The sequence below is a fragment of the Bubalus kerabau genome, chromosome 1 (assembly GCF_029407905.1).
Source record: "Bubalus kerabau isolate K-KA32 ecotype Philippines breed swamp buffalo chromosome 1, PCC_UOA_SB_1v2, whole genome shotgun sequence".
NCBI lineage: Eukaryota > Metazoa > Chordata > Mammalia > Artiodactyla > Bovidae > Bubalus > Bubalus kerabau.
This window is the reverse complement of record NC_073624.1, coordinates 277,451,898-278,028,613: the sequence shown is the minus strand read 5'-3', so window position 1 is coordinate 278,028,613 and position 576,716 is coordinate 277,451,898. Positions and strand designations below refer to the sequence as shown.

At 41.0% G+C, this 576,716-nt stretch overlaps 1 protein-coding gene and 1 long non-coding RNA gene across 26 annotated transcripts; both read right to left on the bottom strand.

Annotated features, from left to right (window-relative positions):
* Positions 1-102,821: 102,821 nt before the first annotated feature.
* Positions 102,822-567,782, bottom strand: FER (FER tyrosine kinase). Of its 25 annotated transcripts, none has more exons than XM_055565835.1 (21): positions 567,660-567,750; positions 549,173-549,319; positions 527,328-527,595; positions 484,281-484,454; positions 476,141-476,240; positions 451,923-452,106; positions 449,689-449,826; positions 448,958-449,077; positions 423,518-423,640; positions 413,078-413,267; positions 348,369-348,458; positions 336,661-336,864; positions 319,682-319,804; positions 256,121-256,177; positions 247,905-248,020; positions 245,328-245,422; positions 209,581-209,704; positions 119,712-119,866; positions 114,257-114,379; positions 112,730-112,910; positions 102,822-103,109 (listed from the first exon to the last, which is right to left on the bottom strand). In XM_055565835.1, exons 3-20 carry the CDS (start codon positions 527,532-527,534, stop codon positions 112,768-112,770), a joined length of 2,466 nt encoding a protein of 821 aa, XP_055421810.1. In that variant the 5' UTR covers positions 527,535-527,595; positions 549,173-549,319; positions 567,660-567,750; the 3' UTR covers positions 102,822-103,109; positions 112,730-112,767. The 25 variants fall into 25 exon arrangements, 20 of the variants coding, with proteins under 20 accessions (XP_055421810.1, XP_055421805.1, XP_055421802.1 ...); XM_055565830.1 differs by lacking the exon at positions 102,822-103,109 and adding an exon at positions 108,986-112,623; XM_055565827.1 differs by lacking the exon at positions 102,822-103,109 and having other exon boundaries at positions 108,986-112,910.
* On the bottom strand, positions 282,216-286,299 carry LOC129640989 (uncharacterized). The gene is made up of 3 exons (XR_008709045.1): positions 286,164-286,299; positions 284,406-284,478; positions 282,216-283,814 (listed from the first exon to the last, which is right to left on the bottom strand). It is a non-coding gene; the product is annotated as an uncharacterized LOC129640989 (long non-coding RNA).
* Positions 567,783-576,716: the final 8,934 nt, after the last annotated feature.

Genomic DNA, 576,716 nt, shown 5'->3' with positions numbered 1-576,716 from the left:
AGGAGATGTGAGATGCAGGTAAACAGCCCACCCGCCCCTGCAGGAGATGTGAGATGCAGGTAAACAACCCACCCGCCCCTGCAGGAGATGTGAGATGCAGGTAAACAACCCACCCGCCCCTGCAGGAGATGTGAGATGCAGGTAAACAACCCACCCGCCCGTGCAGGAGATATGAGATGCAGGTAAACAGCCCACCCGCCCCTGCAGGAGATATGAGATGCAGGTAAACAACCCACCCGCCCCTGCAGGAGATATGAGATGCAGGTAAACAACCCACCCGCCCCTGCAGGAGATATGAGATGCAGGTAAACAACCCACCCGCCCCTGCAGGAGATATGAGATGCAGGTAAACAGCCCACCCGCCCGTGCAGGAGATATTAGATGCAGGTAAACAACCCACCCGCCAGTGCAGGAGATATGAGATGCAGGTAAACAGCCCACCCGCCAGTGCAGGAGATATGAGATGCAGGTAAACAGCCCACCCGCCCCTGCAGGAGATATGAGATGCAGGTAAACAACCCACCCGCCCCTGCAGGAGATATGAGATGCAGGTAAACAACCCACCCGCCCCTGCAGGAGATATGAGATGCAGGTAAACAACCCACCCGCCCCTGCAGGAGATATGAGATGCAGGTAAACAACCCACCCACCAGTGCAGGAAATATGAGATGCAGGTAAACAACCCACCCGCCAGTGCAGGAGATATGAGATGCAGGTAAACAACCCACCCGCCCCTGCAGGAGATATGAGATGCAGGTAAACAACCCACCCGCCCCTGCAGGAGATATGAGATGCAGGTAAACAACCCACCCGCCCCTGCAGGAGATATGAGATGCAGGTAAACAACCCACCCGCCCGTGCAGGAGATATGAGATGCAGGTAAACAACCCACCCGCCAGTGCAGGAGATACGAGATGCAGGTAAACAACCCACCCGCCAGTGCAGGAGATATGAGATGCAGGTTTGATCCCCAGTTCAGGAAGATCCCCTGGAGGAGGGCGTGGCAACCCACTCCAGTATTCCTGCCTGGAGAGTCTCATGAACAGAGGAGCCTGGCAGGCTACAGTCCATGGGGTCGCAAACAGTCGGACACGACTGAAGTGACTGAGCACACACACGGTATTTTTTTAAGGAATCTCTGGACTGTTTTCCACGGTGGACAAGCTGCCCTGGAGGCCTTGGTTCTGCCCTGGGGAGGACGGGGGTGGATGCGGCACAGCTGTGTGGATTATCAGGCCCGGGCAGCACCAGCTAGGCAGGGGAGCTGGTGGCCACGGCACAGGGATGCCATCTCTTAGGGCTTTCTCTAGCCCCTGGCAGCTCTGCCCCATGGGGTCGACCGCCGGGGTGGCACGGCCGCTTGCATCACAGGAACCCTGGCCGCCTCGGGCCAGGAGCCGCGGCTCCGTTAGAGCCCTCTCTCGAGCCTCTGCCAGCGGGCGTGCAGAAGCCCCGGGGCTGGCCTGTGTTTGTTGGTGCAGCAGTGCTCAAACCCACCCCCAGGCTGGGGTCCTTCCCTCGTGCTTGGCGCCTCAAGCACTTACAGGGCCACCTCTCTGGGGTCTCTGCTGGTCGGCTGCGGCACTGGCGTTGGGCGAGGGGGGCTATGGTGATGCTCCACGCTCTGCGTGTGACTCAGCCTGTGATCTTGCCTCCCTGCCTGCCCGGCTCTGCCCCCCGAGACCTCCCCCTCACGTCCCCTCGGGCCGTCTCCCTCTTCTCTTCCACAGTCAGCAGCAGACCTCACCCTGGGGTTGCTCCCCCATCCCCACACTCCAGCTCCCTGCCACCGCCCCTCCCAGGCCCTGTCCTGGGCCCGCAGAGCTGAGGCAGGGACTGTCCATGTGGATCTCGGTCCACCCAGGGTCACAGGTCAGCTGCTGCACTCTTAACGGCCCCCTGCCTCCCCTCTGCCCTAAACGACAGCCCCACATGGGGATCCGACCCCTGCATCAGTTCCCCCAGGCCCTGCAGGGTTCTGCACGGATCTATAAACCCCTTTCTGGAGGTCAGGGACTCCTGCCCACTCTCAGCGGGTGTTCCGCCAGATCTTCTGCATCTGGAGATTATTCCTGGTGTGTCCACAAAGAGATGGACTCCTCATCCACCTACTCCTCTGCCGTCTTGCCTCCTTCTCTCTTCTCTTCAGTTTAGTTCAGTTCAGTTGCTCAGTCATGTCCGACTCTTTGCGACCCCATGGACTGCAGCACGCCAGGCCTCCCTGTCCATCACCAACTCCTGGAGTCCATGTCCATTGAGTCGGTGATGCCATCCAACCATCTCATCCTCTGTTCATCCCATTCTCCTCCCGCCTTTAATCTTTCCCAGCATTAGGGTCTTTTCAAATCAGTCAGCTCTTTGCATCAGGTGGCCAAAATATTGGAGTTTCAGCTTCAGCATCAGTCCTTCCAATGAACACCCAGGACTGATCTCCTTTAGGATGGACTGGTTGGATCTCCTTGCAGTCCAAGGGACTCTCAAGAGCCTTCTCCAACACCACAGTTCCAAAGCACCAATTCTTTGGCACCTGCATGAAGGGAGCAAAGTCTACGCAAGCTGAGTCTGCGGGGGGGAAGGAAACTGGAGTGAAGGTAGGGAAGGAAACGGGACAGAGCCGCGGTAGGAGGAGGAGCAGAAACAGTGAGAAGACCCCTCTGCCTGCTGGACCCTGGAACTCTGTCGCGAAGAAACGATTCAAACGGTGCAGAGCAGATGAGCCTGGGGCTATCTCCACCCCTGCTCCTAGGAGCCCTGGTGCCTGGGCGTCCTGGTCTGACCCTGAGACTCTTGTCAGATGTGGCAATAAAAGCCCAGCTCTTCTGCACAGTAGACTCATCCAGGCGACTCTTTGAGCACCTACTAGAGCCAGGCCTGGGCACCTACTCTGTGACATGACAAATGCAGGGGAAGCTGGTTCCGATTCTTCCTTATCAGGAAACCCTTGAAAAATCACCTTTACTCTTTCTTAGCATCATCTCCTGGAGAAGGCAATGGCACCCCACTCCAGTACTTTTGCCTGGAAAATCCCATGGATGGAGGAGCCTGGTAGGCTGCAGTCCATGGGTTTGCTAGAGTTGGACATGACTGAGTGACTTCACTTTCACTTTTCACTTTCATGCATTAGAGAAGGAAATGGCAACCCACTCCAGTGTTCTTGCCTGGAGAATCCCAGGGGCAGGGAATCCTGGTGGGCTGCCGTCTCTGGGGTCGCACAGAGTCGGACACGACTGAAGTGACTTAGCAGCAGCAGCAGCATCTCCACAGAAAGGGCTCTTTCCATTTGAGGGTCCTGAGTTAAATGCCAATCTGGGGGACTCAGGAAAGTTGAGGCAAGCACTCAAAAGTTCCCACTCCCACCCAGCTTGGAGGTGCTTTCAACCTTGAAACAGCACCTCCTGGGACTTCACAACAGAGACTGTCAGACTCGGAAGGACAAAGCAATTCTGCTCCTTCAGAAAGTGATGTGTCCCCTGAGAAAAGCTGAGGTGCTTGGCCCTAGTGAATTTCATCTTCAAGCAAATGCCCTTGTCAGAAGGAAAGGTGAAACCAGGGCCAAGGCGATCGTGAAGGAAGGGAGGAAGGAAAAGCAGAGTGTCTTGTGCACAGACCCTGCTGCTGCTAAGTCGCTTCAGTCGTGCCCGACTCTGTGCGACCCCAGAGATGGCAGCCCACCAGGCTCCCCCGTCCCTGGGATTCTCCAGGCAAGAACACTGGAGTGGGTTGCCATTTCCTTCTCTGCACAGACCCTAGAGACAGTCTATTAAAGACGGCGCTGCGGGGAGCTGGCAGGAGGCACTCCACCCATGGCAAAGGTCGTGAGGAAGGAGGCTCGACGTATGCAAAGGCGGGATCGAGCCTCAGGAGTCCCCCTGGAAATCCTCGAGCATCTACCCCCATAACCAGAGCCTGCCTGCTTTACTACTTTGTGCTCCCACCTATACCTCTGACTTTACGGGGGGCTGTCCCCCACCACCTCTTTCAGAGAAGGAGTTAACTTAGAGCTCCAGTTAATAATAATTCCTGGGCGTGATAGGAGTGTTTCAACCTACAAACTCCTCTGAAGGTTCTCTAGCCTGCCTGACAGGCTTGTCCGGCCACATGTGATTGCTCACAGCCTCCCAACCGTGAGAGGCACGAGATGCTTTAAACCTTCTAAAAACAGGTTCCTTAGAAAAGTTAGAAAACCATTAGTATAAGTATAGTGGGCTGATTAGAAATTGTATTGGTGAAGGGTTTTTCGTGTGTTGAGCCAATGTTTGTTGCTAAGACTCCACATCCCCTGCCCTTACACACATTAATGAATATATAGAAGAAATAAGTATTAACCTTTGATATAAATCACATTAGACCTTAGGCTAAGTAAATTCTTTCCTTAACTAAAACCCACTACACCCTCACCCTATAGGAACGTAACTTTATTTGGGTGGCGTCTGTTTTAAGAATAATCACCCCTGGAGAAATAAGTGTCCTGGTTGACTGACCGCTGTCACAAGGAGAGGGTCATAAATTGTCAGCAGGCCCCCTGGCCAGAAGATGATGTAACACCCCTAAGACCTCTGTATACATTTGTATGAAGCACCTGACTTTGATAAAAGTCAGGACTGCTGACCCTGCGTGACTTTTGTATAACATCTCAGTGTATAAAAACAGACTCTGGAAAATAAAGAATTGGGATCAGTTCCTCAAAAGACTGGTCTCCCATGTCTCTCTCTCTCTCTCTCACTCTGGCTGAGTCTCCATCTGGAGGGCGGAACCCGCCATGCTTACTAATTTTGCCTGGGCTTCTAAGATCCGACCGGGGAGGCCTCAGTGTCTCCTCTCCTTCAGGAGAACGGAAGGACGCCTGCGGCCTACGTAAGTGGTGCAAGCTTCTTGTCTTGAAGTTTTATTGGTCTCCCGCGTAAACCAAGCTACTCAGCCTCTTTTCTCCACTGAATTTTCCTACTGAGCTATCCTCATTCTATTACTCTTTATATCTCTAATTAATATATAATTGAAGCTATTGTATCCTGATCCTTGCCGACGCCGTCTCCCCTTCGAATACCCTGGATCAGCTGGGGCTGGACCCCGGCACGGCGCCATCGGAGGATGTTCTTCATACCACATCCAAGCAAGCCAGGGTGGATTTCTGATATTTGAAGAGTAGCTGCGAAAGTGTGTCAGTTCCAACGTCTATTGTTTCAGGGTGGTTTATCTCAGAGCAGCATGACTGACTTAGGAAGGTAAAATCTAGAAATTCCACGATTTAGTTTCTCAGATATTCTTTTTATCTGTTGCCTTTATGGACTTCCTGGTGTCTCAGCTGGTAAAGAATCCACCTGCAATGCAGGAGACCTGGGTTCAGTCCCTGGGTTGGGGAGATCCCCTGGAGGAGGGCAAGGCAACCCACTCCAGTTTCCTGGGCTGGAGAAGCCCGTGGACAGAGGAGCCTGGCGGGCTGCAGCCAGGGGTCGCACAGAGTGGGCCACAGCGGGTGACTGAGCCACACAGCCTTTCCACCTGCCTCTACTGTGCTGCATGGTGCTGACTTACAGAAAGAAAACTGTAATTATTACTCAATGTTTTGTAAAGAATATTGTAATATTGTGATTTTATAAATATTCACCGTGTGTTGTTATTTATGGTTTCAGATAAGGAAGTGCAGGCATTTCATCTGACTCCAACTCAGATGTTGCTTGAGAAAGACTTAAAGCATGATTCCACAACAGTGGACCTGATTCTCTGCTCTGGAGTAAGAGAGCAGACTTTAAAACATCTTGTTATATGTTTTACTATTTTGTATGTCAACGTTTTCAAGCACATATTTTGGGTCTGAGCTCCCTTTGCACAGCTTCCTAGGTGGTTTATGTGGAGTCAAGGCGGAAATCCTGACACCAACTCTCCCCCTTGGCTTCTAAAACGCCTCACACTCAGTTATCTCCTTCCTTCTTTGCGTGGTCCTGGACGAGGAGCTCAGTGTTCCTCGTTGCAAGTACAATGCAATCCATTTATAAATAATTTATATTTACATTGTACATCACTTACACACTATAAAATATTGGATATATTTTTGGCTTTCTACTTACAATTTCAGGATTCTTACTGCAAATGAATTAATTGCATTTTCTCCTTTTGCAAGGTTGAGGTGAAAACTAATGACAGAGATAGCAGATTTTTTTTTTCTCCTTGGTAATTAGAAAGCCTTTAGCGTCATCATTCAATCCCCAAGGACAGGGAAAGTGCTTACTCTCTATGAATGAATTGCAGTCTACAGTTCCATTTTAATTAAACATTTATTTTTTTTCCAAATGAGAGATTCATTAAGTAAATTTTAGGAACATAAATGCTTGAAGACATAGGAATTGTTTTAAAGGTTCCTATAAAATTATTATGGAATCACATTGTGATTCCTAAGAAATTTACCGTTTATGAAGTCGATTTACAAAGGGAACTCAGTATTTTCCCACTGTTATTTTTTGGTGATATTTATATTCTAGTTTTTGTTGTTGTTGTTCTGCAATTGACATATCATCAGATGTGTAAGGAACTACCCCTTTCACCTGAGAAGTGCACTTCTAGAAATGTTTCTCAAGGAGAGGAGGACCAGGAATTTGGTGTTTCTAGGACACATTTGTTCCGTCGTACACATGGGCGTCTCTGAAGACTGGAGAGGACTTGTAGAGTCCGTTTCGCCACGCAGGGCCTTGCTGCCGGCGTGCTGCGAGGGCCCTGAGGGCCTGTGCACGGCTACGGCCCACCTGGCACCGGCTTTGGCTGGGGCCGTCAATCACGGCAGGCCAGATTAAATCTGTTCTGCAAGAGCCCACAGGCCAACTTAATAGCTGCTACCTGATCAATGAAGCAAGCTGAATTGTTACAGAACGTGGAGGCTGTGATTAGAAGGCAGGTAATTGGGTAACTGCCATTCTCAGGATAAGCTAGATCTGTATTGATCACGAAAGGAAAAAGTCTGACTTGATTAACAAATCTTCTCAGCATCCATAAGCTAATGGTAGGTTTTAAAATGTAATTTTGCTTCTGGTCCTCAGCAAGTGGCCAAAAGCAGCTAAGGGAGAGGCTACGGAGAAAGAGACGGTGTTTATAAATCCGGAGCTTCCGCCGTCATTTGGGGAAAGAGGCAGAATTTCTGCTTCGGGCAAAGGGTGCCTCTACCCTCTGAACTTTGTATGGCACAATTCAACACCGTGTTACAATGAAGCCTTGACGTCAGATACGTGGCTCTGTGTTCAGTTCTGAAGTGAGTCCTGCTGGAGGCAAGCGACTCAGGAAGAGGAAAACTTCCTTCTATGGAGAAACCTCTCGCTCCAGTACATCACATCCCACAGTCCCTCCCCGGGGACCTGAGGCGCCTCTTATGCTGCCAGGATTGATGCCCTGGGAACTGTCTCCTTCTGGAAGCAAAGGAAACCCAGGCCTGTGCACCTCTTCCCTGGGGACAGGGTGCCTCAACGCACAGTGGGTGACAGAGGTAGCATCTGTGAAGTCCGTCCTGGCACGTCTGGGGTAGAAATCGTCACCACTTGTTTATGTCCCCGTGAAAGAACAGGGCACGCAAGCTGCCCTCAGTTTCCCAGAGAGTGTCAGAGCCGAGCCTGCATGTGCCCGTGGGTCCACAGCTGAGACCGGAGGGCACCAAGGAGAGCTGGCCCTGCCCACTGTCTTCGCAGAGCCCCTGTGGTGAGCCAGCTGCAGGGGGGCAGCCCCGGCTGTCCCTCCATGGCCCACCGGCTGCCGCAGCGCCCATCCTGAGGGACTCTGCAGACACTTACCTGACAGAGTGAAGGGGGGAAGCGCCCTGATGGCACCTGTCTGTGTCCTGTGACTTCCAGCTGATCTCAGGAAGATCAGAATCAGCTGAGTCTGGTCCAGAGAACACAGGCAGGTCCCAGGTTGATAAGACCAAAAACAATACCAGTTTAATAGAAGGATTACGGTGTATATGGCAAAAAATGAACAGGCAAATCTGGGTTCCAAAATCACTGCAGATGGTGACTGCAGCCATGAAATTAAAAGACGCTTGCTCCTTGCGAGAAAAGCTATGACCAACCTGCTGCTGCTGCTAAGTCCCTTCAGTCGTGTCTGACTCTGTGTGACCCCATAGACGGCAGCCCACCAGGCTCCCCTGTCCCTGGGATTCTCCAGGCAAGAACACTGGAGTGGGTTGCCATTTCCTTCTCCAATGCGTGAAAGTGAATTACTCATTCGTGTCCAACTCTTCACAACCCCATGGACTGCAGCCTAACAGGCTCCTCCGCCCATGGGATTTTCCAGGCAACAGTACTGTACTGGAGTGGGTTGCCATTGAGCAACCTAGACAGCATATTAAAAAGCAGAGACATTACTTTGCCAACAAAGGTCTGTCTAGTCAAGGCTATGGTTTTCCATACTATGGTCATGTATGGATGTGAGAATTGGACTATAAAGAAAGCTGAGCGCAGAAGAATTGATGCTTTTGAACTGTGGTGTTGGAGAGTCTTGAGAGTCCCTTGGACTGCAAGAAGATCCAACCCATCCTAAAGGAGATCAGTCCTGGGTGTTCATTGGAAGGACTCATGCTGAAGCTGAAACTCCAATACTTTGGCCACCTGATGCGAAGAGCTGACTAATTTGAAAAGACCCTGATGTTGGGAAGGATTGAGGGCAGGAGGAGGAGAAGGGGACGACAGAGGATGAGATGGCTGGATGGCATCACTGACTCGATGGACATGAGTCTGAGTGAACTCCAGGAGTTGGTGATGGACAGGGAGGCCTGGCGTGCTGCAGTTCATGGGGTTGCAAAGAATCGGACACAACTGAGCAACTGAACTGAAATCTGGGGCAACATTACTAGGTTGTTTCTCTGTGGGTTTCATTCCAACCACAACCAAACATATTGCACACAGAGCCCTTGGTTCAAAGGACCTCCTTATTTCAATGTAGCCAGAAGACAGGCTTGAAAATTCCTGGGCCGGAAAGTTCTGCATCTTCCTGAGTTCTGAGTCTGCAGTTACCTTCCCCCTCTCCCCAGCACCGCTTGTCCCGTCTTTGCTGACCCCAGACATGCGGGGACCTTGCCAGAGCTTGGGGGGCATCCTCAGGCACCTGCTGCGTTTGCAGCTTTGCCCAGCACGGCCTGTGGGCATGTTTCTCTCTGAGGCCAGGACACAGCAGCCGTGCCCCCTCCTCTGCTCACCGCGGCCACCCGCCCCCGCCCCCACCGACCACCAGAGCTGCAGGGAGGGGTGAGATGCAGAAGAGCTTAGCGGTCACCTCCCAGATGCTGCTGTCTTCCAGCCTCCTTCAGCAATAAGCAGGAGCCCCGAGGCATCTCCGCTGACCCCGAGGAGCCTGATGTGAGCCCCTGAGCCTTGTCAACTGTTTTTGGTGCCTCATGAAGGAGCCTCTGCCTGCTACAGGCTTAGCCTTCCCAGCCCACGACAACGAGCATATTGAATGAGCGTGTCCCAGCGTGGAGTGTTAGCAGCAGCAAGTGTGTGTCTGTCCCTTGTTTGGGTTGCTGCTGTTTTGCTTTTGGCATATTCAGGATTCTTCTAGTATGAGACAAAATTTTGTTGAAAGAATGTGTATAAAAAACAGGGAGATGCAAGTTCTAAGTACAGATGGGTGTTTTCACTACAGCTCCCAATACCGGCATCGCCTCTGCTAAAACCTGGGACATCTCTATTGATGTGACTGTCCTTCCCCCCCGTAACAAGAGCCCCATGTGTTTCCTCCAGCTGTTGTCAGTAGGCAGGCAGCTGCGTTAGTACCTCCGCCGTGGGCTTGTGGAGACTGATGAGCTCTGTCACTCAGCAGAGAGGTGTGAAAGGAAATGGATGGCTGGGCACAGCAGAGGGGAGCCAGGGGCAGGAGCCAGCTCTGTGGACCGCTGGTGTTGAGCACACTCAGGCAGGCACACCCTTGAAGAGAGGCTTTGACCTCCTAGAGGACTGAGGAAGCCCACCGGACCTGGGGCTGGGGTAGGGATGGGGTGAAATCAGTCAGGATGCAGAACCAAAGGTGCTGACCCCAGAGAGCCCTCAGGAAGCTAGTCTGGCCTTCAGAGAACTAGAACTCTGTCTGCAAGAGGATGGAGAGGAAGGGAGGCAGCAATGGGGGCCTGGGGGACGTGTGGTGGGGCAGACTGGGCCATCTGTCCAGACAAGTCTGGGAGTCAATTCCTAGGCAGGTTGATAGGGAGTCCGGGGTGCCCGAGGAGGAGAGAGAGGTCTGGGGCTCTCAAAGCGGAGGTAGAGGTCTGGAATTCTCAAGGAGGTGGAAAGCACAAACATCTTTTTCTTTCTTTACATTCCTTAGTCTTAGTCACATAAAACGTTTTTTTCTTTAGGCCCAGAACTGATGATTACACAATAAACAACTCAGTTTAAACTCTGTACTAAGGATTATATAACAACAATGTATCCTGCTTGAGGACAGTTTCTCCTTCCTAAAAACCTTCTGGCTAATCCTGTTTTCTAAAAATGTAAATTATGGGAGTGGGTCTGGTAGGATCTTTACAACCTTGAGACATTTTTTCGATTTATTACAATAGCTAATTTAAAAAGTATATAACTCTCTTGCTAACACTAGCAAGGGGGCACTCTCCTTCCCTCTTCTGATGTCTGTGTCAGAAGCTTCCTCTGTCCCTTTTCTTCCTTTAAGAAAACTCTGCTACACAAAAGCTCCTGAGTGATCAAGCCTGGCCCCTGGTCCTGAAGGTCCATCTTCTTCAGGGATCACGCATCCGACACTGTTCACCGTAAGCTGTCAGGGCGACTCTCGGGAGCTGGGAGCAGACCCCCAGGGGTGGAGCGGGCCTGGAGCCTCATGTCCGGTGGGCCTTGCTCAGCAGCTCCCCGATGGAGACCCGCCTGGGCTCACCCTGTGCCCACCTCTGGCAGAGCAGAAGGCGGAAGTCACGCCCTCTCCCTCGCTGACCGTGGAGCCCTGCAGCCAGCCGGCCGTGGGAAGGGGAGGGCTTGTGTTAACATCCACAGCTTTGCGTATCACCAGCTGCCTGGGAATGACTTGCAGCTCACGGGATGGCCACCTTTCCCGGGGCAGGTTCCCAGGTAGCCCAGGAGAGCCCAGGAATGGCAGTGGTGTCCTCGGGACGCTGGCCCCCCTCTGCCCCCGCCCCCATCCCCTGGTGAGTGCTGGCAGCAGCCTTTGGAAGCCGTGTTGTTGGAGACACCCCCTGGGAGAACTCCTCACGGTGTGAGTGCTCCATCCTGCCCACAAGGAGGAGATGGTGCACAGAGGGGTGTCAAATCATACTGGCCGTGGTGAACGCTGCAAGCTTCCTCACAACCGCAGCGAGTGAGTAAAGCATCTGCCTACAATGTGGGAGACCCGGGTTCGATCCCTGGGTGGGGAAGATCCACTGGAGAAGGAAATGGCAACCTACTCCAGTACTCTTGCCTGGAAAATCCTATGGACTGAGGAGCCTGGTGGGCTACAGTCCATGGGGTCGCAAAGAGTCAGACACGACTGAGCGACTTCACTTCACTTGAAACGCTATAGATCCACGGAAGTGAGGGAGAAAGAGCACAGGGCTTGGAGCTGGGACATACTTGCTGACATCAGGGCTATGAGTTGGTCACTTAACATCTTTACAGTTTTGAGGCTCAGTTTATCCATCTAGAAAATGGGTGGAATAATGCTTAATCTCCTCTCATGTACTGAAAGTGAGAGTTGCTAAGTTGTGTCCGACTCTTTGTAACCCCATGGACTCAATAGTCCATGGGATTCTCCAGGCCAGAATACTGGAGTTGGTAGCCATTCCCTTCTCCAGGGGATCTTCCCAACCCAGGGATCGTACTCAGGTCTCCCGCATTGCAGGCAGATTCTTTACCATCTGAGCCACCAGGGAAGCCCAAGAATACTGGAGTGGCTAGCCATTCCCTTCTCCAGAGGATCTTCCCAACCTAGGGATTGAACCCAGGTCTCCAACCCAGGTCTCCGAATTGTGGGCGGATTCTTTACCAGCTGAGCCACCAAGGAAACCCTTCTCCCACAGGATTATTCAAATACTGAAGAACATAGTGATGACGATGGTGTAGATGATGGTGGTGATAATAAGTAATAGGTGTCACTTACAGGGGGCTTCCCTGGTGACTTAAATGGTAAAGAATCCGCCTGCAGTGCAGGAGGCCTGGGTTTGAGCTCTGTGTTGGGAAGGTCCCCTGGAGAAGGGAATGACTATGCACTCTAGCGTTCTTGCCTGGAGAAGCCCAGGGTCAGAGGACCCTGGCGGGCACTTACAGGAGCACCCGCCACGCTCCAGGCAGCGCTGTGAGACAGCTATCAGTTCCTTTAGTCCTCACATCACGCCTATGAGGATGGCACCCAGATTGTCCTCCTTTTACAGAAATAACGGATCAAGGGACCGGCTTGCCCACAGCTGGCCAGTGACAGCAGCCAAGCAGAGCTGACCCCTGGGCAGACAGCCTCAGGGCCTCTGCCCATAACCTTAGGCGGTAACTTTTCTAAGACAATTGATGCGAAACTGGTTTAGAAATATCTTGGAAAAAAAAAAGAAATATCTTGGCTCCATAAGGCAGGCCTTAAGCATGGGTTTCCTTAAGGAAGATTCAATGAAAAGATTTAACAAATACATGAAGTGCTAACCACAGAAAAGCAGATACTGTCTCTATTAGGACTACAGGTCCGACAGTTCTGATCCCTTAGAGGCAGAGATCTGGATTCGGCGGAGGCACCACAACCGTCAGGTGGGAGATGAGTGCCTGGAGGTGGGGGGCTGCAGGCAGGCAGGGGCTGCGTGGGAGGGCGTGGAGGTGAGGGATGGGGGATGGGGGATGGCCACCTGGGTGGTGGCCTTAGAGAGCCAGGAGGGCTCTCCCTTTCGCTCGGCTGGCTGGGAGGGGGATTGTTCATGCCAACGGGCCACTGTTCCTGACTGATGGAGAGCAGCTCCCGCTCGGAGAAGCCAACAAAAGCAACCTGCAAAGGCGGAAAGGAGGAGGTGGGCGGCGCCGCCTGGCAGACCCATCTCAGCGTTTACCCTCGGGGGAGCCGCGGGGGTCATCCACCACCCTGGAAAGGCTGTGAGCTCTCAGGCCCAAATCCCGGCCCCGGCTCCACCGACGCCCCCCCTTGCAGAGCCCCGATGAGCGCGGGGTGCCCTGTGGAGGGGATGGGGCCCAGTCCCAGGTTGGGAACCTCAGCCGAAGTCTAGCGGCGCCGATGCCTTCCCTGTACGGCAGGAATGGCTGCAGGGGAGCCAGCTCACTCTGCCAGGAGGCCTCTTTGGGGAGCTCGGTGCCTCCCAAGGACCCTCATCCCCACACAGTTTGCAGCCTGTATGAGTCCACCCATCTCCTCACCCAGCACCACCTTGGTGCCTGAAAACGGGGAGTCAGCCTCGCCTCCCGCCCCTCCCTCAGTCATCCCATCCCATCAGTCAGCAGATTCCGCAGGTCTTGCTCCTACTCTGTGGTTTCAAACCCTCCTTGTAGCCGGAAAGAAGAAATACGTTGTGTGCGGCAGCTCAGCGCCCCAGGTAACGCAATCTCACGCACGCACGCCAGAAGTAGCCATCTGAGGGAGCGGTACTGACCCTTCCTAGATGCAAAGTCCTCTGATAGCTTTTGTTTGTGTTTGTGTTTATCTGTTTGTTTACAGAGGCAAAAAAACAAGTTTATTAAGATTTACTCCTTCTGATTACATGGGAACTACCCAGGAACATGGAATACACCTCCCCTCTGGTAGACTTCGGAGAAGGCAATGGCACCCCACTCCAGTACTCTTGCCTGGAAAATCCCACGGACGGAGGAGCCTGGTGGGCTGCAGTCCATGGGGTTGCTGAGGGTCGGACATGACTGAAGTGACTCAGCAGCAGCAGCAGCTGGTAGCCTTTACTTAGTTCTATTTCATGAAAACAATTCTAGTCGTGACTCACTATGTAAATTTATGCTCATTAATCAGTCAAGACCCGTAGTTTGAAAAATGCCCTGCTAACAGTCTCTTGGGTCTATTTCTCTCCCCACGGCCAACACTAACTCCCAAGTCCAATGTCCCGTCATCTGTTGCATGAATGACCACAGCATCCAGACCGTCTGGCCCTTGACCATTCTTGCTCCCCTTCAGTCCACTCCCCGTCTTGACACATAAACCAGGGTGAAATGTTCTGAAGACAGAGAGTGATCGTGCTGTTTGCACGCTCAGCACCCTTGCTGCTGTATAAAGCCCAGCTCCTCAACCACGCCCCCAGCCCCCAGACGGCCTCCACCTATGTCTCTAGCTTGCCTTAGCTCTTTCCTCCCGTACTGTCTTCACACGAGTCACCAGAACTTCTTCCACGTCCTTGAACTTGCCATGCGCTCTGCTGGGTCTGAGTCCTTTCTACAGTCCTTTCCTCCCTCCCTTCTAGCCATTTAGTGTGGTGGTCTAGGTCTACGGTAAGCAAAGGGGTGATGCCAGGAATTCTCGGGGTCGTGCAGAAGAAGGATTTCAAAGACTGGGGGAAACGGGAAGAACTATTACAGTAACTCAAGCATGTGGCACTGGTTTCCTTGCCCCTGTGTTCCCTGAAAGATACAGAGGACACCTCCCTCACCACGGTGTTGAGCAAAATATGGGGAAAGGGATGATTGCGTGGTGGGCCCTGCTGGTGCCACATCCCCTCTGTCGCCAGCTGCTCTGAGCGCTGGCTGCCGCCTTCTCCATAGACCCCCGTCCACAAAATGGAAGCCTCCTGTGGCTCAACTGGTAAAGAATCCGCCCAATGCGGGAGAGCTGGGTTTGAGTCCTGGGTTGGGAGGGTCCCCTGGAGAAGGGAATGATACCCACTCCAGTCTTCTGGCCTGGAGAATCCCATGGACTGTATAGACTCGTAAAGAGTCAGACCCAACTGAGTGACTCTCACCCACTTGAAACAGAAGCCATTCGACTGAGAGACTACACCACACCCGTTGCTCTCTTAAGCAGTCAGAGGCCAGAGGCTGACAGACACAAAAGATGGAAGCGGTTGCCTTGCCTCCGGCTCTGTGGTGCTGTCCACGCTTTGGCCCTGGGCACCAGGCTGGACCCCGTGCCCCGTCAGGACCCCCTTGCTTAGCTTCCTTCCCAGCTCTGTCCTGCTTTTCTCACCTGCCTTCTCCTGAGGACACTCACCAGTAGATTATTTTCACAAGTAAACGCCCGCCAGGCTCTGATTCTAGGTGACCTGAGCTGTGCCAGCTCATGTCTCTGAAGAGTGCAGGGGTGGCTCTCCTGGGGGCTGGGACGAGGCTGGGGGATGCTGAAACAGCCCCCTTGGTCTCGGTGTGGCGCAGAAGGTATCTGCCAGGGGCAAGGCTCCCGTGGCTTCTGTCACAGGCGAACAGCCAGGGGGCACGGCAGAATGGTTTGACTCTCAAGGAACTTCGTTGGCGACTGATGGGTTACAGAGTCCCTGGAACGAGGCTGGGTGGGTGGCCCACTGAGGCACTCCTGGAGCTGTGTGTCTGAAGAGACTCTGTCCCTCAGAGTGAAAGCAGCGAGAATCACCACAGAGGGTCGGAGCCCCGGCCTAGGCCCCACGCCTGAGAGGGTCAATCACTGCAGAGGGTTGGAGCCCTGGCCTAGAATCACTGCAGAGGGTCAGAGCCCTGGCCTAGGCCCCACGCCTGAGAGGGTCAATCACCACAGAGGGTTGGAGCCCTGGCCTAGAATCACTGCAGAGGGTGAGAGCCCCGGCCTAGGCCCCATGCCTGAGTGGGTCAATCACCTGGCTTCCCAACCCAACCACAGAGGGTCAGAGCCCGGCCTAGAATCACTGCAGAGGGTCGGAGCCCCGGCCTAGGCCCCACGCCTGAGAGGGTCTGCAGAGCTGAAGCTCTCTGAGGGAAATCTTGTGGTGTAACCTGGAGGGGGGGCCTGATGGTGGAACCACAGAAGTGTCCCTAACCCCCCCTTAGTCTGCGCTAAGGGACCTGCAGACTCCCACCAGAGGAGGAGAGTGCTCAGCCCTTTAGGGGATGGTGGGTGTCGGCTTTTAGGTGCCACTGTGGTCTTGTTGTGTTTAGTTGCTCAGTCGTGTCCGACTCTTTGTGACCCCATGGACTGTGGTGCACCAGGCCTCCCTGTCCATCACCAGCTCCCAGAGTTTACTCAGACTCACGTCCATGGAGTCAATGATGCCATCCAACCATCTCGCCCTCTGTCGTCCCCTTCTCCTCCTGCCCTCAATCTTTCCCAGCATCAAGGTCTTTTCAAATGAGTCAGTACTTTGGATCAGGTGGCCAAAGTATTGGAGTTTCAGCTTCAGCATCAGTCTTTCCAATGAATATTCAGGACTGATTTCCTTTAGGATGGACTGGTTGGATCTCCTTGCTGTCCAAGGGACTCTCAAGAGTCTTCTCCAACACCACAGTTCAAAAGCATCAATTCTTCGGCACTCAGCTTTCTTTATAGTCCAACTCTCACACCGTTACATGACCACTGGAAAAACCACAGCTTTGACTAGACAGACCTTTGTTGGCAAAGTGTCTTGTTGACACTTGTGTCTTGTTGACAAATGTATCTGCTTTGTAATACACTGTCTAGGTTTTTCGTAACGTTTTTTCTGAGAAGTTTTTTTTAATTTCATGGCTGCAGTCACCATCTGCAGTGATTTTGGAGCCCCCCAAAATGGTCTGTCTCTGTTTCCATTGTTTCCCCTCTTATTTGCCATGAAGTGATGGGACCAGATGCCATGATCTTTGTTTTTTGAATGTTGAGTTTTAAGCCAGCTTTTTCATGAACTTTCCTCTTTCACCTTCATTAAGAGACTCTTTAATTCCTCTTCTCTTTGTGCCACATGGTCGGTGTCATCTGCATATCTGAGGTTATTGACATTTTGCAGGGAGCCGGCGGGAGGCACTCCGCCAGTGGCAGAGGTCATGAGGAAGGAGGCTCGACATACACAAAGGCGGGATCGAGCCTCAGGAGTCCCCCTGGAAATCCTCGAGCATCTACCCCCATAACCAGAGCCTGCCTGCTTTACTACTTTGTGCTCCCACCTACACCTCTGACTTTACGGGGGGCTGTCCCCCACCACCTCTTTCAGAGAAGGAGTTAACTTAGAGCTCCAGTTAATAAAAATTCCTGGGCGTGACAAGAGTGTTTTAACCTACAAACTCCTCTGAAGGTTCTCTAGCCTGCCTGACAGGCTTGTCCGGCCACATGTGATTTCTCACAGCCTCCCAACCGTGAGAGGCACGAGATGCTTTAAACCTTCTAAAAAGAGGTTCCTTAGAAAAGTTAGAAAACCATTAGTATAAGTATAGTGGGCTGATTAGAAATTGTATTGGTGAAGGGTTTTTCATTTGTTGAGCCAATGTTTGTTGCTAAGTCTCCACATCCCCTGCCCTTACACACATTAATGAATATATAGAAGAAATAAGTATTAACCTTTGATATTAATCACATTAGAGCTTAGGCTAAGTAAATTCTATCCTTATTTAAAACCCACTACACCCTCACACTATAGGAATGTAACTTTATCTGGTACCTTCGGAAGGTGGAGTCTGTTTTGAGAATAATCACCCCTGGAGAAATAAGTGTCCTGGTTGACTGACCGCTGTCACAAGGAGAGGGTCGTAAATTGTCAGCAGGCCCCCTGGCCAGAAGATGATGTAACACCCCTAAGACCTCTGTATACATTTGTATGAAGCACCTGACTTTGATAAAAGTCAGGACTGCTGACCCTGCATGACTTTTGCATAACATCTCAGTGTATAAAAGTAGACCATGGAAAATAAAGAATTGGGATCAGTTCCTCGAAAGACTAGTCTCCCCATGTCTCTCTCTCTCTCAAATTCTGGCTGAGTCTCCATCTGGAGCGCGGAACCCGCCATGCTTACTAATTATGCCTGGGCTTCTAAGATCCGACTGGGGAGGCCTCAGTGTCTCCTCTCCTTCAGGAGAACGGAAGGATGCCTGCGGCCTCCGTAAGTGGTGCAAACTTCTTGTCTTGAAGTTTTATTGGTCTCCCACATAAACCAAGCTACTCAGCCTCTTTTCTCCACTAAATTTTCCTACTGAGCTATCCTCATTCTATTACTCTTTATACCTCTAATTAATATCTAATTGAAGCTATTGTATCCTGATCCTTGCCGACGCCGTCTCCCCTTCGAATACCCTGGATCAGCTGGGGCTGGACCCCGGCAACATTTCTCCGGGCAATCTTGATTCTAGCTTGTGCTTCATCTAGCCTGGCATTCTGCATGATGTACTCTGCATATAATTTGAATAAACAGTCACAGTATACAGCCTTGACGCACTCCCTTCCCAAGTTTGAGCCAGTCTGTTCCATGTTTGCTTCTGTTGCTTCCTGACCTGCATACAGGTTTCTCAAGAGGCAGGTAACGGGGTCTGCTATTCCCATCTCTTTAAGAATTTTCCACAGTTTGTTGTGAATTTTCCACACAGTCAAAGGCTTTAGTGTACTCAATGAAACAGAAGTAGATGTTTTTCTGGAACTCTCTGCTTCTTCTATGATCCAGTAGTGGTAGTAGTTTAGTTGCTAAGTCATGTCTAACTCTTGCAACCCCATCGACTGCAGCCTGCCAGCCTCCTCTGTCCATGGGACTTTCCAGGCAAGAGTACTGGAGTGGGTTGCCATTCCCTTCTCCAGGGGATCTTTCCCACCCAGGTATTGAACCCAGGTCTCCTGCATTGAGGCAGATTCCTTATTGAATGAGCTACGAGGGAAGCCCTATGATTTGATGGATGTTGGCAATTTGATCTGTGGTTCCTCTGCCTTTTCTAAATCCAGCTTGAACATCTGGAAGTTCACAGTTCACGTACTGCTGAAGCCTGGCTTGGAGGATTTTGAGCATGACCTTGCTAGCATGTGAAATGAGTGCAATTGTGCAGTAGTTTGAATATTCTTTGGCATTGCCTTCTTTGGGTTTGGAATGAAAACTGGCCTTTCCAGTGTGGTCTACCAGTCAGAATGTGAGGTCAGCTGAAGTGGTGTTTTGGTACAAGTTCATGTTTTGGCACACGTCCGCCTCCCAATGTATATGATGGCTCCATCATACTTCCAAAGTCCTCGGGGGGTATGATCAGAAAAGATGAAATTAGCAACTGGCAGTGTCTATCGGTTCTCTGTCCTGTGGAGCAAGGAGAGTAGGAGCCATTGAAATAGTGTCCATTGCACCAAAACAGAAAACCAGAAGCAAGAATTCTCAAAGGCCAGCTTATGTACCTGCATCCTCTTACCTATGTGCTGACCGCCCTGTGAGACTGGCATCATTAGATCATCTTCTGGGTGAGAGGTGAGCAGTAGAGAAATTGTTAAGATGGTGTTCCTGGAAAAGTCTTTGGTTCTCAGTTCCAGGCCTTTGCTACCCTGGGTTGTGGTCTGGCCAACTGTGGCCCCCTTCCCCACTCCCTCCATATTATAAATGTTCAAGGTTCTGCATCTGCGTTTTGGAAGTGGTGGTGGCTTCGGGGCATGTGCTGGCCGCCTCTGCTCTCTGTGTCTGGAAAAAGACTAGCAAGGGGGCCTTGAAGCAAGATGGGAATGCCTGGGTACCACATTAACTACAGCCACGTGGGCTCTCACCTTCTGCTTCAGCTCACGTAATCTCAGAAATTCTAAGAATGACGTAGCCTCCAGAGAAAACTGCTTGTTTGTACGTGGCAGGCTTCCTGCTATAGATGGAATCATGTCCCCAGCAAAATTCATAATCTGGAGCATTAACCCCAATGTAATGTAACAAAAGTAAGTCCCCTACATACACACCTTCAAGTTGCCGACATTCAAAGTTGTGAGTGTGTGATGCATCAGAGTCAGGAGTGGGGGAAACTGCAGCTTGCCCTCAGTCTTCTGGCGCTGATGATCCTTCGGCTCTTCCATTGCTAGTCAGTAAGTCTTCTTGCCTCTTAGCTGGATGCCAGCCCTTCTACACCAGCTCTTGTGCTGTGCTAACTGGACATTTCAGTCTTACTATACTGCAAGATTAAAAATATTTTTTGTGCTTGTTTTTTGTATTATGTGTATGAAAAGTATTATAAACCTATTACAGTATAGTACTGTAAGATCTTCATGAGCCAAATAATCACTATGATGTGATCACTCACCTAGAGCCAGACATCCTGGAATGTGAAATCAAGTGAGCCTTAGAAAGCATCACTACGAACAAAGCTAGTGGAGGTGATGGAATTCCAGTTGAGCTATTTCAAATCCAGAAAGATGATGCTGTGAAAGTGCTGCACTCAATATGCCAGCAAATTTGGAAAACTCAGCAGTGGCCACTGGACTGGAAAAGGTCAGTTTTCATTCCAATCCCAAAGAAAGGCAATGCCAAAGAATGCTCAAACTACCGCACAATTGCACTCATCTCACACACTAGTAAAGTAATGCTCAAAAGTCTCCAAGCCAGGCTTCAGCAGTATGTGAACCGTGAATTCCTGATGTTCAAGCTGGTTTTAGGAAAGGCAGAGGAACCAGAGATCAAATTGCCAACATCCACTGGATCATGGAAAAAGCAAGAGAGTTCCAGAAAAACATCTTTCTGCTTTATTGACTATGCCACAGACTTGACTGTGTGGATCACAAAAAACTGTGGAAAATTCTAAAAGAGATGGGAATACCAGACCACCTGACCTGCCTCTTGAGAATCTTAAACGCAGGTGAGGAAGCAACAGTTAGAAATGGACACAGAACAACAGACTGGTTCCAAATAGGAAAAGGAGTACGTCAAGGCTGTATATTGTCACCCTGCTTATTTAACTTATATGCAGAGTACATCATGCGAAATGCCAGACTGGAAGAAGCACAAGCTGGAATCAAGATTGCTGGGAGAAATATCAATAACCTCAGATATGCAGATGACACCACCCTTATGGCAGAAAGTGAAGAGGAACTCAAAAGCCTCTTGATGAAAGTGAAAGAGGAGAGTGAAAAAGTTGGCCTAAAGCGCAATATTCAGAAAACTAAGATCATGGCATTTTCATGGGAAATAGATGGGGAAACAGTGGAAACAGCGTCAGACTTTATTTTTTTTGGCTCCAAAATCACTGCAGATGGTGATTGCAGCCATGAAATTAAAAGATGCTTACATCTTGGAAAGAAAGTTATGACCAATCTAATAAGCATATTAAAAAGCAGAGACATTACTTTGCCAACAAAGGTCTGTCTAGTCAAAGCTATGGTTTTTCCAGTGGTCATGTATGGATGTAAGAGTTGGATGGTGAAGAAAGCTGAGCGCTGAAGAATTGATGCTTTTGAACTGTGGTGTTGGAGAAGACTCTTGAGGGTCCCTTGGACTGCAAGGAGATCCAACCAGTCCATCCTAAAGGAAATCAGTCCTGAATAGTCATTGGAAGGACTGATGCTGAGGCTGAAACTCCAATACTTTGGCCACCTCATGTGAAGAGTTGACTCATTGGAAAAGACTCTGATGCTGGGAGGGATTGGGGGCAGGAGGTGAAGGGGACGACAGAGGATGAAATGGTTGGATGGCATCACCGACTCGATGCACATGAGTTTGGGTGAACTCCGCGAGTTGGTGATGGACAGGGAGGCCTGGCGTGCTGCGATTCATGGGGTCACAATAAGTCAGACATGACTGAGTGACTGAACTGAACTGAACTATACAGCTGATTGCATTAGTTGGATACCGAGGCTAACTTGGTTGGCAGGCACATGTGCTAAGTCGCTTCAGTCGTGTCCGACTCTTTTCAACTCTGTAGACTGCAGGCCGCCAGGCTCTTCTGTCCAAGGGATTCTCCAGGCAAGAATATTGGAATGGGTTACCATTTCCTCCTCCGGGCGATCTTCTCAACCCAGGGATTGAACCTGAGTCGCTTACATGTCCTGCACTGAACTTGGTTGGCCATTTCCTCCTCCAGGGGATCTTCCCAACTCAGGATCAAACCCACATCTCCCACATTGCAGGCGGATTCTTTACCAGCTGAGAGAAGCCCAAGAACACTGGAGTGGGTAGCCATTCCCTTCTCCAGTGGATCTTCCTGGCCCAGGAATCTAACTGGGGTCTCCCACATCACAGGTGGATTATTCACTAGCTGAGCTACTGGGGAAGCTCGAACTTGGTTGGACTCACAGACAAACTGAACTTACGAATGTGCTCTTGGTACAGAACTTGTTTGTAGGTAGGGAACTTACTGGACTTGGGGATGGTGCTGTAGGAGATAATCAAGGGGAAGGGTGTGGCTCTAATCCAATAGAACTGGTGTCTTCATAAGAGGAAGAGACGCTGGAGCGCTCTCCCCTCACAGGGCCCCAAAAGAGGAAGCACATTCCATCAAGCCCCCGACGGTGGCTCTTTGTTTCTGCATCCCCAGCACACTCTGAGCCCTGTGGCCCACCCTGGAGCTCAGCCATGCGGTTTGGCCAAGCCCCCGGCTGAGGGTGAGTCAAGTACTTACTTCACTCTCAATTGGATTCCTAGCAAGAGCTGAGCTGAGGACTTTTCTTTAATATTATTATTATCATGAAAGATTATATTCTACACTTGCCTTCTGCTCAAAGATGGATTGTGGGGACCGCAATGCATTGTGGAATTATCTTCACTGCTTTTGAACTGTGGTGTTGGAGAAGACTCTTGAGAGTCCCTCGGACTGCAAGGAGATCCAACCAGTCCATTCTGAAGGAGATCAGCCCTGGGATTTCTTTGAAAGGAATGATGCTAAAGCTGAAATTCCAGTACTTTGGCCACCTCATGTGAAGAGTTGACTCATTGGAAAAGACTCTGATGCTGGGAGGGATTGGGGGCAGGAGGAGAAGGGGACGACAGAGGATGAGATGGCTGGATGGCATCACTGACTCGATGGTCGTGAGTCTGAGTGAACTCCGGGAGTTGGTGATGGACAGGGAGGCCTGGCTGCGATTCATGGGGTCGCAAAGAGTCGACAGGACTGAGCGACTGAACTGAACTGAATGCATAATTAATACGCAGCGATTCAATTGGTCAACTCCCCTCTCCCGTTTTTCTGGCTAAAATAGTTTACATTTATCTTAGAAAGGCAGGGCGTGTGCGAAAGGGAACAAAAATGCCCCCAGCACTTTGGAGGTCCTTTCCTCTTTGTTTCATCAGATATGGTTTTTCTCGGGCCCCTGGCGTTTTTCAGCTCCGAAACAGCCCGGGGAGCAAGCAGGGGTCCGTCCGCGGTGACTTCGCTAAGGGGTGCCTGCTCCCAAGTCGGACGCCGGCCTTGCGCCCGCAATACGCGCACACGCCCGCGGCCCTCACCTCCTCAGCCTGAACGTCTCTGCGCTGTGACCTCGCTCCTCCGGCCCACCGCCGTCCCCGGCCGTCCTGGGCGTGACGCGGCCCCCCGGGCCCTCTCTCCAGGTGCCGCCCCTCTCTGCGCGGTTGCCCGCAGCCGCCGCTCAGAAAGCCCGGCAGGCGCCCGGGAGAGGAGAGACGCCCTTCGCCTCTCCGCAGCCCCCACGTCCAGCCTCAGGGGCGGGCACAGCACCCGGGCCCACCCAGGAGGCCCCTCCCTGCTGGCCGCCTTCTGGGCGCCCCGCCAACCTCAGCAGGGCTGGTCCAGCCTCCTTCCCCTTCTCCCGCCCTGGGAACTCCGCTGGAGCTAGGAGGATGGCGGCATCCGCGTCTTTCTACACTCACGACGCCCCCAGAGACCCAGCCCTTGAGGACTGACTGCCTGAGAGTGCCTGCGGGCAAAGGACTCTGAGCCCGGGTGGCGGGTAGGAAAGAAGGCGGGACTGGGGGCGAAGGAGCGGGACAGGGAGGGGTCTGCTGTCTGCAGTCCCGGGGCCTGACGCGCTCCGCTTCATCCTGGGACGCAGCGTCCGAGGAGCCGGTCCCCTCCTCCCCGGCCTCCGCCTCTCTCTCCCGGCTCTCATCAGAGCCCGCGGCTCTGCTTCAGGTGTTTCCCGGGCGCAGGGCTGGATTCCAGGCCTCCACGTGTTTGCGCTGCCGAAATTATGTAAAGCTAATTACTGGGCTTCCTGGTGGCTCAGACGGTAAAGCGTCGGGAGGCCTGGGTTCGATCCCAGGGTCAGGAAGATCCCCTTGAGGAGGGCATGTCAACCTACTCCAGTGTTCTGGCCTGGAGAATCCCATGGACAGAGAAGCCTGGTGGGCTGCCGTCTATGGGGTCGAAAAGTCGGACACGACTGAGAGACGGCACTTTCTCTCTCTCACTGTTCACCCTACCAGGAGCACGGTCTCCCAGCCTCGGCCTGGCTCACCGCTCTGTCTTCTTTCAGACCCGGTTCAAGTACTACCCGAGCTCCCTGACCTCCCGCTGCCACCGCGGATGCAGCCCTCATCTGTGCTCCAACCCCATGCCTGGTTCTCCCATCACACTCATTCAGCGGGTCGAGGGCAGGGACGCTGTTAAACATCCCACAAAGTGTAGGGCAGCCCCACCACTTGGCATTATCGGACCCAAGATGTCAGCAGTGCTGAGGCTGAGAATTCCAGCTGAAAAGTGCGTGCCCAGGACCAAAGGGAAAAGAGTCTGAGTGTCATCCGAGTTTTCAGCACAATTGTGAGATCTGCCCTTCGGACTAGCTTCAGAGGGGTAGGGATCTAAAAGGAATTTAGTGCTAGAGCTCAGTTTCCAGCTAGACTGTTAGTCAGCGGGGTGTGTGTGTGTGTGTGTGTGTGGGTTGGAGTGCATTTTTTAACCTGAAGGCACTCGTAAAGTTTGCCTGCTCTCCCCCATACATTCATTTGAGAAAGTTATTTGAGGTAGCATTCCAGAAAAACGCAAGTCAGGAGTCCAGAAGATGAATGGCAAGAGACAAGAAACAGAGCTGAGTGTGAGCCAGAGGACGTGAAGAAAGCCAGAGAAAGTAAATAAAAATGAATCTGTTAGACCCTGATGCACACAGAAGCCTCACTCAAGAGGACAATAAAAATTCAGGAGTCACCAGCTCCTAGGTATAAATATTTAAAGCCACATAAATATGGTTTAAAGTTGCGTTGGAAGGTCACCAGAAGAAAAACAAGAGAAACTGCAGCCCTGGGGGCTGGGCGAGTGCCGGGCAGGGGGAGAGATTGTTTAATGCCCAGCTCTCTGGTTAGCTCTTTTTTTTTTTTTTTAATGGGGATTTGTGTTCTTTGTGTAATCAAACCACACTAGTTTAAAAATATCTATTAAAAAATAAGATTCAGAATCCCCGTGACTCTGAATAGGGAATGAATCTTTGTAAGAGTTCTTACTGTTTATTAGCTCATGGAAAGGAAGAGAGTTGTGTGCAACCTACATGCCCATGACAGGGAGAGGCTACAGAAGTCATCTATCTATCTATCTATTCCATTATGTAGTTATTGGAATAATGGGCTTATTGGAAACTAAGGTAGAGACATGAAAAAGGTTAGGGAATAATGTCAAATAAAGATGTATGTGTGTATTTTATAAAATTAGGCCCATTTGAAAAAAGGTTGGAAGGAAATGGCCCTGGCCACAGCAGAGCCTGTCGAGACTAATGAGGTTATGGATGATACATAGTGTTTCTTTTACCCGATTCCCCTGTTCTATCTACAATGTTACTGTTATGATTAAAAGCAGCTCTCCCTGAAAGAGGATGAAAGTGTTGTTAGATGGTCTGAAGATATCAAGGCCATGGCTCTGGTGACTCCTGTTTGAAGGGAGACCTTCTGTCTCTTCTTAAGCAAGAAGTTAGAAAATCACCACCGTTTGGCTGCAAAAGAAAGTCACAGGAGTTCTATCAACACACAACATCTGTGGTTATAATGTCTTCCTGGATGAATGGAAAAATAAGAGTTTGGGATCCTCTGCGTGTGCGTGTTTCTGTGGCGGGAATCAAAGAGTCAAGGCCGAGGATGCTAGTAGGACTGCCTGATTAAGGAAGGCCGGCGGGTTTTCAGTAGCAAATGCAAAGTAGCTGCTGGAGGACGTTTCAAGAGATTTTGATCCAAATTAGTTTGAAGTTTTGGAGTCTGTTGGCAACCTCTGGGGTGGATTTGAGTGCAGAGTAAGAGCAAAGAAGAGTTTCCCGGGTGGCTCAGTGGTCAAGAATCCGCCTGCAAGGCAGGAGATGAAGGGGACGTGAGTTTGCTCCCTGGTCGGGAAGATCCCCTGGAGAAGGAAATGGCAACCCACTCCAGGATTCTTGCCTGAGAAATCCCACGGACAGAGGAGCCTGGCCAGCTATAGACCATGGAGCTGCAAAGAGTCAGACGCAACTGAGCACGCACAGCAAGATTACAAATAATTTAACGTGGTAATGTAAAAATACGTGTGTTGAGGGGAACGGAACAGAGGCTGTGTGGCAGACCCTGCTGGCTGCTCTCAAAGTATCCATTCCTTTCTTCTATAATAATAGAAGCCCCATTTTGTAGCGAGCACCGCATGGGGTTTCCAGAAACAATCCAAAAAGGACTGTGTGTCCTGTCCTCTTGAAGGTGGTGTGAGACTGGGACAGCTGTAGTGGATGAGATGGGAGCAGAAACGGCATGTGGCACTTCTGAGAGGCACCTTTACGGGAAGAGTCTGCCCTCGTCCTCGCTTCCCTTCCTTCTCTCCGGCTGGAGGGTGACTGTGAGAGCAGGAGCCGGGGCAGCACCTCAGCAGGAGGCGGCCGGGACGGCAGCGCCACGCGGCTGGGCCCCGCGATGCCCTCCCCCCCGCCGAGGCCTGTGCTGGCCCGGGGACGGCAGCTCCACGCGGCTGGGCCCCGCGATGCCCTCCCCCCGCCTCAGCCAGGAGGCGGCCGCGGACGGCAGCTCCACGCGGCTGGGCCCCGCGATGCCCTCCCCCCCGCCGAGGCCTGTGCTGTCCACCTAGTTCTGGACGAACGTGCGGGAGAGAAATGGACTTCTGTCTTGCTGAAACCACTGCATCTGGGGCTTTTGAAACTATACCTTAATCATAATGAAGGAGATGATGGCATGAGACTACTGCTTTGGGGTGGTCATGGTCTGCCCGCTACCTCTTTTACTAGCAAAATCAGGAAGTTGCTTAAAAAAAAAAGCAAAGGCCCCGCCAAATCAAAAGCTGAATACTCACATAGAATGTCAGGGCCACAGAGAGGAGAAACAGCATGGTGGCACGGGCTATCTGGCCTCACCTGTGTCCCTGGCAGGGCTCTTAGGTTTATGGAAACCTAAGAGTGTGTGTGGGGGGGGAGGGGGCGGGGGTGGTGGTGCAGAGCCTGCCTTGAAGTTGGCACTTGGGGGACTCACGTGCATTTGGAGTCAGCGTGCATTTCGCGCTCGGGGGGGACCTGATGCAAAACCACATCGTTTCTGTACGTCTCAGTCCCAAGTCTGGGTGTGGGCTGTGTCTGCCTTCACAAAGCCTCGGATTATCACAGGTGCTCAGTGAGTCGGACTAGCCAAACGACTTTCCTTAGCAAATGCCACCTTTACAAAATAAAGCTACTGATTATAAAGGCTCCCTAAATTCTCCTACTAAATCGAGGTGATCAGAGCTTCTTCACAACTAAGGGAAAAAACAGTGCCAGACTTAGTAACATCCAGTCACCAGAGAAAATGCACCAAGTTGCGGCATTCATTTGTTTTTTTGATATCTTAACTCCTCCAGAGAGTTAGCCTGACCCGAGCCTGAAAGAAGAGATGACAAGCATTGAGAGAGAACAAATCCCAGTGCCTAGAAGAGGCTCAGTCTATCGCAAGTGCAGATGCGCCACAGAAACCAAAGAAAGCTGTTGAGTCCAGTGCAGCACCGCTAGGCCCCGAGGCCCCTTATTTTCCCTGACAAGTCCGCCTGAAGCAAGGGGGCTGGGTCTCCAAAGCCGATGGAAGGGAAAGGGCTGCTGGGGAAGAGGAGGAAGCGACAAAGAAGGTTCTAGACCCTTCTGGAAGCTTCTAAGTGTGTCCTTTAGCCCCGTCTTCTAGGGGCTAAAGGAACCCAGAAAGTCTGGAATGAGACTGCAGGACTTATTAAGTAATTAACAAGACTTAGGTGGGTTAGGCTCAGTTCCGTTAGTAACTGTAATTTTTATTTGAGTGAGAGCAATGAGTGTCCTCTCAGAATTTCCCGGCCCCTAGCTGACACGTGGTTCGTGGCTATGGTTCCTCGAGGCACTGGATCAGCTCCTGAGCCAGGCCAGAGGCTGTGAGTAGGAGCAGACCCTCTAAGGGCTGTCTGCCCCCCCATCCTGCCCACTGAGCATTACCCTGTCAACAGGAGCACCACAAGGGAGAGGGTGGCAGAGCGGGGAAGAAAAGGAGGCACGAAGGGACAAAAACCATGAGTGGGACCCTTAACCCGCCATGGCTCCCAAGGAGGCTTGCTCACAGAAACCTCACGGCAGGCCGGGGGGGAATCTCCTTCATCCGACTGTCAGAGGAGACTTTGGGGCCCGAACTGAACGGGTGGAGTCTCCCAAGCTTCAGGATTGGCAGGTGTTCAGCAAAGGCAAACCTTCGCTCCTTGAAGGTTCACCTGCCATCTCATCACTCAACCGGTTAGAACCTTTCCTGAGCATTTTGAGAACCAGTTTCCTGAGTCCTGGTCTCCCCTCAATTAATTCCCAAGACCTAGTATCCTCAGTGGAAGGACTGATGTTGAAGCTGAAACTCCAATACTTTGGCCACCTGATGCGAAGATCTGACTCATTTGAAAAGACCCTGATGCCGGGAAAGACTGAGGCCAGGAAGGGAAGGGGACGACAGAGGATGAGATGGCTGGATGGCATCACAGACTCGATGGACGTGAGTTTGGGTGGACTCCGGGAGTTGGTGATGGACAGGGAGGCCTGGTGTGCTGCAATTCATGGGGTTGCGGAGAGTCGGACACGACTGAGCGACTTAACTGAACTGACTGAGTATTCTCAGTGCTCTTACACTTCACAGCCCCTGTCCTCCCCTGGTTCTTCAGTGTTTGTAAAACCCAGGGCAGGAGAAACATTTGAAACCACTGGTTTACATGGGAGGCTTGGATAATTTGTGCCTTTCCCAAACTTCGTTTGGCTCTTGGAAATGGAAACCCCCTTCCCATTTGCAGCTTATTTCTTCCCTGCTGTCTGTGCATTCACAGTCTCGGGCCAGGCACCCTGGCAGCTGGGGAAAGAAGCCTCAGCCTCCGCCTGTGTGATGGACGAGGATGCAGGGTCTCAGAGCACCTTTCGCCTCCGTCCCCCTGAAACGTCAGGCGTATTTCCATCTCCTCTCCTCCCTGGCAGTTCTTGGGATGCCCACGCCCCTGTGAAGGGATGCAAGTGACTCTCCCTTTCCTGGCAGAGCAACTTGACGTTGGAAAAGAAAGCCTACGAGTTGCTGGCCGCTTGGGTGAGGTGGCATTCCACAGCCACGCGAGTCCCCTGACACCTTTCTGGGCTGAGATTGTATTACCACTTCCCAAAGGACAAGGAGAACGGACTCCCATGAATGCTGTCGAGATCGCCTTGGGCAAGGCCGCCCCGGTTAAGGCAGCTCAGCATTTCCAGAAGAGGCCTCCAAGCGGCGATCCAGCGCAAACTGTTAGTGTAGGCCAGAGCACCTTTGAAGGCAGAGTGAGCGTGAGACCCTCCAAATCCTGGCCTGACTTGGAGCTGTCAGAGGAGAAATCCTACCCAGAGAGCTGGCTGTGCGTGCATTCAACTACGGTCGGCGGAGCACCTTCAGTTCAGTTCAGTTCAGTTCAGTCGCTCAGTCGTGTCCGACTCTGCGACCCCATGGACTGCAGCACGCCAGGCCTCCCTGTCCATCACCAACTCCCGGAGTTCACTCAAATTCATGTCCGTTGTGTCAGTGATGCCATCCGACCATCTCATCCTCTGTCGTCCCCTTCTCCTCCCGCCTTCAATCTTTCCCAGCATCAGGGTATTTTCTAATGAGTCAGTTCTTTGAATCAGGTGGCCAAAGTATTGGAGCTTCAGCATCCTAGAGCAATCTGATCCACCAAGAGAAATCAAACTGTCTTTAAAAAGGTTAGTGTCTAAAAGGAGGCGGCAGCCTCAGACTCAAAGCCAATAAACTGAGCAAGGGGAGGAAGGGAGAGCCGCTGTGGTCAGCACTTGTCTTATGTGTCCCGGGAGACTTCTGAGAGCCCGTGAAAGGGCTTCAAAATGCAGAAGGAAAACGGCCAGGCTGAGCTGAGCTGGAGGGAGACCCCTGTCCCAGGCATGGCTGACACTGGATAACCCAGCATACCTCTGGAGTCCTGATGCCTGCGAGGTCTGCAAGGCAAGGCCCAGGGCGGGGGAGCTCCTGGGTCAGGCATGCGGATGGGCCGCTGGGTCCCCGAGCAGTCCTCCCAGAGCTGTTTGCTGATGGGCAGGGTGTGGGTGGGCCCCCTCATCTAGCAAGCCCAGGTCAGTGTACACCTCTGTTTTGGGGCCCCGTGCTCCAGCCAGCATTCCTGAAAGCTGCTCTGGAGAAGGCGGCCGCTGCTGGATGCGGGCGCGTTTTCCGGGGCCCAACCTGACCAGCTGCATGTCCATGACTCCCTTGGCGAGCGCCTGCGCGGGCCCTCTGCTCCCGGGTGCCTTCCCTGGCCCGGGGTTCCAGCCAGTGCGCTCGTGATGATGAGCCTCCTGCGGGTGTTGGGAAGGACCCTGCTTGCCTCCCGGCCCCTCGTCTTCTCACTCACAGGCGCCCAGGGCGAGCAGAGGCGGATGGCAGGGTCACTATTGCGTGGGCCCCAGGCAGCCGGGCAGGAAGGCCCGCTCCGCACGGGCTCCTGTCCGCACGCTTGGGCTGTGGGTTTGGATTTTTTTTTTTTTTTTTTAATTGGAGGATAATTGCTTTACAATGTTGGTTTCTGTCATACAGCCATTATCAGTCGTGTCCATACATTCATCCCCTCGCTCTTCAGCCTCCCTCCCACCCCACACTGGGGCTTTGGACAAGGGAGGTGAAGTGAATGTGCAAGGCGCTCAGTCCTGTCTGACTCTTTGCAACCCCATGGGCTGCACAGGCCATGGGATTCTCCAGGCTGGAATATTGGAGTGGGCTGCCTTTCCCTCCTCCAGGGGATCTTCCCAACCCAAGGATCGAACCCAGGTCTCCTGTGTTGCAGGCAGATTCTCTACCATCTGAGCCACCAGGGAAGCCCGGGCTGTTGGCTGACTGGTCTCATCTGCAGAATACAGGGGACCTGAAAGGTGTCTTCTCAAAGAGTTCAAGGCCACAGCGGGGGGAGTCAGGGGCTAACCCGACTAGCTCACCCTCTCACAGCCTCGCAGGGGGACGGGTCATCGCCGTCGGTGGGGTCAGGGTCAGGAGCCCAGCTCTCCACTCTGGGTAGCAGCTGCTCTAATAGCAGGACCTTGGCTTTGCCCCCAGCTCAGCACCAGAGCTCTGAACTAACGCCGCAGACTAAAGGCACAAGACCAGTGCCACGGCGTAAGGGCGAGCCCTGCAGAAACTATAAAGCCGTGTGTAAACCTTGGGCTCCCTTCCTTCTCTCTCACCGTGGCCGCGTCTGCGGTGGCATCCTGTGCTTTCCAAGGCGGAGACAAATGCTCAGACTTTTCTCCCCTCCTGCTCCCATTTCCTGGGCACCTGGCTATTTCATCAGCTGGAAAATCATTCTCGGCTTAAAGGCCAGCTTGAATGATGAGCTGAATATAGAGCAATCTTTGAATAATAATCTCCAAATAGATTAGACTCCAAATTTCAAACCTGTGCTGTATACCAACCTCAAGTCTCAGCATTTCAGAACGGATGGAGAATTCTAAAGAGGAGGTATTAGACTCACGAATAAAGTGTTGGAGAAGTGGTTCTCTAGACGGAGCGGCCCGTGGCTTCTCACCGGGCAGGACCCGACTGCCCTCCAGCTCCTGATTGAATTGTGGCCGGGATCCTTTATTCCTTAAGAAGTCAAATGACATTAGGAGGCTGACACAGTCAGCAAAAGCAGTCATGTTTGATTCATCTTGAGATCAGTGTTTTCCCTCGGGGCGTTGTTCAGATTTATTCAGGGGAGCCACATAAGAACGTGAGCCCCAAACTGAGTGATAATTACACCAGACGGATGGCCCAGCCAGAAATACCAGTGGCGGCAGCGGGCCCCGTGGGGAGAAGCCTTTCCCAGCTGCTCTGTGTCTGTAAGCCCCTGTGCAGAACCCCCCGGGGCCCCAGGAAGGGCAAGGCAGCAAAGAGGCGCCTGGGGTGGGAGGCGCACAGAGGTGGGGCAGCAGAGAATGTCAGATCTGGAGAGCGAGCCACGGGAGCAGAGGCCGGGGCGCAGGGCTCCAGCGTCGCCGCGGCATCGTGCTCCGTGGGCTGGATGCTGTGGGGGTACTGAACAAAGCCATACAGTGAAGTGTTGCCTGGTCCTTCTCCCTCTCCTGTATTTCCTGTATTCCCCGTGTCCCTGTCCAGACGGCCGCAGGACCACTTGGGAGCCTTCTCCTCAGAGAAGGGGTTTTAACTGCAAAAGTGCCGCAGAAAAAGAAACTTCTTCATTTTAAAGACCCGGGCCCTACAGGTAATCAAGAAATTTGCAACACGTGTGAGACTCTAGAACCCTCCTTCTGGACTCTGAGCCATGTGGAGACACAAAGTCGGAAGTAGGGTTATCAGTGGGCAGATGCCGGCGGGAGCCCCGCCGTGTGTCCACTCCTCACGAGACCCACGAGGGCAGGAACCCGAACCGAGCAGAGGCGTTTGGGAGCCCAGGCCCCTTGCCCTCAGCAGCAGTAGCGGCCTTGGGTGTCTGAGCGGGCCAGCGAGGTGTGCGGAACAGCAGGCTGTGAGGGACACAGGCCTAGCACGGGGCATCACTAGGTCGGCAGGGTCACTGTGGACGAGGCGAGAGGAACCCGGGGCTTATCTCAGCGTGCGCCCCACGTGAGTAGAGAGGGATTTCCAGGAAATTAGCCTACAAGGACTTATTGAAGCCTCAAATGAGAGCACTTTTGAGCAATAAAGTATTTTTTTAATTAAGACTATGCCTTTCTTAGACATAATGGTGAAAGTGAAAGTGGCTCAGTTGTGTCCGAGTCTTTGTGACCCATGGACAGTCCACGGCATTCTCCAGGCCAGAATACTGGAGTGGGTAGCCCTTCCCTTCTCCAGGGGATCTTCCCGCCCGACCCAGGAATCGAATCCACATTGCAGCAGATTCTTTACCAGCTGAGCCACCAGGGAAGCCCGTCTCTTGCTTTACAGGTTAATAAAGGTGGAGGCATCCCCCACCTCTCCTCAGAGCAGACTTGCTCATGTTCCAGGGTGATCGCCCTCTGGAAAGGTGGGGTGGGCAGGTTTTCCAGAAGCACTTAGACGAGACTGGATGATGCCCTACACTGTGCGTTGGGGAAGCCCTTGGTCTGCCCACGTTGCTCTGTGGGAATCAGGATCTGAGAGCAGGTGCGAGAGATCACTCTGCCCACTACTACTGCTGTGAGCAGCAGGAGGCACTGTTTGCTCTTGCATTTGAATCGAGCTGTAGCTGACCTATCGCATTATATGAGTTTCGGGTGCACAGCATGACGCGTTGATATTTGTCCGATCGCAAAATGATCACAGAAGTGTCGTGAGCAGCTGACGGTGCACACAGTTACAGGTGTTTGGTTCTTGGGAGAACTTTTAAGATTTACTCTCAGCAGCTTTCAAATACCCAACACAGTGTAACCAGCTGAAGTTCCCCTGTTGCACACGACACCCCTAGGACTTAAGTGGCAGTTTGTTCCCTTTGACAGCCATCCCCTGTTTCACCCAGACCCCCTCCCAAGCCCAGCTCAGCCTCTGGCGACCTCCTGTCTGTTCTATGTAAGTTCATTCTTTTGGCTCCTTCCTGCATTCCTTTCTACTTATGAGTGAGATCACGTAGTATTTTTATCAGACTTACTTTACTGAGAATAGTGTCCTCAGATTCCATCCATGTTGTCACACATGCCAAGACTTCATTCTTTTTTATGGCTGACTGATTTTCCACTGTATTTAAATACCACATTTTCTTTATCCACTCATCTATAGTGTGGATACTTAGACTACCGCCCTGTCTTGTCAATTGTAAACAATGCTGCAGTGAACTTGGGGGTGCATACATCTGTTTGAGTTAGTGTTTTTTGTATTCTTTGGATAAATACACAGATGTGGAATTTCTGGTGGTTCTAGTTTTAATTTTTTGAGGAACCTCCATGCCTTTTCCCCATAGTGGCTGAAGCAATTTGCATTGCCAGCAGCAGGGCACAAGTGTTTCCTTTTCTCCACGCCTTACCAGCATTTCCTTCTTTCTGATAACAGCGCTTCTGAGAGATGCAAGGTGGCAGTTCACTGTGGACTTCATTTGCGTTTCCCTGATGATTCGCAATGTAGAGCCCTTTTCCACACAAATGTTCGCCCTGTCTATGTCATCCTTGGAAAAATGTCTCTTCAGATTCTCTGCCATTACTATTTGCTATTGAGTTGCATGAGCCCTCTCTATATTTTGGATATTATCCCCTTATCAGGTACATGATTTGCAAATATTTTCTACCATTCAGTAGGTTGCCTTTTCATTTTCTTGATGGTTTCTTTTGCTTTGTAGAAGCTTTTCAGTTTGATATAACCTGTTTGTTTTTGCTTTTGTTACTTGACTTTGGTGTCAAACCCAAAAAATCATCACCATGACTTGTATCAAGGAGCTGACTGCCTGCGTTGTTTCCCAGGAGTTTTATGGCTTCGTGTCTTCATATAAGTCATTAGCCCATTTTGAGTTCATTTTTGTACACACATGTGGCTGTCCAGTTTTCCCGCCAGCGTTTACTGAGGAGACTGTTCTTTCCTCATTGTATATTCTTGGCTCTGTTGTCATAAATTAATTTGGCATACACGTGTGGGTTTATTTCCGGGCCCTCTATTCTGTCCCATTGATCTCTGTGTCTGTTTTTATGCCAATACCATGCCCTTTTGATTACTGTAGCTTTGCAGTGAGTTTGAAATCTGAGAGCATGATGACTCTAGCTTTGTTCTTTCTTGAGATAGCTATGGATTCTTGGGATTTTTGTCGCTCCATACACATTTTAGGCTTGTTTGTGCTTCTGTGAAAAAATCTATTAGAATTTTGATAAAGATTGTATTGAATTTCTAGATTTCTTTGGGTAATAGGGACATTTTAATATTATCAATTCTTAAAATCCATGAGCATGGTTATCTTTCCATTTATTTGTGTCTGCTTCAGTTTTTTTCATCAATGTTTAATAGTTTTAGTGTACAAATCTTTGACCTCCTTGGTTAAATTTATTCCTAGATATTCTTTTTGATGTAACTGTAAATAGTATTGTTTTCTCCAGTTCTCTTTTGGATAGTTTGTTAATTGGTGTATAGAAGTGAAACAGATTTTTATATATTAATTTTGTATCCTGCAACTTTACTGACTTCTTTGATTAGTTCTAATTTTTCTTTTTTTGAGTCTTTAGGGTTTTCTATGTAAAATGTCATGTCATCTGCAAATACTGACAGTTTTACTTCTTTGTCTCTGATTCTAACATCTTTGTTTGTTTTTCTTGTCTAATTGGTCTGGCAAGATTTCTAATATGTGGTAAGAGTGGGCATCCTTGTCTCATTTCTGATCTTAGAGGAAAAGGCTTTCAGCTTACAGTCACTGAGTATGTAGTTAGCTGTGGGTTTGTCGTATCTGGCCTTTATTATGTTGAAGTGCATTTCCTCTGTACCCACTTTGTTGAGAGTTTTTATCATAAGTGTTGAATTTGGTCAAATGCTTTTTCTGCATCTGTTGAAATCATTACACGGTTTTTATCCTTCATTTTGTTAACATGGTGAATCACATTGATTGGTTTGTAAATGTCAAACTATCTTTTTATCCCGGGAATAAATTCCACCTGATTATGATGTATGGTTCTTTTAAAAGTGTCCTTTTCGACAATCCTGCTGAATTTGGTTTGCTAATATTTTACTGAGGATTTTTGCATCTATTTTCATTGGCAATATTGGCCTATAATTTTTTCTTGTGGTATCCTTGTCTGTTTTGGTATCAAAGTAATGCTGGTCTTGGGGTTGGCATTCTTTCTTTGCATTTTTCAGAGTTGTGTTTTATTTGGTGGGTAAGTTTTATGACTTCAAGCCTGCAAGACAGCGTCTCAAGTAACCTTGAGAGTACTTCTCCGAGGAGGCAAGGAGAAGAGCTAGGTTATATAGACATTTGTTTGTTTGTTATTTTTTTCCAATTGGAGAGTAATTTCTTTGCATATTGTATTGGTTTCTGCCATACAACCACGTGACTCAGCCATAAGCAAACATACATTCCCTCCCTCTCAACCATCCCACCCTATCCCACCCCTCTAAGTGGCCGTCTTAAAAAGAGACAAAGGCATATAAATTGTCCTCTCTGAATGGACCTTATTCGTTGGGAATCATTTGACTGACAGACGTCTGTGTGTCTGAAATGTCTCCAGTCTCCCATGCTGATCGTGACTCCTTGATCATCTGTCTAGCCACAGGCCCTCGAGGGTTGCAGTCTTCTGATTATCCCCAGGTAACAGAGACCTGAGTCCTCCAGCAACATGGTTCCAACTGGAGCCAGTGTCTGCATCCTACCCGTGTTTTAGACTGAAGCCGTTTCCCCCCCCCGCCCCCGCCACATGCAGATTAGGTGACTGAAATTTGGAGGGAGGTTTCAAGCATGCACGCACGCCTCGCTTACTCCTGGCCCCACAGCTGGGCACGCTTTGTTTTCTCATGTGCCAGGTCAGCCTTCACCTGCTTTACTCCCCCCAGTGCCCATCGGCCGGCTCCACTGGGCCCTACGAGAGGCCACTGCGTTTGTAATCAGCTGGGCACAGCAGCCCAAGATGGGTGAATCTGGGCTGATGAGATAACGAAAGGGAAGCAGTTTATAGCGAAGTGGTTCTGTATTGGAGCAGAGTCAAATTTCCGGCCCAGAATTATATTCCCAATACCTTTCCATAGAGTTCAGTTCCAGTGAGCAATGATTTTCCTTTTCCCTGTATTCCCTTTCAGATGCGTCTTCTGGAAATCTACCCTTCTTCATCTCCAGGTCATCTATGCAGCCTAAATCTCAGTTTGCTCAAGTTCAACATCACAGAGTTAATATGTTGCCAAAAGGGGGCCCAGAATGTGCCAGGGAGGGAGGCAGTGCCGGCCGGGTCCCTTCATCTTAGATTTGGTGACTGAACTTCCCAGCTTGCCTAGGACTGTCCTGTGGTCCCACTTGTTAAGAGAATCCCCTTTCACTGTCGGGATAATCTCAAACTTCCATGGCTCCCAACCTCCGACCCTTCCAACCCCCACTTTGGCATCTGTGGGCCAGTGAATTGAAGGCGTTGCTTTACCCTGTGGGCATGAGGGTCAGGGAATTCCTATGAATTCTCTCCGTCCACACCCATCCTGGTAGATGCTCAAACACGAGAAATCCTTGAGAGTGTCCTGAACTAGAACTGTTTGATGAATGAGGCGGTCATAGGATAAGTCCTTGAAATTGAACTCGAGTTTTACTCATGTGAGAGATTCCAGCGGCTGTTATTGTCATAGCGGACATAAAAGAGCTTTCATAAGGTGAATGAGTGAGTGAGTGAGTGAGAGTCGCTCAGTCGTGTCCGACTCTTTGCAACCCCATGGACTATGCAGTCCATGGACTTCTCCAGGCCAGAATACTGGAGTGGGTAGCCTTTCCCTTCTCCAGGGGATCTTCCCAACCCAGGGATCAGACCCAGGTCTCCCACATTGCAGGCAGCTGAGCCAATAGGGAAGTCCAAGAATACTGGACTGGGTAGCCTTTCCCTTCTCCAGCAGATCCTCCTGACCCAGGAATCGAACTAGGGTCTCCCACTCTGCAGGTGGATTCTTGACCAACTGACCTATGAGGGAAGCCCTCATAATTTGAATGAATATATTCCCCCAAATTGCAACAGTAATATAAATTAACAGGCTCCAAAGGGGGGAGAGGAGAAGGACATGGCAACCCACTCCAGTATTCTTGTCTAGAGAATCCTGTGGACAGAGGAGCCTGGTGCGCTGCTGTCCATTGGGCCACACAGAGTTGGACACAACTGAAGCGACTTAGCATGCACGCATGCATTGGAGAAGGAAATGGCAACCCACTTCAGTGTTCTTGCCTGGAGAATCCCAGGGACCGAGGAGCCTGGTGGGCTGCTGTCTATGGGGTTGCACAGAGTCGGACACGACTGAAGCAACTTAGCAGCAGCAGCAGCAAGTCGGGGGCAAAGTGTGTTAACGCTTTCTCGTCCACCTCCTCTCAGCTATTGTAGAACAGTCCCTCTGTGAGCTGCGGTGGGCTTTCCTGGGCTTCTGGGCACCCGAGAGATACAAAGACCGTTGCAAAGAAAGGACAGAGAGCCCAAGCACTGAGTCACATTAGGAGACAGGTAATGGAATCCAGGGCTGCTGCAGGGAGCTAAGAACTGGGCAACAGAGCTTAGAAGGGCCGATGCTAGGGCAGAAGAGGACGGGGCGCTGCCCGCGTGCGCCCTCCGCCGGAAGAGGCAAAAGCCTTTAAACTCTCTCAGAAGGCTGAGCCAGAAGCTCTCCTGGCGCCCACCCTGTTTCCCTCAAACCCGAAGCCTGTGTTGCTCTGTACCGAGGGCGCCGGTGTGGAGTACAACCATCCCGAGCGCCTTTCTCGGTGCTGGCTTCCGAGCACGGCAGACCTCCGCCCGCGCTCACTCCCCGAGCCCTCCGCCCACTCCTGCCCGGGAGCAGGGCGGGGCCGGCCGTGGGCACGCGGCTCTTCTAGGCTCAGGGAACGCTGCTGCTCCGCGCGCCCTGCTGTCGGGCCCGCTTCATTCTTCTTCTCTCGGGGAACTCTGAGGCCAGAAGGAAGATTTCCTTCTTACCTCATCATCTGGGTTTCTTAAAAGCATTTCCAAACCATTATAGATAGGGAGGAGGTATCCCATAAGAGATATAAAAATGCCAATTTCCTCCTTTTAAAAAATGTGCTTCCGAGGAACATAGGGAGCACAGATAAATCAAGAGTGTGCGCCTGGCTCTCTGCCCACAGTGCCGAGCTGACGGGGAGGGGGCCCGTGGACGTCCCCGAGACAGACCGACAGAGATCTCATTTAGCCTCCTGGTAATCTCCAGCGTCGGGGCTCCAGCCTTAGTTAGCACTTTTTCACTGTCAGCTTCTTGCCAGGAAAAATGCTGGGGAGAAAAAAGAAGAAAGAAAAAGACTTTCAAAGCCGGCATCCTAACGTGTCTCGCAGAGGAGGTCGGGGGAAGCATCAAGGCAACCCCGTTCTTGACGTGCTTCTGAGCACAACAGCCTTGCGTTTGATCTTTAGTGAGAACTGCATCATTATTTTTTAAAGTCTCAGGACAAAAACATCCCTGACCATTGTCGTGTTTTGCTTTTGCAGTCCGATATTTGACAGCAAATTACAGGGATGAAAAACGCAGGGCTCTTGTAAGAAAGCTGATGAGCGATTCAAAACACAAATCAAAGAGGCGGTTAACCGGTCTGGCTATTCTGAGCCCCGCTTTCCTAGGGTGGCTAAAGGCCCGGTTCTTGTAGAACCCAAGAGCACCGGGGCAGTCCGTCCGGGCCGGCTGGAGGAAGGAACTGCAGTCACACAGCCTCGCAGAGGGGGAGGTGAGGGGTCCTTGGGGTGAGGGAAGCCGCGATTTCCCAGACGCCAGTCATCTGCATGCGACCCTCAGTGTTTCTGAGCCTTATTTACTCTGGACAGTTTTCACCCAGCTTATTTAAAATGGCTATTATCTCACTGGTTTGATGGGCTAGTTTGAAGTTTTATTATTGCATATTAAAATAAATAGGTACCTATAAATATGACATACCACCTAAATCATCCACAGGGTTAGCCAGTGGCTCACATACCTCTTGAGGAAATATCCAGACGGCTGGGCCCCTGCACGCACAGAGGCCACGTCGGCAGTACTGGGGGCCGTGAGCATCTTTCACTTTCTAATGTCTTACACTCAGTCGCATGCCCCCTGGCCACCTGGGTGGGCCAAAGCAGTCGCTTCTCAGTGTTAGGAGTGATAGCGACTCGAGTACAACACTGCTGATTTCATGGCAAAGATCAGTTGACTATGTTCTAGCTGATTTGGGTAGACACAGCTTTTCAAAATGTCTATGCGGGGAGGATGAGGACAATGGGTTTCCAGTGTAGGAAGTCCAGCAGCCACTGGCTCAGATCCGCCTCCTCTGTGGAGGAGCCGACCTCCCAGGAGCTCCCGCAACAAGCTCCTAGAGGCCTGGAGTCAGACCCTGAGCCGGCCATGGTCTCCTCCCTCTGCACCTCTCACGTCTCCACTTCTCTCTTTCCTCCCCAGGGCTGATGGCTTCTGAACACATCTGTGTCAAACGCAGGACCACAGCTCTGACCAAGGAGTGGCAGCTCCCTGACCCCAGAGGCGTCACGAGGCTGGGAAAGGCACTCAAGGTCGAGTTTGAGCGGACGTAAATGGTGTGGTCTGTGTCCAGGGTGGGTGGGGGGCCTGTGGTGGAGGGGACCGTGAGGCTCTCCCTTCATCTCGTTCATACTCGGGGCCAGAGCAGGGCCTCCATCACAGACATGGTTCCCCCGAAACGGCCGAGTCAGTGAGTGGAAGCTGGGTGAGCTGAGTGGGAACGGACGTGCCCCCACATGTCACGTCTTCCGGTCCTCATGGGGCCCAGCCCACTACACAGCAAAGCCACGCTGCACCCCCCGGCCGCCGTCTCCACCCGAGGCAGACGTCTGCTGCTGTCAGCATGGGGAAGAGGCTCAGGGGCCACCGCTGGCGCCCCTGCACATGTTTAGCCTGGAGAAGAGAGGAGGGCTGGACGCTGCTCCCAGGCCTGTGGCAGATGTAACCTAGGGAGGGCCGGTGAGTCCTGCCCTTCTGCAGTGACCGTCTGTGAGCCGGGGTGCAGCCCGGGGTGTCTTCTGCTGAGCAGAATGTGTGAGGCGAAGGTGAGGTCACTTCACACGGCAAACGCCACTCCCAGGTTTGGCTTTCGTTATACGAGACTCTGAGGACGGGAAAGAGAGATGCTCCCACCGTCCTGGAACAAGCGAGCTGCTGCCAGGCAGACTGCCTGCGAGGGGGCTTACGTGACATGAAGCCGAGGCGAGCCGTAAAAAGCTGAAAGCGGTTCCTGACCAACGGCCAGTGATAGAACATGGACGGGAATTCTGCCACCAACCTGAGGGGGCTCGGAAGGGACTCTTTTCCAATTCGAGTCTCTGGTGATCCTGTGCCCTGGCCAACACCTGACTGCAGCCTGTAATCCCCTGGTACGAAGGGCCGAGCTCAGCCGAGCTCAGCCACGCCCCCTGATGGAAACCATGAGATGATGGATGCGTGTCACTTAAAGCCTCTACGTTTACGTAGTCGTTTGTTATGTAGGAATAGAAGCCGAACACAGAAGACTTCTCTTTATCAGATCCTGCACTGGACATTTTAAATGTGTCACCTCGTTTATTTACTTTACTGCATGGGGTCTTAGTTGCAGCAGGCAGGGTCTTCGTGGGGTCACGGGGCACCTTTTGTCGAGGTGCCTGGACTCTCGAGCTGTGACGCATTGGCTCGGTTGTCGGGGCATGCAGGCTTAGTTAGTCTGCCACTTGTGGGATCTTAGTTCCCTGACCAGGGATTGAACCCGCGTCCCCTGCATTGCAAGGTGAATTCTTAACCACTGAACCACCAAGGAAGTCCCCTATCATCTTGTTTAATTTTCACAAGACCCAGAGGAAGTAGGCAGCATACTTTTACAAATTTTATAGATGTGTAAACCGACAGATTTGAACCCAGGTAGATTTCCAGTAACTAGTTCCCAGCCAGGGCTCCCCCAGTGTGCACTGAAGCACTGCAAAGTACCACAGAAATGCGCAGGCACCCCACAGGATATTTTAAAAATTTGAAGGAACATCTGTTTACTCTCATGTAAATTACTAGCTCCATGTAGCTTGCATTTTCAACATTGGATCAGATTAGTCTATTTGATGATATCATATCTTTGTGAAGCTGGACCTTCAGTTGCTCTTACTCGGTCGCTGAGTCGTGTCCGACCCCATGCCTTTGCGACCCAATGAACTGCAGCATGCCAGGCTTCCCTGTCCAGTGGAGTCCAGTGGAGTCCAGTGGATTTTCAGTGGTTGCTGCAGTGAAAAGCGAGTGCTAAATAAAAATCAGTTTGGAACAGGAAATGAGGGGTGGTTAAGTCCAATCTGAGTCTAAGGTCTGAGAAGCTGTGCAATGCCCAACAGATGCAAATCCTATTAAAAAGTGATTGTGATTATTTAAGAACAAAGTCAAAATATTTTCACTTTCAGTATATGTAAGGTATTTTAAGCTGTTATGGTATATTTATTAAGCCATTTGGAAGTAACTCTTTATTTAATGGAACTTCTAGTATTTCTTTTGGCCTACGTGTGATGACTAAAGTCTCTGTGCCACCGAGGACACTGATAATTGAGACCTTTGGGAAGCCTTCTATTCAACAATCCAGTCTTCTAGACACTTGAAATGTTAGTTTTATTTCACCTAGAGGTGAAGCAGAGTGCATAGTTATAGGAGGCTAATTTCAGATCACACAAGGATGGACTATCTGACCACAGGCGTGGTCTACACACACCTGGACCACACCTGTGTTAAAGGTGACCTCCTGAGGTGGGAGATCTGTGTTGGGTCATATCAATAGAAGCTGGATAAGAACTTGCGGGCCACACAGATGAGATTTCTGTACCTGCCTTCAGTGGGAAGAGAAGCCAGACTGTCTCTGAGGTCCCTCCCAAATCCTGGGCCTCCATCCACCTGATCGCTGACAATCTCTACTTTGAGCACAGCTCTAGCAGTCTCTGCTCTTCCCACAACCAGATATTTCTAGGGAACCTGGGAACCAGAGCATCTGGGGTGTGGAGGGAGAACAGTCAATTAGCCCAAAGGCAGGCTAAGCTGCCATAATCAAGGAGCCCAAAATACACAAAAGAGGCTTAGATAAGGGAGCAGTGTTTTTCTCCATCAACTCCTGGGTACAGACGAGGGTGGTCTAGTGTTGCAGGAGAGCTTAGCTAATGCTTTCCAAGGAAGCTGCTCTGCTTGTGGCCATCTCCCCACCAGCAGGAAGAAAACAAAAGTGGAGGGCAAGCAGCTTTCACTTGAAAGTCAGGACCTGGAAGTTGCCACATCACTTCTCCTCACATCCCATTGGCTCAGTCTTAGTCACATGGCTCAGACTTGCTGCAAGGAAGGCTGGGATGCATGGTCTCCAGCTGGTCAGCTACACGTTTAGCTAAAACTAAAGAAATTCTGTTTTTAAAATGAAGGAGGGAAGAATAGATATTGTATTAGTCTGCTAGGGCTGTCATGACAAAGCATCACAGATTGAGTGGCTTAAACAACAGAAATACAAGAGAAATGTATTTTCTCACAGTTCTGGAAGCTAGAAGCCCAAGATTAAAATGTTGACAGCCTGGGCTTCTTCTGAGTTCCGTTCATGTTCACAAGCATTCTCCCTCCAAGCATAGTTACATCAAGTTTTCCTCTTTCTATAAGGACACCAGTTCAGTTGGATTAGGGGTCACCCAAATAATCTCAGTTTAATTGCCTCTTTAAAAACACTTTCTCCAAATATAGTCATGTTTGGAGGGCCTGGGGGTTGGAAATTTGACATATGAGTTTGGGGGCTGGAATTCAGCCCATAACATATGTTGAAGGACAATTCTCAGCCTTCCACAAAGGCCAAGGCACCCTGGCTATCTTGTTTCGAGCAAGATTTAAGATGAAGAAATGAGAGGCCGAGAATGTTCTGAGACCCCTTTGTGGGTGCCCTCTGCTCAGAGTAGCTAGATAAAGAAGCTTAAGAAAACGAGCTCCAGGAGACTTAAGGAGCGCAGAGTCCACCAGAACTCATCCTAATGGAAGACGTTTTAAGATCTAGTTACAAAGCATCGGATTTTTGCCTGAAAGTTATTGTTATGTGTATGAGCATTTTGAAGTGTTGGTCTCTGGAGAAAGCTGAGGAAAGGTGAAGGGAACACTTTAGGGAGCACTCCTCAGTAGTAAGTGCTACTTCAGGTGCCTTTGCACACACTGCTCCTACTCAAGTGCACACTGATGGGGTGGGCACTGTCTTGATTTTGCAGGTGGATGACCCAGAGATCAAAGGGACTGTGTCACAGTATTGGTTTAGGGCATCACAGTGTGTGCTGGTGTCCGGGATTGAACTCAGATCAACTGATGCCAAAGCTCGCGCACTTCTTAATAGACCCCACTGTCTCATTCACGTTGCGGTGAAAATAATCGAGAGCAGAACTTCCCTTAGTGAAGAGGCTGCCAAGATGAAGAAAGAGTCAGAGTGCCGGGCTTCTAGAGCCCAGGGCCAGGGTTCAGGGGAGCTAAAGACCGAGCACCCTGCCGCCTCAGTCTTCCCCGTGATAATTTTTCCCAGAGCTGGCCTGCTGTGGAGGTGAGAAAGGAGGCTTCCCCAAGCAAGGCGAGGAGGGTTCTTCTGGCCTCTTCCGTTCCTTTGTGTGATGTTCTGGCTACGTCACGAAGGCCCTGTGGCCACTTCCAAGGACAGCCTGTAGCCGTGCCCCTGCCCAGAGCCGGATAAGGAGTCACCCTCTGGGGCTGTCCCACTGCTGAGCCCCTCCGAACAGCGTCTCGCCAGTAGAGGCAAGGATGGATGAGTCTTCTGTTCTGGAGCATGTGGGCTCGTTCCTGGTTCCCTAATGTAGGCGGAGGAGGGCCCCACTGAGACCTTTTTGTGCTCCTTGAGAGCCAGGGCCTTGCCAGCCCCACCCAGGACAGGACTGTGGGTGGACCTTGCACAGAGAAGACCCAAATGGGGAGGGGGGCTCTCTGCAGGGTGTGGGGCGGGGTGGGGGCACGTGCAGCCTGGCACTGCTCTGGGCAGCTTGTCCACAGAGCCCGAGGCCACCCTCTTTGTGCGTAAAGGGACTGCTTCCTTTGTTTGCCTTCTTTAATTCCTTCCTTTCCCTCTAGTGATTTCTCTTCCCCAGGTTTACCCCTCAGGGTTCAGGCTCAGCTCCAGGAAGGGGAAGCAGAAGACCCGGGTGGTTCCCGCAGGCCCGCTGATTAATTTTAAACACCTCGTCGCTCCCCAGGACACTCGGTTCTATAGCCAGCCTCCTCTTGACGTCCCTTCTATTTCTGTATTATCCTCCCAGCTTTCCGCCAAGACTCGGATTTCATTAGCGATGGGAGCTGATAAAGACAGACAGCCCATCCATGATTTAAAAATCGCTGCTCTAATTTAATCTCTTCTTTGATGTGTCTCCTTTAGAGGCACTATAATCAGTTGGGTTTTCTTGGCTGCTGTTCATAGCTCTAATTTTTAGCTATGGGGTCAATGTATTTGCCCTTCCCTGGCCTTTCCTGAGAGTAATCAGTCTTAACAAGCATTCTACGTACCTGAGGAAAATGTTTTCTGTCTCATCTCTCCAAATATTCGACCCTCTCCTAAGTTCCTTACCCCTCCGGTGCACTCGGCTGCCGGCATCTGGTAGACCAGGGCTCTGAGTGTGAGGCTGCCTGCACAGGGGGTGTTTGCCCCTGAATTTCTTGTCCTGCTGGTGGGTGCTCTGTCTTCTCTGTCTCTTTGGAACCAGCTGGGTAAGGCACTTACATTTGGAGGTGGAGAGTGTGTGGCAGGATTCAGCTGAGCAGTGCCTCAGTTTGAGGGCCCTGTGCCTTAGGAAAGAACTGGTAGGACCTGTGGATTTTCTTCCTCAGGGTCATGGTATCACGTCAGCTCAGTCACGTTTCTGAGCAAAACATCTCACAGCAGTACCTCTTAGCAGGGATCCCTACCTAAGATCAAATTGCCAACATCCGCTGGATCATTGAAAAAGCAAGAGTTCCAGAAAAACATCTATTCCTGCTTTATTGACTATGCCAAAGCCTTTGACCATGTGGATCACAATAAACTGGAAAATTCTGAAAGAGATGGGAATACCAGGCCACCTGACCTGCCTCTTGAGAAACCTATATGCAAGTCAGGAAGCAACAGTTAGAACTGGACATGAAACAACAGTCTGGTTCCAAACAGGAAAAGGAGTACGTCAAGGCTGTATATTGTCACCCTGCTTATTTAACTTATTTGCAGAGTACATCATTAGAAACGCTGGGCTGGAAGAAGCACAAGATGGAATCAAGATTGCCGGGAGAAATATCAGTAACCTCAGATATGCAGATGATACCACCCTTATGGCAGAAAGTGAAGAGGAACTAAAAAGCCTCTTGATGAAAGTGAAAGAAGAGAGTGAAAAAGTTGGCTTAAAGCTCATCATTCAGAAAACTAAGATCATGGCATCTGGTCCCATCACTTCATGGCAAATAGATGGGGAAACAGTGGAAACAGTGGCTAACTTTATTTTTATGGCCTCCAAAATCACTGCACATGATGATTGCAGCCATGAAATTAAAAGATGCTTACTCCTTGGAAGGAAAGTTATGATCAACCTGCTGCTGCTGCTAAGCCACTTCAGTCATGTCGGACTCTGTGCCACCCCATAGACAGCAGCCCACTAGGCTCCCCCGTCCCTGGGATTCGCCAGGCAAGAACACTGGAGTGGGTTACCATTTCCTTCTCCAGTGCATGAAAGTGAAAACTGAAAAGTGAAAGTGAAGATTGAAAAGTGAAAGTGAAGTCGCTCAGTGTCTGACTTTTAGCGACCCCATGGACTGCAGCCCACCAGGCTCCTTTGTCCATGGGATTTTCCAGGCAAGAATACTGGAATGGGGTGCCATTGCCTTCTCTGATGACCAACCTAGACAGCATATTAAAAAGCAGAGACATGACTTTGCCAAAAAAGGTCCATCTAGTCAAGGCTATGGTTTTTCCAGTAGTCATGTATGGATGTGAGAGTTGGACCATAAAGAAAGCTGAGCACCAAAGAATTGATGCTTTTGAACTGTGGTGTTGGAGAAGACTCTTGAGAGTCCCTTGGACTGCAAGGAGATCCAACCAGTCCATCCTGAAGGAAATCAGCCGTGGGTGTTCATTGGAGGGACTGATGTTGAAGCTGAAACTCCAATACTTTGGCCACCTGACGCGAAGAACCGATTTATTGGAAAAGACCCTGATGCTGGGAATGATTGCGGGCAGGAGGATAAGGGGATGACAAGGATGAGATGGTTGGATGGTATCACCCAATGGACATGGATTTGGGTGGACTCCGGGAGTTGGTGATGGACAGGGAGGCCTGGCGTGCTGCAGTCCATGGGGTCGCAAAGAGTTGGACACAAGTGAACTGAACTGAACTGCCTGAGAAACTGGATGAGGTGGTTTAGGAGGTGGCTGTTTCTTGAATCTGTGTCTTCCTCACCTTTGCCATCTGTACACTGGACTGTAAAACTTTGCCCTGAGAAGAGGAGGCTGGTGGGGAAGGAGGAACTAGGGTGAGTGGGGAGGGGCTGCAGGGACATGGAGATGCCTCCCTGGGGTTGTTCGGGCACACTTCTGTATGAGCAGGTGAGTGTGCGTGAGTGTGTGTGTAGGGCAGGAGAGAGGGCAAAGGTGTAGCTAAGGCAGAAATCTCACCACGTCAGAGTTTCAAGGTGAACTTCCAGGAAGCTCAGCTATCTGCCTTTTCTCTTTCAAAGACGTTGGAATGAGCGAATTGTAAACATGGGAAGGCAGGAGAAATGAGGAACTGGTCAACCAGGCCCCCTTAGCCTTAATTCCTTCTATGGGCAAAGTGCCTTTTTAAAAATTTAGATAGATTGCAAATAGGTTGCATATTTACATGATTGAAAGAGTGAAACAATATTTAAGGTATGCACTGCTATGCTCCCATCAACCTTCTCATTTATCGTCCTTCCTAGAGTTTGTCTAGACAAATATAAGCAAATGAAGAAGATATATTCTTATTCCTTACTATTTTAGAAATAAAAGACTTCGTATTGTATCTAAAGTTATGCATCTTTAAAAAGAAAAGCATTTATTATGACAAACTTCAAACAAACAGCAAAGTTGGAAGATTTTTAACAATTGGAAGACCAACCAGTTCAGTTCAGTCGCTCAGTCGTATCCAACTCTTTGGGACCCCATGAATCACAGCATGCCAGGCCTCCCTGTCCATCACCAACCCCCGGAGTTTACTCAGGCTCATGTCCATGGAGTTGGTGATGCCATCGGAAGACCAACCATATGCCTATAAATTTATATTTTACAATTAATGCTTTCCTATACTTGTCTTTTCACATACCTATTCATTTTTTTCATTACTCTACCCTTCAATTCATTCCTTTTTTTAAAAAATGTATTTCAAAATAAATCACAGACATCATCACACTCCTATGTAGTTCAGCTTGACAATATTAGAGTTCAGTGTTTGTTGTGCAGAAACCTTCAGTGTACATCTGCCAGTTGTGACAAATGAATGTCCCTGCGGAGCCGACTCCTTACCGTGATGGAGAACAGCGTGGTTTCCAGCAGTGCCCTCATGACTCTTAGTCAATCCTATTCCCACCCCAGAGGCAGCCACTGTGCTGATATTTTTTTTCCACCACAGAGCAGTTTCGTTTAATGTCACATAAACGGAATCCTATAGTTTATACTCCTTTATATAAGGCTTTTTTTCATGTAGTATAATGCTTTTAAGATTCATTATGTGGCATTGATCACTAATACATTCTTTTTTATTGCTGAATAGGATCCTTTGTATTGGGATATCTTACCCCATAGACCAGTTTATTCATTCTCCTCTTGATAGACCCTAGTCTCTTTCTAATTTTTTGGGCTGCTAACAGTCTATAAATGTTGTATTTTTTGTTACCATGTGATGCATGTTTTCATTTCTCTTGGGTGAATACTTAGCAGTGGAATTAGCAGGTTGTAGATAGGTGTCTTGGAGAAGGAAATGGCAACCCACTCCAGTGTTCTTGCCTGGAGAATCCCAGGGACGGGGGAGCCTGGTGGGCTGCTGTCTATGGGGTCGCACAGAGTCAGACATGACTGAAGTGACTTAGCAGCAGTAGCAGCGGCAGATTGGTGTCTGTTGACCCATTTTATACTCCCACCAGTAATGTGGTGGATGAGTAACAAGAGTTCCAGTTACTTCACATCTTTGTTAACACTGGGTATTGTCAGCCTATACTTTTAGCCACTCTGGTGAATGTGTTCTGGTATTTCCCTGACAGCTAATGATAATGGGTGCCTTTTCAGTGCCTATTCACCATTCACACATCTTTTGTGAATGGTCTTTCTCTCACCCATTTAAAAAAACTAGATTTTTTAGAATTTTAAAAAGATCTTTTGTCCATTAAAAAAATTGAGTCGTTTATCTTTTATTATTGAGCTGTAGAAGTTCTCTCTTAGGTACGTGCTTTGTGATTATTTTCCCTTGGTTTGTGGCTTGCCTATTCATTGTCTCTTTTGATGAGTATAAGTTTTAAAATTTGGAATTAGCTGGGGTTTTTTTAAGGTTTTTTGTTTTTTCTGTCCTAGACACTTTTGACTGCCCCCTCACTGAGTCACAAACTCTTGCTCTTTTCTCTAAAATACTTATGACTTTAAATATTATTTGGGGCCCATGACTCATCTCAGGTTTTGAGTATCATCTGAGGTAGGGGTTAAAGTTCTTTTTCCCCCCATATCCCGTCCATTATTTCAGGGTGACTTTTTGAGAAGACTTTCTTTCTCCCATGGTATTACTTTGGTGCAATTGCGTGTATAATTTGTGGTCAATTTATGGGCTCCATTATGTCCCACTTGTCCTTTGTCAATCCTGTGCCAGAACTGCCTTCTTAGTATAAGTCCTCCTACTTTGTTTTATAAGATTGCTTTGATATTCTGGCCCTTCAAACTTTCATATATATTTTATAGTCTACCTGTTTGGTTTTTTTAAAATAAATTTTTAAGCTTTGAATTTTGCCAGTCTGAAAGGAAAGCAGTGGTATTTCAATGTGTCTCTTCATCTTCATTTCTCTTATTGGTTGTGAGCTTGAGCATCGCACGGACTTTCTAACAGGAGGGACTGAGCTGGATCAGACCGGCTGGGGACAGAGCACTCCCGGGAGGGCCAGCAGCCGCCCCGCGTCCGCTTTCCTGCCTGGCCAGACCCGAGGTCACCGCAGACATTTTCCTGAGTTTCATTCCGGCTTGTGCTGTCCCAGTCCACACTTGGGAAGCCTCTGATCTCTTCCACGGGGTGGAAGGTGCTATAGCACAGCTCAGCCGAGGAGCGACAGATGCTAGAGAATTCAGGCAGGAGACACAAGTGCAGATTTGGGGGCAGGGGACTTGGAAGTGAAAGGAAAGCCCCATTCTGCAAGCTCTCTGCTGGCTGTCCAGGCCGGACATCTGCTTGGCAGCCCCAGTGCTCTGCCTCCGCTCACGGGCTCCCGTGACCAGCTCATGTGAGTGGACCAAGACAGCCAAACACATTACAGCCTGAGTGCTGGGACTGATCTCAACAAAGTGTCACGCTCAGCCCTCTGCATCTAGGTGTCTAAGCAAAGTGCTGGTCATTAGTGAGAGGAAACAAGACAATGATATTAATTTCAAATTAGAGGACAATATTTTCAAGTGTCCTCTCTGCCCCCAAGACCTGCCAGGCAGAGATCATCTTCTTTAACATGGATGGAAGTTTGAAGATTTCCTGATAGACATTTTTGGAACTAAAGCATGCCTTTTCATGGGTCTGCTGTCCTATTTCAGCAGGAAACTCTGCTCTCTGCAGATCTGACACTTTTATTAGAGAAACAAGGTACTACAAGCATTGTTTTCCTATAGGAAAAATATTAAACCAATAAATTTTATTATGTTATATACATACAGAAATATGTAGGGTATGAGAAATTAAAGATAGTAATACAGATACAATGTAGAGATCACCCACCCTCAGAAACAGAGGATGAAGAAGCCTTTTAAAGACCTTATCTGCCTCCCCTGAGCCTATTCCTCTTCTTTTTCCCCAGTAGAAAGCCACTGTATGGAATTTTGTGTTTATTATGTTACAGTGTTAACTACATGCTTCAGTGTTTTAAATTTATATAATTTTTTGATCTTTATGTAAATGGGCTCATACTATATGTATTCTATGATTTGCTTCCTTTTAATGGGGAAGCAAATCATAGAAGACATATAATACATTTAAATGTATAGAAATACATAGAGATTTTTAAAAGGTAGGTTCATTGAGGTATAAATTACATACAGTAAAACGCACTTTTCAAAGAGTGCAGTTGAAATGTTGTGATGAATGCACACAGCTGCATAATAACCCCACCGTCAAGGTAGACAGCATTCCTGCCACTTCACAAAGTCTCCTCGCATCCCTAACGGCGCTTCCTCCACCTGGCAACCAGATCTGTTTTCTGTCACTATGATTTTTTTCCTTTTCCAGAATATCAAAGAAATGAAATCTTACAATATGAAGGCTTTTTTCCAGTTTTATCCAGATATATTGACATACAGCACTTAAGGTGAGCACTATAGTGATGTGACTCAGGCTTACTGTGAAGTGATTACCACAGTAAGTTTAGGTAAAATCCATCACCTCATAGATATGAAACCGTAAAGCAGATCATGTGTTTTTCCTTATGGTAAGAACCCTTAGCCTTTATTCCCTTAACAGTTTTCATGTGTCATGTCCATCCGTGTTAGCTGTGGTTGTCACGTCGTACGTTTACATTCCTAGCACTTATTTATCTTACTACTGGAAGTTTGTGCTTTTTGATCACCTTCATCTAATATCACCTTCCCGCAGTTCCCAGTTCTAACAATCACAATTCTGATATCTTTTTGTATGAGTTTGGTCCTTTCTCTATTTTTAAATATTTGAATTATTTGGGTTGTGGTTTTGCTATCGAGTTGTATGAGTTGATTGCATATTTGATATAGTAACTCATGATCAGATATATGATTTGCAGCTACTTTTTGGTATTCTGTAGGTTGTCTTTTGTGTTGATCATTTCTTTTGTGGTATAGAAACTTTTTAGTTTGATGTAGTCAACTCACTCTTTTTTGTGTGTGTGGCTTGTGATTTAAGGGTTGTATCTCATATCCAAAAAATCATTCCCCAGAACTGTCAAGAAGCTTTTTCCCATGTTTTCTTCTAGGAGTTTTATGGTTTCAATCTTACACTTCAGTCTTTAATCCAACTCAAGTTAATTTTTGTGAGGTGTAAGACAGTCTAATTTCATTCTGTCACACGTGAATATTCAGTTTCCTAGCACCATTTATTGAAGAGACTTTTTCTTTTCTCTACTGAGTATTCTTGGACCATTGTCAAATATTAGCTGGCCTTGTCTGCACTGGTTTAATTCTGGGCCCTCAGACTGTCCCGCTGGTCTGCATGTTTGTCTTTATGCGAGTATCTTACTGTTTTGGTTACTAAGGCTTCATAATGTAGCTTGAAATCAGGAAGCATGGTGCCTCCTGCTTCCTCTTTTTCAGGTGGGGGTCTTTTGCATCTCCATATGTATTTTAGGATGGTTTTATCTAATTCTGTAATACCACTAGGTAGTATGGACATTTTAACAATATTCTTCCTGTACGTGAACACAGGATAACTTTCCACTTATTTGTGTCTTCTTCAATTTCTTGCATCAGTGGCTTGTAGTTTTCAGTGTAGAGATCTTTTATCTTCCAGGTTAAGTTGATTCCTAGGTATTTTATGATTTTCGATGCAATTGTAAAAGGGATCGTTTTCATTATTTTCAGACAGTCCATTGTTGATGTACAGAAAAGCTGCTGATTGTTAGAATGCTAATGTTGTATCCTGCAAATTTACTGCATTTGCTGATTAGATCTAAAAGTTTTGGTGGAGTATTTGGGTTTTTTATATACAAAACTGTATCATCTGAAAGTAGAGACTATTTTGCGTCTTCCTTTCCGATTCTGATACCTTTTGTTTATCTTTGCCTGGTCTGGTCGTCCTGACTAGAACTTCTAGTATGATGTTTAGGAGGGGTGAGACGGGGCGCCCTTGTTGTGCTCCCAGGCTTAGAGGAAAAGATTCTAACCTCTCACCATTAAATATGATGTTAGCTGTGGGCTTGTCATATGTGGCTTTTATTATGTTGAGGTAAGTTCCTTTTATGCCTACTTTGTTAAGGATTTATCATAAATGTTGAATTTGGTCAAATGCTTTTTCAGCATCTATTGAGATGATCATATGTTTTTTCATTCTATTTATGTGATGTAGCACATTGATTTTGTGAATATGGAACCATCTTTGCATCTTAAGGATAAATTCCCTAAGATTGTGATGAATGGCCCTTTTGATTATGATGAATGACCCTTTTAATATGCTGCTGAATTCAGTTTGCTAGTACTTTATTGAAAATTGTTACATTTATATTCATCAGGAGTATTGGCTTGTAGTTTTCTCTTCTGCTGTGTCCTTTTCTGGCTTTGGCACCAGGGTAATGACGACCTTGTAAATGTAGGGAGCATTCCCTCCTCTGTGATGTTTTTAAGAAAAGTTTGAAAAGGATTAGTATTAATTCTTTTTTAAATGTTTAGTAAAATTCGCCAGTGGAGCCATCTGGTACTCGGCCTTCCTCTAGTGGAAAATTTTTTATTATTAATCCAGTCTCATTACTAGTAATTGGTCTGCTCAGGTTTTCTTTCTTCTTGCAATCTTGGTAGGTTAAATATAATTTTTCCTTTTCTTCTAGGTCTTCCACTTTGTTGGTATGTAGTTGTTCATAGTAGCTTCTTATGATCCTGTGTATAGCTGTGGTATTAGTTGTAATGTCTTCCTTTTCATTGAAAATAGTGTCAATTTGGGTTTTCTCACTTTTTCCCTTGGTTTTTTAGTTCTGTCGTATTTTTGAGTTCTAGGACATTTTTTTTTTATGGTTTCTATATTTTTTTTTGTTAAGCTTGTTTTGACAATTTGTTTTCCCAATTTTGTTTAGTTGCCTATAGGAGTGTTCTTGTAGTTCAGTAAATTTCTCTAAGAGGATTATTCTGGGTTCTTTGTCTAACAGTTCTGAGATCTCCATTTCCTTTGGGTCAGTTGTTGGAGCTTAATTAGTTTCACTTGGTGGCATCATGCATGCCTAATGTTTTGTGATTCTTTATTCCTTATTTTGGCGTGTTGGCATCTGCACATTTGAATAAGCAGTGCCTTCTTCCAGACTTTACAGGCTCATGCTGGTAGAAAATGTTCTCCACCAGTTGTCTCAGTCTGGGTTTCTGGACCCGTCTGCTAATAATGTCCTTGGACAGTGGGGCTTGCTATCAGGGTCTGTTTGAGGGAGAAGCTGCTGGTTGAGTGCTGAGATTGAGTAGGGGTAGGTGCTGCTGGCTGAGAACATCTGGATAGGATGACTGGCTTGGTTCCCTGCCCTCGTGGGGCTGAAGGATGGGCTCCCCAGAGACCCCAGTTCCCTGGTCAAGCTTCCCAGATGCCTGGGACTGCATACTGTGCTCATCAGTAGGTGAGGCTCTGGAAGCTTCCCTGCCCTTTGAGGCCAGCACAGCCAGCCCCAGGGCCTGCACAGCTCGTTGTCTGGGGACCCAGATCAGGCTAGGCTGTGCCCTGAATTCTTTGTGCAGATGGAGTCACTGGTCTTGCCTTGCAGAGGAGGAAAGCCGCGGGCTAGCCTCTCTGTTCAAATGCCTCTGTAAGCCAGCTCGTTGGATGGGTTCTGCAGCTCCTGTGTGCTGCGGCTAGGTCCCCTGGTTGAGTGGGGTGAAGCAGTAGGCATGTCTATGAATGAGTTTTCCTACCAGGGTGCGGTGGGAGAACCAGCTCTAGGCACGGAAGGCTCCTTGCAGTCTTGAGCTGAGCCGTGCCCGAGTTCCTTGGCTGAGCACTGCCAGGGGCTACACTCTGACGAGCAGCCCTGTCTGCCGTACTCTCTGCTGGAGTGTTGTGGGCCCCGCACCTTGTGGTGTTCCCAGTCAGGGTTTCTGGCTGGGCGGAGCCGCACTCAGTGAGGGCCAGGCTCTGAATTAAGTCACGTGCCTTCCTGAAGCACAGGACTCTTCGAAGTCCAGTAGGGCTCTCTGTGGTTTTGTCTCAAGCTGACACACTCTCCAGTGTCCTGGCCCAGCAGAGCCACTGGTTTTTCTCTGCACTAGGTCCACTCCCCCGCCTGAGTTCCGTCCTGTGCCCGAGCGTCACGGGGCACTGCAGCTTCCAGGTATCCGAGCAAGGCTCTCTGGCCAGGTGGGGCAGGGGGCGATCACTCAGCCCTGGTTGTTGCAAGGCCCTTTCCTCTGCTTCAAAATCAGCTTCCTGGGGGTCCAGCCCCACGGCTGCCCCTGAAACCCCCATGAGGCTCCCCAAAAGAGCTCCAGAGCCTGGGGGGAGCATGTCCACCGTGGGCTCCCTCTTCCCACTGGAGGCCCCCTTGGGCCCAGGGGTTGCATTGGCCCGGGGCAGGGGCAACCCCGCTAAATGCAAGTCTGTCTTGGCCCCCGTGGGGCAGAGGGGGCGGCAGCCTCACCTTTGTCCTGGGAGGATCCCGCGGTGTCTTTTCCATGAGCGGTTGTTGGCTGTGCCTGTGGGGAGAGAAGGGCCAGGAACAACCCAAGTCACCGTCTTGCCGACATCCGTCCTTCACTGCCGTCTTTTGTGTTAGGCTCTCTCCCTGAGCATAAAGGCTTTTGCAAACAGAGTTTTGCAAGGTCTTTTGCTTTCGTTCTGTTGGGTGAACACCTACAGGTGGGTTTTCTGGACCCTATGGTAGGCACATGTTTAAATTTGTAAGAAAAGGCCAGAGTGTTTTCTGTACCCTTTGGCCTCCCTGCCAGTAATATACGAGCTTTTCAGCTGTTCACACCCTCGCCGTCCGTCTTTATAGGCTTGGCCTTTCCGCAGCTCTGCAGTCGCATAGGTTTCCATTTGTATTTGCTTGAAGGCAACACTGAGCATCTTTTTATGTGCTTATCAGTTATTTTCCACTTTTATTTGTTCAAATGTTGGTTCAAACACTTTATTTTCACCAGTCTTTCAGCTGTCTTTTCATTTTAGTAAGGGCATCAAAGAACAAATCCTTTTAATTTTGAGGAAGTCCAATTTATCTTTTCTTAATGGCTTTGCCTTTTATATTCTATTTAAAAATTCTTTGCCTTACTTTAGGTTATAAAAATTTTTTCCTGTGTTTTCTTTCAGAAGTTTTGTGATTTTACTTTTTACATTTAGGATTATGATCCATTTAGAGTTAATTTTTATATGTTGAGAGGAAATGGCAAAGGTTCTTTTCTTGCATGGAGATATTTAATATTCTGGTACTCTGAAAATCAATTAATTGTATATACCATGTATTGGTCTATTTGGGGATCAATTTGGTTTCTTTATTCTGTGTATTTTAATGCAGATACCATCTTGTTTGATTATTGAGTTTTATAGCGAATTAGATGGTTTGTCTTCTTTCTCTTCCTTTTCAAAATGTTTGGCCTTTACACATAAAATATAGAATCCACTCAGCAGTATCTGAAAGTGGCCTGCTGGAATTTTGATTGGCTTTACTCAAATCTACACGTCATCTGGGGAGAATGGAGAACTTAATACTGAGTTGTTCAACCCATGACCATGTGTCTCTCTCCACTAATTTCTGTCATGTAAACAGTTGTGTGGAATTTCAGTTTTCAGTTGTTTGTTGTTATTAATAGTATATAGAATTGGCTGATTTTATATGTTGACATTTTATCCTGTGACCTTGCTAAATAAACTCATTATTGAGTTCTAGTAGCTTTTTCTTGTAATTCCTTAGGATTCTTTACATGGAGGGTCATGTTGCTGCAAATGAAGATAATTTTACTTTGTTCTTCTCAGATTTTATTATTTTTTACTTTTCCTTACATTAGTATACTTCTTGTGACCTCCAGGGAAGTGATGAATAAATACATTGAGAGTAGATATCCTTGACTTACTCTCAATTTTAGGGGAAAATTCATTTTTTTAAATCACTAAATATAATAACATCAATCAGTTCAGTTGCTCAGTCCTGTCCGACTCTTTGTGACCCCACGGACTCCCTGTCCATCACCAACTCCCGGAGTTTACTCAAACTCATGTCCATCGAGTTGGTGATGCCATCCAGCCATCTCATCCTCTGGCGTCCCCTTCTCCTCCTGCCCCCAGTCCCTCCCAGCATCAGGGTCTTTTCCAGTGAGTCAGCTCTTCGCATCTGGTAGCCAAAGTATTGGAGTTTCAGCTTCAGCATCAGTCCTTCCAAACAACACCCAGGACTGATCTCCTTCAGAATGGACTGGTTGGATCTCCTTGCAGTCCAAGGGACTCTCAAGAGTCTTCTCCAACAAAAGCATCAATTCTTTGGTGCTCAGCTTTCTTTATGGTCCAACTGTCACATCCATACATGACCACTGAAGAAACCATAGCTTTGACTAGATGGGCCTTTGTTGGCAATGAACTGGGGTCTCCTGCATTGCAGGTGGATTCTTTACCAGCTGAGCTATGAGGAAACCCCAATAATGACTATAGATCTTTCATTTTTCTTGTAGTGTAGCTAATTTACAATGTGTTAGTTTCAGGTGTACAGAAAAGTTATTCAGTTATATGTGTAACTGAATAAATATTCTTTTTTGGATTCTTTGCCATTATAGGTTATTACAAGATATTGAGTATAATTCCCTGTTCTACACAGTATGTTCTTGTTTTTTATCTATTGTATATATAATGATGTGTATATGTTAATCCCAAACTCCTAGCTATAGATCTTTTGCATATAACTTTATCATTTGAGGATATTCCTTTCTATTCCTATTGTGTTAATGTCTATCAGAAGCCATAGATTTTGCCAGATGTTTTTCTCCATCCAATGAGATGATCATAAAGATTTTCTTTATTAGTCTATTGACATGATTCATTATTACTATTATTATTATTTTGATTATTCAACCAATCTTACAGTCCTGGATTAAAACCTATTTGTTCATACTTTATTTTCCTTTTTACATATTAGTAGGTTTGATTTCTTAATACTTTGTTACAGATTTTTAAGGCCTATGATCTTGAGTAATATTGGTCTGGAGTTTTACAAGAAATCCTTGTGTAGTTTTGGTATTAGTGTGATGCTGGTCTCGTAAAATGACTTAAGAAGTATTTCCTCCTTTCTACATTCTAGAAGTGTGTGTAATACTGTTATTTCAACGACCACTATTTGGTAGAATTAATCAGTGGAGTAATATGGTCCTGCAGTTTTCTTTGTGGTTTAGGTTTTCAACTACAAATTCACTGTATATTTAACAAATACACAGTTGACCCTTGAACAACAGGTTTTAACAATGCAGGTCCCTTATGTGTGTGCTTAGTCACTCAGTCGTGTCCGACTTTGTGACCCCATGGACTGGAGTTCGCCAGGCTCCTCTGTCTGTGTGGATTCTCCAGGCAAGAACACTGGAGTGGGTTGCCATGCCCTCCTCCAGGGGCTCTTCCCAACCCAGGGGACTGAACCCAGGTCTCCCACAGAGCAGGTGAATTCTTTACCATCTGAGTCACCAGGGAAGCCCAGGTCCACCTATAGGTGGGTTTTTTCATTAGTCCACACAATAGTACTACGCCGGTTGGTTGAATCTACAGACGCAGAGCCGTGGATACAGAAGAACTTGGATGGGGAGGAACCTTCTGTACAGAGGAGCACCTACATGTTATGTGCAAATTTTCGGCTGCAGCGAGAGTCACCGTGCCACACCCTATGTTGCTGCTCGAGGGTCAGCAGTTTTGCTATCGGGTTATCTGTTTCTTCCTGGCTGAGTTTTTGTACTTTGTGTCTTTTGATTTCTGTAAGTTGGCCAGCATACTGGCACAAAGTTTTTAGTGGTATTTCCTGATTTTCCTTTTAATATGTGCAGTCAGTAAGATTGCTCCCCTATTTCATTCTTGATATTAGTCATGTGTATCATCTTTCTTTCTTCTTCCCTTAATCAAGCTGGTGGAACTTTGCTACTTTTATTGATCTTTTCAAGAAATTAGTATTTCATTTCAGTGACTTTTCTCTTTTGTTTTCCTGTAATCTGTTTCATTGAGTTCTGCTTTTTAATATTTCCTTCTATCTTTGTACCTTGGGTTTAATTTGTTTTTCTTTTTCTAACTTCTCTAGGTTATTAATAGAAACCTTTCTTCTCTTTTAGTAAAAGCATTGGATGATATAAATTTCCTTGTAAGCATTGTTTAGCTGTGTTCCAGAAAATTTATTATTTTGTTTTTCCATTTCCATTGAGTTTAGGAATGGGGTTTCTCGGTACTCCTTTCCCCACCCTGATGGCAGACCACAGTCCTCTGAAACAGGGTAGGTTCCAGGGTTTAGGGGGTTTCCTGCCGCAGAGGCAGATGGTTTTGTTTCTTTTTTTTTAAAAGTCTTTTTTAAAATTTTATTTTTGCGGTGCTAGGTCCTTGCTGTGTGCGGGCTCCTCTCTAGCTGCAGGACAGGGCTTCTCGGGGCCGAGGCTGCTCCTGCTGCAGAGCATGGGCTCCAGGCACGTGGTCTCAGTAGCTGTGGTGCTCGGACTTAGGTGCCCTGCGGCATGTGGACCTTCCTGAACCAGGACTGAACCTGTGTCCCTGCATTGGCAGGTGGGTTCTTAATCACTGGACCACTGGGAAGCTCCTGCTTTTGTTTCTTAGCACAGACACGTTTAACCTCTAAGACATGGGCCGGTTTCTTGTTTGTTCTCGAGCAGCAGCCAGTGGTGACCCTCTGCCTCTGCTGGGCTGAGGTTGTAGGTGAACTCCCCAGAGCAGTCACTCTCCACTCTTGAATCTGGGCAGTTTCTTCATGCCTCAGCCACTAAGAATGACATTCTCAGGGGTCCCACCCTTGCGAGCTTGTGGTGGAGACCCACGCAAGAGAGGTGGCAAGTGGGTGCCATGCATCTCTGTTATACCAGCTCCCCCTTAGCCTTTAATTTGTTACAGCTTCGGTTGTTTTCTGTTTGACTGCGTCTGTGACAGCTGACTCTTCTTCCTGCGCTCAGCCGAAGGCGAAACCGTTTGTGTGCCCCGGGCCTGCCCAAGGACCTTGGCACTCTTGGCAGTTACTTTACGTGGATGTCTTGTGACATCAGCTGTCTGACAGTTAAAAGAATAGTACTGTGTAGTTTTTTCCGTTGTTTTCTCATTGTTTAGGGTGGGAGTGACATTTCGTGTGGCTTTCTACATCCTAAGCAGCAGCGTCCCAACTTCTGTGTTTGAGATCCATTCGTGCTGATGCTAGTGAATGCTAGTCAATGTTGGCAGCTGCATGTATTTACTATAAGCTCTGCTCAAAACTCACGTTCCACTTTCCTGTTGATGACTGTTTCAGGTTTTTTTCTCTATTACAAGCTATTCTATTATAAATGCTTTAAGAAATGTCTCCTGCTACACCTGCCCAAGTATTTCTCTCAGACATTCTAGGAAAGAAATTGCTGAGTCAGTGGGTAGATGCCATGACTCTATAAATATTACTGTTTACATCTTCACCTATGCTTGGGAGTATCCACGCTTAAAATTTTGCAAATCTTGTACATAGAAAGTTATATGTAATTGTAGTTTCAGTTTGCATTTCTCTGATTAGTAATGAGATTTTTTCCCCCCATATGTTTATGGGTCATTCATCTTTCATCTTTTGTAAAATGATTCTTTTTTGGGGGATTCCATTTTTCTTTAGGGTTGTTCTTTCTTTTTAATCCATAGGAGTCATTTATATATTATTGATTATTGATGGTTGTCTGTTACATATATGATAAATATTGTCTTATAATTTGCTTTTTTATCTTTTCACAATGACCTTTGATGAATTGAAGTTTCCATTTTTCTTTAATTGGACAATAGTTGCTTTACAATGTTCTGTTGGTGTCTGCTGTGCAGCAAAGTGGATCAACTGGATTTGTACATGTGTCCCCTCCCTCGTGTACTCCCCCCTGCACTGCAGAGCCCCCGTGTAGGTCACCAGAGCGCACTGGCTGAGCTCCCTGTGCTGCAGATCAGGTTCCCACCAGGTGTCTGTTTTACACATGGCGGTGCACATGTCAAGCCCAGTCTCCTAGTTCATCCCAGGCGCCTCCCCTCCATGTCCACACATCTGTTCTCTATCATTGCTTCTCTATTCCTGCCCTGCAAATAGGTTCATCTATACCATTTCCCTAAATTCCACATATATGTGTTAATATACAGTATTTTTCTGTGTGACTTCACTCCGTATGACTCTAGGTCCATTCACATTTCTACAAAAGACATAATATCATTCCTTTTTATGGCGTGGAGAGGTCTGACAGAATGTGGTCCACTGGAGAAGGGAATGGCAAACCACTTCAGTATTCTTGCCTTGAGAACCCCATGAACAGTATGAAAAGGCAAAATGATAGGATACTGAAAGAGGAACTCCCCGGGTTGGTAGGTGCCCAATATGCTACTGGAGATCACTGGAGAAATAACTCCAGAAAGAATGAAGGGATGGAGCCAAAGCAAAAACAATACCCAGTTGTGGATGTGACTGGTGATAGAAGCAAGGTCCTATGCCGTAAAGAGCAATATTGCATAGGAACCTGGAATGTCAGGTCCATGAATCAAGGCAAATTGCAAGTGGTCAAACAGGAGATGGCAAGAGTGAACGCTGACATTCTAGGAATCAGAGAACTAAAATGGACTGGAATGGGTGAATTTAACTCAGATGACCATTATATCTGCTACTGCGGGCAGGAATCCCTCAGAAGAAATGGAGTAGCCATCATGGTCAACAAAAGAGTCCGAAATGCAGTACTTGGATGCAATCTCAAAAATGACAGAATGATCTGTTTGTTTCCAAGGCAAACCATTCAATATCACGGTAATCCAAGCCTATGCCCCAACCAATAATGCTGAAGAAGCTGAAATTGAATGGTTCTATGAAGACCTACAAGACCTTTTAGAACTAACAGCCAAAAAAAATGTCCTTTTCATTATAGGGGACTGGAATGCAAAAGTAGGAAGTCAAGAAACACCTGGAGTAACAGGCAAATTTGGCCTTGGAATACGGAATGAAGCAGGGCAAAGGCTAATACAATTTTGCCAAGAGAACACACTGGTTATAGCAAACACCCTCTTCCAACAACACAAGAGAAGACTCTACACATGGACATCACCAGATGGTCAACACTGAAATCAGATTGATTATATTCTTTGCAGCCAAAGATGGAGAAGCTCTATACAGTCAGCAAAAACAAGATAAGGAGCTGACTGTGGCTCAGATGGTGACCTCCTTATTGCCAAATTCAGACTGAATTGAAGAAAGTAGGGAAAACCACTAGACCATTCAGGTATGACCTAAATCAAATCCCTTATGATTATACAGTGGAAGTGAGAAATAGATTTAAGGGACTAGATCTGATAGACAGAGTGCCTGATGAACTATGGAATGAGGTTCGTGACATTGTACAGGAGACGGGAATCAAGACCATCCCCATGGAAAAGAAATGCAAAAAAAGCAAAATGGCTGTCTGGAGAGGCCTTACAAATAGCTGTGAAAAGAAGAGAAGCAAAAAGCAAAGGAGAAAAGGAAAGATATAGGCATCTGAATGCAGAGTTCCAAAGAATAGCAAGGAGAGATGAGAAAGCCTTCCTCAGGGATCAATGCAAAGAAACAGAGGAAAACAACAGAATGGGAAAGACTAGGGATCTCTTCAAGAAAATCAGAGATACCAAAGGAACATTTCATGCAAAGATGGGCTCGATAAAGGACAGCAATGGTATGGACCTAACAGAAGCAGAAGATATTAAGAAGAGGTGGCAAGAATACACAGAAGCACTGTACAAAAAAGATCTTCATGACCCAGATAATCACGATGGTGTGATCGCTCACCTAGACCCAGACATCCTGGAATGTGAAGTCAAGTGGGCCTTAGAAAGCATCACTACAAACAAAGCTAGTGGAGGTGATGGAATTCCAGTTGAGCTGTTTCAAATCCTGAAAGATGATGCTGTGAAAGTGCTGCACTCAATATGCCAGCAAATTTGGAAAACTCAGCAGTGGCCACAGGACTGGAAAAGGGCAGTTTTCATTCCAATCCCAAAGAAAGGCAATGCCAAAGATTGCCCAAACCACCGCACAATTGCACTCATCTCACACGCTAGTAAAGTCATGCTCAAAATTCTCCAAGCCAGGCTTCAGCAATACATGAAACGTGAACTTCCAGATGTTCAAGATGGTTTTAGAAAAGGCAGAGGAACCAGAGATCAAATTGCCAACATGCGCTGGATCATGGAAAAAGCAAGAGAGTTCCAGAAAAACATCTATTTCTGCTTTATTGACTATGCCAAAGCCTTTGACTGTGTGGATCACAATAAACTGTGGAAAATTCTGAAAGAGATGGGAATACCAGACCACCTGACCTGCCTCTTGAGAATCCTATATGCAGGTCAGGAAGCAAGAGTTAGAACTGGACATGGCACCAAACCAGCTCTCCAACAAATACTAAAGGATATTCTCTAGACAGGAAACACAAAAATTGTGTATAAATTCGAACCCAAAACAATAAAGTAAATGGCAACGGGGTCATACTTATCAGTAATTACCTTAAACGTAAATGGGTTGAATGCCCCAACCAAAAGACAAAGACTGGCTGAATGGATACAAAAACAAGACCCCTGCATATGTTGTCTACAAGAGACCCACCTCAAAACAGGGGACACATACAGACTGAAAGTGAAGGGCTGGAAAAAGATTTTCCATGCGAATAGGGACCAAAAGAAAGCAGGAGTAGCAATACTCATATCAGATAAAATAGACTTTAAAACAAAGACTGTGAAAAGAGACAAAGATGGTCACTACATAATGATCAAAGGATCAATCCAAGAAGAAGATATAACAATTATAAATATATATGCACCCAACACGGGAGCACCGCAGTATGTAAGACAAATGCTAACAAGTATGAAAGAAGAAATTAACAATAACACAATAATAGTGGGAGATTTTAATACCCCACTCACACCTATGGATAGATCAACTAAACAGAAAATTAACAAGGAAACACAAACTTTAAACGATACAATAGACCAGTTAGACCTAATTGATATCTATAGGAAATTTCATCCCAAAACAATGAATTTCACCTTCTTCTCAAGCGCACATGGAACCTTCTCCAGGATAGATCACATCCTGGGCCATAAAGCTAGCCTTGGTAAATTCAAAAAAATAGAAATCATTCCAAGCATCTTTTCTGACCACAATGCAGTAAGATTAGATCTCAATTACAGGAGAAAAACTATTAAAAAATCCAACATATGGAGGCTGAACAACACGCTGCTGAATAACCAACAAATCACAGAAGAAATCAAAAAAGAAATCAAAATTTGCATAGAAACGAATGAAAATGAAAACACAACAACCCAAAACCTGTGGGACACGGTAAAAGCAGTCCTAAGGGGAAAGTTCATAGCAATACAGGCACACCTCAAGAAACAAGAAAAAAGTCAAATAAATAACCTAACTCTACACCTAAAGCAACTAGAAAAGGAAGAAATGAAGAACCCCAGGGTTAGTAGAAGGAAAGAAATCTTAAAAATTAGAGCAGAAATAAATGCAAAAGAAACAAAAGAGACCATAGCAAAAATCAACAAAACCAAAAGCTGGTTCTTTGAAAGGATAAATAAAATTGACAAACCATTAGCCAGACTCATCAAGAAACAAAGGGAGAAAAATCAAATCAATAAAATTAGAAATGAAAATGGAGAGATCACAACAGACAACACAGAAATACAAAGGATCATAAGAGACTACTATCAACAATTATATGCCAATAAAATGGACAACGTGGAAGAAATGGACAAATTCTTAGAAAAGTACAACTTTCCAAAACTCGATCAGGAAGAAATAGAAAATCTTAACAGACCCATCACAAGCACGGAAATTGAAACTGTAATCAAAAATCTTCCAGCAAACAAAAGCCCAGGTCCAGACGGCTTCACAGCTGAATTCTACCAAAAATTTAGAGAAGAGCTAACACCTATCCTGCTCAAACTCTTCCAGAAAATTGCAGAGGATGGTAAACTTCCAAACTCATTCTATGAGGCCACCATCACCCTAATACCAAAACCTGACAAAGATCCCACAAAAAAAGAAAACTACAGGCCAATATCACTGATGAACATAGATGCAAAAATCCTTAACAAAATTCTAGCAATCAGAATCCAACAACACATTAAAAAGATCATACACCATGACCAAGTGGGCTTTATCCCAGGGATGCAAGGATTCTTCAATATCCGCAAATCAATCAATGTAATACACCACATTAACAAATTGAAAAATAAAAACCATATGATTATCTCAATAGATGCAGAGAAAGCCTTTGACAAAATTCAACATCCATTTATGATCAAAACTCTCCAGAAAGCAGGAATAGAAGGAACCTACCTCAACATAATCAAAGCTATATATGACAAACCCACAGCAAACATTATCCTCAATGGTGAAAAATTGAAAGCATTTCCTCTAAAGTCAGGAACAAGACAAGGGTGCCCACTTTCACCATTACTATTCAACATAGTTTTGGAAGTTTTGGCCACAGCAATCAGAGCAGAAAAAGAAATAAAAGGAATCCAAATTGGAAAAGAAGAAGTAAAGCTCTCACTGTTTGCAGATGACATGATCCTCTACATAGAAAACCCTAAAGACTCCACCAGAAAATTACTAGAACTAATCAATGACTATAGTAAAGTTGCAGGATATAAAATCAACACACAGAAATCCCTTGCATTCCTATACACTAATAATGAGAAAACAGAAAGAGAAATTAAGGAAACAATTCCATTCACCATTGCAACGGAAAGAATAAAATACTTAGGAATATATCTACCTAAAGAATCTAAAGACCTATATATAGAAAACTATAAAACACTGGTGAAAGAAATCAAAGAGGACACTAACAGATGGAGAAATATACCATGTTCATGGATTGGAAGAATCAATGTAGTGAAAATGAGTATACTACCCAAAGCAATCTATAGATTCAATGCAATCCCTATCAAGCTACCAACAGCATTCTTCACAGAGCTAGAACAAATAATTTCACAATTTGTATGGAAAAACAAAAAACCTCGAATAGCCAAAGCGATCTTGAGAAAGAAGAATGGAACTGGAGGAATCAACCTACCTGACTTCAGGCTCTACTACAAAGCCACAGTTATCAAGACAGTATGGTACTGGCACAAAGACAGAAATATAGATCAATGGAACAAAATAGAAAGCCCAGAGATAAATCCACGCACATATGGACACCTTATCTTCGACAAAGGAGGCAAGAATATACAATGGATTAAAGACAATCTCTTTAACAAGTGGTGCTGGGAACTCTGGTCAACCACTTGTAAAAGAATGAAACTAGAACACTTTCTAACACCATACACAAAAATAAACTCAAAATGGATTAAAGATCTAAACGTAAGACCAGAAACTATAAAACTCCTAGAGGAGAACATAGGCAAAACACTCTCTGACATACATCACAGCAGGATCCTCTATGACCCACCTCCCAGAATATTGGAAATAAAAGCAAAAATAAACAAATGGGACCTAATTAACCTTAAAAGCTTCTGCACATCAAAGGAAACTATTAGCAAGGTGAAAAGACAGCCTTCAGAATGGGAGAAGATAATAGCAAATGAAGCAACTGACAAACAACTAATCTCCAGAATATACAAGCAACTCCTACAGCTCAACTCCAGAAAAATAAATGACCCAATCAAAAAATGGGCCAAAGAACTAAATAGACATTTCTCCAAAGAAGACATACAGATGGCTAACAAACACATGAAAAGATGCTCAACATCACTCATTATCAGAGAAATGCAAATCAAAACCACTATGAGGTACCATTTCACACCAGTCAGAATGGCTGCGATCCAAAAGTCTACAAGTAATAAATGTTGGAGAGGGTGTGGAGAAAAGGGAACCCTCTTCCACTGTTGGTGGGAATGCAAACTAGTGCAGCCACTATGGAGAACAGTGTGGAGATTCCTTAAAAAACTGGAAATAGACATGCCTTATGATCCAGCAATCCCACTGCTGGGCATACACACTGAGAAAACCAGAAGGGAAAGAGACACGAGTACCCCAATGTTCATCGCAGCACTGTTTATAATAGCCAGGACATGGAAGCAACCTAGATGCCCATCAGCAGATGAATGGATAAGAAAGCTGTGGTACATATACACAATGGAGTATTATTCAGCCATTAAAAAGAATACATTTGAATCAGTTCTAATGAGGTGGGTGAAACTGGAGCCTATTATACAGAGTGAAGTAAGCCAGAAAGAAAAACACCAATACAGTATACTAACGCATATATATGGAATTTAGAAAGATGGTAACAATAACCCTGTGTACGAGACAGCAAAAGAGACACTGATGTATAGAACAGTCTTATGGACTCTGTGGGAGAGGGAGAGGGTGGGAAGATTTCAGAGAATGGCATTGAAACATGTAAATATCATGTATGAAATGAGTTGCCAGTCCAGGTTCGATGTACGATACTGGATGCTTGGGGCTGGTGCACTGGGACGACCCAGAGGGATGGAATGGGGAGGGAGGAGGGAGGAGGGTTCAGGATGGGGAACACATGTATACCTGTGGCGGATTCATTTTGATATTTGGCAAATCTAATACAGTTATGTAAAGTTTAAAAATAAAATAAAATTAAAAAAAAAAAATAAAAAAATAAAAAAAATAAAAAGTCACGGGGACGACCCAGAGGGATGGTGTGGGGAGGGGGGAGGGGGGAGGGTTCAGGGTGGGGAACGCATGTATACCTGTGGCGGATTCATTTTGATATTTCGCAAAACTAATACAATTATGTAAAGTTTAAAAATAAAATAAAATTAAAAAAAAAAAAAAAAAGAACTGGACATGGAACAACAGATTTGTTCCAAATAGGAAAAGGAGTATGTCAAGGCTGTATATTGTCACCCTGCTTATTTAACTTCTATGCAGAGTACATCATGAGAAACACTGGGCTGGAAGAAGCACAAGCTGGAATCAAGATTGCTGGGAGAAATATCAATAACCTCAGATATGCAGATGATGCCACGCTTATGGCAGAAAGTGAAGAGGAACTAAAAAGCCTCTTGATGAAAGTAAAAGTGGAGAGTGAAAAAGTTGGCTTAAAGCTCAACATTCAGAAAACTAAGATCATGGCATCTGGTCCCATCACTTCATGGCAAATAGATGGGGAAACAGTGGAAACAGTGTCAGACTTTATTTTGGGGGGCTCCAAAATCACTGCAGATGGTGATTGCAGCCATGAAATTAAAAGACGCTTACTCCTTGGAAGGAAAGTTATGACCAACCTAGACAGCATATTGAAAAGCAGAGATATTACTTTGCTAACAAAGGTCCGTCTAGTCAAGGCTATGGTTTTTCCAGTGGTCATGTATGGATGTGAGTGTTGGACAATAAAGAAAGCTGAGTGCAGAAGAATTGATGCTTTTGAACTGTGGTGTTGGAAAAGACTCTTGAGAGTGCCTTGGACTGCACAGAGATCCAACCAGTCCATTCTAAAGGAGATCAGTCCTGGGTGTTCATTAGAAGGACTGATGTTGAAGCTGAAACTCCAATACTTTGGCCACCTCATATGAAGAGTTGACTCATTGGAAAAGACCGTGATGCTGGGAGGGATTGGGGGCAGGAGGAGAAGGGGACGACAGAGGATGAGATGGCTGGATGGCATCACCGACTTGATGGACATGGGTTTGAGTGAATCCCGGGAGTTGGTGGTGGACAGGGAGGCCTGGCGTGCTGCGGTTCATGGGGTCACAAAGAGTCGGACACGACTGAGTGATTGAACTGAACTGAATATTGCACTGTATTCATGTATCACATAATCTTTTTCATCCATTCATCTGTCGATGGACGTTTACATAATCTTCTTCATCCATTCATCTGTCGATGGACATTTACATTGCTTCCATGTCTGGCTGTGTAATTAGTGCTACAGGAACATTGGGGTGTATGTGTCTTTTTGAATTATGGTTTTCTGAGGATACATGTCTAGTACTGGCATTACTTCCAAGATAGCTCAAATGGTAAGGAATCTATCTGCATGGCAGGTACACCTGGGTTTGATCACTGGTTGGGAAGATCACCTGGAGAAGGGCATGGCAACCCACTGCAATATTCTTACCTGGAGAATTCCATGGACAGAGGAGCCTGGTGGGCTCCAGTCCATGGAGTCACAAAGAGTCAGACAGGACTGAGTGATTACCACACACGGTAGTTCTATTTTTAGTTTTTTAAGGAACCTCCATAGAGTGGCTGTATGAATTTAAATTCCCACCAGCATTGCAAGAGGGTTCCCTTTTCCACATACCCTCTGCAGGATTTATTGTTTATAGATTTTTTGATGATGGCCATTTGAACCAGTGTGGTATGATATCTCATTGTAGTTTTGGTTTGCATTTCTGTAAGAATTAGTGATGGGCATCTTTTCATACTGTTGGCCTTTGGATACATGTCTATTTAGATCTTTCACCCATTTTTTGATTGGGTTTTTTTTTTTTTGATATTGAGTTTCATAAGCTGGTTGTATATTTTGGAGATTAATCCATTGTCAGTTGCTTCATTTGCAAATACTTTCTTCCATTCTAAGGATTGTCTTTTTGTCTCATTTATGGTTTTCTTTGCCATGCAAAAGCTTTAGTTAGGTTCTGTTTTTTTTGTTTGTTTGTTTTTAATTCTCATTACTTTAGAAGGTGGTCAAAAAAGATCTTGCTGCAGTTTATGTCAGAGTGTTCTGCCTATGTTTTCCTCTTAGAGTTTTATAGTATCCACTCTTCCATTCAGGTCTTTAATCTATTTTGAGTTTATTGCTGTGTATTGTGTTAGGGAGTGTTCTAATTTCATTCTTTTACATGTAGCTGTCCTGTTTTCCTAGCATCACTTATTGAAGAGACTGTCTTTTCTCCATTGTATACTCGTCTCCTTTGTCATCAATTAGGTGACCAGAGGAACATGGATTTATCTCTGGCCTTTCTATATTGTCAACTGGCCTCTATTTCTGTTTTTGTGCCAGTACCACACTGTCTTGATGACCGTGGCTTTGTAGTATAGTCTGAAGTCAGGGAGCCTGATTCCTCCTGCTCTATTTTTCTTTCTCAAGATTACTTTTGCTGCTTGTAGTCTTTGGGCTTCCCTCAGAGCTCAGTTGGCAAAGAATCCGCCTGCAGTGCAGGAGACCCTGGTCTGATTCCTGGGTCGGGAAGATCCGCTGGAGCGCAGTATTCTTGGGTTTCCCTTGTGGCTCAGCTGGTAAAGGATCCGCCTGCAATGCAGGAGACCCCGGTTCTATCCCTGGGTCAGGAAGATCCCCTGGAGAAGGGAACGGCTACCCTTTCCAGGATTCTGTATTCTGGCCTCGAGAATTCCATGGACTATACAGTCCATGGAGTCCCAAAGACTGGGACACGACTGAGTGACTTTCACTTGAAGTCTTTAGTGGTTTCATACAAATTATAAGATTTTCTATTCTAGTTCTGTGAAAAATGCCATTGGTGGTAATTTTATAAGGATTGCATTGAATCTGTAGATTCCTTTGGGTCATTTTAGTCATTTTGGCAATAATGCTTCTTGCAAACCAAGAACACAATATATCTCTCCATCTGTTTGGGTCATCTTTGACTTCTTTCATCAGTGTTTTTGAGTAGAGGTCTTTTGCCTCTTTAGGTAGGTTTATTCCTAGATATTTTATTCTTTTTATTGCAGTGGTAAATGGGATTGTTTCCTTGATTTCTGTTTCTGATCTTTTGCTGCCAGTGTATGAGAGTGCAAGGGGCTTCTGTGCATTAACTTTGTATTCTGTAACTTTACCAAATTCATTGATTAGCTCTAATAAGTTTTCTGATGGCATTTTTAGGATTTCTGTGTTTGGTATCATGTCACCTGCAAACAGAAACAGTTTTACTTCTTTTCTAACCTGAATTCCTTTTATATTTTTTTCTTATTGCTGTGGCTAGGCCTTCCAGCACTGTTGAAAAGTTGTAAGAGCGGGCGCCCTCGTCTTGTTCCTGATTTTGGAGGAAATGCTTTCAGGTTTTCACCATTGAGAATGATGTTTGCTGTGGGCTTTATCATATATGTCAGCTTTCCTTCCAGTCCCTAAGAAAGGCAATGACAAAGAACGCTCAAACTACTGCACAACTGCATTCATATCACACGCTAGCAAAGTAATGCTCAAAATTCTCCAAACCAGGCTTCAACAGTACATGAACCATGAACTTCCAGATGTTCAAGCTGGTTTTTGCCAACATCCGTTGGATCATCGAAAAAGCAAGAGAGTTCCAGAAAAACATCTATTTCTGCTTTATTGACTATGCCAAAGCCTTTGACTGTGTAGATCACAACAAACTGTGGAAAATCCTGAAAGAGATGGGAATACCAGATCACTTGACCTGGCTCCTGAGAAATCTATATGCAGGTCAAAAGCAACAGTTAGAACTGGACATGGAAAAACAGACTGGTTTCAAATCGGGAAAGGAGTACATCAAGGCTGTATATTGTCACCTTGCTTATTTAACTTATATGCAGAGTACATCATGTGAAATGCTGGGCTGGATGAAGCACAAAATGGAATCAAGATTGCCGGGAGAAATATCAATAACCTCAGATATGCAGATGACACCACCCTTATGGCAGAAAGTGAAGAAGAACTGAAGAGCTTCTTGATGAAAATGAAAAAGAGAGTGAAAAAGTTGGCTTAAAACTCAACATTCAGAAAACTAAGATCATGGCATCTGGTCCCATCACTTTATGGCAAATAGATGGGGAGATAGTGGAAACAGTATTAGACTTTTTGGGTCTCCAAAATCACTGCACATGGTGACTGCAGCCATGAAATTAAAAGACACTTGCTCCTTGGAAGAAAAGCTGTGACCAACCTAGAAAGCATATTAAAAAGCAGAGACATTACTTTGCCAAAAAAGTCCAACTAGTCAAAGCTATGGCTTTTCCAGTGGTCATGTATGGATGTGAGAGTTGGACTGTAAAGAAAGCTGAGTGCCAAAGAATTGATGCTTTGAAACTGTGGTGTTGGAGAAGACTCTTGAGAGTCCCTTGGACTGCGAGGAGATCCAATCAGTCCATCCTAAAGGAAATCAGTCCTGAATATTTATTGGTAGGACTGATGCTGAAGCTGAAGCTCCAATACTTTGGCCACCTGATGCGAAGAACTGACTCATTGGGAAAGACCCTGATGCTGGGAAAGATTAAAGGCAGGAGGAGAAGGGGATGACAGGATGAGATGGTGGGATGGCATCACTGACTGGATGGACATGAGTTTGAGCAAGTTCTGGGAGTTGGTGATGGACAGGGAGGCCTGGTGTGCTGCAGTCCATGGGGTCTCAAATGGTTGGACACGACTGAGCGACTGAACTGAACTGATTGAGGTTCTCCTATGTTATGTGTGTAAATATTTATAATTTTTGTCTTCTGGGATTGAAACCTTGATCATTATATGTTGTCCTTCCTTATTTCTTGTACCGGTCTTTATTTAAAGTCTAGTTAGTTTATTTAAAGTCTAGTTAGTCCTATATGAGTATTGCTACTCTGGCTTTCTTTAGATTTCTATTCGCATGGACTGTCCCCATTCCCTCACTTTCAGTCGTAAGTGCCCTTGAGTGTGAAGGGGGCTCTTTTGACAGCATATTTATGGGTCTTGTTTTTGTATCCATTCAGCCAGTCTGTGTCTTTTGGTTGATGCGCTTAATCCATTTAATTTGAGGTAATTATCAATATGTTTGATCCTATTACCATTGTCTTTATTGTTTTGGGTTTGCTTTTGCAGGTTTTTTTTCTTCTTGTGTTTCTTGCCTGGAGAAGTTCCTTTAGCATTTGTTGTAAAGGTGGTTTGCTGCTGCTGCTGCTAAGTCCCTTCAGTCGTGTCCAACTCTGTGCGACCCCATAGACGGCAGCCCACCAGGCTCCCCCGTCCCTGGGATTCTCCAGGCAAGAACACTGGAGTGGGTTGCCATTTCCTTCTCCAGTGCATGAAAGTGAAAAGTGAAAGTGAAGTCGTTCAGTCCTGTCCAACTCTTAGCGACCCCATGGACTGCAGCCTACCGGGCTCCTCCGTCCATGGGATTTTCCAGGCAAGAGTACTGGAGTGGGGTGCCATTGCTGAATTCTTGTAGCTTTTGCTGTAAAGCTTCGATTTCTCTGTTGAATCTAAATGCGATACTTACTGGGTTGATTAATCTCGGTGGAAGGTTTTTCCATTTCATTGCTTTAAATATTTCCTGCCACTCCTTTCTGGTCTGCTGAGTTTCTACTGAAAAATCAGCTGATAAATTTTGATATAATTGCATTTAGTATTTTCTTTTTGTATCTTATTTAAGGGTTATTTTCCTGCTCCAAACTTCATTTCTGATAAACTTGTTGATGTTTTGCTTTTTACATTTATGTTTTTAATCCATTTATCAGTTTTTAAGTTAAAAAAATGTGTACATAGTGTGAGAAGTAGGAACTTAAAGTCATTTTTCCCCCCATGTGGATAACCTACTCTCCCTGCTCCATATTAATGAATGGTGTATCTTTTCTGGACTCATCTGCAGTACCACCTTGCAAAGTATTAGCTATTTGTATTTGGGATTATTTTCAGTTTCTCTATTTTGGTCTATTTTTCTGTTTGTTCTCTGTGCTAATACCGTATTATAGCTTTAGGATGCATGCGTGCTAAGTTGCTTCAGTTGTGTCTGACTCTTTGCAACCTTATGGACTGTAGCCCGCCAGGCTCCTCTGTCCATGAAATTCTCCAGGCAAGAATATTGGAGTGGGTTGCTGTGCCCCACTCCAGGGGATCTTCCTGAGCCAGGGATTGAACCCGAGTCTCTTAAGTCCTACATTGGCAATTGGGTTCTTTACCACTAGCCCCACCTAGGAAGCCCAGTTTTATGATAGGTCTTGTCTAATGGGAGAAATCTCTATACCTTGTAATGTTTGATTTTTATTTAAGAATATCTTTTCTCTTCTTGACCCTTTTTCCATATACATTTAAAATAATTTTGTTAATTTCTATAAGAATCTCCATTGAATATTAAGAACTGCATTTTGTTTTAGTAAATAATTTAGAAAGTATAGATATTTTCACAATACCGAGTGTCTTGGTCATTAAAAGACATAGCTCTCCATTTATTTAGTTATCTTCTTTAATGTTTTGAAAACTCCATAAAGGGCATGCGTGTCTCTCATTAGTTTACTTCTAGGTATTTTACAGTTTTTATCACTATTGCAATGGCATTTAAAAATATTATTCTTTTTTAGTGAATAAATGTAGTTGATTTTTTTCAAGTTTATCTTATATTTAGAAGTTTTGTTCTTTTATTCATCATAAGAATTGTGAATGCTAAACATCATTACAATGTTTGCAATCAGCTAGGAACACTATATATATTTTTTCTTGCTTTTTTTTTAGGGCATTCAATACAAGGCTGAAGTAGTGATAGATATTCTCTTGTTTTATCCTTGGTCTTAAAGAGAATGCTGCTAATGTTTCATGAATGTTTACTGTAGGGTTTTTTGTAGATTTTTAAAAATGACTTTAAAGAAGTTACATTTTTCTTTCCAGTTTACTGGATTTTTGACTGGTAGAATTTCATGGGTTTTTTTCCCCCTATTTTCTCTGTTTATGTGATAATTTGGTATTAAACAGATCTTATAAAATGAAACCATTCTTTCTATCATTCTTGAAATAAATTTAATTTAAAATTGATATTTTAAATATTTTGTTCATTGCTGGATTAAGTTTGCTTTTAACCTTGGAGGAGGTTCATTCATATTTTTGATGAAGATGGGCTTGAAATTTTCTTTCCTTGTATTTTTTTACTCTTTGTTTTCAAAGTTATATTGGTTCATTAAATGAATTGGAGGGTCTTTTTTTTCCTCTCTCTGGAAGAAATTGTGAGAAGGACTTTTCAGTTCCTTGAAAGCCTGGTGGCTTCTCTGTAAACTCTATACATTTAGGCTCGGGTATTGTCTTTGTGAGAAGATTATTATTTTCTTACATTTCTTTTAACTTTGAATAATTATAGATATACAAGAGGTTACCAAGAAATGTACAGGGACTTCTGAGTGTGCTTCCTCATACTTTCCCACCATTTGACATTGGGACAATCGACAAGGTTTATTCAGATTTCACCACTTACCTATATAACGTTCACGTTTGTATGTGTGTGTTGTTCTTGTTCAGCCACTCAGTCATGTCCGACCCTTTGCGACCCCATGAACCCCAGCATGCCAGGCCTCCCTGTCCATCACCAACTCCTGGAGTTTACTCAAACTCATGTCCATCGAGTCGGTGATGCCATCCAACCATCTCATCTTCTGTTGTCCCCTTCTCCTCCTGCCTTCAATCTTTCCCAGCATCAGGGTCTTTTCAAATGAGTCAGTTCTGTGCATCAGGTGGCCAAAGTATCGGAGCTTCAGCATCAGCATCATCCTTCCAATACATGACTGCTGGAAAAACGATAGCTTTGACTATACAGACCTTATTTGGCAGAGTAATGTCTCTGGTTTTTAATATGCTGTCTATGTTTGTCATAGCTTTTCTTCCAAGGAGCAAGCATCTTTTAATTTTATGGCTGCAGTCACCATCTGCAGTGATTTTAGAGCCCAAGAAAATAAAGTCTGTTACTATTTCCATTATTTCCCCATCTATTTGCCATGAAGTGATGGGGCTGGATGGCATCACCGACTCGATGGACCTGAGTTTGAGTGAACTCCGGGAGCTGGTGATGGACAGGGAGGCCTGGCGTGCTGTGGCTCTTGGGGTCGCAAAGAGTCAGACACGACTGAGCAACTGAACTGAACTGAACTGAACTGATGGGACTGGATGCCATGATCCTCTTTTATTGAATGTTGAATTTTAAGCCAGATTTTTCACTCTCGTCTTTCACTTTCATCAAGAGGCTTTTTAGTTCTTCTTCACTTTCTGCCATAAGGGTGGTGTCATCTGCATATCTGAGGTTATTGATATTTCTCCCGGCAATCTTGATTCCATTTTGTGAATCATCCAGCCTGGCATTTCCTATGATGTACTCTGCATATAAGTTAAATAAACAGGGTGACAATATGCAGCCTTGACATACTCCTTTCCCAATTTTGAACCAGTCTGTTGTTCCATGTTCAGTTCTAGCTGCTGCTTCTGGAGCTGCATACAGGTTTCTCAGGAGGCAGGTTAGGTGGTCTGGTATTCCCATCTCTTGAAGAATTTCCCATAGTTTGTTGTGATCCATACAGTCAAAGGCTTTGGCATAGTCAATGAAGCAGAAGTACGTGCTTTTCTGGAATTCCTTGCTTTTTTGATGATCCAACGGATGTTGGCAATTTGATCTCTGGTTGTTCTAACTCTTCTAAATCCAGCTTGAACATCTGGAATTTCTCGGTTCACGTACTGTTGAAGCCTAGCTTGGAGGATTTTGAACATGATTTTGCCAGCATGTAAAATGAGTGCAATTGGCAGTAGTTTGAACATTCTTTGATATTGCCCTTCTTTGGTATTGCATTGAAAACTGACTTTTTCCAGTCTTGTGGCCACTCCTAATTTTTCCAAATTTGTTAGCATATTGAATTCCACACTCTAACAGCATCATCTTTTAGGATTTGAAATAGCTCAGCTGGAATTCCATCACCTCCACTAGCTTTGTTCATAGTGATGCTTCCTAAGGCCCACTTGACTTCACATTCCAGGATGTCTGGGTCTAGGTGAGTGATCACAATCATCCTGATTGCGTCATGAAGATCTTTTTTGTATAGTTCTGTGTATTCTTGCCACCTCTTCTTAATATCTTCTGCTTCTGTTAGGTCCATACCATTTCTGTCCTTTATTGAGCCCATCTTTGCATGAAATGTTCCCTTGGTATCTCTATTTTTCCTGAAGAGATCTCTAGTCTTTCCCATTCTATTGTTTTCCTCTGTTTCTTTGCACTGATCACTGAGGAAGGCTTTCTCATCTCTTCTTGCTATTCTCTGGAACTCTGCATTCAGATGGGTATATCTTTCCTTTCCTCCTTTGCATTTCACTTTTATTCTTTTCTTGGTTATTTGTAAGGCCTCCTCAGACAGTCATTTTGCCTTTTTGCATTTCTTTTTCTTGGGGATGTTTTTGATCACTGCCTCCTGTACAATGTTTCAAACCTCAGTAGCCCTACAGTTAATCTCGAGTCCCCTTGTGCAACCACCCCTATAATTATGATAGTGAACTGCACCGTGATCACAAGTCTCCGTTGTGTTTCTCTTTTATAGCCACACCCTTTCCCTCTCTGTCTCAAACTCCTGGCAATCACCAATGTGTTGTCTCTCTCTCATATTATTGAATGAATGCTACTCACATGAAATCACGCAGTGTGTATCCTTTTACAATTAATTTTTTTTGCTCTGCATAATCTTCTTGAGGTCCCTTGAAGTTGCGTGGTCAGCATTTTGCTCCTTTATGTTGCTGAGTGGTGGTGCCTGGTGTAGGTGTAGCACAGATATCGCTACTGGAGAACACCTGGGCAGTTTCTAGTTTTAGGCATTACGACAAAAGCTGCTATGAAATTAATTGTGCTTAAAAGTTACCTTAAATGCTGCTGTGATCTTGCACGGTTAAAGTAAACAGTTTTAAAGATGTAATGATACCCTTTGCTAACATACTTAGGACATCTTTCTCCTAAGCCTAGGAACTTGACCCCTGAGTTTGTAACAGCCATGCAGTGACCCGAACCACATTGAAGGGTGTCAGTATTAAATTTCTCCAGCTTCATTTAAAATAATAAAACAAACAGAAGAGGCTGCTATGAACATGTGTATAGAAGTTTATGCATGAAATAAGCTTTCTGTTATCTTAAGAACTATTCTGAATGCCTACTTTTTCTTGAGAAAGCTTTGGCAATTAGTGTTACTAGGAATTCATCTATTTTGTTTAATTTTTGTTTAATTTAGTTTTTGAATTTATTATTAGGTTCATAGTATTCACTTATTACCTTTCAATCCCTGCTGCTTCTGTAGCTATTATATCTACTTTTTCATTCCTAAGATAGTTCATTCTTTTTCTTGGTGTATCTCATTGAAGAACCAACTCTTGGTTTTGCTTATATATATGTTTGATATATATTGATTATGTCAAACATATCAGTGTAGGGGGAAAAAATTAAAAAGCAGTTTTCTTTTTTGTCTTGCATTGTTCCTTTAAATTTTGTCCGGATAAAGCGAGCCTTCCGCTTGCCCTGGGTGGAAAGTGAGAGAGGCCGCATGGCTCAGGCTGTCTCACCTGCGGCACTACTAACGTTTGCGGCCAGAGAGCTCTTTGGTGTGAAGGTCTGTCCCGGGCGTGCAGGAAGGCTAGCAGTGCCCTGGCCCCCACCTACGACGTGCTCGTGGCGCTCACAGCGTGAGAAACCCGGGGCACCGAGGATGCTGTTAAATGTCCCCGGGGACGAAATGCTTCCGGTCGACAGCCACTGCCGTGGCTTTTGTGTTCAGTCTTCGAAAACATCAAGTTCTAGAATCACCTCATTTCTAATTTTTTTAAAATTTACGTTTAATGGAAGGGTAATTGCTTTACATACCGTGTTGGTTTCCGCCGCATCGACGTGAACCAGCCATCGGCATACATGTGTCCTCTCCCTCTGAACTTCCCTCCCCATCCCCGTGGGTGTCCCAGAGCCCCGGTTTGAGCTCCCTGAGTCACACAGCAAACCCCACTGGCTGTCTGTTTCACGTACGGCGGTGTGTGAGTCTCCATGCCTCTCTCTCCATTTGTCCCACTCTCTCCTCCCCAGGTCTTCTCCACCCCCAGGTCCGTAAGACTGTTCTCTGAGTCTCCAAGGCTGCCCTGCAAATAGTACCATCTTTCTAGGTTCCCTATGTACATAGCGTTATATATGATATTTGTTTTTCTCTTTCTGACTTCACTCTGTATAATCAACTCAACCACCTCATTACACTGACTCAGATGTGTTCCTTTCTATGGCGGAGTAATGTTCCATATGTACCACAACCTCCTTATCCGTTCATCTGTCAATGGACATATAGGTCGACTCTGTGTCCTGGCTGTTGTAAATAGCACTGCAGTGAACACTGCTGTTCATGTGTCTCTTTCGTTATGTCTTTCTCAGGGTACGTGCCCAGTACTGGGATTGTTGGGTCATATGGTAGTTTTATTCCTAAAGAACTTTCATATTGTCTTCTATAGTGGCTGTATCAATTTACACCATGCTGTAATTTACAGTGCAGGAGTGTTCCCTTTTTTCCACATCCTCTCTAGCATGTGTTGTTTGTAGATTTTCTTGAGGATGACCATTCTGACTGGTGTGAGTTGATAGCTCATTGTACTTTTGATTTGCATTTCTCTAATAATGAGCGATGTTGAGCATCTTTTCATGTGTTTGTTAACCATCTTTATGTCTTCTTTGGAGAAATCTCTGTTTAGGTCTTTTGCCCACTTTTTTTTTTTTTTTTTTTGGAGAAGGCAATGGCACCCCACTCCAGTACTCTTCCCTGGAAAATCCCATGGACAGAGGAGCCTGGTAGGCTGCGGTTCATGGGGTCACTAGAGTCGGACACGACTGAGCGACTTCACTTCCACTTTTCACTTTCATGTATTGGAGAAGGAAATGGCAACCCACTCCAGTGTTCTTGCCTGGAGAATCCCAGGGATGGGGAAGCCTGGTGGGCTGCCATCTATGGGGTTGCACAGAGTCAGACACGACTGAAGCAACTCAGCAGCAGCAGCAGCAGCAGCCCACTTTTTGATTGGAAGTTAATTTTTCTGGTATTGAGTTGCATGAGCTGCTTGTATATTTTGGAAATTAATTATTTGTCAGTTTCATTTGCTATTATTTTCTCTCATTCTGAAGGTTGTCTTTTCATCTTGCTTATAGTTTCCTTTGCTTTGCAAAGTGTTGCACTCAATACATCAGCAAATTTGGAAAACTCATCAGTGGCCACAGGACTGGAAAAGGTCAGTTTTGATTCCAATCCCAAAGAAAGGCAATGCCAAAGAATGCACAAACTACTGCACAATTGCACTCATCTCACACACTAGTAAAGTACTGCTCAAAATTCTCCAAGCCAGGCTTCAGCAATATGTGAACCGTGAACTTCCAGATGTTCAAGCTGGTTTTAGAAAAGGCAGAGGAGCCAGAGATCAAATTGCCAACATCCCCTGGATCATTGAAAAAGCAAGAGAGTTTCAGAGAAACATCTATTTCTGCTTTATTGACTATGCCAAAGCCTTTGACTGTGTGGATCATAATAAACTGTGGAAAATTCTTCAAGAGATGGGAATACCAGACCACCTGACCTGCCTCTTGAGAATCCTATATGCAGATCAGGAAGCAACAGTTAGAACTGGACATGGAACAACAGACTGGTTCCAAATAGGAAAAGGAGTACGTCCCTGCTTATTTAACTTATACGCAGAGTACATCATAAGAAACGCTGGGCTGGAAGAAGCACAAGCTAGAATTAAGATTGCCAGGAGAAATATCAATAACCTCAGATTATGCAGATGATACCACCCTTATGGCAGAAAGTGAAGAGGAACTAAAAAGCCTCTTGATGAAAGTGAAAAAGGAGAGTGAAAGGGTTGGCTTAACGCTCAACATTCAGAAAATGAAGATCATGGCATCTGGTCCCATCACTTCATGGGAAATGGGGAAATAGTGGAAACAGTGGCTGACTTTATTTTGGGGGGCTCCAAAATCATTGCAGATAGTGATTGCAGCCATGAAATTAAAAGACGCTTACTCCTTGGAAGGAAAGTTATGACCAACCTAGATAGCATATTGAAAAGCAGAGACGTTACTTTGTTAACAAAAGTCCGTCTAGTCAAGGCTATGGTTTTTCCAGTAGTCATGTATGGGTGTGAGAGTTGGACTGTGAAGAAAGCTGAGTGCCGAAGAATTGATGCTTTTGAATTGTGGTGCTGGAGAAAACTCTTGAGAGTCCCTTGGACTGCAAGGAGATCCAACCAGTCCATCCTAAAGGAGATCAGTCCTGGGTGTTCATCGGAAGGACTGATGCTGAAGCTGAAGCTTCAATACTTTGGCCACCTGATGTAAAGAACTGACTCACTGGAAAAGACACTGATGCTGGGAAAGATTGAAGGTAGGAGGAGAAGGGGACAATAGAGGATCAGATGGTTGAATGGCATCACCAACTCCATGGACACGAGCTTGAGAAAGCTCAGGGAGTTGGTGATGGACAGGAAAGCCTGGCATGCTGCAGTCCATGGGGTTGCAAAGAGTCAGACATGTCTGCTGAATTGACTGACTGACTGGTCTTACATTAGTGGCTTTATCCATTTTGAGTTTATCTTTGTATACGGTGTTTGAGAGTGTTCTAATTTGATTCTTTTACATGGAGCTGTCCAGTTTTCCCAGGGCCTCCTTTGTCCAAGTGAAGGTGCCTGTAGTTGTGTGAGTTTATCTCTGGGATTCCTATCTTCTTCTTGGTTTATATTTCTGTTTTTGTGCCAATACCATACTGTCTTGATGACTGTAGCTTTGTAGTATAGTCTGAAGTCAGGAAGGTTAATTCCTCCAGCTTCATTCTTCTTTCTCAAGACTGCTTTGGCTATTTGGGATCTTTCTTGCTTCCATATGAATTGATGAATTGTGAAATTTTTTGTTCTAGTTCTGTGAAATATGCCATTGGTAATTTCATAGGGCTCACACTGAATCTGTAGATTGCATTTGGTAGTATAGTCATTTTCATAGTATTGATTCTTCCAACCCAGGAACATAGAATATCTCTCCATCTGTTTATGTCATCTTCGATTGCTTTCATCATTTTCTGTACACAGAAAACAATAAGACAAAAACTTCTGTTTTTCTCTCATTAGATAGGTTTATTCCCAGGTATTTTATTCTTCTTGCTATGGTAAATGGGATTGATTTCTTAATTTCACTTTCTGATTTTTTGTTGTTAGTGTATAGAAAGGCAAGTAATTTCTGTGTATTGATTTTGTATCCTGTGACTTTACTAAATTCATTGATTACCTCTAGTAGTTTCCTGATAGTATCTTTAGATTTTTCTATGTATAGTATCATGTCATCTGCAAACAGTGAGAGTTTTACTTCTTTTCCAGTCTGGATTCCTTTTATTTCATTTTCTTCACTGATTGCCGTCACTAGGACTTCCAAAACTATGTTGAATGATACTTGTGAGAGTGGGCATCCTTGTCTTGTTCCTGATATTAGAGGGAATGCTTTCAGTTTTTCACCATTGAGAATGATGTTTGCTGTCAGTTTATCATATATGGTCTTTATTATGCTGAGGTAGGTTGCTTCTACACCCATTTTTTGAAGAGTTTTTTTTTATCATAAATGGGTGCTAAATTTTGTTGAAGCTTTTTCTGCATCTATTGAGATTATCATATGGTATTTATGTTTCAATTTGTTAATATGGTGTATCACATTGATTTGTGTATATTGAAGAACCCTTGCATCCCTGGCATAAACCCTACTTGATCATGGAGTGTGAGCTTTTTAATGTTTTGTTGGATTCTGTTTGCTAGAATTTTGTTGAGAATTTTTACATCTATGTTCATTAGTGATATTGGCCTGTAGTTTTCTTTCTGTTGCGATGTATTTGTCTGGTTTTGGTGTCAGGATGATTGTTGCCTCACAGAATGAATTTGGAAGTATTGCTTCCTCTGCAATTTTTTGAAGAGTTTCAGAAGGATAGGCATTAGCTCTTCTCTAAATACTTGATAGAATTCACCTGTGAAGCCATCTGGCTCTGGGCTTTTGTTTTGGCAGATTTTGATCACAGTTTCTATTTCAGTGTTTATAATTGGTTTGCTCATAATTTCTAATTCTTCTTGGTACACTTGGAAGGTTGAACTTTTCTAAGCATCTATCCATTTCTTCCAAGTTGTCCATTTTATTGACATATAGTTGCTCGTCATAGTCTTCTATGATCTTTTGTAATTCTGTGTTGTCTGCTGTGACCTCTCCTTTTTCATTTCTAATTTTGTTGATTTGATTCTTCTCCCTTCTTTTTTCTTGATAAGCCTGGTTAATAGTTTGTTAATTTTGTTTATCTTCTCAAAGAATCAGCTTTTAGTTTTATTAATCTTTATTGTTGTTTCTCTCATTTTTTTTTTCAATTATTTCTGCTCGGATCTTTATGATTTCTTTCCTTCTAGGAAACTTGGGTTTTTTGGTTCTTCTTTTTCCAGTTGTTTTAGGCGCAAAGTTAGGTTGTCTACTTGATGTTTTTCTTTTTCTTATGATAGGATTGTGTTGCTTAATAAACTTCTCTCTTAGAACTATTTTTGTTGCATCTCAAAAGTTTTGGGTCACCGTGTTTGCATGACAAATGATAAATGCAAAATCAGAGAAATAATAACAGGAACAATGGAACACACACAAACAAAACCAAAGCAGTCCAAGGAAAAGAAAGTACTAGAGAGCAGCCCACTGAGCAAAGGAAATAAAAACCATATCAACCAGTGAAAAGCAAGACTAACTAAAACACAAACTGGAAAACAAAACCAAAGCAGGGGGCCAAGTGGGCACCCTACAAAGAGAGCAAAATAAAGTAACAAACATGATGAAGAAAAGAAAAAAAAGGAAGCAAAGAAAGATAGAAAGTAGAAAAACAAAGTTACATAGAAGTATATAAAAAAGGTTTATATATATAAAAGAATAACTACAGCAGGAAAAGAATAAGAAAAACAACCAAAAGGAAAAATAAAAAAGAAAGAAAAACCCCACAGAACTGCAAAAAGCCAGATAGAAGTATATGAAGGAAATAAAAAGTGTGATTTAAAAAGAAACAGTCCTCAAAAGCTTAAGTGGAAAGATAAAGATCATATATTAATGTGTGTATATATATATGGAATCTAGAAAGATGGTATTGATGAATTTATTTGCAAGGCAGCAATGGAGAAACAGACATAGAGAACAGACTTATGGACACAGGAGAGGGGAAAAGAGGGTGAGACTATGGAAAGAGTAACATGGAAACTTACATTACCACGTGTAACTGCTGCTGCTGCTAAGTCGCTTCAGTCGTGTCCGACTCTGTGAGACCCCATAGACGGCAGCCAACCAGGCTCCCCCGTCCCTGGGATTCTCCAGGCAAGAACATGGGAGTGGGTTGCCATTTCCTTCGCCAATGCATGGAAGTGAAAAGTGAAAGTGAAGTCGCTCAGTCGTGTCCGACCCTCAGCGATGCCATGGACTGCGGCCCACCAGGGTGCTCCTTCCATGGGATTTTCCAGGCAAGAGTACTGGATTGGGGTGCCATTGCCTTCTCCATACCTGTGTGAAGTAGATAGCTAATGGGAATATTCTATATGACCCAGGAAACTCACACAGGGGCTCTATAACAACCTAGAGGGGTGGGATGAAGGGAGGTTCTAGAGGGAGGGGACATATGTACACCTATGGTAGATTCATGTTGATATTTGGCAGAAAAGAAAAAAATTCTGTAAAGCAATTATCCATCAATTAAGAAACAAATAAATTAAAAAAAAAAGATCAGTCGCTCAGTCATGTCCGACTCTTTGCGACCCCATGAATCACAGCACGCCAGGCCTCCCTGTCCATCACCAACTCCTGGAGTTCACTCAGACTCATGTCCATCGAGTCAGTGATGCCATCCAGCCATCTCATCCTCTGTCGTCCCCTTCTCCTCTTGCCCCCAATCCCTCCCAGCATCAGAGTTTTTTCCAATGAGTCAACTCTTCACATGAGGTGGCCAAAGTACTGGAGTTTCAGCTTTAGCATCATTCCTTCCAAAGAAATCCCAGGGCTGATCTCCTTCAGAATGGACTGGTTGGATCTCCTTGCAGTCCAAGGGACTCTCAAGAGTCTTCTCCAACACCACAGTTCAAAAGCATCAATTCTTCATCGCTCAGCCTTCTTCACAGTCCAACTCTCACATCCATACATGACCACAGGAAAAACCATAGCCTTGACTACACGGACCTTTGTTAGCAAAGTAATGTCTCTGCTTTTCAATATGCTATCCAGGTTGGTCATAACTTTCCTTCCAAGGAGTAAGCGTCTATTAATTTCATGGCTGCAGTCACCATCTGCAGTGATTTTGGAGCCCCCCAAAATAAAGTCTGACACTGTTTCCACTGTTTCCCCATCTATTTGCCATGAAGTGATGGGACCGGATGCCATGATCTTCGTTTTCTGAATGTTGAACTTTAATCCAACTTTTTCACTCTCCACTTTCACTTTCATCAAGAGGCTTTTGAGTTCCTCTTCACTCTCTGCCATAAGGGTGGTGTCATCTGCATATCTGAGGTTATCGATATTTCTCCCGGCAATCTTGATTCCAGCTTGTGCTTCTTCCAGCCCAGGGTTTCTCATGATGTACTCTGCATATAAGTTAAATAAACAGGGTGACAATATACAGCCTTGACTTACTCCTTTTCCTATTTGGAATCAGTCTGTTGTTCCGTGTCGAGTTCTAACTGTTGCTTTCTGACCTGCATACAAATTTCTCAAGAGGCAGATCAGGTGGTCTGGTATTCCCATCTCTTGAAGAATTTTCCACAGTTTATTGTGATCTACACAGTCAAAGGCTTTGGCATAGTCAATAAAGCAGAAATAGATGTTTCTCTGAAACTCTCTTGCTTTTTCCATGATCCAGCGGATGTTGGCAATTTGATCTCTGGTTCCTCTTCGTTTTCTAAAACCAGCTTGAACATCAGGAAGTTCACGGTTCACATATTGCTGAAGCCTGGCTTGGAGAATTTTGAGCATGACTTTACTAGCGTGTGAGATGAGTGCAATTGTGTGGTAGTTTGAGCATTCTTTGGCATTGCCTTTCTTTGGGATTGGAATGAAAACTGACCTTTTCCAGTCCTGTGGCCACTGCTGAGTGTTCCAAATTTGCTGGCATATTGAGTGCAGCACTTTCACAGCATCATCTTTCAGGATTTGAAAGAGCTCAACAGGAATTCCATCACCTCCACTAGCTTTGTTCATAGTGATGCTTTCTAAGGCCCACTTGACTTCACATTCCAGGATGTCTGGCACTAGGTCAGTGATCACACCATCGTGATTATCTGGGTTGTGAAGATCTTTTTTGTACAGTGCTTCTGTGTATTCTTGCCATCTCTTCTTAATATCTTCTGCTTCTGTTAGGTCCATACCATTTCTGTCCTTTATTGAGCCCATCTTTGCATGAAATGTTCCTTTGGTATCTCTGATTGTCTTGAAGAGATCTCTAGTCTTTCCCATTCTGCTGTTTTCCTCTATTTCTTTGCATTGATTGCTGAAGAAGGCTTTCTTATCTCTTCTTGCTATTCTTTGGAACTCTGCATTCAGATGTTTATATCTTTCCTTTCTCCTTTGCTTTTCGCTTCTCTTCTTTTCACAGCTATTTGTAAGGCCTCCCCAGACAGCCATTTTGCTTTTTTGCATTTCTTTTCCATGGGGATGGTCTCGATTCCCGTCTCCTGTACAATGTCACGAACCTCATTCCATAGTTCATCAGGCACTCTATCTATCAGATCTAGTCCCTTAAATCTATTTCTCACTTCCACTGTATAATCATAAGGGATTTGATTTAGGTCATACCTGAATGGTCTAGTGGTTTTCCCTACTTTCTTCAATTTCAGTCTGAATTTGGCAATAAGGAATTCATGGTCTGAGCCACAGTCAGCTCCTGGTCTTGTTTTTGCTGACTGTATAGAGCTTCTCCATCTTTGGCTGCAAAGAATATAATCAATCTGATTTCGGTGTTGACCATCTGGTGATGTCCATGTATAGAGTCTTCTCTTGTGTTGTTGGAAGAGGGTGTTTGTTATGACCAGTGCATTTTCTTGGCAAAACTCTATTAGTCTTTGCCCTGCTTCATTCCGTATTCCAAGGCCAAATTTGCCTGTTACTCCAGGTGTTTGTTGACTTCCTACTTTTGCATTCCAGTCCCCTATATGGGGCACCTACTGCCCCATATAGGGGACTGGAATGCAAAAAAAAAAAGCTTACACAGAGTTAATATTAATAATAAAATCAATAACCACAGCAAAAGAGGAAAAGAAAGAAAAATATCCAGAACCAACTACAGAACAAATCAGAATTTAAGAATAATAAAAAATATTTGTCTTGACTCCCAGCTGTTAGCATTCTTTCCCTCACTGAGAGTCACAGTCCACCTCTGCCTCCTTACAATGCCCTCCAATGCTAGGCTGGTTTCTGGACCTGCTGTGGGGACAGCTCAGATTCTAATCTGGTCCCATTGCTGCGTAGTCTTGCCTCCAGTGTCCACAGGTGGCAGAGCTAGTGTGCTCTCTTTTATGGGAACTCTCATTGTCCTTTCATATACCCCACAGACACACCGTCTGCCTAGTTGATCCTGTGGATTTAAGCTGCAGCTTGTACATCTGGTGGGAAGTTTTTCCATCATCTTCCTTAACCACACTGCCCCTGGATTTCAATTGTGCTTTTATCTCCACCCCTGCATGTGGACTGTCCACAGGAGTTTGCTCCTGAGCCTGCCCTGGAGGCCTTGGGTCTGCCCCCAGGGAGTCCTGGGTGTGGAGGGGACACAGCCGCTTGGATCGCAGGGACCCTGGCAGGGCTACGTGCGCAGGGATACAGGTCGCCTCAGCTGCAGGAGCTCTGCTTCTGGTAGAGTCTTTTTCTAGGCTCTGGCAGCTTGCATTCGAAGACCCTCTTTGGCTGGTCCTTCTCTGTGGCTTGACGCATTCAGGCACTTAGAGGGAGCCCCCCTGGCTGAAGTCCTTCTCTATTTCTCACCGCATCGGTGATGTAAAGGGTCAGCCTCCCTGGGTGGGTCTTTCTCTACTGGCAGCTGCCCGTGCAGAGGCCGCGGTGACGCCTCCACACTCCGGATGCAATTCAGCAGCAGCGCTCCGCCTCCATGGCCGCCCAGCTTGCCCCCAAAGGCGGATCGCCTCTCTCTCTTGTCCCCTGGGGCCGTCACAGCCGACCTCGCCCTAGGACTGCTCTCCAGTCCTTACATTCCAGCTTACAGCTTCCAGCTGTCGCGTATTCCAGGGGACTTTTGTCCTTGTCCAGAGGACGTCACGCAGTGGCAAGGATTACCTGTGTGGTTCTCATTCCTTTCAACCTGTCGTAGATCAGCTGCTGTGCCCTCTGACAGCCTCAAATGCTTCCCCTCTGTCCCAAACCACTGCCCCATGTGGGGATCTGACCCCTGCTTCTGTCCCTCCCTCCCGGTGCAGGCCCAGTCCCGCTCACTGTCCTCTTCTTCCCCGCCTTCCTTCATCCTACTGGGTTTCGTGTGGGTCTATGTACTCTTTCCCTGTGGTCAGGGACCAGAGCCTACTGTCAGGTGGTCTTCTGCGAGATCTTCTGCCTCTGAAGATGTATTCCTGGTGCGTCCATGGAGACCTGCTCCTCCACCATCTAGTCTCCTATTTCTAGTCTTTTACGTTGAATGCTTAGCACATGAATTTTCAGTTATTGGGGGGTTTTTTTGTGTGTGTGTTGATAAATTTAGTAAACTGTGCTGTCTTGTTGTAATTAATGAATTTTAACGATTTTTATTGGGCTCCAGTTGATTTTCAGCGTTGTTAGTGTTAGTGGAAGAGAGTCTGGAGATCCCTCTTGCTGTGACCTTGGTTCCCGGTAAGGATGCAAAGAAGAGTCTGAGGGCTTACCTGTTGCAAGAGAGCTTATTGAAGATAAAGAAAGAAGAGAGACAACACCTCAAGAGAGTGGTAGGCCAGGCCAAGGAGGAAAACAGCCCTGGGGGCCAGGCTGTAGAGTTTTTAAGACAAGTTTTTTTGCACAATCCCAGGGGTCACTGATTGATAGTCTTAATTGACAGTTGTAGGTTATATAATAAGAGGCTCTACTGAGCATGACCTTCCCATAATTCAGCCTGTTATAATTAGATGTATATATTCATAGGATATTTATGAACATTTAACGAGCCCAGAACATTTTTGGGTTCCAAAATCACTGCAGATGGTAATTGCAGCCATGAAATTAAAAGATGCTTGCTCCTTGGAAGAAAAGGTATGACCAATGTAGACAGCATAATAAAAAGCAGAGACATTACTTTGCCAAAAAAGGTCCATCTAGTCAAGGCTATGGTTTTTCCAGTAGTCATGTTTGGATGTGAGTGTTGGACTCTAAAGAAAGCTGAGCACCGAAGAATTGATGCTTTGAAACTGTGGTGTTGGAGAAGACTCTTGAGAGTCCCTTGGACTGCAAGGAGATCCAACCAGTCCATTCTGAAGGAGATCAGTCCTGGGTGCTCTTTGGAAGGACTGATGCTGAAGCTGAAACTCCAATACTTTGGCTACCTGATGTGAAGAACCAACTCATTTGAAAAGACCCTGATGCTGGGAAAGATTGAAGGTGGGAGGAGAAGGGGACAACAGAGGATGAGATGGCTGGATGGCATCACTGACTCAATGGACATGAGTTTGGGTGAACTCCAGGAGTTGGTGATGGACAGGGAGGCCTGGTGTGCTGCAGTCCATGGGGTCGCAAAGAGTTGGACACGACTGAGCACCTGAACTGAACTGAACTGAAATGAGCCCAGAGGCCACCAAAGTCTATCTGAGGACATGTAGCCCAAGGTGTGTGCATGTGCCAGAGTGGGGAAAGTCCCCCCAGTCAGCCAGTGAGGGATTTTTCTGGTCCTTTGACCATTTTGGAGTACTGATGGGGTTGGCAAATAGCTTGGTGGGATTAGGCAGCTATTGATCATTCAGCTCACGGGGCTGCCTCTCATTGCTCATGGCTAACTTCCTGCCTAACATTTCCCCCTCAAGGGCATGGACCCCAGTTCCTGGGGGAGATGGGCCTTTCTTCTGACTGCTTCCTGCTGCCCTGGGGGAAAGAGGGGCCTTGAGTGTCCATTACTTGCTGTCAGCGAGAGTGGCTGGAAGCTTCTGTTGGTGTCTAAGGGGGAGCAGTATGAGGAGGCTGTCGCAGAGGCTAAAGGCTGGTATCCTTGTTGCATCAGGAGTTGGGCTTGGATCTTATTAACCTGGAAGGAAGCAAACTGGGATAGTAAGTTGAGAAAGCAAAGTGTAAATAATGGAATTAAGAAAATACATATAAGGGGGTAATTATGAGCCAAGAACCACTGCTGAAAGGTTTCTTTGATTGGAGCCAGGACATCACTGTGGTTACCCTATTTAAGATTTGATTTGTTTTGAATATATTACTGGTGATTTTTCTCTGTCGATGTAGAAGCAGCATTCTTTTTCTAAGAAGGAACAGCAGCCACCTTTGACCTTGGTTTAAAGGTCAAATGCCTGCTGACTTTAGAGTGCCACACCTTCCAATGAGTTTATTTGGGTGTGAAGTTCTCACAAGATGGTAGACATTTTGGACATGGCTGTGGTTAATTCAGTGAATATGAAATGAGGTGGGCTTCCCAGGTGGCTGGGTGGTAAAGAATCCACCTGCCAATGCAAGAGATGCAGGTTTGATTTCTGGTTCAGGAAGATGCCCCGGAGAGGAGGAAATAGCAACCCACTCCACTATTCTCACCTGAAAAATTCCATGGACAGAGGAGCTCAGAGGGCTACAGTCCACAGGGTCACAAAAAGCCAGACATGACTGAGCACGCACACATGAACTGATCCCCTCTGTCACTGTTCCGGTGATGCCTGTTAGGATGGTGGTGGGGGATGAGGTTAGGTGCCACTGATGTCCGCCGTGTTCTAGTTTGGAGATGGACTCCTTTATGGGGCACTGGGGAGGGTCGTTGGCCCAGGTAACACTTGGTATGATGTAACCGAAGGAACACTTTCCTTCCCACCTCGAGGGCAGGTGCGTGTATGCTGAGGTCCCACGGATGAAAAAGAGGCCTTGAGACCAGGAAAAATTGGTTCCATATGAGTAGGAGTAGAGTGTAGTTGGGGGATCCATGTTACTGCCATTGACTCCCAGCTGACCTCTGCAGGGAAACAGACGGTTGGAATTTGCTCGCGTGGATGCTGGAAGTGGGAGAGAATTTTGAGAAGTGGGTTTGTTGCCTCCAGACCAGTAATTGTGTGTGAAGCGAGGGGTGACCAGATGTGGTGAGACCCATCCTAAGGGGATGAAAGTGCTAATGGTGTCTGTGGTCAAGAGGGGCCTATTTGGTGCCTGTACTGTACTTTTTTTTAAATTTATTTTTTAACTGGAGGAAAATCGCTTTATAATATTATGTTGGTTTCTGCCATACAACAATGCGGATCAGTCATAATCAAATATATTTATATATATATATCTCTCCCCCCCCCTTCCCCCCGCCCTCGAGTCGTGACAGGGCCGGGCCGAGCCCCGTGCTGCACAGCACCCTCCCGCTAGCGGTCTGTCTCACACGGGAGGGCCTGTAGGCCAGTGCTCCCCTCTCCATCTGTGCCCGCTCCTTCCCCCACTGTGTCCGCAGGTCTGCTCTCTGCATCCCCATCTCCATTCCTTCCCTGCACGGAGGTTCACCAGCACCACTTTCCTGAATTCCATGTATATGAGCTTCCCTGAGAGCTCAGTTGGTAAAGGATCCGCCGGCAATGCAGGTGACCCTGGTTCGATTTCTGGGTCTGGAAGATCCTCTGGAGAAGGGATAGGCTACCCACTCCAGTGTTCTTGGGCTTCCCTGGAGAGGGGAAAGGCTACCCACTCCAGTATTCTAGTCTGGAGAATTCCATGGACTGTATAGTCTAGGGGCTCACGAAGAGTCAAACACGACTGAGCAGCTTTCACTTTCACTTTATATATGTTAATATATGTTTTTCTCTTTCTGACTTCACTCTAAGTTCATTCACCTCATTATCACTGACTTAAATCTCTTCCTTTTTATGGCTGAGTAATATTCCATTGTATATATGTACCATATCTTCTTTATCCATTCATCTGTCGATGGACTTCTAGGCTGCTTCTATGTCCTGGCTATTGTAAACAGTGCTACAATGAACACTGGGATAACATGTGTGTTTTAGAACTGTGTTTTTCTCAGGGTATATGCCCAGTAGTGGGATTGCTGGGTTATATGGTAGATTTATTTCTAGGTTTTTTTTTTTTTTTTAAGGACTCTCCACACTGTTCTCCATAGTGGCTCTATAAATTTACATTCCCAAGAGTGCCATTCTGACTGGTTATAAAGTGACACCTTATTGTAATTTTGATTTGCATTTCTCTAATAATGAGCAGGGGAGGCCTAGCATGCTGCAGTCAATGGGGTCACAAACAGTCTGACTCAGTGACTGAACACCAACAATGAACAGTGTTGAGCCTCGCTTCATGTGCTGATTGGCCATCTGTATGTCTTCTTTGGAGAAATGTCTATTTAGGTCTTCTGCCCATTTTTTAATTGGGTTGTTTGTTTTTCTGATATTGAGCTGTATCAGCTGCTTATATATTTTGGGGATTAATCCTTTGTCAATTACTTTATTTGCAATTATCTTCTCCCATTTTGAGGGTTGTCTTTTCATCTTGTTTATAGTTTCCTTTGCTGTGCAAAAGCTTTTAAGTTTAATTAGGTTCCATTTGTTTTTGTTTTTATTTCCATTACTGTAGGAGGTAGGGCTTCCCTGGTGGCTCAGACAGTAAAGAGTCCGCCCGCAATGCCAGAGACCTGGGTTTGACCCCTGGTTTGGGAAGATCCCCTTGGACAAGGGAGTGGCAACCCACTCCAGTATTCCAGCCTGGAGAATTCCATGGACAGAAGAGCCTGGCAGTTTACAGTGCATGGGTCACAAAGAGTCAGACAGGACTGAGTGGCTTTCACACAGGAGGTAGGTGATAGGGAATCTTGCTGTGACTTATGTCTAAGAATGTTAAGAATGTGCTGTGTATGTTTTCCTCTAAGAGCTTTATAGTTTCTGGCCTTACAGTTAGGTCTTTAACACGTTTTGAGTTTATTTTTGTGGCACCTGTATGTTAGAGCCCAAAGAGTCGTGGTATTCAGGAAGGCTTGTAGTTTTTTATATGTTGTTCAACTGCTCCTCGGGTAGTTTGGTTGTGTTCGATGTTGTTCACTTATCGAGGGAGGGTCAGGATGAAAGTGTGGTTGTACTGTGTGGAGAGGTTACCGACAGGGAACCCCTGTGGAACCCAGAGAGGGTATATGAGAGCCTTGGTTAGGTGTTAGGACATGTCTGGGTTGTGGTGTTGACAGATTGATAGGAATAAGGTTTAGGTGTTCTCATAGGACTTGAAGAAAGATACAGTCTATATGATCTGACCTAAAGCTTGTGGTTCTGGGATCGGGTTGAGCAGCTGCGTAAGCTGAGACATTGGGCCAGGTTTCTCTTGGCAAAGGTAGCACTGTCTGAGGGCCAGAGCCGGAGATGCACAGCGATCAGGAGGACAGGCCGTGGGCAGTATAGTCCTCTGTGTCTAAGAGACGTTGAGAGAGTGTAGGTTGGATGATGGGCCAGGGGAGGGTTAAGATGAGTGTGTGAGTGAGTTTGGGTGACACGGAGTCGAGACTGATGCTTGGTGTAGGCCCCGGAAGGAAGGACAGCCCAGTTTGGGCACCAGAGCATGCAGTAGGATCACCCACAGGAGGACACAGGTTCAGGAGAGGAAAGGACAGCGGGAGAGCAGGGCTATCACGTGGGGAGTTGGCCACGTGTTTAAAGCGTTGTCACTGAGATGGCTGGACGGCATCCCCGCCTCAAGGGACGTGAATCTGAGCGAACTGCGGCAGACAGTGGAGGACAGGGGATCCTAGCGCGCTGCAGTCCCTGGGGCCTCAGAGGCGACACGACGTGGCATCTGAACCTCAACAGCAACGACAACACTCGTTCTTAACTTTGGTCATTTTGAAAAGGAAACGAGGGTCTTCAAGTGCCTCACGGGTGTGGGATATTGGGGTGCCTGAGTCTTCAGAGGGCAGTTTCCAAGGCTTCACCCTGGAATGGTGAATCCAGTTGGAGATTCCTGGAACCTTGATGGCTGTAGGTGAGGAAAGGAGATCTGAAAGAGGCCCCTTCCAAATAGGGTCCAGCTGGGACTTGGGGACCCGTCAGTCTAGGTTCTACAAAGGACTTTTCCCCAGGTTGATACAGTATAGGTGGCTGAGGGCTAGGAGGGTGAGGTTTTAGGCCAAATCCCCTACAGGTCTGTTAGAATACTGAGCTTGTTTCCATGAGATTGTATCCCTAGCATTTCCCTTCCAGAAGGAGGTTGGTGTTAGGAAAGGACATCTGTATAAGCCTTCATATGGACTCAGTCCGGGGGCATCCTTTGGAGTTATTCTGCTGTGGAGGATGGCAATGGGTCAGAGGGTTACTCAACTTAGAGAAGTTTTCTGAGTTAATTTTCTGAGGATGTTTTTAAGGAATTGATTGGCTCTTTCTACCTTTTCTGAGGATTGGGCCTCCAGGAGCAATGCAGAGCAAGCCAGCCTTATGTTGAAGGCTTTGGCAATGGGTTGGGTTATCGTGGAAATAATGAGGACCCAATACCACTTTGATGGGAGCAAGGAAGGCCAAACCAGGCAGTGACTTCTTATAGAAGCTTGTTGCTAACTTCCAGGGCTGTTTCCCTGTCCTAGTTGGGTGGGCCTCTAGCCATCCTGTGCATGTGTCTACAAAGACAGGAAATATTTGTAGTCCGGGGAAAGAGGCATTGGGGTGACCATCTTCCAGTCTTCCCCAGGGTAAGTCCCGTGTCATTGGACGGGTTGGACCAAGGAGGGACATTTATTTCCCTGGGGGTTATTGTAGGAACAGTCGGAAAAGAGCTGGATACCTGCTGGATTACATAAGTCCTTTGTCTTTTAGGGCTCTAGATACTGAGGCAGAGAGGGCACCTCTTCCCAGATGTGTGAATTCATGGCGGGTCTTAGTGAGTTTCCACTGGGGGCTTCAGGGACAAGAAGAGTCCCTCAGAGCTGGACCATCCAGATGAGTCCAGAGGGAAACCCTTCTGGGCTGCCACGCGCTTTCTTCCTCCATAGAAATAGGTAGAGGAAGTGACGTGGGGAGGGGTGAGAGCCCCTGTCTTGGGGCTTTAGAGGCAGCCAGCCTGCTTAGCTTGGTCCACCAACTGGCTCCCCTCTGTAATGTCAGGCGAGCCTCACCAATGGCCTTTGCAACGAGCAATGGCTACCTCTGTACGCAGGTGGATGGCCCAGAGGAGGTGGCCAACCTGAGGGCCATATTTAATGGGGTTGTTTTCTGGAGGCTGGATATCCTCTTTCTTTCCAGATGCCTGCATGGGCATGTAGGGTCAAGAAGCAGATTTAGAACCAGTGTAAACTGTGAGCCTTTTTCCTTTAGCCCATTCCAATTCTCGGCGCAGTGAGTTCGGTCAGTCATTTGGATGACCCCAAGGCTGAGCTCAGGCAGCATCAGTGATCCCGTGGGGAACACGATGGTGTATCCAGCCTTGCATTTTCCCTCTGCTGTATAACTGCTTCCATTGGCAAACTGACCCTTGTCAGCGTTGGCCAGAGTTTGCTCCCAGAGTTCTGGGGCCAGCAGTTAAGGAAATTGTCAAGACCTCGGAACAACTACAGCTAGGACTTTTCTCCTCTGGTATGGGCAACAGATTTGCTGGATTTAGAGTCTTGCAAACACCCAAGGATTCGATATCTGAGGATCCTATTGTCTAAAAGCCAGGCCGAGGCCTGGTTGCTAAGTAAATCTGGTCCATGATGGGCAGTTAGAACCAGAGTGGGTGCTCTCAGGGTGAACTTAGGCCCCTCCTCAGTTGGGAGGAATAGTGTCCACTGTGCCCTAAGTCAGGGCCAGCCCTTAGCAGTGGAATTGAGCTGTTTGGAAAGATAAGTTACTGGCTGTGGAATTTCTCCTAGCTTTTGGGTGAGGACCCTTACCTCAACAGCCTCTTTTTTGTGGGTATAAATTTGGAATGGCTAGCTCTAAAGCTGGGAGCCCTGCAAAGGAGAATTTTTTAATGTTTCTATAACGCTTACTTCTTGGAAGGAAACTTATGACCAACCTAGATAGCATATTCAAAAGCAGAGACATTACTTTGCCAACAAAGGTCTGTCTAGTCAAGGCTATGGTTTTTCCAGTAGTCATGTATGGATGTGAGAGTTGGACTGTGAAGAAAGCTGAGCGCCAAAGAATTGATGCTTTTGAACTGTGGTGTTGGAGAAGACTCTTGAGAGTCCCATGGGCTGCAAGGAGATCCAACCAGTCCATTCTAAAGGAGATCAGCCCTGGGATTTCTTTGGAAGGAATGATGCTGAAGCTGAAACTCCAATGCTTTGGCCACCTCATGCGCAGAGTTGACTCATTGGAAAAGACTCTGATGCTGGGAGCGATTGGGGGCAGGAGGAGAAGGGGACGACAGAGGATGAGATGGCTGGATGGCATCACTAACTCGATGGACATGAGTCTGAGTGAACTCCGGGAGTTGGTGATGGACAGGGAGGCCTGGTGTGCTGTGATTCATGGGGTCGCAAAGAGTCGGACACGACTGAGTGACTGAACTGACTGACTGATGATCTTCTGTAGCCCCAACTCAAGGGGTATTTGATCACTTTGTAGGGCTTCGTATAGAAGCTGTGAAATGAGACTGTAGTTGGGTGTCTAAATCCTACAGTACTGGGTTAGGCCCAGGAGTGCATGTAGCTGGGTGGTGGGAGTTTGTGGGTTGGATACAGTCTTTATGTGGTCTGCTGAAAGGCTACTACTGCCAGGGACCTTATTTTCCTAGTTAGGAAATTTGTTTTATACTAGCTGAGCCTTAGATTTGGACACCCTGTAACCCCATATGGCCAGGAAATTTGATGACCTGAGTGGCATGTTGAATATGTTGGTGTTGAGTGGAGGAGCAAATCAAGAGGTCATCTGCATACTGTATGAACATTCCCCCTTCAAGTGTTAAATCTTATAAATCTTGGGCTAGCCCCTATCCAAAAAGGTGGGGGTATCCCTAAATCCCAAGGGTAGAATAGTTCATGTCTCTTGTTAAAGGGCCTGTAGTGGAGAATCCCATTCAAATGTGAACAAGAATTGTGATTCTGGAGCCAGTGGGATGCAGAAGAAAGCATCTTTTCAATCTAGAACTGAGAACCAGCTGCTATCTGGGGGTACTTTTCACAAAAGTATGCAAGGATCGGGGACCATCGGGTGTAGGGGAATTGTTGCCTCGTTAACGATTTGTAAGTTCTGGTTGAGACAGTAAGGGTCGTTGTTTTTCTTGACTGCTAGCACTGGGCATTGCAAGCTGAATTTGTGGGAATAAGGGGTTGGTAGGACAGAAGAGACAGGTACGATGCAGGCCTGCTGAATGGCTTGTCTGAGGCCCCCATGCTGGTACAGGTCTATTTGGAGAAGGATTCGGAGAAGGAAGTCAAGATGGAATGCGTAGCCGTAGCACGCAGTAAGAAGACAGACGACTTACCCACCACATCCGTTTGTGATGGGTATCCGGTCCAGTGATGTCGATCTGTTGGCTGAGGGCCGACTGGATGGGGCCTCCTCAGTCTTCAGTCATCTGTAGAGTGGCCCTCGGTCCTCGGTGCCTTTGGATTGTGGGGCAAAGGGCCGCCCAGCATCTTGACTGATGGCCTTTGTTGCAAGCAGTCTTAGGAGGTTTATCCTGATTGGGGCACTTCTGTGCCCAATAGATGTGACATCTGTCTTTTTTGGACTGTGAGTCAGGGTACTGGGGGTGCACTTGCATTGGACAGCACGCATCATTTGGGCACAGCTGAATTCCTTCCTTCTTCCCTCCTCCAGGGCCTTGGCCTCAGCCTTTTGGTGATAGAAGACCCAGGAGGCTATTCATCTAGGGCGACATTAGGTTCTTGAATTAGTTTTGTAATTTGTGTCCTAACTGGGTCCTCATTTGTGCCAGGGGCTGACTGAGTTAAAGATGTATCTTTAATTTATCCTTGCCCCTCGTAAGTGTCTGGATCCAGATTGGTATATCTAATAATGCTTCCCTCAGCCTGTTAAGGAAAGCTCTTGGAATTCCCCAGCCTCCTGGCTGATAGCTGTGACTTGGGAGCCGTTTGTTGCTTTATGTCCGGCTGCCTTAAGGCCACTTTTGATACAGATGATGAAATGAGTTCTTTCCCATTGATGTTCTTTCTGATTGTAGTCCCACCTAGGATTGGTACTGGGGAATGCCATTTCCCTGGAGGGGTTATTTAGTATTGGAAAGGTGGAGTCCATCAGCAATTTTATTTTTTGACTGTCTTTTAACTCTGTGTCAGTATCAGAGAGGGTCTGGTTTTGAGTTTTGGTGATATCTCTCTAGGTCATTTCATAAGCCATACAAAAATATTGGAATCCCTTGATATATTTAGTGAGATTATCTGAAAAGCTACCTTTGATCTGTTTTAGTTCTACTAATGAGAAGGGCTTATGGACTTAACTGTGGCCCAAATTCACCTCCTAGCGCTTCCACCAAGGGATGACTTGCACCGATGTGGGTAGTGGAGGTCCCATGTAAGGTGGTGGGGCAGAGCTAGATGGTGATGTGGCTGGTGAAATCGAGGGATTTTCCCAGGTAGCAGGGTGGCAACGGTGGGACGTTTACAGGTTGTGAGAAAGCCCCAGCTGTCCCACAGGAGGAAGGGAAGCTGTACATGAGATATCAGACCCTTTGCCCTGCGGTTTGCAAAATAGGTCTAACTGGAGACTGGTGTTATAATTAACGGTCCCATTTAGGGGCCAGGATTCCCCATCCATGGGGTCGCAGAGAGTTGGACATGACTGAGCGACTGAACTGAACTGAACTGAACTGAATTCCCCATCCAAAAGGTGCCACTGGGGCCAGATTGTATTACAAAAGAAGTGAGTCTCCTCCTTGGTGGCTCCGTGGGCTTGAATCTTGACCAGTTTTGGAGGATGTATCTCAAGGGTGTCCCCTCGTGGACACGGTTGTTTCCCATCTGGAGAAGAAGTCAAAGAGCCCGGTGTCCCTGGGGCATAACTGGCGTCTGGCCTGTGGGCTGGGACTACCTGGGACTTGGGGAGGACGTCTCCTGCGTGGACCCAACTAAGAATGTCTGGGACACCTGGTGGCCAGTCCGGGTCTGGGCTGTCCCTCATCCTGGTAGGAAAGCGGGGGCTTGTCTCAGGCTCTGACGCTGGTTCCAAGAGGTAGGCTCAGGTGTGGACAGTGGTCAGATGGGCTGGGGTGTGGGAACAAGAGTCTGTTCTGACCAACAGAGATTGAAAGAGAAAAGAGGAGTTGAGAAACGAGTAGTCTTTTGCGCCTGCACACTGAGAGAGACCGTCTCTTTCTTACAAAGATCTGAGTCACGGCACCAGAACGTTAGCGGTATCGAGTATGGAGACCCCTCCTGTGGAACTCGGTTCCTGGTGAGGAGGCAAAGAAGAAACTGAGGGCTTACCCATTGCAAGAGAGTTTATCGAAGACAAGGAAAAAGTGAACAGAGAGAAGACCTCAAGAGAGAGGTGGGCCAGACTAAGGAAGGTAATGGTCCCGGAAGGCTGAGTTGTAGAATTTTTAAGGAAAAGTTTTTTGCATAATCCAGGAGGTCTTTGATTGACAGTCTTCTCTGACAGCTGTAGGTTATATAAGCAGAGGCTCTACTGTGCATGTCCTTCCCATAATTCAGTGTGTTATAATTATATATCTGCATTCATAGAATATTTACAAACATTTAATGAGCCAGTGGCCACCAAAGGTTATCTAAGGACATGGTAGATAGGTGGGCTCATGTGCCAGAGTGGGGAAAATCCTGCCATTCAGCCAGAGAGGATTTGTCCAGTCCCCTGATCATTCTGGTGGAGAAGGCAATGGCAACCCACTCCAGTACTCTTGCTGGAAAATCCCATGGACGGAGGAGCCTGGTAGGCTGCAGTCCATGGGGTCGCTTAGAGTCGGACACGACTGAGCGATTTCACTTTCACTTTTCACTTTCATGCATTGGAGAAGGAAACGGCAACCCACTCCAGTGTTCTTGCCTGGAGAATCCCAGGGACGGGGGAGCCTGGTGGGCTGCCGTCTATGGGGTCGCACAGAGTTGGACACGACTGAAGTAACTTAGTAGCAGCAGCAGCAGCCAAACGCCCCTCCCATCCAGGCTGCCACGTAATACTGAGCAGAGTTCCCTGTGCTCTACAGGAGGTCCTTGTTGGTTGCCCATTTTAAATATAGCAGTGTGTACCTGTCTATCCCAAACTCCCCAACTATCCCTTCCCTCCATCAGCTGTAAGTTCGTTTTCAAAGTCTGTGAGCCTCTTTCTGTTTTGTAAGTAAGTTCATCTGTATCATTTCTTTGTAGACTCCACATATAAGGGATGCCATAAGATATTTCTCCTTCTCTGAGTATGACAATCTCTAGGTCCAGCCACATTGCTGCAAATGGAGTTATTTCATTCTTTTTAATGGTGAGTAATATTCAATTATATATATATATATATATATGCATCACACCTTCTTTATCCATTCCTCTATAGATGGATGTTTAGGCTGCTTTCTTGCTTGGCTATTGTAAACAGTGCTGCAATGAACACTGGGATGCTTGTACCCATTTGGATCATGTTTTTCTCCAGATATACCCAGGAGTGGGATTGCAGTGTCATATGGTAGCTCTATTTCTGGTTTTCTAAGGAACCTATATACTACATATATATATATAGTGTGTGTGTATAGTTTTTTAAGGAACCTATGTATAGATTGAAAAAGATATTGCTGAGATTTATGTCAGAGAGTGTTCTGCCTAGGTTTTCCTCTAGTGGAAAGTTTTATAGTGTCCGGTCTCACAGTTAGGTCTTAATCCATTTTGAGCTTATTTTTGTGTACAGTGTTAACAGATGATCTAATTTCATTTTTCCATAGGTAGCTGTTCAGTTTTCCCAGCACCATTTGTTGAAGAGACCATCCTTCCAAGACTGTGTGCTCTGGCCCCCTTTGTCGTGGATCAGCCGGCCGTACGCGCGTGGGTCTGTTTCTGCTTTTCTGCCCCTGGTCTGCGCTTCTTTCTCTGTGCTGGCGCTGCACTGTTTCGCTGACTGCGCTGACATCAGACTGCCTCGCTGCAGCTTCGATTCGCATTTCTCTGCGCGACGCTGAGCGTCTTTTCATGTGCTGTGTGGCCGTCTGTTATGTCTGTTTTGGATAAATGTCTATCTAGATTTTCTGCCTTTTGTATAGTTGATTTTCAGGGTTGTGTTAGATTCTCTGCCCAGTTTTTGATTGGGCTGTTGCTTGTTTGACAGAGAGCTGCATGAGCTGTTTGTATATTTTGGAGATTAAGTCCTTGTCAGTTTCTGTTAATGAATCTAGATATTTGCCTTCCTTTCTTTCTCTGCTCTTCATAATTGGACTTTTTAAATTTATAATTTTCCTTTTTTATTTTATGTTTAACCTTGTAGAGGACTCTGGTCTTCCCTAGTTAGTACTTGAGGAATATACTTTAATATACACCAATGATTGTTTTCCTGGAACGTCTGCTTTGGGGTAAACCGTGAGGGTATCTGATGCAGGACAGATTTCAAACCAAGTGAAAGGATGGGCAGGAGGGGGGAAAGCAGGAAGTCTGGGAGAGAAGTGAAGCGGAGGGAGGGTGGATGCTTTTGTGAATTTGCTGGTCTCGCATTTCTAAGCTTCCATATGCGTGAGGGCAATGTAGGAGAGAGACTGGGATTTGATATACAGAGAAATTTAGGAGTGAACCTGGCTGGGCAGATGGCTGCCTATCCCGATTTGATCAAGGTTAAGAGGCAGTAATTCAGACACAGCCGGGGAGACGCTGTGGTCTCTGATCGGCGTTCCCTGGAAGACTCGCATGCAGTTCTGGGAGTGAGAACACCCGGATTCTGGGATGCGGCTGCTGCACCAGGCGCTCCAGTGAGGGGCGTGTGGGCAAACCCTCTGCCTTCTCCCACTCTCGCCCTTTCCCAAGGCACACTCACCCTCGCGGTGTTCCTTCGAGTCCCGCTGTGCCATTTCACTGTCATACTTTCCCCTGACGTTTGGCAGGGGACGAGATGGGGACTGCAGACAGGGGAAGGCTTGCAGGGGCTGCCTGGAAAGTTGGGATTAAAGACCCAACAGGCTTCAATTACTCATTGACTTCCACCCAGGTCTACAGGGAAGTGTGTGGGGCCTGGATGTGTTTTCAGGAGGGGAAAGACCCTCTGCACGTTGAACAAGGCCCAGCCCGAGTGGAAGGTGGGACAAGGCCACGGGAGAATAGCCTCTAAGGTGGTCAATATCTCAGTTCCTGGTGACATTTATTTTTCTATTAATTCCAGGCATTTATATTGCTGTGATAGATCAATTAGCCTCTCACAACATTCTAGTCCATTGACCTTATCACTTGACTATCCTATGGTGCCTCTGTCACCGCAGGGACACTGCAAAAGAAACATTTATAATTTTGAATTACCTATGTCCAGGGCTGGGGAGACGTTAAAAGGCTCAGTTTGGATAATCAGTGCATTGGATGGCTGAACCTTCAGGGACTCTTCCTTCCTCTCATCACTTCTGAACTCTGACAGCCACTCTATAAAAGCAAGAGAGCAGACTCGGCCTGGGACTCCACAGTGACCCTGCGAAGACTTGGGAGATCACAGGCTCTCAAAGCCAGAAGGGGCGTCCCTGTAGAGGTTCATTCTATCAGCCTGGATCAGGGGCTGCAGGCCACAGAGGTGCCCTCTGGGGAGCTTAGTGAGAGGAATGAGCTAAGGCCATCCGGAGGCCCCAAGGTCAACAGGAGGGTAGAGAATGAGCTTGGGAATGGGAGGAAACTGGGGCGCTCTGGGGTGCCAGTTTCCTAGAAGCAAGGTTTTCCCAGGAGCAGTGCCCTGCAGCAGCGCCTCCTGTCCTTCAAGACTTAGTCTGGGAGAAAGGCTCCAACTGGGTTAATAAAGCTTACGGATCAGCCCTGGGGCTTCCAGAGTGGGGCCACCAGATACTGAAGAGGGAATCAGGATGCCTTCAGAGAAGCCAAATTAAAAGACAAAGTTTAATATTAGGTAATAATTTAGTCCTACCTATTTTATAAGTGAGCCTGTGGTCCACGTAGTGATGCGGTTTGTTCAAGTTCGTAGACTAGTGAGGGTCCAGCCAGGGATGAGACAGGCCTCCCAACGCCCCTGGTGTCTGCTGTGACTCTAGAAGCCTCTGCAGGAGCAGCAGCAGCCTGGCTGACGTGTATGCGAGTTGGGCCCGAGTGTGTTGGTCAGTCCAATCGCAGAAGATTTGGGGAATTAAAAAACACACTTTATGGAGACTCAGCTTCTCATGGAAGGAACCATCACTGCTACTTTTAATTAACAGAAACGAATTCTTCCATCCATGTTTTTTCACACGTTACCACCATCTGAAGAAATCGTTATCCAGAGAGGGAGGTACGGTGAAGGGTAGGGCGTTAAGAAGTGCAGGGAATTTCAGAGACGCTGTCCATCTGAACTGGGAGTGGGGCTCCCGTCCTACAGCCGACATCCCCTGGTGACGGATGCACCTGGTCCTATTCAGCTGAAGTCTAACAGCACAGGGTTGTCGGGTGTTGCGTCAGAAGTCAAACCTGCCGGAGACGAGAATGCCATCGCAGACAGACGGTCAGGAGCTGCGGTGAAAGGATTCACCAGGGCCACAAACACGCAGAGCGCTGCGGGTGCAGACGGCTGAGCCGGGCCGTGGGGCCTCTGTCGGCCTAAGAAGCTGGGGCGGCTGCACCCCCACCCCGCCCCATCCCCGAGGGAAACATGGGTTTCTGAGAGGGCTGTGCTTGCCCTTCCCAATACAAGAGGAGGGGGCAGGGCCTGGTATAATGCAGGGGAACCCGTGTAAACACCACAGCCTGCGTTTTAGAAAGATATCGATTTGCTGACTGAAGGGGAAACAGAAGTCCAGAATATTGGCTCCGTGACCCGCTCAGCCCTGAACGCGAGCCGTCAAAGGTGCATGCGGGTAACCGCCATACAGCAGCAGCATGCAGAGTCTCTTTCCAAACATCCCTCTCAGCCACCTTTCTCCCCTGAATCCTCGTTATGTCTAAACAAATCCTGCTACGAAGCAACAGCTGCAGAAACCCTGGCAAACAGCCAGTCCGCACAGAGAAATGGGACTTGAACTTCAGTTTTGATTTCTAAACAGAGGAAGTGGTGATCAGACTGGAAGCAACACACGCCCATTGTCATCGGAACGCATAATCTTCATTACAGAGAAACTGAAAGCTAATAATTTCTTAAGCACTATTCGTCCCTAGGAGGCCAGTTACCATGGAAGTCTCTCCTCCCTTTTCTTCTGCTTAGAGAATATTTATATGGAATAGGAAGAGAAACATAAACACCATGGAAAGATTAAACAAGACAAGGCACAGTTTGCTACAAATATTTTACATTTATTATAAGGATACAGTTTTAAAAAAAGTCCCACCTATCTATGAGCGGTAATTGGTCTATTGGAAAAGAAAAAGGGGCTATTCAAAAATGATCTACGTGTACAAAAACGATGAAATTGTTTTAAAAAAGTAGAAAACAATTTAAAAACATCCTACAATGTTAGCCAAAGTGTATTTCTTCTGAATGTAAAACTAACAAATAAATAAGTGTTAAATACAGATCCGCATTAAAAACGGTAAAAAAAAAAGACAGCTACCCACCCAGATATCCATCTCATTCACTTTCAGACTTGTTTTACAAAGCCAGACAAACTCACCAAAGGCCTTGCTTGTGTGTCTTACACTTGAGCTTTTAATGAGAGGCACCCTATTTCCAGTGTTTCTTTAATCTGCTTCACAAATATATTATTTTAAAATAACAACAGAAGATTACAGGCGCTTTAACTTGACAACATTGGCACTGAAAGGAAGCTGTAGCCCGGAGCGCCCTGCTCGAAACGAGGCTTCCGTCCCGTGGGGGGCTGAGGGCAGGCCCGTCCCCACCGCACCACCCCACCCTCGTCTTCTAACACAGGGGAGCGGAAGCAACCCAGAAAGGCACGTTTCCGCTGCGCTCGCTGCAGCCCGCGCCAGGGGCCGTCCAGCTTGGGCCAGAGTGCCACCACCCAACGGCCCAGAAAACATCTGTACATTTTGTCTTTGCTCCCCGTGTGCTTGCGCTCCCTGAAGAAGTCAGGGCTGTTCTCGGGACTGTGACAACTTGACCTGATTCTCCTGTATTTATATGGCTTTTCCTAACCCTATGTGGTTGTATGGCTATGACTTCAGAGAGGTCCGATCTTTCAGGGCACCCACCAGACCAAACCAAGAGAAAACACCAAGAAACCATACCGTAAAGTCAGCAGAACTCACACCACCACCAAGCCCTGCTGGACTCATGTTACTTAAGCAGGCTGTCTGCTTTAATATATTTAGCATAAGGTAAACATAAAATCTATACGCCTCTGACTAGTAAAGCTGTTTCAGTAGGAAACCTCAATGCAGAAGGAAAATGGCCAGTGGTCCATGGTGAGAGTCTGGTTCTGTCGCAGGATGGCATGGGGTTAACTGACACTTCATATGGTGAAATGGTCATCCAGCAAGAGGGAGTTTCATGTTTTCTGGTCACTTTGGTCATGAATCTGAAATAACCAAAACCCCTGTCTAGCAGTTCCTCTTTATCTTTGATTTTGATCTGATGCTCAAAACCTATAGCTGGGATTGGATTTAGAATCACAGGGGATTATAAAACATACTTGTTATGGGGAATCAGGTGAGCCTTCTGGAAACAATCTCTTTGACAGGAAAAGTCAAAGACAGTGAATTCCATTAAAACATGTATATTTTCTGTGCATTTCAAGTGTGAAAGGCCTAGCATCAGAGGAGAAATCACGGCAAGTAAGTTCATTTCTGTTGGAATTGGTCTTCCACAAAGCAATTAGACCAGCAGGGAATGGGCCGCCATAGCATCTTGTCATCTAAATAAAGACCTACTATGCTTTGGGTTGGGGAAAACATTCACAGTAGTATTAAGCGTGGCTGTGGGCACCACACCCTCTGCACTTGCTTACAATAGTTGGGCATTTCTTAACAGCAGGCAAGGAAGTTTACTTCTACCAAGTCAAACTATTTGCAGAAGGAAAATTTCTAGGTAATAGTATTTTGCCCCCCACCCCCCACCCCACTGTCTTCCATGTTTGAAAAAACAAAAACATGCATTAACAAGCTTGCAAAACTGCCAGGATGGTCCTCTTGCCTGGGATCTCAGTAATAACATTCCAGATTCCCTCTTAGCCCTTAAGTTTCTGAATCCAGGGCACTTAGAAATTTAAGTTCCTATCAGGGGTTGGAGGGAGGGGATTTAGTTTTTTGCTTCACAAATATCTTTCAGGTAACCCAAAAGATAACTCCCACCAAGGTTGTACAATTTAACATGAAGAAAATTAGTAAGTTTAGAAACAACTTAGTTTTTCATCCTCAGATTTTTGCTGTTTTAATGTGGGAATTGGGATTTAGGGTTTTTAACGGCCATCTTATACTCATCCTGTGTTGCTCAGAACACTGCTATTTCCCACTGACATCCGTCCTATTCTTTCAAAATTAGACACTAGCTGCTGCTAAGATGAACTGCCTGGATGGTTCCAGTTTTCTCATGGGTGTTTTAACTGAGTACAGAGAGATGAAAATAGTGTTTTTGTTATCATTTTAATTGTTGAAATCTGGTTTCTTAGTGTGTCATTTTAGAATCTGCTTTGGATAGATTCTGGAAGGTGCTTATTCTAAGATGTTGTCGACAGCCAGGACAGTGATGTTTGGCTTTGGAGGAAGAGTACTACTCTGGGAGAGCCTGGAAGGTAGAGCTTGGTTTCAACACAATGGCGCTTTGGGGTCTGAATCTCTAGGTGGATGCCTTATTTTAAACTGGAGTCTTCATACTTGCTACCCTCTTTCCTGAAGCGATGAAAAAACTCTTTGACACTGTACAACTGAAATACTTTCAGACATTTACTGACAAGAGGAGAGTGAAGGAAACAATAAAACTTATTGGCAGAGAAAAGTGGAGTGGGAAGACTGAAAATCTCCAGAGGTTGAAAATAGCCACTAGTGTTTTGACATTTCTCTGGAGGTGTTAGGTCACCTAATGAGCTTCCTCGGCCAAGTCAGCAGGCTGCTTCCCTGGGCGCGTCTGCCTGGGAAAGGTGGTCCTTCCGTCCTGGGACCATCTCCCAAGAGCTGACAGTGGTCACGCACATGCCACCCAGTCGTCCTGTGTCCTCCAGAGACCATGACATGGCCTCTCGGTGTTCCCAGCTGCATCTGCCCCGGGGCCTCTCGCAGAGCGTGTGCAGTTGGCCTGGTGGGTGGATGCCTGGGAGCTCCCTGGGAGGCACCCTGAGCACCAGAGAAGCTCTTCGGTCTAAGCCGATGAAGACACTGTCTGATAAAAGCTGATGAGAGAAGGCTCTTCTGTTTCGTTAAAAAGATTAAGAAACTGAGTATGAGAGAAAAAAATCAGTACCAACCAGAAAGAAAAAGAAAAGAAAGAAAACAGACGAACTAGCACCCAGCAGGGTTCCTTGAACCTGACGTGGCAGATATTGAGAAAAAGCTCCCGAATGGATAAGGCTGCTACCTTATTACAAATTACAAATTGCTGCTGCCGGGGTCATTACCATTACTGAGAACATTTCATTCCTCCGTAGAACACTCATATCTTCTGACTTCAGCGGTGACGTTTGGGAAGGTGATGTCTGAATTCAAGATGTGAATCTTTTTAGTGACTCCTAAATGTTCTTCTTTGGAAGCTCCTACAAGCCTGCTGGCAAGGAGGGAAGTGGAAATGTGTTTACATTGCAAGCGGGAGCCCCTCAGGAGGGACCTTTTCTTGCATAAAATACAACGTGGGCCTCTCACTGCAGTCTTCCTCCAGCGCTGACCCCCTCAGCCACACGTGCACCACCTTCAGCTCCTCCCTGCTTAAGAGGTGGGCTGAACCTCTGTCGTGTCTGCCCTCTTCCACAAGAACCATGCAGCGGTGGCTTCCTCTTGAGTACAGGGAATGCAGAGAAAATCAGATCAACGGCTGACTCTGTCCTTTAAGAAATGTCGCAGGGACTCGAGACCTACATGAGTTTAGTAACATACAGCGGGAAGCAGCTCAAAACTCCCCTTGAGGGCTGTCCTCCCTCACTGACGCTGCATGTATTTGCTGGCGGGTGAGCCTCTGAGTCACCACGCTGGTTCTCTGTGATGGCTCTTTCTGCCCTTCGGTCTTCCTTCCCGGTGTCTCTGCTCTGCCTTCCGTGTCTGACCTTGGCTGGCCAGGCTCTGCAGAGATGGGCTTTAGGACGGTGCCCGGATTGCTTTCCCTCCCATGCCACCAGTGTAAAGACAAGGACCACTGCTATTCAATGGTCATTTTCCTCCTGCCCTGCTGGACCGCATGCTTTCCCAGAGCAGAGCTCACCCTCGGAAGGTGTCTCTGGGGCGCCAATCGGAGCCCACGAGTTAACATAGGCCACAAGGTGAAGCAGCATTGATCTCAGCATGCTCTCCCTTCTACGTGACCGGCCCCGCTGCAACCAGATTTCTAGTAAGGTGTGAATAATCAGAGATTGAGTTTACGAAACAAGATAACTAACTCACACATAGAGAGACTTTGTTGAGTCTGAACACACGTGGCCAAACCCGCGAGCCGGCCAGACCGTGAGCGTGTGTCAGCCAGCACGGCACAGGCTCGCAGCGAGGGACCGGAGACCGCTCCGGTGGACGGGAGAGGGGCTGGCTCACCTGCACGAAGGCCCCACGCTGGCAGGTGACCTCTCTGCTTCTGCTAGACTTTGCGTAGGGAAGGTGCTGACCTGCTGGCCCTGCCCTCCTCAGGCCCCCCGGCGACACCGTCAGTCTTGGTTCCGCTTTAACTACCCGATGATCTCCGTAGGGGTTGCGTCTTCCTGCCGCGGAGGAATCTTTCTCTTCCTTCTTTGCACACGCTCGCCTCGGCGTCTAATTAGCAAAGGCGCTGAAGCCTATGCTCATCACTTCTCCACAATTTAAAGTGATCAGGAATTTAGCACAGTAGGGTTTTCCTCCCACCTAAGAATCTCAGTCCTTACTAGGCAGCTAAGTGAGTTTTAATGTCTACACTTAACAATTCAGAAGGTAATCTTTGAATCAGCATGAGGCAGTAGGATGGTTTCAAAGGGGTAATAAATATTTCCTTAAATCAAATTATGACTGAGACATATAGTTTACACACCTTCTGTATTATAGCATCGCCTTCTAAAGGAGAATTTTATGGGACTCTGCAACCGTACCAGTATCTCCTTCAAGTAGGTAATCATGGTACGTGAAATCCTGACTTTTAAATCAGTGTATTTTCTTTGGCAGAAATTAAGATATGGTTTTGGATCCTCCCAAATAATACAGTATTCAGACTTGATATGAAACTCAAGAGAAAATAAATAAAACTAAAATATTTAATAAAAATTTTTCTGGTATTTATAAGCAAATCAGAGTTAGTAATAAAAGAGGTAACACTTTATTTTAATGGTAAACTTTCATGCTAACTTAATAGTATAATGGAAGTGTAATATAAACTCATTTTCATATAAAATCTTTTTCCTTTAATTAACATATGAACACATAAAGAAACCGTGTCTTTTGCAGTTATCTGCCCCTTTGTTGTCTTTTGTATTTTACATTTATTCTGTTTGAGTGAGGGCTGTGATCTCCTAAATACAAAAATTAGTCTCCATGTGACTCAGAACAGTGTTTACAGACAGTCAATTCTGTTGGCAAGAAACATCTAAAATGCCAATCTTGTGATGGGGGAGTACGCATATGTAAAAGGAAGGTTAAGGCAAACAACTTCTTTTTAGCAAGTATCAGCTAGTCTCACTTCAGAGGACACCAGCCCCAGAGCAGAGCCCCCTGGGCAACTCAGGAAGGCTTTCAGGCCACGGGAATAAACGAGGGGGCGGTGTGACGGAGGAAACTGAATGATGGCCTCGACGGGACTTTCTGCGCTGCCGTTTCTATGTTTACCCCACTGTAAGGTCCTCGTGTGCGGCATATAACTAAAACACTTCCTTCATGACACGCATCACACCAGAGTTGTGAAGCTATAGCTATTTTAGTGGTATTGGCCAAACTTTATGTAAGACCATATGGCACAACTGAAACACGAGTTAAACATACGCAAGAAAATCGTACTGTGGTTTAAAGGAAATGAAGACTGTTCAATGACCGAACATTTTCTTTTCTTTTAAAAACGACCCTCAAATGAAAAAAGTTGTGAAATATGAAAACTGGCGGAAACAATTAGACTCATGTTCTACACTGATAATGCTAGTGAGAGGCTTCAATAATAGAGTATCTGTGATAAAATGGTGGATTATGGATGAAGAACTATATTGACTATTAAATTTGGGAGATAAAAGAGAAATGTTTACATGAGACCTGTCACTAGGGACCCAGTGACAGAGTGGACTGAAATGAAACCTCCGGGTTTGAGCATCTAAACTAAGCCTATTCACACCCTTTATTATTATTTCCTAGAAGAGAAAGAGAATATTGGCTTTGGGAAGTAACCTTAGGTTACGTGGAACACAAAATAATTTTAGGTTTCTAGTGTTGATAATAAATGCCTACCTGACAATAAAAGATTTCTTTCCTTGAAAAATGATGACCTACCTATTTCTCATACAGGTTCCTTGGTGACTCAAGACAGAAAAATGCAGGGGAGGGTCCAGCTGCCTGGGCTCACCTGCCCCCTACTCTGTGGTCATAAATTTAAGGACTGACGACAGAAACGGAACAGGAGAAGAGATGCCATACTTGAAAAACCCATTCACCACACAAAGATTTGTGACCTGGCTGGATTACATTCAGACCAGTGGCAGTTTTGGTTACCACTGTTTTCTTACTAAACAAGTCTATTTTGTATGTTTCTGAAGCCTTCTTTCCCTACATCAACTTGCAAATTCAGGGGAGTATTTGCATGTGAGCTTTCTGGGTATGGATTAGCCTCCTAAAGTACATAATTCCAATAATTATCAGTGACAGAAGGGATGAATAAATTATGCTTCAAGCACAACAAAATTAATGGTAAAAAAAAATGGTCTGCAAAAGTTTTTCTTAATGCATGTGCCTATATTAAACTGAATAGTCTATACAACTGATATGACCCTGAAAGAAGTTATTAATCCTGAACTATACCACAGCCTGCTTTGCGACACAGAATAAGACGGAATTTAAATGCTGCAGATGTCACGATGTTATGAAAAGCTTCTTTAATTTAAGCATAGAGTTATGATGTGAATTGTAAATTCTAACGGCCTGGATGAGTGAAATATCAAAGCCATGTTCGTTCTTTCCACCAGAATGCAGAGATTAAGCTTCAGGTCTTGTTCACAAAATTAAAGCCCAAACCTTCATTCTCTTTGCTGATAGCTAAGCTTTGGGGCTGCTCAGTGATGGGAGGCTGTTTTTTTTTTTTTTTTAATAAAGAATGCTACAGAAGTGCACTTGGAAGCATTGGCAAAGGGCGGAAAGGTCCCTATTTTATTCTTGCTTTTGAAAGCTGGCAAGTGAGTGTAGAGCAGAGCTCTTAATCTTGAGTCTGTGCTGTGATCTACCGCAGTTTATGCCATCAAAAGAAGGTTTCACTTACTCATCGTATTTGACAGAAGGGAAACAAAGCTGCTTTTAAAAGAAGTTGCCTTGTATATTGCATTATTTTTGAGGGCAAGTTTATTATGCTTTCCTTTTAGTCCGGATGTGGTAATCATGAAACGTGTATGAAACTCGCACACACAGCCCCTTTTCTCTTCACCTTCATTCCGTGTGCAGTGATATTCCCAGGCAGCACGCAGGTGGATGGGGCGGGAGGCATTTCCATCCCATAAGCGCCTGCACTGAACGCAGACCAAATGATCACTGCTGTGCGTCTGGACACAGGCCGGAGCACGCACTAAAAGCTCCCAGGCACATTTACCCCTGAGCGTGACTGTCTCTCACACACACGTGTTTCCTGAGGCAACTATATACAGAACATGGGATGGGGTAAGTTCCCTGGATGCGGCTGTCAGCCGAAGAGAATCCTAGTTTAAACTGGGCAGCGTTTCCCCGTGACGCATCTCCACTGCGCTCACAGCTGACGCTAACGGTGAGAGTTCCCAGGTTGCCGTGTGAGAGTAAATGAACAGAGAGTGGACAAAGCAGGGCCGCCTCTACAGCTACCTCCTTGATAATGCTCATCTGACTTCCGAGCTGTTCGCTCCATTCACACCTGCCTGACTTCCTGGTACTATCTGTGTGTGTGTGTGTGTTGGGGGGGGGGGGTGTGCACACATGCCCACGGGTGCACACACAGGCATGTGTTTATGAACTAGGACCATTCAGTTCAGACAGCCCTGGAAAGTGGCGTGGATGAAAGGAATTGAATTCCGAGATGTCTCCTCTCGAATCAAGGCGCTTCAAAGGCGCTGTGACTTTTGTGGACTTGTGCATTGGAGCTTCCCTAAACAATTTCTGGTTGCCGACAGGGCTGTACCTAAGAGCTCCTGAAAGCATTTCTCAGAACCTTGTTCATGAATTCAGATCATAACGTGTGCGTGTGTGTGAGTGTCTGTGTGTGGAGGAGAGACTCTGCCACAGGTCACAGCCGTCCAAAACGGCCTCTAAAAGCCGCGGCCTCAACTGCCAGCTCTGTGAGGGGACTCCAGACACCATCCCCGACAAAACAGGAGGGAAACCACAGCCTTACTCGGAGGAAGAAACGGGAGGGTTCTTATGCTTATTTCTGGCGAGAAAGGAGAAAACCCCTGGGAGGTCTGAACAGTTCTCAGTGTGAAGTGATATTTACCATCACGCTCCTGCCCTGGCGGCGCAGAAAGCTGACTTTGGTCGGGACGTGCCTCGCGGACACGGCGTGCCGGGCGGCGCACGCACGGACGGAGCGGGGCCGCGGCCGGGGCGGCAGCGGGGAGCCGGGCCTGGAGCGGCCCTGCGGAGCGCCGGAGCGCCCGGTGAGGGCAGGACGGGCGGGCTCCCGGCACGCTAGAGCCCGTGCCGTGCCGTCTACTCCCGCGGGGCTGAGCTAGGAGCGCCCGTGCAAGGACTGCGCTTCAATGCCTTTGCCTTTTTTTTCCCCCTTAAACAGCACATATTAAAAAAAACAGTTAATAAAAAAGTAACCTTAGAAGACGGTTGCACACAACACGGTATACACTCATGGTTAACAAGGAGAACAGTATTACTCAGCGGGAGGAGAGGCCGCGTCCACGCTGCTCCGTCACTACGTGATCTTCTTCTTGATGACCGTGAGCTCTTTCTGAAGTTCACTGAACTTGGGGCGGTTTTCAGGTTTATAATCCCAACACTTCATCATTATTTTAAATATTTCCTCTGGACAGTGCTGAGGGGCTGACATCCGGTATCCTGAAGACACAAGAGAAGGACAGAGAATTTAGAACGGGGATAACCAGACACCACTGTTCACACAGGGCATCGCGCTGTTTGCAGTACCGTATGTTGTCGGTTAACAGAAACAAAAATGCCATTTTAGGGCAGGCTGATTTTTTTTTTTTCTTTTCTGTAAGTAACGCCCGTTTTAATATCATAGAGCAACATCATTACCTTCGAGTGCCACAAACCCATTTTGTGTTTGTGACAAATGAACAAAGCCTGATGTGAGAAACATCACATACAAGTGCATGTTTTAGCTGCTCTAAGTGTTAGCTTGTAGATGCTATCGGCGGTTTTTTTTTAAATCACCTCTTTCAGCTCAGGTTTCTGAAGGTGAAGAGAGGATGAGGATTTAGAAACATTACCTCAAAAGTGAAACAAGCATGAATACAAGTCATATTGCTTTACAGCTGAGAAGAATCTTTAATTCAGAGTCACCAGGCAGTGTCCCAGCAGGGTGCGGGGTGGGATGTGTGTACCTGTCCGCATGTCCTCAGCGTTAGGAAGGATGCTGGCAAGTCACCCTCCTGCCCCCAACGCTACAACCATGCCCCCGTGGGGGGCCTGAAGCTAGGGCGCTGGCATTTGTCGAAAGCCGTGGACACACAGGTCCACACAAGGGTGCCAGCATCACATGCTCAGGCCTGCCTTTGATCTGAGAATACCACGGGGTTCCTTTAGAACTGTTACAAGACTTTCCACTTCTTCCTGAAGTCTAACTACCTTTCAATTAGTAGGGACATTAACACTGTGTATTTGGCACAGAATAAAAAACAGGTACTGTTCCTGAGCCTCTTAACTGTTTCCCTGGAAAAGAGTGAATAGCACAGCCTTGCAGAGGTTGTGCTAGGCAAAGGCAGTGGAAGAAGAGCCTAGACCCTTCTATTTCCAAGGCGCTGGGATGTTTCAAAGGCTTTGTGGTTGGTTTTTGTTGTGTAAGATCCACACCATCCTTCAGGTTCAAAAGTAGATGTATCAACACCTTTTCGATTGGGCTTTGCTGATAGCTCATGATAAAGAATCCACCTGCCAAGCAGGAGACCTGGCTTCGATCCCTGGGTTGGGAAGATCCCCTGGAGAAGGAAACAGCAACCCAACCAGTATTCTTGCCTTTGAAATCCCATGGACAGAGGAGCCTGGTGGGCTACAGTCCATGGGGTCGCAGAGTCGGACACGTCTGAGTGACTAAATACACACACACACTTGTGTCTATCACGTACCCAAACAGCACCGCCTTCCTCTGCCCGGGAAATGCAGACGCAGCCTCAGCCTGCCCCGGTGTCGGCCGTGAACACCGCTACCCTGTGTCTTGAGCTCACCTCTTTCCACCTGTTCCCGGGCCTGCTGGTTTGTCATTCCGGGGTAGGGGCAGACCCCCAGGCTGAAGGTCTCCCAGAGCAGGATACCGAAGCTCCACACGTCACTCTCGGAACTGTACCTCCCTGGAGGGCAGACAAATCACAGCCAGCGCACTGGGTAAGCAGGTGACAAGTTCTGATTGCGTATGTCTGTGTCAGTCACATGTTTAAACTTACCAGGGACTCAACAATTAGTGATATAATTCTCTTGCCTAGTTTTGCTTTCCGGGAGGAGTAATGCACCAATTAAATAAACAGTCTTCAGGTTATTAGTTTAACCAAACCACCTTCCAAATCACATTTCCCCCACCAAGAACACATACTCACTCAGTATGCAAGCTTACTCTCTCTGTGGCCTCTAAATGAGCTGGATGGTTTATATAAAAAAGATATAAATTTGTATACATCAATGCCTAGGAGATTAAATAAGCTGGGAGTTATGTAATTTTGTTTTCTGCCTGCATTCAATTTCTTTCTACTGAAATTACAAAGTTAGAGCAACAAGGAAAGTTTCTTAACTTCAGTTTTTTTACTCATCACTGTTTACAGATATTCTTACATGCCTAAACGTCTCATTTTCTCCACTGACAGTTTCATTTATGGCAAATTCATTTTTCTGTGTTTTGAATAGAGTAGAATTAACATAGCTTGCTGATAAAAACAACTTCTTTAAATTACATGGTGCCTTGTTTTGTCAAAATATCTTGGTGCACCTGTTTTACTGAATTACATAAGCTAAGCTCTTGGTTTTGTTTTTTCCCCTTGGTAATCTTCTAGACAAACACAGAGATAGAAGCCAAACAAAGATACCTTCTGGAATGAATGTGACATCAAGGAGTGGAAGCAAAAAGACTATGAATTTCCAAGATTTTCCAGTGTACTTCTGCCATTCCTGGATTTATAAATGCCTAGCCTCTAAAAATGTCTTGTTAATTTGAGTAGGATGGCCTTTTCTCTTTCTTGCAAACAGTACAAGGAAATAGCACAATACTGCTATGCTAACTGCTCTGATGTCAGAGATTGGAGTGTTCTGGAGGATCATCGTCTCCAGCTGTGTGAATTAGTTTCCTTCTTACTAGACAGTAATTATGGACATTCACTATGCGAGTCAGTACCAAGATTAGTTGCCTTGTCTGTACATCAACTTTTTTCATGCCTGACATCCAATGATTTAAAGCTTTTTATGAAAATCATTCAATGGCCACAAGTTTAGACTAATTAACTCTTCAAGGACATGTACAGCCCAGAGAACCCAATGCCTTTTTGTGAGATGATATCTGGGAAGAGGTCAAGAATGGCCACTTGTTCTGTAAACCAAGATCACATTCTGGAAGTGAAAGCTTATAACCTAACTCTGTCACCTGACTTTTGAATCTGGTTTTAACTGGATTATTTTAAGGAATTACTTAGTATTTCTTATTGAGGTATAATTGACATATAACATTATATGAGTTTCAGTTGTAAAGCATGATGATTCACTATTTGTATATATTACAAAATAATCACAGTAAGTCTAGTTAACACTATCATCCACTGTCACAAAAATTTTTTTTCTTGTGATGAGAACTTTAAGGATCTACTCTTTTAGCAACTTTCAGATATACAATATAGTATTAATTATATAGCAGCCATGCTTTAAATTACATCTCCATGTAGAACAACAAGTAAGACTTTCGTAAAATATATTTTCTCTTGTTAAAATATGCTAGGATTTAGAGCCAATCTTCAGTAATTTTATTCTGGGAGAACTAAAATGTTTCTCAGGTTTGCCGAGACATGCGCACACACTCAGGAACTCCCTCACTGGATTGGGTAATAAATACTCCTGACTTCCTTCTCATCCTGTTAGAAATCTCTCCCTCATCTAAACTGTTCTGCATTTAAAATTTTTTTATCAATATTTTTATTGAGGTATAGTTGACTTACAGTATTAATTTCTGCTGTACAGCAAGATGATTCAGTTATACATGTACATACATTTTTAAAAAATATTCTTTTCCCTTATGGTTGATCATCGGACATTGAATATTCTCTGTGTATAAACATATAAAGTGGGGCCCTGTTTCTCCATTCTGTACATAAAAGCTCACACCTGCTGACCGCACCCCCTCCCGCTTGGCCACTGCCAGCTGGCCCTCCACGTCTGCGGCTATTTGACAGACAGGTTCATTTGTGTCACGCTTTAGCTTCCGCATGTAAGGGTACCATATGGTGCCTGCCTGTCTTTCTCTGTCTTACTTCACTTGGTATGACAGTCTCCAGTTGCACCCATGTCATGAAAACGGCGTCATTCCATTCTCTCCCAGCCCACTGTGTGCGTGGGCCGCGTCTTCCGTGTCCACCCGCCTGGGATGGGCTTAGGCTGCTGCCCTGTCCTGGCCGCTGTGAGCACTGCTGCTGTGAGTGCTGGGGCGCGCGTGTCTTTCTGAGTTAGAGTGTTGCCTGGGTGTGTGCCCAGGAGTCGGCTGGCTAGATCATGTGGTGATGCTGCGCTTGGTCTTCTGAGGAGCCCCCGTCTTGTTTTCCACGGTGGCTGCACCCAGTCATGTTCCCACCAACAGTGGCCTCCCCTGTCTCCACACCGTCTCCCACATTTACTTGTAGACTTCTTAATGATGGCCATTCTGACTGCTGTGAGGTGGTATCTCACTGCAGTTTTGATTTGCATTTCTCTGATAATTAGTGATGCTGAGCATCTTTTCATGTGCCTGTTGGTCCTTTGTTTTCCTTCTTTGGAGAAGAAGGAAAGGGTTCTTTCCTTTGGGGAAAGAAGGAAAGAAGAAAAAGGTCTATTGGGTTGTTTATTTGTTGTTGAGTTGTATGAACCGCTTGCATACTTTTGAAATGAAGCCTTTGTTAATCGCATCATTTCTGAATATTCCCTGCTATTCTGTAGGTTGTGTTCTCATGTTGTTTTTAGTTTCCTTCCCTGTGCAAAAGCCTGTAAGTTTGATTAGGTTTGTTTTTATTTCTATTGCCTTGGGAGACTGGCCTTAGAAAACATTGGTATGCTTTATGTCAAAGAATGTTTTTTCTATGATCTTTTCTAGGAGTTGTATGTTGTCTTAAAGACTTAGGTTTATGTCTTTAAGCCATTTTCAGTTTGTGATGAGAGGGTGTGGTGTTCAGTATTTTATAAAATTAACATGAAAAAGCAGTCCGTCACTGCCCACCAAAGATCTTCATGTGTGCTGCGCTTAGTTGCTCGGTCATGTCTGCCTCTCTGTGACCCTGTGGACTGCAGCCCACCAAGCTCATCTGTCCATGGGATTCTCCAGGCAAGAATACTCGAGTGGGTTGCCACACCCTCCTCCAGGGGATCTTCCTGACCCAGGCATCAAATCCAGGTCTCCAGCATTGCACACAGATTCTTTACCATCTGAGCCAACAGGGAAACATGTCTTTATTCTATGACATGCTAAATTTAGGTTTGGCTCTTACAGATATTGGAATTAGAATTCTGAATTAAAGTATTTGGTAAATACTTTAGTCAGCTTGAAATTCAACCAAAATACGCCCTGATTAAAAGGCAGAATTTTACTGGCATAATTGCTTAGCAGTAAGAGAGATTTTAAAGGCAATGTAATATAGAGAATCTGGCCAACAGGATTAAGAACAAGAGTGGGTTTTACTGGTAAGTATTTAAGGCCCCCAGTCCAGGACTGGCCCTTATAGGGCTGCTGTAAGAATCAACAAGAAGTGCTTAGCAATGTTTCGTTTTCTAAGAAAATGTCTCCATTAAAAAAAAGATTGCAGTCCTTTCTTTCATCTTGTGATTGCTCTCCTTAGGAATATAGCCTCAGAATAATGACCACCCCAGAGCAGAATCACTGTGGAAAATAGCAGGGCTGCCATGTTCTGTGGATTTTGAGGAGTGGTGGGATTCCTCAAAGCTTACCAGCACTTCTCTCGCCAGCACACGGGAAGACAGACTAAGGGTGAGGCTTAGCATCCCTGAAGTGTTAAGTTAAAAAACTGCATTGCTGGAAACTAGAACAGCTTAGTCAACTTCTTACAATGACAACTGCCTGCGCATGTCTATTCAGTAGCATTGCTGACGTGCAAAATGCAAAGCTGGTTGTGGTGTCTGGATCCATCCCAACTCACTTCCAAAACAATCATATTCCAAAGCTTGATCTGGAAAACATTTGGTGGTTCCTCAAACACTTAAGCACAGAATTACCAGATTCCCTAGTGTGTACTCAGAATTAATTGAAAATAGGTACACAAATAAATCCTAGTATACAGATGTTTAAAGCAGCACTATTCACAACTGCCAAAAGGCAAACACCGCTCGAATACGCATCAGTGGATGAACGGATAAATAAACTGTGGTAGATACATACAACAGAATATTATTGAGCTACAAAAAGGAGTAAAATAATGATACATGCTATAACACGGTTGAACCTTGAAAACCTTATGCTAGGTGAAAGAAGTCACATACCAATGGCCACATAGTATACGATTCCATTTATGTGAAATAGGCAGAATAGGTATATACATAGCAACCAAAAGCAGGTCTGAGCTTGCCAGCGGTTGGGGGAGTCACTTCTTAATACGGGTGTAAGGCTTTACTCTGGAGTGAGGAAGATGTTTTAGAACCAGACAGAGGCCGTATTTGTGCAGCGCTGTGAAGGCACTAAACGCCCCTGAACTGGTCACTTTACAACGGTCAGTTTTATGTCACATGAATTTTACCTCAAAGCTTTTTCTAAATTACCTGTCTTTAATTTAGGCATTAAGACTTTTGTAAATACTTTATATTAATTTTTCATGATGAAGTACTTTTCAATTTAAATTAACAAAGAATCATTTTATGATATGTTTTAAATTTGATTTTTATTTTATACTGGAGGGTAGTTGAGTCGAAATGTCCTCGCAAAGTGATTTAGATATGTACACACACATATTCCATCTCTTTCTTCCCAAAAGATTTATACAAGTTCCAGAGACTGAGATGCTAAGAAACCATGTCAGTTTTTCAGAGAGAAACTACAGACTCAGTATTTTAGGAACCTAACATCAGATGAGGTTATTGGACCAAATATAAGGTATTCAAAGGAAATGGTCCAGAGCCACACAACACTTTGACTCTGGGTCTAATCTGACTATTAAAATAGAAATAATCTTTTTCTTGGATCACGATAGAAACTTTCAGATGCACACTCACACTTAACAGTGCTTGTAACTCTAACCATCTTTTAAATCTAGCAATCTTACACACAGAAATCTGATCAATAAAATCGCTGAATTAAGTCTGTCCTCAAGTGTACAAAGTCTGAACACACACACCCTGTGTGCTGCCCCTCAGCTGATTCTCACTTGTGCTCTGCTCTGCCCCGGGACTCTGCCTGTGACTGTTCATGCTGACGGAGTCCGCTTTGACCACCAGAAAGGAAGGGTCCCTTCTTACCATAATTAAGCGCTTCTGGTGCCGTCCACTTAATGGGGATCTGCTTCAGGCCAGAAGATGAATACACACCACCGTCCTCTTGACGAGACATTCCGAAGTCACTGATTTTCAGCACGTTATTCTCACCTACCAGGCAGTTTCTTGCAGCAAGATCCCTAGGTCACAATAAGACACAGAAAACACCATTCACATGGATGGCTTCCACACTTTGCATTTTCACATCTGCAGTGTGCTCGTAATGAGGTTAAGAATGCATGTGAGTTTCCAGTCTTTCTCTTTGTCACAGGTAAAAATTACCACGAGAGCACATGCACATGTGATGGGCCACATGCTAATCCAGGCGCCACGGGCATCATTCCCACTGAAACAGGAAGCTAATCCAGGCGCCACGGGCATCATGTCCACTGAAACAGGAAGCTAATCCAGGCGCCATGGGCATCATGTCCACTGAAACAGGAAGCTAATCCAGGCGCCACGGGCATCATTCCCACTGAAACAGGAAGCACTGATTCTAGGGTTAAGAGAGAAGCCACAGGAGAGACTAAGCAGGCTCCGTATTACTTCTCTCTTGACTGGCTGTCCCAGAGCTGCACTAACAGAACTTTCTGGGACAAGGGCGTATGCGGCCCCGCGGGCCCCGTGTGTGCTGGCTGGTAGGCAGCACGGACCACGTGACTACTCAACACATGCAGTGTGACGGGTGCGATGGGGAAACAGAACATTTACATTTTCTTTACTTTCAGTTACTTAAATAGTGCGTGTGCCTTTGGCAGTGTATCCCTGGAATTTCCCAAAGGTTGGAGAATGGCTGAGGTGCCAAAGAGGCTGGTGCCTGCCGGGGTCCAGCCCCGGTGGATCCAGGGAATTCGAAGGGGAGATGGCATCGGCGATCAGGAAACAATTGCTTAATTAAACGTTAATTAAGGATATAAAGAGTGGTTAAATAAGGATAGCTCAGTGAGGAAATTCAGTGGAGAAAAGAGGCTGAATAAGTCAGCTAGAAGGTGAGAGAAAGAACAACATGGGGAGACCAAGTTTTGGTGAACAAGGCCCGCACTTTATTTTTCAAAGTAGTTTTTATACCTTAAGTTATGCATAGAGAATAATGGGGGAAGGGGTAGAGTCATGCAGTAAGCCAGGCTTTCTTCCTGCAAACTTATCATATGCAAAAGTTTAGGTGATTTGCTTCATCTTCTGGCCCAGAGGCCTGTTAACATTTTAAGACCCTTTCTTCAGAAAACTTATTTTTCTCTAAAGGTGATTAGTCAGGCGCCACCCTCCAAAAGCATTAAAGTTGCATTCCTATAGGGCAAAGGTGTGGTGGGCTACAACAAGAAAAAGAATTAACTCAAGGGTCCAAGGTTACAAACATTAAAGCTACTACTTACACCAATTATATTAATCAATACACTGCCAGGGACACAGCAGGTAAGGGATATGGAAACTTAGCAGCAAACATTGGCCCAACAAGTGAAAAACCCTTCACCAATACAATTTCTAATCAATCTTTTAACTGCTCAAAGGAATCTGTATTTAGACAGTTTAGAACATCTCATGCCTCTCACAGTTGGGAGGCTCTGAGCAATCACATGTGGCCGGAAAAACCTATTCAGGCAGGCTAGAGGACTTCCAAAGGAGTTTGTAGGTTGAAACACTATCACACCCAGGAACTTTATTAACTGGAGCTGTAAGTTAACTCTTTTTTCAGAGAGAGGTAATGGGGGACAGCCCCCCCCCCATAAAGTCTGAGGTGTAGGTGAGAGCACGAAGCAGAGAGTAGGCAGACTCTGGTTTTGGGGGTAGATGCTCGAGAATTTCCAGGGGGACTCCTGAGCTCAATCCCACCTTTGTGTATGCCGAGCCTCCTTCCTCATGACCTTTGCCACAGCGGAGCTCCTGCTCCCAGCAGGTGCCTTTCTTTCTCTCTTTTCCCTTTTTGCATCTGGGATACGCAAAACCCTCCCTGGTGATCTGCCCTGCCTCTCTCACCTTGTTCTGCGTGTGTACTAAATTGACTAAGTTGCTTCATTCGTGTCTGACTCCTTGCGACCCCATGGACTTTAGCCCGCCAGGCTCCTCTATCCATGGAATTTCCCAGGCAAGAATACTGGAGCGGGTTGCCATGCTCTCATCCAGGGGATCTTCCTGACCCAGGGATGGAACCTGAGTCTCTTCTGTCTCCTGCACTGGCAGGGCTTCTTTACCACCAGTGCCGCCTGGGCAGCCTCTATCGTGTTCCGGTGTCTCCATAATTGCTTATTCCAGCCACATTCAACTGTGTTTTGTCCCCAAACATAGGACAACCCCCACCTACGTGACAAGCTTATTTCCACACTAGGGCTTTGCACTTTGCTATTCCCTTTGCCTGGAGTACTCGCCTTCTAGACTTTTACATAGTTCGCTCCTCTTCATTTATTCTTAGCTCAATTGAGACTTCTGTGAGACTTGTCAACCTCCCCTGCAGCTAGCTCCAGACATAATCTAAATACTGGCCAATGAGATATAAGCAGAAGAACTCTTTAGTTTCTTTAAAAGAAAAGGGAAGTACCCATTACATTTCTCTGTCAGAGAACTCTGTCTTGACCTCCCTTAACTAATAGAAAGATGGTGGTTAACAAAAGAGACCAAGTCTGCAACTCTAGTTCTAGTGGGAAGATGCTCAACAATCAGATTCATATATGTAATATAGACGTTTATATATAGACATAAATAAAGCATATGAGCATGCACACACACAGAATATCAGAAGAAAGGTCAGACAATGTTGAGTGTTAAGAGGAAAAAGAGCTATATAAAGGGAAAAAGATTTTCAAGAGGGAATCCTATTTTAGATAGGTGGTTAGGAAAGGTCTCTCTGATAATGTGAGATTTGATCAAAGACCTGAAAGAAACTAAGGAGCAAGCCATGGGGATCTCTAGGTGAAGAGCATTCAGGGTGGAAGGAATAGTATTTATAGATACAAAGGCCCTAAAATTGGTCCATACTTGGTATATTCAAGGAACATCAAGGAAGCCAGCAGAGCTGGAGTGGAATGAGTAAGCGAGAAGACAGATTTAATCAGAGTGAGCCAGGACCAAATGATGCATGGCCTTTTAATACTAAGCCCCTTGGATTTTATCAGCTAGGAGGTAGGTGGGGTTCTGCACACAGGAATGACACAGTGTGACTTAGGTTTTGAAGGATGATATGCTACTGTGTGGAGAGTGGATTGGCAGAACCAGAGAGCCCAGTAAGCAGCTTATCTGCGAAGTCTAGAAGAGGCGATGACAGCTTGCACTAAGATGCAAGTGTGGAGGTGGTCAGAGCTATCAGATTCAGGATCTATTCTGAAAGCACAATCAAGAGGATTTGCTGGTGGATTGGATGTAGACTGGGAGAGAAAAAGAGCCGTGGCTGACCCAAGGCATTTGGCCTAAGCAACTGGGAGAATGTGGCTGACAAGGGAAAGGGGAACTGGGGGAGAACCAGATTCAGAGCATGGCAGACACAGCTAGCTGCTCCCTACTGTCCATTTAATCCTCTTTTTCACCTCCCACCCCATTTTTAGCTGCATATATTCTCATTCAGCTAAAAAATGCTCTTCGTTCCAACCTCCCCTGCAGCGAGATCTGGCCATGATCTAAGTTCTGGCCAATGAGCTGCAAGCAGAAGAGTTGTCTAGGATTTCTAGTAAGTTTCTTTTAGAGGGGAAGGACCATTACATTTCTCTCTCCCACCAACGAAAAGAGGAAGCACACTAAAGCTGGAGAAGTAACGAGACAAGGGGCCCAGGTCCCTAATGACAAGTATGCCTGCCATACACAATCTGGACTTTGTATGTCTAGATTTTTTCTTTTAAATGTGTGAGAGAAATTCCTATGTCATTTAAGCAATTTTTGTTTCTTAGATTTTTCTTTTTTTTTTTTTGATATATGTATGTTTGTGTTCAGTTCAGTTCAGTCGCTCAGTCATGTCTGACTCTTTGCAACCCCATGAATCACAGCATGCCAGGCCTCCCTGTCCATCACCAACTCCCGGAGTTCACTCAGACTCATGTCCATCGAGTCGGTGATGCCATCCAGCCATCTCATCCTCTGTCGTCCCCTTCTCCTCCTGCCCCCAATCCCTCCCAGCATCAGAGTCTTTTCCAATGAGTCAGCTCTTTGCATCAGGTGGCCAAAGTACTGGAGTTTCAGCTTCAGCATCATTCCTTCCAAAGAAATCCCAGGACTGATCTCCTTCAGAATGGACTGGTTGGATCTCCTTGCAGTCCAAGGGACTCTCAAGAGTCTTCTCCAACACCAACATTCAAAGGCATCAATTCTTCGGCGCTCAGCTTTCTTCATAGTCCAACTCTCACATCCATACATGACCACTGGAAAAACCATAGCCTTGACTAGACGGACCCATGTAGTCAAAACTAACTCAGTACTGCAGGTGGGGAGTCTGGTTTTGGACATACTGAGTCTGAGATGTTGGGTAGGCAGCTGGGTGTATGAGTCTGGAGGTCAGAAGGGAGGTCTTGGAGTTGTCAACTTTGAGGTGACGCTTGAGGTTATGGGATTAGAGAATGCTTTCACCTAGAGAGTGTGTGTAGAGAGGAAGGAGGATTCAAGGACTGTACTCCAGAGCACTCTGTGACTTAGAGAAGGACTGAAGAAAGAAGGCTGAGGAGGAGCAAGTGAGGCAGGGAGGGAACCAACAGAGGAGCTGGTGTCCTGGAAGCCAAGTGAGGAAGGCTTTTCGAGGAGGAATCAGACAGTAACTGTCAGCTACTACTAAGGAGACAAGCAAGATGAGGACGATGAGCTGGCCATTCGATTCAGCAATGTGGGATTTAATGAGACTGACAAGTGTAGTCTCAGGTGCGGTGGGTACGATGGTATGACTGACGCATGTTCAAAGAGAATGAAAGAAAGAAGTGGAGACAGGGAGGTTTAGCCACTCTTGAGTCAGTTTTCTATAAAGGCATATGGAGAAATGAGGAGGCGACTAGAGAGCCTTTCAGGTCAAAGGGGTTTTCCCTCTAACTTATGCAGACAGTAATACTAGTGTATAGAGGGTAAACTAATGCGGGAAGGGGGAGGTGGGCATTGCCGGTGTGAAGCCTTTGTGAAGAGGTGGTGTGCTGTTCCGAGCTATACCCCAGTGCCCAGAATAGTACCGGGCACTAGCAGGTGCTCAGCAGACGCTTGCTGAATGCACACACACTGTTTTATTCTAGGAGTGATCCCTGCTGAAGGCGGGTTGTCTGTCCTTTGCTTTGCTTTGTAATTCTTTTCTCTTGAGGATCTATCAACAAACTGCTTCTCTTTCAGCTGAGATGGTTTTATATATTTATCTTTGGAATGTACTTCTACATAGCCAACATGAGTCAAGACGTCTGAAAAACTGTAGTCTAATTTATACAGTTGGTCTTGTAACACAGGAAGTACCCTGAGCACTGACTTTAGCAACAGCTGACTGGTAATATGGCATTTCCTCGGGGAGCTAAATCAGCCTTGTACATCTTTGTAGTAAACTTGGCCAATAGCAGCTAAAGACATTCAGAAAGGAAAGTGACATCTTCCTACCTTACTAACCTGATAAGATTAGCTTTATTCATTAGGTCTAGTTTCACAATGGAGAAGCTTAGAAGCCCAAGGTTAAAATTAAATCACTGATTCGCTTCCCAGTTCTGTGGAAGAGTGAGGGACTCTGGTTTGTTGTTAGAGTGAGTGGTAGTGAAATACTGGTTCATTCTAATCTGTAGGAAGGAACTTTTCTATAAAGGTACATTCTGTGTGCTTAGGAATGCCACGTCCTACCTATGGCCTAGATGGCCTGAATGAATAACAGCTCTGTGACTTATTTGAGTGTCCTTGGGAAAAGAATCTAAAAAAAGAGTAGATACATGTATATGTATAACTGAATCACTTTGCTGTAAACCTGAAACTTATACAACATTATAAATCAACTATACTAATGTACATTTTTTTAAAAAACTGGATCTGGAAATGCAAAGTTCTAGAATAATCGAAGCAATTTTAAGAAGCATAAAGTTGAAGGACTCACCTAACCTGATTCTAACTGTCACTAGAAAGATATCATCATCAATACAGTTAAGTAGAACAGATATATTACCGATCACTGGAGCAGAATAGCAGGTCCTGAAATGGATCACTGGCGTGTGGTCACCTGACTGGACAGAGGTACGGTGGACCGCAGGGCGCACCACCCAGTCCTGGCCACGGGGCCGGGTGACGCCCCCTCAGGCCAAATGCCACTTCTCTTGGTCCGAGTGAGTGTTATTCAGTGTAGCTGTTTAGGCATTTACAGGATTTCGGTGTCAGACCTTTCCTTAGAATAAGGCCTGTGCTGTGAACGACATACGCCATCTTCACTGCGGCACTGGCGTGGGGTTTGTCCTCTGAAACGAGGATTTCAGTTCTATGAGGGCCGAAGCTAAAACTAATTTAGAGATACGTTCAAGTGCATGGAAATGGTATCTTTGGGCATACTCTATGAATTAAAATAAAACCTCAGGCCTTCAGGCAATAAGCATGCACTGCATACTCACCCTTTGCCTAATAGTCTAAAAAGTATTAAAGGAGATAGGAACCACAGATGCGGTCTCTGGGCTGAGAAGCTGACAATCTAATTTGGGAGATAAGGCAGACACACACCTCTGCCCCTCTCTCATCTCCGTTCATTTCTTTATTTAGCTCCCAGCTGTCTTGCCCCAAGTCAGACATGGCAGGAGACTAATGCTCCCTGCCTCTCCCCACATGAAACTGCCGGAGAAAAGTCAACGTGAGCCAGTGTGCTACCGACTGCAAATCCTAGAGGAATTCAGAGATGGGGAATCTCCTAGCAGGCTGGTGTGGTGTTCACAGACAGTAACTGTGATGCTGGGAAAGACTGAAGGCGGGAGGAGAAGGGGACAACAGAGGACGAGATGGCTGGATGGCATCACCAACTCAATGGACATGAGTCTGAGTGAACTCCGGGAGTTGGTGATGGACAGGGAGGCCCGGCGTGCTGCAGTCCATGGGGTCGCAGAGTCCGACACGACTGAGTGACTGAACTGAACTGATGGGAGATGACTTGATCTTACCAGGTGCAGAGGAACAGCACAGTGAATGCTGCTGACTGCCAAAAGGACATGGAGATGCTCCACTTAGGTCTGCTGAGTAATCTTACTTGAAGATTCAAACTTTTAACTGTATACCAAGGGTCTCTTACAAGTTGTACGCAGTATGACACAGGCTAATTAAGGATGAAATGAGCACAGAGAACATTTACGGGAAATCCAATGCCAGCAGGCACTGGAGACGAGCACATTTCCTTTGCTCTCTCTGGAAATTACAACAGCGAGCAGCTTGCTCTGGAGCGATGCTGCCTCTCAGAGCAAATACTGTGATGAACCAGGGACAACCAGGAGGCTGGGCTAGTGTTCTCCTCTGCCGGTTGCTTTATCCCAAATGTCACTCACTGCTTGCAGCCAAGATTAATCCCTCAGTAGGAAAGGAGTTAAGAAATATTTGCTTCTTTCCCCACTGGGTCTGGATAATTGTTACTGTTTAGTTGCTAAGTCGTGTCCAGCTCTTTGCGACCGCAGGGACTACAGCCTGCCAGGCTCCTCTGTCCATAGGATTTCCCAGGCAAGAATATTGGAGTAGGTTGCCATTTCCTTCTCCAGAGGATCTTCCTGACCCAGGGACTGAACCCACGTCTCTTGCATTGGCCGGTAGATTCTTTACCACTGAGCCACCAGGGAAGGCCCCAGTCTGGATAAAACTGAGTCACAAATAACTCTCAGCATTTAGGAGAATACCTGAGATCTCCTTATTCTAACACATGGCAGAAAGCCAATAACCCAGGGGTGGGGGATAAATGAAGTCGACTTCATTTGCCTTATTATGCTCTGCTAAAGAACAGAATTCTGTCTTATTACTGCACAGCATATGTGTCAGTGCTGGCTGCAGGCACACTCGGGGAGCATTACAGAGGAGTAGTTGAAAGCAGCAATTCTGAAACACTGCATCGATGATTCACTAGCTCTTGGACCTTTAGAAATTTACTTAGGCTTGGCCTCAGTTTTCTCATCTGTAAAGTAGGAAGTATCTGTTAAAGACTGTTGTGAAAATTATGTAAACTGTTTAGCACAGCAATTGGAAAACAGCAGTAAAACTTGAATTTTAGTTACAGAAACTGTGTATTGGAGAATAACTGCCTTCTCCTCCCTTCTAATTGGAATAACTGCTTGACCACCTTTCTATTTATATAAACACAGAAGCCATTCAATTTAATTCTCCTAACAGCAACAATTTATGTGGCATTTGCTAAATGTCAGGGATTATATTAAGCTCCTTTCATAAAAGCCACTTAATTCTTCTAGTTACGGTACTGATGACCTCTGTCTTTATACAGGAGATGAACCTGAAGGCTGGAGGGTGGAGTGACCGGCCTAGGGCTGCACGGTCAGTGGGGGCTTACTGAGGTCCGGCCTCAGAGCCTGCCACACTGGCCCCCTGCCATCATGCCTCTCAACACACCTTGTGCTTCTCTTCCAGAATGCTATCCCATTACACACCCCGTAATCCGCAGCCAGTGGCTACAACTTCCGAATTTTAAACAACCCAAGAGTTAAAAGTTGATTACCTTTAAGAAAGGAAGTGACACTCCACTCTCCCCTCTGAAAAGTTGGGAGGACCTGAAAAACCTGTTTTTGGAAGAAGCTGAATGTCAGCAAATGGTTTGAAGTGACACACGCGTGTCCACTGGGAGAGGGAGGCGGGCAGCATGGAGCGGCCCCTCGGGGACCACGTCATGGCCGCCACTACTGACCCGACAGTGATGGGACCAGAGATGAGGCAAAAAAGAAGTGACCGGCCACACCCTTCTGCAGACCCCACGGTGCGTCCTTCCACCTCTGAATCACCTTCTCTTCTTTGAATAAAACCCATGTGAAGGTGCAGATCTCTCCGCCTCACTTTCAGGCGCACCTGTGACTTGACTCCCAGGTCTCCACTCCCCACCTCGTTCCTCAGCCTCCCTTCCCCTCACAGCTTCCTGCACCACACTTCCCACCTCTGCCTTGGTGAGCTCTGTGCCCCCACCACTAACGGGGCACTTAGTTCTAAAAGAAGAGGCCCCAAAGGAAGGCCCAGCTGCAGAACTGTGGACATTAGGCCCATTATTAAACTGTGCTTTTTCTGTTCCTTTGAGAAACCGTCGTGTGCCACACGTTCTGGGAGGTGGGCAGGAAGGTGCCGCCCTCGTGCGTGCAGACAGGAGAGGGAGAGGGTGTGCTGTGTGTCTCTGCTGAGGCCTGCCCCAGTGCCCGGCGGGCTGGTGCGTTGAGAGCCACGGGGCTCCTGAAACCCCTGGCCTGCTGCCCGCGGGACACTTCGAGGCCTCGGGATCTGAGGCGCTTCATTTGCTTAAAGCCGCTGCAAAAATGCAAACATGCTACCTGAGGGGAGGGAGGTACATGAGACTTTTTAATCACATTTTGGCATAAATTACTCCAGTAGATAAACGAACAGACGTCACACAGAATCTGTGTGGACAGAGGAGCCTGGCAGGTGCGGTCCACGGGGGCGCAGAGTCGGACAGGCCTGAGTGCTTGGCGGCACTGCAAACAGAACCTCACGATGAGGCGCAGACCTGCTCCAACAGTGGGGAGAGAGCAGGCACAGGCTGAGCACCCAGAGCAGGCCACGGAGAGCCGGCCCGGCCCGGGCGCGGGCAGGCCTGGCGCTGGTGAGTTTGAGTGTGCAGGGAACATCAGCCTGCTGCTGCTGAGCCGCCCAGTCGTGTCCAGCGCTGTGCGACCCGTGGACCGCAGCCCGCCAGGCTCCTCTGTCCATGGGATTCTCCAGCAGGAGCACTGGAGTGGGTGGCCAGGCCTCCTCCAGGGGACCTTCCTCCCCCCACCGCCGGGGGTGGAGCCCGCGTCTCTGGCAGGTGGGTTCTTTACATGCGCCCCCCGGGAGTGCAGGCGCAGCTGCTAAAAAGCTGTCCTGGGCTTGCCCTAGGGAGTTTCTTCTAAACCAGGTGACCTTCTCTCAACAGCACAGCAGGGTCAGCCCTGGAGGCTGAGTTGCCTCCATCAGAGTCTGGAGCGTGTGCTGGAGAAACGTGGCCCTGGCCTGTCCGTGGAGAGACAGAGGCTCTGCTGACTCCCCTAACGAGGCCGCTGCGGGTGAGCTGGGCCCTGAAACTGCTCCCTGAGAGCTGGCTGCAGGAGAGCTGCTCACGCTCACGGAGGCCCCGGAAGCCACCTGCCGTCACCAAAATGGACGTGGGGGGCGCACATACCTGTGCTTACTCTGGCTCTTTGATCTCCTTTCTGACAGCAACTTAGCTGTCAGATATGCGCTGGATATGCGCGTATGGACTAGGCATATTCTTTCACTTAGCTTATAGATAATTCCTAGATAGTTAGAAAGGGAACTCATACCACAAATACGGATATTGAAAAAAAACCCAGAACCACAAACATGCAGTGATAACACCTGCTTTAGTCCTCAATTTACTGGACAAACCCAAAGGGGACTTCCTTTGTCTTTAAGTACTGTGACTAATCTGGATGGTGTATCGTTATGAACCTCTGTCTAAACAGTCAGAACTAAGCATCTCTTATTCACAACTTTCTACTATCACTTGAGGGCCACATGATGATGTTAGATATCAAATCTGTAGAGACTACTACAAATTATAAATCAATACTGATCTAAAGGTGAACCTATTAATAAAGAAAGAGTCTGGTCAAGAAGAACTGGGGCATGGTGGGTAGTGGCGAAGACAAATGAAACAACATTGATGGAAAGTAAATACTGAAATCTCTTTAGTTCACAGAAACATACCAAATCCCAGTGGGGAATTCAACAACAAAACAGAGCTGTCCTAAGCGTGCACAGTTAAGGCCAAGAGATACCCGCCCTCCACACTTAGTACTAATGGCAAGAGCCTCTGCTCCTAAGACTTCTGGAAGGGAGATTTTAAAAACACCTGCCCACTCCTGTTCTGATAGTGGGAGAAAGAAGCTAGTTGCTTGAGTGACTGATGATAAACCTACAACGCTACACTTGTAACGCTCCTACAGCCAATTCCTCTGAGCAACAGACAGAAGAAAGTGACAGAATCACTCCTTACTGAACAGTCATCAAGACAACAGCAACCATTTGTTGAATGTTTTATATTTGTCAGGTACTGTTTTAAATCTTTTTCAAACAATTCATTTCCTGTCAATACTCAGCTTCGTGGGTACTGATCTGAATATGAAATACACTTCAGATTTTTCCAGGAGCAACAGTGAGAACACCTCCTCTGCCTGGGGTTCTGGACCAGGAGTTGGAGACCTGGGTTTATCACCGAGGTTTTCCTTAACAAGCCGAGTAAACGAGTACCCCACGCATCATTTTCCTGGGCCTCGGGATGAGAGCACCAGTTCTTGACCGTCTTGAGCATAAGGTCTTCCACATAATATGCAACCATGTCATGGCTTGTTTGTACCACATTTACCCTGATGTAAGAGTTGTATTTTTACAATGGCTGACAAAGAAGATACAATATAATGAAAAAGCTCCTAAGGATTCAAAAATGTTTTGAAACAAATTTGTATTCCACTAATCACAACAGTAAAATAGTACTGCATATGGACATATACAGATACACTATTCTGTCTCAAAGGAAGCTTGATGCGCCCTTGGACACTTGCAGTAGCTTGGAGGAGCCGGTGGTCAATGGTCCAGCACGCGGTAGCCAGCGTATGACCCTTTCCACTCTAACGTTCTGTAAGCTCTGGTTAAAGGCACTGTCCCCCTGTAACCGGCTGGATGAACTTGCCACACAGGGATGCTCGACGGTCCTGGTGAAGGGTTTCCTACCTTTCCATCACAAGCATGAACACCAACATTGATGAATGGAAGTAAAGCTGGGAGGGCTAGTTACAAGTTACATGCTTGAATCAAGAAAACACACTTCCTGACCCAGTAAGAATAATAAGAGTGACCACTTATTTAGCACCTAGTATGGGACAGGCATGATACAAGGAGCTTAACCTATTATCCCTAACTGCTATTTAAATGTAGGTAGTTCAGTCAGTTCAGTTCAGTTGCTCAGTCATGTCCAACTCTTTGCAATCCCATGAACTGCAGCATACCAGGCCTCCCTGTCCATCACCAACTCCCAGAGTCCACCCAAACCCATGTCCATCGAGTCGGTGATGCCATCCAACCATCTCATCCTCTGTCATCCCCTTCTCCTCCTGCCCTCAATTTTTCCCAGCATCAGGGTCTTTTCAAATGAGTCAGCTCTCTGCATCAGGTGGCCAAAGTATTGGAGTTTCAGCTTCAGCATCAGTCCCTCCAATGAACACCCAGGACTGATCTCCTTTAGGATGGGCTGGTGGGATCTCCTTGTAGGTATCTCTATCTTAAATGTAGGCATCACCAGGACTTCCTGGTGGCTCAGGTGGTAAAGAATCCCCCTGCAATGTGGGAGACCTGAGTTGGATCCCTGAGCTGGGAAGATCCCCTGGAGAAGGGAATGGCAACCCACTCCAGTATTCTTGCCTGGAGACGCCCATGGACAGAGGAGCCTCGTGGGCTGCAGTCCATGGGGTCGCACAGAGTAGGACATGACTGACACTACTGTACCAATAAAGAAACCGAGGCGCAGAGATTAAATAACTTGCTCAAGGAAATACAGTGGACAAGTAGCTGAGTGTGGAATCTGTCTTGCTCCAAAGCTTGTGTGCTTCCAGTATTCTACGATGCTGAGTATTCTTTTGGTTCCTTTGAATGACTGTTTTTACCTTGACAAAACTTAAGCTCGGCAGCCCCTGAGTAGACAGGCCTCTGCCACCTTGCTCCTGAGACCTGATGAAATAGAGTCCTGCTAGTGCTTAAGCTCCGGAATACCGACTATATTGAGAGGACTAAAACATGCGCTACCTTGGCTGTTCTATTTTTCTGTCCTATGTAAAGGCGCATGACAATTATAAAGGCACAGGACGATTCCTCCCAAACCATTTGTCATTGTTCACACTCTCACTGTGCGACACACGGACTCACACTGGCACCAAATTCAGACACCAAAGGCACGTAAAGAAGGAGAGCAACTGCGTATAATCTGTGACGCACAAGGTGCATCAAGGCCATTTGAATTTTTACGGTCTGCAAAATGTCCAGATACTAATGAACTCGCACACACGAATCACGGTGGAATGCACCTCAATGCAGATACCGAAACATCTGCAGATGGTTAACGCTCTGCATGACTATCTTCTCCGTGCAGGGAAGGCCACAGGCTTTGCACTTGGCCGAGACAGTCCATATGGACTGTGTCCCCCCAGTGCCCTGACCCCACTTCTTCCACCAGACACAGCTGTCGGTCTGGTGATGCGTGGGAGCCTCTCAGGCTGCACTTTTGGTCGAGCAGGAGGACGGCCGCACCTGGCATAGGAACATGGAGAGTCGCCCAACCACAGCCCGTGTGCAGAGGGGAAAGAATGAATGGGACCCATCCCATTCACTGTGGTACCAGCCCCCTTAACGGAGAACACTTTTCAGTATTTATAGGAACTCAACAGAAGTAATGACTTCCTTTCATGTGTCTCAACAATTCTTTCCTTGCCTCCCATTTACATTCCTTTCAAATGCCATTTTCATTATTCCCATTTCAATTTCTAATGTTGTTTTCTAGGTTTATGAAGTGATATCCCTGGTGACTTTTATTATAAACTTTCCTTCAGTCCTATCATTGCTTTCAGTATATGAAATCCAAATAAGGAGAGCCAAACTTATGAATAAGGTCTACTTTATAATAATTCATTTTTATCTTGAAACAAAGATCTGAAATTCAATTTCTTTTCTGTCTCTCTGTATTTTCATAGTCAGGAGAGCTTGCTTTATCTTCGCTCATTTTTAATTCTCTATTATGTTTGATAAGACTTCATTTTTATGGTATTATATTAAGACTTGTTTCATATATGTAACTATTTTTCTCGTATACTTCTACGAGGTAAAAGGTTTTTAAAACAGTCACAAAAATGTCCTCCTATGATTATTATTCGTTCCATGATTCTTTGCAGTAATCCACACAAAATCTGCATTTTGCATTCATGAAGGATTACTTGTCTGAGCAAATATTAGCGTTGCATACACATGTGTCCTTTTGGTCTCTGAATGAAATCTGCATTTACCAACTTGCACACCGCAGTTAAGCAAAAGTGTCTGAAAGACCCAAAATAGACAAAATAATAATGTATATATGTGTAAAGCCTATCATGCCTAAAGGAGGCCACATGTTTTTGCAAATTACAGTCCTCTCCAGACTCTGAGAGGGAAATGTGACAGCCGCTTTGACAGCATTCAGGACGGTGCACAGCAAGGGGGCAAGTCAGGGCGGCTCTTGCTGAATCTTGGTGAAATTACATGGAAAACAGTCACCTATGAGGCAACTGAACTGGGACACAGGACTTTTAAATTCCATGAGATACCAAATTGTTCTTTTAGTGCCATCGGTTGAATCTTAGCTGACATTACGTAATAGTTGAGCCTTTTAGATTATTTAAAGTATTTCTAAAGCAAAGGAATTAGAGGCTGCACTTGCAAACAGACTGTCTTATTAAGATCTTGCTACCTTGGCACAAATGTTCACTAATCCGACACTAAATGCATGCCACAAGACTAATATATATCTTAAGACTATAACACCCAACCTTTGTGATAACGATGGTACAGAAAAGAGAAGAAATAATCTCTGGTTATTTGATCTGGGAACTGATCAAGGAAACACTACTGAGTCTCTGTTACAGAGATGAGTTTCTAGGTTCTAACAACCCAGCATTCTATAGTTACTGCTTGATACGTACAAAGACTTCTTCTGCTCTATATCAAAAAGACGTACTTCTACTTTACTTTGTACTTTTAAAATTACTATTCCATTAATCTTAGAATCTAGCTATAACATGTACACAAAAGAGAGTTTCCATCCATGTACTGTATGTACCTTTCAACCAATGAGCTCATTAATGGTTCAACTTCTCTTTATTAAGGCATTAATAATTGCCAACATCCATTGGATCATTGAAAAAGCAAGAGAGTTCTAGAAAAACATCTATTTCTGCTTTACTGACTATGCCAAAGCCTTTGACTGTGTGGATCACAATAAACTGTGGAAAATTCTGAAAGACATGGGAATACCAGACCACCTGACCTGCCTCTTGAGAAACCTGTATGCAGGTCAGGAAGCAACAGTTAGAACTGGGCATGGAACAACAGACTGGATCCAAATAGGAACAAGAGTACGTCAAGGCTGTATATTGTCACCCTGCTTATTTAACTTATATGCAGAGTACATCATGAGAAATGCTGGGCTGGAGGAAGCACAAGCTGGAATCAAATAACCTCAGATATGCAGATAACACTACCCTTATGACAGAAAGTGAAGAAGAACTAAAGAGCCTCTTGATGAAAGTGAAAGAGAAGAATGAAAAAGTTGGCTTAAAGCTCAACATTCAGTAAACTAAGATCATGGTATCCGGTCCCGTCACTTCATGGCGAATACATGGGGAAACAGTGGAAACAGTGGCTGACTTTATTTTTCTGGGCTCCAAAATCACTGCAGATGGTGACTGCAGCCATGAAATTAAAAGACGCTTACTCCTTGGAAGGAAAGTTATGACCAACCTAGACAACATATTAAAATGCAGAGATATTACTTTGACAACAAAGGTCCATCTAGTCAAGGCTATGGTTTTTCCAGTGGTCATGTATGGATGTGAGAGTTGGACTATAAAGAAAGCTGAATGCTGAAGAATTTATGCTTTTGAACTGTGGTGTTGGAGAAGACTCTTGAGAGTCCCTTGGACTGTAAGGAGATCCAACCAGTCCACCCCAAAGGAGATCCGTCCTGGGTGTTCATTGGAAGGACTCATGCTGAAGCTGAAACTCCAATACTTTGGCCACCTGATGCGAAGAGCTGACTCACTGGAAAAGACCCTGATGCTGGGAAAGATTGAGGGCAGGAACAGAAGGGGATGAACAGAGGATGAGATGGTTGGATGGCATCACTGACTTGATGGACATGGGTTTGGGTGGACTCTGGGAGTTGGTGATGGACAAGGAGGCCTGGCATGCTGCAGTTCATGGGGTTGCAAAGAGTCAGACATGACTGAGCAACTGAATGGAACTGAACTGAATAGGTACTGGGTCTTCTGCTGTGTGCTGCAGGTAAAGATAGCCCAATTCCTTCTCTCAGGAAACTCAACATTACAAGAAACAGCTATGCAAGTGCACACATTACAATATTGGAGGTGACAAGTCTGAAAATTAGGAGTGGGCTCTCAGATGCGGTATGAAATCACGGCCATAACATTTTGTTCTTCTCCACCCCTTGTATCTAGGCTAACTTGTGACTGTGACGAGCAGAATGTGCAGAAGTAGTAGTATGAAGTTCCGGAATGTAAGTCTTAAGAGGCCTTGCAGCTGCCACTCTAGTTTTCCTGGAACACTCCTGACACTGTGGAAAAAAGCCTGGGCAGACGCCATCTAAAGAGAGAGGGGCACAGCCTCCAGTGGGCAAGGAGGCCCAGGCCGTGTGAGTGGGGCTGGGTTAACCCCCCAGTCCCAGTCAAACTGTTAGGTGTCTGAGGCCACATGAGTGACCCCAGGGGAGAAACGAAGAAAACCATTCGGCTGAGCCAGCCCAGACTACTGACCCGAACCGGTGAGACAAAAAAGAAATGCTGTTTTAAGCCACTCTGTTGGGATGGTATTTGATGAAGCATTAAACAAAGGGAACAGCAGATTTATTAAGCATTTATTAGCACTGAAAATGAGGAGAACTCAACAGCACGGGAAGAGGGGAGGGCAGGGGACCAGAGAGCAATGCTTGCTGTTGAGGGAAGGCCTACGGCTGCTCCCTGCGGCTCCTTATCCACACCTTATGGGGCACCGGAGGCATCTTCTTACCAGGGCAGCTGTTTCTCCGGGCTTGGCTCCTGATCCTCTGCTTTCAACTTGTTTTCTCATCTAGCTTTTTATGGGCCACAGAGCTTTTATGGGCTGGATTTTTCCCTTTCAAGCTTTCTTTTTGCGCTTATGACCACCAGGCTCTTTGACGAGAGTCTCTTCCAGACGTGGCTGCTCTGTGTCCAGAAAATGACAGTGCCAGAGGGCTCCACCTGGTCCCATCTCTTTACGACCAGTCACTTCCAACCGGGTATAACAGGAAAAAAGTAGAATATCTGGCAGGTGACAGCTAGTTCACTTAGAGACACACTTCTCTGAGACACTTTCAGGGAGTTCTGCTCTCAGAATAGAACAAATCACAATGAGTGATATAGGTAATGATGCCCCTGAGTCATCAATAAAGGTGATAACTATGGGGAAAACTTGGTGTCAGAAAGTAGGAAAATGTGATAGACACTTTCTAACTATTTCCATGAAAGATTTAAAATTGACAAGGAGAAGGCTAAGTGATAAAATAAATTGATTTGCTTCCCTCAAAAAGTATGTAATTTGCACTTCCTATTTGCCAGGCACTCTTCTAGGCAAAACAGTGACAAGACACACAAATTTATGTTCTTATGAAACTTAGGTTCCTTTGGCACACACTAGATAAATGATGCATTATCAAATAGGATACATCTAAAAGAATTACTCAAGGACATATTTGACATAATGTAAAAAAGGGATCCATAAAAGAGGAAGATGTAGTGTGCAAAAAACAGCAGAAGCAAAGACATGAGTGATACAATTATGTCAACATAACTGTTGATCCATTCTGTTAAAAAAGGGTCCTAGACCTCTTCACCATGCTAAGTGGAAGGGAGGAGGTGGGGGCGGCTAGGATGATCGGTGCTCAAGGCACTGGCCTGCTCCCACGAGAGAAGGGACTACGGTGTACAACGCTCGGGGGTAAGAAGTGCAGGTGAACGTGAACTGAAGCGACAGTCGCTCAGTCGCGTCCGACTCTTTACGACCCCACAGACTATGCAGTCCACGGAATTCTCCAGGGCAGAATCCTGGAGCGGGTAACGTTTCCCCTCTCCAGGGGGCCTTCCCAACCCAGGGATGGAACCGGGGCCTCCTGCATTGCAGGCGGGTTCTTTACCAGCTGGGCCACAGGCAGTTGTGGCAACACCGCCACCAGAACGCAGAAAAAGAGCACCAGTAAGAATAAAAAGAACTGCATTTCTAGAAAAGCAGACTTCACCAAAATGACACATTACTGATCCTAAAGGGGAAATGCATCAAAGAGTGAAAACAACAGGAAATCCAGGTGTGTTATGAGCAAAGGTACAAAACAAAAGCAGCACAATTCCACATGAACGCAGGCCTGGCCTAGAAGGGGGCGGCGTCTAACGCCTGCGGCAGGTGGAATGCCCGCGGAATCAGCAGAGAGGAAGGGAGACGCGATCAGAGGCAGTTACCAGACAGCCAGCGGTGGACCTGCTTCCCAGGCAAACAGACGCTGAAACACGGGTAGAGGAAATGGAGGCCATCTCTGAGTACTTTAATAATTCTCTCACTAATGGGAGAGGGGGCATTCAGATTCAGTCCATGCGGAAACAATCAGAGTAATTACGGAATCCCACACTGTACCAGCGTGTGGTCTGACTATTAACCGGGAGTGATGTCATTCTGTGGGGAAGCTGTGTCTGTCTCACTCTCAGCTTACTGAAGCCGGCTGATCAGGGCCTCTGGGGGCACCTTACCGGGAACAAGTCTGTCTCTGAGAAAGAACCGGCAAACCTTCACGAGGCCTTTACAGCTGGAATCTCAGAACCAATTATCACGATTATTGTCAAAGTTATAATAAATAGCTTAGGTTTTCTGCAGTTTAGTTCTTTTGGTGACTGATTCTATTAATATAATAACAGGCAAATCTTAACTATTATGCAGACGGTTTTATTTTCTTAATGTTTCTATAATCCATTACATTAGCTGTAAAATAGACATGTAAATTTCATTAAATTGCCATGTGCTGAACAATAAAATGATTATCTAAAATCATACCAGGCAACCAAACTATTCTATAAAGGTTTTATTATCCATATTCTTGATTATATTTATGTCAGATTATCAAAGAATATACTAAGTGGCAGCTATGCTTTCAAAAGAATATTTTCTTTAAAACTGAATTTTATATACTAAAAATAATTTTGTTCTTTTTTCTGATGGAAGAGTAGATGTTTATTTTTATACCAATATCCCAAAATTTTTTTCTGCAAAATTTGCCATACCAAAGTTCTCTCCAGCAATAACAAAAAGAATTCCTCTCATGCTAAACTTGGAGAAGGTACTGGCAACCCACTGCAGTACTCTTGCCTGGAGTGTCCCATGGATGGAGGAGCCTGGTAGGCTGCAGTCCATGGGGTCGCTAAGAGTCGGGCACGACTGAGCGACTTCCCTTTCATTTTCACTTTCATGCATTGGAGAGCAACCCAGTGTTCTTGCCTGGAGAATTCCAAGGACGGGGGAGCCTGACGGGCTGCTGTCTATGGGGTCGCTCAGTCTGACACGACTGAAGCGAGTTGGCAGCAGCAGCAGCAGCAGCATGCTGAACTAATAATGATTCAGGAAGATGATTCAAAGATAAAGTCTTCCAGGTCCAAAGGATATGTGGCATAAAGATAAAGGCCAACTCAAAGAAAGGACATTATTTACTAAAAACTTAGAAGTATCTACATGGTTTAATAAAATGCCAATGGTGTACCAGAGAGTGCCAGTCAGTGGGTAAACATTTTAGTTGACTGTGTTATTAAGCAAAATAAGACAAGACTGGAGAAAGTGGGTCCAAATTATTTAACAGATGAAATAGAATTTCTGTGCATAGGGATTTTTAGGATGTTCGCATAAAGGGAGATGATACGATTTGTTATCTGGGAATGTTAAACGGGCAGATGACTGATGCAGCAAGCATTTCCTGGCACCAAATATGTGGCAAGTTCTGTGCAGTGTTAGGAAAAAATAGGTTCTGTCCTCAAGGAGCTTATCAGTAACAAGCCATGCTGTCTGAGAGACGGCAGAGGGCTAGAGGGCAGGGTGGGTGCAGACAAGAAGACGGGGCACCCCGAAATGCTGTAGCCTTGAAGAGAGCCTCACTAAGGGACTGCAGACTTGCCAGGGCAATTATCCAGACACAAAAACTGTGTGATGTAAGCCGGGAAAGAACATCTCTCAATCTTATCCTCACAGGGTCAGCTGAATCAGTCTCCCAGTGCTATCAAATCAGCATAATGGGGTTTTCTGAACTTCACACTGAGTTCTAGTCAAGTTAAAATATTTGCTCACTGAAAACTTTAAAGGGTTATTTCAAGCCCTATGTACATCTGAACCTTTGCATTTCACCAGGCAAATAAAAATGTTTTGAGATTTTTTTCTAAAAGATGGCTTGAAAGAGCCATGTATAGGACACCTAAGGAAATAGTCTTGGTACTGAAAAGTCACAGGAACGGGAAAAGGCAGACAATTAAAAAGGGATTTCTGTTGTATTTTCACCTCCAGGAAGAGATAGGACTGGAACTGGGAGTCCCCAGAAGATGACAGGGTATGTTCTGACTAGAAGGTGTGCAGAGCCAGAAACAGGCAGGTAAGCAGGTAAAGAACCCAAGGAGGAGGGTGAGAAAGGGTGAGAAAGCACGGACAAGAGGCAGGAATCGTGTGGGTCTCAGATCTGAAAACAAGAATTAAACCACAAAATTTTAAAAAAGAAAAACATAGGAGAAAACCTTCACAACTCTGGTTACAAAGGAGTTCTTAGATATGCCACCATAAGCGTGATCCATAAAAGCAGAAATCGATGGACTAGATTTCATTAAAATTAGAAACATCTCTTGAAAAGAAAACCAAGCAAAGAGCAGGCCACACACTGAGAGAAAAAAAATTGTAAAATTTCTATCTGATAAAGGAATTTCTTTCCAAAAAATAACAAATGCTTGTAACTTAAAGACAAAAGCTTGATTAAAGAAAAATGGGCAAAAGATTTGAACAGCCGCTTCACAGAAGACATATGAATGGCAAATAAGCACAAGAAAAGAGACTCAGTATCATTAGTCCTTAGGAAAGTAAAACAAAAATTAAACTCATAATGAGATAGCACTGCATTCCTACCAGAAAAACGATAAAAAGACTAATGGTAACAAGTGTTACTTGCTGTGGGGGTAAAGTGCAGCTGCCTTGCATAGTTGGTGAGCATGCAAAAGTAGAACGGAACTTGGAACAGTTTGACAGCTTCTCAGAATTTTTTCCATGCAATTCATTTAATTTCTAGATATTTACCCAAGAAAAGCAAAAACATATTCACACAAAGACGTATATGAATATTCACAGCACCTTTGTTTATAACAGCCCCCAAGTGGAAATAATCCATATGTCATCAAACGGGAAACTGGAAAAACAAACTGTAACATAAAATGGAATGCTGCTGCTGCTGAGTCGCTTCAGTCGTGTCCGACTCTGTGTGACCCCACAGACGGCAGCCCACCCGGCTCCCCCGTCCCTGGGATTCTTCAGGCAAGAACACTGGAGTGGGTTGCCATTTCCTTCTCCAGTGCATGAAAGTGAAAAGTGAAAGTGACGTTGCTCAGTCGTGTCCAACTCTTAGTGACCCCATGGGCTGCAGCCCACCATGCTCCAACGCCCATGGGATTTTCCAGACAAGAGTACTGGAGTGGGGTGCCATTGCCTTCTCCGTCAACAGCGTTATGTTTTCAGTGAAAAAAGCTAGGACAAAAGATTAGTATATATTCAGTTCAGTTCAGTGGCTCAGTCGTGTCCGACTCTTTGTGACCCCATGGACTGCAGCACACCAGGCCTCCCTGTCCATCACCAACTCCCAGAGTTCACCCAAACCCATGTCCATTGAGTTGGTGATGGCATCTAGCCATCTCATCCTCTGTCGTTCCCTTCTCCTCCTGCCCCCAATCTTTCCCAGCATCAGGGTCTTTTCCAGTGAGTCAACCCTTCGCATCAGGTGGCCAAAGCATATATTAAATAGTCTCATTTACCTGAAGTTCTAGGAAAGGATAAGCTACAGGGAGAGACAGGATGAGCGGCTGTCAGGCTGGGGCGGGAGGAGGGAGCTGAGCCCAAGGGGCACAGCGGACCTCAGGGTGATGGGCGTGCTCTGCTGGCAGCCGGTCTGCACACTCTGGGGGAGACTCACCAAACTGTACCCTCAAAACTGGTGCTTTTTCTTGTCTTCATATCACCATAAAGATAATTAAAAATATGTAGGGCATCTTAAGATACTTACAGGCTATTTCATCATTTTAAAGTAAATGGCATTATTTTTAATAAAGAACTTGGGATACCATGTTACTTTGGGATGTCTTTATATGGGATTTCAAAATAATTAAGGGACCATACAGTCAAATAATTTATTTTTAAGTTAAACCAAGCAAACAGTGTATTAAAACACTGTCTCTCCTTAATCTGTGAAAACGCTTCTGAGGGTAAGTGTTCTGCTTTCTTGACTATCTTGGTGAGATTCTGTTCAGTCACTTTCACAGGAACAGCACCAGTGTTTGCCCAGTATTTGTTAGTAAGGAGTAAGGCTTGGAGGAGAGTTTTGTGGCTCTTAAATGACTTTTTCTAATGCTGAGCAGCTAACTGGTCTTTATGTCACTTACAGTTTCTTTGATAAGAAGAACTTTTCTTACAGGTCTTTTTTTGGTAAAATAGTCAAATGAAAATTCAATAAACTATCTCTGTATTACTTTAAGGATTGTTGTTGAGTCACTAAGTCATGTCTGACTGTTTTGCAACCCAATGGACTGTAGCCTACTAGGCTCCTCTGTCCCTGGGATTTTTCAGGCAAAATACTGGAGTGAGTTGCCATTTCCTCTTCCAGGGGATCTTTCCAACCTGGGAACCAAACCTGCATCTCCTATATTGTGTCTCCTTTACTGTTGAGCAACCAGGGTAGCCTATTTTAAGGATATTATCTCATAAAAATGGTGTCTACATTAATACCCAAATGAAAACCCTTTATTTTCCTTTAAAAGCTTAATATGCCAAATTCTTACCAAAGAAGCTAAAAACTAGAACTCTTATAGATTAGATATTGCTATACTATTAGGTATAACATAACTCATCATTTATATTATTTTTTATTACTTCACATTTTTCAAAAGATACTAACAGTACAAAAACAACTTGAGAGCAAGGCATTTCTGAAAAAGTAGACTTTTTTTTAGACCATTGAAAACATTTAATAAATTCTTTTAATATTGTTATGGCCTCAAAATTAAAAAGTTTTAAAAAAGCATCCTAGAGAAAGTATTAGTAAATGATAATTAAACAAATAATGAACATTTTGCAAACACTGAAGCTGAAAGAGGAGTACATTCACCATATCAGTGTCATACTTTACATTAAGCAATTAGTCCTATTTTTAATCTTTTGCATTTACTTTGCTCCTGACTTCTGCACTTGATGTTTATGGATGATAGTCCCCCGAAAGCCTTTAGTGTACGCTGAAGAGAAAGAATTTGAAAAAGGTAATCATGCCAAGAGTGGGGGAAAAACAAAATAATACATCAAGGTGTGGTTTCCCCCCAAATTCCCATATGCTGCATCCATCAGCCTATGAGATTCCCAAGAGTTAAGGTGCTGAGGTCTACTTTTAGCTTAAATGCAGAATCTAGATAGAAACATTCTCACAGTGTTTTTATCGAGTCACACAACTGGTCTGGTCCCAAAGGTTTGCCTCTCCCTTCATCTGTGAGCCAAACAGTCGACATCCTGCTTCCGAAAGGAGACACAGAAAAGCGCGTGGGATGCTGTCGAGGGCTGCCAAGCCGAGCCTACTCTTCATTTTAAAATGAGACAAAATAAAGGCGACAGAGATGAAAGCAAAATACCAAGACACGGAGGAGGAGGTGCTGCGAAATAGGATTCTGGTGAATTAATTTGCTTAGGACAGGGAACTGAAGTCTAACAGCTCTTGGTTTTGAGCACTTGAAGCAAGGAAGAAGATGTATATGATGGACTAGTGTCTTGCACAGCCAGTTATGACTGGAAGCTTCCATAATAGGACTTTCTTTCTCATGCACCATTTACAAAGACCCTGCAAAGACTCTTTGCAGTTATGTCTGTAATATTCCTTCTAGGGAAGTTATTAGGACACCAACGCAGAGAGGAGATGAGGGAAGACTGACTGAACCAGCTCTGCATTCAGAAAGCAGCAGGGCTACCGGGAGGCCAGGATTCTCAGCCCTGTCATCTGATTCTTCGCCGCCTCCTCCCATGTGGTCTGCAGACAGAACCATCAGGATCTCTGAGTCTGGTTTCTGACTGAATCCCTAAGAGACACCCATGCAGCTCCACAGGCTAACTTTTAATTGTAGGGGGAGAAAGCTATATGAGATGCCTTATTTCTGACTGTATGATATCTGAAAATAGTAAGCATAAATAGCATTCCAACATATCACCAAATATTTGAGACAGAAAGATGCCTTGAGTTCATTTTCTTTCCTCTTCAGCAGATGCTCTTATAAGATTCAAGTTGGGACCAAAAAAAAAAAGAAAAAAAGATGCAGTCCTTTTCTTTGTCCCTTTAATAACCATTGCTAGCAAAATAGAATTTCAATAGGCAGGTAAATTAAAACTAGTCAATGGCCTGTTATCAGTGCAGATGATCTGCTTTGTAGATTGTTGCAGTCACATTCTATTTTTACTCAGAGCCAGTAGGACAGGCTTGGGGAGGGTGGGCTGGGGCTCTTCACAGACTCCAGTCCGTGACTCTGCATTCATATTTTGACCTTCAAATGTCACCGAAGCATGTTTCCAAATAAAAGTGCCTTCTCCTGGCACCTATCTCAGCTATAATCCCTGAATCTCATTTTGGCAAACAGGATTCTTTTGACAACTTATAAAAATCCCTCCTTCACTGACTCCACCCCACATTCCACATTATATGCTTCCTGATAATTATCGCCCTTCCTGTCTTATAAACTAACTTATATTTTTCTTGACTATGTGTGTCATCTCCCCAGTAAGATTTTATGTTCTGTATAGAAATTAATAGTCGTTGTTTGAATTCCCATAACCATTCTTCGTTCATTCATTCAGCAAGTAGTGATCTCTGCTCATAATGCCAGTTGGTTACTATGGGACCTGCAGCACATAATTAAAACATAATATAGAATATGGTATGTTATTATGTAAGAAGGTCAAAATGGTAGTAGAGAGAAGGTAAATATTATTTCTGATTGGTGGACCACAGAAGAATCTAAGATGGAAATAATGAGTTGAAACTCTTGAGGAAAGAGTAGGGCTTAAAAAACACTATTAAAAAAGCTGAAAATACCATCTATCATGTTCTTCCCTACTGTAAAAGCACCACCTATACTCTTATGAAAAAAATGGAAAATACAGACTGGACTGAAAAGGGGGAAAAAGCAGCCATTATCCAACAAGCCAGAGGCAGCGACTGTTCCCTTCATGTTGATATACTGAAGTCCCCTGTTTTGCATGTTCATTTCTTAAAACTGTGATGAAACATACTGAAGTGTATCCTGTTTGTTTTATCCATTAATATATTAAATAACCTTTTCATACTATTCGTCCCATAGGATTATTTTTAATGACGTTATACTGCATGGATGTATCATTTTTTGAGATATTTTAACTTTCTAGGATGAAAAGGCTTCTGAAGGGAATGGACAGGGACGGAAACGAAGGTTATTCTGAGCAGAAGGAACGGACGCAGCCGTGGAAGAGCGCAGTGGCCGCAGGGGCGGCGAGCCGTGGAAGAGCATAGTGGCCGCAGGGACGGCGAGCACTGGGGCTTCTGAAGAGGATCAGGGGGCCCAAAGCCCATGAAGACTAGTTCTCAACTGTGAACGTTATCCAAAGGCAGTGTTGAGCCACTAAAGATTTCCTCAAGGTATCATGGGCAGAGCTGGATTTTATGAGAACACGGAAGCAAGACTAGATGGTGGACTGAAGGAGAGAAAAGAGGCCATACCTCTAGGAGGAGATTAATTCTAAAGTGAAGCCTTCTCCCTGCCACCATTTTCCACTTCATTGATTTCAGACTCTCAGATTCTTTCCACAAAATAGAGTACTTTTTAAAACAAGATTTTTTTCTTCCCTACTTGCTTCATCTAGCTAAATCCCACTCATTCTTCAAAACGTAATCAAGGACCGTTACCTTTGAAAAGTCTTTGCTGATTGTGCACCGCAGCCCAGTTCACCCTGTGTCTCACTGAATGCTAACCACAGGTCTACTTGTCTGACTCTGCCGTAACGTCAGCTCTGTGCAGAGCCTCTGATGAGACCCTGGCACCTCCACACTCAGGTACACACCACAGAGTCATCCTCGATGCATGTCTGCTGAGCTGATGCATGAAGATTCCCAAATCCCCAGGATTCAGATGTTACTTAAATTCAGAAGCTAAATTTAAACTAGTGCTAGGCAAACTAAAATCTACAACTTTATAAATAACGAAATTTCACAAAAATGGGGAATCACTAAAGAAAGTAAGTTGATTATTTTTGGAGCTTATTCTCATAACAGGAAGTCTATCAAAGATAACAGCACTGGAGTGCAGAGGCCGTCTCCCTAGGGAACTGCTTTTAATGCTCAGTATCAGAAAAAAATGTCAGAACTCGTTGCCAGTAATCAAATAAGACCACTAGCAGCATATACTCCTGCAGAAAAATCCAACAAGAAGATAAATGTTTAAAAAATATATAGTCCAGGCTCGAGAGATGGAGGGGAACAGAATTTAGAACAGTGGAGACTTCACAGCCTTCCGCTGTGGCTGATGACAGCAGTAAACTGCATTTTAAAGCGTTTTCACAGAAAAGTCACTCAGGAAATCGGCTATAACACCGAGCTGCCAGCAGACTTAAAAACACAAGTGTCTCTGGGAAGATAATGAAGACCTGATTCAATCTAATTGTGTATATATTTTCAATTCACTGAAAAATATTAAGTCCACAGGCTCCAGTGGCTTGTAGAGGGAGTAAACAGCTACACCCGGCTTCCAAACAATGTAACCAGCATGAAATCCAGGTAACTTAGCAGTTTTCAACAGACAACATGATATTTTGGGTTAAATGGCCTCTGAGAAATAAGTGGCTGGGTCTGTTTAGTACACTGACGTATTACTAGTCTGCCCTGCCTCCTCCTGTCTGACTCTTTCCATTAGCACCTGGATGGAGAGCCGTGCCCCCGGCCCTCAGCCCGCTGCAGTCCCCCTGTCCCCATGACCTCACCCCTCCCTGGGCCCGTGATGACCTGCATTCACCCTGTCGCCTTACTGCACACGCGCGAGCCCCTAGCCCTCAGCCTGCTGCAGTCGCCCCCCATTCCCCCCTGCCCCGTCTCCACGACGTCACCCCTCTCTGGGCCCTCAAACCCTTCCGCATCACTGTCCCCAGGTGTGGTCCCAGGAGCTTCCCTTCTAGTCCAGAGGCTGCCTCTGGACGGTCTCCACTGTTCCACCTCTGATCACCACCTCCAGACTTGTGACTCCTAAACCTGGGTCTCCACCCTGGAGCCGCCTCTGTTCCAGAGCTTCCCCACAGGCCTGCAGACGTCCCCATTTTACTACCCTTCAGAAACCTAAGGTTCATCAGGACGCAAGTGCATCCCTCCTGTGTCCCTCTGACAAAGAATGGCGCCCACATCCACGCCACTTCAGTCACACTCGAGACCGCCACGTTCAGGTTTCGCTGTGTTTCTGCCCTTACATTCTACTAAAAAACCCTGCCCATCCGGCCCACTTATGACCTTTAAACTCATCAACTACTCACTCTCTAATTCCCTTAGTTCAGCCCACCCCTCCCGCCTTCTGGCTCCTCTCTAGTATTAGTTTCTTTCAGCCTGTTCTCTACACTGCAGACAGTGATACTTCCGTGAGGCAAACCTTACTTCATGAACCCAAACTGCCCTCAAGAAAAGGTCTGAATCCCTTAAAATAGCTTATAAGGATTTTCATGATTTAGCTCTAGTTTATTTCTTTGGATTACTATTATTATTTTTACTTTCTCCTGTTACTCACTTGTAACAAATCTTAACTACATGATCAGTGAGAACTCTTCCTTATCTGCTCCACAGGAATATCATGAGGAACTTTGTCAGACACCTTGATGAGATCCACTTACAATCACAGTGCCCTTAGTCTACTGGCATATGGATACTCTCAAAAAATGAACAAAAAGACACGCTCTTGACGAGTTCATGTGTTCCTCTTACCATCACTCTCCCTTCTGTGGTCTCACAATCTATTTAAGGATCCATTTGAGGATTTTCAAGAGGGCATCATTGAGCTTACTGGTACAAAATTCAATTTAAGTTTTCATTCATGTGAATAATCAAGACAGTCTTTGCAGATTGTATAGTGTTTCAGCTCATTATCTGTTCTCTGTGAGTTTTTATATCACCACCAACAGTTTCAGTTCAGTTCAGTCGCTCAGTCGTGTCCGACTCTTTGTGACCCCATGAACCACAGCACGCCAGGCCTCCCTGTCCATCACCATCTCCCAAAGTTTACTCAAACCCATGTCCATTGAGTCTGTGATGGCATCCAACCATGTCATCCTTTGTCGTCCCCTTTTCCTCCTGCCTTCAACCTTTCCCAGCATCAGGGTCTTTTCAAATGAGTCAGTTCTTCACATCAGGTGGCCAAAGTATTGGAGTTTCAGCTTCACCATCAGTCCTTCCAATTTAGTTATCTTATTGTTGGGTTTTCTTTGTACCCTGGGCTGCAATTCGCCTCAGCCAGAAAACTCATTCTAAGCAGTTATGTTGGTACTTTCTTATCACTGCTGAACTGGGAGGACCTCTTAGCAATGTTGGTCCCTTTTCTGTTCTCTCCTAACTTGCCCTGTCACTTGCTAAAACGATCACATCTTACCCAAGAAGAACTGGCTCTATTCTCCCTGGTCTGAGCATTACTCTCCACCAAAAATCCAGGTTTTTATTTTGATTATGTTTCGTATTTTCAATAGCTTCAGCTCATTTTAATTTTTAACCTGCTGATGCTGTTTTTACAGAGTTTCTCACTAGAAAGTATCTTAGGCAGTAACATATCAGTTACTTAAGATATTAACACATCAGTATCTGGTTCTTTCATTCCTGAACATGTAGAAGACTGCCTTCTTCGCCACATGACAAAGGAATGTGTGGCACGTGTCACCTTTGGGCTCAGGGGGTAAAAAGCTCCCCTCCAGCCACCCAGCTCTCCTCTCGCCCTGGTGACCACGGCGCACCCTGCAATGGTGGAGGCATAAGCTGAAACCACCCTGATCCCCGGGACACTGCTGGGAAGGGAGCTGCTCTACAGGTACGGGACTTGTGACAGATGTCCCATTAGCAAGAAATACTCTTTTAGGCAGTAAGCCCTTGAGATGTAGTATTTCTGTATTACTGCAGCATAGTTTAACTTTTCCTAGCTAATACAGCATTTTTCATTTTTATTTCCAAATTTTAGTTTTGAAGGGCTCCTGATCCAAATGAGTCATTTTTTTCCCTTTAGAATTTTAAGATGCTAAAATAGGTTGAATAATTTAGTCATCTCTTATTCTCAAAGATATCCTTGTCCTAAACCCTGAAACCTGTGAATATGTTACCTTTCGTGGCAAAGGGATTTGAGATTTTGAGCTGGGGACGTTATCCCAGATTATCTGGTCAGGCTCAGTGTAATCGCAGCCTTATGAGAAGGAGGCAGTAAGGCCATTCAGAAAAAGGGAATATGATAAAATACTACAAGCAGAGTTGGAGTGATGCACTTTGAAGACTGAGAGAGGGGCCCTGAACTATTAATGCAGCGGCCTCAGGAGTCTGGCAAAGGCAAGGAGACAGACTCTCCCCTCGAACACCCCAGGAGGAGTGCAGCCCCTCTAACACCTTGCCTGCATCCCCATGAGACCCACTTTGAACTCCTAACCTTCAGAACTCTAAGAGAATACATTTGTGTTGCATTACATCAATAAGTTTGTGGTGATGTTATAACAGCAACCGGAAAGTAATACAGATGTTGAATAGTACTTTTCCTTTCTCTGAAAATTGTGGAAATGACTTTCTCAAGTCTGACGTAAACATGTCTAAGTAAGAATGACGTCTTAAACTACTCTTCTTCCCTTTCTTTTCCAAATATGAACAGTGTGTGTGTCAGTTGCTCAGTCATGTCCGACTCTTTCGACCCCACGGACTGTAGCCCACCAGGTTCCTCTGTCTGTGGGGATGCTCCAGGCAAGAATACTGGAGTGGGTTGCCATTTCCTCCTCCAGGGGATCTTCCTGACCCAGGGATCGAACCTGGATCTCCTGCATTGCAGGCACATTCTTTACTGTCTGAGCTATCAGGGAACCCCTAAATACAAATAGTAGGTGCTACTGGATACAAGTTTCTACTCCCTGTATTCTTAAACCTACTGATTTTACCATTTTCATCTTACGGACATGGGTTTTGCTAATTTTTTATTTACTATAAAAAGATTTCTCTCCTCCTTTCATTTTTGAATTATTTATTCTATCTTCCCCAGTCATATGGAACACAGAAATCAATTCACAAGTGCTCACCTTATATACTGTAAAGATCACCTTGCGTGTAGTAGTCCCCTCCAGCATGCAAGCATGATGATGCCCTCCAGCAGCAAAACAAATATGGTACAATCTTTGGAGGCTTTTTCCTATTCCTTCAGTTTTCATACCTCTGGTAAACGTTAAGAAATGTTATATAGACATTCCTGACACTTGATGAGAAGACGTATGATGACCAAACATCTGTTACACCTGTTTTCTGATTCCAAGTGGGAGACTTCTAAGAACTAAACTCTTAAGCAGGCTGGACCTACCTAACTTTCCAAGAGTCTGTGATTTTGCCACTTTCTGAAAATATAAGTGTCAGTACTCTTGCTAGTTTCTGTAAACCTAGAGACCCTTAAATATAAGACAGTGACTAGAGGAAACATCTGTTGACGTCAGCAAGGAAGACCACTGAGAAGAGACTCATTCACTGCTCCTCTGCTAGCTGATGCTTTCTGCTGCTCCCAGTCGAACTGTACACAATACTTTGGGGCTGAGACCTTAATTTTTGAGGTTCTAATAGCTGAAGATACTTTTCAAAGGTGAAAGATAGCACATTGGAACTAAACTCATGTGTTTAGCCCCTAGGATAAATGATCTTGACCATCTTCAACTATGGTTACCCCAAAATTTCAGAAAAGCTGTACAAACTGACAATCCTTATATTGATTTTCCCTCAGAACAGGAGGCATCACAGTAAACCATAAATTTGAAGATACTTTTTAAGGAGCTAAAATAATGCAATCATTTGCTTTCTGATTTTAGAAATCAATTTGGGATGAGACCTGGAAAATCTTTCTGAATGTCTGTAAATATGTCCATCGGACTGTCTCTGAAACATCAGAAATATGAACCCTGTTTTGAGATGATGTCAGATTATGCATTGAACACAGTTATTGTAACTTTTCTGACAGAAGATGACAGCTGTTAAAGCGATGACAACATGAATTTATAAAGGTTTCTGTGCTGGAGAAATTTCTTCCGGGGTCAAGTTCACTAATTTTGGCTACTGAAATGCCTTAATCCATCAATGAAGGAAAGTGTCTCCTATTAGTGAAAGCAAAACAGAAATTACACACCCTTGACACGTTTTATAACTTTGCATATTTTTTCATCTTTTACCTGGGTAAATGTGTGTCTGTAGCTTTGGCATTCCTGCCTCAAGAACCCCATGAACAGTGTGAAAGGCAAAACAACATGACAATAGAAGACGAGGTGTCCAATGTGCTACTGGGGAAGAGCAGAGAAATGGCTCTAGAGAGAATGGAGAGGCTGGGACAGAGTGGAAACCATGCCCCGTTGTAGATATGTCTGGTGGTGGAAGTAAAGCCCGATGCTGTGAAGAACAGGATTGCATAGGAACCTGGAATGTTAAGTCCATGAATCAGGGTAAACTGGATGTGGTCAAGCAGGAGATGGCAAGAGTGTACATCAACACCTTAGGAATCAGTGAACTAAAATGAACATGAATGGGTAAATTTAACTCAGATGACCATTACACCTACTACTGTGGGCAAGAATCCCTTAGAAGAAATGGAGTAGCCCTCACAGTCAACAAAAGAATCCGAAATTCAGTACTGGGTGCAATCTCAAAAATGATAGAATGATCTCGGTTTGTTTCCAAGGCAAACCATTCAACATCAGAGTAATCCAAGTCTACACCCCTCACCATTAATGCTGAAGAAGCTGAAATTGACCAGTTCTGTGAAGACTTACAAGACCTTCTAGAACTAAAACCAAAAAGAGATGTGCTTTTCACCATAGGGAATTGGAATACAATAGACAAGGGACATCCAGAGTAAAAGTAAAGTTTGGCCTTGAAGTACAAAAGAAAGCAGGGCAAAGGTTAACAGAGTTTTGCCAAAAAAACGCACTGGTCATAGCAAACACCCTCTTCCAACAACACAAGAGATGACTCTACACATGGACATCACCTGATGGTCAGTACTAAAATCAGATTGATTATATTATTTGCAGCCAAAGATGGAGAAGCTCTATACAGTCAGCAAAAACAGGACCGGGAGCCGACTGTGGCTCAGATCATGAGCTCCATATGGCAAAATTCAGGCTTAAATTGAAAAAAGTAGGGAAAAGCACTACACCATTCAGGTATGACCTAAATGAAATCCCTTATGATTAAACAGCGCAGTTGACAGACCTGGTAGACAAAGTGCCTGAAGAGCTGTGGATGGACGTTCGTAACATTGTACAGGTGACCAAAACCATCCCAAAGGAAAAATAAAACACAAGAAGGCAAAATGGTTGTCTGAGGAGGCGTTAAAAATAGCTGAGAAAGGAAGAGAAGTCAAAGGCAACGGAGAAAGGGAAAAATACCCAACTGAATGCAGAGTTCCAGAGAATAGCAAGGAGAAATAAGAAAGCCTTCCTCAGTGATCAATGTAAAGAAATACAGGAAAACAATAGAACGAGAACGACTAGAGATCTCTTCAAGAAAACTGGAGATAACAAGGGAACATTTCATACAATGATGGGCACAATAAAGGACAGAAACAGCAAGGATCTAACAGAAGCAGAACAGATAAAAAAGAGGTGGCAAGGATACACAGAAGAACTATACAAAAAAGATCTTCATGACCCAGATAACCATGATGTTGTAATCGCTCACCTACAGCCAGACATCCTGGAGTGGGAAGTCAAGTGGGCCTTAGGAAGCATTACTATGAACAAAGCTAGTGGAGGTGATGGAATTCCAGCTGAGCTATTTCAAATCCTAAAAGATGATGCTGTGAAAGTGCTGCACTCAATATGCCAGCAAATTTGGAAAACTCAGCAATGGCCACAGGACTGGAAAAGGTCATTTTTTCTCCAATCTCAAAGAAAGGCAGTGTAATCACACTACCATGCAGATGCACTTATTTCACATGCTAGCAAGGTAATGCTCCAAATCCTTCAACCTAAGCTTCAACAATACATGAAGCAAGAGCTTCCAGATGTACAAGCTGGGTTCAGAAAAGGCAGGGGGACCAGAGATCAGACTGCAAACACTCACTGGATCATAGAGAAAGCAAGGGAACTCCAGAAAAACATCTACTTCTGCTTCATTCACACACGAAAGCCTTTGACTGTATGGATCACAACAAACTGTGGAAAATTCTTAAAGAGATGGGAATACCAGACCACCTGACCTACCTCCTGAGAAACCTGTATGCAGGTCAAGAAGCAACAGTTAGAACTGGACATGGAACAATGGACTGGTTCAAAATTGAGAAAGGAGTATGTCAAAGCTGTATATTGTCACCCTGTTTGTTTAACTTCTACACAGAGTATATCATGCAACATGCCGGGCTGGATGAATCACAAGCTGGAATCAAGGTTACGGGAGAAGTATCAGCAACCTCAGTCATGCTGATGATACTTCTCTAATGGCAGAAAACAAAGAGGACCTAAAGAGCCTCTTCATGAAGGTGAAAGAGGAGAGTGCAAAAGCTGGCTTAAAACTGAACATTCAAAAAACTAAGATCATGGCATCCAGTCCCATCACTTCATGGCAAATAGATGGGGAAAAATGAAAACCATGACAGATTTTATCTTCTAGGCCTCCAAAATCACTGTGGATTTGACTGCAGCCATGAAATTAAAAGATGCTTTCCTTAGAAGAAAAGCTATGAGGAACCTAGATAGTGCGTTGAAAAGCAGAGACATCTCTTTGCCAAAAAAGGTCCATATAGTCAAAGCTATGATTTTTCCAATAGTCATGTATGGATGTGAGAGTTGGACCATAAAGAAGGCTGAGTGCCAAAGAATTGATGCTTTTGAACTGTGGTGTTGGAGAAGACTCTTGAGAGTCCACTGGACTGCAAGGAGATCAAACCAATCAATTCTAAAGGAAATAAACCCTGAATATTCATTGGAAGGACTGATGCTGAAGCTCCAACTCTTTGACCACCTGATGTGGAGAGCCAACTCATTGGAAAAGACCCTGATAATGCGAAAGGCTGAAGGCAGGAGGAGAAGGGAATGACAGGATGAGATGGTTATATAGCATCAGTGGCTCAATGGACATGAGTTTGACTCCAGGAAATAGTGGAGGACAGAGGAGCCTGGCGTGCTGCAGCCCATGGGGCTGTACAGTCAGACACGACTTGGTGACTGAAAACAACAAATAGCTTTTGTACCAGTTTGTAAATTTACCAATCCACATTTTTTTTTCTTCTGTTAAGCAAGAGTCCTTATTATGGTCTTTGAAGTGATAATTCAGTATATTCTATGTAAAACAGGCAACCTAATTTTAAAGTTGAACTTAGCAGTCTTACCATATATTCAGTTTGCCCGAATTGAAACTTACGATTCTAGTTCTTATGTCTCAACGTGGTCTGTGAAAAAAATATGACCGCTAACGCTGAGACACTCAGTTGTGTCCCTAAGGACTGCAGCCCACCAGGCTCCTCTCTCTGTCCATGGATCTACTAACATGCAAAAATAGGAAAAACAAATATAGATAATGTTCTTTAAAAAATTTTTGAAACCTCCATCAAAAATGTATAGCATAGCAGGAAAGTATCATTCAATGAATTATAACAATTTTCTGTCCAGCAGGGTCATTTTGGACTAGTTTTCCCTTTTCAAAAGGAAAAAAACAAATAGTTGAAGATACAAGCTTTTCCAAACACTTGTCTATAATTCATTATTTTATAGAGTCCATCAGTTATTTCCAGTATAATAGCAATTTTTAAAAATGTCATTTTGATTATCTTGAACTGTTTTAGTTTAAACACTGTGTTAGATGATTCAGAGATAAGTATGAGAAATTTGCAGTGGGCTCTACTTCAAGGTATAATGATTAAGATGTCACAAATAGATTACAGATTGTTCTAATAATAACAAAAGAGCAAAGACACCTGAAACATCATTTTTACTAGCTTCTAGGTAAATTTATATGCATGGAGAGTACTAATGATAGTGATTAAAACATGTATCACTTTAAAGATATATATAAGATATATTGCTGAAAGTAACACAACTATACTCCAACATAAAATATATATTTTTTTAAACTGTTAAAAAGTTATAAGGTTTCTTCTCACTTGCTATCTGCTGCTTTGAGAATATTGATTCCTTCTTGTTCTGTGTTGTCTGTTTTCTCAAAGCACCTATTTCGTCTCTCCCTGGTCTACACTCTTGCCATGGTCTTTTCTAATTTGCTAATTCAACTCTGTGAGAACTTGAAAAACAAACTTAAGAGGCTTATGTTTAAGGTTAAAAATAAAGATGCTCCAAAGGAAAACTCCCATTTCAAAAGTGTGGGAGTTTCTATGCTGGGGATTTTATGGAATTTATTTAGACTTCAGAGTTCTTTCATGGATTATTTCCCATTCTTAACTGTGCTCTGGATAGCTGGAGTTGCTGATTAATCGCATGTTAGGTAAATGAGCTATTACAGATTCTGGCACTCAAGTGTATGTAAGAGGTGCCTCTACTCTGCTTAACCATATAAATGTGTATGACATCAAAAAAATCTAATGTCAGCATTTGTGTTCCACTAATGGGCATAATTTGTATAACTAACAGTAGATCATTGGGCATTTTCCCAGATCTTTCCATTCCTTGTTGGGCTATCATGAATAAGGCTGCAAGAAACGTGTGGTCACACACATCCTCTTGTTCTTCTGTAGCTGGTTTCACAGAGTATATTCCTGGAAGTGGAATATCTGGGATGAAGCAAACAAACCTGCATGACTTCAGGGACATATTCTAAAGTTATGGCCCAAAGAGACTGTGCAATTGCACTCCCACCAGGGCCATATGCATGTCTGCTTTTCCATATCCTCATTCACATGGATTCGCAGCATTCTTTTCAATTATTTCCAATGTGCAAGAAAAAATGATATTAATTTTTAACTTGCATTTTTTTATGACTATGGGACTTTAACATTCTTTCAAATATGTTACAACTTTAAATATATACATGTGTTAAATTCTCCTATTTTGGAGGGGCATTTGTATCATCATTTTTCTGTGAATAACCTTTTCGTCATTTTTAAATTGCCTTTTCATTGCTTTACCAATGTTTCCATTGAGTTGTTTACTTTTTATTCATTTATAAATAGTCTTTATGAGTAAAAGATATCATGTGTCTCATATATATTTTCCCAACATTTTGGTCTCAATTATATTCTCACTGTTTAAAACAAAACATCAATTGTCTCTTAATTGTTGCTTTATCACATTACTGAATCCTTTGACACATTTTCAAAGACTTCTCTCTGCTTTTTATTTATTTATTTTTTTTTAAATTTTATTTTATTTTTAAACTTTACATAACTGTATTAGATTTGCCAAATATCAAAATGAATCCGCCACAGGTATACATGTGTTCCCCATCCTGAACCCTCTTCCCTCCTCCCTCCCCATTCCATCCCTCTGGGTCGTCCCAGTGCACCAGCCCCAAGCATCCAGTATCGTGCATCGAACCTGGACTGGCAACTCATTTCATACATGATATTTTACATGTTTCAATGCCATTCTCCCAAATCTTCCCACCCTCTCCCTCTCCCACAGAGTCCATAAGACTGTTCTATACATCAGTGTCTCTTTTGCTGTCTCGTACACAGGGTTATTGTTACCATCTTTCTAAATTCCATATATATGCGTTAGTATACTGTATTGGTGTTTTTCTTTCTGGCTTACTTGACTCTGTATAATAGGCTCCAGTTTCATCCACCTCATTAGAACTGATTCAAATGTATTCTTTTTAATGGCTGAAGAATACTCCATTGTGTATATGTACCACAGCTTTCTTATCCATTCATCTGCTGATGGACATCTAGGTTGCTTCCATGTCCTGGCTATTATAAACAGTGCTGCGATGAACATTGGGGTACTCGTGTCTCTTTCCCTTCTGGTTTTCTCAGTGTGTATGCCCAGCAGTGGGATTGCTGGATCATAAGGCATGTCTATTTCCAGTTTTTTAAGGAATCTCCACACTGTTCTCCATAGTGGCTGTACTAGTTTGCATTCCCACCAACAGTGTAAGAGGGTTCCCTTTTCTCCACACCCTCTCCAGCATTTATTACTTGTAGACTTTTGGATCGCAGCCATTCTGACTGGTGTGAAATGGTACCTCATAGTGGTTTTGATTTGCATTTCTCTGATAATGAGTGATGTTGAGCATCTTTTCATGTGTTTGTTAGCCATCTGTATGTCTTCTTTGGAGAAATGTCTATTTAGTTCTTTGGCCCATTTTTTGATTGGGTCATTTATTTTTCTGGAGTTGAGCTGTAGGAGTTGCTTGTATATTCTCGAGATTAGTTGTTTGTCAGTTGCTTCATTTGCTATTATCTTCTCCCATTCTGAAGGCTGTCTTTTCACCTTGCTAATAGTTTCCTTTGATGTGCAGAAGCTTTTAAGGTTAATTAGGTCCCATTTGTTTATTTTTGCTTTTATTTCCAATATTCTGGGAGGTGGGTCATAGAGGATCCTGCTGTGATGTATGTCAGAGAGTGTTTTGCCTATGTTCTCCTCTAGGAGTTTTATAGTTTCTGGTCTTACGTTTAGATCTTTAATCCATTTTGAGTTTATTTTTGTGTATGGTGTTAGAAAGTGTTCTAGTTTCATTCTTTTACAAGTGGTTGACCAGAGTTCCCAGCACCACTTGTTAAAGAGATTGTCTTTAATCCATTGTATATTCTTGCCTCCTTTGTCGAAGATAAGGTGTCCATATGTGCGTGGATTTATCTCTGGGCTTTCTATTTTGTTCCATTGATCTATATTTCTGTCTTTGTGCCAGTACCATACTGTCTTGATAACTGTGGCTTTGTAGTAGAGCCTGAAGTCAGGTAGGTTGATTCCTCCAGTTCCATTCTTCTTTCTCAAGATCGCTTTGGCTATTCGAGGTTTTTTGTTTTTCCATACAAATTGTGAAATTATTTGTTCTAGCTCTGTGAAGAATGCTGTTGGTAGCTTGATAGGGATTGCATTGAATCTATAGATTGCTTTGGGTAGTATACTCATTTTCACTACATTGATTCTTCCAATCCATGAACATGGTATATTTCTCCATCTGTTAGTGTCCTCTTTGATTTCTTTCACCAGTGTTTTATAGTTTTCTATATATAGGTCTTTAGATTCTTTAGGTAGATATATTCCTAAGTATTTTATTCTTTCCGTTGCAATGGTGAATGGAATTGTTTCCTTAATTTCTCTTTCTGTTTTCTCATTATTAGTGTATAGGAATGCAAGGGATTTCTGTGTGTTGATTTTATATCCTGCAACTTTACTATAGTCATTGATTAGTTCTAGTAATTTTCTGGTGGAGTCTTTAGGGTTTTCTATGTAGAGGATCATGTCATCTGCAAACAGTGAGAGCTTTACTTCTTCTTTTCCAATTTGGATTCCTTTTATTTCTTTTTCTGTTCTGATTGCTGTGGCCAAAACTTCCAAAACTATGTTGAATAGTAATGGTGAAAGTGGGCACCCTTGTCTTGTTCCTGACTTTAGAGGAAATGCTTTCAATTTTTCACCATTGAGGATAATGTTTGCTGTGGGTTTGTCATATATAGCTTTGATTATGTTGAGGTATGTTCCTTCTATTCCTGCTTTCTGGAGAGTTTTGATCATAAATGGATGTTGAATTTCGTCAAAGGCTTTCTCTGCATCTATTGAGATAATCATATGGTTTTTATTGTTCAATTTGTTAATGTGGTGTATTACATTGATTGATTTGCGGATATTGAAGAATCCTTGCTTCCCTGGGATAAAGCCCACTTGGTCATGGTGTATGATCTTTTTAATGTGTTGTTGGATTCTGATTGCTAGAATTTTGTTAAGGATTTTTGCATCTATGTTCATCAGTGATATTGGCCTGTAGTTTTCTTTTTTTGTGGGATCTTTGTCAGGTTTTGGTATTAGGGTGATGGTGGCCTCATAGAATGAGTTTGGAAGTTTACCATCCTCTGCAATTTTCTGGAAGAGTTTGAGCAGGATAGGTGTTAGCTCTTCTCTAAATTTTTGGTAGAATTCAGCTGTGAAGCCGTCTGGACCTGGGCTTTTGTTTGCCGGAAGATTTTTTATTAAAGTTTCAATTTCCGTGCTTGTGATGGGTCTGTTAAGATTTTCTATTTCTTCCTGGTCGAGTTTTGGAAAGCTGTACTTTTCTAAGAATTTGTCCATTTCTTCCTCGTTGTCCATTTTATTGGCATATAATTGCTGATAGTAGTCTCTTATGATCCTTTGTATTTCTGTGTTGTCTGTTGTGATCTCTCCATTTTCATTTCTAATTTTATTGATTTGATTTTTCTCCCTTTGTTTCTTGATGAGTCTGGCTAATGGTTTGTCAATTTTATTTATCCTTTCAAAGAACCAGCTTTTGGTTTTGTTGATTTTTGCTATGGTCTCTTTTGTTTCTTTTGCATTTATTTCTGCTCTAAGTTTTAAGATTTCTTTCCTTCTACTAACCCTGGGGTTCTTCATTTCTTCCTTTTCTAGTTGCTTTAGGTGTAGAGTTAGGTTATCTCAGAGACCTCCAGGACAATATTAAACGCTACAACATTCGAATCATAGGGGTCCCAGAAGAAGAAGACAAAAAGAAAGACCATGAGAAAATACTTGAGGAGATAATAGTTGAAAACTTCCCTAAAATGGGGAAGGAAATAATCACCCAAGTCCAAGAAACCCAGAGAGTCCCAAACAGGATAAACCCAAGGCGAAACACCCCAAGACACATAGTAATCAAATTAACAAAGATCAAACACAAGGAACAAATATTAAAAGCAGCAAGGGAAAAACAACAAATAACACACAAGGGAATTCCCATAAGGATAACAGCTGATCTTTCAATAGAAACTCTTCAAGCCAGGAGGGAATGGCAAGACATACTTAAAATGATGAAAGAAAATAACCTACAGCCCAGATTATTGTACCCAGCAAGGATCTCATTCAAGTATGAAGGAGAAATCAAAAGCTTTTCAGACAAGCAAAAGCTGAGAGAATTCTGCACCACCAAACCAGCTCTCCAACAAATACTAAAGGATATTCTCTAGACAGGAAACACAAAAATTGTGTATAAATTCGAACCCAAAACAATAAAGTAAATGGCAACGGGGTCATACTTATCAGTAATTACCTTAAACGTAAATGGGTTGAATGCCCCAACCAAAAGACAAAGACTGGCTGAATGGATACAAAAACAAGACCCCTGCATATGTTGTCTACAAGAGACCCACCTCAAAACAGGGGACACATACAGACTGAAAGTGAAGGGCTGGAAAAAGATTTTCCATGCGAATAGGGACCAAAAGAAAGCAGGAGTAGCAATACTCATATCAGATAAAATAGACTTTAAAACAAAGACTGTGAAAAGAGACAAAGATGGTCACTACATAATGATCAAAGGATCAATCCAAGAAGAAGATATAACAATTATAAATATATATGCACCCAACACGGGAGCACCGCAGTATGTAAGACAAATGCTAACAAGTATGAAAGAAGAAATTAACAATAACACAATAATAGTGGGAGACTTTAATACCCCACTCACACCTATGGATAGATCAACTAAACAGAAAATTAACAAGGAAACACAAACTTTAAACAATACAATAGACCAGTTAGACCTAATTGATATCTATAGGACATTTCATCCCAAAACAATGAATTTCACCTTCTTCTCAAGCGCACATGGAACCTTCTCCAGGATAGATCACATCCTGGGCCATAAAGCTAGCCTTGGTAAATTCAAAAAAATAGAAATCATTCCAAGCATCTTTTCTGACCACAATGCAGTAAGATTAGATCTCAATTACAGGAGAAAAACTATTAAAAAATCCAACATATGGAGGCTGAACAACACGCTGCTGAATAACCAACAAATCACAGAAGAAATCAAAAAAGAAATCAAAATTTGCATAGAAACGAATGAAAATGAAAACACAACAACCCAAAACCTGTGGGACACGGTAAAAGCAGTCCTAAGGGGAAAGTTCATAGCAATACAGGCACACCTCAAGAAACAAGAAAAAAGTCAAATAAATAACCTAACTCTCTGCTTTTTAAAACAATCTCCTTTGCACTTCTTCCCAGCCCATCAGTTCTGAGATAATGACGCATGCAACACGGAGAGCTGAGCTGTGCCAATGCCACACTCGCCATATGGAGCATCCTTTAAATGCTGTTCACTCTGTCACTACTTCATCTGTGACATGTGGGTTGGGAAGGACTTTGTGTCTTTTTGAAGCACACATAATTATATACGATGCCTTACAAATCATAGGTACTTTGAACAGGTTGAATACATGGATAAATGTCACAAAAACATAGTTTAGAAATTCTGACATATAAGTAAATGTTACTGCAGGTAGAAAGGTAAAAAAAAAAAAAAGCCAGGTAAAACAATTATGAAAATGAAAGAAGAGATATATATATAGATAGATATGCTATAAGCATGAAAAGATTGGTAGTCAATAATACTACTCATGTCAGCAGCCTTGGAATACAGATATTTAATCTCTCTACTGACAGTTGGATTACATCAGGAGTTTTCTACTTTTGTTTCTGAGATGGGAAGGGGCTGGACCTAAGTCTCTACTTCATGGCTGAAAAATATTTTAAAACTCCTAGAAAAGTGCTGAAAACTAAAGATATTTTGGCTGAAAATATAAACCAGACTCACTCTGTTGTTGTTTACTGTCATATAATTATGATGAAAAAGTGTTCTTAATTTTCCTGAGGAACATAGCATATAGTTCGTCATTGCTTTCCCGGTATGTTACCTGTACATATATTAAAAAGTAAATACTGAGATGAAAATCACCTAAGTTTCTCTATCTCTCTGTTATTTATGCAAAGTTCTGAGAGATTATTATTGTTTTTTTAAACATTATAATATACAGTTTATAAACTGTAAGGTCTATTTTGCAGGCAGCCAAATAACTTCAGCCCATTTACTCAAGGCCTTAAAAAAAAGCAAGCAGAAACACATTAACATACATTTCCTGAGAAATGCAGTATCAATGCGACAATAATAAAGTTCCAGTAACAACATTCTCTATGTCTATAGCCTCTCTCATCCACAAATCTCAAAAAAACCCCAAACCCAACCTCAGAATAATCTCAGAAAATGTTCTACCTCACTTGAATAAAGGTCCCCTGGAAAACACTATTTTGCTTCTGAATGTTAGATGTTGCCAGCCCTCAGGATGGCCCCTGGGTCTGCCTCCATGGAAAGATACCAAGCACAGGCTGATGCCATGTACTGCAAAGCATAAATGAGTGATTTAAGGAGGGGTGAGGAGAATGCTTTACAACTCAGGCAAGAACATATCTGTAAAGCAAACATAAAGCACTGAAGCACATTATTTGAAGGTAAACTTAGCTTCATAAAATCATATGAAAAATAATTTTACACATCTTGTTTCCTTATCAGGATGTTAAAAAAATTTTTTTTCATATAGTGACTCAGATGGTAAAAAAATCTTCCTGCAGTGTGGGAGACCTGGGTTCCATCCCTGGGTCGGGAAGATCCCCTGGAGAAGGGAATGGCAACCCATCCAGTATTCTTGCCTGAAAAATTCCATGGACAGAGGAGCCTGGCGAGCTAAGGTCCATGGGAATGCAGAGCTGGACACGACTGAGCTACCACTTGCACGTTTCCTTCTCTATGTCACTGCAGTAAAGCTCTATGAGGAGATGTCTGCTGGAGATTTCAGAGAACAATTCCTTTGGGGAGAGAGTCCAGCTCCTGTTTTGACTGTGCAGGCTCGAGTGAGGGTCACCTTCTCAGGACACACTGGGTAGTTAGTGATATGCGCACGTGCAACCCTGGAGCTGTGAGAACGTTCACACCGAAGGGAGAAACCGCCTTTGGCCAGGCAGAGCTTTCTGTAGCTGTTCGCTGCACATTATGAACATAAACGTGCACTCCTGTCTATAAGAAACACGACAACAAAAGTTCAGTTAGGTTTTCAATCAATAAACAATCTTACTCAGATTATTTGAGCTTCCTGAAAAAATAAACCAGGAAAAGGAGATCTGATGAATAAAAACAAGACTTGTCTCTCCACAACTTGAAGATTACTCATGGAAGAATTAAGAGAGACACTGTTACAAACTCAATATATTTATTCTCCTATTCTCCAGTTTTCTTAATGTGGAATTAGAATGAATACAAAAAGTATTCACATTTGTTTCCGTATTCATTATACTTCCTCTCTTGCTCTCCTTATGCAGTAAGCTCTTGAAACACTGTGTCCTTGTCGGGCCCAAACTACATTTAGCAGCAGCTCTCTGGCCTTTGTGATTCCAGGAATGAAGGGAAATGGACCAGGTCCTTAAAAGGCTTTCCTGGGAAATTCCCTGACAGCCCAGCAGTTAGGACTTGGCAACTGCCCTGCTGGGGCCTGGGTTTGAGCCCTGGAAACCAAGATCTTTTAAGCCGTGCAGTACCCGTCTTTCCAAAAAAAACCCCACTGATAAACAACCTTCCTGTTCTGGCTAGATCAGCAGGAAAAACAAACCAAACTAAAACAAACCCCCCAAATAAGAAACAAATCCCATTTCTCAGATATTCCCACTTTTAGGGATATAACTGAGGTGAGAAAACATCACCCAGATGTAGATGATCACATATGATGCTACAGGGCGGAAGGCCCTGAAGAATTCTGTCCGAGTTCCTCACTGCACACGGAAGGCTTGAGTCTCTGACGAAGCCCACGGCTAGTCAGAGGCCCCACCAGCAGAGAAGGAATATTTACCCATTTTACAAAGGACCCCCCACAACCTCTGAGACACAGGGAACTATTCTGATGTTTAATTCTAAAATTAGCAATATTTTAATACTACTTACTCTCATAAAAACAATTATCGGTAAAAAATGGTAGAAGGAAAAGTATTGGGAAAAAAAAAGGGCAGAGAGGAGACTCAAGGCTTAGACAGCTCTCTACTTCATCTATATGAATCGCCTTCCCCAAGAAAACTATGTTTTCCTGTATCAGGCATTTATGGTGAGTAATGGCTTTGAAAATTCAACAAATATTTATTGAGATACAACAGTAAATAGGATGCATTCCTTTCCTCATGGAGCTTACAGATTAGTTTGACACACAGACAGTAAGCAAGTAATTAAGTAATACAGTTGCTGATAGCTGTCTCTGTTACTAGGGAAAAGGAGCCCGTAGGAATACAGAGTGTAAGGGGAGAGGAGGAGGTGATTTTAACGGGGTTGACAGGAAGGCCTCCAAGGAGGTGATGGCTGAGAAGGGGAGGAGATCTGGGAATTTTGAAGTGTGAGTGGCAGTCAGGCTGGTAGAAGGGTCTGAGATGAGAAATAAGTTAAAGGAAAGGGAAGTTGAAGGAAAGTTAAATAAAATAAGTTAAAGGGAAGTTAAATAAAATATGGTAAAGGAAAATTTATTCACACTGGACCTTAGCTAGGGCTCTGATTTTCCCCAAAGGTTTTTGCTGGTTCTTTCTTTCATTCAATACTCGGAAGACTGATGAGGCAATCTATCTTTCAGGTTGGCAAGAAGACAACTAAATTTACGTGTCTACAGTCAAGCATGTTATCACACAGAACAAGCTCTTTTCTTTGCACCCCGCCGGTGGACGTGGTCCGAGCCGTGCGGTTCTCTGATACAGCCCTTCCCGATGTGCCCAAGAGTGCTGCAAACGCGGAGGTGAACCGTCCGAGATACTAACCGGATGACACAGCCGCTGCTGCTTCTCACTGACCCTGAACTCCTTCCTAATGAAACAGGAGCAGGTCATTCAGCGTAGCTGGGCCCTTGCCTAAATCAGAGAGGCCGAAGTGATGCCCAGGTGCTGGTCTGTCCTCAAGTAACCACAGCCCACCTTTAGTGATAGAACAGCAACAACAACAAACTCCCCTTCGGTTCTGTCTGCCCATCAGTCTCTCTAACACTGAAGAGGCAGAACAGTCCGGCTTCCTTAGTACTCACTGCTGGAACACATTCTGCAATTCTAATACTCTATGCTTCCCACATTTTCACACAAAACTCTAGATTTCACAGAAGAGGCCAAAATGAAGTGCAAAAGGTGCTCAGAGCTAATATATACTGAACAGTCTCTTCGAAGTCTGCTCTTAATTTCTCCGTATTCTCTAGTCCATCTTCAGCTGACTTTTATTAGCTGAATTTGCCTTCTGAAGCCTTTGAATAAATCTCCCTCCCCAGATCCCCCATCGATACTGTACGCTCGGAAAGGCTTTGAATGCCTTTCAAGGGAAGATCATTTCTCACTCTTCTTTGGATCCCCGACACCTTGCACAGTCTGTACTATAGCACTTGTTTAATAAATGCTTCACGAAGCCATGCCATTCTTTTTATTTCCCTTAAGTATAGTTCTTGTCATTTAAAAATTCCAAACCACTTTGTAGTCCCTAAAGATCTACCTCTTTTATGAAAATGTCCCGGACTGAAGCCTCCTTGTTTGTCTAATTCCCACACCTGCTCAGTGACTCACCATTAAACAAGACACCCACACTTGCCATGCATATAATCTAAATAATTAAAACGACTGAGAAGGGAGTTGGGGTCAGATTATTACAAGTCGAGCAAACGAAGTGGAACTGAATTTTCAAATGCTCTACTGTGGTTCACTGACAACGCATTTAACGTTTTCAAAAACGCAGGTAAAAAGCTGTTCCTAGTGAAAAAGCCCATTAAGTCCCTAACAGAAAGGAAACAGGTTCCTAGAGTAGCCTCTTGTGCCCTCCTTCTATTTTCAGTCTCCTGTCAGAGACGCTTGTTACTGCTTTTATTCCCTCGGCCTAAAGCTACTATGTGAAATCCATGGTCAAAGAGATACTTTTCATGAAAATTTCACTGGTGCTAACAAATTAGGACCAAAAAAAACCTTGGAATCCATGCTCTGGTAGCCATACTGGAGCGAGCATTCCATGAAGTCCAAGGCCTCGTCCACTTGATGTGTGTCTAGACTCCTAAGCCGGTGGCTTTTAAAACCACAATAAACCAAGCAAACTTTTCAGGCGCCTACACTCCACTGGCACAGCAGGCAGAACCGCCAGTGCGCTCGCTGTGCTACCGTGCACGACGAATACACAGCGTCCTCCCAGCAGGAGGGTTATACACGCCCACCACGTGGAGCTCACGCACTGCCCTGTGACTTGATGTAGTCAGTACCCATGAGAAGTGAAGACTGCTACATCTAGGAACAACTTGAAGAGCCAGTCAGTCCACGACTTCACAAGTTCCCTGCCCCTGCGACGGTAGAACCAGTAGGCTCTGTCTCTGGGTGACGACTGTGAGCAGAGCTCCTTTTCTGATCCGTGATGGACTGCAGTGAGAAATACATTCAGCTGCTTTAAGTTCCTAAGAGTCTCATGCTGTTTGTTACTGCAGCATAACCTAGCTTGCCCTAACTGATACAGGAGGTAAAACTTTCCTGTCCTTTGTGATGACTGGAGTATGGCTGATATTTGCTCTGCAGGACCTCTGATGGCTTTCCGCCTTAGTGAAGCTTCTATCAAGTCCAATGCAGAGGAAAAAAATATTATCTTTATCTGCAATTATGTTATGACCTGAAACTTCTGTGAATTTTTCTTATTTCTAATAAATACTTCAGATACTCATGATGAAACAGGATATCATCAACATGGCTTGTGTGAAAATGGAGAAAGGAAGTTTAATTTATACTTTCAAAATATGAGAAATTCTCTTTTCTTTTTAATACTCATGAAATAGGTCCTCTCCAGTGCCACGGAGAACTCACATGCTGGGAACACAAGACAGGTGAGGCCCCTGTGCCCCCTGGGCTGCTGGCCCAGTGAGGCCTCTGTGCGGTCTAGACTTCGGTGCAGGCCGTTACAGGGACCACAGGGAGGCAGCTGCCAGCTCCTGCAGACTTCCCCAGGTCGCTAAACGTAACGTGCTCGAGACGTGGAAGAGGAGGAGCTGTCACGGAGCACAGGGCCAGCGGATTCTGACGTGAGCTGAAGCAGAAATGAGCTACGAGAACACTGTGCTCTCAAGTTCTCCACCTGGATAAATGATAAGAAGGTCTATCTCCACCACGTAACACTCCTTCCCTCCGTCCATCCCTAGGATCAGATGACTCAGATGATGAAAGGCGCTTTCTATGTATTCTTAATGTTTCCAGTTAAAAGACAGAAGGCTTTAATCTTTTTCTAACATTAACAGGGGTGTTAAAGGAAAACGCATTTGAGGTATGAAACTTTCATAAGGGGCAGCATCAAACACCAAAATAATTTCAGTGGGTTTAGCATTTAGTCATTTTTCTCCCCTGCTCTCTCAAAAAAAATCATCAATAGCTTTCTGATGATAATTTTTAAAAAGATGTATTTTCTAGTTCATAACACTGTTTTTCAATTTTTCTGTGCCCCAATACCACTGATGATATGCATCTTACAAATGACAGCCAAATTCTTTCCCACGGGATTTATGTGAAAAATTTGGCCAATATGAGCATGAAATGAAACAACCTTATGATTAATGTGTGGTAAGCTGCCAGTTCAAGAAGCCTTTAATATTGCTTCAGAAAGGATATGTTTTGCACTATTTCTTCATTTGTGTCTGTGTAATTATCCAATATAGTGGAAAGGGAAATGTAATTTTCTTATAGGTATAATTCTGCTCTACTTTAACCCATTTGTTTTCTATTTAAGGGTTTATATGAATCACTATTAAAAGCCACTAAAATAATGCCTTCCTTTTTTATGTAACATGAATACAGTTTTTGTGTTCACAGGATAAAAATAGTCTTAATCTGCTAACAGCAAAAAAAAAAAGAAAACCTATGCGCTTTCACTGTCTACAGCAATACTTCTCATTGCATAAGGCAGCACTGCTTTGCTTACTAGGCACTAAAGGTATTTGCAATTTGAGCTTTTTCGGGGAGTCAGAGAAAAAAGTTTTGTCCTTTATTTCTGCTACAATTCAATAACATACTCGAAAGTCAGCTTGGTAACGGATGGCAGTGTTCTCTCTGTGATTCATGCTTTTATTGCGATCCATCTAGCTCTGTGTAGACCCTGTCAGCTACCTGGCTGCCCATCCTTCTAACTGATACTTACCTCGCCACTGTAAAAGTGAGAAGTTTTCCATCAATTCTTGTTCCCGGGTTCATTTATCAAAATACCAAGCTTCAGAACATGTCAGCAAAATGTGTGTTCCCATATCTACACATCCTAGCCAGAAAAAAATGAAGGGAGGAGGGCTTGCTTTCATACCCAGGGCATATGTTACCAGGGCAATTTTTATATTGATTTAACCAGAAAACCTCTAAATCTTACTGGGAAGAAATGGGGAAAAAAGAAAAAAAAAACACTTCTGACATCTGAAGGGATGGTCAAACTTTGTTTCCTTAAAAATGCTCCCTTGGTAAAGGAGTATTCAATAGGAACGTTTGGTTGTTCAATAGGAACAATTTTCCTGCCCTTTACTAGGTTCCCTAAGTTATGAGAAGACAGCAGCCCTGTCCTTTTGGGTACAGGGTGGGAGAGGGAATCTTTGGCATTGTTGGCAGCAAGACAGAGATTCAGGAAGGTGGCTGTGGGAGATGAGGAAGCTCTGATTATTACAGAAAAGACCCAAGGCCCATCTATACCCTCCTTGACCCATCCGGGCCCCTTGTACTCTTTTGGAGTCTTTCAATGGCTCCTCTTCCTATGCTCAAACGTGGCTCTGGCCCAGACCTGTCTCTCTTCTCTCCCCTTGGGCTATCTTATTCTCCTTCACGGCTCTGTGTGATTGTATGATTCGTACTCTCTTTCGTGGCTTTAATGATCACATAGCGGCATTAGTTGAGGCTGATGCCAGCATCCCAGTTTCATATTTCCCACTCCACTACTTCCGCAGAACTCTTCAAGATTCCTCTTCCTGGATGACTACAGATATTTCAATCTCAAAAAACATCAGTCTTGACCACTCTCCCCCCAGTCTTGGTTGATGGATTGCCATGGGCCCCCTACTTACATTAGAAACACATACTCGAAATCTTCTTTGACACTTCCCTTTCCTTCACTCTACACATCAATAATTTATCATTATTCTACATCTGGAAAAAACTCTTGAATTCAACCCTCCCTTGGCAATCACACTACGTGTCATAGGACATGCCCTCATTGCTTGCTGAGACAACCAGAATAGTCTCCTAACTGTTCAGAGATGGGAAGTGACTTCACAGCCCCCGATCTGTGAAATATCAGATGGAAACTCAGGGAGAACTAAGTGTATCCTAAAAGACTGGGAGGAATTGGAGAAACGAGGAATTTTTGAGGTAGCGGCACTGCTTCAAACAAGATAAACGGAAGTTCTGGAGACAGTAGCTAAGTCTAGTAAGGCTTTTAGTTAACATGGTCTCACAGAATCTCTCTTCCATTTACTGTCTCTACAAGAAATGCCCACTACAGGAAACATGCAAGAAAACTCATAATGAATAGTATGAGTGATGAAACCTCCTGAGGACCTGCAAGTATCCCATGGGCAATTTAGGGAGACAAAGTATTTCCCTCTTTCCTTAAACCAAGAGCAGGTGCTCTTTTCCCCACCCTCTTTTTCCTGAATATCCTTTGCCCCAGCCCTACACGTGACATCCTCTCCTACACTCTCAAGGCAGAAGTCCCTCCGGTTTCAGTGTGAAAGGGAACCTCCTGGCCTGAGGTGGACTGCAGGGACCAGGAGAGGACATCAGTGCCTTGGCCCGGGGTTGGGCTGGGCGGAAGGCCTGCGATGTCTTCAGGATGACATTGCAGGAGGGCAGGACGTCCACCCCAAGTTACACAGGTGGGGGCCGAGTTCCCGAGGAGAAGTGGAGGATTGGGCCTGACGGAAACCTTAGGCCCTAAAGACTGGAGTGGAATCGAAAATTGGTTTTGGTGTCCTTATTTGCTTCTTTGCTCACAGGGCTGAAGCCACTAGGGCGCTATAAAGAGCACCTTTCACCAAGCTCAGCCTCTTACCACCTCTGATTTTCCTATCCCTGTCTATGGCTCCTTGCCATCAGGGGTTAGCACTTCTGTTTATGGTACCTCTGGGTGAAAGGCTTGTTAGATCAGTGTGTGACTAACGAGATGGATTTTCGTCGAGATGCATTTAGAGACTGATGAGATGGAACACTGTCTTGGGTTCCCCCACAGCTCTGTTCCCTATCGCTGGAAGCTAGCCTTACCCTCCTCTTCTATTTCCCCGAATTCCTATAGGTCAGACCAAGGTTAACGACTTCACAGAGGCTCCAGAGACACTTGAGCAGAGAAACAGAGGCCCGGCGTGAGAGCCGGCCAGGTACAAGCACGGCAGAACTACCCAGGCTTGGCTCACCCTCAGGGGTCAGCGACGGTGTGGGGCGGGCAACCCCTGACTGGCCACTGTCAAGGAGAGCCGGGGCCTCTGATGCCACCCCCCACTCTCCTCCCCTGGAAGCCGTGAGCAGAGCTCTGAAGCCCTCAGGACTGGCTCTAGGTTGGAGGCTTCCTTCTCTATGCCCCCCTCTCTCACAGAGCCAACTGAACAGACCAGGTAGTTTATAAAAGCTACTGTTTCAGTTCAGTTCAGTCAATCAGTCGTGTCCAACTCTTTGTGACCCCACGGACTGCAGCACGCCAGGCCTCCCTGTCCATTACCAACTCCCAGAGTCCACCCAAACCCATGTCCACTGAGTCAGTGATGCCATCTAACCATCTCATCCTCTGTTGTCCCTTTCTCCTCCTGCCCTCAATCTTTCCCAGCATCAGGGTCTTTTCAAATGAGTCAGCTCTTCACATCAGGTGGCCAAAGTATTGGAGCTTCACCATCAATCCTTCCAATGAACACCCAGGACTGATCTATTTTAGGATGGACTGCTTGGATCTCCTTGCAGTCCAAGGGACTCTCAAGAGTCTTCTCCAATACCACAACTCAAAAGCATCAATTCTTCGGCACTCAGCTTTCTTTATAGTCCAACTCTCACATCCATACATGACCACTGGAAAGACCATAGCCTTGACTAGACGGACCTTTGTTGACAAATGTCTCTGCTTTTTAATATGCAGTCTAGGTTGGTCATAACTTTTCTTCCAAGGAGTAAGCGTCTTTTAATTTTATGGCTGCAATCACCATCTGCAGTGATTTTGGAGCCCAGAAAAACCATTTCAATTAAGACACAATTCAAAAATACTTCCTCTCAAGGAAACCAACAGACTTTGGAAATTTTAAGCTACAGCATGAGATTGTACAGATAAATTGCAAAGCCTGTATTACCTGACTGGTATGTGAGGATGAGGCTTCTTCACTTCATATAGACAACATCAAAATTACTTGTATGACCATAAAAATACTACAGGTTGCCTTAGTAATAATCAGAGTTGAGAGGCTGTTTGCTTTATACAAACACAATAAAAGTAAGTTAACACTCAGACTGGAGACTCATGAGTTTGAACTATTATCCAGTTTTAATAAAACATTCTTTTGATTTATTAAATTTATCGATGTAAACAGATTTTGCAATGCAGGGATAAAAGGATGGATGTGAAGGTTAGGAATCCTAGATGGAAGCTCTGAAAGCATACAAGTTCTCATTAAACCTCTGTTCTTTCACCTATAAAATGGTGATAATTACCTCCCTTGGTTTCTAAGAGGATCAAATGAGACTGTTTATGAGAGTAATTTGGAAGCTATAACAATCTAAATAAATGTAATTGCTATCATTACTCTCAAGATTGTCTTTCAAAAGAGTATGACTTAGAGAATAACTATGAGAAACATTTCAAAGTTATTTTGTATGTGGTATGCACGTGCTATTCACACTTGCATGCTCAGTCGCTAAGTCGTGTCTGACTCTCTGTGACCCCATGGACTGTAGCCCGCCAGGCTCCTCTGTCCATGGGATTCTCCAGGCAAGAATACTGGAGTGGGTTGCCATACACTCCTCCAGGAGATCTTCCTGACCTAGGGATCGAACTCAGGACTCCTCCATCTCCTGAACTGGCAGGCCGATTCTTTAACACTGAGCCACCTCGGAAGCCCATTCATACTTGAGGACACTTCAAAAACACAGACAGGTCTTCCCTCGTGGGAGAGTGGATAAGAAGCCGCCTGCCAATGCAGGGAACATGGGTTCGACCCTTGGCCCAGGAGGATTCCACAGGCTGCGGAGCAGCCACGCCCAGGCTCCACAACTACTGAGCCCGCGTACTGTGGCTCCTAAAGCCCACGTGCCTGCAGCCTGTGCTCCGCAACAAGAGAACCACCGCAGCGAGAAGCCGGTGCGCTGCCGTGAAGAGCAGCACCCGCTCGCTGCAACTGCAGAAAGCCCTCACCAACAGGGAAGACCCAGAGCAATCAAACAAAAATTTACAACAACAGAAAATACAGAGCCGAGAGACAGCCAGTGAAAACACCCTTCTAATATATGTATGCATTTTTCATCCCTATGCTTCTTGAGCTAGCTCATACCCAGTCTTGTATCAACATGCTTCATAAGTAAATGTGGGATGGCCCAGGCCAAGCGAAAGAAAGCACGGCTGTGAAGGAGAGCTTTACTGTAGTCTCTTTGCTTTCTTCTCTACTTTGGAGTGTTGGTTATTAGAACTCCAGCTTGCAGTGGCAGAAGTCATCAGAAGCAGCAAGGTGTCAGCAAAAGTCCAGGGGACAGTGAAGGCCCAAAGGGGAGGGATCAGCCCATTTACAAACAGATGGGCGTGAGTCAGGGTTGGAGAGAGTAGGCTGTGGGTAATTCTGGAGAATACTTCGGTTGTGTCCTACCTATAAACGTATGATGAACCAGATACTGTAGTTCAGTGTCCCCAATAAATTTCATCTTATTTCCCTGCTAAAAGCCCCTCAAACATTCCATCTATAATTACAATATCCGAATTCTTCTGCATGACAGGTTAGCCATTTGAAATCATGTTTCAATTTCCCAAGAAGACAACTACAGGAAACATTTATTTTCCAAATGAGAGAAATGAGATACTCACAAGCTAATACACTTCCTTAAAAATAGAAAAGTTATTTATTTACCATAACAACTTAGGAAGGGAAAAAGTATTTCTGATGTCTTAGTCTAATCTTTTAGCTATCATTATTAATTAAGGGTTAGCAAACACCCTCTTCCACCAATACAAAAGAAGACTCTACACATGGACATCACCAGATGGTCAACACCGAAATCAGATTGATTATATTCTTTGCAGCCAAAGATGGAGAAGCTCTCTACAGTCAGCAAAAACAAGACCAGGAGCTGACTGTGGCTCAGATCATGAACTCCTTATTACCAAATTCAGACTTAAATTGAAGAAAGTAGGGAAAACCACTAGACCATTCAGGTATAACCTAAATCAAACCCCTTATGTTTATACAGTGGAAGTGAGAAATAGATTTAAGGGCCTAGATCTGATAGATAGAGTGCCTGATGAACTATGGAATGAGGTTCGTGACATTGTACAGGAGACACAGATCAAGACCATCCCCATGGAAAAGAATGCAAAAAAGCAAAAATGGCTGTCTGGGGAGGCCTTACAAATAGCTGTGAAAAGAAGAGAAGCAAAAAGCAAAGGAGAAAAGGAAAGATATAAGCATCTGAATGCAGAGTTCCAAAGAATAGCAAGAAGAGATAAGAAAGCCTTCTTTAGCGATCAATGCAAAGAAATAGAGGACAACAACAGAATGGGAAAGACTAGGGATCTCTTCAAGAAAATTAGAGATACCAAGAGAACATTTCATGCAAAGATGGGCTCAATAAAGGACAGAAATGGTATGGACCTAACAGAAGCAGAAGATATTAAGAAGAGGTGGCAAGAATACACAGAAGAACTATACAAAAAAAGATCTTCATGACCCAGACAATCACGATGGTGTGATCACTCACCTAGAGCCAGACATCCTGGAATGTGAAGTCAAGTGGGCCTTAGAAAGCATCACTACAAACAAAGCTAGTGGAGGTGATGGAATTCCAGTTGAGCTATTTCAAATCCTGAAAGATGATGCTGTGAAAGTGCTGCACTCAATATGCCAGCAAATTTGGAAAATTCAGCACTGGCCACAGGACTGGAAAAGGTCAGTTTTCATTCCAATCCCAAAGAAAGGCAATGCCAAAGAATGCTCAAACTACCACACAATTGCACTCATCTCACACGTTAGTAAAGTAATGCTCAAAATTCTCCAAGCCAGGCTTCAGCAATATGTGAACCGTGAACTTCCTGATGTTCAAGCTGGTTTTAGAAAACGAAGAGGAACCAGAGATCAAATTGCCAACATCCGCTGGATCATGGAAAAAGCAAGAATGTTCCAGAAAAACATTTATTTCTGCTTTACTGACTATGCCAAAGCCTTTGACTGTGTGGATCACAATAAACTGTGGGAAATTCTGAAAGAGATGGGAATACCAGACTACCTGATCTGCCTCTTGAGAAATCTGTATGCAGGTCAGGAAGCAAGAGTTAGAACTGGACATGGAACAACAGACTGGTTCCAAATAGGAAAAGGAGTTCGGCAAGGCTGTATATTGTCACCCTGTTTATTTAACTTATATGCAGAGTACATCATGAGAAACGCTGGACTGGAAGAAACACAAGCTGGAATCAAGATTGCTGGGACAAATATCAATAACCTCAGATACGCAGATGACACCACCCTTATGGCAGAAAGTGAAGAGGAACTCAAAAGCCTCTTGATGAAAGTGAAAGTGGAGAGTGAAAAAGTTGGCTTAAAGCTCAACATTCAGAAAATGAAGATCATGGCATCCGGTCCCATCACTTCATGGAAAATAGATGGGGAAACAGTGGAAACAGTGGGTGACTTTATTTTGGGGGGCTCCAAAATCACTGCAGATGGTGACTGAAGCCATGAAATTAAAAGACGCTTACTCCTTGGAAGGAAAGTTATGACCAACCTAGATAGCATATTGAAAAGCAGAGACGTTACTTTGCCAACAAAGGTCTGTCTAGTCAAGGCTATGGTTTTTCCAGTGGTCATGTATGGATGTGAGAGTTGGACTGTGAAGAAGGCTGAGCGCTGAAGAATTGATGCTTTTGAACTGTGGTGTTGGAGAAGACTCTTGAGAGTCCCTTGGACTGCAAGGAGATCCAACCAGTCCATTCTGAAGGAGATCAGCCCTGGGATTTCTTTGGAAGGAATGATGCTGAAGCTGAAACTCCAGTACTTTGGCCACCTCATGCCAAGAGTTGACTTGTTGGAAAAGACTCTGATGCTGGGAGGGATTGGGGGCAAGAGGAGAAGGGGACGATAGAGGATGAGATGGCTGGATGGCATCACTGACTCGATGGACTTGAGTCTGAGTGAACTCCGGAAGTTGGTGATGGACAGGGAGGCCTGGCGTGTTGCGATTCATGGGGTCGCAAAGAGTCGGACACAACTGAGCAAGTGATCTGATCTGATCTGGGTAACCCTTCCCCTCAAAACACACTGATCTTTTCTTTTTAATAAAACTGAAATTTCCAGTATGAATGATTTCCAACTCATATATCGTAAACATCTGCAATGACTCATACATGGTGGATAACCATCATTTAGAAACCACATAGGAGCAAACACACTCTGGCGGCAGCAGCAAGCTTCCCCACACACAGGCCTCCACTCTGCTCTCCCGGTCACGCAGTCAGGTTCCACCTGTTTGTGTTTTCATTTCCGCTAGCTACTCAGAGGAGCCTGGCATCAATCTGACTTCCGCCAGCTGCGGCTCGGGCCCCGGCAGTCCACCCCCCACACCAGGAGCTGCCCTCTGGGTTTGCCTCTGAGCCATGAGTGCTCTTTTCCAGGAAGGACAGCCTGGCCCCTCTCCACCTCCCCACTTGCACTGGATTCTCCACAGCCTGGTGCTCCTCAGAGACCCACAGGGCTCTCGGGTACCAATTTCAACCTGAACTGGACTTCAGGGCGCTAGGGTCCTCAGACACAGGTTTTGGAGTTTGGCCTGATGCCTTCTGTCTTGGGACACTGTAAGAGGCGACCTCCTTTCCCGGGCCACCCTCTTTCCAGCTTTACTCTTCTCTCAATGTGGCCTTATAGCAGAGCCTGTTATGGTTAAGATTAAAGTATGAACTTCACTGGAAGCACTGGAAGGTGGGCATATTTGTTTGGTTCTCTGACACTTCCCAAGCTCCTAGAATGGTGCCTGAGACATAATAAAGCACTCAATAGACTAAATGAATGAACAAATGAATGCCTTCCCGAGGTAGCAGTTTATCTGCATAGTACTTATTTTAGTTGTCCTTTCAGGAATTTCCTTAGCTTGTTGCATCTTTCCTATGAGGACAGACTGAGAGGTCAAAGTCCATATTCCAAATGTGCCATCTGGCTTAAAACCAGTTGCATATTTTGGTTTTATCTTTAGGTTATTGGTACTTTTTAAGTTTCTAAAGATAAACAGCATTTGTTTCTGAATATTGACAACAGCATGTTTTGTTGATTCTTCAAAGAAAACTTAATAACAATATTAGTGATAATTATAATAGCAATTGATTATTGTATGTTGATGCTGACATGGCTCCACAATGATTCCCAGGCTCCTACCTAAAATAAAACCATTAGCTAAGAGCATGTCAGAAAAAAAATTTAAATTTTTTCCTTGCACTTAGCAACTAACACCACACTGGCGTTTGATGGCTGCTCAGTTATTATTACTGACAAAGTGAAAGTATTCACTAGTGTCACTGTGATGTTATTTATGAGGGGAACGACCTCTCACAGACCCAATAAACACATTATAATCTCATCTCTTCTATTAGAAAAATATGCCTTAACAATTCTATGATGTAAACTTCTAAAAATCAGTGTTTGATAACTGGGAAAAAGCTGAAGGAAAATACAATAAGTAATATTACTAGCGTGAAAGCTCACTATGTGGTTAATCTGAGCAACTGCTGTCCATCTCCACTTAGGGTCACAGGAGGAAGTCTTATGTTACTGCAAGAGAGTATCAGGATTGACAGGCCAGCACCCTGCAGCTATAACACAGTTAGTATATATAGCTATAAGGCAGTTAGTCAAAAACAGGACAGAGTTATATCAAGGAAGGTTACTGAAGCTCTAACCGATAGGGATCTTAAAAAAGAAAATCAGCAATCAGCCGTTTTGGTGGCTTAATCATCTAAAGACCCAGCAAATAAACAGTTGAGGTTGTTCAGTTTCTAGTGCTAAGTGCTTGTGCTTCCCTGGTGGCTCAGATGGTAGAGAATTCCCCTGAAATGCAGGAGACCTGGGTTCAATCCCTGGCTCAGGAAGATCCCCTGGAGAAGGGAATGGCAATGCACTGGTAACAACACAGTACAACAGCAGCCTGGAGAATCCCATGGACAGAGGAGCCTGGCAGGCTGCAGTCCATGCGGCCGCAGAGTTGGACACGACTGAACGTCCTCCACTTTACTTTCAGTGCTAAGTGCTATGTAATTCTATCTGACCTTGTGAGATTTAACATATATTTCAAGAGAGTGAATTACCAGGAAAAAAAAGTTCTTTGAAATAAAAAATTAGTGTTCTCACTTCTCCAATTTCCTTCTGATAACCATATATGGAACATCTACTATGTCAGGCATGTAATGCTGAATAAAACATGGTTGCTGTCTTGAGGAGCACACACTTAGATGCAGGAGATGGGCATGTAAGCGAAAAGCACGACAGAGCTCCAGGGGATCTTCCCAACCCAGGGATCAAACCTGGGGTCTCCTGCATTGCCGGCAGACTCTTTACAGTCTGAGCCACCAGGGAAGCCCCACGACAGAGGCAGGAATAGCAAAAACAAACAAACAAACAAACAAAAACACCCCCCAAAAACTCTGCAGAAGCTAGTTCAAATATTAAAAGTGCTTTCTAAGTTCTAGACAGTTATTTGGCACTGGAGATACAATAATAAGAGAGACACTTGGTCCTCGGAGAGCCTGACAGTCTAATGAACAATCTAATGCTATGCTGGTCAGTAAGGCGGCCGCTAGCCACATGTGACATCTGCAACAGTCCAAACGGAGATGCGCTTTCACCATAAATACACATGGGATTCTGAAACTCTGCACAGCAGAAGAATGCAAAAGAACTCAATGACAAGTTTCATAGTAATTACATGTTAAAATGAAATGTTTTAATATGAGAAGTTAGTAAGCTATACTACTGAAAGCACCTTTTTCTTTTTACATTTTTAGTGTTGCTACTAGAATATTTTAAATAACATTTTTTTTTAAGTCGCTCAGTCGTGTCTGACTCTTTGCGACCCCATGGACTGTATAGTCCATGGAATTCTCCAGGCCAGAACACTGGAGTGGGTAGCCTTTCCCTTCTCCAGGGGATCTTCCCTACCCAGGAATCGAACTGGGTTCTCCTGCATTGCAGGCAGATTCTTTACCAACTGAGCTATGAGGGAAGCCCTTTAAATAACACAGTGGTTGATATTACGTATTTATTGGACATGCTTAATAGAAGAAACAGATAAGTTAACAGAGGAATACAGGTTGTCATCTTTGATAAGTGCTAGGATAGTTCAGTAAAGAGAGGAAGGAGTATAAGAAAGCCTTCTCAGGAGAAAACTGATCTCTCTTAAGCAACAAAATGTGAGAAAAAATAACAAAGATCACCCAATATATGTTCATATTAAATATAAAATTTTTAAATGAGCAAATATATTTTAACTGTGTTATTTACTAAGGTATAAAGTCTTTAGTCATCTTCTTTATCATCTTTAAAATATGAAGATGACTTTTTTTCTTTTACTGTAAAGTATGTCCACTCAGTCACTTTGAAAGCAGAGATAAAGCGTAAAAAAGAAAGGCTATCCACAATTATTAATACACTGCTACACGTCCTAAAGTACTTGTATGTAAATGTGGGTGTGTTGGCATGAATCCTCAGTCATTTCTGACTCTCTGTGACCCCAAGGATTGTAGCCTGCTAGGCTCCTCTGTCCATGGAATTTTCCAGGCAAGGATATGCAAAAATACGGAAATAAAAATTTATTTTTATAAAATTAAATCATACTTTATTTAGTATTGTGACTGTATCTTAGTAGTAAAAGAAGGGTCTCATTTATGTTGAGATTTAGAATGTTTCCTAAAATTTGCTGTTACATGCAATGACATGATAGCCAACCCAAAACATTATAGTTTCAAAACTTTTTAAATGTCTTCTTTGATTACTTCTTTGAGGTAAATTCTTAAGAAATGAAAAGCTGTGTCAAAGGGTATGCATTTTTACAGATGTTTACTACATTTTAATAATTTGAATCTAAAGAACTTGCACAAATGTATACCTCTTCCTTATGAGGATGTGTTTTTCTCTACTAATTTACAATAGGAATGAAAGATTTAAAAAATCGTTACCAATTCGATAGCAGAAATGGTATTTCATTGTTTTAAATTTACATTTCATTTTCAAATATTTATTAGAAATTAATGAACTTGTTCATATTCTAAATTAACTGCCTGTTCATGCCCTCTCCTCAGTTTTCTATTTGCTTCTTTATTACTTTTTAAGATCTCTTTATACATTATGTAATATTCAGATTTAGTTTACCACACCTATTTCAAATCTTGTCTTCCAGGTTTCCATGTAACAGTGATTGGTTGATTGCTATGTGGAAGTACATAACAGAGGAATGAAGGGCAGAGAGTCTTGAAATTCAAGGAGGTCTTGATAAAATTACTAAATAATACAGAAATTTAATATATCCTTTTTTAGCATTAAATAGAACAATCAAAAAATAAACAAGTTAGTATATATAGTTATGCACGTATGGATATGCATGTATGGATGTGAGAGTTGGACTGTGAAGAAAGCTGAGAGCTGAAGAATTGATGCTTTTGAACTGTGGTGTTGGAGAAGACTCTTGAGAGTCCCTTGGATTGCAAGGAGATCCAACCAGTCCATTCTGAAGGACATCAGTCCTGGGTGTTCTTTGGAAGGAATGATGCTAAAGCTGAAACTCCAATACTTTGGCCACCTCATGCAAAGAGTTGACTCATTGGAAAAGACTCTGATGCTGGGAGGGATTGGGGGCAGGAGGAGAAGGGGGACGACAGAGGATGAGATGGCTGGATGGCATTACCGACTCGATGGACGTGAGTTTGAGTGAACTTTGGGAATTGGTGATGGACAGGGAGGCCTGGTGTGCTGCGATTCATGGAGTCGCAAAGAGTCGGACACGACTGAGTGACTGAACTGAACTGAACTGAATGAGAATGTTAAGGTACATATTTGGAGCATTAAATTTTTAAGTTACAAATTTTCTGTATTTCCAATTATAATTATTTAACCTTAGCAGAGTGTTCAGATTCTCCATCTGGAGCTGATTTTGTAATAAAATAAAGTTTAAGTATTTAACCTTAATCCTCTGCTGTCATCATAGCCTTATCACTGATGGTTAGCTAATTGGTCCAGGACCATTGATTCAAATAAATGTTTTTCTACTAATTTACAATATCTCTTTTATTGTACTCTAAATCTCTATAGTTTATACTATAGTCTAATTCTTGACATTATATTCTATTTTCACCAATATTTTATATATACTTACATCCACACTTACTGTTTTAATTATTATAGGTTTATAAAATATTTTAACATACAACTGGGAAACTTCTTCATCCTTTTTGCTTTTACAATGCTTTCTTCATTAATTTTGCATATTTATCTTTCTATATATACTTTAGAGTCATTTTATATATAGTTTCCAAACCAAAACACTCAATTTTAATATGAAGCACATTAAATGCATGTTCCAGCTATGAAGATAAAAATTGCAACCCATTTTACTTGCACAATATGTGAATTTATTATTTTAACAGTTCGTTACCCACATACTTCAGGCCCGTATGCCTGATTCGGCTCGGGCACTGCTGCGTGCAGCGTGGGCGTCACGATCCCTGCGGTCACCACTCTGCGCTGCTCCACTGCGGACCCCACACAGGATGAAGTGCGCACTGTTCAGCAGCGACACCCAGGTGATGGCCCACCACCCTGAGTGCACCTCCCTGCTTAGGAACCCCCCAAACATGAACCAGAAACATCATCAAATGATCAACTAGGCCAAAGACAACAGTCCAAAAGCACCTGCTGATACTAAAAGTGCTTTCTGTGAATGCTTTATTCATATGAAGACCATTATTTTATGCCCACAAAACTGACCACTCAAAGTGGTCACAGATATTTACAATGTCATAGACATGGCAAAGTTCATAATTACATGTAAAAAAAATGTACCTTGAGGATCTAGGAACTGAAAATATGCTACTTCATAATTAAGAAATAGTTTTTATTTCTCTCATGAAAAAACTTGTATATTTCAAAAAAGGTATGACAAGGATGTGTGTGCTCAATAACTGGGTAAAGAAGGAGGGGCTGAGGAAATATATGTCCTGTGTCCATGCTAGAACAAACTTCACCTTCAACACTGCTACCTGCAGCTGGCAAGCCCACTTTTATATTTTAAACATCAATTTAAATGCCAAATCAGAAGCTTATGTAATTTCTGATTTACAGCTTTCAGTAAAACTGGCAAAAGCTAAAACCAAACATGGATGAAGCAGTACAGAAAAAAAAGAGAGATAAAATGCCTGGTATGCATAAGAACTGTTATTTCTTCCTGCTGGCAATGACCCTTCATAACATAGTGACATATAAGTGATAAAGTGATTAAAAATTTATGGCAACAGTCAATGCATGAACAATCTGCTTGTTTTGCAGTTACCTAATGTGAGTATATATATTCAGTGTACTCAAGGAAGTAACCCCAATACATTGGTATCATGCATGAATTATTTCAGTACCCAGCTGTTCCTTTGGCATGTAGCACAGCTCCTTGTACACAGTAGAGACTTATTTATTCAATGAATAATGAATGACTAACATGACATTTAATAGTTTCTGCATACTATAGGTAAAGAGCAAATCTTGAAAACGAGAGGAGGAGAAAAAAATTATCAAGAACTGAAATTAGCATTTTAATACTATTATGAAATAATAATTGTTAGAGAATATATGTATTGATTTCAGGGGCCTACTTCTGAAAGTACTTGCTGATTCTGGGTCCCTAGTGAAATGTAAAAATTAACTTTGAACATAAAAACATGAAGGATATTTTCACTTTTTATGACTTCCAATATAGTTAATTGGGAATATCTTTCTTAAAACAGCAATCTTTACAGACAAAGACTAGGTTTCATTTTTAACAGCATACTTTGTATGGATTAATATTAATACTTTTTGTATTAATAATTTATTATTATTTTAGGTACAATGAACACACAATATATACACAACTTTTCAAAATGTATTGTAATAAAATAGTAGCAGAGATAATCCCCAAAGGCAGATAATCTTAAAATTAAATTTTGTACTGGTATTCAATACAGATGTATGACAGAGCCTTATTTCCCCAAAGTGACTATATTGAAAGATAAATCAAGATTAGATGGAACCGCATATAATACATGCCAACAAATATTTAAAACATGGTAAAAAATAATCTTGGAATTTTGCCTGTTAACAGGTTTCTATGTATTGGAAGTATGTGCAAGGGTTAGAGGCTACTGCAGTCTTTTCTGCTGGCTGGTGGACCCCCTAGTGACCTTCCAAGACAGAGCCTGGGAGCCGGTTCCCCAAGTCTTCACACTGCTACCTCCTTCGGTTTTCACCAGAGTGAAGAATTCTCAGTAGTCTTTCCCGATTTCCCACGTGAGAGGATTTTCCCATCCCACTTCTTACAATTTATTCTCATCATTGCTCCCATTTGCTTCCATCACAGCTTCTGTCACAACTAGTGAACACCTAATTAAGTGTTTACCTTTTTACTGCCATCCCTACCTGATTATAAAAAGGAGTTATACAGCTGGTACCTAATACAATGCTTTGCACAAAATGAATAGTCCAATAAGTGTCTGCAAAATGAAAGAAAGTAGAGATTAGGCCCGAGGAGGTTTGCTCTAGTCGCTGTAAGTTCGTAGCTGTGAATAGGCAATAAATTCCTATTCATTAATCAATCTTTTTATTGAAAATGAAAATTATCCAATTATGTTGACTTAGAAAATTTTCCTGGACCATGCTTGGGTTTTGATGGGTATACTGCTGAAATTAAGATCTCAACCTCTTTTTCCAAGCAGCTTCTGTGTGGTGGCTCCACATGTGAGGAATAAGGTAAGAAACAGAGGATGAAAGCCAGGGAGCACCGCTGCTGCTGCCCAGCGCTTCCGGGAGGAACAGAGGCTAGACCTGCTCAAGATCTACCCAGTGGGGACCTGCATGGCTCTGACCTCAGAGCGCACATGGAGTGGGGCCAGACGACCAGACAGCTGGATGCAAGGCAGGGGGACAGCAAGTCCGCTCTGGACTTAATTAGCTATCCGAGGCCACACGGTGAATGTTTAGAGGTATTTTTCTGTGTTTTAAAGGTAACAACAGCAATTATTTCCAGGCACGTAACTGTAGTTGTCCATAGAGAATTCAATAAAGGTCAGGGAGTCTCTCAGACTGAAAGTATGGTTTCTGGAACTGAGTAAATTACTGGCTGCATCAGGATAAAAACAACAGCTGCAGATATGAGTCTCTGAGCACTAAGCAATGAATGAGCCCCCAGGGAGGTAGCAGCCTGGGCCCTCACTGTCTCGTCTTTTCCGGCAAGCCAGAAGAACAAGGAGTCCTGTAGATGCTGCCTAAAAAGAATTTCCAGTTTAGGAACAAGCATATTAAGGACAATGTGTGGGTGCCGCTCCCTAAAACTCCTACCTCTTAAGTGACAAAGCCTCCTAAGAGATGATTTATAATACAAAACAAATGGGAATATTAGATTTTTAGAAGTAGCACATCAAGAGGTAAAAGCAAAATACAGTTCTTCCGGTCTGCTACTGTAACATTTCAAAACTAATACTGTGACTACTAACACTAACTCACATTGATGGAGTGATTAGAATATTCCAGGCACTGTGCTAAACACAAGTTTCACTAAAATCTTTTAAGTACTATGATTACCCCAATTTTACAGACTATATGCAAGTTTGGAGCAGGGTGTGTTAATGCTATTTAAAAGATATGTCTGTGGTAGGAGGAGATAATGAACTTAATTGCAGATTTTTTACAATCTTTGAATATAATTCACCTCTAAGAAAAACTTGGTAAAGTTCTTCCATAAAATAATTTATATAAACTTATGTTTAAATCCCTATTTTCACAGTGACTGTTACTTTATGGTTATATATTTATCCAAACAGTGGTTCACAAATCATTTGAATCCACTGTATTATATATATGGTTCTAATGTTTATAAGGGTGAAGTATAGTCAATAATTCTAAATATTTATCTCCTGAATTATCAGGATCTTGAGAACAGTAAGTTTACTAAAAGAAAAACAAATTGCTTTAAGACCTTCCCTAGTGAGTGGTAGTCAACTTGTCTTAAAAGGAAAACTCACATTTCTTGTCTTATATTTTCTTTCTATTAAGTGCTTTTCTCTCACAAGAGGTTAAGTAATTGGATCAGAGTCACAGTTTTGAGATGTCAGTTGAAGGCTGCTGTCCATCAAGGAAGGTAGTAAAGAAAAACTACTAACAAAAATGTCTGTAAGAAAGGACAGACTGAATCTTACAGCTGACAGGTGTTATACTTCTCAGGACAAATGATGCCTTTCCAAATACAGAGGAAGGGAGGAGAATCCAGCACAGTGATTTCTCGGAATTTACACAGGCTTCTAATGAAAAACGTCTTCCATTTCACCAGAGCACAGAGCGCTCACACTAGGTATGAATTACTGGTCTTTGTACAAGCCACTGAGTGGAAAAATACTGCTAATAATTTCCCCCTGCATTTTGTTTCTCAAAGCTTTCAAACTGGTTATTGTAACAAGGATAAAGGAAACCGCCAAGCACCTAGTTTTCTGTTCCTTTGAAATGTTTCTGGCCAGTATCACTGCTAACATAAGCTCATAAGAGTAATTCATAGACTTAAAGAGATACTGACTGAGATAGTCTGAGATGACTGGAAAATTAAAATATTATGCAGCTAAAAGAAGCAATGATAAAAATGCAAATTAACCTTCTTCTGCCTAGCATTCACTGACCCACGTTTTAAAACTTCAATTTTTACATATGCTATAAAAAGATTACTCAGCTTTTAATTTAAAAAGTAAATGTGAATGCAATGTTATTAAGCAAAGAAAATGAGAAAATATTTAAAAGATATTTCTCATAGGTTTAAGAACTATGTCAGGTATACCTGGGTATATATACTCCACAAGGAGTACATAATACTTTATTTTTTTTTCAACAAAATAGCTTCTAGGTCTGATGCTATATAATAAAAATAATAATGTCACCTATTTGTATAGTTTACTATCTATAAATAACTTTTATTTACATGATCACATTATCATTCAGTCAATAAACATTTGGTGACTACGACTTGATGCAAAGTCCCCTGCTAAACGACCGGGGGGAAGAACTATCATTACATTTCACTACTGAGGAAGAACATCAGAAAAATTCGTAGCTAATTACCACAAGAATTCAGGCGTCCTATGCCCGGGAACCCCATCTTCATATGGTTTACCATTACTGACATTTTAAATTCACAAAATGATCAACGTAAAGTTACCCCTACCTGAGTATGTAACAATATCCATATGATATTCATTGCTTGGCATGAACTTGTGGCATTATAAGGTATACACTAAAAGCATGCAGAATTTCATACAGTGATCTCATCTGTGTACAGAGAAACGAGCTTAGCATTTAATGGATGACCTTTACCATTCTAGGAAGTTATCCTGGAGCAAAAAACTTCTCTGTACTTGTAACATGATAAGCATAATGGAGGTAACACATTACACCTGAGAAAGAATCACTACTGTCAACAAAGCTCCTTAAAATAAAAGTAAAATCCCAGATGGCAGATGAAATGGAAACCTAAACGCCTGGACAAACTGTCTCACAGTAGGTTCTCATCCAAGAGTTCTGACATACACTGGCAAAAGGTAGCTAAATCTTTTATCATAAACCTGAACATTCCATTCATCTTCTGTTATGACATTTTTAAATGCACGACCACATATAGATGTACTTTTTCATTATTTACTTCACTAAGCTCTTCCTCTAAACTGCTAGATAATTTTCATTCATAGAAGAGGAAGATGTGGAACATGATATTATGCTTAAAATGCCATTTATCTTCACTCAAACTATATGTTTGTCTTTCTTACAGAGTGACATCCCAAAGACAAAATGCAGTGCAAATGTTCTGTGTGAATGAAGACCGGCTGCATCAGAAATAACCATCAGGAAACGCGGTGGCAGCCTACAGTCAAGGACACCAGCACAAGGAGAGCGTGGATATCCGTTTGTTTCTCAGAATAAGGCAGAGCTGCAACATTTTAAACAAGTAACTTGGTCCAGATTTTATTTAATTCATCGGATATGCCATAGAACTGGAAGAGTGATGTCTTCCCATTTTACCCAAATGAATTGTCAAATTGTACCTGCAAACAGAAATAAAGTCATTTGTTGTTGACACTGTTGTTTTGTTTCTGATCATCTGACAGAGCATTCTCCTTGCAAATGGAAAAGAGAAAACCTACAAAGGAATGGGGCTCCCCTGGTGGCTCAGCTGGTAAAGAATCTGCCTGCAGGGAGGGAGACCTGGGTTCGATCCCTGGGTTGGGAGATCTCCTGGAGAAGGGAAAGGCTACCCACTCCAGTATTCTGGCCTGGAGAATTCCATGGACTGTAAAGTCTATGGGGTTGCAAAGGGTTGGACACGACTGAGTGACTTTTACAGCAATGAAGAAACAGGAGCAGTCAATGCTTCTACCAAAGCTAAAAGTACAGTTCCATTATAGCCGATATCTATAGTCGGCAGTATTACACTGTTTGTCAACATCTATCAGCAAAGAAAACTGGGTAAAAACCCGTATTTCATGGGTTTCCATCTCTCTAAGTGTAGGTCAAGCATTTTTGGGAGTGTGGTGACCCTCTTCGGGACATCAGTACCATCAGTCTGAGACCAGTAACACACAGGGCCCGCACACATTCTCTCCTGCTCAATCATCTGACCGAACGAAAGTCACATTTCCCCAATTCAGAGTCCTTATCTGACTTTTGTAGCTCATCATTTTCCATGTCATTGTCTGGTTGTGTATGTATGTCTTTTGTGTTCTTTAATGTGAAAAACTCCTTCTAAGAGAGTTTCTTACTCATTTGAGAATCCCCAACAGAACCAGCAGAGTATGATGTGTGCAGAGTACACCAACAGGGCTTGGAAAAGGGAGGAGGAGAAGAAAGAAAAGGAGAAGAATTGATAGTCATATTTTACATGGTATAGTCTTAGCATTTTGAGGTATAAAGAAAAAGCCTCTAACTACAAAACCTAATAAAAATATCACAAAGTGCAAGAAGTCAGCAGAAGCTGAAAATACTAATCGTTCCAAAAGAACAGTGGAGTCTTTCTTGGCAAAAGCCCCTGTACAATCTGTCTGGTGGAGTACTAACAAGCCTTACTTATTGAGGGGTCTAAAAATAACTTGGAGTGTTTTCATAATCTTAGGGTGAAAAACCTGAAGATAAGAAAACCATTATTATAAGTGAATCTCACAAAACTCCAAGTTGTAGAGATAGTGAAGTGAAAGTCGCTCAGTTGTGTCCGACTCTTTGCGACCCCATGGACTATATAGTCTCTGGAATTCTCCAGGCCAGAATACTGGAGTGGGCAGCCTTTCCCTTCTCCTGGGGATCTTCCCAACCCAGGGGTCAAACCCAGGTCTTCCCCACTGCAGGCGGATTCTTTACTGGCTGAGCTACAAGATGTGGAGATGCTGTGCCGCTTATTCTGCTATGCGTGTGTAAGCCGTTTTCCACTCATGACTGCCCAGGTTAGTTAGTATCATGATAGTATTATTTGGAAAACATCTGTATTCAATTTGGGAATGAGATCATTGACTCCTGTCAATAAATCATACATCGTCTTTTTCATTTTTTCCGTATCTACTACAGTACGAAAGTGAAAGTGTTACTCGCTCAGTCGTGTCTGACTCTTCGAGACCCCACAGACTATAGCCTGCCTGGCTCCTCTGTCCGTGGAATTTCCCAGGCAAGAATACTGGAGTGGGTTGCTATTCCCTTCTGCGGGGGATCTTCCCAACCCAGGGATTGAACCCGGGTCTCCTGCATTGCAGGTGGATTCTTTACCATCTCACCCACCAGGGAGGCCCCAGCAGTTTTGGGCCTTTCCAATATTTTGACTAATTGGTCTCCCTAGTCTTATATGTTAAGAGCATAATTTATTGAATCTGTTAGAGAAAAATGTAAGATCTTCATTAGCAACAAACAAGCACCGAGTGGTTATTAGGGCCTGAGACATTAAAATAAAATAATTACTTCTGCGGTATCTTTTATAATGATAGCTCTGAGTTAAACTCACTTTTCACAACAAATATCTACTGGCTCATCTATTAAGAACTGAGGCGGCAGAAGGAGAAAGGATGGCAAGAAGGGAAGGAGTCAAGAAGGAAGGAAGGGAACAACCAAACAGCTAACAATGTCGCTGGAGAGGCAAGACGCTCCTTTCGGAAGACAACAGCACACAGAATGGCCGCCAGGGACGAAGAGAAGCAGGAGAAGCTGACGGGGGAGGAGGGTTTGAGCCTGGTCTCCAAGGGAACAAACAGAAAGGCTGGGAAGAGTGACGAAGCCCTTGTTAAATGTTTCATCCACAAGCCAAAGTTTTACTGAAACTGTCACACCGTTTTGTCTACGTATTTTCCGTAGCTGCTTTTGTGCTCTGACAACAGAGCTGAGCAGCTGGGGTGGAGATGACCCAGAAAGCCTAGAGTACGATCTGGCCTAAACAAATGGTTCCAGAGTGAGGATTCATACATGCCTGTCTAATGCTTTTATTATTCCCCCAAATTTCAAGTTACAATCCTGTGCACAGTACTACAGACACTTTTACAGGCAATGAGGTCTGGATATCAGCATATATAAAACGAGGAAGGTTAGACCAGTCACAGAAAATCACTTTCACAAAGCTTAGCTTATTTCTGTGGGCTTCCCTGGTGGCTCAGCTGCTAAAGGATCTGCCTGCAATGCAGGAGCCCTGGGTCTCATCCCGGGGTTGGGAACATCCCCTAGTGGAGGGCATGGCCACCCACCCCAGTATTCTTGCCTGGAGAATCCAATGGACACAGGAGTCTGGTGGGCTACAGTCCATGGGGTCGTAAAGAGTTGGACATGACTGAGCAATGTTAAGCACAGTGTTGTACAATTTCAAAGTGGCAAATGAAAAAATTAATACTTGACTGTTATTGGGAACCTTAAAAGAAATTAGTGATATTGAACTTAGTCCTGGGTGAGCCATGGTCACCATCTGTATTCACGCTAAGTTACGAAAGGCATGGCTTATGGAATCTATCCCATCTCAAGGCCTTGTCCCACGAGGGAGGAGCATGAAAGCGGTGAGAGGGAGGTGAGTACTCAGCACTGCCTCTAAATGCCTGTGTGCACAGCCTTTCATTTGAAGACTGTCCTTCAGCACGAAGCATCACCACCACAGGCACTGAGAGCACGCAAGGGCAACACTGCCTTAGACGCGCCATTCTTACAACTCTGACTATATCCTTTTCTAAGCGGATGTCTCGCTTTACCCATTATTTATTTCCCATGGCTTTTCTCTTGCATATTAAATAATTTGCATAGATAACATTTTGAGTATACTATGAGGGAAATTTACTTTTTTATCATTATAAAATAGTATTTTAAAAAATTGAATATATTTTGTGGTGCAAAAAATTTAAGATTCTTAGCTAATAAGCTACATTAGATTCTTTAACACACACAGTACTCAGCTGTCCTACGTGCCAGGCACAGTGCTCCTGTTGGGAGTAAGGCCTTAACATGAATGAGGCCCAGTTTCACCCCTCAAGACAGTCACAGTTTGCTGTGCATGTGCCTAAGTTTAAAGCAACCATATTTAAACAACTTTGGATGAAGAACTGAGTAATTCCAAGAGAAGAGCTTCAAAATAAAAAATTTAAGTGAACTTCTGATGCCCCAATAAGTAAAAAGAGATTTCCTTCGACAGATACTGTTTGAAAGCAGTGGTTCTCAAACTCTCTCATCTTGTAATAGAAGAAGTTTCCTGGGACTTCCCTGGTGGCTCAGTGGTAAAGAATCCACCTGCCAATGCAGGAGTGAAGTGAAAGTCGCTCAGTTGTGTCCGACTCTTTGCGACCCCATGGACTGTAGCCTGCCAGGCTCCTCTGTCCATAGAACTCTCCAAGCCAGTATACTGGAGTGGGTAGAGCCTTTCGCTTCTTCAGGGGTTCATCCTAACCCAGGGATCAAACCCAGGTCTCCTGCATTGCAGGCGGATTCTTTACCATCTGAGATACCAGGGAACCCAAGAATACTGGAATGGGTAGGCTTTCCCTTTTCTAGGGAAGCCCAAGAATACTGGAGAGGGTAGCCTATCCCTTCTCCAGCGGATCTTCCAGACTCAGGAATCCAACCAGAATCTCCTGCATTGCAGGCAGATTCTTCACCAGCTGAGCTACCAGGGAAGCCCCCTGGGGAAGTCAATGCAGGAGACAGGCGTTCAATCCCTGGTCCAGGAAGATCCCACATGCCTTGAAGCAACTAAACCCCCGCACCACACTTACTGAGCCAGTGCTCTCGAGCCTGGGACCACAGTTACCGAGGGCCTGCGCTCTCCAGCTAGAGAAGGCACTGCAGTGGGAAGCCTGCACACCACATCTAGAGCAGCACTCGCTCTCAGCAGCTGGAAAAGGGGCCCGCGCTTTTCCTCTCCAACAATGAAGACCCAGAACGGCTAAAAATAACTAGCTAAATAAAAATTACATTAGAAGTCTTTAAAAGAAAGCTTCCTGAAATTTCCTGTTTCGTGAGAAAAGGATGTAAAGTACACTTTTTTGAGGGGGCGGGAGGGGGGGAGTTCTCTTTCCTCCTGCAGTTGAGGACTTCTGGTACTGGTACGTCTAAGTCACAGGTACACAGGCAGAAGAAGCTAGATCAGACCGAGCTCCAGCAGGCAAGAGCAAACCACTTTTCCGTCCAGCAAAGACAATAAAAGGCCCCGCCCCCGCCCCAGGATTAATCCTGCAACTGTGAACAAGGATTCCGGGAGATGCAACGCGTTCCAGTGCCGCCGGGTTGGCTTTCGGTTCAGCAGCGACAGAAATCTATTCTTATCTCTTTTCAAAATCTAGGGGATTCTAGAGCACGACCATGTTTTCTGGCACTGGAAGACAGTTGGACAGGCAGATGGATCGGGAAAGACAGGCAGATGAATGAAATGGGCACAGATCTCTGCGAAAATGTGCAGGTTTCACGCTGTGGAGGGGAAGCAGCGTATCTGAGACGTCGGATAGGAAAGCTGCCTGTCTGCTCCCCCGGCCGGGCTGACGGCGCGGGACGGACATGAGGAACGCGCGCCGGGCCCTGCTGCAGGGACGGTCCTTTTTAAGCAATACCCATATAATGGATATTAAGATTGGAATGGCTTCAATTCAGCTCTAGAACAGAGAGCTATGAAACATAATGAAGGAAAAGCTCGTTTCTTTCTTTTGTAATGAAAACTAACAGCTATCACATAAAACCTTTTTTTTTCCTGTTTTAATATTTTTCTTCTAAATAAATAAAGCCTTGAAAAAAGTAAATATGAAAATCCACAGTCAAACAGCTCTGAGCAGTGACCTCGCTCAGCAGTCAGTTTGGAACGGCCCATGGGAGGCCCACCGAGAAGGCCACTGCCAACAGAAAACTTGACCTCTGAGCACCGTGGCTGAGGACCGCATCTTTGTCCTTGACTGCGGCTACACGGAGACCATGCTCCAAATGCAGAATAGGGTCACCGTGTGCTTTTACCTCGCTCAAACCTTTCTGCTGACAATTTTAACCCATCTATTTTGTTCATCCATCTTTGTTTTCTTTCATTTTCTAAAGAGACTTGGTGAACAACTCAGTCTTCCTCTGGAACTGGACAGTCATTTTCCACTATGTATCATTTGAATTGTCACTTAGTTTACTCAAAGGCTTTCTCATCTCTTAATTTAACCTTATGGTGCTGATTGGAAAATCCCACGGACAGAGGAGCCTGGTAGGCTACAGTCCATGGGGTCACTAAGAGTCGGACACAACTGAGCAACTTCACTTTCACTTTTCACTTTCATGCATTGGAGAAGGAAATGGCAACCCACTCCAGTGTTCTTGCCTGGAGAATCCCAGGGACGGGGGAGCCTGGTGGGCTGCCGTCTATGGGGTCGCACAGAGTCGGACACGACTGAAGCGACTCAGCAGCAGTAGCAACAGAGGGAGAAAATCTAGATATAATACACCTTTTTCAGAAGATAATTTCTCTTTAAATTTATTATTACTTTTTTTAGTCATAGAAAAACTAGGGAAATGTCTTTATTTTAGGTAAACCAATATACATGCCTTGAGATGTGAAAATAACAAGAGACAGTTTCTGTGCTACCATTGTTAAGTCCCAGTCATTTAAGAATAGTACAAAGCTTCCCTGGTGGCTCAGCTGGTAAAGAATCTGCCTGCAATGCGGGAGAATTGGGTTCGATCCCTGGGTTGGAAAGATCCCCTGGAGAAGGGAAAGGCTACCCACTCCAGTATTCTGGCCTGGAGAATCCCATGGACTGTAGAGTCCATGGGCTCACGAAGAGTCGGACACGACTGACCGACTCTCACTTTAACAAAGCTGTAATCTGTGCTCACATTGCTCACTGTTGCATTACTTCAAACATTACAGTGAGCTCTACTGGCCAGATAGCTGGACTCCCAAGAAGCAAAGTCAGTTATGCTCCTGATTTTCTTCCCAGAGAAAAAAACTCTCCAAAGGAAACAGGTTTCTTTCTATGAACAGTGCTTTTATAAAAATCTTTTGACTGACAGTTTGTTTGTACAGCGTTAGGGACATTTCTGAACACAATGAAAATATGTTTCCCACTTCACATTTTCTAGTTGTCACTGTTATTTGTGGTACTATGAAGTTATCCAAGATGAAATAAATGCATATCAAGATTTTTAAAGGAAACACTTAACTCTCAAAGTGAATCTTTAAGTAAGCAAATAAGCTAAATAAAGAAACATTATTCTAGAGTTATTTTTATTGTCAAACTAGATTAATAGTACTAGAAATGACAAACATTGGATACTACCATCAAAAGTCAAAAGTAATATTGAAATTGCCTCATTTAATAATAAAAAAGCTAGGGGGACTTTCCTGTTGGTACAATGGATAAAAATCCTCCTGCCAATCCACGTCCCACCAGGGGACGTGGGTTTGATCCCTGGTCGGGGAAGCTTCCACGTGCTGTGGAGCAGCTGAGCACATTCGCCACGGCTAGCACAGCCCAGCGCCCAGAGCCCGCGGCCCACAGTACGAGAGGCCGCCACGGCATTGGAGGGGGGCCCACTCACTGCAACCATACAGCCCCTGCACAGCAACAAGGACCGCGCATGGCCAAAGTAAATAAAATTATCACTGAACTTAAAAAACCTACAGGCAAAATGACCTGATAGCTTATATATATATTACAAATATATAGTTTAAAAAGTCAGATATATTCTTATATGCAAATATTTCTTTCACTCATTCATGAGTAACTCAAAGTTTCACTGATTCTCAAATCCATTTAATTCATTCATTTTGCTTTCATCATTTCCGCATTGTTAGCTCCACATCAGACCTTTCTGTTCAGTTCTACTTTTAAACACTCACCTGCCTTTTCAGCGGCTTCACAAATACCTCACAAGCACGTCAGATTCACATGCCTCAAAATAAACTCCCTTTGTCATCCACAATCCCGGCCCATCCCTCTTCCCCCAAACCCCCATCCAAGCAAACCAAAAAACCCTGCTCATCTTCCAGGATTTCGAGAAGAGAGACCTGTCATCCACCCGGACAAGCAAGAAACATGGAAGACACCCTGATGCTGGCTTCCTTGAAAGCGTCCCTTCCCTCCACTGACTCTCCACACCACAGCCAGAGCACCCTGCGTGGAACATGCGTGGGGTCTCTCCTACTGAACACCCCACGGTGGCTTCTCCTGCTCTCAGACTCTGCACAAACTTCCCTGTGAGGACTCGCCTCCCAGGGTCGGCCCCTGCCACTGCTCCAGTCTCGTCTCAACCTGGAATTTCACCTACTCACAGTCTGGCTGCCTCTCACTGCCCCGAAAGGCCATTTTGCTTCCAGCCTCCAAGCCACTCTCCCCCAGTTGCCTATTTCTTCTCTTCTCCCATCTTCCTTTAGTTATTCACCTTTCAGGCCAAACGTCATTTCTTCCAAGATGCCTTCCGTGGCCCCAGGATAGGATCATATCCCACTTTAAAATGCATTCTTACATGACTATCTGCATTGTTACATGACTATTTACTCATTCATTAGATTTTAAGCTCCTGGAGGACAAAGACCCTATCTGATTGGCTCAACTTATGTATTCCAAACACCAACAATGTGCTTACACATAGAAAGTACTTAAGTAAACACGTGATGACTTCAGTTGAACTAACATTGTGGAACACTTGCCCCATGCCTGCTTTTCAATACCCAGATACTTACAAAGTAAGTGGCTAAAGTATTCTTCAATTAATTTGGGTAGGGGGGAGTGAAACATTTCTAAGTTCTGCTAAATATGGTCAAAATTCAGTTTGAAAATCTCTTGGGAATTAAGCTAATTTTTAATACACCTGGTCACATAAAAGAAATTCAATAATTTACCCCAATATTTATTGGGTGGCTCTTGCAATTTAGACCTCTATATGCTATTTTCTAAATCCTACTATAAAAGGTCTTTAGAAATCCTATTATTGTGTCTTGTCCACTCCCTTCCCCCAATGCACTTTATCAAATTATCAATTATCTTTAATTTTCTCATTTTCCTTCAGAGTAGGGGGCATGATTAAACAGAAAACTTATACAAGGAAGGTATTCAATACAGGGTTTTTGATTAATTTAGTGTGTGGATATAGAGAGGCTTTAGAAATTATGAATAAATTGAGGAATTTCACCAGGCATGTTTACATGATATCATCAAGCAAAAATATAGAAACCCCAATAATTGTTTCTACTAGGACACACATTTAAGTATAAATAGGATATGAAAATTATAATTTTCTTTCCTTTAGATAATATATATTTGAAAAAACAGTCTTAAATATTTATAATATGGCACAACATGATAAAAAATAAAATTTTAAATTACATACCAATTATGTTTTCATTTGGTTACAAAGAGGTTTACAGATTCTTTGTGTATCATGCCATATGTTTATGTCCTGCCTTGGGTTTTAAAACATCTCAAATAGCAGACATAATTATTTCAATTTTATTCTGTCATTACTTTATGTGTAAATAGACTCCTAATTTTAAAGCAGCATAATGGGAGTTTTAAGGATGAAGGGAGAAAAACTGCTCCCTGAGAATTAAAGTTACTCATTATAAACAGGCTTAAACGGCAAGGAACTACCTGCCTCAGCACTATTCTGGCTGCACCATTCCCATTCTCCAGTGATTTGCACAGTGAATGGGCAGAGAGCGCCTAAGGGACAGAGGCTGAAAGAAACACATGCCTGATGACTCACACATAACAACACATCTGATGTTTGCTGCCCTATTATTCTGAAGCACATTGTTAAAAATTAATACTTTCCAGCATGTTATAAACTACTGCTGCTTTCTTAAGTCCTGATCATTGTCTGCAACAGGACAGAGTCAATATAACAAATAACTACTGTTAAGAGGAAAATGGATTGAAACAGGATAGTAGTCCCCTTCTGTGACTCTTGGAGGACGACAATATCCAGAGAAGAGCACTGACACTGTCTCACTGAATTTCTGAGACGGTCACATTCACACAATTCAGGAAAACGCTCTCAGCATCCTAAAACCTTCATTCTGACTTCACAGCAGAAAAGGAATTTTGGTCTGTTTGCATGACACATACCGGTTCGTATCACAATAATTACTTCTTTATTTATGCCATTTAAAGAAATCAATCAGTGGAAAATAAACAATTCAGGATTATTTTCCCAGAAAGTCCTTAGTCATCTAATGGCATTTGATCGGTACTTTGTACAATTGATTAGAGGCCTATTTCATTTATTCATTAATTTATCCACACACACATTCATTCATGCAGCAGATATTTATCACACCTCTATCATTTGAAAAGCACCCTGTGAAAAATGTGCACAGAAAATTTGACTATTTCCTTCCCTACAAAAAAAGGAAATCAAACTATGCAATAAAAAGTGTCCAGTATTAAAGAGTCAGTTTGAGAACACAGAATAGGCACGTGTTTCTTTTCTATAGTAATAAGAATATCTATTCATATAAAGTATAAGTAAGTGTATGAGTGTGTCTGTTGAGTCACTTCAGTTCAGTTCAGTCACTCAGTCGCGTCCGACTCTTTGCGACCCCATGAATCTCAGCACACCAGGCCTCCCTGCCCATCACCAACTCCCAGAGTTCACTCACACTGACATCCATCGAGTCGGTGATGCCGTCCAGCCATCTCATCTTCTGTCGTTCCGTTCTCCTCCTGCCCCCAATCCCTCCCAGCATCAGAGTCTTTTCCAATGAGTCAACTCTTCGCATGAGGTGGTCAAAGTACTGGAGTTTCAGCTTTAGCATCATTCCTTCCAAAGAACACCCAGGACTGATCTCCTTTAGAATGGACTGGTTGGATCTCCTTGCAGTCCAAAGGAGTCTCAAGATTGTCTTCTCCAACACCACAGTTCAAAAGCATCTAAGTCACTTCAGTCATATCCAATTCTTTGTGACCCTATGGACTGTAGCCTGCCGGGCTTCTCTGTCCATAGGCCACAAATAGATACTACTGTCTCTAAGCTATTTCATGAAAACGTAATATTAATTCCAATGGAAGTCATAACTTGCATTAGAAGGAAATGACCTCTGTTACTAAGGAAATAGCAAGTGGATGACATCTTTGCCCTGTGTCACTGCAGCTCTACAGATGACAACAAACCTCCAAAAATCAGACATAAACCACTGGCATCATTAATGAGCAACATTACCGAGTTATTAGGTTCAGTAAATAACAATTATTTTCATTTACAAGTCATAAAAGCAGAAACCTGGGTGAAAATGTAACCCTCTATAAAGTTTGCATACATTTAATTTTAATTATCTCTTTAAATCAGTGGGTCTGTGACATAGGATACTATCTGACGTAGGATACCCTTCTTAAAGATCTGCATCTTATTTGGAAAACATACGTCCAATTAAATGGAAAAACTGCAGATGAGCTCTTGAGGCTACATTCCTTTATTTTCTTTCATCAGAAGAAATATAAAGTCAGTGTGGGAAGGTGAGGATGCCAGGAGTGGCGCTCTGCATCCTCTCGGCTCCGTCACTGGCACAGCTCTCAGTATTTAGGAAGCTCCCAGTAGAGAAAAAACTACGAACTGTGTGTTTATTTGGCTCATTATAGTTTGAAAGATTCATATTTGAATTTCTGGAATTACATGAAATAAAACATTGGAGAGTGTCTTACATGCACCTGAATTTATGAGGAAGATAATACAGGTGGATCACCGTTTGATGTCTGTAAAGACATGAAGTCATCTGTCTGTTTCACTTACATGTAACGTCTAATATGTGCTGTGTGCTTAGTCGTGTCCGACTCTTTGTGACCCCATGGAGTGTCACATGACAGCTCTCTCTGTCCATGGGATTCTCCCAGCAAGAATACTGGAGTGGGTTGCCATGCCCTCCTCCAGGGGATCTCCCCCACCTGGGGATCGAACCCAGGTCTCCCACTTTGCAGGCAGACTCTTTACTGTCTGAACCACCAGGAAAGGCCAAGCAAACTGGAGTGGGTAGCCTATCCCCTATTCAGGGGATCTTCCTAACCTAGGAACTGAACTGGGTCTCCTGCATCGCAGACAAATTCTTTCCCAGCTGAGCTACCAGGGAAGCCGATGTCTAATACAACAAGTAGCAAATCCTGCCGTCTCTGCCTTCACCATTCCCCCAGAATGGGCCACGCCTCTTGCTCTCCACCATACCTTCCTCAGTGTCTCTAATTTCCATTATTGCAACAGCTCTCTCATTTGTCTTCTCGTTTCTGCACTTGTTCCCTGAGAGTTTATTTCTGAAACAGAATTCTAACTAATCCTTTCAAAACCTGGGACAGACCAAGTCAGTCCTCAACGGCCCCCAGTCGCTGCAGACTAAAAGCAAAGCATTTCAGTGATTTACAAGAGCTGCCTGATCGGGCTGCAGCACCTTCTAACCTCACTTCCTGTCTCCCTTGTTGGACTTCTTTGGACGCACCTGGTGCGTGCCTGTCTCAGGGCCGTTTGTACCTGCTCCACCCACAGCTAGGGAAGTTCTCCTCACTGATATTCACAGGGCTCACCCCTTTCTCTTCTGGGTCTTCTCTTACAGACTGTGAAACAGTGCCTGCCCCACCTTTCCATTCCCTTTTATCCTATTTTATGACTCCCTATAACATTTATCAGCATGTGGAATATTGTGTATTCACTTGCTTATTCTTTTTCAAATGTGTTTATTACCTGCTTCTCCTCACTTTTGTGAGCTCCATAAAGGGAGAGTTTTGTTTATTCACCACTGAAGGGAGCAAAATTTGCCACCCCAAAATATGCCTTTTACACTGTAAGATTATTTTGAGCTGATTATTTGAGCAGACACAGAAGAAGCTCTGAAAACTAAGTAGTTACCATTTTGTAAGAGGCATTTACATTTAGAAGGGAAATTTCCATTTGTAAGGGTTCCTCTCAGTTTCCCTGGTGGCTCAGCTGACAAGGAATCTGCCTGCAATGTGGGAGACCTGGGTTTGATCCCTGGGCTGGGAAGATCCCCTGCAGAAGGGAACAGCTACCCACTGCAGTATTCTGGCCTGGAGAATTCCATGGACTGTATAGTTCATGGGGTCGCAAAGAGTCAGACACAACCAAGGAATGTTCACTTCACTTCACTTCACTTCTCCCTGTCTGTACCAGGAAGAAAGGAAGAACTAAATCTCTGAAATCTCTTACCAATGGAGAAGACGGATTTTAAAAAGTCTGCATAGCTGCCTTACCCTTGTTGACTGTGCTTTTCCTGGTTACTTTACCTAACTGGTCTCCCTTCATTCCAATATCTTCCTTTTGTCTTTAGCTGGTGATGGTATTTAAGGTGGTGGCTTGGGCTATTTGGGGGAGTTACTCAGTTTTCCTGTGTATCTCCCACACATACAGGAGGTGGACTTGTTATTAAACTTCAGTTATTCTACTGTTAATGTGTCTTCCATTACAGGGAGGTCTCAGTCAAGAATCTAGGAGGGGAGAGGGAAAATTGTCATCCTCGGCTGTACTGCACTAGCCATAGCATCTAGACGAGTGTCTGGCACAAACACACCCAGGTTGGAAACACATAGCTAACAGGTAATGAGAGCAAGGCAGCAAATTGTGGAGAAAAGGGCTGGAGACAGAGGCACCTGACTGGAGATACCCAGGCTTTCGTTTCATTTTTTCCTCAGGGTGAGGATGTAGCCTGTTACAACAACAAGAACCAATGGAGCCCAATGTTTAAAACATCACATTAAGCAAAATCACACAGATGTATAAGTACTCCGTGAATGGTGTCATAAGCTCCACACCACGGCATTAGCAAGATGAGCTGCTCAGATGCAGTAAGGCCCTATCCTGTGCAGGCTGTGCCATCATTAGAGATTCTGGAAACCACGGTGAGGTGAACGGAGATATTCTGCATTTGCTTTGCTTTACATGGCCACCCTTTTCCAAAGTTTCTGTACCCTTGGCTAAATAGACAACTGAGTGTGATCAGTATGTCCATCCAATGGTATAGCTGTGGTGGTCTCTTTCTGCTAAGTTGTGACCTCTGGAAAGTCTGGGGGGATGTTTCTTATTGGAGGTCCTAGAGAGACCCCTTTCCTACTCAAGTAGCCTTGCCCTAACACTACTCAGTATGTCATGTAGAATATTATTGTCTTCATTTTATATCAGAAGAGACAGAAGTACAGTAACTTTAATCGTCATCCATTCAACAAACTTTTACTGAACACCAAAACTAGATGCTGGTTAACTATTCTCTGGATCAAGGAATGAACAAGGCAACAGCCTCTATCCTCATGGAGCTTACACTCTAGTTGAGGTAGAAAATAAAAAGTAAACCCGTATTCACTTGATTTATATATGTCTATGTGGGCTTCCCTGTGGCTCAGTGGTAAAGAATCCACTTGCCAATGCAGGAGACTCAGGAGACATGGGTTGGATCCCTGGGTCGTGAAGATCCCCTGGAGAAGGAAATGGCCACCCACTCCAGTATTCCTGCCTGGGAAATCGCGTGGACAGGGGAGCCTGGCAGGCTACATGGGGTCACAAAGAGCTGGACATGAATGACAGAGTGAGCACACACAGGCACATACAGCTATAGCACCACTGGGATACTCCTCATATATTTATACACATGTAGGTGCATATGTAGACACAGATAAATGTCAGGTCATATACGGACTGATCAAAGTAAAGCAGGTAAAGGTTACAGGGAATGCGAGGGTGGGGCGGGGTAGGGCTCCAAAGTCACACAGCTGATGTGCCATGGAGCCAGGATTCAAATTCTGAGCATTCCAGCGCCAAACCTGTGGTCTTAACCACTGTGCTGAAGCTGTTAAATGGCTCTGAAAGCTTGCAGGCTAGTTGGCAATGCAGGAGACAATCAGACTGGCACAGTGACACTTAAAGGAAATCGTGGAGTGAAAAGGGTCTCTCATTGTGCTTCTATATTTTACCAAATTAAAAAAATTAAGGATAATAATTGGACAAAGTGAAAGGGAAGTGGTTCACTTGTGTCTGACTCTTTGCCACCCTTTGGACTATAGCCCACCAGGCTCCTCCATCCATGGGATTTTCCAGGCAAGAATACTTGTGAGTGGGTTGCCATTTCCTTCTCCAGGAGATTTTCCCGACCCAGGGATTGAACCCGGGTCTCCCACATTGTAGGCAGACGCTTTACCGTCTAAGCCACCAGGGAAGTATACTGGATAAAGCCCGTAGTAATTCTCAGTGAGGTGAGTCATGCCCAGTGAGTGGCTCAGGCTTGAGTTCTCCAGTTCCATATGTTGATTGCTCTGATCCTTCCTTGGAGGCCAGAGAACAGGAAACAAACCCCCAAAACCCCCGAAAACAACAAGAACAAAAAAGCAAGCAAGAAGGTTAAGCTTGTTTCTATGTCGTCTGTGTTCTAATGGACTCCTCAAAGGCCAGAATTTCTACTTGACCAGAATAATTAGGAAAAGCTAGCTGCTCTAGTGTAAACAAGGTTTTACTTCGGAACATTAATTCGACCAATGGTTACCCAAATTTCTGGGGTAATCATGAACCCAATTGCACAGTTCTGGGCTTAATCTCCCGTCTGTTGTATGGATGTGTTGTGAGCTAGGATTCAAGGAGACTGCATGGACCTTCTGCAGGAAGGAGTGAACCCACCAGCCCTGCACCATGGAACTGTGTGGGGATGAACCATCCCAGGAAAAGACAGAGCGAAGACTTAAAAAGGAGTCTCTCATCCCTATAGCGAGGCTTTCTCTAAATCCCATTTATTAAATGGTTTCCTTGTGAGAGGTGCCCACATGGCTGATCATATTCACAAAAGGGAAGAAACAGGAAATTATAGCTAGCATGGAGCTGAAGTGCTCTGCTTAGTTTCCCAGGCTTTGTCACCCACTTGATCCAGACTCAGATCTTCCACTCATCAGGTGTATGACATTGGACAACATACTTATTATACTTTGATGCCTCAATTTTTTCTACTCTAAAGTAGAGATAAATGGCCATAGAAGTATGAGGACTAAATAAGATAATGAATGTACTTGCCAAATAGGAAGCACTCAATGAATGCATGGCAACCATTCTTTTTGGAAGCCTGCTTAGTCCAGGCTCCACCCTCTGAGTATTATACCATCCTAAGTGGCTCAGACGGTAAAGAATCTGCCTGCAATGTGGGAGAACCAGGTTCACTTCCTGGGCTGGGAAGATCCCCAGGAGAAGGAAACAGCTACCCACTCCAGAATTCTTGCCTGGAAAATTCCATGGACAGAGAACAACACAGTAATCAGCTCCTGTAAATCTATGTAAACATCATCCTGCCTACTTTTCTCTGTCTAGCCATGTTATTGATTAAAAATAGGATAAACACTAAATATAGGCTTATCTGGCGGCTCAGACGGTAACGAATCCACCTGCAATGTGGGAGACCTGGGTTTGATCCCTGGGTGGGAGAGATCCCCTGGAGGAGGGCATGGCAACCCACTCCAGTGTTCTTGCCTGGAGAATCCCCATGGACATAGGAGCCTGGTGGGCTACAGTCCACGGGGTTGGGAAGAGTCGGACACGACTGAGCGACTAAGCACAGCACAAACACTTAATATAAGCTGGGTCAGTCAATTCTTACTGCCAAGAATCTGAAACCAGACCTCAAAGACTAATTCAGTATCTGCAGATGTGGGGTTTGGAAGGTGGTAACCTGGATGTCACCAGAATGACCTCTGAAGATAGGACAGAGGAACGTAGTCTTCAGAGCAAGAGGGAAATGAAGCAGCAACACAGCAAGGAGAAACAGTGGAAGACCGAGTGAACAGAGAGAGTGAGCAGAGAGAGAATATGCTCTGGTTCCTGACTGCTTCCCAGGTCCTAACTGCAGTGACGCCCAGAGCTGGCTGAACTTCCTGCTGTTTCCGTTTCATGAGATAACTCTATTTTCTTCTAATACACTTACTATTGTTTAGCTTCAGCAGTTTCTGTTCTTCATAATCAGAAAGGCCATAAGAGAAAATGGTGACCCACCTATTTGCATTTGTTTAAAGTAAAGGACCCTGATGCTGGGAAAGATGAAGGCAGGAGGAGAAGGGGATGACAGAGGATGAGATGGCTGGATGGCATCACTGACTCAATGGACATGAGTCTGAGTAAACTCCAGGAGTTGGTGATGGACAGGGAGGCCTGGCATGCTGCAGTCCATGGGGTCACAAAGGGTTGGACAGGACTGAGCGACTGAACTGAAAGTAAAAGATCACTTTAGACATTCTGAACCAGGAATGTACTTAATGCAATTAAGTGAATAAAAATCAGACATAACAGAGAATGAGGTATAGGCCAATTTCCTTCTACCATTTCTATGTAACACAAGACAAGACTAGTCCTCACTAAACCAGGAAACCACTCACGTACTCCTCTGCTTCCTCTCGAGGACTTTTATTCTGTTTATTGGATTGAGCAGAATTCCTGAATAGTATCCTACATATGGTACATCTTTCCTACTAGTAACCATAAATCAAAACTCATTTTTCCTGTGACCTGCTATCCCAAATCCCCCATTTCTGTTTTTCCAGAAGGCAGATGGATACTCTGGTACATTAACTCAAGCCAATTTGTTAATTGATTCCAGTATAATAGAAGGTCTTTTTCATTCCTGGAAACATACATGTGACTTAAGGTAAAAAAAATCCCTTAATGAAAATGAATGAAATTAGCAATAGGAAATTCTGACACTGAATAAAGTAGCAGGGTAAGTAATTTTTAGAAAGGTGTTCTTGTGAATACCAAGCCACTAGATTAAAAAAAAAAAGGTTAAAGTAGAGAGGACTATATATTTTTGAGACATTTAAAATTACTGAGCATTCCTTTTTGTACTGTAGCAAAATGGTTTTAGAAGCTAAAAATAAAAGTACAGCTTAATATATTCAAAATTGTAATCAGATGTTAGAACAAGAGAATCAGTCATAAATGCTTAGTCAACTGAGATGATCACATTTCTATGCTAATCTTGTGTTTTTAATTAACAGATAAAGCAGAAGGGGGTATCTAAACAATAGTGTATAAAAACGAAAAAAACAAAATTTCAAGCTCTAATTAAATGGAGAAGCAATAACAAAATACTGCTGCATTTCAGCAACTGTTCATTAAAAAAACAACAGAAAAATCTTGTTATGTCTTTCTAAAATTACGTTTCACAGGCTTCAGCATCCTCTTCTGTTTTTACTTGTGATCATAAAGAAACCAGATGTTGATCATAAGCTGAGCCACCACACCAAACAGCACCTTCTGCCCTGAATTTCCTGACTGGTCAGAAGACGCATGGCTTGTGCAGAGCAGGTGAGTCTAGGGTAGATTCAGAGTTGGGGCTCTCAAAACCGATTCCCAGGGTCCACATTCTGGATCCACCATGTTCTTCTCATATGATCTTAGGCAAGATACTCAACCTTCCCAACCGTAATTCTCCTCATGTTACAATGGGCCCAACACAGTACCTACTGTTGCCTTGAGGACTCACTCATTCTCCTTTAAGTGCCAAGCACTGTTCTAGCCTTTTGGAATCCAAGAGCAAATAATATAACTGAAAATTACTGCCCTCCTAAAGTTTATGTTCTATATATTGCATCTAAAGCACCTGATTAGCATAATACCTAGTATTCAGTAATCGTAAATGTCAGCTGTTAGGATTGTGAATAGCTGATTGAGACAGAACACTGGAACAGCAATGTGTCAGGGTGCGGTCACACATTTGCTTAATCTTTCTGAGCCTCAATTACTTAATCTGTAAAGTGATCTTAAGATTGTTCCTATTAAATATATGGCAGATCATGAGACACAGAAGAGATTAAAGAAAATATGAAGATACATTATACAAAAGAATGCTTTTCCAGTACATTAAAACCTTAGAAAAAACTCAGATTTTAGGTATTCAGTTGCATTTTTAAAAAATAAAGAAAAACTCTCAAGAAAGGGAAAAACATAAATGATCACTATCATACCAAATCTTCATAAAACATGAAATCACAAAACCCCAAAATAAGTGACATCTTACATTTATCTTAAAAAGTATACATGGCTACCCTATCAGAAATCATTAGATGAAATAATCTCCTTCTAGAACATACAAGAGAAATGTAATATGTTCCTTTCTAGCAATCTTAGCTTTCCTTATTTTGTTTTTCCATTGAAACTTAAAAATAAAATTGGTCTCATACCCACATCTTTTCACAAGATTATGTTTTTCAAGGTTTTATAAGTTCTTTTGAAATTACTTTCCTTTTTCAGTTAAAAACCGTAGATTTTTAACCATCTTAAAATTATCTGAACACAGGGCAGACATTCCCAGGTTTAGCCAAATTAAATGGCATCACACGGCCCCGGGTAAGAAAGGCCCTGTTTATCTGGCCCAGCACAATGCTCCCTGGACGTCCCATTTTGATAATATTGAACTCTCTGTACTTCAGGATTAAATCACGCCTTCTCATGAAATACAAAACTTTGTTTTCAACTTTCCTTCAGCGAGAATATTCTTTCCCCTTGTATTCAGTGATAAACCCATCCATCAAGTATCACTCAACAATAACCTCCACAAAACTTTCCAATTGCTCCCCAACACAGCTCCCACAATGACACATCATATTAGACCTTCTTGATATTACTCCTATGGTGCTTTGGACGTGTTGTCACTAAACTGAGTATCTCCTTGCATTATTTTGTTACATCCACCTGAAGGCAGGGACCATGATTCTCATGTTGTTATCACCCTGGTACAGAATAGGCTACTATCCATGTTTATGAAGTACCGGAAACATCACTGTTCTCAATGGACAAGCAAAACCTTTACTAAACAATAAAATATTTTTGTCTTCTATACTTTAATTTGTAGAGTTGTTAATCTTACTTCATAACAAAAAAGCATCATTGTGGTAGAGTAATCAAAAATTAAGAGGAATCAGTGTAAGACTTAAAATAGAAAAAGAAATCACATTCTATAGTAGTCTCCCAAAACACCTTTTCTGGCGTTGACAATGACATACAATATCAGGAAATTAAGAAATGCTTCCAACACTCCCAACAGAGTATGGTCTTTTACTCAAATACATGGCATTCAAGAGTTTATCCTCCTTTACTTTTCATTGACAAAGAACACAGCCCAAAACCAGTTCTTAAAAATAAACCCAAATAAAAATAAATCTTGCAGTAGAATTCATCAGCAATAAAACCATAAATGCCATTACCATTTAAATCTACTATAAGGTCAACCCTCAACCCACTTAACATTCAGAATAATCAGGTTTAATACTTTTTAGAGTGATACCTAGCAATCTAATGCCATTGTAAGTAACATCCCCTCTCAAAGTTTGTCAGTGTACTTCAAACATTTGTATGAAAAGGGAGAAAAAAAAATTCACATTGGCTTACTGAATAATTATAAAGTAAATGGGGTCGATTTCACGTAAACTGAAACACAAAATATCCAACACTCTAAACAGAAATGGTTTGTTAGAAACTTAGTGTGCCAAAAGAACACTTCCGGAAGTGAGACGGAGACAAGAACATTCTCCAAAAGCAGGCCATTTCTTTATGCAATTACTTGTTTCCATTTTATAGGTCACATGTTTTTATCTATAATGAAACACTGCTCTGCTTTTCTCATGGTAATCAAAACAAAACAAAGCTAAAGTAAAGAAATGCATCCCCCACCAAAGTGAAAATACTATTTTGGGGAAACACAATTAAAAATATTTTCAGGTTCTGAATTCCAGTGACCTCTAATCAGTGAACAGTTATAAATTTATAACTTCATATAAAATTTAAAGCATATTTAATATTTTGCTTTGATTTGTAGGACAAACACTTTAGAATTCATGGACATGTATTATATATATTTGGGGATGTCAAGATTGGAGCTTGGTGTCTTTCTTCATTTCTTGAAAAACTGAAAGGAAACTTTCAATTACACTTTAGAAATTTTAATTGAATTTTGAAATACCTCACTAAAATTTCCCCAATGAGGAAAAATACTCTTCACTGTAGTATATACTATATATGTTATTTTTATATATTTATGGTATATTTATACTACTTAAATATATATATATTATTTCTTAGAAAAAAATGCATGTCTTGAATATATCTATTAAATGTAAATCAATTAAAACTCCACTGCAATTACTACTGCTACCACAGAATTAGACATAGAGGAACACAGTTCCACAGCACAAGTCACTTCCATGAAATCAGCAAAAAGAATGATTTACTTTCTCAATATAAGCATCATGTATTGGTGAGATACTAAAATGAAAAAAAAAAAAAAAATACTGAATTCATCCAAAAGATCATTTACATAAGTGTGAAGAGAAACAAAAGACCACTGGCTAGAGATACCATAAAATTCATCCAGTAATCATGATTAACAAGAAAAGAACAGTAGATTAGAAGGTTATCAGTGAAAGTGAGTACAGAAAAATACTACATGTTGCTATAATACAGCTAGCAAAATATCATATCCAAAATGTATTTATGAAACTAAAGACAAAGACATTCTATGTGACAGGTGACAAATCTGGGGGGTTTATGTTAATGCTGGTGAGCACCCTAACAGATGTGACTCATCAATCACGGGGCTCCGTCACTGGCCCTGGAATCCTTCTCGATGCGCCATGCAGACAGTCGCCGAGGCCTGTCTGTCAAACCTGCTCTCAGCACCGCCACTCAAGACGTGCAGTCAGGAGCCTTCCTCACAGGCAAGCAGCACAGGACTAGGGACAGTCTTCTAAGCTAGGTGTTCAAGCGTGGGCTGACTTTCAAAAATTTGTAAATGCATGAACATTTTTAAGCAAAAGGAGAAAATAAAAATTATAGCAGATAATGTTGTGATTTTGTAAGTGGGATAAATTTTTAAAAGTTAACTGCCATCAGCAATTTAGAATGGTTTCAATTCTGATGATAGAAGCACTTAAAAAAAATACAGTCATCCATCTGCAAGAAAAGCCATCACTAAAAAGCAGCAAGAAATTGAATCAGCAGTTCCCTCAACCACAACACACCAGCAATTAAAGAGTGTTATTGGTAACTGACAATACAACAGTTTCAAGAATGGGTATTTATTATGGTTTAAAGTCATTGATAGTCTACCAGTTTTACAAAAATCTGAGACAGAATAAAAAACTACAGTAGAGCATTTGATACCCAAAGTAACTTTAACATGTGAACAATCAAAATTACAGGTTTTCTCTAAGTAAAGGGCAATCCTTTCCTGTTACTTTTAACATAAAGTAACAAAGTCATTACACAATTCCTGTCCAAAACCAATTTTTTAGAGTCTTTTCAAATATCTATTACATTGTAATTCGATCTACATTTATAGAAAGTAAATACAGTCACTATTGATAGAAAGTAAAACAGGAATATGATGGTGACTTAGTTTTCATTGTCTTAATTTCCAGAAATATAATATTCCTATGAGATGGTTGGATGGCATCACTGACTCAATAGACATGGAGTTGAGTAAACTCCGGGAGTTGGTTGGTGATGGACGAGGTCTGGCGTGCTGCAGTCCATGGGGTCGCAAAGAGTCGGACAAGACTGAGTGACTGAACTGAATATCCCTACTGAAACGTATTTTAAAACACATGTGATTGTTGAACCATATTTGAAACATAAGCTATAATTTTAGTTTCAGAATAAAACTGAATACTAAGCAAAACTGGGGGGGTCATTAAGTAAAAAATGTTCACTGAGATCAAATAAATGTATATTTCAGGTGACTATAACTTTGTTCTGCTGCAACTCTACGTTGTACAACCTCACCAGAATATTAGGTCAAAGGCTACATGGTGAAACACATGAGGAAAAAATACATCTCAATAACCAACCAACTTAAAGTACATAATGGTTTCATCTGACAATGAACCCTCCCCACATTAAACAGTATCATGTGCTGCTTCCAGCAGATAAAAACTGTATCAAATCCTAAACCTTATTTCAAGTATATACACGGCCATATTTAGGCTCTGACATGAATCCTACAAGAGATCTTAATTTTTATTCACATTTAGCAAAAAAAAAAAAAAAATACTTTCAGCTATGAGCAACTAAAACCACAGTCTATAAGGCAGTAAGACCAAGTTGCTGGTCTTAATATAATTAGAGCAAGTTTGCTAAAATCTCCTTTGAAATAACTAGTGTGCTAAAATCTTTTTACCCTTGGCCACATACACAGTCAAGAATTATTTTACTATTAAGATTTCCCATAACTTTATAAGTAATTTCTTTAAAAAGGGGGAAGAACACATGAAACAATATTATTCAGTTATAAGATTATAGCTGCTTATATGATTAGCTTGAGGCACTTCTTATCACTATGCTATTCATGATTATAATAAATTTTTAATTAGTAAATAATTGTCTAATAAGGAGTTACCTCAGGAAGACAGACAACAAGTGTTTCTATAAAATGTCAAAGAATGCTTTCACACAAAATATGAAAACCAACAAGAAATACATGTTGTGAAAGAAAATTCATTGCTTTATGATAGCAAATACATCAGTTTTCTAATATCCTATTAACAGACCTGGAAAATGTTTTAAAATATTCTCCTTACCTGTGTATACAGTTTTTACTCTCGAGATAGGCCATACCAGAAGCAACATCTAATGAAAATTTCACTAATTGTTTGAGTTTTATATCGTCCTTCCTCTTTCTCAGAAACGTGAGGAAATCACCTCCTAGAAAAATCAACAACAAGAGAAGATCACGATGAAAGTCATATTTATCACCTATTAGATACACCTTCCAGAACAAAAAGCATTACACATTTAACCATACTTTCTGCTCATTTAAGAGGAGGATAAAAGAAAACATGAAAAGAACACATCTTATTAGAAAGCAGACACTATGAATTCTCTTAGATGCAGATTAAGTACTGCAAGGGCTTCACACTGTATATTACTCAACACATAACAATATTCAGTCATACTTTTTCCTCGGTCATAATTTCTCACCAATCTACTTGGCTAAAATTTTCTAAGAAATCCTTTTGTCTCTAATACCAGATAAAAGATTATAATTATTATGAGTTAAATAAAAAAGTAAATGATATTGAATTAGTTACCAGATTCAGTGATTGCTTAAAAAACTGAGATTACTAACACCATGATAAATAGAGTAACACCATGAAAAAAAAAGGCTATGAGTTTGATAAGATTTAGATGCTAAGCCAGATTGCATTTTCATGCATCAAATGGATTCCAGTGATATCTGAGAGAAACTCCTCAAACCAGCATGTTCCACAAGAAGTGTAATGCAAGCCACTTAGAAATTTCAAATATACTGGTAGCCACATTTTTAAAAGTAACAACAATGAAAAGGTGAAAGTGACTGAAGTAATACATTTTTCTTTAGTTCCATTATGTATAAAATATTATTTTTTTTTAGCTCTTTTTTTTTTGTAGTTAACTTTTTTATTTTTTTTAATTTTATTTTATTTTTAAACTTTACAATATTGTATTAGTTTTGCCAAATATCGAAATGAATCCGCCACAGGTATACCTGTGTTCCCCATCCTGAACCTTCCTCCCTCCTCCCTCCCCATACCCTCCCTCTGGGTCGATTTATGTATAAAATATTATTAAATCAACATGCATTATTATAAAATTATGGTGAAAATATTTTACATTTCATCATCTTAACTCTTTAAAACATGTTGTGCATTTTACATTTATGGAACATCTCAATTTAGATGCAAATTTCCATCAGAAATATTTGATCTGTATTTAGATTTCATCAAATTCATGGTTAAAAAACGCAGATTCACATACCTACATTGTTCCAAAAATTTTATACTTAAATTTTTCCAATAACTGAATCATAGTACTGGAAATGAAATTTTTAAATTTAAATCATATAAAATTGAGTGAAACTCACAGTTCATCTTTTAGAAGCACACATGTCAAAACTCAAGAGCTCAGGAGCTACATATGGCCAGTGACTACCAGACTAAACAGGACAGCCTTAGACCACAGGCCCTAACAGCATGGCATTAACGGTTAAAGCTTGGTCACTTCTCCTTGCTAATGCACATTATAATGCACTGCATTAGTCAACAAAGTAAAACAACACCTAGTCAAAATATATTGAATGAACGTTCTCTAAAAACAGTCATTCCTACTTTTTCTGTCTATTAGAACCTCAGACATTAAGCCAGAGTTTTGCAAGAGGGATTAGCATTTTAATTGTTATTTCCTGATGTTTTTGATACTCTTCACCAGGGATCTAGCCTCCTTAAATAGAACAACTCTAGAGGTGAAGATTAAATGGCTTTTTCTTTAATGAGAGTCTCAAGAAAACAAACACCAGCCTAACTCTCCTTAGAAAGTTCTTTTTCTAAAATCTTTCCCCTATTCATAAATCAAGCATTATACAAATTTAGGTGGACTATTTACGAAATCGATAAGCTATATGCTTCAAAAGTAATCTTAATGGTGTCCGATTATTTACTTTTTTCTGTTCTTCCAAAGAGAATATCAAACTTATTACTAAGAACATTACTGAAATAGCTTCTGTCAAGCTTGACTTAATTTTCTTAAAAAAAAAAAAAAAAAAACCTAAATGCAACAGTAAACAGCAAAATTAACCACTAATTTTTCAACTTTAATAGGCAAAAAATGTCTATTAAAATGGACTTGAAATCAATATTTAGTTAAAGTTACTTCCTGGGCCAATATTCTCATATACTGTTAGATACATTTATTGATACACTGGTCTAGTTTAGAAGAAGTGTACCCTTCTAATTTTGAAACCATACAGCATTTTGTTTATTCATTTGGAATAACTTTCAAATGAAAGAAATCTTTCCTGGAATTTGATTAAAGCAGCATATGACATAACCTCAGTGTTCTGTGGAATCCTAATATTTCTTCTTTCCAAAATTAGCTCACATTCAGCACTTTTCCTCTGCCTCCTGCTCTATTTAAATGTAGACTTTCACCTACTCCTCCTCAACCCCCAGCCCAGCCTGTAAACCCAGTGAGGAGCGCTGCACCTCTAGTCAGAAGGCTAGTTTCAGCAAACGCCACAGGATGTCCAGAATGTCATACTTCAATAAGCATTCTTGGATGAATGAGTAAATAATGTAAAAAACAATCTCTTCCATGTAGCTTATAAGCTACCCATGAAGACAATCTACATATGAAATTTTTTATTAATTTTAGTCATTTCTTCCTTAGCTCCTCTCCAATGGTTGGAACTATGCTTTTCAAGTACTTGCTCAAAATTAACGTTTAGAAAAGGATAACACTGAATCACTGGCACCTGACAGAGGCCATAAAAGTCTTTAGATTCCAAAATAAAACTTAGTACATTTAAAACTCGGAGCTCACCTTGATAAGATGCTTCTGTAACACCGCTGCCTTACAAACTGCATCATTTTAAAAAATAATTTGCAAAGGAGCAATTCTTAATAGAGAAGACTGTAGACCAACAGAGGCTTCCCAGGTGGTGCCAGTGGTAAAGAACCTGCCTGCCAATGCAAGAGTATAAGAGATGCAGGTTTGATCCCCGGGTTGGGAAGCTTCCTTGGCAGGGAGCATGGCAACCCCCTCCAGTATTCCTGTCTGGAGAATTTTTTGTCATTTTCACTGGGCCACTTTAAAGAACCTCTTTGAACATGTGATCTATCTAATAATCATATATGCAGCACATGTGCATACATGTTTGCATATGTATGTATGCATGTAGCCTAGAGTACCCCACCTGACCACTGCAGTAAAATGGTGGTACTCAAAAATGTGTAAAACGAGATAATAACTCCTCTTTTGTAACTCTGTCTTACCAAGGCTTATTTCTGTATGGATATGCCGCATACTAAGCCAAGACAGGATGGATTATTTTCTAGAGTTCTTCAGTGATAAATTTCTAAAACAATTCTTAGAATGTTTTTATAAACAACTTCTAGTTTACTACTGATACAGCATCACATGGTGAAAAGAGCATGGATAGTTAGGCCTCAGCAATCTAGGTCTGATTAGCATGTAACCTGGGGTAAACTGTTCAATCTCTCTAACCTTCCTTACAACATAAGGATTAGTGCCTTTTATTTCTCAAGGTGGTTTTGAAGACCAAAACGTATCTAAACCACAAAGCAAATGTCTACCTAGCATGTGGTGCACACAATAAACAGCAGTGTAACTTACTATTTCTGTTGAAGTTATTTTGCATATAAAACCAGGAACAGCTGCAGCAAGGACTGGTTGTCACACAACAGTAGTTTTTCCTCACTCACCTCACTGCCTTTCTCCCACTTTGGAGAGTATTTATCTCGTCTCAGCACTAAAGGCAATCCTAGGTTTGCTTAACCCAATTATCAACGGAGTCGCATTTTCAAGTGACGGTTCAGGGATGTGCGCGCAGTCGCTAAATCTTGTCCGACGCTGGGACCTCAAGGACTGTAGGCGGCCAGGCTCCTCTGTCCATGGGATTCTCCAGGCAAGAATACCAGAGTGGGTTGCCATGCCCTTCTCCAGGGGATCTTCCCAACCCAGGGATCACACTGCAGGCAGATTCTTTACCATCTGAGCCCACCAGGGAAGCCAGACTCAGGGGTAGGTACACTGTTTAATTCAGGCCACTGAGATACAGGAGATAACTTTTAAAGGATGAATGAAAGAAACTTTTTAAGACAAGTACCAGGAAAGGAGCTTATCTGCAAGTGGAAGTATGCAGGGCAGCATGTGCTCCACAAAGACTGGCAGCCTTGGGATGAAGCCATCACCATGGAGAAGCTTCACCAGGAAGAGTGAAGGAAAGAATAGTTTTTGGTGGCATCTCTGAGCCACTGGATCAAACGCTGCCTCAAGAATGACTTTCTTCTAGATTTTTGAGTTGAATGAACAAATAAAAGCTCTATAATTTTTTTGATATAACTCCCATACTAGCCACTCAAAGATTCTTTATGGATAAAATGATAACTGTATTAGAAGATACTGAGAATTAAAAAGATACTATACATTGATATATTAAATGTCTAGAACAAGTAGGAAATAATAAATAGAAGTGCTTTATTCTGTTTACAGCCAACATTTAGTAAGAGAATAGAAGACTGTTTTATTCTTAACAGCTCTTTCTCAAAGGTTTCTTACTCTGTGCTATGAAAATCTGATCCTATCTGTTCTTTCTGTATTAATGGGACTCTGAGGAACTGATCATATTAAACAAAGTCGTAGAGATTATTATGTAAACAAGAATATGAATATATCAATTTGTCATTAGGGAAAAGGGATCATCAAGGCTATACCACTAATGACTTTCTGCCACTGAATCATGTAGAGATCTTAATTTATCTTCAAATAAATTTAAAGGTTATTAAATTACGAGATACCAGTCCCTAGTGATATATAAAATGCATAATTCATTACCCTTGTTTTTTAGGATATCAATTTACTCCAGAGAAGTTTGGTTTAGTTGTGTTCACGTACACATTTAAAATAGGCTCATAATCAAAGCAAGTATTAAATTATAGAGGGCTATTATAGAGGATCCATTTATGTCATTGTTCAGAGTTGTTACTAAAAAATAAAACTTTTCATCTTTTCTTCTCTTTAATTAGACTTCTGGCTGTGGGCCAGCCCATCAAAACTCAGGCAGGTACACATTTATATGACAATCATAACAACAAGTGCTGACTTAATTTGTGCTCTGGGAGACACAGAATAGATTTTGTGTAATAGAAGGTAAGTTAAAACACGTTCCAGAAGAAAAGGATCGATGCAGACACTGAGGCGCCGATACTGACTGCTACACGCAGGGCACGTGTAGGAGAGGCGGCCTTCACGGAAAGGGAGGCTGGACAGGAGAAGGCGCCGGCTGTTAACCGAGGTGATGGGGGCTTCTTCCAAGAAGCAGCACACACACAGGCCACAGGAGCTGACAGGCTCGGCCATGAGCGGGGCATGGCTCAGTCTGTGAGGAAAGATGAGAAACATGCAACACAGGAAAGCCGAAAATGACTCCAAGGACACACTGGCTCTTCTGAAGCCACGCTCTTCTTTCTAACACAGCGCGTGCTGAAGAGCTTGGTCCCTGTGCAGTTCAGCTGAGCCAAAGGCAGCGCTGAGAGGATGGTTTCCCAGTTTAGATTAACGCACGACATGCGTCTTTTCAGATGCGGCTCCTTAATGACCACGCTCTGCCAGCAGTGCAGGGTGCCGGGGCCTTTGGCATTTCTCCTTTGCAGATGATTTCTAACAACGCAACTCTCTAATGGTCATAAAACCAGTTCTCTGAAGTAAGAGAGTGCCTTTCACAGTACTTTTTAACTTGCCGGTTCAAGGGGCAGCAGCTATAATCTTGCTAGACATTATGTGACCTGCCAGGACAGATGCAGAGTCAGGTTTCACAGACCTTCAGAACACTGGCTTCCAGAAAGCACTCTGGAGATAATCTGCTTTATTACACGGTGGAGGAGAGAGCTGAACTCACCTGATTTTTACTTTTAAGGTGGTAATTTTGGTGATATAACTGAAACTCTAAGGCATGTGCCTGCAAACTATGGCCTGAAGAGGCCAAAATCAGCCCCATGCCTGCTTTTGTAAATAAAGTTTTACTGGAAACTTTAAATTCATGCCTTTACATGCTGTTTACAGATGCTTTGGAACTATGATGGTGGAGCTGAGGATGGCCAAACACTGGACAGCCCTCAACGCCTAACCATCTTACTACCTGGTCCTTTACAGAAAAAGCTCACTGCCTCTTGCTTTGAGGTATTACTCAGTATTTCATACCGCTACAGTACCTCTATCTAAAGGTTCTCACGATCGCCTTGGTTACTTTCAACCAAGATCTTACTGTTCACTGTGCTTTCTTTTTTGCGTGAGGGCTCAATACTGCCATTTTTTAATGTTCAAGGAGGAAGCTGGAAAGGTAAATTCACCAATTAATTTTAATTCCTAAGGCTGACAAACATATTCACACAGAAAAAAACATATGAAGAGTGAGATCATAAACCCCTGGTATCCTCCCCGTCCACAACCCACCATCTGCCACCGAGACAAAGAAATTACACTCTCTCTCCCTGCTCTCATGCCAAACAAGCTACTTTTCTATTTTGTGGCCTGTTATGCCCCTGAAGGCTGCCTTTGATATAAAAATAAGAATGGACAGGACGATCAGGTGTATAAAGAGGTTCATTACTGGAATACCCTTTAAATACTTAGATGCTACAAAGACATTTTTTTCTAAATAAAAAATTCAAAAGAATGCTTATTTTGATGTATCTATCTATTACAGGAAAACCTGCAGAGAAAAAAGCATCAATTCAAGTTTCCTTAGATTTTTTAAAGAGATGTGGGATAAAAAGACCAACTCATAAGTACATTTAAATTTCATAAGAGAAAAAATGTTTATAAAAGCTAACAATATTTTTAGAAATTGAATTTATCATAGGCTACATATTTCAGAGACATTAAGTCCCTGAAAGCAATAAAATCAGTGACTACTTTATAAAAACTATTATATAATCTTATTCTCTAAAGTAATTAGAAACATATTTATATCTTCATGTTTACCCATTTCTGTTGGATATGGTCAGAATTTAATTTATGCAAAGGTTTTAATCATAAACACATTTACAAACTATGAAACTTTCTATCAAAATTAATTAAAAAGTATTACTTTATAATTTTAAAGAACACAGTGCAGCAAAGAGCTTGGAATGTCAGTGTTGAGAAAAAAAAAAAAATCACAAAAAAACAGGAGCATCTTTTTTCACTTTTTAAAAAGTTGTGGTAAAAACACTTATAAATTTTTCCTCTTAATTTTAAGTGTAATACTGTTAATTATATTGACAATGTTGTACAAGTGATCCAGGTGAGCCACAGAATTGACTTTCTAACTGAGAGAGTCATTTCCTAGGCAGGTTGATAGGAAATCTAGGGGTCCCCAAGGAGAGAGGGGTCTCCAAATGGAGAAAATAGCCTGCAAGTGTCAGACATTTTTCTCTCTCTTAAGCGGCAGGAGGAAACAAACTAGCAATATTTTTTTCCTTCTCTGTACAAATTTAAAGAGAGGTTTCTCTTAAAATACTGTGTTGCCATAATGACACCTGGTTTCGCCTGAAGTTAGCTATTCTTGAGCCTAGAGGTAACCAATGCCTTTTTCTTATGGAAATGTTTGTCTTAAGCTATGCTAATGTACTACGCCTTTACCCCAAACTCTGTCTCCAAGTCGGTTCCTCCTCTTGGCCCAGAACCTACTTGACAAACCAGTATGTTATACTCAGATATTGTTCCCCTAATCTATGTAAATGAAACTATTTGTATGGTGGTCTGCCCTTCTTTAAGATTCAAGTTAATTATTTTATGGCCCAGGATAAACCATTTGGTGCCATTCTGATCTTTAAGACATTCCTTTCTTTCATTAACAGACTGCTAGTGACTATATAACATCCAGCTGAAGACTAGCAGGGGGGTACTCTTTCTGCCCCCTTCTGATGCCTATGTCAGAAGCTTTCTCTATCTCCTTTATACTTTAATAAAACTTTATTACACAAAAGCTTTGAGCGATCAAGTCTCGTCTCTGGCCCCGGATTGAATTCTTCTCCTCTGGGGGCCAAGAATCCCGGTGTATTCGCGTGATTCAACAACAACCTTTGATAACTTAGAAACCATTTTCATTATGGTAAAAAAAAATGCATAAATTTTAGCATCTTTATTCTTTTTAAGTATATAGTTCAGTAGTGTCTCCCTCTGAGATAAAGGTTTGATTCCATTTATACAAAGTCAAGGCTATGGTTTTTCCTGTGGTCATGTATGGATGTGAGAGTTGGACTGTGAAGAAGGCTGAGCGCTGAAGAATTGATGTTTTTGAACTGTGGTGTTGGAGAAGACTCTTGAGAGTCCCTTGGACTGCAAGGAGATCCAACCAGTCCATTCTGAAGGAGATCAGCCCTGGGATTTCTTTGGAGGGATTGATGCTAAAGCTGAAACTCCAGTACTTTGGCCACCTCATGCGAAGAGCTGACTCATTGGAAAAGACTCTGATGCTGGGAGGGACTGGGGGCAGGAGGAGAAGGGGACGACAGAGGATGAGATGGCTGGATGGCATCACTGACTTGATGGACGTGAGTCTGAGTGAACTCCGGGAGTTGGTGATGGACAGGGAGGCCTGGCGTGCTGCAATTCATGGGGTCGCAAAGAGTAGGACACGACTGAACGACTGATCTGATCTGATACAAAGTCCAAAACCAGCCCAAACGAATCTATTTTATAAGATCAGAAAATGGTAACCACGGGTGTGTATACTTTTTGATAATCCTGGAGAATCCCAGGGACAGGGGAGCCTGGTGGGCTGCTGTCTATGGGGTCACACAGAGTCGGACACGACTGAAGCGACGCAGCAGCAGCAGCAGCAAACTTATAATTGGTGTACTCTTCTGTATGTGTTATATTTCGTTTGATCTAGTATTTCACCCTATATATAAACTAATAAGTTAAATTATTATTTTTTCATGGGTCAGAGATAAATAACTTCAGTAGTCACAGCACAGCAGGGGGCTCTTGTGGGTTAAGCATATACGGATCCTTGAACACAAAGTAGGATGTGTTCTGGGAGAGGAATGATGAGTTTCAAAAAGCTGCTGTTTTTTAGCAGGCAGTAAGCAAGCCAACAGAGTGCATCATGAGAAATGCCAGGCTGGATGAATCACCAGCTGGAACCAAGATTGCCCAGAGAAATATCAACCATCTCAGATATGAACATGATGCCACCCTAATGGCAGAAACCAAAGATGAACTCAGAGCCTCTTGATGAGGGTGAAAGAGGAGAGTGCAAAAGATGGCTTAAAACTCAACATTCAGAAAACTAAGATCATGGCATCTGGTTTCATCACTTCAAGGCAAACAGATGAGGAAACAATGGAAACGGTGACAGATCTTCTTTTCTTGGGCTCCAAAAAGTGACTGTGGATGGTGACTGCAGCCATGAAATTAAAAGATGCTTGTTCTTTGGAAGAAAAGCTATGCAAACCTAGACAGCATATTAAAAAGCAGAGACGTTACTTTGCCGACAAAGGTCCATCTAGTCAAAGCTATGGTTTTCCCAGTAGTCATGTATGGATGTGAGAGTTGGACTATAAAGAAAGCTGAGCGCAGAAGAATTGATGCTCTTGAACTGTGGTGTTGGAGGACTCTTGAGAGTCCTTTGGACAGCAAGGAGATCAAACCAGTCAATTCCAAAGGAAATCAACTCTGATTATTTATTGAAAGGACTGATGCTGATGCTGAAGCTCCAGTACTCTGACCACCAGATGCAAACAGTCAACTCACTGGCAAAGACCCTGTGGATGGGAAAGACTGGGGGCAGGAGGAAAAGGGGGCGGTAGAGGATGAGATGGTTGGATGGCATCACCGACTCAATGGACATGAGCTTGAGCAAACTCAGAGATAGTGAAGGACAGGGAAGCCTGGCTCAGAGAGAGTCAGACATGACTCAGTGACTGAACAACAACAAGTGGTGTTTGGGGGTTCACAGGTGGCGCACGTGGTAAAGAACCTGCGTGCCAATGCAGGTGATGTAAGAGAGGCAGGTTTGATCCTTCGGTCGGGAGAAACCCTTGAAGTAGGAAATGGCAACTCATTCATTCTTGCCTGGAGAATCCCAAGGACACAGGAGACGGGCAAGCTACAGTCCAAGTGGTCACAAAGAGACAGACACAACTGAAATGACTTAGCATGTGCACAGATGATAAAATATCAAAGGTGGGAGGAGAAGGGGACAACGGAGGATGAGACAGTTAGACAGCATCACCGATTCAACAGGTACGAATTTAAGCAAACTCCGGGAGATAATGAAGGACAGAGGAGCCTGATGTGCTGCAGTCCATGGGGTCATAAAGAGTCGGATATGACTTAGTGATTGAACAGTAACAATAACAAAGCAAGACTGCTCTTCTGAAAGGGAGATATTACCTTGTCCCTAGAAGCTGTTCATTACAAACATACCCCAGAGAAATGGCCCAGATAAAGATCAGTCAGGGCCTTGTATTCTTGGCATACCCAGTAAGGTGAGTAGGAATGCAAGAAATCAATGCAAGAGTATCTTGTAACATACCTTAATAATAAGCTTACTAGATTTCTAATACTATAAAAAAGTAGATCAGAGGAAAGTCATAAACATAATGCAACAATATTTCTGCAAGCCATTTAACTCATCAAAAATGTGAAGTGAAAGTCAGTCAGTCGTGTCCGACTCTTTGTGACCCGAGGTGATATCAAAGCTGATTTCAAATATATAAAGAGCTTTTTTTTAAAAAAAGAAAAAATGAAATAAGAACTTTATTTCTCATTTAACTTCAGGTTTCAAGTAAGGGTGATATTTTGTGTGCCAGGATATCCTGTCTAAATTATTTCTTCAAAAATAGTAAGAGAAATGCTTGTGTGTGAGCTAACACTGTCTTTTCCACCTTCAAATATCTGCATCAGGAAAATTTATCTCCCTTTTTGCTTAGAACAGAAAAGCTATGTTGCTTACCATTTAGGATTAAAAAAAAAATACAAAGTGAGTACCTGCGATGAGTGTGACATACTTCTACAATGATGAGTAGTCAATGATAAAAAAAGATGATTACTCATATTGGACAAGAGATTTTAGAGGTATCAGAATTTCCTAGGATGGATGACTTTCTAGCAGATTAAGTTGGCTTAACTTGATCTATCTTAGGTAAACATATAGAATAAGACTGTTGACATTCTAACATTGTTGTTCAGTAGCTAAGTTGTGTCTGACTCTCTGCAACCCTATGGACTGCAGCACACCAGGCTCCTTGGTCCTCCACTATCTCCCAGAGTTTGCTCAAACTCATGTCCCCTGAGACGGTGATGCCATCCAACCATCTCATCCTCTGTCACCCCATTTTTCCTCCTGCCTTCAATTTTTACAGCATCAGGGTCTTTTCCAGTGAGTTGGCTCTTCGAAGTAGGTGGCCAAAGTACTGGAGCTTCAGCATTAGTCCTTCTAATGCATATTCACGGTTGAGCTCCTTTAGGATGGACTGGTTGGATCTGCCTGCTGTCTGTCTTCCGCAGGTGAAGGGGCAGCAGGGGCTTCCTGGTGGGCCACATAGGGTGCCGCCTCTCAGGACACAGACAAGGACTCGGGCAGCCACCCCACAAAAGGTCTCTTGACACATCAGGAAAGGATACAGGGGACAGCGGTATTCAAAGAACTTTAAGGTCTACTAAAGATTAATGGATACTCCTTCTTCCAGCCATTCTCAATCTAATAAGGAAGACAAAAAAATTAGGGGGAAAAAAACTATATTAAAAGACATAGTTGGCACTTCTCTGGTGGTCCAGTGGCTAAAACTCTGTGTTCTCAATATAGAGGGCCTGCATTTTCTCCCTGGTCTGGGAGCTAGATTCCACATGCCACAATTACCAACCAAGAGTTATCATTCCACAACCAGATCCTGCAGGCAAGGAAGATTTAAGATCCTGAGTGTGGCAACTAAGACCCGGAGCAGGCCAAAAGGGAAAATAAAAGACAAGGTGAAATAGCAGTTAAATACATACACAAGTAATATGTAGTGATGGTTCAGAAACGCACAGTGAGATCTGACTTCTGGGACCAGAGAAAGATTCAGAAAGTCAGTAACACTGTGAAAGATGAGTGGGGTTCCAAGGAGGGGGAAACACAGAAGAACCAGCTGAACTTATGTTACAAGGGAAAGACAGAAATTGAAACTAAGGGCTCACGGGGAGTAAACAGCCACAGAACCAAGACTCCCATTTCTGTATGAGTTCATTCTATTTTTGTTGCTGAATATTTTGCACTAAACTGGCATGACCGATGATGAATAATTGAAGCTTTCTCCTGGGTAACTGCTGAGGGGGAAAAACTAAATTGGGTTCACTCTAATGTCAAAAATATTGACCATCTTTTTTCTTTAAGCTTGATTTTGGATATAAAATAAACATTAATTCCTTCTTTGGAGTTTTTCTAGTAGAATGTTAACTCTGTGCTAGAAATAATTATCATTCTCTAGAAGCACAGGATGTTTGGCCATAAACCGATATTCCTCCTAATTCAGATCATCATGAAATGGGTTCTCAATTACACTGAATGTTCTCAAATCTAAGTGGGTAAAAAAAAGATATATTAAGGTTATTTGACTTAAATGTTTCTCTTAGGATAAGTACTTTCAGGAAGGAGAGAAGAACCATGCATGCAGTAAAAGTCTAGTCATCTAACGGAAAAGGAAAACAGTTGCTATACATCTTTAAGATTAACTTTAATAGAGTTTTACTCCATAAGTTTGCAGTCTGTCTTCTCATTCCAACTTTGTAATTAGTTGTAGGAACTTAGGCAAGCTGCTTGATTTCTTTGGGTTCCATCTATTACATAAAGGGCTTTGGGTTAGATGGACCTCAAAATTCCAATCTAGACCCCGAAGTTCAGTGGAATAGAAAGCGGGGATATGCAGGCACCACCTCCGGGTTCCCTGTCTTAAGCCACTCCGCTCTGGACACGCTGCCTGCAGTCCTATCTTCCTTGCACGGCAGCCGTCCACTCTCCCCGCTGGGCCAGGGCTGAGGCCCTGTCATCTGTGTGCGTGGCCTGCCGACGAGGCTGGAGCTCTCCAGACGCCTTCCCACTCCTGACACTCCCCATCCCAGGCATCACTGCCATCGCTTCTCTGGAACCTGGTCCAAGCATCCAAGAATAACTGCTTCCTTGCTTGCATCCTTCACCCAGCACACCCAGTGTATAATCCACTTCCGCACTTCTATCATTTAACCTCTAGTGTTAGTGCTTTACACAAGCACTTAGCTGTTCATTTTGGAATTAGTGAGAACTTTGATTTTTTTGATATCGAATTCTGGCAAGAAAATGGAATCATCCTGCCTTATTCTTTCCCAGCTAATTTGCTCACATGATTCAGATATAAAATCCTTAAGCATCTTCCTTATTCAGCAAAAGCTGACCTTTACCAGTGTCACCAGTTTAAAAAGAATAACACAGCCTCTATTCCTTCGTAATCCATATAACTCCACTTTTACAAACAGCAAGTATTTCATTAATTTTAAATAGATCTTTTGTTAAGTTATTATCTATGTGACCTTTTCGCAACTACTCACACGAAGTTTTTCAGGGCTTTTATCATCAACTCCCAGAAGGCACACCCCAGTAGGTAACTCACTTAGTACAACATGGTGTGCAAATAGGCAATTAAAACTATTTGCATTAAAGTGATAGGTTAAATGTCACAGAGAAACCAACAAAAGATTTAGATACATGAGTATTTTCTTCCAGTTACTGCTGGTCATTTCTTATTGGATATTATTTTCATTTATGACATGAATAAAAGCTCAGTGAGCAACAGGGCAGAGGGAAAATGTCATGTACAACTTGGGGTTTCTTTTTCACTTTGGTTTATGCTCTTAAAAATGTATTTGAGAACAAAAAACAATGGCTATTTATCAAAAAAGACAGGTTTATTAACCTACCAAATGTGTAACCATAAACATGACCACAGTAAGATCATAATCCAAACAATGTAGATACACCGACAAAAGGAAACGAGCTCCTTTAAGTTAATTCCCATGTTGCCAGAAATGGCTTTAAGAGCACAGGCTGGCATTGGGTCCAGGAGTGGCGTCAGGAGGATAGAGGGGGCTGTTGAGCTGCCACTGGCTGAGCTATTGTACAGGACGCCGTGATCAAAGCCAACCCAAGAAAAAGAAATGCAAAAAACCAAAATGGTTGTCTGAGGAGGCCTTAAATAGCTGAGAAAAGAAGAGAAGTGAAAAGCAAAGGAGAAAAGGAAAGATATATGCATCTGAATGCAGAGTTTGAAAGAATAGCAAGGAGAGATAAGAAAGCCTCCTTCAGTGATCAGTGCAAAGAAACAGAGGAAAACAATAGAATGGGAAAGACTAGAGATCTCTTCAAAAAAATTAGAGATACCAAGGGAACTTTTCATGCAAAGATGGGCACAATAAAGGACAGATATGGTATGGACCTAACAGAAGCAGAAGATATTAAGAAGAGGTGGCAAGAATACAAAGAAAGGAGATCAACCCTGTGATTTCTTTGAAAGGAATGATGCTAAAGCTGAAACTCCAGTACTTTGGTCACCTCATGTGAAGAGTTGACTCAATGGAAAAGACTCTGAGGCTGGGAGGGATTGGGGGCAGGAGGAGAAGGGGACAACAGAGGATGAGATGGCTGGATGGCATCACTAACTCGATGGACATGAGTCTGAGTGAACTCTGGGAGTTGGTGATGGACAGGGAGGCCTGGCGTGCTGTGATTCATGGGGTTGCAAAGAGTCGGACACGACTGAGCGACTGAACTGAACTGAAATGATACCAAAAAGATCTTCATGACCCAGATAACCATGATGGTGTGATCACTCACCTAGAGCCAGACATCCTGGAATGCTAAGTTAAGTGGGCTTTACGAAGCATCACTAAGAACAAAGCTAGTGGAGGTGATGGAATTCCAGTGGAGCTATTTCAAATCCTAAAAGATGATGTTGTGAAAGTGCTGCACTCAATATGCCAGCAAATTTTTGAAAACTCAGCAGTGGCCACAGGACTGGAAAAAGTCGCTTTTCATTCCAATCCCAAAGAAAGGCAATGCCAAGGCTAATTCATGTCAATGTATGGCAAAAACCACCACAATATTGTAAAGTAATTAGGTTCCAATTAAAATAAATAAAATGATTTAAAAAAGAAAATAAAGGTAATGCCTAAGAATGCTCAAACTACTGCACAATTGCACTCATCTCACAGCAAAGTAATGCTCAAAATTCTCTAGGCTAGGCTTCAACAGTACATGAACTGAGAATTTTCAGATGTTCAAGTTGGATTTAGAACAGACAGAGGAACCAGAGATCAAATTGCCGTCATACACTGGACCATAGAAAAGGGAAGGGAAAGAATTGCTTTCAATGTGGGAGACCTGGGTTTGATCCCTGGGTCAGGAAGATCCCCTGGAGAAGGAAAAGGCTACCCATTCCAGTACTAATGCCTGGAAAATTCCATGGATAGAGGAGCCTGGAAGGCTACAGTCCATGGGGTCGCACAGAGTCAGACACGACTGAGCACGCAGGCACAGCATTTCATTTAATCTATCATGTAATAGGTCTGAAAAATAGTTTGTCAATGAGCGCAATTGACATTCAACAGGAGAGCACACAAACCCCAAGGTTTATTAATATTTATTGTCAACTTTACTGTAAAAAGTTTTGGAAGCATGTTCTTGGACTTGTTCAATAGTTTATACCTGCCTATGGATTATATAAAATAACTTCAATGTTAATTCAACAATGAAAATTTTAGTTGCCTAAAAAATGAAGTAAAATAGGTCAAATATTTAATTCATCACAGTAAAAACTTTTTATTTCCTTAGCAACCTAGATTGTTATTCAAATAGAAAAACCCATATGGCTTATCTTTATGAGATGGATATCACGCATACCTCAACACTGCTTTGGAAATCCAAGAACATTTTGAAAGATCCTTGACATCAATATCATCTTTCCTTTTGGCAAAAACCTTGTCATTTTCCCTGGGATACTGCCAGAACATATCCTAACTTGGACTTAAAAAAACTACTCTTCATAGCTTAATCATGTCCCACCTCAACTATTAAAATTACACTCTTCATAAATCTATCTTCAGTACACTCAGGGGGTGCAGACAGCTCAGCCAAATTGTCTTATCATCTAACCTTGTCTTATATACTCTGGTCTTCTATACATCCAGCACGTCTGAGAAACTGTTATTCTGTTCACTGCTCCCCACCTCTGACAGGTTTTGAGCTCTCCAAAGGTTACTTGTCCTCCAAGCCACCTCCTGCGTCTCCACTAGTCTTCCAACCCAGATTAGTCTATCTCTTGTTATGAATTTCTGAGTTTGTGAACTGTGACTCTGCTTGAACTGCACTTAAAACTCTTTCCTATGACAAATGCTTCATATTTTATCTCAGAATTCATATTTCCTCCTTTATTTATGGGTGACTTTAGACAAAATGTTTGGTCTACTGCTATTTGAAATTCTGTTTGCATGTTTTCCAAAAATCGAAAGGTTTTATGTGTTAAAAATCAAGAGAGAACTTACTGACCTACACATTGAGAGCGCTCTTTTCTATTAAATTAGAACTCAGTTGTCACCCCATCCTGTTCCTGTTTCCAGACCGTCCACATCACAACCAGGAGGTGGTGGTGGTTCAGTCGTTCAGTCACGTCCTACTCTGTGTGACCTCAGGGACTGTAGCCCGCCAGGCTCCTCCGTCCATGGGGTTTCCCAGGCAAGAGTACTGGAGCGTGTCGCCCTTCCCTTCTCCAGGGGATCTTCCTAACCAAAGGATCGAATCCATGTCTCCTGCACGGCAGGCAGATTCTTTACTGCTAAGCCGCCAGGGAATACTCTAGTAGGAAGACAAAGAAACGCATGCCTCAGATTAATTTTTAATTAACATTATGATTGAACAATCTAGGCCAAAATAGATAACTACTCATGCTTTAAAACTACTGACGGTTTCCTATGGCTGGATATTTTTATTTTGAGTAGCGGGGCCTGATAGTAATCTGATAGCTCACTGAACTGAAAATCTAATCTACACTTCATGTTGCTCCTCGGCTCAGATTACTTTAGTAGCAACTAATATTTATTAGCTTAGACTCCTTGGACTGCAAGGAGATCAAACCAGTCAATCCTAAAGGAAGTCAATCCTGAATATTCATTGGAAGGACTGATGCTGAGGCTGAAACTCCAATACTTTGGCCACCTGATGTGAAGAACTGACTTGCTAGAAAAAGACCCTGACACTGGGAAAGACTGAAGGCGGGAGGAGAAGGGGATGAAAGAAGACGAGATGCTTGGATGGTATCACCAACTCAAAGGACATGAGTTTGAGTAAACTCCGGGAGTTGGTGATGGACAGGGAGGCCTGGCGTGTTGCAGTCCATGGGGTCGCAGAGTCAGACATGACTGAGCAACTGCAGTGAAGTGATTATTTATTAAACACTCAGAATGTGTTAAGAATGGTACCATGTTCTTTTTTAAAATTAACTTTTATTATAGTTGCTTTACGATGTTGCATTCGTTTCTGCTGTGCAGCAAAGTGAATCTGTGATACACACACACACACCTCTTGTGTGGATTTCCTTCCCATTTAGCTCATCACAGAGCACTGAGGAGAGCAACAGGCTGTGCAATAGGCTCTCATTACTCATCTACTTCATGCACAGCAGAGAAATACTCTCCCGATTCAGTCCATCCTCCTTCCCCTTTTGCTATCCGTATGTTTGTTCTCTACGTCTGTGTCATTCATCTGCATTATTTTTCTAGATTCCACACGTAAGAATTCCAAAGGGAAAGGGGAGTCAAGGACAGAAAAATGGTTTCTTATTGCGTTTCCTATGTACTCTTTGAAAGCAAAACTTTTTTTAAAAGTCAGATGCCTGAATCATAATTTTGTTGGAAATAAAAGCTGATCCCCCTGACCATGAGACCCTTCGTCACTTCGTCTCTCCTGTCTTTCCAACCTCACCTTAGCCCCTCTCCCGGGCTACATGCCCAGGTCACAGCGTGCTTCTTCCCCTTCCTCAGACACAGAAGCCCCGCCCACACACAGCTCTGCAGTAGCAGTTCTCTGTGCTTTTATTTTAGCCCTTGGCTAAAGGGAGATGAGTTTCAATCTTTCATCTAGACACAAAAGCCACCTTCCAGGAATGTTTCCTAAAAGTTAGGTGCTACCTGTGACTGTCTCTCTGAGCAACACTCTTAATAGTAAAGTTTGCAATAATAAATTTATTTGAGATTCCTGTTTAAACATATGTCTCTCCCACTACACTGAATTTCATGACGGAAGAAATCATAGTTATATTTTCCACCAATGTATATGGTATATGGAATGCAACTGATGCTAAGTATTAATCAAATAAAGTAATTAACCCAAATCTCACAACAATAAGTTTAAAAAGAATGCAAAGAAAGAAATACACCTCTTTTAAAAAGGGGTGTATTTCTAAGTTTTGAAGTCACTTAAGAACACGGTGATATGTGCTTCAAAAAAATAGTTATTTCTGTATTTATTATCAAAATTGACTGGTTATAATATTTTTGACAGAATAATAAAACTCCTTCAAAATTACAGCCTCATTAGCTTATAAATTCCACTCTAAAAAGAACTGAATAATATAAATATGACTCTTAGAAGTAATATCAATTCTTCAACACTTACAAATTTTTACTATATGATTACCTATCCTTTATTTTTAAAAAGCACTTTAAAAAAATGTTTTAAAAAAAGGCAAAGATAGATATCCAAGACTATTATTTTATTCAACAAATGACAGATGTTAAACATAGAAAGGATTTTTTCCTTAATTTTAGTAGCCAAGATGGGAAATAATGAATAGCACTTGCTGGTAGCAAGTAATATCTTAGAAGATAAATTCATTTGAAAGTCTTATCAAAGATCTTCAAAATACTAATCTGAATACTAATCTGAACACTAATCCACAGACTAACATGTAAGAGAAAGAAAAAAAAAAGACAAAAACATATCTTAAAAAACAGAAAATATGGAATACATGTACTCCTGTAAGAAACAAAATTATTAAAGACGCTATAAAGTCACTTTCTAAATCTCTCCCAGGTTGCTATATAAAGCCTTTCATTTTGAATGCAGATAATGTCAAATGTGATACTGTTTTGTCAAGTTTGACACAGAATTTAGGCAAATTTTTTTTTCTAGCAAAGGTTACATTTTCTACGTGCATTTATTAAGTGCTCAGTCTGAGGCACAGCTGTATCAGGTACTGAATAATATTCTTTCTGGAATTGAAATTCATGCCCATAAACAGGCAGCAATGACAATCAACTTCAGTTTTACAGAAAAGGACAAATGAAGCCAAGTAAAGAGCCAAGAAGTCCCATACACACAAAACCTGGTTATAATGACAGCTCCTAATACTACTTTCACATTTTAAATGACAAGAAGCTATGCAACACTTAATATAACGTGCACTCCCTCAAGATGTGTCTGTGAAAAAGAGTTATGTTATACAGCAACTGAAAATCTAAAAACAGAAAAGAGAGTATCTAAATGAAGAGAGAGATATTAAACATGACCAGCAGACTAGTGAAGAAATGGAAAAATTTTTTAAATGCATAATAGATTTTCATAAGTAATTAACATGGCTGGTCATAAAATCAGCATTTAGCAAGTAGAAGATTGATTTAAATCCTCAAAAATTTACTCAAATTTATGAAGGAAATAAGAGGAAAAGGCAAAAAGATAACACATTCATATCCACTGGAGACAACATAACCCAGACTCTTGGGTCTTGAGAGCCTAAAAGACACTCAGTGTCTCCCAAGGAACTGGCCGTAAAGACGAAGCTCTCTCTACGGTATTTACCTTGAAAGCTGGGAAGGACAGCAAGAGCACAGAGCACATCTAGGTGAGGGCAATCGCTGCCAGGTGGCTCCTTAAGATTAAATAATTCATTCTTCTCATCTACGAGGCCCTGCACGTCTTGAACTGCATCCCTCCCCTGACCTCATCTCCTATGACACCCCCTCACCCCGACTTCATCCACCCTGCTCTTTCTGCATCTCCATGAAGCCCGGAGGCTCATCTTCCAGGCGTCTACACAGCGTGTTCCCTCACTTCCACCAGGCACTTCACTCATTTTATTCTACTCCTGTTGAGGCTTTCCCTGGCCAAACACTCAACCTGTGCCCGTACCAACAGTTTTATCCCTCTTCCCTCTATGTTTTGTTTTTATACACCATTTAACACACTATATACGCTTTACTCATATAACACATTTCTTCCCCCTCCAGAACACAGGGTGCAGGAAAGCTGGAGGTTTTGTTTTTTGTGGAGTCTTTTGTATGTGGCATACATGGGAGGCACTCAGTAACTGAGCAAATGACTGAATAATCTAACAGAATATCTAGCCTTAAATACTTTTTAAGTAATATTCTACTTAAAATATACTGGTATATATGAGTAGCATGGCATACCTTCTCAAGTATTAATGGATAAAGTTTTCATTTCATCCACAAATTTAGGAAGAGTCCAGAGTTTGTGCGTAATTTCTGAATACACATGTAATTTACAACTAAATAGGAATATAAGTAACTTACAACTAGAAAGGGGTAAACTTTATACATAAAAAAAGAAGTGAACATTACAGTATCTTTGGCTGATGTTGACAAGAGAAGTTTAGCTTTTACATAAAATAGCTTGAACATTTATGGCACTGCAATACAAATAGAAAAATTCACACATGTTAACTGTTCAACTTCCATCACAAGTAAAATAAGTATTTTTAAAGAACTTTGATTCAACTGATTTTCAGTTGTCTTTTAATCTTGGAAATATTCTGTGTTCCCCATTGTTTTAATATCTATTCTCCTTGTAATTCTGATAATATGAAAATTCCAAACTCATAGGCACTTGTCAGAGTCATAAACCTGGGTAGAAAACTGAGGAAAACCTATTTATCAAAACCCAAAACATTATATGTAAAAATTTTTATTTCAGCTAAATTCACTACAGTTTAACTAGCCCTGTTCATACTTCTAAGATTTGCAACAAATACAGTAAGCTTTCAGCAAAAAAGAAAATTTTATCACGTATAATATTACTTTAAACTTTCTTAGCAAGTTTTTTAAGACTTTTCCATGTATAGTAACAAAAATTTAAAAACAATAACAAAACTAAAACTCATCAGTATTTTATACATGTGGAAGAATGCATATATGTTCGTAACTCTTGTTTTCCTTTAATTCATTATGGAGCTTCAATTATCATAAAGATATTTTCAAAACAGGATCTAAACGTGAAAATACGGTTCAGAACATGCTTTGTCCTGCTCACTAAGCTTTTTGCCTCCGTGCAGGAGATACTTGACAGCTATAAGTGCCTTCAGATACTCAGAACATAAAAAAGTGAGTCATGCTGCTCAGATACAGACAATGCATCAGTGGCTCAAATGCACCATGGAAACTTAGTATTTGTTAGAACACACCAGCCTTTGCTCACTGTAGAGAAGACAGCCCCTACACACAGCCCCTACACACAGTCCCTACACACAGCCCCTACACACAGTCCCTACACACAGCCCCTACACACAGCCCCTACACACAGGCCCTACACACAGTCCCTACACACAGTCCCTACACACAGGCCCTACACACTACTTTACAACCACTCAGGAGGGGCTGCAGTAACAACTGTTGTGTGTTAGATTTCATTTCTCATAGCTTTCCTCTGGGTTAATGTTTCCAGCGTTTAGCTCAACCTCTGAGAAAGAATATGCACTGTTAGAAGGGCGCGGTCTACCCCCCAAAAAAAGAAAACAGAAAAATGCTAATATCACATGTATGGAGTACCACCAGGTTATCCATTTAAGTTGTGCATAAATTAAATAAAGTAACTAACTTCAAAATATATTAGTGTCTTTAGTGTCTGGAGAAATGGCCAGTTTAAACTAGCCCATCTGCATTTGCTTTGGGATATTAGGCAGCAAATGAAACATTAGGGCAACCCAATACATCATTTGGCTGAGAAAGAAATAACAATTTAAAGAGGCTATCTTTTTAAAATGTTGTTTTGGAGATATTTTACATTATATCAAAAATATTATCTGTGATAGAAAATGTCAGTTAAGTGCATTTATTTTGCTTTTCATTAATGCAAAGGACTTGAATTATAAAATAAAGACCAATATTTCAGTTTAGACATTATAGTACTGGTTAACATAGAAAAGTTACCCATTCTTCAAAATGGAGACATACAACATGCTAATTTATAATAACTCATTTAGAATCATACAAAATCTGTTTTAAAATGGTTTTCTATAAACATCTCCAAACAACAAAGTGATAAAACCCATAAAGTTAGTAATTTATTGGCAACATAAAAGACAGCCACTGAGTTGACATATCTTACCATTTTTAGCACAAAATATTAATCTGAGAATTACTGTTTGTCCTTTTCCTTCAACTCAAATTTACTGCTATGAAGTGATATTGTTATATAACCGGCAATGGATTGTATGATGGGGGATAGGTTAAATCTATGTAAGGTTAGGTGCCAGTTCAGATTTTGAGGGCTATTTTTATACTGCGTGGAAACAGTGGCTGACTTTATTTTTGGGGGCTCCAAAATCACTGCAGATGGTGATTGCAGCCATGAAATTAAAAGACGCTTACTCCTTGGAAGGAAAGTTATGACCAACCTAGACAGCATATTGAAAAGCAGAGACATTACTTTGTCAACAAAGGACCATCTAGTCAAGGCTGTGGTTTTTCCAGTGGTCATGTATGGATGTGAGAATTGGACTATAAAGAAAGCTGAGCGCCGAAGAATTGATGCTTTTGAACTGTGGTGCTGGAGAAGACTCTTGAGAGTGTCTTGGACTACAAGGAGATCCAACCACTCCATCCTAAAGGAAATCAGTCCTGGGTGTTCATTGGAAGGACTGATGCTGAAGCTGAAACTCCAGTACTTTGGCCACCTGATGTGAAGAGCTGACTCATTGGAAAAGACCTTGATGCTGGGAAAGATTGAAGGCAGGAGGAGAAGGGGACGACAGAGGATGAGATGGTTGGATGGCATCACCAACTCAATGGACATGGGTTTGGGTAAACTCTGGGAGATGGTGATGGACAGGGAGGCCTGGCGTGCTGCGGTCCACGGGGTTGCAAAGAGTCGGACACGATTGAGCGACTGAACTGAACTGAACTTACAGTGTGCCAGGAGCCATGTTCCTTAATTTTTTGTTGGCAGAATGTACCCTTTTTATATTTATAATGAGGGAAAGAAACAAATGTCAGACAAAGATCTAGAGCCAAAATATTGGGACTTGTTATCAAAGGAACTGTTGTTTCCAGTGACTACCATAATAACCTCCTATAGTTGTGATGTCATGTATCAAACTGATTCTGTTAGAATCACATAAAAATATTTATAAAACTTCAATACGAATTGGAAGGAAAAATAATTATTTTTTAGAAGAAGTTAACCTTCTGGCTAAAATTAGCAAACTTACCCTAGAAATTACAAATGAAATGAGTAATTAATAGAAAAAAATATGATAATAGATTTCCACTGAAAGGCTTAAAGACATTTATGAGAACAACGTAAATAATAATGTCCAAATTTCTAAGCTAGAATCTCTAGACAATATAAACTACATGAGCTCAATTTTTTTTCAAACTTGTTATAGAGGTGAGATGTTTTGATGATGCATAAAACTCAGTAAAAATCCCTCAGTAACTCTAAAAACTCCAAGCCATAAATCATTTTAAAATACAGATAAGTCGGAGGACTACCAAAGGGCATGGATCTGTATGACCTGAGGAATGGACCAGAAAATATAACATTCAATTAGTTCCAGGAATTTCTCAACTCAGAATATCCCCGAAAGAAGGAGAAGTTAGCAAGATCTAGTATAAGACTAGAGACTGATGTTCAGTTCAGTTCAGTTCAGTCGCTAGTCTTGCTAAAATTAATTACCTCCACCCGGGATATGTACCTAACATTGTAATTAGAGGTTAAGGTGTTTGGTTTCTTATTCATCAAGGTATCTTACAGCAGCCCTAATGTAACTACAGATGTGAAAAGAAATGACAGCTGCCTAGACCACAAACATTCCTTTAAGTTGTGACTTGTCATTAAAAAAAAAAGTCCTCTCATCCTTTTCTTCACTTGGGGCACTAAGAAAAAAACAACTTGTTTGCAAAATAAAGTCAGATCATCTTTTAGCATATTAGAGTTTGTTTTGTTTTCAGTATTTCCCAGCATCATTTAGAATTGTCTTTTGTTTGATTTTATTTATCCAGCAACTTATAAGCAAGCAAAATATAGTGTTTGTAATTCAAGAGATGATTCAAATGAAGACAGGATAATCTTGGAGTATTCACTCTAAACCTGAATTTTCAAATGCTTATAATCTCCTCAAACATTACTTTGGTTGAAATGTATTTCAGATTTATGTTTCCAAAGGGCTCAGTTATCTGACGAGAACAGGAGCATATTAAATCTCTGCATAATACATTTCTGAAATGGCTTGTATCTAAGACACTAAGCAGTTATTAAATCTTGCTTTTAACCCACCAGTCCTCTAAATCGTCTCTCCACAGCTTGATTCCCAGTAGAGAAAAAAGTAACTCAAACAAAAATCTTCCTGTTTACTGTAATAAGCTATTTACTTATCTGTGCACAAGGTTGAGAAATTATGGAATAGGGATTCATGTATTTGCCCAGAGTATCTTGCATAGACATTTTGCTTAAATTTTCATTTATATTTTCAATTCATAAAAGGATTATATACTTTGACCCACTTATAAGGAGAGAAAATAGAGCACTATTTTCCCACTTGCTATTTACTGAGGTTGACAAGTCACTCTAAGCCCTCTGAACCTCATTTAGTTTATTTGTAAATGGAGATAACAATACTGCCTGGTAGAGCAAATGATATGATGTTAATTAAAGTGCTTTGACAACTATAAATATTATGTAAATATAAAATACTGTGTATTGTTATGCTACTTTAATAAGAATGAAAACTAGTTGGTTATTTCCCCATCATGCCTTTTGTAAAATAAGGATAGGACAGAAAGACACTATTTTGAATAATCTAATTGTTATGAGAAGTCTCAAAGAAAAAATTTCTTAATTAAAATATTATAGATCAGAGCTAAAATTTAGAAGCCATTTAACCCAGCAACTTTAGTTTTAGATATAAGAAAAGAAAGACCCATGAAGGTAAATACTAAAAACATACACACTTCGGTTGGGGTGGAAAGTCACGGTGGTGGAAAGGGGAGAATTAAACACAAACGTTATGTTTCCCAATTTGCTGTCATGTCACACTTGGCTGAAGAAATCTAGGGTTAGGGTTAGAGGGCAGGGCAGGGCAAGTTCCAAGGTTGGGTTAAAGTTCTGCCAGATTATAGGAGTCGTTTTAATTGGTCACTTTATTTTATTGGCCAATTATAAAATAATAACAATAAAAATTAGAACATGATGATGAGAATACACAGAGTAGTTATAATGGTTAAGCAACTCACTCCAATATTCTTGCCAGGAAAATCCCATGGACAGAGGAGCCTGGTGGGCTACAGTCCACGGAGTCACAAAGAGTCGGATACGACTGAGCAACTAACACAACCATTCTAAGACCATATAGAGGCAGCGTGAGTTGCTCGGTCGTGTCCGACTCTCTGCAACTCCACAGACTGTAGTCCCCCAGGCTCCCCTGCCCATGGGTTGCCATGGGCTTTTCTAGGGGATCTACCCAACCCAGGGATCAATCCCAGGTCTCCCACATTGCAGTCGGAGTCTTCGCCGTTTGAGCCACCAGGGAGCCCTGAACCATGTAGTAATGTCTCAAGATTATATATATAAATATAAATTATGTATATATATATATATATATATATGCATATAAGGGCTTCCCAGGTGGCACAAGTGGTCAAGAATCTGCCTACCAGTGCAGCAGATGCAGCCAGGAGACGCCGGTTTAATCCTTGCGTTGGGAAGATACCCTGGAGGAGGAAATGACAACCCACTCCAGTGTTCTTGCCTGGAGAATCCCACAGACAGAGGAACCTGGTGGGCTACAGTTTGTGGGGTTGCAAAGAGTTGGACACAACTGAGTGACTAAGCAAAGTCACTTAATTTCAGCAAATGTTTCTGGAAAAGGAGTACGTCAAGGCTGTATACTGTCACCCTACTTATTTAACTTATATGTAGAGCACATCATGAGAAATGCTGGGCTGGAGGAAGCACAAGCTGGAATCAAGATTGCTGGGACAAATATCAGTAACCTCAGATATGCAGATAACACAACCTTTCTGGCAGTAAGCAAAGAAGAACTAAAGAGCCTCTTAATGAAAGTGAAAGAGGAGAGTGAAAAAGTTGGCTTAAAGCTCAACATTCAGAAAACTAAGATCATGGCATCTGGTCCCATCACTTCATGGAAAATAGATAAGGAAACTGTGGAAACAGTGACAGGCTTTATTTTTGGGGGCTTCAAAATCATTGCAGATGGTGATTACAGCCATGAAATTAAAAGACGCTTACTTTTTGGAAGAAAAGCTATGACCAACCGAGACAGCATATTAAAAAGCAGAGACATTAATTTGCCAAGAAAGATCCATCTAGTCAAAGCTTTGGTTTTTCCAGTGGTCATGTATGGATGTGAGAGTTGGACCATAAAGAAAGCTGAGCACCAAAGAATTGATACTTTTGAACTGTGGTGTTGGAGAAGACTCTTGAGAGTCCCTTGGGCTACAAGGGGATCCAACCAGTCCCTCCTAAAGGAAATCAGTCCTGGATATTCACTGGAAGGACTGATGTTGAAGCTCAAACTCCAATACTTGGGCCCCCTGATGTGAGGAACTGACTCATTTGAAAAGACCCTGATGCTGGGAAAGATTGAAGGCAGGAGGAGAAGGGGACGACAGAGGATGAGATGGTTGGATGACATCACCAACTCAATGGACGTGAGTTTGAGTAAGTTCCGTGAGTTGGTGATGGACAGGGAGGCCTGGGTGCGCTGCATTCTGTGGGGTCACAAAGAGTTGGACTGACTGAGTGACTGAACTGAACAAGACAGCGCCTCCTGTATTATCAAATCCCTTGCTAGAATATGTTATAGATTCTATATCAAATCCCTTGCTATAATTTGTTACAACTGATGAACCCATACTGACATCATTATCACCCAAGGTCCATAGTTTACATCAGGATTCATTCTTGGTAATGTACGTTCTTTCTGTTTGGAGAAATAGAAAATGACATGTATCTACTATTATGTCATACGTGGTAGCTTAAATAGCCTACAAAAATCCTCAGTGCTATGCCTGTTCATACCTCTCTCTTCTGCAATCCTCAGCTGAAATTTGTTTAAACACTCTCCATAGTTTTCCCTTTCCCAAAATACCACAGAGTTGGAATCATAAAGTATATAGCCTTTTCAGACTGGCTTCCTTTATGTAGTAATGTAAGTTCCCTCTAGGAATTTTCATGGCTTGCTATTTCTTTCATGCTCTGATTTATATTCCATTGTTTGGATGTACCCTAGGTTACCCACTTAGCTAGTGCAGAGCATCTTGGCTGCTTCCAAGATTTGGCATTATGAATGAAACTACTATAAACATCTTTGTGCAGGTTTTTGTGTGGATATAAGTTTTAAACTCCTTTATGTAAATTCTAAAGAATGTGACTGAGGGACTGCATGGTAAAAGTATGTTTACTTTTATAAGAAACCACCAAACTGTCTTCTGCAAACAAAGTTTTATTTCTTCCCTCCCCATCAGTATAACTTTTGTTTCCTTTTGTCTTTTTTTCTTTTACTGAAGGATAACTGTTTTACAGAAGTTTGCTGTTTTCTGTCAAACCTCAGCATGAATCAGCCATAGGTACACATATATCCCCTCCCTTTTGAACCCCCCTCCCATCTCCCCTCCCCATCCCTTCCCTCTAGGTTGATACAGAGCCCGTTGAGTCCTTTTGTCTTACATTAGCCAGGAGTTTGAGTAAGATGTTGGAAAGGAATGGTCAGAGAGGCATCCATGCATGGCTTTCTGATCTTAGTAGGAGAGCTTCAAGTCTGTCACCATTAAGTATAATGTAACCCTAAGTATAGTTAGGGTTTTTATAGATTAAAAAAAAAAAAAAAAAAAACTGACCAAGATTCTTAAGTTTACTGACTTTTAAAAATCTTTATCATAAATGAGTGTTAAATTTTGTTAAAAGCTTTGTCTGCATCTATATATATATATATGATCACTGGATTTTTCTTCTAGCCTACTGTGATGAATTACTTTAATGAATTCTCAAATGTTGAAACTAGCTTGCATACCTGGGACAAATCTTTCCTAAGCTTTTTATAACCATGTATTTATCAGCTTTTCATCTTATAGTGGAAATATTTTTTACAAGGAATTTTATGGTATTTGCCTTTATATTCTGTATGTAAACGTGTTCACTGATGAGAAAGGAAAAGATGCCTAAGACTTAAACAAAATCTATAGAGACAATGCGAAGTTCCTTACCAAGCCTTAACTTGAAGCCTGAAAATGTCAAAATTATGAGCTTATTGTTTTGAACTTGCTATTCTGGCCCAAGTTTCATGACATTATAATGTTAGATTATAACTGGCTCAACACAAGAGATTTCAAAGCAGTGTCTAAAGAGAAAAACCACTAAGATGATTTATATTACTTTTAAAATGTTTAAAACAAAAAAAAATAATTTATTTTTAAGTGCTGTAGTGGGAGAAGGCAATAGCACCCCACTCCAGTACTGTTCCCTGGAAAATCCCATGGATGGAGGAGCCTGGTAGGCTGCAGTCCATGGGTCGCTAAGAGTTGGACACGACTGAGCGACTTCACTTTCACTTTCATGCATTGGAGAAGGAAATGGCAACCCACTCCAGTGTTCCTGCCTGGAGAATACCATGGACGGAGAAGCCTGGTGGGCTGCTGTCTATGGGGTCACAGAGTCGGACATGACTGAAGTGACTTAGCAGTAGCAGCAGTGGTTTTACCATAGAATTCTATAATGTCTTTTATATTAGCATAGTAGGCAGCATTTTAATTTCAAACAATGACAAAGAAATATTGTGGCAGAGGTGAAAAATACCATAAACATATTAAAAGATGATTTTTACTTTTTCTTGCTTTATTTTTTGCTGTATTGTCCTGGAAGCTAGAACACTGAGAATACAATGTTTAAGTGGTAAATGTAGGCAAATCTGTCTTATTTCTGATATAAATGAGCAAAGTATTCAGACATTTGCCATTAAGGACAATGTTATCTGTAGGACTTTCTCAGAAGTCACTCATGGTGAAGACAGTCTCTTTTATTCCTCGTTTTCAGACAATTCTTATCAGGAATGAACGATGGATTTTCTCAAGTGATTTTTCTTCATTTACTGATTGTATAATTTTAAATGATATTAATCTGAATTATACTGATTGCTATTTGAAGGTTAAATCAGCTGCTAGTCCTAGGATAAACTCTACTTGATCATGATGTATTTGTCTATGGCTTAATTTGCTTCATTAAAATTGTGCTCAGAATATAAAATATGTAATAATGACATATATCTGTGGTTTTCTTTTCCTGTAATATTTTTGTCTAGTTATAGAATCAGGTAGCAATGACCTCAATGAGTTGAGAAGTAGTCTCTCCTTTTCATTTCTAAGAATTCGTGTAGAGCTGGTGCTTTGTCTTACAACTTTGGTATAATTCACCAGTGACGTGATATAGGCCTGGAGTTTTCTTAGAAGGATGGTTTCTTAGTGACCAATTCTATAAAAGATATGGGGTTATGAAGGTTGAATAAGATTTGGCAGTTTTTGTCTCTCAGAAAATTTTTCCATTTCATCTAAGCTGTTGAATTTCTTTATACAGTGATTAAGAAAATATTATGGATATCTTTTTAATTATGTAGAACCTGTAATGAGGTCACCTTTCTCATTCTTGATATTGATAATTTGTGTCTTTTTTCTGAAGAGTTTATGTAGAGGTTTTATTAATTTTATTAATCTCAAGGGATTCTACTGATTCCTTTTCCTGTTGTATTTTTTCCTTTCTTTTATATAAACATTTTGAGTTAATTTGAGTGTAAGGTAGAAGTCAAGATCATAATTTTGAGTTCTTCCTTCTTTTCTAATACATGTATTTAGTGCTAGATTTACATCCCTAAGCACTGTTTAATAGGCATCATATAAATCATATAAATATTGAGATTTTTTTTCTCGCTTAGTTCAAAGTACTTTCTAAGCTCCCCTCTGACTCACTGGTCACTCAGCTATGCATTGCTTACTTTCCAGATATTTAGACAATTTTCAGAAATTGTTCTGTCCTTGAGTTCTACTTTATTTCTGTTGTGTTCATAGAACTTGTGTGTGTGTGCATGTGTGTTAGTTGCTCAGTGGTGTCCGACTCTTTGCACCCCCAGGGACTGTGGCTCACCAGATTCCTCTGTCCATGGGATTCTCTCCAGGCAATACTGGAGTGGGTTGCCCTTCCCTTCTTCAAGGGATCTTCCCAGCCCAGGCATCAAATCTGCATCTCTTATGTCTCCTACACTGGCAGGTGGGTAACACTAGCACCACCTGGGAAGCCAACAGAACTTAAATTCATATAAATTTATTGAGTTTTGTTTCATGGCCCAGGATATGGTCTATCTTGGTAAACATTCTCTATCTAGTTGAAAAGAATGTATATCTTGGTGATGTTGTGTAGAGTGTCCTATAAAGGTCAATACATCAAACTGACAGTGTTATTCACATATATATTATGACTTCCATAGTGGATTTATTTATTTTTTAAAAAATCACTTACAATAGCATCTCAGAAAACCAAATACTCAGAAGTCTGACAAAAGATGGAAAGTCCTATATAATTAAACTCTATAGAACCTTTCAGGGGGAAATTAAAGATCTATCTTACTAGAAAGATATACCATGTAGAGGAGTCAGAAGACTCAATATTGTTAAGAAGCCTATTCACCCCAAACTGATCTATAGATTCAATTTAACCCTAAACTAAATCTTAGCAACCCTTTATATAGAAACTGAAAAACTAGCCATAAAATTGATAGTGAAATGCAAAGGACCTCAACAGCCAAAGCAATTCTAAAAAAGAACAAAGCTAGACAACTAACATCACCTGTGGTATTGGCATTACAACAAACAGAAGGACTGACAGAAATTAGAGTCCAGAAATATGCGTGCATGTTAGTCGCTCAGTCCTGTGTCTGACTCTTTGGGATCCCAGGGACTGTAGCCCACCCAGCTCCTCTGTCCACGGAATTCTGCAGGCAAGAATACTGGAGTGGGCTGCCATGCCCTCCTCCAGGGGTCTTCCTGCCCAGGGACTGAGCCCGTGCTTCCTGCACTGCAGGCCGCTTCTTCACCATCTGAGCCACCAGGGAAGCCCAGAATCCAGAAATACAATTCCACATAAATATGTTTTAAAAGGAAGGTAAAAAATCAGGAGAGAAAGAAGAATCATGATGCTGGGACAACTGGATATCTACATGCCAAAAATACGAACTTCAAACCATTCCTCACGACTATATGAAACAAACCATAGACTGAACTATACGTTCTAAGTTCTAAAACTATTAAAACCGTATAAGTAAACAGGAGAAAAAGTTTGTAATCTGGGATTCAAAGATTTCTTAGATTTACCATTAAAAACATGACCTGTTAAAAAAAAAATAATTTAAACTTTGCAATTAAAAAAAAATCTGCTTTTTAAAAGACACTGTTAAGAGAATGAAGAGACAAGTCAGACTGAAAGGAAATATTTGATAATTATACATCTGACAAAGGACTTGTATCCAGAAGATATAAAGGACCAAGACTCAACGGCAATGTGCTTGTGTGCTGATCGCGTCCGTGGGCTAAACCTGCCCACTCGTGTCTGACTCTCTGCTGTCACTGTTTAGTCGCTAAGCTGTGGCCCACTCTTTTGTGACCCCACAGACTATAGCTCGCCAGGCTCCTCCGTCCTTGGGGATTCTCCAGGCAGGAATACTGGAGTAGGTTGCCACGCCCTCCTCCGGGGATCATCCCCACCCAGGGACTGAACCTGCAGCTCCTGCAATGGCAGACAGGTTCTTTACCACTGGCACCACCCGGGAGGCCCCTGTTACAACAACACATTTTTTTAAAAAGTGGGCAAATTATTTAAATAGATACTTCAAAGAAGATTATGAATGGCAAATTAGCACATGACAAGATGCTCATATCATTCGTCAGTTGGGAAAGCAAATTAAAAACACAGTAAGGCACTTCAACATAAAATTATAATGTCTAAAATTGAACGTACAAAGTGTTGATGAAAGTGTAGAGAAACTGCAGTTAGGAATGTCAACTAGTATAATGACTTTAGAAAGCCATTTAACAACTTCTTAAAATTTTAAACTTGTACACTCTATCTAATTCACTTATTCCATTCCTAGGTAGATTTTCAGCAGAAAAATGAAGGCGCATGTCAGTACAAAGACTTGTACATAAGTGTTCATAGTAGCTTACTTTGCAGTAGCCCTAAACAGGAAACAATCCAAAAGTCTGTCAATAATTGATAACAAATGTGACATATTCATATAATGCAGCTCTACTCAGCAATAAAAAGGTGAACTTGTGAAAACCATTACAACATGGACAGATCTCAAAATTATGCTGAATGAAACAAACTAGACCCAAACAAGAAAAGAGAAGTACAGACTGTATGGTTCCATTTATACTAAATTTTAAGAAGTGCCAACTAACATACAGTCACAAAAAGCAGATCAGTGCTGGACTGGGACAGGAGGTGAGAGCGGGAGGAGGAAGGGACTAAAAAGGCATGAGAAAAATCTGAGGATGAGAGGTGTTTTCATTACTTTGTTTGTGGTAACTGTTTCACAAGTGTATACATATGTCAGTATTTTATATATACATATATATAGTATATGCAATTACATGTCAATAAATGTTTTCAAAAAGATTGAAAAATTATGGCTATTAAATATTAGACATTTGACATTCTCTCAAGACTGAGTGAAGTCCGAGACTTCAAGGCAAAAAAACGGACAGTTTTTGCTGCCAGGGACAACATTCCAGTTTTCCAATGCAAACTGAAATTTTGGAAAACACATACTTGCTGTCAAGAGATTGACACTTCCTATTATTTTTCCAGTGAGATTAGGGATGGCATTAATGAATGTGATCTTTTGATAGTGCATAATGAATTATGTCACTGTTCGGTCACTTGATATTTTCCAAATGAGAAATGACAAAGCATGATGCTACAAAAATCATGCATTCATCTTACAAGATCAACCAACTGAATTAATGTGACAGAGTATGAAAAGTTCAGTGTGGTTTCACATCCCACATGGCAATGAACCTTCAAGAAAATTTAGCTAAGTCTACTGTGGTAGGCAGAATGTGAAGATGGCATCCCAGTCATGTCCCGCCCTAATCCCTGGAACATGTTTAGATGTGTGAACATAGTTAGAGGCCACTCCCATGATTATATTTTGTCTTGCAGCACAGCTGCCCTAAAGGCAGGCAGCTTGGCCAGGTGAGCCTGTTCTAATCACAGAACCTTTCAAAACAGCAGCGTATTCTCTCAGCTTTTTTGAAAAACAAAATAGAATGAAACAAAAAACATAAGAGCAAGTTAGAGAAATTCAGAGCATCTGAAAGATGTGACACACCAGGTCTGAAGATCAAAGAGTGTGGAAACCTGTGAAGAGCTGGGAGATGCCCTTGGCTCACAGCAAGAAAAGAAAGAGAACCTCGGGCCACTTCTCACCTGCAAGAGATGAGATTCTGCCACCACCCAGGAGGAGTCTGGTAGTGATTCTTCCCCAGTGCCTCCAGACAAGAACTCAGATATACTGATTTTTGGCTTTGTGAGACCCTGAGCAGAGAACTCAGTCAAGCCTGCCTGGACTTCTAACCTACACAACTGCGAGGTGATAAATGGATGTTATGTAAAGCTGCTAAGTTATGATCATTTGTTGTGCGTAAGCAGAAAGCAAATACACTTTCCATAAATCAAAATGCACATAAACTCAGACCCCTGTTGAACATTGTTTAAAAAAGAAAAAAAAAAAGGAATAAAATTGGAAACAACCAAAGTGTCCATAAATAGAAGGCCAAATTAAATTATATAAAACCAAATAATGGAATATTCTGCAGCCATTATAAAGAAAAGGTAGAACTATATGGATGAATAGGAAACAATGAAACCATGTTATATTAGAGAAAAAAGAAAGTTTTATGATTTTAAATAATTAAAAGATTTGCATAAAATCATGGTATTCTATATTAAATATTTTCCTGGGGGGGAACCACAAAAAACTAAATAATTCGCTTTGGATTAAGATTAGATTGTTGAGTAGGAGGTCTTTATTTTTAATTTTCCGCCTTCATTACAGTTTGAATTTTCTAATGAAATTTATTATTCTTAATCATTAAAAAAATATCAATAAAGGTTACTATTTAATGTTTAGATAAACACTTCCCTGGCTCTCTTCCAAAGCTATCTTTTGTTTTATTCAATTTGGACCTCCATCAGGAATTTGTTATCATGCTCCTTTAGTCAGTTACAGTAATACCAAATTACTTTTCCTCATCAAGTCTGCCCCACCCCTCAAATCTAACTTTTTCAGTGACATCCCTTATTATCTGGGGGCATCATCTGGATTATGTAAATGTTTTATGTATTCATAATACCTAAACATACTATTTTAGGTAAAATCAGAGGCTACTCAACTGCTTTTAAAATTTTAGACTATAGTCTATTTTTCATAACTGTATGAAAGCTACTTTGAGATTTAATCACAAGTAGTGTAAATCATGCAAATATATATTGCCATCTTGAGAACAAAAATGATTATAATCTAGGAATTTTGCAGTTACATGGTGATAAAGAAATATTCCAATAGCAATCAAACCAACATGGTAAAATTGGACCAACTGTCCTTAAATTATGAAAGGATTATGTGAAAAGTTTTCAGTGGGCAATCAGCAATACCAGGTTTATGTGATGTATATTCAAAGTTAGAAATATTTTTCATATTCCTTTAAGTTTCTTCTTTTAAAATGAGTAAACAGTTAAGGTAACAAAGCAAATGCTTATCAGTTATTAAATATTATATTTGTAAATCTTATAAAGATCATATTTGCCTCTGATTACATTTTCTGCAACAGAAAGACGCATCAATATAATAAAAATAAAGATATACGCTATCAGTTTGATGTTATCCTTGTTTGTTGGCAAAAGTAGTTAACCAAAATACCTGGCAGTTTTAAAAGAAAAAAATACAAGGATAAATTCCAAGAGAGATTATCTTTTTTTTGTCCACATATTAAAGAAGTTCAAAGCATCTGTGACCCAAAGCATTATGGTATTATTATGTACAACTTAACAAGAGGAGGTGTGGTAAGGTACTTGTAAAATGACATAAATGAACTAAATTCTTAATACTATCATTACTATAAAGTCGAACTAAGTGGACAACTTTTCTAAATAGTTTTTCTCACAGAAACATTATATATAACTAAATTCCATGTGTAACTGCAATGTAATAATATATTTCCTTTTAAAAAGGTTGGTTGACATTTTCTAGAAAACAGCAAGTATTAGAGACTATAAGAACAATGAGTACATGTACAAGCTCTTCATCATGAGGAAAATGTTAAAGAAGTCACTGGAAACTTCACAAGGAGAAATCAAAGAGACAATATATAAAAGCAATAGAAAGACATTAAAATGCCATCGAGGAAACTGCTAAAACGGTATTACCTGGAACCAGTTCCATAATGATGTAGATAGGCTGTCTCTGTGTGCAGACTCCTATAAGTTTGACAATATTGGGGTGATCATACTGCTTGAGAATTCTGGATGAGAGAAATATAAGAACAGTCACCATTTAAGTAGTAAGCGTTAATTTATGATCATGTGTAGTGTGCACAAGTAGAATACACAATTTTTAAAACGTAAGTACGAACACAAATTATGATAAATGGGATGCATATAAGTTTTGATAAATCTTGGAAAAATAGATGAGTCAGCTTTTAATTAAATATTCATTTAAAAATTAGTATCCACTCTGAATAACTAACAACCATGCTAAATCTGAATAACTTAGTCCAAAATATGTGGAACTCTTTTCAAAGCATCTGCTTTTCGATGCCCTCACAAAAGCTGAAGAGTATTAGTGGACCAAAAACTGTATAGCTGTTAGGGCAGCATCTTTTTGTTTAGTTTTGTTTTATGTACACAATTCATTTAAAACAGACAAATTTAAGAACAATTCATATTGGTAAATGCTATAGAGTAATCACTTCATATTTAGATTTCATAATACCTACTTGACAATCATGGTCAATTTCAAATAGTATAAACTCAAAAGTTTTGAGAAGCCTGGCAGAAAGTTTAAACAATAAGTAATATTAGATTTAAGTCAAAGCAAGGAACTTTTGGTTTGGATAAAGGCAGAATTTCAGAGGGCTATAAAAGTAGCAAAGACTCATCTACAGGACTCCAAGCATGAGTTAAAAATAGATTAGATGCCCTCACAGGTCTGTCTGCCCTGATGATTCCTGTTATCAAATGATATTCCATATTATCCTGTTGACACAGTTATAAACTCACTCATATTTGAAAAAACACAGGTTCCTTCCTAGGAGAATGAAAAAAATAACTTCATTTGGAGAAAGATGAAATAGTTTATATATGTGCTATACATGTACAACTAAAGCAGAGATAGCTCTAAGAAAAATGTCATAAATTTAAAATGTTCAATGTTTATTAACAAATGAAGACAGACTAGGAAGAATTCTAGAGATAAAAAAAAATACTATTAATAACAGAGTTTGCAGTTTCTATGATTAATTAGAAAGGGAGTTCTAGAATGATTGACTTTAATCCAAAATGTCATTTCTTAGGTTGAAAACTGCTTAATAAAGAAATTCTACAAAACAGCCAGGATGAACCCAAATAACATTAAATATTGAAATATATAGATCTATCTTCTAATTAAAAGATGCTTGAGAGCTTGCAAGGATATAACCGTAATTTTTAACAGAAAATTTCATAGTTTCACATTAGAAGAAGAAATTAAACTCTATTTTTCAATAAACATTCACAAATTAGAAAGCAAGATACTTTAAGATATCTATGAATAACTAAAATGATGAGCCCATGAATTTCAGTTCCAATAGGATGCTTTTAAATTCATTATAGAGTATTTTTTCTGAATTGCTGGTGATATATATGAAAAATGCTTGCAATTTTATTCCATAGATATTTAATAAATGTACCCAACTAGCTTAATACATTGCTATAAATATCTATTGTTTACATGGAGAAATGACATCAAGATGCTCCACTCCACAGGATTTAGTTCCCTCATTGCATGTCCTCTGTTATTCCAGGGCACTTTACGGAGCTTTGTTTTCATATACAATGCCGTGAAAGAGGTAACACGTCCCCCACCCTCCCCGCCCACACACACACACTTTAGGAAAGCTTTGCTTTTATATACAATGCCATGTAGCAGGTAACAGGCCCTCACACACACCTCTTTTCCTCCTTCCCTTTACACCAATCTATGATCTATACACCCTTCTTCTCTCCCTCCCAACCATCCAACCACTAATCTGTACAGCTCCCATTCATATGTCCATTCTCTGTCCAAAGCCCCTTTCCATGTGTTTTGTGTTTTGTTGTATATACTAGATTTTACCACTAACAGTTTTAACTACTTGCAATATAGAGCTGGGAAGTTGCAACATTAAATTTTAGCTAAAACATAAAAAGGGAAGACAATGATTCTAGGAGATCAATTAGAAAAGAAACAATGCAAATTTTGGAACAATGTCAGACACTGAGCCGAAGAGGAAATCTGAGATTCTCAGAAAAGAACACTGACAGCTGGGAACAAACAATCAAGCTGTAACATCTAAGGAGAGTAAGGAAAATATCATTAAATTCTCAAGGTATATTTACAGTAAGTATTTTATTTGGAGAATACAGACTATTTTTATTATAAGATCAATCACAACACTACATATACACATATGTGTATATGCATGTGATAGAAGCAAGAAATACTACAATGTTTTTTTAATGACTTGAAGAATATTCACTGTTCTTAGCATCTAGCTCTTTTGACTGTAACTGCTAATTGACCTAGAGTCTTACTTCAAAAGAGAATCTTTCTGTTTTCAGACTGCCTACTTTTGAAGTGTCTACTTTTGAAGACTCTGAAAGTACCTACTTCTAATTCATCAAATCATAATTTAAGATATCTTCAAACCTACATTTTAATGAATCACTTTTAAGGAGTACATATTAACATTATTTTAAAGAACTCACTTGGCTTCTTGTAAGAATTTTATTTTCAGTTCCTGAGGAAGATCTTCTTTACACGTTTTAACAGCAACAGCAGTTTTATCCTTTAATACACCCTTAAATACTTCACCAAAATTTCCCTGAAAATACAAACATATTTATCATTTGGTGTGTAAGACAGTCACATACGTCTTTGCAAAATTCCAGGCAAGCATGTAATGATGAGTTTTGAGTTAGAGTACTCTGTTAGCTTTATTCAATTTCAAGTATAAATAAAGACTCGGCATGCTGCTCTTTCCAATTCTCCAACTTTAAATATACTATCCAACACTCCAGCCATTCGGGAGACTGAGGCTTGAGGGGAATGGGAAAGGAAATGGGAAAAAACTGAAGTAGTGTAAAAGGAAAGACTAACACTGTCAGAAGTACCTAAATTTCACTCTGCCTCATCCCCTTTACCTTCAAGCTCTACGTTTTGGTATCACTGTATTAAAAAAGTCCCCATTAACGCTTACAGGTAAAGCCACGGTGCTGTGAGGTGACTAGGGGCACTGATGCACACGGCCAGGGCTGAGTGGAGAAGAGTGAGAGGGGCAGAGCCGTCAGCTGTCTCTGGAAGGCACCAGGGAAGGGCGGGCTTGCCCAAACGCAAGCACCACGGTGAGTTCATCTCTGCCAGATGTCTGAGCTCCGAGCCTTACTCTATGGCTTGAACATACTCTGATTTAAAATGCCTTATTTCTAGTTTGAAGTTGCTTTTATGATAAATACAAAAAAAAATAAGAGAAGACCTATAAAGCCAACGTGACAGCTGTTGTTAGGTGTTCTCTTAAGCCCTTCTCTGTGCACGTGTGCACTCTTGGCTGTAACTGTAATAAGCAACATCATAAATAGCTTTAACGCTACCACCATTGAGCAAGAAACTCAACAAGGGGTCTGAAAATCCATGAGTATGAGTTCTAAGATCAACATAATTCTTAACAGTCCATGGTATATAAATTTTAAATGTTCTTAATAATTGAAAATTACTAAAATACTGATTTTAATAAACTCATTATTTATTAGCTAATTGCTCTTTGCTTAAAATAACATTGATTTTACTTATATTAAGCATACTTTGGTATTTAAGTAATGAATAGTATTACTATTAAATCTAATATTCAACTCAAATATTTATGGAAAACGATAACTGATTACATGAAAAGTAAACATCCAATAAATTCAACAGAGTACACATTCATCATTAGCTAGAAACAGAAAAAGTTGAGCTTTATATCCTTCCGTGTTATTCAAGGGTTTTTTTCCTTCCCACAATCATCACATCATTTATTATATCAGAAATAGACCCAGTAAAGGTGTTAGTATACATGATTACTGCTAGACCGTTATTTACCTGAATGATTCTGAAGCACTTAAAATTCATTAACATTTAACTCATTGGAAGACACTTGCTGACTAAATTAGCAGGACCATTGTTCTCTCTGCAAGCGTTCAGATCCCCCTCTAGAAACTGCTGTCTTCCTCTTCACATCTCAGACAGCTGCTCTCATTTTTCTCACCTCAGCTGATCTCACCATCAGTTCTTCAGGCCTTCAACCCACACACCACAGCATTGCCAGATTAACTGCTGCAAGAAACACTCCTGCGTTCTTCAACATCTAGCCTTCCACAGCCATTACTCTCTCAGCCTCTGTCTAGCTCCCTCTTGTAGCTTCTGACTGCTACATGTATCCTAAATTCAGACAGGGTTTTCAAAATATGTGCTCTGCCTTCTACATACTTCCCCTCTACTTCCAATCAAAGAACAAGCTGACTACTCTGGAAGTGCATTTCTTCTGCCCCTCCTGTATGAAGAGATTCCTGATCTTCCCCAGATTACTTCTGTCTTTCCTGAACGCTTGTCATCCCATTGGCCCCTTGGTTCATTTTTACTGGTCTCTGCCCTATATGGACCTATAGGTTCTGGCTCATAGGAAGCATTTTAAAACTTTAAATATTCATTTAACAGTCTTCACTCAGAAGACGTCAACTCTATTAACAGTGATCAAGGGAGGAATCTGAAACACGGAGAAAAAGACTCTGCTTCACAGACCACCTCTTCTTCATCCAAACAGGTCAGGAAAAAGGACAGGCCACCCACTGCTCCCTACCACCTAGCAGGCACAGCTTCATCTCCACTGCTGGCTTCATGTCCATGAGGCTAAGCTTAATGGTGTCTCTTGTCTTGTTTATGTCTGTCCCCACAGAAGGTCCTGGCGATACATCCTCCCTCTTTGGTTCTGATCAGGCCGGGCGGACTCCTGCTGTCTCCAACTATTTCTCTTCTATCCCCAGCCTCCACTGTGTCTTTGGGAACTTCCGGTCCATCATTAAAATTTTATCTTAATCTATTCTTTGGTCATGCTCTTCACCTTCTTGCTCTAATAGAAACCTCACTCTCACTTGAGAACACTCAAATGGTGGGTGAGTTTCTTTTGGCTTCTAAAATTGTGATTTCCTTTCAGTCCCCTATACACATACACCAGGCCTTCTCCCAGTGCCCTGGAGACAGAATAAAGGATTCCATTAGCTGTCTGTCACTGCTTTTAAAACGTTCTCTCTACTGCCTTCCTAAAAACCCCTAGCTTTGAAACTTTATCATTTGATTACATATCCAATACCCTGGCTAGCAGCTACTGCATTTGAAAATATTTTCCCTCATTTGTTGACTATTTGAGCTCCTGAATCACTGCACCAGGTGTTACTCCTGTCTTAATACTTGGAAATTTCAAGAGACAATTAAGGATCCTTCAAACACTTCAAACTGTTTTGTGACCATCTCTCCTCCAATGATCTGCATTCCAAGCTATTTTCTAGGTTCAGATCTTAAACTCTGCCATCACCAATAATGCCACTCCTCAATAACATCTATTTCATTTATCTCATCTTCTGGCTGGCTTTCATTTTTCTAGCTTACTTCCTCTAGTACCCAGACTGAAAATTCCTTGACCCTATAAGTTCAGTTCAGTTCAGTCACTCAGTCGTGTCTGACTCTTTGTGACCCCATGAACCACAGCATGCCAGGCCTTCCTGTCCATCACCAACTCCTGGAGTTTATCCAAACTCATGTCCATTGAGTCGATGATGCCATCCAACCATCTCATCCTCTGTCGTCCCCTTCTCCTCCCACCCTCAATCTTTCCCAGCATGAGGGTCTTTTCAAGTGAGTCAGCTCTTCGCATCAGGTGGCCAAAGTATTGGAGTTTGAGCTTTAACATCAGTCCTTCCAGTGAATATTCAGGACTGATTTCCTTTAGGATGGACTGGTTGGATCTCCTTGATGTCCAAGAGACTCTCAAGAGTCTTCTCCAACACCACAGTTCAAAAGCATCAATTCTTCGGCGCCCAGCTTTCTTCAGAGTCCAACTCTCACATCCATACATGACCACTGGAAAAACCATAGCCTTGATTAGACGGACCTTTGTTGACAAAGTAATGTCTTTGCTTTTTAATATACTGTCTAGGTTGGTCATAACTTTCCTTTCAAGGAGTTCAGTTCAGTTCAGTCGCTCAGTCGTGTCCGACTCTTTGCGACCCCGTGAATCGCAGCACGGGGCTGTGATTCATCACCAGGCCTCCCTGTCCATCACCAACTCCCGGAGTTCACTCAGATTCACGTCCATCGAGTCAGTGATGCCATCCAGCCATCTCATCCTCTGTCGTCCCTTTCTCCTCCTGCCCCCAATCCCTCCCAGCATCAGAGTCTTTTCCAATGAGTCAACTCTTCACATGAGGTGGCCAAAGTACTGGAGTTTCAGCTTTAGCATAATTCTTTCCAAAGAAATCCCAGGACTGATCTTCTTTAGAATGGGTAAGTGTCTTTTAATTTCATGGCTGCAGTCACCATCTGCAGTGATTTTGGAGCCCAGAAAAATAAAGTCAGCCACTGTTTCCCCATCTATTTCCCATGAAGTGATGGGACTAGATGCCATGATGTTAATTTTCTGAATGTTGAGCTTTAAGCCAACTTTTTTACTCTCCTCTTTCACTTTCATCAAGAGGCTCTTTAGTTCTTCTTCACTTTCTGCCAGAAGGGTGGTGTCATCTGCGTATCTGAGGTTATTGATATTTCTCCCAGCAATCTTGATTCCAGCTTGTGCTTCCTCCAGCCCAGTGTTTCTCATGATATGAACCTCCAAATCTTTAGATCCTATTACTTTTTATTGTCCATAACCCCCTTAACAGCCTTGGTTTCTTCCTTATTCAGCTTAAACTCCATGGCTCGTAATTACTGTCTACCGTACACGCCCAGCTTCTTTATTCCTCTTAATTTACAGAACCCCCTTGTCAAATCTGCAACCCAGACCAAATGCGGCATGGCCTACTCTGGGCTGATACAGTTCAGTGTGGATGGAGAAAGTCCACACCAGTGTTGACTAGTTTCACTTTAAGAACACACACCTCTAGGGGGTCCTTAATACTGTTCAGTAATTATTATACAATTCCCTAGAACATGAACACTCTCATTCTAACTAACTTTTCCTCACCCTTCAACTCCCTTCTTAAAGATCCCGTACCTCCCCTACAACCTCATTCTCAGCTAATAATCTTGCTTCCTGATTTACTGAGAAAATTCAAGCAATTTCTGACTCTCAGGTCCACACTGACCCTCCTACCAATCTTCCTTGCTGTTACAAGATGAACTGTGCTTCTATTAAAGTCAATCCTCCATTGTAAACTAAATTCCATTCCCTCTTGTCTACTCAATGATATTATTTCAGCAATTCTAATCTCCTTTAAAAATCATGATTTTTCACGACATCATTCCCAGCTTCAAACCAGCATGCTGCTTTTCTCAGGTTAACCAACAGCACACAAATCATTTCTTCTGAAACTGCCACCGTCTGTGCTTCCTTTCACAGCAAAGCTTCAGAGTTGCATCCTTGCCATTCCTATTTCCTCTCCTCCCATTCTCCCTAATATATATTCCAGCTTGGTTTTCACATAAAACATGCTAAAGAAAGTGCTCAGTCAAGTCACCAGGAGTCTCTCCATTGCTAAATTCAGTGATTCTCCATCATCGTCTCATTTGACCTCTCATCAGTGGATGCCACCACCGATCACTCCTCCTTCAAGTACTTTTTTCTCTTGACATCTAAGGCATCCTGTCTCCCAGTTTTCTGCCTTTCTGGAGATTTCTCTTTCTCAGCCTCAATCTTCTTGCTTCTCTTCTCTGCAGCCTCTTGATTTTGAAGTGATCGGAGCTCAAGCTCTCTCTCCTCTTACCTAGACTCACTCCATTGTTGAACTCATCGAAGGAAACCACCAAGTAAGCGACAACTACCGAATCTGTAGTTTGATCCACGCCTCTTTTCTAAACTTCAGACTTAATACCCAACTGTTTTCTCAGCATCTCCACTGGGAAGTCTAGCAGACAAACCTTAATATTTACATGCAAAACCCCTAATCTCAGTCCCCAAAACCTGCTATACCTAAGCCGATGTCCTCCATGTCTCATGCCCCAGTTGGGTCAACCATAAAAACAAATGCAGAACCCACCACATTCCCCCATCTCCACTGCCACTTCTGTGATCTGACCAGCAACCATCATCATTAGTTAGGTAAAGACAAGAGCTTCCGAACCTTCCCAGCGTATTCTCAACACGGGAGCCCGAGTGAACTCTGTAGAGGGTATGATCATCTCACTCCTCCAAGCAAAGTCATCCCCCAGCTTACTGTTTCACACATATTCAAAGCCAAAGTAACTACATTGACCAGCATGGCTCGACATGATCTGTACCACCTCAGCCACTTGTTGTCTGAGTCTGTTCCTTCTTGCCTACTCAGCTACAACAAACTGCCTCTCCAGCTCATCAAATGTAATTTGCATTGATACTCCCTCTGCCTAAAATCCTTTTCCTCATTTGACCACGTGGCTAAATCCCTTCTTGCCAGGTTTTTATCGGAAAGTAACAATTTTGATAAGGCTTACCTGGATTCCCCTATTAAAAATCGCAACTCCAACCAACAGCACTCTAAATTCCTCATGTTTTCACAGGAGTAGCACCTTTAACATTATGAAGTTTACCTATTTATTGTTTATTGTTTGTCTGTCTTTCCCTGCTAGACAGAATATGAGCTTTACAAGGGCGAGGACATTTGTCTACTTTGGTCATGGATGTATTCCGAGTTCCTTGGGGAGTGCCTGGCATACAGTAGGCATTCAATAAATATTTGAGGAATTAATATTTTTGATTACCAGCTATCAAGCACAGTATGAAGAAATACGGTGCTCAGTAAAAGTTACAGTTACCACATCAACTTTATGTTACTACTAAATCCCAAAGTATGTAAGTATAGGTTAATCCTCTTTTTTTCTCATGCATTTTCAAGCAGTATATGATAAACACTTAGAACAGGTAATGAAAATATTAAATGACAATTTTCAACTCAGAAATATTTGCTGAAACTAAGCTATGTGCTCAGTCGCTCAGTCGTGTCCAACTCTTTGCAACCCGACAAACTGCAGCCCAACAGGCTCCTCTGTCCATGGGGATTCTCCAGGCAATACTGAAGTGGGTTGCCCTATCCTCCTTCAGAGGATCTTCCCAAACCAGGAATCAAACCCAGGTCTCCAGCAGTGCTGGCAGATTCTTTGCCGTCTGAGCTACCAGGAAGCCTGAAATTAAGCCATACATGTCTCTAAAGTTGAAGTGTTTGTTTTATTAAAATGATTAAATTTATTAAAACTGGTATATGCTACTGCCTTGTCATTGAAAATAATTATTCTTTCAAATAACCTTACCAAGTAAGGACCTAATGGATGAAATTCCTAATATGTGAAGTATCGTGTATCACATATTAAACTAAACATAAAAATAACTGAAATCTCTCTCTTTAACTGAAAACATTTTTTTCCCTTAGTACTGAAAAATCTGCCCTTCTCAACACACTTTTTCAGTAACTGGTTTAACAGTCTTATAACTTTATATTTAATTGTATTTTCATGGAAATTACTTTATTTTCTTTGTAATAATTTGTAGCCCAATCACTGATACTGAGTTACTTAAAGTAATGAAAAAGTATAATATTTCCTTAAGAATTATGGCTACAATAGAGGAAATTAACATAATAGCTACTGTAGCTTGAAATTCTTTAGAATTTACTTACTAAATAAGTATTAGCAATCAATAGAAACTGTTTTCTAATAGCAATTTAATGCTTCTATTTGGAAAAATATTTTTAAAATAATAAGGATTCTGCAAAATAGATTGTTTCAACAGGGATTCACTTTCTTAACACATAGCGAGGCTAAAAAATAGGGGAAATCTGTCAATTCATCAAGTTTACATTTGAATCAAGAAAAGTAATGGATAATTATTTATTTCTTTACTTGAAATGCTGAGCCTTAAATTCTAGTACTGATCACTCACAAGTATACGAGTAACAGTTTTCCCTACCTGGATTTTACACTATTTTTTCCATTGTATTATGAACCCCAACTCAATTCAAACTTCACTAACTAAGCCATCGATAAAGACGTTAATGCTTATCTATTGGAACTCAATTATAAATCAACAATCAATGTCCAAATAACCCATTTGATTATTAAATCTGTGCCATTATTATTAGATATAATATACTTTCATATTGCCTATGAGTTGGAAATTTCCAACCAGTTTGAAGGACAGTGACTTTACCATATATAGGTACTTCCTGTGGCCACGAGCAGAGCCAGCTACAGAATGGGTGCATTGAGACATGTGTCCTGCCCACATCGCTTGCAGATTGAAATAACACGGCCCGTGTTGCCACAGGCTGTGATTCTATACACGTTCTGAGATCCCTAAGAGCAGGCCTGCATGTTTTCTGACTACCATGTGTAATCAGACACACATGGAATAAGACTATTGGTGTATACATTCTTCTTACCTCACAGCTCCTTTCCAAATCTCAGCTCACTAGTTTTGGTTTTACTACAATGTAATAAAAATTATTGTGGCTTTTAATCCTTTCAGAGGAAAATTTACATTATTTTTAAAAAAGTCAAGGTAATCCTTAAACTTTTCAAAGATTTTCACACTTCTTTTTCCATGAACTCCATAGTTTGTAACAGATACGGCACTGTGCTCTTCTAGGTTCACGTGTGAATGTACCCTGCTGTGTGCAGGAATATTAGAAAGGCTTGGAAGAAACAAAGAATCACAGAGTTCACAATCACTATCAAGACTTCTGGTCATTCAGCTCAGTGGATTACATACCTTGCCCAGTAATTCTCCTAATGTGACATCTTCGTGATTGAGAATCCACTTCTTATCCTATGGCAAAAAGAAAGAATGGTTTTTTAGCTTAGGTGAGAAATGCAATTGCTCTAAGATGCATTTGAGGCCGTGGCAAATAGACCTAAGGGATATTTCATTCATACCATTCAATCAACAGCACACGAAGAAGTTGTAACCTCAAGAGGTTATAAAACAGATTTAATAAATGTTACTGCACAACAGAACTTTAAGATCTACATTACAGCAAACTTTTATCAGAGTTCTCAGACTTCAAAACGATGGTATCCCTATAACTAGAACACAGCATACGCTTTCCTCCCACCATAAAGCTTAGGCTACGCAGTTATTTGTCATTTCAGAATGTTGTGTCATCAGTGCATGAGGAAATTTCATTTTGCAATGCTAAATTTCCAATCCTCACTTCATCATACAGAATAATTTTTCTACCCAAACCACATTCCTAAGATCTAATTTTTCCACAGCTGGTCATGAGTTATGGCTGCCTATTAGAGTGAATATAGACCCACATCTTTCCCAAGTAATTTCCTATAGCATAATAAAGCAACAAACATCAACTGCAGTATCATCAAGGCACACACGACCAATGATGCAAACGTGCATTATAAAAGAACACTCCATTATCTGACCTCAGGAACTAATCACTACTTAGGGAATATTTTATCATCTAAAAAGTCTCAGCTATGAGAGTACACAATGCTGTAATGCCAGAAAGACATATAAATTAAAGAAGGAAGAAACGAGGTAGGAGACAGACCGGAGAAAGGAGGGGAGGGAAAATGAGGGATAAGAAAGAAAAATCCTGGAGTGATATGTTTTATTCTTTATGTAAAAGAATTTGCATTAAAGCATAGTATTCTCCCATTACATAGACTGAAATATAACTGTGATCTGTTGGACCAACTGCAACACGTAGTCAAACATCTTGAAGTAAAAACTCACCCCAACCATGGCTTTAAAATGTCCTGGACAGCCATTTTGAAGTAGTTTACCTTCTGAAACACTCTGTACCCAGCCACACCCTCTGATAGGTCAACAAAAGGGACAACGATTGTTTTGAAAGAACACTTTACATGTATGATCTGCAGGGGTTAGACGTGCTACGTTGGCATTTGGATTACTCTGGACTAAAGGCAATGGAGACCCTGCAGACTCAAGGGAAATTTTTACCTCCCTCTTAAGAATTGAAATATGGTGATCTGCCCACAGTAACAGTCATTACCAGAAATAACTTTTCATGACCTATCTGAATGACAGGGCAAACATCCAATTACTAAACACCTGCTCTTCTCTTCTGAGAATTACCCTCCTTCTCTCTGAAGCCTCCGGCTCCTATACATCCCTTAGCTCAGGATGGCATATATATCTTTTAGATTCCTAACTCTAAACTTCTCATGTCTATGTACATGTACAAAATTAGATTTGATTTTTTTCTCCTGTTAATCTGTCTTGTATCAATTTAAATGTTAGACTAGTCAGAGAATCTAGAAGGATAGAGGAAAGTTTTCTGCCTCCATGACAAGTCTTTCAACCCAAGTATAAAACCAGAACTATAAAGGTCCTGGAAGAAAACACAGGAGAATATCTTCATGACCAAGTGTGTAAGCAAAGATTTCTTAGGAGACAAAAAGCACACACACACACACACACACACACACAAACCTGGAATTCATCAAATTAAAAACATGTGTTTCCCCAAAATCTCGTTAAAAAAAATGAAAAGTCCAACTACTATCTGGAAGAACATTTTTGAAACATATATAAATGACAAATCATTTCTATGTAACACAGAGAACGCACACCTCAAAAACAAGATGACAAACAACCCAATTTTAAGAAATCAGGTAGAATACTTAACAAAAGAGGATGGACAAATAGACAATAAGCACATCGAAAGATGTTTAACATCATCAGTCAGTAACATACAAAAACAAACCACAATAAGATGCCACTTCATATCATCAGAATGAAGCGCCTTCCGTTTACAATAGCCAAGACACAGAGACAACCCACACGCCATGGGCAGGTGAATGGATAGAGGTGATGTGGTGTGTGTACACACACACTCACTCTCACACACACACAGACACACATTCACACAGAAACACACACTCACGCTGAATGGGTTATCACTCAGCCATTAAAAAAAATGAAATAAAGCCATTTGCTGCAACACAGATAAGCCTAGAAATTATCATATGAAGTGAAGTAAGTCAGAGAAAGACAAATATCGTATGATATCACCTATATGTGGAATCTTAAAAAATGATGCAAATGAATTCACTTACAAAACAGAAACAGATTCACAGATATAGACAACAAACTTATGGTTACCAAAGAGGCAAATAGGTAGGGAGGGATAAATTAATTAGGAGTATGGAATTAGCAAATATAAATTATTATACACCAGAAACCAATACAACATTGTAAATTTACTATACATCAGAAAAAAGAAATGCCTTGAAGAGCCTCTGTCTGGGAAAGGGTCCCTAAGTCTAAAATGTAAATAATGGCTCTGGCGGCTCAGACGGTAAAGAGAAGGAAACGGCACCCACTCCAGTGATTTTGCCTGGAAAACCCCATGGATGGAAGAGCCTGGCAGGTACAGGCCATGCGGTCACAGAGAGTTGGACATGACTGAGTGACTTCACTTGCGCTTTCATGGTGTTGCCTGGGGTTAAAGATGAGGGGTGCTACTGTTGTCTCTAGGGCTGTAACAGCAGAAAGGGGATCTGGAACGCTGATTATCGCCAGAATGGCTGTTATCTAGAGGGTCACTCCTGGTTTGAAGTCACGAAAATCACCTTTCTTCTGATGGGCAGAAAAGCACGTTAGTTGGGGAGAAGACTAACTGGATAAGCAAATCACTGCAATTGAGGAGGAGTCCGTTAAGAGTAAGATTGCTCTTAATCTGTTTTAGCTAAAAACGAAGATCAGAAGGAAGGAACCTAGAGCCTCAGAATTTAGATTTGTGAGTCTGTCTGTAAGAGGAAGGGACAAAATACCCAAAGGGAATCCAGTGACAATTTGATAGCTGCAATTGAGCAGAAATATGGACAGAGGGGCAAACTCCAATCTGTCAAACTGGAAAAAGGCAGCAGCACTTGACACATCCCTGAAGAGGGGAACGATCCAGCTCCTCCCTTACAAAATAAATGAAATACTCCTACCGAGGCTGCTGAATGGTTGAGAAAGGCAAGCAACTTGAGACACACGATGACACTAACGCTTCACCAAACACTACGCCTCTGACCCAGGTGTGATGAATATGGTAACAAAGGAGGTTTCCTATAACTTTATCCTTGGGGAAAACAGAAAGTCAATAGGCAGAAACTCCTCAGAAGATAATTCCAAGGTAAGGCAGGGAACAGAGACACTGAGTCACATGGAGTCTGGAGAATGGAGCGCTGCTGAAGGAGACTGGATCCCTGACTTGCCCTTCATCTTTACTGACCTCTCTTCTTCTCCCTTTAGCACACAGGAAAGAAAAGCCACACTCAGAAGGACTGCCAGAAACAGCTGCAGCTCACTCCTCAACAACTGTCCCAGGCCTGGTATGTTCTACAGAGATTACAGGGCTTCCCTGGTGGCTGAGAGGCAAAGAATCCGCCTGCAATGCGGGGATGTGGGTTCGATCCCTGGGCTGGGACGATTTCCTGGAGAAAGGCATGGCACCCACTCCAGTCTTCTTTCTGGAAAAAGCCATGGACAGAGGAGCCTGGTGGGCTATAGTCTACGGGATCATAACGAGCCAGATGCAACTGAGCACACATGGAGATTATCTTTATCTTTGCTCTGCTCTCTATAGAGGTGCAAGTAGACTTGTGCAACCTTCTTGAATGTGGAGAATAATCAAGAGGAATGGATGCAGACTGCCTGCAAGAAACATGAGTAGCAGTGTCTTCCCTGGTTTCGCAGATTTACTAATACTGAATGAAAATGAAAGCTGCACTAAAGTATAAGTCAATAGAAATAAAAGACATAAAACTATGAATCAAAATTGTAATGAATAGAGTTAACAGTTTTGTTTCATCTGCTTGCTAGTGATTTATCACCATTATATCTACAAACCTTCATTCAAAACTAACGATTAAATTTCCCTGATGCAAAAGCTATAAAATACTTGATTTAGACTGTTCAAATATTCTTGACATTAGGGTTTTATGCTTTAATTCATAAGTATTAACATTTCATTACTATGATGAAAGAAACTTCTACTTTTTCCATTTATCAGTTACCCGTGAAAATGAAAAAAAATTTTTTTTGAAACATCAAATTATTTGGTCTAAATCAGACAACTCATTTTGAAAGGAGGGAATGGAAGGAAACTCTAAGACCTGAGTACATTTTCTAAACTATGAATTTCTGGGGAATTCCTTGGTGATCTAGTGGGTAGGACTTGTTGATTTCACTGTCAAGGTCCCAGCTTTGACCCCCTGTCAAAAACTAAGATCCCACAAGCCTTGGGGCACACCCCTGCCCCCAAAAAAGAATTTCTGGGTTTTGTCAACTGATCAGAATATTCTTTAAAACTGCCTAAGAGCAGATTTAAAGCCAGCCCACAGTACAGGCAAGGGGGCTTCCCAGGTGGCACCAGTGGTGAAGAACCCACCTACCAACCAGAGACACAGGATCCCTGGGTCAGGAAGATTCCCCTGGAGGAGAAAATAGCAACTCACTCCAGTGTTTCTGCCTGGAGAGCCCCATGGACAGAGGAGCCTGGCGAGCTACAGTCCACGGGGTCACAGAGTCGCACATGACTGAGCAACTGAGCACGCAGTCACACACAGTACAAGCAAAGGCAAGTAAGTATTACCAGTTGTCTGAAAACCAAACTTTTATAAAGCAAAGCTAGGGACACATTTTTAACATGTTCCCAGACATGCTTGCTTGCTGAATCTCAGAAGAACCTCCATTAGATTGAATGTATCATCTCCACCTCACATTGAAAACCGAAGCCTTGAGAAGATACAATTCTGACTGTGATCACACAGGTACTAAGTTTGAGAGGTAAGAACTTCAGTCTTCTGTCTTTTGGCCTACTGTTCCAACATATTCTGTTTTGATTTCACTAGTCTCTTCAGTGTGGTAAAGAACATTACATTAAAATAAAACTCAGTAGTATAATACTTTTCTGACTCTAAATAATACATATATCATATCATGTAATTAAAAAGAGTCAAATGAAGAACATACTATCTATAACATGAATCAGTTCAGTTCAGTTGCTCAGTCATGTCTGACTCTCTGCGACCCCATGAATCGCAGCACGCCAACTCCCTGTCCATCACCAGCTCCCGGAGTTCACTCAGACTCACGTCCATCGAGTCAGTGATGCCATCCAGCCATCTCATCCTCTGTCGTCCCCTTCTCCTCCTGCCCCCAATCCCTCCCAGCATCAGAGTCTTTTCCAATGAGTCAACTCTTCACATAAGGTGGCCAAAGTGTGCTGTTAATTTTTAAAATCTTAAATATTTATCTACAGTATATGATAAATGAATGTTATGTTATCAAAGAGCCAATTCATGCCACATTGTGGAACTACCCTAGAGGTAAAAATTTTCAGAAAGTCTCACTGAGACCTTTAACTATTATATTTAATATAATCAATTCCAAAAAGTTTTTCATTTGAATTATAGAACAGGAAGGTCAATGAAGCAGTTCTGACAACTGAATCACTGAGGCAACTGAGCTAAGAGATACGAGAATTCTCCCTAAAGCACACCTTGCATAAAATTTACACATCTCCTCTATGGCAATAAGATTGATTCCAGCTTGCTCACTCCCAGAATTTCAACCTAATTTCTAGTTGAATTATAAGTTGTTGTCCAAGTGCCAAATTAGAGATCTACATTGAGAGTGTAACTCATCCTTTATTTTCATGGGTAAACTTAGGCAGTTTTAAAAGATGGTTGTCATAGCAACATTTCTCAAAGTTTTAGGATGTGTCAAGATTATTTGTATTCTGTTCCCTTAAATCTTGTGGTCCCCAAAATTGTGTTAGCAAATAATGCCAAGTTTCAATTTACAACTATTTCTTAATGATAAAAAAAAATAAACCACGGATAAACTTCATGAACGCAGCTTATCATAATAAAGAGCTTACTCCAGTGTTCTTGCCTGGAGAATCCCAGGCATGGGGGAGACTGGTGGGCTGCCGTCTATGGGGTTGCACAGAGTCGGACACGACTGAAGTGACTTAGCAGCAGCAGCAGGACTATTAATAATAAGCATGCATTGCATAATTATTACTCTAATGATATATCAGTGCTTTGGTGGCATATTACAAAAAAAAAATCAGTAAATCACTGCATTACAAGCAGATACAAGACTAGAATGTAAGAAATAAAAGTGTAGAATAATTTTTGCTATCGGTTGCTTATCTTTTAATTATTAGAGTTATTTTCATTTTTGTAGTATCAAATATTTATATCGAAATTCCTCTCTGACACAGGGGAGCAAACATGCCCCTAAACTGTATGGTAAATGAGCCTAGCATTGGATTTTTTACTGAACTATAGTTGATTTACAACACTGTGTTAGTTGCAGGCAGATTACACAGAGAAACGCTGGGTATAATCCCTAGTGCTACACAGGAAAGCCTTGCTGCTTATCTGTTAATGCATCCCCTAACTCGGCCCCCAAACTCTGGTAATGTAAACTCACTGTCTGTTTGGGAGTCAGTTTCCGTTTTGTGTTCACGTTCATTTGTGTACTTTTTCTAGGTTTCACATGTAAGTGATACCAAGTGATATTTATCTTTCTCTGAGTTGTTTCACTCAGCATAATATTCTGTGTTCACCAACACTGCAGCAAAGGATAATATTTCTGTCTTTTTATGACTAATATCCTGTTGTGTATATAAACCACTTCTTATGCCAATCATCTGTTGATGGGCCCCTGAATTGTTTGCATGTCCTGGCTATTGTAAACAGTGCTGTTATGAACACTGAGGTGCGTGTATTTTTTTTGAATTAGAGTTTTTGTTTTTTCAGGATATATGCTCAGGAGTGGAACTTCTGAATCCTATGGTAACTCTTAAGTTTTTTAAGGTCCTTCATACTGTTGTCCATAATGGCAGCACCAATTTACATTCCAACCAACAATGTACAAGGGTTCCTGTTTTCCACATCGTCTCCAGCATTTGTTATTTGTAGACTTTTTGACAACAGCCATTCTAACTGGGGTAAGATGCCACCTCATTGCTGTCTTGATTTGCATTTTGCTCATAACTAGAGAAGTCAAGGATCTTTTCATGTGCCCGTGTCTTCATTGGAAAAACAGTCTATTTAGCTCTTCTGCCCATTTTCTGATTGGCCTGCTTGCATTTTTGATAGTGAGTTTGTGAGTGGTCTATATTTTAGACATTAACCCTCTGTGGGTGGAATCATTTACACATAATGTCTCCCATTCCATAGGCTGTCTTTTGGATTTGTTAATGATTTCCTTTGTTGAGCAAAAGCTTTTAAGTTTCATTAAGGTCCATTTATTTGGTTTTGCTTTTATTTCTTTTGCCTTGACAGAATGAACTAAATATTCCTACAATTTGTGTCAAAGAGTATTTGGTCCATGTTCTCTTCTGTGAACAGGAATTCTGTGGTGCCACGTCTTACCTTTAGGTCTTTACTTTTGTGAGTAAATGGTCTAATTTCATTGTTTTATACGTAACTGTCCAGCTTTCCCAGCACTACATATTGGGATTTTAATATTTCACGAGCTCCCCAGTTTTCATACCCTTGAACACAAGGCACCCAAGAGAAAAAGTCCTGCAGTGAATTTCAAGGCTCGCGTGAATAAGGTTCGCACAAGACAAGCCCCGCACTGGCAGCACCGCATCACCACGTGTCCTGCTCTTCCCCGAGGCTGGCCATCCTAAAGGACGCCTCTCCTCCAGAGCCCCTACCCTCCTATCTGCGCCAAATCCAGCTTTAACAGACTACAGAGCTGTCACTCTTTCTGTCTTTAAATCTCCCCCACATATATATTTGTTCGCAAAGTCTCAACTACTCACTGAATGTAAAAACACATTTGTTTACATTTCAAAAGGCAACACCAGTTAGACCTACTTTATTAAAGACAAAAAAGAAATCGGCAATTCTAAGTTAACAGCTGAGCTAAACAACTAGATGACTGAGGTAAGCTAGACAAACATTCAATATAGTTAACAGGTTATTAACATTGGGGTTTTATCTTAATACTTAGTTATTACATTAATATAATACTCAGTACCTTTTTAGTGACCTCATTTTGAACCTTTTTGTAACACAGTACACACCTGTGACTCCACGGTCTCCACTAGGAGACTTCTGACACTAGGAGGTCTTTCCCTGGAGATTTATGACAACAAGCATCCGGAATTCACCCTCATTACCAAGAGAGGAGGCGTTTCATCACTTGGGAGAAGAAAACATTCCAATGGGCTCTGGCAGTAATACCCGTAGTCTTCATATTGTTTAAGATTAGTATAATCAGCATATAATGACTCCCCCCCCCCCCAAAAGCCATTGGAATGCACCTAATACTTCTGTATTTCTAAATAGATAATTTAAGTCTAGGGCTTCCCTGGTGGCTCAGACAGTAAAGCGTCTGCCTGCAGTGCGGGAGACCTGGGTTCAATCCCTGGGTTGAGAAGATCCCCTGGAGAAGGAAATGGCACCCCACTCCAGTACTCTTTCCTGGAAAATTCCATGGATGGAGGAGCCTGGTGGGCTACAGTCCATGGGGTCGCAAAGAGTCGGACACAACTGAGCGACTTCACTTTTTACTTTAAGTCTTATCAAAGAGACATAGTAATTACAATGACAAATATTGCTAGAAAACACTACTGATATCTAAAAAAAATCTTCCAAGAATAATTTTTAACACTGAATTGTTTAAATACTTAGGACACTTAAAGTTGCCTAAAAATAAACTGAAATTTGAAAAATTAAATATTCTAATGTCATATTCTTAGGAATGATGTATCTTGAGGCCAAATTTCTTATCTGTGAATGTGATCAATCCTTGTAAATCACATGCTTCTAGGGAAAATGGTAATTCTGTAAGAAAATGTGAATAATTCATATGTAAAATCAGTTGTAAGAAATGAATTTAACTAACCAGGCTTATTGTCCGTGTTTTACAAAATATTTCAAAGTAAATATAAGAATAAAATTTAAGTAAAGCAACAGAGATTAAAAGGTCCATTAGGAGTTAATCCAATTTTAGCACCATATTCTAAAAGCACAATACCATGACCATTCTATTTGGTAACTCAAACCTTATTTCTTATTTCTCGTAAAACCTTTGGCTTTCAGAAATAAATTAGTAAATACAGATAAAAGTAGAAGCAGATGCTGAAACATAAAATAGCAATATTGATTAAAACGCTTCACAGAGTGAATTAAAGGTAAATTTTTTCTCTGAAACAAGGTTAAAATTCATAGCTAAGCCATCAGGTAATTTCTAAATTTACTCCTTATATTAGAGTGAATTTTTATATGTCAATCTTTCTTACAATGAAACATTTCACAATAAATACCAGAGAAAGCATTTAAATCACAGAAATTCATATAAAAGGAACATGGAAGTTTATTCAATAGATTATTTATAGACTATAACTTCTACCTTCATCCGTTCTAGTCCCAGAATTGCAAAAAAAAATTGTCTTGAGATTCTTTTTTTTTTTTTTTTTTTTTGCTTTCCTTTCCTTTTCTGAAAGGAATGCAAATAAATGAGGCACAGAAGAGTGAAAAGTAGAACGCACCTGCCACTGCCATGGTAAAATAATAACAAAAGGTAATTATACTCTTTTGGAAGAAAGCAGAACTTTTAAATTAGGCAGTCAAAACGTCTGGTCTATTTCATATAATACACATGAATGGACTCTATACAGTCAAAGAGACTACTAGGAAAGATTTTTCCAGGACTCACTTTGAGACACAATATAATACACAAGATACAGAACAGTCTGGAATACACCAGGCTATGGCAGGTTACTAAAACAAAGCCAGTGAAACAGCATGTTGGGGAAACAATGGAAGCTGAGATACAACTCAGCCTGGCTCTGAATCCATCCTGATTTTATATTTATGCACACACACACAAACACACACTGAGTTGCACTAGAAATTCCAAGACGTGTGAATCCAAAGGTAAGTTAAACACAGTTCCTGTTCTCAAAGGCTTTAATATAAGCATATGAGAATAAAGAGTCAGAAGAGCTAGAACACTGAGATACATGTGGTCTATATAAACATGCATAAAAAGGCTTCACAGAAGACGTAGAAAGGTTTCTCAGATTTCTCAGGGTAACTTTTCGTTAACCTCCTACAAGCTACTAAACTATGAAAACCATAAAGTTCCTGCTTTAGGTGTTCAGAAGTTGCTTACAGTGCTTGCTACTCCCTACAATCCTTGAAAAGATAAAGGTTAAATGGAAGCTACTTGGGGTGGAAAAAAAAAGCACAAGAGGTATGCGTACCTTTGCAGGAGTGAAACACAGGGGTTGGTCAGGGATCCCGAAGTTTCTTTATCTGTAGCTGATGACTGTCATCATTCCACTGATACTAACTTTCTTCTTCTAGAAACTAGCTGGTCTGTTTTCTAATTCCATTCCCCCCAAAATTTCTCCTAGCAGACCAGGCAGTAGTCTCTGATATAAGCCATAAAAGCCATCACTTCTATGGAACTCAATGTTACAACTACACTGGAGGGGAAAAGATGAAACGCTAGGGAGATACACAGTTCTGGAATTTCAAGACAGACTCAAAACATAAGGGTATATTCTATTAGACCCTTATGACAAGGTGGTTACAACCCAAACATTAAATACATGGCCAATGAATTTAAGAATCCAAATGTCATTGCAGGCACTGCTTCTCTAGGAAAGTTCATCTCCAAAGAAGAAACTTTTAGAGTACACTCTGTTCAAAATGTTAGTGTCACATGAGTGACAGATGTTAAAAGTCAGAAAAAGTAATCCATATTGTATTTGAGAACTTAAGAAAAAAATTCATGAAAGAAGTAAAAAAGAAAAGTCTTGAACAGGGTTATAATTCTGATACACTAAAAGGAGAAAATAACTTCAGTAAATACACAGGAAAAAGTACAGATTGTCTAAAAAGAGTAAATACACCAATCTTGTGTTGTTTAGTCACTAAGTCGTGTCCAACCCTTTTGAGACCCCCTGGACTATAGCCCACCAGGCTCCTCTGTCCATGGGATCTTCCAGGAAAGAGTACTGGAATGGGTTGCCATTTCCTTCTCCAGGGAATCTTCCCAACTGGTGTCTCCTGCATTGGCAGGCCAATTCTTTACCACTGAGCCACCAGGGAAGCCCTCACACCAATATTGTAGACCCCTAAGTTTTTAAAGGCAGTAGTACTGGGTATGGCAAATAGATGGGGAAACAGTGAGAGACTTTACTTTTTTGAGCTCCAAAATCACTGCAGATGGCGACTGCAGCCATGAAATTAAAAGATGCTTACTCCTTGGAAGGAAAATTATGACTAGCCTAGACAGCATATTACAAAGCAGAGACATTACTTTGCCAACAAAGGTCTGTCTAGTCAAGGCTATGGTTTTTCCAGTGGTCATGTATGGATGTGAGAGTTGGACTGTGAAGAAAGCTGAGTGCCAAAGAATTGATGCTTTTGAACTGTGGTATTGGAAAAGACTCTTGAGAGTCCCTTGGACTGCAAGGAGATCCAACCAGTCCATTCTAAAGGAAATCAGTCCTGGGTGTTCATTGGAAGGACTGATGTTGAAGCTGAAACTCCAGTACTTTGGCCACCTGATGCAAAGAGCTGACTTATTTGAAAAGACCCTGATGCTGGGAAAGATTGAAGGTGGGAGGAGAAGGGGACGACAGAGGATGAGATGGTTGGATGGCATCACCAACTCAATGGGAATGGGTTTGGGTGGACTCCAGAAGTTGGTGATGGACAGGGAGGCCTGGCGTGCTGTAGTTCATGGGGTCACAAAGAGTCGGACATGACTGAGTGACTGAACTGAATGGGTAGAAAAACTAGAGATATACTTTCTGACCAAAACATGGAGAGCTTTAAGTACCAAGCAATCTAGTATTCACTGAATCTTATACCCAACTGTCTCTAAACTTTTATCACTCATTTTTTTTTAATGTGATGTAGTCCCTGGGCAAATGGTGTAAATACATTTGTCCCTGCTGCTTTTCATTAAGCACAACTATAAACCAGGAAATGATGAAGAGACGATGAAAGAACTCTGAATGGAGGTAAGAGGAAGGTGAGCTGCGTGGGACCCCAGGGATGGGGATACAGTTGCAGCAGGATGTCCCCCAAACGACAAAGGAGGCTTAACTCTCAGAGTGGCAACAGAAGACAGCCCAGGGGGGCCCATTCCCCTCCAGAATCACACGTCTGTCCTGCCCAACATCAGATAAACCCAGCACCACCTGCGAGGAGCAGGTGGGGAGCTCAGTGGATAGGAGCAGTTAGGGCCAACCCTCTCTTTCCCACCAGGGCTGAGACTCCCCGCCCTGCCAAGAAGTATGGGGGAAGCTCCAAAAGCAAGGGCAGGAGGGACCCCAGAACAACAGAGGCCAAGACTGGGAAGTCCTTGGTCCCAGAGACCTGATATTCCTCTTCCAGACCAAGAATTACCAAAGTAGTTAGGCTGCTGGGGAGGGAAATGCTGCCAGACAAAAACAGACTCGCCTGGGAAGCCTCTGTCCCCACAGAGCTAAGACTCCCATCTCCTTCCCAGACAGGGGCAGCTGGTGCTGGAAGGGAACTGACAGAACCTGACCACAGGCAGCCAGCCCATGAAGGGCTCTCTGATCTTACAGGCAGTGGAGTTCAGCCAAGTAAGTACCAGGCAGCCTACATGCCCGACACTGCAGCCCACCACAGGGAGAGGAGCAGGTGGAAACCAGGTAAACCAGCAAAGCAGAGTCACACCACAAAGGCTCCAAGAAGTGAACAGTCGCTTAAGCCACAACCCGCAAAAGCAAGCCAGGTCTTACACGCCAAACCTAAACCAGGTGAGCGCCTGTGAAAACAGAAGATTTAAATAGGACCCAGAATCTCCCAACAAAGTAAAATGTTCAGAGTACAGCACAGAATCATCCATCAAACCCACAGCCAAGGAAATCACAACCTGAATGAGAAAAGACAGTCAATTGACACGAAAACTGGGACAGATCAGATGTCGGGATCATCTCGCAAGAATTTCAAAGCAGATACAAGAATACTTCAACAATCAAACTCTCTCAAAATAAAAACAGATTAACTCAGCAATGGAAACAGAAGTTATAAACCAGAAAAGTGAAAATCATAATACTAAAAAAATTCAGTAACAAAAATAAATTGACGGAATGAGGAATTCAGTAAAATGAAGATGACAGAAGATAGAATCACTGGACTTGGCAACAGACCAATAGAATTTACTCACTTTAAACAAAGAAAAAAGTTTTTAAAAAGGAACAGAGCCTTGGCGACGCATGAGACAATAGAAAAGGCCCAACCTTTGTATCAGAGTCTCAGAAGGAGGGGAGAGACAGAGTGTGTGTAATGCTGCAAAAGCACTGAAACAAGTAACGGTTGAAAATTTTCCAAATTTGCTCAAAGACACAAATCTACAAATTCAAGAAGCTGAAACAAATTTACATAGGATAAAAAAAAAAAAATTTACATAGGATAAACCCAAAAAAATCAGTTCAACTGAGACATAAAATTATGCTCCGAAAATTAAGGACAAAGAAGTCTGGATTCAAAGGCAGATTTCTCCCTCCGAAGCTATGGAGTTCAGAAGGAGGTAGCACAGTTTTTCAAATGTTGAAAGAAAAGAACTGTCCATTGCCACTACAGGTGACAAAACTATCTTTTAAGAGTAAAGAAAAAAAAAAGACATTCTTGGATGAAGGAAAACTAAAAGGATGTGATCAAGAATAAATATAAACAGAGTTGTAATATTTTCTCTCTACTCTTTGATGAATCGTTTTGTGTACCCCAGATACTACAGACAGCAGAATGTTAGTTAGGATAGGCGAGACATAGGAAAAGTAACTCATGGGACAATTCCCCTTCAACTTTCATTTAACTCCATGCAAGGAAAGAGTTAATACTCTTTAAGCATGTCAGTTTCACCCGGCTCCTGCTTATCTGCATAGCATACTCTTAGTTAAAGCTGAGAATATCTGCAATGTTCAGATGTTACCGAGTAATGTTAGTCTACATGCCTGAAATGGCGGGTCAAGACGAACCCACTGTTGGCTTGTTTAAAATAAACCTGGAGTTGCTCTGTGCATCTGGTGTGGCTTGAGGTCCTCACCATGGCTGGTCATGGAGCAGGTATGTGGTCCACTCCCTTGGAGAATTCTGGACTCCAAGACTCAGAGTATATCTCTGAGTATGTCTCTTCCTGAGTATATCTCTGCAGTTTGTAGGTGGAAAGACATGCCCATAAATAGAGCAAGAAATCCTGAGCTTGACCGCTCCTTTGCCATTCCTGCCATCTCACTTGTACACTCTGCTATAATAAATCTTGGCCTTGAGTATAACTCCCTATTAAGTCATGTAAGACTTTTCAGTGAAGGCGTGAACTAGCGGGTGGTAGCCGAGCTATCAAGACACTCTGGGGGCTTGCAGGTTCTGAGAGCTAGATTCCTCAGGTAGCAAGTGGCAGAAACACTGTTTGAACCCACAACTTTCTGGCTCTGCAAGCTATGTCCTTTCTAACAACCATGCTGCCACCCAAGATAGAGTAATATATTGAAAGCAATGCATAGACTCTTTAAACTTCAGAGATTGACTATCATGCAATGAAGTCACTCAGTTGTGTTCGACTCTTTGTGAGCCCATGAACTAACTAGTCCATGGAATTTGGAACGGGTAGCTGTTCCCTTCTCCAGGGCATCTTCCCAACCCAGGGATCAAAACCAGGTCTCCCTGAAGGCAGATTCTTTACCAGCTGAGCTACCAGGGAAGCTCATCATGCGATAATCAGTTTTAATTAACTGAAACACAATGGGTTATATGTTCTATTTCAAATTCTAGTTCTAAAAGATTTCTGACTTACGTTTCATATACTTGTTTTCAGCAAACAATGCCTATGTAATCCAATCATAGATTGCTCTTCATTCATTGAACTGACTACATTATATCTAATTTAAAGCCTTACATTTTGCACATTCACAGTTTGGGGATCAAAAAATAAAGCCACTATAAAAATTTTAAGTTGCAATTAAGTAAAATGACACCACATAGCTGACAAAATTATGAATCAATTTTGTAAAATTTTTTATAACCTGTAATAATGACTTCAGTCTTCAGACCACTTATTCTGACTAGATGAGATATGACAAAAGTTCCATTTTCTCATGGTAACTCTATCAATTTTTCTATAAAGTTTAAAGAAATAAAAAACAAGAAAAAATTAAGTCATACCTATAACATTTTCCACTTTCAGGAAAACTCTAGGCTTTTGTAATCCTTCATCTTTGCACATAAATAGGTATAACAGAAGGCATAAGCTATAAAAATAGCTGCAAATAAGAAACAATGACAGCTTGAAAATGTTAAAACCCGAATTGGAGAGAATTACTGTGGCTTCACAAAGTAGCTATTTTAAATGACCTGAGCAAGGTAGTGAATAAGCAACTTCCCCTTTGCTCTCCTGTGGAGGACCACCAGCCGCCGCCTGCCTGGGCCGCAGGGGCCTAATCAGGCTTCCTGGTGGCCTGCCACAGGCTGCAGATGGTCCTTACTTGCTATGCCAATTAATCCCCGCCAAACTGCTCTGTGATGGCTGTACATCTCTTCCTACAGTTATCCTTTTAAAGAGCTTTACAGGGATACAGGGACCTATCTGAAATTAGATTAAGCAGATAACTCAGTGATTAAGAGCATGCTTTAAATGAATAGTCAGTTCTCCAGGACGAAAACCCACCTATAATACAACCAGGGATACCACAAACAATCTTAGCTATTACCATATCCTTCCCATATTCAAAATTCAATAAAAGGAGTTCTTCCATAGGGTGGAGAAGAGATAAATTTTAAAGCTATATTTTCACTTTTACATTTTTCTTTTTTAGTAATGACTTCTACCTTAACCAATTACAGGACAACTCACTAATACAGTAATACAACCTATTCCCAAGCAAGAGTCAAGTATTACAGGTCCAACTTAAGAAGTTAGTTACCCAAAACAGTGAAAACATAAGCTTTATCCATCCATGGTCAAGTGGATGGAAGTAACCATCCAGGATAATGGATTTTTTTTAAAGGCAAAAAACACAGACTTTAAAAAGAAAACTAACTACAATTTAGATTCACAATTTACAGCTGAACACCTAAAGCAGATAAATTCCTGAACATATTGACAACATGAGCTTTTATTTTGAAGCCACAAGCCCAACTATGATCTTCAGGAGGAATAATTAACAGAATGCCACAATACAGAACATAAAATGATTGTCAGAGCCTGTAATTTTTCTGCTGTTTACACTGAGAAGTAATTGTTCTCTCTACTTTTCTCTTCGACACAGCTTTTCAGTCTGTCTGCTTCATTACCTGCTTGGCCTGCTTAGCACATTTGTTCCACTCAAGGTCACAGCCACGGAGTATTTTTAGAGTCCAAGGATTACTCAGAATTTGATCAGCTTTGTCATTAAAGTTATCAGAATTGCTTTAGAATAAAAATCTTCATTGACAAGTATGCAAAGAAGTCTGCCACTATGGACTCCGCTTGAATAGCTTTTAGTAATTGAATACCTGTTTAAATACTCTACAAATTAATGCTAAATAATTCAAATGTTCTTTGCTCCCAAATGGTTCTTATTTGGGAAAGACTTCTATTTGTCACCTTAGCAAATATTTCATTATTGTATCTGCAGGTTTCATAAAATACTTTCTCTACGTGTATGGTATACTTTTGTCTTTCAAAGGGAAACTTAATTCTTATTTTTAATTCATGTCTACTCAAATCCCCTACTTATAAACTTCTGTTCCTATTAGTATACTATTAATTGAAAAAAGGTTGTATAACTTTCTGTAGACATTAATATCTTCCAATTCATTTTTCATCTGAACCTTAGAACATCTCATTTTTCTTGATGAAAACTCTCACAGCCAAGTCACCCTCCAAAGGGATACATGCAGCTGGAATAAGTAAAGAAACATGCTGATACAGACCCTTTCCACATTCTGGAAACTAAATGACCAAAAATAGCCAGCTAGAACAATATGCAGGTTCAACGTGATCTATCAAATTCCTGCAAGACACATCTTGTTCTTCATCCATTCATACCATCATTATGTCATGGATAATTATCCCTTTTGCTGATGGAACTGAGTTTAGCAAACACACTGTGAAAGGGACAGGGGTTCATTAAAACGACAGCAGAGTATAGATTCTGCTCTTGAGGCTTGTTATCCAGTGAGAACAGGAGAAACAGACTGGGTGGTACCTTTATCCCTAGAGAACAAAAGAGAAAACTTATAGCTTTTTCCATCTAGTCTTAGCCCCTACCTACCCCACACGCTGGCCACTGAGCTGAGTCCCTCTCAGGAGGGTTTGGCTCTCTCCCCAGTGCCCCCTGAGCAGGAGGCGTGTCTGAGATGAGTGGGTCAGAGCCTGCCCTCTGGGCCCTGTGTCCAGTCTGCATGGAGGGCGGCAGCCTCACGGGCAAGACACGCAAGGGGTGCCTCTCGCCCTCTTCTCAGGGCAACGGGGACGGGGGTCAGTGAAGTGACTTCTGATCCAGATACTAGTCAAGGGGGGCTGAGTGGGGCTGAGGACAATTCCATGGGATTGATCAGAACCTTCCTCAATGGGTCCAAAGGCTCCAGAAACGTGGCGATCTAAGTCACTGCAGCCTGAGCCCCCTGTGCTCTGCAGCGGTGAAGCCAGGAGGCGGTGCAGCCAAACTGTGTGGGCTTTACCCAGGGCTGTGCGGTACTACGCCAGCGACCTCCCCTCTCGGAGCCCCATCTCCTACCTCACAGTGAAGGGAAGAACAGCAGCTACTGTACAGAGTGGCTCCAAATACTAAATGAGATTTTTAAAGAGCTCAGCACAGTGCTTGACACACAGGAAGCGTTTACCGAACACTAAGCATTCTCTTTGCTCAGAATCCCTCAAACATCTGAGAAAAGGGCAATCTGTCATCTCTCACACTCATCTACCTCCAGTGCCTCAACTCCCCTCTTAAGCAAACAATGATCCTGTTCGGACCTTCCTTCCCTCGACGAGCATTTATCGAGTATCTGTTGAGTGACCATCACTGTGCTGGGCATTGGCTAAAGAAGGTGACAGAAGCCAGCCCCCCTTCTTGAGAGCAGGACGAAGTGAAAACACGTTTGCTAATTACTAAGTAAATTAAAAAGCACCAACAATACTGAGATAATGAATAAAGTGGAGATAACTATTTAAATAGACTGGCATTTAAACTGAGTCTGAGACCAGGCAGAGACAAGGAAACGATATTCCAGACAGAAGGCACAGCTGGAACAAAGGCTCTAAGTCATGGGGAGAGCATGGTATGTCCAAGAAACAGAGTTCATGTTGACTCTTTGGGTTCTCCATGTGGACATACAATTATATACTTGACATCTGTATCAGAACATGTGATCCTATCTCAAACTAAGCATGTTCGTAGCAGAGCTCTACTCTTCTCTCCAAAAACTGTGTTCTCACAGTGTTCCAATTTCAGTGTTGAAGAGCTAACCAGTTCCTCAAACCAAAAATCTTAAGAGTTGTTCTGGAGTCTATTCTCTGCCTCGTCTCCCATAGACAACCCACCAGGACATGTTGCGTCTACTTCCAAAAGGTAACACATCTACCTTCTGTCCATCTCGAGTCCCACCACGGAAGACCAAGTAAACATCATTTCTCCCCGAGAGCACTGTAAGAGTCCTTTAGCCTGATTTCTTGCTTCCATCCTTACCTCATAAATATTCTGAATGCAGGAGAGAGTTGCAAATAATCTTTTAAAAAATGTAATTAACAACTGCCTTCTCTTTTATTAAAAATCTCCAATAACGTTGCACTGGTCTTAGAATGAAATGCAGACTCTCTCCCACAGCACAGCAGGACAAGACCTGGGTCCCACAGTTCTTATACTGATCTTCTCCCACTCCCCATTTTGAGGGCTTTCTTACATTCTTTACACAGTCTACATCTCTGGTTATTGTTGATTTTGAACTCGGTACTGCAAAGTCACTCTACCTAGAACTTACTCATCTCTGTAACTTTAACCATAGTTAATTCATTTCATGTTCCAGTCTTTGAGTCAAACTGTATCTTTTCAAAGAACTGTATCTGACCATCCAATCTAAAATGGACTCCAAATGACAGTATACTATTTCTCTATTATGTCATTGACATTTTGAGGACCTAGTATCACTTATCCAAATATGTAAAAGTTATTTATTCTATTAACAGACTATTACATAAAACACATTCTATTATATTCCTCTGACAAATGTGCCTCCCCCAATATGTGGAACATGGTAAAAAGATGCCCATTAAAAAGGCTTACTTTAAGAAGAAAACATTCGATGCTGTAAGAAAAATCTGATCCCAGTCTTATTCTCTAAGTTTACTGTGTCTCTTCCCACTAGTGATCCCATTGCACTTCTCAAGGAGCCTGGCATGTACACACCTGTGGACACCCCCTTCTGAGCATCCAAGCTGCACCTGTGTGTGCCATCAACAGGCACCTGTCGGTCACTCTTCAGACGGTCTATCCTTGAGAGCGTGGGCCTGGATGGGCCATGGAGGCTGGTTCAGGGGCAGTGGGGTTGGGTATCCGAAGCCGTCGAGGCCCTGAAAGGGAATCGACCAACTCTGTGTGGTCCCACAGTCCACATTCCGGGGACTACGAGTGCCTCAACTGCAGGCGGAGTTCCAACGCAGAGCCAAAGAAGGAGCTGTGTAAAGTCTTTCTGGGTCTAAGGATCTCACCAGTTCACCTGTTTCCTTTTTTTTTTTTTTTTTTTTATTTTTAAACCTGAAACACTGTATTAGTTTTGCCGAACATCAAAACGAATCCTCCTTTTTAGCAACATTAAACTATAATTCTTTTAACTCATCTGTTTACTTTTATGTATGCATGTGTGCATGCGTGCCAAGTCATTTCAGACACTCTTTGCAACCCCATGGACTGCGGCTCACCAGGCCTCTCTATTTGAGAGATTCTCCAGGCAGGAAGACTGGAGTGGGCTGCCATGACCTTCTCCAGGGGATCTTTCCAACCCAGGGATAGCACTCACGACGTCTCTTGTGTCTCCTGCACTGGCACACAGGTTCTTCACCGCTGGCGCCACCTCGGGAAGCCTACTTTTCTGTATCTCTTCCCTCTAAAAGGTAAGCTGCCTGCTTATAGGAGCTTTGTCTGGCTTGTAATGTCTGACACATACATCACTGCTATTTCATAATTATTTGCTGGATTATAGTTCTTACAATGATAACAGGAAAATACAACAACTTTTAGAAAAAATGTTTCAAAAGGTCATGTTTGCAAATAAATACCGACCAAATCTGGACTTCCCTGGTGGCTCAGGGGTAAAGAATCTGCCTGCCAATTCAAGAAACGTGGGTTTGATCCCTGGGCTGGGAAGAAGGAAATAGTAACCCACTCCAGGATTCTTGCTGGGAATCCCATGGACAGAGGAGCCTGTGGGCTACAGCCCATGGGGTTGCAAAGAGTCACACACGACTTAGTGACTAAGCAACAACAACAAACAACTTACTGAATCTAAGAAAAGCAAGTGCTGCCTTTCAACTAATCTTAACTGTGTAAGATTCACAGTTTAGTAAAAGCTATCTATTACTATTTTATAAGATGGCATATATGTTATCCTAAAGCCTTAGGAATTTTATAAAAAATTGAGATAAATACCAAGAAATCTCTCATTATAAACTAAAGACTAATGGAAAGGGGGACGACAGAGGATGAGATGGTTGGATGGCATCACCAACTCAACGAACATAAGTTTGAGCAGACTCTGGGAGATTATGAAGGACAGGGAAGCCTGGCATGTTGCAGTTCATGGGGTCGCAAAGCATCGAACACGCCTTAGCAACTGAACAACAACAACAGGTGGGAAGAAACTGGCCAATAAAAAAGTTTACTTTAATATTCTAATATATTTTATACTCAGCATATGCAGAATCATTCTTCCAGTAAATCATTAGAAACTAAAAATGAAAAGCAATTTCTGTTTGTGAGTCAAATTTTCCTTAAATGACTTGTTAATTATTTAAACATACCACTATACTATGCATTTTGTATTAAATTGTATATCTTCATAGAAACTAAGTTACCTGATTTCAAGATGAAAGATTCAAGAAAATTCCACAACAGAGAATCCAATATTAAAGCCCCTGATATTACTGTTATTCACATCAAAGAAAACTTTAAAAAGGCAGATGGTTTGCCAAAATTTAATTTTACAGTGCTCCTGCATACCAGCTAAAAACCTAAGTTTGTTAATTATAATGGTAATAAACAGCACCAGGTAGAACAAAAAGTCATTTGTTTCTTTGAATCTAATCATGAGGTGGGTGTGAAATATTTTGGCATGTATGACACAGACATATTAAAGTAGCTACACTACAATCATTTTACTCAATATGTGAAGAAAATACTGAAAGTAATTTGAATTGAAAAAAACACAACAGATTGAAAGGAAAGAAGCTAATCAATAGAAGCTATCTCTAGGGTTTGAGTAGTAATAATTTTCTTCTTTAAATTTCACTTTGACTATAGACTGCCTATATTAACAATCAGAAAATCAGATGATTTCTTATGAAAGAAATAGAGTGAATGAAACAGGTAGTTGGAATTAATGCAGTTCAAATTATGTTAATTTCTTTGAGTAAACTGAATAAATTTATGGTAAAGAAAAAAAGGAAAATAAAGGTAGAATATTCCAGGCTACAGGTATACTGAGACCACAACAGTCTGTATGTTATGAAGGTACTAAAAATGCCATTTGACTCAAGAGTATCCTCTATACTGTGGTAGAGACCAGAGACATGACCAAATATACACTATATTATTTATGACTATAAAGCAATATTACTGATTCTTAAAACACAATTTCTAAGTAAACTTACTCCACAAACACTGCTCTTGGTAAAAACAACTCTGGCAATCCATTTTAAAAACTGCCTTCAGAACTTAAGAATGTATCCAATGTTAGCAGATATCAACCTATGGAAATGGAATTTGTAGAGACAGTAATTAAGAGCCAAATCTGGTAGATGTGGTAGGTGGTAGGTAGGCCAAACCTCCTAAAAAACAACTTGACTGCCAAGTAGTGAGACCCATTTTGTATTGGTCGAAACGTTACCCTTAAGTCAAACCCCAAAGAAATAATTTTTTTAAATATTTATTTATTTGGCTGTGCTGAGTCTTAGTTGCAGCATGTAGAATCGATTCCCCGACCAGGGATAGAACCCAGGTCCTCTGTATTGGGAGCACAGAGTCGTAACCAATGGACCACCAGGGAAGTCCCCAAAAGAAATAAACTTTAAAGCATTTTTAGGAAAAATAAAAAAAAAAAATAAATAAAGCATTTTTAGGAAAGCAGCACAGCGGTTAGAATTTTTTGTTCTCCAAAATTATCTTGATGATAAGCGCAAATCATTATTAGAATTCTTTACATTGGTCTTAGAAATTTACAGAAGCAGCTTTATAGCTGTATTTATATGTATAGGTAAAAGCTAACAGTGGAAACAGTGTCAGACTTTATTTTTCTGGGCTCCAAAATCACTGCAGATGGTGACTGCAGTCATGAAATTAAGACGCTTACTCCTTGGAAGGAAAGTTATGACCAACCTAGATAGCATATTCAAAAGCAGAGACTTTACTTTGCCAACAAAGGTCCGTCTAGCCAAGGCTATGGTTTTTCCTGTGGTCATGTATGGATGTGAGAGTTGGACTGTGAAGAAGGCTGAGCACCAAAGAATTGATGGTTTTGAACTGTGGTGTTGGAGAAGACTCTTGAGAGTCCCTTGGACTGCAAGGAGATCCAACCAGTCCATTCTGAAGGAGATCAGCCCTGGGATTTCTTTGGAAGGAATGATGCTAAAGCTGAAACTCTAGTACTTTGGCCACCTCATGCGAAGAGTTAACTCACTGGAAAAGACTCTGATGCTGGGAGGGATTGGGGGCAAGAGGAGAAGGGGACGACAGAGGATGAGATGGCTGGATGGCATCACTGCCTCGATGGATGTGAGTCTGGGTGAACTCCGGGAGTTGGTGATGGACAGGGAGGCCTGGCGTGCTGCGATTCATGGGGTCGCAAAGAGTTGGACACGACTGAGTGACTGATCTGATCTGATATGAAGCTTGGGAAGGAAAGAGTTATCAGCTTTGTGACTCACATCTTTCCTGGCACTACAGGAAGAATGCCAGGAGGAATGAATGACCTCCACCAGACGTCCTGGTAAAGTTATGGACAGATTGGTCTTCAAACCTCAGCCTGCATCAGAATCATGTGGAGGACTTGGTAAGATTGACAGGTCTCACCCCCAGACTCTCTCGTCAGTAGATCTGGCGGAGGACCCAAGAATTTGTATATCTAGTAAGTTTCCAGGTAGAGTTGATGCTGCTGGTCTGTTGATCTCACTTTGACACTATTAATAATAATACTTTGGTATAAACCCAGGACGACAGAGGATGAGATGGTTGAATGGCATCACCGACGCAATGGACATGAGTTTGAGTAAACTCTGGGAGTTGGTGATGGGCAGGGAGGCCTGGTGTGCTGCGGTCCATGGCGTCACAAAGAGTGGGACACGACTGAGTGAGTGAACTGAACTAAATGGATAAACCTAGGAGAAAGTTACCAGGGCGGGCTTACCTACAAAGTTAAGGTCTTTACCTGGTCTTCTAGATACGTTTATCTACAATAACCAATAATTATGAGTGCATGACTAGAGAATAGGAAAATGGCAATCCACTCCAGGACTATTGCCTGGAAAATCCCATGGACAGAGGAGCCTGGTAGGCTACAGCCCATGGAGTCACAGAGTCGGACACAACTGAGCAACTTCAGTTTCATGTAAGAATTTTTGTGTGTGGAATTAATGGACTGAAAGAACAGAATCCCCAAACCATGCACTGCTTGAAACTTTTGATTCTGTTAATCCAAAACTTACCCTCCTGTGATGAAAGGGAAGCTTTTGAAAGCTATACATCACAGACACAAGCCCCAAGGGGAGAAAGAACACTACATTTGTGCCTGATTTCTGCTTTGGGCTTTCGTGGTGGCTCAGATGGTAAAGAATTCACCTGCAATGCAGGAGACCTGGATTTGATCCCTGTGTTGGGAAGATCCTCTGGAGAAGGGAATGGATACCTACTCTAGTATTCTTGCCTGCAACATTTCGCGGACAGAGGAGCCTGACAGGCTATAGTCCATGGGGTTACAAAAGAGTTTGACATGACCGAGTGTCTAACACTTATCTTTTGAATTATTATAATACTTCAGTGTTGGAAGACAGCTGTGATTTGCATGAACCAGCTATGCCAGCTCAGCCTTTTGTGTTAAGACAAGCAGTTTCTCAAAGTCCCATGGTTTAAAGTGCATGCCTGCTAAGTTGCTTCAGTCATGTCCGACCCGCCCCGACAGCATATACTGTAGCCCTCCAGGCTCCTCTGTCCGTGGGATTCTTCAGGCGAGAACACTGGAGTGGGCTGCCGTGCCCTCGTCCAGGGGATCTCCCCACCCAGGGACTGAACCCTCATCTCTTAGTCTCCTGGCACTGGCAGGCAGGTTCTTTACCACTAGCACCACCTGGGAAGCCCATGATTTAACGGTGGTATAACCCAACTAGTTATCAAACTTTCACATTTTTGTTTTGCATTTTTCCTTACAGTTTATCCAACCAAGGGGTTGGTAAAGATGATCGGAAAACAGTGTGACAGAGATGCAGCTCTGCAACTTGAGCCCTTCGAAAGGCTTGCATTTTGCTAGGAGAACATAGTGAGTCCTTTAAAATGCTGTGGGAATTAGCTGACATTTTAAAAGATTACTTTATGCCAGACACTGTAATTTTTACATGTATATGATTTATATGATAATACACATATGGCATCTATTTAAACCTGTAAAACCTAACAGGCAGTCATAAATTCCATTTATAGATGAGGAAACTTAAGCTTTCATTGATAAATTGACCCATCCTACATATCTGCAACATTAGGATTCAGGTATTGGATACTCACGTCTATATTCTTCACTGCCGAACTATACTGAAAATTGTAAAAGGGCAAAAAGATAATGGGGAAAGGGGGTGTAAAAATCTTGGTTATCTAGAGTTCTCTGTATGTATAATTCCAATGATATGATATTATTTTAACTGTATCATCATAAAAAATTGATTATCTGGATATAGGTATATGTATGGCTGAGTCCCTTTTCTTTTTACCTGAAGCTAGCACAACATTGTTAATAGGCTCAACCCCAAAACAAAATAAAAAGTTAAAACTGATCATCAGTCCTAAATCTTCAGATGCTCAATATGAAGACAAGTATGCTTTTAAATGGGCAGGATAAAGCAGAAGTATTACCTTCAATGATTCTTACTGCTGCTTTCTAGTCAGTACAAATAATTCCTGTGGGTCCTCTGAGTTTTTGGATAAGACAACCAAAGGCACAGGTAGTAAAAGCCAAAACAACAAGCAGGACTACATCAAACTAAAAATTTTATTCACAACAAAATAAATTTAAGAAAATAAAAAGGCAACCTGTGAAATGGGAAAAAAAATTGCAGACCATATATTAGATAAGGGGTTTAATATCCATATATAAAGAATTACTAAAACTCAGTCACAAAAAAAACAAAGAATTTCAATTTTAAAAAATGGGCAGAGGAGCTAAGAGGACTTTTTTCCAAAGAAGATATCCATGCAGCCTACAGGTGAAACGGATCCTCTGCATCTCACCAGGGAAATGCAAACAAAACCACAATAGATATCCCTTCACACCCATTAGAATGGCCATCATAAAGAAGACAAGGCGCAACAAGTGTTGGTAGGATGCAGAGACAAGGAAACTCTTATATATTGTTAGTAGAAATGTAAAGTGATTCAGTCACTAAGGAGAACAGAATGGAGGTTCCTTAAATTAAAAACAGAATATGATACAACCCAGCAATCCTACTTCTGGGTGTATCTGCATGAAGGAAATAAAATCACTATCTCGAGAAGATACAAGTGGCCCACTGTTGGCAGCAGCATTGTTTACAGTGGACAACTCACTACAACAACTCAGGTGGCCGCTGAGGGTGAGGAAGAAGCTGTCCAGTCACAAGAAAGGAGGAGATCTTCCCGCTTCCCAACAAGGTAAGTGGACTCGGAGGGCATTATACTGAGACAAGTTAGAGAACGACGAACACTAAACAATGACAAATACCGTTTGTTGTCGTTTATATGTGAAATCTGAAAAAGCCAAACTCAAAAAGACAGAGAAGGGTGGTCACCAGAGGCCAGTGTTCGGGAGAACCAAGGGTGCCTTGTTTAAGGGTAAATACTGGAACCAGCAGATCAGTCAGTCCTGGGGGCTATGCACAGAACAGTGACTATAGTCAACAATATTCTTTCATATAAACGCCAAAGCTGCTAAGAAACTAGACCTTAATTGTTCCCACCACAAGAAAAAGGAGTTATAATTATGTGATGTGATAGGCATCCACTGCTACAGTGGTAATCATACTGCAATATATAAATGCATCAAATCAACACACTGCACACCTAAAACTTACACAATGTTATATGTCCAGTACATTTCAATTAAAAGATCTATTCATTGCAAAAAGGACATATTTTAACTTAAATAAAATAACCATAAAAAAGTTAAGGTCAGTAACATAATATATTCCTCCAGAATCAGTCAACAGAATAAAAGATAAATGATTTTTTTTTTGGACCAAGCTAAAAGAATTAAAATGAATATTGTATGGAGATAAGTTTTGTATTTTCATGTGAATTGCTATTGCAGAGGATCCAGAAATGAGTAATATTATGTGTGAATATATAACATTTATTAATACAGCATGAAAATCTTACTATGTCCTTTGTCTCAGCAGTCACAGAAAACTGATTCAGCCCAGTTTTAAAAGGCTTGAATAGCAAAAACTTTAAATGGAAATGATGATTCCACTCTGATGACTGCAAAGGGGCCAGCAGATGTTGCTTTGATAAAAACGTTGCCTTGCTCCGTGTTAGAACCAGGGAGCTTATGGAATCACACACACACACGAGTCAAAATTCACGCAACTGTCAAACACAAGAACAACTTTTTCTGATAGCTAGATTGAGTCCGACATTATTTCAGGAAACTAAATATCATACTTACACGTTAACGCCTACAGAGACATTTAGAATAAAATGTTCTCTAAAAATCAACATTTAGAAAGATTACTTTAAAAACAAGGATAACACTAAAGTCAGAAAATGCACCTAGGCCTCCCCGTTTCTAGCATCAGGTAACCCCACTCTGCAGGCTCAGCGACGCGAGAAGTCAGTGAGTTAAGCTCCCAAGAGAGCATCTGCTGCTGCTGTCCTTCGCTTTCATCATCTCACACCTGAAGCAAGAGTCGGCAGTTTTCACTTTTCATTATTTATCATATTCTCCTAGACTTTAGAGCATTTGCCTTTATTTTTTCCCTCTCCATTCTGACAAAAGCAAAGGAAGAAAATAACCCATAATGTAAAGGAAATTGTTGCATTTATTATTATCCACACATTTACATTTAATGTCCCATGAGACATAAATGTATCTCTTTGAACAAATCTTTCCAATTTCAAGCTCTATGCAAACTGCTAATGTGCCATCATAGTAACATCACACAGAAACACCACACAGCCTCAAAGAAGGCAAATTTTGGAATCACTTTCCGGAAATCATACTACATGAAGCAAAGTTATTGCTTTAAAAAAAAAGCTCTTTGAAAGAAATGGGAAAAAAAAAAAAAAGGGTACAAACCTGGAACTAGTGGATAAATCAGTCCTGGGGAGCTAAAACAGTGACTATAGTCAACAATACTGTTTCATATAAATGCCAAAGTTGCTAAGAAACTAGACCTTAATCGTTTCCAGGAGTTATAATTACGTGATAGGCATCCAGTGCTACAGTGGTAGTCTATTGCAATATATAAATGTATCAAATCCACCTGCTAAGGCGGGAGACTCAGGAGACAAGGCTCGATCTCTGGGTTGAGAAGATCTCCTGGAGAAGGAAATAGCAACCGAGTCCAGTATTCTTACCTGGGAAATCCCACGGACAGGGAAGCCTGGTGGGCTACAGTTCACAGGGTCACAGTCAGGCACGACTTAGCAACTGAACAACGACAACATAATGTGACAGGCATATATCAACATACGGTCTCCACATTCAAGCAGCTCACCGCCACGGACATCATCACAATACTAAAGTCAAGAAAGTGTAATATTAACATTATGAACCAAGTGTCAAGAACATAAGAAAAAGAGAAGGATTAACTTCTTTGGTATTTTCGCATGTCCATCTCTCTCATTTTTCAAAATAAATTCATTTGTGCCAAAACCCAAATGTTCAAAACTCCAAATCATTGTAAAAATAATAGTCAAGTAAAAGGAATACTTTATATTCTCTTGATACGTGAATCTTAATAGCTTGTTGTAAGTAATCAGCTGTTTAAACTTATAGTCAGCAGAACTACATGGGCAGCTCTGTTTGGGAGATAAGGGGAGACAGTCCCCAAACCTAGAAAGCTTATCTGCACAGATGGTAACTCTATGGGTCACAGTGACGACATAAAATCAGGAAAAGAGACAAAAGCATAGGATCAGGAGTGAAGATAATAATTCTCTTTTGTACCGTTTTAATCTGGGGCACCCAAATACAGGTGTTCCTCCTTGGAGACAATTCTAACTACTGGTCAAAAGTTCACGAGACTTGTAAGAGAGTAGCAGCACAGAACATCTCAAGAGGAAAAGAAAAGGACAGTTAAAGAGAAAACAGCAAGTTTCAAAAGTCAAGAATTGTAGAAGACTGCTTCATAACCACACACACGTATATATATGCCATTTTGAAGAGTGAGTACTTTTTCTCCCCTCCAGACATGGAGTTTCTTCCTCACCCTGAATCCTGGCCTGCTTTATTACTTACTTACAACAACAGATTGTGACAGAAGTGGTTCTGGGCAAATTACAAAGTCTAGACCTCAAGAAGCCCTGTCGTTCTTGTGTTTACTATCTTCAAACAGTATGCCAAGATTGTGATGATATTATAGGAAGAAGCCTGGCATTAAAGACCAGTCACTGAAGCTGTCAGCTGGGCCCAGCCCTTACCTTGTCAGCTGAGCGCAAACCAACGAGTGCGCCCAGCTTAAACCAGCAGAACTGTCCAGAATCATGAGAAATAACAAAACGTGATTTAAGATACTAAGTTTGGGGATAGTGTTTTATATAATTAACTGAAATTGAGAACCAACAGAGAGCTGCATCCAGGAAGAAGCAAAAAGCAAAGGCAGAAGACAGTTTCTACTAAAAGACAGAATTTTCACGAAGTAGCAGAGATTTTTAAACGGGCTGGGGGCTAAGAGGAGGTCACTGAAGCAAGTGAAGAGAACTCATCCCAGATACTTGAGAGTTCAGTGTCAGTCAGGTGGAAGGGGTAGAAGGTAGAAGGTTTTCTCAGAAGATTCCAAATGAGCAGCTGAGGAGCAAGACTGACGGAAAACTGGATTACTCTTGTAAGTTACTTTATAAGAAAGACAGGAGCTATTTTATAAGACTGAAGAGCAAGACTGGTTGAATGTAAGCTGGTGTCCACAATGGTTTAAGATAAGGATGCAGCTGCAAAATAAATGAAAAATGCTTTGTTTTTTGTTTTCTTTTTTAAATAGAGAAAACCACTGTATCAAAGGCCCAAGGGAGGTGCAAAGACTAGGGATGAAGGTGAGCAGTATCTTAGTTCAGGCTGCTCTAACAATATACCATAGACTAAGTGGTTTAAACAGCAAACAGCTATTTCTTTCTCACCATTTTTGGAGGCTGAGAAGTTGGAAGATCCAGGCACCAGCAGGTACAGAACACCCCTTCTGGTTTGCAGACAAACCTCTTCTCCCGGCTCCTCTCTTTACCAAGACACTGATCCCATGGCGGAGGCTCCACCCTCATGACTTCATCTAACCCTGCCTCCCCCACAGAGACCCTCACCTCTTAATATCCTCCACATGGGGCGACAGGGTTTCAACGTGTGAATTGCGGGAGGGGAGGCACAAACATGCAGTCCAAAACAATTGAGTTAACCAGAGGCAAGTGAAAAGAAAAAAAGCTAGGTGAACTGGTAACAGCTGGGATAAGACAGCAAACCAGGTTAGGATGGCTGAAAATAATCCTTGGTAGAGTGTACAGGATTTTCTTACCCAGGCTCTTAGGAAAAAAGAAAGCAAGATCACTTGCTAAGACTGAAGGAGCAGAAACTGTTTCAAGAGCATGAGAAAAACAGTCAAGTTTGGAAACAGCCATGGGGAATGGGGAGAAGAAACAATTCAACAGGGGAACTGTTATGTCAAGCCTAACAGCTGACATCCTGACAAGCAAGGCGGCAGCCAGCATCTGTGAGGACAGCTGTGGTTAGGAAGAAGAATTACTATGTTGCTATTTAAACAAATAATAAGATAGTATTTTTACTCAATCCCATGTAATGGCACCCCACTCCAGTACCCTTGAGTGGAAAATCCCATGGACCGGGAGCCTGGTCGGCTGAGTTCACGGGATCGCGAAGAGTCAGACACGACTGAGCGACTTCACTTTGTCTTTTCACTTTCATGCATTGGAGAAGGAAATGGCAACCCACTTCAGTGTTCTTGCCTGGAGAATCCCAGGGACAGGGGAGCCTGGTGGGCTGCTGTCTATGGGGTCGCACAGAGTCGGACACGACTGAAGCGACTTAGCAGCAGCAGCATGTATGAATAAACACAGTAATATAATGTTAAAGAGGAGCACACTTTATTTCCTCCACGAGTGCAGGATTATCATTTTAATACATGGGTTTCTGTATTACATGGTTGTCAATTCCTACCAAAGAAGATATATGGATCACAGATAAGCACTTGAAATTACACTTGACATCATTATCATTGTTGTTGTTTAGTTGCGAAGTCACGTCCAACTCTGTGTGACCCCATGGGCTGTATGTAGCCTGCCAGGCTCCTCTGTCCCTGGGATTCTCCAGACAAGAATATTGGAGTAGGTTGCCATGCCCTCCTCCAGGGGATCTTCCTGATCCAGGGACAGAACCAAAGTCTCCTGCATTGCAGGCAGATTCATTACCACTGAGCCAGTTAAGGAAATGCAAATTAACAACACAATAAGGTAACTATATACCTATGAGATTGACCAAAAATAATACTTAATTTTTTTATGTGATAAAACCAATTACTGACAAGAAGGTAGAGTGACCAAAATTCTCCAGTATCATTAGTGGGAATGCAAAATGGCACAGTCACTTTGGAAAACAGTTTGGCAGTTTCTTATAAACATACATTTCATATAAACATCAGAAAAACCACCGCTCCCATTCACAGGCATACACTCGAGAAATGAAACCTTACGTTCATACAAAAACCTGAATATGAATGCTTACAGCAATTAGGTTAATAATAGTCAAAATACTGGAAATACCTTTCAACTGAAGAATGGAAAAACAGACTGTGGTATAGCCATAGAACAGACTGCTGCTCACTTACAAAAAGGAGAAACGTCTGGTCTGTGTGACAATATGGATGAAATGCATTCGCCCATTGCTCAGTGAAGATTACACTTAGAGGACACATATTGTATGATTTCCTTCATATGACATTCTTAGTAAACTTTAAAGGGCTAGGTTGACTAGAAAAGAAGACAGGAGAATTCTGGAGGGTGTTGGAATTTGATTGTGGGTGAAGTTATATAACTACACACTCGTCTAAATCATTAGAATGCATACTGCTGCTGCTAAGTCGCTTCAGTCTTGTCTGACTCTGTGCGACCCCATAGATGGCAGCCCACCAGGCTGCCCCATCCCTGGGATTCTCCAGGCATGAACACTGGAGTGGGTTGCCATTTCCTTCTCCAATGCGTGAAAGTGAAGTCGCTCAGTCGTGTCTGACTCTTAGCGACCCCATGGACTGCAGCCTACCAGGCTCCTCTATCCATGGGATTTTCCAGGCAAGAGTACTGGAGTGGGGTGCCATTGCCTTCTCCGAGAATGCATACTAAAAAGGATTAATTTCTCTGTTTATAAGGTATCTCTCCATAGGAATGATTAAAACAATGTAAAGGGCCTTTGCAAGATGAAATGACACTGCAAAGACTGCCGACTCTTACTATTTTGAATGAAAACACAACAGGATTACCATACTAATATAATGTCAATAACAGCTCAAGCATTTTAGAATGTGAAGTGTTACTTCACAACTCCATTGAATGAATATCAGTAGACCATGTAATTAAAACCACCTTTTAAATGCTAAATAAAGAGAAATTAAATATCATTTCTCAATTTTCCAAATAACCTATTATAGAAAACAAAGCTGTTAACTATACCTTTTCCAATAATAATGACATCTGCTAAGCACATCAGAATATACAAAGGATAGATTTCATAGTACTTTAATTTTATGCAGTACCTAAGTTAAGTAAACTTTTAAAACAAATAACTGAAAAAAAATTTTACCAAAGTTTTTTCTCTACAAAGTTACTCTCAGAATTAATACACTGCTTTAATAATCTTAATAAGGTGAGGTAGATAAGATTTTGCCACCATATAAACATAACAATCACTTTCTTTAGGCTATATAATTATTAGAAAATAATATAAAAGTAGATTTATTCAAGAAGAACACAATGGAGTATTACTCAGCCATTAAAAAGAATACATTTGAACCAGTTCTAATGAGGTGGATGAAACTGGAGCCTATTATACAGAGTGAAGTAAGCCAGAAAGAAAAACACCAATACAGTATACTAACGCATATGTATGGAATATAGAAAGATGGTAACGATAACCCTGTAAGCAAGACAGCAAAAGAGACACAGATGTATAGAACAGTCTTTTGCACTCTGTGGGAGAAGGCAAGGGTGGGATGATTTAGGAGAATGGCATTGAAACATATAATATCATATGTGAAATGAATCGCCAGTCCAGGTTCGATGCACGATACAGGATGCTCGAGGCTGGTGCACTGGGATGACCCAGAGGGATGGTATGGGAAGGGAAGAGGGAGGTGGGTCCAGGATGGGGAACATGTGTACACCTGTGGGGGATTCATGTTGATGTATGGCAAAACCAATACAATATTGTAAAGTCATTAGCCTCCAATTAAAATAAATAAATTTATATTTTAAAAAATAGAAAAAAAAGAAGAAACTTAAAATTATAATTTTTTACTCATCTTTACAAAGATATATCACCTACACATATACAGTGTGATACTTAAACGTAAATATATCAATTAACACTAAACTTCACATGAAACTAACCACCTAAAATGACTAGAATTACCAACTGCTTCATAAGGCTCAAAACCAGACATATCCCAAACCAACGTGCTTTTGATTTTTTAAGTTTCGTAATGATGAAAGTAATATATGAGTGGGCTTGTGTGTCAGATAGAAAATATTACCAAAAATTTGCAACACTACCATGGACTTCCCTGGTGGCTCAGACGGTAAAGTGTCTTGCTTACAATGTGGGAGACCTGGGTTTGACCCCTGGGTTGGGAAGATCCTCTGGAGAAGGAAATGGCAACCCACTCCAGTACTCTTGCCTGGAAAATCCCATGGACAGAGGAGCGTGGTGGGCTACAGTCCACGGGGTCGCAAAGAGTCCAACACGACTGAGCGGCTTCACTCTCACTTTCACCATGGTATTGCTATAAACAATGTCTGTTGCCTATTTGTTCAGTTAACAGTATATTATGAGCACATTTCCATGACATTTAACAAATGTAAAAACATAGTTTAATAGGCTTTATAATCATTTAACTGTTCCATTTTGCAGACATTTGAATTATTTCCAAAATTTTACTACTGTTTTTCAGTGCTTTGATGATGATCCTTAAACTTCCAATAGTTCTTTAGACTACATCCCTAGAAGTAGGAGTAGGGCTATTGGGGTAAAAGGATGTGAATATTTTGAAAGTTATGACATCCTGTGATTATGGAGACTCTGTCTGCTGTGTGCAGTATGAAGCCACTCGCTGTCTGGGCTTCCCTGGTGGCTCACTGGTAAAGAAGCCGCCTGCCAAGGCAGCAGACACCAGTCAATCCTGGTTCAGGAAGATCCCCTGGAGAAGGAAATGGTACCCACTCCAGTATTCTTGCCTGGGAAACCCTATAGACAGGGAAGTCTGGTGGATGACAGTCCATGGGGTTGCAAGACTTGGACATGACTTATCGACTAAACAACAATAAGTTGTAAGTCTATTAAGCACTTGAAATGTGGTGAGTTATACTGAAGAAATAAACATTTGACTTAAACAGCCAACATGGCTACTGACTGTGTAGTACTGCGCAGCACAGCATTAGATACAGAATGTCCAAATGTCACCTAGAAAAAGCACAATTTACATTTTCATCAGCAGAGAATGAGTGTTCATTTCCTCATACATTCATTAGCTAAGACATCTTTTATTTTCTATTATTTGTCAATTTCCTAGGCAATAGAGGGAATTGTTGCTTAATATATATTTCTTTAAATGCACAGGTTAAACATTTTTTCATGTTTTCAGTTTCTTGTGTGAGTGTCTGTTGAACTGTTTTTTTCCTTTGTCAATTTTTCTACTAGAGGGAGTATTTGCTTTTCTTAGAATAAATGGTCTGTATATATTAAATGAATTCTTGCTCATATCTGTTTCAAATAATTTTCCAATTCTATTATGATGCTCTTTGATACACAGAAGTATTATATTTTAATTTACATTTATTGATCTTAGGCTTGTGTTTTCATCTCAAGCCAATTTAGATGTCAACTTATACAGTTTATTCACCACTTTTATGAAAATAAAAAGGGTCAAGATGAAACAGTGAATTCATACTTTAAAACATGACCCCTGCCTCAAACACACACAAATGACAGGTAAAATGTAAAAATAGTCAAAAAAGCTGTGCTGGACTCAGAAACAAAATAAATACTTTCAACTTACACAGACACAAAGCAGTAAGTGGAGTTAATGCTGCACCTGCTGCATTTCTGTGTTTTGTGTCTGGAATTAGTTATACTAAAGTAACTTTCTTCTCCTTAGTGAAAAGAACTAAGAATAGATCCAGGCTCTCAGCTTGAAACAGCAAATGTACAATTCACAAAAGTGGAAACCAGAACAGACAATACACACAGAAAAAGATTTTCAATCTCTCTAGTGATGGTGGGATATAATTGAGATTATATCTATCAGAATCAGTTCAGTCACTCAGTCATGTTTGACTCTTTGTGACCCCATGGACTGCAGCAAGCCAGCCTTCCTGGTCCATCACCAACTCCAGGAGAACAGCAAAATATATATCAGAATATATCTATCAGAATACCAAAAAATAATAAGCATTGCAGAGATGTGGGGAAATGAAAACACATTTACTCTATTGATAGGAGTATAAATTGGTACAAACACATCAGGAAGCAATTCAGCAACATAAAACAAAATTAGAGACGTGCATACCCTTTCATGTTGCTACTCCACTTTTTAGGTATAAATAATAAGAGAAGAAAAATAGATGCTTTTGAACTGTGGTGTTGGAGAAGACTCTTGAGAGTCCCTTGGACTGCAAGGAGATCCAACCAGTCCATTCTAAAGGAGATCAGTCCTGAATATTCACTGGAAGGTCTGATGCTGAAGCTGAAACTCCAATACTTCAGCCACCTCATGCGAAGAACAGACTCATCTGAAAAGACCCTGATGCTGGGAAATATTGAAGGCAGGAGAAGGGGACGACAGAGGATAAGATGGTTGGATGGCATCACTGACTCAATGGACATGAGTTTGGGTAAACTCCAGGAGTTGGTGATGAACAGGGAGGCCTGGCGTGCTGCGGTTCATGGGGTTGCAAAGAGTCAGACACGACTGAGCAACTGAACTAAACTGAACTGAATCAGAGAAACTCACACCCATACCTCACGTCTACATAAAGGATGTTCTTTATTCATTATTTGTGTCAGAAATAACTAAAAACAAATTTTAAAAAATAGAATATTTATTAACAAGAAAATACATGAATTGCATTATATCCCTAAAATTTTGAAATTATTAAAAAATTAAAACCAGTTAAAATAAATAAACCTGAGCTAATCTATTAATGGGCTTCCTAGGTGGTTTAGAGGTAAAGAACCCACCTGCCAATGCAGGAAATGTGGATTAGATCCCTGGGTTGGGAAAATCACTTTGAGAAGGAAATGGCAACCCATTTCAGTATTCCTGCCTGCAAAATCTCACGAACAGAGGAGCCTGGCACCCTACAGCGCATGGGGTCACAAAAGAGTTGGACGTGGCTTAATGACTAAACAATAACAGTATTAATATGGGCAAATATAACGTTTTAAAATGTTTAGTATAGAAAGCAGTTGCAAAATGATACAGCTTTATAAATTTTGAAAAACATGCAACAAATGCAAAACAAAAAAAAATATAAGGAAGGATGGATTACGTAGGGAGCAAGGAGACTAAAAAGTAGCAGAATCAAGGAGGGCTTCACATTTATCCATGTTGTTTCAATTCTTAAAAATTAAGTATGGTAGAATGTCAGAAAAAATTGTAAATGAGTTTGGATATGGGTACATACTATTTTATTCTCTGTAGTTTTTCATGTTTGAAATAATTCATATTACCAAACTAATAAAAAAAAAACCTACAAAGAATTCTCTAGAATCTTTTTCAAAAATAAAATGTATATAAATCAATTAAAAAGCAATCTGAGTAGAGACTTCCAATAACAAATAAGATGACGCAATCTCACTCCCATCTATTTCTTCCACCGCTTATAACAAAAACTCTGGACCAAATACGTAAACCAATTATCTGAGGACTGAAAAGTTACCAATGGCAGGCAGACTGGGAAGAGATGCAAAACATAAAAATTCATAGCGAGGATGCATTTCCTGGTTAATTCTGTGTGTGTGTGCCCTGACTTGGACCCACAAGGGAATTCACAGAGAAAATGTGTTAATAGGAAAAGGTATAAAAAAAAAGAGAAAGAGAAAGAGAGAGAAACCCTGCCTTTATGGCCAGGGGACCTTTCACTAACTCTGTTGCTTTTTATTTACAGAGACTAGATTCTACTTCTTAAGGATTCTGGTATCTGTTGAGGATCTGTAACCTTCTTTCTGGGTATAGCTTTACCTCAATTCATCTTATTCATCTTATTTGTTATCACTATTGATCAACATTCATCAAGCATCCCCAGCATGCAGATGGCAGAGAATGATGATTAAATGTTAAATACAAGCTCAAAGTTCCTATCCTTTCATTCACCTTCAAAACTGGTCTCAAGTTTGACATTAAGCTTTCAATACAAAGACAGATAAGGATGAATTGGTGGGAAAATATATATTATTCAACTATTCAATATCAGAAGAACATCCTCATCTCGAATTTGAGATATACAGCGGGGAAAAAGAACTAGACGAGCCAAAGTAAGAGAAAACTTTGAGATGATTTAATGTATTTTTGTGGCTGAGCCATATAGCTTGAGGGCTTGAAACTGCTTAAAGACAGCTTTTCCTCAGTAAAATAGCAAGTGCTAAAAAAAAAAAAAAAGAGAGAGAGAGAAATCAGCACTTAATAAACATATTGAATAAAAATGAGTAAAGGAGGAGATCTTGAGGTGCAAAAAAATTGTTCATCTGTTTGAATGACAAATTTTGCAAAAATGTGGTATAATTGACAATCCTAAGAACCATATATATCTCTTAAAAAATAAGATATCAAAGTTGGTCCATCTATTTGAAAAGTGTTTTATTTCGATTAAATCTGTATCTTTTCATTAAATTTTATAGTCATGTATAGATAACAAAATCAATAATTTTTCGAGTTTTTTGTTTTGTAGGAAACATGATAACTCATTATTTATAATCATTGAGGATTAAAAAATATGCCTATACTTTTTCATTTACCTTGCTAGTAACTAGAACAATTAAACTATGTAATAATCCAATCAGCTCCTTCAGTGATAAACTAGAATCCAGGTGAAATACAGGTGAGTGTGTATGTGTGTGTACACGGGCATGCAACCTGGGTGCTGAGTGTCAACACTGACATTTTCACCAGGACACTGTATTGCCGATAGCATTCCTTCTGTCTCATTATAAGTAAGAGTACCCCTGTACAAGATATGTCTTTTTGTATATATGTATATACCTATGCATGTGTGAAAGCAAAGGAAATGGCAACCCACTCCAGTGTTCTTGCCTGGAGAATCCCAGAGACGGGGGAGCCTGGTGGGCTGCCGTCTATGGGGTCGCACAGAGTCGGACACGACTGAAGCGACTTAGCAGCAGCATGCATGTGTGAATACATTTTCAAACAGCTTTATTTCATGCCACATAAGTTTGGTATTTATTTGGTACATATTTTAATGTTAAGTGTAGCATACTGAGACTATTTTAGTAGTTATCAGTATGACAAATCATGAATGGCTGTCTAAAATGAACAGCTCTGCAGTATACTTGGTAAAGGGTTTCTGTATTGCCCGGTTTTATTTAAGTTTTATTTCACAGACGCTAAAGAAAATGACTCAGCTCTCGGCTTCACTGAGTAATACCTCTCATCATTTCTCCCTTATTTCCGGCCTTATAAAGATGCGTTCTCCATGGCTCTATTGACACTAGTACCCACGTCGCCTCTTTCAAACACCAAGAGTATTGACACCTCTAAAACACTCATAAAGTATTGGCTTACTTTCTGTTATCCTCGCCTCCATTTCTTTGATTCTCTCTTCATTTGCAATATTTTTTCAAATCTCCATCCCTTTTTGTTTGTTTCTCTAACTGTAAGTGGACAGGCAGGAGGCAGGTACGTATATGTACATACATGTACCCTAATGCTGTGACAAGCATCACCACGATTTTCCAAGTTGAAATACATTACTATGTATAAATCAAGATGCCATTTAGAACACTTTTTACAGAATTTAATTCTGGCATTTTGAAACTTCATCAAAACATTTATCAACCATGCTTTTTACATTGTGATTACAATATTTATCTATACAAGTGGAATATAAATGAGAAGTACCAGGTTAAAGTAGGCTAGTAAAATCATAAGCTTTTCTTCTAATATTGCTTGACTTGACTAACCACAAAAAGAATTTTATAAGTATTAGTGTGGTTTCAGATTCAGCAATGTTTTATTTCATGACTTAGCTAATTTTTTTAAAAAATATATTTTTTGGCTTTTACTGACATAGATTACTGTTAAGCAGCAGTTTACTTTGTATGTTTTCAGTATAAAAAAATTAAGTGGATTGTATCTGTGGTGTGGCCCAAATTACCTAATGAATTCTTAAAAGAAACATGTATTGAGCCCTTAGCAAGTACAAGGCACTTTAAGAATACAAAATCATTCCGATATTCATCTTGTCCTAGGCTGACTACAAAGACAATATGAGTGTTTGCAAATAACTGAAACAAACACTGGCGAAAAGAGTACAAATCTTCTTATTCAAACGAACAGAAACGTATCAAATGTCTACCTGTCGCGTGCATGCTAAGTCGCTTCAGTCGTGTGTGACTCTGCGACCCCAGGGACTGCAGCCCCCCAGGCTCCGCCGTCCATGGGATTCTCCAGGCAGGAATACTGGAGTGGGTTGCCATTCCCTTCTCCAGGGGATCTTCCTGACCCAGGGATCAAACTCGCTTCCTTTGTGTCTTCTGCATTGGCAGGCACTGCTAGTGCCACCAGAAAAGCCCAAATGTCTCCCTATATCATATTAAACTCCTTCATATTAATAGTTTTGTATTCCTATGCTTATCCCACATACAATTCAATAATGGAAATACTACTGATATAATAATTATATTTACATAATTTTTTCTTGAACATTCTTCAAAGGCTTATACTAATCATCACAGTGAAAGAAACAGTCTTATACAAGAATGAAAAAAAATGTAAAAATCCTAATCTGATTAAGTAAAGAAAAATACACACATGCAGCTTAGTTCAGTTTGTGATTTGTTCTTTTATCTGAGACTTTCTTTTAAAATTTAAGATTAGTTTATTGTTAGATAATCAAAATTGGTCACATTATCCTTATTAATTTTCTATACGTTTTCTAATCTTTGAAGGTTTCATCTCCATCTCTACAAGTTTATAAATATTAAATTCTATTTTCTCTTTTATTATGATTTAATTTTTATATGTAATTCTGCCTGCACGTGCATGCTCAGTCTTGTCTGACTCTTTGCAACCCCATGGACAGTAGCCCACCAGGCTCCTCTGTCCACAGAATTTCCCAGGCTAGAATACTGGAGTGGATTGCCATTTCCTGCTCCGGATGATCTTCCCAAGGCAGGAACTGAACCTGTGTCTCTTGTGTCTCCTGTATTGGCAGGCAGGTTCTTTACCACTGGCACTACCTGGGAAGGCCTATAGGTAATTCTAACTAATTCTAAATATATAATATTGTAACAAGCAGTGTCTAACTTGTTGCTTTAGTAAACTAACTAGTCTATCACACTTCCATTGATTGAGAGAAAATCCCCTTTCCAACTGATTTTAGACACATTCTTTATCATATTTTCTCATATACTTTTATATAAAGAGTAACTGGTTACATCTGTATAAGAAAAGACATGAGCATAATACTCAATGAAATCTAACTATGAAGAATGTAGAGAAATAACTACGACTGGCATTTATTCACTGCACAGCATAATGTCTTCATTTAAGAACAATTTCAACTTCCAGATTTTTTTTCTATATTTTCAAATATGCTTAGTTAATCCTTCATTCAAATTTTATACTTTTTAAGACACTGATGAAAGAAACTGAAGGACTGATGGAAAGATATACCATGTTCTTGGATTGGAACTATTAATATTGCTATAATGACCAAAGGCAATTTACAGATTCAAATGCAATCCTTATCTCTGGAATCTTTAAATAGTATTTTTCACAGAACTGGAACAAATAGTTTTAAAATGTGTCTGAAAACTCAAAAAACCCAACTGCTAAAACAATCTTGAAAGAAAAGGAACAGAGCTGGAAGGCTCATGCTCCTTGGCTTCAGACTACTACAAACCTACAGTCTTCAAAACAATACAGGGCTGCCAAAATAATAGAGTGCCACGAAAACAATAGAGGGCCATCAAAACAGTACAGGACTGGCACAAAACACACACACAGACCAATAAAACAGAGTAGAGAGCCCAGAAATAAACCAATACACTTGAAGTCAATTAATCTATGACAAAGGAGGGAATAATATACAACAGAGAAAATTCAGTTTCTTCAATAAGTGGTGCTGGGAAAACTGGATAGCTACAGGGAGAAGAATGAAATTAGAACATTATCTAATACCATATACAAAAATTAACTCAAAATAGATTAAATACCTATATGTAATAAGACTGGAAAACATAAAACTCCTAGATGAAAACACAGGTAGATGAAAACTCTTTGACATAAATCACAGAAATATTTTTTGAACTGTACCCTAGAGCAAATAATATAAAAGCAAAACAAACAAACAAATTTAATCAAACTTAAAAGCTTTTGCATACAAACAAAAACCATCAGCAAAATGAAAAGACAACCTACTGTCTATGATAGAAAATATTTGCAAAAGATATGACTGACAAGGGGTTAATATCCAAAATATATAAACAGTTCATATAATTCAACATCAAAAAAACAATAAAAAATTGGGCAGAAAACCTGAATAAATAATTTTCCAAAGAGGACATTCAGATGCCAACAGGCACTTGAAAATGTGTTCAACATTACTAATCATCAGGGAAACACAAATCAAAACCATGATGAGATAACACCTCACACCTGTCATAATGTCTGTTATGAAAAGAACACAAATAACTATGTTGGCAAGGACGTGGGGAAAAGGAAGCCCTGGAACACTACTGATGGGAATGTCAGTTGGTGCACCCTCTGTGGAAAAGAAAATGCAGGTTCCCAAAAACTGAAAACTAAAAGCAGGGACTCTGCTGGTGGTGCAGTGGCTAAGACTCTGGACTCCCAATGCAGGGGGCCTGGGTCCAGTCGCTGGTCAGGGAACTATAACCCACACGCCTCAGCTAGAGATCCCATTGCTGCAACTAAGATCTGGTGCAGACAAATGAACAAAGAGCAGAATGATCACATGACCCCGCAATTCCACTCCTGAGTGTGTGTGTATGTATATATATATTTGGGAAAGAAAAACAGTAATTCGAAAAGACACATGCACTCTGATGTTCACAGCAGCATGATTTACAATTCTCAAGATATGGAAGCAACCTAAGTGTCCATTTGCACATAAACAGATAAAGAAGATGTGTGTACATATACAAGGCAACGCTACTCAGTCACACACACACACAAAAAAGAAATTTCACCATTTGCAACAACATGGATGGACTTGGAGGGTATTATACTGTGAAATAAATCAAACACAGAAAAACAAATGCTGTAAGATATCACTCCTACATGGACTCTAAAAGATACAACAAACTAAAAGAACATAACAAAAAAGAAAGAAACATACAGATATTAAGAACAAACTTGTGGTTATCAGTAAGGAGCAGCAAGGGAGAAGGGGCAATATACAGGAGGGGTATTAAGAGGTACAAACTGTTAGAAAAATAAGCTACAAAGGTACATTGTACAACAGTGAATACATCCAATATTTTATAATAACTATAAATGGAGTATAATGTTTTAAAAGTTGAGTCATATTGAATACCTGTAAGTATTGTATTAAGCAAGTATACCTCAATAAAAATTTTATTTTGATTTTTAATTTTTATTGAAGGATAGTTAATATACAATGTTGCGTTAGTATTCAGCTACAGCAAAATGGATCAGTTATACATATACCTACTCGTTAAGATTCACTCTGCATCCAGGTCATCACCGAATATTGAGGAGTAGCGTTCCCTGTGCCATACGGCAGGCCCCTCTTACTCCCCTGTTCTGCGTGTAGCAGTGTACGTATGTCAGTCCCAACCTCCCAGTTTGCCCCACCCTCCCTGGTGATCATAAGTTTGTTTTCTACATTTGTGATTCTGTTTCTGTTTTGTAAATGAGCTCATTTATACCATTTTCTTCACATACAAGGGATATCATATGGTATTTGTCTTTCTCTGTCTGACTTATTCACTCAGTATGACAGTCTCTAAGTCCATCCACATTGTTGCAAATGGCATTATAACATTCTTTTACTCTGGAAGATTAATATTCCATTATACATATGTACACCACATCTTCCTTATCCATTTCTCTGTCAATGAACATTTAATATTTTTCAGTGTTAGACCCTAAAGATACACTTGTGTATATCATTAGCTGGTTTGGGTGGGACATTTTATTCAATTTTTTTATTTCTACGCGTTTGAGCAAACTCCAGGAAAAGGTGAAGGACAGGGAAGCCTGGCATGCTGCAGCCATGGGGATGTGGAGTCAAGACTCGACTTAGCAAGTGAACAACAACAACCAAGTTATTTTTAACTCGACTAATTGAGTAGTTTCTGGAAACCTGGTGAGTATATTCCCAATCCCTTTTCTCACATGCCTTTAGATCTTTGCCTTCATTAACTTTAATTCTCCACAAAGAGAAGTTTAAGACATAAGAAAGGTAAGATGCAGAATTCTAGGAAGTCTTTCAGGAGTTTTTCACTTCTGCAACAGCATTCAGAAAGGAAGGCAAGCAACGGAGAAGACAGAAAAGTGCCAGTAGGATTAGGTGGTTAAGGGGATCTTCTTGAGCAATCATGTAACAGAGAGCACACACTTCAAGAGAGCAGGCACCACGTCTCTCGCGTTCTCCACTGCAATGCCAGCACCAGCTGCACAGAGGGTACTCAGTGAATAATGCTGATCACGTGAAAGAGACAGAGAGCAGAGAGAGGAGAGGAGGCAACAGAGAGAGGGGTGAAAGAGACCGAGAGAGCAGAGAGAGGAGGAGAAGAGGCCACAGAGAGAGGGATGAAAGAGACGGAGAGAGCAGAGAGAGGAGGAGAAGAGGCGACAGAGAGAGGGATGAAAGAGACCGAGAGAGCAGAGAGAGGAGGAGAAGAGGCGACAGAGAGAGGGATGAAAGAGACGGAGAGAGCAGAAAGAGGGGAGCACACGTGAGTGTGCGTGTGTGCCTGGCTAGCAAGCCTTGAGCAGGATTCTCGAAGTGTCTCACAATTCTCTCCTTTCTTGGAAGGACCTGGCTGAGACGCTCTACCTGATCTAGGACTTGTAATTTTTTAAAGCACCATTTATCTTCTGACTGTTCTTAAATTCTGCTGATTCTTTTGCTCCTCTGTGACCTCAATGCTACAAATAAAATTCTGAAGTGCCTAAAATCAAATTTTATGGACAGTCTCCTGATGAGTAACACCACTGTTTCCTCTGCTCTGATGGCTTAGAAACACCATTCATCTGCCCCATGTGCCAATAAAACTGCTAACCATGACTGCCCTGTCAGAAATTTCACTGTCATGAGAGGCCAAAAGTTAATGTACTACTTTGCATATGCTTCATATTTATGAATAAAGTAGATATGATAAGAATATGATGAAAATATCAAGAATACTATGAATTGACTGTCCAGATTTCTTCCCAAAACCAACTCAATTTCAAAACATCATTAGATTTCAACTTGGTTTAGACTGAAAGCATCAAGATATTTTAAGCAAGCAGAGAATAAAGAAAGAGAATAGGGGTTTTGAGGAAGCACAAAAGCAGTAAGACAGGGAGAATGTGCTATGTCATTGCCTACCTATAAATCTTGGTTAGAGATGCTATCAGTCTTAAAATTTTGTGCCCATGACTCCTTCACCAGAAATGCTAGGCACGAGGCTCAGCCATCTCTGAAACCATTACTGGTGCTGTATGTCGCCTCACACTGCCACGGCCTCTCATAAAGTCAGAGTCACTCAGTCCATCAACCCATTCAGCGAACACTTGATAATTAAAAAGCGCTAGAGGACACAGTGGCACATGGCCTCGTGGGCTTACTGGGTGGTACTACTGCTATATTAGTAGTATTAAACAAATGACTACGAAACAACTGCACGTTTTCCAAGCATGTTATCTCATTTGAGATAACACAACCAGTAAGGTAAGAATATTACCATTTTATGGGTAAAGGATTGAGGCTTAAACAGGGTCACCCTAGTAAATGTATAATTACAAAAAACGGAAAATCTTGAAGAGGAAATTTAAAATGTGTAGCAGGGTATCTGATTTTCCTAGAGGTCAAAGGACACTGCTCTGAAAAAATAATTGTTACAGTTTAGCTTTATTCACCACATTACAATTAACCAAACACAGGGTTAAAAATTATAATTTAAGTAGATGAACTTTATCATTTTCTGTCTTAGAATCACTTCAGAATTCACTACAGTGAATATATAGCTCATAAAAAGAAGACCAAAAAAATACAGTGTTCATGCAGAATATCATTTTAGATATCTTTCTTGTGAATTCTGATGAGACTGCGAAAATCAATTTTGGAACATCAACTTCTCCAAAAAGTCATAAAATAGGCATTTTTGCTTCACTGATTCTTGATCACTAGGATATTTTAAGATGATTAAAGTTTAAAGAGGTCATTGCTTATACCTCAAATAATTATCAGCCTATTACTTGATTAATGTGATTTCTTCTCTTATTTCCAAAGGCAGAATACACATATCATTATTTCAAATTCCTCCCATATTCTCCCTAAGTTACAGACATAAGGTAATTAAGAGAACTTCCTGGTTCAGGATAGCTCTTTTTTACTCATCTAAATCAACGGTGCTTATACTATGGGGAGCATCAGAATCACCTAAAGTGAAAGTGTTGGTTGCTCAGTCATGTCTGACTCTTTGTGACCCCACGGACTGTAGCTCACCAGGCTCCTCTGTCCATGGGATTCTCCAGGCAAGAATACTGGAGTGGGTTGCCATTCTCTTTGCCAGGGGATCTTCCCAACCCAGAGATCAAATCCAAGTCTCCTGCACTGCAGGCAGATTTTTTACCATCTGAGCAACCTGGGAAGCCCTACAGGACTTGTTAAAGCAGAGCCTGGCCCCACTCCAGACTTCTTGAGTCTGTAGGTCTGGGATGACACCAGGAAATGTACATTTCTAACAAGTTCCCAGGGAACGTTGATGCTACTGACCCAGAGAATGCACTTTCAAAACCACAGGTCTAGGGGGTAAACTTCAGGGAGCTCTACAACTAAGAGTGGAAAGTCCTGACATTTCTCAAAGTAACTCAGTTTCACTGGTCCTAATTAGTGTCACTGACAGCTGTAATGAGAACAATCACACAAGTCAGTATACTCACTACAAAGATGGCATTACAGGTACTGTCCTCTGCATGCACTTGGAAAGGCAGTACAGCATAGTGTTTAAGAGCAAATGCTGGGAGGGCAAACTGCTTGCGTTGGAATCCAGGACCTATTTTCCTCTTAACACCTAAGTATGCTTGAGAAAATTACCTAACTTCTCAGGGCTTCACTTCCCTCATCTACAGAAGTGGGAAAATAATACTGCCTCAGAGGGGTTTTCTGATATTTAAATGAGGAAAGCACTTAGACCAACACCTGAGTTAGAGTATACCTAAGTATTAATACAAAGTATATATCAATATGAAGAGCTAACTCGTTGGAAGAGACCCTGCTGCTGGGAGAGACTGAGGGCAGGAAGAGAAGGGGGAGGCGGAGGGTGAGATGGTGAGACAGCATCCGACACAATGGACATGAGTGTGAGCAGACTCTGGGAGTTGGTGAAGGACAGAGGAGCCTGGCGTGCTGCAGGCCACAGGGTCACAAAGAGTCGGACACAACCGAGCGACTGGACTACAACACTTCCTCAGTGAAGACTTTCCAGGGGCTTTTTCTCAGATTTCAGAACTATGGGTTTTTGTTCTTCTGAGTAGCTTCCTTTTTTCCTACTTTTATTTATTAACTCACAAAGTCTCATAAACATTGCTATATAACAATTATTTCCTGATTAAACATGTTAATTATGCTTTTTTCTCTTCACTCTAGTGTCGTCATCAGCTAATTTTTAGTCTGTTGTATTAACCGTATATTTGCAAGTCTCCAAATGAAGTATGCTATGCATAAATAAGCCAATAAATATTATAGCTCTTTTTAATGTTTACCATAATTATTAAACAACGAAAGTCAACTAAAACAAATTAAGCTTCATGAACAAAAAAAACTACTTCAGCTACTCTTTAGTGCCTTTGACAAAATGATGGAGTATAACAGGCTATTTTATCCATCTACTTCAAATCATGACCTAAATCCCTTCTAGAAAAACTTCTCTGAAACCCTACCCAAAAGAAACAAATATCCAGTTTTCACTAAAGTGTGAACAAATGGCAAGAGACTTTATTAGGGTACATGTTTCTGCAACAAAATGTGAGGCCAGCATTCACTGGTTTCTTTGCCTCTTCATATCATTCAGGAAGACCCACTGTGGATATTGAACGACCACTTGAGGACTAAGGGAATCTGGTGACAATAGTAAGTATGCTCAACTTGGGTGTTTGGAAATTCACATTTTCTTATTAGTCCAAACCCTCAGGCACAGCTTTTTCACTGTGACTTCTAGGTATATCCTATGTTCTTGCCAAAATGCCTAAATAATCAGCCAATTTGAAAACAACTTCAAATACATTAGTTCTTGACATAGGAATCTGGGATGAAGTTTCACACTTTTATATATTTCAGGTGAAAAAGCATCAGAGAAATAGTATTAAAAGTATTTTAGCTTGAATGGTTTCTATTAGACAGAGGAATTGGAACAGAGACGTTATCAAAACAGGATATAATAGTTTTCATGGCCACTTAGTTGACATAGCAAAATTAGCCTGTAGTATGAATTATTTTTTAAAAGTAATGGAGGGAAGTAATATTGCATAATATCCAGTATTAAGAGAATTAGGATTTTTACACCACAGTTAGTGATATATGTAGATAAGAAAGGGATATTACAACATAGATTACTTTTAAAAATAATTTTTAAAAATTATGTCCTCTTCACTCAATGTAATATTATATAACATTTCTTGACTCTTCAATATTTGACAATATATATATTTGACTGAATACATATGTGAAATATACCTTAATACATAAATATGAAATATACGGCCTATAAATTAAACACAGCCTTTATAAATTCTTCATGTTCGAATTATTGTTCCACCTTTCCATTTTAATAACTTTGAATTCCATGTGTTTCTTCACTATTGTCTTTTAGGTTATTAAATGAGAGACCTCACCATTGAAATATACCTAGTTACCTTTCTCTTTTCGGAATGCATTCAGTATAACTCATTATTTCAATCTATTACCCACACAATAATACAGAGTCTTTCCTGTCTTTTGTCCCAGATTGCAAGGGTATCTGTTTAATATATCTAGGTCAAACTTACATTATAATAGGAACCTAATGAATATTAAGGAAGTGTACATTATAATGAAAATGATTACCAGTAGCCAGATATCTTGATTTTTTAAAAGCTCTCAAAGCTTAAAGGATAGTACATTTTCCCAAGTCTATGGATATTAAAGCTTCCAACCTAGCTAGCCATAGTTTCACTGCATACTATATGATAATGTGACTTTTTAAAGTACTTGAGAACTTACAAAGTGCTCCCACCACTGTGTCTTTACAGCGGCACTGCACAGCAGGCACAGAAGCATAAACTGGGTCTCAAAGGGATCAGGTGTGTGGTCTCAACTATTTTAAGAAAAAGCATCAGTGAACATACATTTGATGGAGCAGGTGTCAACCTGAATCAGCCTCTGAACAGCCTTTCTTGCCTAATCAGCTCCAGGAAATAATCAGGAAAAATCTTAAAGGGACGAGCACTGCTTTATGGCCTCTAACTCCAAACTAGCATTTTTAAGGGGTTGATAAGAAACACAACTCGCCATCAATTGAATCAGTGATGCGGACTTCTCCAGAATATCTGAGAAAATATTTTGACTCACGTGACCTGTGGTAGCTGGGAATAATCTGCACACTCTTTTAACAGCTTAGAAATCTACTCCATTATCCATAAATATGTCCTGAGAGGATGATACATGTAAGAAACCATTGAAACACTTAACAGTAACTCTTTCCTTAATTATCGGTAGTTGTGTAACACTTCCACCATTGTAGTAATCCCTACAATTCTCCCAGTCTGGGCCTTTTCCAGTTTCATTGCCTCTTTCTTGGAGGTGGCTCCTAGTATTATAGTCCAGGTCATCTAGGTACTACTACAGACACTGACAAGGACCAGACCACCACCCAGTTTATTAACTGTAACACTCCTATTAATACCTAGGTATTTTTGGACATCTTGTATACAACAGCATCTATAAGTTCATGCTATCCTATATTCTTTATTCTTTCAATTCATATTTATTTAGGGTCTTTTATAAGCCACCATTAAACAAGGCTCAAGGAAGACAAAAAGGAGTCAGTATAGTCCGTGACTTCATAGATCCACTACTTGAAGTATGTAAAAATTAAAATAATTGAAATACTACAAAATAAGTGCTATTATCATGGCTTGTGCAGAATTCTGTGGAAGCACAAGGAAAGAAGAACCTAATTTGAACTGGTCGGGTGAAGAAAGCCTTCAGAAGAAAATGACACTCAAAATGTGTGCCAGGTACAAAGATGGAAAGGTGGGGAGCAGCAAATCCCATTCTGAGAAGTGATGGGGATTCCAGACCCATGAAGGACTGGCACCCTTCTTTTTCTGTCTCTGACTCTCCTGCTCCCTCTCTCTCTTGGAAGAATCTGTGATTACATTGGGCCCACTTGGATAAAACACAATAACTTCTTCATCTCCAGATGCTGGACATCATCATATCTGCAAAGTCCCTTCTGCTATGTGACAGAACACACCCACAGGTTCTGAGGACCAGGACACAGACACACGTGGGGAGGTATTACTTTGCCTACCATATTTATTCTGCCCTCCTCCCTGGCTGCTGGGATATTCTACATTCCAGGTGTATAAAGTGGAGTTCTTGTATTTTCAGCTATTGCACAGAATCTCTCACCCCAAGATCAGCTGCTTTGTTTCAAACACTATGATCTGCAGGCTCCTCACAGCACACTCTGTCATCCTGCACAACTCTTGGAAGCATTCCCTGGACTGCCAAGGTAAGAGGCCCTTCTTATGTGCTCTAAAAAGACCATAAATTTCCTCTAGAATAAGGTTTAGCACCTCAAGCATAATTCTTACTTACTTGTCTGTCTTCCCAACCAGACTCTAATTTCTTTGGGGATAAACCAGTAGCGAATATAATTTCTATTTTAATATAGACACAATACACATTTACTGAATGCTAATTAAAGAGACATGCTTAAAACCTACGAATTTCTAGAAAAGTTTGACCTATTTACTTTAGATGAACACTGATGACCTTCCAGAAGCCCTACTTTCAAGATGGCAAGAGGAATGGAGGAGTTTTTTTTTAGAAGTTATTTCTAGAGAAGACTTTTAAAACTCTATTGACTCTCTCACAGTCCAGTGTTACAGACATTAAAAAATTACTCTTTTAGTCACCACCTGAAATTATTCTAGGGGCAAAAAAAGACACACATTTATTATTTAAAAGAGAACATAGCATTACTAGAAAGTATTAGTAAAATCATACCTCTTGAATTCACCATTACAAAATATTTCTAATAATAAAACAGTTAGGGCCATGAATTGAACATGATGGTCTTTTATTACAAAGAGAGATAGATATTATAACTGATCTTTGTTATAACTTATAAAAGTTATAACTGATCTTTGTATTATATTTTGTATATATTTGTAATATTATATGTATTATATGATCTTATAAGTTATAACTTATAAATTATAACTGATCTTTGTTGATCTTAAGTCTATTTCTCATTAAACAGTTATCAGTCAAGATTCAAGGATGTCCACTAGATTATTATTTCCAAGCATGGGTATTTCTTTTATAAGACCTTAATTTTTGGTATAGTTTTAATGTATGCCAGTTGTTAATATAAGTAACAGAAAGAAAACCTTACAGTTTCATTTTCTCTAAGGCTTATATATGAACAACCATTTTAAAAAATCACTTGAAGACATCTTTTTAACGTCCTTGGTCTTTCTAATTTAAATCCTATTATTTTGAAGTCATTAAGATTCTTGGCATGCATACTTAGTCACTGCAAAGTAGGGCGTGGGGCAAGTCTTTTGTGGCGCAATTAAATTGTTCCCCTCAAGGACAACGCAGCAGAAAGGAGCACTAATTTAGCTAATATGGTAAAGAATGGTAAGTGGTTCTTTAAAAAAGTGAAAATAAGCAATGTCAATTCTTGTATTTCATTTCCACTTCTGAAATGGGTTAATACAGGACAATAATTTGCAAGCAAGAAATATTAAATATTATACAAGATTGCTTCACTATTTTAAAGTTAATATCAGAGAGAAATCTCATTAAGGTGTCAAATGGATTTTATGGAACCAATCGTATACAGTTCACAGTAGTATAAAATACATATAAGCTAAATAAGAGAACATTAAAAATACTTCCTATCTGTACTTAAAAGTACTTATGAAATTTACAAGAGAAAAATAACTACCTAAAAAAGCAACTTCTAATATAAAGCAATATAAGAAGGAAATGAAAAATATAATGAAAAAGCTATTATACAAAAAGAACTGAAATGAAGTGTGTCAATTCCAAAGGAATCTCATTTATAAATCTAAACCATGCTAACATTTTTATATTTACTATAAAAAGAGAATATTATACATGTCTCAGTGCCGTTCCCCCAAATTGTCCTCTCCCACAGAGTCATGTCTAATATCATATAAGAAAAGAATCGCCAGTGCAGGTTCGATACAGGATGCTTGAGGCTGGTGCACTGGGATGACCCGGAGGGATGGTACGGGGAGGGTGGTGGGAGGGGGTTCAGGATGGGGAACACGCGTACGCCCGTGGCGGATTCATGTTGATGTGTGGCAGAACCAATATTGTAAAGTAAAAATAAATAAATAAATAAATAAAAATTAAAAAAAAATAGAGAGTATTAATATCTTTAAGTTATAAGATTTTTTTCAAATATTTATCAAGCATTTATTAACTTGATAATAAATTATCAAGTCCAGATTTTCTCAAAAATAACAACAAATATTTAGTGAATAATGTATCAGGTGGTGTAAGATACATAAAGAATGAGTAAAACCATCCTCCTTGCTCTCACGGAGCTTATTATCGCGTGGGGACATCAGACTACAGATGCGCAGTAACAGCAGAAGGTAAGTAAGCATCATGACTACTGCACAGCGAGGGGCGAGCCTGGAGGAGAAGGAGGACATGTTCGTGGACTAGTGAAGGGAAGGGAGAGTCGCTCAGGCATGTCCGACTCTTTGCGACCCTATGGCCTATCCAGTCCATGGGATTCTCCAGGCCAGAGTACTGGAGTGGGGAGCTCTTCCCTTCTCCAGGGGTTCTTCCCAACCCAGGGATTGAACCCAGGTCTCCTGCATTGCAGGCGGATTCTTTACCAGCTGAGCCACCAAGGATGCCCTCATTTTACTTATAAGGGAGCAGTTATGGATGGAATAGTAAATACATATATTAACTAAAACTGACTTAACAGTAAAATGAAAATGATACACCATCATCAGAGGTTTTCTCCCTCAGAAGTTTCTGTGGGCTGCAGGCTTCAGGGGCACAGGGCAGAGAGTGTTTATAGGGAAAAGGGAGTATGTGACTCAAGAGACTAACCCGGCTCGGAGGCAGAGCGGGCCCCGTCTGTTCTCTATGCCACAGTCTCCTTACCAGCTCACCTCCCTCACTCCTGACCACCTCATCCGTCCCACCTACCCTGCCGACGTCTCTACGGCTTTGCATCAGACAAGTCCCAACGTTAAGAACAGTCTGCATCGAGACACGGATGTAAAGAACAGACTTTTGGACTCAGTGGGAGAAGGCGAGGGTGGGATGATTTGAGAGAATAGTGCTGAAACATGTATATTACCATATATGAAAGAGACAGCCAGTGCAAGTCCCATGCAAGAAGCAGGGCACCCAAAGCTGGTGCTGGGACAACCCAGCGGGGTGGGGTACGGAGGGAGGTGGGGAGGGGACAGTGTACACCTGTGGCTGATTCATGCTGACCCATGGCAAAGACCATCACAATACTGCAGAGTAACGGTCCTCCAATTAAAATAAAACTGCATCAGAATGCCTTTGTCTTCTTCTTGGTACAGACCTACCTTGCGTTCCAGATTTCACTAACTTAAATCCATTGTATTCTGCGATTTCAGAACAATTAAATATATTCTCAGTGTCTAAGTTCAAGATTTGAAAAGTAAGACAGTAAAAGACATAATAATATCCATTAAATTATCCAGAAAAGATAATTTACAAAAATTTGAATGATCAATTATTGGCAACATAATCAGGGCTTTTTTTTTTTTTTTTCCCCATTAAGGGCAAAGTATGAATGAAAACAACACTTCAACAATACCTCATTCCATGTTAAGATATTTTGCACTCAGTCTGTGGATCTTCTACCAACTTGGCTAAATTTAAATTGTTCAGGTATATAATTAAGAGATTTGTAAATATCATACGTGTGATCTTCTGGTATTCTGGTACTTGTTAAAATTTCTGCTGTATTTAATGATAAGGTTATTACTATTTCGACTATAAATCTGGATCCTAGAATTCTATCATTCTATTCAGCAAAAATTGGAAACAGACGAAAAATTTCAACACAGAACGTGTTTCATTACATTGTATAAAATACAACTTAATATTATGCCCTTGGCTATTATGAAAGGACACGAAAAGCAACAATCTATGAAATCTGCCCTTAAACTTTTGCAGAAACGTTTTTAAGGACACTGCTATATCCAAAATCCCAAGGGAGAAATCTCCTTTAGAACTTATTGGTAGTAAAACTTTGCTTTAAATAAATTAATATGCTTCCTCCTCTCTAACCATGACACTAGTTAACTTTTTCTACAATGACTTATGGCTAAATTTCAAGCTCAACACGGAAATTATTATAGGTCTTTAAGAAACTACATTTTGCTGGTTAGTTAAAAAACATATATTTTATTAAAATACATAAAATATCCTCTTTTCTTAATTCAAGTTATTTTATCTCAAGCATCAAGAACTATAACAATTAAGATTAAACTTCTAGTCAGACAAAACCACATTCAAATCACCTATTATTTACTAGATATTTGATTTGAGCAAGTGGCATAACACATGTAAATCTTAACTATTTTATAAAATATAGACAATTAATTGTTGGTATTTTCTAAAATGAAGTTAAAATTTTATTGTACGGTTTAGGTGATATGCTCTGTGTACAATAAAATAGATCAATAAATATGAAGTTAATTACTTTCATCCTTTCATGTAATAATTTGTGAACAAGTAATTTTCTTCCTCGACTGACCATCCTATTATGTCTGTTTCAAATATTTGTTCTTCCAGAGACTATAACTGTTGTTTTGCTTATGTATTCTAATTTTGAAAATTTAAATTTGTGGTTACATATGCCAGCTTTCTGCGAGCTGGATACAAGCTAAACTATATGTTCTTTCAAATAAAATGTATAATGATGAGACCAACAACATGCAATTTAATAAGAAATATATTTTTACTGAAAGGAACCTGGAAATCTGACTTTAACATTTAGTTATTCTGTGACTTTGAGCATGAGCCTCTTGCCTTAGAGATTATTACCTCATTTGTAAAGTAACAGGGAATGAACTGTCTAATCTTGAAATTTCACCTAGTTCTTTTATTCTTTGATTTTAGCGAACTACTCTTAACAAGAGTCTCTGGGTTTTTATATTTAATAACAAAACAAAACTGCATTTTATATTTTATTTACTGCTGTTAAATTTCCACTATTAATTATTTTTTCCTGGTATTGATATTTTTTCTATATATATTTTGATATTATTCACTGAAATATAATTTGGATATGGCTACACAAGTTCTTTGTGAAGCATAGTAAAATCAAAATTGATTCATTTGTTTTATAAATGTGCCAATAAATAATTTAAAAGGCTGGATGAGTGATAGTTGCTCAGACATACCTGACTGTTCACGATCCCATGGACTATAGCCTACCAGGCTCGTCTGTTCATAGAATTCTCCAGGCAAGAATACTGGAGTGGGTTGCCATTTCCTTCTCCAAAAGGTTGGTTAGGCTTCAGTATTTTTGTACGGCATCACTAGCTACACTTTAGATGTGTTTAGCTCACATCCCACCCTTGCTTATAAACCTGCAATGGAATGGCATTTCCACAGGGAAATCCTAATTGTGGCATTCAAAGCTCTCAAAACTGAACTTTCAGATTACTCATCTTTTTAAATCATCTGCTTCTGTCAAGGCAACTGATCTTGCCTTCCTTAAAACAAGTCTAGGAATTTCCCATGTTTTAGAGACTTCCCTTACCATGAGTGCGTGCGTGCGTGCTCGGTTGCTTCAGTCGTATCTGACTCTGTGTGACCCCATGGACCGTGGCCCACCAGGCTCCTCTTTCCATGGGGTGCTCCAGGCAGGAATCCTGGAATGGGCTGCCACACCCTCCTCCAATCCCTTACCGTAACCCCAAACAATTTCCCTAGTCTTTTGGCCTATCCTTGAGGCCTACTTCAAGTCCACATTTCTCTGTGAATTATTCCTAGGCCGTATGTTCTTCTTCTAAATTCACATACTGTTACTTTAAAAATCCTTTATAAAATATTTTTCAAACTGAGATTCATAAAATCAACTTTTTGGATGTCGACTTTTTGGATGCATTCTTAATAGAACACATCACATTAAGAAATATAAAAAGTTTCATAAAATCTCTCTCAATTATGAACACATATCCACACCAACATTTCCAATTCGGTATGTCCTGGGACACAATATAATATGCAATTTCTATGCATTATGGGAAAAAAGAGTTTTAGAAACACTGCTTCTGTATCTTGGAACTCTCTCCAACCAGTATAGAGATGCTTTCTCATTCACAGTATTACATTGGATGGGGTACAATAATTAATTTAACCAGACTCCTATTAAAGAATATTTGAATTATTTCAATTTCCTGATATTATAAATGCTGCAGTGAATAACCTTCTATTGATATCATTCATATATACACAGATATAACTAAAGGATAAGTTGCAGAAGTCATATTGCTAAGTCACAGTTAGATACATTTTATCATTTTTATAGATGGTGCCACATTGCCTTCTACAATGTGTGCGCTGAGTCGTGTCCAACTCTTTGGGACCCTGTGGACTGTAGCCCACCAGGCTCCTCTGTCCATGACGGTTCTCCAGGCCAGAATACTGGAGTGGGGAGCCTTTCCCTTCTCCAGGGGATCTTCCCGACCCAGGGATCAAACCCAGGTCTCCCGCATTGCAGGCGGATTTTTTACCAGCTGAGCCACCAGGGAAGCCCAACAGAGGTTTTTCTAATTTATATCCCCAGCACCAAATTATCTAAGGGTTTTTATCTGTACATCTTTGCCAAGAAAGTAAATTATCAAACTGAGTTTATGCCAATCTGCTAGGTAAAAACATATCTCATCCTAGTTTTAATACTCCTTTATTCTGAGTAATATAATCATCTGTCATATTTTAAAAGCCATTTGTATTTTCATTTTTTGAACTAACCATTCATGCCCATTGCTAATTTTCCTTTTTGATTGTCTTTATCTGACAGACTGCAGCCCGCCAGGCTTCTCTGTCCATGGAATTCTCCAGACAAGAATACTAGAGTGGGTTGCCATTTCCTTTTCCAGGGGATCTTCCCAATCCGGGGATCTTCCCAATCCAGGGATCAAACCCAGGTCTCCTGCATTGCAGGCAGATTCTTTTCCGTCTGAGCAACCAGGGCAGCATTAATTTCTAGAGATTCTTTATATATTAGATATTAGCCCCGTGTGGTATGTGTTTTCTTGAATAAATTAGCAAGTATTTTAATTTTCTTTTGATCTTATAAAAAGCAGTTATTATATACATATATTTTTTATTTTTTATATTTTGTTTTAAGTTATTCCTTTTACTTTTTTTTGAAAGGATTAAAATATTTTATTAAATTTTCATACAAGTTAAATTTGATTTTAAGGAAATAAAACATAAGAGCTAATTGCTGTTTTGTAGTATATTGATTAAGTGTATGCTGGTGTTTAGCAAGCTTCATAGCTCATTTTCAAAATTCAAATCATAGAAATTTCAAAAAACCTTAGACTAGTTTTTTCTTCTTCAGTCATGATGTGCACCTGAGTCACTTGGGGACCTTATTAAAAAGCAGATGTTATATCCTTCAATTGAAAATAAACACATTTTTTAAAAAGTAGGATGGCTAATTTAGTGAGTCTGAGGCAGGTCCATGACTGCATTTCAACAACCTGCCAGAAAATATCTCTTTCTAACAGGCTGCCAAGCACTGCATTTTTTAAGAAGCGTTGCTGCTGCTGCTGCTAAGTCGCTTCAGCCGTGCCCGACTCTCCGCGACCCCATGGCCTGCAGCCCACCAGGCTCCTCCACCCATGGGGCTTCCAGGCAAGAGCGCTGGAGTGGGTGCCATCGCCTTCTCCAGTCCTTCTACCTTTCTTAATTCCTTTCTTTTGCTTTCCTTTTAATTGTGGTGTTTTTTCCTCTTAATTTTTTGAATTAGATGTTTAACTCATTCATTTCATTCTTTTTGTTTTATCAATGTTAAGTTTTTAAGGTACTGAATTTTCCTCCAAGTGCAGTTTTGTCTGTATCACCTAGCTATATGAAAAATTTTATTTTCCCCACACATGTCTCGTATTCTTTGATGCAAGCAAAGAATATAGAAATTTAGAGTTCTTTCCTTTCAACATGTATTTTTGCTAGAGGTTATAAGACCTAGAGCAACTTGGTTCTTTGATCATCTCTTCTCTTACCTTTGTTCTACACAACTTTTGCCTAAGCAAAGGAGCTTTTGGCTACCTAAACATGTACTTTTTTAAGTCTGTGGAGAATATATAGCTCCTAGTTTCGTGAAAAATGCAGTTTATACTTTTTTATTTTGTTGTTATTGTTCTATGGTTTCCACAGGTAACAGGGACAAAATATTGTTATGTAACCATGTTCATACTAGAAATCCTTTTATACATTTTCTGTGTACATTTCTATGTGCTTCTTGGGCTTCTCAAGCGGTTCAGACAATAAAGAATCCATCTGCAATGCAGGAGCCCTGGGGTTGATCTCTGGATCAGGAAGATCCCCTGGAGAAAGGAATGGCTACCCATTCCAGTATTCTTGCCTGGACAATTCCATGGATAAAGGAGTCTGGCGTGCTACAGTCCACAGGGTCGCAGAGTCAGACATGACTGAGCAACTAACACCTTCCCTTTCCCAGGGTCCATATGCACAGATTTTGTAAATATTTTAAAATGATGAAATGATACACTCCAGGCAATGTTTGTGCTGTAAATACCAAATCCTATCCTTTAATCTACATTAAAAAAAACTTTAATGACTTTTTTTTTAACCTTTCAGCCCCCATCTGACTATTTTATCACCCTTCCATCTATTTATATGGTAGATAAAAAGAATATTCTTATCTACCAAAACACCTTGCTCCTCAGACTAAAAATATGATATTTTTATCCTCAGACTAAAAATATGCTAGCTAGGGTTGTAGTAAAAAATGATGAATAGAACAGAATTATTTTCATGTTACCACTCTGAAATTTATGAGAAATGTGGTTTTAGATATTTCTGAGTTTCCTCATCTAATAATGGGGATAATACGAACACTCAGTTCACAGTTGTTGAAAATATTTAATAAAATAATAGAACTGGAGTGTTACCAACAGACTATACACTCTATGAATACATTTTTTCCTTCACAATTTAAAATCTTCCAAATTTTCCTTCTGTTCTATTTGTCCTGTTAAAGAAAGTTTTTGAACAGGAAAGTATATGGTATTTTATAGTTTTCAAAATCTACAGAGAAAAATTGACTTTTCTTGAGTTGTGTCTTTTTATAATAAACAAGGTATGTGGTAAGTAGTGACTATGTGACTCAAGTATAACGTAAAGTGAACAGTCTTCAGTGGTCTGAAGCATCACAGTATGAACGAAGCACCTCAATGAAAAGCAACGCTCTCCTCTCTGCCCTTCGTGTGCATGTGTCTGTCAAAGAAGCCGTCACCAGAAATCGGCCACCTCATGACACGTTAATTTCAGCCACAGGTTTACTCTCTCCACAAAAATCTGCTTCTAATATTCTGGCATACTATACAAATTCTGATTAAAAAGCCAGAATTACTTGATTTAAGCTGGCAGGCAAGTCATTTACCTAAAGGTTCAACTTAACGGCTCACTGCCTAACTTGCCTGAATTTAAATCATGAACTTTAACTTCCATTCAGAAAGAAAAAAATTTTTAAAGAGCTAAACCTAAAGAAATATTAAGCTTCAAAAGCCAGACTTTCAAATGTTAAAGGTGAACTAGATGTCTTCCTTACCTACATCTTACAACATCCTCTGCTGCTAAGTCACTTCAGTCGTGTCCGACTCTGTGCGACCCCATAGATGGCAGCCCACCAGGCTCCCCGTCCCTGGGATTCTCCAGGCAAGAACACTGGAGTGGGTTGCCATTTCCTTCTCCAATGCATGAAAGTGAAAAGTGAAAGTGAAGTCACTCAGTCCTATCCGACTCCTAGCGACCCCATGGACTGCCCCGTACCAGGCCCCTCTGTCCATGGGATTTTCCAGGCAAGAGTACTGGAGTGGGTTGCCATTGCCTTCTCCCCAACATCCTCTACTATACCTTAAATTCCAACTCTGTCACCCAATATTACTGTCTAATACTTTTCCTTCTATAGAGACCTATAGTTTTTGCTATAGTAAAGATTTTTCCAATTTACTGTTTTGTGCAATGAAAGATATTTCCTTTCCATTAAACTCATACACATGTCCCATAAAATAAACCTTTTATTCCCTATAGCCTCTAAAATTTAGACTCTACAGTCTAGACAGATAGCAGTTAAGAATATGGGTTGAATATCTCAACTCTGCCGACAGCTGTGTTGTTTTGTGAAAGTAATTTACCACTGTAAACTTCAGTTCCGGGTTCATAATTGTATGGGGTTAGTAACAATATTTATTTCATGGCAATATATACAGTTAAGGCATGTAAGAAGCTTGGAAGTACCTGGCTTCTAGCAATTGTCCAGTGAATTCAATTCTTCAACAGATATTTACTGAACACCTACTAGCTAGCTGGAGGAGGAAATGGCAACCCACTCCAGTACTCTTGCCTGGAGAATCCCATGGACAGAGGAGCTGGGTGGCCTATAGTCCGCGGGGTCGTAAAGAGTCGGACACGACTGAAGCAACTGAGCACACAGTAGCTAGCACTGTTTTAGGTATTGGTTGGACTGATTATTAAATGCAGTGCTGGCCCTTATAGAACTTACATTTCTCTTGCAGGAGACAGACAACCAAAAATACATCCTATAGTATGATGTAAGGTAAACAGAACTGTAACAAAGAGAAATTGAGGACAAGAGAGAGATATAAGGGGTAGGTGTTATTTCACAGGCAGCAGTCAGAAAAGACCTCCCGGATGAAGTGATATTTGAACAGAGTCTGAGCTGAGGAAAGAACAGGCCCTGTGCATCCTACTGTGCTGCTAGGATGATGATGAAGATCATGATCAGTAACCTGTGTGGGACACCTCTCTCACTCCCATACCTTCCCACAGGCTCTGGGAGGCAGAGGAGGAAACGTCAGTCAGGGCAGAGGGAGGGATGCGTGGGTGGAACATCAGTTCGCTTCATCATCATGAGAAAGTCAATTTCTCTAACTCAGGCTGTCTAGTTTCATGTGCCTCTGGGAATAAGAGAGAAATTACCCTGGTCGCCACGTCCTCTACTCTGACATATGATGTACACGTATATTCTCATGAGTAAGAGGGAAACAAATGGAGAGAGGCGTGAGGTACTATAAACAGAAATTATACTGAGACTAAAATAGCATTCTTTATGTAGGCTAAAAATGAAGTCTGGCAAGATGGAAATTAGATGTTTTATAGCACATTATATGGTCAAAGACATTAACTTCTTACACAAATTAAATCAGGAAAGAGATTCCATTTATAAGACGACAAATAACTTTCCAAGAGAAGATATGTAACAGATAAAACTAGCATAAGAAAATTGTTCCCCACTCATGATTGAAAATTACCTGCTCTCATAACCCTGTTTTGTGATTTTCTTTTAAAAGAGCGATATGATTCTTTAAATCAAGTGCATAATAATATTTACCATAAATTGAGATAATAACTTGCGTATTTCAAATATCAGTACTTTAGATCAAGTTAACAGTCAAGTAGATTAACTTCAAATTTCTACCTCATAAAACAATCATATGTAGCCCCTTAATCTTTTATAGCTTTCAGTGTAGTTATTTTCATAACTAAGGCTATAAAATGCTGGGATAATTGGCTCCACAGCCAGAGTTGGGGGTTTGAGAGGAAGAGAATAACTGGCCATGTTAAAAGTCCAGAACATCTACTCCATTTCTCTACAATGATTTCACGGAATATTTCATATTATGAGGGATATAGCTTTACTTATATATTCATATCCAAGGCCAGATAAGCACTTTTTTGTGCCTCTTTTAGGGCTCTGATCTCTCAACTTAGACTTAGCTAAGCAAGTAGACAATGGAAACACTAGGTTGGCTTGTGAAATGAGTCAAAATCATTTGACAGTATCAGTATCTCTGAAAACCCAAGCATCTCTCATTAACTTAACACGGTCAAACTGTGGTACCTTCACCACATTGAACTTTACTTCATATTGGGATATACTAGAATTGAGTTCATACTTTCACATGTACAACTGAGTATACAAAACTCCTGGCACTTGAAGTGCTGAGGCAGGGCAGTGGTGAAGAGCTGTCAAAGGACCCCTAGATTTAGAGTTTGAGCAGCTGGGTATTTGGTGATACCATTTACTATAAAGGAAGAACACATTTTGTAGTTAAATGCGATAAATTCAGTTTTAGGTGAAAAGTAGAAAATTTTTAGATTTGGGAAAGATATATATCTGAGCTGGAAAGATAAATTTGCAAGTCACTGATGTTTTAATAGTAAATAAAGTAATGAGAACAGACAGCAGTTATTCATCGATGAAATAAGAAATATTAATAGACCTTTTTTTAACTAGAGAAAAAAATATGACAAGCTGTTTCAGACTAAAGGAGAATTTTTATAGGGTTTTCTGAAATTAAAATATAAAACAAAAGTGAATGGAAAAACACTAACAAAGAATGAGCCAAACTCATAATTCTAGAAAATTATGCAAAAAGGACAATTCTTTAGCCACCGAATTAATGTTTAGTAACTGACTGCTGAAATCTTCTGTGGGTGGAATGTAAAAATAAAGAGTGAGTAATAAATACATAATACAAGTACAAACACAGACACCATGCTCCAGGCTAACAAAGGGAAATATAACAACTGCTTTCTAAATTTTTAAAATTTCAGGTGAATTTAGATTATATACTAGCATTCTTGGGAGTAACACTTGCTTCATATTACAAGTCATCCTTGGATATGTAAACCTCAATCAGCAAATATTAACCTCCCATGTTTTATGACTTCCCTGTTTCTACACTGTTCCTCATGTGAGATGGCGCCCTAAGGAAAGGGGCTCCTGTTGACCCCAACTCAATTCCGGGACCATCAGAAGTGCCCAGAAGCTAGGCCAGCTCCACTGTTCCCTTAGTCCAGGTGCCGCAGGTTCCACCTTAAAAACACAAGCCTTCCTCAACTCACTCACTACCTCACAGACCACTTAAAGCACTTAAATGCAGTATGCTCTGTGACAGATCTTAGAGGTAACACTGACCTAGAACAATCTCTCACCCAGCTGGCTGACTCTACAGTGAAGCTATGATTTACTGCCCTTGAGAAGAGTAGTGCAGTTTTTAAAAATTCCAATATCTTACAATATATCATACACTTAACACCAAAAAGTAAAATTCTAATGAACTCTTAATTGCCGGACATTTTCTTGAACATCTACATCTCAGAATCTTTTATAAACTAAACCTTTTAAAATCTGAACCTTACAGTGTGAAGGAAAGCCTCAAGTCTTTCAACACTTGAAAGGAAAAAGAAAAAAAAAAGGCCATTTGTAACCTAGCAAACACTGAATAAAAAGACAACCCATCTGCCATCTAAGTACAACCAAGGAAATTTCACGCTTTAACTATATTTGTTTCCAAAATCATAAATAATCTAAGGACTTTATTTAGTGTGGGACATAACTCACGAAGCAGTCCTTTCTTTTTCCTTTTGTTAAAAAAAAAGTGAACGTAAGCACCTACCTTAGGAATAGGATTCAGCAGAATTACACCTGACTTCTTCGTGATGACCTGTTTTGTTGTATAGTGATGATCTATAAGTTGAGGAATATTTGAAAACCCAGTGCCTTCAAAACGATACATATTCTGGAGAAAGAACAATAAAGTAGAATAATCATGAAGACATTGCTTAAGCAACACTTCATCCATCAATAAAGTTCCATTTAGAAAATCTATTGTTGTACAACCATGTGAAGATACTTAACACTACTGAATTATAATATACTTAAAAATGGTTAAGATGGTAAAAATAAAGATAAATGATATTGCAACATGCTAAAAAATAATCTTTGCATCAAGAAACTAATTTTCATAAATGACTAAATGTAATTCAGATTGTTAAAAAGAAAAAAAAAACCCAGAAGAAAAGAAAAATTTACAGATCTGGAATGCACTTTGCTAAAATAATAACCAAAGGAAATAAAATACAGGATACATTTAAGCAACAGAAATATGTGTACATACATTTCCAGATGTGTTTCATTTGAAAAAGCTTTCAAGATTAAAAATAATGTCAAAAGTCTGCAGAAGTATATCCAATATAATAGTATTTTAAGAATACCTCTGATGACCATATATTCCCTTTCATCAATACAGTATGATTTGATTTTTCTATACTTGGGTTCAGTTCAGTTCAGTTTAGTTCAGTTGCTCAGTCCTGTCCGACTCTTTGCGACCCCATGAATCGCAGCACACCAGGCCTCCCTGTCCATCACCATCTCCCGGAGTTCACTCAAACTCACGTCCATTGAGTCGGTGATGCCATCCAGCCATCTCATCCTCTGTTGTCCCCTTTTCCTCCTGCCCCCAACCCCTCCCAGCATCAGAGTCTTTTCCAAAGAGTCAACTCTTCGCATGAGGTGGCCAAAGTATTGGAGTTTCAGCTTCAGCATCATTGTTATTATTATGTAGAATAATACACATCATGTATTATTCTCTCATCAAACCACACAGTCAAAAAAACAAAACAAAACTATACAGTCAGTCACATACACTTGATAGAGAAAATGCAGCAGAGACAAATCTGTGCACATCAGCACAGTCACATCTTCACACTTGTGATTTCAACACATGAAGTTAGTAACATGTTCCCAAACTCTGTCAAGACCGCTTTCCTCTGACTTCAAAAAGGCACATCCGTTGGTAATCTTATGAAAGAACCGATGGCAATAACTTTAGCAAAGAAAAACATCTTCTTGGGGCTATTTTTCAATGAAAGGAGCATTACGATACAGTGTCGTGTAACAAAGGCTCCCATCTGATTATTCACAAATAGCTCACATGTACATGTGTATTAATACAGATACAAATGTGTTCCGTTTTAAGAAAATCCTATGGTAAGAAACCAGAGAAGGCAATGGCAACCCACTCCAGTACTCTTGCCTGGAAAATCCCAAGGACAGAGGAGCCTGGTAGGCTGCAGTCCATGGGGTCGTGAAGAGACGGACATGACTGAGTGACTTCACTTTCACTTTTCACTTTCCTGCTTTGGAGAAGGAAATGGCAACCCACTCCGGTGTTCTTGCCTGGAGAATCTCAGGGATGGGCAGCCTGGTGGGCTGCTGTCTATGGGGTCGCAGAGTTGGACATGACTGAGCGACTTAGCAGCAGCAGCAGCAGCATGGTAAGAAACAAGAAATTTGCGAACTCTCCAAATTCGGATATTACTTACATTACTGGAAGGTATTCTCCCAGATAAAGGATAAAAAAACTCAAACTCCATTTGTGCAATATAAAATTCAGGCAGTTCAGTTGCTGAGTCATGTCCAACTCTCTGCAACCCCATGAACCGCAGCAAGCCAGGCCTCCCTGTCCATCACCAACTCCTGGACTTTACTCAAACTCATGTCCATTGAGTTGGTGATGCCATCCAACCATCTCATCCTCTATTGTCTCCTTCTACTCCCACTTTCAATCTTTCCCAGCATCAGGGTCTTTTCCAACAAGTCAGTTCTTCGCATCAGGTAGCCAAAGAATTGGAGTTTCAGCTCCAACATCAGTCCTTCCAAAGAATATTCAGGACTTATTTCCTTTAGGATGGATTGGTTGAATCTTCTTGCAGTCCAAGGGAGTCTCAAGAGTCTTCTCCAACACCACAATTCAAAGGCATCAATATTTGGGTGCTCAGCTTTCTTTATACTCCAACTCTCACATCCATACATGACTACTGGAAAAACCATAGCCTTGACTAGATGGACCTTTGTTGGCAAAGTAATATCTCAGCTTTTTAATATGCTGTCCAAGTTGGTCATAACACTTCTACAAAGGCACAACGTCTGTCAATTTCATGGCTGCAGTCACCATCTGCAGTGATTTTAGAGCCCCCAAAATAAAGTCTGACACTGTTTTCCCATCTATCTGCCATGAAGTGATGGGACCAGATGCCATGATCTTAGTTTTCTGGATGTTGAACTTTAAGCCAACTATTTCACTCTCCTCTTTACTTTCAACACGAGGATCTTTAGTTCTTCTTTGCTTTCTGCCATAAAGGTGGTGTCATCTACATGTCTGAGTATTGATATTTTTCCGGGAAATCTTGATTCCAGCTTATGCTTCATCCAGCCCAGCATTTTTCAAGATGTACTTTGCATATAAGTTACATAAGCAGGGTGACAATACACACAGCCTTGACATACTCTTTTTCCTATTTGGAACCAGTCGTTTTCCTATTTGGAACCAGTCTGTTGTTCCATGTCCAGTTCTAACTGTTGCTTCCTGACCTGCATACAGGTTTCTCAAGAAGCAGGTCAGGTGGTCTGGTATTCCCATCTCTTTCAGAATTTTCCACAGTTTATTGTGATCCACACAGTCAAAGGCTTTGGCATAGTCAATAAAGCAGAAGTAAATGTTTTCCTGGAACTCTCTTGCTTTTTCAATGATCCAACGGATGTTGGCAATTTGATCTCTGGTCAATTTGATCTCTGGTCCCTCTGCCTTTTCTAAAACCAGCTTGAACATTTGGAAGTTCACAGTTCACGAATTGTTGAGGCCTGGCTTGGAGAATTTTGAGTATTACTTTGCTAGCGTGTGCGATGAGTGCAATTTTGCAGCAGTTTAAGCATTGTTTGGCATTGCCTTTCTTTGGCATTGGAATGAAAAGTGACCTTTTCCAGTCCTGTGGCCACTGCTGAGTTTTCCAAATTTGCTGGCATATTGAGCCCAGCATTTTCACAGCATCACCTTTTTAGGATTTGAAATAGCTCAACTGGAATTCCATCACCTCCACTAGCTTTGTTAGTAGTGATGCTTCCTGAGGCCTACTTGACTTTGCATTCCAGGATGTCTGGCTCTAGGTGAGTGATCAATCACACCATCGTGATTATCTGAGTCGTGAAGATCTTTCTTGTTCAGTTCTTCTGGGTATTCTTGCCACCTCTTCTTAATATCTTCTGCTTCTGTTAGGTCCATACCATTTCTGTCCTTTATTGAGCCCATCTTTGCATGAAATGTTCCCTTGGTATCTCTAATTTTCTTGAAGAGATCTCTAGTCTTTCCCATTCTATTGTTTTCCTCTATTTCTTTGCACTGATCACTGAGGAAGGCTTTCTTATCTCTCCTTGCTCTTCTTTGAAACTCTGCACTCATATGGGTATATCTTTCCTTTCCCCCTTTGCCTTTCACTTCTCTTCTTTTCACAGCTATTTGTAATGCCTCCTCAGACAACCATTTTGCTTTTTGCATTTCTTTTTTTGAGGATGGTCTTGATCACTGACTCTTCTACAATGTCATGAATCTCCGTCCATAGTTCATCATGCATTCTATCTACCAGATCTAATCCCTTGAATCTATTTGTCACTTCCACTGTAGAACAGTAAAGGATATGATTTACATCATACCTGAATGGTCTACTGGTTTTCCCCACTTTCTTCAATTTAAGTCTGAATTTGGCAATAAGGAGTTCATGATCTGAGCCACAGTTAGCTCCCAGTCTTGTTTTTGCTGACTGTATAGAGTTTCTCCATCTTTGGCTCAAAGAATATAATCAATCTGATTCCAGTGTTGACCATCTGGTGATGTCCATGTGTAGAGTCTTCTCTTGTGTTGTTGGAAGAGGGTGTTTGCTATGACCAGTGCATATTCTTGGCAGACTTCTATTAGCCTTTGCCCTGCTTCATTCTGTACTCCAAGACCAAATTTGCCTGTTCCTCCAGGTGTTTCTTGACTTCCTACTTTTGCATTTCAGTCTCCTATAATGAAAAGGACATCTTTTTTGGGTGTTAGTTCTATAAGGTCTTGTAGGTCTTCATAGAATTGTTCAGCTTCTTCAGCATTACTGGTCGGGGCATAGACTTGAATTACTGTGAGACTGAATGGTTTGCCTTGGAAATAAACAGAGATCATTCTGTCATTTTTGAGATTGCATCCAAGTACTGCATTTTGGACTCTTCTGTTGACTATTAGGGCTACTCCATTTCTTCTAAGGGATTCTTGCCCACAGTAGTAGATATAATGGTCATCTGAGTTAAATTCACTCATTCCAGTCCATCTTAGTTTGCTGATTCCTAACATGTTGACATACAGTCTTGCCATCTCCTGTTTGACCACTTCCAATTTGCCTTGATTCATGAATCTAACATTCCAGGTCATGGTGGAGAGTTCTGACAAAACATGGTCCACTGGAGAAGGGAATGGCAAACCACTTCACCACTTTTGCCTTGAGAACCCCATGAACAGTATGGCAAAAAGATAGGACACTGAAAGATGAACTCCCTAGGCTGGTAGGTGCCCAGTACGCTACTGGAGATCAATGGAGAAATAACTCCAGAAAGAATGAAGAGATGCAGCCAAAGCAAAAACAACACCCAGTTGTGGATGTGACTGGTGATAGAAGCAAAGTCCAATCTGGTAAAGAGCAATATTGCATAAGAACCTGGAATGTTAGGTCCATGGATCAAGGCAAATTGGTTTGTGAATGTTAAGGTTTAAGTCAGCTTTTCACTCTTCTCTTTCACCCTCATCAAGAGGCTCTTTAGTTCCTCTTCACTATCTGCCATTAGAGTGGTATCAACTACGTATCTGAAGTTGTTGATATTTTCCCAGCAATCTTGATTCCAATTTCTGATTCATCGAGCCTGGCATTTCTCATCATGTGCTCTGCACAGAAGTTAAATAAGCAGGTGACAATATACAGCCTTGATGTACTCTGTTCCCAGTGGAATCAGTCTGTTGTTCCATGTCCAGTTCTAATTGCTGCTTCTTGACCTGCAAACAGGTTTCGCAGGAGGCAGGTAACCGGGTCTGGTATTCCCATCTCTTTAAGAATTTTCCACAGTTTGTTGTGATTCACATAGTCAAAGGCTTTCTTGTAGTGAATGAAGCAAAAGCTAGATGTTTTTCTGGAATTTCTTTGTTTTCTATATGATCCAATGAATGTTAGCAATTTGATCTCTGGTTCCTCTGCCTTTTGTAAATGCAGCTTCTACATCCGAAAGTTCTTGGTTCATGCACTAGTGAAGCCTATCTTGAAGGATCTGGTGCATAACCTTAATACAATGTGAAATGAGCAGAATTATATGGTAGTCTGAACATTCTTTGGCATTCCCCTTCTTTGGGATAGGAATGAAAATTGACCGCTTCCAGGGCTGTGGTCATTGCTAAGCTTTCCAAACTTGATAACATATTAGGTGCAGTACTTTAACACCATGATCTTTTAGGATTTTAGGTCACTCAACCTGAATTCCATCACCTCCACTAGCTTTGTTCATAGTAGTGCTTCCTAAGGCCACTTGACTTCATACTCCAGGATGTCTGGCTCTAGGTGAGTGACCACACCATCTTGGTTATCTGGGTCATTAAAGACCTTTCTTCTATAGTTCTTCTGTGTATTTTTGCCACATCTTCTTAATCTCTTCTGCTTCTGTTAGATCCTTACCATTTTTGTTCTTTATCATGTCCATCCTTGAATGAAATGTTCCCTTGATAGCTCCAATTTTCTTGAAAAGATCTCCAATCTTTTCCATTCTGTTGTTTTCCTTTACTTCTTTACACTGTTCATTTAAAAGGTCTTCTTAGTTTTCCTTGCTATCTCTGGAACTCTGCATTCAAATGGGTATATCTTTCCCTTTCTCCCTTGCCTTTCGCTTCTCTTCTTTTCTCAGCTATTTGTAAGGCCTGCTCAGACAACCACTTTGCCCTCTTGCATTTCTTTTTTCTTGGGGATGGTTTTGATCGCCGCCTCCTGTACAATGTTATGAACTTCCATTCATAGTTCTTCAGGCACTCTGTCAATCAGATCTAACCCCTTGAATCTATTTGTCACTTCCACTGTATAACCATAAGGGATTAGATTTAGTAATACCTAAATGGCCTATGGTTTCCATACTTCCTTCAATTTAAGTCTGATTGTACAATAAAGAGATCATGATCACAGCCACACTCAGCTCCAGATCTTGTTTTTCCTGCTGTATGGAGCTTCTCCATCTTCGACTGCAAAGAATATAATCATCCTGATTTCCATATTGACCATCTGGTGATGTCCACGTGTAGAGTTGTCTCTAGTGTTTTTGGAGGAGGGTCTTTGCTATGACCAGTGTGTTCTCCTGGCAAAACTCTGTTAACTTTTGCCCTGCCTAATTTTGTTATCCAAGGCCAAACTTGCCTGTTACTCCAGGTGTCTCTTGACTTCCTACTTTTGCATTCCAGTCCCCTATGATGAAAAGAACATCTATTTTTTTGGCTAGTTCTAGAAGGTCTGTAGGTCTTCTAGGAACCGGTCAACTTGAGCCTCTTCAGCATCAGTGGTCGGGGCCTTTGACTATTGTGATGTTGGATGGTTTGCCTTGGAAGTGAACTGAGATCATTCTGTGGTTTCTGAGCCTGCACCTGGACACTGCATGTTGGCCTCCTGTTTACTGTGAAGGCTACTCCATTTCTTCTAAGGAACTGTTGCCCACAGTGGCCATCTGAATTAAATTGGCTCATTCCCATCCATTTTAGTTCACTGATTCCTAAGACATCAACGTTCAGTAAAGATGTGACACCAGAAGATGAGCCCCAAGTCGGAAGGTGTCCAATATGCTGGGGAAGAGCAGAGGGCAATGACTAATAGCTCCAAAAAGAACCAAGTGACTGGGCCAGAGCAGAAACGATGCTCAGTTGTGGAAGTATCTGGTGGTGAAAGTAAAGTCCAATGCTGTAAAGAACAATATTTCATAGAAACCTAGAATGTTAGGTCCATGAATCAAGGTGAACTGGACATAGTCAAACAGGAGAGTGTTTAATAAAATGTAATAATGAGATGAAGCTGACAGAGAAAACGAAATTTCAAATTAGCCACTAGTGTCCTAAGATCTTGTATAAATTTCTAATATATCTCTTATAACTAGAGAAATTGTGAATAAAATAATGGGAATTTTCAGTTTCCAATTCTAAAGAACATATCTAGTTTTTAATCTGAAGGTGGCTTTCTGCCACTGACACAGCAATCATGATGGAGTAATACAGAGAGTAACACAAGCAGCAGTACCTCCTTCATGGGCTGAAAGGAGAAACTGACTCCTGGCAATTACTTGTTTAAAGCAATCCTTCTGACATCAGGGACATCCTGAGTCCTAACACAGTGCAAAACCCATCAACTCCCTTTCTTAAAGATGAAGATAAAGAATCTAAAAATAATGCCAAGGACGGGTGCTCACAAAGTTCATCTAAACAACTATGGTGAAGAACAGTTCATTCATAGAACCCTCACGCGCTGTTGGTGGGAATGTAAATTGGTGCAGTCACTACAGAAAACAGTGTAACACTTCCTCAAAAGACTGAAACTTGAGCTGCAATATGTGTGTGCTCAGGAATGTCTGACTTTGTGCAACCCCATGGACTGCAGCCCGCCAGGCTCCTCTGTCCATGAGATTCTCCAGGCAAGAATACTGGAGTGGGTTGACATGCCCTCCTCCAGGGGATCTTTCCGACCCAGGGATCGAACCCTTGTCTGTCTCCTGCATTGGCAGGCGTGTTCCTTACCACTAGTGCCAGCTAGGAAGAAGTATAATATGATCCAGCAATTCCTCCATGTGGTATTTTTCCAAAGAAAATAAAAACTACTTAGAAAAGATATATGCATCCCTATGTTTATTACAGCATCATTTACGATAGCCAAGATATCAAATCAACCTAAGTATCCATCAATAGATGAATGGATAAGAAAGAAGATATATACACACACACACATTGGAATATTAATTGGACATAAAGAAGAATGAAACCTTACCATTTGTGACAACATGGATGGACCTAGAAGATTTCATGCTAAGTGAAATAAGTCAGAGAAAGACAAATATTATGTATGGAATCTAAAAAACAAAACTAACAAAATAGAAACAGACTCATAGATACAGAGCACAAAGTGGTCTTTTCTAGAGGGGAAGAGGGTAGAGGGATGAAAGAAACAGGTAGGGGAGATTAAGAGGTACAAATTTCTAGCTATACAACAAAGAAGTCATGGGACATACTGCATAGCACAGGGAACATAGTCAACAGAGTGCACTGACGTTATAGTGACAGATCATCACTAGACTATCATGGTGATCATTCTGCACTACGCAAAAATATCAAATCACTATGATGTACACCTGAAACAAACACAATATTGGAAGACGATTTATACTTCTATTTAAAAAAACTAAAAAGTACACTCAAAAAATGTTGAAGACTTGTTTCTTGATACACTCAAAATTCCAAATATTACATTTGACCTTGTACAAATCTGTGCAAATGCATTATAATTCAGCTAAGAGGTTGGGTTCACATATAGATAGGCTCTTTCTAAAGTTTCTCTACTTTAAGAATAATGTGTATGATCTTTTTAATGTGTTGTTGGATTCTGATTGCTAGAATTTTGTTAAGGATTTTTGCATCTATGTTCATCAGTGATATAGGCCTGTAGTTTTCTTTTTTGTGGGATCTTTGTCAGGTTTTGGTATTAGGGTGATGGTGGCCTCATAGAATGAGTTTGGAAGTTTACCATCCTCTGCAATTTTCTGGAAGAGTTTGAGCAGGATAGGTGTTAGCTCTTCTCTAAATTTTTGGTAGAATTCAGCTGTGAAACCGTCTGGACCTGGGCTTTTGTTTGCTGGAAGACTTTTGATTACAGTTTCAATTTCCGTGCTTGTGATGGAGCTGTTAAGATTTTCTATTTCTTCCTGATCGAGTTTTGGAAAGTTGTACTTTTCTAAGAACTTGTCCATTTCTTCCACGTTGTCCATTTTATTGGCATATAATTGTTAATAGTACTCTCTTATGATCCTTTGTATTTCTGTGTTGTCTGTTGTGATCTCTCCATTTTCATTTCTAATTTTATTGATTTGATTTTTCTCCCTTTGTTTCTTGATGAGTCTGGCTAACCATGACCAAGTGGGCTTTATCCCAGGGATGCAAGGATTCTTCAATATCCGCAAATCAATCAATGTAATACACCACATTAACAAATTGAAAAATAAAAACCATATGATTATCTCAATAGATGCAAAGAAAGCCTTTGACAAAATTCAACATCCATTTATGATAAAAACTCTCCAGAAAGCAGGAATAGAAGGAACATACCTCAACATAATAAAAGCTATATATGACAAACTCACAGCAAACATTATCCTCAATGGTGAAAAATTGAAAGCATTTCCTCTAAAGTCAGGAACAAGACAAGGGTGCCCACTTTCACCATTACTATTCAACATAGTTTTGGAAGTTTTGGCCACAGCAATCAGAGCAGAAAAAGAAATAAAAGGAATCCAAATTGGAAAAGAAGAAGTAAAACTCTCACTGTTTGCAGATGACATGATCCTCTACATAGAAAACCCTAAAGACTCCACCAGAAAATTACTAGAACTAATCAACGACTATAGTAAAGTTGCAGGATATAAAATCAACACACAGAAATCACTTGCATTCCTATACACTAATAATGAGAAAACAAAAAGAGAGATTAAGGAAACAATTCCATTCACCATTGCAACGGAAAGAATAAAATACTTAGGAATATATCTACCTAAAGAAACTAAAGACCTATATATAGAAAACTATAAAACACTGGTGAAAGAAATCAAAGAGGACACTAACAGATGGAGAAATATACCATGTTCATGGATTGGAAGAATCAATATAGTGAAAATGAGTATACTACCCAAAGCAATCTATAGATTCAATGCAATCCCTATCAAGCTACCAACAGCATTCTTCACAGAGCTAGAACAAATAATTTCACAATTTGTATGGAAATACAAAAAACCTCGAATAGCCAAAGCGATCTTGAGAAAGAAGAATGGAACTGGAGGAATCAACCTACCTGACTTCAGGCTCTACTACAAAGCCACAGTCATCAAGACAGTACGGTACTGGCACAAAGACAGAAATATAGATCAATGGAACAAAATAGAAAGCCCAGAGATAAATCCACGCACATATGGACACCTTATCTTTGACAAAGGAGGCAAGAATATACAATGGATTAAAGACAATCTCTTTAACAAGTGGTGCTGGGAACTCTGGTCAACCACTTGTAAAAGAATGAAACTAGAACACTTTCTAACACCATACACAAAAATAAACTAAAATGGATTAAAGATCTCAACGTAAGACCAGAAACTATAAAACTCCTAGAGGAGAACATAGGCAAAACACTCTCTGACATACATCACAGCAGGATCCTCTATGACCCACCTCCCAGAATATTGGAAATAAAAGCAAAAATAAACAAATGGGACCTAATTAACCTTAAAAGCTTCTGCACATCAAAGGAAACTATTAGCAAGGTGAAAAGGCAGCCTTCAGAATGGGAGAAAAGAATAGCAAATGAAGCAACTGACAAACAACTAATCTTGAGAATATACAAGCAACTCCTACAGCTCAACTCCAGAAAAATAAATGACCCAATCAAAAAATGGGCCAAAGAACTAAATAGACATTTCTCCAAAGAAGACATCCAGATGGCTAACAAACACATGAAAAGATGCTCAACATCACTCATTATCAGAGAAATGCAAATCAAAACCACTATGAGGTACCATTTCACGCCAGTCAGAATGGCTGCGATCCAAAAGTCTACAAGCAATAAGTGCTGGAGAGGGTGTGGAGAAAAGGGAACCCTCTTACACTGTTGGTGGGAATGCAAACTAGTACAGCCACTATGGAGAACAGTGTGGAGATTCCTTAAAAAACTGGAAATAGACCTGCCTTATGATCCAGCAATCCCACTGCTGGGCATACACACTGAGGAAACCAGAAGGGAAAGAGACACGTGTACCCCAATGTTCATCACAGCACTGTTTCTAATAGCCAGGACATGTAAGCAACCTAGATGTCCATCAGCAGATGAATGGATAAGAAAGCTGTGGTACATATACACAATGGAGTATTACTCAGCCATTAAAAAGAATATATTTGAATCAGTTCTAATGAGGTGGATGAAACTGGAGCCTATTATACAGAGTGAAGTAAGCCAGAAAGAAAAACACCAATACAGTATACTAACGCATATATATGGAATTTAGAAAGATGGTAACAATAACCCTGTGTACGAGACAGCAAAAGAGACACTGATGTATAGAACAGTCTTATGGACTCTGTGAGAGAGGGAGAGGGTGGGAAGATTTGGGAGAATGGCATTGAAACATGTAAAATATCATGTATGAAACGAGTTGCCAGTCCAGGTTCGATGCACGATACTGGATGCTTGGGGCTGGTGCACTGGGACGACCCAGAGGGATGGAATGGGGAGGGGAGGAGGGAGGAGGGTTCAGGATGGGGAACACATGTGTAGCTGTGGCGGATTCATTTTGATGTTTGGCAAAACTAATACAATTATGTAAAGTTTAAAAATAAAATAAAATTAAAAAAAATAAAATTAAAAAATAAATAAAATAAAATGCTATCCTCCAGAAAAAAAAAAAAAAAAAGAATAATGTGACTGTTAATGTGGCTTTAATGACAACGTGACTGAGAGAATTCATATTCATTTTTAAATAAGAGATTTCTTTTTGGAGCTACTAATGATTTCTATGTAAATTTCAAAAGAAGCAATAAAAACAGTAGTAGAGAATAAATTTCCACAAATTCTAACAAAATTGTGTTGACTGTCATTTGTATTACATTTTTAAAAATCAAGTAATATATCATTAAAAAATAAGTATAAATAAAAATATGCTAGGGCTCAATTTTATAAAATAAGAATTATATAGATACATACTATTAGATATTTTTTAAATCTCAAAGAATATTCCCTGAGCCTATAAGGGGGTGTTACTGTGAAGCACACATTCCATGATACATATTTCTGAATCTTCACTAAGAGTATGCATTACTTTTGTTTTTAAAACATTCACAATATCCAGAATTCATTCCTGATTTATCACTGTGCAACTTAAGAATCAATCATGCATACTGATGAAAAACATATAAAAAGCAGAATCAGATTTTGTTGCTACACATATTTCCAGAAGACTATTATTATGCAAGAAAGTCAGACAGAACAGCATAAGCACATAAAAATGAGAAGGGGATTCAATGAATGTTAATTTGAAATATTATGCCTGAGGAGATCTGAAAAAAAAAGAAATTGAGGATAAGCATGCTTCAGAAAAAAATAAAAAGGAAAAAAGGAAAATCATTTCTGAAAGAGGCCAAGATGAATAAGCTGAATAAAAGCAAAATGCTAAAACACTCCTTTCTGGGGTAATACCCAAATCTAAAAATGTAAAACATAAATTTTAGCTTTCTCAAATAAAAACAGCACATTGACTAGTTGTAACATATTACCAGTTAAACCAGTAAAACAGAAAAGGTTGTTGGGGAACCTGAGGAATAATATTAAAATGATCCTGGCATGGCATCTCCTAGTTAACTTTTATTCATTCCTCAGATGTTGTCTCAAATGTTAACTTCCTTAAGTTTTCCAGTTAAAAGCTTTCAGAGCACTGTGTATCTTTATAGCATTTACTATGGTTTATAAATTCATATATTGTATGCGATTTATAAATGACCGTGAATTCTCCCCACCATGTAAGCTCCCTTGTAATATGTCTGGGCCTCAAAAGCACTCACTCGATTAGTATTTCCTGGAAATTAATTAATCAGGGTTTGGAATGGATTTGTCTTATTGTTAAGGAGGAAGTCTCCTAAGTCCCTGTTTGTGTGCCTGGGGCACAGAAAATGGTATCTCATGATGGTTTCATTTTGACTTCAAGGTATATATATACTGCCTTCTCTTGAATCCTTGAATGGCTGGGTAGTGAAACAGTTAAAAGAATCTTAAGCATACAAAGACAAGGCTACAAACTTGGAATTGACTGTCATACAAACAAACTGTGGATCTGTATTTACTTTCACTCAGTCTGTCTGAAGACTCATAGTATGGATTTAAAAGGTAGTTCAAAGAGCCTAGAGACTGGCAACAAAACAAAGCAAACCTGTCTGGTACATTCAGAGACTAATCCATCAGCTCAAAGCGGAACTTAGCACATGACAGACATCCAGTAAGTACCTGCTGAATGAACTGATGATACAACATGCTGAGATACCTAATTTCACATACTTACTACTCATGGCCTCCACTTTTGTGTTATTTTTGATTGGCCCACACCCCAGGGTCCTACAGAATACTTGCTCAACTAGTACTTCTTGATTGAAATGAATGAAGAAATAAAAAACGATGATATGCAATTACAACAGAGGACTTTCCCCCAAGTTTTATTTTAAAATATTTACTATGTTGCTATTTTTCAATTCATTATCAGATGTTAATTCAAATGTTTGGTTCAGTCATCTCTAATTCTGCATCTTTAATGTTTCTCTGTTCATAAATTCTACTAATGTCTCACCTACCAGGTATTAAGCTCACCAAGCAGTAGGCCATGCATTTTTAATTTCACCTTCCTACCTTGCCAACATGGATACTTCCTACCCTCCCAATATGAATAAAATGATACTTTACCAAAATGTGTTTTTAGCAAATGTGTCAGATGAATAAATCAGAGAAATATGAATTGGTACTTTCCTATTAATAACAGCATAAAAGTTTCCTCTGAAATACTTTATCACATATTTTTGTTTATCTTATACAAAAGCAAGGATTTGATTATACATTAACATATGAAATCTAACGATGCTATTTGAATCTATGAAAATCTACCAATATTTATGACACAAGATAAATAGTTTTAGGTACAAAGTCTAACTGTGACTTTACAATATGCACCATAAACAGGTTAATAACTATGGAATAGTCAGTAAGTAACACTAGAATTACACTGAGATTCAGATACTTAGATATGCTTAATACATTAACATCCAATAAAAAGTACAGTTGTCCCCGCTTGAACTAGCTAAAACAACAGACATTCTCTGCTAGCATAGTAAGAAAGGTGAAAACTGAAAGTATCTGCACCCATGCAGGTCAGCCATATGTTCACAGCACGCAGCTTCACACCATGTTGTAAAATAACTGATAGGCACACAAAAATAAAGCGTCAAGCTAGCTGCCACACTAGACTCTAGCTGGCAGAGACAACGTTACTAAAAACAACATTATTTGTGATCAATGAATGCCTCAAACTTAAATATATGATTTTCAAAATAACATTTCCACCATTATTTAAATTTCACAAATAAATCTCAACAGGAACCAGAAAGAATTTTTAAATTCTCCAATTACATTGATATTCCATACAAAGTACGTTTGTATGTTTTCTCAAATAAAGTGTTCAAACAATGGTAAAAATGCCTAATGATCTGCACAGCACTTAATAAGAATATATTCACTCTCCGACTCTCACAAGCACTGTATTGGCTATTACCCCCATTACATCCCAAACCACAGAGCTTATCAAGTACATATCTGGGCTTGAAACCCAAGTTTCCATTGGTCTACTACTTGACATTTTTTCCATTTTCTAAAATCCTATATGTCTTTATATCTTCCTCTCTGAGGACACCTGTCCCCTCACTTATGTACAGCTTTCATAATCTAGTAACGGATTAAAAAGTCATTGATCGGAATAAAATTTCAATAGGCAATATAATAAATATCTGGTAATGACTTCCCCCATTTATAAAACCCTTCCAGACAACAGGTATATGATGAAGGAAATGGAATAATTTTAGACCAAGTCAGAATCACCTACATAAAAAGAAAAAGAATTAAAATTTTCCCAGTAGTCTATTTTACCTCAAAACTCTTATGACTGAAGAACTCAACATTATATAAGGAGGGCAAGTTAAATAAAATTAGGCAGTGGAAAACTGGAGGCATTTACAGAAACATAGGCACTCTCAAAGATCTCTGCAAAATTTCAATGTCAGAGGAAGCCAAATAAAATCTTTAAATGTGAACTTGTAACAATGTCTCATTTTTTGAATATATAATGCTGTTCACTTTAGTTACTTAAAACAAAATGGAAATATAAAGACAGGTGATAATTTCCAAGTGGACCCTTTCCATTTTGTTTCTAAAAAAAACTAATTTAAATTCCTGAGGTTACATTTTAAACTATAATAGGTAATAAAAGAAATATTTCAGTCTTACTGTATGAAACATTTCAAAATAGTAACTTTTAGAGCTTAGAAAATAGAAGGAAACATTCATATAAGTTGTAGTTAGTTCATACTTTACCTACCCTCTTTCCTTCTAAATTCTCACACCATTTTACAAATATTGCCAACATGGTTACAGGTTGTAATAAGGAAGGGTATCTATCAATACACCCATAATTTAAAGATAGATGCAAATTATAAAACAGTTTGCCAAGGAAATAAGGAATGACATACTATTAGAAACAGTAAGTTTGATGTATGAGAGTAAACAATTATAATCATCAAGTTGAGATCTGAATACTATACAAAATTAACATTTTAATATACACTTTAAAAGGCTTATCTTAACCCATCTGATCAGCATCTATTTTCCTTTAAATATAATTCTTAGATGTGACTACACTAAATGCCACTTTTAAATGGTTATTTTTATGATACATGAATTTCAGCTCAGAACTATATCTATGTAACACATAGATAAAATGTAATGTATTATCATTAGATGAATTTATATGTTATATGAACTATGTATGAACTGGAACATATATGTTCCTAAAACCTTCTGAAATTCATCTAATGATAATGGTTCAATCTTCTTGTAAGTACTTAGTGTCGCTATAGTGCCTGGACATTTACTGAAATCCTATAGGCAGCCAGCTTGAAAATTCATGCTGTTTGAAATGATGAGGTTAAAAAATGACAAACAGAAGTATTAATTCCTTCCTATGCCAAAAAGTTTAAAATTTCTCAGTGGATAAAGTTGAAGAATTTTGAAACACTCTTCATCTGTTTAGTGCTTAATAAAGAATGCAACACAAAAGGAAACAGCTTACAAGACTTAAACTTCAATAAATAAATCAGTATAACAAGCAATGTGACTTGATCACTTTTAAAATTCTTCCTAAATTCCTATTTACTGTTCATTAACACCAACAAATAAAAGCTTATACTTAAATGAAAAAAACCCCTTAATCCTCAGTGAATCATAAAACCAATTCAGCTATCACCGTCTCATTCATTAAGGTACTTCATTATCTTGTGGCAACATTTTTGTGCAATTTCAAGGTCCAATTTTAAGAGCATAAAAATCATAATTAAGTTTCTCTAGAAAAAAACTGTAATAATCACATATTTCATTTTTAATTTAAAGGATCATAAACAAAGTTAACTTAAAATATTAAATATTAATGCATTTAAATTTAATGCAAATTGTAACTATTTTTAACTTAATATTTTAAAATGCATATTTCCTTTAAAAGATGAAAATTTCAGTGCATTTTGGAGCACTGAATTTAAGGAATTTAAAAAAACATTAAGTGCTAAAGTTACTGTTATAGGCATTTACCACAAATCATTCATCATTTTATTACCAGTATACCTCAATTAACTACATCAAAATATACATATAAACTAAAGTGGAAACGTACATCAACATATTGTATGATAAAGTGTCTCCTTTGTCCATCAGAAAATACAGAAAGGACATATTCACCAGGTTTCCCATGACTCTCTCGCACCAAGAAGTCTCCTTGCTGTTTTAACAGGTCTTGCGCTTCTATTCTGGGAATTGCACCATGGTACCAGTCCTGTTCTGCCAGAGGTTTCTCAAGTACGGGGATCGTATCACAGAACTTGAGCAAATATTGAAAAAAAAACATTAAGTTAGAGAAGATAGCAATTTTTTTCTGGTAGGACTAATAGCAATTATAAATACTTCTTACCTATGTTCCTCCCTTTAATTGATCAATTAAACATTATCTGAAAACTCTGAGATGTTCATAATCTTTTAATACCTCCTGGAGCACTGATGCTGAAGTGTAATACATACCCTTAAATACTGCAAGATTATTTGTTTTTTCTATCAGACATAGGTACACACAATATTAGCATTTAGAGTTAGCACTTGTAGTCTGAGTCACCATATCATAAAATACATATATTTAAAAATCTTCAATCAGAGGATTATGATGAAATGAGAGTATTATCAGAGACACTTATCATAAACAACTTCATTTTCAAAGAATTAAAAGTTGAATTATATGTTTTTATGGAATTAACTCTTGATCACATGGGCTGCCCACGTCATGGGTTCCAGAAACACTAAGGCTTCATCTGGTGCTGCCTTCTTGCTGTGCCTGCTCATCCTTGCTCCTCCGACTTCCTAAACCATTACCTCTGCCACATGGCTGGTCCTGATCCTACACAGCAATGGCAGACAAAGGCTCAGCTGAAACAGCATCCCTGAAACCACCAAGGTGCAATGACAAACATGTGACAAAAACAAGGCGAGGGGGATATAAGCCATGAGCGCAGCAAGAAGCAAGTCATCTGTTATTTTAGGAGGCCAAATGCTAACAACAAATAGAGATAACTCAGAGCTGGCTATATTTCTTTGAAATGTTTCTAATTAATATGTTGATGTATGGTAAAACCAATATAATATTATAAAGTAATTAGCCTCCAATTAAAATAAATAAATTTATATTAAAAAAATAATAGATGAAAGCATACATCTTATGGTTACAAGTAAAAAGTTGTTTGTTTCTATTTATCACCCACAGAAACTGAACTGCCCCAGTCCTAAGAAATCTTCATAGGTAAGGCACAGGCACCTTTCTGGTAAACGAGAACTAGTTTGAAGAGAGTCTGCACTGTTTCTGTCACTTCGTGGTTTACTGGCTAAGTCATGTCTGACTCTTGCAACCCCCACAGACTGTAGCCCACCAGGCTCCTTTGTCCATGGGATTTTCCAGGCAAGAATCAGTTCAGTTAAGTTCAGTCGCTCAGTCGTGTCTGACTCTGCGACCCCATGAATTGCAGCACGCCAGGCCTCCCTGTCCATCACCAACTCCCGGAGTTCACTCAGACTCATGTCCATTGAGTCGGGGATGCCATCCAGCCATCTCATCCTCTGTCATCTCCTTCTCCTCCCACCTTCAATCTTTCCCAGCATCAGGGTCTTTTCAAATGAGCCAGCTCTTCGCATCAGGTGGCTGAAGTACTGGAGTGGATTGCCATTTCCTTCTCCAGGGGATCTTCCCAATCCAGGAATCGAACTCAGGTCTCCTGCATTGCACGCAGATTCCTTACTGACTGAGCTATGAGGGAAGCCCTCAAGTTTTATCGCTTGAAGAGGCCTAAAATTTACTGGTCAAAGTTCCATTTTATATTAGCTAAAGCCCATCCTACTGACTTAAAAAACTGAGAAATCCCAAACAGAATTCAAAGAAGAGTACACAGTTTGGTTTCTACTTCTACCACCATGTGAGTGTGAATGCTAGTGGCTCAGTTGTGTCCAACTCTTGGTGACCTCATGGACAGCAGCCCACTAGGCTCCTCTGTCCATGGGGTTTTCCAGGCAAGAATACTGGAGTGGGTTGCTATTTCCTTCTCCAGGGGATCTTCCCGACCCAGGGATTGAACCCAGGTCTTCCGCATTGCAGGCAGAGTCTTTACCATCCAAGCCACTATGAGATTAATTCTTTAAATACATATATGATGTATTTAAATACATATATGTATTCTTTAAATACATATATGATGCATCTGTACATGGAAATTGTTTATAAGCTGAATAAGCCTTTTCTTTTGTTAGAATTATGACAAATACTTTACTTTCAAAACAATTTAAATTGTATTCCCAAAATGGGTTTACAATTGAATTATATAAAGAACTAGCCACAACTATGAGATAAAAATAATTATTTTTTTAAAACAAATACATAATCCATATGAAATTAATTTTTGTGTATACTGATACTAACAGTTTATAATTCTTAAAGTAGGTGGTCAGAATGATTAAATATTTCTTCTCTAAAATTTTGTCACAATGGATTTCAATATAGAAAACACTAAAATTTTTACTGTTATAGAAATATTTTCAAGTCTCAACCGATGACGAGTGTTTTATTGATTTTTTCCTCTGAGAAGAATCAATATAGAAAGAAATTCAGTGTCATTTTTAGGCAAAAAAAACTTTTTATTATTATCTCTTTTTTAAAAGGTCTACATAATAGAAAAGCATCACAAACAAGGATATCATATGCTTGATTTCCTCTCCTATCAACCTATCCTCCAAAAGGTTGATTTATTTAGAAGTGGGACAACAAAGAGCCTGGGGAATTCATTAAGTCAGAAGGGCATTTGAAATACAAAAGCTCAGCTAACACAGAAATTCATTTAAGGATCTGAAGGTGAAGAATACATTTTGGGGAAAAAAAATCATTCTGAAACATCTAAGTTTGTTTGTTTGTTTTAAAAAGAGAAATAAATGGGAAGGAACTTACAATGGTATTTCATAGGGATTATACTTCTGTTTTTTTGTTTCATAAGGTCTTTTGGGTAGGAAGGAAAACTTCTGCTGTTCCTGGCCCTAGTCAATACTGTCATGGAACGCAGGCTGAAGTCACTGTGGGTATATGTGTGTGTACATGTGAGACATGCATACACAGGAAAAGGCTGTACATAGCCCCTGACTGCGTCTATCCAGGTCTTTCAGGAATTTCCCTGGAAACACTGGAAAAAACGTTTTTATTAATGTGCTTTCAATTAAATTCTAATGCAGCTTTGCAAGCTTGACATTAACAGAATGAAGGACGTGCCAGCAATGAAATTCAGCATTCCAAAGGATTTCATAATGACATCAAAAATGAAAGGAAGCTTTTTACTTCAAACATCACAACTTTCTCAGCCTAAGTGGGGAAAGATTTTTCCTTGTTATCTAAAATTTTTGTCAAAGACATGGGGAAGATGAAGTTTCCATTTTCAAATGTGCAGTAATATAACATAATTAACAAGTTATACAATAATAAGACAAGCTTTCCTGATTGACTAGACTAGCTATTTACCTATCTTCCCCAGACCTTATTCTTAAAGAATATTCCAGCAAAAACATACTGAACTTAGTTTAATAAAAAGATGGTTTAAATGAAGAGGCAATGAGGAATCAGCCCAAGAAAATGAAAATTTTTTTCCAGACTTAAGAATAAGAGGTTATTTTTTTGTCTTAGTCTAATTAAGACTAATTACCAAGAATTTAATGAATATTTGTATGCTTTTATCTCAAACATTTGAGCACAAGATTAGCTTCTTATGAGAGACAAAGACAACGATGTTTTTTAAAAAAAAATCAATGTCTGGATTTTACTCAAATTAAGCACCCAAATAAGAAACCATTAAAAAAAAAAAAAACTAAAATGTAACAGCATCGAAAATATGCAAGTAAACCGCTCAGTGAGATTTGAAACAAGCTAAATAAAATTTCAACACTAACATATGAGTTTTTATGAATTTTTAATAAACATAAAAGTGAACATAATTCTCTTCTAAATCCTTATATAAATTTAGTTATTAGTTTAACAATTTAAGTAAAGAATTATTTCAAACCGAGTGTAATAATATACCATAGTGTCTACAAGTAACTCATAGGATTTTAAACATTTCTAAAAAATTCCATAATGACTCCTTTAATTTTAAAGCTATATATCACTGAGAGATTTTAGAGGCAATTAAGAATCAAATGTCATACAAACAGAAGAGAATCACCAAACACTTGCAGAAGGTGGGAAATACTGGCCTACTGAGTAGGAATCTGACTGACGGCAGTAAAGGCGACTTTCTATGAAAGGGCAATGTAAACAATTCTGGATATTTCACCTTCATGACTGTTTGCATTCCTGCTGGACAAACAGGATGTAAAGCAGTGCTTCCATCTTCAACAGGCACAAAGGCCTATCTGTAAATTGACAAATTCTATTTTTTTAGCAATAAAGTAGAATTGATCTTTTTTTCATGCACTGATATCTGTTATTTTTATCAAAAGCATAGTTTATCTAATGTTCACTTTATACTATGAAACTAGAAGCAAAACTCTTATTAACAAATTTCTTAATTAACAATTTTTGTACTTTTTGAGACTTTGAGTTTGTTCAGTCGTTAGGTAATAATATAACTATGATTACCATAATGATTAGGCAGAATTATATGCTGATCAGATTCACATTCTTATACAATTCTTCCCCAAACAATATTAATGTCACTCTTCCCCAAAGATATACAACTCAATCAAACTTGAATGTCACCTTACTTGCATGACTTTCCACTTCCTTGACTGCCTATGTGTGCACCTTCCAGGATCTCTAATAAGAGACCCTATCTCTAGCAAAATATATTTTTTAAAGGTCATTCATTTTTGGTCTCATACTTCTCCAATACCTTCTGATTTCTCCCGGCTTTGCTATTTCTTCCCTGCTTCTTTAGTTCCTCTACTCAACTTCTTTTTAGGAGTAATTGTTCTTTTTTCTCATTATTTTTATCCATTTACTTTTTCCAGTTGTGCCTGTGACTCTCATTCATTCTCTTTCATCTCATCACATTGCTGCCATTTTTTCTACAGCTTTATTTTTTCCAAATCAAACATCCTGACCTGAAGCTCATACAATGTTGCAGAGAAAATGTACCACTGCATCAATAATAACATTTTAGTCCATTAACTGTCTTCAGTGCAAATGCTATACTACACATCTCAACTAAAACTATTACCAGATCATTCTGATGAATCAGTATAAAATCACAGCTCAGTAAATTTGAAAATTTATCATCAAGTTGGGATTGCCTGTACAGAACACAGTGTCATTCTGACATGATCTGGGTCAAATGTTGTAAGCATCTGAGCAAACACATAAAAGAAGAGGCTTACTCTCTATGTGGCTTCCTAAGCGGCACTAGCGGTGAAGAAGCCACCTGCCGGTATAAGCGACAGAAGAGACTTGGGTTCCATCTCTAGTTCAGGAAGCTCCCCTGCAGGAGGGCATGGCAACCCACTCCATTGTTCTGGCCTGGAGAATCCCATGGACAGAGGAGCCTGGTGGGCTACAGACCATAGGATTGCAAAGAGTGGGACATGACTGAAGTGACTTAGCACACAGTCTCTATGTACTGAAATAATAGAAAATAAAGCTTGATAAGAGAGGAGAGTGAAAAAGTTGGCTTAAAGCTCAACATTCAGAAAACTAAGATCATGTTATCTGCTCCCATCACTTCATGGGAAACAGATGGGGAAACAGTGCCAGACTTTATTTTGGGGGGGCTCCAAAATCATTGCAGATGGTGACTGCAGCCAAGAAATTAAAAGACACTTACTCCTTGGAAGGAAAGTTATGACCAAACTAGATAGCATATTGAAAAGCAGAGACTTTACTTTCCAACAAAGGTCCGTCTAGTCAAGGCTATGGTTTTTCCAGTGGTCATGTATGGATGTGAGAGTTGGACTGTGAAGAAAGCTGAGTGCCAAAGAATTGATGCTTTTGAACTATGGTGTTGGAGAAGACTCTTGAGAGTCCCTTGGACTGCAAGGAGATCCAACCAGTCCATTCTGAAGGAGATCAGCCCTGGGATTTCTTTGGAAGGAATGATGCTAAAGCTGAAACTCCAGTACTTTGGCCACCTCATGCGAAGAGTTGACTCATTGGAAAAGACTCTGATGCTGCTGGGAGGGATTGGAGGCAGGAGGAGAAGGGGACGACAGAGGATGAGATGGCTGGATGGCATCACTGACTCGATGGACGTGAGTCTGGGTGAACTCCGGGAGTTGGTGATGGACAGGGAGGCCTGGCGTGCTGTGATTCATGGGGTCGCAAAGAGTCGGACACGACTGAGTGACTGAACTGACTGAACTGAAAGCTTGATAAGCTCTTCTTGAAAATTATGTATAATACTAGGGATTCAAAACATGTAATTCTGAGAATATTATTTAGTTTTCTTAGACATGACTAGCTACATGGAGAATTCAATCTATTTATGGCAGTGATATGATGTAAGAAGTTTAATTTTTATTTTTCCTATTTCTCATTTTTCTACATGTTACTGTCTGGGATAAATAAATAAATATTAAGTCCTTAAGGATAAAGGAAGACAACCAAGGTTTAAAATACATAATATCTAAGTTGAACTTAACAACATCCCTTGTCAGAGGAAGTACAAGGTTGTTCTGTTGGACTTGAAGAAAGACACTAAAAAACACGAGCAGTTTTTTATGTTATGAATGAAAATAACTATATTCCCTTATGCCAACGGTGAAAGCCCAGCATTATAATACCAACATGATAACCAATGTACAACAAACACAACTGAACCATAATTTGCTTATTTTCTAAACAGAAGCAAACAAGCAAATCTTACTTAGTATATTATTATTATGGATGCACATCATTATTTTTCAATATTTTTATTTTCAATCAAGTTCAAAGTAATTCAAAAATTTTAAAAAACCTAGATCCAGAAAAATGTTAATTTTAAGGTGACAGAAGAATAATTTAATAATTCTTCTGACATCTAAAGAACAGTTATCTGGACCAAAGTGTGCTTTATTTTTATTTTAAATAACATTTTTCAAAGAGTGCTACTATTATAAATGTGTTCTGTACTCCATTCATCAGTGAACAACTAGTACTTAGAAGGGGCTGTAAGACAGAAGAGATTGTTCAGCCACTTATAACAAAAATTCTGCAGTCAAAAAATGGCTCTGGAGAAAGGGCAGTATTCTTGATATGACTAGAACAGATCTCATCAAATATAATGTGGTTTGAAAGACTTTCAATGGAAATGGACCCTCATGATTGCCTGTAGGCTTTCAGATTATACAACGAACCCTGTCTAACACCCCTGGCCTTGATTTCAGAAGCAGTCTATGAGAAATAGTCCTCAATGCAAATTCATAACTGCCTGAAGCACGAAAGATGCAGGATATGAAGCAGACCTCAGCGCCTGGAGGGACTCAGGATAGGCTATTTAACTCCTTTAGTGCAGTAGAAAAAAAGGAACGCCTGCTTGGAGCTGATACAGCGTATTAAAATACTAATCTCACCATAACAGTAAATATTAAACATCTATCATCAGATACTATAGTCTGTTAAAGTCAAATTCACCTATGAGCTAATTATCTGACATTCTTCCTTCCAGCAACATTTCTGATTAAAGTGCTCCATCAGACTGTCTTCACAGAGAGATCTACATTTTAGCCACAGTGTAAAAAATGGCAAAATAAGTAGCTATGAGAAGTTCAATGGGAATACTATCATGATTAATCCATTTCCCTTTGTATAATGCAATTAACAGTTTTATCTAAAATTATGCTCTAAGCTCCCAATTTTATATGTTTGAGTAAAAAACCAGCGATTTCATAGTTGCTGCTTTTAGATTTTAAATTAAATATGCTTCCACACTTTAAAAAATAATTTGAATATATACCTCATACCATATGCAAATATTAACTTGCAGTGGATCAAAGACCTATATGTAAAACTACAGAACTCTAGAAGGAAACACAGGTGAGGGTTTGCATGACTTTGCACTAGACAATTTTTTTAGATACAGCACCAAAAGTATGTGCAATGAAAGAAAATTAGATAAATGGACTTTTGCAAAATTAAAAACTTGTGTGTGTCAAGACAATTCCAAAAATGACGGAAAAAAAATTTTTAATTATGTATCTGATAAGGGGCTTGTATTCAGAATATATAAAGAACTCATAACTCAACAATGAAGGAAAATCACCAATTAAAACATATACAGTGGATATGAATAGTCATATCTCCAAAGAATACATACAAGTGACAACAAATCACATTAAAAGATACTCAACATCATCAATTGTCAGGAAAATGCAAATAAAACTACAATGAGATATCATTTCATACCCACTAGGATGCCCATAATTTTTAAAAAATGGAAAAATAAAAAGTGTTGAGATTGTAGAGAACTGGAACACTCAAATAATATGCTTTGCTGGTGTGAATACAAAATGCTGCGAACACTGTGGAAAACAGTTTGGTAGTTCCTCAGAAATTAAACACAGAATTACCACCTGACCCAGCAATTCCCTGGTATATAACTGAAAGAACTGAAAACATACATTCACATAAAAACTTGTATTTGAATGTTCCCTGCAGCTTTATACATAATAGCCCAAAAGTAGAGCAACCCAAATGTCAGCTGATGGATAGGTAAACAATGTCAGATAAACCCACACAAGGAAACACTATTCACTCATAAAGAGCAATGAAGTTCCAATAAATGCTACACCGTGGATGAATCAAGAAGACACTACACAAAGTGAAAGAAACCAGGCAGGAGAAGGCCACATAGCGTGTGACTCTATTTATGGGAAATGTCCAGAAAAGGCAAATCCATAGGATCAAGAATAGATGAGTGATTATCAGAAAATTGAAAAGGGGGGAAATCAAGACCAATTGCTAATAGGAGTTTCTAATTAGGGAGACTGAAAGGTTCTGTATTTATATAATGGTGATGGTTCTACAACAATGAATATACTAAAACCACTGTGTGTATATGCTGAAATGGTGAGTTTCACACTGTGTGAAGTATATCACAAAAAAATAAATTAATTGGCTTAAGTTTGCCATTTTGGCAGGGTTCTTAAAAAGTTTTAAAGAAAAACTCGTTTAGAGTAATTAAAAATTTTCCTTCTTTTACACTACCTTTACCAGACTAGAATACTCAAAAATACTAAACTATGTCAGAAAAAAATTTTAATTATAATTAAATAGCCTCTAAAGTTTATTTATCTTAGACTACCATACTACCTGAAACCTTCACATTCACAGTAAGGCAGTAAGACTTAAGACCTCAGTTACCTGTGTAGTTGAGGGGAAAATCTTCTTCAAGTAAACAGGATATTTAACACCTTACAGAAGTAGTTCTGTACCTTTACTCACAGTGTACCACAGTGTCATAAAGTGCAGACTATCTCAGTCTTCTTAGTTCATAAGACTTCTGAATAAACCAGGGAATGTCAAAGGGCTCTTAACTGATGGATATAATGACTGCCTTAATCATGAAGATAAAAAACGTGATCAAATGCAAGACAACATACAGATTCCCTAGAATTCTTGATTACAGAGGGAAATTTTCTTAAATGAAACGGGCATTTCATAGCTTCAAGGATGTTGATAAGGTTATTAAAATGTATATATGAATGAGGTACATGCTTTGTGGGAAAGGCACTTCATTTCAGATAAAAGCAGTTAGTAAACACCAAATTTAACCTATATCAATCACTGCCAATTTAGTAATTTTACTTAAGAATAAGGTAAATACCACTTTTAAGTAGAGACAAAACATGTAAATATCTTAAGGCATTTAAAAAGCTATGATTTATATCAACTAATTACGAAGATTGTGTACAGTATATCTGACGTACTTTTAGGAGTGCTAACCCCATACAACTTCATCTTAATGAACAAACAGGATTTCTCCTTTGTTTCTAGATGTAAATCAATGTGTCTTAAAGGAAAAGAAAAACCTCTTTCATCCTCTGTTTAAAAAATACTTTAAATATTTCCTTGTAAGAACTGTTTCTTTTTCTTCTAATGTGCTGTGCTTAGTTGCTCAGTCATGCCCGACTCTCTGTGACCCCACAGACTGTGGCCCACGAGGCTCCTTTATCCATGGGGTTCTCCAGGCAAGAATCCTGGAGTGGGTTGCCATGCCCTCTTCCAGAGGATCTTCCCAACCCACGGATTGAATCGAGGTCTCCTGCATTGCAAGCGGATTCTTTATCACCTGAGCCACCAGGGAAGCCCTTTTCTTCTAATAAAAATTATCAAAAAAACTCTCCTCATAGAGTCTCTGAAACTTCTCATGAATTCTTAATCAAGTCTCCTATGCCTTACTTTGACTGTCAAATCATAATAAACTAAGTCTTATAAACTACTATTTATCTGTAAAGTTGTAAATTTACGAAAATAAGAGCAGGAGATAAGGCTTGAAAGAGACGTACTCTGTCATGTGGCTCCTGCACATAATTTTAATTTTCATTTGCTAGTTAATGCCACATGAGACGGTCTGCATTAGTTTTCTCCTGTGGATACTTCTGAACACTGAAAGTGACAATGGCAGCATCAAAGGTTAAAAGATAAGTTGAAAATCTTTTACGCAAAATATATTTTTCTTCCTTTTTTTAAATTAAAATACCTGATGCCTTGCCACAGTTGTGTATAAAAGATTGTTGCTTGAGTGGAATAAATATGGGAATATGTCTAACATATTAAAAAGCGTGCATGCTCAATCATTAGATCGTGTCCAACTCTTTGCGGCCCCATGGACTTCAGCCCACCAGGCTCCTCTGTCCATGGGATTTCCCAGGCAGGAATACTGGAGTGGGTTGTCATTTCCTCCTCCAGGGGATCTTCCCAACCCAGGGATCAAACCTGTGTCTCCTGCTTGGCAGGTGGATTCTTTACCACTGAGGCACCAGGAAAGCCACATATTGAAAAGGAACTATAGTAAATATATCCAAAATGTGAATGAACATTGAACTAATCTAAGGTTAGGAAGCACTTTTTTTTTTTAATATATGAGTAGGTCACATTGTTTTAGCTAAATGTTTAAAGAACAAGAAATAATATTAAGATATTATGTTGTAGAAACTTGGCAAGATGGGGGGATAAGCATGTAATTAGTTTGTACCGAATATTGTTTCAACCATCATTCAATAAAATACTATAAAGCTCTATACTGTGAGTGAGGCATGGCTAGAATAAAAAGCTTGATGACTTAGTATTATAGGTAATGAAGCAAAAAAATACTTTATACCTTTATATATAAATGGAATAAGAATTTTTTTTTATCTTGCTTGGCTATAGCTGCTATTACTAGGAGTAGTGAATATTCTATACATTACCATGTGCCACACCCAAATTTCAAATGGACTTTAATTTTCCAATTAAAACATTCTTAAAAATATGAACACATATAAACTGATACATTTTAAAAATACATATATAATAATCCCTATTATAAAAATGTTTCACTGTAAAATAATTATATTTAAAGTTTTCCTCAAATAATGCTACAAAGTACATAAAATACTGTAAGTACTTATACATAATACAGAAAGTCTACAAATCAAATTTATTTCTTTCCTCCCTATTTCACTGTTACATGGGTCTTACTACACATATCATTAATATACACACAGATTCACATGCACACATAAGTTAAATTGTCTACTTACCTTTCCATTGATAAATACAAATTTACATGACATTCATTGATATATCAGAAAAAAGCTAGACAATGACTATTTTCAGTAATGTATAGAGTTCATCGTACTTACTGAAGAGCCCAGTGCAGATTTTGGAGACCTAATGATTCCAGCAATTGAGTGACGAATAGACTCAAATCTGGACAGCCTCTCCTTCCTTTCCTGGAGAGATGCAGAAAGCAGCTGTTAGCAGTAGTAAACTGTCGGGTACACACACAGCTACGCTAGGCAATCAGGCATTTATCCGCAGCTTAAGTCCATTCACTCTGTCTTGCAAGTAAATGAAATGCAAGTTTCCTAACATTCCAAGTGATAAGTAATCAAATGCACATGAACTCTGCAGCATTTTATTTGCCTGTTCGCTCAATAAATATCATGATTTGGGAAAAAATAAGAAAGAAATTCATGAGATAAGAGAAAACAAGAAATGCAAAGAAAACCCACAGAAACACAAGCATTAGCACAAGGCGGGGCAGGGGAGACACAAACTAGAAGGAATCAGTCTAACAGAAAATTTCTGACGGTTGTGAGGGATTTTCAAGGAAAAAACGGGAGTCGAGGGGGCAGGAGGAGAATTGTACGGAATGTATTTCTAAACAGCGAATTTCACTTGAGCAGCGTGGAGGTTTCCCAGAGACTGACGTGATGATGAGAACGATGGCAACGGAAAGGACAAGGCACACCAAGCAGGCAGGGGCGGCAGCTCTGCCACTAAGGGAGCGCGTCCAGGCTACTATTTGCTACGGGATGCATTTCTGCCGGTCACATACCACAACGGAAGGAAACTCTTCCTTAAAATTTCAAATCCTTAGATCCGTTCTACAGACACAGGTGATGGGAGAGGTAAGAGAGGTTAGGAAAGAAGAGCAGGAAGGAAAGCAACACTGAGAGCCTGGAGGTGAGAAGAACGACAGCAAAGCGCGTGTGAGGGTAGTAAAAGCACTGACTAATGGTCCCATAGCGACTCCAGTTCCACCGCTGGCAGCAAAGAACGAGGCACCACAGCGCCAAGCTCTGTACTTCCATGTCTTCCAACAGCAGTGATGCTCGACTCGACTCGTTGTGGAAAAATAACCAGAGCAGGCCACAAACAGCATGTTCCGTTTCCTCTCATAGATAAACACTGTTTCCTGCCACGTCAGTAAACACAGGATGTCATGGCATCGCACCATCAGCCTCTGCGGCTGCCTCAGCTGTCCACCCTGAGAGGACTCAGGATGGAGAAGAAAGTGGACACTGGCCCTCGATACCAGAGGTGCACGTCAAAGGGACAACTTCAGTGAGCCAGGCTCCTGCACCTTCCCACACACAGAAAAGGACTACACTTATTAACATGAGACGTCCACCTTACTTTAATCAGCAGTAATCTACTGATGTTCCAACTACCTGGCTGCTTGCAAAAATTCCTATCTGTTATGACTCCTCCCTGACCTCTTCAGTGCAATCTCTCGAGACCTATCTGAGGGGCTGTGTCCCGGGCTTAAGTCCTCAACAAGCCCATCGATAAAACCTAATTCCCAAGCTTTAGGTTGTGTGTTTTTGTTTTTGTTTTTTCAATTGACACTGTGTCTCCAATACCTATAGTATGTCTCTTTATATAGTAAATATTTTTCGTCACATGCTACCTGGTAAACATCATGTTTCCTGGAATTTAACCTTTGTCTCTCCACTTGCTTATTGCCAGGTTATTTGCTGTTATTCTACGAGTTGTGGTACTGTTAGTTTTTATTATTCTACAAACATATGCCTACTAATACTTTAAAATAATCTTAGGAGATCAATTGAGTCAATGCTCTTAAAATATTAAAGAGAGTAGAATCCCTATGTAGGAGTACTATGAGAACTGAACTGAAAATTACATGGGAGGTTATGCAGAAAAGTAGAATATTCAACGGAGAGATTTAAGTGTTAGAATGTATTTTACTTGCATATGTTTACAGCAATATTCACTTTCATGCTAAAAATAACTCTCTTCAAGCTACATCTTGGGCATCAAACCCTACGAAAGTAAAGAGAACAATTTCTCCCCAAGCCTCTTAATAATGCTAAAGAGAAACATTTTCTTAAAAAGCTATTACTAGAACTGATTCAAATGTATTCTTTTTAATGGCTGAGTAATACTCCATTGTGTATATGTACCACAGCTTTCTTATCCATTCATCTGCTAATGGACATCTAGGTTGCTTCCATGTCCTGGCTATTATAAACAGTGCTGCGATGAACATTGGGGTACACTTGTCTCTTTCAATTCTGGTTTCCTCAGTGTGTATGCCCAGCAGTGGGATTGCTGGATCATAAGATAGTTCTAATGAGGTGGATGAAATTGGAGCCTATTATACAGAGCGAAGCAAGCCAGAAAGAAAAACACCAATACAGTATACTAACACATATATATGGAATTTAGAAAGATGGTAACAATAACCCTGTATACAAGACAGCAAAAGAGACACTGATGTATAGAACAGTCTTATGGACTCTGTGGGAGAGGGAGAGGGTGGGATGATTTGGGAGAATGGCATTGAAATATGTATAATATCATATATGAAACGAGTCGCCAGTCCAGGTTCGATGCACGATACTGGATGCTTCGGGCTGGTGCACTGGGATGACCCAGAGGGATGGTATGGGGAGGGAGGAGGGAGGAGGGTTCAGGATGGGGAACACATGTATACCTGTGGCAGATTCATTTTGATATATGGCAAAACCAATACAATACTGTAAAGTTAAATAAAATAAAATTAAAAAAAAAAGCTATTACTAACTAGGTAACACTAGTAGATAGGTCTAGATGTGGAATAAAAAAATTGCTTCCCTTATATCAAGTTACAAAGCATAATATTGTCTGTATTCAAAGGAATATGATCAGTGAAAGAACCTTTCATTTAAAGACACTCTTCAAATAATGTGATCTTAAAAAAATGTATTATTAGAAGCAATAAATAGACTGTTTTATAAGAAATAATCAAACACGATTCAGTTCAGTCGCTCGTCATGTCGGACTCCTTGCGACCCCATGAATCGCAGCATGCCAGGCCTCCCTGTCCATTACCAACTCCCGGAGTTCACTCAGACTCACATCCATCGAGCCAGTGATGCCATCCAGCCATCTCATCCTCTGTCGTCCCCTTCTCCTTCTGCCCCCAATCCCTCCCAGCATCAGAGGCTTTTCCAACAAGTCAACTCTTCGCATGAGGTGGCCAAAGTATTGGAGTTTCAGCTTTAGCATCATTCCTTCCAAAGAAATCCCAGGGCTGATCTCCTTTAGAATTGACTGGTTGGACCTCCTTGCAGTCCAAGGGCCTTGCAAGAGTCTTCTCCAACACCACAGTTCAAAAGCATCAATTCTTCGGCACTCAAGTTTCTTCACAGTCCAACTCTCACATCCATACATGACCACAGGAAAAACCATAGCCTTGACTAGAAGGACCTTTGCTGGCAAAGTAATGTCTCTGCTTTTGAATATGCTATCTAGGTTGGTCATAACTTTCCTTCCAAGGAGTAAGAGTCTTTTAATTTCGTGGCTGCAATCACCATCTGCAGTGATTTTGGAGCCCAGAAAAATAAAGTCTGACACTGTTTCCACTGTTTCCCCATCTATTTCCCATGAAGTGATGGGACCGGATGCCATGATCTTCGTTTTCTGAATGTTGAGCTTTAAGTCAACTTTTTCACTCTCCACTTTCACTTTCATCAAGAGGCTTTTTAGTTCCTCTTCACTTTCTGCCATAAGGGTGGTGTCATCTGCATATCTGAGGTTATTGATATTTCTCCCAGCAATCCTGATTCTAGCTTGTGCTTCATCCAGTCCAGCGTTTCTCATGATGTACTCTGCATAGACGTTAAATAAGCAGGGTGACAATATACAGCCTTGACATACTCCTTTTCCTATTTGGAACCAGTCTGTTGTTCCATGTCCAGTTCTAACTGTCGCTTCCTGACCTGCATATAGGTTTCTCAAGAGGCAGATCAGGTGGTCTGGTATTCCCATCTCTTTCAGAATTTTCCACAGTTTATTGTGATCCACACAGTCAAAGGCTTTGGCATAGTCAATAAAGCAGAAATAGATGTTTTTCTGGAACTCTCTTGCTTTTTCCATGATCCAGCGGATGTTGGCAATTTGATCTCTGATTCCTCTTCGTTTTCTAAAACCAGCTTGAACATCAGGAAGTTCACGGTTCACATATTGCTGAAGCCTGGCTTGGAGAATTTTGAGTATTACTTTACTAGCGTGTGAGATGAGTGCAATTGTGCGGTAGTTTGAGCATTCTTTGGCATTGCCTTTCTTTGGGATTGGAATGAAAACTGATCTTTTCCAGTCCTGTGGCTTAGAGTTTATAAAACATTTTAACCAGTGTCAGCTCACTTGGTGCCCAGATTTCCACAAATAAATGTGAAATTCTTTTACCAAAAGAATTTCTGGTCAGTGTAGCATTACATATCAAGTTTAAATAATCCACCTAACAATACATCAAATTATGCTGATTACTGTATCAATGAATTAAATGCCTACTTTAACAATTAAAATTAAAAAGCTTCTCTTCAGTTACCATGGACAAAGCATCTAATTTTGCCTGTAGGCCTGCTAAGGCTGGTGATGATTTAACAATGTAAAGAGATTTCTCCAGATAAACAGGGATCAGTTCTAGCTAAAAGTCCCTCAAAGTGGAGACAGCTGCGGGCCAGTGAAGGAGGGAAAGGAGAGGCAATGTGATGAAGTAATATATGATGTTATCAAATAATATTATGATGAGTAGCCTATAAAAATTCCATAAAGGTATCTAGAAAGAACAGATGCAGTACCAGTTTCACATCTCATTTAAGAACAGCTTTTCATTCCATTAAAATTAAAGCAGAGCTTCTCAATATCCCTCTCAATATATATATATACATATATATATAATAACTAAGAGATTTCCATAATAATTAAAAGCCTATCTATGATAACTCTTTCAAAACATTCTGAAAGAAATAATATCTTAATTACAGTTCAAATAAAACCAAACCTATCCAGTTTCCCAAATCACTCTTTACTGAAACTCTCAAATTATAGTAAAATAGGCTCTCAAGTTACCTTCATCTCCTGTCCAAAGGCAAAGATATAAAAGGCAAGTATTGAGGTTTTGCTAAAAATGAACCCCTCTTCCAAATGACAGTCTATATAGATGCCGAAGTAAATTACAAACTAACGACTTGAACCAAAAAGCACGTGCTGCTGCTGCTGCTAAGTCACTTCAGTCGTGTCCGACTCTGTGTGATCCCACAGACGGCAGCCACCAGGCTCCCCCGTCCTTGGGATTCTCCAGGCAAGAACACTGGAGTGGGTTGCCATTTCCTTCTCCAATGCGTGAAAGTGAAAAGTGAAAGGGAAGTCGCTCAGTCGTGTCCGACTCTTAGCCACCCCATGGACTGCAGCCTACCGGGCTCCTCCATCCATGGGATTTTCCAGGCAAAGTACTGGGGTGGGGTGCCATTGCCTTCTCCGAAAAAGCACGTAACAGGTCTCAAAGCAAGGCTCTTAAAGGAGGCACTATTGGGGGCAGGAGGAGAAGGGGACAACAGAGGATGAGATGGCTGGATGGCATTACCAACTCGATGGACATGAGTTTGAGTGAACTCCGGGAGTTGGTGATGGACAGGGAGGCCTGGCGTGCTGCGACTTATGGGGTGGCAAAGAGTCGGACACGAATGAGCAATTGAACTGAACTGAAGGAAGAAGGAATACGATTCTTGATGTCAGAAGAGAAATTTGGGCAAACCACTTAACTACTCTGGCTCTTAGGTTTCCATATCAGCAAATAGAAGAACACTGGACTAGACAAAAATTTTCATCTTGAAAATTCTGTGACCATTGCTCGACTCCCCAGTCATCTGTACCACGCTGATCACTAAGGACGCTCTCACAGAAGGGTTGCACTGGATCAGGCTGGCAACCAGAGTTACTGCCCCTGGGGGACTCAGTCACACCTGACAGATGGTGCCCCCAGAACTTGTCCCCAGGAAGGGGGAAAGAACTATGGAGAGAGGTGACACCAGAACACTCTTTGGTTAATAACTGCGCATTCATTGAGGCAGTAACCATGTATTGTTTCTCATAGACTTCTGTAAATAAACTCAATCAAATAACATTCTTAGAAGGAACACTGAAAGGGATTATTCTTCCCTGCAGGAACAGTCAGATGTTTACAAATCAGCAGGCGGTAAGATTCAAGAAAAAGATAATATTCACAATATTCACTCTCAACCTCCAGGCTGTGTGCCAAATATCTTTGGGACTTCTTATGCAAAGCAGCCATGAAATTTGGAGTGATTTTGTGAGGAATAGCTGCAGGGAAATTACAATGCTAGAGAAGACTGTCTCTCAAAAAAAAAAATTCTAAACAGTTGATAACTCCATAATGTAAATGAAACACTGCAAATATCAATAAGTCCTTCATAAAAGGAATGGATTTATAAATAAACAAATACCTTAGTCTTTTGCAGATGTTGATCTGCTGGAGAGAATGAAGGACACACAGTTTCTACTCCCATCACAGTACAGAATTTAAGCATTAAAACAGTTTCTAAATGATTTATTCTAGCAATTGGGTTCTTACTGAAGACAAATCATTTTAGAAGTATTTACTGCCTGGGAAACTCGTTCATCATACTGTTTTTCTTGGATGCTTGCATATTAAGAATATTTATTAAAGTAAAGACAGTAATAGTGAAATTTGCTCAGTTGTGTCCGACTCTCTGCGACCTCGTGGACTATACAGTCCATGGAATTCTCCAGGCCAGATTACTGGAGTGGGTAGTCTTTCCCTTCTCCAGGGGATCTTCCCAACCCAGGGATCAAACCCAGGACTCCCATATTGCAGGGGAATTCTTGATCAGCTGAGCCATCAGGAAGGCCCAAGAATACTGGAGTGGGTAGCCTTTCCCTTCTCCAGGGGATCTTCCCAACCCAGGGATCCAACTTAGGTCTCCCGCATTGCAGGTGGATTCTTTACCAGCTGAACCACAGTTCAGTTCAGTTCAGTTCAGTCGCTCAGTCGTGTCTGACTCTTTGCGACCCCATGAATAGCAGCACGCCAGGCCTCCCTGCCCATCACCAACTCCCGGAGTTCACCCAAACTTATGTGCATGGAGTCGGTGATGCCATCCAGCCATCTCATCCTCTGTCGTCCCCTTCTCCTCCTGCCCCCAATCCCTCCAAGTATCAGGGTCTTTTCCAATGAGTTAACTCTTCACATGAGATGACCAAAGTATTGGAGTTTCAGCCTCAGCATCAGTCCTTCCAATGAACACCCAGAACTGGTCTCCTTTAGGATGGACTGGTTGGATCTCCTTGCAGTCCAAGGGACTCGCAAGAGTCTTCTCCAGCACCACAGTTCAAAAGCATCAATTCTTCGGCACTCAACTTTCTTCACAGTCCAACTCTCACATACATACATGACCACTGGAAAAACCATAGCCTTGACTAGACGGACCTTGTTGGCAAAGTAATGTCTCTGCTTTTGAATATGCTATCTAGGTTGGTCATAACTTTCCTTTCAAGGAGTAAGCGTCTTTTAATTTCATGGCTGCAATCACCATCTGCAGTGATTTTGGAGCCCAAATCCAAAAAAATAAAATCAGCCACTGTTTCCACTGTTTCCCCATTTATTTCCCTTGAAGTGATGGGACCAGATGCCATGATATTCGTTTTCTGAATGTTGAGCTTTAAGCCAACTTTTTCACTCTCCACTTTCAGTTTCATCAAGAGGCTTTTTAGTTCCTCTTCACTTTCTGCCATAAGGGTGGTGTCATCTGCGTATCTGAGGTTACTGATATTTCTCCGGGCAATCTACAAGGGAAGCCCAAAAAAAAAGAAAGACAACCCCCTTGCTAAGTCAAGCATTTTCACCTTTTGAAATAATGAAATAGGAAACTAAATGCACAAAAGGAATGCTTGAATGATTAAGAGTTTATCTTAAAATAACAATGCTGAAGAAATCTATGGTATAATAGAATGGGGTTCAGCGAAACCCAGGCTGTAAAGCTCCCCATCATACTGCCTGCTTTTCTGACTCTGTATCCTCTTAAATAAGGTGACTTCTCCTCTAGGGAAACAAATCCCAAGCGTCAGGCTATAATCAGCTCCCTTCCTGTTCAATATCTAAACGTAATTTGTGTTCCATGGAGCTTTCCTCAAGTGTAGGAACAAATATCCATTATAGTTTTTTATAAAGTACCCAGAAGTGCAAGATGCACACCAACCAGTTTCCTTTTGAGGACCTCACTGACTCAATTTACATACAGATAGATTTTGCTCAGTAAGCAACTGTGCATTTCAGTAACTTAAAAAAGTACACTATTATTAATTAAATTATTAAGACATCTTAACTGAAATTCTGCTATTAAAATAAATAAGGGACATAATAATAAGACCATACATTTATTCCCTTTGCTTAAACTAACAAATTATGAAATATATATGTTATAATGTATAGACTATATAGAGAATGAAAGTGTTACTTCATTTGAGGTCCCTATGTCTAGTAATCAAGGCACTTTACCAACTTCAGCCCCACCCTCACTAACTCCCAAGCTCATTATTATATTTAACAAACTGCTCTGATCAGGCCGAAACCATCCCCTTGTCACTAGCTGTGTAAGCGGCACGTGCCTCTCCCAGCGTCTCTTCCTTCTCTCTCTTCCTCTTCCCTCTCTGTCTCCCGTTTCCCTTCTTTCCTCCCATCCGTCTCCCGGGTCACAGTGAGAGCTTATAAACTTTAGCCATCATTATTTGGGTTTTACTAATACTGACAAGGACATGTGGGCAGTTCCCATCTTTTGGCTGTTGTGAATAGTGCTGTAATGAACATTCATACAAACATACTTGAGTATCTGTTTTCAACTATTTTGGGGATTTATACAGGAATGGAATTGCTGGGTCATATGGCAGATCCAACCAGTCCATCCTAAAGGAGATCAGTCCTGAATATTCATTGGAAGGACTGATGCTGAAGTCACGTGATGTGAAGAACTGGCTCATTTGAAAAGACCCTGATGCTGGGAAAGATTGAAGGCGGGAGGAGAAGGGGATGACAGAGGATGAGATGGTTGGATGGCATCACCCACTCAATGGCATGAGTTTGAGTGAACTCCAGGAGTTAGTGATGGACAGGAAGGCCTGGCGTGCTGCAATCCATGGGATCGCAAACAGTCAGACACAACTGAGCAACTGAACTGACTGAACTGAATCTGCCTGCAGTGCAGGAGACCTGAGTTCGATCCCTGGGTTGGGAAGATCCCCTAGAGGAAGGAAAGGTTACCCACTCCAGTATTCTGGCCTAGAGAATTCCAAGGATGGTATAGTCCATGGGATCGCAGAGTCGTACATGACTGAGTGACTTTCACTTCCATGTCCTATGCATTGTTCTATCTGTGGAAGTTACAATGGCTAATGGAGCTTATATTTTAATGCTTTTGAGTTGAGAACGTTTACACGTAATATCATCACTACTATAGCCATTCTAAAAACAGATATCCTTATTTTTCTTGAGTAAACTCAAGAAATTTACTCCGTTAATTTTACTCAGTCAACAAAAATTGTAATGTCATTTTGGCCTTTCAGAACACATACTCCTGATTTTAGGTTGGTCATAGGAAAAAATAAAGGGAGATAGCCTGATGGCAATTCTATATTTTAACTTTCAGAGGAACTGCCAAACTGGTGGACCCATTTTACATTCCCACCAACAATGTATGAGGCTTCTAAATTTTTCACATCCTCACCAACACTTGTTATTTCTGTTTTTCTGATTATAAACATCCCAGTGATTGTAAAGTGCTGCTTGCCTTCATTTTTTTTAAGGATACTTTCACTGAAGATAGAAGTCAAAGTTGAGGCTTTTTTTTTCTTTTGTTCCAGCGCTTTGCGTTCTGGTCTCCATTGTTCCTCGTATGAAGTCAGCAAGAATTCATGTCATTATTCCCCTGTACATAATGCTTATTTTTTATCTGATTGCGTTGTAATCCACTAGGATATAAGTACATGTAAATTTTTCTTTTAACTATTCTTTTTGGGGTCTGTTAAATATCCTGGATTTCTGGACTGAAAGTGTTAGAAAACACAACCATGTCTGTTCAAATACGTTTCTATTCCCATCTCTCTCTCCCTTCTTAAATTCTAATTATTAAACATGTATGTTAGTCCTTTTGATATTACCCCATGATCTCAAATACTCAGTTGTCTATTTTTATCTTTTTGCTTCATTCTAAATGCTATCACCTGTCTTCACAGCTCACTGTAATTGTCCTGTGTCCAGTCTACTGACAAGTCCAGCTAATGAATTTCTCAGTTCTGATAAATTTTTCATTCTAGAATTCCCATGTTTATAGCATCCACATTGCTGCTGAACTGCTCCATACACACTGTATATCTTTTCACACACATTGTATATCTTTTCTTAGACCCCTAAGCATTTTCATAAGCTATACTAAAAGACACTAATAATACCAGTGTCATCTCTAAGTCTGCTTATTTTCTGAGCGGTAGGTCACATTTCTTACTTTTTAGTGGCCATACAATGTTTAACAGATGGTTTCTATTAAAAAAAAAAAAAAGCAAAATCTGAATTCTATATGTTTACCTCAAGAAAGAGGCACACATACTCTTTTTTCCTTTCAGGATGCTAGAACTGGGGCTGTAGTTAATAAGCTGGGCTTGTCCTCTGCTACTGCTTTGGTTTGAATTAATCCATCACCAGCTTCAAATATTTGGGGCTAGATCAAGTTTTTCTTCCAGAGAAGGCAATGGCACCCCACTCCAGTACTCTTGCCTGGAAACTCCCATGGATGGAGGAGCCTGGTAGGCTGCAGTCCATGGGGTCGCGAAGAGTTAACTCGACTGAGTGACTTCACTTTCACTTTTCACTTCCATACATTGGAGAAGGAAATGGCAACCGACTCCAGTGTTCTTGCCTGGAGAATCCCAGGGACAGGGGAGCCTGGTGGGCTGCCGTCTATGGGGTCGCACAGAGTCGGGCATGACTGAAGCGACTTAGCAGGAGCAGCAGCAAGTTTTTCTTCAGCTACAGATGGAATCTGAACTGTGGCCAGATTCCAGCAGGCTCTTTGGCAGGGGTGAGGGGGGCAGAAGGCAGGCTCTGGGGAGCTCTCTTTCCTCCCCAGGCTCACCCGCTACATTATATCTAAGATAACTTTCTACCTTCTGTAGCCTTTAGAAGGCCACTGCTCCCAACTCTGTGAAGACCCACAAGTCCCTGCAGAGATTCCATCTGAGAGAGGGTTCCTACATTCTTTTGTCAGTAAAAACCCAGAGGGCTCAGTCCTCCTGTCCCTAACCTCAAACAGCCACCCCACGTCCCCCAGACAAGTCTGCAACACTTTTTACACGTGAGGAGGATGTCACTCGGAATATCTTTCTCAAGCGTTCATCTCTGATTCCCTGCTGAACTCAGCGAAGACGTGAGCAGATCAGAAGCGGCCTCATTCTGTGGGGAGGGCTCCCCCAAATTCTAATCTGTCCCGCCAGCCTACACTGCTATCACCAGTTTGGTTAAAGCTTGTTCAGTTGATTTCTCCTTATTCCTTTCAGTGGAACTTTCTTCTTATCACACAGCTTCACCCAGGATGGAGGAAATCATAGGTCTTTTTTCCCCCCTAAGAAAGCTTGTCACTTTCTGGATTTTGGTTCATTTAGGTTTCTTTCTGTCCTCAGATCTCTGATGAGTCTTTTTTTTTAACTATTATTTTGTACCGTATTCTCTGATAAGTAACCTACTAGTCATCATTTATCTTTATTCACAAATCAAGAAAATAAAAAGACATACTTTAAGGGTCTTCAGTAAGAAGTCATTAATTTATCAAAAGTTACAGACTTGAATTTAACTACTATTTTCTAAAGCAGTCAATTATCACAAAAGGCCTTTAAAGACTACATTTCTCAGAAAATTATTTAAAGGGTTAACATCCAGACTTCTCAGAAATTTTGATGGCTATTCTGTTTTGGTTTTCTTTTGTTGATTGCTTTTGGGAGGTAAGGGAGATGAAGTTTATTGGTCTTGTATTTGCTGCAGACCTCACAAGGATACTATAAAGACTACTGTGTAACATATTTCATTTTTTGTAAAAGGTTTTAAGTTTCCAACTTTATCTGAGAAGTTTCATGAATGGAAACATACTGTTTGATAGTCTCATACTGCACATGTATCAATAATCCTCTTATCTGTTCAGAGCTCCTTTTGTAACTAGAACTGAGAACATTTCAAGTTTCAAGGCCTCAGTCAAGACTTTATTAGAATGGAATCAGAAACAGCAGGACTCAAAAGAGAATCCTGACTTAAAAAAGAGAAAATCATAAATTTTAAAGAAAGGAAATGTGGTATGTATAATGTTACCCTTGCATTATCAGCAAATAAAATACAACCGGGAAACCTGTTTTAGAAGGAAGCAAACTAGGCTCTAAGCATCTGTCTCAGCCTCAGCCCTCCTGAGATAATACAACACTGCAGCATCGTGGCACCACCGCGGGGAGTGAAGTCGATACGCTAACAGGCACAACTGAGAAACCAGGGCACATGCCTGACGACACGATTCGGAATCTCTGGACATATCCAGAAATCTGAGGGGATAAATGCTCTATTTTGTCTTAACTAATCTGCCATAGTTGACTGCTATTATGGAATGAATACAGTAGGCTTTCTTAGAATATCCATGAGTAATTAAAGATTACTAATAAATAATTACAACTGTCACAAATGTCACTAACAAAATAATGCACTAACATTTTTAACATTTTGGACATATGTTAACTTCTAGCAGGAAAATGAATATTTTAGTATTGAAATGCATCAACATAAATGTCAAAATTCTTTGCAAAATAAACATTTACTATGTTGTGGTGCTCCTTCTTACTGATTCCCATTAGTTGAACAGTTTCAGCACATGACACACGAAATAACTGCCCAATGTGTTGGTGAAAACCCCAGTGTAGATGGTTATTAATAGATATTATATTGCAAAAGGTTTAGTAACTGCACAGATTTTAGAACTGCTCAGTTAAACAAATATTTAAGCAGATTTCTTAAATGCAACATGTCTCAGAGCCTCAGTAATGTACTTTTTTGGGGGGGAAATATTCTACAAAATTCACCTTAAGAAATGATGTCATGAGGATTTCATTAAAGGCAGTAGGAGAGAAAACATTCTCTTTCACTTTACATCAGTCATGGCTTTTCCTGGACATTATCCTCAGATATAACAGGTCCAAATTAACGAATTCCAGTTTGTCTCTTTCTGGCCACAAGCACCTACCCCACTGGTGTGCTTTTAACTAGATCCACTAAAACCATGTTTCAACTTCACTGAAGCCCTAAGGCTTTGAGTCTCCTAATTTCTTCCACTCCATCACCTTCTCTTTTGTTCTCTTCCTCACTGAGATGACCATGACGCCTCACTCCACTGACACTCGCCATATTCTCAATTCCCTTGCTCTCCGGTCTCCTAGTTGTCCCCACACAGCAAACCCCAACCATGGACAGATCCAACTTTCTGCTCTCTCTGAGCTAACATTTGGCAACTCACCACTGTTGAGAGAGTCACGTGATGATTGCTTCAAATGGGCCCTAAATATCTGACATACGATGGCATTTCGCTGGTCAACTCACTTCTTAATGCTCCCACTTCCTCTGTCCACCCTTTCCTACTTTATGTGTCTAAACCACCTTGATCTACCCTCCCCTGCCTCTTTAGAAAGAAACTACAAGGCAGAAACCCCTTCAGCATCCCTTTTCATGCCCACAAACGCATTCCTTCCCCTCCCATTCTAATCCCGTCCCCATGTGGACACATGGAGCTGTCTCTCTCCCACCGAGGACGGCCACTCTACTTGTACTTCCTGCCTTTCTGCCCTCCCAAGGACTTTACACCTTTAAACACCTAACAGACCTCTCTGTGATGCACTGTCCCACTGACTTTCATATTTAAGTTGCTCTCATAAGGAAACAAGAAGATTTAGGAGGAGAGAAAGGAGGGAGAGAGCAATGAAGAGAGGAGATGATGAACCTTTCCCTTAACCACATACTCTGCTCCATTTATTGTGTGCTCTTCACAAAAGGGAAAAAAAAATCCCTAAAAGAGTTATCTATGTCAGCTAGAAATCTTGGGACCAAGTCTCTGTTTCTAAGTAACAGGTATTAATCTGTTTAAATTAATAAAGCACTCATTATATTTACTGGTATTTTCAGAAATTCATTCACTGTTTCACCACCGGGCAACAGGCAGAGCAGAATCAATAAGAAAAAAGAGACACCAAACTACTAGCCTAGAATACTCAATGTGCAGCTCCAAATATCATACCTGTAAATCAGGAAGAACTCTGATTAGGTATCACCATACAAGCCACAGTTCTCATTTGAAAAATAAGAGTGGGTATTCACTAACTAACTGTACCAATGGTCTCACAAAGTTATTAAAGTATAATGGTATATGTGAACACAATGTACATAATGGTACAATAATTCTAAATAATTAAAATTATATTTTTATTAAGCAAAATTATTATATTGGAGAAAAAGTTTAGAGATATGAGAATCTGAACATCCCATAAATCCCCTTATTCCTACTGAGTTCTCCATGGATTTTATAATTAGCATTGTCTATCTCTGTCTTTATAGAGGATACCTTAATTTATACGTATTGGAAATGCTCATAGACAAGATTATGACAAAGAAAGTGTAGTCCAGAAATACTAGCAGCTTGAGGAAAAAACACTATACCGCTGAATACAGAGTTGACTAAGCCCTTAAATAAAAAAGCCTCTCCAAGAAGGTTTCCTGTAGTTACCTCATTCAGAGCAAAACTTCATGAAGATTCTAATAAAAGTACATGAAAAGTTATGAATGGTCTTTAAATTTTTATTCCTGATGACAACATTCCCCACAGCATTCTTTTGGCTGTGATTATATTCTACCTATCTCAATATACAACTAGAGGCAAAAAGTGATTGGTTCAATTGGAAGTGGCAGCCCAAAAGTTGAGAGGCTGTATTTTTTTTAAATCATAGCCAAAGTGAATGCCAACTGTCTTGACTAAACTTCCCTAGGTTTGCATGACCTACATATCCTAGAAAGCACGGCTTTTAAGCACCTTGATTGTTCTACACTATCTTCATTTCTTAGTCAAACTGGCATTCCTATTTCAAGATATATATTCCAACCATTTTCTCCTCGCTAAGCATTAACTTCCTACCTTATAAGTAGCTTCAGTGTGTTTTATCTGAGATTCAAAATAGTTTATAGAGAAGAAAATTTTCCTATAAAACGGGAGGAAAGCTGATACAAATACATATAAAGTCTGGTAGTACTTAGATGAATTCACAACTTCTCAGGATGGGTAAGAAAAAGAGGAAGTGGTTTACAGTCTATCTAGGTCTAATTTAACACGAATAGCTATGCTCAAAGGCACATATCAAGCTCAGCAGAAATATATATATATATATATATATATATGTATGCTGCTACTGCTGCTAAGTCGCTTCAGTCATGTCCGACTCTCTGCGACCCCATAGACGGCAGCCCACCAGGCTCCCCCGTCCCTGGGACTCTCCAGGCAAGAGTACTGGAGTGGGTTGCCATTTCTTTCTCCAATGCGTGAAAGTGAAAAGTGAAAGTGAAGTCGCTCAGTCATGTCCGACTCTTAGCGACCCCATGGACTGCAGCCTAGCAGGTTCCTCCATCCATGGGATTTTCCAGGCAAGAGCACTGGAGTGGGGTGCCACTGCCTTCTTTGTATGTGTGTGTGTGTGTGTGTGTGTGTGTGTGTGTGTGTGTGTGTGTGTATATATATATATATATATATGTATGTGTGTGTGTGTATATACACTCAAGAGAACAAGAATAATACTGTATAGATGTGTTTAATTCTAATCATGTTTTCATGGCCTTAGACATAGCAAAAATTTTTCCAGAGCCTCAAAATGCCATTTAGCCATATTCAAATAAGCTTCTCAGAAGACAAAATTTATCCCTCAGAAAGCATTTTAAACCCGCTTAGTTCATGATAAGCTCACAATTCACATTTAAAATTCAAAGAGCATAAAGAACTTTATCTCTAACAGATATGAAGCTGAAAGAAGACAGGTACTGCTTTTTCTAATCTTCAATATAAGATTAAAATATCAATGATTTCCTTGGCCACAGAAGTAACTGAAACTGCACAATTAATTTGCATTATTTCTAATTCAGAATACTTTTGCATAGCTATACTTTATTCCAATCAAAAACCCAATTTTTATCAGTACTACTCAATAATATCTATAGAACTGACTGACAGAAACATAATATTTTCATTTGAAATAATACCAAGAGAAATAATAAAGGATGAATCTTAATTAAACAATAATCCTCTTTATCAAAGAATAAAGAAAAAAGATTATCTCACTAAAAAGTTTTTTTTTAATTCTAAAATGGAGTTTGGAATTTTCCTCTCATTAAAAAATAAAATACAAGCAATGAAATAACCTACCAGAAGCAATATTAAAGCATTATGAAAAGTACCCTAGCCTACGTTGTTTTTGCTTCATGTGATAAAACAGATGAGTTAATGGAGGAAAATTGTATAAGGACAGCAGATAATCAGGAAGCACTCTGTCAATGGAGGAAAGACCAGAAACACCCACAATGATCAACCTCAACACTGGGATAGTGGTACAACTAAAACACTCTTATTCTCCACAGATCACCATGCTACGTTTTCCTTCCCTCTGAAACGTAGCCACCTGTGAGTGTGGACAGAAAAAGGGAAAAAGTCAACCACATGCCCATGTGCCCCTGTCCCTTGCTGTCTACTTGCCTGCACGTCGCTGACCTTTGACCCACCCCCACACGACCTCAGCGCTGCTAGACTTGCGGGCACTGCGGCGCTCCCTTCTGACGACGCCCATCTCTCCCTGCTTCAGTGACATCGTCGCCTCTTGGTTTTCTCCGTCTGTCAGCTTGATGCACCTCATTTGTGTGTGTGTCTGTGTGTGTGTCTGTCTGACATGTGCTCAGTCACGTCTGACTCCCTGCGACCCCACGGACTGTATAGCCTACCAGGTTACTCTGTCTGTCTGGTTGATTCGTCTCATTCCCGTGTGTGTATGTGTGTGTGTGTGTGTCCGCATATCTGTGCCTGACATGTGCTCAGTCACGTCTGACTCCCTGCGACCCCACAGACTGTAGCCTACCAGGTTACTCTGTCTGTCTGGTTGATCCATCTCATTCCCGTGTGTGTGTGTGTGTGTGTGTGTGTGTGCATGTCTGTGTGTGTCTGTGTGTCTGTGTGTGTGTGTGCTCAATCACGTCTGACTCCTTGCAACCCCAAGGACGGTAGCCTGATAGGTTACTCTGTCTGGTTGATCCACCTCATTCCTGTGTGTGTGTGTGTGTGTGTGCATGTCTGTGTGTGTCTGTGTGTCGTGTGTGTGCTCAGTCACGTCTGACTCCCTGTGACCCACAGACTATGCCAGGTTACTCTGGTTGATCCACCTCATTCCCGCGTGTGTGTGTCTGTGTGTGTGCTCAGTCACGTCTGACTCCTTGCGACCCCATGGACGGTAGCCCGCCAGGCTCCTGGGTTCACGCAGTGCCCCAGGCACGTACACTGGAGTGGCTCACCGTCCCCTACACAGGGGATCTTCCCAGCCCTCCCTGATGTGTCTCTTGCACGGCAGGCAGCTTCTTCCCCAGTGCGCCACCTGGAAAGCCCTTATTACCCACCCCTTGTCTCCGCCTGGCCCTCAACACCAGTCACTCAACATTCCCCTCTGTGGCCCTCCTCTCCTGCCCCACAGTCAAACACAGTTATCTCCATCACTTCACTTATAAACCGCATGCTGAGGATTCCCAACAGCCACATTTGCAGCCTGACCTCCAACTAGCACTCGCCATCCTTCACCTAGTCCAATCTGTTGTCCTTCTGTTCCGATGACCCTCATCTTTTGCGGTGAGCACCACCAATGACAGAACTCCCAAGGCAGAACTCTGGAGGGCAATCTTGGTACTCCTTCTCCCTCATAACCATCTCCAATCAGTTACCAAATTCCAAAGTCTGTATCTATAAAATACCTCCAAAACTGGCCCCAGGGACTCCCTGGCAGTCCAGGGGTTACAATTCCACGCCTCCACTGCAGGGGACACAGGTTCAATCCCCTGGTCGAGGAACTAAGATCCTGCACACGGCGCAGCACAGACAAAAAACAAAGACAGATTTAAACATCAGCCCCTTTCTTTCAGTACTCCCTGATTCGATTTAGGTCAGCACCAGCCTTCCTGGCCTGGATAGTTCTTTGCTCCTGTTTGCTACAAAACCCCAGAGTCCTCTTTGTGAAAAGGTAAGCCAGATAGATTCACTCTGCAGCTTACTGTCTTGAATGGCTCCTGCACTGTGGTCACCATAAAACCCCAGCTCACACACAAAGGTTTTTCCATAGTTTAAGCTCCGACATAATATCCAATATCATTTCTCTCCACTTAACTTTTCATACCCATAATGTGGTCATATATAAATGCTGAAGATTTAGAACACACCATATTTTCTCTTACCCGAGTAATACATGATGCCTCTCCCTTTTCCTGAAAAACTATTCCAATTTTCTGTCTTCTGGCCTGTCCAGTCCCGTGTCTTCTTCAGACACAAAGCAGATCTTCACCTGGAGGACTGAAGCTCTAAATCTAGGACATCGTCTTATGTTCTCTGATGGGACCCAGGCTTAACCCTCATCAAACTCCCCATACTCTTGTCATAATGATCTACTAACCTGTCTTTTGCTCAACTCTGAGCTCCTTGCAGACAAAGACTTAATCTCACTCAGCTTTGTATTCAAAGGTGAGACAGTGCGTGTGGCATATGAACTTCCCCAAATGGCCTCAATAGTACCTCCATCACACGCACCCTTCTTACCATAAAGACTCTGACTCCACTTTCTTGGGAAGTGGGGCATATGTCCTCTCCTCAAGATTCTGGGTGAGTACGTGACTATGGTGAAGGGACACGATGTGATGGCTGAGCCCAGGTCCCACAACCAGCTTCCTTCTGGTTTTCTTGGAACACATACTCTGGAACCTAGCCACCTCAAGCTGTAACAAACCTCAAGCAACCCACAGACAGACCCACAGGAGATAAACAGAGCTCAGTTGAGCCTGGAGCCAGCAGTACCCAAACTGAAAATCATGGGACTGAACCACTTAGGAGGTGGAGCTGAAGGCGTCTAGTCCAAGTGTTCCAGTTATGGCACATGGAAGAGAGATAAGCCTTCTGCATTGAATTCTTCCCAAACAGAGATTCATGCATAAATAAAATGACTGGGTGTTTCAAGCCTTTAAGCTTTGTAGTGATCTGTTACATAGGAACAGAAAATCAGAACAGTGCCTGCCAGAGTAAACACACACACACACACACGAGTTTACACATGAACAGGACATAGTCACACACATACATAAAATATGGTGAATCAGTAAATATGTTCTCTATCAATTTTACTACGTAAGTTAGATTTGGTGGATAGAGGAGAGAATTTCCAAGTATTTTAATTGGACAATTAAACTATCTCAGCTTTTTTTACCATTAAAAAACTGACAATCAAACACAAGGAATATATATGCCCTTGTAACCATCCCCCAAGTCAAGAAATAGAGCCCTGCTAAATACTGCAGGCGGCTTCCATTCGACGCGCCCCAGGCGCAACCACCAACTGCATGCCTCCCTCCAAGGTTACCACTATCCTGCTGTCCATAACAAATCACTCACCTGCATTATTGTTAGTCTTTGGTGTGCATCCCTAGAAAAGATAGTTGTGGTTTTGGGCATTTTTAAAATTTTATTTAAGGTACCTTTAAGCACCTTTTAATCGATAAGTTCCCTCTCTGTCCCTATATTTTACTTACAATTTATCTGTTTAAAGACCCAGCCATAGGATTCAGGGTTCACAGCATGGGATTGCATGATTCCACACTCCAGGGGCAGTCTGGCGTGTCCTCTGTCCTCTTTTCTACAAATTAGCAGCTGGGATCAGAGACTAAATCAGACTTGGGTGCAACATCTTCAGTGAAAGCATGGTGGTATGTACCAGGAAATAATGTCTGATTCTCTCTTGCTGTGATGTCAGCAGGGACTGATGCTCAGCGTTTACATTTACCAGTTCACAGGGTGTGGTAAATGGTGGTGTTCAAATCCTATCATTCATTTCCCATTTATTAGTTGGAATACTTCTATAAAAAGATGCATCCCCTCATCAAACATTTGGTTAACCATGATTATTATGTGATAACAGTTCATACTTACTTACTCCTCGGAAGGAAAGTTATGATCAACCTAGACAGCATAATAAAAAGCAGGGACATTACTTTGCCAACAAAGGTCTGTCTAGTCAAGGCTACGGTTTTTCCAGTGATCATGTATGGATGTGAGAGTTGGACTGTGAAGAAGGCTGAGCGCCAAAGAATTGATGCTTTTAACTGCGGTGTTGGAGAAGACTCTTGAGAGTCCCTTGGACTGCAAGGAGATCCAACCAGTCCATCCTAAAGGAAATCAGTCCTGGGTGTTCATTGGAGGGACTGATGTTGAAGCTGAAACTCCAATACTTTGGCCACCTGATACGAAGAACCAACTCACTGGAAAAGACCCTGATGCTAGGAAAGATTGAAGGCAGGAGGAGGAGGGGATGACAGAGGATGAGATGGCTGGATGGCATCACTGACTCAATGGACAAGAGTTTGAGTAAACTCCGGGAGTTTGTGATGGACAGGGAGGCCTGGCGTGCTGCAGTCCATGGGGTTGCAAAGAATCAGACACGACTGAGCGACTGAACTAAACTGAACTGAATAACTATATTATTATAAAGATAAACTAAAATGATTATTTTGCAAAGGTTAACATGAGAAATTGTCTCTAAAACCTTTCATGGAAATATGTTCTCTGATGGTCTTCTGAGATAGAAAATTCCAAAGCTATTACATAAAGTAATAATCCCTGTACCAGAAGAAGGTGTTTTAACACGGTCACTACAATTTAATGTACCCAGATGTTTGTTCTACCATTTACTTATGTTTACTTGTAAAAAATATTCTTCAGAAGTCCATTCCTTTGAATTACAAAAATACCATAGTCTGAAAAAGCTTTTAAAGAATAATCAAAATACATAAATTCAAGACTGTCTGGCACATTATACATATTTCTCATTATTTTAAAGCTTTTACACAAGAGCGAACAAGTAGAAAGTATAATAAAAACTACATCAGCCAATGAACACAATACAATCAGCAAAGTACTCAAGCACACTGAATCATCTCACGGGAATAGATTCTTAAAAAACTAAATTTAAATAAAACTGTATTTTGAAAGATTCAAATCTGCTATAAATAACTTTGATTATAGAGTTTATCCTGAAATTCTTATAACTTTAAGAAAAAGCAATACTACTCAGATAATATTAGGTGTAAAAAATCAACAAGAACTCATGATTTTGAAATGCATGATGAAGAGAGATTAATGAAACAAAATAGGTTACACAGATGTAACTCTAATCATTTGGCCTAATACTAACCAGAATACTTAAGAGTGTAAAGACAATTCTTTCTTAACCAGTTTTGCTTTTATATAAATAATGCTTGTATAAATGCTTATATAAAACTGTTGTTTTATATAAACAACGCTTATATAATCCACGTACAAGTACATGGATTAAATCCCATGTGGCGATCTGGATGACAACTACTACAATCCCATACTTCTGCCTCAACAGGCAGGTACCAGCTCATGAGGAATCTTCTGATAGATACAAACAAGAGTGTAATTTCACCAGAATTGCAACATACAGTTCTCTTAAATAAGACATTTGGTGTAGATTTAAATGAGAAATCTGTATGGGATATCTACTCTTGATGAGCTAACTGGACTATTCAAGTACATTTATTACATTTAAGCAAATAGAAGTTTCACTTGAGATTTAAACAATATTTTCACTTTCTTCATACTAAGCATAAACTAGGTATACCAGTGAAGAATGTGAATCTTCTCAAACTCCTAGAGTGAGTTGCCATTCCCTTCTCCAGAGGATGTTCCTGATGCAGGGATCAAACCCAGGTCTCCTGCGGTGCAGGCAGATTATTTTCCATCTAAGCCACCAGGGAAGCCCTCTGTGCTAGAGGGGAAGTGCTTCTCAAATATAAATAATTAAATACAAATCATGAAAATAACAAGGGATATTCTACGACATGCAATTACCTCAGGTATAAAAATATTTACTATAATTTTAGACATTGCATTATGAAGCGGACATAATATTCTATGATAATTTACAAACTATTAGTAATAAGCCTACAAATATATTTTTACATACAATTCCCAATTATATGATTTCCTAAATATTAATTGGGGCTTCCCAGATGGTGCAAGTGGTAAAGAACCTGCCTGCTAATTCAAGAGACCTAAGAGATGTGGGTTCCATCCCTGGGTCAGCAAGATCCCCTGGAGGAGGACATGGCAATCCACTTCAGTATTCTTGCCTGGAGAAGCCCATGGACAAAGGGGCCTGGCAGGCTACAGTCCACAGACCTGCGCAGAGACTTGACTGAGGCAACTTAGCATACAAATATTCACTACCATTCCCCCACTACTGACGAATATTTATTATGGCATATAATATTAAAAATAAATGTCAAAAATCTAAAACTTTATTAAGAAACTGCCTTTTTGAAAAAGAAACCTAAAAAGAAGTTCTTAACATTTTTGCCATAAAAGCAATAAAAAGGTAAAAATAATAATTACCAGAGATACTACATTGGCTGGCACGTTTTTCTGTAAAGGGCTAGACAGGAGATATTTTAGGTTCCTGGCCCATATGTATCCGTCATCACTACCCAACAAGGCCAATGTTTGTAGCACTGTATTATGAAAGCTGCTACAGACAATATGCCAAAAAAATTAGCAAGGCTGTGTTCCAATAAAACTTTATTTATAGACACTGATACCTGATTTCATATAAATTTTATATATCATGAAGTAGTCTTTCTTTTGAAATTTTTTCAATCATTTTGGAGGAGAAGAGGGAGAAGGTGAGAGGAATGGAGAGTGGCACGGAAGCATATACGCTAACATACGTTTACAAGCAGCCAAGGAGGATGTGCTGTGAGACCAGCAGACTCAAACTCAAACTCTAGAATAACCCAGAGGGGTGGGAATGGGCAGGGGGTGGGAGGGGACATACGTACACCTATGGTTCATTTATGATGATGTATGACAGAAACCAAACCAATACTGTAAACCAACCATCAATCAATGAAAAAAAAAAAAAAATATAAAAACAAGGCTTAGCTCACAAGCCACCCAAATAGACACAGCAGGCCAGATGTGACCCCATGGGCCATAATGTGCAACTCCTATTATGTCACTTATTACAGAAGCTATACAACAGAGGTGATATAAGCAGATGTTAAGAGGGCAGGTTCCACAGTCTTGAATGTGGTTGACATGTGACCTCCCTAATTCCAATCTACATGACTTTGGACGAGTTGCCTAACTCTTCATCAGTTTCCTTCTCTATAAGCTGAGAATAATAATAGTACTGCCTATTAGGAATAATAGAAGCTATCCCACTTCGAAGGTCAGGAAGGGTGGTGGTGAGGAGATACCCCTCGTCCAAGGTAAGGAGCAATGGCTGCGCTTTGCTGGAGCAGCCGTGAAGAGATACCCCACGCCCAAGGTAAGAGAAACCCAAGTAAGATGGTAGGTATTGCAAGAGGGCATCAGAGGGCAAACACACTGAAACCATACTCACAGAAAACTAGTCAATCTAGTCTCACTAGAACCACAGCCTTGTCTAACTCAATGAAACAAAACCATGCCCGTGGGGCAACCCAAGACGGGCGGGTCATGGTGGAGAGATTTGACAGAATGTGGTCCACTGGAGAAGGGAATGGCAAACCACTTCTGTATTCTTGCCTTGAGAACCCCATGAACAGTATGAAAAGGCAAAATGATAGGATACCGAAAGACAAACTCCCCAGGTCAGTAGGTGCCCAATATGCTACTGGAGATCTGTGGAGAAATAACTCCAGAAAGAATGAAGGGATGGAGCCAAAATAAAAAGAATACCCAGCTGTGGATGTGACTGGTGACAGAAGCAAGGTCCGATGCTGTAAAGAGCAATATTGCATAGGAACCTGGAATGTCAGGTCCATGAATCAAGGCAAATTGGAAGTGGTCAAACAAGAGATGGCAAGAGTGAATGTCGACATTCTAGGAATCAGCAAACTGAAATGGACTGGAATGGGTGAATTTAAAAACCATTATATCTACTGCTGCAAGCAGGAATTCCTCAGAAGAAATGGAGTGGCCATCATGGTCAACAAAAGAGTCTGAAATGCAATACTTGGACGCAATCTCAGAAATGACAGAATGATCTGTTCGTTTCCAAGGCAAATCATTCAATATCACAGTAATCCAAGTCTATGCCCCAACCAGTAACGCTGAAGAAGTTGAAGTTGAATGGTTCTATGAAGACCTACAAGACCTTTTAGAACTAACACCCAAAAAAGATGTCCTTTTCATTATAGGGCCTGGAATACAAAAGTAGGAAGTCAAGAAACACCTGGAGTAACAGGCAAATTTGGCCTTGGAATACGGAATGAAGCAGGGCAAAGACTAATAGAGTTTTGCCAAGAAAATGCGCTGGTCATAACAAACACCCTCTTCCAACAACACAAGAGAAGACTCTATACATGGACGTCACCAGATGGTCAACACCGAAATCAGACTGATTATATTCTTTGCAGCCAAACACAGAGAAACACTATACAGTCAGCAAAAACAAAACCAGGAGCTGACTGTGGCTCAGACCATGGACTCCTTATTGCCAAATTCAGACTGAAATTGAAGAAAGTAGAGAAAACCACTAGACCATTCAGGTATGACCTAAATCAAATCCCTTATGATTATACAGTGGAAGTGAGAAACAGATTTAAGGGCCTAGACCTGATAGATACAGTGCCTGATGAACTATGGAATGAGGTTTGTGACACTGTACAGGAGACAGGGATCAAGACCATTCCCATAGAAAAGAAATGCAAAAAAGCAAAATGGCTGTCTGGGGAGGCCTTACAAATAGCTGTGAAAAGAAGAGAAGCGAAAAGCAAAGGAGAAAAGGAAAGATATAAACATCTGAATGCAGAGTTCCAAAGAATAACAAGAAGAGGTAAGAAAGCCTTCTTCAGTGATCAATGCAAAGAAATAGAGGACAACAACAGAATGGGAAAGACTAGGGATCTCTTCAAAAAAATCAGACATACCAAAGGAACATTTCATGCAAAGATGAACTCGATAAAGGACAGAAATGGTATGGACCTAACAGAAGCAGAAGATATTAAGAAGAGATGGCAAGAATACACAGAAGAACTGTACAAAAAAGATCTTCAAGACCCAGATAATCATGATGGTGTGATCACTGACCTAGAGCCAGACATCCTGGAATGTGAAGTCCAGTGGGCCTTAGAAAGCATCACTACGAACAAAGCTAGTGGAGGTGATGGAATTCCAGTTGAGCTATTCCAAATCCTGAAAGATGATACTGTGAAAGTGCTGCACTCAATATGCCAGCAAATTTGGAAAATTCAGCAGTGGCCACAGGACTGGAAAAGGTCAGTTTTCATTCCACTCCCAAAGAAAGGCAATGCCAAAGAATGCTCAAACTACTGCACAATTGCACTCATCTCACATGCTAGTAAAGTAATGCTCAAAATTCTCCAAGCCAGGCTTCAGCAATATGTGAACCGTGAACTTCCTGATGTTCAAACTGGTTTTAAAAAACGAAGAGGAATCAGAGATCAAATTGCCAACATCCGCTGGATCATGGAAAAAGCAAGAGAGTGCCAGAAAAACATCTATTTCTGCTTTATTGACTATGCCAAAGCCTTTGACTGTGTGGATCACAATCAACTGTGGAAAATTCTGAAAGAGATGGGAATACCAGACCACCTGATTTGCCTGTTGAGAATTCTGTATGCAGGTCAGGAAGCAACAGTTAGAACTGGACATGGAACAACAGACTGGTTCCAAATAGGAAAAGGAGTAAGTCAAGGCTGTATATTGTCACCCTGTTTATTTAACTTATATGCAGAGTATATCATGAGAAACACTGGACTGGAAGAAACACAAGCTGGAATTAAGATTGCTGGGAGAAATATCAATAACCTCAGATATGCAGATGACACCACCCTTATGGCAGAAAGTGAAGAGGAACTAAAAAGCCTCTTGATGAAAGTGAAAGAGGAGTGTGAAAAAGTTGGCTTAAAGTTCAACATTCAGAAAACGAAGATCATGGCATCCGGTCCCATCACTTCATGGGAAATAGATGGGGAAACAGTGGCAACAGTGTCAGACTTTACTTTTTGAGGCTCCAAAATCACTGCAGATAGTGATTTCAGCCATGAAATTAAAAGACGTTTACTCCTTGGAAGGAAAGTTATGACCAACCTAGACAGCATATTCAAAAGCAGAGACGTTACTTTGCCAACAAAGGTCCGTCTAGTCAAGGCTATGGTGTTTCCTGTGGTCATGTATGGATGTGAGAGTTGGACTGTGAAGAAGGCTGAGCGCCAAAGAATTGATGCTTTTGAACTGTGGTGTTGGAGAAGACTCTTGAGAGTCCCTTGGACTGCAAGGAGATCCAACCAGTCCATTCTGAAGGAGATCAGCCCTGGGATTTCTTTGGAAGGACTGATGCTAAAGCTGAAACTCCATTACTTTGGCCATCTCATGCGAAGAGTTGATCCCTTAGAAAAGACCCTGATGCTGGGAGGGATTGGGGGCAGGAGGAGAAGGGGACGACAGAGGACGAGATGGCTGGATGGCATCATTGACTCGATGGACGTGAGTCTCAGTGAACTCCGGGAGTTGGTGGTGGACAGTGGGGCCTGACGTGCTGTGATTCATGGGGTCCCAAAGAGTCGGACACAACTGAGCGACTGATCTGATCTGATCTGAATAGGAATAATAATAGTTCATGTAACAGCATTACTTTCACAGCATCATCTTTCAGGATTTGGAATAGCTCAACTGGAATTCCATCACCTCCACTAGCTTTGTTCGTAGTGATGTGTTCTAAGGCCCACTTGACTTCACATTCCAGGATGTGTGGCCCTAGGTGAGTGATCACACCATCGTGATTATCTGTGTCGTGAAGCTCTCTTTTGTACAGTTCTCCTGTGTATTCTTGCCACCTATTCTTAACATCTTCTGCTTCTGTTAGGTCCATACCATTTCTGTCTTTTATCGAGCCAATCTTTGCATGCAGTGTTCCCTTGGTATCTCTAATTTTCTTGAAGAGATCTCTAGTCTTTCCCATTCTGTTGTTTTTCTCTATTTCTTTACATTGATCACTGAGGAAGGCTTTCTTACCTCTTCTTGCTATTCTTTGGAACTCTGCATTCAGATGCCTATATCTTTCCTTTTCTCCTTTGCTTTTCGCTTCTCTTTTTTCACAGCTATTTGTAAGGCCTCCTCAGACAGCCATTTTGCTTTTTTGCATTTCTTTTCTATGGGGATGGTCTTGATCCCTGTCTCCTGTACAATGTCACGAACCTCCATCCATAGTTCATCAGGCACTGTATCTATCAGGTCTAGGCCCTTAAATCTATTTCTCACTTCCACTGTATAATCATAAGGGATTTGATTTAGGTCATACCTGAATGGTGTAGTGGTTTTCCCTATTTTCTTTAAGTCTGAATTTGGCATTAAGGAGTTCATGATCTGAGCCACAGTGAGATCCCAGCCCTGTTTTTGCTGACTATATAGAGCTTCTCCATCTTTGGCTGCAAAGAATATAATCATTCTGATTTTGGTGTTGACCATCTGGTGATGTCCATGTGTAGAGTGTTCTCTTGTGTTGTTGGAAGAGGGTGTTTGCTATGACCAGTGTGTTCTCTTGGCAACACTCTATTAGCCTTTGCCCTGCTTCATTCCGTATTCCAAGGCCAAATTTGCCTGTTACTCCAGGTGTTTCTTGACTTCCTACTTTTGCATTCCAGTCCCCTATACTGAAAAGGACATCTTTTTTGGTATTAGTTCTAAAAGGTCTTGTAGGTCTTCATAGAACGGTTCAGCTTCTTCAGTATTACTGATTGGGGCATAGGCTTGGATTACTGTGATATTGAATGGTTTGCCTTGGAAACGAACACAGATGATGCTGTGAACGTGCTGCACTCAATATGCCAGCAAATTTGAAAACTCAGCAGTGGCCACAGGACTGGAACAGGTCACTTTTCATTACAATCCCAAAGAAAGGCAATGCCAAAGAATGTTCAAACTACCGCACAATTGCACTCATCTCACATGCTAGTAAAATAATGCTCAAAATTCTCCAAGCCAGGCTTCAGCAATACATGAACCGTGAACTTCCTGATGTTCAAGCTGGTTTTAGAAAAGGCAGAGGAACCAGAGATTAAATTGCCAACATCCACTGGATCATGGAAAAAGCAAGAGAGTTCCAGAAAAACATCTATTTCTGCTTTATTGACTATGCCAAAGCCTTTGACTGTGTGGATCACAATCAACTGTGGAAAATTCTGAAAGAGATGGGAATACCAGACCACCTGACCTGCCTCTTGAGAAATCTGTATGCAGGTCAGGAAGCAACAGTTAGAACTGGACATGGAACAACAGACTGGTTCCAAATAGGAAAAGGAGTACGTCAGGGCTGTATATTATCAACCTGCTTGTTTAACTTATACACAGAGTACATCAGGAGGAATGCTGGGCTGGAAGAAGCACAAGCTGGAATCAAGATTGCTGGGAGAAATATCAATAACCTCAGATATGCAGATGACACCACCCTTATGGCAGAAAGTGAAGAGGAACTAAAGAGCCTCTTGATTAAAGTGAGAGAGGAGAGTGACAAAGCTGGCTTAAAGCTTAACATTCAGAAAACGAAGATCATGGCATCTGGTCCCATCACTTCATGGCAAATAGATGAGGAAACAGTGGAAACAGTGTTGGACTTTATTTTGGGGCCTCCAAAGTCACTGCAGATGGTGACTGCAGCCATGAAATAAAAGATGCTTACTCCTCGGAAGGAAAGTTATGACCAATCTAGATAGCATATTCAAAAGCAGAGACATTACTTTGCCAACAAACGTCCATCTAGTCAAGGCTATGGTTTTTCCAATGGTCACGTATGGATGTGAGAGTTGGACTGTGAAGAAGGCTGAGCGCCAAAGAATTGATGCTTTTGAACTGTGGTGTTGGAGAAGACTCTTGAGAGTCCCTTGGACTGCAAGGAGATCCAACCAGTCCATCCTAAAGGAAATCAGTCCTGGGTGTTCATTGGAAGGACTGATGCTAAAGCTGAAACTCCAGTACTTTGGCCACCTCATGTGAAGAGTTGACTCTTTGGAAAAGACTCTGAAGCTGGGAGGGATGGGGGCTGGAGAAGAAGGGGACAACAGAGGATGAGATGGTTGGATGGCATCACCGAATCGATGGACATGAGTTTGAGTGAACTTGGAGAGTTGGTATTGGACAGGGAGGCCTAGTGTGCTGCGATTCATGGGGTCACAAAGAGTCAGACACGACTGAGCGACTGGACTGAACTGAACTGAACAGGGCTACTATACGGATGAAATGTGGCACAGAAGGGACTAAGCAAAGATCCTAGCATCCAATAATGAGTCAAATAAATTTGCTGTTGCTGTCATAATCAAAACACGGTAAAAGTTCTATCTCATAATAATACACATTCTGATATGCAAAGGCATTCTACTTCCGAATGTCTACAGGCATAATTAGAGAAAAATCTTTTAAAAAACAGCCATAACATTTCCCAACTGGGAGATACCATAAAAGTAATTTTGTTTCACCAGAAGCTCAAGGATGTTTCTGGTTCAAGTCTGAGTTAAAGTCGAAACCAGAACTAGAATCAATTGTCTTCATCTGTATTTTCAGGCCAGAAAATCCTCTGTTTATTTTATCTTTGTAGCAATTTAGTAGACATTTATTGACCAAAATTTAGACAACATTCCTTTCTGAGGGATTTGGAAAAGAGTTCTTGGTAAGCATGAGGTCAGAGGCTGGCAAAGACTACTCCAGACAGACACAACAGCACAGTGATTAAGAGCAAAAAATCAGTATCAAAGCAGGATTAACATTTCAGCTACTAGACCACATGACCTTGGGTAATTTATTTAATATTTCGGGGCTCACAGAATAGGTACTCAAAAAATATTTGAATAAAAGGTCAAAAGAACCAGCTTCTCTCAAAGTTAAAGGTCTTGCTCACAACCAAAGCTTCAACTTTTGAAAAATTTGACAATTAAAGAGAAAACATACACAGGTATAATGGGCTAGATGTGAGCCCCCGCCAAAGATATATCCACCCAAAACCTATAAATGGGACCCTTCTTGGAAAAGGAGTTTATAATTAAGGAGTTTATAATCAAGGATCTCAAAACGAAATCGACCTGGATTGTCCGTGCGGGTCTCGAATCCAAAGATAAGCTTCCATACAAGAAGACAAACAGGAGAAGAAAACACACAGAAGAAAAGGTGGTGTGAAGAAAGGGGACATAGGCTGGCATGACGTGCCCACAGGTCAAGAAATGCCGGGGTTTGCCAGCAGCTACCCGCCAGAAGCTTGGAGGGAGGCATTCTCACTCAGAAGGAACCAACTCTGGGGGCACCTTGATTTTTAACTTCTGGCCTCTAGAACTACGAGAGAATAAATCTATGTTGTTTTTAAGCCACCAGGTTTGTGGTCATTTGTGATAGCAGTCCTAGGAAACTGATGCACAGCTGACAAAGAGTCGCTGAATATTTACCTCGTAACGTGATCATCAGCTGCCCTAAGCATCAAAAACAAAACAAAAAAAACCCAAGCTTACGTGAATTCTATTAATCAGGAAAACTGGTCCAAAAATTGCATTATTCTCATAAATTCTATACAGTGAGATTAAAATGTGCATACATGCATTCTTATTGTTCACTCTTTCCACTCCAGGTTTTAGACACTTATCTCAGGCCAAAACAACACTGTGCCCTCAAATGCACTATCAGAAGTATAGCTGCAGTCTCAAAGACAGTTTTTCCCAACAGGAACCCTGATTACTCCAGAAACTATACAGCAATATGCACAGCTCAGCAGCAGCAAGGTCACAGGACCTTTTTATTCATTTACAGTGCAGCAGCTGGAACAGTAGCTAACTTTTTATTTGCTTTGCTAGCATCTATTTCACACTAATTAGCACACATGGTTTTCACATTTTTGGATCCAGTATTGTTTCCAATTATAAGGCGCCAGCAAAGAAAAGAGGAATTTCAAAGGCAATCAACCACTAATCAAAAACATAAGTTGATATAAGTTTATGCATATAGGGCATGTAGTAAAAAGATTAACACTGGAAATAAGTATAAAATTACTGGGCCATAGTCTTTATTCTATCAGATCTTTTTCATGGTTTATATAGAAATGGTATTAGACAGACTCCTCCAAGCTAGCTATTTTTCTACTTCAAACTTTTCACTTCACGTAGTTGAGAAAAATGGAGATCAGCAGTGAGATGACTCAACTCATGACACATGTATGATGACAAAGCCAACTCCCTCTTCTACTGTAACGCCTGGCTTAGATTACATTCGCAAAGTCAACCAACGCTGGGCATTGGTCACTCATTCAGAAATTTAGTGTGAGGTGAGGAGAAAATGCTCTAATGACATTAAAGTAGAAATGTTACATAGAAACAATGACTGCATTCAAATTTAGAACATTTAGTGTAAAAACTGTTGCTCATTTATACCCCCAAAAGATGCACTATTTTGAATACCATATCTCAAGAATGTAATAAAAACACAAAAAGACCAGTAAAAATTTAAAATAATTATAAGACTAAAGAATGCTGCTAATAAGAACATACACTCATGCACACACACACACACACAGAGGCACTGGGGACTGGAATGGCAAAATGTTAGATGTGACCGAAAACTACAAAACATCAGACAGATAAAATTATCTATTTTTTCTACTAAAGATAAAAACTAAGATGGGGAGAGCGCTCTGAATACAGATACAGGAAAGGCTGGATCCGCATGTCAGAAATGCTTCATTCAGTGCCTATAAATTCTGTTACATTTCAAAGTAGTTCAGTGAGAAGCCAAATGATTTTAAGTAATGTCAAATACTTAAATAAAACTGAGAATAACATCACTACTACTAAAATTTTAGGGGCTCTGTTAAAGAGGACAGCCATAATACACTGCTTGAGGTCACTGTGGAGAAAATACGGACATGCTCTGAAAACGGCTCTGGCAGTAGCTGACGTTTGCTGAGCACGAACTATGTGCCAAGCACCATGCAGCCTGTCCACGCAGTCTTCTGCACATCTAGTCATCTCTAACACTACGTAGCAGGCCCTCTTAGCCTCACCTCATATATTAAAAAGCTGAAGTTTGCAGTGGTTAGGTAACTTTTGCAAGGGCAATAGTAAGTTCTCATCCAGAGTACTAATTCTTACATTCAATCTTGTAATCACAATCATATCACTTGATCCCTTCCCTACAATGATTGGGTAGGAACAAGATAATCTACAGAACCAAAAGATTAATGCCTAGAATTTTTAAAAAAACCAGCTTCAGGGCTCTAAGAATCATACAAAGTTTCAAAAGATCACCCACAAATTGTCTTAAGTCTTAAAAGGTACAAAATAAAATCAAACAGTGAATTACGGTATCTTTAAACTTCAGTAGAAATTAAGAATTTTTAAAAGAATAACTTACTTTAGAACTAAATGGCACTAATGAGATGCCTCATTAGACCATATTTTGAAAAAAAGACTATCTTCACAAAACAAATTTATATTTCTGTGTTCCTATCAATAATACATGGTTCAAAATGAACATAATCTTACTTTGCTAAGTCAAAACTACAAGATAACTGTTTCAGACTTTCTTCCATCTGAATTTCAGGCCTTTCCCCGCCCTCCAGATTCCTCCAGTTATGTTAAAATATGGGTCATCACTTCTTGCCACTGACAATGCCCGATTCTGTTCCTCCCCCAGTCCCTTGCCACTCCACGCCTGCACTTGGTATATTTACCATTTGCTCTTTCTAATCTACAATACTTTGCAAAATCATGAAAATAACTTCTTTACAACTGCTTCTAAACAAGAGTAGAAAGAACATTTGATCTTTATTATGTGAACTTACATTCATCTGTGAAATCCAAATAGAATATTTTTTCTCCTACTTCTTATTTCAGAGTAAAAGTCACAGAGACAATGATCCACGGAGAAACTGGATGTTTTCCTACTTTCTTTTAAGCGTGAAACTATGTCTGTTAAGTCGCTTCAGTCATGTCTGATTCTGTGACCCTACGGACTGCAGCCCGCCAGGTTCCTCTGTCCATGGGATTCTCCAGGCAAGAAGGCTGGAGTGGGCTGCCATTTTCTCCTCCACGGGATCTTCCTGACCGAGGGATGAAACCCGCGTCTCTATGTCTCCGGCATTGACTAGCAGGTTCTTTACCACTAGTGCCACCACCTGGATGCCTTACTTGCATGCCTTAAATTAGGATAGTCTTTCCAGGTTTTCACTACCATCCTGGAAAAAGATATTGCCATATCTCCTGTTCTCTCTTCAGCTTTCATTTTACTTGAGCCCTGGGGAAGGCAGATTTCTCAAACGGTCTCTACAGTTCCCACCCCTTGGTGTGTTCATCCCGCATGATCACTGGGACAGTGAACGTGGTGGAGTTTCTTCCACGATTAGGTTATGTGCATGTGACACAGTTGATTTTTAAAAAGGGAGAATATTCTGAATGTGCCTGACCCAATCAGGTAAGCCCTTGAAAGAGACTGGCGTCTCCCTGAAGGCAGAGATTTAAAGCTTAGCAGAGATTCAGTGTGAAGAACGTCCTCCACTGCCAGAGGGGATTATACAGCAAAGTATTCTGGTGACCTCCAGGTGAAAGCCAGCATGCAAATGAGGGCCTCAATCCTCAAATGCAAGGAACTGACTTTTGCCACAACTTCAGGAGCTTGAGGCAGACCCGCAAGCTTCACGTGAGAAGATAGCCAGCAAACAACCTGACTTTAATGGGATCCTGAGCAAGGAGTCGGGCCAGGCCTGGACTTCTGACCCACAGGAGCTAAATCCAGGGCTTTTTTGAAGCCAGTAAAAAAGTGGTGGTTGGCAACATAGCACAGAAAAGGAAGGTAAGATCTCTCAGCCTCTGCATCTCACTGGTGGCTCCTTTCCTGAAATGCTTCTTTGGGTGACTCTTGTTTCCTCTCGTCATTCCTGTCTCCATGTGAGCCTTATTTTCCCCATCCTCCTCAGGTTCCCCAAGCTTCTGGTCTGAGCCTTTTCCTCAAACTCTACCATCTTCCTGTGTGATTTCTCTCCTTTTTTAGATAATGTTTGTTGACCAACTACAACGTTCCAGATAGTAATGCGAGCTCTAGGGAGCCATCAGTGAGGTGAGGGGAAAAAAAAAACAAACCAACTCCTGCTCCTGTGGAAGGTTCACTGGTTCTGTTGTAATCAAGGCAAAACTGTCTCCTGTGTTCCAGATTCAAATCGCCAACCTCTTTTAGGAAACTCAGACTCAGGGAGGTAAAGTGGAAGTCGCTCAGTCATGTCCAACTCTCTGCAACCCCATGGACTGTGGCCTGCCAGACTGCTTTGTCCATAGGATTCTCCAGACAAGAACACTGGAATGGGTTGCCATTTGCCTCTCCAGGGGAATCTTCCCAACCCAGGGATCAAACCCAGGTCTCCAGCACTGCAGGTGGATTCTTTACTGTCTGAGCAACCAGGGAAGCCCAAGTAAGTGTCTAAAGTCCCTCAGTCTGAACCCAATCTGGAATACATCTTATCCTTCAATATTCTGAAACCATTTGCTCAGCTGAAACCCCACTTCTTCACCCATTCACTCCTGTGTTACTGCAACCCGACCTCCCTGCGTACTCCACAGCACGTACATTCCCTCTGAGCTCACGGAGAACCTCTAAAGCTGCCAAAGCCACAGAAAGCTTTTCAGCCTTGTCTGTCTCTCCACTGAACTGTCTACTCCTTTGTTCTTCTATCTTTCAAATTACCCTACTTTCTTCTTTTTTTCTCTTCCTCTTTAATTACACTGGCCACTTCCAAGTCTTCATCTCCAGCTTCAGAAGGACATCCCAAACTGTGGCTACTCATCTCGACAAAAAGTTCAGGACACCTCAGGCTGTCAATATCCCACACTGAACTCAGTCCTCCCACAGCCTGGTGGTCCCCCTGCTCGGGGCACTAGGTGGATGGAGCCAGTACGACCCCCGTCACCTGTCGGTGGCCATCCTCCACCCCACCTTTATCTCTCCCTGTCACTCATTCCACAGAGCCGGTCAGTCATCTTCCTGCCCACTGCTGCTACTGCTACTACTGCTAAGTCATGTCCAACTCTGTGCAACCCCATAGACAGCAGCCCACCAGGCTCCCCCGTCCCTAGAATTCTCCAGGCAAGAGTGCGGGAGTGGGTTGCCACTGCCTTCTCCATCCTGCCCACTGAGCACCCCCTAAAAATCATACTTGCTTCTCTGCCTTAGACAGAAAAGTCTATAATAATTGATAAAATATAAACATTAACATCTATTTAAAATCTGTAAGATGTTAATGTTTATATGAACAGTCAACTAAGTGTGGAGCTCAAAATTTTTATGTTTATAATAAGCCTTCTATGTTTATTTCAAAGACGAATAATAGCAGAGATTTGTGATTAAGTAGCAAATCATAGTTTTAAAATAAGTAGTAGTTTTCCTACCACTTTCTACTGCTGTTCTTTACTCTATTGCTGTTCCCCCCATTGATAGAGAGCCTGTAATAAGCAAGTCATGAGTCTTCATTTCTCTCTGGCCAGCCATTCTTAGTGACCTTCCCTTTAGTTTAAAAAAAAAAAAAAAACAGCTATAATCTTTACAAGCTCAATTCCATAAGATGCCTGCGTATCTTATTTCTGTTAATATAAATAAAATACAAAAGCTAACGTTCCATTGGTGAATAATGCAATAGATAAACCACGTAACCAAGGATTTCTGGAATTCCAGTAAATAGTAGTTCAAATGATATCTAGATTCTACCTAGAAACTTCTGGTTATGACAAGAATTGACTTATAAGACTTTAGCTTTATTTGATGAAATATGTTCTCTTGGTCCCATCAGCACTTAGATTGATCAGTGCAACATATCCTAGAACACAGCAATCTACTTTTGTGTGCTTTCTTAATTCAAGATTTGGGCGAGGGGAGTACAGGGAGAGGAAGAGGCTTTAAGGTAGCCAATGCTTTCTTGCTACCACAAACAAAACAACAGATGTGGACTTTACTAATTACTGAAGGATATATACCTTTATAAAATTAGAAATGTAGAAATACTTTACCTGCAGTGATTGAGTAAAAGAAGCTAAAAAACATCTCATGCCATTTCTCTTTCATCTGTAACCTCCAGGGTCCTAGAGTACTTTGGGATGAATTTTCAACATATATCCAATGTTCTCAGATATCTATAGGTATGCTTCTTAATCAGAATAAAGTTTTATATAAATAATGTTTTTAGTACATAGAAAAGCATTGTAAAGAGTAAACTGTAAAGATTCTAGGGATTATCTGGCTGAATGACTGGCTACAGAGTCTAGAGTATTCGTCTATCATTCTTCCTTTTGGCTTATTTTACAGTTTTGACCATAACTGCTACCACTGCCACCCTCTCTCATCCTCTTAAGAAACAAGCAAAACTAGTCTTAATAGATGTATACTTTCAAGGCAGATGCCATAAAAATCACATCATTCATACCTGGAATAAATCTTATTCAGAAATTAATTAGAAATTGAGAATATAAAGCAATAACCTAAAACTATAAAATTAGCGACAATCTGAAATATGTACAATGACCCTGTTTTCCCTTAATATATGTAAAAGCCCATAAATTCTTTAAATCTTTGCTTTTGTCCTCATGAAAAAGATTAAGTCCTACAATAAATCTCAAGAACTCACCAAATTAACTACTTTCATTCATATTATCATATCACCAAACACTGAAATATGTATATAACTTTAAAACAGCATGTAATATGCTGTAAAGCTACAGAGGCAATTAAGTCTCCCTAATAATTCAACCAAAAACTAGGGAGGTGGGGGCGAGGTAGATTACCATGCTTTCAAAATAGAGGTATTTATGAAAACAAAATGTGATAGCCAGATTCTTTAATATTAGAATCAATAACACCTATTGATGCATTGAAATTCTTCTACTTTAATAATCTCAGTGCCACAAAAGCTCCTGTGGAAGCTAGCACCTTCTCAAACATACAAATATATAAACAAATAATAACAATAAAAATAGCAGCTTTGTGCTGTGCTACATTTTCTATTTTCACTAAAACTTTACTTAATCTTCCACTCGGAACTCCATTCAAAAACACATCTAAACCTAACCAAATCAGGTTTTGTGTTTCTTATAAAATAAGAAGTCTATAAAGTAAGCAGCCCAGAGTTGATGCCAGAAACTCGAGAGGAACAAGGGTCAAGGAGTCCTCTTCCATCTTTAACAAAAAGACTCTTGACCTAAACTTGCTTACCAGCTATCAGACCTCAATCAGTACTATTTTTAGATTGATGAACATAGAAACTACAATTTTGGATGGAACTTGCACATGAATGCTAAAGTCATCCCAAATGGCTAGAGGTAGAAAAAGAGACAATGAACCACAGAACACTTATTCCTTGATAAATGAATAAGAATAACCAGAAACATAAAAGAACTCATGAAAAAATGAAAAAATTACTTCAGAGAAGTAAATATATAGTACAACCAAACCCCAAAAGCCTTGACAGCACAGAGGCTTTCACATAAAGTGAAAGAATAAAAAAGGTAGTACTTGTGAACATTTCTTAACACTGAGTTATACTGATATGAGAGGATGAATCTCTTGAGAAGGAAGCACACTTAGCAGAATGAAATTCCAGGGGCACAGTAAAGAAGTGTCAGAAAGTGCAGAGCTATCTGAGGATGCTTTGGGGAAGTGAAACTAAGGTAAAGAATGAACGTGCCGTATATAACACAGAGTGAATATCACACACTAACTGACAGAGGAAGAAGACAGCTAGAGAAAGCAGCATGGCCGCAAAGCTCAGCAAAAGAAGACGAAGCAGGCTTGCATCTGTCACCAGAGCCCGAGCTTCCAGTAAAAAGAATGGCCCCTGCCTAAAATTAGCCCTCATTACTCAGTATACATCTTATGGTGATAAGGATTCACTGAAAACATCATAAAATAATAACAGAGTAAAAATGAAAGAGGTCAGAACATCCCTATGAAATGAGGATAAACAGTGACTCCATGGGCCTCCTGGTAGCTCAGCTGGTAAAGATCTACCTGCAATGCAAGAGACCCTGGTTCGATTCCTGGGTCGGAAAGATCCCCTGAATAACAGGCTACCCACTCCAGTTTACTTGGCCCTTCCTGGTGGTTCAGACGGTGAAGAATCCACCTGCAACGTGGGAGACCTGGGTTCTATCCCTGGGTAGGGAAGATCCCCTGGAGGAGGGTATGGCAACCCACTCCAGTATTCTTACCCGGAGAATCCCATGGACAGAGGAGCCTGGTGGGCTACAGTCCATGGGGTCAAAAAGAGTCAGACACGACCAAGCGACTAAGCACAGCACAGCACACAGTGACTTCATAAGAATACAGAACCCTCCTTTGATCAATTCAGGTATGGATCATCACATAAGCTAATATAAATGAATCTGAATATGTGTGTTTCTGAGTGGATGTAGTAACATCCGACTAAACAAGACTGACAATAAATGTTTAAGCGCTTAAAAGTATATTTACAGATTTATCATAAGCTAAAAAGTCCCATTATATTTAGGCCAGCATTGGCTAATAACCAAAAACAAATAATCATAGTTATAGATGGACATTCACAGGTATGAGAGTTCAATAAATATCTATTTGAAGATAGTGTGCATATCTATACATAATATCTACCTGAGGTTGGTGCCTGATAGCCATCAAGACAAAAACTCTTATTCTATGTGCCTTAAGATAATGTAGGAGTAATGCAGAATAATGTAGAAATTTATATAATAGCTAATAATAAAACTTTTAATCTTTTCCATTTTATTTTGAAAACATGCAGCAGAGTTGACACAAAAGATAAAAATTAAGAGGATTAAGCACAATTTCAAGAACAAGAAATACAGAGCATAAGTCTGTTTTGCAAAAACAGTAATGAGATACACAAAAAGTAGAAGTACAGAAAAATATCAAATAAGGATCATAAAATATATCAGGAAGAGAAAAGTGAAAAGGAAGCAAGACTTTATTTTAAAGCTACAGGAAAATTACAGTTGTACAAGTCACTAGCTAGCTACATGAGGCACTAATTATCTCGGTCTTCAGAGACATTGTTATATATAAAATGACAGATTAGACAGGATGACACCAATAGATTCTACATCCTCTGACATTTTTATGACTCCTTAAATCAAGGTAACATAAAACTTACAAATATAAGAAATGATTCTTATAAATGGTACTCACCCAATGAGTCTAAGACACTAGTATTTAGAACACCATAACTACGAATTTTGTAACATTAAAACAGAAATTATGTCTATTAAATTCTCTTCAAATATAAAAGAAAAAATATATGAAGCTACAAAATCATTGAATGTTCCTTTTGGACATTTTCCATTCTTATCTGAAGGCCAGAATTTACTTTTCTTAATGTAGCGAATCTGGAAGAATGACAGCCTAAAATACAGGGTCATTAACGGAGCGACTTGCGGGAGGCAGGCAATTCAATTTAAACTGCAAAAGAGCACGTAAACCTACGCGTTAACTAACAAACTCAAGATGGGACCCCATTCTTATATAGAAATGACAGGCACTAACATCCTAAAATACTAGTGTGTTCCAGATAACCGAATTAAAACACAAGAACTGATGATAAAAGTAGTACTGAACTCTGCAGTTACACAGCACAGTGAAAAGCTTCACCAGGCGTCATTCCTGATTACTTAATACCATCCGAGAAAATATTATTTCCCTTTGCTGACAGAAATTGAAACTAAGAGGGTCAAACTAGGCTCACCAGCCAATAAAGAAACTGAAATCTGGAGATAAAGAAACCGTAACCCCGCCACAGAAGTTAAACCGCGCGCTGCTTCTCCTCAGACGGCGGCAGAGCGGCCCTCTCCTCCCCAGGGCGCCTGCCTCTCCCACCACGCGGTGATTCTCCTCAGACGGCGGCAGGGCGGCCCTCCCCTCCCCAGGGCGCCTGCCTCTCCCACCACGCGGTGATTCTCCTCAGACGTGATTCTCCTCAGACGGCGGCAGGGCGGCCCTCCCCTCCCCAGGGCGCCTGCCTCTCCCACCGCGCTGCTTCTCCTCAGACGGCGGCAGAGCGGCCCTCCACTTCCCAAGGCGCCTGCCTCTGCCCTCCGCGCGCTGCTTCTCCTCAGACGGCGGCAGGGCGGCCCTCCCCTCCCCAGGGCGCCTGCCTCTCCCACCGCGCTGCTTCTCCTCAGACGGCGGCAGAGCGGCCCTCCACTTCCCAAGGCGCCTGCCTCTGCCCTCCGCGCGCTGCTTCTCCTCACGTGCTTCTCCTCAGACGGCGGCAGAGCCTGCCTCTCCGTCCGCGCCCCCGGGGTGGGCGCACGCCCCGGGCCGCCTTACCTGCCCCCTCCTGACCTCCGAGGTGGACGGGCAGGAGGCCTCGGAGCTGTCCCCGGGCCCGTAGGGCTCAGAGGGCTGTGGGTCACCGCCAGCCTCCGGCGCGCCCTCACCCTGCGAGCCCCGGCGGCTCCTCTCCATGGCGGCCTCCGCCGAGGGCCGGGCGAGGGCTCGCGGGAGGCGCCTTCCCTCGGCCTCCCCGGCGCCGGCAGCCGGGCAGGAACACGGGCTCTGCCGCCGGCACTGTCTCCCCTGCGGCACGACGTCTGACACTCAGCTCCCGGAGGAGAGGGACTCGCACACGCCACGAAGGGAACGGGTGTGCTGGGCCACAGACTGTGAAGACCCACTATTTCAGAAACAAACCCACGCTGCAACTGACCTTTTTAAATACAAACACCTTGTCTCCTCTCTATACAGCCGGTTGAAGTCATCTGCTTTAGAAACTTGGATCTTGAGATCTCCAAGAACAGACCAAACTTTCAAGCACTTCTTGAAACAAAAATATTGGCAAAAAGCCTTCTTAAAAAGCCTTTCTCAACCCAGTATATTTTAATTGATTTCAAGAAGGGATAATTCTCCAATGCTTTATAATTCATCTGATTCAAACATTAAGAATCTAAATTATACACAAAAATAATCTTTAAGGTCTAAATAAAAACTAAACATGTCCATACAGAAATGTGTTGAGCTTAATGTACAATGAGGTGAAAGGGCTGGAGAAGCAGTATCATGCTCAGGATACTTAACACCACAAATGTTTAATTTGAAAATAAGGCTCCTGTTTTGTTACTCTGTTTTATACTAACTTGTTCACTGCTACATAAACCCTTGTTCTATTCATCCATTTCTTTAGAAGAAGGCACTGTGCTTCTACTAGATGCCAGATACCATATTCAGATACTGTGCAGAACATTCTTTAAAACGGGCCAAACTCCAAGACGCTTTTTTTTTAAACAAATGAGAAAAAACAGGAGAAAAGCAAGAGAAACCAATTATACAAAAGTCTTACTCAATAAAACTTTCCTAGCTCACAATTCTGACATAAAGTCTCTTTCTTTAAATCCTTTGCTTCCTTTTTCAATTCCATGAACTTAAAAAAAAAAAAAAAAAAAAAAAAAAAAGAGGTATCTCCTGTATAATTTCCTATATTTCTCTAGTCTAAACACATACACATTTTGATTTTGCTGTTATAACAATCATTCATTTTTATATCATGTCCATTAGGGAAAAGACTCATTTTATATTTTGACAATAACTTAATAAAATGTTAGAATTAATGAATAATAATAATAGACAACATAGGATGGGGAGGCTTTTATGAGCCAGACCTTCTTTAAAACATTCTAGGTAGATTATCTCAGCACAAGCTGGAATCAAGATTGCCAGGAGAAATATCAATAACCTCAGATACACAGATGACACCACCCTTATGGCAGAAAGCAAAGAGGAACTGAAGAGCATCTTGATGAGAGTAAAACAGGAAGAATGAAAATGCTGGCTTAAATCTCAATATTCAAAAAACTAAGATCATGGCATCCGGTCCCATCACTTCATGGCAAATAGATGGGAAACAGTGGAAAAAGTGACCAAATTTATTTTCTTGGGCTCCAAAATCACTGCAGATAGTGACTGCAGCCAGGAATTTAAAAGACACTTGCTCCTTGGAAGAAAAGCTATGACCAACCTAGACAGCATATTAAAAAGCAGAGACATTGCTTTGCCAACAAAGGTCCGTCTAGTCAGTTCAGTTCAGTTCAGTCGCTCAGTCATGTCTGACTCTTTGCAACTCCATGAATCGCAGCACGCCAGGCCTCCTTGTGTACTACCAGCTCCCAGAGTTCACCCAAACTCATGTCCATCGAGTCAGTGATGCCATCCAGCCATTTCATCCTCTGTCATCCCCTTCTCCTCCTGCCCCCAATCCCTCCCAGCATCAGGGTCTTTTCCAATGAGTCAACTCTTCACATGAGGTGGCCAAAGTACTGGAGTTTCAGCTTTAGCATCATTCCTTCCAAAGAAATCCCAGGACTGATCTCCTTTAGAATGGACTGGTTGGATCTCCTTGCAGTCCAAGGGATTCTCAAGAGTCTTCTCCAGCACCACAGTTCAAAAGCATCAATTCTTTGGTGTTCAGCTTTCTTCACAGTCCAACTCTCACATACATACATGACCACTGGAAAAACCATAGCCTTGACTAGACGGACCTTTGTTGGTAAAGTAATGTCTCTGCTTTTTAATATGCTGTCTAGGTTGGTCATAACTTTCCTTCCAAGGAGTAAGCGTCTTTTAATTTCATGGCTGCAGTCACCATCTGCAGTGATTTTGGAGCCCAAAAAAAGTCTGACACTGTTTCCACTGTTTCCCCATCTATTTCCCATGAAATGATGGGACCGGATGCCATGATCTTCGTTTTCTGAATGTTGAGCTTTAAGCCAACTTTTTCACTCTCCTCTTTCACTTTCATCAAGACGCTTTTTAGTTCCTCTTCACTTTCTGCCATAAGGGTGATGTCATCTGCATATCTGAGGTTACTGATATTTCTCCCAGCAATCTTGATTCCAGCTTGTGCTTCCTCCAGCCCAGCATTTCTCATGATGTACTCTGCATATAAGTTAAATAAACAGGGTGACAATATACAGCCTTGACGTACTCCTTTTCCTAGTATGGTTTTTCCAGTAGTCATGTATGGATGTGAGAGTTAGACTATAAAGAAAGCTGAGTGCCGAAGAATTGACACCTTTGAACTGTGGTGTTGGAGAAGACTCTTGAGAGTCCCTTGGACTGCAAAGATATCCAATCAGTCCATCCTAAAGGAGATCGGTCCTGGGTGGTCATTGGAAGGACTGATGCTGAAGCTGAAACTCCAATACTTTGGCCACCTGATACGAAGAACTGACTCATTTGAAAAGACCCTGATGCTGGGAAACATTGAGGGCAGGAAGAGAAGGGGACAACAGAGGATGAGATGGTTGGATGGCATCACAGAGTCGATGGACATGAGTTTGGATGGACTCCGGGAGCTGGTGATGGACAGGGAGGCCTGGCGTGCTGCGATTCATGGGGTCGCAAAGAGTCAGACACAACTGAGTGACTGAACTGAACGGAAAGCTCACTTAATACCCCACGATAACGTTATGAGACAGGTTCTATCACAAACCTTAGGTTATAGAAGAGAAAACTGAGGCATAGAAGTCATACAGCCTATATGGCTTGCCCTAAGTCATACAGCCAATATGCAGGTAACTCAGAATTCAAGTCCAAACAACTCTACTCCAAAAATCTATAGAATTAACTTATACTCCACTTCTCAGGTTAAATCTCTACTCCAGCTCACTGAAAGTATTCTGTTGCCAAAACAGAGCCTCAAAGGGTGTATTAGCAATTTATTAATTTTTTTTTTTTGCTATATGCTGACACACTCAAGAAACAATGAATTTTGATTCTCAATTTTCTTTCCTTTGCCTCACCTTTTCCCTAGACCATTTAAAAAATATAATTTGTAGTTTTACACCTACAAAGATTTATTTGTATTTTCCTACCTTTCTTTATTTCCTGTAGGTTTTATTTATTGTTTCAATATTCACTGAGCATTTACAAGACGCTTGGCATATAAATTCACAGGCTCATAAAATCACAAAACTTTAAATCTTAAAACAATCTTGGAGATAAAATAAATCAAAATTAATGTTCACAGTCAAGGAATATAAAGTCTAGAGAAGCTAGATTTCTTGCCTCTTGGCCTAGCACAGAAAAAAAGTTAATTCAGTTATTTCTCCTGTGATCATCTGTACCCATTACTTTTCATCTTCACAATTAGAAAAATTTTATGTCATCTAGATACTTCACTGGGCATCCCGGGTAGCTCAGCAGTAAAGAATCCCGCCTATCAATGCAGGAGACACAGGAGATGTGGGTTCAACCCCTGGGTCAGGAAGATCCCCTGGAGAAGGAAAAGGCAACCCACTCCAGTACTCTTGCCTGGGAAATCCCATGGACAGAGGAGCCTGGAGGGCTACAGTCCATGGGGTCTCAAAAGAGTCAGACACGACTTAGCTGCCTAAACAACCACAACAAGAAACCTCACTAGGTAGTCTTTCAGGTCACTTCTAAAGATAATAAGCACAATGGATGTTATATCAGTGTCCGAGGTCTGCTGTTAACAAAATACCGCACACTGGGTGGCTTAAAGGAAAAGAAATCTATTTTCTCACAATTCTAGAGGCTGTAAGTCTGAAATCAAGGTTCTGACAAGGTCATGCTCTGCAAAACCTCTAAGGAAGTAGCCTTCCTTGCTCTTGCAATCCTCTGGTTGTAGCAGCGTAACTCCTACGTCTGCCCCCATCTTCACGTGACTACATGTCCTGTATGTCAGTCTATCTGCTCTCAAGGGCGCCAGTCATACTGAATCAGAGCCTACTCCAATAACCTCATCTTAACTTGAGTACATCTACAGACACTATCGGAGAAGGCAATGGCACCCCACTCCAGTTCTCTTGCTTGGAAAATCCCATGGACAGAGGAGCCTGGTAGGCTGCAGTCCATAGGGTCGCTAAGAGTCAGACACGACTGAGCGACTTCACTTTCACCTTTCACTTTCATGCATTGGAGAAGGAAATGGCAACCCACTCCAGTGTTCTTGCCTGGAGAATCCCAGGGATGGCTGAGCCTGGCAGGCTGCTGTCTATAGGGTCGCACAGAGTCGGATACGACTGAAGCGACTTAGCAGCAGCAGCAACAGACACTATTTCCAATTAAAGCCACATTCACAAGAACCGGGTGTTGGGATTTCAACATATCTTTTTGAGGAAACAATTCAACCTGTAACAGGTAGGATTCTTAATAGCTATGTACGTTGATACCATTCTAATGGCAGAAAGTGAAAAGGAACTAAAGAGCTTCCTGATGAGGGTGAAAGATGAGAGTGAGAAAGCTGGCTTAAAACTCAACATTCAAAAAACTAAGATCATGACAGCCAGTCCTGGAAGCAATGATAGATTTTATTTCCCTGGGCTCCAAAATCACTGCAGATGGTGACTTCAGCCAGGAAATTATAAGACACTTGCTCCTTGGAAGAAAATCTATGACAAACCTCGACAGCATATTTAAAAAAACAGAGATATCACTTTGCGGACAAAGGTCTGTATGGTCAAAGCCACAGTTTTTCCAGTGGTCATGTATGGATGTGAGAGTTAGACCATAATTCTTCAGTTGAAGCTGGAGAATTGATGCTTTTGAACTGTGGTGCTGGAGAAGATTCTTGACAGTCCCTTGGACTGCAAGGAGATCCAACCAGTTAATCTTAACAGAAATCAACCCTGAATATTCACTGGAAGGCTTGATGCTAAAGCTGAAGCTCTAATGCTTCTGGCTAACTGATGCAAAGAGCTGACTCATTGGAAAAAGACTCTGACGCTGAGAAAGACTGAGGGCAGGAGGAAAAGGGGGCGGCAGAGGATGAGATGGTTAAACAGCATCACCAACTAAATGGACATGAATTTGAGCAAACCCTGGGAGATAGCGAGGGACACGGAAGCCTGGTGTGCTGCAGTCCATAGCGTCACAAAGAGTTGGACATGACTGAACAACTGAACAACACCTTGATTTTTACATTTTCCAGTTAAAGAAATACCTATTTATTCCTACCTTCTGATTTCTGAGTTTAAACCTTTTGTTGGGCCAATGCTAAAAGTATATTTCCTACCCAGTGGTGACTTAATATGTAGTAATCTTTAGTAAAGAACTAAAACCTAAGTAGATGATTTTCTGTTCTCTATTACTTTCATAAAAAAGAACTCTAAGAATTATCAGTTAGGCATGATTCCTTCCTTAGAAACTATTCCCTTTCCCCTAGAATATTTTTTTACTTAAATATTTGATGATTCTATTTATTATTATGAATTCTAACAGCCTGCCCAATATTCAAAAAGTATTTACTAAGTCTCCTCTATTTGCCAAGTACTGCTCAAGGCCATGGAATTCACAGTAACAAATTCAGTAACAATTCACAGTAAACAAAATGAAAGTGCCTATCTTTGTGGAGCTACAGTTTGGGGGTCTAGCAGGGACTATAGGGAAGAAAATAGACACTGAAATCATAGATTCGTATATAATGAAATTCCATAGCTAAATGAATTAGCTATTTAACATATAAATATACATTTTAAAGTATTTAATGCATAGAAAAGCATAGAAGAAACCTGTGCGTGCATGCTAAGTCACTTCAGTCATGCCTGACTCTGCGTTACAGCCCACCAGGCTCCTCTGTCCGTGGGATTCTCCAGGCAAGAATACTGGAGTGGATCACCATGCCCTCCTCCAGGGGGTCTTCCTGACCCAGGGATCAAACCTGACTCTCTTATGTCTCCGGCACTGGCAGGCGGCCTCTTTACCACTAGTGCCATCTGGGGGCTTCCCTGGTGGCTCAGCTGGTAAAGAAGCCGCCTGCAAGGCAGGAGACCTGGGTTCGATCCCTGGGATGCAAAGATCCCCTGGAGAAAGGAAAGGCAACCCATTCCAGCATTCTGGCCTGGAGAATCCCATGGACTGTAGAGTCCATGGGGTCCCAAAGAGTTGGACACAACAGAATGTCACCTGGAAAGCCCTAGAAAAAACCTACCATACAGTAAACATTAGCCAACAGAATAGTAGTAGCAGCAGCAAAGATACTAGAAGCGCCATGTAAGAAATGGAAAAGCATGACAAGATAAATAATCATGGCAAGGTGTAGCGAGGCAGTCAAAGGGCCTATTACATCTAGAGTAGTCAGAGCGGTGTCTCAGAATGACATTTGAGTTGACATGATGAAAAGAGTTCTTCCTCTAACGAGGGAGGAAACAGAAAGACGCTCAGATGGAAAGCAGCGTGACCTGATCAAAGGACAAATAAAATCGGGAAGGCCAGACAGCAGGGGGTGAGAAGGGGTGGGCAGCTCTGCTCAGCAGAGGTAGGCAGGGACGTGCTCGTGCAGTTTAAGCTGTGCTGAGAAGCCTAATTCTAATTACACTAGGGTGCCCCTGGAGCATATACGCAGGAGAGACACAAGACCACAAGGAGGGCACTCAGCCACAACATGGGAAACAGAAGTGTGGGAGGCAAGGACACGGGAGCAGGCCAGGCTGCAACTTACAGAGTGCTTCCTCAGGGTGATCACGGGGAAGCAGCTGACGAGACGTCAGATCTGGGGTATATTCTGGAGGCAACACCATGAGAACTTACAGACGGAATGGATATGAAATTTCTGAAAGTGTGAACACAAGGGTGATGCCCACGATTTTTGGCTTTAGCAGCAGATTAAAGATGACACCATTTACTAAGAAGTGGAATACTGAGACAGTGGCAGGTTTGAGGGTTTTGACCAATAAAATATGACATTATCAGTCCAAATATGAATGAAATGATCAAATTCTAAGTCAGTCTCTTAAACAAAGTTCACTTTAAGTACGTCTTCTTTAGGCAAATAACTGTCACCCATTATATAATACCAGAAATAACAAAGAATTTTAAATGATATGAGTAACCAAAGCACTATTTTCACATATTCAAGAACCAGCTGGCAGGGTGATGACTTTTGGTAGGCATGCTAAAAATAGAAAACCTTCACATATAAATTTCAAAACCATATGCATTTATATTATTTTTAAAACGTAAGGTTAAAAAATAGCTCAATTTCAGAAATTTGGTTTCTCTGACACTGAGCTCCACCTGCTGGTAACTTATCTTTAGGTATTACACTACAAAAAAATTTTTTTTAAGTTTCTGTAGAATATAGCTTCCAACATGAATAAACTGAAAAATCACATTTAGAATACATCAGTTCAGTTCAGTTCAGTTCAGTCGCTCAGTCGTGTCTGACTCTGCGACCCCGTGAATCGCAGCACACCAGGCCTCCCTGTCCATCACCAACTCCCGGAATTCACTCAAACTCACGTCCATCGAGTCGGTGATGCCATCCAGCCATCTCACCCTCTGTCATCCCCTTTTTCTCCTGCCCCCAATCCCTCCCAGCATCAGAGTCTTTTCCAATGAGTCAACTCTTCACATGAGGTGTCCAAAGTACTGGAGTTTCAGCTTTAGCATCATTCCTTCCAAAGAAATCCCAGGGCTGAACTCCTTCAGATTGGACTGGTTGGATCTCCTTGCAGTCCAAGGGACTCTCAAGAGTCTTCTCCAACACCACAGTTCAAAACCATCAATTCTTCAGCGCTCAGCCTTCTTCACAGTCCAACTCTCACATCCATACATGACCACTGGAAAAACCATAGCCTTGACCAGACGGACCTTTGTTGGCAAAGTAATGTCTCTGCTTTTGAATATGCTATCTAGGTTGGTCATAACTTTCCTTCCAAGGAGTAAGCGTCTTTTAATTTCATGGCTGCAGTCACCATCTGCAGTGATTTTGGAGCCCAAAAAAATAAAGTCTGACACTGTTTCCACTGTTTCTCCATCTATTTCCCTTAGAATACATCATGGTAACTTTTTCTCTCTTTATAGCTACCTTTTATTAGCTATATGCCAGGTACTGTGCTAAACATTTTTTAAAACATTACCTCATTAATTTTCAAAACAATTCTATGAGATTTCTATGACTTGGTACATTTTACAAGTAAGAATATTTACCTCAGAAAGGCTGTGTGACTTCGCATAAGGTCATATCTTTAACAGCATAGAGAGGATCTGAACTAAATTCTCTCTGACTGCAAGTCTGCTGGCTTTGTAAACCGGCGACAACGCTGAGAATTTAGACAGAAAATTCTGAGCTTGAATCTGCCACTTTGATTCTGATCAAATTCCTTAATCTCGCCAAGTTACAATGTTCTCATCTGTAAGGCAGGAATCACTGCTTCCTTGGAGGTTGCTTGCCAGTGACAATATTTTATGTCTAACATGCAGTCAGTTTCTTTTGGTAATTTTACTGAACGAACATATTAGAGCAACCTAATGTACGAGGCTTTAATTGGCCAAATGTCAAGGAGTCAAATCCACTGTCTCTAAAAGAATAATCTTTTAGGAAATTTTAAATTTTGAATTGTAATAGACAGTGAAAAAATCTGTTCAGAAAAATCCTCAAAGATGGAACATTTTAAATAACAGCAAGATTTTCAGAATTCTTTACTTATCTTTAAAATCTATAGAGTGATTATACATAAAGCCAATAAAAAAAAAATCTACCAAGTTAAATTAAGAATGATCACCTTGTAAACAGTGAGATAAACAGTGAGACATCAATTTATCTTGAACATTGCAAGTAAAAATTGAAGTTTAATGTTGACAATTTCCTTTTAAATCATTAGTAATAGTTTCTAGCCCTAACAAAGGACAAGCTTTAGATAATTTTATGGGAGCTTTGTTTTCACAAACGTATCAAAATTATTTTAAACATATAAAATATTTCCAATAACTTTCAAAGAATATATAGGTCTTCAACAATTTTTAAACATAAGCTAATTTACTAGTGAATCCTTCTAATCTTGCAGATCTACCTGCAAACAAGTATAGGATACCTGCAGTTGAAAACTTTTTCCAGGGAAAATAATCACTCACTGCATAAGCTAACTGCAGCTGAGAAAAATGGTACTAAGAGTCATCAGAAGTACATACAGCTCATGAATTATTTCTAAACCGAGATTATATTCCTGGATAGACTCAATTTACAGACAGCTGTATTTTTAGACATCCATGGACTGATTCTGATGTTACGGCCTCCACTTCCATGAGGGATTCTAGATTCTGAAAGAGATGGCCTTATGAATCTCTTTCCAGTGTGAGCTGTAGTGATATCGCCAAGGGCACCGTCATGGCAGAAGTCAATGTTAAAGCCTCCAGAAGAAATTCTATTACAGCTAAATACAGCAAAAAGCTCTGCTTCTCTTGCAACGTGACATGCTTTCTTTTATGTAACAGTAACTACTAACTTTATCTTCTTTTCCATTTTGGCCTTTGGGAAGCTTAGAGACAAAATAATAGCTCTACTGTAGTAACCAAGCATGTTATAAGCTACACAGTGTTTCCTCCAGTCTTCATACTGCTGTTACAGCCTCCCTTTTTTCTGGTTCTGGTTTTATTTTTTATTTATATTTTTCTGAATATCATTATCATTAGCTTCCTCCAATACTCTGAGGACTAAGGCAGGAAGTAAATGAGAGGTGACACAAGTATATAAACGAGTAAATTTGAAATGTATACGAAAAGCCTTGGAATGTGAAGATTATAAATTCCCAAAGTTAACAGTCTTTTTGGTAAACAATTTAAAACAAAACCTGGTTATCTAGTGTTGGTGACACCACTGTCTCTGCAATTTTCAGACCCCTAGACACGGCCATTCTACCAGGCTGCCGTTTTTAGAAGTGACGCAGCTGAAGCTTCCAGCAACAGCTCTTTTTCACCTCCTGTCAATCGGCTGAGGAACTCTGCAGAAACAGGAGAGGACACAGGAAGACTTCCTCGTGTTCTTTGCTTTTCAGCATTCTAATCCCCAGTCACACTGTACAGCCACCGAGCAAGAAGTCAAGCTGTCTCTGACTGCGAGACAGCAAAGAGGCAACATCCCTAAAAACCATCCAAGAAGTTCTACAAGGAATGGCAAACAAAAGCTAAATTAGGCTTTCAAATTCCTATGGAAAACAACAGACCAGCATTCTCTTCACAGCATGGCTAGGCCATGCTTGTTTTACTCCTCACATACCAAGTATCTTAAGTATCTACACAAATTATTTCATCACTTTAAAAGCACGGTCTGTATTTCAAAATAGATATAATTTAATTCCTCAGCACAATTTTCAAATTATAACATGCAACCACTAAATTGAGACCTCTAAATTGGATGCTGTCGTGAAACGCTAGAAAGTACAAAGGCACTTTCTCTTGGTGAGTTAAACAGTGGAGAGTAAGAATCAACGTGCTCGTACCGAGAGCATATCTACATCACTAGGTACATCAGTAAAAAACAAGAAACCTCAAGGGTCTTCATTATTACCAAAAGAGCCTGGCAAAGAACCTTTCTGATTAAATACATTTTTAGTATACTAAGACAATCATACAGATAAAAGGTGATATAAAGTACTCACTACATCATATCAGAAAACACTGCCTGACCAAAATGTAGGGTCCCATGATCAATTAGTCTTTATTAGCTGTAAACTCAGGAATTAAATTATTGAAAGCATGATCAAATGTGATATAAACTATGGCTACAGAAAAAGTCTATGCATTTTCTATTATGCACAAACGGAGGACAACAAAGGATCTCAGTGAGAATTTTCACATTGATTTGAATTTCCTCTTACGTCATCCAACCATGAGTGAACATAAAGACTTATCCCACAGTCTTCTTTGCTAATAATTTACCTGCATTGGAGACTAATACACGCAAAGACCATAACTATTTTATAAATAACAAAAATGAAAAAGGCTCATAATATCAAAAGCATAGGTATCTGTAACAACTACACACTATTAACATAAGCTATCTCAAATACCCACGATATAAGAAATAGCAAATCAAAGCAGCTATAGGTATAATGGAACTCTATTCTCACTCATACCCTGTACCAATAAATTACATATTTCTCTATGGGGGAACTAATTATTTGCAACTAAATTATTTCTGTTTGTGGGTAAACGTTAAAATTTTCCATTTTATTTTTTCTTATTAAATACCATCCAATAAAAACCTTTGGGAATCACTCATTATAATTTGGCTCTTGACGTAAAACTTGAAAATATAAGAATGAATATTGGAACCACAAATTGTACCCACATATTAGATATTTCTGAACTACAAAGTAAAAATTTTGACACCCTTAGCTTGGTTCAATAAATATTTTTGTTTTGTTTTCAATTAGAGCACGGTCCTCTGCCATCTCCTTTTTCCGAGTCCCCTTCTAGTCTTTCTTCTAGTTACCTCTTATTTCTGTATTTTGTTTCCCTCCTGTTCTTTACCTGCCATCTTCTTTGCCCTTCTTGTCTTCTTTCCCTCACCAGCCTGATCCTGTTTGACCAACCCTGCTCTCAGTCCTTTGCTCACTGGCCTCTGAACCCACCGCGGCTCGCCTTTCTGGCCCACCTACCCCACGCGCTCCTTGCTCTTGCTAAGCCCATGTGTGTCCACCTGCAGCCCTCTACCATTTCTGGTTATATCACAGAAAGAGGTCAGTTCTCCTTTCCAAAATTTTAAGACCTTTTCCTTTACCTTTCTCCTCTATCCTAATTTTTTCCTCACCTTTCTCAACCTAAACTACTTCTGAAAAAGGAAAGGGACAGGCCTAAGGACAAAATTATGAAAGAAACTAAATTCATCTCCAGCAATTTCTGAGTTTCCTTTCTAACACCAACACCCACTCTCTAGCTTAGCTATCTATATTAGGACTTCATTCAAAGGGTCTTTTTCCATGCTAGCACTGCCCACATTCAGGGTGACTGCCACTCTGTTTAGTCCCCCAAGCCTTGGTTTGAGGTACATTTTATTATCTCACAATGCTTAATATGCTACTTTCACAAGAGGCATTCAGAACTTTAAAAGAGCTCTATAAGACAAAATTCTTCGCCCAAGAGTCCTCAAACTTTTTTCAACCCCAAAACACTCTGAAGGATGCAACACTCTCACAGCAAGCACTATAGTTAATTATGGCTTGTTTGCAAAAGAGAAAGGAAGGGAGAAATGTTGTCCATGGAAGAAACACTCAAGTTTCAAAATGAAGGCAGATGAAAGGATCTGAATTTGTTTATCTTCTCTTGTAGCCCCTGTAACATCTGCTGCTGCTGCTAAGTCACTTCAGTTGTGTCCGACTCTGTGCGACCCCATAGACGGCAGCCCACCAGGCTCCCCCATCCCTGGGATTCTCCAGGCAAGAACACTGGAGTGGGTTGCCATTTCCTTCTCCAACGCATGAAAGTGAAAAGTGAAAGTGAAGTCGTTCAGTCATGTCCAACTCTGTGCGGCCCCATGGACTGCAGCCTACCAGGCTCCTCCACCCATGGGATTTCCCAGGCAAGAGTACTGGAGTGGGTGCCATTGCCTTCTCCGCCTGTAACATTTACCACACAGTAAATACACAGCAGGAGTATAAATGATTTCTTTCTGATAGAGCTATCTCTCCTTCCAAGGATTAAATGCTTTTTTAGCAATTCTGAGAATGTATCTGCAAGAATTAGACTCTACTCTAAAAGATCTCTAGATAAATTCTGACAGACAAAATCTTCTTTAGTTCAAGATTTTATCATTTGCCTGGAATTTGCAATAAAACAATGACTTTAAAAATGAACACTTGAGTCTTAATCTTTTAAATATTAATACTAAGAAATAATTTTCTACAGAATACCATAACAAAAGAGAAAATTTATTAGGATTTAAAATTCTATCATTAGGTACCAAATGAAGCAATCAATCATAATATTCACATGTCCTCTTTATTAAACCTTTCAATTAAATTAAAGAAATTAATATGTCATAAAATAATTTTCAAAATTTAAGATGTAAGGCTTTGGAGATAAAAATATATGAATTCCTTACCACATGCAAGGTCAACTGTCTGCCTATAATTCAAATCAAAAGATGATGTATTCTCAGATGAAGTTCAAGACAAATACTATTCAACTTAATACAGGAATGAGCAAATAAGTTGTAGAGACGGAAATAACTTTTTTCAGGTTGAGGAAATTAGATAATTTTTAAAATTTAAAAGAATGTCCTAAACATGACATGTAAAAGTTTATATGCCAAGTAGTTGCTTTTGACTGACCTATTTTTAATGGGTGCAAAAAAAAAAAAAACAAGACCATTAATGTATTATGGAAAAAATACATAATGTATTATGTATTCATTATCAATAGAAACTATTAGCAATTTTATTATTCACAATTATTATAACAAATTAGTCATGTACTTAAAAGTCTTTTTTGTTCTTCATATGATGAGATCTCTCCTCTGTCTTTACAAATAATGTATCTGTATTAAACTACCATAAGACAGTTTAGTTTTTTTTAATTTTAAATAACAGAGAATGTCAGTTAACACTACTTCTATAAGTAAACAGTCCAAAAAGATACACAAAAATGAAATCTAATTAGTGTATGAATAATAATGAAATTGTCAATAAATTAAAATCTGTATTAATTTAACCTTTTTGTGTGAATTTGCATATTGCACTTAACTTCTCTGCTTTCATTTTTTATCTTTGTCTTGAGTAATATTTCAGTATTCCTAATTTCCTTGGACAAGTAGATATGGGGGTCATAAGTTAACGTTTAAATCACGACAGAAGGCAACAAAACCCACAGATAATATAACTACAAAGAACAGAAGGCCTTGGGGTAAAGGCAAAAATCTGAGGAATATTAACGATCAGTTTCATCATAGCCCTTAACTCTGATGTTTTCTTGTTAATCAATTATTCATTACAACTTTCTGCCTGCTGAATGTAGATTTTTCAGTACGGAGACTTTGTTCTACTTTAGGATGTCTCCATCCACGGCACACAATAAATACTCATGCAAGTTGTTTGACTGTGTTTACTAAGAAGGCAAAGGAAGGAAGAGGAGAAACAGAGACAAAAGTGCAAGACACAGAAGAAAAGAAGAAAAGGAGAAAGGGAAGAAGAAGGAAGAGAAAGCGGACAAAAACCGACTGCGCTAAACACCTTCCTTGCTAACTCCATCCAGAGCTCTATAAAGTGCCTTTGCCTTTGCAACACTCGTTTAGTCCTGACGACAATCCTATGAAGGGCATGTTACTAACCGCATTTTACAGATGAAATTGACCTAAGGTGGGGGGAGGCAGAAATCTACTTAAACACAATGAAAATCATGCCAGTTTGACTCAAGTTTCCACATCTTTCTCTGCCCTTTGTGCTACATGGAAAGTCGCTCAGTCATGCCCGACTCTGTGCGACCCCATGGACTGCAGCCCGCCAGGCTCCTCCATCCATGGGATTTTCCAGGCAAGGATACTGGAGTGGGGTGCCATGCCCTTCTCCAGGGGATCTTCCCAACCCAGGGATTGAGCCTCTGTCTCCTGCAGCCGCAGGCGGATTCTATACCACTCATGCCACCTGGGAAGCTGCTAGGAACATGGGGTGCAGACTACCTTTCCAAGTTAGTGTTTTCATTTCCTTTCGAATAAATACACAGAAATGGAATTACTGAATTGTGTGGCAGTTCTGTTTTTAATTTTTTGAGGAACCTCCATACCGTTATCCACAGGGTCTGAACCAATTAATATTCCCACCCACAGTGCCGAAGCATTCCTGCCCATTCACATCCTTGCCAAACACTATCTATTGTTCTTTTGATAACGGCCATTCTGATCAGAGTAAGGTAATATATCACTGTGGTTTTGATTGGTGGTTCCCCTGTGGTTAGAATGTTAAGGAATCTTGACCTGAATCATTTGGAAAAATCAACAAATTTTTTATAATGTAATCATTATCACCTGCAAACATCTTTGTTTTATAAATTAAAAATCTGTCCATCAAATAAACATAAAGCACGTATTTCTAAATACTCTTTAAGTATGAGATCCACTGGAGAATCTAATAATTTAATAAACTAGAGAGCTACTAAAAGATAAGCATGATAAAAATCTATGCCAAAGGAAAGCTGAAAGCAAGAATGTATTCATCTATAAGACTGAAGTACTAATGTCAATATTAATATAGTAATTACTATCCATAACTTACATTGTTCTCAGATTAAGAAACTTTTAAATTATTTTAGAGTAAAATCTAAACCTATATAAACTGCACAAAACCCTCTAAAATGGATCTTACATATACTCTCCATTTATATACATAGAAAAAGTATAGGATTTCACCAAAACTGTCTTAATAAGAAAATATTATAGACCATGTACACATGTCATTCTTTGCTCAGAAGCTTATTTCTCTGAGTCAGCATCACAGTGCTCACAACGGTCTGCACGACTGTGTGACCTGAACACTGGTATTTCCCCAACCCTCCCCTACTTCATTCTGTTCCAAGCGCACGGCCTTCCTGGGTGCTCCACCAACACAAGAAACAAACTCCTGCACCAGAGCCTTCCCGCTGCTTTTCCCACTGCCTGAAATATCCTAACCCCAGGCAATCCCACCGTTTGCTCCTTAGTCATTTCAGATCTCTGTGTAAACGCCACTTGATCAGTGAAGCCATATTCGACCACCATCCATATAAAACACCTCCCAGCACCCTCTTCTTCCTTCCCGTTTCATTTTTCTCCAAAGAACTTGCCACCACCTGACACTATATACATGTATATAAATTTACTGTCTGTCTCCTTCATACCCTATTCTTCCATTGTTTTATTTTCTCCAAAGAACTTACCACCACCTGACTACATATATATGTGTGTGTGTGTGTGTAGACACACACATATAGATATATAAATTTACTGTCTGCCTGCTTCAGTTAAGAGTGCAAGGTCCATGAGAACAAAAAAAAGTTTATTTTGTTCACTACTGCATCCTCAGAACTTAAAATGGTACCTGATAGCTGACATGAAATAAATACTTATTTGTTGAACAAATAAATGAAAAAAAAAGAAGTGTATATTCACTGTTGTAAATGATACTTAAAATATATTAAGCAGAAAAGTAAAGAGTATTGTTATATGCTTTACCATTTATGTCAAAAGAGCAGAAAACATGTGGTATAAATTCATGTTTATATTTGCATACAATGCTTCTGGAAAGTTACCTCTGAGGTAGGGGACTGAGGACTCACAAAAAGACACTTAGACCCCTGTGCGTGCATATGTTCTACATATTCAGAGAAATTAATTACGATGTTTGCCTTCATAAATAAGAAATACAAACGATAATCCAACAGAAATATCTATAATTCATAATTAAGAATGCAGTAAGTATCTAACAAATTAATTTAAATGTGAACTAAGGTACATTATTAGAAAAAGAAATGAAATAGAAACGTGTTTTAACAGTATTTCATAAAACATAAAATACTTTACATAATCTCATTTCAGTGTCACAGAAATCCTGGCAGACATTTGCTCCTTTTATGGGAAGAAAATACCAACTCAGAAAGGTTAAGTAACCTCACAAGAGTTCCACAACAGAGGCAAAGCTCAACTCAGGTCTCCTGGTCTTAGTCTGCCACTTTGCTCAGCACATTTGACAGTAAAGCTTGGAATTAACATTTAACTTCTATGTTTAACGAAAGAAAATGTACCTGATGATGAAAACAGATAAAGCTTCAATAATGTTGTCAATATGATATCTCAATTGATAGCCTTCCAATTCAGGGACTCACTATAAAAACTGGAAATGCATTGAACACTGTGGTAAAACGGATCACCACTGAGTCATAACGGCAGACAATATTTAGTCAGCAAACAAGATACTTTGTTGGTTGAAACGTAACAAAACAGGATTTTACTGACAGTGCTGTTCAATTAAGCATAAATCAATAAAATACATAGAGAAGATAAATTTATATTGTGCATTACGCTAGTAAAAGGGCTTAAAATGTACAACTTCAGAAACATCAAAGTAAAGGCAATTATCTTACAGTATAGCTAAAAACATTTAAAAAGAACTCATTCCATGGTGCCATCAATTCTAGCTATATTTGACATATAAAGGAGATTGAACAAAAATCATTATATTTGGCCTAATGTACACGCTGCTATAAAGTAAAATAATTAGATTACTCTGGAATAAAAAGGAAGTGCAATTCCTCAATTCAACAGACACTGGTTGAAAATTTATCATGTTTTACAACTAGATAGCTAAAAACAATTATGTAATATTTTTTAACAAATTGAGAGAGAGAAAGCGAGAGAGTAAAGTCAGGCAATGTTTAGTCAGGGACTAGAAATCTTGGTATTGCCATCATTATCCAAGGGCAGCCAACAAAGAGTTTACCCTTCTACTCTGCCCCAAAAGGCAGATTCTTCTGCCTGCAGAGCTAAAATTGAAGAATAAGATAAAATAATCCTTGGGTCCATAGAGCATTTAAACAACACAAAATGCCTTTAGCATTAACAGCACATTTAATCAGTCAATAACTCAATTAGATAAGAAAGGATTTATCTTCTAATTCACTTCTCAAAGTACAGTTTCCATTGCACAGTGGTCCCTTAAGGACACTCTGAAAAAGGATTGAGTAAGGATGGGACCAGTATTTTGCAGAGATAGAGCATTCTGTGCTATAGTTCTCTTGGCCATTTGATACAGAAAGTTTAGCCAAGTCCTGCAGTCAAATCAGAAGTGCCCTACCCTGGCAGGTCCAAAACCACAGAACTCATTTCTCCTTGGCGCGTATTTGGAGGACACCAAACTCTCTTGACTTTCTGCCCCCTCACTGGGCCCTCCTCCTCAGTTTATGCCAACTCCTCCTTGTCCAGACCTAACTTGCAGTGACCCAGAGAGCAGCCCTTGCTTCCCTTTTCTTCTCTGCCTTCTTCACTTGGTGACCTTCTATGGTCAAATAGTTTTAAACACCATTTGATGCCTGCAACTCTCAAATGTATATCTCCAATCCAAAACATGCTCTGGAACTACCAAATTTCCACATTGATTGGGTGTTTTTTATTTTTCTTTCTTTCTTTTTGGAAACACAAACAGAATCCTTGCTCTTCCTCATCAAAGCTACTCGTGCAGTCTTTCCCCGCACTTGAAACACACGCTATTCCTCTAGAGCTCCTCCTCAAAACCTGAAAACTGTCCTCGAATCCTCTCTCTCACACCCCGGACTAAACCCACAGGAAATCTCATGGGCTTCCCTTGTGGCTCAGCCGGTGAAAGTGTCTGCTTGCAATGCAGGAGGCCCGGGTTTGATCCCTGGGTCGGGAAGATCCCCTGGAGAAATGGCAACCCACTCCAGTATTCTTGCCTGGGAAATTCCATGGACAGAGGAGCCTGGTGGGCTATAATATAGTCCATGGGGTCGCAAAGAGTCAGACAAGAGTGAGCAACTTCACTTTCGCTTTCAACCATGAAAACATACTCAGAAGCGAATCACCTCACCGCCCACAGGATGCCGTCCGCAGTGTGCCATCTGCCATCTCCCGGGTGTGGCAGGAACCCTATTCTTCCAACCTTACCACCTTTAAGTATATTATCGACACAACGATCACTGAAATCACAAGTCAGAGCATGTGCATCTTCTGTTATAACCTCCTCATCCAGCGGCTTCCCTTTCATTCAGAGAAACCGCATGACCCTTCATTATGCCGGAGAAGGCAATGGCGCCCACTCCAGTGCTCTTGCCTGGAGAGTCCCAGGGACAGGGGAGCCTGGTGGGCTGCCAGCCATGGGGTCGCACAGCGTCGGACACGACTGAGCAACTTAGCAGCAGCAGCATCTTCATTATGCTCCCGGGACCTGAGACCTGCTCTCATGGCTTCTCACTCTCATTCCCTCTCCTCTCACCTTCCCCCTGCTCAGAGCTCCTCACTATACCCTGGACAGTCCAGATAGGTCCCTGCCTTTGTCTCTGACATAAACACATCCTCTGACTAGAATGTTCTTCTCCCGGAAATTAAGCGGTTTACTAGCTTCCCAGTTCAAGGTTTTGTTCAAATGTCACTCTCTTGTGTAAAAATTGATCACTGGATGCCTTTGAATGCTAAGCAGGACTATGAGGTATTTTATTTTATCTACTATTTTTATTTTATGCAGTAGGAATATATTGTATTTATTTAATAACACTCACACATTTCTAGTTATTAAAGCAGCATATGTTATTTTCAGAAATCTTGAAAATTAAGAAAAATAATAGAAAAAAATTTCCACCACACAGAGATTCTGTAATGATTATTTACCTATTATTTCATTTTTTTCATTAAAAAGAACATTGTTAATACTAAAATGTCACTTTCTCAAAGGTGCTTATCTTTATTTCCATTTAAAATTGTATCCCAAAAAACAAAATTGTATCCCAACCTCTGACCCACTGGGCCCCCGACCCCCTACCCTGCTTTGTCTTTATGCCCTGGCATTTAGCATCTTCCAATGTGATATACAGACTTCTCCGGTGGCTCAGACGGTAAAGCGTGTGTCTACAATTCGAAAGACTCGGGTTCAATCCCTGGAGAGTGAAGATCCTCTGGAGAAGGAAATGGCAACCCACTCCAGTACTATTGCCTGGAAAATCCCATGGACGGAGGAGCCTGGTACTCCATGGGGTCACAAAGAGTCGGACATGACTGAGCGTTCATTCAATTACAATTACAATATAATATACAGTTTATTTATTAAGTGCCACTCACCACAGAATGTAACTCCTAAGAGTCTTCATTAGTTTTATGCACTGATATATTACAAGCATATAAAAACATCTTTGACACATAGTAGGTGATCAATAAATACTGCTTTAAATGTATAAATAAAACACACTTGTCCACAAATAATAGGTAATTACTGTGCAGTGTTGTTTTTGTTGTGTGTTAGTTGCTCAGTTGTGTCAGATTCTTTGTGACTCCATGGACTGCAGCCTGCAAGTCTCCTCTGTCCACGAAATTCTCTAGGCAAGAATACTGTAGTGGGTAGCTATTTCTTTTTCCAGGAATCGAATTCATGTCTTCTGCTTTACAGGCAGAGTCTCTACTGTCTGAGCTACTAAGGAAGCCCTTACTTTTCAATACTTGATATTTATCATTTCCTCCTTGGTATTTTGGCCAAAATTAGACTCAGGTGAAAAATACAACGTTAGAGGATCAGCTTCCCTGGTGACTCAGATGGCAAAGAATCTGCCCGCAACGAAGGGGAATCGGGTTCAACCCCTGGCTCGGGAGGATCGCCTGGAGGAGGGAATGGCTACCCACTCCAGTGTTCTTGCCTGGAAAATTACATGAACAGAGGAGCGGGGTCACGAAGAGTTGGACACAACTGAGCAACTTTCATTCTTGCTTTCCTGGCAAAGATGTTTATATTACTTGCCTACACAATTCTTTAGATTTCTGTAAATTAACAGATGTTAATTTACATCTGCTTATTCTCATAAAATTACAAAGTTGAAATAAATGTCAATACATCTAACAGCCTAACGAGACTTCTAACCATGATTATCTGAATCACCTTGGAATTTTTTAAGAATATACAATCCATGGCCCATCTCAGCAGTACAGTTCCTTAAGGACGCTCTTTCACAGAAGCAATCACCACTGAGGAGTCTGTATTTTGGTTAACATTGCCATTAATTAGGAAATGTAGAATAGTTAATGGGTTAACACTGCCATTAATTAGGAAATGTAGACTAGTTAATAGTTTATTAGCTCAGCTAATAAAGAATCCACCTGCAATGCAGGAGACCCCGGTTCAATTCCTGGGTTGGGAAGATCCTGTGGAGAAGGGACAGGCTATTCACTCTAATATTCTTGGGCTTCCCTGGTGACTCAGATGGTAAAGAATCCGCCTGCAATGCGGGAGACCTGGGTTTGATCCCTGGGTTGAGAAGATTCCCTGGAGGAGGGCATGGCAACCCACTCTGGTTTTCTTGCCTGCAGAATCCCATGGACAGAGGAGCCTGGCAGGTTACAGTCCATGGGGTCACAAACAGTCGGACACAACTGAGAGATTAAGTACAGCACAGAATAGTTAATACTTGCTCTTAAATAACATTTAGGCCAAGCTTTACTATTTTTCACTATATTATGGTTTAATTTTTAGTTCTTCCAATTCTTCCAATACTCAACTAAATTTCCCTTATTGAAATATAAAGATATCATTTATAAAGATATAATTTATAAAGAGGAAAAACCAATGGGCCTGCTTACCTGAATTTCAAGTATTTTGGTAGAATTACTCATAATGCTTAAACAGACATTTGGGGAAAAACCATTTATAGTTTTAATATTTTGACTTTTTGAATAAAATGAAAAGTTATATTCTAATTATTACTGAAAGGCTGAATTATGCAAAGATTTCATTGGTATATGTGGGAGTATTACTTAGTTGTAAGAACTACGAACTGAAAATAGTTTTTACTTGTTTTATAAAACATACTGTAGAACCTCATCAATTGGTATCAATTGGTGGAATGTCCTGTTTGATATATAAAATGTTACTTTATTACCTTAAACTACACACAGCATTTCTTTGCAAATTCCTTAAAGACTTACTAAAGGCATTACTTCAATGAATAGATAAGATGTATAGAAACAAACAGCATTTCAGCTATTTAAAATAAATTGAATAAAATGAAACACCTGATATCACTTTCTAAACGTTCATAAGATATTATCATCATTTAATAAATGGGTACAAGAGAAGGTCTGAAAGTACCAGAAAGCAGTTTAGTCTCTTAAACTGTTTTATGTTGTATTTCAGTTGGGTCCAATTCTTTGCGACCCTGTGGACCATTGCCAGTCAGGCTCCTCTGTCCAAGAGATTCTCCAGGCAAGGATACTGGAGTGGGTTTCCATGCCCTCCTCTAGGGGACCTTCCCAACCCAGGGATCAAACCAGATCTCTTGTTTCTCCTGTACTGGCAGGAGGGTTTTTACCACTAATGCCACTTGAGATCACAGTATTATATATACTCTTTAAAACACTATTTATTCATTTATTGAAAAACCTCTTCTTCAATGATTATCAAAGATAAAACTCTAAAGGATTAGGAGTTCTTAATGAAATACTTAATGAACTATTATATTTTAAATTGCAAACTCTAGATTCTAGTTGTAGTTATAAAATGGGGATATGTTACCATTTAGTGACAATCTACCACTAAATCAGGCTATGAAGTAACCACTTCCACAGCCACATGGGGACAAGGAAATATTATAAACCATACTCAGAGAATAAACACTTTACTAAGGTTTGAAAGCCAAGCAAAAGAATGACCTTCAGAAGTTTCTCTGAAAAAAAAAAAAAAAGACATATACCAGATAGTTACCAAAAATCATGAAATAAGAAAATTAATCTAGTAGGGGCCTTGGTCTATATAATAAGATCCTTATTATCTGGCAGGACAATAAAGGAGAGCAAAGAATTATACTTCACAATGTATTGCATAGATCAGTATGGCTCAATTAATTAAAAAATTGCAATAATCACAATAACTTAAACACTTCATATTCATATCCAGATTTATCTGGAATTAGAAATTTCAAATGCAATCTTTTTTCCTATGGAGACATTTCCTATGAATTCATTTAACAGCTAAATTGTACTATTCAGAATAACATAAACTAAAAATTATTCAAATATCATCTATAGTACCATTAACTATAATAGTTCTACTTATGGACTGCATCCAGTTACTCAGTTACTCACAGAAAAAACCAAGGACATAGCTCAGTCTTTTTCAACCCTGGCACTGTTAATATTTGAGGTTGAGTATTTTTTTGTTGGGAATAAGAAGAGAGGGGCTGTGATGGGCATTGTGTGATATTTAGCAGCATCACTGGCCTCTATCAACTAGATACCAAGAGCATCCACCAGCTGGGAAAATCAAACATGTCTGGAGATATTTCCAAATGATCCGTGGGTGTCAAAATTGTCGCTTGATAGAAACCACCAACATAAGAGGAAAGAAGGAGGAAAGGAAGGGGAAGAGAGAAAAAGTACTTACAGTAAGCATTCTGAAACAGTTAATAAATCTATATAAAATAAAGTTGAATTAGTAGTTGCTAGATTTAAATGTGTTTATTGTAGTTAAAAGATATTTATAAGAAAAAATCTTTATAAGCAAAATCAATGTTTTGTATTGTGAAAACAACAAAAACATCATCAATCTCAGATAAACTTCTACTGTTCTTAATAAGAAAAAAATCAATAAATATCTTTTTCTTATTTCTACCTTAAGAATAACACCCTACCTTCCTGCTGTATCCCAGGAATAAAAACAATTGCAGTCTTTGTTTTCAGATTTAAAGGCAAGAGAAGAGCTTTTTCCTCTGACTCTACAGGTGGTTTCTGAAAGTGCTCTCCAGGTGACCTGAGGTGACCGACAAGTTTATTTTGTATTTACACACAAGTTTAATAGGACCTGCACATTAACAAGAGTAATAACTTGTTATAGCAACCAAAATTAATTTCTGTATTCACTTATTATCTATATACAACTCTTTCAACTTTCTCATTTGTTTACTCTTTGGCTTACCATAGATGTAACTGATCGTGCGTCTTCTTCATAATTGACTACTGGAGGTGGCTCTTTCCCGTCATTTTCCTGCACTTTTTGCTCCAGCAATTCTTTCTGTGCTGTAAACTTTGCCTCGGTGCACCTCAGCTGCTGGACCGACTGTTTCAGCTCTTCCAGTGTCTGTTTTTGGCTTAGCAGAAGTACAATACTAAAAGAGAACACATTTAATATAAATTATTTCAACTACTCTAAGAAATAAAGACTTTGAAGGGAATCATCTACTGTGTATGTGTAGATTGTGTTCCTTTCTTCACTTCCCCTTTATAAGCGTCTTTCGGAACTGTAAGGATTATGAAACTAAACGGGTTTTCAGTCATCACAGTAGTTGTTAAATGTTAGCATTTACAAAATTAAAGGAAGTTTTTGGAAGCAAAAACCAAATTCAAAATGCTTTCACATTTTTACGATCCATGGCACTCATTTTATTTTACGGTAAACCGTCCACCTCACAAAGTACAGACATTTCGGTCCAGAAGTGTAGAGCCCAAAATGAATTAACATGACTGAAGCAGAATCTTAATTTATTTTCAATCTCAAACGGAATATCGCTAAAATCAGATCTGTGCCTAGAGAATAAATCAAATCAAGGTGACAGCTGGAAGCAAGCTGTGTGCCTATTGTGAGGATCGTGGGCTTAGAGCTAGGGAAAGTTTTCTGACAAGGACTACCGAATAAGTGTAAGCCCTCAAATCTTCCAATATACACCATTAGAAAGATAGTAGACCTCTTCATTCCTCCTTTAAAGTTTTACCCTTCAAGGCTGTCCCTAATAGGAATTTCAAATTAATTTGCCCATCTTAAAGCCACAAGAAAACAGGTAGCAGCAGTGAGAAATATCTTGAAAATGCTGTCATATGTAGTATATTAGTATCTGAAAGAACTGTGCCACGCACTGTTGAAAGCAAGTTAATAATAGATTACAGACAGTTTGGAAAAAGACAGTCTCTTTAGCAAATGCTTCTGGGAAAGTGGGACAGTACATGTAAATCGATGAAGTTACAACACGCTCACCACACACAAAATAAACTTAAAATGGCCTAAAGACTTAAATGTAAAACAAGATGCCTAAAAATCATAGAAGCAATCAGGGGCAATGTGGTCCTACTGCATAACATAGAGAACTATATTCAATACTCTGACAAGCCACCATGGAAGAGAGCATTTTTTAAAAGTATATTCGTGTATAACTAAAGCACTTTGCTGTACAGGAGAAGTTAATACAACACTGTAAATCAATTATACATCAATTTAAAAAATTGATAAAATACATGAGAAGATAAGCCACAGACTAGGAGAAAAGATATACAAATGACATATCTGATAGAGGACTGTTATCCAACATATACGAAGATCTCTTAAATATAAATAATAAGAAAACAAGCAAACTTCTTTAAAAATGAGCCAAAGACCTTAACAGATACCTTACAGATATACAGATGACAAATAAGCATATGAGAAAGTGCTTCACATTCTATACTATCAGGAAAATGGAAATTGAAACAACGAGATAGTATTAGAAATTTACGAGGAAGGCCAAACCCCAGAACAGTGACACCGCCACCTGCTGGTGAGGGTGTGGCCTGGAATTACTGACGGGCACGCACAACGGTGCAGCCACTCTGGAAGACAGGCTGGCAGTTTCTTGCAAACTAAGCAAACTTTTACCATGGGATCCAGCAATCCTACTCCTTGGTATTTACCCAAAGGAGTTGAAAACTTACGCTCACATAAAAGCCCACACATGGATATTTACAGCAGCTTTATTCATAATTGTCAAAACTGGGAAGCAACCAATATGTCAGTCATCAGAACAAAGGATAACTGTACAAGGGAATACGTTTCACAACTCAAAACAAGCCACTAGACCACTGAAGACATGGAGGACTCTTAAAAGTACATCATTAAGTGAAAGAAGCCAGTCTGAAAGGCTGCATAACGCACGAGTCCAGCCATGTGACACTCCGTACCAGGCACAACTACATAAAGAGACAGTAAAAGTACCACGGCCACCAACAGCTGGGGCTGGGGTGCATGAATGCGTGGGGCACAGCACAGCTTAGTGAAAATGCCCTATATGATGCCATAATTATGGCATAGGTCACTATACACTAATTCAAACCCACAGAACGCACACCACCAAGAGTGAAACCGAATGCAGACTGTGGACTTGGAATGATAATGATGGGTCATTCTAGATTCGTCAGTTGTAACAAATCTGATGCTCTGGTGGGCGATAATGTGGGAGACTATTGTGGGAGAAGTATATCGGAAATCTCTGTAACTTCCCCTCAGTTTTGCTGTGAAATGTAAACTCCTCTAAAAAAAAGTCTTCAATTTTAAAAATGATGTTTCTGTACAGATTTAATAGAATGGCTCAGATAAAAAGTAATGACAATATCAAATGCTGGTGAAGATGAGGCGAGATTATCACTAACACATTGCTAGTGGGAATGGCATGTGCATGCATGCTAAGCCGCTTCAGTCGTGTCTGACTCTTTGTGACCCTAGGGACTGTAGCCTGCAAGACTCCTCTGGCCACGGGGTTCTCCATGCAAGAATACTGGAGTGGGTTGCTCCTTCAGGGGATCTTCCCGACCCATGGATCAAAGCTGTGTCTCTTATGTCTCCTGCATTGGCCTAGGGCTTAATGTGATCTTTCTGCATTAATTCTTCCAACTACATGAGTGACCGTTGCTCAGTCATATCTGACTTTCTGCAAACCTATGGACTGTAGCCCACCAGGCTTCTCTGTCCGTGGGATTCTCTAGGCAAGAATACTGGGGTAGGTTGCCATTTCCTTCTCCAATGGTAATTATCTCCATTAAAAATTAATTTAAAACTATGTATCACTGGGAGCTCCCTGCTAGTCTCGTGGTTAGGATTCAGCACTTTGACTGCTGCAGCCCGGGTTCCATCCTGGCTGGAGAACTGATATGCCACAAGCTACACGACGCGAGCAAAAAGAGAAAAAGAAGCTTCACTACTACTGGCGCTTCCTGTTGTGATGTGAGGACTTTATTATCTCATGTACCTTGGGTTCTGAACTAACCTCTTTTAAAACAGGCCTTTTTAAATTTTTCTTCAGGAGTTCTAAATATCTATTGCATCATATAAGAAATCACTTGTGAACATTTTGAGACACTATCCTAACACCAAGAATAGGAAATACATAAAATGGAATACTAGGCAGCCACAAAAAGAACGAAATACTGCCATTTGCAGCAACATGGTTGGACCTAACGATTATCATACTAAGTAAAATAAGTCAGAATATAGACAAATATCATATGATATCACTTACATATAGAATCTAAAAAAGAAATGATAGAAACGGACTTATTTACAAAACAGAAAAAGACTCACAGATGTAGAAAACAAACTTAATGATCACCGAAGAAGAAAGGTGGCAGAGAGGGATAAATTAGGAGTTTGGGATTCAAATATATACACACTACTATAAATAAATTCGGAGAAGGCAATGGTACCCCACTCCAGTACTCTTGCCTGGAAAATCCCATGGATGGAGGAGCCTGGTAGGCTGCAGTCCATGAGGTCTCGAAGAGTCAGACACGACTGAGCAACTTCACTTTCACTTTCACTTATAAATAAATTACATAATCAAGAAGGACCTACTGTATAGCACAGGGAACTCTACTCAATATTCTGTAAAAACATACATAAGAAAATAATCTGAAAAAGAATGGATATATATACACAGATAAATGAATCATTTTGCTGTACACCTGAGATTAACACATTATAAATCAACTATATTTCAATATAAAATAAAATTTTAATTTAATAAATAAATAAGTAAATAGATAAGCATCCTGGCTTTTAATTTAGTTGTTTTTAAGAACAATGAGATTTTGGGGAGGTAGATGCCCTATTATATAGCTCTAGTCCAAATGTTTTCTAGTTAATACATCTGATCAGCAAATTAAGGAGCAATATTACCTTCATCCAATTAAGTTCACTGAGTTCTACGTATAATGACCATTTCAAATACATTATCATCTTATTATTGTTTAATAATCACTTTTTAAAAAATATTGCTGTAATCACTATATAATTATTTTATATGCTTACAACACCATTCAGCAAACGAGCTATACATATTTCAATAAGAAGTTAATTATAATAAATGCATGATTGTATAAAACAAGATGCACAGGAAGCTATAAATAAATCTGAAACATGCAAGGGATCAGGATTTACGCATGTGCTATTTACTCCCTATTTCTGACTACTCTTTCTACGCACTTTTCACTTGGTGAACAGTGATAGTGTTAGATGCTCAGTCCTGTCCAACTCTTCATGATCCCATGGACTGTAGCCCACAAGGCTCCTCTGTCCATGGGATTGTCCAGGCAAGAATACTGGAGTGGGTAGCCATTTCCTTCTCCAGGGGATCTTCCTGAGCCAGAAATCAAACCTAGGTCTCCCACACTGTGGGCAGATTCTTTACCATCTGAGCCACCAGGGAAGCCCTTCTACCCTTAGGTCTCAGCAAAAATGCCATTTCCTAGAAGACCCCTGATCACCCGCGTTAGGCGAGCGCTCCTCTGTCATTCTTCTACCTGAACTTGTTCCGCAGCCACCATCTCAACTGTCGCTATCTCATTTTGTGTTGGCCGACTCCACAAAAGCACAAGCTTCATGAGCCATGTGCCCACATGGGCCTTACGTTTCACTGCAGTCATAGCACCTAGTAGATAGAACCGAAACATTCTGAGACAAAAATAAAAAACAGATACCTGAATTTGCAAACCAGAACAATACTCCAGATGGTTCAAGCATCACCTTCACTATAAGCTGGATGTGAATCTTCCCAAGTCTCTGAAAATTTCTGGCCCTCAGATACCACATAATTTGCAAGATTAGATGATCAAATTGATTTCTCTAGATTCCACATGGCTCTAAAAGTTATGATTTTATAATGTGTAAAGTATTTTTAAGTACCAGGTGATAATGGTACATAACTATACAAAACTGAATTATCATTCACTCTCTGGAGTCAAATCAAGCATTAAAACGAGTAGCAACATTACCAGTTCTTTATGCCAATGAGTCATAAATGACAAATGCCTGGTATATTTTCCCATAAACTATTTTCTAATACAGCAGTCAAGGATCATAAATCAGGAAAAAATGGATACTACTTCCAGTTGAATAAGCATGTTTGGAAGTAATAAGTAACGATATGTATAATAGAGTGACACTTTGCATTGTATTAAATTATACCACTTCAAAAAGTTGGTTTTATTTCTTTCACCTTATTTCTTAAATAAAAATTTGCAATAGCTATATTTCAACTAAGACCTGCATTATTTATATAAGCCAAAAATCTGTGCTTCTTAGTGTGAATTTCATGTCACATAAAAACCACTCTTTAAGTTCATTTTTCATTTTATATAATTCAATTATAAGAATCAAAGTTATCAGATGATTTTTCATGTAGTTTTATTTTTTCACTGTATTATGTTTTGGAGAAACTTAAGCCAAATCTAAATTCAAAAGTTTTAACATTAGTCTCTCATATGTTATACTTTCGTAAGAACATGAGTGCTATTTATAATAAGTAAAAATTCACATAATTTCATTAATTTAGAGATCATTTAAGAAAGGCAAATATATAGGATATTTTTAGTCTTGGGGGAAATGTAGTTTTGTTTCATTGTTTTATTACTTTTAACTAACATGATATTTGAAGCTAAAAAAGTTCTGGAGTAAAAATAAATCTTTGAAATTAGATGAAAATTGCTTTTAATCATATATTTAAATAAGTATCTGTAGACATATATTCAGGGCTTCCCTGGTGGCTCAGCGGTAAAGAATCCGCCTGCAATGCAGGATAGGCAGGTTTGAGCCTTGGGTCTAAAAGATCCCCTGGAGAAGGAAATGGCAATCCACTCCAGTATTCTTGCCTGGAAATTTCAATGGATAGAGGAACCTGAAAGGTATAGTCCATGGGGGTCACAAAAGAGTCGGACATGACTTAGTGACTAAACAGCAACAGATTTTATATATATATATATATATACACACATATATATATATATATATATATATATATATATATATACATAGACATATATATATAGAAATGTTTAAGAAATATTCAGAAGATGAAATGCAAACATTTACCCTAGAATTCATTTCAGACTGTTTGTTTTGCAAATTATTTTAACATATAGTTCAAAGACAAACTTAAACCTACCAATGTCTAAATTAATGAGATTTCACAATGACTACTTAGTTATATAAATATACTTAACATTTTCAAAATTATGCCCTGAAGTTAACAATAAAAACTCCATGAGTGCAAACAGAATTTGGGTTAAACCGGACTCATTTGCTGAACTGCCAGACATACTTATCCCTTCTAACTTACTCTCCTAAGAACACTACTAAAATCATGAGATCAAGCAATTGCTGTGATCAGACAGAAACTTTGGAGTCAAGAACTCATGAGTTTTCTATCCCTTCCTAGGTATATGATTTTAAGTTATCTAAATTCTCTAAGTCTTAAAGGTAAAATGCTCATAATTACACGGAGAGCATAGTAAAGATAACATTAAAGTGAATTAATATATATAAAATATCCAGCATAATATGCGGAAATGAGTAAGAACTCAGGAGGTGTTGATTCCCATATATCCATCACCCTTTAAGCCTCCTCTTCTCTCATCCCATTCTTATCTCCTGATAAATATAAACAGGTGGAGAAATGTGGATCACCCTGATTATGCAGATGAAGCAAGAACTGAAGATACGAGTCAAGAAAACACACCAAAAAAATCAAAGAATCTTATAAATTCTAGGTTAAGATAACCCTTAAAGACTGTCTCCTTCAACAATATTTAACCAGACATGCTGGTGAGAGGGTCCTACTGTATTTCTTTATATCTAACAAATTTTAAAACAAAAGTCATTTACAATGTGTACATTTACAAAACTATAAAAAGTAGAACTACTTAGTCATCTGTAGACATGTGCAGAGATTTAGTTGCAAATAAAGAAAAACAAAAGATAATTATATTTTTACTTTTATATGTGCAATGGTTGATAAAATTTATCTTTATAATCCAAAGAAAATCTAATCCTGATTCAATACTGAAAATTTTCAGATTTATTAAAGGAATATCCAGAGTAACTCATATTTTCCTGTTCTCGCCTTTAAAAGGCTCAGCAATTTCAATATGACATTTAATACCAAGTTGTAATAAGAGCCATAGTATTAAGTGGGAGTGGAGAAGGAAATGGCAATCCACTCCGGTACTCTTGCCTGGAAAATCCCATGGACAGAGGAGCCTGGTGGGCTACAGTCCATGGCATTGCAAAGAGTCAGACACAACTGAGCAACTTCACTTTCACTTTCCTTAAGTGGGAGAGGTAGGCTTCTACTAACCTGAGTTGCATACTAGAATAGATGGTGTTGCCATTCACTGAAACTGAGAGAAAAAAAAAATACTAAAAGTGAACTAGGTTGGGCTGGGTTGGATCATATTTAGGGGGGTTTTAATTCAGTCTTAGATATGAGAAAGGCAGGGTACTACTAAGACATCCAAGGAAGCATGTCAAGTAAGCAACTGACTACATGGGCATGGAGTTCCCACAGGAAATCTAAGCTAGAGTAATAAGCATGAGTCATCTTCAGGGGGTCACCCAGGGACAGAGTGCAGGAAGGAGACTGGCACAGCCTAGGACCATGCCATGGGTAACTCCAAAATATACTGGCCAAGTAGGGAAGAATGAGTTTACAAAGAAGGAGTGGTCAGAAAGGGAGAAGCAAGATCTGGTATCTTGGTTTGCAAAGTCCAAGGGAAAGGAAGTCAACAAAGATACTTTGAGGAGGTCAAGCAAGATAGTTGCAAAATTTAGAAATGTATATATTGTCATTGAGTATTGTGTTCTTGCCTGGAGAATCCCAGGGACGGGGGAGCCTGGTAGGTTGCCATCTATGGGGTCGCACAGAGTCGGACACGACTGAAGTGACTTAGCAGCAGCAGCAGCAGCCTTTACATTGTATGCTGGAAAGGCTGTATATAGTCACCTTGCTTATTTAACTTATATGCAGAGTACATCGTGAGAACGCTGGGCTGGAGGAAGCACAAGCTAGATTCAAGATTGCTGGGAGAAATACCAATAACCTTAGATATGCAGATGACACCACGCTTATGGCCAAAAGGGTAGAGGAACTACGCTTTCCTCTAAAAGAGGACACTGTAAAAGCTGGCTTAAAAAACAGCATTCAAAAAATGAAGATCATGCCATTTGGTCCCATCACTTCATGGGAAATAGATGGGGAAACAATGGAAACAGTGACAGACTTTACGTTCTTGGGCTACAAAATCACTGTAGATGGTGTCTGCAGTCATGAAATTAAAAGACACTTGCTCCTTGGAAGAAAAGCTATGACCAACCTGGACAGCACTACTTTGGCAACAAAGGTCCATCTAGTCCAAGCTATGGTTTTTCCAGTAGTGCTGTATGGATGCGAGAGCTGGACCACACAGAGGGCTGGGTTTGGAAGGACTGATGCTTTTGAACCATGGTGCTAGAAAAGACTCTTGAGAGTCCCTTGGACAGCAAGGAGACCAAACCAGTCAATTCTAAAGGAAATCAGTCCTGAATATTCATTGGAAACACTGATGCTGAACCTGAAACTCTAATACTTTGGCCACCTGATGCGAAGAACTGACTCACTAGAAAAGACCCTGATGCTGGGAAAGATTGAGGGCAGGAGGAGAAGGGGACAACAGATGAGATGGTTGGATGGCATCTCCGACTCAGTGGGCATGAGTTTGAGCAAGCGCTGGGAGTTGGTGATGGACAGGGAAGCCTGGAGCGCTGCAGTCCATGGGGCCGCAAAGAGTTGGACATCACTGAATGACTAAACAACAAAAAAGTCATTGAGAATCTTATAGATACCTACTTCAGTAACGCTGGGGCAGAAACTAGGGATTCGTGGGTTAAATACTAAGTAAGAGTCAAGGTACTGAGTGCACATTAGCACTCTTAAAACAAGTCTGACTAAGAAAACAGAAAACAAAGCCAGTAACTGAGAGAGAATCCTGAGATTAAAGAAGGGTTATCTAGGGTGGGCAGAGAGGTAGGGGTTGCTTTTAGGAGTCTGGACTTACAAATGTTTAAAAACTGAGCACAGGACACAGTTCAGAAGAAAAGGTAACCATAACATATAAAACAATGTAAAGTTTCAGGGCAAGTAAGAAATGATGAGATATAAAGCAGGGACAAGAAACAGGACAAGGAACAGACCCTTTATGAAAGTAAGGAAAGAGAATGAGTACAAATGTGGTGAATTTAGACATGTAATGGCAAAAAATGAGGCATTTGCCACCTGGTGATGAATTTCATTTTTTCTGTAATGTAGGAGACATCCGTTTGTCGACTCTGATTAGGCATATAACACGATCAGAGATTTGAGAGACATGGAAAATATCTGAAAGGTTGCACAGAAAGTACGAGCAAGTAGTAGAGACCAGAGAAATGTCACACATCACAATTTCCTTGAAGTCTTGACAAATCAAGCTAATTGTAAAAGTACCAGAGCAAGAAATATATATGTTCTAGTCAGGGGTTAGAGAAACCACAGAAAAGTAATCCTCGTTGATGCAAACAGTGACCAAAGTCAGACTAGAAATTTTAAATTTCAGATCAAAATGTAAACCTGCAAACAAGAGAAAACATAAGTATTGAAATCAGTAAACACAAGAGTACAGCCAAATGAGTCAGAGGACCCATGAATGTGTTCAATGATTCAGACGCCAAGACGAAAGGCAGTAGTAAGACAGCAGCACGGCGAATCTCAGAAGGATGCACGAGGCAGACTACTCCTTTCTCATTTCACTTGCTTCCTCCTAACACAGCAGAGGCCAGTTTCCTGATTACACTGGTCTAACACTCTTTTAGGGGCTTCCCTGGTGGCCCAAATGGTAAAAGACTAGGAATTCACAGAGAATATGCTGGACTTTGATTTGTGCTGTGCCAAGGCGCTTCAGTCATATCTGACTCTTTGTGACCCTATGGACAGAAGCTAGCCAGGTTGCTCTGTCCATGGGATTCTCCAGCCCAGAATACTGGGATGGGTCACCATTTAAGGCAGAGTAAAGACAGGTTTTAATGGGACTTTTCAGAAAATAATTCGAACCACTAAAACACTGAGACAAATGATAGGTAACATTACACGGATAAAAACACAAAATCATTCCTCTAGAGTCCTTGAAAGTAAGTCAACCATACACAGTTTCATACTTTTATACATGAAATTTCAACTTTTGGAAATTTTGTCTCTAATTCCATGTAAAATGAAGTATTTCTGTAAAATTTCATCAATTAAACTTTCTTTCTTCAAATAACCCCTTTTGTACTCACTCAGACTTCTTTTCACAGGTCTTGGCAGCCTCCTCGATCCTCTTCTCCAGCTCCAGGACGGCTTCCTCCTTGTTCACAAGCATCTGCTGTGTCTGCATTAGTTCCTCTGCCAAAGTCCGCAACCTAGGAGGAGGTTTCCTCATTGTCAGTCAGCACACGAATCACGCTCACTTTACACAGACCAAAAAAGAACCACACACCTAAGGCTGCAAAGTCCAACACAGGAGCCACAGCAGTTTAACTTAAATTAAGTAAGAGTAAAATTTCAACTCCTCAGTTGCATCAGCCACATTTCAAGCTGAACAGATACACACGGCTAACGGCTACCGCTCTGGACAGAGAAAAGAACATTTCAATAATCACAGTGAGTTCTCTGCGCAGTCTGTTTTAGAGGGTTTTATTCATCAAACAGCAAAAGAGAAAAAGAAACAGGAAATGGAGAAAGAGAAAAGAACCAAAGAAAAAATACCTGTAGTTCTCCCAGGAAGAGTGTATGGTGAAATAACCATGATTTTTGTTTCAGACTAACATGTATGTATATTCTAGCTTTACCATTTTTTATCTGAGATCCTATGAAACTTGCTTCAGCTCACTGATTCTATTTTCTTACTCATATTTTGGGTACTGTAACACCTGCTTCAGTGCATTGTTTTGAAGATGAAATACACTTATGTGTAAATAATGAATGGTACTTGATAGGCATTTGAGTAAATAACATCTAATATTATCTGCATATGTTATCTCATTTAATTCTCACAACAAGCTATGAGATATATATTGTTATCCTCAAAGAAAGTAAGGCTCAGTCACATGGTAATTTAAATTAATATAAGCTATTTCTGTTTTCACATGTTGCAGTAATGTTTTGGAGGTACTATATAAATTTGAAATTAGTATGTATAAAATTAGTCTGTACCCATAGATCAGACATTTTTTGATTATATAAAATGCATCCAGCCCTGAATAGAAATATTTCTATCACAAAAACACACAACTGGAATCTAAAAAATAATACAAATGAACTTATTTTTCAATACAGAAACAGACTGACAGACACAGAAAAGGAATTTATGCTTATCAAACGTGATAGAGAAGGGAGAAACAAATTAGCAGTATAGCATTAACAAATACACATCACTGTATGTAAAACAGATAAACAACAAGGATTTCCTGTATGGCACAGACAATTGTATTTAATATCCTATAATAATATACATTGGAAACAAATCTGAAAAAGGATAAATACATATGTCTAACTGAATCACTTTGCTATATACCTGAAACTAACACAGTATCTTGAATCAACTGTAGATTAATTAAAAAAAACAAAAAATAAAATTGCTATAATCATAAAATATACACACACACACCCCTACCATATCACATTAAAATTTTTATTCTGTTTCAGCCTTTTAAAGCAAGACAGGAAACCCAAACTATACAAAATACTAAATAACCCAAGTATATGAAAATTTAAATTAACTTAAAGAGATGATAAAGTCAAAAGTCAAACCTTGAAGAAATATTTGCAATGGAAGTTACAAGCAAAAGCTCATGCAGAAAAACTCTTAGAAAAAAGTCAATCTACAATGAAAATGAACAAAAACACAACTGGAGTCCAAGAAAACTTCGAATGATCAGTAAGTACACGGAGATATTTACAACCTGAACCACAATTTAAAATCTTCAGATTAAATAATCAGTAAATTATTTTTCACCTACTAAAATTGACAAGCATGAAAACAAGTGATAATACACAGTATTCTCAAAACTGTAGCAAGAATGAGAGGGGAAGGAAGGAAAGGAGAGAGGAAACTTGGAACTGTCTCTCAAACCTCAAATTAGAATCTCCTTTGACCATCTAAAAATCTGTCTTATCAATATACTTTACACATGCTCACAATTAGCCCATATGAAGATGTTTGTACTACAATGTTTATAAAACAACTAGAAAATATTTAATTGTTCATCAACAGGGAAACAGCTGAATAAATTTTGGTCCGATTTGAGAGAGTAACGATGACATATACACACTGCCATCTGTAAACAGCCAGCCAGTGAGAATTTGCCTCATGACACAGAGAAGCCCAGGCTGGGGTCTGACAGCCTAGAGGGGTGGCTGGAAGGGAGGGGCAGGTGGAAGGGAGGTTCAGAGGGAGGGGCCTGTGTACACTCCAGGCTGATTCGTGCTGATGTCCGGCAGGAATCATCACAACACTGCAATTATCCTCCAATTAAAGGAAAAATAAAAATTTTTAAAGAAACAGAATAGTCATTAAAAAGAATGAGGTTCTTCCAAAGCATGGTTCTTCCAACACATAAAAGGTTCTTCCAAGGCATTACTTAAAAGGCATGAGGCAGAGAAGTACATATAGCCTGGCTCCCTTTATACTGAAATCAATGTATGTGTATACACATACTACTGACTGAACTGTATTCCCTCAAAATTCATATCTTGAAATTCTAACCCCCAAAGTGATGATATTTGGAGAGGGGGACTTTGGGAAGTAACTAGGGTTAGATGAACTCGTGAAGGTAGAGCCTCATGATGGGATTAAGGTCCTCAGAGGAGATACGAGAGTTTTGCTCTCTCTCCCCAGGCCTCGATGAAGCAGAGATCATGTGAGTACATGAGAAGACAGCAGTCTACAAGCAGGAAAAGACTCTCGCCAGGACCCAAACTGGCCGTCACCTTGATCTGGAACTTGTAACACCCAGAACAATGAGAAATAAATTGCTATTGTTTAATCCACTCATTCATGGTATTTTATCATGGCGGCCATAGCAGAGTAATACACTATTATATATTTATGTGTGGAGAAGAACCAGATTACTACAAACCAAACTTTCATCATCACTCTGACAGGTATGGGATTAGAATAGGGGTGATTTAAGGACAAAAGGGTTTCCCTAGTAGCTCAATTGGTAAAGAATCCGCCTGCAATGCAGGAGACCCCAGTTTAACTCCTGGGTTGAGTAGATCTGCTGGAGAAGGGATAGGTTACCCACTCCAGTTTTCTTGGGCTTCCCTGGTGGCTCAGCTGACAAAGAATCAGCCTGCAATGCAGGAGACTAGGTTCAATCCCTAGATTGGAAAGATCCCCTGGAGAAGGGAAAGGCTACGCATCCCTGTATTCTGGCCTGGAGAATTCCATGGACTATATAACCATGGGGTCGCAGAGAGTCGGACACGACTGAGTGACTTTCACTTTTGGACAAAAAAGTCTCATATTTTACCCTGTATTAATCTATATTATATTTAAATCTTATAACAAAAATGAATTTGAATTTAAGCTATTAAATAATAGGTAATGGAGACAGAAAAGGCAGAAAAACCATGAAACATGATAAAACTCAGAATATAGTAATCCAGGTTTTCTCATCCATGTTTAGAGTTAAGCAATATAATAAACCTCAACAGGTTTCTGAGGGCATTATTATACAAAACATAATTAATGATGCTTATAATAATGATCCAGAATAATAAAAGAAAAATTAAAGTATTTTTCATTAAGAATATACATATATTTATGAGACATACATCAAATCTAGTAAAATTATTTTGTTGCACTCAATGGCAAAACAATGTTGGGTTAAATGCACTTCTGTGGAATAGTTCATACCCAGACTACTAGATACACAAAGTTACTATATTAAAATCTGAGGTCATTCTCAAGAAATCTACACTTCAACTTCTGGCTTCAAGTTACTTATTACCAACTACAAATAATATACATTAGTAACACGCATAATGCTTTGCTAGTTATAAAACTCTGCCGTATATATGATCTCATTTCACCCTCATGGGAGTCTGGAACACTGGCCCTACCTCTGTGCTTGTCCCCACCCCAGCCTGGGGGGAATAAGGACCAGCTTCTCCCACACTGCCCTGGCCATGCTGCACCAGAGATGAACTGGAAAGAAAGCTCCCGTCTCTGAGCGCTCCCCTCCTCTCTGGTCGTTTACTTCGCTCTCCTACGCCTTTCCTCAAGCTCTTCCTGCTCAGTTTTCCACTCACCCCTCTTTTCAGCTCCTCGCTCATTCATTTAAACCAGGTTTCACCAAGGCCATTCTCTGTGACAGGCACACTGTTAGACGCTCGGGATAAACAGTAAACAAGCCTGGCTTCAGGAAACGTAGATGCTAGCAGAAGAAACGGGGACCGCCTTTTCCCTCTGACCCTCCCTTTTCTTCTCCTCCTTTCCTCCCTCTGTTACTCTTTCTGTCCTGGTTTCTTCTCAATTCTCGCTGTACCGCATTCTGCTCCCACCCTGAAATAAACACATAACCCCACCGACCTGTAAGACGCAGGCAGCATGGCCTCCGCTTCACTGCTCAGCCCTCACACCTAGCTCTGTGTCTTTCGCACAGTAGATGCCCAACTCGGTTCTGCATGTCCTGTTTGTCTCATTAGAATCTCACACATTAAGCTTTTTCTGCAATTTCCTAATAACTCCCAAGGCTCTCCTGATTCCTATAGTTCTGAATTATCTAGAAAGAGAAACCAAAGAGCTACCTCAATGTGGGAACAGCACAGTTTACGACTTTCCCCCACCTCGACAGCTAAACTGATACATGAACCACACCGCAGTGAAGGAAGCTTTAATTCTCTACACAGACGTCGTTAATACAGGACTGATGTTTTTCACGTAAACATTTTGACATCAAGCTAATCACCTTACCTTTCACCTCAGAGTAAGAAAATCATTTGTGTTTGCAACTCTACACGTCTCTGCTGCATTTTGTAAAGCTCCTTACCCTGGTAAAAGAGACACCAGGTCTAGAAGCAGTCACCTTAGGGTTCAATATTTACTTGGCTTTTCTAGACTTCTATTTTCTCCTCTAATAAAATGGAAATTAATTTAATATCTAACTTAAAGGGTTCATATAACTATGATACATTTTTTTAAAGTTTCTAGAGTACATCATGAGAAATGCTGGGCTGGAAGAAGCACAAGCTGGAATCAAGATTGCCAGGAGAAATATCAATAACCTCAGATATGCAGATGACACCACCCTTACGGCAGAAAGTGAAGAGGAACTAAACAGCCTCTTGATGAAAGCAAAAGTGGAGAGTGAAAAAGTTGGCTTAAAGCTCCACATTCAGAGAACGAAGATCATGGCATCTGGTCCCATCACTTCATGGGAATTAGATGGGGAAACAGTGGAAACAGTGTCAGACTTTATTTTTCTGGGCTCCAAATTCACTGCAGATGGTCATTGCAGCCATGAAATTAAAAGACGCTTACTCCTTAGAAGAAAAGTTATGACCAACCTAGATAGCATATTCAAAAGCAGAGACATTACTTTGCCAACAAAGGTCCATCTAGTCAAGGCTATGGTTTTTCCTGTGGTCATGTATGGATGTGAGAGTTGGACTGTGTGCGCCAAAGAATTGATGCTTTTGAACTGTGGTGTTGGAGAAGACTCTTGAGAGTCCCTTGGACTGCTGCTGCTGCTAAGTCACTTCAGTGTTGTCCGACTCTGTGGGACCCCATAGACGTCAGCCCACCAGGCTCTCCTGCCCCTGGGATTCTCCAGGCAAGAACACTGGAGTGGGTTGCCATTTCCTTCTCCAATGAATGAAAGTGAAAAGTGAAAGTGAAGTTGCTCAGTCGTGTCCGACTCTTAGCGACCCCATGGACTGCGGCCTACCAGGCTCCTCCACCCATGGGATTTTTCAGGCAAGAGTACTGGAGTGGGGTGCTATTGCCTTCTCTGCCCTTGGACTGCAAGGAGATCCAACCAGTCCATTCTAAAGGAGATCAGCCCTGGGTGTCCTTTGGAAGGAATGATGCTAAAGCTGAAACTCCAGTACTTTGGCCACCTCATGCGAAGAGTTGACTCATTGGAAAAGACTCTGATGCTGGGAGGGAATGGGGGCAGGAGAAGGGGACGACAGAGTGACTCGATGGACGTGAGTCTCAGTGAACTCCGGGAGATGGTGATGGACAGGGAGGCCTGGCGTGCTGTGATTCATGGGGTCGCAAAGAGTCAGACACGACTGAGTGACTGAACTGAACTGAAGTGAGTATGGATTTTTAAGCATAGAATATTCCCTATAAATGTAATTATATATTATTAACCAATTTTACTACTGATATCAAGAAACATTTTTTTCTGAAAATTAACTAAATTTTGACTTCTACCTTTTTTAAAGAGTGTTTTATTAACACTGGATGCAAAAATAAACACTGCCCCCAAGGCAGGGGTCGGCCTGAAGGTATTTTAAATAAAACTTAAGAACGGGTTATACTATTTATACATTTTTCCCAGTTAAGGACAAGTAAAGAAATATTGTAAGAATTTTATATTAAAAGTATATGAGTTACTCATAATTCAAAGTTGTTTTTCCCTTTACAACGATGTCATTTCCAAGAACATTCACGTTTTAGAAATGTGGAAAATTTCAGTTCAAGAGAAATTAATGTAAGCTTGCGTGTCATTGCTACCCTTGACACAAAATAATAAAAAATCTCTACACACACACATACCTCCTGATTTGATGTGACATAGTGGTAACAATATCACAACAAGTCAAAAACTGAGGAGATTTACTACTGATTTCTTCACATATATGATTGAGAAAAATTCAAGGGAAGACATCTGATTGTGCTGGACATCATGTTTACCCTAGCTAATTGGAGTACAGCCCTCTTTTTACTTTGAAACAGGGTAAGAAGGGAGGAATGAGGTGAAAGCCAGAGAGTCCTGATCCACTGTTTAAGCCACCTGATACATCCTAATTCTATTTATCAGAGCTCACTGGCACATGTGAATTCTAACAAAGGATATTAAAATCCCATACTCTCACTTCCTTTAGCAAGCATTCAGCCTTCTGAAAAATATCCCTTAGGCTTTCAGTGAGGAATTAGATTTGAAGTTTTGTATATGCTCAACTTTTGGAGTACACGCGTACTCTAATTTGTGAGAACAATGAGGTGGTATTCAAGATTATTTCTCTTTCAAACATCCGATCTGTGCTAAAACTTTAACCCAGAAAGAGAAAGAAAACTGTTGTTGCTGTTGTTGTTCAGTCGCCAAGTCTTTGCAACCCCATGGACTGCAGCATGCCAACCTCCCTGTCCCTCACTATCTCCCGGACTCTGCCCAAGTTCATGTCCATTGAGTCAGTGATGCCATCCAACCATCTCATCCTCTGTCATCCCCTTCTCCTCCTGCCCTCAATCTTTCCCAGCATCAGGGTCTTTTAAAATGAGCCAGCTCTTTGCATCAGGTGGCCAAAGTATTGGAGTTTCAGCTTCAGCATCAGTCCTTCCAATGAATATTCAGGACTGATTTCCTTTAGAATGGACTGATTTGAACTCCCTGCTGTCCAAGGGACTCTCAAGAGTCTTCTCCAGCACCACAGTTCGAAAGAGTCCTACCACCAGCGTATTAGATTCTCTAAGGAGCTGGAAACTCTAGAAGTTAAACAAAGGCCTAGAAGAGCTAACAACACTTCTGTTCTCTGGCAGATCTGTTGTGTTACCTACAATTTACTACCTGTTTCGCTAAGCAATGAAGGTTGGAAAAAGAAAGGAGATAAGAATAAGAAAAAGGAGATCAGAGGAAAAGGAATGATAATATTAGCTAATTTTCCTTTTTCTAGCTCTTGATCATATAAAGAAATAGTGGCGCTTCTTGAGGCCTTAATCTTTTACAGCCTTGGCACAAACAAAACATGCCCAAGCTTTATGCAAAATCTTCTTTAAAAAAAAATTGAGCAAAGATAACCCTTTGAAGTCAAAACTTCTTAATATTTCTCAGTCTCTATAGATCCATGGCTGTAAATCCAAAGTAGAAAAGACAAATGATTTAGAAGAACAGAATTATATAGGGAAAGGATTTTGCCTTTTTTCCACTTGCAGTAGAATGGATTAAGAGAAAAACATTCTAGTAGATACAGGTTATATATAGATGATTTTTAAAGATTTAGTTGTATTTAAAGATTGTTGTTCAGTCGCTAAGTCCTATCTGACTCTTTCAATCCCATGGACTGCAGCACGCCAGGCCTCCCTGTCCATCACCAACTCCCAGAGTTCACCCAAACCCATGTCCATCAAGTCGGTGATGCCATCCAACCATCTCATCCTCTGTCCTCCCCTTCTCCTCCTGCCCTCAATCTTTCCCAGCATCAGGGTCTTTTCAAATGAGTCAGCTCTTCGCATCCAGTGGCCAAAGTATTGGAGTTTCAGCTTCAGCATCAGTCCTTCCAATGAACACCCAGGACTGATTTCCTTTAGGATTGACTGGTTTGATCTCCTTGCTGTCCAAGGGACTCTGTAGAGTCTTCTCCAGCACCACAACTCAAAAGCATCAATTCCTCAGTGCTCAGCCTTTTTTATGATCCAACTCTCACATGATTACCAGAAAAATCATAGCATTGACTATACAGACCTTTGTCCACAAAGTGGTATCTCTGCTTTACAATCTGCACTCTAGGTTTGTCACAGCTTTCCTTCCAAGGAGCAAGAATCTTTTCGTTTCATGGCTGCAGTCACCGTCCTCAGCGATTTTGGAAACCAAGAAAATAAAATCTGCCACTGTTTCCACTTTTTACCCATCTATTTGCCATGAAGTATTGGGACTGGATGTCATTATCCCCATTTTTTGAATGCTGAGTTTTAAGGCAGCTTTTTTACTCTCTGCTTTCACCCTCATCAAGAGGTTCTTTGGTTCCTTTCCACTTTCTGCCATGAGAGTGGTATTATCTGCATATCTGAGGTTGTTGATATTTCTCCCTGCAATCTTGATTCCAGCTTGCAACTCATCCAGCCTGGCACTTCACATAGTGTACTCTACATAGAAGTTAAATAAGCAGGGTGACAATATACAGCCTTGACAAACTCCTTTCCCAATTTTGAACTAGTCTGTTGTTCCATGTCTGATTCTAAATGATGCTTCTTCACCTGCATACAGGTTTCTCAGGACACAGGTAAGTCTCATCTCTTTAAGAATTTTCAACAGTTTGTTGTGATCCACACAGTCAAGGCTTTAGTGTAATCAATGAAACAGAAGTAGATGTTTTTCTGGAATTCCTTGCTTGTTCTGTGATCCAGTGGAGGCTGGCAATTTGATCTCAGGTTCCTCTGTCTTTTCTAAACCCAGCCTGTACTTCTGGAAGTTCTTGGTCACGCACTGTTGAAGCTAGCTTGAAGCATTTTGAGCATTATCTTGCTAGCATGTGAAATGAGTGCAATTGTACGGTAGTTTGAACATTCTTTCGCATTGTCTTTCCTTGCGATTAGAATGAAAATTGACCTTCTCCAGGCCTATGGCCACTACTGAGTTTTCCAAATTTTGGAATTTTGCTGACATATTGAGTGTAGCACTTTAACAGCATCATCTTTTAGGATTTGAAATAGCTCAGCTGGAATTCCATCACCTTCACTGGCTTTGTTCTTAGTGATGCTTCCTAAGGCCCACTTGACTTTATACCCCAGGAGGTCTGGCTCTAGGTGAATGACCACACCATCGTGGTTGTCCTGGTCATTGAGATCTTTTTTGTATAGTTCTTATGTGTATTCTTGCCACGCTAAGTCGCTTCAGTCATGTTCAACACTTTGCAACCCTTTGGACAGTAGCCCGCCAGACTCCTCTGTCCATGGGATTCTCCAGGCAAGAATATTGGAGCAGATTGCCATTTTCTCCTCCAGGGGATCTTTCCTGGTGGCTCAGCTGGTATTCTTCCCACCTCTTCTTAATCTCTTCTGCTTCTGTTAGGTCCTTGCCTTTTCTGTCCTTACTGAGTTCATCTTTGCATGAATATTCTGTTGGTGTCTCCAATTTTCTTGAGGAGATCTCTAGTCTTTCCCATTCTTGTTTTCCTCTATTTCTTTGCACTGTTGACTTAAGAAGGCTTTCTTATATCTCCTTGCTATTCTATGGAACACTGCATTCAGTTGGGAATATCTTTCCCTTTCTCCTTGCCTTTCACTTCTCTTCTTTTCTTAGCTATTTGTCAGGCCTCCTCATACAACTACTATGTATATTTAAAGATACAAAAGCCGAAAGCAACTATTGTGGATGATAACAAATTTTCAGTACTCATGACAATACTTTTTATATTCTCAAACCATTTTCTACCATTATTTAAATCTCCGAGCACTTCTAAAGAGATCCAACTTCCTAAAAAAATATAAATTAAAAATTCCTAATACTGTCTCATTAATTGTGACATTTGGGTTAATAAAAACCCAAATGCAAAAAAGGTTACAGTTGCCTGATATAACTTTTTTGAGAGTCCTTATTTGCTATTCTTGTTCAGTTGCCCAGTCATGTCCAATTCTTTGTGACCCCATGGACTGCAGCACACCAGGCCTTCCTGTCCCTCACCATCTCCCAAAGTCTGCCCGAGTTCATGTCCACTGTATCGGTGATGCCATCAGCTGTCGTATCCTCTCATACCCTCTTCTCCTTCTGCTCTCAATCTTTCCCAGCATCAGGGTCTTATCCAATGAGTCACTGTTTGCATCAGGTGACCAAAACACTGGGGCTTCAGCATCAGTCCTTCCAATGAGTTTACAGGGTTGCCTTCCCTTAAGATTGACTGGATTGATCTCCTTGCTGTCCAGGGGATTCTCAGGAGTCTTCTCCAACACCACACTTTGAAGGCTTCAGTTTTTTAGTGCTCTGCTTTCTTAACCATCCAGCTCTCACAACCGTGTGTGACCACTGGGAGACCACAGCCTTGACGACACGGCCTTTGCTGGCAGAGCGACATCTCTGCTTTTCAGCACGCTGTCTAGGTTTGTCATCCGCTTTGTCGGAAGCAACTGTCGTCAGACTTCATGGCCACAGTCACCATCCGCATTGATTCCAGAGCCCAAGAAGAGGAAATCTGTCACTACTTCTCCCGTTTCCCCTTCTATTTGCCATGAAGAAATGGGGCCAAATGCCATGATCTCCATTTTTTAAATTCAGTTTAAGCAAGCTCTTTCACTCTCCTCCTTCACCCTCAGCAAGAGGATCTTTAGTTCCACGTCACTTCCTGCCGTTAGAGTGGCATCATCCACATATCCACATGTCGATGTTTCTCCAGACTGTCTTGATTCCTGCTGTAACTCACCCAGCCTGGCATTTCTCATGATGTGCTCAGTGTACAGGTTAAATAAGCAGGGTGACAGCAGACTGCCCTGTGGAACTTCTTTCTCAACCCTGAGCCAATCAGTTCTTCCGTTCAGGGTTCTAAGTGTTGCTTCTTGACCCGCATACAGGTCTTTGTTCAACTAAACCTCTTTTTGATCCACATATATTCTTAACACCATCAGTTGTAATACATCGTAACAGATTCCACTTCAGTCTGTACTGGGTTAGTCTTTTCTAAACTTCAATGAAAATACTAATTGTAGGTGACCCACACACAACATTCACTGAAAGTAATTCTTCAATCGCTTCAAACCTGGTTTGACTTCTCAAGTAAACAACTGAGTAGTTTGGATCATATCTGCTGACTCGTCAAGAGCCAGGGAAAACCACTTTGAATAATTTGTCATGTTTTTTATTAATTAACGAATGACGCAGCTCCCAAAGTTCTCAACCCCTCAAGCAAATGTCCTTACTGAAAATGTAGTGGTCATAAACAAACTTACTTCCTCTGAACATATTTCTTCAGTTATTCTTTAAAACACTATTTAATTAAATTACCACTGATAAATGGGCTTTCCCTGCTTGGCTAACAAATAAGTCACCCAGAAACTTATTTTCATTTGGTTTTATCCTCATTCATATTTTATTTTTCTGAAAAAAGTCTGCTGTGATGAAGCATTTCAGTTTAACTTTAATAATTTTTCTTGACTCTTGCTGCCCTGTGTGTCAGTAACCCTGAGAAGAGTGTTGACTCTGGTAATGTCAACAGACGTTATTTTAGCACAGCCACAGTGCCCGTGCATGACGAACACAATGCTGTGCCATCTAACTCAACAACAAAATAATCTGCACTCTACTGTGTCTTAAAGTGTGACAACCAAAAGCCATTTTCTCTTCTCCTCTTGACATGACATGCATGCACTGATAATAAAAAGGAAATAAATGCTGTAGTCCAGTGATGTGTGTGGCATTCAAAACACTGCTGAGTTACAACCATGGCACTGCGGTCTGTAGTGTGCCAAGCAGCAGTGTGAAGCGATGGGAATGCCATACGTGGTCTCTGCCTCAACCACTCGACTCTGCCCTGCAACAGGAACCCACCCACAGACAGCAGGTAAAGGGCGAGTGCGGCTGTGTTCCAATGTAACTGATGTACTCTGATGTTTACATTGCATGTAACTTTCATATTCACAAAATATACTTCTGCTTTTGACTTTTTTAACCATTTGAAAATGTAAAAAGCAGTGTTAGCTCATAGACTGCACAAGATAAGGTGGCTAGCAGGATGTGACCTATAAGCTATAGATTGCTCATTCACAGGTCAAAAAATCCAAAATAATCACTTTCCCATGTAGAGAATTATCATTCTTCAATTAAGAGATCTTATTTATATTTCACTGTAAAACTAAACACATTTTGACTTTAAATTTTGTTAAATGATCTGGGAAACATGAGACCTGAGATTGGGCTTTACTTTAGAATATACAACTAGACATTTAACACAGTCTTCTGGAACTCAAATCTATTTCCTACTGCTAGGCAGTAACAACTCATTATTAAGAGACCTCACCTGAAACTGGAAAACTGACCCCACAAAAAGACAGAGGCTTTTTGCTCTCCACCATTCAGTAAAATTAATAAAAATTCCTCTTTTGGCAGACATGTTACTGTTCATATTTTGGAACAACTCGCTATCCGTAACCTGCCTAGCTTAAACTATGGATTCATAACTCCATTTACCCTGCTTTATGTTTGCACCGGATCACAGATGAATGCCTTATCGATCCAAAATGCAAAAATCCACACAACAGATACTTAAATATATTCTTCTAATGTTCAACAGACTTGACTTTTTCAAGGTATTTTGAAAAACTAAACCAATCCCAAATCAGTCAATTAAATAGTGATTGGATGAGAGGAAATATTTACATATATAATCTTAAACAAAAAGTTTAGTATTCTCTTTCAGTCTTTGGCCAAGAAGGGAGATCCAAAAATGAGGTAGATGTGAAAGCGGTGATGGAGGGGAAGCAAAGAGGCTGCAGACGACAGAGACAAAGGGAGCAGTCTCAGACTCAAGCCTGAAGGTGACTCAACCTGAACGCACGTGTGGTGGCGTGTGTGTGATCAGGTGCCAGAATTTATCACAGGCTGAGAAATAGCCCTTTCCCACATAGCAATCTACCATTCAAAAACATTCCCAATATACAAGAGATAAACAAACAATCTACAAATAGCTGACATGAATTCCTCTCTCTGCATATATGCTGGGGTGGGGGCGGGCAGCAGTGATATTATACTCAGTCAAGTCCAACTCTTCACAACCCTCTGTACTGTGGCCCACCAGGCTCCTCTGTCCATGGGATTTTCCTGGCAAGAATATGGCAGTGGTATGACCTTTATAATTATGGTTAATAGACAAATAATGAGAGTATGATAAAAAATGTTTTGTGGCACATTATTTACATGGATAAATGCAGTAACTTTGCCATTTAGTATTATATCATTAGATTTCTATCAGATCTGAAAAGAAGCAAGGAGTAACATTGTATAATCTTGTTCCAGATGTAAATAGTAATTGTGTAATAATCCCATACATTTATTTGAGAAACCGCTACACGATACACTGAAGAGCAACCTAAACTATTAAATTTATGAGTGTGGTTAACGAAAACAACAATTTTCAGGTTATATTTAGGAATCTAAAATAAGAAAACTTAACAGGTGTCTTTTTATGACTAGCAAAGTGAAAAAGATAACCTCAGAAAAAGAGGATCTCTTTAAATTTCAAATATTTTACCAGTCAAGACTAGACCAGAAGTATGGCAGATCAAAAGAAGAAAAAGAGTCAAAAAGAAATTCCCTGAGTCACATTGTTGTAGGAAAGGCACCAACACAACACTGTAAAGCAATTATCCTATTAAACTTTTTTTAAAATTCCAGCTAGACCACTATAAAAAATGCTAATTTTTGCCAATACTACTATAAATTTGATAAATATAGCCTCACTAGAAAAGTTTAACAAAAAAGACACCTTTAAATATGACAGATATTCAAGTAGAGCAGTCCTCAGGCATTTTGGGTTGAGAAACCCTCTGAAAACCTGCACACACCCTCCCCACAGAAAGTAAAACACATATTTCTACAAACAGTTTCAGTGGGCTTATGGCAGATTTTCAATCCTTTCTACACACTAAAATCATCTGGAAAGTTTACAAAAAATTCCAATGCCTGGATAAAACCCTCAGAAAATCTGATTTAACTGGTTTGGGTCCGATTCCAGACATCAGCATTTTTTGAAGGCTCCCTCAGTGATCCTAATATGAAGCCACAGACAAGACCTGCTACTGAGAAACTCCCCGAAATCTCCATAAAATACCTCCATTCACTCACTCATTCAACAAAGATGTTCATAAATCATCTGCAACATCTGACATCTAGCCAAGAATTCTGAAAAATCCGAAAGAAACGCAGCCCAATTTTTTCTTTATTTCATAGTCAAGACTAATCAGCAGTCTGACAGATTGCCAGTATGATCCCTATTTATAGAAAAACTCCAGAAGTCAAAAATTAATGATTCTCACTTCCAAACGAATATAACTTTTCACAAAGGATAGGGTCACAGATCACTTAAACATAAAGGAATGCAAAACAAAAGGAAAAATATTTCTGAAGTCTTCTTTAACACCATCCCTTAATAACGCATTAAAATTTTCACATGTGACAAGAAAAAATGTAGAACACAAGGAAACACAGGCCATTAAATATTAGCATTTTCTTTTTTTTTTTTTTCAGTGTTACAGCTCCATTTTATTTAGAAGATAGCAGGAGAGAGAGAGGGTGAGAGAGAGAGAGAGAAAGAAAAGAGCGCACGCACGCAGGAGAGAGAGTCCGAGAGAAAGCGCTTTGGCTCCTCCTTTTATATGTTTTTTCCTCCACCTGGGCCTGCCCTATGCAAATTGGGCTTAGCCAGGAGTGCTGTTTGTTCTGCCTGAAGTCTTCACCCTGGGCCTCGGACCTTCCTTTGACCTTCCTTGTCTTTTAAAAGAGCTTTGAGAGTGCTCTATTATAAAACTATATAAAGCAATGTTGCGTTGTTATTTAGTCACTAAATCATGTCACGCCCCGTGGACTGTAGCCCACCAGGCTTCTCTGTCCATGGGATTTTCTGGGCAAGAATACTGGAGTGAGTTGCCATTTCCTTCTCCAGGGGGATCCTCCCAAACCAGGGATCAAACCCACATCTCCTGCTTGGCAGGTGGATTATCTACCACTGAGCCTCCAGGGAAGCCCTAAAGCAATCTTACTAATGAACAAATGCTTAGTGAAAGGATAAGAACTGATATAATGGGAAGGAAAATATTTAGCTTATATTCTGGAGAACTAACATAAGCTTTCAAATAATACTGCAAAAAGATGTGAAATAATACTGTATTTATTTAAAATTATTATGAATATGGGCCCCAACATGCTTCCTTATAAAACCCATCAATTCATCTCCATTCCAAAATAGTTTCTATGTATATACAAACCTATATGGACATTTATTAATAGACTCATTACATAAATATTATTCTATAGCTTATTTTTGCTCTCTATCATATTCTCTGGTGATCTTTCCATACAAGCATATATAAAAGCCTATCTTATTCTATTTAAAGCCTGAATAATATGGAAAAATTATGGGATTAATATAGACCTACTATAATTCATTTAACCAATTCCTTATTGATGAATATTTATGGTATTCCCAGTATTTTGCCAAAATGAAAGGACTACTTAGAGACCTTTACAATACTTGGCCTCTATCCAAAGTGTGTGTGTGTGTATGTATACACACCATCATTTATACACATATATTAAAAAGTGAGAAAGTTTAACCTACAAATTGTTTGAAATGTTTTGGTGTATACCCAATTTAATAATTAATGACAGTGATATTATGCTTTACAACAGTTTTCTTGTCATATTTTGGAACAAACAAAAATTTTTCAGATGTCAAGTATTTCCAAAAGTCCCTGAAAAACCTAAGAATTGCGCTCAGAGTGCTTATTATTCCAAGCATTAAAAACTAAAAGAAAAACCAATACAGATAAACATATAAGAGCCCCAAAGACAAAAAAAAAACAGAGCTGGAGGAATCAAGCCCTCTGACCTTAGACTACCCTACAAAGCTACAGCAATGAAAACACAATGGTACTGTTCCAAAAATAGACTCATACATCAATGGAAAGGAACAGACAGCCCAGAAATAAAGCCACACACCTAGGGTCAGTTAATTTGTGACAAAGATGCAAGAATACACATGGTGAAAAGACAAACTGTTCAACTGGTACTGAGAAAACACCAATTTTTTGTGTATAGCCTCTTGATGAAAGTGAAAGAGGACAGAGAAAAAGTTGGCTTAAAATTCAACATTCAGAAAACTAAGATCATGGCATCTGGTCCCATCACTTCATGGCAAATAGATGGGGAAACATTGGAAACAGTGGCTGACTTTATTTTTTGGGGGCTCCAAAATCACTGCAGGTGGTGACTAACCATGAAATTAAAAGACGCTTACTCCTTGGAAGGAAAGTTATGAACAACCTAGATAGCATATTCAAAAGCAGAGATATTGCTTTGCCAACAAAGGTCCATCTACTCAACGCTATGGCTTTTCCAGTAGTCATGTATGGATATGAGAGTTGGACTGTGAAGAAAGTTGAGCACTGAAGAATTGATGCTTTTGTGGTGCCAGAGAAGACTCTTGCAAGTCCCTTGGACTGCAAGGAGATCCAACCAGTCCATCCTAAATGAGATCAGTCCTGGGTGTTCATTGGAAGGACTGATGCTGAAGCTGAAACTCCAATACTTCAGCCACCTCATGCAAAGAGTTGACTCACTGGAAAAGACCCTGATGCTGGGAGGATTTGGAGGCAGGAGGAGAAAGGGACGACAGAGGATGAGATGGCTGGATGGCATCAGTGACTCGATGGACATGAGTTGAGTGAACTCCAGGAGTTGGTGATGGACAAGGAGGCCTGGCGTGCTGTGATTTATGGGGTCTCAAGGAGTTGGACATGACTGAGCGACTGAACTGAACTAAGATGAGTTCAATTGTATAGTTGTTTGAACATTCTTTGGCATTGCCTTTCTTTGGGACTGGAATGAAAACTGACCTTTTCCAGTCCTGTGGCCATTGCTGAGTTTTCCAAATTTGCTGGCATATTGAGTGTAGCACTTTCACAGCATCATCTTTTAAGATTTGAAATAGCTCAACTGAAATTCCATCACCTCCACTCGCTTTGTTCGTAGTGATGCTTCCTAAGGCCCACTTGACTTCACACTCCAGGATGTCTGGCTCTAGGTGAGTGATCACACCATCATGGCTATCTGGGTCATGATGATCTTTTTTGTACACTTCTTCTGCATATTCTTGCCACCTCTTCTTAGTATCTTCTGATTTTGGTAGGTCCCTGGTGGACTTCCCTGGTGGTTCTGATGGTAAAGCATCTGCCTACAATGTAGGAGACCTGGGTTCAATCCCTGGTTCAGGAAGATCTCCTGGAGAAGGAAATGGAAACCCACTCCAGTATTCTTGCCTGGAAAATCCTACGGACAGAGGAGCCTGGTGGGCTACAGTCCATGGGGTCGCAAAGAGTCAGACATGACTGAGCGACTTCCTTTTACTTTTACTTTTACTTTTCTGTTAGGTCCATACCATTTCTGTCCTTTATTGAGTTCATCTTTGCATGAAATGTTCTCTTGGTATCTCTAACTTTCTTGAAGAGATCTCTAGTCTTTCCCATTCTATTGTTTTCCTCTAATTCTTTGCATTGATCACTGAGGAAGGCTTTCTTATCTCTCCTTGCTATTCTTTGGAACTCTGCATTCAGATGCTTCTATCTTTCCTTTCTCCTTTGCTTTTTGCTTTTCTTCTTTTCACAGCTATTTGTAAGGCCTCCTCAGACAACCATTTTGCTTTTTTGCATTTCTTTTTCTTGGGGATGGTCTTGATCCCTGCCTCCTGTACAATGTCATGAACCTCCATCCACAGTTCAGCAGGCACTCTGTCTATCAGATCTAGTCCCTTAAATCTATTTCTCACTTCCACTGTATAATCGTTAGGAATTTGATTTAGGTCATACCTGAATGGTCTAGTGGTTTTCCCTACTTTCTTCAATTTAAGTCTGAATTTGGCAGTAAGGAATTCATGATCTGAGCCACAGTCAACTCCCAGTTTTGTTTTTGCTGACTGTGTAGAGTTCTCCATCTTTGGCTGCAAAAAATATAATCAATCTGATTTCCGTGTTGACTGTCTGGTGATGTCCATGTGTAGAGTCTTCTCTTGTGTTGTTATAAGAGGATGTTTGTTATGACTAGTGTATTCTCTTGGCAAAACTCTATTAGCCTTTGCCCTGCTTCATTCTGTACTCCAAGGTCAAATTTGCCTGTTACTCCAAATGATTCTTGACTTCCTACTTTTGCATTTCAGTCCCCTATAATGAAAAGGACATCTTTTTTGAGTGTTAGTTCTAGAAGGTCTTGTCCATCTTCAGAGAATCATTCAACTTCAGCTTATTCAGTATTTCTGTTTAGGGCACAGACTTGGATTACCATGATAGTGAATGGCTTGCCTTGGAAACAAACAGAGATCCTTCTGTCATTTTTGAGATTGCATCAAGTACTGCATTTTGGACTCTTTTGTTGACCATGATGGCTACTCCATTTCTCCTAAGGGATTCTTGCCCACAGTAGTAGATATAAATGGTCATCTGAGTTAAATTCACCCATTCCAGTCCATTTTAGTTCGCTGAGTCCTAGAATGTTGATGTTCACTCTTACCAGCTCCTGTTTGACCACTTCCAATTTGCCTTGATTCATGGACCTAACATTCCAGGTTCCTATGCAATATTGCTTTACAGCATTGGACTTTACTTCCATCACCAGTCACATCCACAACTGGGTGTTGTTTTTGCTTTGGCTCTGTCTCTTCATTCTCTCTGGAGTTATTTCTCCACTGATCTCTAGTAGCAACAGACCTGGCATGCTCATCTTTCAGTGTCCTATCTTTTTGCCTTTTCATACTGTTCATGGGGTTCTCAAGGTAAGAATACTGAAGTAGCTTGCCAGTCCCTTCTCCAGTGGACCACATTTTTTCAGAACTCTCCACATGACCCATCTGTCATGGGTGGCCCTACACGGCATGGTCATAGTTTCACTGAGCTAGACAAGGCTGTGATCCATGTGAATAGATTGGTTAGTTTTTTGTAATTGTGGTTTTCAGTCTGTCTGCCCTCTGATGAAGAAGGATAAGAGGCTTATGGAAGCTTCCTGATGGGAGAGACTGACTGAGGGGGAAACTGGGTCTTGTTCCAATTGGCAGGGCCATACTCAGTAAATCCTTAATAATTCTTTCATCTTGTATTACATTAAAATATATACATATATACACACATATACATTCATATATATTTTTTAATGGAATTGAATTATTTTAACAGTGCCTAGAGACACACTGAATAACTCATTCTTGGAATAAACTTCTTGAGGATAGTCTAATCCTAAACTCAAACCTGAATTTAAACACTGTTCATTGAAATGTAGCTAAAGCTTTACCTCAGTAAGATGTAAGCAATTAAATCTTCCATCACATTATCAAAGACTTATTATCTCTAATTTATTGAATTTTTGTTCACTGCTTCATCACCATAATTAAGAAATAATGATTTATGAGTATAACTACTTTAGCTTTAATTATACCCTAAAAAGCAATAAAACAAATTCTTCTTTGGCCACAAAATCTCTTACCTTATATATGCTTATAACAGTTAGCAATTTTTAGTTTTACCACATAACACTCCAATATCTATATGCTCATCCTTTCTTGGTGTATTAAAATAAATTGATCAATTATAGCCTAAACTCCTTGAGAGTATTAAACCTTGCAACCTTAAACACACAGTAAATATATCTTGATGAGGCAATATTATGGTTTAAAAAAACAAGAGTAATTTCTGTCATGTTCCTTCACCAAGCAGCTCAGGAATTAAGGCATGGAATTTATTACTGCACAAGAACTGAGAAACTCTACCATCTGCCGGGAGCCGGCGAGAGACATTCCACTCGTGACAAAGGTCCTGAGGAAGGGGGCTCGGCATACGCAAAGGCGGGATCGAGCCTCGGGAGTGCCCCCGGATATTCTCGAGCATCTACCCCCCAAAAAACCAGAGTCTGCCTACTTTATTGCTTTGTGCTCTCACCTCTGACTTTACTGGGGGCTGTCCCCCACCACCATCTCACTCTCTCTGTCAAAGAGTTAACTTACAGCTCCAATTAATAAAGTTCCTGGGCAATTAGGAGTGTTTAAATCCAAACCCCTCAGATGGCTCTCTAACTCGCCTGACAAGTTTACCCGGACACCTACAGCTATGCATACGATTGTTTACAGTCTCCCAGCCTCCAGAGGCACGGGAAGCTTAAGATATTCAAATAGCTTAGAGCCTCTCAGAGAATTAGAAACTGTCAGAATAAAGCTAGTAAAAGATTTCATTGATGAGCCAATGTTTGTTGCCAAGTTTTCACATCCCCTGAATTGTATCCTTGAATGTACATTAATTAATATAGTTGGTATGTAGAAAAAATAAGTAGTGGCCTGGTGTTAGTAACTTTAGACCCTTAAGGTAGTAAATTCTTTCCTTTGTAAACCCATTACACATCCACCCTATAGGAACGTAATCTTATCTTCGGAAGATGGCGCCAAACCTTAGAATAATTACTCTTAGAGAAAAATAAGTCTTTGTTGATAAGTCCTTGTCAAGAGTCATAAAATGTTAATAGGCCTCTGGCCAGAAGATGATGTAAATCACCTAAACCATTTGTATACGATAAATCTGCAGGAAAGAAACCCTGGTTTTTGATAAGCATCAAAGACTGCTGACTTTGCATCCCCTATTATCCTCTATGTGTAACTTAGGGTATAAAAGCCCCTGTTGAAAATAAAGCTATGGGCCTTGCTCACCAACGCTTGGTCTCCCCATGTCATTCTTCCCTTTAACTTTCAGCTGAGTGTCCATCTGGAGCGTGGATGTCCTCTGCGACCATTTATTTGCCTGGGCTTCTAAGACCCACTCGAGAAGGTGTCTAAGGTGGGGCACCTTCCGCTATTCAAGAGGGCGCCTGCGGCCTCCGTGGTCAGAGCTAACCTGGTGTCACGGGTTATATTGATTTTCCGCGTAAACCAAGCCACTCAGCTTCTTTTCTCCACTGAATTTTCCTACTGAGCTATCCTCATTCTATTCCTCTTTATTATCTCTAATTAACATTTGAATAGGTCGCCTAGCCGTCTCTCCTTCGAAGACCCTGGATCAGCCGGGGCTGGAGCCCGGCAACCATCCATTTCATGACATGCAGTCAACTCGACTGTCACAAGCACAGTTCCTCAACCTCAGCATTACTGACATTTTTGCCAGAAAACTCCTTGCTGCAGGAGGCTGTCCTGTGAACTGTAGGATGATTAGCAGCATGCATGGTCTCTACCTTACCATCTGATACATGAAAATGTCTCAGACATTGTCAAATGTCCCTTGAGAAGAACTGCCCAGGTGAGAACCGCTGATTTAGAGATAGCTGGCACCGTAACACAAAGTCAAAGTGAGTCTCCTGTGAAGGGTATCAAACCCGGAAGAAGAGATTCTTCAAGAATCATATCACGCCTTCTTGGAAAGACCCACTAGTGCAGGATACACCCAATGCACCATTCCTCTCGTCATTGCTCTCGTCGATGGTCAGTCCACCATAACTGTTAAGCCTTCAGCTTGAACAAGGTAACTCAACAAGTATTGGGTAGTTTCTTCAACCCCGTCTGAGCAACTTGAAAGACATTAACCCTTACCTAGAGCTAGTCCCAGGATACTACCACATAGTTAATTATTTGTAAATGCTACATTACTGAACAGTAGAAGAGAGACTCTTTGATTATATTACATAGGGATTTTTTGCTGAATCTTTTGAGATAAAATTTCATTAATTCAGATGATATACCATGTGCAAAACTGAAGAGAAACGGAGAAAATTTCCAGCTGTATTTTTCACACAGGGATAGGTACATACAACACTTACCAACAAATTTTAGTTTCTTTCTGTCATTCCTGAAAAAACCAGGAGACAGCTTAAATATCTTTGTTGTTGCTGTTGTTTAGTCACCAAGTCATGTCTGACTCTTCACAACCCCATGGACTGAAGCCTGCCAGTCTTCTTTGTCCATGGGATTTTCCAGGCAAGAATAAAGGAGTAGACTGCCATTTCCTTTTCAACGGGATCTTTCTGACCCAGTAATTGAACCCATGTCTCCTGCATTGGCAGGCAGATTCTTTACAATAAGCCACCAGGGAAGTCCTAAATTTACTTTAAAAGAAGAATGCCTTAATTATGTTTTCTAATGTTTGAAAAGAAAAAAAATTAAGATTTCTCAAAACCCTTTTAAAATTTTATGCAGTAGTAACAAAAAGTGGAAAAGAAACTGATATAATAGTCTGTAAGTTCAGTTCAGTCACTCAGTCATGTCTGACTCTTTGCGACTTTAACCTGATGGATTGCGGCACGCCAGGCCTCCCTGTCCATCACCAACTCCCAGATCCTACTCAAACTCAAGTCCATTGAGTCAGTGATGCCATCTAACCGTCTCATCCACTGTCGTCCCCTTTTCTTCCCGCCTTGAATCCTTCCCAGCATCAGGGTCTTTCCAATGAGTCAGCTCTTCACATCAGGTGGCCAAAGTACTGGAGGTTCAGCTTTAACATCAGTCCCTCCAATGAACACCCAGGACTGATCTCCTTTAGGATGGACTGGTTGGATCTCCTTGCAGTCCAAGGGACTCTTAAGAGTCTTCTCCAACACCACAGTTCAAAAGCATCAATTCTTCGGCGCTCAGCTTTCCTCACAGTCCAACTCTCACAACCATACATGACCACAGGAAAAACCATAGCCTTGACTAGACGGACACAGTAATGTCCCTGCTTTTAATATGCTGTCTAGGTTGGTCATAACTTTTCTTCCAAGGAGCAAGCGTCTATTAATTTCATGGCTGCAGTCACCATCTGCAGTGATTTTGGAGCCCCAAAAAATAAACTCTGACACTGTTTCCATTGTTTCCCCATCAATTTGCCATGAAGTGATGGGACTGGATGCCATGTTCTTGGTTTTCAAAATGTTGAGTTTTAAGCCAACGTTTTCACTCTCCTCTTTCACTTTCATCAAGAGGCTCTTTAGTTCCTCTTCACTTTCTGCCATTGATATTTCTCCTGGCAATCTTGATTCCAGCTTGTGCTTCATCCAGCCCAGCATTTCTCATGATGCACTCTGCATAGAAGTTAAATAAGCAGAGTGACAATTTACAGCCTTTACGTACTCCTTTCCCAAATTGGAACCAGTCTGTTGTTCCATGTCCAGTTCTAACTGGTGCTTCCTGACCTGCATACAGGTTTCTCAAGAGGCAGGGCAGGTGGTCTTGGTATTCCCATCTCTTTCAGAATTTTCCACAGTTTATTGTGATCCACACAGTCAAAGGCTTTGGCATAGTCAATAAAGCAGAAATAGATGTTTTTCTGGAACTCTCTTGCTTTTTCCATGAGTTTCAACATCCAGCGGATGTTGGCAATTTGATCTCTGGTTCCTCTGCCTGTTCTAAAACCAGCTTGAACATCAGGAAGTTCACGGTTCACATATTGCTGAAGCCTGGCTTGGAGAATTTTGAGCATTACTTTACTAGCGTGTGAGATGAGTGCAATTGTGCAGTAGTTTGAGCATTCTTTGGCATTGCCTTTCTTTGGGATTGGAATGAAAACTGACCTTTTCCAGTCCTGTGGCCACTGCTGAGTTTTCCAAATTTGCTGGCATATTGAGTGCAGCACTTTCACAGCATCATCTTTCAGGATTTGGAATAGCTCAACTGGGATTCCATCACCTCCACTAGCTTTGTTCGTAGTGATGCTTCCTAAGGCCGACTTGACTTCACATTCCAGGATGTCTGGCTCTGGGTCAGTGATCACATCATTGTGATTATCTGGGTCATGAAGATCTTTTTTGTACAGTTCTTCTGTGTATTCTTACCATCTCTTCTTAATATCTTCTGCTTCTGTTAGGTCCATACCATTTCTGTCCTTTATCGAGCCCATCTTTGCATGAAATGTTCCCTTGGTATCTCTAATTTTCTTGAAGAGATCTCTTGACTTTCCCATTCTGTTGTTTTCCTCTATTTCTCTGCACTGGGCACTGAGGAAGGCTTTCTTATCTCTTCTTGCTATTCTTTGGAACTCTGCACTCAAATGGATATATCTTTCCCTTCTCCTTTGCCTTTAGCTTCTCTTCTTTTCACAGCTATTTGTAAGGCCTCCTCAGACAACCATTTTGCCTTTTTGCATTTCTTTTTCTTGGAAATGGTCTTGATCCCTGACTCCTGTACAAGGTCACGAACCCCCATCCATAGTTATTCATGCCCTCTATCAGATATAATCCGTTGAATCTATTTGTCACTTCCACTGTTTAATCGTAAGGGATTTGACTTAGGTTATACCTGAATGGTCTCATGGTTTTCCCTACTTTCTTCAATTTAAGTCTGAATTTGGCAATACAGAATTCATGATCTGAGCCACAGTCAGCTTCCGGTCTTGTTTTTGCTGACTGTATAGTTTCTCCATCTTTAGCTGCAAAGGATATAATCAATCTGATTTCGGTGACCATCGGGTAATGTCCATGTGTAGTCTTCTCTTGTGTTGTTGGAAGAGGGTGTTTGCTATGACCAGTGCGTTCTCTTGGCAAAAGTCTTATTAGCCTTTGCCCCACTTCATTCTGTACTCCAAGGCCAAATGATAGTCTATAACAGTTATAATAGTCTATAAGTGTTATAACAGTCTATAACAGATGACATTTCTGCTTAAAGGGAAAACTGAAAAGTCAAATTTTTATAATAAATGCTTCTAACATCTGTAAGTCTCTTTTTATCTCTAATACTCATTGTCCTCATTTCCAAATATCTCTGCCATTTAAAGCATGAAATGGGGTTAAAAAAATTATATAAATTTTGGAAAAAATAAAATGTTATTCTAATATTCTTATGTCATTAATAATTGGGCAAATGAATGTAACATCACACAGAATTTTTATTCTCATAATTACCAAAATTAGTGATGATAATGGGTAAAGTTAACCTATTTCTCACAACATTTTACTTTGACCAAACAAAAAGCTGTTCATTTTTAATTACTTTTCATTACTTTCAAGAAAACAAAAATTGGAATTTTAATCTGATAAAGTTAAACTATAAATAGTAACACTAATATTTAAGCTTCAGATTTTATAAATACTTACATTACTTGCAAACTTTCTGCTGTTAAATTATTCCACATAATCTCATTTGCCTGTAGATTTTCATTTTCTTCTAGTAAGGAAGTATCAAACTCAATTTCTTGCTCCTTAGCAGCCGTTGTTCTAGTAAAGCATGCCAAACAATTTGATCAATATGAATATCCTATCATAATATGTCTTAGTATACACTAAAGGCAGAATATTTGTTCTTATTTAAAATTATGTTAAGTAAGTAGAGCAAAAATAAATAGTATAAATCAAACTAAACCTTAGGCCTCAAAGATCTAGTCAAGTAATTTCAGCTTAGTTTCCTCATTTGTAGAATACAGATATTAATCTGCTTTATTCCTTTTTCGATGATAATTAAAATAAGATGATGCATACATGAAAACATAATAAATGTAGTATCACTGTAAAATTTAACACAAACATAAAACAATAGGTTTATTATTATTACATAATTGTTAAAAAGAAAATATTACTTCATGAATTAAATATGGGTTTAAGCAATGATGTAGTAACAACTAAAAAACTTTTAAAGATCATTATATAAATTAAATATCAAAAGTTATAATCACTGAGAAAGGACTTTGAAAATAATTAAAAACAGACTAATATAAAACAGCCTATGTCCTAACAAAGTTTGTCAATATTTCTTAATTCATTAAATAACACATGGCAAAAAATAATACTGTCAAAAATACTGAAAGAAGAATGAAAGTATCTATACATACCTATGAACATCTATGAAATTGTTGTATTCTGTGCTAGGGTCTATCTGTTCAACCGACATTTGAATCTCTTTATGAACGTTCACTATTTCCTCTGTAACAAGACTAGTTATCTGGCTGTATTCATCAAATATACCTTTTCTGAAAAGAAGAAGAAAGTTTTACAACATTTTAAAGTTTTATCAGGGAAACACAGGCCCAGAAAGGATTTAGAACGATAGAACGATAAAAATAGAACGATAAAAATGAGAAATGTAACGCCAATTTTTACAGACGGTGGCTCCATGCACCACCTTATTTCATTCACCTGGATAGTGAAGTAAACGGAGTATAAAAATGTATGCATTAACAATTTACATTTGATAGAACAGAATAATTGCAAATGATCTACAACATTACATTTTTCAACATCTATCTAACATACAAAATGTAATCCTGAACTGATCACTTTCTACTTCTAAACAGTACCACGGACAGGCTGATCCCGTCACATGAACTGTGGGTCAGATCCTGTGTCCAGAATGTTACTTTCACTGTGTGCGGCTTCCTCACAAGCCCTACCTCCTGGGTCTTCTCTTGCTCCTCAGCCTCTGTTCTTTTCCATATTATACTCAGAGTTTATCTGGCTTACATCTCCAATGACTTTTCAATCTCTTCTGACCACCAGTCAATAGCAAAAATGATCGTAACAGTTATTACCCTAATGTAATAAGTGCAAAAAGAAAACTATTCTGTTGCAAAGACCCTAATCCTCAACTTGATAATGCTATGCTATAAAAATACACAACTGCTCATTTAGTAGCCTTAAAAAGTGTGGACAGACATGTTTATCCTGCATGTACCCAAATAAATATAAGACTCTGATTTTCTTTTCCAAAATCATCAGTCACAAAAAGGAATCCTTACAAAATCTCTCTTATTTTGAAGAATTCTTTTACTTTATTTCGAATAGTGAAATACTATTTGGGTAAAAAAACAAAAAAATTAAATTCAAACTGCTTCAGGCAATGCTAATTTTGAATGATTACAGAAATCACCTGATAGATACAATTGAAAGAAAAGAGCTAGGTAGAAAAATTTAATTCAGATTTAGTAAATATCCTTGGGGCCTCACAGTTGAAAGTACTGGATGATATGAATGTAAATGAGCCTCTCTAGATAATTCTTATAAAGCAATACAGTAAGTGGTTATAATGTTAACACTCATCTTTAAGACAAATTGGGGGAAAAAAGGAAGAAGTCTCCTAATGTTATATGAATGAGTGTGACAAAGGATTCAGTTTTAGTGATATTATATTTTTAAGTGCTAGATCTAAAAAAATTTACTAGACAGTAAAGATAATACACTTGTGAAATTATTAAATGTCTCTAAAGGATGTTCTCATGATGGTAAAGATACTGTTACTGAACATTCATATGGGGAGTTTGAGAAAACATTGATTCATAAAATGAAAGTAGGAAAGGAAATATAAATATATAAGTCAATAATATGTAATTTAAAGAAGACATAACTAATTAAATATTTTAAGTAGGCATCTCACTATTTTATCAATACCCTTAAACGTTGACATATTCAAGTTGACTAAAATCACTTTATCCTTTACTGGAAAAATGGGGACTCACCAGCATTAATAATGAGATGAAGTCTACCAGAGGGCGGTGTACTGAATTGATATGTATGGTAAACATGATGCATGTGAATTACTAACCAACACTGTTAGTTCCCTGAAGGCAAAAGTTGTGCCCTACTCATCTCTACATCCCCAAGCACCAGCGTGCTTTGCATACAGACAATTTCAATAAACATGTGTTCACTGTAATCTCATACAACTAGAAGCAGGCAAATAAATAAATAAACAAATTATTTCCTTTGGGCTTATCAGATGCTCGAGATTTAAACATTCAGTGGTCTACAGATAGATATGCCATTTCCTTCTCCATCCACTTCTTAATGCTTATCAAAACAATGATTTTTTTCTCATTTAAATTTCCAGCTAACTGGAGCAAAACAAAAACATACAAAAAGAAGAGTGAGTGAGCATAAGATGAAGGGATACCAGACAAGAAAATCAAGAAGGACCAAGGGAGAAAAGGTCTGAAACAGCCTCTGAGCTAGTCCAGTGGCACAGCTTACAAAACAAAGACAAATTTTATACAAAACTTTTAACTAGGAGGAAAAAGCAATGCTACAATCGCTTCAGGAAGGACTTTTGTATCAAATGGGAAATGCAGCTTACAGCGCTTTTATCATTTCTTCTTGCATCTTTTGTAAGGAATCGAGAAGCAGGGGAAGCGTAGTCTCATAATACTGATTCTGATGCAGCTGTGCCCCTTTCAATGCCAACACATACTGATTATGCAACATGTGGAGCTTCATTGTGGCTTTGTCGTAACGTTCCTTAGCCTTTTCAGTTTCTTTCCCTGGAAAAAAAAAGTTGAATAAAGTTAAGAGATAATTTAAAAGTTCTATCTTCACTACATGCAAACTGAGTTACCACTAATTCATGTTACCTCACACATTTTATGAATAATCAAAAGGCTACTGAACACGTATTATGTTTATTTGTCAGTACTTTGTACAAAGGATGCTCTGAAGCCAGTGTACCTTGCAGGAGCTGTTTGATGAATAAAGGTCAATATACACTTTTTTTTGAAAAACTGTACAGATATATGCTCCTTCTCATCTTCAAGGAGCTTACACCAAACTGGAATGACAGTGCACGTGAAACTGCACCGCCAAGAGAACAAGAAAGTTTGCAAATAATGTTAAATTTGAAGGTCTACTTTTGAGATGTAAGTAAAGACCAGGGAAGTCAGAGGAGACTCTGTGGAGAAAACAGACCTTAAAAGATAAGGCAAGTCTGGAAAGGCATAAGAAAGACAGGAGAGACAATAATAGTTCCTTCACCTCACTCTCTTTCTCCATTTCTTCCTTCATTTCATTCAATAAATATCATTAGCTGCTCATCCCCAGGAACTGTGCTAGACATTGGGAATTCAGCATTTGGCAAAACAGAGTCTTTGACAACAGCCCAAGGTCTGGTGATTTGGAATATTGAGTGAAAACATGGAGAGAATAAGCAATGTTATATAGGCAAGCAAATCAATAGCTCAAAGATAGCAAGTTTTGAGGAAATGAAGGAAATAAGCTGCATAGCTCAGATAGTTTTAGGTTGTGAATGACTTGAAGATCAAGCAGAGAAATTTAGGCTTGATACAGAACAAGTCTAGAAGATGACAAAGTAATAAATTAGAAATTTCTATGATTCCCTTACTAAAATCATTCAGAAAATATTTACAGGTTGACAATATAAATGAATGATGATACAAACAAATAAAAATTTTAAGCAGATCTTCAATTTTTGAAGCAAACGGAAAAAATATTTCTTGTCAATTATCTAGACTTCATAAAAAGTTTTTGCCCTCTATCCAAGGAGAGCTCACCAAATGAATCCTTCCCCCAAAATAAATCTTATGTTGAGAATTCTTGATGCAAGAGGTTTTTCTCTGCTTCCACTCTGTTTAGACTCAGCACCCATTTGGGTATTCCCTATAGACAGGAGTCTGAAAAGTATCTCCTGTTGGAGACAGCAATCCTACTGCTGGGCATACACACCGAGGAAACCAGAACTGAAAGAGACACGTGTACCCCAATGTTCATCACAGCACTGTTTATAATAGCCAGGACATGGAAGCAACCTAGATGTCCATCAGCAGATGAATGGATAAGAAAGCAGTGGTACATATACACAATGGAGTATTACTCAGCCATTAAAAAGAATACACTTGAATCAGTTCTAATGAGGTGGATGAAACTGGAGCCGATTATACAGAGTGAAATAAGCCAGAAAGAAAACACCAATACAGAATACTAATGCGTATACAGGGAATTTAGAAAAATATTAACAATAACACTGTTTGCGAGACAGCAAAAGAGACACAGATGTATAGAACAGTCTTTTGGACTCGGTGGGAGAGGGAAAGGGTGGGATGATTTGGGAGAATGGCATTGAAACATGTGTAATATCATGTAAGAAACGAATCGCCAGTCCAGGTTTGATGCAGGATACAGGATCCTTGGGGCTGGTGCACTTGGATGACCCAGAGGGATGGTATGGGGAGGAAGGTGGGAGGGGGGTTCAGGATGGGGAACACGTGTATACCCATGGCAGACTCATGTTGATGTATGGCAAAACCAATACAATATTGTAAAGTAATAAATTCAGACTTAAATTGAAGAAAGTAGGGAAAACCACTAGACGATTCAGGTATGACCTAAATCAAATCCCTTATGATTATACAGTGGAAGTGAGAAATAGATTTAAGGGCCTAGATCTGATAGATAGAGTGCCTGATGAACTATGGAATGAGGTTCGTGACACTGTAAAGGAGACAAGGATCAAGACCATCCCCATGGAAAAGAAATGCAAAAAAGCAAAATGGCTGTTTGAGAAGGCCTTACAAATAGCTGTGACAAGAAGAGAAGCAAAAAGCAAAGGAGAAAAGGAAAGATATAAGCATCTGAATGCAGAGTTCCAAAGAATAGCAAGGAGAGATAAGAAAGCCTTCTTCAGCAATCAATGCAAAGAAATAGAGGAAAACAACAGAATGGGAAAGACTAGAGATCTCTTCAAGAAAATTAGAGATACCAAGGGAACATTTCATGCAAAGATGGGCTCAATAAAGGACAGAAATGGTATGGACCTAACAGAAGCAGAAGATATTAAGAAGAGATGGTAAGAATACACAGAAGAACTGTACAAAAAAGATCTTCACAACCCAGAAAATCACAATGGTGTGATCACTGACCTAGAGCCAGACATCCTGGAATGTGAAGTCAAGTGGGCCTCAGAAAGCATCACTACGAACAAAGCTAGTGGAGGTGATGGAATTCCAGTTGAGCTATTCCAAATCCTGAAAGATGATGCTGTGAAAGTGCTGCACTCAATATGCCAGCAAATTTGGAAAACTCAGCAGTGGCCACAGGACTGGAAAAGGTCAGTTTTCATTCCAATCCCAAAGAAAGGCAATGCCAAAGAATGCTCAAACTACTGCACAATTGCACTCATCTCACACGCTAGTAAAGTAATGCTCAAAATTCTCCAAGCCAGGCTTCAGCAATATGTGAACCGTGAACTTCCTGATGTTCAAGCTGGTTTTAGAACAGGCAGAGGAACCAGAGATCAAATTGCCAACATCCGCTGGATCATGCAAAAAGCAAGAGAGTTCCAGAAAAACATCTATTTCTGCTTTATTGACTATGCCAAAGCCTTTGACTGTGTGGATCACAATAAACTGTGGAAAATTCTGAAAGAGATGGGAATACCAAGACTACCTGCCCTGCCTCTTGAGAAACCTGTATGCAGGTCAGGAAGCAACTGTTAGAACTGGACATGGGACAACAGACTGGTTCCAAACAGGAAAAGGAGTACATCAAGGCTGTATATTGTCACCCTGCTTATTTAACTTCTATGCAGAGTACATCATGAGAAATGCTGGACTGGAAGAAACACAAGCTGGAATCAAGATTGCCGGGAGAAATATCAATAACCTCAGATATGCAGATGACACCACCCTTATGGCAGAAAGTGAAGAGGAACTAAAAAGCCTCTTGATGAAATTGAAAGTAGAGAGTGAAAAAGTTGGCTTAAAGCTCAACATTCAGAAAACAAAGATCATGGCACCCGGTCCCATCACTTCATGGGAAATAGATGGGGAAACAGTGGAAACAGTGTCAGGCTTTATTTTTCTGGGCTCCAAAATCACTACAGATGGTGACTGCAACCATGAAATTAAAAGACGCTTACTCCTTGGAAGGAAAGTTATGACCAACCTAAATAGATATTCAAAAGCAGAGACATTACTTTGCCAACAAAGGTTCGTCTAGTCAAGGCTATGGTTTTTCCTGTGGTCATGTATGGATGTGAGAGTTGGACTGTGAAGAAGGCTGAGGGCCGAAGAATTGATGCTTTTGAACTGTGGTGTTGGAGAAGACTCTTGAGAGTCCCTTGGACTGCAAGGAGATCCAACCAGTCCATTCTGAAGGAGATCAGCCCTGGGATTTCTTTGGAAGGAATGATGCTGAAGCTGAAACTCCAGTACTTTGGCCACATCATGCGAAGAGTTAACTCATTGGAAAAGACTCTGATGCTGGGAGGGATTGGGAGCAGGAGGAGAAGGGGCCGACAGAGGATGAGAAGGCTGGATGGTATCACTGACTCGATGGACGTGAGTTTGGGTGAACTCTGGGAGTTGGTGATGACAGGGGGGCCTGGCGTGCTGCGATTCATGGGGTCGCAAAGTGTTGGACAGGACTGAGTGACTGAATTGAACTGAACTAAAATAAATAAATTTATATATAAAAAAAAAATTTCAAGTGAAAAAAAAAAAACGTCGCAGCCCAGGGCCAAAAACAGAGAACAACCCAGAGTTTTTGCAAAGAGAGGCGGCATCAGACTTCCTCAGGCAGACCAACAGAATTGGAACAATTTTGTCTTTCTCATCACTCTGCTAATTCTGAAGGAAAGGAACCACATTCAGCTGGTGAAAAAGTGAACAAATCCTTCCAGCAAACTGGCATGTCTCTGTTACCAACAAATTCTAGTGTTTCCAGACACTAGAACCACCTCTGACTCCTCCAGGGAAGCTGCACGCAGTGCAGCTCGACTTCTCCAGTTACAGACGTTAGCTTGTTCGTGCACATGAGGATATTTTAATAGTTAGCCAAATTATTCACAAAATATTGCCCTGGATAACCTATTTCACTTTATAACATAAAGAACTCATTGATGAGAAAATAATTTAATCACTAGAGTGTCTTTCCTAAGCCCTTTCATAGCTGACTGGAAAGAGGTCCTAATACTACAGGAGTATAGGAGCAAATATATTAATTCAGTTCTGATCTGAAGGGATCAGAAAAAGGTAACACTAGCTATCAAAGAAGTAGGTTTTCTCACTTTCTGATTCCAACACACACAGTGCTGGAGTGGCTGCCATGTCCTTCTCCAGGGGATCTTCCCGACCCAGGGATCGAACCCAGGTCTCCCGCGTTGTAGACAGACGCTTTACCATCTAAGCCACCAGGGAAGTCCATATTATTATATGCCACGAACTAGTAAATAATCATATAAAATTTTAAATATATAACTGAAATAAGAAATTCATTAAAAAATTCTTATCCTTATTAAGAGAAGGATGCTGTGATATTTTTTAAAAAAATTCTATCATCTGAATTTTTAATTTTTAAAAATGTTCATTCAGAAACCAATATATTTTTGTCCTCTGTTAATATAAATTCCTAAAGCGGTTGTAACTTACTCTGCATGACATGAAGGCTAATTTTTTAACTTAGCAATTAATAAGACACTTCAATAATAATAATCACAAATGATTTTAAACATTCTTAGGAACACATCTGCTTACATGTTCAGTTACTTTAATCATTTCTTCATCGAATACTCTGTATAAATAATTTGCCCATAAACATTGCTACTTAACATCCTTCTTGCAGCAATACATTTCCAAAAAAGTCTCCAAAAGGCAGTACAATTGATACATCTATGATCAGTCCCGCAGCCTTCCTCTAAAAGAACCATCCCCTTTTCTACCAACCCACACAACTCAGGCAGAGACTCCCATATGAAGCTGTCACCTGAGATCCAAACTGTATACCCAATCAAACAGGAACACATCTTTCGGCTGGAGCTAAGTCGCATTCATGCCTGAACGCCTGCTGCAGTGAAAGTCCGTGAAAATTGCTGCGGAAATTGCCAGAGCAGCCCTTTCTAAGGTCCTTTTCTTAGAGTTGGTTCTGTTTGGGTTTGGTTTGGTTTCATCATTTTAAAGCAGATTTATGGTGCTCTTGTTTGATATTCAACAAATTCTGACAACAGGTATGTCAAAATTTCACGTACAATTAGGCAGTTAAATCAACTCCAAGTAATAAAGAAGTCTTTTAGAGTCCACATGTCCATAATCAGAAAACAAGGCAGCACTAATTGGGGACTGTATTCTAACTGCATTCTAACTGTATTCTAATTTGTTTATTTTTATTGTAAGCTTAAAATTATAACTAGCAAATTCAATGAATTCCACATTTTCCCCCTCCTTAAAAAATATTGCTTTCTTTGTATAAACTCTATTATTCCCAATTAATTACTTAGATATTTTTAGTGTAATTTCAGGAGTTAAGCTTTTCACACAAACATTTTCATGGAGACATTTAAACCATTTAAACCACCCATCTGTCTTCCTATTTGCACAGATTTTTAAGCTGTACACGACCCATCTGTCTTTCTAGCTGGTATAGAAATGACTCACGAAATATGCCACACTTGGCTCACTAAGGTTTTATAATCCAAGATAATATTAGAAAACTTAAGAACTTCCCAGCTCATTTTTTTTATTTATCAGATATCCCTGGAGAAGGCACTGGCACCCCACTCCAGGACTCTTGCCTGGAGAATCCCACGGATGGAGAAGCCTGGTGGACTACAGTCCACGCGGCCACAAAGAGTCGGACACGACTGAGTGACGACACGGTTTATCAGACACAGTGTATGACCAACAATGTGAAGAAGACTATCATAGCCAAAGTCTATAAACAGCTTACCAGTAGTTGTCTGCAAATTTAGAAAACAATTAAAAGCCTTTGAAACCATCCAAGGCAGAATCCATTATATTAAAATAATAATAATAATACGTAACATGAAAATTTCTTTTAAAATAGCTTTGGGTCTAAAACTGAAATAAACCAGGGGAATGTCTTAGTGTAGTTTGCTGTCGTCCACGCTCAAACACACGCATGCACTTGGTTATACGTGTGCACACAGCCTGTACTTCCTCCCTTGGAGATACTAATAAACGTTTCAAAAGCATCAAAAGCATGCCATCATTTGAAAGGCGAGTCCACTGTACTCTTACTTGACTTGTCTTTAAAAATATTTAGGGTTCCAAAGAGACTATGTAAGTAAATTCAAGAAATAGTAATACTGTGTGAAAACCAGTTATAACTAAATTTTTTAAAATTCTATTCACTTAACAAAATATATTACAAAAAAACTATGCACCATGATTCCTGCTGCATTGCATTTTAGTTCAGGATATCTCAGATCAACAGTATACCTTCCTAACTTTTAAATAACCATACCTTAGCTTAAAATTACTGTGGACTACACACAGTAAATAAATTCTCATGACAGACACAGAATCACACCTCTGGTGATGTATGCTTTTATTTTTTTAACGACAACCAGCACTGAAGCAGGGCATGGGCTCATTCTACGTGTCAACTGACAGGGAGAAAAACATCCAATTTTTCCTCCTCCACATAACAAAATTCACAAAGAGACTAAATCACAATTCTTTTTCCTCCACTTGTTGACAAATCCATTTAATGTCTGTAATAACAGAGTGTGTAGACAACATGTCATGCCACAAACAGTATTATGAAGCTAGCAAAACTCAATTACAGATGTTTGACATTTACAGGAGACAGGCTAGACTAGTCATTAAGTTAGTCTAGAAAGTCAAATATTTTTTATTAAAAACCTCTGAAGCATTTACCATTTGTTAAATATTATGGTGAAAAGCCTCCGGGTAACAAATGAGAAGTGATTATTTTCCAAAAGTAAAGTGCCCGCAAGTAGTCTCTGCTTTGATGTGGATAAATAAATGTTTTATCACCTTACATTTTTCCTTTCTTTCAAAACATTCCTCAACTATACAATACTCATTACTCTGAGTAAGAAGAACATGAACAAGAATTCATCTTAACTTACAAGTCACTCGGCCCAAACGTCTGCACGTGTTTTTTTCCTCAGGGAAGCTAAAGTGGGAACAAGTATCTATGTGGGAACCATGAATAAGCTATCTATTTTACTCAGTGATGTTCTGACAACAACAAAGTTAAGAAGTCACTTTTCATCTCAGTTTCTCCTTTGATTAGCTGTACAATCCAAGCATGTCATTTAATATAAATTTCAGCTTCTAATTTTTAATCCTGGGAGTTAAATTGTCTGCCCTACTCAATCCACTGGGTTGTGATGGAAATTAAATGGCAGAAAACTGTCAAATGCACAGTTAATAACAAAGAAGACAGAATTCGGAGAGCAGAAAACAACCTTTTTGATTATATGGTCCTATAAATAGGTATTAAAAAATATGAGATGCATCCATACTAGTATAACAGAACTTTATGTATCAATCAAGAAATATTTATTGAAACGCATTATAGGTTTTAGACTGTTCAAAGAACTAAAATAGTGATATTTTAAATTTCAATATAAAATACCTTTAAAAAGCAAGCTCCCTAGCTCTGTGCAATGTCATTTCCTTGTACACAGTGACTGCTAGATTCAATTGACCCACAGTCTTTTAATAACCTACAAACTGAATGATATTTCATGGTCAAATCTATATTCCTAATAACAACGCTATGAATGGGGGGATTCTGAGTAGCTACAATAGGGGCAGCAGCATAATTCTGAATCTCCCACATATTATCTAAGAATATAATAAAGAACAAAAAGAAAAACAAATGAAACCTGCACCCTCAGTATAACAGAGAATGTTCAGTTTAAATTTGCAGTGAGTAGAAAAATAAACATCAAATCTTTGAAAATGATCTTGCATCCTCCCACTGCAAGCCTTCATGGGCACCAAAGACTGTTCTAGGGGGAAAAAAAAGGGAAATAAAAAGAAAAATGCACTGAAGAGAAAAGAGAGACATACAAGAGCTAGCAGCATGCCTAAGACTCATCTAAAACCACCATCAGAATATGGAGGTCTACCCTACATGTGAAAATACTGAAAAAGCGTAATGGCTGATCACAGAACTGACCTCGAGACAGGGACTTTAAAATGCACGTGAAAGACAAGGGAGGTAGTCTTAGAAAGGTGATTCTTTAGAGGGAGGAATGGTAACATGAAAGAACTCTGAAAAGGGAGAAAGGAAAAAATCCTACAGAAAAGCAAACAAAAATGTAAGGAAGCATATTTCTGTCACAAAAGTGAAAGGCATGAGATTGTATCGTACTCAGCAAGCTGAAAAGTTGGGTTGCCTCAATTTCGTGGATGCAGGCAAAAGACACAAGACTCGGGACAGAGACAAAGGATAGTTTAATTCTCAGTTTATTTATGAGTAGCTAGAATATCATCATTTGTGGAAAAAAAGACTATAAACAAAGTCAAACAACAACCAACAGACTCAGAAAATTTGTGTCCCATGTATAACAGAAAAGGGACTATTCACTGTAATATATCTTTAAATTCTTTAAATTATAGGGAAAAAAACTGAACTTCAATTTTAAAAAATGGGCAAAAGAATTCATTAAAAATTACTTTTAAATGGCCTTTAAAGATATGAAAAGATGTTCAACCTCACTCATAGTAGAAGAAATGTAAATTAAAATTACCTACCAAATTAACAAACACTGTTCTGACAATGATGTGGAGAAACCAATACTCTTATACATAGTTGGTGGGAATGTAAATTGGTATAATTTTTATAGAAGGAAATCTGGCAATATCTAACAAAACTACACACACATTTATATTGTTACCCTACATTCACACTTCTAGAAATTTATACTTAAGGTACTGCTTCAAAAATAAAGATATTGCTTCAACAATTAAAAAAAAAACTTTATGTACAAGTTTACTCATGGTAGTAGTGTAAATAATTCAAAAAAATTGAAACTTGCTCATACATAAAAAAGTGCTTGAATAAGTTAAAATAAAGTGCTATGCAGCAGTTAAAAAGAATAACAAAGAAATCTACAAACTGAAATATTGTGATCTTTCAGGACACAATGTCAGGTGGAAAAACAAAATGAAAAAGCATATCATAATATTACGATTTTTGTATAAGAAATAAAGAGAAATGATGGAGATATTCTCTAAGAATATAGTTCTATACAGTTCTGACTTTTGGAACCATTAATGTCTAACCATGGAACAACAGACTGGTCCCAAATAGGAAAAGGAGTGCGTCAAGGCTGTATATTGTCACCCTGCTGATTTAACTTATATGCAGAGTACATCATGAGAAACGCTGGGCTGGAGGAAGCACAAGCTGGAATCAAGATCGGAGGGGAGAAATATCAATAACCTCAGATATGCAGATGACACCACCCGTATGTATGGCAGAAAGTGAAGAAAAACTAAAGAGCCTCTTGATGAAAGTGAAAGAGGAAAGTGAAAAAGTTGGCTTAAAGCTCCACATTCAGAAAACTAAGATCATGGCATCTGGTCCCATCACTTCATGGCAAATAGATGGGGAAACAGTGTCAGACTTTATTTTTCGGGGCTCCAAAATCACTGCAGATGGTGACTGCAGCCATGAAATTTAAAAGACACTTACTCCTTGGAAGGAAAGTTATGACCAACCTAGAGAGCATATTAAAAAGCAGAGACATTACTTTGCCAACAAGGGTCTGTCTAGTCAAGGCTATGTTTTTCCTGCGGTCATGTATGGATGTGAGAGTTGGACTATAAAGAAAGCTGAGCGCCGAACTGTGGTGTTGGAGAAGACTCTTGAGAATCCCTTGGACTGCAAGGAGATCCAACCAGTCCATCCTAAAGGAAATCAGTTCTGAATATTCATTCGAAGGACTGATGCTGAAGCTGAAACTCCAGTACTTTGGCCACCTGATGCAAAGAAATGACTCATTTGAAAAGACCCTGATGTTGGGAAAGATTGAGGGCAGGAGGAGAAGGAGACAACAAAGAATGAGATGGTTGGATGGCATCACCGACTCAATGGACATGAGTTTGACTAAACTCCGGGAGTTGGTGATGGACAGGGAAGCCTGGCATGCTGCAGTTCATGGGGTTGCAAAGAGTCAGACACAACTGAGCAACTGAACTGAACTGAATGTCTAATCATTAACAAAATAAATTAAGTCAACTAGGGTAAGAGAGGAAATGCAACTTAAAATGGGATACAATAGAAACAAAAGTGGTGCCAGAGAAGACTCGAGAGTCCGTTGGCCTGCAAGATCAAACCAATCAATCCTAAAGGAAATCAACCCTGAATATTCTTTGGAGGGACAGATCCTGAAGCTCTAATACTTCAGCCACCTGATGTGAAGGGCCAACTCATTGGAAAAAGACCCTGATGCTGAGAAAGATTGAGGACAGGAGGAAAAGGGATAAGGGGACGACAGAGGATGAGATGTTGGATGGCATCACCGATTCAATGGACATGAGTTTGAGCAAGCTCCAGGAGTTACTGAAGGACAGAGAAGCCTGGGATGCTGCAGTTCACAGAGTTGCAAAGAGTCAGAATGACTGAGCAACTGGACAACAAGAAACAAGAACCAAACTGTTTTCCCCAGTTTGTAATGTAAATAGTGGGGGGAAAAATTAATCCAAGTAATCTGGCAAACAATATCTGACCACAGTGGAAGACAAAAGGCAAAAAGAGCTCTAAAAAAAAATGAACTACAGTAAGCAGGTTTCTTTTTTTCAGAGGCATAAGTTAGCAATTCTGAAATCACCTTTTAGGACTGAACAGATAAGCAGACTGTAAATAATAACATCCAGGATTCTCACTGTCAAAGAAGGAGATTACAAATATGTAAATAGGAAAAGACAGAATGAACTGTTTGGTGTTTGAGTAGAATTAGAAGTATCAATGTGAATACTTCAGTTTCAATATAGACAGAGCAACAGACACAGAAGCAGGCACAGAGGTATGCGTGTGTGTGTGTGTGTGTGTGTGTGTGTGTGTGTGTGTGTGTGTGTGCACTTGCTTATTTCCTATCTCTGTCTACTGAAAGGACTGAGAACAAAGACATCCCAGCAGCAATGAGCACACCCAGTGCCAAACACTGGTTTTTAACTATCATTTTCCACTAAGTGAAAGCTACAGATCCTTAGAGAAATGAAGCAAAACCCAGAACAGGAAAAGTATAAGATGAGCCAGAAAATAAGTGTTCAGTAAATAACAGGAACATGCCAAAAAGACAGAGGAACCAGTTTTCAGCTTCCTTCTCATGTACAGAGAAAACGATAAAGTTGCTAAAACATTAATATTTGTAGAATATGGCTGAAGTATATATGAGAATTCTTTGTATTAATCTTCCAAAACTTCTGTTGTTCCAAAATAATGTCAAAATTAAAAATAGAAAGTTATAAAAACTCATTAAAGCTCAAAAGTATCTAAATGTTCATTATATCTAAAAATTCAGTTATTTAGCCTAGAGATAAAAAGTCTCAATGACAGAAAAAAAACTTGGTTTTAATATGTATGTTTCAAAGCAGGTATACTTACACAATAAGAAAAATTAATAAAGACGGCAGAAACGTTTTTTTATGATCCTTTTGTTGGTAGTTCTGCGGTTTAAATCGAACCCCAGCGCTATGCTGAAGCGCTGCCTGGTGCTCTTGCGCTCAAGAAGCCTGTGATGTCTTACGGAGCAAGTGTGTGTCAGACAGCTCTGCTGGGTCCTGAATTACAACACTGCTAGCTGCGAGCTTAATGCCAATGAGCCCACAATACACATTAAAGAAGCTGTCTCTAAACAGAAGCACACAAACAATGAAGTGCTGTATTGATCAATCGTCAAAAATGCTGCGACCCTGCTTGCTTCTGCTGCTAAGTCACTTCAGTTGCGTCCGACTCTGTGTGACCCCATAGACGGCAGCCCACCAGGCTCCCCCGTCCCTGGGATTCTCCAGGCAAGAACACCGGAGTGGGTTGCCATTTCCTTCTCCAATGCATGAAAGTGAAAAGTGAAGGTGAAGTCACTCAGTCGTGTCGGACTCTTCATGACCCCACAGACTGCAGCCTACCAGGCTCCTCCATCCATGGGAGTTTCCAGGCAAGAACATTGGAGTGGGGTGCCAGTGACCCTTCTCCAGTGACCCTGCTTAAAGAGACCCAATTTCGTATGTTATCCGCACCCAGGGCAATGATCCAGTAATCAGCTAATGCTAATTTAGTATTCACATTGATTTCATAGAATGTAACTACCACAAATAACAAGAATCAATGGTGTATATAAACCCAGAATTTGACCACTTCTCATCACCTCCGCTTCTGCCAGCCAGGTCCAAGAAAGCACTGAGCCCTCTCCTGGATTACTCCAGTAGCCTAGAAGTACTAGTACCTCCATCCCTCCCCAACCACTCATATTATTCTCAACAAAGCTGCCAGAATTCTACTCTTAAAACTTAAGTTCATGTCGTTCCTTTGCTCAAACCCTCCAATGGCTTTCCACTAGCAAAGTGAAAGTGAAAGTCCCTCAGTCGTGTCCGACTCTTTGTGACCCCATGGACTATACAGTCCATGGAATTCTCCAGACCAGAATACTGGAATGGGTAGCCTTTCCCTTCTCCAGGGGATCTTCCCAACCCAGGTCTCCCACATTACAGGTGGATTCTTTACCAGTTGAGCCACCAGGGAAGCCCAAGAACACTGAAGTGGAAGCTATCCCTTCTCCAGTGGATCTTCCCGACCCAGGAATCGAACTGGGGTCTCCTGCATTGCAGGCAGATTCTTTACCAACTGAGCTACAGGGAAGCCCTAGCAAGACCCCCACATAACCTGTGCCTCCCTTCCACCTACCATCATTCTTCCTCTCCATTCTCATCTCGTACCGCCACACCTTTCCTTTACCAACCCCTCAGTTCCAGCCACACAGGCATCTATGCTACTCCTCAAAGGCTCCAGACATGATCCCATCTCAGGGACTTTGCTTCCACTTTTCCCTCTCTCTGGAGTACAGATAACCATATGTTCACTCCCTCACTTTTCACCCTTCATTTAAATGTTTTTCTTTGTGACACCTAACTTGATCATCCTCTACATCCTATCTACCTACCAGGTTTTCTCCATCACATCTTTTATCACCTGACACACTATATGTTTCATTTCCTTATTTTACTCATTAGCTAGCTTCTGCTCTAAAACATAAGCTCCAAGAGGCAGGGATTTCCTGTGCTCTGTTATCTACAATGTCACTTATACAAATAACAGTGCCTGGTAAATAACAAGAAAATGTACAAATTGATATAGTTCTTATTTTTTTAAAGTAAACATAAATAATTTTTTTAATTAAAAGTTAGAGAAAGATTACTGTTTTACCTTCTGCATCTGTTTATATCATCTTTCTAGTAATCAAGTCCAAAACTAATATTGTTAAGGAGCTCACCTACAAAATATAGAGGAAAATCAGCAAAAGAATATAATTTCTCTTAATCTTGTTGTATATGAAACTTAGCTTTATTTACTTAATAAAACTAAGCAAAGTAGGGACAAATCAAATTATTGTTCTTTCATATTATTTTTAGGAAGTTATCTGCAGAATATAAAGGAATCACATAGCATATCCTATCCCACATAATATTTCAGCATCTAATGCAAATATTATAACTGTCATTCCAATTTATACAGCTTTAACCCAATGTAAATTAGATTAATAATTAAGAGTGCCATTATTCCTTATGACTTTGTAAAAGTCCTATCATATTAAGTTCCATACACTGAAAAACATTCATGCCATAAGTTAGCTGTTGATATATATAAATAAGTAGATCCAAAAAAAGAGAAAAACCTCCCACTTTCAGCTCATTTCAATAGACCAATAACCAACAAAGATAGACTGAACTCTATTTTGGTCTTTAGTAAACTCTGTATTCAAAACACATTCCTTCCATATGTTGAACTGAGAGGTAATTTGAATTTCAGAGTATTTTCCTAGAGGACCTCCATACATCATTCATACATGATTCTGAATTTTTTAAATCCCCAATATTTAGGGGTTATCAAATAAGAAAGCCAGTTGCCATTCTTAGTAGACTCAAGGAAATCAACTAAAAGAGCTTTTCCTAAGTTTCATTCATTTTTAAGATTTAGATTTGTTTAAATACAAATTCAACCATCTGTCTCAAGTCTGGGCTCATTTCAAACTGGTTTTCATAATTAAAGTACTCCAAAGAGACAACTCAATGGATCTAATCACTTTTAATTGGCTATAATATATCACAGAACCATTTGTAAAGCATGAAGAGGCAATTTAAGAAAATCTACTTTCCCATTACAGAAAATTTTACTTTTGAATGAGACTTACAAGTAATCCCCCACAGCTCAAGCAATAGACAAGCTCGTACTCTGTCTGCTTTGGGTTAAGTGAGGGCTTGTAGATAATCAGGCATTTTACCAATGCTTTAGTTTTCCTCTCTGTTTCTCATAGAGAAGAAAAGAATTTGAAAAAGAGTTTGTTTCCTCTCTCTTGTTATAAAAGCTGATGAAGAATGTTCCTCACAAGCTTCTCCAGACTGACTGGTAAGGGCATGTATAGTGTGGAAGAGTTCATCCTGTCTTTTCTGAATATGATATGCACAAAGCAGACACACTGAGACTCCCACCCATGTACGAGAAGCCCCACAAATGTCTTTGTGGGTATTCTGAGGCTTAGTAAATATAAAACCATTAGTGTAATTCTAGCTATCAGAACACACAGCTGTGAAGCAGTTGTTTTGAATATCTTTTCCGATATTTCAATATATCTTTGAGCAAACTATAGAACTTCAAAGGAGAATCATATTTAAATTCACTTAATTCAATACTATATAGCATTCCTTATATTTTATAAAACTAGCATGCGTTTACTCTTTAGAAGTATTTTTTAACTTTGAAAAAGGTACTAACATGGCATACAAACAAGGCTGTGCATGTAGGTATGCAGATAAAGATGACGCATATTTTCTACAATATTAACAAGATGACAGTGAAACAAACAAAATCTGGGAATGAAGAAACTCATTCAACTTTACCAACATATGAGACAGAATGATAAAGTCCACTAAGACTCTAAAACTTAGGTGAATGTGCCAAGTAGATATACGGAAGATTGAAGAAAGGACCCAAATCATAATTATTCAGGCAAATCTCTAATACCTGAGATGAAAAATACAGTGCATGAAGTTAAAAGCAGGTTAGACACTGCAGAAGACAAGATTAGTAGAACTGTAGACATAACCGTACAAGCTAACCAACACGAAAGAGAGATAATACAGGGGATAGTAATAATAAAGGGGAATTATTTATATAATAATAAATTTAAATAATAAAGGGGATAGATAATAAAGGGGAAAGTAAACAGGCCATCAGAAGCTGTAAGCAGATACAAACTGCATAATGCACACGTACCGCAGTCTCCGAAGGAAACGAGAGAAACGCAGGCAGAAAATATTCATGAAGAAGTAATGGCTGAAAGTGTCCCAAAGTTGATAAAAATTATAAACTTTCAGATATAAGAAGCTCAAAACCCATAAATACAAAAAAATCACATAAAGGAATATCAGAATAAAATTCCTCAAAATCAATAATAAATAAAAGGAAATCCTAAAAGCTGCCAAAGAAATACAACCCATGTACAGCCACAAAGAAAAGGATTAGAACAGATTTCTCCTTCAGAGCAACAAAGGGCAACATCCTTAAAGACCTAACAAGAAAAAAAAAAAACCTGCCAGCTTTGTCACTTTCCTCTTTCACCTTCATCAAGAGGCTCTTTAGTTACTCTTTGCTTTCTGCCAATATAGTGGCATCATCTGCATATCTGAGGTTGACAGTTCTCCCAGCAATCTTGATTCCAACTGTGCTTCATCCAGCCCGGCATTTCACATGCTGTACTCTGTATAGAAGTTAAATGGGCAAGGTGACAATATACAGCCTCGACATACTCTTTTCCCAATTTGGAACCAGTCAACTGTTCTAAAACCAGTCAACCAGTTCTAACTGTTGCTTCTTGACCCACATACAGGTTTCTCAAGAGACAGGGAAGATGGTCTGGTACTCCCATCTTTTTAAGAATCTTCCACAGTTTGTTGTGATCCACACGGTCAAAAGCTTTAGTGTAGTCAATCAAGCAGATGTTCTTCTGGAATTCCCTTGCTTTCTCTATGATTCAATGAATGTTTGCAATTTGATCTCAGCTTGTACATCTGGAAGTTCTCGGTTCACATACTGCTGAAGCCTAGCCTGAAGGATTTTGAGCATTACCTTGCTAGCATGTGAAAAGAGCGCAGTTTGTGGTAGTTTGAGCATTCTTTGGCATTGTCTTTCTTTGAAACTGTAATGAAAACTGACCTTTTCCAACCCTGTGGCCACTGCTGAGTTTTCCAAATTTGATGACATGTTGAGTGCAGCACTTTAACAGCATCATCATTTAGGATTTGAAATAGCTCAGCTGGAATTTTATCACCTCCACTAGCTTTGTTGGTAGTAATGCTTCCTGAGGCCGACTTGACTTCACATTCTAGGATGTCTGGCTCTAGGTGAGTGACCACACCATCGTGATTGCCTCAGTCAGTAAGACCTTTTTGTATAGTTCCGCATAGTCTTGCTACCTCCTCTTAATCTCTCCAGCTTCTGTTAGGTCCTTGCTGTTTCTGTCCTTCCTCGTGTCCATCTTTCCATGAAATGTTCCCTTGGTATCTCCAATTTTCTTGAAGAGATCTCTAGTCTTTCCCATTCTACTGTTTTCCTCTACTTCTTTGCAATGTTCATTTAAGAAGGCCTTCTCATCTCTCCTTGCTGTTCTCTGGAACTCTGCATTCACTTGGGTATAATCGATTGATTATATATTCTTTGCAGCCGAAGATGGAGCTCTGTAAGTCAGCAAAAACGAGACCAGGAGCTGACTGTGGCCCAGATCATGAACTCCTTATTGCCAAATTCAGGCTAAATTGAAGTAGAGAAAACCACTAGCCCATTCAGGCATGACCTGAATCAAATCTCTTATGATTATAGAATGGAAGTGATGAAAAGATTTAAGGGTTTAGATCTGGTAGACAGACTGTCTGGATTCGTAACACTGCAGAGAAGGCAATAACCAAAACTATCGCGAAGAAAACAAAATGCAAGAAGGAAAACGGGTTTATCTGAGAAGGCTTTACAAATAGCTGAGAAAAGAAGAGAAGTAAAAGCCAAGGGAGTAAGGGAAAGATATACTCAACTGAATGCAGAGTTCCAGAGAAAAGCAAGGAGAGCAAAGAAGGCCTTCTTAAATGAACAAGTAAAATGATACCAGATGGAATAAAGAATTCTATGAAAGATGACTACATGGATAAATATATAAGATGCTTTAATATAATTTTAAAGATATCTGACTAAACAAAAACAAAAATATTAACAATATAATATAAAGTTAAAAACATATGGAAAAGTAAAATATATCACAACAATAGCACAAACACAGGAACCATACCAGTGTCAGGATTCCTTGTTGTACACAAGGTGATACACTGTCACTTTAAGGTATACTGTGGTAAAATAAACATAAAATACCAAAACGGTTATAGCTAATGAGACAACAAAGGAGATACGACAACAAAGAGAATCTTAAGAAATTTTTTCAATTAATTCAAAAGTAGGAAGAAAAAAGGAAAAGTACAATGAAGAACAATGGAACAAGGGGAAAGAAACTGCAAGATGACAAATTTAAACCTAACATTGTCAAAATCAATCCCATTATAGTCTAACCATCCCAATTAAAAGGTAGAGATTATCAAGATAAAATAGCAAGACCTCATTATATGCTGCTTATCAGCAATGTACGTCAACTATATAAAGACTAAAAAATGTTGAAGTGAAAGGATTAAAAAAATACCATGTAAACATTAATCAAAATATCTAATATTAACATCAGAACAGATAACACAGTAAAGAATAATACCAGGGATAATAAAGGTCATTTCATATGAGAGAAAGGTCAGAGCATTAGGAGGGAACAACAGTCATGATGGCTGCTTACACTCAATAGCAAGTTTCAGAACGCATTAAGCAAAAAACCGACAAAACTGCGAGAAGAGACAAACACAACCACACTGGGAGATGTCAGTCGCCCTCTCTCACTAACCGAGAGAGCAGGTCAACGGAATATCAGTGAGAACATAGCTTTTAATAATACTGTCAACCAACTGGCCCGTGCCAACAATACAGACCACTGCAACCAGCAACAGCAGAATACATATTCTTATAAAGTGCACACGAAGCATTTACCAAGATAAACCAACTATGGACCTTATAAAATATATTCATAAGTGTAAAAGGAATAAAATCATAAAAAAAATTCTCAGAACAAGTGAAATTAAATTATGAATCAAAAACAGAGACTTTTTTAAATGTCAAAACTTAGGAAACAGTACATTTCTAAATAACCTGTGGATCAAAGGGAAAAAAAAAACACAAAAGAAATACCTGAAGTATTTTGAACTAAAGAAAAATGACGGCATAATATAATGTTGTTAAAACAGTACTTAGGGAAATTCATAGCACTAAATGCCTATATTAGAAAAGAAGACAATTCTCAAATCAATGATCTTTGTTTCCACATTTAAAAAAAAACTTGGACAAACTGGTGCAAACAAAGCCTAAAGCAAGCACAAGGGAGAAAAGAAACAAAGATCAGAGTATAAATCAATTAAAAAGAAAGCAGAAAAACAGAAACAAAATAAAGCCTAAAGCCGACCTGTGAGAAGATTAATTAAGCCAATAAACCTCTAGCCAGAATGATTAGGTAAAAAAGACAAGACAGAAAGTGTCAATAACAAAAATGAGAAAGAAAATATCACCGCAGATTCTGTAAAAGGGTGAAAAAGGAAGTATTCTGAACAACTTAGTACCAATAAACTTAACAAACGAACAATTCCTTGAAAGATACAACCTACTAAAACTCAAAGAAAAAGATAAACAAATAGCTGGTATCACCTAAAGAAACTGAATTTATTGTTTAAAAATTTTAGCTGAAAAGAAAAAAATAAAGCAAGCAGACCCACATGGCTTCACAAGTGAATTCTACCAATATTTAAGAAATATTATGAACTGAACACAAGGATCTCTACAAAATTAAAGAGGGGGAAAATCAAGCAGGGGAAAAGTGTTAAAATTATACCAAAATGAGACTAGCTATTAAAAGAAACAAAGACAAATAGGAAAATTCATAAAAACTTAGCCAATCATATCAAATAACATCAAAAATAATAATATATCATAGCCAAGAGGAGTTTATCCCCCAGATGTGAGGTTGGTATAATATTTGAAAAATGTGAAAATCAATCAGAACAACTCACTGTATCAAACTAAAAGAAGAAGAAACACACATCTCCACAGATACAGAAAAATCATCTGACAAAATCTAACTTCCATTACTAAGCAGGAATAAAAATGAACTTATTCAAGCCAACAGGAAAAAAAATCTTTGATAAACTATAGTTAACTTCATCCTTATGATGCAAGTCTTCCCCGCTAAGATCAGCAGCAAGGCAAACATGCTTGCTCTTTCTTCTTCTATTCAACACTATATTGGAGATTCTAGCTAGGGAAGTTAGGCGAGGAAAAAGAAAAAAAAAAAAAAACAAACCTCTAGACTGAAAAGGAAAACTGTCTTTATTCACAGCTAATATGATCCTGTGGGAGTCCTCCTGAGTAGTTATTGACTCTCTATAAGGAAGATGTGACCACCTGAAAATATCATTACATAGTTAACTGGCTCTACTCCAATATAAAAAAGAAACTCAAAATATTAAAAAAGATTAATATAAAAATTATTTTAAAAAGAGAGGATACGACAGCAAATTTTTCCACTTAACAACCATTATGTCAGAACCTTAATTTGGATACAAGCTTTATGGACTCACAAAATTGTTTTATGGCAAACCTAACCATGTATTTAATCAACTAAAAGTATTCAGAATAATATGCAATAAGAAAGGAAAACCTGTGTATTTTGCATTCAAGAACTTACTATTCCATGCTATCAAGAAACATTCTAAATTATTAACTTCAGTTCATACTTTGGTTGTTCTCAGCATACATGTTATAAGTAAAAACCAAGAGACTACTGTCCAAATTAGTCCAAGTTAATTTAAGACAAATATTTGTTCCTGCAACATAGATGAGAACAAAATGAGTTTGATATTTAGGATATATTGCAAAAGAAAAAAAGTTTAACTAAAATGAAAGTGAAAGGCAGTCAGTCATGTCCGACTCTTTCCAACTCCATGGCCAGAATACTGGAATTCTCCAGGCCAGAATACTGGAGTGGATAGCTTTCCCTTCTCCAGGAGATCTTCCCAACCCAAGGATCAACCCCAGGTCTCCCACATTGCAGGTGGATTCTTTACCAACTGAGCTATCAGGGAAGCCCAGCAAAAATGATGCTCTACTAATATTACAAATGAATGCTATCCTTTACATTCGATAACATAAATCAGTGTTTCTTTGATATAAATTCTAACACTGAAAACTGAAAGTATTTTGTGTAATCCATACAGCAGGGGTCAGGAGTCTGGAACATCACTATGAACCCAGGCTGCCTACTGATCTACTACTGTGGCTGAACCTCCAGTCGCAGTCACTGAACCTGGATTCTAAACCAGTTCTCCACCAAATCCAGAATTTAACTCTGACTCACTACAGGAACTACTGCCAGGTGCTATGTCCTCCAGAGCCTTGTCTTCTCAGGGTGGATCCCATGTGTTGGACTGAGTTTTCAAATAGCTTTCCCAAGACCTCCCAATTCCTAAAGTAAGGCCTCTAAACACCAGACCCGTGGTTCGGCTCTCCACCGCCAGTGCCCCAGCAGCTCCTAGAGCCCGTCCCAGAAGTGACCTGGTGGGGCCTTCCCAGATAAACTACGGTTCTGACATAAAACCTGCAAATGCTGCAAGAATCTGCCCACACATCATGCTTATAAAGAGTAAACAACATCACACACACACAAACAACCCCTATTTCCATGATAAATGTAGAAGCAGTTTGAAAATCAGGTTTTCAAAAGTACAGTTTTATACTTTTTCATATAAACAGGAGTATAAAGATAGCTATGATTATAAAAGGGAAATTTACATATGTCTCATGCATTTACATAGTTACATAAGAACTTATTTTAAAAGTACATCCTCTACACATTATAAATTGATTTAATGAGAGGAATCAAATTCTTGAAAACAGGAACACACTATCACTAACACCTTTAGAAAGGAAATACATTAATAAATAAGCTCACATATTTTAACAGGAGACTCAGTCAAATAACATACTTCTTAAGATCAATTAAAGCTATGGTCTTCAGATTTTCTAGTTTCCTTCTTATTACTAACACAGCAATAAATGGTGTTTTATCTCTGCTGCTGCTGCTGCTAAGTCACTTCAGTCGTGTCCGACTCTCTGCGACCCCAGAGATGGCAGCCCACCAGCCTCCCTCGTCCCTGGGATTCTCCAGACAAGAACACTGGAGTGGGTTGCCATTTCCTTCTCCAATGCATGAAAGTGAAAAGTGAAAGTGAAGTCACTCAGTCCTGTCTGACTCCTAGCGACCCCATGGACTGCAGCCCACCAGGCTCCTCTGTCCATGGGATTTGCCAGGCAAGAGTACTGGAGTGGGTTACCATTGCCTTCTCCAGTTTTATCTCTACCAAAAGTAATAAAGAACAATTATTACCGGTGAATAATCTTTGATAATATAAACATTAGGTACAAGAACTATTTAAAATTTATGATACCAGAATTAGATTTCATGTTTTAATCAAAAATAAACTATCATTAAAAGTAGGTATCAAAGACTTGGGAGTAATAATGTATTTCTTTTCCTAACTAATCATTCTCCAACAGATGTAGACCTACTGTGAAATACTTCACATAGATGGATTACAATATAAATGAATTAAGTCATCACTTGCTCTGGGTGAATTCAAATATGGATATTTATACTACAGGAAATTTGAGAATGCTAGCCAAGCATTAGGTAATGAACTTTATAAAACTTACTCTTTGACAGACTGAGTAGTAATGCTCAATGTACAAAACTGTTTTTATATTACTCTTGATGGCTTAGCAAAGGCTAAATTTTGAAACAGGAGAAGACTTGAAGTTCCCAAGTTAGAACATCAACTAGCAATGGGTAAGTTCCTTGAATGTTTGAACCTCAACAACTTAAAGATAGCAAATAATACTCAGTAAATATTTCTTGATTATATAAAGGACTCTTTAAGACAAAAAAGGAATAATACTTAGGTATATGAAATTTGAAAATTATGAAATAATCATACAACATTGGAACTTACATCCAAGACTGACTCCAAAGTCTGACTGATTTTTCCGCTATTGCACTTTTATTCTTTTCTTCACTTAAATAACTTACATAACTTAAGTACAAAGGCATTTTGAAAGACAAATTTGCATTAAAAAGAGATCAGGGTCTCAAAATGTTGGTTGAGGCACAAGAAAAAATAAGTAAAAATAAGCAAACTGTGAATATTAATTCATCTTCCCTAAAAAAGCAGCAGAAACCCTGCAAGAAACAGAAACAGGAAAAACAATGTGGGAGGGGTAGAGACAGGGTGAGAGAGAGATGCCAAGGAAACACTTTAGGGAGTCCTGGGAGGGAGGGCCAGGACAGAAGGGAGGGAGGCAGGGGAGGGCGGGGAGGGAAGCAGGGGAGGGGCGGGAAGGGAGCAGAGGAGGAAGGCTGGAAAGGGCAGCAGGAGGAGGCGGGGAAGGGAGGCAGAAAGGCCGGGACGGAGAGGGAGAGCGGAACACGGCTTCCAAATCCCTCTCTCTTCTAGTCTACTGGGACTAACAAGAACAACATATTGTTGTGCAAAACATATCCAAACACGGGAGCTGTTTGTCTACCTCAACAACACAACAGAAGAATATGCAACCAGAAGACGAAGAGAGAATACAATAATAAAAGAGGAAGATAAGTTAAATGATAAAACTTTGTCAGAGCTGCTTGTTGTTTAGCAGCTCGTTGCACGTGACTGGAGCACACAAGGACTGTGGCCCCCAGGCTCCTCTGTCTACAGAATCATCCAGGCAAGAATGCTGGAGTTGGTTCCCATTTCCATCCCCAAAAGAGCTGCTAATAATGTTTATATATAACCAAGAAAAAAAAAAACTTTTATAATTAACAAAATCTAAATATGAAGACTATTTAGTCCCATTTACAACTATAACCAGAAATCTCTGTTAAAAACATAATATTTCTCTTTCCATTTATTTCCAAAGCGTATTATGAAAATTTTAGGACAATAAAATCGAGCTATAAAAGCAAAACTAAGCTATAAAATGACTTGTGATTTTAATGGTACTTAAATACAGGTAAAAAGAGGATCAATAAAGACTTCTAAACAAATATGACTTTACTTTTCTTATTTAATATTAATTCAATAAGTAAATCTGAAGGCTGAGGGAAAATTTTAAACATTCTTTGCACCCTATCACAAGTACTACATAACTCTATTTAGTATGAACTACTCAAAAATAGTTTCTACCTCAAAAAGAAAAAATTATTCAGTTTGATAATTTGTCTATTTAGGCTTATTTTAATAAACCTATATGTTAATCAGTCTAAGTGGATTCATTCCACCACTTATAAAGATAACTTTCAAATGATAAAAATAAAAGTCACTACAATAAACATTATTCCTAATTGTGCCATACCTTTAGCTACAGCTTCTTTATATTTCTCTTTGGCGGAATTCATTTCTTTTATTAATTGTCTATAGCTGGTTTTTAATTTCTCTAATTCTGTCTTTGTAACCTGTCAAAAAAAAGAAATGCAAAAAGATTTTTAAAAGCTTAAATTTACATCTGTCAAGAACTTAAATTTCAGAGCATTAACTGATGCATCTTTTACTGCTTATGAGTCAGAAGTGTTCTTTACTATATAATTAGAAACAATAAACTAAAGTTAGCTTAGAAACTGGAGATAAACTCAAAGCATATGAAAGAAGAAAAGCATTTCTGAAGAGAAGCAAATCGTAAACCAGCGCTGTCACCGCCTAAAATGTGAAGGCCAGTAATTCCCTGCTATTTACAGAAATATTTTCTCTAATAAAAAACTAATTTAAAATTCTTATTTTAATCATACAGAATAGCTCTGAGTGGTCATAATTCATCATTTCTAATATGAATTTTTTTTTTACACTGTAACATCTCTGAAAACATGCATCCAGTTAATGTTGACCAGGCAGCATTCATGACAGTGGTCACTGCATGCACACATTAACTTGGTTATAATTTCTGCAGAAAGGCTTGACAAATCCAAGTCCTTGACTCTGTAGTCAGCCATAAAAAGCGTTCAAGAAAAAACTGAGGATCTTAGATGGTATCTGAAAAACATCTACTAAGACTTCTGAGAAGAGTTAAGAAATCAGCACCATTAAAAACTTGCTAAAGGGACATAAGCAACTTGGAAGAAAGTCCCAGAGCCTACTTTAAACAAATTCTGCATCACCAAGGCTCTTGACAGCATGGAAGACAGCACTGTGTAAGTGAACAAAAATGTCAACAACTATGATAGATATGTGCTAAGTCGCTTCAGTCGTGTCCGCATCCTTGCAACTCTATGAATTGTAGCCCACCAGGCGCCTCTGTCCATGGAATTCTCCGGGCAACAATATTAGAGTGGGTTGCCATGCCCTCTTCCAGGGGATCTTTGCAACCCAGGGATCAAACCCACATCTCTTATATCTCCTGCATTGCAGGAAGGTTCTTTACCACTAGCGCCACCTGGGAAGCCCCATAATATATAGATACCGTTCGTCATTTAGTCAATAAGTCATGTCTGACTCTTGTAACCCCATGGACTGTAGCCCACCCAGTTTCTCTGGCCATGGGATTCTCCAGGCAAGAATACTGTAGTGGGTCACCATTTCCTTCTCCAGGGGATCTTCCCGACCCAGGGATCGAACCTGCATCTTCTGCATTGCAGGCGGATTCTTTACAGACTGAGCCACCAGGGAAGCCCATGATACAGATATAGATAGAAATGACTTCAAATCATTTCCTTTTAAAAGAAAACCTCACTGGTTAACATGTTTTAACGGACTTTACCTTTTAGAGCAGTTTTAGTATCACAGCAAAACTGAGCACAAAGTACAGAGATTTGCCATTTGTCCCTTATCCCTACTCGTGCACGGCCTCACTGATCAACATGCTCCACTCAAGTCTGTGTGTACATTTGTTACAACTGATGAACCTATAAGAACATATCATTCTCGCACAAGTACACAGGTTACATTAAGTTCCACGCGTGGAGTGGAACTTTTTATGGTTTTGAACAAACATGCCGTGACCTATACCCCACCGCCACAGGACCACACACAGAGGTTTCACCGTCTAAGACCCTCAGTGCTCCACTTGTTCACGAACCCCTAGCAACCGATGACCTTTTTACTACCTTCACAGTTCTGACTTCTCCAGAATACCATATAGGTCGAATCATATATATTTTTCAGAGCGGCTTCTTTCACTTAGTGGGCTTCCCTGGTGGCTCAGATGGTAAAGAATTTGCCTACATTGTGGGAGGCCTGGGTTCAATCCCTGGGTCGGGAAGATCCCCTGGAGAAGGGAATGGCAATGCACTCCAGCATTCCTGCCTGGAGAATCCCATGGACAGAGGAGCCTGGAGGGCAACAGTCCACAGGCTTGCAGACAGTCAGACACAACTGAGCAACGAACACTTTCCCTTCCTTTCACTTGGTAATATACATTTAAGGGTCCTTCATATCTTTCTTGGTAGCTCATTTCCTTTGAGCACTGAATAATATTCCATTGTCTGAATGCACCACAGTTTATCCATTCATTACTAAAAGACATCTTGGTGGCGTCTAAGTTTTGACAATTATGAATAAAGCTGTTATAAACTGCTATGTGTGGGCTTTAGTGTAGACATATGTTCTCAACTTCTTTGGATAAATACCAAGGAGCTCAATTTTTGGAACCTACGGTGAAACTATTTTTATTTTTGTAAAACACAACCAAACTGTCTTCAAAGCGGCTGAATTACTGTGTAATCCCACCGGCAATGAATGAGAGTTCCTGTTGCTCCATAACCTCACCAGTATTTGATGTCGTCAGTGTTCTGGATTTGGGACATTCTAATGTGTGGCGGTGGTATCTCATTGTTCCTTTAGTTTGCGTTTCCCTGATGGCATAAAATTTGAGCAAATTTTTATCTGCTTATTTGCCATCTGTGTATCTTCTTTGGTGACGTGTTTATTTTTTCATAAGGTTGCTTCTTGTCTTAACGGACTTAGAGTTCTTTCTGTGTTTTAGATAACAGTCCTTTATCAAATGTCCTTACAAACTTTTTCTCCCAGTTTACAGTTCATCTTCTCATTCCTTTGATAATGTATTTTGTAGAAGTGTGGTTTTTGTTTTTTGTTTTTGAGGAGAATGTGTGTGTGTGTGTGTGTGTGTGTGTGTGTGTGTAAATATATATTTGCAGCAGGCAAGAAATATGGACACTTCCATCTGCATGACTGCCCATCACAGTTTACTGCTCTGGTCTCAGGGAATTGAACATTTTTCAATTTGGCACACCTTTAAACTGATGTATCCCATTCATGTCTGTTGTTGAAACCTGTCTGAAAAATTTCCCAGTCTGATTCATTTTATCTTGTATATCAGGCTGCTTTCAGTTCATTGTTCTTTTAAATTTGTGAAGTCATTATATAGCTTATACTTGTTTACAGACTACCCAGAGTGTGCTTGAGACTCTACTGCATCTGACTTTCAACGCTCTTCAGTTCAGTTCAGTTCAGTTCAGTTGCTCAGTCGTGTTTGACTCTTTGTGGACTGCAGCATGCCAGGCCTCCCTGCCCATCACCAACTCCCAGAGTTTACTCAAACTCATGTCCATTGAGTTGGTGATGCCAGCCAACCATCTCATCCTCTGTCATCCCCTTCTCCTGCCTTCAATCTTTCCCAGCATGAGGGTCTTTTCCAATAAATCAGTTCTTCACATCAGGTGGCCAAAGGATTGGAGTTTCAGCTTCAGCATCAGTCTTTGCAATGAACACTCAGGACAGATTTCCTTTAGGATGGACTGGTTGGATCTCCTTGCAGTCCAAGGGACTCTCAAGAGTCTTCTCCAACACCACAGTTCAAAAGCATCAATTCTTCGGTGCTCAGCTTTCTTCACAGTCCAACTCTCACATCCATACATGACCACTGGAAAAACCATAGCCTTGACTAGACGGACCTTTGTTGGCAAAGTAATGTCTCTGCTTTTGAATATGCTATCTAGGTTAGTCATAACTTTTCTTCCAAGGAGCAAGCGTCTTTTAATTTCATGGCTGCAGTCACTATCTGCAGTGATTTTAGAGCCCACAAAAATAAAGTCAGCCACTGTTTCCAATGTTTCCCCATCTATTTGCCATGAAGTGATGGGACCGGATGCCATGATCTTAGTTTTCTGAATGTTGAGCTTTAAGCCAACTTTTTTACTCTCCTCTTTCACTTTCATCAAGAGGCTCTTTAGTTCTTCTTCATTCTGTCATTGTTCTCCTACAGATCGTGTACATACACTTTGTTAGATTTATACCTAAGTATTTCATTTTTTGAGGTTCTAATGTAGATGGTATTGTGCTTTTAATTTCATATTCTACCTGTTCATTGTTAATACATAGGGAAGTGATTGATTTTTGTATGCTAACACTGTATCCTGCAAAGTGAAATCGCTCAGTTGTGTCCGACTCTTTGCAACCTCATGGACTGTGGCCCGCCAGGCTCTGTCCATGGGATTTTCCAGGCATGAATACTGGAGTGGGTTGCAATTTCCTGCAAACTTGCTATAACTGATTGTTTGTTTCAAGAGTTTTTGGTTGATTCTCTCGGATTATCTACATAAACAACCATGTCATTTGTAAATAATGACATTCATTCCCCATCTGTATACATTTTATTTCTTGTCCTGGTCTTGTTTTATTAGTTAAGATTGACAGGATTTTTTTAACAAGCAGTGGCAAGTGGGGGACATCCATGTCTTGCTCTGATCTTAATGGGAAAGTTACATGTTTCTCACATTTATGTATGATGTTAGCTGGAAGTTTTTTGTAGATATCCTTTATCAAGTTGAGGAAGTTCACCTTTATTCCTAGTTTACTGAGAGTTTTTAATCACGAATTGGTGGTAGATTTTGTCAGATGCTTTCTCTGCATCTATTCATATGCTCACGTAATTTTTCTTTTTAGTTTGTTGATATAATGGAGTCCATTAATTGATTTTCAAATATTGAACCAAACTTTCACAACTAAAATAAATTCCACTTAGGCAAGGTGCGTAAATTCTTTTTCTACACTGTTGGATTTTATTTCTCAATAGTTCAAAGACGTTTGCATCTATGTTCATGAGAGACATTGGTCTATAGCTTCCTAATATCTTTGTCTGCTTTTGGTGTTTGATAACACTAGCATCCTAGAATGGGATTGGTAAGCTTCTCTCTGTTTCTTTTTCTGAGTTAAGTCTGTAGAAAAGTGGTGCAATTTCTTCCTTGAATGTTTGATAGAATTCACCAGTGAAGGCATCTGAGCTTGAAGCCTTCTGAGCCTGGTGCCTTCTGTTTTGGAAGGTTATTAATGATCAATTCAATTACTTTAATAGATACCTGCCTGTTCAGACTGTCCATGTCGTCTTATGTGAGTTTCAGCAGATTGTGTCGTTCAAGGCATGCTCCCATTTCTCCCAGCTTATCAAATTTACGGACACAGGGTTGATTAAAGAGTATTCCTTCATTATCCTTTTAATAGCCATGGGATACATAGTCATGTCTCCTCTTTCACTTCTGATATTAGTCATTTGTACCCACACTGGTTTTTTTGTTAGCCTGGCTAGAGACTTGTTGATTTCATTCACCTTCTCGAAGAATCAGATTTTGGTTTTGCTGACTTTTCTTAATTAGTTTCCTGTTTTCATTTTCACTGAGTTCTACTCTAATTTTCATTAGTTCTTTTCTTCTGTGTACTTTGGATTCAATTTGTTCTTCTTTTTCTACCGTTTCTTCTAAGGTAGAAGCAGAGATGATTGATTTTAGATCTTTCTTTCTAACAAATGCAGTCCATGCTATAAATTTCCCTCTAAGCACTGCTTTTGCTATATCCCACACATTTTGATAAGTTTTCTTTTCAGTTTCATTTAGTTCAACATACCTTTATATTTTTCTTGAGCTTTCTTCCTTGGTCCATGGGTTATTTAGAAGTGTGTTGTTTAATCTCCAAGTATTTGGGGATTTTCTAGCTATCATACTGTATCAATTCCACTCTTTTAAATATATTTTGATGTAGCTTATGACCTCGAATGTGGAATATCTTGCTGAATTGTGCAATATAAGCTTGAGAAGAATGTGTATTCCCCTGTTTTTGCGTGAAGTCGTCAATAGATGTTCATCACATCTAGCTGATTAATGACATTATTGAGTTCACTCTGTCCTTACTCACTTTCTGTCTGCTGCATCTGTCCATTTCTGATGGGGGTGGGGGGAAGGTACCGAAATCTCCAACTGTAATGGAGGTCCACTCATTTCTCCCTACAATTCTAACAGTTTTTGCAGTCCTACCAATATTTGATGCTGTGCTGTTAAGCACATGTACATTAAGGACTGTACTGTCTTCCTGGAGAACGGGCCCCTTCAGCATTCTGTAACTCTCCTCTTTATCCCTGATAAACGTCCTTGCTTTGAAGTCTGTCTTATCTGAAATTAATATAGCTACTCCCACTTTCTTTGTATTAGGGCCAGTACATCTTTCTCCATCCATTTACTATTAATCTGTATGTGTCTTTATATAAAAAGTGGGTGTCTTATAGACAACATATAGTTGTTGCCCTTTCCTCAGATCAGCCAGGCTCCAGCTCAACAGCTTCTTCTGAGGACAGACCTTGGTAGGAACAGAATGCTCTAACCTGTGCCAAAATGGTTCCCTTTCTCTTCCACTGCCAAGATCATGAGTTTGTTTTTTTTTTCCCCCTATATTCACTGTGAGTACCTCACAGAGATTCAGGAGGTAAAACTCACAAGTGTGAAGACCCCTCAACGAGTGGGTCCTCCTGGAGTTTTCAACCATCAGAGCATCCAGAATTTGTCAGTTATAGTTTGGGTTTTTCTACACCTAACACTTGTTCTTTCTTATCTCTCCTTGCTATTCTTTGGAACTCTGCATTCAGATGCTTATATCTTTCCTTTTCTCCTTTGCTTTTCGCTTCTTTTCACAGATGGCTGGATGGCATCACTGACTCGATGGACATGAGTTTGGGTGAACTCCGGGAGTTGGTGATGGACAGGGAGGCCTGGCGTGCTGGATTCATGGGGTCGCAAAAAGTCGGACACAACTGAGAGACTGAACTGAGCTGAACACTTGTTCTCAAGTCTGATGTTGCTCTGATTAGTTGTGATTCTCTATATTCACTTGTCCAGTTTGGGGGATAGTAATTTTGCTCTGTGACACCTATCTTCTCTAATGGATCTAAGAAGAGTTGCTGATTTTTCAGTTTGTTCCAATTTTTATTTGCTGTTAGGATGGAGTGACAATTCCAAGCTTCTTACATGCTGGATTGGAAAATGGAAGTCTTAACTTCTGAAGTTGCTAAAGAACCAATTCACTGTTCATAAACTGGCAAATTAATGTCTAAAAGCAAGTATTTGTCCTACCTTTCTTGCATGATCTATACCTCATGGCAACCAAATAGCTGATACAGGAAAAATTTTTACTGAAAATTCCAGCTAACAATTGCATTAGGAACGACAGAAGTAAAATATTGTCGTTTTACAACCTCCACTGAACTAATGGATCTAAGCAGTGGACATCAAGTGCTTCATTAGGTGAAAGGCTGAAGAGAAAATTTTTAATAGATTGACAAGGCTGGCAACACTGGTACCTGTTAGCAGATAATATATACCTCTTGTTATGAAACAACAGGAAATCTATACCAGCCCGAAATAAACAGCAAGAGTATTATCAAGCCTCTAGATCTAACTTCCAGTTTGCTGGAAAACTGAAGGATAAAGGAATACATGAAACTGCATTATAAGATACTAACAGCAAAATCCAAAATGAAAGAATTCAATTCTATTGAGTAAGTTACCCAGTTTCTTTAAATGCACAGCATTTTAAAAGCGGGGTGGCAAGGGGAACCTACAGATTAAAAGAGATTATTAAAAGGCAATGTATAAGCCAGGTTTGGATCATGATTCAAATGAACCAACTGCAAAAATAACATTTAACAATTATTTGAGCACAATCAGGATAATTAATAATATTAAGGAATTATCTTTATTTTTCGGTGAGTTCATAAAATAGTTTTAAAGTGTAATTATTTAGCAATAAATAATATTTACAGATAAAAGTAAAAAACTGGAATCTTCTATAAAATTATCCAATGTAGAAGAAAGGTAGGTGAGAGTACAGATGAAAAAAACAAACCAAAATATTGACTAGGTGGATGGACCGGTCAATGGGAGTTCATTTAATTCTTCTCTCTTCTTCTGTACACTTGCAAATTTTCACAATTAAAACCACTGTAAAAAGTTAGGCAGAAGGGACAGACACCAGTTGTGAAGAAAATTTAGAAGTATCCCAACTAATTTATTTTGGCAGCATTTCTTTCGTGCAAATATATAATCACATATCTTATTAATCATGTTTTATATTCAATAAAAATAAGATACTACTTATTAGAGACATTGAAATCTATTTCTTACAGGAAATAGTGACTAAACACTTTTTAAAGTCAAACAGGATATAGCATCTCAGTGAATCTACAACTCACACTAAAGAAAGAATCCCAGAGTGGGAAGACAAACCTTGATCATCTCTGCCTCGATCTGCTGATGGACACCTATGTAACTCTTCTTCACCTGCTGCTTATCTTTGATCATCATGGTGAGCCTGTGTAAGGGCCCAGAATTCAGGTCCTCCGCATGTGTCTTCATGATCCTGCTGAGCTGTTCCGTCTGCTGAATCATAAGTAGCCAAGACTTTTTAAAAAATAAGAAACAAAATTAGCATTTGTATTAGAGACTTCCATTTCACTGTGTTCAGGAACTTTAAACATTTAGTTTTACACAAATTATTACACTAATATAAAAATAACAGGTTTCTGGCAATTATGCAATAAGCTATATGAATGTTTTGTATACAACATCTTTAAATTCAAGCACAAACGCTTCAAAATTCAGTAAGCAGAGAGTGTGCAGAACAGCAGGACAGGACTGAGGGGCTCATGGAGAGCCCACTCTTGCAGTCTTCACTGTATCACTTCTTGTCTGTTTTCCAACACTGATGTATTGCTTCTGCCCACACTCTTCCATTGTCTCAGTAAGGAAACCACTTCCCAACAGTCAAATGCAACAGAAGCTTACCCATCTTCACTGTAACCTGTCTCTCTGTGGCATCTGATCCCACTGACTCACACTTCCTGAAACTCTCGTTGCTGGTTCCTACGGCCTCTTTTCTTCCAACATACTGACCTGCCTTCCTCCCTTTCTACAAATTCCTTCTCAATCTTTATACCTGCTCTTCTTTTGCTGCCTATGTCTTAAATACTTGACTTCTCTAGATTTCTATCTTTTCTCTTCTCTTAATAAATTAGTTAGAAACCATTCGTTGTTCTAGTGTAACACATTGCTTCAACAGCAGACACACATCATGCTGGGTTTGGGACAAGTGGGCATATAGTTATAGCTGGAAGAACAAGTCATTTGTTATTAGCCTTTCTAGCATATAAGTACTGGGGAAAAAGCAACAGAAGAATGCTCTTCACTATAGGTCTTCAAAATCCTATTCAGAAACAAGTTTAGTTTGGTCAGAGAAGATCCATATTAAAGACACACACAAAAAAATAGACAAGGCATGTTTGGATATTTCTCAAAAGTAATTTTTCTACACTATTACTTTTGATCTGTGAATGAACAGAATTAATTTCATTACTGTTAGTATTCCAAGGTAATCCTAAAACAAAATTTAGTAAGTATCTAAATCATAGGCTAGCCTAAAGGAAGCAAATTCGTGGTCACAGTCAGAACTCTCCAGGGTCTAACTGGGTATTCTTGCGTTTGATACACTGCAGTATATGTTCTTTTTAAAAAAGTAATCTTTGAGGACATTTCTTTAGGGAAAAAGGTCATTTTAGTTGTAAAATTTCAGTTGCTTTTACAAACACAAAATAAGACAGGTAGCCTACAAACTCATCATATTTACTTTCAAATTCAAAACCCTGAGTACTAAGAAGCTCTTGATACCATAAAGCCATTTAAAACTGACGTAGCTCTTCCATTAAAATACAAAATTTAAGGAAGATGAAAACAAAAAACTATACAAATGTGGATTTAAAATATAATCTAGACTGCCTAGTAACTGCCGTAGCTCTGCCTTTTTCATGATATTTTCACTCTAAGAAATAGAGGGTTAGGAAAACATTCTATATAGCATGTGCAGAATGTTAAGGCTACCAAAAATAAAGTGAGAAGAATCAATTTCTTTCTCAAAAAATAAATATCCTCTATCTTCAAAAAACAAATATTCTCTAAGTGCTTTGTAGCAAAAATTTTTTGTGTTTCTATGTAGGAGTCCTTGCAGCCTAGGGAGAAGTCTTCTTAGAAGCTAAGGTTAAAGGTCATACAAGTAGGTCAGATTACCCTCCACCTCGCAGGACAGCACATCTCATCCTGTCTAACAGCCCTGTTCACTGTAGTTACTGTGGAAAAGTCAAAACCTCCCGAGGAATATATTATCACCACGGCTGTCAAAGCCAGACTGACCTCAGTATTTCCCATTTTGACCCAGGGCACAATCTATAAAATCCTGTACTGTCAAAAACTCCTGCTCTGTGATTAGAAAACTCCTTATGCTTTTTATCAGAACTTTCCATTATCTTGTATCTTTAACAAAAATCTGCTCGATCCCACTTCACTCAGTCGTGTCCGACTCTTTTCGACCCCATGGACACCAGGCTCCTCCGTCCGTGCGATTTTCTAGGCAAGAGTACTGGAGTGGGTTGCCATTTCCTTCTCCAGGGAACTTCCTGACCCAGGGATCGAACCCAGGTCTCCCACATTGTAGACAGACGCTTTACCGTCTAAGCCACCAGGGAAATCCTACTAACAACCTAATAAGGCTAAAAAATACTCCTTCTCTTCTGAAGCTGAAGCAACCCTTGAACATGAACAATCCATCAGCAAGTCCTTCTGATTCTCCCTCCAAAGGCCACCACAGATCTACCCACTTCTCTTCATAGTCACCACCACCCCTTTTGGAAGTTTTTATTGTCTCTGGTTTAGACCTAATTGGTGTCCTCTCTTCTGCTGATGCTCCTTTCCACACCATTCCCCTTAAAGTAGCAAAAGAAACTGCCATCCCCCTGCATTAAAACCATATACAGGCTTCCCTTTTCATTTAAAGGAAAATCCAAACTTCCTTCTAAGACCTAAAGTGTCTCAAATTACGTATCCGCTATAAAAGGCCTCTTGATGAAAATTAAAGTGGAGAGTGAAAAAGTTGGCTTAAAGCTCAACATTCAGAAAACGAAGATCATGGCATCCGGTCCCATCACTTCATGGGAAATAGATGGGGAAACAGTGTCAGACTTTATTTTGGGGGGCTCCAAAGTCACTACAGATGGTGACTGCAGCCATGAAATTAAAAGACGCTTGCTCCTTGGAAGGAAAGTTATGACCAACCTAGATAGCATATTCAAAAGCAGAGACATTACTTTGCCAACAAAGGTCCGTCTAGTCAAGGCTATGGTTTTTCCAGTGGTCATGTATGGATGTGAGAGTTGGACTGTGAAGAAGGCTGAGCGCCAAAGAACTGATGCTTTTGAACTGTGGTGTTGGAGAAGACTCTTGAGAGTCCCTTGGACTGCAAGGAGATCCAACCAGCCCATGCTGAAGGAGATCAGCCCTGGGATTTCTTTGGAAGGAATGATGCTAAAGCTGAAACTCCAGTACTTTGGCCACCTCATGCGAAGAGCTGACTCCTTGGAAAAGACCCTGATGCTGGGAGGGATTGGGGGCAGGAGGAAAAGGGGATGACAAAGGATGAGATGGCTGGATGGCATCACCAACTCGATGGACGAGAGTTTGAATGAACTCTGGGAGTTGGTGATGGACAGGGAGGCCTGGCGTGCTGTGATTCATGGGGTCGCAAAGAGTCGGACACGACTGAGCGACTGATCTGAGCTAATCTATCCATTCAGTTTCTGTTTTGCCATCTTCTACCCAGCTGAATAAATTCCAGGAGTGCTGGTCTTTAGTTTCCTGAACATTCTCTCTTCCTGGGAGCTTATCCTCTCTTTCACATGGCAAGATCCGTCTCTTCAATTAGGAACCAGCTAAATCTCATGCAGGTCTCGTCCTTGCTATTCTCTATCTGAGCACTTAAAATAATTATTTATTTGTGTGTATATCTGGTTTGTTTTTTTTTTAAGATCTCCCCAACTACAATGGAAGCTCCATGAGGGTTAGTACTGTGTCTCCTTGTTCACTATTTTATGTATTAATGGTGATATAAAACCATGAAGTGAAAATATGCCACTAAAAGATTTTTTTAAATTGTTTCAAACTGGAATTAGATAGCATGAGTGAGTGAGTGAAAGTCGCTCAGTCGTGTCCTACTCTGAGACTCCATGGACTATATGGTCCATGGAACTCTCTAGGCCAGAATGCTGGAGTGGGGTGGGAGACCTGGGTCTGATCCCTGGGTTAGACAGCATGAAGCAGTGCCAATTATGATGGGGAGGGAAAACTTAACAGGTCTATCTTCAACTGATAAAACAAGCTAGGGATCAGAGCAGCACATAATACAGTAAGAAGTACTGGCCTAAAAGGAATGAGTTAGCGGGCAAGAAAATGTTCGGGTGGTGTGTAACGAGAATTAGACACGTGGCTGGAACGTTTGTTATATAGAGATATGAGTAAAATGGTAACAGATGCTTGATAAAGAAACAAAAAAGGATGCATTTCAACATTTATAGTAAAACTGACACAGCACTTTGCAGATATGGCTCTTTAGTTCTGGCACAGCACTGGTCAAAGCATAAAATATTTGTTGATTACGATAATTTCTGGAAGATAATTCCTTATAACCTAATAAACAAAATAATCATCTCATCTGCAGGCCATCTGCAGACATTCAAATTGCTTTATTATACAGAATCCTGTTTAAATGATTAATAATGTTCCTCATAATGGAATTTTACCAGCAGTCAGAGTCACTGATGCTGAAAGCCACAGATAGAGTAAGAAATAAAAAAAAAAAAAAAAAGTAAAAATAACTGGTTTAATTTTACAAAATCTAATCACAGGCAAAGAATAATAGAACTTGAAAATAAAACCACTGTGGTTAAGTTTACAGAATAGAATATAAGTATATTAACTTTTCAGAGAAGAGCTACAAAATATGAAAGTAGGAATAATTTAACTATAATAAACTAGACAAAAATCCCAAAGGATACTAACAAAAATCAAGAGTGAGAGACTGATAAGAAGTATATTCATTTCTTAACCTTCCATATATAAGTCAATAGACAGCATTAACTAGAAAGTTTATAAATAAAGAGATACAGATTTAAGCTTATAATTCTTAAGCTTCAAAAATTAAACAAGTGAATGTTTAAAAAGGCAGACTTTGCAGGCTTCCTCTGTCACAAAAATAATTTTTAAAGAAAGATAACATTGTCCACTAAAAAAGGAAAGAAAATTTAAAAATTTTAAATGATTCAAAATAAAAATAAGCTGCAAAATAAAAATAACAACATCTGTTAAGCAGTACATAAAAATATTACCTGTTAAACATCTACAAGAAGGAAAATTATTATCAAATCAGGGGGGAAAGACTTCATTGTACACTATAAATAACAAATATCAGTAAAGTAAAAAAACATGTAACATCAACAAAAAATGGTAGGGGACATCACTCCAGAAAAATATGAACAATAAAATTCAACAGTCATTATACTCAAATGATCTAAAACTGAATTTTAGACACAAAATATAAAACAAGGAAGGGCAAAGTATGATGCCAAAGAATATCACTCACAATAACATATAACCGTTGTGATTCTTCTCATTCTAGAAATCAATGCATCCAAACAAAAAGCAAAAATCAGGGAACGTGATGATAAATCAAAAGTGGTGAGAGAATTAAATATACTCATCTCTACCTATGATAGACTAAACCAAAAAAATTCATAATACAGAGTCTGAACAAGAAATTTAGTAATTAATATGTTTGATCTATCATTATCATTATAAGACTCTATATCATTATAAGACTCATCATATATATAAGACTCTATATCATTATAAGACTCTATATACTATAGATCTAGAAAATATTTATTTTTAGAAGAATATTTTTAAAAATTAGATAATAGCAGGCTATAAAAATTTGTATAAATTTTCTCAAAAATAGAAATAGGGCATACTAATTCCAGTATCTAGCTTCTTTCAGTTAAAGAAAAAAAAATCAGAATTTTTTAAAGGAAAAAATCAAATCATTTCTACAAAATGCACAGGCCAAAACAAATTTTTAATCTACAAGAAATCCTGGAAATAACAGTCAGTAAAATACTATCAAGATCCATGATATATAGCTCAATTTGCTCAAAGATTTACTTCTATTTCTAAGTAAAAAAAAGTTTAAAAATGTTTATTAAAATTCAAGTTTAGAAGTTAGAAAATGGAGAACAATGTAAAACTAAGGAAAGTACACAGGAGAAACTGAAAAGAAAAAATTTAAAATATTTATGAATTAGATAAATTAAAAATAGAAAAAATAATGTTGATAGCATTAAAAAGGAGAGCTTAGCAATGACAAAGGAAATAATAAAAGAAATAAAGTACATAAGATCTATAATTAGAAAAGAGAAATCACCATAAGTTAAGATGAAATTGATCTGAAAATAAATGAAGTGGCTCCTTTATTTCTTTTAAAGATAAACTCAATTTAGTAAAACCGACATTTCAAGAGATAGCACACAGATCATCCCACTTTCTGCTCACAGGCACATTCTCAGTCCTTTACCAGCTAGAACCTGATCTCTGCAAACTGTATTTCCCAGGCGTCCTCCTGCTAACTGGCTTTTGGTTTTGTTGTGCAACTGGAGGTCCTGGCACAAGACGGGAGGCGGGAAGAAGGGAGAAACCTGGATGTATACCTCTCTCTGCTCAGATTTCTTCCTCTGTCTGTCTCTCTTGCTGACTGTAATGAGCCTTCCTCAGCCCTTTGGGGCTTCCAGACGGCAGAGGCTCCATGGAGTTACTAATCTCTGAGTTGCCTCACCTTCCTCTGTTCACTCCTAGACCTTCAAAAACCTTTGAACATATTTCTCCCAATTAAACCCTATTTATTGAAGTACCTGGTATAAGTTTTGTTTTCCTGACTGAATCCTAACTTTTACAGATAGAAAATTCAAAGAGGCCAATAACCATGTAATACATGGTTATTATTAGCCAATTATCAATAAAATACCTCTAAAAAAGTATGGGGCTTCCCTCATAGCTCAGCTGGTAAAAAATCCACCTGCAATTTAGGAGACCCTGGTTTGATTCCTGGGTCAGGAAGATGTGCTGGAGAAGGGATAGGCTACCCACTCCAGTATTCTCAGGCTTCCCTTGTGGCTCAGCTGGTAAAGAATCTGCCTGCAATGTGGGAGACCTGGGTTCAAACCCTGAATTGGAAAGATCCCCTGGAGAAAGGAAAGGCTATCCACTCCAATATTCTGGCCATGCTCATTTAACTTCTATGCAGAGTACATCATGCGAAATGCTGGGCTGGATGAATTATGAGTTGGAATCAAGATGGCCAAGAGAAATATCAATAACCTCAGAGATACAGAGATACCACTCTAATGGCAGAAAGAAAAGAAGAAAAAAAAAAAAAAAAGAAAGAAAAGAAGAACTAAAGAGACTCTTGATGAGGGTGAAAGAGGAGAGTGAGCTAGTTTAAAATTCAACATTCAAAAAGTAAGATCATGGCATCTGGTCCCATCACTCCATGGCAAATAGAAGGGGAAAAAGAGGAAGCAGTGACAGATTTTATTTTCTTGGGCTCCAAAAACACGGGAGATGGTGGCTGCAGCCATGAGATTAAAAGATGCTTGCTTCCTGGAAGGAAAGCTATGACAAACCTAGACCGCGTTGTAAAAAGCAGACACATCACTTTGCTGACAAAGGTCTGTCTAGTCAAAGCTATGGTTTTACCAGTAGTCCATATATGGATGTGAGAAAGAAGAAAGACAGCGCTAAGTCATGTCCGGCTCTTTGCAATCCCATGGCTCCTCTGCACATGGGTTTCTTTGGGCAAGAATCCTGGAACGGGTTGCCATTTCCTTCCCCTGGGGATCTTCCTGACCCAATATTGAACCCAGGTCTCTCGCATTACAGGCATATGCTTTACCGACTGACCTACAAAGGAAGCCTCAAAGAAAGCTGAGCATTGAAGAATTGATGCTTTTGAACTGTGGTGTTAGAGAAGACTCTCAAGAGTCCCTTGGACTGCAATGAGATCAAACCAGTCAATCCTAAAGGAAATCAGTCCTAAATATTCATTGGAAGGACTGATGCTGAAGATGAAGCTCCAATACTTTGGCCACCGATGCAAAGAGCTGACTCATTGGAAGACCCTGACGCTGGGAAAGATTGAAGGCGGGAGGAGAAGGGGACAACAGAGGATGAGATGGTTGGATGGCATCACGGACTCAGTGGACATGGGTTTGAGCAAGCTCCGGGTGTTGGTGATGGACGGGGAGGCCTGATGTGCAGTAGTTCATGCAGTCACAGAGTCGGACACAACTGAGCGACTGGACCGACTGATCTTATAATCAGTTTTGGAAATTTCAAAAATGAGAATTTAATAGTGAAATACAGAAGTATTCCCACATAAGTCAAATGCAAACCAGGCTGTTTAATATCAACAATGCTATTTACTGTTTCTCAGTTCAGTTCAGTTCAGTCGCTCAGTCGTGTCCGACTCTTTGTGACCCCATGAATCGCAGCACGCCAGGCCTCCCTGTCCATCACCAACTCCTGGAGTTCACTCAAACTCACGTCCATCGACTCAGTGATACCATCCAGCCATCTCATCCTCTGTTGTCCCGTTCTCCTCCTGCCCCCAATCCCTCCCAGCGTCAGGGTCTTTTCCAATGAGTCAAGTCTTCACATGAGGTGGCCAAAGTATTAGAGTTTCAGCTTTAGCATCAGTCCTTCCAAAGAACACCCAGGACCGATCTCCTTTAGGATGGACTTGTTGGATCTCCTTGTAGTCCAAGGGACTCTCAAGAGTCTTCTCCAACACCACAGTTCAAAAGCATCAATTCTTCGGCCCTCAGCTTTCTTCACAGTCCAACTCTCACATCCATACATGACCACTGGAAAAAACATAGCCTTGACTAGACGAACCTTTGTTGGCAAAGTAACGTCTCTACTTTTTAATATGCTATCTAGGTTGGTCATAACTTTTCTTCCAAGGAGTAAGTGTCTTTTAATTTCATGGCTGCAATCACCATCTGCAGTGATTTTGGAGCCCAAAAAAATAAAGTCTGACACTGTTTCCACTGTTTCCCCATCTATTTCCCATGAAGTGATGAGACCAGATGCCATGATCTTAGTTTTCTGAATGTTGAGCTTTAAGCCAACTTTTTCACTCTCCTCTTTTACTTTCATCAGGAGGCTTTTTAGTTCCTCTTCACTTTGTTACAAGGCCTTAAATGAAGCACTGAACAGCGCTAAGCATTCACCTAATGTTAGATGTTAAAATATTAACAACTTTCACCTACAGAAAATGTTAAAAAAAAATTTTTTTTTAATGGATAACCCAACCAGAAGCTGACTGTGGCTCATATCATGAGCAACTTATTGCAAAATCCAGGCTCAAATTGAAAAAAGTACCGAAAACCACTGGCCATTCAGGTATGACCTAAATCAAATCCCTTATGATGATAAAGTGGATATGACAAATGGATTCAACGGATTAGATCAGGTAGACAGTGCCTGAAGAACTATGGACAGAGGTTCACAACATTGCTCAGGGGGCCATGATCAAAACTCCAAAAGAAAAATAAATGCAAGAAGACAAAAGTGGTTGTCTGAGGAGGCCTTACAAATAGCTGAGAAAAGAAGAGACGGGAAAGAGAAATAAATACGCAACTGGACACAGAGTTCCAGAGAACAGCAAGGAGAGACGAGAAAGTTTACTTAAGCGAACAATGCAAAGAAAGAGGAACGCAACAGAATGGGAAAGACTAGAGATCTCTTCAAGAAAACTGGGGATACCAAGAACTATCTCATGCAAAGACGGGCACAATAAATGGCAGAAATGGCAAAGACCTAAGAGAAGTTGAAGATATCAGGAAGAGGTGGCAAGACTACAAAGAAGAACTATACAAAAAAGGACTTAATGCCCCAGATAACGATGATGGTGTACTCACTCACCTGGAGCCATATATCCTGGAATGTGAATTCGAGTGGGTCTTAGGAAGCATCACTACAAACAAAGCTAGTGGAGCTGATGGAATTCCAGTTGAGCTATTTCAAATCCTGAAAGATGATGCTGTGAAAGTGCTGCACTCAATATGTCGGCAAATTTGAAAAACTCGGCAGTGGCCACAGGACTGGAAAGGTCAGTTTGCACTCCATCCCAAAGAAAGGCAATGCCAAAGAATGTTCAAACTACTGTACAATTGCATTCATTTCACATGCTAGCAAGATTATGCTCAAAATCCTTCAAGCTAGGCTTTAACAGTATGTGAACTGAGAACTAAGCTAGGTGTAGAAAGGCACAGGAACTGGATATCAAATTGCCAACACCCACTGGATCACAGAAAAAGCAAGGGAATTCCAAAAACATCTACTTCTGCTTAATTAACTACGCTAAAGTCTTTGACTTTGTGGATCAAAATAAACTGTGGAAAATTCTTAAAGAGATGGGAATACCAGGCCACCTTACCTGTCTCCTGAGAAACCTGTATGCGGGTCATGAAGCATCAGTTAGAACTGGACATGGAACAATGGACTGGTTCAAAATAGGGAAAGGAGTACATCAAGGCTGTATATTGTCACCCTGCTGATTTAATTTATATGCAGAGTACATCATGTGAAATGCCAGGCTGGATGAAGCACAAACTGGAATCAAGATTGCCGGGAGAAATATCAACAACCTCAGATATGCAGATGATACCACTCTAATGACAGAAAGTGAAGAGGAATTAAAACTTCTTGATGAGGGTAAAAGAGGAGCGTGAAAAGGCTGGCATAAAACATAGCATTCAAAAAACCAAGATCAAGGCAGCCCATCCCATTATTTCATGGCAAACAGATGGGGAAACAATGGAAACCATGACAGATTTTTTCTTGGGCTCAAAAATCACTGCGGACAGTGACTGCAGCGTTGAAATTAAAATATGCTTGCTCCTTGAAGGAAAGCTATGACAAACCTACACAGTGTATTAAAAAGCAGAAATATCACTTTTCCAACAAAGGTCCATATAGTCAAAGCGGGAGGAGATGGGGACGACAGAGGACGAGATGGTTGGATGGCATCACCGACTCAGTGGACATGAGTTTGGGTGAACTCTGGGAGTTGGTGATGGACAGGGAGGCCTGGAGTGCTGCGGTTCATGGAGTCACAAAGGGTTGGACACGACTGAGCAACTGAACTGAACTGAACTAAACTGATGGTGTTTCCAGTAGTCATGTATAGATGTGAGAATAAGACTGTAAAGAAGGCTAAGCACTGAAGAATTGATGCTTTTGAACTGTGGTGTTGGAGAAGATCCTTGTGAGTCCCCTGGACAGCAAGGAGATCCAATCAGTCCATCCTAAAGGAAATCAACCTTGAATATTCACTGGAAGGACTTATGCTGGAGCTGAAGCTCCAATACTTTGGCCACCTGATTTGAAGAACTGACTCACTGGAAAAGACCCTGATGCTGGCAAAGATTGAGGGCAGGAGGAGAAGGAGACGACAGAGGATGAGATGTTTGCATGGCATCACCGACTCAATGGACCTGAGTTTGAGCAAACCCCAGGAGATAGTGAAGGACCCCTGTCCAGCCCAGTGTGCTGCAGTCCTTGGGATCACAAAGAATCAAACACGACTTAGTGTATGAACAACAACAATCAGAACCATATCTGAGTCAGCAGTCTTGGGACATTCAAATGTTTTATAATGACTGTAATAATTTTCATAAACTGATTACATATATGAAACCATCAACTGTACAATTTATTTTGATGAGTTTCTGGATATCTTTTTTTCTTACAGCATTTACAGTTTCTTTCCCTGTAAACAGAGCAGGTATTGACTAGTCTCCTTCTCTTCATGGTTTATATCCCAGTATCCAGAAATGTCTACAGATATGATCTCATCTGATGGATATTTTTAAAGAACCAAAGGACTGAGTTTACTTAATGAGTCAGCAAGAAATGGGTCATCTGAGTTAAGTACATCCTTTAACATCAGGGGAATTTCAGCTTCTCTCTTTAATAGGTGGTGGTTCAGTCGCTAAGTCATGTCCGACTCTTGAGACCCCATGGACTGTAGCCTGCCAGGTTTCTCTCTCCATGGGACTCTCCAGGCAAGAATACTGGAGTGGGTTACCATTTCCTTCTCCAGGGGATCTTCGTGACCCAGGGATTGAACCTGGGTCTCCTGCATTGCAGGAAGATTCTTTACTGACTGAGCTACAAAGGGAACCCCACCTTTATAACAACGGAAGGGCTGAAACTTTGAAGACCCTGTTACTCAAGTAGTATAAATTCTCAGATTATCAAACACTTAACATAATAAAAACAAATCCTGAATAAAAACACTAGGTAGGCAAAACAATTATCAAACACTTTAAAATAAAATAGAATCAAAATAATCAACACAATCAAAGTCAGTATCTGGGTTCTAAAGACTGGTCCCAAATACGCTGACCCACGTCAGCTCACTCGTCCAGCAGTAAGGAAACCTCAGCACTACTAGAATACTGCTGCTACTACTGAAAAAGAGCAAGTCTAAACGTCTAAGCAGGGACTTCCTGAGCCCAGTGATTACGACTCCAAGCTCCCATCGCAGAGGGCAGGGGTTCAGGGAACTAAGGAACTGACGGAACTAAGACCCCGCCTGCCACTGATACAGCTTTAAAAAAACGTCTAAGCACAGATGCAGGCTACAAAGGAAACCGCATTACCTTTTCTTTTCTAATACTTCGTCCAGTTTTCTAGACTCAGTGCCCCTCAATTGCTTTTGTTCTTCTTGGACTTAAAGGTCACTCTTGTTGTTCTTCTGAGGAACAGAGATAACTAGCTGGCCAGAGTCACCTTTGTCCTTCAGAAGCAAATCGCATCAGCTCAGCAGTCTGTCCTACCAAAAGTTAGGGGCTGGATTCCAGATCCCCGCAGTCCCTTCCAGCTCCAACACCGTTCTCTGCTCAGCTACCTCCCTCATCAACCTTACAAACTCCCTGCGGCTCACACCCACAGGACTCCTTTGCTGACCCAGCTCTAGCGGGTCTTTGTTAACACGGGGATGGCCTGTTGGGAAATTTTAGAGAAAGCAGTAAGTTACAGTACGGAGATGCGTGCCTACGCCCCTGCAGTTTCTGTGTTAACATTCCTGTCCTCCGCCCTGCTGCACCCCACGCCCATTCCCCGCTCCCCGGCCATGTCCCAGGGGTAGTTCTGTCATTCCCTAGTTCCTGCATCCTCAAAGTTTCCTCGAATGGCTTTCAGTTCAAAATATTTTATGAAAACAACTCTTTACTTCCTCAGTCCAACCAGTTCTTCCAGCTACTGCTCAATCTAATCTTGTTTAAAACCCCTGAAATAGGGGGGTTAAAGAAAAAATTAAAACTCTGTATTAGTTCCCAGGTGGCATGAATCAGGCTGTATACTTAGGGTACCCCCTTTCTCCGAAGCTCTATGGAATAAATGCTGTTTTCTTTTTTTGCATTCTCTGCAATAAAGACCCAGGCGGTGAGCTTTACGTTCTCCATTACTTCTCCCCAACTCCACCCCTATTAAAGCTGACCTTGCTTGTCTAGACAGCCTTTTCCTCCTCCTCTTTAACATTATCTACCTGTGATATATCCATAGATTGTCTCTTACTTACCCCTTATATCAATAATCTGAAACACATATCTTCATCTTATAAGTGGTATCAGAGAGATTAAGTAATCTTAATTACTTAAGATCATACAGCTAATGAATGGGGGAGTTCAACTTCAACCCAAACCCACCTCTTAGTGAGCTGGACCTAACACAACCTCAGATGTCTGGAGGACACAGAAGGGTTGGACCCTAACGACTCTGGCATCAAAGTAATAAAAATTACTTTGAGAATAACTACCTACGATAAACTGATGAGAGGACCTTACAAACTGGTTACATATTACATTAATCTGTATTTAGCACTTTATCATGAAATTACAAGCTGAAGAGCCAGAGGGAAAAGCCATCGACTCCCTGCAGACCACCTGCTTTGCAGCATGAGTCACAAACAGCTAAAGTGAAGAAGTCCTCGCAGGCCAAGATCAGTGAGTCATTCTTGGTGTGACACACTCTGTTAGAAGAAACGAAGATGGAAAAGGAAGAGGACTCTCACTGCATTTAAGTTTCTAACGAAATTATTTAAGAATAAGGAGCCACACTTCAAATCTCCCTAAGCAAAATCATTAAGAAATACTTATTTTACCTAACCAACCCCAGTACCACACTGAATAATTGGAAACAGCACCAGTTTAAGATGGACACATTCGTAGTATACATTTCTTTGTGCTCCAGGAAAACAAAATGACTGGTTTGGGACTTTCAATTTCTAGAACACTTTTCAGAATATCGATTCATATATTAAAGAACACTAATATTATCTCATAAAATACTGTTTTTTACATGCATGCATGCTAAGTTGCTTCAGTCATGTCCAACTCCTTGTGACTCTATCGACCACAGCTCACCAGGCTCCTCTGTGCATGGGATTCTCCAGGCAAGAATCCCGGGTGGGTTGCCATGCCCTCCTCCAGGGGATCATCCCAACCCAGGGATTGAACCAGAGTCTATTATGTCCCCTGAACTGACAGGCAGGTTCTTTACCACTAGCACCACTTGGGAAATGCATTATTTCAAAAGATTTTCTGAATTTCTAAATGTTATTATTTTATATTTTATTTTATATTTATATTTGGATTGTTTTGTGATCAAAAATAATTCCTAGAAATATATGCATCTCTTATTTCACAGTAAAAAAGACAAATAATGATTCAAGTTACAGAAATTTTAATCTCCTATACATCCCCTCCCCTCCCAAAAGGAGACCAGTTGCATACATTAGATATCATCCCAGCTTTCTAAATCAATGAGCATAACTCCTAAAATGTCCATTTCACTCTTAGGAAGTCAACAGAGGTAAACATTATTGGTAATACTAGAATGAATGCACAATATAAAAAAGTAAACACTGTACTCAATTTTTTGAAAACAGAAACCTACATATAGGGAAATTTTTTGTCTTTTAGAAAAGCATGCTTGAACTAACAGATTCATGGTGAGATAAATGAGTATCTCAAACAGGTAGTAATTTAAGTGTTTTGAGTTCGTTATACCAAAAAACACTTATTCTGGGACTTTGAGTCAAAGAACAAACTACTACGAGAGCTATAATTACAGTAAAGCATTGAAAATAATCAACAAAGTGACTCAAGCTTGAAAAATACCTAAATAACGGTTGTCGTAAATAGCTTTTCTCTACAAAGTATATCTTCCAACTACTTGCTTGCCTTCTTCTTGGTTGAACACTTTTAAATACAACATAAAAATACATAAAGAGGAAAGTACAGTTTCTGCGCACAATAATTCAAAACAAATGTTTCTCTGAAACAACACTTTTTGTTCAGAGTTTGCCCATTACAAAATAAGGATGTTTTTGAAATCTCTGAATTCTTGTGTGATACAGAAATTTAGAAGACAAGCCATTAAATTTCCCTAAAACTGAGCTTTTCAAAGGCTGAACTGCAAGTGCAAGGGAGACCTTAGGCAGTTTCCATTCTGAAGAGCCTACCTTTCTACATTTTTTTTTCAGTTTCCCAGTTTTCCCAGGCCAGTTCTGCAATAAGCTCTACAATAAGAATCACGCAGCAGCCTTTTAAAAATACCAATTCTTGAATCCCATGACCAGAGACTCTGATTTAATAGGTTTGGAATGGGGTCTCGCGTCAGTATTTTAAAGCTCTCCAAGTAACTCTAATGTGTAAGTTCTGCTATAACAAAACATTTGTGTCTCTAAATCACTGTGCAATGCAAAATCACACAGTAAAAACCAAAGACCTTATGGGAAACCAGTGTTAAAGGTACGATGCTCAAAAACGTCTTCAGGGATATTAATTGACTATAACTTTTTTAAGATTAAAGAAAAAAAAGATAGAACAATAAAAACTTTACATGATCTTGCTTGCACTAAATAAGTGAGATGTAAAGTCGGTACTCCATATGGCAGGTTCCACATCCCCAGATTCAATCAACCTCAGATCAAAAATACTCCAAAAAAAAATTCCACAAAGTCCCAAAAAGCAAAACTTCAATGTACTGTATACCAGCAATTGTTTAAACAGCATTTATATTACATTAGGTATTAGAAGTAATCTGGAGATGATTTAAAGTAAACAGGAGGATACACAGTAGGTTATATACAAACACTATACCATTTGATAAAAGAACTTGGGTCTCCTTGGATTTTGGTCTCTTCAAGAGTGGCTGTGCTGTGTGATTAGTCATGTCCCACTCTTTGCAACCCCATGGACTGTAGCCCACCAGGCTTCTCTGTCCACAGGAGTTCTCCAGGCCAGAATACTGGAGTGGGTAGCCTATCCCTTCTCCAGGGGATCTTCCCAACCCAGGAATCAAACTGGGGTCTCCAGCATTGCAGACGGATTCTTTACCAGCTGAGCTACCAGGGAAGCTCCAACGTCGAGGGTGACGTGACATTACCTTGAAAAGAAGCTTGTTCATCAAAGCAGGTGTCACAAGGGTTGCAGCTTGTCAGTTATCGTCAAGTGATAGAAAGAGCTATCTGATTTGACAGAAAGTTGCAGTATCACATGTAAGTGGATATTCCTCATAACACAAGGGGTAAACAAGGTAGCCTGTAAATGAGGGAAGCGTGTGTGTGTGTGTGTGTGTGTGCGTGTGTTTTATATATTCCTAAGCAGATCAGTTCAGACATGCAGTCTGCAGCAGTCTTCCAGGTTTGTGCATAAGCAACGTAAAACCCATTATGCTCAAATCGCTCCCTGATATGTCCATTGCACGGGAACAAATTCATGTTCTTAAATCCAGTGTTGCAGCAGAACTGACTCTACACTTAGGCTTAAGACTTATTGCCTTAAGATACAAAGGAAGTTGGAACTCTAGTTATGTAAGTTACTTGAATTCTTGAACAACTTGCAGGTTGAGGGCACCAACCCGCCACCTATTGCTACGCAGAAAATGTCCATGTAACTTTAGTCGGCCCTCACCATGTGAGCTCCAAATCCTCAGATGTAACCGACCTTGGAGAGTGCAGTGCTGCAGCGGACATCTGCTCCTAAGTGTGACTGTGAGCAACAAGGCTGGCTTGTTACCGGCCCCTCGAAGAGCATCTTTAATTACTCCTAACGCCCACATAGTACATGGAACATTGTCAATATTTCAAGCCATTGCATGTTTAAAAGGTAAGCTTAATATCTCCCCTCAAATATGTTATGTTATTTGATAATTAATCTGTATCGCTATACTATTTCACAAGAAAGTTGACTATATTCTACAGATATACTTTGATTTTTACTTATTTTTTCAGCTGTATGGAGACATTAGTAACCTATACCATATGCAACTTTTAGGTAGAAAACATGATAATTAGTTACACACACATATTGTAAATTGATTACCACAATAAGGTCAGTTAAATACTTCTATCCTCTTACGTAATTACTTTTTTTCCTGCAGTGATAATTTAAGATCAACTCTTTTAACAACTTTCAAGCAATACAACACTGTTAATTACAGTCACTACGCTGTACATATCCTAGAGCTGGAAGTTTACAGTCTTTGATCAACATCTGCTCATTTCTTCTATACCCACCCCAGCTCATCGCAACTACCGTTCTGTTCTCTATTTCTATGGGTTTGGGTTTTAGTTTTCACATGTAACTGAGAACATGTATTATTTGTCTTTGTCTGACTTATCTCACCTAGTGTAATGACCTCAAGAAATACGTTGTCACAAAAGGCCGGATTTCCCTCTTTTCTGTGACTGAATAGTACTACATAGTGTATATATAGTACATATACCGTATTCTCTTCACCCACTCGTCCACTGATGGAAGCTGAAGTTACTCCCATATCTTGGCTGTCATAAATGAGCCTGAGGGCACACGTATCTCTCCCAGACAGTGATTTCATTTCTTGCAGACGTACACTCAGACGTGGAACTGCTGGATTATACAGTTCTATTTTAATTTTCTGAGGAACCTACACACTGTTCTCCAAAGTAACAGCACCACTTTACGACTTCTGTATGTCTTCTTTAGAAAAATGTTCATTCAAATCCTGTGCCCATTTCTTAGATGGATTGTTTGATTATCTGCTCTTGAGTTTTAAGTTCCTTTTTTTTTTTGCTGGTTTATAACATTATATAAGTTTCATGTATACAATATTCTGGGCTTCCCTTGTGGCTCAGTTGGTAAAGAATCCACCTGCAGTGCGGGAGACCTGGGTTCGATTCCTGGGTTAGGAAGATCACCTGGAGAAGGGATGGGCTACCCACTGCAGTATTCTGGCCTGGAGAATTCCATGGACTCTACAGTCCATGGGGTCGCAAGGGGTCGGACACAACTGAGCGACTTTCACTTTCACTTCATACAGCATTCTATTTCTATATTCTCTGCAGTGTGCTCACCAACAAAGGTTTGCCTTCCGTCTGTCACCATACAGTCACTCCCCTTCACCCAGTTCAACCTCGCCCCAGCCCCTTCCCCTTCGATAACCACTACTTTCTTCTCTGTATTTATGTGTTAGCTTTTGTTACATTTAGTTTCCTCCTTTAGTTGGGGTTTTTCTTTTTTTATTTTTAAAAGTATTCCATTTAAGAGTAAAACTGTTTATTTTTCTTCAACTGGCTTATTTCACTTGCTGTTGAGTTGTATGAGTACTTCATATATTTTGGATATTAGTCTCTCAACAGATACATGATTTGCAAACATCTTCTCCCAGTTGGTAGCCTCTCTTTTCATTTTGCTGATGGGGACAGAAAGTGTTTAATTTGATATACTCATGTGGGTTTTGTTGTTGATTTGGTTTTTTGAAAGATATTGCTACGACTGATAAAAAGGATACTATGTCTTCTACGAATTTTACAGTTTCAGGTCTTATATTCAAGTCTTTAATAGAGTGTGAGTTGATTCTTTTATACAACATAGGACAGTGACCTAGTTTCATTCTTTTGCATGTGACTATCCATTTTCCCCAACACATTTATTAAGAATATTCTTTCTGCATTGTATGTTCTTTGCTCTTCTGTCATAAATTAATTATATATACATATTTGTGTGGATTTCTGGGCTCACAATTCTTTTCACTGATCTACGTGTCCAATTTTCTGCCAATACAATGCTGTTTTAATTATAATAGATTTGTGATATAACTTGAAGTAAGGGAGTGTGATGCCTCCAGTTTTGCCCTCTCTTTTCAGGATTATTCTAGTTATTCAGGGTAGTCTTTTTGGTTCCATACAAATTATAAGATTTTTTGTTCTGTTTCTGTGAAAAATATCCTTGGGATTTTGATTTGTTATTGCTATTTAGTTGCTAAGCCAAGTCCAACTCCTTTGTGACCCCATGGAGTGGAGCCCACCAGCTGCCTCTGTTTGTGGGATTTCCAGGCCAGAATCCTGGAGTAGATTGCCATTTCCTTCTCCAAGGGCTCTTCCCAGTCAGGGGTTGAACCCACATCTCCTGCACCAGCAGGTATGTTCTGTACCACCGAGCCACCAGGGAAGCCTGGGATTTTCATAGATGTTACACTGAATCCATACATCATTTTATGTAATAGGAACATTTTAACAATCTTAATTTTTCCACTCCATGAGCATAGAATATCTTTCCATTTCTTTGCGTCATCTTTATTTTTTTCCCATAACATCTTACAGTTTTCAGTGTACATGTCTTTCACATCCTAGAATAAATTTACTCCTCAGTATTCTGTTTGTTTCAATTGTAAATGGGACTCTTAACTTCTTATCCTGCGAGTTAGTTCTTAGCATATAGGAACACACAAAAAAATCTGTTTTACATTGACTTTGTACCCAGAAACTTTATTGTATTCATTAATTATTTCTAACAGGTTTTTTTAATGGAGTCTTTAGGGTTTTCTATACGTAACACCACAGGATTCACAAATAGTGATGGATTTACTTCTTCCTTTCTAATTCGGATGCTTTTTATTTCTTGTTCTTGACTGATGGCTATGGAAAAAGACTTCCAATTGGAAAGACTTCCAATACTTTGTTGAATAAAAGTGTGAGAGTGGACATCATCATCTTGTTCCTGATCTTAGAGATCTTTTTCACCTTTCAGTATAAGCTGTGGACTTGTCATGAAAGTGAAAGTAACGCAGTAGTGTCCAACTCTTTGCAACCCCATAGAATTCTCCAGGCCAGAATACTGGAGTAGGTAGCCTTTCCCTTCTCCAGGGATGGAACCCAGGTCTCCCTTAGTGCAGGCGGATTCTTTACTAGACTTTGTTTTTTGGAATTTTTTTATCACTGTCTCAATCTTCTTCCTGTTGATCTGTTCATGCAGATTTGCTTTTTCTCTGTGATTCAGCCTTGGAAGGTTGTACGGTGTGACTGAAAAACTGTGCACTGCTTCCAGGTGTCCAATCTGTTGGTGGATAGCAGTTCATAAAATCCTCTTACACACCATTGTATTTCCGTGGCACCCACTGCCATTTCTCTTCTTTCATTTCCGACTTTTACTACCAGAGTTTTCTTTCTCCTACTGAGTCTAGCCAAAGGTTTGTCAATACTGAGTACTGCCATCCTTTGTTTTCTGGTTGTTCTGTATCTCCATTGTTTCTTTTTCCTTGTTTTTCTCTCTGCCATTTTACTTTGGTGATTTTCCATGAGATTTTTCTGTTTCCTTTTTAAAATAAAAAAAAATTATTTTTCCTCATGTCTCTGTTCTAAATTTGTTTTGTGTTTACCATGAGGTTTGCATGAAATATCTCACAGATAAAATAGTCCTTTTTTTCTGCTGGACAGTTTTCATTTGCTTACATGGGTTGCTTCCTTTCCTTCTTCCACTTTTGTATTTGACTGTCTCAAATTATCTGTTTTATATTGTGTTTATCACCAAGTTGAAGTAGCCATAGTTTTATTTTGTTTTATTTCTTACTGTTTCCCCCCGCCAACCTTTATCCAATAATTAAATGTTTAACAACTTATTTTCATAGGGTTGCAATTTCCTGATTCTATTCTATCACCTTAGTCATACTTTTGTGCATTCTGCCTTTTTGTTTTAGGAGAAGAGCTCCTTTCAACATTTCTTATAAAGCACGTTTAGTGGTAATGAACTCTAGGAAAGACTTTTTTTCTCCTTCATATCTGAAGAATAACTCTGCTGAATGTAGTATTATTGGCTGACACTTTTCATATTTCAGTACTTTGAGTATGTCATCCCATTTTCTCCAGGCACGTAGAGTTTCTGCTGAGAAATCTGCTGATGGTCGAATGTGGGCCCTCTTGAAGGTTACCATCCTTTTTTTCCCTGGATGCCTTTAACATTGTTGGTGGTGGTGTGGTGTTTTTGTTTTTTGTTTGTTTGTTTGTTTTGCATTTACTTTGGAGAATTTTAATATAATGGGTCTTCCGTTCAGTTCAGGCGTGTCTGACTCTTTGCGACCCCATGGACTGCAGCACACCAGGCCTCCCTGTCCATCACCAACTCCCGGAGTCTACTCAAACTCATGTCCATTGAGTCGGTGATGCCATCCAACCATCTCATCCTCTGTCGTTCCCATCACCTCCTGCCCCCAACCCCTCCCAGCATCAGGGTCTTTTCCAATGAGTCAGTTCTTTGCATGAAGTGACCAAAGTACTGGAGTTTCAGTTTCAGCATCAGTCCTTCCAATGAATATTCAGGACTGATTTCCTTTAGGACGGACTGGTTGGATCTCCTTGCAGTCCAAGGGACTCTCAAGAGTCTTCTCCAACACCACAGTTCAAAAGCATCAATAACGTGTCTTGGAGAAGGTCATTTTGCATTGAGGTTATAAAGAGTTCTCTTAGCGTCATGTAACCAGTTCCTTCCCCAGGTCTGGGGAGTTCTCAGTTGTTATTTCTTTATTTAAAGTCTCTGCTCCCATTCCCCTCTCATCTCCATGCAGGATACCCACTATTCTAATGTTAACCTTTCTAATAGAAATGGGTATTTCTCACAGAATTTTTTTTAAGATCTTAATGCTCGCTCTTCTAACTGTACCATTTCTAGATTTCTGTCTTTGGACTAGCTAGCTCTCTCTTCCATACAGTCTGCTCAACTTCCAATTCTTTCGAGAGAATTCTTCATCTCCTTTCTTGATGTAACTTCAGAATTTGTTTGGTTCTTTTTGAGAGTTTCAATCTCTCTGGTAAAGTATTGCCTCTGTTCTTTCATTTTATTCCTGAGCTCACAGAACTGCCTCTGAGTTTCCTTGTAGCTCCCCGCCTTTCTTCATGACAGCTGTTTTACAGTAGGGGGCACAAGAGCACAAGTTTCTGGCTTGTCCCACCTGAGCTGCCTCTGGTGAATTTGAGTTGGCACTTTCACTTGCCACCGCCCACTGACAGGTACCACCCAGCCCCCTGGATGTCAGCGTTTGTGCCCGCAGGGTTACTGACGCCTCACTACTGCTGGAGTCAACAGGATCATCCCCTGGGAAACCAGGGTGTCAGGTGCCTCTGGCACTTTCAGAGTCTCCCGGGTGGCAGGGTCTGCTGCCATTGGTGGGGGTGGGAGTGTGTGGAGGAGGCCAGGGTCACGGGTGTCTCTACTGTGACCGGGCTGTAGGGTGCCCAGGTCCCGCCACTGTGGGCACAGGGCGGAGTGCTGGGCACTTTTGAAGCTGCACAGATGCAGCTGCGGGCTCCACGGTCCCTGCTACTGTCGCTGGGAGCTGGGGACAGCTCTGCGGCCAGGGAGCTGCTGCTGCCTCTGCCGAGCCTGATGCCACCGGGCTCTCTGGGGCTGCAGCTCAGACGGCGGCCAGGGCTCTGGGGTCACAGCACTGCCTACCGCATTCTCCTGCGGCCTCCTCTGTGTGTTCCCAGACGCCCACCTTCAGATGGACAGACACGAGCGATTCTCCAGCATCGAAGTGCTCTGCACAGAGGCACATTTGCTGGGCTACAGATTTTACAACTTGTAGATTAAAAGGGAGAGACAAAGGGAGTATCTCATGTGGACATGATGATTTTTTAATTGGATGACTTGATTTTTGCTCTTGAGTAAAATGAGTTCCTTATATATTAACTCCTTACCAAATAGACATTTTGTAAATATTTTCTCCCATTCGGTGGGCAGCCTATTCATTCTGCTGTTAATTTCTTGCTACACAGAAGCTTTTCATAAATGCTTTTGTTGCTCATTTATTTTTTGCTTTTTGTTCCTTGAGTTTTTGTGTCTTTTTCAAAAACCACTGCGAAGAACAATGTCAAGGAGGTTTTTTTTATTCCTATGTTTTCTTCTAGCAGCTTTACAGTTTCACGTCTTACATTTAAGCTTTTTGTCCGTTCCAGTTAAACTTTTATGAGTAGTGTGAGTCATGCTTCATCCTTTTGCAAAAGGCCATTCTTGGCTTCCTTGTCAAATTTTAGTTGGCCATATCATGGGTTTATTTATGGGCTATCAGTTCTGCTCCATTGATCTAGGTCTCTGGTTCTAGGCCAGTACCATACTGTTTTGATTATCACACCTTTGCAAAAAATTTTAAAATGAGGAAGTGTGATGCATCTAGATTTATTCTACTTTCTCAGAATTATTTTGGCTATTTGGGGGTCTTCGTGATTCCATATGAATTTTAGGACTGTTTTTCTGTGTCTGTGAAAAATGCCATTGGAATTTTGATAGAAATTGCATTAAATCAATAGATGGCTTTTGGCAGTAAGGACATGTTAAAAATGCTAACTATCGCATTTCATTAGCACAGAATGTCTTTCCACTTTTGTGTCCTCTTCAGTTCCTCTCATCAGTCTTATAATTTTCAGTGTACAGGGCTTTCCCTTTTTGGTCACATTTGTTATTAAGGATTTTAACTTTTAGGATATTGTACATGGGATTACTGTCTTTCTTTTCAAATAGTTCATCATCAGTGTATAGAAACAAAATATATTTTACTGAATTCACCTATTAGTTCTATTAGTTTCTTGGTATTATTTTTATTATTCTCTATATATAATATCATGTCCTCCACAAACAGAGGCAACTTGACTTTCTCCTTCCCCATTTGGATGCCTTTTATTTCTGGCAGGTGTAATTTTACGTAAATAAAGAAACACGAAGTAAAATTCACATTAGCATAGAATAAAACAAATATTCAAACTAAAACAGCTGTCAAAATAACGAGAGATGTTCAATTTCATGCATAATTAGAGAAATAAAAATTTAAGCTATACTAGCTATCATTTCTACCTACCAGATTAATAAAAATTCATAAGTTTGACAACATAATCTCTTGCCTAGATCAAGTAGAAGCTGGTAGTTTCATGTATTCCTGCTAGATACACAAAATGGTGCAATGGCCACAAAGGAAATTTATATTTATAGTGCCAATATAGCAACACTACAAAGACATTTACACTTTGACCTAGAAATGACCTAGAAATTTCCAGGAATGTGGGCAGTACCAAAGAATATGCTAACCATCAGACAATTGGACTCATCTCCCATTCTAGTTTACTTCAGTTCAGTTCAGTCGCTCATTCATGTCCGACTCTTTGCCAACCCATGGACTGCAGCACACCAGGCCTCCCTGCCCATCACCAACTCCCAGAGTTTACTCAAACTCATGTCAACTGAGTCAGTGATGCCATTCAACCATCTCATCCTCTGTTCTCCCTTCTCCTCCTGCCCTCAATCTTTCCCAGCATCAGGGTCTTTTCCAGTGAGTCAGTTCTTCACATGAGGTGGCCAAAGTATTGGAGTTTCAGCTTTAGCATCCAATGAATATTCAGGACTGATATCCTTTAGGATGGACTGGTTTGATCTCCCTGCTATACAAGGGACTCTCAAGAGTCTTCTCCAACACCAAAAGCTATGGTTTCTTCTAGCAGTCAGATAAGGATGTGAAAGTTGGACCATAAAGAAGGCTGAGTGCTAAAGAATCGATGCTTTTGAATTATGGTGCTGGAGAAGATTCCTGGGAGTCTTTTGGACTTCAAGGAGACCAAACCAGTGAATCTCAAAGGAAATCAATGCTTTGGAAGGACTGATGCTGAAGCTGAAGCTCCAGTACTTTTGCCATCTGATGGCAAGAGTCAATTCATTGGAAAAAACCCTGATGCTGGGCAAGATGAAGGCAGGAGGAGAAGCAGGCAGCAGGAGATAAGATGGTTAGATAGCACCATCGACTCAATGGACATGAATCTGTGCAAACTCCAGGAGATAGTGAAGGACAGGGGAGTCTGGTGTGCTACAGTACGGGGGTGGGGGCGGGGGGGTCACAAAAGAGTCGGACACACCTTACTGACTGAATAACAACAACAAAATAAATAAATTTTTTTTTTAAAAGGAATCAGGATCCCTTGGGGAAAGGGTTTACTGAAGGACTGAAAAAGGAACATTCAAAAGATGAGCCTGGAACATTTTAGTATGCCAGGAAATAGAGAGTACTCAAAGAATCTAGGAAAACACTCCAGGTAACTGAAAGAAAACATGCCTACCTAGGCGTCTATCATCCAATATTTTTCCAAAAGCAATACAATGAAAACATAAAAATTAAAAAAAAAAAAAAAAAAAAAAAAAACACAAAACCATGCCCTCAGGATTAAAGACAGAATGTACACACTTCAAAATAAATTTAAGAAAAAGCACCAAAGCACAGAGTGTGACTTCTCACCGACATGTTCCAGATTACAGGAACTGAGGAACCTAACAACTAAATGCAATGAGTGATTCTCAATTAGATCCTGAACCAGGATAAAAAAGAATTCTCTGCCAAAAGCGGACTGTATTGGAAAAGCTGACAGAAGCTAGATATGCAATATAATTTTGATGATACCATGGTAATAATGCTATACTTCCCAAATCCCAAATCATTACATTGTGAATATGCTCTTAGAAAAAAACATGTTTAAGTATTTAAAAATAAAGAGACATGATGTCTTCAACCAACCTGCCAATCATTCAGAAAAATGTACATACATATATATATATATATATATATATAAAACACAAATTATATACAGAGAGAAAGGGAACTGCAGAGCAAATAGGGCAAAATGCTAGCAATTAATAAACAGAGTAGAGTTCATAGGGGAATCTTTGTTCTATTCTTGAAACGTTGTTGCACATTTTAATGTTTTCAAGTAAAGACATAAAAATTACTACCTACAAGATTTCTGCTTCTGTCAAGATAGGGGAACAAGCAAGGGGAACAAGAGGAACTTATCCTCTTGGATAAAACAACTAAAAGTTGGACAAAAGTATAAGAAATAGCATTCAAGTCACTGGACATCGAGCGAGTAAGGGCAGTGAACTCTGAGAGACTATAAATAAATGAACTGAACCGTAAGGTTATCCTAGTTTACTGAATGCTGAGAATGTCCAGGATACAGCTCGAGGAAGAAGAGCTGAGTAGAACTCAGCAATCTCCGCGAGTTAGATGATTCCGAGCACAGAGAGGCCAATGCAGTCAGCGTACTGGTGAAGAGACAAGGACAGAGACGAGAGAAAAGAGAGCGGCAGGAAGAGAAAACTCAGAAGATCTGCAGAGACTCACCCGTGATTTGTTTTAGCTAAGTAGTGATCAGGTCAGGGCATGAGGAAACGACTCTATGCCAAGGAAATAATCCACCCATAAGGATTATGACAGGAAATGCTACACAGGGCTCACGTGGAACGGTACCAGGTCCCAACAGCCAGAATTTAAAACCTCATAATATAGGGAGCATCCTTTGCATATTAAGAATGATCTTGCCTCAGTAGAGGAGATAAATCCATCCAAGACTACACACACACTGCTGGTCCACCACACAAATGTAAAAAACAAGAGCCAAAAACATCAAGCTGAGCCCAAATAACTTCATCATATCTCAAAGCTCAAGAATATTTAAAGGTAAAACTATTCAGTACCTAAAAAGGTAAAATTGATAATGCCCGATATCAAGGGAATGCAGATGCAGGAAAATACAACCCAAAATGAGGAGAGAAATCAGTCAATCAGCTGGTCCAGAAATAACAGCATATAACAGAAGACAGGGAAAATAAGAGTCACTATGATGGGATTCCATAGGCTCATAAAATTAAAAGAAAGAACACATACATTAAGTAGAGACATGGAAATTTTAAAGGATTCAAACTGAACTAATACAGATGATTCATGAATGACTTGCTCATTTTCAACATGCAAATCACTCAAGCACTTCCTTTCTCTTTTCTTCTCTCCAAATCTTCCATCTTAAACACAGGTGTGGGGTAAAACCAAGATGTGAGTTTCAAAAGGTATGAAAAGATGAAGGATTGGCATGCAGGGGCATATTTAAATTGAAATACTGGTGAGACAAGAAGTGGCACTGCCAGAGGAAGAAGGAAGGAGGCAATGATATTGTTGGAACAGAAGAGGTCTAGGAGGGTGATTTAACTCACTGATACAATTATTACAGAGCTAGAGGGGGAGGCCGGTCCAAAACAGTGGCACAGGAAGACCCTTAACATACTTCCCCGCTTGATATTCCAAATCTACAACCACACATGTGATCCGTTCAGTTCAGTCACTCACTCGTGTCCAACTCCTTGCGACCCCATGGACAGCAGCACGCCAGGCCTTCCTGTCCATCACCAACTCCCAGAGTCTACTCATACTCATGTCCATTGAGTCAGTGATGCCATCCAGCCATCTCATCCTCTGTCGTCCCCTTCTCCTCCTGCCTTCCATCTTTCCTATCATCAGGGTCTTTTCCAAGGAGTCAGTTCTTCACATCAGGTGGCCAAAGGATTGGAGTTTCAGTTTCAGCATCAGTCCTTCCAATGAGTATTCAGGACGGATTTCCTTTAGGATAGACTGGTTGGATCTCCTTGCAGTCCAAGGGACTCTCAAGAGTCTTCTCCAACACCACAGTTCAAAAGCATCAATTCTTCGGCGCTCAGCCTTCTTTATAGTCCAACTCTCACATCCATACATGACCACTGGAAAAACAATAGCTTTGACTAAATGGAACTTTGTTGGCAAAGTAATGTCTCTGCTCTTTAAGACGCTGTCTAGGTTGGTTATAACTTTTCTTCCAAGGAGTGGGCATCTTTTAATTTCACGGCTGCAGTCACCATCTGCAGTGATTTTGAAGCCCCAAAAAATAACGTCTGACACTGTTTCCACTGTTTCCCCATCTATTTGCCATGAAGTGATGAGACCAGATGCCATGATCTTAGTTTTCCCAATGTTGAGTTTTAGGCCAACGTTTTCAGTCTCCTCTTTCACTTTCATCAAGAGGCTCTTTAGTTCCTCTTCACTTTCTGCCATAAGGGTGGTGTCATCTGCATATCTGAGGTTATTGATATTGCTCCTGGCAATCTTGATTCCAGTTTGCGCTTCATCCAGCCTAGCGTTGCTCATGATGTACTCTGCCTACAAGTTAAATAAGCAGGATGACACGATACAGCCTTGACGTACTTCTTTCCCGATTTGGAACCAGTCTGTTCTTCCAAGTCCAATTCTAACTGTTATTTCTTGACCTGTATACAGATTTCTCAGGAGGCAGGTCAGGTGGTCTGGTATTCCTATCTCTAAGAATTCTCCATAGTTTGTGGTGATCCACACAGTCAAAGGCTTTGGCATAGTCAATAAAGAGAAGTAGATGCTTTTGTGGAACTCTCGTGCTTTTTCAATGATCCAACGAAGTTGGCAATTAGATCTCCAGTTCCTCTGCCTTTCCTAAATCCAGTTTGAACATCTGGAAGTTCACGGTTCATATACTGTTGAAGACTGGGTTGGAAGATTTTGAGCATTACTTTGCTAGCATGTGAGATGAGTGCAATTGTGCAGTAGTTTGAGCATTCTTTGGCACTGCCTTTCTTTGGGATTGGAATGAAAACTGACCTTTTCCAGTCCTGTGGCCACTGCTGAGTTTTCCAAATTTGCTGGCATATTGAGTGCACTTTCACAGCATCATCTTTTAGGATCTCAAATAGCTCAACTGGAATTCCATCACCTCCACTAGCTTTGTTCGTAGTGATGCTTTCTAAGGCCCACTTGACTTCACATTCCAGGATGTCTGGCTCTAGGTGAGTGATCACACCATCGTGATTATCTGGGTCATGAAGATCTATTCTGTATAGTTCTTCTGTGTATTCTCGTCACCTCTTCTTAATATCTTCTGCTTCTCTTAGGTCCATACCATTTCTGTCCTTTACTGTGCCCATCTTTGCATGAAATGTTCCCTTGGTATCTCTAGTTTTCCTGAAGAGATTTCTAGTCTTTCCCATTCTATTCTTTTCCTCTATTTCTTTGCATTGATCACTGAGGAAGGCTTTCTTATCTCTCCTTGCTATTCTTTGGAACTCTGCATTCAGATGCTTATATCTTTCCTTTTCTCCTTTGCCTTTCACTTGTCTTCTTTTCACAGCTGTTTGTAAGGCCTCCTCAGACAACCTTTTTGTATTTCTTTTTCTTGGGGATGGTCTTGATCACTGCCTCCTGTACAATGTCACAAACCTACATCCATAGTTCATCAGGCATTCTGTCTACCAGATCTAGTCTCTTGAATCTATTTGTTGCTTCCACTGTATAATCATAAGGGGTTTGATTTTGGTCATGCCTGAGTGGTCTAGTGGTTTTCCCTACTGTCTTCAATTTAAGTCTTAATTTGGCAACATATAACACATGTAATTGTAGCCATGAAATTAAAAGATGCTTACTCCTTAGAAGGAAAGTTATGACCAACGTAGATAACACATTAAAAAGCAGAGATATTACTTTGCCAACAAAGGTCCGTCTAGTCAAGGTTATGACTTTTCCAGTGGTCATGTATGGATATGAGAGTTGGACTATAAAGAAAGCTGAGCGCCAAAGAATTGATGCTTCTGAACTGTGGTGTTGGAGAAGACTCTTGAGAGTCCCTTGGACTGCAAGGAGATCCAACCAGTCCATCCTAAAGGAGATCAGTCCTGTGTGTTCATTGGAAGGAGTGATGCTGAGACTGAAACTCCAGTACTTTGGCCACCTCATGCGAAGAGTTGACTCACTGGAAAAGACTCTGATGCTGGGAAGGATTGGGGGCAGGAGGAGAAGGGGACAACAGAGGATGAGATGGCTGGATGGCATCACTGACTCGATGGACATGAGTTTGGGTGAAGTCCGGGAGTTGGTGATGGACAGGGAGGCCTGGCATGCTGCGGTTCACGGGTCGCAAAGAGTCGGACACGACTGAGTGACTGAACTGAACTGAACTGAACACATGTAATAATTCCAAGTAAAAAAGAACTGTAAACTAGTTGAATGGACTGCTCCGCAATAAGGGATAGAGAGACCACAGCAAGATGCGCAGTGACCCTGAAACCCACCCCCCGTGTAGTGGCACACAGCTGGGCGTCATCTCATGAGCCCAGAGTCTGTCTTTAAGGATCAAAGGGCCTGTGCCCCACGTCGGGCACCCCAACCCTTGGGACCTGTGCCAGAGAGACAAGGCCCGCAAATATCTGGCTTTAGAAACCAATGGGGCTTACAGCCAGGGTGGGCTGTGTGGATCTGAGGTCCTCCTATGAAGGGGTTCAGGTACGGACTCACTGGTTCCAGGAACCAGCACAGAGGCCGGTTTGGAAAGTAACTGGATTGTACCTGAAGGAGATGTGGCTGCGCGTCTGCTGGAGGAACAGATTACCTGGGATTTTTCCTCCTGGGTTTCTGCACTCTGATCCGGAGAGCACACCATCCATCTAGAGCCAAGAGCCTGCCCCACCTACAGTGCTTACCACAGGCATGCCCCATTCCCACCACTCCACCCCCATTATGGGGAACACCACAGGTGTGCCCCTCCCCAGCACTCTCTCCTTCCCTGCCTCCTTAAATCAGGGGCAAGCCCCATCCCAGCACTCCCCCCAACACTCCCCCCATTATGGGGAACACCGCAGGCGTGCCCCTCCCCAGCACTCTCTGCTTCCCGCCTCCCTAAATCGGGGGCAAGCCCCGTCCCAGCACTTCCCTCCAACAACCCCCCCCATTATGGGGAACACCACAGGTGTGCCCCTCCCCAGCACTCTCTGCTTCCTGCCTCCCTAAATCGGGGGCAAGCCCCGTCCCAGCACTCTCGCACAGCCGCACTAACGCTCTCGAAGAACAGCCTACACAAGGAGCCCTCCTGACTGCCCAGTTCTGGGGGCCAGAGGAGCTTTCGCTCCTGGCCCCACGGGACTCAAACAGTCAGAAAGACAGTTCTGGGCAGAATACCACACCCAGGACACTACATAAAGAGCAAAGGGAAACACCCCTGGTCTGCACATGAAAAAGGCCCCATTAATCGCCCCGGACTTCAACCTGAATGGGAGGTTTCATGTCTGCAATACACCTAAAGGCTATATGGCTTCTCTTTGGGAGCACAAGCAAGGAAACACCATCTGCGCACATCGCATCCTCGTGACAGCACGCTGGTACTCCCAGAAAGAAGCACGTGCGCTCATCTGAAGCCCCAGTCCTTCCAACAGCTACCAAGGGGACACCTCTGGAACTTGATCTGGATGTCAGCAGGGCATACAATCCTTGTGCTGTAAGACTTCATGTATCTATCCAATTACTTCAAAAGCTATTGTCTGAGAAACAGGCTTCCAATCAGCCTGAACCTGGGTGCTGACTGAGATCACTCCCTTTAGAACATTCCCTTTAGAACTCTTGGCACACCCTGGACAAGTGAGAGCTATCAAGAATAAATCAGACTACTTAGAGCACATAGGACCCAGAGACAATCAAGAGCTGAGCATGGCTGAATGAGCACAGCCCTCTCTTACATAAGGCCTGGTTCTTCAAGACTGGGAGAGGGAGCTTTTTTATCTAATACATAGAAACAATTACTCAGAGTCAAGCAAAGAAAAAAAAAAAAAACAAAAACACAGGAATATATTCCAACCAAAAGAGTAAGATGAAACCTCAGAGAAAGACCTTAATATAACAGATATAAGTAAAATGCATGATACAGAGGTAAAGAGATGCTTACTGAACTCCAAAGAAGAATGGATGAACACTGTGAGAGCTATAATGGACGGACAGAAAGTATTTTAAAACATTACACGGATGCCACAGAACCAAAGAACACAATAACTGAACTGAAAACTACACTAGAGGGTTCAAGAGTTGACCAGATAAACTAGAGTAACAAAGCAGCAACCTGGAAGGGCAGCTGAAATCACCCAGACAAGCAGCGAAAAGAAGCAAGAGTTGTAAAAAGTGAAGATAATGAGGCCTATGAGACTACATCAAGCAGAGTAACATTCACATTATAGGGGCCCCAGAAGGAGAAGAGAGAAGGGAGGCAGAAAAAAATGGTGACCGTAAACTCCCACAACCTGGGGAAGAAACCATTCAGATCCAGGAAGCAAAGAAGTGCCAAGTAAGATGAACACAATCAACCAAACATCGAAAAAGGCAAAGATAAAGACAGAATCTTAAAAGCTGCAAGAGAAAAACAACTTGTTGTATAAACAGGAGCTCCCACAAGACCATCTGCTGATTTTCCAGGAGAAATTCTGCAAGTCAAAAGGAATAACACAACATACTTAAAGTGACGACAGGGGAAAACCCACAACCAAGAACACTCTATCATTCAGAACTGAAGGGGAGATTTAAAAAAAAGGCTTCTAAATAAGCAAAAGCTAAAGCAGTTCATCAGGCGTCCCCTGTGGCTCAGTGGTAAACAACAGATCGCCAATGCAGGAGTTGCGGGTTCGAAAAGAGTCAGGAAGATCCCCTGAAGGAGGAAATGGCAACCCACTCCAGTATTTCTGCCCGGGAAATCCCACTGACAGAGGAGCCTAACAGGCTGCATTCCACACGGCTGCAAAAGAGTAGGACACGACTTAGTGACTAAACAACAATGAAAAAGAGTTCATCACCACTTAACAACACTCACAGGAAATGTTAGTGGGTCTTCTCTAAGCTGAAAAGAACCGGCACTAACCAATGAAAAACATATGAGAGCAAAAACCTCACCAGTAAGAGCAAATATACGGTAAAGGTAGTAGATTAACCACAACTACTGGTAAGAAGGGTAAAAGATAAAGTAGCAAAATTAATTAAAACTACATAATTAGTTAAAGGATACACAAAAAGATGTAAAATATGACATCAAAAACATAAAACATGACTGAGGGGAATAAAAATGCAAGTTTTCAGAATGTGTTCAAATTTAAGTTGCTACCAACTTAAACTAGACTGCTATATATATAGATCATTATATGTAAACCTCATGGTAACCACAAAAAAATATGTATATACAGTAGATACACAAAAGATGAGAATGGAATCTAAACATAACACTAAAGAAATTCATCAAACCACAAGAGAAACAAGCAAGAGATGAAGAAAGGAACAGACAGAAATTACAAAAAGAGCCAGAAAACAAGCAACAGAATGACATGAGTACACACCTATTAATAAGTACACACCTATTAATATTTATTTTCAATGTAATTGGACCAAATTATCCGGTTAAAAGATACAGGTTGGCTGAATGGATACATTTTTTAAAATTAAAAAATAAAAGACTAACTTATATGTTGCCAAGAAGAGACTTAGTTCAGGTTTAAGGACACAAAGACTGAAAGCAGAGGGATAGAAAAAGATATTGCATGCAAAGAGAAATGGAAAGAAAGCTCGTGTAGCTATACTTAACATTAGACACAACAGACTTTAAAACAAAGACCATAATAGAAGACAAGGAAAAGCATTATATAATGTAAAGGGGTCAATTCAACAAGAGGATGTAACATTTGTAAATCTCTACACACCTAACATCAGATCAGATCAGTCGCTCAGTCGTGTCAGACTCTTTGCGACCCCATGAATCGCAGCACGCCAGGCCTCCCTGTCCATCACCAACTCCAGGAGTTCACTGAGACTCACGTCCACCGAGTCAGTGATGCCATCCAGCCATCTCATCCTCTGTCGTCCCCTTCTCCTTCTGCCCCCAATCCCTCCCAGCATCAGAGTCTTTTCCAATGAGTCAACTCTTCGCATGACATAGGGCCACTTAAATATATAAGGCAACTATCAACAGATCTAAATGGAAAATTTGACAGCAATACAGTAATTGTTGGAGACTACCCCATTTACATCAATGGATAGAAATCCACACAGAAAATCAACAGGGAAATAACAGCTTGAAACGAATCATTAGACCTGACTGGTTTGAGAGAAATACACAGAATATTCTACCGCAAAGCAGCAGAACACACATTCTCCTCAAGGGCATGTGGAGCATTCTCAAGATTCAGCCACATGCTGGACCACAAAACAAGTCTCAATAAACTGCCTGAAATAATATCACGCAATTTCTATCAAAATTCTAATGGCATTTTGCACAGACTAGAGTAACTCTAAAATCTGTATGGTATCAAAGTCCCCAAATAGCTAAAGCAACCTTGAGGAAGAAAAGAAGGGGAGAATGAACAAAGCTGTAGGCATCATGCTCCCTGATTCCAGACCATGCTGATGGAAACAAGGCGATGCTGGCATGAGACACACAGATCAATGGAACAGAAGAGAGAGCCAGGAAACAAACCCACAGGCAAATGGACAACTGATTTACGACAAGATTGCCAGGAAAAACATCAATAGCCTCAGAGATGCAGATGACACCACTGTTATGGGAGAAAGTGAAGAGGAACTAAAGAGCCTCTTGATGAAAGTGAAAGAGAGTGAAAAAGTTGGCTTAAAGCTCAGCATTCAGAAAACTAAGATCATGGCATCCAGTCCCATCACTTCATGGGAAATAGATGGGGAAACAGAGGAAAGAGTGACAGACTATTTTTGGGGGCTCCAAAATCACTGCAGATGGTGATTGCAGCCATGAAATTAAAAGACGCTTACTCCTTGGAAGGAAAGTAATGACCAAACTAGACAGCATATTAAAAAGCAGAGACATTATTTTGCCAACAAAGGTCCATTTAGTCAAAGCTATGGTTTTTCCAGTGGTCATATATGCATGTGAGAGTTGGACTGTAAAGAAAGCTGAGCACTAAAGAATTGATGCTTTTGAACTGTGGTGCTGAAGAAGGCTCTTGAGAGTCCCTTGGACTGCAAGGAGATCCAACCAGTCCATCCTAAAGGAAATCAGCCCTGAATGTTAATTGGAAGGACTGATGCTGAAGATGAAACTCCAATACTTTGGCCACCTGATGCGAAAAACTGTCTCATTAGAAAAGACTCTGATGCTGGGAAAGATTGAGGGCGGGAGGAGAAGGGGATTGGCAGAGGATGAGATGGTTGGATGGCATCACCAACTCGATGGACATGAGTTTGAGTAAGCTCCAGGAGTTGGCAATGGACAGGGAGGCAATGGACAGGGAGGGTTGCAAAGAGTCAGACACAACTGAGCGACTGAACTAAACTGAATTTACAACAAAGGAGGCAAGAATATGCAATGTGAAAGGGCAATCTCTTTGATAAATAGTACTGGGAAAACCGAACAGTCACATGCAAGAGAATAAAACTGGATTACTATCTTACACCATACACAAAAATCAACTCAAAATGGATTGAAAACTTGAATGTAAGATCAGAAACCATAAAACTCCTAGAGGAACACATAGTCACTATGTTCCTTTTCATCACTCTTAGAGATATTATTGGATCTGATTCAAAGGTAATGGCAATGAAAGCAAAATAAACAAGACTACATCAAAAAGCTTCGGTATAGCAAAGGAAACCATCAACCAAACCAAAAGTCAACCTCCAGAATAGAAGATATTTGCAAACCATATATCCAATAAAGCACTAATAACTAGAACATATAAAGAATTCATACAACTAAACAAGAACAACAAAACCCAAGTCTAAAGTAGGCAGAGGTACATAAAAAGCTGCTCATCACCACCAACTATCAGGGAAATGCAAATCAAAACCACAATGAGATATCATCACTTATGTGTCAGAAGGGCTTTTATCAAAAGGACAAGTATTGGAAATTTTTAAGAGAAAAAGGAAAAAAAAAAAAAAAAAAAAAAAGAGAAAAAGGAACCCTTCTACACTGTGAGTGAGAATGTAATTTAGTGCAGCCACTGTGTAAAACAATATGACAGTTCCTCAAATGATTAATAACATACCTCATATGGTACTAGAACCGTATGATCTAGTTATTCCACTTCCGGATATTTATCTACAGTAAACAAAAACACCAACTGAAAGAGACAGATGCCTCCTTATGTTCACTGTAACACTGTTTAAAACAGTCAGACATGGAAATCACCTAAATGTCCATCAGGGGACGAAGAGATAAAGAAGATGTGTACGTATACATGACAGAGTACTTCTCAGTCATAGGAAAGAAGGAAACGCTGCCGTTAATGACAGCACGGATGGGCTGTGGGGCTACTATGCAAAGTGAAGTCAGTCAGTCAGAGAAAGACCAACAGCGCACGATTTCACGTAAATGCAGAATCTAAAAAAACAAAACAAATGAACAAGGAAAACAAAACTCACAGTAACAGACTGGTGGTTGTCAAAGGGAAAGCGGGTTCGGGTGTTAGTGAAAGGGTGAAGGGGTCAATTATATGCTAACAGATGATAACGAGACACTGTAATGAGCACTCTATAGTGTACACCAGTTTTACTGGAATTAAAACAAACAAACCAAAAAACTATCCCAACAAGAAAAAGAGGTAGGAAGGGAGGAAGGGAAAAAGGTTAATTCATTTGTGAAAAAAAGGGAGAACAAGTCTAAATAACTATGTACTTTGTAACAGAGATTCAAAAGGTATGAAATAAAAAATGACCAAACCTCAGGGAGAAACAGACAGAGTCACAATTATAATCGGAGGTTTCAACACCCCCTCAATGACTGATAGGCTAGGGAGACAGAAATGAGTAAAGACACTACCATCGACCGTCGTGACCCGTCCTGCACAGCAGTGCAAACGACAAGCGCAGAGCATAACGTGCACGTGAAGAGCCACCCGGACAGAGCACACGCTGCGCCGTGAGCCAAGCACCCGTGAATTTAAGAGGGTTCCAGTCACATAAAATTAGATCCTGGAAAACAATGGCACTAAATTTGAAATCAATAACAAAAATATCTCTTAAAAGAAAAACCTTCTTGGAAACTAAATAATAGACTTTAAAAGACTACATGGGTCAAGGGAGAAATCAAAAGTGAAACTAAAATGTATTCTGAACTGAAAAAAATGAAAATAAGCATCAGAGAGTTTTTTGAAATGCAGCAAAAACATTACTCAGAGAAAACTGAGAACACTGCAGAAGAAGATGGTCTTAATCTCAATTTCTACTTTATTAATTCAGAGAAGAAAAAGAGTAAATGAAGCCCAGGTTAAATGGGAAAAAATTAATAGATTGCAGAGCAGAAGTCAATGCAACAGAAAACAGAATATCAATAGAGACAGTGAATGAAATAAAAGAATGATTCCCAGATAACATCAATAAAGCTGAGAAATCTCTAGCCAGTCTGATCAGGGAAAAAAAAAAGACATAAATTACCAATGTCAGGCATGAAAGAGATAAGACCATTTCTCCAAATAGGAAAAAGACAATAAGGCAAAATAATAAACAACACTAAAAATTAATGGACAACTTAGGAAAAAATGGACAAATTCCCGAAAGGCACCAAAGTTCACTCAAGAAGAAAAAGATAATCTGAATAGCTCTCTATTTTAAAAATTAAATTTATAACTAAAAACCTTCTCCCAAAGAAAACTCTAGACCAAGATTATTTCACTGGTGAATTCTATCAAACATCTAAATCTAAGCAAGAAATAAAACCAATTCTACATAAACTTCTTCAGAAAATTGAAGAAGAGAAAATACTTCCCAACTTGTATAATGAAGCCAGCATAACTCTGATACCAAAACCAGACAATATTAAAACAAAAGGGACTCTAGATCAAAATCCCCCAGCAACACTGATAAAAAAATTCTCCAAAAACTGAGTTTTAGCAAATCGAATCCAGTGATATAAAAAAGGGATAATACAAAAAAAGATGAAGTGGGATTTAATGTAGGAATACAAGTCGCATTTTGTTGTTGTTGTTGTTTTAGCAATCACCATATGTTTCAAACACCTGAAAATCAATGAGCACATTTCAACATATTATCAAACTGAGAAGAAAAACAACATAATCATCTAAGCAGAAGAAGATAGACCAGTTGACAAAATCCAATGTTAATGAACAAAGTCTTGGCTAGGCAGGAAGAGAAGGGAATTTTCACAAGCGTATAGAAGACATCTACCAAAGTTAACATCATAACAAATACTGAAAGACAATGCTTTTCCCCTAAAATCAGGAACAAGACATAGATGTCTGCTGTCAATACTTCTATTGAATTTTGCACTGGGGGTTTTAGCTATTGTTAGAAGGCAAGAAAAATAAATAAAAGGCATCCAAATTGGAAAAGAAGAACTAAAATTCTCTTTGTTTACAGATAATATAATCATCTGTGTAGAAAAGTCAATGGAATCTACAAGGAAAGGGCAAATAAGTATGTTTTGCAAAGTTTACATTATGAGATTGACATATATAATAACAATGAACAGTGGAAAACGGAAAATTAGGGAAAATGCTACTTATATTTGAAATACACATAAATCTGAAAGGTCTATACACCGAAAACTCTAAGATTATTCAGAAAAAGAAGATACACCATGTTTATGGTATATATATAAAGCTCCAATATAATATGGTGTATTGTAAAGCTCCAATACTGTTAAAATATACATTTTCCTGAAATTTACCTATGTATATATATTTAATGCATTCCAATAAAAACTCAGTAACCTCTTTTAAAAAAATTGATGAGGTGTTCTAAAATACATATGGAAATGCACAGGTGCCGGGGTCCAGCCCCGGCTGATCCAGGGCATTCGAAGCGGGGACGGCGTCGGCGACTTATTTAATTATTTATTTATCAAAGATATAAAGAGTAATAGAATAAAGATGGCTCAGTGAGGAAATTCAGTGGAGAAAAGCGGCTGAAATAAGGATAGCTCAGTAGGAAAATTCAGTGGAGAAAAGAAGCTGAGTGGCTTGGTTTACGCGGAAAATCAATATAACCCGTGACACCAGGTTAGCTCTGACCACGGAGGCCGCAGGCGCCCTCTCGAATAGCGGAAGGTGCCCCACCTTAGACACCTTCTCGAGTGGGTCTTAGAAGCCCAGGCAAATAAATGGTCGCAGAGGACATCCGCGCTCCAGATGGACGCTCAGCTGGAATTTGGGAGAGAGAGTGACATGGGGAGACCAAGTTTCAGTGAACAAGGCCCGCACTTTATTTTCCAAAGTAGTTTTTATACCTTAAGGTATGCATAGAGGATAATGGGGGAAGGGGTGGAGTCATGCAAGGACAGCAGTTCCTGGTTCTAATCTAAGCCAGGCTTTCAAACTTATCATATGCAAAAGTTCAGGTGATTGACATCATCTTCTGGCCCGGAGGCCTGTTAACATTTTAAGAAACTTATTTTTCTCTAAAGGTGATTATTCCAAAGTCAGGCACCAGCCTTCCAAAAAGCATTGGACAAAGCTGCATTTTACATTTCTATACACCCATTATATCAATCAATACACTGCCAAAGACACAGTAGGTAAGGAGTATGGAGACTTAGCAGCAAACATTGGCCCAACAAGTGAAAAACCCTTCACCAATACATTTTCTAATCAATCTTTTAACTACTCAAAGCAATCTGTGTTTAGACAGTTTAGAACATCTCCTGCCTCTCACAGTTGGGAGGCTCTGAACAATCACATGTGGCCGGAAAAACCTATTCAGGCAGGCTAGAGGATTTCCAAAGGAGTTTGTAGGTTAAACACTGTCACACCCAGGAATTATTAACTGGAGCTGTAAGCTAACTCTTTTTTCAGAGAGAGGTAGTGGGGGACAGCCCCCCGTAAAGTCAGAGGTGTAGGTGAAAGCACAAAGCAGAAAGTAGGCAGACTCTGGTTTTGGGGGTAGATGCTCGAGAATTTCCAGGGGGACTCCTGAGGCTCGATCCCGCCTTTGCGTATGCCGAGCCTCCTTCCTCATGACCTTTGTCATGGGCGGAGTGCCTCACGCTGGCTCCCGGCAGTGATAGAATTCCAGTTGAGCTATTCCAGATCCTCACTCAATATGCAATATGCCGGCTCCCAGCACACAGGAATTAAAATAGAACAATTTTGGGGGAAAAAAGCACAAAGAGAAATTACACTATATAACTTTGAGACTGCTAGAAAGTCACAGTAATCAAAATAGTGTTACTGGTGTCATCGTAGACAAAGAAATGAATGGAACAGATCAAGTGTGTAGAAACAGACTTACTCATTATGGTCAACTGATTTTCAACAAAATGAAACAGTAATTCAAGAAAGAAAGCTTAATCCTTTCTTAAAATGTTGATGGAATAAATTGATATCCATTAACAACAGCAACAAAAAAAACTGACTTTAATCTATAACTTGTCCCATATACAAAAATTAACTAAAAATGGGTCATAGACATAAATATAAAAGTATAAAACTTCCAGATGCAAACACAGGTGAAAACACCTTTGGATCAGGCAGATTTTTTTTTAGATATAACATGAAAAACCTAATGAGCTAAATAAAAAATTGATATATTGAACTTTACTTTTAGGTAGAATAAATGATGCACTTTCAGCATTAAGAGGAAAAGCTGACATACTCCTTGTTTTTCTTTGGGTTTCCTACCATTGTTCAACCGTTATCTCTCAAGGTTTCCTCTTGAAAGGCAACACTACCCACTTAGACCACTTCCTCTCAATCTATCACCCTTCCCTAGCCCCCTTTTCCATGCCCCACATTCTACTGCCTTTTTTAATCATCTTAGCGTTTGTCTCCATCTATGGACTCTGGGAGTTGGTGATGGACAGGGAGCCCTGGCGTGCTGCAGTTCATGGGGTCACAAAGAGTCGGACACAACTGAGCGACTGAACTGAGCTGATTCCTCACCTTAATACTTGACACTTCATTTTGATATTTGGCAAAACTAATACAATTTGTAAAGTTTAAAAATAAAATAAAATAAAATAAAAATACTTGGCACTTCAATACACGTTGATGATTCCTCCTTTGTCCTGACCTCACAAATCCTGTATCTTCTTACCCATTAATCCTATCTCTTGTTCCTTTCAGTATCTTACTTTCCTAAGGAGTATAATTCCAGTTAAACGTAGTCAATAAAACATATGGCTATTTTTCCACTCCTTTCCAAAATCCCACTGAAATACAAGATAAAGTATAAATTTACAATCACAAAGAAGATAGAAAAGGCAACAATCACAGATAAGACATGCCAATAAAAATGTTAGAAAATATTATAAAAGCAGGAAGAGATAACTGAGTAGCATCAGGAAAAGCTGAAACACAAGTGTTCTACAAAGTAGAGGTCAAGAAGAGAAGGCCTTGTGACACAAGGGGGAACTGGAAGAAAATGAGCGAAGAGGCCAAACTTCCAGTAAAAGACAAGTAAGCGCTAGGGATGGCACAGCACGGTGGCCATGGGTCACACTGACGTATGAGATGGGAGAGCTGCTAAGTGAGTCCATTCTGAGAGTTCTTACCCAAAGGAGAAACTTTTTATTCCCTTTTTAATGGGGCTTTCCTCGTGGCTCAGCAGGTCAAGAATCTGCCTGCAATGTGGGAGACCTGGGTTCCATCCCTGGCTTGGGAAGATCCCCTGGAGAAGAGGAAGGCTCCCCGCTTCAGTATTCTGGCCTGGGGAACTCTCCAGGGAGCTGTATTAGTTCATGGGGTTGCAAAGAGTTACAATCTATTGCAGTAATCATTTCACAACAGACATAAACCATCATGTTATATATACCTTAAATCTATATAGCGATGTATGTCAATGATATCTCAATAAGACTCTGGGGGGCAGGGAGAAGAAAAGACCCACCTACACGGCCAGATAACTCCAGGAAAGCCCAAGAACTGGAGAAAGCTAAATGAAGGAAAGGGAGAGGGCACTGAAACAGGAGGATCGGTTCAGGCTGCATAAGGAACAGCCAGAATTCTAGGGTCTATTGCTCAGCCCACAGACAGGCAACTATTCCTCCACCACAGCAGACAGAAACAAACAGAAAAAATTAACCAGAGAGCCTCTGGATGCAGAGACACCAGGCAGCTTACCAAACCAGGAGGATTAACTAAAACATGACTCTCTGAACACCCAATCTACTTTCTCTACATATTCCCGTAACAGAGTAGTCTAACAAAATACAGGACACCAGGTAAATTTGAATAGCGGACAAAAAATAGTCTTTAGTGTATGCATCCCTGGAGGAGGAAATGGCAGCCCACTCCAGTGTTCATGCCTGGAGAATCCCACAGACAGAGGAGCCTGGCAGGCTACAGTCCACGGGGTCGCAAAGAGTGAGACACGACTGAGCGACTGAGCACTCCCAGGCTATGCATTTCTCATTATTGCATGCAGATTTAACTGGTGATCTATATTTTAATTTGCTACATCCAGCAACCCTACCTTCAGACTAGAACCTAGAGAAATGTTCTTCAGGGAACCTCACTGGCCCAGGAAAGGAAGTTAGATATTCACATTAGGAGTTCTCAGAGAAATCAAAGATCCTTCCCAGATCACACACACCACACACACAATCCCCATAAGAAACACAGCTTCCTCTACAATCTACTCAGATCTTAAGACCCGTGAGTGCAAGAAACACACTAATTCTAACTTTCTGAAGTAAAATAAAATTTTCTTAACTTTGAATAAATACAGTGAAATGTGAAGACAATGGAAACAGAGCAAAAATCCAAGAACTATTAAGGTGTGTAATATTTCACCTTTAATGCCTTCAAAGGATAATGAGCAGTACCATATGGACCTTTATTTTTATAGCCCTCAATTTTTAATGTTATATATTTTATAAAATGAATAATAATAATATAATCTTTAAGTTAAAAAACCATATTGTTTATTCAAAGAATTTTATGTGTCATTAAATCATCAGTATATTAGCATTTTAGTGATGAAACGGTAGCAAAGAACACCTACACATTACAACACTCCATGGGACCGCACTAATAACTCACAGAAGAATTCAAGGAAGGCGGGTTATAAAGAGTTTGTGCCAAAAGGATAAACAGCAGGGCGCAAGGGACCCAAGGAAGTAGGGTACTTAAGAAAATAAAATTTTAAGAAGGGTTCTCAAAGCTGACTAATCATTAGAATAATCTGGACATCTATTGGGGAAAAAAAGATTTCAAAGCTCAAAAATTTCAGACCTAATGTCCAGAATATTGGGAGACGGACCCAATCTCACAGTTTCTGAAACTTTCCCCAGGCGATTCTGATAGTCAGCAGGAGTTTGGAACCACTGCTTTAGAATTCTGACTTAGGTGTGCTTATTCAATAGTATTATCTATTTGCTTTAAGGACAATTACGAAGCTACAGACGATAAATGATGAAATTATTCTTCTTACCTTGGATACATTGCTGACATAATTCATTTGGATAGTACTTTCCTTATCAACTTGATTACAAAGGTTCTGTAAAGTAGATGCATATTCTTTATCACTTTTTATTCTCAGGGCCATGAATTTCTTCACTGTTTCCAGTAACCGTAATTCCCAGTCTTGCAATTTTAACACAGCTTCGTGTGAATTCTTCAGGTCACTCCCAAACCCCATCTTTGTAAGGCACTGTCTTATCCTCCACACTGCACAACTGAGCCTTCTAATCAGCACATATCTGTGTATGTAAACAAAAGGAAAAGAATCTTAAATCAAAAGCAAATTAATCTGTAAAGCAAAGTTATGGCCCATTTTTTTAGAGTGAAAAAAAAAATCACTATAACTGAATGTTTTTCCCCAAAGATCAGGAACAAGATGAGAATGTCCAATTTCAGCACTTCAACTCAACCTTGTTCTAGTCAGTACAATGAAGGAAATGAAACAATTTCCATTGAAATTGGGAAGGAAGAAATGAAACTATATTTATTTACAGATGATATGACACTGTATCTAGAAAATCCTAAGAAGTACAATTTTACGAGTATTAGAACTAATAAATGAGCTCGGTAATATTACAGGGTACAAGATCAATATACAAATAGCAACTGTATTTCTATACTCTAGCAATGACCAATCTGAAAATAAAACTTAAAAACAATTCCATTTACAATAGCATCAAAAAGAATAAAATATTTAGGAATAAATTTTGCAAAATAAACACAAAACTTTACTCTTAAAATTATAAAACATTGTTGAAAAATGCAAAGAAAACCTAAATAAATGGAAAGACTCATGTTAATGGATCCAAAAGACTTAATATTGTTAAACAGGCAAGCCTGTTCAATTTGATCTACCAATTTAACTCAATCCACAGTAAAATCTAAGCTAGCTTTTTTTTTTTTTTTTTTTGCAGAAATTGATAAACTAATCCTAAAATTTACTTAGATATGCAAGGGAGCCAAAACAGTCGACCAAACAAAAAACCAAAACACCATGAAGAAAAAGAACAGAGTTGGAGGACTCAGAATTCAGTGCCATGTCTATTCAACGGAGGAAAAAAAAAGTCTTCTCTACTACAGATGCTGGGACAATTGAATTCCACATGCAAAAGACTTCAGCAGGATGCCTCCTTAGACCATACACAAAAAAAATTAACTCGAAAGAAATCACAGATTCAAATAGAGCTAAAACTGTAAAACTCCCAGAAGAAAATAAAGCAGTAAATCCATGACCTTGGCTCAGACAATGGCTTCTAGATATGATACCAAAAGTACAAGAAACAAAATAAAAATATATAAATTTGGTTTCATCAAAATTAAAAACTTCTGTACTTCAAAGGCCAACATCAAGTAAGTGATAATGCCACAGAACGGGAGAAAATATTTACAAATTACATATCTGATAAGCAGCATCTACCTGGATTATACAAAGATTTCTTAACATCAGTAACAACATAACAAACTAATTAACATGGGCAAAAGACAGATATGACTAGACATTTCTCCAAATAAAATTTATAGATGCCCACTGCTGCTGCTGCTGCTAAGTCGCTTCAGCCGTGTCCGACTCTGTGCGACCCCATACGGCAGCCCAGCAGGCTCGCCCGTCCCTGGGATTCTCCAGGCAAGAACCCTGGAGTGGGCTGCTCTTTCCTTCTCCCACATGAAAAGATGCTTAGTTTCGCTGGCCATTAGGAAAATGCCGATCAAAACCACAATGAGATATCATTGCGTATCACTAAGATGTCTATAACAAAAACATAGATAATATCAGATGTTGGAGACTGGGAAGAAATCAGAACCATCATATGTTGGTGGTATACATTTAAAATAGGCAGTTCCTCAAAAATTAAACACAGAGTTATCATATATGACCAAGAAATTCCACTCTTAGGCATATACTCAAGAGAAATAAAAACATATGCCCACACAAAAACATGTATATGAATATCTGCCAAATAGTCATCAACTGATGAATGGATAAATGAAATATAATGGTATAAGGAAACATTATTTGACAATGAAAAGGAATTGATACAAGGTACGGCATGGATAAACCTCGCAAACATGCTATGTGAAGAAGTCAAACACAAAAGACTGACATGCTGTCCTGTCTTCTTACATGAAATGTCTGAAATCTACCTTTATAGACATAAATCAGACTAGTATTTGACTAAAGCTGGCAAATGTGGGAAGAAGTGAAGGGCGACTGCTAACGGGTAATGGATTTCCTTTTGTGGTGAGGAGAGGCTCCGAAATTGATTGTGGCAATGGCTGCACAAGTCTGTGAACAATAAAAGCCACTGAATTGTACAATTTAAATGGGTGAATTATTCAGCATGTGAGTTACATCTCAAAGTTGTTTAAAAAATCACTAGAGCATAACTTATAATCATCTAAAGGTCAGTGGGGCTTCCCTGATGGCTTAAGGACACTTCTTAAGGATGCTCTTCCACAGAAGCAATCACCACTGAGGAGTCTGTGTCTTGGTTAACACCGCCATTTATTAGGAAATGTAGAATAGTTAATGGGCTTCCCTGGTGGCTCAGCTAGTAAAGAATCTGCCTGCAATGCAGGAGACCCCGGTTCAATTCCTGGGTCAGGAAGATCCCCTGGAGAAGAGATAGGCTACCCACTCCAGTATTCTTGGGCTTCCCTGGTGTCCAGATGGCAAGGAATCCGCCTGCAAGTGGGAGGCTTGGGTTCAATCCCTGGGTTGGGAAGATCCCCTGGAGGAGGGCATGGCAACCCACTGCAGTATTCTTGCCTGGAGAATCCCCATGGACAAAGGGGCCTGGCAGGTTACAGTCCATGGGGTCACAAAGAGTCAGACACAACTGACTGACTAAGCCCAAAGGTCAATTATCAGAAAATTACCCCAAATCTATTCCTACTTGTTTGATATAAATCCCAAGAACTATAATAGAATTTATTTTCCCCTCCAGCCTCCTAGAATTTCAGGCAGTGAATGTTTCAGGGTCAGTTATAAGAAAGAAATAAAACACATCTTTAATTTTTAGGTCTGGCTCATATCAGAAGTCAATTTAATTGAGCTGAAATCCTCTAGGCTAATCAGAAAAAAGAGATTTTTCGCTCTAACCTCAGTGATACACATTTAAAATGATAAAACTGTGACTTTTCCAAATAGGAAGCAAATTTCAATCTTCTCCCAACTGAAAACTGTTTAGTTTTATACTCAAATAAGTCAGCGGGGGTGGGCGGGTAGGAGGGAAAGATGGTGGGAAAATATACTTCATCAAGGTTTCCAAAGTAGCAACCAGGACACTAAATGGACCTTAACATAAATAAGCCAATACAAGTAACTGACTTATCCACTTTAATATCAAGTAGGAGAATTCCAGGGGCTTCCCTGGTAGCTCAGTTGGTAAAGAATCTGCCTGCAATGCAGGAGATCCCAGTTCGATTCCTGGGATGGCAAGATCTCCTGGAGAAGGGATAGGCTACCCAATTCAGTATTCATGGGCTTCCCTGGTGGCTCAGACAGTAAAGAATCCATTTGCAATGTGGGAGACATGGGTTCGATCCCTGGGTTTCGATGATCCCCTGGAGCAGGGCATGGCAACCCACACCAGTATTCTTGCCTGGAGAATCTCATGGACAGAGGAGCCTGGCGGGCTACAGTCCATGGGGTGACAAAGAGTCGGACATGACTGAGCAACTAAGCACACCACAGGATAATTCCAGTCTTTTCACTTTGTACACAGTAGCTTAAAAACTGTATCAAAAAATTTTTTTGATAAAAAAGAAAATTTTTCCATTATTTTACGTATAGCTCAACTAAATCTCAGTGAAGACATAGTCTATCTCATACCACATTTTCAATGGAAGAATAAGAAACATTTTTTTTCCAGACAAAGAAAGGTGAAACATTTTGCTTTTTTAAGAAACTATTTCTGAGACTGTGGTTCATTTTATTCTGTAACTTAAAATAAATATCACTTCTGCTTCTAAATGCATCTAGCTGTGGTCTAAGCTTTGACAATAATTTTTTTCTCTCATTATTAGGAATTTCAAAAGAATGATGAAGAGCTTAGATGAATAAAAATGGAAACAGAATCTGGCAGCTGAGACATACTCCAGCCCACACGGAGGGCTTGCTTATCTACACCAACATTCTAGGTCAGGGCAAATATAAAAGGATTCAAAGTATGGTACCATTCCTTGAAGAATGACAAGTAAAGAATTTTTTAAACAACTCCATAATTAACTGATTATGTCTAATTATTAAATTAGTAGAGATGATAAACGGTTTAGGAATTAAAGGAAATGGTATCCGAAAGATAATTATTCCATAGATGTCAAACAATGTATGTAAGACTATTCAGTTCAGTAGTGTTTAGAATTTTTTTTTAATTTTATTTTATTTTTAAACCTCAAACACTGTATTAGTTTTGCCAAACATCAAAACGAATTCGCCACAGGTATACATGTGTGAATTTTTTTAAAAACTGTAAATATTAATTAAAAGGAATTGACTACGTAAATTACAATCAAAGCTACTACATTTGATTGTAACTGAGAAACCGTTTGAAGGGAGTACCATTCAAATCTGGCCTATGTGAATTTGTTCAGGATTCAGTCTTCACAACTGTATGTGGTGGACGTGATCGTGGCACATGCGTCCAGTGGAGTACCATTCAGCCCTAACACAAAAAATGAGAAAATCCGCATGTGGATCTGGAGCCATCATCAAGAGCTATTACCAGAAAAAAGTAAGATACAGAACTAGGTTTGTTTACATTGTACAAAAAGAAAGCAGAAAAATAGAAATTAAATGTACTTGTAAGTGCACAAAATATTTCTAGAAGAACACACAGCGGCTGGGACACAGGAATGAGAGGAGACTTTCATCATATGCCCTTCTGAACGTCTGAAGTTTGTTTTAAGTGAACATACTGATACACAAAAATTAATGAATTAAAGAATTTTTGCAAGAATCCTTCAAGCTAAGTGTCAACAGTACAAGAACCAAGAACTTCCAAATGTAGAAGGTAGGTTTAGAAAAGGCAAGGGAAATAGAGATCAAACTGCCAACATCCAGTAGATCATAGAAAAGGCAAAGGAATTCCAAAAAAACTTCTGTTTCATTGACTACACTAAAGCCTTTGACAGCGTAGATCACAACAAACTGAAAAATTCATAAAAGTGATGGGAATACCAGACCACCTTACATGCCTACTGAGAAACCTGTATGCAGGTCAAGAAGCAACAGTTAGAACCGGACATACAACAATGGATTGGTTCCGAAAGGAGTATGTCAAGGCTGTATATTGTCACCCTGCTTATTTAACTTTTATGCAGAGTACATCATGAGAAATGCTGGGCTAGATGAAGTACAAGCTGGAATCAAGATTGCTGTGATAAATATCAATAACCTCAAATATGCAGATAACACTACCCTAATGACAGAAAGTGAAGAGGAATTAAAGAGTATCTTGACAAGGGTGAAAGAGGAGAGTGAAAAAGTTGGCTTAAAACTCAACATTCAAAAAACTAAGATCATGGTAAGTGGTCCCATCACTTCATGGCAAAGATGGGGAAAAAATAAAAACAGTGACAGTCTTCATATGTTGGGGCTCCAAAATCACTACAGATGGTGACCAGCCACGAAATTAAAAGACGCTTGCTCCTTGGATAAAAAACTATGACAAACCTAGACAGCATATTACAAAGCAGAGACATCACTGTGTCAACAAATTTCCATACAATTAAAGCTATGCTTTTTCCAGTAGTCGTGTACAGATGTGAGAGTTGGATCATAAAGAAGGCTGAGCACTGAAGAACTGATGCTTTTGAACTGTGGTGTTGGAGAAGAGTCTTGAGAGTCCCTTGGACTGCAAGGAGATCCAACCAGTCCATCCTAAAGGAAATCAACCCTGAATAGTCATTGGAAGGACTGATGCCGAAGCTGAAACTCCAATACTTTGGACACCTGATGCGAAGAACTGACTAATTTGAAAAGACCCTGATGCTGGGAAAGATTGAAGGCGGGAGAAGGGGACGACAGAGGATGAGATGGTTGGGTGGCGTCACCAACTCGATGGACATGGGTTTGAGCTTAATGCGGGAGACAGTAGAGGACAGGGAGGCCTGGTGTGCTGCAGCCATGGGGTGGCAAAGAGCAGGACACGACTGAGCAACTGAACAACAACCCAAAAAGGTTTGATGAGAAAGAGAAAAAAACTAATGAAAGCTGGAGTAACCCAGGAAAGTTTCCTAGAAATGGCAAGATACGAGCTAAGATTTGAATAATCATGATTTAGATTATAAAAGATCAAAAAGGAAATGTATTTCAGGAAGCAATATAGAGAAAATAAGTGAATAGGGGTGAAGTAAGAAAGAAATGTCTCCAAAATCGAGCTGAATGTTGCAAACAGTGGCATGCCGATTGATCTCTTGCTCTTCTAAAGTTAAGGAGACTAATGAGGCTCCAACCCCTTTAGTCACTGGTGTTAAGGCAAAACGGCAAAGTCAGGAACGTGAGGTATTCAATGAGTAACTTGCTGGTGCTAGTTATACAAGTGCGTTCGGTTTGAAAAATTTCCTAAAGCTCAGCCTCTGTGATTTGTGTACTTTTCTATATGTATGTTACAGTTAATTAAAAGAGAGAAATACAGATTTTAATATGGAAGCTAGGTATAAAATAGATTGATGAGAGCAAAAATATAAAAAAAGACATAAGAAGGAAAATTAATAAGTCATTATAGCTATACAGCTTGAGAAATGAGGATCTATCATTGACAATGTCAGTGAGAGGTAAAAAGGTACCAGGCTTGACCTGATAAATGGATTTAAGGAAGAGACAGATGATACAGGACAAGTTTAAGACTTTTATAAGAAATGAAGATAATGTCAAAAGAAATGGAAGAATGAGAATATGGAGCTACTTTAAAGAAAACACCTTCATTTCAGCAGGAAATAAATGCTTAGGTAAAGCATCAAGGCTAAAAGATACAAATCTGAGAGTCAAGTGCTTAAAAGTGATCAAACTAAGACTGAATGTTGACAGAAAAGCAGATCATTAAGGACAAAGCCCATGAGAATCTGTCAGTGGAGGAACTGGAGGAAAAAAGCCAAAGGGTAGAAATTAGGTAGGCAGAAGAATAAAAGAGGTTTGACAGTTACAGACACTGAGATTTAAAAAAAAAAGAAGTTGTTAGCAATGTCAAATGTCAGAGAGAGAGATGAAAACTGCAGAAAGTCATTATTAGAATTTTCAGGTAAAGCCATCATAGTAAAAGAAGTACTTCAGAAGCTCCTACTGCCAATAACAAAAAGAACAACAGATTGTTAAGGAAAAAAACAAAAATTTAAACACACCATCAGCAAGTAAAGGAGTACAACTTCACGCCACAAGCTTCACTACACAGTTTCAAAGAGAAAAAAAGGGAAAGTCCTGGCACTCTAGGCAGCATGCAAATGTGCCCCAAAACTACCCAACTTCTAGAAGAAATCCTGAGGAGGAAGAAGTAACAAAATCCTGAGAAGTCACACTGGATACCCCAACATGTAAAGAGGCAGCAGAGACCAAATAGGCCCACCAAGGGAAAAATCAAGAGAGCAAAGAAGCAAGCTTCTCTGGACCAAGACAGGACCTCAGAAAAAATGCAAGGAGGGCAGCCCTGCCTTGCCATTTTCCAGGGCCCTGTGAAGAACTGGTGGATGAGGTGAAACCCAGGAGCGCAGGATGGTTAGTGGACTCTCAGGAGACAGAGAGTCTCTCAGGGCTCCAGACAAGGCCAAACTCAGTCCCAGCCCATACCACCCCAGCCCTCGATCACCAGGCTTGTATCACAAATAAGCCAAAATCAAAAGTAAGACCTTTTAATCTCACGGACAGAAAAGTATAGTGTGCTACAGACCACGGGCTGCAAAGAGCTGAACACAACTGAGCGACTGAGCACGCAAAAGGAAAGCCTGGCTTCTGATCCAGGTAACGTGGCAGAGGCCATCTTTCCCAGGTCCGCCCCACAGAACACAGCTGTCAACACTGGGAATAGCAAAAGGGACAACCAAAGAAGAACTCTGAAAAGTCGGGGGAAAGGAGGTAGAGTCCTTTGGCCCCATGCCTGGGAGAACGGCAGAGGCAGAGGCAGGGTATCCTGGGCTCCCTCACCCAACAGGAGAAGGTGGTCAGTCCCTGGCTGCCCACCCGCTCATCTGGGAACAAAAGGCCGTCGGTGAAGGCCAGCTCCCCCGGGATGCCACGGGGGTCCCTCTGGCAACATGGAGCCAGCCAGCACCAGCAAGACAGACAGACGGCGAGCCTCCTCAAAAATGAACAGCCAAGAGAGGCAGTCTCCTTCCCATCAGGGCCTAAGAATCCCCCTTTCGGCCAAGAGAAAGGGAACGCGGCAGGAAGAACCAGCAATGGGGACCCGGCCACAGCAAGAGCCCACAGCAGTCCTCTCCGCCCCGCAGGCCCCAGGCTCTCCTGCCCCCAGAAACTCTGGAGCCGGTGCACGGAACTGGCCAGAGGGCTGAGCTGCAGTAGGAGGTCCGTCCAGGAAGCCCCTGTTCCCTGCGAGGCTAGGGTGCTCCTCTCCTGCCCAGAGGTGGCAGGGTAGTGAGGGGCACAGGGAGGAAACCCGATCTCACCCCTTCCCTAACCAACCAACAGCCAGCAGCTCAGCCCAAGAAGAACGTCCTCTACTCCCTCAAGCAGCACCAGCAAGGACCAGCGGGAGCCCTCGTGACACCAGATCAAGCAAATGGAAATAACAGCATGAAGACCCTGAAAACGAGCTGTCGCTGGAACCACAGCCCACAAGAACAGGCCAACGACCGCATGCTAAATCTAAACACTGATGGACTGCCTGTAAAAATAAAAGATTGAAACAGGCCCCAGCGTCTCCTAACCTAACAGACAAAACATTGAGGCTTCAGTTGAAACTCACGTGTCGTATCAAGAACCAAGAAAAAAAATTACAGTTGAAACAAGACAAACAACTAATACCAACATCAAGATGAATCAGATATTGGAATTATCAGAAGAGGATTTTTAAATCAAACACCATAAGAAACTCTTCCACAATCAGTTATAAATTCTCTTAAAACAAATGCAAAACAACAGTTATAAATTCCCTTAAAACAACTGTAAAAATAGGAAATCTAAGCAAAAAATAGAAGAAATTTTTTAAATATATGGACATTATAGAAATTAAAAATGCAATAACGGGAATAAAAAACCTCACTAGATGGGCTCAGGAGTAGACAAGAGAGGATACAGTGAATGTAAGAATACAGGAATAGAATTCAATCAATCCGAACAGAAAGAGAAGACAAACAGAAAATAAGAATAATAATAAAGCCTTGGGGACCTGTGGGACAATAACAAAGACCCAACATTTGGGGACCTTCCCTGGCATTGACGTGGCTAAGACTCCACACTTCCACCATAGGGGGTGAGGGTTCAATTTCTGGTGGGAGAATAAGATCCCGTATGCCATGCAGCCAAAAAATAAGTAATATTCTAAAGTCTTAAAAAAATGACCCAACATTTGTATCATCTTGAGTTCCAGAAGAAGAGGAGGCAGTAGGGCTGAAAGAGTATTCAAAGAAATATGTGATTCTTCACAAGTCAGAAATCACAACAGTGTTTTATCAGTAGAGGACAGACAACAGATCGAAAGGAGGGAACTCAAAAACAGACCCACACAAACATGTTCAACTGTTTTTAGACAAAGGTCCAGAAGCAAGTCAGCAAAAGAAAACAAGCCTTTTTAATAATGACACTGAAGCAACTAGTTAACTATAGGCTAAATAAAAGGGAAAAAAATGAACCCTGACCTAACACCATACACAAAAATTAATTCAAAAGAATCATAAACTTAAACACAAAACTGCAAAACTTTCAGAAAAAAGAAAACAGAAGCAAAATCTTCAGGATCTTAACCTAGGCAGAGTTCTTAGACTTCAAACAAAACACACAATCCAAAAAAGGAAAAAATTGATAAACTGGGCTCATCAAAAGTAAAAAGGTTGCCCTGTGAAAGTACATGTGAAGATGAGAAAAAGACAAGCCATAGACTGGGAGAAAATTGTGCAAACCACGTATCTGACAGAGAACTAGTACCTAGAATTCATAATATCTCTCAAAATTTAACATTTAAAAACAACAATCCAACAAGAAAATGAGAAGACGACAGACATTTCACAGAAGAGGGTATAAAAATGGCAAATGAACACATGAAAGGGTGTTCAACATAAGCCATCCCCTGGGGAAATGCAGTCAAACCACAATGAGATACACTCCACACCTATCAGAATGGCTAAATAAAACATGGCAAGACCAAATGCCTGTATGGATATGGAAAAACTGGGTCACTGATTTGCTACTGGTCAGCAGACAAGAAGTGGTACAGCCACTCCAGCTTCTGATCAAACTTTAATTCAGCACCGTATGACCCAGCCATTGCACTCTTGGGCATTTATGCACAGAAATGAAAATACACATCCACACAAAACCTGTACCCAAGTGTCCACAGCAGCTCCATCTGGAAAAGCCAAAAGCTGGAATCGGCACAGAGACCCTTCAACAGGTGAATGCATACCGTGGACTACTACCCACGTTAAAGGGGAGTAATCTCTTAACACAGAGAGCAACTTGGATGAATCTCTAGAATCCTGGTGAACAAAAAAGTCAACCCGACAGTTATATACTCTATGATTCCATTTATATAACATTCTTGAAGTGAAAAATCTTGGGAAAACAACAGATTAGGGGTTTAGAGTTTCGAGTTTGAGCCATGGTTTAGGGTTTAGAGTAAGCGTGGTTACAGAAGGAGAATACCAAGGGCACCAGAAGTACTGTTGGAGCTGTTCAGTACTTGGTGGAAGTGGCGGACACGTCAGTCTAGACTGGTAATAAAATACTACAGAGCTTAATATACACACAGCAAAGGAGTGCAATTAAAACTGGAGAAATATATGAATAAGGTCAGTGCATTATGTCAATGTTAATATGCTGGTTGTCATAGTTTTACTAAATTTTACTAAGAGGGGAAATGGGACCAAATGTAAAGGGACTATTATTTCATATGATTGCATATTAATCTACAATTACCTTCAAAGTTTTTAAAAAAGTAATGCCGGACCTCAAACTATTGGTTGGGGGAAGAACAATAACGTGGAGAGCATGTCACAAACTTAGGTACTTTCTTCCACAAGTCATAGGGCAGAGATGCCTATGTCAACCACAAAGAAGGCGAAAAAAGAAAAATATAAGGAAATTATACAGTCATGTTGCAGACAAAAATTACGAAGAAAGACAGAGCATAGGTGGGGGTATAATACAGACTTCTTTGTAATCTAAGTTCCGACTGGGCAAGGAATAACCCTGCTCTCTTCCCTCACTAAGCTCTTCACTGCTTGAAACTGTGCCTTGCGTGCTGTCTGCTGCTGCTGCTGCTAAGTCACTTCAGTCGTGTCCGACTCTGTGTGACCCCATAGACAGCAGCCCACCAGGCTCCCCCGTCCCTGGGATTCTCCAGGCAAGAACACTGGAGTGGGTTGCCATTTCCTTCTCCAATGCATGAAAGGGAAAAGTGAAAGTGAAGTCGCTCAGTCGTGTCCAACTTTTAGCGGCCCCGTGGACTGCAGCCTACCAGCCTCCTCCGTCCATGGGATTTGCCAGGCAAGAGTACTGGAGTGGGGTGCCAATGCCTTGCATAGTACACAATAAAAATCTGGTACATGAACTAACTGGTTGCGTCTCCCCTGCCTTATACACACATCTCCACATGCCCTACAATCCACACTTAGCCCTCTTAATTCTTTAGGATACTCAGTGATTCTAGATATTAATTCTATCATTACTTGTAATACTAAGAATTACGTTTACAACCCTGATCTATACTATAGGTTAGAATTCAAATCCCTTTGCCTGGTAATCCAAGATGGTCTCAGATCGCCTTCCACCCTCAAAAGCAGCACCACAACTTACTATCTATGGTCTCTGAATGTCTCACAATCATACCTCTCTGCCTTTGGAGATGTTCTTCCTTCAGTCTAAATGTTTTGTCCCTTGTCCAGCTGGAGAATTACCAACAACTAAATTGTAAAGCCATTTTTCTCTGTGAAACCTTCTCTGACCATCCTTACAACCATCACTACCCAGGACAATTTAGGTGTTCCTTTTTCTCAGCTCTCAGGGATCATGTATGCACATGTGATTAATATAACACTTCTCACAATATAATTATTTATTCAGGTGTATCTCTCCCATCATACTATGATCTACATGAAAATAAGAATATTACATATTTTCATCTTTCTATCACGGGGGCTAATATTACTACCCATATGCAATAGGCATTCAATTTATCAAATAATTGCAAGAGCGAATTCATTTTTTAAAAAGATTTATAAATGAGATTTTAAAACAAAAATTCCTATAATTTAGTGGATACTAAGCACAAATCGGGGCTTCCCTGGTAGTTAAGTCATGAAAGAATCTACCTGCAAGGCAGAAGACTCAAGTTTGATACCTGGGTTGGGACGATCCCATGAAGAAGGAAATGGCAACCCACTCCAGTATTCACGCCTGGAGAATCCCACGGACAGAGGAGCCTGGTGGGCTGCAGGCAGGGTGTCACAGGAGTCGGACACGACTTAGCAACTAAACCACCACCAACTACAAGTCAGGCAGAAATAGAGTAATATACAAAAGGACATGCATGTTATTAGCAAAGATGTTCATTTTAAAATACCATCTTTTTAAAAGGTAAAACTAATAAAAATCCTAAAAAACTACTGACTTTTAGACTTATTTAAATCTTTCTTATTTAATGGTATTCAGTTTGGTATTTAGGATAGAGTAAGTTACCTCGAATTTTCAATTCACCATAAATAGTGATTAAAGACTTTAAAAGAACCATTAAAAGTTGCCATATTTTCAAAAATTAGAATTTCATTCTGTATAAAATACATCTATAAATATATACTGCTTAGACAAAAACTGACATTATTAAACAGCAAACTATGAAATATCTAGTTTCTTTGGGAGGACAATGGAATTCCAATGGCATATTTTATAAGGATGTATGTAAGTATCTAAAATGCCTCCTGATTTTCAACTTTTGGCTTCACAACTGGCAATTTTTTTTTTTTACATCCTCCAAATACACAGATGAAAATAATGTTTTTATATAGCATAAGGAAACTTTAATCTGTATTTAATACTTCCTTTGAAGTAAGGGGAATTTATTTTAACACAGATGGTATATTGTAGTCAAAAATATTTCCTTAAATATTTCCTTTCTTAACACTGAAAAAAAATCAAATATACCATGGAAGATATGCTTATTTAGAAAAATCAAAAGATAAGTGAATAAAAGCTGTGTAAAGAATCAGGAAGCCTTTCATTCTTCACCCAAGACAGATGTTCACAAGCTAGAAGAAATTTAACAGAGTTTGAATCTATAATCCTTAATTAATAAAACCCATCAAATCAGTTTATGGTTCAAGTTACTTTATCAGAATGTTTGCTCATTGATAAAGACTATAAAACCATTAACCGAAGAACAAAAATAATTACTTAACGGTATTTCTTACCTTTCATATGCTTCAATACTGACAGAAGTCAGACTATTTAAGCAGAATTTAAAGCTGCTTGCAGTAAGACAGAAAAAAAGGTCACAAAAAGCCACCGAGTGTGCAAGTAAGAACCACAGTCACAAACCAAAAGCTGACCTCACGTGAATACAGAACAGGGTGCTTGTTCAGAATCAGTTAAGCAGGCAGAAATGAATGGTCACCAGACTTTAACTACAAAGACAACATCATTCATTACCAGTTAATATATACTGACCTTGACTGCCTTTCAGATATGGATCCTAAAACTTCTCCTACACTTTCCTTATTTCAAAGTGTCGCTTTAGATTAATTCAAAATAAACGGTGCTTTTTTTCTTGCTGGCTTTTAAACTTGTCTAATTGTTTCCTGGTTTTTTAATTGCAGTATAACTGCTTTACAATGTTGTCAGTTTTTGCTCTACAAGGTGAATCAGCTATGTACAGCCCCTCCCTCTGAGCCTCCTCCCACTCCAACCAACCCTTAGGTCACCACAGAGAAGGAGCTGAGCTCCCCGTGTTACACAGCAGCTTTCCACTAGCTATCTATTTTACACACAGTAGTGTATACATGTCAGTGCATCCAATTGAAACTGCAGTAGATTAGCAGACCGCCTACTGGGACAGCGTTAACAGACAATGATGTTTCATTGAGAGAGAATACTGAATAAATTTCTGTTTATTGACTATGCCAAAGCCTTTGACTGTGTGGATCACAATAAACTGTGGAAAATTCTGAAAGAGATGGGAATACCAGACCACCTGACCTGCCTCTTGAGAAACCTATATGCAGGTCAGGAAGCAACAGTTAGAACTGGACATGGAACAACAGACTGGTTCCACATAGGAAAAGGAGTACGTCAAGGCTGTACATTGTCACCCTGCTTATTTAACTTATATGCAGAGTACATCATGAGAAACGCTGGGCTGGAAGAAGCACAAGCTGGAATCAAGATTGCCGGGAGAAATATCAATAACCTCAGATATGCAGATGACGCCACCCTTATGGCAGAAAGTAAAGAGGAACAAAAGAGCCTCTTGATGAAAACGAAAGAGGAAAGTGAAAAAGTTGGCTTAAAGCTCAACATTCAGAAAACTAAGATCATGGCATCTGGTCCCATCATTTCATGGGAAATAGATGGGGAAACAGTGGAAACAGTGTCAGACTTTATTTTTCTGGGCTCCAAAATCATTGCAGATGGTGATTGCAGCCATGAAATTAAAAGACGCCTACTCCTTGGAAGGAAAGTTATGACCAACCTAGATAGCATATTCAAAAGCAGAGACATTACTTTGCCAACAAAGGTCTGTCTAGTCAAGACTATGGTTTTCCCAGTGGTCATGTATGGATATGAGAGCTCGACTGTGAAGAAAGCTGAGCACCAAAGAATTGATGCTTTTGAACTGTGGTGTTGGAGAAGATTCTTGAGAGTCCCTTGGACTGCAAGGAGATCCAACCAGTCCATTCTAAAGGAGACCGGTCCTGGGTGTTCTTTGGAAGGAATGATGCTAAAGCTGAAACTCCGGTACTTTGGCCACCTCATGCGAAGAGTTGACTCATTGGAAAAGACTCTGATGCTGGGAGGGATTGGGGGCAGGAAGAGAAGGGGACGACAGAGGATGAGATGGTTGGATGGCATCACTGACTCGATGGACATGAGTCTGGGTAAACTCTGGGAGTTGGTGATGGACAGGGAGGTCTGGCGTGCTGCGATTCATGGGATCTCAAAGAGTCGGACAGGACTGAGCAACTGAACTGAACTGAATACATTCTGTGTGAGGTTATAAACAAATGAACAAAATGTTCGCTTTGAAATTAACTATTTTTTTTTCATTTTAAAAATGTATTTGAAATACTGATTATTTAAAATTATTTGGGCAGAGCAGGATTATTAACAGATTTTTTGTGTGTGTTTTAAGCTAAACCAACAGGTATTTATTGAGTAATCATGGGAGTGATACTGTTAGGGATGAAAAGATAAATAAAATCCTGGATTACTGCCTTCAAACAAGTTACGATGTATTAAGAACAAATGCAAGGAAGCCTGGCTTTATGGTAAAGAATCCACCCTCCAGGCAGGACGCAGGTTCAATCCCTGGGTTGGGAAGATCCCCTGGAGAAGGAAATGGAAACCCGCGCCAGTATTCTTGCCTGGAAAATCCCATGGACAGAGGAGGCTGGAGGGCTACAGTCCAAGGGGTGGAAAAAGAGCTGGACCTATTTGCCAGCATATTCCTCAGTGCCGGGAATATCAAAATGCATAAAATTATAGCCCCTAGTCTCAAGAAGCTCACCACCTACTAGGCATAACAAACAGGGAAACAAACAAATGCCATATAGGATTAAACCGGTTCACAAACACAGATCGGTTATAAGCTTAGTGGGGATACATCCAGAGACCAACAGCGAAGCCTTCACAGAATATGAAAGCCTGAGGTACAAAGTACCTGAGGTACAGCTGAGCAGAGCACTCAAAAAAAAAACATCATTTCACAATCATAGGTGTGTCGTGCTGTACACCTTAAACTCATACAATGCTGCATATCAATTATATCTCATTAAAGCTAGAAAAACTATCGTTAATTTAAAAAAAGAAAATCCCTGGCAAGCCTTGAGGAATAGTCATGAAAGGAGCGCAAGTACACGCACGTCTCTCTGCAAAGGTGTGCGTAGGAGGCGGCTTTGGAAACACTCCTGGGTTGAAATCCTAACTTAACATGTCATAGCTGAGTAACTGTGCATTTTAATTAACCTCCTAAAAGATCTTATCTTTAAAATAGGGACAGTAATACTGAGTTTGCAGGGTTATTGTGAAGATCAGAAGAGATAAAGTATTTAACATGCAAGGCTTTGGAGAGACATTAAGAAGCAGTCATTGCTAAGAAATTATGAGAGACAGAGCTACACAAAGAACATGGAAGAGCAGGTGATGGAAGAGGGCTCCTTTCTAAACACAAGTCTGAACACAAGCAAAGACAGCAGGTGGGAAAGTGCAGACCACGTGTGTGAACCACGGCTACTCTGAAGGAAAACAGGAACAAAAGGTTAAAAGGATCAAGTATGGCCACACGGCATACAAATCAGTATGTCCTAACTTATAAAAATATAAGTTATCTAGGTTCAGTTCAGTTCAGTCGCTCAGTCATGTCCGACTCTTTGTGACCCCATGGACCGCAGCATGCCAGGCCTCCTTGTCCATCATCAACTCCCGGAGTTCACTCAAACCCATGTCCATTGAGTTGGTGATGCCATCCAACCATCTCATCCTCTGTTGTCCCCTTCTCCTCCTGCCCTCAATCTTTCCCAGCATCAGGGTCTTTTCAAATGTCAGTTCTTCTCATCAGGTGGCCAAAGTATTGGAGTTTCAGCTTCAGCATCAGTCCTTCCAGTGAATATCCAGGACTGATTTGCTTTAGGATGGACTGGCTGGATCTCCTTGCAGTCCAAGGGACTCTCAAGAGTCTTCTCCAACACCACAGTTCAAAAGCATCAATTCTTCAGCGCTCAGCTTTCTTTATGGTCCAACTCTCACATCCATACATGACTACTGGAAAAACCATAGCCTTGACTAGTTATCTAGGTACCTCTTGACTTTTAACTCTTCCTATATGATCAATTATTATAAAAGAGTTCAATTTTCAAATTAAGGCCAATTTTTTTTTCCTTTCAAAGAGTTACAATGTAGGGAGAAATAAAAAATAATTTCTCTCACAGAACGTTTCCGGTTTCCACTGAACAATTTCATCCCTGTTCCATATCCCAGACTCTTGAACCAAAAGTCTCACCCTTCTCTGGTCCCTTATTTTTTTCAGGTTTTATCTGAACCAATTCTAGCTCTAATTTCAACACCTCAACAATACACTGGTCTAAACTGCAGGTCGAACCATTACCATGGTTGCCTAGGGAAGGTATCTGTCTTTTTGCTCAGGGTCTCAATGAAAGACTTTCATCCATTGATTTATTCATCCAATAAGTACTTCTAAAAAATCTACAATATACCAGACGCTGAGTGAGGTCCTGAGCACGGAGATAAGAAAAGTTCTGGCCGCAGCCTTGGGAAGTTTACAAGAAGGAAGAGCTCTAACATCAAACAGTGACTGCTCTAAGGAATCCCTGTACCAAGTGCAGTAAAAACACAGACGAACAACAGAGTCCTGGCTGAAGTAAAAGGAAGGAAAAGCCTTCACAGACAGCCCCAGGACGTTCAGAGCGGTGCTTTCCTCACTGCCACTTTCTTCCTTTCCTCCAACCAAAATATGACTCTTCCCACCTGGAAAATATTGCTAAAATCTTACCTCCTACTTTCTCCCCGCAAATCTCCACTTGTTCCTAAATGCCGTGTAATGCTTAAAGAAAACCAACCAAATCTGTGAAACTCAAAAGCCAGCAAGGAAGGAAGGAAGACAACAGCGACTGCAGGCCAGTCCTACGCAAGCACCAGAGGGAGCAGGTACCGAGGTCTCTTCTCGTGCTTAGCTCTGCTGGCCTCTACGCACTTGCTTATGTATCACCAGCATTTCAGTCTACTTCCCCCTTGAAACTGTGCATTTTTCAAAGATGAAAACGTAGGCTGCTACAGCCTTATAATGCCCACAGCGATTACATACACCTTCCTAAGGAAAAACAACTGGTTAGGAGCTGGGAGTGGGCCATGGTGGATGGGGGAGTAATTCCTGCAGATTTCTGTTGTTTTAAGCGAACTTTAATTGCCAGCTGGTGCCTACCTGCCAATGCAGGAGATGTAAGAGACACAGGTTTGATCCCTGGGTCCAGAAGATCCCCTGGAGGAGGGCATGGCAACCCACTCCAGTATTCTTGTCTGGGAAATCACACTGACAAAGGAGGCTGCTGAGCTACAGTCAATGGGGCCACCATGAGTCAGACACGACTGAAGCTACTTAGCACACACACATGTACACCAGTGGGTTGAATACAGCATAAATCTCCTAGCTCTTTTTTTTTTTTTATCTTTAATTTAATGCAACCAAATGTAAAAACTTCAGCAAATGTATATTTAAAGCTGGAATGATTAAAAAAATTAAAACTCAGAATAAACAATTTTATCTCCAGCAACTTTAGAGAACTGGAAGGAAAAAGTAAATTGCAAATAAACTTTGAATGAATAATGTTCCATGAAACCAGGGAAGTCTCAAGAAAGGTATTAAACATACATAAACTACATATTGTAAAAGAAAATATAGATAAATCATGAAAAACAAAAAAGGTGGGGACTGTTCAAGATTAAGAGAATAAAGATTTAAGACTCAAATGCAATGTATGAAACCCAATTGAATCTTGAATCCAAAAAACTAAAAAAAACAAAAAAAATGTTCAGGGACAACTAGGGATATACGTATATGAAACATTACATTAGACATATTCTTAAACTAATGTTAATTTTCTTAAATAAATACTGACATTATAATCATGCAAAAAATTATCCATATTCTTAGGAAATACATGCTTAATTTTATATACTGTAATATAATGTAAGAGATATATGTAATATATTTTCAAGTGGTTTTTAGAATATATAAATGCATAGAGAACATGTAGCAGCATGCTGGGGTGAGCAGACGCAGATGAACGCAGTGTGGGTGCTCACCGCCCTGCACGGTCACTTTTCTCCGCAGCACTGAGCACTTTCAGAATGAAATCCTGAGGGGGCGACAGCACGCGGGGCTGCCGGCTGCACGCACGCGCCAGAGGTAAAGGCAGCGCGGTGATCCTGGGCAGCTCACGGCCCGCCGTAGGTCTCAGCTAAGCTAAAAGCAGAGGAAGTGGATGACCTCTAAGGTAACCTTCCAGCTAAAAGCCCCATTACTCCACTACTTCTTCTCAGGTCTAAAATTCAAAAGATAACCAGATATGAAGACACAGGACTGTCAAAAGAAACATTTAAAACAGCTAGCCAAATGCCTGGCACATAGAACACAGACAATAAATATTAACTCCTCTCTTTTGAAAATATTGTAAAACTTCTTCAGCAAAAAAAAAAAAAAAAAAAAAGATAGCTATGACTAATTAACTTATAAAATAAGTAACACAAAATTGGAATGATCTACTTTAATATCTATGCAATTTCTACTGAATTAAAAACCGTCAATTTGAGCCACAAATAAAGCAAAACAAAGTATTAACTAGTACATGTAACAAATTTGTCAGATGCTTTTATTTCCAGCACTAATGCTATTTGTAGCATTATAATTACTTTCCCTTTTGGAAAAACAACCAATCCTTGAGGTAACAGGAAAGATAATAAACTAAAAAGATTCTGTACCTGATGCTAGCATCCACACAGTTGCTCAAAACCCAAAAATCATCCTTGAGTGTGTTGTCGCTTTCCACACCAAAAATACCCATAGATTTTTTTTTTTAAAAGGAATCTCAAATTCATCCATCTCCCTCTTGTTGCCAGCATCTTATCAGGGCACCACTCTCTCTCACTTTAGCTCCTAAAATTGTCAGCTTTTACCTTCAGCCCACTCAGTCCATTCCTCACATAGTAGCTAGAATGATGATATCGTTTAAGGACAAAACAGACAACATGCCAAACCCTTCAAAACTCTGAATATTTCTGTAACCTCTTCCTACCTATCTTGGTCTCTCCCACTATGTCAGCCACACTGAAGTTTTTTCTGTTCCTCAAATTCACCAAGCTCTTTCCTCCAAAGTTTCTGTACCCTCTATTCCTTTTTTTCTTTTTTCCCACTCAGCTTTATTGAAATATTATTGGCATCCAACATACGTAAGTGTGACTTCCACACTGTGACGATTAGATGCACGCATACACTGTGAGGACTGTCACAAGGCCGGTTAACACGGAGATACCTTCACATAATTACAGCTGTGTTTGTGTAGCGGGGGTCATATTTCAAAACTACTCTCTTGAAAATTTTCATGCATACAACATTTTTAATTAAAGTCGCCATGTTCTACATGAGATCCCCAGAACTTACTCATCTTATAATTTAGCAGTCTGTACTCTGACCAGCACCTCCCTATTTCCTCCACTTCTCAGCCTCTGGCAACTACAATTCCACTCTATTTCTACGCGTTTGGCGTTTTAAAATTCTGCAGAAAAAAGCGAGCACACACAGCATCGCTCTGTCTGACTTATTTCACCCTTCTACTCCTTCTAATAAGAACGCTTCCACCACCAAAACCATCACCACCGCTGCCCTTCCACACAGCCTCCGGGAAACAGCTCCTTCTCAGACACAGGTTTCCCCTTCAATAACTACTCCTCAGAGGAGCTTTTTGCGACTCTGCTATCTAAAGTGGCTCCTGAGACCGTATTTCCAAGTCATTTGCTTCCCTTCAAAAAATATATACTGCAATTCATAATTATTTTTGCCAGCTTATTTTTTTACCTGTCCCAATTTCTAGAATACGGGCTTCCCTGGTGTCTCAGCAGCAAAGAATCTGCCTACAGTGCAGGAGACCTGGGTTTGATCCCTGGGTTGGGAGGATCCCCTGGAGGAGGGCATGGCAACCCATTCCAGTATCCTTGCCTGGAGAATCCCATGGACAGAAGAGCCTGGCGGGCTGCAGCACATGGGGTCACAAGAGTCTGATACGACTTAGTGACTAAACCACCACCACCACCAACAATAACCTCAAGAATATAAGCTATAAAGACAGGATATCCAATTTATCCATCATTATATCCCCAGAATCAAGAAATTCTCTGATCCTTAAACAGAAGTCTATTACTGTACATTAAATGAATGAATAAAACAGTAAATGAATATAGGACTATGTTAAAATAATGGACTACTAATGCTATTAGTAGAAATACAAAAACCAGAAGGATAAATAAGTCTTTGAGAAGAAAAATAAAATACATGGAGTTTGGTGCCACAGAGTTGAAAATAAGGGACAGATGAGCACCCAGGTCAGGGAAGAGATACAGATTGGGCTTCTGCTGATTGTGTTAGCTGAAAAAAAAAAAAGAGTAATTACATCACAGATATTAATAGAATTCAGAATAAATGCCAAGCTAAAAATTAGTAACACAAATATAAAATGATCGCAGCTTGTCTAGGCAGGAGAACAATCTAACACAAAGAACACTATGAAATTAAGACAAGCCAAAACTGCTTCAGTTTGAGAGAGAGAAAAAAAAATATATATATATATACATATATATACACATGTATGTGTGTGTATATATATGTATATATATTTAGTAATTTACTAAGAAGAGTACAGTAATCCTACCTTACTACTATTCGTTGTTGGTCATATCTTAGCTAAAGTAGCAGATCCATGTTGAAGGACAATGCATTAGGGGTGAGGAAGACACTTGAGAAAACGAGCAGTGAAGTCTCACAGGGAACGACCATAGGTCTATGCGGAAAACATGAGCTGCAAGAAGAGATTCAACGAGTCAGAACTGTTCCCTACGGACAGAAAGCTAAAAAATGGACACAAGGAGTGTGGTGGGCTCCTACAGTTCACCAGGCTCACCACATTGAAAACCAGGATCTTCTGCTTACCTAGCTTGTCCATTCTCTGCTTCCTCTCTTCCCTTTCTTTCCACAACTTTCCCCGTGAGTAAAGCATTTTATCTTCTCCCCAACCTGTATCTTCAGTTTTGAAAAGTTAATTCATGTTTTTCCTCCATTTTCACAGCATAAAACCAATTTCAAGTTTGAAACATATTAGAAGAAGCAAAATTTTAAATATTTATATGTAATATGTTAAGATATTACAGCCTAAGAAATAACTATGTAAGAAAAACTTAGTCAAAGGCTGAGAAGGTTTGGGAAGGATGCTCCTGGCAGACACCTACTTTCCCTGTCTAACATGAGCTCCAGCATGGCTGTTCTCTCAATCCTTGAAGCTAGGAGAATCTCTAAGATGTTCCTTGGCCACTGACTCTCTTCTCTGTCGCTGATGTTGAAATCTGAGGTTTACACCCCGATCACAGTTTCTGACTTTTTGTCTCACGCCTCCGTATTTCTAACTTTGACTTCTTGGTTTATAATCAACTCTTTCCTTTCAAGCTTCTCTTTTTTGTTTGCCTATTCTATATCCTGTCATCTCCCCTGCCTCCTTCACCTTCACATGAATCACGTGAAACATACAGATGTTACCAATAAACATCTCCAACCTTGGCTCAGACGGTAAAGAGCCTGCCTCAGTAGAGCAGACCCGGGTTCAATCCCTGGGTCGGGAAGATCCCCTGGAGAAGGGAATGGCAACCCACTCCAGAATCCTTGCCTGGAGAATCCCATGGACAGAGGAGCCTGGAAGGCTACAGTCCATGAGGTGGCAAAGAGTCAGACAACTGATTGACTAACATACATACTTCAACCGATAATAACATTACTCCTTTCTTCCTGGTCAGGAAGCTAACCAAACACAGTACATCAGGAATATCTTCCAAGTCCCCTACTCATCTAAGCTCTTGACCCGTTTCCAAAAGCATCCCTTCTTTGCCCCTAGTTAAGCATTTCACTCCCAGATGTGGCAAGGGTCTCAATGCTCGAATGGGTTGGACATCTACATACAATGAAAGTATTATTATAATTCCTCTTCTTCCAGTAAACTGTGACAAAATTAAAGACAGGGGTTATTATCAGCATCTCACACATACAGTCAGCATCCCACACACTACACTTAGCACCCTACACACTACAGTCAGCACCCTACACATACAGTCAGCACCCCACACACACAGACAGCATCCCACACATAAGTCAGCGTCCCACACACACAGACAGCATCCCACACATAAGTCAGCATCCCACACATAAGTCAGCATCCCACACATAAGTCAGCATCCCACACATAAGTCAGCGTCCCACACATACAGTCAGCACCCTACACAGACAGCATCCCACACATACAGTCAGCACCCTACAGAGTCAGCATCGCACACACAGACAGCATCCCACACATACAGTCAGCACGCTACACATAGAGTCAGCATCCCACACATACAGTCAGCACCCTACACATACAGTCAGCACCCCACACACACAGACAGCACCCTACACATACAGTCAGCACCCTACACACACAGACAGCATCCCACACATACAGTCAGCACCCTACACATAGAGTCAGCATCGCACATACAGCCAGCATCCCACACATACAGTCAGCACCCTACACATACAGCCAGCATCCCACACATACAGTCAGCATCCCACACATACAGTCAGCACCCTACACATACAGCCAGCATCCCACACATACAGTCAGCATCCCACACATACAGTCAGCACCCTACACATACAGCCAGCATCCCACACATACAGTCAGCATCCCACACATACAGTCAGCACCCTACACAGACAGCATCCCACACATACAGTCAGCACCCTACACACACAGACAGCATCCCACACATACAGTCAGCACCCTACACATAGAGTCAGCATCACACACACAGACAGCATCCCACACACACAGTCAGCACCCTACACATACAGTCAGCAGCCCACAAACACAGACAGCACCCTACACATAAGTCAGCGTCCCAAACATACAGTCAGCACCCTAACAAACAGCACCCTACACATACAGTCAGCATCCCACACATAAGTCAGCGTCCCAAACATACAGTCAGCACCCTACACACAGACAGCATCCCACACATACAGTCAGCACCCTACACATACAGTCAGCACCCTACACATACAGTCAGCATCCCACACATAAGTCAGCATCCCAAACATACAGTCAGCACCCTACACATACAGCCAGCATCCCACACATACAGTCAGCATCCCACACATACAGTCAGCACCCTACACATACAGCCAGCATCCCACACATACAGTCAGCATCCCACACATACAGTCAGCACCCTACACAGACAGCATCCCACACATACAGTCAGCACCCTACACATACAGCCAGCACCACACACAGAGACAGCTTCCTACACATACAGTCAGCACCCTACACATACAGTCAGCATCGCACACACAGACAGCATCCCACACATACAGTCAGCACCCTACACATACAGTCAGCAGCCCACACACACAGACAGCACCCTACACATAAGTCAGCGTCCCAAACATACAGTCAGCACCCTACACAAACAGCACCCTACACATACAGTCAGCATCCCACACATAAGTCAGCGTCCCAAACATACAGTCAGCACCCTAACAAACAGCACCCTACACATACAGTCAGCATCACACACACAGACAGCATCCCACACATACAGTCAGCACCCTACACATACAGTCAGCACCCCACACACACAGACAGCACCCTACACATAAGTCAGCGTCCCAAACATACAGTCAGCACCCTACACACAGACAGCATCCCAAACATACACTCAGCACCCTACACATACAGTCAGCACCCTACACATACAGTCAGCACCCTACACATACAGTCAGCATCCCACACATACAGTCAGCACCCTACACATAGTCAGCACCCTACACATACAGTCAGCACCCTACACATACAGTCAGCATCCCACACATACAGTCAGCACCCTACACATAGTCAGCACCCTACACATACAGTCAGCATCCTACACATACAGTCACCATCCCACACATACAGTCACCATCCCACACATACAGTCACCATCCCACACATACAGTCACCATCCCACACATACAGTCACCATCCCACACATACAGTCAGCATCCCACACATACAGTCAGCATCCCACACATACAGTCAGCATCCCACACATACAGTCAGCATCCCACACATACAGTCACCATCCCACACATACAGTCAGCATCCCACACAATACCTGTAGCATTACAGCCACCAAACAAGTGACTACCGAAGGTTAAATTCCAAGGTGAATATGACTTCCTCTGATTTGTACACTTGGTGTAAAGTAAGGCTTTAACAAGATTTGTAACAGTAAATGATAAAATCAATACTTGGTATTGATTAAGATGGTATTTTAGTATGAAAATTTTAATCATGACTTCTCTCTTAAACTGCTTTCAATAGAGTAGCTTCAGTCTAACCTTCAGTATTATAGTAAGCAGTATTACTTATGGATTGCCAAGAAACAAAACTGTAGTGAATGTGTCCCTAAGTGCACACATTACATATGTCATCTAATCCACTCAAACACAGACTTCAAATTTACTGGACAATTCATTTAATTAAAAGTTTTTTCAGCTTCTTGATCAGCAAAGGAACTTGAGAACTGTCTAGAATTCCATATTCTAGTCTCTCACTTTGATAAAGAAACATGACTTTCAAAGACCTAAGAACACAAAAGACAACTATTCAACTGGGACTTCATATCGGACATTGAGAAGTGGCAAACGTCTCACTTAAGGAAGTTAGTGAAAGTACCCATTTGTTACTTATGCATCACTCTCTTAACTCAAGTCTTTTCTATAATCTTTACTGTTTAATAAAAATTCAATATTATTCAATGAAAAAGTCATATTTTCCACTTGAAATAGTTTGGGTTAAAAATAAGTAACAGCTTTCAGGGTAGTAGCTCTAAATGGAACATTTCCTTGTTCAAACAAACCCATGAATAAAACTTACCTTCCTTGTATTACTTCAAAGGTATTATTATCCTTATCAGAGCCCAGCAAAGGTTTCTACAGACAAGTGAAAATGTCTAATAATTACTTTCTAGTTCACCTTAATCATTCTCACCAACTTGGTCAACTGCACAGGCTACCATCTCTAACTCACACTCATAACCAAACACAGTTCCTATTCCCTGAAGGTGCTTCCCTTTGTGAGAGGACTAGGCTGACACGGGAGAGAGACCCGGGGTGCAAAATAGAGACACACTCCTTCTCAGGGCCACCAAGTGTCTCCCTGCAGCTGCACGACCCTAAAAGTGAGCAGCGACGTACGCTGTGTGTCCCGGTCTCTCTCTCGCCTCACCCTCGTCCTGGCCCTACTTCTCTTTCTAAGCTTTACTTCTCCAGCTTCTCTAATCAGGAATGTCCCAATTCTGATAAACTAAAATCTAATTCTGACAAACCAAACATCTGAAATTAGGCAATGAATTCAGATTTCATTTTATATTCATTTAAAATCATGTTTTCAAAGAAAATTTCTTGTCCATGACGTCAGGTGAAAAATAGATTAGGTAGGAATAAAATATATACAATATATTATTATACAATATAATAATATACAATAAGGGCCTAAGTCTTAAAAAAAAAAAAAAAAGGAAGTTGCAGGCTTCCCTGGTGGCTCAATGGTTAAGAATCCACCTGCCAATGCAGCAGACACAGGTTCAATCCCTGGTCCAAGAAGATCCCATATCACGCAGCACCTGACCCGGGTTTCACAACTACTGAGCCTGCGCTCTAGAGCCCGGGAGCTGAAGCCGCCGAGCCTGCGTGCTGCGACTACTGAGCCCGTGCGCTCCAGGCCCACGCTTCACAACAAGAGAAGCCACCGCAGTGAGAAGCCCAAGCAACGCAATGAAGAGTAGCCCCCACTCGCCACAATGCGAAAAGCCCACACAGCAACCAAGACCCAGCACAGCCAAAAGTAAATACATATATTTCTTAAAAAACGAAAACTGCATGTGTATGAGATTGACCTGTGTTGTCCTCACTTCCAAGGAAATGGCAACCCACTTCAGTGTTCTTGCCTGGAGAATCCCAGGGACAGGGGAGCCTGGTGGACTGCCGTCTACAGAGTCACACAGAGTAGGACACGACTGAAGTGACTTAGCAGCAGTACGGGGCTCGGTTGTGTCCAGCTCTTTGCAGCCCGACAGGCTCCTCCATCCATGGAATTTCCCAGGGAAGAATACTGGAGCAGGCTGTCATCTCCAGGGGATCTTCCCGACCCAGGGATTGAACCCACGTCTCTTGCGTTTCCTGCGCTGGCAGGTGTATTCTTTACCACTAGCGCCACCTAGGAAGCCCCCTTTCTTTGGGCAGCAGCGTTTCAGTTTCCTTCTGTTGAACTACCCCTCTCGGTTGTCAATCTCTATAGTATGGATGGCACCAATCATTTCCCACTCTTAAGTTCCTGAAAGAGGTGCAGGTGGACCAGGCATCCAGGTCTGGACCATCAGCATATTCCCTGCCCGAAGCAGTAGTTCAGGCATGAGCATGTGACCCAACTGGACTGATAAGACTCAATCGAAAAATTCTATAGGAACTAACCGGAAAGACAACTTTCAGCCGAGACTGCTCAACTAAAAGAACACACTAAGTTCCTACTTGACAGTGAGCCAACCCAAAGAAGCACCAGGAGATGACAAGAGGAAAGAAAACTCTGAAAACATTCTGTCTCTAGCTTTAATCACACCTTTAGTTCAGGGGAGTTCAGATGCAGCTGCTGGAATTCGGAGTTACTGCAGGGAAACAATTCTCTCTGCATTTCTCAAGTCCCTGCTCAGTCCGAGTCTCCTAAGGAAAAGGTACTACGAGGATACCTTTGTAACAGACAGACTCAGAAATGGAAAGAGTAACTCCCTAAAGACAGGGACCTCCAACGAGCTTCAGGGAAATAAAGTCCTTTCCTTCCCTTCCCGGGTAGACATTCACTTACATTCTTTTCTTCATACATTTCTTATGGTACATCATACTTTTTACTCATATTTACCAGTACTCTAGGTTAATAAATCTAAAGACACTTTACCTCTCTCCCCTCAGATCCGCTCAGTGAGTAATCTCTCTCCCTGTGCAGGGTGTTCTCAGCCCCATTAGTGTTTTGCACTTAGTAACATGAGGCAATAAACTGCTTCTGGTGGCTCAGTCGCTAAGTCGTGTCTGACTCTTGCGACCCCATGGACAGAGAAGCCTGGCAGCCCAAGGTCCATGGGATTCTCCAGGCAAGAAAACTGGAGTGGGTTGCCATTTCCTTCTCCTGCATTGTAGGCAGATTCTTTACCAACTGAGCTACAAGGCTTACTTATTATTTTACGCAACAAACATGTGCTGGGAGGCTCCTAAGCTGTGTGTCACGCATTTTTCCACACACACAAAACAAAGAGGTACCCTCTAATATAGGGTAAGAAGTGACTGATCCATAATCAGCAAAACATCTAGTAAACTCACAGCTCTTGAAAATCAGACTGCTTGCCTACTAAGAATGGAACAGGAGGACACTTGGTAAAAATGCCAGGATGTTGGTATATTGCCTACTATGCTGCAGTCTTCAGTAAGGCCCTTCAAAAAAGCGGCACACTTTGAGTCAAGTCTTAATAAATGGAAAACCTTTTCAGTCTTTTACCGCAAATCCAAGATGGCTGATAATCTTGCAAATTACAATGCTGAAAATCAAATATCCCTAAACTAAAATCCGGCTTTTAACCACACAAAATAAAAGGTCAATAAAACACAAGCATCCTAGCGAAAGATATATCAATGCCCTCGGAGCAGGGACAGATGAGTGCGCACTGTTACTTCCAAGAAGTTGCTCAGAATGGCCTAGAGATGGAGGCCAAGATGAAGGTTGAGAAGCCTAGGATTTGCTTGATTTCAGATCTCATTACTATTGACACACTGAACTGGGAAATTCTTTGTTGTGGGAGACTGTTCTTTGCATGGCAGGATGTTTATCAGCACCCTGGGGCACTACCTCTCCACGCCAGCAGTACCTGCCTACTCACCCCTCAACCCCCTATTGTGACAATAATAATGTCTGCAGACATCGCTAAAGGCCCCTGAAGGGTTAAAAAAAAAAAAAAAAAAAAAAGCCGCCTGTTGGAGACCCACTCACTGGGTTAGGGCGGCAGAGCTGTTTAGAGACATACCAGGCAACAGTTTGATCCAAAGACCAGGATTTGGGCTTTGGGAACCTGGGAGAAGTTAATCAAATAAAAATAAATCAAAAACTTACTAAGTTCATAAGAAAGCTGTATTGCCAAAGAAACTCCCAACAAAGCTGTTACTGCCCAACCCTCAAAATATCTCCCTGGACTCCAACCTCTCATCAACAGCGAAGCAGCTCCTGAGGCCACGCAGCCCCCAGTAAGGGCATTCTTCTCAACACCCATCTTGGCCGTGACCAGGAGGAAACACGACAACGACCTTCCCAGGCGGGAGAAAATGGACAGACACATTGGCTAACCAAAAATCTGATTCCATTGCCAAGGCGAAGAGTTCGTGCCACCCCTGACCAATGAAATATGTACACAGTGCGAACTGGAAAATCTCCGTGGGTTTCTTCCCCTTTTTCTCTTTTCCGATTCAGAGTTTCTATTGTCCTTAGATTCTTCTTCTTCTATCACTGAACACTGGCTTTATTATAATCAGTTATATTTATGACTGAACTGTAAGATCCTTGACCCTAAGGCTGTCTTTTCAAACAGAATTGAGAGAAATCGCCCAGTGATCCTAGACTTAAGCAGTAATTAAACAAGTCTCTGAGTTGTCTTCCTCTGTTGGGCTCAAGTGGTAGATGCATTGGAAGCTGCATCTCGTTAGGGGAGGGCATTTTTTCAAGGGTTTCTATGTGAGGGAGGACACAGAGGCAAGCTGGGAAGGTTGCGGCGAAAGCCTTTTCATCACGCTGGTCTAGCATCCACTCCCTCTCCCCACAGTCACAGGACCTTCCTCCTGCTTCAGTGAACCTCCCACCTGGTCTCTCTGTCTACCTGGCTCCCACCACGGGACTGACCACGCTTCCTAGTCTCAGCTCCAGTAGTTCATACCTGATTCAGATCTGGGCTATCATCGTATGCTAACTGCCCGAACCACAGGATCAAGGATGAAAAAATGACCCAACTCCTTCAATGAAATGCAACCCCAGGGCCTTTGCTAAAATTACGAGTAGGAAAAGGGCTGTCTGGGCTGGGCTTGCTAACCTTAAACACTGTTAAGCCAACAGGGAGTGCCACAGGAAAAATTCTACCTGAAAGCACATCTAACACAAGAGAGAGCCACCGAGGTTGCTGAGGTCATCGTTTGAGCCCCTCAGTCCATCCACAGCTGAAGAGAGTACACCCCTCTTGGTCCCAGTGCCCTGAGACACTGTGAATGGGGTTTTGGTCTCATGCAACTGAAAGATATTGAAAAATCTAATATCAGTTACCAGTTATCAAACAAAAGCGGTGTTAGTTTTCAAACTAAAAATAAAACAAACAACCTGAAGTGATGTGAATTAAATTCAGTTCAGTTGCTCAGTTGTGTCCGACTCTGCGACCCCATGGACTGCAGCACACCAGGCCGCCCTGTCCATCACCAACTCCCGGAGTCCACCCAAACTCATATCCATTGAGTCGGTGATGCCATCCAACCATCTCATCCTCTGTCGTCCCCTTCTCCTCCTGCCTTCAATCTTTCCCAGCATCAGGGTCTTTTCAAATGAGTCAGCTCTTCGCATCAGGTGATCAAAGTATTGGAGTTTCAGCTTCAGCATCGGTCCTTCCAATGAATATTCAGGACTGATTTCCTTTAAGATGGACTGGTTGGATCTCCTTGCTGTCCAAGAATTAAAATTATTTGCTAAATTCATACACCTAATCGCTGGTAGCACAGATCCAACCCTAAGTGGGTCTAGTTCTAATGCTCTTTGCACAACATCTACTCTTCCTCAAGAAAACAGTGTGAAACTTCTCTGTGTTTTAAAATCCCCTGTAGCCAAAAAGTAAGACCTTACCTGAAGTGAATATAGCATTTGTTAAACAACCAAAAAAGGAAGAATCCCACAACTTCCTGCTTTCTGTCCCATTCCTGCAACAACTTGCCTCCTGAATAACACAGAACATTTCTGCATTATTTTTATAATGTAAGCTACTGTAAAGACATGTAATAGCAAGTGTCTCTAAGCAAAGCCACTTCAATCTTAGGGTAAATCAGATCCAAAATAATAATAGAACATCAGAACCTTAGAAAAAGGCCATCACCACAGACTAGCGACTATTCTGTTATAATTAATTGTAAAACTCAGAAAAGGACACCCAAATCGTAAGTGAGAATGCTATTATTTATGTTAGTATTTTAAGATATTTGTCAGAATGACATTAACTTGTAAACAGGAGCAGCTACTTAGAGTGAAATCTCTTTCAATATTATTGTTAAGTGTGAGAGAGAAGGGAAATGGGATAGAAATTATGAATATAAGACCCCTGACATTTTCAAAAAATCTAAAAACTATGAGAATTTTTGACAGAGCTTGAACATTAAATAATGATGTTTCACAAGTCAACTTTTGTTTCCCTAGAAGTACACTGATTCACATCCAGATTCATGGGACTCACCATTCCATTTTAAACATATTGAAAAATGTCTATCCTCTGGCTACGATCTACCACTTTCTTATGCCTATACTTTTCCTTCACTTCTAGCAGTTGTATTCCTTTTCAATAATTTTTTTTTTTACAAAGCAGCAACGTTTTATCACTTGACGAAAGTTATTATACAGGATAACTTCAAACTGAGAACACAGTCAAGGTGACATGTGGACACTGGGCAGCTGGGTGGGGTCATGAATATCTCAGGATCTCACTTCCAATAAGAGGAAATTATTTCAGTAACACTTCAGATATTTCAACACGAACTCTAAGTCACTCCCAAGTGGATGAAATTGATGTTAAATCCAGGACTTCTAATGGTTCACTATATTTTAACGTTTATCATTTATATGAAAGACCTAAATTCAAATCCCAGGTATCACTTTATTGCAGAATCTCCTTGGATATGACCTAAGATTGGTTCCAGATCACAAAATGAAAATACAAGTTATCCAATCTACAAGGTTGTGATGAAAATCAAAACAAATGCATAGAAAAGTCTAACATTTTTAGCAAGTACTAAAGAAATGCCAATGCCCCTCACTCATAACAATATCTGAATCCATGCAATGTACTCAAAAACTTTTACAGACAGAAATTGCTTCTTACTTTGAGGTTAAAATGTTGAGGAGGGGATAAAGGGTTACGCATAAAAAGAATTATAATACAATATGTATGTGTGTGCGCGCATACTCGGTTGCTTCAGTCGTGTCCAACTCTCCGTAACCCTATGGACTGTAGCCTGCCAGGCAGGCTCCTCGGTCCACGGACAGGCAAGAATACTCCAGGCAAGAATAACAGAGTGGGCTGCCACTTCCTCCTCCAGGGGATCTTTCCGAACCAGAGCTCAAACTCATGTCTCCTGTATCTCCTGCATTGTAGGCAGATTCTTTACCCACTGAGCTACCCGGAAGCCCATATACATACATATACATACATACATACATGTACATAACTATTGGTAAGAGAAAGCAATCAGTCTCCTGCTTTGTAAAAAGCTATATTATATATAAGTCTAGATGAAAATTCTTATCCTTTGTCCAACATAATCATTTATAAATAATTGGGATAATGATTTATCAAGTTATTTGTCGTTAAAAATTACCTGAGACGACAGCATTGTTCCGTTCCCTTTAATTCCTCTTCTACTGGCAATTTATTCAACTTATAGAAAGCAAAGAGGCTTGACAAAGTGATGGTACTTAGAATATATGAATTTGGAACAAATTCAGGATGGATTAAAAAAAAAAAACAGCAGTGACTGGATGAGAATCATTAGAAATTCCACCAGACACCACAAACTTTACACTAAAACAGACGAAAAGGTAGTGCTTACCATGTTTCTTTTGCTCCTACCAAAGCAAAATTTTCAATCCTCAATGAAAGTTAAAACGATGGCTAATCTGTATAAGAATGTATGTAGAAAGCATGTGATTCTGAAGCAAATATAATTCAAGAGAAAGTCAGAATACTGTATAAACATTCTCATGAAGTAATCGTGTGGCTGCTAGGTGGCTACCGATGCATCTGTTGCCAAAACTGAATATTGGTAGAAGAGTCAAATGCAGTTTTGTTTGCAGAATGTGAAATTAACAAAAAGCCCGAACGCCTGACGGGAAAAGCTTGGGAAACCCTCCCAAGCTGAAGACATCCAGAGAGCAGAAGGGACACAAACTCCTGAGAGTCTGACTGCTGTCAAATATCACCAAGAAACAGCAGCGAGCAGCAAGCACCGCACTGACCGAGGACGAACTCTTCAACTCTGTGGCAGTGCAGCAAGCCAGAAACACTCTTCCAGTCCACAAACCCACAGACAAGAAAAGCCAAGTAGAAGAAACTTCGTATGTACACTAATAACGTAATGTAAAGTCATCCAGCCTTCATTTCAGAAGCAAAAAAAAAAAAATTGTTTAACAACTTTGAGGACTGGAGTTCTGTTTACAGAATTATTAAGGGTCTGAAGGGATCACCTGAATTTTTCAATTAAATCTGACTGCATTTTATGAAGGTAATTATATCCTAGGTATGCAAAGATTTCAAGAAATACCACTTGCTAATGCCAAGGGTATAATGAATATAATTTTTCTAAATCTTACTTCAACTTATATATTACATATATTACTTCTATGTAGGATGAACTATTTAAGAGCAATTTCATCCACAAAATGTAATTTTAAAGAAATTTCTTCTGATTGAGAGAATGTAAAGAACATCATTTATACTAAACACCTAGAATATAAATATTCTATTAAGAGTTTCCCCTTTTCCTAAAACCATTTGTCCCACTTTGGAAATACATTTTCTGTAAGCAAAATAACTTATATTGGAAAACCAATTTCAATTTTTCTGTAGTAATATTATTTACTATAAAGACCACGGTGCTATTAGTCAAATATTTTTAAACGTTCATCATCAGTTACTCTTAAAAATGTAAGGCTCTTCAGTATCAATTACATAAAATTAGTCATCTCTTCTGTAGCATTACAAGACTGACATGGAAAAGTGAAGAGTACTCATTTCAGGAAAAGGCAGAAATAACTTGGGCCTCAATGACAGTACTACAAGGTGTCTCGAGGATTTGTTACTGATAACAGCTATTTGGCTTTTTTTAATGACCCACTTTCCTCAATAAGAGTAGATTCAAGTTTATCCCTATCGCAGTGTCATTCTCCATCACAAGATGGAATTACAGAGGGCATACTAGCAAACTACGTGTTAGAATATGTCACACGTGTACACATCTTGTACTGGGGTGGGGGAAAACATTGAGAATCACTGACTTAAACCACAAAATCTTTGTTTTCCTGCTGATGAGACAGTAAAGACTATTTAGTTCAAATCTTATCTCAATTCAGAGTTTGTCACAACACCCAAAAACTACAGGATGTCTGTGTATTTAATTATAATTGCATTATTTAAGAATCAAAATCCCACACTTTGAACACACATTTTGAAATAGGGATATATTGCTCCCTAAAAAATAATCCTATAGGAAATTGGAGGAGACATTTCTGTAGGAGACAGAAAACACTCAAGAGTTTTGTGTATTATTACATTTGAAAACAAAGTTTTAAACAGATTAAGTAAATGTAGTTTAAAGTGGTGGGGTGCATTAGTTAGAGATTTAAGAAGGTAACATTTTTCTGTACCACTTTTAGGCAAATATTTGTGGTTGGAAGGAATGTAGGGAAACCATCCAACAACAGATGATAATCTAATATGAAAGAAAAATAATTCAGGAATTCAGAGAAACTGGACATATTTTGAGGTAAAAATCATTTAAGGTCAATTTCTGATTATCACTACTGAGATACAATAAGCCAAGAACTATTACAAAAAAAAAAAAAAAAACAGCTAATCTGAGATACTTCTATTATTTGGTTAGTACAAATGTAAATGTCTTTCAATTTCAGTCCATTTAATGTACATTACTTTAATTTCCAAAGTCTAAAACTTAGGGGCTCTTAGGATGGCAGAATAAACACAGTAACACCTGAAGAGGTAAAATGAAAACTACAGGGAAAGGGACTGCGTGCTCCCTAAATTTAAGCACTTTACCTCAACTGTCTCATTTCTTCTTCATAACAACCTTATGAGGCAATTTTATTAATATCATCCCCATTTTACAGATGAAGAAACTATGACTTACAACAAGGACTTTTGTATAGTACACGGAACTCTGTTCACTGTTACGTGGCAGCCTGGATGAAGGGGACTTTGGGGGAGAATGGATACATGTATATACATGGCTGAGTTCCTTTAGGGTCACTGGAAACTCACAACATTGCTGATCAGCGATATCCCAATACAGAACCAAAAAGTTAAAAAAAAAAAAAAAGAAACTATGGTTTAAAGAGGTTTTTAAAAACTTGCTCAAGATCCCACAAAAGAAAATCCTAATTTCTGACTGAAACCCAGATTATCTGGCTCCAAAATAAAAAGAATTTTCTTTTCACTATACCCTGCAATCTCACAAGAAACACATACATTGAACTTTACAGTCTTTTAATCAAAACCTTCTGAAGGAAGAGGCAATATTAAGCTTATAGTGAGCAGTGGTAACTTATAAGGCTAAAAATTAGTCATAGTTTGTATAAATTAATATTTAGGAAATAAATTATTAAATTAATATTTAGGAAATAATTCCAAGTTATGCATGACATTAAATTTTTAAAAGCTGAACATGAAGTATCTCTCCAAAAGAGAAAAATCCAAAAATTTCTGTAGACAGGCAGCAAGTAAACGTCATCTTAGACAAAACGTGAAAGGCTTCATACTTTGTCAGTTATACAGCAGTCTCATAAGGTTAACTAGGACTATATTTATACTTAAGAAAAAAGAAAAAGTGGGTAATTGCTTGGGTCTGATTCTTTTGTTCTGACTCTATTCTCTTCTCTATTGATTCTTGTCCATTTTTCCTCCAGATCTTGGAGCCCTCTTCTAATTTAGGCTAACTGAGTCTCAAGTTCGGGAACTCCTCCAAGTTTAGATGTAAGTGCTGACATTCTGCAATGAAGACCATAAAACTGCAATGATTGGTCGAGTGTTACAGAAGAAACAAGAGCTTCAGTTATTTTCCAAAACATTAACTATCATGGAATTACTTTTCTTCTGTAGTTTTCTGATTTGATTTTAAAGCACTTAACTTTCATAATAAAAAAATGGGTGAAGGAGATGGAAGGGAAGATTTGGAGCTTTGATTAAAAAACATCTATTTTATTCTTTCAAAAGTTCCAGAACTATGCCCTGCTTGTTCCCTTTTATTTCCCAATGGCATGGCATGAAAAATTAACCATATGTAAGCATGCCAACTGGTTCCAAATAGGAAAAGGAGGACGTCGAGGCTGTATATTGTCACCCTGTTTATTTAACTTATATGCAGAGTACATCATGAGAAACGCTGGGCTGGAAGAAACACAAGCTGGAAATCAAGATTGCCGGGAGAAATATCAATAACCTCAGATATGCAGATGACACCACCCTTATGGCAGAAAGTGAAGAGGAACTAAAAAGCCTCTTGATGAAACTGAAAGTGGAGAGTGAAAAAGTTGTCTTAAAGCTCAACATCAGAAAATGAAGATCATGGCATCTGGTCCCATCACTTCATGGGAAATAGATGGGGAAACAGTGGAAACAGTGTCAGACTTTATTTTGGGGGGCTCCAAAATCACTGCAGATGGTGATAGCAGCCATGAAATTAAGTCACTTACTCCTTGGAAGGAAAGTTATGACCAACCTGGATAGCATATTGAAAAGCAGAGACATTACTTTGCCAACAAAGATCCGTCTAGTCAAGGCTATGGTTTTTCCAGTGGTCATGTATGGATGTGAGAGTTGGACTGTGAAGAAAGCTGAGTGCCGAAGAATTAAGCTTTTGAACTGTGGTGTTGGAGAAGACTCTTGAGAGTCCCTTGGACTGCAAGGAGATCCAACCAGTCCATTCTAAAGGAGATCGGTCCTGGGTGTTCATTAGAAGGACTGATGCTAAAGCTGAAACTCCAATACTTTGGCCACCTCATTCGAAGAGTTGACTCATTGGAAAAGACCCTGATGCTGGGAGGGATTGGGGGCAGGAGGAGAAGGGGAAGACAGAGGCTGAGATGGCTGGATGTCATCACTGACTCGATGGATATGAGTTGGCTGAACTCCGGGAGTTGGTGATGGACAGGGAGGCCTGGCGTGCTGCAATTCATGGGGTCACAAAGAGTCGGACACGACTGAGCGACTGAACTGAACTGAAGCATGCCAAAGTCAAATGACATATGAAAAAATAATGAGGCAATCCAAAGATCTATACATTCTGAGGCACAGCTCAATTTCAATATTTAAGAATAAAATACTGTTAAGTATGAAAAACAGATTTTGGGCATACTAAAATTGAAATACTTTAGCCACGTGATGTGAACAACCGAGTCACTGGAAAAGACCCTGATGCTGGGATAGACTGAAGGCAAAAGGAGAAGGTAGCAGAGGATGAGATGTCTGGTTAGCATCACAAATTCAATGATCACAAACTTCGGCAAACTCCAGGAGACAGTGAGGGACAAGGAAGCCTGGTGTGCTGCAGTCCATAGGGTTGCAAAGAGGGGTCAGGCACAACTTAGCAACTTATCAACAACAACAAAAAAAACGGAAAAGCAGGATTCACATACTTAAAGAAGGGCAGGAATTTCCTAAGTATGGGAAAATTATAAATATAATATACACATACATGAATTTATACCCATTTCTTATTTTTTATCATAAATTGAAGTTTTGTATTAAAATATTCCTTTAGCATCACCATGAAATAACACGCAAGATAGCTTTGATTCCTACCAAAATTAACTTCAATCTCTCTAAATTAGTTCCTTTTCCATGGAAAAGTTATATTTAAAAAGTTCATGTTCGTAAGCTTTCTTTTTCCACTACAAAAACATTCTTATTCCCAAACAACATACATACGGATGATTCAATTTATTAAGTATGTTACCAAAACAGTGCATAAATGATAGTCCCTTCGACTCATCTGCAAAACATGCTCATTTAAAAATCAAGTACAAAAGTATAATCTATTAACACAAGTTCAATTTCAAAACAAAACTTTTATTTGTATAACAAGTTCATTAGATTTCCTTTTTTTTCTGATTACCAAAACACAATTAACTTAAGGCCTTGATTTACAAAGATGATGACTGCTTTATAATAGTCTCACAGAATTCAATTACTATGGTTTTTATAAACACTATTTCCATCTACAAACGGAAATAAGCACTTGACAATATTTTGGTATAATACATATTTATTCTGGTTTTCAAAGTTGATCATTTCAGTTCTTCTGTTCCTTAGTATATACCATGTAACAGCTGTTCCTATTATTGTTGTGTAGTTGGTGAGTATTCACCAGCAACTGAACTTGCCTGTATTGTTTGAAATTTTTCAACGTGAAATATTGGAGGGGGAAAAAGGCAAACGTGAAATGTTCACAGATCACAGTTATAGCTACATTAATAGTTGAAGATGAAATGAAAAGGGCAGGTCTACCAAAAGCCTGACTTATTTCTTCAACTACTTACATCAAACTTTGAAATAGTGCAGAAGCTGCATTAACCCGACCCCAAATAATTTTACATGGTATATATTTAATGAAGAGAAACAGATCTTCTGCAAAGGTCTTTCATGGAAGAAACTGGAAATAGGTTTCCAAGTATGCCTATGTACTCCCTTTGAAAACACTTCTCTTGGCTCAAGAGAACTAGCAGAAACGACGACCCAGATGACAAAGCACACACTGTCTTCCTTTGCGTTGACTGACAAAACGCCTGGCTCTTCACGTGTCTGTTTTCCTAAAGCCCACACAGGTGGATACAGCAGGACGACAGCACTGCTCAGCCCAAGAACCACACTTTGCAAAATTCAAGTCCCCATTCCGTAAGCTGAAACATGCTTTCTAGTCTTTATTCGCTGAAATAGTTTTGGTCTATTCTTACTGATTTTTCTATTAGACTTTTTACATCGCTGACTCCATTTGCCAATTTAGTATTTTAAAACATCTGGAGAAAGAGAAAAAAAATAGCACCACACCTTTAGAGTAATTTATGTCAAACCGATAGTGGGGCCGTTACGAATATATATACAGTGGCTTCCGAATTTAAAAGATTAAGGCTTTTTAACCCTAAGGCAAACGAAAACGAAAGTGCCAGCCTTATGAAATTAACACACGGTGGGCTGCACTGCACTGCCTATCAAAATCATAAATGCACAAAAGTAAAAAGTCACGGCTTCACAGTTAATTTGTGCAAAACGTAGCACCCTACCAACACCAACCCAGGTAGCGTGTTTCGGAAGGTGGAACCTGAATGTGGGAGACGAAGCACAGAGCTGGCCCCAGGTGCCTCCAGACACCTCCCCAGCCCTAATCGGCAAGGAGGGAGCGGACCCGGCGGAGCCAGCTTCGCACCTCGTCCGCCCCCCGAGGGCCACTGCGGGCCGCGGCGGGGGAGGGGGGGGGGGTGAGGCGTGGACGCTGGGGGTCAGGGGTGACAGGGCGAGCTGGGGGCGGGCGGAGCGGCTCTGAGAAGCCGCGGCGCCAGGACGGGCCGAAGGTTCCGCGGAGACCAGGGGGTGCGGGCGCGATGGGCGGCGCCCGCGCTGCCCCGGCACCGCCCCGCACCGCGCAGCCCCCGCACCCGGCGAGCGGGCGGGGCCGCCGGGCCGCCTCACCCCGCCGCCTCAGCCCCGCGGCGCAGGCACGCGCCCCCTCAGCGTCCAGTCGCGGGCGGTGAGGAGCGCGGGCCTCGCCCAGTCAGGCGGGCGGCCGGCCCGAGCCCCGAGCAGGGGCGCGCCGCCGCGGGCGCGGGACACCGCGGAGACCCAGCCGCCGGGAGCGGGAGGCGGCGGCGGCTGAGGGCGGGGACGGAGCCCCGGGCGCCCTTCGGCGGGCGCGGAGCGTGGCCCAGGCTCTCTGCCGGCCTCCCCCGCTCCCCACCCCACCTCCCCGCGTTGCCCTAGGCAACAGCGCCCGCCGCGGGCGGCGCGGAACTCACCTACCTAGAACCTGACAAGCGGGAGCCCCTCGGACGCGGGAGCCCGTCGCCACCCCGCGTCACGGGGCCGCCCCAGCCAATGGGCGCAGCCGTCACGGGCCCTCGCTGCCAATCCGGCGGCGCTCCGGTCTCCGGGCGCCCGCGAGCTGCCGGCCAATGGGCGCCGGCCGGGGGCGGGCGCTGCCGTCCGACCCCGGCCCTCCCCCACCAGCTCCCGGGGGGCGGGGCGCGGCCCGGGCTCCAGGCCCGCCAGGCGGGCTGCGGGCGGCGGCCGGCGTCGTCACAGGAAGCTTGGGGAGGCTCGCCCGCCCGCGCCGGGAAGCGGCCGGGCCGGGGGCGATAAGCCGGGGCCGCCTGGAAGGGCCTGCCCGACGGCTCGATGGCCGGGAGGGAATTCAGGGCCTGGGGGCGGGGGCGTGACTAAAACGCTAAGGGCGCCCGCGGGCGACGCCGGGCACTGAAGTCGGCTTTGGGGGCGCGGACCCTCCACCCGGAGTGCGCGCGTGTCGCTCCTTCTCTTCGTGTATCTTACATGGAGGTGTTGTAGCCTTCATTCTCTTCAACTAGCTTTCGGCTGGAATTGCCGTAAAGACGGGAGCTCCTTCTCATTCCTGTAATTCCCAGTACCTGAGACCCTCTTTTTAAAAAGGCAAGACACGAGGCGCTATAGTTGTGACCAGTGCAGTCAGTTCAGCTCAATTCAGTCGCTCAGTCGTGTCCGACTCTTCTGCGACCCCGTGGACTGCAGCACACCAGGCCGCCCTGTCCATCCATCACCAACTCCCGGAGTTCACTCAAACTCATGTCCATCCAGTCAGTGATGCCATCCAACCATCTCATCCTCTGTCGTCCCCTTCTCCTCCTGCCCTCAATCTTTCCCAGCATCAGGGTCTTTTCAAATGAGTCAGCTCTTCACATCAGGCGGCTAAAGTATTTGAGTTTCAGCTTCAGCAGCTGTCCTTCCAATGAACATTCAGGACTGATCTCCTTTAGGATGGACTGGTTGGATCTCCTTGCAGTCCAAGGGACTCTCAAGAGTCTTCTCCAACACCACAGTTCAAAAGCATCAATTCCCCAGTGCTCAGCTTTCTTGATAGTTCAACTCTCACGTCCATACATGACCACTGAAAAAAAACACAGCCTTCATTAGATGGACCTTTGTTGGCAAAGTAATGTCTGCTTTTTAATATACTATCTAGGTTGGTCAAAGCTTTTCTTCCAAGGAGCAAGCATCTTTTAATTTCATGGCTGCAATCACCATCTGCAGTGATTTTGGAGCCAAAAAAAATAAAGTCAGCCACTGTTTCCCCATCTGTTTCCCATGCAGTGATGGGACTAGATGCCATGATCTTAGTATTCTGAATGTTGAGCTTTAAGCCAACTTTTTCACTCTCCTCTTTTACTTTCATCAAGAAGCTATTTAGTTCTTCACTTCGTGCCATCAGGGTGGTGTCATCTGCATATCTCAGATTATTGATATTTCTCCTGACAATCTTGATTCCAATTTGTGCTTCATCCAGCACATAATTTCGCATGATATACTCCACATAAAAGTTAAATAAGCAGGGTGAAAAAATACAGCCTTGACGTACTCCCTTCCCGATTTGGAAACAGTCTGCTGTTCCATGTCCAGTTCTAACTGTTGCTTCTTGACCTGCCTACAGATTTCTCAGGAGGGAGGTCAGGTGGTCTGGTATTCCCATCTCTTGAAGTATTTTCCACAGTTTGTTGTGATCCACACAGTCAAAGGCTTTAGTGTTGTCAATAAAGCAGAAGTAGATGTTTTTCTGGAACTCGCTTGCTTTTTGTATAATCCAGTGGATGTTGGCAATTTGATCTCTGGTTCCTCTGCCTTTTCTAAATCCAGTTTGAACATCTGAAATTTCACTGTTCATGTACTGTTGACGCCTGGCCTGGAGAATTTTGAGCATTACTTTGCTAATACGTGAGATGAGAGCAATTGTGCGGTAGTTTGAGCATTCTTTGGCATTGCCTTTCCTTGGGATTGGAATGAAAACTGACCTTTTCCAGTCCTGTGGTCAGGACTGGAAAATTTGCTGGCATATTGAGTGCAGCACTTTCACAGCATCATCTTTTAGGATTTGAAATACGTCAACTAGAATTCCATCACCTCCACTAGCTTTGTTCGTAGTGATACTTCGTACAGCCCTCTTGACTTAGCATTCCAGGATGTCTGGCTCTAGGTGAGTGATCATACCATCGTGATTATCTGAGTTGTAAAGACCTTTTTTGTATAGTTCTCCTGTGTATTCTTGCCATCTCTTCTTAATATCTTCTGCTTCTGTTAGGTCCATACCATTTCTGTCCTTTATCGAGCCCATCTTTGCATGAAATGTTCCCTTGGTATCTCTAATTTTCTTGAAGAGATCTCTAATCTTCCCCCATTGTATTTTTTCCCTCTATTTCTTTGCATCGATCACTGAGAAAGGCTTTCTTATCTCTCCTTTCTATTCTTTGGAACTCTGCATTCAGTTGGGTATATCTTTCCTTCTCTCCTTTGCCTTTTGCTTCTCTTCTTTTCACAGCTATTTTTAAGGCCTCCTTGGAACAACAGACTGGTTCCAAATAGGAAAAGGAGTATGTCAAGACTGTATATTGTCACCCTGTTTATGTAACTTCTATGCAGAGTACATCATGAGAAACGCTGGGCTGGAAGAAACACAAGCTGGAATCAAGATTGCCGGGAGAAATATCAATAACCTCAGATATGCAGATGACACCACCCTTATGGCAGAAAGTGAAGAGGAACTAAAAAGCCTTTTGATGAAAGTGAAAGTGGAGAGTGAAAAAGTTGGCTTAAAGCTCAACATTCAGAAAACGAAGATCATGGCATCCGGTCCCATCACTTCATGGGAAATAGATGGGGAAACAGTGGAAACAGTGTCAGACTTCATTTTTGGGGGCTCCAAAATCACTGCAGATGGTGACTGCAGCCATGAAATTAAAAGACACTTACTCCTTGGAAGGAAAGTTATGACCAACCTAGATAGCATATTCAAAAGCAGAGACATTACTTTGCCAACAAAGATCCGTCTAGTCAAGGCTATGGTTTTTCCAGTGGTCATGTAAGGATGTGAGAGTTGGACTGTGAAGAAGGCTGAGCGCCGAAGAATTGATGCTTTTGAACTGTGGTGTTGGAGAAGACTCTTGAGAGTCCCTTGGACTGCAAGGAGATCCAACCAGTCCATTCTGAAGGAGATCAGCCCTGGGATTTCTTTGGAAGGAATGATGCTAAAGCTGAAACTCCAGTACTTTGGCCACCTCATTCGAAGAGTTGACTCATTGGAAAAGACTCTGATGCTGGGAGGGATTGGGGGCAAGAGGAGAAGGGGACGACAGAGGATGAGATGGCTGGATGGCATCATTGACTCAGTGGACGTGAGTCTGAGTGAACTCTGGGAGTTGGTGATGGACAGGGAGGCCTGGCGTGCTGTGATTCATGGGGTCCCAAAGAGTCGGACACGACTGAGCAACTGATCTGATCTGGTCTAGACAACCATTTTGCCTTTTTGCCTTTCTTTTTCTTGGGGATGGTCTTGATCCCTGTCTCCTGTACAATGTACAATGTAACCTCCATCCATAGTTCATCAGGCACTCTGTCTATCAGATCTAGTCCTTTAAATCTATTTCTCACCTCCACTGTATAATCATAAGGGATTTGATTTAGGTCATACCTGAATAGTCTCATGGTTTTCGCTACTTTTTTCAATTTAAGTCTGAATTTGGCAATAAGAAGTTCATGAGCTGAACCACAGTCAGCTCCCGGTCTTGTTTTTGCTGACCGTAGAGAGCTTCTTCATCTTTGGCTGCAAAGAATATAATCAATCTGATTTCGGCATTGACCATCTGGTGATGTCTCTGTATACAGTCTTCTATTGTATTGTTAGAAGAGGGTGTTTGCTATGATCAGTGCATTCTCTTGACAAAACTCTATTAGCCTTTGCCCTGCTTCATTCTGTACTCCAAGGCCAAATTTGCCCATTGCTCCTGGTATTTCTTGACTTCCTACTTTTGCATTCCAGTCCCCTGTAATGAAAAGGACATCTTTTTTGGGTGTTATATCTAGAAGGTCTTCATAGAACCGTTCACCTTCAGCTTGTTCAGCACACTGGCCAGGGCATAGACTTGGATTTCTGTGAGAGTGAGTGTGATGGATGCTGTTAAAAAATATACAGCAGTTCTGTGAGTGGTTCCATGTTGTAAGTTCTCACCTCTTCCAGAATCTGGAATGAGGGAAGAACTAAAGCTGGTTTGCTCCGCCTCTGAGGCGCCCTTCCCCAAAAGAACTTAGTGGAAAATGAGTAATTGGAGCTGCACAAAGACACCTGGGTGATCTGTAACTGTGTGACAGGTGTTATTAGTCACTGTTCCAGGGTGTGTTTCTGTGACCAACTCTTTAAAGCATTGTGTAGTAACACTGCATTGGCTGGACCACATTCTTTTTCTGGAGCAAATTTTAAGATCAACCCAAACTCCACCTCCCCCTCCAAAATTTGTGTATTACATGGGAACCAGAGAACAGTGAATAATTAATTCATAGTTGATCACTTCTAAATAGTTCCTTATTTTACTGTAATGAACAGCCCTATACATAGAAAAACAAATTTTAGACTTTACATGTATACTCTGTTAAGAAACCAAAATGTGCTGTGAAGACAAAAAAAAAAATTTTTTTTCTATTGTCTTTTGGGGGTTTTGTTTATTTGTATTTTTTCAAGACTAAAAGAGCTTTTATTCTTAAATTTTTCTATATTTGAGAAAGGTTAAGCAAAATTATGAAGGTTAGACATAACCAATTAGAATCAAAATGTAAAGACAGAAACTTTTAAAAAGTTGCTTAATTCACCCTACTGAAGCTAGAAGGTATTTCCCTTTCTTAGAATATTTGCCTTAGAAAATTGGTAATTGTTGTATGCTTTTTCATCGTTTTGAAATGTATACAAATTATTTTGAAGACTGGATAGGTCTTAGTCATTTTTTTTTGTTAGCTTTATATCCCAGAAATGTCTTTATTAAGGACCTGGGACCTCTCTCTTTGAAACGCAAATATCAAGAAAAATAGTGCCAATGAATGGGTAAAGATGTTGTGGTATACATACATATACAGGATAGAATATTATTCGGCCTAAAAAAAAATGAAATCTTACCATTTCCACAACATGGATAGACCTTGAGGGCATTATGCTTAGTGAAATAAAACAGAGAAGTACAAATGCCGTGTAATCTCCCTTACACGCGGAGTTAAAAAGTAAAGAACTCATAGATCACAGATACAGAAAACAGAATGGGTGGTTGGAAGAGGCAAGGGGTGAGAGGCGGGTGAAATGTGTGAAAGTGGTCAAAAGGTAGAAACTTCCAGATATAAAATGAATAATGGGGATGTAATAGACATCATGATGACTGCAGTTAATAATACTGTATTGTATATTTGAAAGTTGCTAAAAAAAAAGTAGATCTTAAAAAGTTCTCTTCATAAGAAAAAAATTGTGTAATACATAATGGCTGTTAACTGCACTTATTGCGGTGATCACTTAAAAATATACACAAATAAGGCACTGTGCTGTGCGTCTCAAGCTAGTGTGACAGTTACACCCCAGCTAAACAGATGGGAGAGAGAGCTATGGCACCGCTCTCCCAGCTTCTGTGGGATGGTAGGAGCCAACATTCTTGGGCAAATTTTCCCAAATTGCAAAACTACCTTCTGTCATAAAAATGAAACATTTGTTTTTCCTGTGGATGATGCTTATTAGCTAACACTGATGGTCATCCCAATTATGAAATAAAGGTAAGATGAATTATATGTGCCTTGTTATCAAGGCCTAGTACTTGATGACTAGTTATTGTTTAACTTGGAAACGTAAGTAATAGGTTGTATCTGCTGGGCTGTGTAAAAGGATGCCTGCTGTCTTTGCAGTCTCTTTGTGGATTGCCTGCATTGCCCATCACATTCTGGTCTAATGCTTATTCAATAAGAAAAGTGTTTTATTTCTCCACTACCTTTGTGGAGAGAATTTCTGGGTCAGGAGAACATTTTGTTTTTAATTATATTCTCCCCAAAATACCTATGCCCGAAATATTGAGACTATAAGTTAAAGAAAGTAATTAGTTTCTAGTTTTTTATTTATTCTTGAAAATGATGTCACATTGGGTAATAACATCACCGAAACTAAAGATAACATTTTAATACAGTCAGAAATAATCAAATTAATGTTTGGTGTGTATTTTGTGATGACTGTTCACAAACTAAAGATAGGTGAATAAACCTCTTAAAATAGAAAATTTTCTGTGAATATTAAATTCTGTGGTATGTGTCAAATCAATATGAAAGAAATTGATGAATGTTTATGCGTGAAATGGTTAGACAAAGGCAAAATACAACTTTGGGGATTGCTTCACCAAGGCACATCTTCTCCAAGAAACTTAGAATGCCTCTATCCTTATACAAAGAAAAATCTAAGCCTGGAAAGATGTGTTTGTTGAATTTGTGATTATGTATTTGCAGAGAGTAGCTTTAAGTAAAAGTCTGGTGTGAAAAATAGAACTGTTTGCTATACGCTATGTCTTTGTGCGTGCGTGCGTGCGTGTGTGTGTGTGTTTTAAGGAACTCAGATCTCTGAAAAGATTAAGAATCTTCCTAGTTCTTCAATTGTCTCAGTTCTCACCTGTTCACGCCAGCCTAAAAACTGCCTGCCATATGCCAAGCACTGTGCCAAGAAATGCAGTTTTGAGTAAATGTACTTGAGATAAATGAATGTGGCAAAAATCTATGCTATATTTTTGAAACTCAAAAAAACAATTATAGGAAATCCATTTAAAATGTTCCTTCTGTTATAATTATTACTGTGCATTGCAACACAATTAGCAAACACTTTGTTTCACTTGATTGCTGTGCAAATTTCCTTACATCTTGTAAATGTAGGGAGATTACAGAGGAAAAAAGGAAAATAATTTCCTGTCTTGATGATCTATGGGATCCATAAAATACTAGACACCCACAAAGGGCCTGAAGGGATATGTATCTCAGTTGAAGTTGTTAGCATAAGACTTTAAAGATGCATCTTCTGTCATTAAAATTTAGATCTATACCAGGTACTACGATGACTGTGGAAATGCACAGTCTTTCCCAGCTATAGATGAGTTTTTGCTGTATAGTCCATTTTCCCAAGTACCAACTTTTTACTGTTCTAGTAACATCACTTACCTGAGCAAATGAATACAATAACATTGATGTTGAACCTTAGGTAGTAAAAAATGATTTAAAATCTTTTCCCTACCCTATGGCGCCACTCCCCCCTCCCGTTTACCTGTGTGACTGTTTCTCACAATAGCCTTTAAGAGAAATTTTGGCCATGTGTCCTCTTCGTTCAGTGGCCTCCACATCTATCCTTCCCTCTTTTCCCTAATTTATATCTCTTCTTTTCCTCCTGCTCACCAACTCCTTTGCTTTGTACTTTCTCTAATCCACAATTCATACCTAACAGCTTACACATATCACTCCTTAAATGAAGAGACTTGAGGCAAGGAGTATGGAAATCATACCTACCTTTATGCTATACATACTTCAGTTTCTGTTTTCAGTGCATACAAATTTCTTTGGTTTTTAAATTGCTCTCTTGAATGAATACTATCACCAGAGGTCATGTCTGTGTGGAACTTTATTTTGATATTTTTTTATTTTTGTTTTTCCTTTCTAAATTTCAGTTTCTTTTAAAATGGCTATGTGGTTTTGTTTTACAAATCTACTGCAAAAACCCCATGATCAGTATGAAAAGGCAAAAAGATATGACACCGGAAGATTAGCATCCTAGGTCAGAAGGTGTCCAATATGCTACTGGGGAAGAGCAGAGGGCAATTACTAATAGCTCCAGAAAGAATGAAGTGACCGGGCCAAAGCAGAAACAACACTCAGCTGTGGATGTGTCTGGTGGTAAAAGAAAAGTCCAATGCTATAAAATCTTTGTATATGAACCTGGAATGTTAGGTCTATGAACCAAGGTAAATTGGATGTGGAGAGGAGATGTAAGAATCTTCCAGGAGATGGAAAAATTGAACATCAACAACTTAAGGATCAGTAAAATAAAATGGATGGGAATGGGAGAATTTAATTCAAATAACCATTATATTTACTACTGTGGGCAAGAATCCCTTAGAAGAAATGGAGTAGCCTATGTAGTCAACAAAGCAGTCCAAAATGCAGTAATTGGGTGCAACCTCAAAAATGACAGAAAGATCTGAGTTTATTTCCAAGACAAACCATTTAACCTCAGAGTAATCCAAGTCTATATCCCAACCACTAAGCTGAAGAAGCTGAAGTTGACCGGTTCTGTGAAGACCTAAACACATTCTCAAACTAACACCAAAGAAAGATGTCCTCTTCCTCATAAAGGATTGGAATGTAAAAGTAGGAAGTCAAGAGATATAACAGGCTTAAATTGAAGAAAGTAGGGAAAACCAGTGGAGAAGGCAATGGCACCCCTCTCCAGTACTCTTGCCTGGAAAATCCCATGGACGGAGGAGCCTGGTAGGCTGCAGTCCATGGGGTCGCTGGGAGTCGGACACGACTGAGCGACTTCCCTTTCACTTTTCGCTTTCATGCATTGGAGGAAATGGCAGCCCACTCCAGTGTTCTTGCCTGGAGAATCCCAGGGACGGGGGAGCCTGGTGGGCTGCCGTCTATGGGGTTGCACAGAGTCGGACACTACTGAAGCGACTTAGCAGCAGCAGCAGCAGCAGCAGGGAAAACCAGTAGGCCATTCAGGTATGGCCTAAATCAAATCCCCTATATATTGGAGGTAACGAATAAATTCAAGGGATTAGATCTGCTAGACAGAGTGCCTGAAGAGCTGTGGACAGAAGTTTGTAACATTGTACACAAGGCAGTGACCCAAATTATCCCAAACAGAAAGAAATGAAAGAAGGCAAAGTGGTTGTCTGAGGAGGTTTTACAAAATAGCTGAGGAAAGAAGAGAAGTGAAAGGCAAGGGAGAAAGGGCAAGATATACCCAACTGAAAGCAGAGTTCCAGAGAGCAGGAAAGAGAG

Bases quoted from the DNA above. Each gene is read 5' to 3' on its own strand.
- FER (XM_055565828.1), bottom strand. From the start codon at position 527,534: ATGGGGTTTGGGAGTGACCTGAAGAATTCACACGAAGCTGTGTTAAAA. The intron at 248,021-256,120 runs GTATGTAATCCA...TTGTATTTTCAG, and splicing joins TAGGAGAATTACTGGGCAAG to GGAAATTTTGGTGAAGTATT. The intron at 119,867-209,580 runs GTAAGGAGAATA...ATTGTGACCTAG, and splicing joins AGTAAAAACTGTATACACAG to GGATCTTGCTGCAAGAAACT.